Consider the following 576,716-nt stretch of genomic DNA (forward strand, 5'->3'; position numbering starts at 1 on the left):
CACATCGTCGACGGCGGAGGCCTCCTGGGTCCACCAATCGACCAGAGCACTCCCATCTATGAAGCACCTCTCAATGAGGTTTAAAAAGGCACCGCCGACGACAGCACCTACGGAGGATACGTCGACGAAACAACGGTCGACGAAGACACCGTTGACGAAGGAACCGCTGACAAAGGATTCGTCCACGAAGGGCCCGTCGACGAAAGGCCCGTCGACGAAGGAGCCGTCGACAAAAACATCTTCAGTGACGGTACCGTCGACGAGGGAACCGCCGACGATCATATCGTCCACAGCATTGGCAATGTATAGACCATCAACCTTCCTGGATACTCCACCGCACCAATCGTCAACTAGTCTGCCTTATCCTCAGGACGACTCCACCAGGTTCCTACCCTCTTTCACTTATCACCATGGGGGACAAAGCTTCTGATATTCTGCCAATGCATACCTCCCCAAGCAAGGTATTGCCATATCCCCCACAACATCTCTTAGATGATGATGAGGATGATCAATACTCCCAAAACGAGGGAATGTTTGGGGCTGCTAGTAGCCCGTCTCAACTCCATGTCAAGTGCCAAGATTTTGATTATGAGGACGAACAGCAGTACCAACCTAGTTATGCCTCAACATCCTACCCACAGGCAGAACAACAATCGCCCCTCTCCATGCCTAGCACACTAGTAGCGGACCTACAATATATGCTTAAGGACTACTATAAAACGTTTCCACCATCAACGCAGACCACACCACCTAGACCTGAAAGCTAACAGACACCTCGTCAGACCCAGACTACTAACCTTCCGGAAACATCACAGGCTAGCATACCGCTAACTAGCCAAACGCAGGAAGCTCATCCCTCGTCAGACGACGAAAGGGAAGAGGGTGAACTAAGAGATTCTGCAACTAGTGAATGGGATGATTATCTCGTCCCCACACAATCTCCACCTCCAGCAGGTCCAGTAGATTCGCCTCCAGAGGACATAGGAGGTTTTCATAATCTCATAGAGAGAGCGGCAAAGCGTGTGGCCTTTCAATTGTCTCTCATGAAACAGAGTGTTTTCTGTACGACTTCAAAGAGCCATCAAAGAGATCGGTAAGAGCTATACCCATAGTAGATTTCTTATGGCAGGAGGGATTGAAGGCAATGAAAAATCCTGCAACAGTGCCTTCACAAATGCCAAGATTAGAGAAGAAGTACAAGGCCCCAGATGATTCTCCGGCCTGTTTGGTATCACAGCCAAAACCTGATTCGGTGATATCACAGGCGGCGCAGTGACGTTCCAGAAACCCCTCCGCACCTATAGCATCTCCCCCAGACAAGGAAGGGAGGAGATTAGACAACATCGGTAAAAAATTCTCCTCTGTAGCAGCGGTCACAGTTAAGGCGGCTAACTCCCTCGCCATCCTGGGAAGATATGATCGCCAAATGTGGGCAGACATGTCTGCTTTTTTGGATCTCCTGCCAGAGGACGTCAAGGTGGAAGCAAAAAAGGTGTTGCAGGAGGGAGAAAGGGTTGCCGTAGAGATTATAGACAGCGCAATAGACATTTCTCTAACTGGCTTCAGGCAATTGGCTGGCGCAGCAGTCCTGCGCAGGCAAGGATGGTTAAAGGCCACATCATTTCGACCGGAAGTCCAGAGTCGCATTCTCGACATCCCTTTTGATGGAGAGAGTTTGTTTGGAAAGCATGTTGACGACATGTTACAGGCCATCAAAACTGATACAGATACTGCGAAATCTCTAGGTACCCTTCAATATAAAAAACAACCTTTTCGTGGAGCAAGGGGAAGAGGAAGTTACTCCTTTCGAGGGGGATACCAACAGTACAGATCCCAATATCAGTCTTCCTCCACAGGACCACGACACCAGTACCACCAGCAACAGCAGCATTACAGGTTACCACCGGCCGCACCTTATAAATACCCAACTAGAGGAAGAGGAGCTGCCCAAGGAAGAGATACGGGGAGAAAACAATGAGCGGGCAGTCATTTCAGCACTTCCCCACCCACCAATATCGAGGGTCGGAGGTCGCATCACTTCCTATTTCCTCCAATGGGAGGCTATAACATCGAACAGATGGGTGCTCGATATCGTGGCCAGAGGTCATACTCTGGAATTCACGCAAACACCACCAATTGTTCCTCCATCGGGCCCACCACCCCCGAGGATGAACCAACTCCTCAAGGAAGTAAAAGTGATGCTGAGCAAAGGAGCGATAGAGCCAGTCCCTTTTTCTCAAAAGAACAGAGGATTCTATTCCCGCTTCTTTCTCGTGAAGAAACCCTCTGGAGACTGGCGCCCCATCCTGGACTTAAGAGCACTAAACAAGTTTCTAAAGAAACAGTCATTCAGGATGGTAACACTTCAGGATGTCCTGCGTCTTTTAAATGCTGGAGATCTGATGGCATCCCTAGACCTCCAGGATGCTTATTTTCATATTCCCATACATCGCAAACACCGCAAATTCCTCAGGTTCAGAGTGGGTGCCATCCACCTCCAATTTCGAGTTCTCCCATTTGGTCTCAAATCGGCCCCAGAATCTTCACAAAAATGTTGGGTCCGGTAGCAGCGCATCTCCGCCAGTTGGGTATCCAGGTTTTTCCTTACTTGGACGACTGGCTCATAAAGGCACCCTCAAAGCCGCAAGTAATACGTCATATTTCGTATTGCCTTCAATTGTCAAACAGCCTGGGGTTTGTAGTCAACTACCCGAAATCTCAGCTTCACCCCAAACAACTAGTAAACTTCTTAGGAGCAATACTAGACACAGTCCACAACAAAGCGTACCCATCTCACGAGAGGAAACAAAGACTAACCTCCTTAGCAGGCAGACTCTCCACAAAAAAGTTCGTTTCAGTCCGCATCTACAAATCATTGCTAGGGATGATCTCATCTTGCATTCCGCTAGTCCCAGACTGCAGGCTCCATATGCGACCCCTGCAAGAGCAATTGGACATACAATGGACCCAGATCAACGGTTCGTTCGAAGACAAGATTCACATAACACCTCTAATGCAAAACACTATGAGGTGGTGGGCGACTCTAACCAATTTATCAAATGGACTTTCATTCCTTCATCAAACACCCAGTTACATAGTAACAACGGATGCCTCTCTCGAAGGATGGGGTGCACACTGCCAGGACCTGCAAATCAGCAGATCCTGGAATGCAAAAGAGGTTCAACTCCACATCAATTACCTGGAACTCAAAGCGATACACTTAGCTCTAAAAGCTTTCCTGCCAAAACTACAAAATTCAAGCATCTTAATCAGGACAGACAACACAACCAGCATGTTTTATCTAAACAAGCAAGGAGGCACGAGATCCCTACAACTCTCGCAGCTAGCTCAAGAAATCTGGACATGGGCCATCAAGCACAATATTTTACTCAAAGCGGAGCATGTGCCAGGACAAACCAACGTTCTGGCAGACACCCTGAGCAGGACAGTGATACCTTATCACGAGTGGGAGCTAGGCCAGAAAATTCTCAACCGTTTTTTTTCTATTATGGGGCAAACCGAACCTAGACCTATTTGGCACTCTTGAGAACAAAAAATGCCAGTATTACGCAAGTTGGCTTCCCCAGAAAGGTACGTGGGGGAATGCGTTTTCGATGAGATGGTCCGGGGTTTATGCCTACGCTTTTCCTCCGATCCCGCTCATTCCGAGAGTCATCAACAAACTAAAGACGGAGGGGTGTCGCCTCCTATTCATAGCTCCCAGATGGCCCAGACAAGTCTGGTACACAGAGCTCCTAATGCTCTCCGAACAGCCACATGTGCAACTCAGACAGAGCCCGACTCTCTTGACGATGCACCAGGGACAAGTCAGGCACCCAGATCCGTCATCTCTTCATTTGTCGGCTTGGCTCCTGAATACAATGAGTATTTGAATCTCAACATTTCCTCGGAGTGTAGAGACATCTTAGCAAAAACTAGAGCTGACACTACCAACAAAACCTATAGACTTAAATGGAAACGTTTTTGTATATGGTGTGCAGCAGAAGCCATACATCCCTTTTCCGCTCCTCCAGAGCAGATACTTCCATATCTCTTGATCCTGGCAAAGTCAGGACTTTCATATTCCTCCATTCGAGTGCATCTGGCAGCAATCTCGAGGTACCGCAGATTGCCACACGGTCTCATTATGTTCCACAAGAATTGTCAAGCAATTCATAAAAGGCCTTTTTCGTGTTTTCCCGCCAGTTAGAAAACCTCCCCCGTTATGGTCCCTGAATGTGGTATTAATGCAGCTAATGAAAGCTCCCTTTGAACCGATCCACAGAGCCGATCTAAAATTAATCTCATGGAAAACAGCGTTACTACTAGCTCTTACTTCAGCCAAAAGAGTCAGCGACATTCAGGCTTTCACTGTCAAACAGCCTTTCCTCCAATTCACAAACTCAGGTGTGATCCTGCGAACAAATCCTAAGTTCATCCCGAAGGTTCCCTCAACGTTTCACTTGAATGAACCGGTCATATTAAAAACCTTTTTTCCAAACCCGCAAACAGTAGCCGAAAGGACATTACATTTGTCACGGCGCGGTGGCCGCGGCGGCCGCGCCATTCTACCGTGGTCTGCGTGCGGGCCGCGGGGAATGCCGTGGCCGGCATACGAACCACGGGGGAAGCCGCGGCCTGCATGCAAGCCGCGAGGGAAGCCGCGGCTTGCGTGCGGGTCGCGGGGACAGCCGCGGGTTCGTCCGGGGGTCGCAGCACTCGCCGCGCCCCCTTCTTTTGTCTTTCCAGGAAAAACAAACGCGGCGGGAGAAAGACCTCGAGTTTGGTCTAGATCCTGCCACGCACTGCGCATTAGTGCGCTTTACATTTTTGACTGCATGTACTTGGGCACTTACCAGCATGCACAGGCAAAAGCCGGATATTTGCACATGATGGTGCTTTTATGCAGACCTTTTCCCTTTCCCAGCATGCTACCCACTTCCTCTCTTCCCAGCATGCATTATTTTTCTTTGTTTGGACGCATGTACCTGATTCACTATTATACTCTTTTTCCCAATTCAAGATGGTGGTGTTTCTACTTCCTGTTTCCTACTTCCTGTCTAGAGGTATATAAGGGGAAGTCAGCTGCTTGTTCATTGCGTTGCAACACTCCTTGGTGGTAGTCAAGATCTGACTGGTTTCTTCCTGTGAATCCAGTGTTTCCTGATCTGTCTTCGTTTTCCAGTCTTCCTGTACTCCGGATCTTCCGCTCTAACGCCTTGGTGTCCTCCTTCCTTTTCAGGGAGTTCCTGTTGGAGGTTTTTTACCCTACTGGGGTTTTTCCTCTGGGAATCCTTCTGGAGGGCACGGACTGTAGTGGCTTGCTATTGTCGAACAGCACCGTGGCTACCGGAAGGGGTCGCCCCTACCTCGGCCAGAGCAGAACCTGCCGGAACCGGGGCCGTTCCCCAACTCTTCTCAACTTCGACGGTAAGCCAATTGAAAACCGTGACAGATTGCAACGACAAAAAATCCAGTTGCAGTCCAGAACCATGGATAATCCAGTGGCAAATACGGAACCTATGAACCAGACCCTGCTTATGACGATACAACAGCAGGCTCAAGAACTCCAACAGCTACGTACTGAAAATACCGTCTATCGACAAGCCTTTGCATCCAGGACCACAGATGTACCCTCAGTAGCTGCCACTACACCCCGTTTCTCCGAAGATCCCAACAAATTAAAGGAATTCCTGGATGCCTTGACGGTTTATTTTGCCTTTCGCCCCTCACAATTTGTACAAGACAAAACCAAGGTGGGGTATTTGATTAGCGCCTTATCGGGGCCAGCATTGGCTTGGGCCACTCCTTTAGTGACAAGAAATGATCCTTGCCTGTCTAATTATTTCACCTTTATCACTACTTTTAAACAGATGTTTGAACGCCCTGGACTCGAGGCGTCAGCAGAAGAAGCTCTTTGCGAAATCCAACAAGGGAATCAAGATGTATTACAATACATCACCCGATTCAGACAATTAGCAGCAGAAACATCCTGGATGGAACGTACCTTGGTGACACTGTTCCGTAGAGGTCTCAGAGAGGACATTAAGGACGAATTGGTGCACTCTGCTAGAATAGAGAACCTTAAAGGATTGATGGATCAGACTCTAACAATAGAATATCGGTTGAACGAACGCAGAATGGAGAAAAAGAAGAGTCGTTTGCCATCTCACTCAGTGACGACTCGCACCTTCTCTCATCGTACCGAGGAAGTCCGTCCTGAACCTAAGGGGAATACCGAGGAAGAACCAATGCAAATTGACATGGCTCGAGGACCTTTATCAGCTAGTGTAAGAGAACATAGACGAAGGAAGGGGCTTTGTCTATATTGTGGTGCAGCTGGTCACCTAATTCGCACCTGCCCCATTCGCCCAACCAAGCCCTTGGGAAACGCCAACTCCCGTCCTCAGTGAGAAGGGTGAGGACGGGATATCGTGAAATACCTTCTATTTGTTCTTCCAGGGAGGAAGGAACTGCTCTTTTTCTTTTACCAGTTATCCTTCATTTAACTGATGGCCGGGAAGAAGGAACCTTAGCCTTATTGGACTGCGGAGCCAGTGGTATCTACTTAGATGAAGCATGGGCAAAAGAACGACAGATAGTACAGATACCTAAGGAAGTACCAGAACAAGTACACACAGTGGATGGATCACTCTTAGCCTCAGGACCCGTACAATATACCACCCCTACCTTCTGTCTACAGTTTGGGAAACACCAAGAAAATCTTTCGTTTGATTTAATTTCTTCACCACACCATGTCATGATCCTGGGAATTCCATGGCTCACACGGCACAACCCTTACATCAACTGGGAAACAAGAACTATTTCCTTATCCTCTCACTTTTGCCAACACCACTGCTATCTCGCAGGGGATTATTGGTCCCCAAAAGGTCTTTTAGCAGCACCCCCTAAGGTGGGATGCTCTATTAACGTCCTGCAGGGAGTTCCCAGGCATTATCAGGAATATGCCGATGTATTCCAGAAGCCAGAAAAACCTGAACTGCCACCCCATAGAGAATAAGATTGCGCCATCCCTTTAGAACCAGATACAGTGGTTCCTTTCGGGCGGATGTACTCTCTCACAGAACCAGAGAAGCAGATTCTTAAGGAATACCTTGATGAGAACCTACAAAGCGGGTTGATTGCTCCCTCTTCTTCACCTGCGGGGGCTCCTCTCTTCTTTGTGGCTAAGAAAACTAAAGATTTGCGTCCCTGTATTGATTTCAGAGGATTAAACAAGATCACTATTAAAGATCGGTACCCGCTACCCCTCATAAAGGACATCCTAGAAGCAGTCAGAGGGGCAAAGAGATTCACCAAGCTGGATCTTCGAGGAGCCTACCATCTTCTAAGAATTAAAGAGGGTGATGAGTGGAAAACCGCTTTTAGAACACCCTTTGGTCACTATGAATATAGACTAATGCCATTCGGACTCACCAATGCCCCTTCCATTTTTCAAAGGTTCATGGATTCTATCTTTTCTGATCTTTTGCAACAAACAGTAGTGGTGTATCTCGACGACATTTTAATCTTTTCTGTTCATCCAGAGGAACACTCTAAGCATGTTCGCCAAGTTTTAGAGAGACTCCGACAACACCATTTATTCTGCAAACCTGAAAAGTGCGAGTTTGATCAGTTGGAAGTAAAATACTTGGGGTATTGCATAAACCAAACTGGAGTCGCCATGGATTCAGACAAGGTGCAAGCTATATTGAATTGGCCATCTCCTTCTTCTATCAAGGAGACTCAGGGGGTCATTCTGACCCTGGCGGTAATTACCGCCATGGCGGAGGTTGGCGGTAGCACCGCCAACAGGCTGGCGGTGCACCGCTGGGCATTCTGACCGCGGCGGTTCAGCCGCGGCCAGAAACGGAAAGTCGGCGGTGTACCGCCGACTTCCCGCTGCCCTTGAGAATCCTCCATGGCGGCGGAGCGCGCTCCGCCGCCATGGGGATTCTGACACCCCCTACCGCCATCCGGTTCCTGGCGGTTCTCCCGCCAGCAACAGGATGGCGGTAGGGGGTGCCGCGGGGCCCCTGGGGGCCCCTGCAGTGCCCATGCCAATGGCATGGGCACTGCAGGGGCCCCCGTAAGAGGGCCCCACGAAGAATTTCAGTGTCTGCTTTGCAGGCACTGAAATTCGCGACGGGTGCAACTGCACCCGTCGCACCTTCCCACTCCGCCGGCTCCATTCTGAGCCGGCGTCCTCGTGGGAAGGGTGTTTCCCGCTGGGCTGGCGGGCGGACTTTCGGCGGTCGCCCGCCGGCCCAGTGGGAAAGCCAGAATGACCGCCGCGGTCTTTCGGCGGGAACCGCTTGGCGGGCGGCGACCGCCGTCCGCCGCAGTCAGAATGACCCCCTCAGTGTTTTTTGAGATTAGCCAACTTCTATCGACAATTCATAGCAGACTTTGCCCAGAGAACCAGCTACATTACTCAAACCCTTAAAAAAGAACATCTCAAGAAGGGCTTTTGTTGGACACAAGACGCAGAGTCAGCCTTTCAGGATTTAAAGAAAGCCTTTATTCAAGCCCCTATTCTACGACACCCAGACACCAGCAAACAATTCATTGTTGTCGCAGACGCCTCAGAAAGAGCCATTGGGGCTGCCTTATTGCAAAGACAAGACGATGATGATATAGAACACCCTGTATTCTACCTGTCACACATTTTATCCGATTCTGAGCGGAACTATTCCGTGTTAGAACGTGAATTACTCGCCTTAAAAACCGCTTGCACAGAATGGAGACACTTTTTGATGGGCTCAAAAGAACCTTTTGAAGCCCGGACAGACCACAGAAATCTACAGTGCTTAAGAAACTTTCAGTGTCAAAATAGCCGGCAGGCTCGATGGGCTTTCTTTTTCAGCCAATACGACTTCTATATCTCTTACATCCCTGGTTCTCAGAACATCCTGGCGGATGCCTTGTCCCGATGTTACCCTGAGTGCAGCGATTCTACTGTACAGAACCTATTTGATAATAACAAGATCATTGGAGTAGTACAGACTTTTCTAGACCAAGTCAAGTCCGAATATGCCCGTCTAGAAGAAACAGAGCTGAATAAGTTGCGGCCGCAACTTCATAGAGATCAAGAATATTACTATCATGATAAGGCCCTGTTTTTACCCACTAAAGTAGTACAGACCGAAGCCTTACGTATGTGCCATGACTCCCCCATCGATGGTCATCGAGGAATGAAAGCTACTCAAGAACTTCTGCTTTGCTCCTTCTGGTGGCCAACTCTCAAGACAGATACGGAAGAATATGTATCATCCTGCCCTATCTGTGCTCAATCTAAGACACCCCGTACTAAACCAGTAGGTTTACTTCGCCCACTACCAGTTCCTCCAGGACCATGGCACACCATCTCCACAGATTTTATGTGCTCCTTACCCTCTTCGAATGGAAATCACGTAATAATGGTAACTGTGGACTCCTTCACTAAAATGGCGCACTTCACGGCCTTAAGAAAGTTGCCAACGGCAAGAGACCTAGGTCAAATCTTTACACAAGAAATCTTTCGACTTCATGGATTACCTCAGGTCATTATATCAGATAGGGGTCCTCAGTATATCTCCCAATTCTGGAAACAATTCTGTAAGACCCTAGGAATCGAAGTAGCTTTATCATCAGGGTTCCATCCTCAAACTAATGGTCAGACGGAACGACTCAATCAAGGCCTCGAACAATATTTACGTAGCTTCTGCAATGGTACTCAGAGTAATTGGGCTACCTATTTACCGATTGCAGAATTCTCCTATAACAACTCCATACACAGTGCCTCGAAGGTTTCCCCTTTTTATGGCTCCTACGGTTTCCATCCAAAGGCCTTTCTGACTCCCCTGAAAGATACTTCCAATCTTCCTGCCATCTCCTCCTATGTCGGACAACTACGGGGTGTCCAACGTGTTCTCCATTCCAACCTTGTGGCCACTAAGTCTCGCATGAAAAGAATAGCTGATAAGAGACGTTGTGAGGCTCCTCACTATCAGGTCCATGATAAAGTTTGGCTCTCCTCTAGATTCCTACCTCTCCGACTCACTCAGAACAAATTCAGACCCCGTTTTTATGGTCCCTTTCTGATTGTCCAAAAGATTAACCCGGTATCTGTGTGTCTCCGTCTGCCCCGGACGTGGAAAATACACCCTGTATTCCATGTCTCTCAACTTAAACCTTACCTACCTGATCCTTTTCACAGACAATTCTCCTGTCCTCCCCCTCTGTTGGTTGATCATGTGCCCGAGTACGAGGTCCAGGAAGTCTGTGATTTCCTGTTTTTCCATGGACGTCTCCAATATCTTATTCATTGGAAAGGCTACCCTATGAGTGAGTGCTCTTGGGAGGATGCCCCTTCAGTTCATGCCCCTCTTTTAGTCCGTCGCTTTTTCCGACTCTTCCCTCACAAACCTGGGGCCTCCGGGGGGGACCTACTGTCACGGCGCGGCGGCCGCGCCGCGGCATTCTACCGCGGTCTGTGTGCGGGTCGCTGGGAAAGCCGTGGCCGGCATACGAACCACGGGGGAAGCCGCGGCCTGCATGCAAGCCGCGAGGGAAGCCGCGGCTTGCGTGCAGGTCGCGGGGACAGCCGCAGGTTCGTCCGGGGGTCACGGCACTCGCCGCGCCCCCTTCTTTTGTCTTTCCAGGAAAGACAAACGTGGCGGGAGAAAGACCTCGAGTTTGGTCTAGATCCTGCCGCGCACTGCGCATTAGTGCGCTTTACATTTTTGACTGCATGTACTTGGGCACTTACCAGCATGCACAGGCAAAAGCCGGATATTTGCACATGATGGTGCTTTTATGCAGACCTTTTCCTTTTCCCAGCATGCTACCCACTTCCTCTCTTCCCAGCATGCATTATTTTTCTTTGTTTGGACGCATGTATCTGATTCACTATTATACTCTTTTTCCCAATTCAAGATGGTGGTGTTTCTACTTCCTGTTTCCTACTTCCTGTCTAGAGGTATATAAGGGGAAGTCAGCTGCTTGTTCATTGCGTTGCAACACTCCTTGGTGGTAGTCACGCTCTGACTGGTTTCTTCCTGTGAATCCAGTGTTTCCTGATCTGTCTTCGTTTTCCAGTCTTCCTGTACTCCGGATCTTCCGCTCTAACGCCTTGGTGTCCTCCTTCCTTTTCAGGGAGTTCCTGTTGGAGGTTTTTTACCCTACTGGGGTTTTTCCTCTGGGACTCCTTCTGGAGGGCACGGACTGTAGTGGCTTGCTATTGTCAAACAGCACCGTGGCTACCGGAAGGGGTCGCCCCTACCTCGGCCAGAGCAGAACCTGCCGGAACCGGGGCCGTTCCCCAACTCTTCTCAACTTCGACGGTAAGCCCATTGAAAACCGTGACAACATTCCCTTGATATTAAAAGGTGTTTAAAGTTTTATCTACAGAAAACACAAACCATTCGCCAGTCTGACCAATTATTCGTTGCATTTGGCGGAACAAGAAAGGGACAGGCGGTGTCCAAACAGACTATAGCCAGATGGATTGGCCTGGCAATTCAATTCTGCCATGCAAAAGCAGGTAAACCGCTCCACACCAAGATGAGAGCCCATTCTACAAGATCGGTAGCCACTTCAGCTGCACTCTTTGCAGGGGTGCCACTGCATAGCATCTGCAGAGCGGCCACATGGTCCAGCCAGCATACATTTACAAAACACTACTGTCTCGAGGAAACTAGTAACGTCGATACAGCAGTGGGACAGGCAGTGCTGAGGCATTTATTTCGTTAAGGTGAGCCTCTTACACATCCCACCACAACACTCAAGGTATGTTCGATATTGGTTCTCAGTCTCGTTAATATCTAATTTTATATCACAGTGTGGTTTAATCTAAGATTGTGCTTAAAATTATTCGTAATCTCAACGCTTTTTCATATTCTGTTAACATGTTGTAGACCTCAAAACAACAACAAAATCATATTGTGTAAAAATGTTCTGCCATACAGCTTTTTCTATTATTCTTATATAGATATATATATATATAGATATATATAAATGTACAAATGTATACTAACGTGAGTGACATCACTTAGAGAATTACGATAAAATTACAGTCAGATTAATTCGCTAATTCTCAAACATTACTGCTCGTTATTCTGATTCAAGCATGTGAACCTATGAATGATCCAATACTGGAGAAGAAAATTATTTACTTACCTGTAACTGCAGTTCTCCAGTATTGGTATCTTTCATAGATTCACATGCGACCCACCCTCCTCCCCTCAGAGGCTCCCCTATTATAAAGATATTGAACTTCACACTCCTACTAGAAAATCTGAGGGAATTCAGCCTCTGTTGGGAGTGTTTGGGAGGGGCTGAATCCTGATTGGTTGACACTGAAGTTTGGGTCTTTTCACAAAACAAAGTGGATAGACTGTAAAATACCCTATGAGGCCTACTGAGGCCTACTGGTTTTAAACTTACTGACTTACTGCTTTATGTATTTAAAAACTTACCGTGAGGCTCCCACCTCGACGACGGGGATGATTCAAGCATGTGAATCTATGAAAGATACCAATACTGGAGAACTGCAGTTACAGGTAAGTAACTAATTGTCTTCTTTTTTTCTGCAGCATCACCTGGGCACAATTTCACAATCACTTCCTTCACTGACAACCCTAAGGCACATTTCCAATCACTTCTTAATTCTACCAAGATACCTGGCCACATTTCCGCAAGTTCCTTCTTCCTTCACCCAAAAACATACAGGGATAGTTCCAGTCACATATTCTTTAACCTACAACACCTTTGGACAATTCCACAGTCATTCCTTCCTTCACTTACACCAAGTGGACATTTCCACAGTCGCATTATCTTTCATTTACAACACCTGTGAACATTTCCACAGTCATTCCTTCCTTCACCTCCAGCACCTGTGGACATTTCTACAGCCATTCCTTCCTTCACCTACACCAAGTGGACATTTCCACAGTTGCATCTTCTTTCAGTTACAACACCTGTGAGCATTTCAACAGTCATTCCTTCCTTCACCACCAGCACCTGTGGACATTTCTACAGGCATTCCGTCATTTCTACAGTCATTCTTTCCTTCACCTCCAGCACCTGTGGACATTTCTACAGTCATTCTTTCCTTCACCTCCAGCACCTGTGGACATTTCTACAGTCATTCCTTCCTTCACCTCCAGCACCTGTGGGCATTTCTAGAGTCATTCCTTCCTTCACCTCCAGCACCTGTGGGCATTTCTAGAGTCATATCTTCCTTCACCTCCAGCACCTGTGGACATTTCTACAGTCATTCCTTCCTTCACCTCCAGCACCTGTGGGCATTTCTAGAGTCATATCTTCCTTCACCTCCAGCACCTGTGGACATTTCTACAGTCATTCCTTCCTTCACCTCTAGCACCTGTGGGCATTTCTACAGTCATTCCTTCCTTCACCTCCAGCACCTGTGGACATTTCTACAGTCATTCCTTCCTTCACCTACACCAAGTGGACATTTCCACAGTTGCATCTTCTTTCAGTTACAACACCTGTGAGCATTTCAACAGTCATTCCTTCCTTCACCACCAGCACCTGTGGACATTTCTACAGGCATTCCGTCATTTCTACAGTCATTCCTTCCTTCACCTCCAGCACCTGTGGACATTTCTACAGTCATTCCTTCCTTCACCTCCAGCACCTGTGGGCATTTCTACAGTCATTCCTTCCTTCACCTCCAGCACCTGTGGGCATTTCTACAGTCATTCCTTCCTTCACCTCCAGCACCTGTGGGCATTTGAACAGTCACATCTTCTTTCACCTACAACACCTGCGGGCATTTCCACAGTCACACCTTCCTACTACAACACTTGAAGAGATCTTCAGTCATTTCTTCTTTCACCTACAAACCTGTGGACATTTCCACATCCTCTTTCGTCGACAACACCTGCGGACATTTCCGCTCACATCTCCTTTCACCGTGACGTTGGCTTCGCCAGTGACCCTTTTCTAATTTCGAGAAGGGACCTGTGTCCCGGACTAACGGTCCCAGGAGCGTTTATTATCGACGGTGTTAAGTGTTTGGCCCGGCTGGGATGAGATAATTAGGACGCCACTTGATTAGAGTCTGATCCCTGCTGCCGCCATTCCTTCCCCAGCTGCAGGATACCCCGGCAGGGCTCAGTCACTGCTCCACGCGTGATCAGTGCACCGTGAAGCAGGGGCTGGAGTTCCCCGGACCAGGTCCTCTAGTACGGCACGTTCTTGCAGCGCTGTCTGTGTGCTCACAGCGCCCCCTGGTGGCAGCATGGAGGGTTGGTAATACTTCACCAGCGGCTTCCAGTTATGGTCACACTTTCGATGCGGCTCAGGGGGTGACGAAAATATGGGATCAGTCACTGCTTGGAGACTGCTGCGAACGGTGCTGTAAACTATGTTCTGAATATTATTTTTATTAATAGTAGTATTGTTATTGTTGTCATTATTATTGCAATTATTATTAATATTGCTATTGTTACTGATAACAATACTACTGTTTCTAATACTACTAACAATGATAACTATTAATATTTTATTATTAGTAGTAATACTACTAACAACAATAAAGTGGTAACAATAATGGTGATGTAATGTTAATACTACCACTACTGATTGTTATTATTATTAGTAGTATTAGTACTTGATCATAATAGCAACAATACTAATAATTTGTGTTCACTACTAATGATTTTTACTATTCACTAATATTTTTTATAATTGCTATTGTTATTATCTTTGATACCACTACTGCTGCCATTAGTACTGTTGTTTTTGTTGGTGTTACTCGATGTTTTTAGTGTTTTCATGCTTATTCATTAATGTCATTGTTGCTATTCATACTATTCTAGTATCCCTGTGATTTTGGTTAAACTATTACTATTATTTATATTATTATTACGATTAATAAGAATAGATTATTATTAGTATGACGATTAATAAGAATAGATTAATTGGCATTTTTTTACTGATCATACTGATATTTAGACTTTGGCAGAAAAAGTATTTGATGTTTGGAGCGGTGCTCATTGACCAGTTGGCTAGCTGGCCTGTGTGTTGGAAATGGTCCTGACATAAAGTGTCGAGACACAAAGCCAGAGAACAGTGGGCTCAGGGCCAGTGGTGCCTGTTGGTTGTTTGGCAAACTTTATGAATAAAGAAAACCTAAAAACATTTTTAAAAATTGCATATTATCGGGTAGTTGGTGTATTATGTGGAAAATGCACCAAATCAATATCTATGCAGAAAATGCTGCAACCGCAGAATCGAATAATTCCAATGGCCCTGATTGTAGGAGTTCTCTTTTACATACTCTTACATGCCTTTGTGAATCTGCCGTGTAACGCTAAACGCTCTACTGGTAAAAGTGCAAAGAAAGCAGAGTCTTCTCCATACAAAATGTAAACAATGATTCCTTGAGTATTGCAATGATATTCCCATTTTATATGTTTTGGTGCTTGTTCAAATGGCATAGAAAGTACAAAAAAAGAGTACTGCAGAAGCACGACTTTATGTATTCCTAGACATCTTCGTGAATCGCCCCAGGGTTACCACCTTTTCACACAAAAAATATTCCGACCAGTACTTCAATTACAGTTTCTGTAAAACCCACTGTATTCTTTGTTAACACACCGATTCTGCCTCTATTTGCATTTAAAAAGATTTATGAATACACTAGACAACTTTAACACATTTCAGATGTGTTTTTTTAATTGTGTATGTTTTCTTTCGATTTAAACCTAAAAGAGGGAATATTCCAGATGTTAATGATTTTCCCGAATTTTTTTTTCTTCCTTACTTGGCATGAAAATGGCGACCAAGCTAGTGAAATACCAGTGAGGTGGCAACCCTAAGTAAGTAGCCCTTCTTATGGGTTTTAGATAGTAAATGGAAGATGGGACAGTGTCATTGATATGACTATGGATAAGTATGCATCAAAAAGGTCATTACAGGTTTAATTTTATCGTTTTTTCCCAATTTCTCATTAGCCAATTCAAGTTCAAGGAACTCGAAGGCCAATCCATCCCTATAGTTAGGCATCACTGCTAAAAGCTACGTGTTGGGTCTAACCGCTTTTACGCCAAGGCAGTAGCTTTCCACCCAAAATTGAACTGAATACTTGCTCAATACACTTATAATCTTTAATAGGGTCACAGAGAGCTTTACAAATGTTATATAATGTGCACTGGTGGCTCCTCCGCTATGGCGGAGGAGCGTCGCACTCCCCCCCCCCCCAACTAACAGCAGCAGCTGCAAATTGAAAAATAAAACAATAATATAAGCAAGGTTTATTATCGTTTTATTTTTCAAGGTCCGGGGTCATGGGGGATGACTGGCAGGGAGGGAGAGTGCTGTGCACTCCCCTCAGTGTGCACGTGTGTTTGGCTGGCCGTCCCAGGATGGCCAAACACACATGGTCACTGAGCTCTCTCCAACCCGAGCTGTGTTTCAGAGTGGAGACAGCAGGCACAGGCCCCCAGTCTGCCTGGGAGCGCAAAGCCATGGTGCTGAGGCCAATCCTAATGCTGCTCTTACGCTGCCAGCAGCATGAAAGCAGTGTTAGGATTGGCCGCAGGGCAGGCTGGGAGCCTGTGCCTGCATTGAGTGGAGCTAGAAGAGCGTGATGGCGGCGGTTCAAAAAATTCTAATTTTTTTGTCTTTGTTTTTGTGACCCCTGTCGCTTTGCCCTGACAGGAGTCATCCTGATAATGTGACAGGAACGCAGCCCAGGAACTACTGAAATACACTATCATAATGTTTACAAGCGTGTGTAAAGGGCTCTCACATGGTCAGCGTGATATAAAATGTTAAATAAAGTCTGTTCAGGGCACAGGCATTACTGCAACCCAATTAGGAGCCACCTTTGCTTCCCAGGGGATTTCCATTCACCTGCAGCCGCCATGTTCAATTTGCCCTTCTTTGATTGGATCACATTTGAGCTAGCTTAGGATGTCACTTATTGCTGAGGAAAAGTCCCTAATTAGGAATCTTGCAGGTTGACGTGCATTCAGCGACACTGTGAGATGCTCTAACGAAGCCCCTGGGCACCCAACTAAGAGAGGATACAGAGGCTTGTTTACTGGTTGTAGCGAGGACCAGAGAATGGGAGCAAAAGGTAAGGACCGTCATGGTCTGAGTGGGACAGAAAATAGGATTGGGCACTAAAGTAAAATTAACTCCCACTAAGGGATCAGATAGCTACAAATGTGGCCCACATTTGCAAATAAAGGCAGTTATAAACTTGTAATGCGAAACTGTATAGGTGTTTTGCAACGCATGAGAGATTGCATGCATTTATGCTTGCTGCAGGCAATGTCTGTGGTAATAGCGGAGAAATGAACAGTCAAAACCGGCCCACCAGACCATTAAACAGTCCGAAAAACAGCCAGAAAAATAGCCAACAAATTGACCCATCAGTCAAGCCCTTCAGGCACTGCCAGGTTGCAATATAGGCCAGTCCGACCCAGCGGACCATGCTTACATGCCAAGGTATCTGGATCCACACCCCTCATCAGTCGACATAAACAGTGGGAACAGGCAGCTGTTACTCAAATGTCTGGTCACTTTGTGACTGCCTATTAATATCGCAACAAGCACAGAAATGCAGGGAGCTCTGTTCTTTGTGAGGTGGGAGAGATACAGCTAATAGCTCATTTTAACTACTAATGCTACAGTACTTTATTACTGGGGACTTAGCTTCATTTTATCACTTCCTCTCCCTTCTTACAACAATAAAAAAGAAAAGCACCACAACACAAAACACACAGAATCCTTATTTGCTTTTCATCACAAAGACAGAGCTAAATCACAGTTCTAGCACCATGGCTTTCAAACGTATCGCCGCAGGGCTTCACCAGCAACAACATGACCAAAGCAGTGAGTGGTGCAGCACACTGGGACCTAGCTGCACCCTCACACAGCAAAAGAAAACAACCACGATTACCTGGATAGGGTACAGCTACATTACCCAGATATCCTCCATAAAATACTAACACAAATAACATGATCAGGCAGTGGGAAAAACATAGGGTACGAAACATGCTGAATCGCTCTTGCACTATCAGGGCAGAAACCTACTAAGCACTTTGTCCCTCACATGTGCAGAGAGCCAGCCTTGTCACTGTCAGAGCCACTACCAGGCTGGTCTCGCCCAACCGATGCTTGTCTGCCTTTGGAAGCATTCTGGAGCTTGACTGGGGCTTGTGGCATGAAGGCCTGCTCCAAAATTGACCATCCTTCGGCTTAGTAGTTGTAGGCGAAATCTGGGCCTTTTAAAGAATGTATAGTTTGTGGCTCAGGTTGCCATCCTAGATTGCTCTACCCCAACCTTCCTCGTTCTTGGGGTGCTTTTTTTCAGCAGTAGGTAGTAGCTTTGCCTGTAAAAGAGATATTGGTCATGTCTCCAATTCCAGTTCTCGCCCTTTTGGCATCCTTTTACTCATTCAACACAATCTCTACGTAGCGCATGTTGCCACATGGATTACTAGGCCTTTTCTGGCTTTACCCCTGCATCCCCTGTCACGACTTCCGCGCTGCTTTAACCTGGAGTCCAGAGAACGAGTGGCGAGGATCTATTTCCTGAATGTTCGGCCTTGGCCCAAGTAGGGGTGACTCTTTCTGGTAGCCATGGTGCTGCAGGCAATGGAAACGCCAAGGGCAGGCATGTCCTTCAGAAGTAGTGCCAGAGGGAAAAAAACCCTAAAAGGGGAAAAAACCTCCAGAGTTCCTGAAACAGGAGCAAATTGAATAGGTAAATACAAGAGCAAAAAGAACAGGAAACAACACTGGAACAGACGTTAACCAGTATCGGACACGAGGAAGCAGGAGCGAAGACACCATCCAAACAGAAAGTGTTGCAGCGCAAGGAGAGAAAGAATCACAGCCCTTAAATACCAAAAAACAGGAAGCGACCAACAGGAATTGCAAGGACACCATCTTAGAGAGGGAAAAACACATAGAACATAATGGACTAGGAGCCATAGAGAGTAGGGAACTAAAGCATGCTGGGAAGAGAGGGGTAATATGGGGAAAAAGAAAAAACATAAAGGGAGGTACAATGAAAAGGAAGAAACAGAAGAAGACAACAAGAACAGGTGAGTGGGGGAGGGTTAGACCTGCATGTAGGTGCATTGCGCTATGAAGGAACGAGGCCCCATGCCCAATTTGGGGCCTCGTAGAGTGCACAGCAGGCTGGGGGCGCGGCACGTCTCCATGCCGCGCGCCGCGGCCCTAGCCGAATGTTTGGCTCGCGCCGCAACGCAACATCCCCTTCCTTTTGGTGTACACAGCCACAGCAGCCTGTTGCTCCTGTGGCTCGGCTGGTGATGTGTAACTGCCTATATATTCTAGTCCTCATTACAATTATAATCTGCACATATATCTCTTGTACACCCTCACACTTAACACCAGCAGGCGTTTAGTCCTAAAGCAGATAACCACACCTCGGTGGCCATCACGCACAACATGAAAACACTTCCCACAAAGGCACAACTCAAAACAACCCCCTTTCTACCACACACCCAACATGTTAACCATGTTGGTAAGTGCTTCGGTGCCCCACATAGGGGTAGTAAGCACTGTACAAATGCAAAAACATTGCTAAAAATACTTTTCCCCTCAACAGTTTCGATGCCAGGGTTGTAATTAAAATTTGTAGGTTATCCTGTACTCTAAAATATCTTTGAAAATGTCAGGTCGCTCCTCGGGAAGCCCAGAATTCTGACTACTTCAGGCAAGCACGTGCCGCGGGGGAGGTGAGTCTTCAACGCTAATAACACCGACTTGACTTTCTAAAAGCCTCGGATCTAGGCAGAAAATCATCTCAACAGTCCATTATTGGCGTTAGGCTTTCCCTGCTGCTACTGGTCAGTGGGAAATCCCCTGTGCATATATCCTCGACTTATCCTTAAAAAGACACGTGACTGGCAGCGCGCGGGAGGCCTCCGGAAGTGCCTGGCTCGCGCGTCAGTCATGCTAAAGTGACAGGCCGCATGCCTGCCTTGCACACGCTTGATTTCCCTCGGTCCAAACAACACTGCCGGCTTAGCGGGCCTGCAGCAGCCACTCCGGCGTTGTAAACACATATGTCAAAGGGTCTGAAGTTGTCAGGAGCTGTGTTCAGCCGAGCTTCCAGAGCCAGTTAAAGCGAGGAAAGGAGGGCTGCCCCGAGTGAACACCATTTTATTACTTGTATTAATATATGGTGGAGGTGAGGCGTTTTACAGGGTACAGAAAGACGTGTTCGGCATGAGTACTCGCCAGCATTCAGAGGGAAGGTTATCACTGCTTTTAACCCAGTGTAAACTACATCACAGGACATCTGACCTCGAGCAGATGGAATGACCGTGAGGGTTTAAACCCAGAAGGTATTTTTATATAGTCGACAAGCGTATTACATTCATTAGTTATCTGTTTTTCCAAACGTGAGTAGTATGCAGAAGAAACGCCAACATTAAAAACAAATAATAAAAAAATAAAGAAGTGGTACAAGACAGCTAGTGAATGAAGTGGGCTTCCCCTGCTGTTAGCTGGAGTGGTCTGCAGCAAAATGGTCATGACACCGAGCGGACCAGTGGATAAAAAACGAGCTTTGACAATGCTATGCTCACTGGGGGGAGCTAATGTATTGCCAGAGCCACTGGAACTATGCAGCGGGAAAGGCCAAATTATGCTGCAGGGTTGAGTAAAATATGAAGCTAGAAAAGTCAAATTATGTGGCATAATGTGGTACAATTTGTGATAGTATTACTTCATTCTTTCGTCATTTTTAGGTCGAGCGCGTAAGCGCTCTGGCCTGTTGTAATCTATCTGTGGGCTTTTAACCACACCCATCACTATCACTCGTTCATGGACTTGCCTTTCAAAAATCCTTTATCATTGGTAAATGCTTGACGTTTATCCCTCCCTGGGGCAGTTTTTTTACCGCCTTGGCCATTGACCCTGTTACAAGGATAATTGCACGTTTGCCAATATGTTTGACTGCGAGCGAACTTCTTTTTCCTTTTATGTCTCTCATTCACACTCATGGCGGCCGTGGCGCTTTGAATCGGCTTGCGTATGTCAACTGTTTTACTTTTCATTTTCAATTTATGTGACAAGAAATGTCCAGTTATGAATTTAAAGCGCTAATAGCTGTAACTCGAGCAAATCTGAGACCCATTGCATTGCAAATGCTTGTTAAACTTGGTAACACTCTTTGGGCATTGGTTGCACTTCATTAGTACCAGTTTAACACCTAAATATTGCAGTAAGCGACAGAAAGGTGACAAGTCAACATAAAAAACGACGCCTGCTTCTTTCACAGCACACATTGATCACAGCACCAAACTCCTGCAAAACCTCCAGCACCTTTGAGGTTAAATTACACACACCCCTCCACAAAAACAGCCAGGCACAAAGGCGCTCTTATCTGACCGCTCGCTTAACAAGCAGCAAGGGCTGAAAGGCTACCACCCACTGACCTTGCAAGATCCTCAGTGATACCGATGTTGAAGGCACTAAGAAAGGCCACCTCAACACGTGTACCCAAGGAACAGTCTGACACACCGCAAAACAGTGGGTATATTTCTAGGCAGTACAACAATATACCCAGTGTTTAAAAGCGGTTACATAACCGTCCCCATGTTATACAGGCAATAGCGTGTGGTAACTGAGTTTTCGAGGTATGTTCAATAGTGGAAAATATAAAGTCATAGGCATATCACAATCAGTCCTCACCACAGCGCTTGGTCGCAAGTTAGATACGTCTTGTGGGAGGAGATGGCAGTATTGGGGTGGCTGCTGTGAACCGGTATGTGATGCCAGTGCTGCCCCAACACCCTAACTCCCTCAGTCTCTCACCTCGTTTCCTGTCATTCCAATCAGACGCCGTTTAACTCTGCGCCCTGCCAGTGACAACATCATTCCGCGCCCCTCTCTCTGTTATAATGATTTCCGTGTCAGCTTTGTCAGTCTGCACCTGCCTTAAATATAAAAGAAAGACTGACTATGATCATAGCGCAGTTGCTAATGGTGGCAGCACTGAGCATGAGCACCCTGCAGATGCGCCACCCTGTACTGCCTACAATACCGCAGTGATGCATCACCTTACTGCTCAGTTTACCCAACATAAAGCGCACTCTCTGCTGGGAAAAAGGCCCGCTTCATTGTGGTCTAAGTATCTGTGTCTGGTACATATCAAATCGGCCTGGTCATGGAATAATTCACTCCACCAGGTTTGAGTCTTGGCGTCGGCTCAACTTCTGTGCTTCTGGGCAAATCACATAATCTCCCCGTGCCTACCAAGAAATATATATATCCTTCTCTAATGTAACTGGTGCTCAGATAAAGCACTCCAATACCTTCGGGTCGTGTTGGCGCTATATAAAAACTGAAAAACAAAAAAAACCAAGAGACTGGACTGCTGACGCATGCACTCAGTTCATGTTAAAAAATAAATTACAAAACAGTACTTGCTCGCCACTGGAAGGACCCTGGCCACTGGGACAAGTACTTGTTCCATTTGCCACCACGTGGATGAAAAATCATAAGAGCTGGAAGAAGCCGGATGCCAGGAAGAGCTGCTGACCAAAAGAAACCAAGGCAACAGAACCCACGTGGGAGCCAGCCAATGGTAAGTAAAGAGGTGCTGGCAAGCAAATGAGACCCACGTGGGAGCCAGCCAGTGGTAAGTAGAGTGAAGTGGGAGCCATGTGGGATCAGCCAGTGGTAAGTAAAGGTAAGAAATGGTCTGGCTTTAAGCCACTTCTATTGTTATTTAAAAAAAAAAATCTTAAATTTCCCTAGCACAGCGCAAGCGCTTGGTAGGGCGAAACCTAAAAAGGGCTCACTGAAAGCTCCTGTACATATGTTTATATGTATGTATTTTACTGTGTTTTTTAATGAAACTTGAGATAGCAAAACAGACATGGCTGTAAGTATGCCAGAACTTACAGGAGACACAAACTTGCTGCAGGGTAGCACATATACTAGGAAAAGATACAACTGCACAACTGGGATGGCCACTGTGGCAGTGGTGCGGTCTGCTGTCACTCGACTCCATTTTACCCACATACCTGGACTCTTTCAGTCCACAATCACCACATTCACAACAACTCTTCAGAGAAAAAACTCTGTAACTTCCGTGGAAGTGACAACTCATCTCTGGCGCTCATGGAAGTATCTCCTCAGGCCTTTTGCCATCTTTTGACGCCTAGCCATAGCTTGCTATGGTTGTGGTAAGACGTTACTGGTGAAGCATGTGCTGCTGGTGGCAACCAGCTGCCTGGCTTCTGATGGACAAGAGATAGCCCAAAGGCAAGTCGGGTGTATCCGCACAACCAAGCTGGCACAACCTGAACAAGCTGTGTGGTGGGAGAAAGGATGGAGGCTTTAACTCTGACGTGGATTGGGTTGTAAGTGCAGACAGATATGAGATGGGGCCATGGCAAAAACTCTGGCCTGAAGGACATGAGAATTAATAAAGAGAAGCTGAACCATAGTCTCCCCGATGCATGTAATGATGCTCTTATGCCAAAGGTCACATGCCTTCAGTATTTAATCACAAATTAATCTGGACGATTAACAGCAGAGGAAGTATTTTATTAACAAATGTGGAAAAACCTCTAGAGGTGAATTCGGATGTAATAAAATACTGCTACTGATCAATTGCAAGGGTGGTCAGGGTGTAATTAGGCCGCACAACACCAAAAACATATTAAGCGTCAATACAGATGGCTGCTGCAATAGCAGCAAGCTGGATCGTATCCTTGATGTTGTGGAGACAGCACACTGACACGGGTTTAGCACCACATAAACGACTGATCCCTTTATGACCATCAGAATTGTTCTTGCTATGTCCTAAGTGCCCTTAGAAGTGAGTACTTCCTCAGTATGGTGGATTACACTCCACACTAGCTGGAGAAGAATTAGTCAAGAACTTGTAAAGCATGGATATCATCACAAGGATTGAGGACTGTCATAGAATCCAAAGTCCTTGTCCTTGTGTGGGCTTCTGACATTTCAAGTGGGGAAGAAGAGAAAGAGATCAAGCTGGGATAAATCTAAAACAAGCACCACCAAGAAAGTTACAAGCTCAGTGTTAGACTCCTACAGTCTGAATTCCATCTCTTGGAATTACCGGTCCTTCCGTAGAAATCTTCCATTATCTCAAAAAGAAACCAAATAAGCAATCAAAATTTCAGACTTCGAAAGGCTTCAAGTTAAGGCGTAAGAAGGCCTTTTTTCATACCCCATCTGTATTTACATGACACGTACATTAGAGATGTCTTTTCATTTTTTATAAACACACCAGGTAAAGCCTGCTAGAACCGTTTTTCCTCTCAAGCACAGGCTTGTACTCCAGCCATGGTGTACATAGACCTGAAATGGAAATATTGATAGAAACAAAAACATTCGCCACAGAACTGATTTCTGAGCTGAATGGGTCTGTTCTTTACTCTGATTGCACTAATGCTCACAGCCTTAGAAAACCCGTAACATGATACTGCTCTTAAAAGGTTTAGTTCTCTGCTTCCCAAAAAGCAGTAGGGTGACTCCAATAAATGCCGTCTCAATAAGTCAAGCTAGCAAGAATGTTTGGAGGAGACATGTCCTATTGGCCTGAGCCGACAACTTGGAACTAAGGGACCAGGGTCCAAGCATTGGCTCAACACCTAGTGATTCTGGCAAATCACGTATTTTCTGCATGCCTGAAGAAATGAACCTGCCTTGTATAATGCAATCCTGTGCTTATGTAAAGCATTCCAATGCCTTTGGGGCACGTTTGCTTTATATAAAACTGAAAAAAATATAGTTGGCACTCAAGAACATTTAGCTTATCAGATTTGTGTGTAACTGTAGTTTAAGAGTCACTGAAGGAGGGTTGAGATGTTCGGTGGTGCAGACTCAGAGTCAATCTGTTGACATCAAGAACACATTGAATGTTTTGAACTCTGTCCTCTACGGGTATGTAGAACTAATCTCGGGCACAATATAGGCTTTTTGTATATTCATGAGAGAGCCTCAGTGAGAGGATAAGCTTTCTGCAGATTCACAGTGCCTCAGAGGTAAGCTAAACTTTTCCCGCATGCAAAGCTGATGGAGATGACTTGTTTTCTTGCCTGTTTCGTCTTGGATTTGTAGATCTGTCTAGCCAAGGCTTTGCCCGGCTCAGAACATGCCTGCCCTAGGAAGCTTATTAGCAAGACAGTCTGTTTTCCTTCTGTTGTTAGCCTTGTACATAAAACAGCAGAAGTTGGATTTGATTCATAATGTAGGTGGAGCCAGTGGAATTGTCTCATGAGGAGGAGATCTAATTGGAGTTGTGTTAACTGGTGATAAGGGGGCAGTGGCGCATGGGGCATCTTTCAAAAGAGCAAGGCCTGTGTACGGGGACCAATGAACAGGTTGTCCTCTCAGTGTGGTAGAAAACCAGTATCTGGCTGTCAGTTTGGGAGTAGGATATTGCTTCATGCCACTGTCAGGGCTCAGTTGGTACCTTGCTGTTGGGAATTATTTTTCACCTGCTCCTTGACAGAATAATCAATATAGAAGCTAGGCGATATGGTTCAGGGTAACCAGGAGGGAGGAAAACTGCTGAAGTTCATCTGGAGAGCTAGGGCTTGGTCGGGCATCGAAGCATGTTGATGTTGCTGAACACAAACTCCATTTTCGTTAGGAGTCAAATGGATGGAGGCCATCCAGATTTGTTTTCAAGTCACTGAATATTGTTGGTTAAGGGTCTGTGTTTGTAGTACCCTGTGACAAAAACATGATGTAGAAGATATTCATTGTGATTCCTTGTTAGGCCCATTTCAGAAGGGTTGCCCATTCTTGTGCTAACTGTAATTGTGTAAATACTTGTAATTTCAAAACTGTATGCATGATGGTTGCTAACATTTGACAGTTCAGTAAGCCTGGTTTTGATGTGAAGCCAATGAATTGGGAAAGGCTACAGGCTTTACTAGTTCATTATGAAAAGTTATTTCAGATTTCAAAGATGTTATTGTTTTATTGTGAAATATATGAGAAATCTAGTAGGCCTGACTTACTTATTTTAAAAAGCAAGCGTGTAAGACATCAGGCTTTTTGTGGTGGATTGTTATTACACTGTGGTCAAAGTCTGTATTTTCATAAATGGAATCTTTCAGATTACCAAAATAGGTGAGGATTGTGCTGTTGGTTATTAACTCAAACAAGCCTGTGGACAGAAGATTTGAAGTCTGATAACCCTTGTTAGGCCATATTAAAAGAGTTTTTATATGGATTTGATAGTGTCATTTTGTACATATTTGTAATTTTATTTCTGTGTATGTGATACTTGCCTTGTTGGAACACTCATGTCCAATACAGTAGACAGAGACTATAGGCCTGATTGGTTTACTGGAAAATGTTATGCCAGATGCGGTGGTTCTGGCCTGTTTTTATAAAAGTTACAACAAAGGCAATAGGCCTCATTTATTTATTATGAAACACACGTTAAAGCCACTAAGACTTTATGGGTGGATTACTATTGTACTGTGTTATACCCGTAGACAGGTATTTTGTTACTTGAAACCTTACAAATTACCCTTGTAGGACTTGAAACCTTACAAATTACCCTTGTAGGCAAGGATTTGGGTATTTGAATACAGCCTCTGACACAGCCCAAGGGGCTGAAAATTTGCACAGTAATAATTCTTGCTAAAAATTGCTTCTGAATGTTTGTCAGACTTATTTGTCAAATGCAAAAAGAACAGATGATGGATGGAATGCTGAACAATGTCAAACATTCACAAGCAGTCACAGATCTGGGCCTAAATCCTTCGTTTTTTGCTTGCAATGCCATTTCAGTTTGGACCAAACCATATGGAAATTAGTCTTGACCCTGCTCCCCATGGTAAAGGTCCAGCCCAAACTGCTAGGCAAATGTCCTCCCTGGACCGGAAAACAAGCACCCAGGGACTGTTTTGGGGTATCACCCCTCATCAGCCAGGCTAGCCTGAATCCAGTGGCATAGCGAGCACAGGACCCACATCTAGGCATACCTGTCCCACTTAGGGAAACAAATGCAAAAAGAACAGATGATGGACAGAATGCTGAACCGTGTCAAACATTCACCCCCGGTCACAGATCTGGGCCTAAATCCATTGTTTTTTGGGTTTCTTTCCCTTGCCACGCCATTTCATTTTGGACCCAGACATATGCAAATCAGACCTGATCGGGCTCCCCATGGTAAAGGTCCAGCCTTAACTGCTGGGCCAGGTTCTCCCTGGTCCAGAAAACAAGCATCCTGGGTCCAGTTTCGGGGTGTCACCCCTCATCAGCCAGGCTAGCTTGAATCCGGTGGCATAGCGAGCACTGGATGGATTTGCATATGGCTGGATCCAAACTCGGGTGGAATGGTGAGGGAAGAAACATTGGATTGGGATGCGGCCTGAGCGATTGCCATTGGCTGAGATTAATTCAAGCATTCTAGCCATCACCTGGTTGTTTTTAGACTTGTCAGCCAGAATCTTGTAGTAGAAAACATTAAAGATACATATACGTATTTTCACACATGGGCACGCACACAGAATCGAAAGAGGAGAAGGAAACAAAATGGATCAGAAAAAAAATTGTCACTCTCAGGACAATAAAGCTAATGCAGCAAGAGCCAGTAGCGGAAGCCCTTCATTTGCATTCATGATAACATGGTGCATATTGTGCTATGAATGATGGAATTTTTCTCATCAGGTGCGCATTCACCTCAAAATAAATGTGCTTCAGTGTTAGAACTGGTGAGCCAGTCCTTTAGTCTTCCATTTTTTCCTCCCATCTCTTTTCTTCTCATCTTTTTATTTTAATTATTTTTACAGCATCGTACAGTTCCCCAGTCAGTACTAATAGGGTGTTTGCCATTTATTTCATCTGCAGTGCTCCGCATTCAGTGAGATCACAGCCTCTAGACCAGGATATCGTTATTTTCCAGAGTTTCACTGTTTTACCACTCCGAGCTGGCCAACACATTGGGCCTAAATGGCCATGCACCATGAAAAATACCATTACAAGATGGCCACCTCCTGCTTTTATTTGGTTTAGCTGGCTGTATGTTTTCTTTTTCTACTTTTATTCTGTTAATTTATCTTAGATTTGTCATTGAGTTTGTGTGTATATTGTTATTGTGGGTGGGTAAATGAATAAATGCAAGCATTTCAGTGGGTGAATGGATGCTTGAGTGCTAAGATGAGTGACCATGCTTGCATGATGACTTATTGAATGTCTAACCCATCATTGACAGAGGAGGCTCTTTCATTTAAAAGTGAAATCATTTGGCATTGTCAATGCTTGTTTTTTTTTGTGAAGGCTAGTGCTTATTTTCCATAGCTATTACACACCAACAGGACATACTCATCTTGATCTGGCCTTTACCTTTAATGTTTAGCAACTTTTATTCCTCAGGGTATTTCGTTTCTGGCAGCCCGTGAGCTGCTCTTTTCTTTTCCTGTGCTCAACAAAAAATCGCCTGCCATGTTTTGGCTATGACCTTATCAGATCTTGCTTATGGGAATATGCCGTTGTTTCGGTCCGTTATCCTAGCATATGACCTGAAATGCTTCACAGCCCACACAGGCCAGTGGTTCTTTCTCTATCATGCAGCACTTCAAATCCTGCTGCCTCAGAGACATGGGAGCCAACCCTGTTATAGTTTACTTGCTCAAGCCTTTCTCTGAAAGAGCTACATGTAACCTAGATGTCACGCTGGTACAACACCCTTTCCGGCAGAATTTCAAATGCTTTTTTGGTATTATATGCATTATGTCCAAAAAGCTTCCATAAAGGACATCTTCCTATAAGAAATGGACACCATTCTACATCTCGTATGTCAGTTAATTGTGTCCCTTCAAACAGTGGTTGATGTTTCTCCTTATGAATGTGGGCCTGCGTTTATAAAAACAGGGCCAATCAGCGCTCCGATGTGTAATCATTTAGCGCGAAATGGGTAAACGAGGCAGGGTAAGCATAAACTTCTCTAGGATTCCTTACAAAGTCAGATCAACAAAAAATGACGCAACAAAGATGACCAGGCGTTGCCTGGAATTATCACACCAAATGAAACATGCGAACAATAGGCAAAAGGAAAAACACATGATATTTTCTTGTATATTACATGTAATTTAAGCAAAATCACTCATATTTTGTGATTTAACCTTGGACAGTTGTCAGTGCTTACAGATTTGTATTGAGGGGTGCATCTCAAGTACAAAACTCATGCAAGACACCACTGATTCAAGTGACATCAGTACACGACAAAAAGTTAATAAAGTGATCCTCAATTTTTTGCTGTTCAGTGCAGCACTACTCGTTTCCCAACAGTATTGTGTTGCATAAATGTTGGCAGATCTTGGCAGTGGTTTCATTATTTGTCTAGAATGCAAATACAGAAAACTTTCAATAGACCAACTCAAGGCACAGCAAATACTCCATTCACTAACAACAAACCTTAATAAAAACAAAAAATAATTGACAGACGCAAGAACCGATACTAGTTGTTAAAGGAAAGACTCTTCTCACACTGCTTTGTGTTTTGGCCTGCCCATCACCTGATAACTCAAATATATAATGCTCTCCAACAGATAATTCTCGTTTCTCATTGTCAACCAATATCATGCAAACTTTCCCTCACCACTGCAGGTATTCATTATTTTTAAGAAATACCTGAATTCTGAGTATTAACCTATTGTTGTTCTATTACAATACAACATACCTTCTGATGCCCACTCCATCAACGTAAACAAGCATTATTCTTCGTACTCTGTCGATAAAGTCTTGCAACTGAAAAGCCAGCTTTGATGAGGACGTAAGCCCCCATATGCTTTCTTAGCCTCATGGCACCATCTTTGACCCTACCTCCCACCCAAGCAAGGCTCATTACTTATAATCATCTCGAGTTTGGGCTAGACCATATTGCTCCACCAGTCGTATCCTGTAATCTGTACACAAAGGACCTGGTTGATTTACGCTGTGGCCTGCCTGCTATTTTTCTCCTTACAAATCCTTTCAACCACTTGTATGGGGGGGACCATTTTCTGTTCCATCAGAGAACTGCAAAACCCTCAGTCCTCGACAGTCAAATGGGAGTTCTGATGTAAAATGTAACGTTATTGTTGACTATTTTAGAAACAAAACTGGGAACATTACAGCTGGTATGCCGCCTAATTAAGCCTCCTCCCATGGACTTCAGTCCAGTTTCAAACAATGACATCGAAAGCCTTTCATCACAGTAGCCTGTGGTGTTTTTTTGCAACTCGTGAGAGAGGCAAAATGCTCTAGTTTTGTGGTTCTTAACCTGTGGTCCTGGGACCGCTGGCGGTCCACAAGCCTACTCAGGGGTGCTCAACGGCTTAGAAAATTTAAAAATAAATAAATAAAGTGTATATAAATAAATAAACAACATGTACAATTGATTTTTTTGGAACATTCTGTAAAGGTGAAAGAATTTGAAATTGGAACCTAGCAGTAATTGGAACCTAGCAGTTGTTAGTGTCCCCTGATTGGTCCATGGGAGCAGTTCAGGTGCATCAAATAGAAGATAGTGTGATGACAAGCGTCGTCAGATGAGTTTGAAAAAACTTCAGTCTTCCCAATAAAACTAAAATGTAGATTTTATTTATACATGTTTGTTAATTCTATAAAATATTTCATCATTTGTGTATTTTTTAAATACATTCTTGTTTCTGTATTTTGTATGTATTGTTTTGTGGTTCAAACTATCGAAAATAGTTAGGCTGGGGACCCAAGCTTCCAGTAATTACGCAGTGGGGGTTCCGCGATTCCAATAATGATTCAGGAGGGGTCCCCAGGTTCCGTGATGATTCAGACGTGGTACACAGAAGTCACAAGGATAAGAACCACTGCTCTAGTTCACCCAGGGACACACTTTCTACCAGAATGTTTAAGGACCTGTTGCTATTGGAACATGGGTCCCTGAAAGCTATCTATAATGCATCTCCATCATCTAGAATGGTTCCTACTCACTTTAAATTTACTTCTGTGACTCCTCTGCTAAGGAAACTTTTAGATCCTGATAAGCTGTCTAATTACCACACAGCTTTGCAGCTCCTTTACTTGGCTAAGCAGTTGGAGAGAGTGTTTTTTTTTATCAGACACCTGCTTTTTTTTAAACTAAAACTTATTGCACCCTCTTTAAGCAGTATTTCACTCAGGAGGCGGTATAGTGTTGGCTGTTTTCAGCATGTGAGTAGACTGATGGTGGATCGGGACTATGTATAAGTATATAAAGCTGAGAGACCTAAACACAAGTCCCAGTAAACCCAGAGAACCCCTTGTTGGGAAATCCACACAAGAAAATCCTCACTGGACAAGGTTTAAAGTGCAAACCATGAAGCTTTATTTAAATTAAAGAATCCATACAGGAAGGCATTGGTTATTTAATCCATTTAAAATATGCTCAAAATGCAAATAAATGCAAAATATCATTGACAGCTGAAACAAACCCCTATTCTAATCAATAGCCAGCACTGAATAAGGTCTAGCACAGGGAAACTCAAAGTACAGCCTAGGGGCCGCATACGGCTCTCCTGATGTTTAATTACAGCCCCCTGGTTAACAGCAGCACTGGGCTGCTGTTCACTTCGCAGAACAGGAACAAACAGAAGGCTGTGACACAAACTGGTATACTTTATTTACATGTTAATTAAAGTAACAGTATAGAAGAAAACAATGTGTCCTAGACAACTTCTCTTTAGGAACACCTTTAGTTTTAAAGACATCTTGCACTTACCATGCCGAAACATGATAAGCTCTGCAAACTTCAAAAAAGTGTATTTTATTAACATGCAGATTATATCACTGCATTAGCGGCATTATTAGTGACAGCTTTCAAACATGATCTTGGAAACATTCAGGCCACCCAATACGGGAAACAATGCCATTACTGAACCAAGAAGCAAGTCATTTGTCAGGTGCACCTTGGGTGTAGTCTTGGTTATTATATAATTGGAACAACATTATAGTTTATTAAATAAAAAAACAAGAGATGGTTTTGTACAGCACACATCTTGAACCCAAGTATTTCAAGAGGTTCTCATATGTGGTAATGAAGAAAAGGAGGCAAAGTGAAATTAATCAATTGCCTAGGATCACACAGTTTGGTCAAGTGGGGAAGCCAGGACTGATTCCAGGTTTTCTGGTTTCACAATGTGCAATTAACCCACCAGATGCATATCTCTTTCCCTCTCATGTTTAACATTAGAGGTTAATGCTTGGACTTTAATTCTTGGGGCATGAGAATAGATCATTGGTGACAGACAGAAGCCATGTGAAGGCTTGGTTTGTTGTCCACATCAAGCAGCTGCTTCGCGTACCCTAGGCCAGCCTTTCATCACCCCAACCCTCGCACTACTGACATCAGTGCGGCCCTCGGGCATGCAGCAGACAGAATTTTGTGGCCCCTAGGGAAATGTTTGTGAGTACCCATGGTCTAGCACAAGGCAAATGGGAATCAACGAGCATTTTTCATAAGGACTGCTCGGTAAGGCAGGTGAGAAGAACATGAAAAAAATATTCTAAGCAAAGATTGATAAACAGAGTAACATTGAGTCTGCTCTTGAAGAGGGTTGGGTAAGAATGTGGCTTGCTTGCCAAATAATGGATCTGTATACATTTTCAGACAGAGAGATTGTACAGTCAACGTGGTATAAAATTAAAGGTACATTATAGTATAAAATTAAAGGTACATTAGGCCATGCAATAATAAAATGAAAAACTAGCCAATTAAAGTTTGAGCCTGAAGCCTGGCTCTGGATCAGCGTGAGGTCCTGTTAGAACCGTGAGCCAATGACGAGCTGAGCTTTCAGGGGGCTTCTGCCTGCCACCCTCCCTTTACCTAGGGTGTTGCACTAGGGCCAGAGCTGCCAAGTTTTGTAGCTTGAGAACCAAGTTTGAGTCGTGGTGTTGGCTCAACATCCTGTGATTCGAGGAATATCACTTATTCTGATGGATACAACTACCTGTGGATTCCTCACCTCATGAATACTCCCATGGCGCCAGCATTCGACGGAAATCTTCTTACCAGTCTCTGCACGTCGACGAGGACGTCACTGTCTCGCACGCGACGCCGTCTGACGTCATACAGGCAATAAGAGGTCCTCGACGACGTGCGGACGTCAGTTCCCTTTTTTCCGTGCATTCGAAACGGTTATCTTCGAGGGAGCAACTGTTACTCTTGCGGTTACAGTGTATATCTTGCTGCGTACTCTTTCTCTGTGGAAATAATGTCGCAGAGAAAGTCTGGATTTAAGCCTTGTCGTGAGTGTGGAGGCAAGATGTCGGTGACGGATCCTCATTCCGATTGCCTTTGGTGTTTGAGCTCCGACCACGACGTCTCGACTTGTGATTCGTGTCAGCACATGAATCCGAAGGCCATTAAAGAACGCGAGGCGAAGCTGTTTATGGCCAAGTCAAAGGAGAAGCATCACAAGAAAAAGTCTTCTCCAAGACATCGGCGTCATCGAGAATCCCGGCGCCGTAGAGAATCTCGGCGTCATTCAAGGGAGGCTCGTTCCAGGTCTCCGGATCGGCGCCGGAGGACATGGGAGGTCAGCCCCACGGTGACGCCGCATCCTTCGACGCCGTTGCTCTCTCCGACGTCTCCAACTTCGCCTGGACAGGCGTCGGTGATTGAGGTATTGGAGCCTCAGGTGTTTTCTCCGGCGCAGACGCCGAGGCCGGCGTCGGGGTCGCCTCCGAGTCAGGCACCCCAGTATCCGGCTTTTCCCACCCCTGGAGCCGATAGTTCCGCATTCTTGAATGCGATGTATGCCATCTTCCAACAGATGGCTCCAGGGGGTGCTCCGGCTGGGCCTTTGGCCTTTTCTTTGGGTGATCCTGCGCCTCTTCGGCCGGCACCCTTTATGCCCTTTCTCCCGTTTGGGAACGTGGGCTCGGCGCCAGTGTCGGCGCCGGTGGCCGCTCCGATGGCTTCGGAGGGATTGGCCCCAGGGATTTCCATCCCGTCGACGTCGAGATTTCGGCCTGTGACTCCGGTGGGTCCATCCGTTTCATCTGCTCTTCAGTCGGCGCCGAAGTTACCTGTGGCGCCGGATGCGGCGTCGGTGGCTTCGGAAGATCGGCGCCGATCTCCGACTTCAGCGGAGGTGTTGTCGACTCCGCGGATTGAGCAACGACTGCGTTCAAGGAGGCGTGCTCTCCAGGTACTAGAGGAGCAGGAGTACCAACGAGCCCTAGAGGAAGGAGAGCTAGAGGACTCGGGTGATGGGCTGCGTGGACTGGAGTCGGCCAGTGGGCTGGACACTTCCCCTGAGTGGGACCTTTCGTCCCCGGGGGAATATACCGAGGAAGCTGCTTCCTTTCATACAGTGGTACGGAAGGCAGCTAGTTTTTTGGACCTGCCTTTGCCGGTGGTGGAGGCGAAACAAAACCTTTTGACAGAGGTGTTGCATCCGGCCTCAGCCGCGGCGGAGCCTCTATTACCTTTTAATGACGCTCTGCTGGATCCGGTTTTAGAGGTGTGGAAGAAGCCGGCATCTTCCCCAGCAGTTCACAGAGCCGTGGCCAGGAGGTATCGGGTGGCTCCGACTGACCCTGGTTTTCTGTCTAGGCACCCTACGCCGGAGAGCTTGGTTGTGCAGGCCTCCTGTTCGTCCAAGTCAGCGCCTGGTTCTTTCCCGACGGTGCCTGGGGACAGAGACTCAAAAAAGCTAGAGGCGCAGTCGAAGAAGATTTTTTCGTCCTGCAGTCTGGCGTTAAAAGCCACTAATGCGACCTGTATCCTGGGGAGGTATATTCATGCTCTGATGGATGACATCTCCTCTTCGTTTACAGAGCTTCCCCAGGGTCTTTTGGATCTTGTCTCTGATGCCCAGGCTGCTGCGACCCAAATTATCCAGACGGGACTGGATACCACCGACTCGGTAGCCAGAGCAATGGGCACAACTGTGGTGGAAAGGAGACAGGCCTGGCTCCGTAACTCGGGCTTTTCGGCAGATGTACAGTCCACATTGTTGGATCTCCCGTTTGATGGGGACAAACTGTTTGGGGCTAAGGCTGATTCGGCCTTGGAACGTTTTAAGGAGAGCAGGGCCACGGCTAAGTCGTTGGGACTCCAAGCTCCTTCTTCCACGGCCTCTTCCAGATTCTTCAGGAGGTTTCGTGGATTTGGGCGTGGCTCTTCCTCCTCTTCCTTTCGGGGAAGATGTCAGCAACCTGCCTCTTCCCATCCCTATAGATCTTTTAGGGGGAGGGGTAGGGTCCGCACCAGGGGAGCCTCTCAGCAGCACTCTGCCTCTTCCTCATCCTCTGGCGGGGTGCAGCAGGGGAAGCAGCCTTAGGCTTCCACCATTTCCCACTCACTCCTCTCCTATAGGGGGAAGATTACAGCATTTTCTCACCAAATGGGAGACTGTTATGTCGGACACTTGGGTTCTCAGTGTTGTGGGAAAAGGCTACACCCTTCCCTTTCGGGAGTTTCCGCCCCTCATCCCGCCCCGCCCTTCGTATTGTTCACAAGAACACCTCCTGTTGCTAGAACAGGAGGTAGAAGTCCTCCTTTTAAAGGGCGCGGTGGAGTTGGTCCCGGAGCAGGAAAGGGGTCAAGGAGTTTACTCAAGGTATTTCCTGATTCCCAAGAAGGATGGTCGTTTGAGACCAATTCTGGACCTGAGGATCTTGAATTGGTTCCTCAAGCAGGAAAAGTTCAAGATGCTGACCCTAGCACAGGTGCTTTTGGCGTTGAACATGGAAGACTGGATGGTGTCTGTCGACTTGCAGGATGCTTACTTTCATATCCCGATACTCAAGTCACACAGGAAGTATCTCCGGTTTGTGGTGGGATCGCAACACTACCAGTTTGCGGTCCTTCCGTTTGGTCTTACTTCAGCACCTCGAGTCTTCACGAAGGTGATGTCGGTGGTTGCGGCAGAGCTCAGAAGGAAGGGGATAGCAGTATTCCCTTACTTGGACGATTGGTTGATCAAAGCCAAGTCCCCGGAGCTTGTGTTGCGTCATCTGCAGTCAACAACCCAGTTGTTGTTCGACCTGGGCTTTTCGGTGAACGAGCCCAAATCTCACCTGGAGCCCTCTCAGCGCCTCCTGTTCATAGGGGCAGTACTGGATACGACATTGGGTCGGGCCTTTCCTCCGCCTCAGCGGATTCAAGATATTCAGGATTTGGTTCCAATGTTTCGAAATGGAGCGGTAGTTCCAGTCCTCAAGGTCCTTCGTCTGCTCGGTCTTTTTGCCTCCTGCATTCTGTTGGTCACGCATGCTCGCTGGCACATGAGGGCTCTTCAGTGGTGCCTCCGAAGGCAGTGGTCTCAACACAGAGGGGATCTAGAGGGTACTGTCAAGATCTCCAGAGATGCTGCTGTGGATTTGAAGTGGTGGATTGCAAGCAACAATCTTTCACAAGGAAAACCGTTCCAGCAGTCGCCACCAGTGGCCACAGTCATAACGGATGCTTCCACTCTAGGGTGGGGAGCTCATCTGGGGGATCTGGAGATCAAAGGTCTTTGGTCTCCAGAGGAACAGATTTTTCACATCAATCTGTTAGAGTTACGGGCTGTACGTCTGGCTCTCAAGGCCTTCCTTCCTCCCTTCCCTTCGTGGTCAGTCGGTACAGGTCCTAACGGACAATACTACCACGATGTGGTACATAAACAAGCAGGGAGGAGTGGGGTCGTACCTTCTCTGCAGAGAAGCTCTTCGACTATGGTCCTGGGCAAAGGACCATCGGATTTGCTTGATAGCAAACCATCTGGCCGGAGTCTTGAACGTGCGTGCGGACAGTCTCAGTCGCCACTTCTCGGCAGACCACGAGTGGCGTCTCCATCCAGATCAAGTCCGTTTAATCTTCCAGAAGTGGGGGTTTCCTCGGGTAGATCTGTTCGCCACTCGAGAGAACGCGCATTGTCCGTTGTTCTGCAGCCTTCAGTATCCGATGCAGGAAGCGTTGGGGGACGCGTTTCAAATGACCTGGTGCGGCCAGTTGCTTTACGCATTTCCTCCCATACCCTTGATTCCTCGAGTATTGAGGAAGATTCGCCAAGACCTGGCTCTAGTAATCTTAATAGCTCCGGATTGGCCAAGGAGGGTGTGGTACTCCGACCTTCTCCAACTCTCAACGTGCCCGCCGCTCCGTCTCCCTTTCAGGGCAGACCTCCTCTCGCAGTCGCAGGGGCAGGTTCTACACCCCAACCTCCAGAGTCTGCACCTACATGCCTGGAGATTGAACGGGGCAACCTGAGTTCCTTCTCTCTCCCGCCTGAGGTAGTGGATGTTATATTAGCGGCCAGGCGACACTCCACTAAATCTATCTACGCTAATAGGTGGTCTAAATTTGTTGCGTGGTGTGGAGAGAGGCAGATTGATCCTTTACATGCTCATCTATCGGACGTTTTGTCTTTTGCTCTATCTCTGGCGCAGAAAGGTTGTGCAGTGGCTACCATTAAAGGTTATTTATCGGCCTTGTCAGCCTTCATATGTCTTCCAGACCAACCATCTTTATTTAAATCCCCTATTGTTATCAGATTCTTGAAAGGTCTTCTAAATCAATATCCTCCAAAGCCATTCGTTATGCCGCAATGGGATTTGTCCTTAGTCCTGACTTTCCTTATGGGGTCCCCTTTTGAACCTATGCATTCTTGCCCCTTGAGGTATTTGGTTTTAAAAACAGTCTTCCTGATAGCTATAACATCAGCAAGGAGAGTGAGTGAGTTGCAGGCCTTATCAGTAAAACCCCCTTATACAACTTTTTATGGGGATAAGGTGGTGTTGAGGACCAAGGCTGCTTTCCTCCCGAAGGTTGTTTCACCCTTCCATTTGGCTCAGGCAATTACTTTGTCCACGTTCTATCCTCCGCCTCATCCTTCCAAAGAGGAAGAAAGACTGCACCGTCTGGACCCAAAGAGAGCGTTGAGCTTCTTTATCGATAGAACAAGGGATTTCAGGCTGGAGGATCAGCTGTTTATTGGATACGTGGGCAAGAGGAGAGGAAAGGCAGTCCACAAGAGAACACTATCCAGGTGGGTTGTTCTTTGCATTAAAATATGTTACTCTTTGGCAAAGAAGGATCCTCCTGAGGGCATTAGAGCTCATTCCACCAGAGCTAAGTCGGCCACTTCGGCCTTAGCCAGAGGTGTTCCTGTGGTCGACATCTGCAAGGCCGCAACTTGGTCGTCCCTTCACACTTTTGCAAAACATTACTGTTTAGATTCTGAGGTTAGAAGGGACGGCCATTTTGCACGGTCAGTGCTGCAGGATTTCTTGGTTTGACCATTTAGGCACCCACCGCCGGGCGTGGTACTGCTTTGGGACTCTATTCATGAGGTGAGGAATCCACAGGTAGTTGTATCCATCAGAAGAACGAGTTACTTACCTTCGGTAACGACTTTTCTGGTGGATACATTAGCTACCTGTGGATTCCTCACGGTCCCACCCGCCTCCCTGTTGCCTTTATGGTCTTGCCAAGTAATCCTTGAGTGCGCTCCTCTTGATCTTTGAGGGTGCAATAGATGTATATATATAATATATTTATATATATATAGGTATATGTGTATATATCTTTATGTATATACTTGGTATGTGTATATATTTTAAAAGAGAGAGTTTTATATATATATATATATATATATATATATATATATGTACATAAAAAGATTTACAGTTATTCATACAATGTGGTGTATTTTTACAATATAATGGATGTTGCTTTGTTCTTTCATTGCATTGCCTGGTTGTTCTCATGCACGTAAAAAATGATTGGTACTGACGTCCGCACGTCGTCGAGGACCTCTTATTGCCTGTATGACGTCAGACGGCGTCGCGTGCGAGACAGTGACGTCCTCGTCGACGTGCAGAGACTGGTAAGAAGATTTCCGTCGAATGCTGGCGCCATGGGAGTATTCATGAGGTGAGGAATCCACAGGTAGCTAATGTATCCACCAGAAAAGTCGTTACCGAAGGTAAGTAACTCGTTCGTCTTGTCGTGCCTATAAAAAATGAATGTGACCTTGTGTAATGGTCACAAAAAGCACTCCAATACCTTTAAGTCACGTTCATGCTATATAAAAACTGCGGGAAAATATATATAGAGGTAAAAACAAATAATTAACATAAAGGAAAGATAAATATATACCCGTTGAGCAGCTGATTTGCCGAAATACCTGAACAAATCATGGCTTTCCTGCTTAAATTGTGTGATTTTAGGCAAATATTTTATTTTACCAAAACTCCTTTTTCTTCATTATCGTGTATGGAAGCACTTTCAAATATGTGAGTTCCAGAATACTAGTTGTAGAAAAACATATTGGGCCTGATTACAAACTTAACGGATGGGATACTCCACCACAAACGGGACGGATATCCCGCCCGCCGTATTACAGGTTCCATTGTATCCTATGGAACTTGTAAAATGGCGGGCAGGATATCCGTCACATTTGTGACGGAGAATCCCATCTAACTAAGTCGTAATCAGACCCATTGTGTTTGATTTAATAGATAGTAATGATGCTCTATAATAACCTGTGCCACCTACAGAGTTTGCATGACAACTGTCTTGCCTCTTAGTTTTCTACTGTTTCATGTTTTAAAACTTATCACTTTTAATATGTGCTTCTCATTGCAGTATTATACTGTGCCATATTAATGTTAAAGCTTCTATATGTAAAAGACATGCACTTTTTTGAACGTTGAATAGACTATGTCAGTCGTTATTGTATGATTCACATAGCAAAGGTTTTCAGGGCTTTGCTCGTACACGGGCTCTGAGTCGAGACAGAAATTTGCTCATCTCTTTCTGTTCATCTGTTGGCTCGTCCACCTCTACGGAAAACACATCACATGGTATGACTCTTAGTCTATTTCTGTCATATAATGTAGTATTATACTCTGCAACAGCAAACCATATCACATTACAAAATATAAACAACACCTCAGATTGGCCTAAGCCATTGGCCTTCACTTGTATATATTTGCACATCTGCCCTGTCCAAAAACATCACAAACAGAAAATAATACATTTAAAAAAAATGTATAGGGTAAATTAGAAGATGGACCGTAGAGTGGACTGAATTTCAAAAATTTAATTAAATTATGAAGGTCAGATTTGAAGCTCTGTGGTACAAAGGCAGGGGAGGGAGGGGAACATGCAGGACTTCACACACATTCCAAAAGTGCAGCTAGAAAATGGAAATCCAGGTAGGCCTGGAAACATGAGCAGGCCTGCTTTTGACAATTTAACAAAGCAACCTTATATAAACACAGTAAAACATTTCATTCTACATCCCCAAATTTGTTTTAAAAGCGCAGAATTATTATATTGTTGAAACCGCATACTCGGACTTCGTGGTTAGCTCAGGTGTGGATGAGTTATGCTGGTGTGCAGATGCATACCTTCCTGTTGCACAGATCCTGTTAGTGTGGCTTTCTATGTTAGTATATAGGCATTTTTTTGGCAGAGTGTTCTGTTTGGAATCATGGAGAAATGGGATTCGAACAGTAGCAGTTGGTGTTTTCCCCTTTTCTGTAAGCTACATCTTAATTTGAGATGCAGATGAGTCTGACCAATGGCAACAAGCTTTCCCAAAGGTTTTCTTCAGATTCATTAAGCTTGTTGAAAGGATTTGTAGTTTAAAAGAAAAGTTTGTGCCTGTGGCACGTAAAGTGAGGAGTGCTAATGTGCTGTACTTCAAGATGACATTTTGATTCAAGGAGTTTCTCATAAAGAACATGCTAAAACCTTATTCAAATTTTGGCAGACTTGGAAGAACATGGGCTGGCCATTGCCAAGGACAAATTCAAGATTCCCTAGAGTTGTGTTGAGGATCTTGGTCATTGGAAAAGTCAGGATTGCACCTAAACAGAAAATGGTTTCTGCTTTTGTTTGTGTTCAGTCATAGGATCAAAGATCAAATGAGGTCTTTTCTCGGACTGGTTGAGTACTATTCAAAATGTGTTCCAAAGTTCCCAGAGAAAACAATGTGCATGAGACACCTTATGAAGAAAATTTGGAATTTCCGTGGAACAATGAGCATGAGAGTAAGTTTACAATTCTGAAAAACTTAGTTGTGCTGCTCCTGTTCTAGTACCTTTTGGTATGTCTTGTACACCGGTCATTATTACGGATGTGAGTTATGTTGGAAGTAGTGTTGTATTACTTCAAGATAGCAATGGAAATCGTGAAATGGTTTCATTTGCCTCACTTTATTTTGATGGAGGCAGAGGTTAAATATTAAACAACTATAAAGGAGGCCCTAGCTTTTAATTTAGGGTAAGTGTCATTTCAGACCATATTTATGGGATCTCTCTTTTGTAATGAGAATTGATCATAGACCACCTGTGGATTTATTTACTATAGAGGGTGTGATAAAACTACTCTCAGAATTTCCATGTGACAATACTGACTTCTCATGTGGAACTTTAAGATGGAATATTTTCCTGGCTTATTTAATGTTTTAGCAGATTGTCTTTTCGGACTGCCTGTTTTGGATAATGGTAAGGTAGAGTAGAAGAACGTTATGTTGAAGACGTTATCGCCACTGTGTTTTTCAGTGAGTTGTGCATCTGTGGGATGTATTTCAAAACAGGAATTGCAGGATGCTTATTTGGAAGATAATTCACAACATCAGGTTGTTATCTTTGGGCCTGATTCACAGTTTGGCGTATGAGTTACTCCGTTACAAACATGACAGATATTCCATTCGCCGTATTATGATCTCTATAGGCTATAAAGGTATTGTAATGCGGTGGACGGTATATCAGTCACGTTTGTGATGGAGTAAACCAATCCGCCAAACTCTAAATCAGGCCCTTTGTTAAATGTGGTTCTCCAGATAAAAAGCCAATAAATGGTGAAGCATTAACATATTAATGGTCTTGGAGATGAACTTTCATTGGAAAATGGAATTTGGTACTGTGGAGAATAACAAAGCAAACAAAGAGTGAGAATGGAAATTTGGTGGCCAGGTATTGATAAAACTGTGGAGGGAATGGTAAGCCATTGCGTGTCCTCCGCTGAGAGTGATAAATCACAAAAGACAGTCAAGAATCCGTGTAAAGTTATAAGCGTGCCATACGGCATACCAGATTGCCTGAGGAAGAAGATATTTCTTGACGTTTCTAGTACGAGGAGAAGTACCCAAATATGCTATTGCAGTAGATCAGTTTTATCAGTAGCCAGATGTGAAGTTGGCTTTACTAATCAATACTGCTGAACTTATCAAGTTCTTGAATGACATTTGTAGGAGATACATAAATAGATCAATAAACCATGAAAAACAAATCAACTGGGCCAGTGGCATTCGTTTTTATTTGTCGTCATCAGGCTGACCTTGAGTAAGAGAGAGAAAGGCAGAAAAGGGAGAAAAGAGGGAGAGAAGTACAAAAATTGGAAAAGGGGATAAAGTAGGGATCAAAAAGAACCTGCAAGACTGAGATAAAGAGACAGGCAGTGCAGGGTGGCGAAAGAAAGAGGTCACAGATGGATTCAAGACTAGGGAGCTTTGGTTTTGAGTAACCTGACATTTAGAAGCACCAGCAGTGAGGTCCTAAGAGGAACTTTGGCCTCTGCACTTTTTTTACCAATTAAGTAATACTTGTCTCTTTAATACCTTTCTCCATTCCAGCTGTGAATCCCCAAGCCACATAGTATTTCCGCTACTCTACCCTTTCCCTAGGTCTCACTATGTCTCCTCTGACTCTTTGGGGTCCAACAGCCTTTCCCTCACCTGTGATTTCTTGGCTCCCACTATGTCTCCCTGCCCCACTCATTCTTCAAGTCCCAATGCTCTCTATCAATACTGTTGCATGTAACCATCCATTATTCACCAGATCCGCAAGTAGAGTAAGGCAGAATTCTACTTTTCAAAGGACTATCAACAGCTGCACACCATTTAACAATGCCCTGCACAACCAATAAACAAATATACAGATACGTGCAGTTCATAAAGCTTTTCCATTTGATCTTTTCTTATCTTACCTGGGTAACGAAACTCAACCCACAAACCTAAGTAGAATGGGAATGCTTACTTTGTAAAAATAAATAGATAAGTGCTGGAGCCCAAATTTTTTCTTAGGGTGCCACCAAGGCTACCTATTCTTTATCATGTTTTTGCTCTTTCATCCACAACCTTACACAGCCTGTATATTTATCTCACTGTTGTAGGTTGTTAAGGTTGAGCATAGCAGCATGCAAGCCCTGCTTTTCAACCTGTTGTAACCTATTCTGTGGGCTATAACCACACCCATCACTATAATTCATTCCTGGGCTTGCCTTTCAACAATCCCTTGATGTCAGTGGTAAATGCTTTACGTTTGTCCCGCCTTGAGGCTCTTTTGTGACGCCTTTCAGACTGACCCTATCACATGGATAATTGCACGATTGTCGATATACTTTCGGGAGAACAAACTATTTTTTTCTTTTGTCTCTCCCCTTCACGTACCGTGGCGGTCATGGCACTTTAGGCGCAAACGGCGCAAACTCGACTGGCGGAATTGGAGCACTCCTCACATTGTTAATTGTTCAGAGTCATTTCAATTTTTCTTTTGTCTCCACCCTTCGTTCTCCATGACTTTAAAAATCCATTGCAATTGGTAAATGATTTACCTAAATAAAAACACAGAAATCATCAAAGCAGCTCTCCCAGCAGAGCCGTTGAGCAGATACTACAATATTCACCGCATGCGGATAAAATCACCCTATAATATTTTGCAGGCATTGCTCTTTAAAAACATTTTTGCCCATAACTCAGCCTGTAGTGGTCCTAGGACAATGGGACCACCACCATAACTTTCAGCATGATGCACTCTTTCTATCTAGGTCACCTCTGGGTCCCCTCACTAGGTTAGTGGGGACCCCAAAATAATAACTCCTCCAACCATTCAGTGTCTTTTTAAGCAGTCTCCTGGCTGGAACTTTTATTTTGCAGCTGGGAGTAGTTTTTATTTTAAGGGCCTTGTTTGTAATATCATTGCAGTAGGCCTGCTAGCCCTGATAATGTGCAATGCATTATGATCTCTAGGGGCCAAATATATGGTTGCACTGCATCTCTTTCTGCCATTCTGTTTTCATGTGATTTTTCCTCTTAGGGGCTAACTGTATGGTTAAATGACCATGCTTCTTCCAAATACTGTATTTATAATGGTGCTCTCTAGGGGCTGTTCTAAGCAATACAGTCAAGATACTACAATATTCGTGACACTTGGAAACTCTCTTCATAATGCTTCGCAGGGCATTCCTTTTACAAAACATTTTTGATCATAGCTCAGCCTGTGGTGGTCCTAGGACAATGAGACCACCTTCAAAATGTTCACCACAATGTGCTCTTCCCTACTAGGTTAATGAGGACCCCAAAATAATTACCCATCCCACCATTTAGTGTATTTTTAAGCTGTCTCATTACTAGAACTTATGTTTTGTACCTGGGAGTAGTTTGTGTTTTAAGGACCTTGTTTGAAAAAATATTCCAGTACGACTGTTAGCCCTGTAGTTTATGCAGGACCACTGGAATCATGTGGCAGAAAGGACCAAAATATCCTTAGGGTTAACCAATTTGAGACCTATTGCATAGCAAATACTTGTTTTATTCCTGCTTTCTCCCTTTGCAGTTGCTTTCTTATGTTTCTTATCCTCCTCCTTTCTCCCTTCCCTTCCTTTTTCCCTCCTGTTCGCTGAGTCAAACTCTGGTGATGAAAAACAAGACCCAGTCACCAAAAATGAGTGCTTCTGGCCACTATCTTCAGCCACCGGCACACTAGTTCCATGACTACTAAAGCTCGTGTAATTTAACAGGAGCTTCTTCCCGCATCTGCTCCTCGCACACCGCTTTTGCACTGTAACTTTTCTCCAGGCATATCCTCGTTATCAAGCTTACACTGAATCCTAACTTCCAAACTTTAATCTAATCTATTTTCTAAACTTTAATCTTAAATGTTACCCTTCTCAGTGATCATTACTGCTTAATCTGACCAGACAGCTCTGAGTGTTTCCGCAGTAACCGCAGATATTTTATTGATCAGCACAGTTCATCTCATCACATGCTCCCTTACAGGCCGATAAAACAAGTACTAGAATTCTGGTAATAATCACTTAATGTGATTCAGCCGCCAAGGGAAAATTCAGCTTGCAGTGTACGCCTCATAATTGCTCAAAATTCGTGTTGATAGTGGAAGACACTTGATCAAGGTTCATAGTATGAAAGCTGAATTAATTACTAATACATTTGCATTGATTAATGGCTAGGGATTTACATGAATTGGGCTAACATAGAAAAATAGTGTGCCTTGGAGAATGTGCAGACTTGAGTGGCCATCATACATGTACGAAAATTAATAAAGAATTCATACTTATGGCTTAAATAACACACATGTAGAATAAAATGTATTAATGGACCATACTAAGGAATTGATGTTATGGATTTGCTTAGCTAATGTTAGGCATTGATTAATTTCGAGATTTGGGCCTAGTTGCCAGAGCCTCATGTTAAATTGTAGGGTATAAATAAATGTTCGTAAATGTTTTGTGAAAACAGAGAATTAATATTTTCCATTGTTCACACAGTGCTCACCAAGCGATTTGTAAATGTCTTAAACTTTCTCATGCGAACTGATTGTTGAAATGTCCCACACTAGAAGTTGGTACTTTGTAGATTTGATGTGTGAGAAATAGATGTTCCCAGGATTCAACAATGGTTGCACTGACTAAAGCTCGGATTGCATCGAAAACGTTACTTGATGAAGCTGGCGATGAGAACGGGAGTAGAGGAGCCAATCATCGACGTGTGACAGACTGTCTTGCTACATTTTAGATTTAGAATTTAGTGTCTGTTGGTTCTACTGTGAACATACGATATTCTGACCAAGGACAGCGTGAAAAAATGCTTTGATTTTAGTATATCCAGACTACACTTTGCAGAGCAGTCAGTCATTCTTGTCTATCCTGTCGTCGTTCCAGCCCCGTAAAAGGAGCACCGTAGTTCCTGATGTCCTTTTTTCATAGCTTTAGCCCAATAGCTTAATTGTACTCACTGCTATTGATGTTTCTTAGCTTAAATACCTTTCAGAGTTGGCTCAGTTAACTTAGAGCCTAACTGTGGCTGAGCCATTCCCTTCCACTGTCCTTTGCTGAATCTGACAAGACAGATGTCCAACTGACGAAATCACAGCTTGCTGATCCATTCAGGAGAGGTATACAAAATGCTAATGTTTCTGTTATAGATTTGTGTTCTGCTAATGTTGCTATTAATTTGTACTGTAACCCTTGAATGTTTAATGATAAATGTTTTAGTTAAATTGAGATTATTTTGCTGCTTTGGTCAGTGTGTGTTGTTCTTTTATGTATATCATTTGGTGTATAGATTAATTTACATGATGTTGGCATTGTTAATATAGGGAAATTAACTTTCTAATTTTACTAAAAAGGCGTGGCTATTCATGGCCACATGGGTCATTGTGCGTAAAGATTTCTGACTCAAAGTTTCTGATAATTGATTTGTTGAACATGTTATATTGTTGCTGGTTAGATTATGAGTAAAGATTTTGTACATAGTGGAATCACTCTGAGTGTAGTCAAAAGGTCCATCGAACCTTTTAACGCGTTGCCTTATAAATAAATTACCAGAGACCAAATAAGGCAAGACGTGCTCACAATAATTTACTGGTGTCAGCTGGAGCACTCTCTCTCCAGTAGCCCTGCCCACCCTCCCTTGTCCCTGTACCCTCACATCCCTTCTCGCCTGTCCTTCTCTCCATCGCTCCCTACGTGTTGCCTTGGGGGAGCACGTGGCTAAAAACAACAAAAAGCGCAATGAAAAGGCTAGCTGACTGCCTTAGCGCTTTTTAATATAACTTTTAGACTTGGTGCACCCCTTACCTGTCTGCTTCCCCAACACAACCCCACACCCCATTTGTCCATGTGCTCCACTCTCAACTGTCACCTCTCCACCTCTTTTTCCGTGTTGCCTCACAGGAGCAGCATGTGACAAAAAATGTTTTAAAAACCCACTGAAAACGCTAAATGTGGCCGCTCATAGCACTTTTATTCTTTAAATACTTTCAACCCTGCAGCTATACAACATGGCTACAAAATATTGGCCAAGCCGATTGCTCTCTAGGCGAGGGCCTATTGGCTTTGACAGTGCTTGTTGTAATATTTAGAGCAGTGGTCTCCAAACTTTTTAATGCCGCGCCCCCAGTTGAAAAATAAAAATCATTGGGCCCCCTCAGAATTTTTCACAATTGTTTTATAAAAATGGCAATATTTAAATATGTCTAGACCGATTTAAACATTGCAGTTAAGTACTGTTACCTTTTTTTAAAATGCAATAACAAGCTTCTACTCAAAACAAAGGTATGTTATCTTTATAATACTTCTTTTGGCCAGTGCTTGGCATCCCCCCTAAGATCACTTGAGGCCCCCCCAGTTTGAAGACCTCTGATTAAGAGCAACCTACAGGCAACGGGATTTATCTGTTTTACTGCACGTGAGTAAAGGGCTACTTTGACATACGTTGCATAAGGGTGCCCTCTTGTGAGCTCATCGGTATTACAACAATGGCTTAAGGTGCTTCCCAAAAGTAAATTAACACGAGGAAGAAGTTCATGCAAATAAAATGAAGAGGTAGGTGGCTATAAATGGCTGCTCTTAAAATCTTCGTTGCTAAGCTAGGTTTTGTAAAGGCCGTCTGCTTGCTCGGAGGCAGAGATGAAAGATGTCGGCACGGCATGACCACCATCGAGAAGGTTGTGCTGGGCACTGTTACCTTCTAATTTGAGGCTGAGAAGACAGAGTGTGACTCTCGGAACATACCAAACCCCGGCTGAGTGGGCGCCAGCGGTTCAAGGTGCAGATTTATTCTTTCTGCCGACCGTTCTCCCACGAGGATGTCGCTGCAGCAGCTGGATAGATGCAATGTTGTAGGAGTTGGGATTTGCAGTAAAAGGCCTGGGAGGGATGTGTATGTTGTGTTTGAATTAAGCGGTTGTACACAGAGATGTTTTTTGGCTGTTTCACTTTTCAGCCTTTCCGTATATGAAGTATTTATTTTCTTTGAATACCGGCAACACTAGTGAAACCAAATGGATGTTTCATTTCCATCATTATGATGTGAATATGATGGGATCTGCACGTTTGTACTCGTACAGGGGCCAGACTGGCTACAGGTAAACAGGGGATTGCAGAGAGCTTGTATCAGGCTAGATTGAGCCACGTTATTTACAGAGAGCCAAAGCAGGAGCTGAACAAGACCATTGGCTCTGCTCTATGAATTGTGTGCCGTGTAGGAGGCCCTTACGTGGTGTCATTGTGGATTCTGAAAGACCATTAAGCAAGGAGCTGCCACCATTCACATGCAAGAGTAGGAGGGCTTCATCAGCATTTCTTAAATCGCTTTCTGGAAGAAACGCTCCACTTTCGTTAAAAAAGAGAGCTGGCATCGCGGTGTCTGTTTTTTTGGCAGTGTTTGCCTTAAGGGTGAGCTTCATGTCCAAGATAAATGTAAGTGTTTTGGCATTTAGTGAAAATCAGGGTTTGCAAACTGTCAAAGTTCTTATCATTGAGACAGGTTTGTACTGTCTCTTCTTTGTTGATCTTGGCAAATAACAAGAATTCTGTCTTGGTTGGGTTGAACTTCAGGTGGACTCTGAATATCCTGGTCTGGATGATGTATCAGCAGTGTTTGAGGCTCTAGAAATCTGAAGCAGAGAACACTTTCAAGGAGAGATTTGTATCAACGACTTAGTGGTGAATCTTAATGATGCTGTCTGTGAGTAGAGCACCAAGTCGCTTCATGTAGAGGGTGTGTCCTCGACCTTAACAAATGAATAAAATTGGGTATGTTCCATGATTTTGGAAACAGAATGAGCAGAGTTGTTAGCCTCGTAGATGTTTCTCAAATGAAAGAAGATTGAGAAAGCTTGACTGAGTCAAAACCCTAGGCACATATGTGTCTACAGGGGAATTTTATAAAGTCACCCACATTAGTGCCACTGGTGACCAATGTCTTGTAGGCCTTTACCAGTTCAAAGACAACAACCTCCACAATGTCAGAGCAGAGTTACTGGTCATCCCCAAAACTGAAGAATGCAGATGTAACAAACCCATAACTTTGCTGAACGTGGATGCCAAACTGTACATTAAAGTATAGCCAGTAAGCGGATGCATATTCTTCCACAGACAAAGGGGTACCACACAACTGACATTAATTGGAGATTAGCTCATCTTGTCAATAAATCAAACAGAAAGAAGGGTAAAGCAGCAGATTACTTTGGAGAATGAGGTCGTTTTCAACAAAGTGAGCTGGCCCTGGAGGGGCTGCAGAAGTTAAGTCCAGGGAAAAAGTCATATGAATGGTTATGGCTGCTTATCCATTTCATGGGCCAGAGTCCTGGTTAATGGGATGTTTTTTTCTTCCCTTTATATTTGCATTGAGACAAAAGGTCGGGTGCCTGACGTCCCCGTTCCAGTTTATGCTGTCTATAGTACCTCTAGTGATGAAGACGAGGACCTCTGGTCCAGTTCTTGGAACTATGCCTGGTGCCACTGAGCACGAGGTTCCACTTTTTGTGGGCAGTGCGATATTATCAATCAGCAAGCTATGAACCTCAACCTCATAATAATTAAAGATTTTATATAAGTTCATGCAGCCTCCAGCAATAAACATATAATAAATCTAAAGTGTTCCTTATCAACTTCATCGGCACAATCATAGATTGTGGGAAGTAACCACGTTGTATATTAAAGACACTGTAGAATAATGTATATAGTCCTACCTTTACTTTGTTAGTATATTTACTTTCTTGCTTCAGTGCATGTTTTTATTCATGTTGCATTCCATGTTTCAGCTTCTTTCTCTCGGTGGGTTCCAACCTTAACAACTCATGCAGTTGGAATTGGAGCTCCCAGGGGGAGGAGCTCCTGGGCGTGCGCTCCTATTTATGAAATCAAAGTAACTTCATTCTTACCTTCCATGTCATCATCATCATCACGCAACATGTTGGTAACAAGCATATTTGACGACCTGCGGGAGCCAGCCCACTGTTGATTTCCCTTTGCATTGCCATGCCTAGTGGTCACATGTCATCGTGTGGGCATGTCTCCGGGTATCTGGCAGGATTTGTTGGCACAGACACACATGAGAGGTTGGTGGGACTCTCCGTCTACGCCCCTAGCCCTAGGATTGTTTTGGGCAAATTCTGGTCTATTGGATGATTGCTGGACGTTGCCTCCTATTTATGAAATAAAAATCTCTTTACTCTTACTTCTTGTGTCATCATTATCATCCCTCACCAGACACCACAGCGATATAGTCAAGGTTTCAGTTTACTGTTTTGATAAGTTTGGTTTATGCAGTTACCATTCCTGGTCTAAGAGGAGAACTGAAGACCTTTGCAGTCTACATCACTTACGAATTTCATGGCTCGGACTGCTCTCCACCAATAAAATGACTACTACTGTATCCGTTCCAAACCCTTCCTGTTCGCTTTGAGACAAGGGATTTGGGAGAACCTCAGGGCGACCTTTTACTGGGAAAATCCAAGAACTCCTGCAGGCACCTAAAATGAAAGGTATCTTAGATTTCGTGGCGATCTTGGACTCTTATAGAGCAGCCTGACTGCACATCCTGGGACAGTGGACTCTGAGAGAGTCCGGAAGACACTGCAACCATGAGGGTAAGGACGGCACTGGCAGATCTTTGCGTAATAGGACATGGCTTCCTAGATGTCATCGACCTTAACGCTTGTGGTCCAGCAAGTGCACTGCTTGTCATCTGGTAGTCCCTGGCAACTACACGAGCATTAATCACCTTTCCAACCCACCAGCACTTTTAAACCAGACATCAGTCCAGGGATGGATAAAAACTGATAATAGATGTGGAGTGAAGGAGATTTAAAGCTTTTTGAAACTGGAAGACAGCTTGGATTCTCTGAGAGAAAAAGGCTAAAATACCAACAACTTTATGACTGGCTAAAGAAACCTGGAAGGGCAAACACAGCCACAAGACAAAAGTGCTGTTTGAGATTATTACTATTTTATCAGCAATGACAGATTTGGTGTCAAAACGGAATCAATTGGTAGTATTCTTAAGGAAAAACCAAGGTGAAGACATTAGAAAAAAGGAACCGAGTCCTGGGGAAAAAGCACCAAGGGAAACCTGGAAGGTGTCCTGGAGTGCTGATATGAAAAAGAGCACAGCAGTTCGGTGTAATGAGGTCCTTCATGAAATAAGGAGAGTTTGGTACTTAAATCCAGATAAATTAGGTTGAATTTTTCCCTACCTAAATTATGTAGTATTCTTATGCTTCCAGCCTAAAAAAGCCTATTGAAAAGGGGCCTTAGTGGTCAAAGTGTCGTCGCTTACCTTTTCCCAAATGATCCTAACTATGATACTGGTGTTTGGTCCTGGCACTTGGGAGTGAGATGCATTTAAAGGATAAGTTGGTGGCAGTGAGAATGATAATTGCAAAGAGCTGGGCTGGCTTCAAGTCCTAAAGTAGACGTATGGCGCGGACGGCGCACGATCCTTGCTGACCACAAAACACCTCCCTCCTGCAACCAGTGTGCATACCCCACGGAGGTGGTTGTGATCTAGGCAGGAGCCCTGGGTGCTTGTTGGACCGGCAAATAATGGCAGTGGGTGACAGAGCAGGATCAGCGGTGGGACTTAGCGTTGTTCAAGGTGGCAGCCCCACATTGTGAGCAAGGACCAAGATGCTGCTGGCCACGAAGTTCCTGCAGCCCGTTCCGGGCACTGTTCTCAGCCCGGCAACGTGCCTCCAGTCCCAGACCCCAGTGGGCACCATACCTGATTAGGGACTCCGCCAATATGGTGGAAAGCCATAGAGTCTTATCGGGCAACCTGCCCTTTAAAGTAAAAATGGTGGCCCTACTAGAGTAGCGAGGGCCTCAAAACCTTCTGACACTGCATCTCTAGTGGGGACAACTAGTGGAGGAGCCCCAGCAATCACACAGCCCTGAATGCCCTTACAGGGGGAATCCCATTCTTTTGTGAACTTTGTGTAAGGCACCAAAGGCCACCCTTAATGCCCGTACGTCCCTTGCATTCTGGGCGGGGCCACTCTTCCAGCCCCGCCCTATTCTGCCTTGTTCTGATTTGCTGGGAAGTGTGCAGAGGATCCGTCTCACTATGTTAGCTTTGTGGGTGTGCCAGGAGTGACCCCAGGTGAGTGGGGCTGCTAAGGCTGTTTGTGGAATTGGTTGCTGCTGCATGGCTACCTCAACTGGGCTTCCTTTCTTCATACTCCACGGATGTGCCTAATATCCAATCTTACCCCTGCACTGCTCTGGGACAGTTGCACATGCCCATATTGGCAGGAGTCAGGGCTGGACTTGCCGACGCTCCCACCAGCTCTGGTCACAACTCCTATACTGATATGTAAATTTGGTTTGTGTGTCCACCTTGTGTCCTGTAGGTCCTGCTAGCACTGCATATAACCTGCATTTGCCTGCAACATGCCTGGAGCCAGTGGGGATCAGGCTAGGTGTATCCCCTGTAGCCTACAGATCCTAGTTGGTGACTGGTGCCGTGGCCACCTGGGGGCCTTCCTGCCTGCAGTTGGAGCTCCACCTGCTGCCGGTACCAGATTTACAATCACTGCTGACCTATTTGAGGATAAATTGCATAGTAGACCTGGGTTTGGATAGATCTCAGCCATCCTTGCAAACCACACTAGCAGAAAGGTTGGTGGAAGCTACTCGCACCTGGGCTGCACACTGGGACCTTATAGATTGCTGTAGGACATGGAACCCGGAGGCCCAGTTGTATTCCTATCACTCTGGCTTGCACGACCTGGAGGTACAGCTTGATAGAATTTATTTCTGCAAGGTGATGTAAGGTAAGGTGCTCGACATAGAGTACGTGGCAAGAACCTACTCTGATCACTCCCCCGTCATGTGCTCCTTTCGGTGGTCCTCATACAGGCTGAATGTTCTCACTGAGCATTTGGACCCCACAGTGCTGGAGAATCGTGCTTTTTGGGCTTGCCTGCATGACCAAATTGCTAACTATTGGCTGGATAACACAGGCTCAGTGTGGGTGGAGATTCGGGGATATTGCACCTCTAACAAAATCGGGGTGTGCTCAGTTGCACTCCGACATCCAGCGGCAGGATGCAGTGCTTGATAGACTTCCCCGTGAGCTTGAGAGGACCCCAGAAGGTAGGAAACACACTGGATGCAAGAGGGAAACTGTTCGCCCTGGTCGAATGTTTGCTGCAATTTGATTGCAAAGCCTATGTGGCCAGATCCAACGCTGAGAGAGATAAGTCAGGCAGAATGCTCGCGTGGCAATTGCAGAATGAGGGTCAGAGGCATACAATTTTACAGGTGCAAGTTACTTTGGGACTAGATGTCTTCACTGAAGAGGGGATCAATACAGCGTTCCTCCATTATTATGGTGACCTATACCCTGCGAGGGCTGCGGATAGTGAGGTAGATATGTTGAATTACATTGCAGATTCCTCCCCAGTGACCCTCGACCCCACAGTTGCGCCTCAACTGGGTGCGTATATCACTGAGCAGGAGGTGCGGGCACAGTTAAGGAGATGGCGAGGGGGAAAGTCTCTGGATTAAATGTCCTGCCCATAGAATTCTGTACTGTGTATGCCGCAGACCTCATCCTTAAACTTGTGGCTCTCTTTAATGACTCCCGAGTGTGGGGAGTGCTCCCTCCATCCACCACTGTGTCCCTACCAAGAAGGATCAGGATCAGGATCCACTTCTTGATCTGTATCACCCAGCTTTCGATGCCTAACGTTGACTATAACTGCCTGAGTAAAATTCTGGCGAACCCATTAATCCCCCACATATGCTTCCTGGTCCACCCTGACTAAACTGGTGTCATTCGTACTCGTAGTACCATGTCCAACATTTGTCAGCTGCTTTTTGCTGTGGACCAGCGGGACCAGCTCCCGCCAGATGCTCTAGTCATTTCTGTGGATATTAGGAAGGCTTTTGACTCCCTCCGCTGGGAGTTCTTACATGCCACCTTCATTGGCATGGGCATTGGCTTGGCTTTCCTCAAATTGACAAAACCTTTATACACTAGTCCTGTGGCCCAGGTTTGCACAGGCTCGGTGATTTCGGAAGTGTGATGATGTGACTGGCTCCGGGTTCCCAATGGGTACGGATGTGAGGATAGGTGTGTGGGACTCCTGATTGCTGGGATAGAGATATGATTTCATGCACTGCTACTGTATATGGGTTCTGTCCACTAAGGCCCATCTCCGACTTCCCTTTTCTTCCTCTGATCTGTCAGACCCTATTTCATCGGCCACTTTATTGTAATGTGCACTGTTGTTGCTCAGTCATCTGCATACCTGTGATACCCTACTGTGTTTTGTTTGATTAAAATGTAGATAAAAAAATGTACAAGTAGACATATGGCAGGGAAATGTGAAGGAAAGATGGTCCTCAGGAGACTTGAGACGTCTGCTCAAGGTCAGAAATGCTTTCCTTGTGGTATAGCATCATGTATTGTTGAATGTGGAGAGGGTTATTAACTAATTGACGTACACCACTAGACAAAATGCCTTGCATCTCTACCTAAAGTCATACAAATATCTACTTCAGGGACTTTTGTACAGTTCTCTGTACCCAATGTCTTGTTAATCAACATTATTCTTTGTTTGCGTTCATCCTTTTTAACGCCGGATGCGTAATTTGTAAGGAGGTGGCTTGAATGAGGAAGGTGTTTGCTTTTATTTCTATAATTTGAAGGTACCGAGGTATACAATACTCCGTTACGTCATTTTTTTTTACCTCATTCTGTTGTTTTAATTGTTGAAATTGGCTGGCAAAGACTAATACAATTATGTTTTTAAAAAAAGGAAAACACAGGGAAATGGACCAGTGCATGGGAAGGAAAAGGTGATTTATGACAGCAGAAGTTGCCCCCTTAAGTTTGTCTCTTAATGTGGTCCAGATAATTGCACCCTCTCTCGCTCTCGTTGCTCTCCTGGGGTTCGTGCGAAAGGGCTTTAGGAGTGGATTTCTCACAGCCATTATAGGAAGGTGCCGGCCTGTCTTCTATCTTTGTTTTATTCCACAAGCAATATTTACCAAATGCATTTTCTTTACCTGATGCCCTGTTTATAAATAGTTGTTAATTCTTTCCCTGGGCTTGGCTCCTTGTATTTCATCAGAATGTTGAACATTACACTTCAGTGTAAGAACTCCGTGCCGAGCAGTTTGGCCTCGAGTTATTGAGCAGGACTCCGGTTCAGGACAGTAGTTTGCAGGTTCTCATTTGGATGGCACTGGGATTAAAGAACCAATTGGAGCCTCCTTTCGTGATATTTGTGTAAAAGTAAGCCTGGGAAAAGCCTGAAGGTTCTTCTTTGACCTGGTATTGCAAGCAAATCAGGACTAGCAAAGGCCTCTGTAATTGTGTGATTTTGCACAACACCATTTCCCCGCGAAATTATGGATTTACTGCACTTACTGTGTGGTAAATGCAGTAAATCCATAATTTTGCGAAAAATCTGCAAATTTTAAGCATCAAATGGAAGATTAGGTCTACCATTTACGCGTTAATTTGCAGATTTCAACAAAACCGTGTCTAGCTCGAACAGATCAAAAGTTACCAAAAGAGTGCTATGTATTGTGCCCCAAAGTGGAAGACAGTTTGCAAAGGTTAACTGACCATCATTTAGATCTAAATGGATGCATTAGACTGGTAATAATTAAGTGGCTTTTGACGAGACAAATCAATATTTGTTAAAATTACAAAATTGTGTTAAAATGACAAAGTAGTGAACTAATACTGCTGCATTACACCACTTTGACTTTTTGTCTCATTTGGTCCTCTGTTGCTGCATAGTTGTTGCTGTCCGCATTAGCTAATCAGTGAAGCCAGAATCTTGTTGCAAGGAGCCTCCCTGGGTGCAGCATTGGCCAACTGAGCATGTCTCAATTTGTGCAATGAGCTTATGTTGCCCTCCCGGATTCAGTTTCTTTAGCTCAGATTCTGCTGCTTGGTGGTCCTCCAGCAGTAGACGTGGCATCAGCGCCTAGAGAACAGTGCTTCTGAAATTAATCCTAGGGACCGGTTAATGAAGGAACTTGTTCAGTTGAGGTTGCATCCTGGTTGTGAAGCTGGAATGAAGAGGGATCCGGGAAGAGCCATGCTTTGGGGGTCCCAGGGATGTGGAATTCCTATCGCCCGACGCCCGGGACATCTTGTTTGGGGTCAAGGGCTACAAGTTTTTATGTTTACTTTGTCCTTGGGACAAGTAGGCCCAACCCCCTGCAGCACAAACCCTTTGGCTGCCTGATTACAGAGAGTGGAACTCTCTGCAGTTGAGTTAATGTGTTTCCAAAAGATAATGCTGTTCGAACTTGTATTTATGGTTCATTATTTGAAAGTCTTCATTATTAGGGTGAGTGCTGTAAATAAATGTTTTAAGGTCACACTTCACTACTGACGTTGGTTCCAGTACAAAAAAAAAAAAACGTGTATACACATGTTTGAAAAGTTTAGGCTATGAGGCTAAGTATAATGCTCCCAGAATGCTCTCTGATTATATGCAAATGAAGTGTCATTTAGTAAAATGTGTTGATGCATGCTAGTATTTCCCAAAAATATTTCTAATGGAAAATCAGTGTAACCATTTTCAACACGATTATGGGAAGCATGAAAATAAACAAACACTGACAAAGCCAACTGATCTGACATATTTTTATAAGTCTTTTAGTTTCATCAATGCGTGTCTTGTTTTGACATGGCTTTTGTAACACTTTATTGTTGTGGGAGCTACCAGGCCCTCAACATTGTAACAAACACTGGCAAACCCCCCCAAAAAAGTTTTTGAACTCTCTAAAAGCACACCAGCGGCATAACAAAGGCCCCGCAGCCGCCCTCCAGGGGGCCCCTTCAGCACAGCACCTGCCCTGAGTGAGTCTGGAGAGGGGGCTCCTCCATGTTCTTTACAAAGGGGCACCCTCCAGTTTAGTTACGTCACTGATTGCCACTGTAGTTCCTGACACTGAACAAAACTACTTTGTGTGGCAATATGCTCCTTGTGGAAGAGCAGAATGCGATCACTCACAGTAAAGCCGGCCGAAAGAGAGAGAAATAGAAGTTTAATAAAAACAAAATGTCTTTGTTAACACCAGACCTAATTAGGGACCAAGACCCACATGTAGGTAGCTTTTTGCATGTCGCAAACAGCGACTTTCGCTGTTTGCGACATGCAAAAAGCACACTGCGATGCACAAACCCAGTTTTGCGATTCGGTAACCTGGTTACCGAATCGCAAAACAGGTTTGCGACTCGCAATTAGTAAGGGGTGTTCCCTTCCTAATTGCGACTCACAGTGCAATGTAGGATTGTTTTGTGACCGCGAACGCGGGTGCAAACCAATCGCAGTTTGCACCCATTTCAAATGGGTGCTAACACTTTCGCAAAAGGGAAGGGATCCACATGGGACCCCTTCCCCATTGTGAATGTCACTGTAAGCATTTTTTCAGAGCAGGCAGTGGTCCTGTGGACCACTGCCTGCTCTGAAAAAATGAAACGAAAACGTTTCATTTTTCATTTTTGTTATGCATCTCGTTTTCCTTTAAGGAAAACGGGCTGCATTACAAAAAAAAAAAACTGCTTTATTGAAAAGCAGTCACAGACATGGTGGTCTGCTGTCTCCAGCAGGCCACCATCCCTGTGAGGGCCGCCATTCGCGAGGGGGTCGCAAATTGCGACCCACCTTATGATTATTCATGAGGTGGGCATTTGCGAAGCCCTTGCGAATCACAGATGGTGTCAGGGACACCATCCTACATTCGGATTTGCGACTCGCAATTTGCAGGTCGCAAATCTGAACCTACCTACATGTGGCCCCAAATTCTTAAAGAAAGTCACAAAAGTGCACCCATGGTATATGTTGTACCCTATAAAATATTTGTGAACTGTATTTTAGCATGGGTAAATTCGATGTGTAGATTTGCTCATGTAAAAATCTATTTAGCATTTGCAAGTGCATTTTCCCTCCAGCCACTTTCTTCCCAACCCTGGAAGAAGTTCTAATTCTGCCATTGTCAGGAGTAAATGTCCAACCTTTCTTATTATGGGAAAATATTAGAGAGAAGCTGGTAAAAATCTTTAAAACATGCAGGTTAGTAGGTTTGCAGACTCAAAGGCATTCCAGCCCTAGAACTATTGCTTACTGCTTCCTCCAGCCCCAGTATGCAGATCTGCAGAAAGGTGGCAAAATAAGGAAATTGTTACAGTAGGGATTGAAACTGCAAGTATTTAAGCCCTACTATGGTAGTAGCCCTGGCATAATCAGAGAGGCTATTATCAGAGCACTTACATAATGAGATTGCTGCCATAATTTGTCGCCACACTACATGGCACCAAAGGGACAAGTAGATCTTTTTACAGGACAAGTAGATTTGAGAAGCAACCTGTCCACTGGACAAGTAGATATTTTAATAAATTCCACACCCCTGGGTCCTGTTTCACAGTGGTGTTTCGCTTAATTATATTTATCAGCTTTTGTAGCTGGCATGTGGTTTCCATTCACAGCTGTATTTCAGTGTGCTATTGGAAATACAACACTACACCCCCACACCAAATCACCCCATGCTCAATCTTGTCCTGGTTTCTGTAATCTAGTATTAAGCAGGCCCTTGACTCCCTTGTGATTGAGGTGCTCCTGTTACAAGTGCTTCTTGTAGGTAGGTCCATGCTACACATAACAGTCTTTACAAAAAATAAAGCTGTAGTGGTGGAAGTGGTGGAAAAGCATGTTTGGTTCCAGGATAATGCATTTAGCACCCTAACACCGTAGGTTTAGACGCTCTGCAAGTGGAAGGGATTTCAGGCTGTGTTCTGTGCAAGTACTTGCTGAAGTCTCTTTCCTTGCACTAGCCTATCTTTCAAGTGGTGTGTATTTTTCTTTATTCTCTTATGTTTGTAAGGCACTCACATGCTCAGGTAAAGTAATAATTGCCGTACTGTGTGCTGGCACTGGTTGGCGCAGGAAGAAGCTGCCCCTGGTGGGCATTTAGAAGCATGCAGTGTGCACGCCTACCCTCAATGTGGTATGTTTCACCAGCACTGATTCAAGACAATACGTCCACAGAATCCTGCGATGATTCTTCTGTAGCAGACACTGTATTGGCTTATCCTTCAGACCCACTCACTCTTCCCACCACCCACATCTTCTATTAAACCTCCCCATAAAATCTTGCCTATAACCTCAGCCCACACTTGCTGCACCTTCTGCTAGTCCACTACACATCCTCAAGTGCTCCTAAACCCTGATCTGCGCTTCCCTTGCCACCAACCTGCGCCCTGCTGTTGCAGAATGAAAACCGATTTGTCTCATCCAGTTGATCCCAGGCCAACCTGCTGCACACCCTCCTTCCCCAGTCATGGAATCCTCACAATTTTTTCCATGACCCCGTCCCATCTGGATATGCCTTCTTATTCCAGCAGTAATTGCTCTTCAGCTTGATGGTACCCCAAAGGCAAACTCACAGCGAGCAAGGTATTTCCAACAGAAGTAGAGTGAGTCTAAAAAATATGTTATTTTAATAAGAAATAAAATGTCCTACAAATGTCACCAGGTCAGTTGCGAGAAATCACTCTGCTTCTTCTCTGACATCCTTCACCTAATATTAAAATAAATAGCAAAAATAGAGCTCTCTGAAACTTCAATGCTCAACATTCAGATTGGTTATTGTGGTCCCACAAAGATTGCTGGTCTGTTTTCATTGCTAGGTGTGGGGGGTAAGTGGTGGGTGGGCTACACAGTGTAGGCCGCTAGGCGGTGTTCTCTGCCGGTGTAAGGAGGAATGACAGTATGTTGGACATGTCAACTGTCTGACCACCTCTAGTGATTACGGGAAGATTTGGTATAAGCCTGCATCGAGTCTGCTTTCTATAAAACTAAATTAATACAGAGGTTTCACAACAGCGAGAAATGTCTAGGTCATAGCTAACCGTTTTGTATCAAGTCTCTCTGCCTTTGTTACAACACAACTCAGATTTTTCTTGGAATAATCAAACCTAAAAGCGGATGTTCCCAAGATGCGCTTGGGCTTTGCTTCTGAAGTGAAACCTACTGATAATTGGTTTAACAGCGCTGTGAGGTAAGTATTAGGAATTTATGCAATTGGTCTGTTTACCAATAACATGTGCTCAAATTCACCTCTGTCAGTGTCTTAAAGGGTTTATCATTGGTCTAAGGGTAAACCTTCTTTGCTTTGTGGGGATGGGTATCCTGTCTTTGGTTTTGGCATGGGAGTGTTAAAGTTGTATAACAAGATGCCATAATGGTCTCAAGAAGAAAAGATTAAACAATGGGACGATATTTAGTATTTGTAGAACACAATTTGGCAATGCATTTGGAACATAGCACTTTTGGTTTGTTTATCCAGGTTGTTGGGTCCGTGGTTGAAGACGGAGACGGAGCGGGGAAGGTCTGATGGGTTTGATTTGAATATGTGTATCGCACACACTGGGTTTGAAATTGCCGATAGAGCCCCTGTGCGTTACTCTACTAGCTGAGTGGGCTAGAGACTCTGGTTTGAATGGATTGGTGTCATACCGCTGGTGTAAAAGTAATGATTTGCTTCCATAATCCAAATTCCAAACCATTTTTAGAGTGCATGGCTACCCGCATTTCGGGTTTCCCAGCACTGAGCGAAAGGGTGGCGTGAGCAACCTAACCAGAAAATTCGGGGAAAAGGAAGGTATTTCGCTTTTTTTCTGTAACTCAAATGGCTGTTTTCCTCTCGCAGACTTCTGGGTAATGCATGCCACATTTTGGGCGCTAGGTACGGAAATTACCTCCCCCCACTTCTTGCTCTTTGAATTTTTGGCACAACCAGCAGCTCTTGCTTGTTGGACCTCAAATCCCTATTTGCTTTATGGGGCACTCCCAGTCCGAGTGCCATGCCTTTGGTGTATGGGGAAAGGTTTGGTTTGAGAACACAAGTGTCACTTCACTGGTGCGTGGTAAGGTATATTTTGAGTACCTCAGAGTCACAACATTAGTAGACAGGAAAACGGTTTGGTTTGTGTAGCTGGCACTCATGCCATTAGTATATGGGGAAAAGTTTGTTAGAACACCAGAATTTCACCTCACTAGTGTAGACAAATGTTTGGTTTGAGCACTGAGTACCAGTCTATTGGTGAAGGAGGAAAAGTGGGGTTTAGTGCCTAAGAGTCAAGGTGTTGCTCTAAGGGAAAACGCGTTTGGTTCAAGCACCTGGATGGCTTGCTCTTGATGTAAGGGGGATATGATTTGGTTTGAACACCTTGATGCTGTGCCATTGTTGTTCAAAGGAAATGGCTTGGTTAAAGTATCTTGAGATCATACCATTTAGGTAAGATAGAAAGGGTTTGGGCTATGTATGGTGATAAAATACCAGTGGTTTGGAGAAAGGGTCTATTCTGTGTATCCAGTTCTCGTGTCATTAATTAGGCAGGCAACAACTTTGTACTCTTGGTTGCAATATGAAAACCATAAGGTGGGTACCTTATGTACAGGGTGTTCTCTCATAGGTCTAAGGGCAGGGTTTGTTTTGTGTGCCTTAATCTCATTTGCTACAGGGGGGAAGTGGTTTGTTTGGTTGCAGTTGTCATTATGTTGGAGGGTACGACGAGGGCTAGAAAGAATCCTACGTGTTTTATTTGTTTGTGAATGCAGTTGTCAGTATACATGCTTTGAGAAACAGTTTGTCTGGACATAGATTTCATCACTTTGTTTTGGGGGACAAGAGAGCAAGAGGGATGAAACAGAATGAACATGTTTGTTTTGTATGACATGTCTGTAGTTTTGGGGGTGACACGTCACAGTTCTTAAACTGTGGCTTTTCAGATGGGTGTAGCTTACGCAGTACTGCTCTTTTCAAACATTCTGACACATACAGTTTTCTTTTTTCTGCTGAAAACTCAAAAAAGAAAGTATATGGGTTGTAAAGAAAAAACTGAACTGGGTAAGCTCATAACGCCCACTCTGTAACCGCTTCAGAAGATGATGGGTTTCTTTTGTATTTTGTATTAAATCTGTTAACACAATACAACATACCATAGCATTGTGCGCAAGGGTCATTGGCCATTTTTGGAGAATGAAGGGCGTAGGCTGATCACAGAGGTGTGCCATTAGTTTATATGCCAAGGTGTAGGTTTTATTTTACATACCCTTTATAGCATATGGCTGAAGTCAAAGATACGATCACAGAGGTGGTCAAAGGCCATTGCCTTATCAGTTGCTTGCTACAACTGCATCATGCCGCTGCTACCTGGCTAAAGAAGCCATTCACAGCTTTAAGGTGTTCTTCTGTAGGGGGGACATCCATTTCATATGTCGTTTTTCTTCTTTTCACATCTTTCAAATCAATACTGCCTGATGCATGTCTGACCTCTGAAACTCGTCCCTTTTTCTGGCCCAAATATCCCTCTTTGCAACTGTAATTTATGTATTTGAGGGGTAGGAAGCAGGAATCGCAGACTGGGAAAGAACAAGTGCATTTGCTAAGCACTGCGTTCCTCAGAGGACCAAAATAATGGAAGACTAACTAGACTGAAACATACTCTTTTTCCCTTCTGGGTGCGGGAAGGTAATGGAAAGAGCAGTGTGAAGGAGAAAGCAAATACTTACTTGCTGGGCCCCAATATTCAAAGTGTGAGAGTAAGCTACCATGTATCCCCTTTGGCAAAAGCACTGGAGCATAAAAGCATTATGTCAACATAAAGGAGATGACAAATCACTGAAAGCAGCATATCCCAAAGGGCTGATGCATCGGCATGTTGTTTCCCATGAGAAGATTAACTTGCCCAAAAGAACTAGGCATCACAATACGGATTAGGCTCCCTAGGAGAAGACCACATCTTTCTACTGCTTTCGTTAAAATCCCACCCATGGGCTCTGGCTGTAGTGAAAGGATGTAGACCGTGCCCATCCCAATCCCTAGTTTCCACCCTCAACTATAAGAGTTCATTAGCCTGAGCAGTAGGGCTGGAGGTGTCCATTCACAGTTCAGCTGACTCCCAGTTGCCATCACATCTCATCAGCATGGATGGGTTTGGCTAAATCTGTGTCCTTCTGCTGTTCAGATGCTCTTTGTGATTCTTTTTCTGGACGCTCAGTGGCTTTTTGGCCAACCTGGTCTAGACCTTCTGTTTGATTAGGAAGAGAAGCATTTTTGGCCTTCATCAGACCTATCAGGTCTGGTGGTGGTTGACTGTGCCTCTGAGCCACCACGTTCACTATGACGTCTTCTGGGGCTAAAGGCTGAAGGGGTTCCCACGGTTTCTCTTCCCTAGTTTCTTCTAGTGGACTTAGACCAGGAACAGCATCCTCCTTTGCTGAGATTTCTATCGGTTCCAGAGCTTCGGCCTCATTCAGAATATTTCTTGATATAACTAAAGAGAAGCAAAGAAAGAGGACTTGGTCAGTCAAGAGAGAGCAGAAACATCTAGAGGACGAAAATTGGGAATTGCAACCAGCATACAGTTTTATGCTGCTTTAATCAAGAAAATGTAAATGAAGCTCTAGTCATAAAAAACTATCAAGCAAGCCTGTTAGTATTGAAAAAGAAAAACATCCATGCTACACAACATGTTGTGTCACTCACAAGAAACATTGTAATTGTATTTATACAGCACTTACTACCCCTGACAAGGTGGCAAAGAGCTTTTCCACGAGTAGTACGCGACTCCGGAATCCAAAAGGATTAGTGGTGGATTAGTATAGGGAAATATGAGTATAGTATTAGTAACGGGAGGTATGAGTTCATTTGAGCAGAGGACATGTGAGTCTGTTAGTTGGATTGAATAGAATAATGGAGGGATAGAAGAGGGAAGAATCCAGAAGTGTTAATTGAGAGATCGTAGTAGTAAGATGAGGTTTGGGATGAGTAAATGAGAGAGGGAGGAGGAGAGAAAAGTCATTAGAAAGGGATTAGGGAGATCATAGTAGTAAAATGACGTTTGGGATGAGTAAAGGAGCGATGGAGGAGGAGGAGGGAAGAGTCTGTAGAAAGGAATTAGGGAGGTCATAGTAGTAAAATTAGGATTGGGATGAACCATATAAAAGATACATGATGGAGAATTTAGCAGTGTAGTTTGTGAGATTATAGCAGTAAACTGAGGTCTGGGGTGAGCCAGGATGAGTAGAGGAGAAAGGAGTCTAGGAAGGGTTATTTTGGAGATCATAGTAGTAGAATGGGTTTGGGATGAGTCCGTGAGTAGAGATAGAGGACAGATTGACAGGTATTGGGTGATGGAGAGGCAGAGCAAAGTTTTCGAGAGTAATATTTTTCTCTTTTACAGTAGGACTAAAGTAATTAATATTATTAATATATAGATACATGATGACATCGTAAGGGAATATAGGTGTAAGGAATATGATATATTTAGATTTAAAGTTGTATCACATAAACACAGACTTTCAAGTGTTGCAGTATTTAAAGTTAATTTATTTGTGTACTTTTATAATATTATTGTATCTTTCCTCAATATTTCAGTAGTGAAATGCTTGTTGATACATAGTTAAGATATTTTTCTATTGCGATTGGAAAAATAAGAACAGAGACTCATAAGCATCTAATCAAACACCTTATATAGAAACTATGCAATGACCTATAAAAAAAAGTTAAGCATAGAATAACACATATATATATATATATTTATTTATATGTATGTATACACACACACACACACACATATATATATATATATATATATCCGCGAACAAGGCTATGGCCGAAACACGTTGGGAGAGGACCGATTTTTGTCCACTTGGGCATTCATGGTTAACTTGGAGTCCATGGTAATTCCAAGGTTTCTAACTTCCTTAGATACTTTAGGAGGTGGTCCCAGATTGTCAGGCCAGGGGCAGAGCGGGTCATCGTTTTTCCAGCTGCCGCATTTGAGTTTTTCAGTTTTGGAAGCACTCAGCTTGAGATGGCTCCACTGATCAGTGGCACTGAGGCAACTGAAGACTTGTGAATTTCTAATGTATTTGGGGCATTCTAGTTAAAGGGGCACTTGTGTGTCATCTGCATAGTTGTAGCATGTGAGCTGAAATTAATTGATCATTGCCGGTAATGACTTCATGTAGATATTGAAAAGCATGGGTGAGATGATTGAGCCTTGAGCGACCCCTGCTTTGTTCAGTAGGGTTTGGATGAGAAGGGAGAGTATGGATGACATTTGTTTTTTTTTAGAAGGTAGGATGTGAGCCATTTGAGAACAGTCCCCTTTATGCTGGCTTCTTAGAGTCTTTATATTAGTGTCTGAAGGTCAACTGTGTAACAGGCAGCTGAGAGGTCCAAGAGAAGTACTGCAGTAACTCCATTGTGGTCTCTGTTTTTAAGATCATCCCAGATGCTGATGAGGGCAGATCTTAATAGGGCAGCAACGATTTCTTTATATCGCCACCCTGATCAAAAGATCTCTGATATTAACTAACTGTAAATCCAGGGAAGTCCAGAATATATACTGAGTGGATTGCAAAAATGCAGAAGATTAAGGGCTTGATTACAACTTTGGAGGACGGTGTTAATCTGTCCCAAATGTGACGGATATCCTGCCCAACGTATTACGAGTTCCATAGGATATAATGGACTCGTAATACAGTAGGTGGTATATCCGTCACATTTGGGACGGATTAACACCGTCCACCAAAGTTGTGATCAGGCCCATAATCTTTTGAAAACCTCCACGCATTGAGATTTGGGTCTGTAGGGAGATTCTTGAAAGTATAGAAATGCTGGAATGACTGAAGTGGCACACTGTCTTTTTCTTGCAGGCTTCTTTTGTTTTCATTACTATTTTTCCTTTTTGAGGGATTTGGCTTATTATCTAATATCAAATGAATTTTCAGACCGTAAGTTTGATTACATTACAAATGAAATGTATACTTATTGCTACATCTCAAAAATATATTTTTTTTGTAAAAATAAAAACAGAAAAAACATACAGTTGTAAACCTCCCATCCCCCACAGATCAGACAGAAGTCGTTGTTTCTGTCCAGTGCGTACCACCAACCTTGCGCGGGCCTCGAGTTCTTGAAGGCAGACTGGCCTATCTTACTGAAAAGCCAGTAGGGGTAAGGCTCTTAACTGCATGTCACATACATCCATGTAAATGTCCCTGCTCCTGCCCTGCTGGCCTTTCAGAAGGCACTTGGATGTCCGTGAAATCTTTCTATAGCCTCAGTTGCCTTGGACAGTGCCACAACCTATGCTGCATACCTCCATCAAGCCCAATAACACAGGGCCAGCAGGGTAGCTTCTCAAAGAAAACCTTGAGGGGTTGTTACCTCCTGTGGGCTTGTATCCATTCTTGCTGAGTGCTGTTCCAGACCTAAAAGGGCTGTAACTTGGAAATATCAGCAAAGCCAGGGAGAATATGAAGATCTAGAAAGGAATTAATATGTTATTAGCACACTAGCAGGCAGGCAGCCTGGTACTTGTTTAAGTCATTTTAGCACCAAGTCAGTATTACTCATTTTTTGAACCCTAATGCATACATTAGAAACAGTAGTTAATTATGTGTATGACATTTATATATTGTGAACAATGTCATTAATCACAACATAATTCATGGATTACGTTTCAGCTAATGTACATATCAGAACTATTAGTTTTGGCTTTGTTAAACTAGTCTATACACACACAAGGAAGTTCCAGACAATTTGAAATTGTTTGAGACATTGATAAGACGTTCCTCAGACCTAAGATGTATGTACCAGAGCACATAGGGAGAGTATACAACATAAAATTTGGAATCTGAGATGTCAATTATGTTTGTGTAGCAATAATCCTTACAGAGCGAACATACTGAAATGTAAGCCATAAAGCCAGACAGTTGACTGTTCTGATCTAAATATTTGTCATTGAGTAGTAAACAAAGGGTCTCATTTAGAGTTTGTGGTGGAGTGGGCACTCTGTCGCAATGTTGACAGAGTACCTTCCGCCCCAAACTGAAGGTCCACCTACGATAGAGCCTACTCTGGCTCTTTTTGCTAATATGCTCCTCTCACAACCCTATGGAGTGAGGGCTGTCGAAGGCTTGGCCATTCAACTGCCCCCCCCCCCCCCCACCCATCACCCAGCCCCTCCCCTAATAATTTAGAGAGGGAGGTCGAATGGCCAGTTTTTACTGTGCATTACTGTCAGGAAACGCCTGGCGGTAAGTGGCAGTAAAAACATTTAAATGACCACCACATCATTGGAGGAAGCTTCCAGGGTGTGGGTGTCATTACAAAGAAAACACTAGAGATAAAAACAAGGTATGAATGACCAAGTGAGAGAATGCACTACAGATACATACGCCTTACATGAAGGTTTGTTTGAACCACCCAGAGCTCATGGTAAAGCAATCATGGATACATGCTGAGTCCAAGAGACAAAACTGTGAAATCCTAATTGTGAAGCCTCTGCTGAGCAAGCAAATGTGAGAGTATATGTGCATACACCCCATAAAAGAGTGCTATAAAAACATCTGAATATGTTGTTTTCAATTAAAGATGCACATCACACACACACTTATATCCCCTTTTTGGTAGCACTGTTTTCTTTACGTTAAGAAAAGTATACTGTTTACTCCTAACCAGAAAGTCTAAATGTTACTTGCCAATTTATTTTTGTAAGTTTAATGGTACATCTTAGAAACACCCATTTTCTATGCAGGGTTTTGCTCTGTGACCTGACGGGCCTTTACATTTTAATGGTTTTGTTTTACCGCTGGCCTGGAAATTTCTTTATAGCAAAACTGTTATTTCTCACCATTTTTTTTTTAAATAGCCTAAAAATGTTGCCCATCATGCAATAAGTATCTACATTTTGTGAGGCATTACAAACAAAACACAATGCATGAAAGCATGGAATACAGGTGCATGCGTGAAAACAGTCTCAATATCTTCTTTTCAACCTAACAGTGCAAATAGCATACATACTAGGATACAGGTGCTGGTCTGCGCTGCCTTCGTGGACGTCTGTTTAATCAGGCTTTGAAGTCTGCGCAACTGAGTGAGGAGGGATCTGTGGATATGAAAAGGTTGTTTGTAAGGTTGCAAGGACGTGAATGACAACACACGCTTTTAATTCATATACGCAGGATGAACCAGTTATGTTAACAGGGATTTGTAAACTACAGTCCTTTGAAATATTTTGGAACTGCAAATTTGCCTACTTCAAAACAATTGTTACCGTGTGAGTGAGGAGCAGGAGAGGTCTTGGAGAGTTCAGCATCAGGAAGACCAGCCATGAAGAGGTCTCTGAGCGGAGGAACCCATGACAATGCAGCGGGTATTTATGACGATTATGGTCAGCGCCCCTTCCACTCCTCTCCAGAACAACACAAACAAAAACTTCCTAGGCTGTCGTTGATGTCCTAGAGAGTTTGCAAGACTACTTCTGGGTTTCGAGCTGTGCAGGACCTACACACAGTACCTAAAAACCAAGTCTGTGCAAGGGTTTCCTGCAAACCTGATCTAGCACCACGTGGTGTTGGCTCTTCACCAGGAGACCATGTGAATAAAGTAGATATCATGAACCAAACAACATCAGCACTGTGTGAGGTATGGAGCAATCCAGTGGGTCCAGTTTCCGGTTGATATGTTTAAATAGAGATTACAGAGCAGACAATCAGGAGTGGCGGGGATCATAGGAAGTGCGACTCTAGTGTAGTTCGGGTTGTTTAGTAAATTTAAATTAGTAGGTTAATTCAAAGAAAGACTTAACAACCAGGCTTTCCATTTATTAAAAAAGGAAGCTTGAGATATTCATACGTTTCATGTAGTCTACACTCCACATACCACTAGGACACCTTTGGAGTAACAGTTGAACTCTATAAATATATTAGCACACCAGTGTGCTCACTTGTCCTAGGTAAGGTGGGAGGCAGTGCACATGACTGATACGTTTCTGCTCACAAGAGATAATTGCTCATTTCTAGCCAGCACACCCCCTCTTCTATATGGAAACTTGCTTAAGTTACACATACTTTCTCTTAAGCTTACATATGGAGTTTGTTGTTAATCTTGGTTTGTTTGTCCTTAGAACACAAATGTAGAGTATCTAAGGGTTTCCCACTGTGTAAACTATGTCCCTTGATTGTCAGCATACAGCAGTACCCCTGTACCCCTTCATAACCGCCACACCCAAACTTTACACTAGGAGCTACTCAAGAGAGGGGATATGTTTACTCTTATCCAAGGGTCTCCAAGAGATACCCCAGGATGAAAGGGTAGCTCACCAGTAGCCTGGAAGTAGCTCCGTCAAGTGCATCCCAGCAAAGTATTTAATTCAGAGGATCTAGCATCAATGCAACATTTTGTGTCTGGTTAGCCCCGGGTGAAGTTAGAATCTGTGTGTAAAGTATCTTGCAACTGTGTTAGCTTGGAATGAGGCAGTGAGGTCCTCTAGACCTCCTATTCTTAGGGTCGGATTTGTAAGGTACTCACACATTATGCTTTTCCAGTTCGATAACTTTTTTGTGCAGCTCCTGGTTCTGGGCTGAACATGCAGCTACCCTGAAAGAAAAAGGGTGAATGTGCTTAGACATTAGGTGAATTTCCTCCGATCCTATGTAGAAAAACCTGTACACTGTTACTCAGCATGACGAGCAGGGAAAGATACACCCAACTTCAGTAAATGTGAAGAATACAATAGTCCATCAGTAATAAACTATTCTGGGGTTTTTATCAGTGAGGCTTCTTGCAGAAATATTCATTTACAGACTATTCAGAATCTGCTACAAGATTCCAGAAATACCAGAATCATTAAATCCTATAACTTCTCACTTTTCCAAACCAGTGCTCAGTGCCCCCCTCACTGGCAGTATGGACCTTATCAAAATGTTACAGGCAAGCAACTACTTTTTAGCAGCATGTGTTACAGGACTGAGCAAAATAAGCATGAAACAAAGTAAAACGGTATACAAGAGGAACAAAACTGGAGTAAAAACTGTTTTATTCACTTGTGCCGCACATTTTCTGAAAAACGCTAAATAGGACACTAATGAAACTTGCCAGTGGCGACTTTAAATAGTACAAAGTGCAAAATTATTGTCTCATACAATTACTACAATAAGTTAACAGGGAAAAATTATTTCACAAATTAAACATTTCATGTCAATAACATCAAACTGTCTCGGGGGGAGACTGTGTTCCTTGAACTTAATGGGCCTCATTATGATGGTCACAGTCGCAGTCGGACCGCTGCCAAAGTGACGGTCTGCCTGCGACATTCTGACCGTGGCAGAGCTGCCACGGTCGGACCTCCGACACCACCAGCAGACAGCCTGGCGGTCTTGGCGGTTGTAATCCTTCATGGCAGCACTGCTTGCAGCACTGCCCTGGGGATTACGAGTCCCCTTTTCCGCCAGCGTTTGCACGGCGGTAGCCCCACCATGCAAAGGCTTGAAGAAAGGGGTCCTGGGGGCCCCATAGTGGGGTGGAGGAGCTGCATTATTCATGCACTTGGCATGGGCAGCGCAGGGCTTCCCATGGACAGCACCATTGCGCTTTCCACTGCCCGAATTACGGGCAGCGGAAAGCACAACGGGTGCTGCTGCACCCGCCGCACTGCCACATTGAGCCCACTCCATTACAAGCCGGCGTCAATGTTAAGGCCCTGTTCACCGCAGGGCTGGCGGACGGAAATGCTGTTTCCACCCGCCGGCTCGGCGGTGAACTCCTAATAGGGCCGGCGGTGTTCAGGCCTGATGGCGGTACAAGTTTGGTGGATGGCCTCTGCTGCCAGCCAAACCCGTAATGGGGACCAATATGTGTTGCAGTGGTATCACCGGACCGGAAAAGAAGAAATGTGGGCGGGCAGTAAACACTTTCTTTTTTTGTTAGCACTGTCTACTTATTACAGATTGTTTAGAGAGTATGTTGCTCAGCAATAAAGAACAATGGCACAAACACACCTTTGTATCCATTTAAACTAATGAGGACCACACAACAAACTGGGTTATCTTTTGTGCTCTAAAGGCAGATTCTTATGTTAGCCAACTACATGGTGAACCTGAGAGTGCACACAAATCTCTGGCACAGGGGGAATCATCTACAGAAGTCTTACTTGTTGAAGTGGTCAGAGACGAAGCATCAAGGAATCAGTTAAGGCTGAAAAGGGTCTTCGGGGCTAACTAGGCTTGATCCACAAAGGTATTGAAAAGAGCATGTGGAGGCAAGGTTTTACAGTATTTAAATGTGCCTTGGAAAATGAATGACCTCCATAATTGTATACATTAAGCACAACTCTACCTCAGGATTTATGATATTGTGACAGCTCAAGCTGAAAGTAGGACCATGAACATTCTCACTGAGGCACACCTGCTTTTTAACATCTAGGATTCCAAATCTAATCTTGCTTTGCCCCTGAAGTTAGCAGTGGCTGTCACGCGTTTGACACTGCAGCTGTCTTGTCTTATTTGAACTGTATGGGTAGCCCTCAGAACCAGCTCCAAAGATATTAATGAACAAAACCCTTTCTATGACTGACTGCCATGCTTGATCAATCTTACATAATGATTTAATTCCTAGGAGATTATTTTAACTCCGAGATACAATCCCTCACAAGGATATTTTATAACTCTTCTACTGATCTCATATTGATCCACCACAACTCTGCCTCTTTGCCTAGCGTCACCCTTTTGAGTGGCACACTAATGCCAGTAAAAGGAACTAGATTTATTTCATTACCGAAGATGATTCCACAACAAGTGGACAGTGCTACCTACCACCAGTGAAAATATCAGATGACATAGAGCTCGCATAGCAGTTTCCCAGACCTATAATAAATTACCCTAAGGGTGTTAGGTTAAATAATGGACACCTATTCAGCTGTCCCTTGCTGCACTATTAGCATATGCACAGCTGCATGTTCACAGTGACACTTACGACAGGTTTCCCCAAGCAAGCATGGCAATGAAGCACTTCCCACACTATTTTCTTCACTTTCTCTTCATCCATAAACGGAGCATCCTGTTTCTTACGCTGTTTGCATCATCATGTGCCAAGACTCGGCGACAAAAGCAAGATTTGAGGACAGTATTGGTCTTCACAAATGGCATGAGAACAGTGCTGAGACAGGCCTCATTATAGGCGCAGCCATCCGTCCATGCATTTCCATGGTGTAACATGCTACACGTTTGTAATTGTGCTTGGGCACCTTAGATGGGGCATGAAACTCTATACAGATTTAACTACAATTCAAATCATATGCTCCTGTTATGAGCCCTCGCTGGTCTCACGTGCTGCACTCACCTGCTTTCCAGTCCATCTATGTACTCTTTCTTCCGCCGGCGACTGTCCTGGGCAGACTGTTTGTTTCGGATCTTCCTCCGAACCTTTTTCAGTATCCTCTCTTCTGCCTAGATTTGAAGAAGAGGCTACATGAGTAGAGATGAAGGGCATGTGCAGTTGCAGTACGAGTACCGAATCAAGCAGAGGGGGGTAGCAAGCCTGGTGTTCACAGTATGGCCGCCCTGCCCTCATATGACTCCAGGTTTAACATATTCTACAACTGAACAGCGTCCACAGAATCCCACTCCTTCTAGAAGGCTGCCGCCAGTCACTTACCAATTGCAGTCTCTCTCGCTTCGAGGACCTTGGGCCCTCATCCTCCTGCAAGATGAATGATCACCCTGAGCATCAAAGCCATACTGTGATTTCCACTGCACCCAATGCTTGACATGACCATGCTACCTTGTGATTTCACCGTCTTTCTCTCCCTCCCTCCCCCCCATAACCCCCCCCACCCCCCCCCCCCAGGATTTAAAGCATGTTTTCGATTCATCCCTCCAGCGCGGAGTGCATTTTGGTGGGCTGGTATGTTGGCTGTCGGCAACAGGGGAGTTTTTTTGTCATTTTTGGAAACTGAGTACGAGATGTTACTGCAGCTTCTCACCTGGCTGGATAGTAGTACCCCAGGTCTCATCACTGTGAATGTTGGGCCTTCCAGGGTTACCCCCCATGTATACCTCGGTCTTTTGTCTTGCGTTTTTAAAACTGAAGGACTAGTCAAGTTAAATATATTTGTATCCGTATTGGGGCAGAGGGTGAGGATGCTTACAGCTCTTGATTTTCGGTACGGGAGAGATACGTTACAGGATAGGATCATAATCTTTTTGCGCTTACAATCAATTTTACCATAGTGGCTTATTTCTTCATTAAAGAAATGCCCCATTTTTTGTACTGTTTTTGTCCCTCTGGTGGCCATTAACAGCTCTATGTTATTGTGGGAGAGAATCTCTCTGAGGCAAACAACATTAGCGCTCAGTGATCGATGGTTTCTCCATCTCATGTAGCCTGTAGCAGGAACAAATATGGCTCTATGGAATATTAACGCGTTGCTTCACTTGTCTGGTGCCAGACTACTCCTGCGTTTAGTGTTGAACCTGATTGCTAAACTAGAGCAAGCACTCTATCCACAAGCAGCTGCATCTCAGAAATTAGGGCAACCACACACTCGCACACAAACATGCAGTCCAGCACTCCAGCCTGCCGCACACAGCCACACTGACTGACCAAACCAACATGACCAAGTGCCAGGCCGAAGAAATCACTCAATCTGCACCCGCTGACATGCCCTGAAGAACTGCACCAGACAAAGGCAGGTCTTCTTTTGCACACAAAGATAATGGCCACCTGAAAGATTGTTATTGACACAACAATCAAACACTGGAGCAGTCCAGCAATACCATCATTAACACCAGACCATGTCAGCAGGTAAAGAAGTACTCCCTGACGACACACTACAGCTACATTAAATTCTGTCATTCAAACACAACACTGACCGGCGCCATTATAGTCAAACTGAATAAAAAAGTACCACCGCCTCCTGTATAACGCACTTGTCAAATCTCCCATTTCTACAGAAGGGTGACTCAGGTGAAACTTGTCGCTCTTACCCACAACACTCAGACAGAATGTGTAGGTATCATTAACTCCACCATGGGGTACCACACTTCCCCGCATTTTTACTCCACTGGGTACTTCCCCTTGCAACCTCTTGTAATATGGTACGTATCTTCTCCCACATCGCATCCATGGGGTACTCCCCACGCCCCTCCTCACAAAAAGATACTAGTCTTCCTCATTTTAGCACAAAAACGTGGTATTCCCCCATAAAAATGATCACGTCAGTGTACTACTCTTTCACAAGTTCACAACAATACACTCATACTCTAAAATCTCCTAGGATGGCCTACTACTCTCCCCAACACACACAACAGCACGTATGTGCACAACTCAAAGCAGGTGGGTACCACAATGCCTTCCTCCAAACTGCTAACTAAACTCCAGATGGAGTCGAAATGCTCACGCAGTACTCCCCAAAGACCTAAAAGTGGATAATTTACATTTTGCAATCCACCTTGCAGTACTGAACATTCAGCACAACATAACCATTAACAAACTGCAATTCCCAAACAACATAGTCAGGATGCATGAAAATTGCTCAACCTGACACATGCATTACCAATATGATGTATATGGTGCATGTCAATATGCACGAATCGCCACACAAACTAATAACCATCCCATTTAGTGGAAATCAAGACGTGTTTTAACAGACACTCATATAATAATAACTCCATGAATGCCAAAGAACCCCACTGAATAATTAACTGAATGGCATATTTTAAACATTGCAAATAGACAGATCCCAGGCAGGCACTGTTTTGATTTTATATAACTTCAGAACACAGAATAAGCCCAATTTACAAAGTCTCATTTATTTTCCAAAGTCCTTGGAGGTAGTCCTACCTCTCTTTCTAAATTAACTAGGACGACCTGGATAGTCTTTCTTAAATGACTTCAGCCTGCCCTAATCAGACATCAGCTAACCACTCTCCATCATAACGTCCAAGTCTACATAACCTTGTAATCACGGGGAAGCCTGCATTACCCTGACAGACCCTGGGTGTAATCTAATGCAAAACCAAGGAAGTTCTCTGCACGGATGGATTTGCGCAAACAGTCCATATTAAAACAACTAATTTTGGACAGGCCAATTCAATTAGCAAAGCAACGTTTCACATAATCGTGTCCATTTACGCAGTTCCACCACACATTGTGGATATGCATGCAAATACAGTCCATAATCCAAACCAAAGATAAGTCATAAGAGCTAAGTACATACAGTTCACTGTAACAATTTTATTGCATAACCCACAAATTCATCAAAGTGAATGGCATTTGAACCCATATTGTCCTTGTTAAGAAAATCTTTTTTTACAGGTGACCACCATAAATCAATACCCTGTAGTCCGCCTAAAAGTAGCAAAGCATCCAGTCGTGAGGTTAAGGCCAAAATCCAGTCTGTGTAATGCCCTCCACAACTGCTGTTTATGACAATTATCAATGTTCTGGAGGCAAGCTCCTTTATAAACAAGGTTGATGCATTTCAGCCAATACCTTTGTGTCCTCTTCAGGACTCAACAAGATTAAGACTATATATTTCACATACATAATGATTACAAATCAAGTTGAACACTGCTCCGGTTTGGTGTTCGGCTAGGATTCTCGCAGGGCTGGGACCAGAGATTTAAGTTTGCGCTCTTGAAAGTAGTGATTAGTCCTGTCATTTTGCCTTGCTCAGATTAATCACTGCACCTTGCAATATGGGTTCGCTTGTAGAAGTGGATTTTTGATGGGACATTATACCTACAGTCAGCTTGATTTTTTATCAATACCTGCGTGACATATACTTGACCTTGTTGTGCCCTGAGGAGGCCACAATGACATTGGCTGAAACACATTGACCTGTTTTTAAAGGAGCTCACCAATACCAGAACCTTGATGATTGTAATAAATAGCGATTGTGGATTTCATTACACATACTGACGGTTTTTCCACCTTACCCTCAAAACCGGGTGCCTTGCTACCTTAAGCGAACCACAGATTATTGCGTGATACTGGTATTATCGGTCAGGACCTGCTCCCAACTTCCCAGGAGCTCAAGTGAAAAAATTCTCTTTTCCTTTTGTAACATATTTGCTCTGTCAAGGACTGATATCTTAAACTAATAAGTCACTTTTAAATCCATTACCAGTCCTCTGGACACTGCTCTTTTTTACATTATATTCAACAGTGAAGCAGAGCTCATAAAACAACATTGCTGACAATATATCTACCACCTAACAACACCTCTTTAGGGATAGCGCCCACATGTGACTAGAAGTTAAGTAGTGCAGCTAATTTACCCTCCGAGCTCTCCATGTATAGTGAAGCAGGATTGAGCTTAAACACAGTTAAAAAATCCTGTGTGTACACACGGGGAAAATGTTTCACCTCAGCTCTTTCATATTTAACCCTTGGTTTGACACGCCTCAAACCTGGCCCCAAAAGAAAGACAGTATGGTGCTGGGAGGTGAGTGGTGATGGTGTTTTTCAAACAAAATTGCAACTGCCTGCCAAGTTCTGAAGCTCAGAGATCACGAGATGGAAGGATGGTACTCTGTAGTCAAAATGTGTAGGACCATGCATAAATGTTAGCAACCCATGCTCCGTGAGAAAGACGTGTTTCCCAGTCCTACCTGCTTATGAGGGGCAGAGGAGTATTTCTTATAAGGAAGTAAATTACTTCTGCAATGGTGTCAGTCAGACATCTATACGACAACATGATGTTTTGTGAAAATATAGCCAAGGTCTGTAATTTTCTTGAAGGGGAGATTTTTTTGGGGCCAAGAGGAATTATTTGCAAATGCTATGTATTGAGCAGATGAGGAGGCTGGCCAGTTTGCGGCTTTAACGCCGTGCAAGGTAGACCCACAAACATTCAGCACAATGATGCACCCAAAGTATCATGCATTGCCCAGCCATCTCGCTCCGAAGATGACAATACTGTAGGTCAATCAAAGATGCACTTAACATCAAGGAGGGAAAATGATACTTTCATTAATGTGAGTAAGCCGAAGCATGGAGGCTCTGAACTACAGGGCCTGTTGTAATAAACAGTAGGTTAATTTCTGGGTGGCAGCAAATCCTCTTGCTTTTGAGGCAAAGTTCCTGGCACCACGGAAGACGCAACAATGTATGCTAGCTCTGAAGCTCCAGTAGCGTGTTGGAGTCTAAGCAGCAACTTCAGCAAAGGAGTGCCGGGGGCTCGGGCTGGGAAGGCGCTATATTTTTAAATAATGGCAAATTAGTGGCTTTGGGCTTGACAGACTCTGAACTATTAGAAGAGGGGGGGGTCAAAGCTCACCTAAAGCTTTTAAATAGAGGGATCAGGTTCAGAGGAATTTGTTTGATGTCTTAACCTGCTTCAAAATCCCCTAGCGATGACCCAACCCAAACCCAAGAGGTAGGTTAGCTAGGAACACTACTTACAGCACAAACGTGCCCCTGTCTACTTCTTTACAGTGAATAGGCTGCACCACTGCATTGATGGAGGGGCTCTAAGCCTACTTTATACCTGGAGACTGGCATCTCAAGCACTTAAATGGATAGCCAGAAAATGTCTGTCTTCACTTCCCTATTGGCTCTAGGGTGCATGCTCCTACACAGTCACAAGTACTAGAGTTGTGAGTTGTCCCCAAGCACAACACACACCTGTGTTACTTCGAATCCCAACATTGCTTGAGGCAGTTTCTGGGCATGATGCAAGACAAAAACAAAAAACTGAAAAACTATAAGAAATTGTAAAGCAAAAAACAAACTTGTGTCACTGGTCCTGATATACCCATCTGTGGTTGTGGTGTATACAAAAAGGAATGGAGGACGTGGGTTGGACTGTTATGGGTCTACAAAGTCATTTATAGGTGACATTAAAAGTGCAATGCTTATTATTATTATATTTGTACAATTGGGTTAGAAAAAAATAATATAACAGCGCAGTGATTTTAAACTTGTTTTAGACACCAACTAGCTCTTTCTAATTAAGATAAAAACCAAGGAGCTAATTTTCTTTAAAACAAAAGGAAAAAAGAGTTTCTTCCATAATAAAGGGTCTCTGTGATCACACGCATAGGCTTTCTGTGCCTACAAATGATAAAGTGCTGCTTGAACTTCTTACTGAATGGGTTTACTGTCTGTATGTTTAGTTTAACACATGGGTCTTTGTAGTCTGCCAACCCTTTAAAAGGACCTCCCTTAGTTTCTTTGCCGATCATAAAAATACAAACAAGAGGCCTGCTGATAGTAAAACAACTAACACCCTTAATACTCCTGCTGCTACTTCTCCATCCCCTGATTTTCTCTGTTACAATGTCTCTATCTCTCTCCCTCCCTCTGTCTAGCTCCCTCAATTGCCATGCATCCCCTATCGCTATGATATTGTTATTGCCCATCCAACTCCTCCCTTCCACCCCCTTATTCATTTTCTGCCCATACCTTGGTAAGGGGTAGATTGTTTGGCAATGCAACTCCTTCTTGAGATAGCAATCTCTTCTCTTCATCCGTCAGCATGAGCTCTGGATACTGCGCATGACCAAAAGAGAACACAAAGCATTATTCAGCACAAAACAGCCTCTTCCGAGTAAAGGCCTTCTGGGCTGCTCTCAAAGAGCCAGCCTTTGTCAGGATCTATGCGGCCTTGAACAATGAGCTGCACTGACACCGAAACCCTGCACCATATTATTCAACTTGTTTTACTGGATTGTCTTGCTACATTGCCATGCACCACCCACACCTGAATTTTTCAATCATGTAACAATTGCAGTTTTTCAATAATGTACTAATGCTGGGCAAATGTTGTTTCTTATGTAAAACTTTAGAAATTGAGAAATTCAAACACAAATCAGAAGGCAAAGGGTGGGAGCGCACCTACCAGAGCTTCCACAGCCTGCAGCTCAGCAGCCGTCATTATTAATGGCAGCTGGACTGGCTTCGGCACAGAGGTGACCGGGTGAGCTGGCAACTCATGGACCATGCGGGGCTCTGGGACCAGTATGGGGGTGTTCCAGTCATCTGTAATTCAAGAGAAACAAGTGAGGCACCAGAAACACTTATGAAGTTGTCCCATCGTGTTTTGATTTTATTCCTGGGGTGAGGGGGACCCTACTATTTTTTCACTACTGAAGTCACTGGAAAATATAATGGTTTGTTGAAAGACTTGTCTCCGCTTCCACACCTGTACATGGACTTGATTAATTCATTTGTCTGAATAAATATCACTTTATAATTACAAAACATACTGGAAATCAAGACGTCTGGAAGTTAATCAATCAATATAGATCTTGAGTATTGGATGCAAGAAAGACTACGTTTGACTTCTCTATACTTTCAAACTATTTATGCTATGGACTGCTAAACTAACATTACAGCCACTGCTCTGTCCCTTATATTTATGGTTGACGAAACATAAGTCTGCAGGGACCCTCGGCAATCAAAATGAACTTGGTAATCATTCAGTCAAAAGTGCCATTGATTCTCAAATCATGTGAAACCGTTGATTATGGTCATAAATTCGAATGACAACAATTTCGAATTTATGCTATGTGGGCTGCATGTTTAATCTCAAAGAGAGTATATGTATTCATTGAAAAACCCACCTGAAAAAACTGTTCCCAATTTTTTTTAAAGGAACCACTTCTGGCACAGTTTTCAGTTAGAAAGGTTTTTGCTAGGCAGTCGAAACAAACCTGAAAAATGGATTTCATTCAATTTTATTTGGGTGGCTGACATTCCCCTTCCTGTTTTTAAGGAGTGGTTCTCTCCTTAACCCCCACTTCTTTTTCTACTTATCCTTCTTATATTTTTACCCACTTTTAGTCCTCCTTACTGTCCCTACCAAATTCCGTGCTAGCGTTTCCAGAAAGCTTGCTGAAGCAATCCTACTGTGCCCTTCATCTTTCATGATTCCCTTAGCAAAATCAGCCGAATCAGGTTTCACGCTCTACGCGACATTTGTTTCTTTGGGCCAACAATGTGCAAACAAAAGAATGACTATGTGGCTTGTGTATCACTGAAGGAATAAAGGTATTAAAAAAAAAAGATTTTTGGTATTTACCGGTGCTGATTCCCCATAGCCTAATCATGCTGTGATTAAATTGCTATCCCCAAAGGTTTATGAAATCCCACTCCAGGAAACAATCAATTTTCTTTTCCTTTATTTCACCACACAAGTACACAGCAACGCGTTTTGACTGCAGTAGTCTTGATCACGCCATGTATAGTCCTTCTTTGTTTGTTCCTTTTATATCCTCCTTCCCATCTAGCCATAATGAGGCTGTGTGAAAATTGAAGTTCTATTTTGTCTTCGTGTTTAAAAACAATATATACATTTTTTATTATCATTATATTTCATTATTTCCATCATTTTGTTGCAACCTCCTCATATATATTATATATTGTCTCGTTCTCATCATATTATGTCAAGCTCTAAGTGGCTGTTTGACATTCTTTTCATTATGTGTAGTTCGTGGAATTACATGCTATAAGATATTGTGCTCTCAGATGGCTGATTAGGCAGTCTACCCTCATTATATTCTAGCAAACTGTTGTATTTCATCGAACAATTTTCAGGCAGGACTTCTTTCATTTTTATTCATCCTTTGATCCATTTTACTTACTTGCAATTTGATCTTCTCAGTTCCAGCTTAAAATATATATTTCTGAATGTGTTTAATCTTGTCTCAGATTATTTTTCCTTTTTTCCTTATGATTACAAATGTACATTAAGTTCTTCATCCGCTTTGAGTCCAAATGGTGTCCTTGTTCAGAGCCTTATAATGCACCTTGATTCCCATCTTCGGAGTGTTTGTTCTCTGTTTCCTCCTCTTTCACTTTTTTTCACATGTGCAATGGCATAGTATTTCATACTTGTCCAGTTTTCTTCTGGATGTTGTAAGTAATGTTTCTCAAGTGCATAACTAGTGTCCTTGTTTTGTACCGCTCTTATATGTTCTAAAATTCATTCTTTTAGTTGGCATATTGTACTAACAAACTACTTCTTTCCACATATGCACTCAATGACATTTATCACATATTCTGTTTCACAAGTGATCCTTTGGTTTATTTTTGTTTGTTTCCCGTTATATTCTTCAAAGTGTACTTTATTAACTCCAATTTTACAAGCTTTGTATTTATTACACTTCAGAAAGCCATTGTTTTTGATTCTGCTAAGCCGTATTTCTTGTGAAGGTTTTGAGAAGTGGCTTTTGACAAGCATGTTCTTCAGTGAGGGTGCTTTGTTATAGGTTATAGAGGGATGTATTCCATCTTTGTCTCTAATGTCCTGATCTTTGTATAGCAAGTTCTAATACTTTAAAAAAAAAATTGAATAGCCAAGTTTTCCTTACTATATTCCAATATTATTCTTATTTGTTCATTGTTCTTTTCTTTTTTTATTCTGACTAAGAGTGTGTTTCTTTTCAGTTTACTTGCTCTTTGCATTCCTTGATTTATATCACTCTTCTTATAGCCTCTTTGTAAGAATTTTTGTTTCATTTTTCCATATTGAAGTAACATCTCTTCATCATTTGGACAAATCCACCACAGTCTTAGAAATTCTACATATGGTACGTTCTTTATTAAATGTTTTGAATGAAAACTCTTTCCATGTAGTATACTGTTTGTCGCAGTTGCTTTTCGGAAAAGAGTTGTTTCTATTTTCCCTCCTTTCATGTATATTTTCACATCCAAAAAATCAATTTCAGTTTTACTCAAATTGCATGTAAATTTTAGGCCTTGCTCATTTACATGTAAAATCTCAAAGAATTGCAAAAATTCTTCTTTGGTTCCTGGCCACATTAAAAATAAATCATCTATGAACCTAAGCCATAGCTCAATCTTCTCTGCATATATTTGGTTTTCCTCTCTCCAAGCTATTTCCCTCTCCCACCTACCCATGGTGAGATTGGCATAGCTTGGAGAGAATATATGTATATATGTGTGTGTGTGTGTGTGTGTGTGTGTGTTATGAGGGTATCCTGGCACTAAGCAGGTGTGTGCGCCTAGCCCTGCCTATGGGAGGTTGGTTAATTGAAAATCCAGGTCATCAGCTTCTTGCGGAATTCAAGAAGAGATGTGCAGGCTCTGATGTAGAGTGGTAGGTCAATCCACGTTTTAGGAGCGATGTAAGAGAACGCCAGTCCTCCTGATCTAGTTCTGTGCTTGCGTGGGATGTGTGCGAGAAAGGATTCCAGCAAAGCAGAGGTGCCTGTGTGGTGGGTGAAAGGAGAGGTGACTGTTCGGGTAGGTGGGGCCTGAGTTGTGTACTGCTTTGAAAAGGTGTGTGAGGCGTTTGAATTAAACCTGTTTGTGTATCCTGGAGCCAGTGTAGTTCTCTGAGGTGTGGTGCAATGTGGGTTCTGTGTGGAAGGTTAAGGATGGGTCTGGCTGCTGAGTTCTGGATGGTCTGTAGTCTTCTAGTTAGTTGCTTGATGATCATGGCATAGAAGGTGTTCCCACAGTGCAACTTGCTGATGACTAGGACATGAGTGCCAGTTTGTCTAATATTGGAAGCCATTTGAAGATCTTCCTCAGCATCTTCAGGGTATGGAAATAAGAGGCAGTGATGGCGCTGACTTAAGCAGTTATGTTCAGTTTATATACATTAAATATACATGTAACATTAATGCATCAGTTAAAATAGTGATAATATTACCTTTAGTAAATATAATATAAACTTGTTCGAAGCCCGTGTTTGAAACCAGCGCCATTACATTTACTATATTTTCCATTCTTAACAATATTTTTCTTAAATTTATATTTATATTAAATTATTTTTCATACTGTGTTGCCACTGTTTTATAATTACATTAAATCTTTTTTTAATATGCTACAAATAAAGAAGTAATTTAGTTTACTTCTTTCTGTGTTGATTTTCATCCTATTGTCATACTGTTACAATGACATTTCATATACTGAGTTGTAGGTGAAATAAGATTAATAAGAAAGCAAAACAGAGTCTAAAATCTAGCCCATAATAGGGTTAAATGTATTGGCTATTAACAACAAATAAAATGAAATCAAGGAAAATGGTAAAAGGAAAGCGGAGCTCTTAAAGTTGGTGTCAGTTGGAAATGGTAATGTTTAATGAAGACTGCGACAATTCAATACCAATGTGATTATGCTTTACAACATCCTTACTGGCTGAAAACCGGATGTGAAATGTTGTTACTGTAACATATCCTGATGAGGCAGTAGTCTATAGTACAACGAACACTTCATTGTGCAGTGCCAGCTACTTGAATGCACCATATCTTTGGCATCTCTTAGTACCACTGGCACAGGCATGTTTGTATTCTATATTGTGTTCATGGAGGTGAGGCGGAACGGCATTTTGTATTCTGTATTGTGTTCATGGAGGTGAGGCGGAACGCCATTTTAAAATTTCAGATCTGGCCTGTCCCTCCCTATTTAACCAATTTATATATGACAGATTGGGGGTTATTCTAACTTTGGAGGAGTGTTAATCCGTCCCAAAAGTGACGGTAAAGTGACGGATATACCACCAGCCGTATTACGAGTTCCATAGGATATAATTGGACTCGTAATACGGCTGGTGGTAAATCCGTCACTTTTCCATCACTTTTGGGACGGATTAACACCTCCTCCAAAGTTAGAATAACCCCCATTGTTTTTCTCTGCTGCTGACAGGAAAAAAGGCTGTCATTCCTAACACACCATTTTTGATCTGATCACATCTATTTATATTGTGTGAGAAGAGGTCCCCAATTTAATATTCTGTCAGTGAACTTGTGTTGGCCATGCTATTACAATCATTTCTGGTAAAGGTTGGATGAGTCGCTATCGGGCACTGACTAGAAGTGTTTTCTCTCATCTTTCTCTCTTGTTTAGGCTATCTGAACTCATCATCATTTTGTATTTTTCTGACCATCTGCCAGTGTGTTTGAAGGGACAAGCTAATGAGATTTGCCCAAGAGCACATAGACTGCAGAGGTGAAGCTGAGGTACTACGGCTATAGTATGCTATTTCAAAAAGGAAAAGAGAGAGTGTTGCCATTTTACATACACTGTACAGGGCAATGCCTGCCAGTGTCCCTCAGTGTGTGGGGTACATGTACATGGTCTAGGGAAGCACAGAGTACGCTCATCTGCTGGTTAGTGGGCCTATTTATGATTTACTAGGATCCCTGCAGAGCAGAAGTGGTGGTAGCTCTTCCATTCCAATGCGAGGTCGTAGAGAACCGCTTTACTTTATACCCAAGGATGTTTAGTGTGTTCAGATTACCAGGAGGTCTGTAATTACACCACTGTATGCTGAAATGCATCTCTGCACTTGGGAAAAGTCACCATAGCACTTACTCACAGTGTCTGATGGTAGGACACACCTTTCTCTAAACTGATTTTACTCCACGCAATCTGACTTCTTTGTTCTCCAGACCACGACCCATTACGAGTCAGATGCAGTGGTATCCCTTATCCTGCTCTGCTCGGTTACCAGGTTTACCATATGATGGAACGCACCTGGTAAAACAAAATATGTTCCCTTTTACTAAAAACAAGATGGAACGTATAGAGAAACTGCCCAGAATCAGTGAAAAGATGCCAGATTTCATTTGCTATTGCTTGTCCTGCATGTTTTCCCTAAACTTGGAACCAAAAACTCATGATGCCTAGTAACTGGGTTAGCTACAATCCAAGACCGTTAATACTGGCCTATATCCACCTCTAAGTATACAGCATCTCATAATGATGCTCCATAAAGTGGTCTCCATTTTGAATAGACAAAATCTACAATTTGCAGCACAAAATGGAAATTAGACATAAGGCACTATACCCCTGATGCTCACTCTTATACTCAGGAGTGTCAGCAATATGGATGGACATGCTGAGGGTGGGGTACCGAAATACACCTAGGAACATCTCAGAAACTAGATCCAATGACAACCTAGGCACCACTCATTGTCTCTATTGTACTGCAATGCAAAGCAGGTGTAGGAAATTATTTCAAAAGAGGATTTACACAGGGAGGACCTCCTCTCAGAGAATGCTTTTAGCGTGCACGATCATCCCATTTTCAGGTCTTGCTACAGACAACTTTAGCTGTCTAGTACAGCCCATTTACTCAATTCTTCGGAACAGTAGGTGGTGATCTTTGGGTCAGTTCTTCCAGCCGTTGGTTTTTAGGTCCTTTTCGTGTTTTTCATTGCTTGGACGGCCTCTCCATCATGGTCATTGTCTTATCAGGATGGTTACATTGTTTCATTTGAGTTCTCATAACTTTTATGTGCATCACAGTCCTTTGCTAAACCACAGATGTGACATGTAGCTTGAAAACAAGTGTTTTTTCTTTGCTGTATTTACTTTGCTGACAGAGTGACATTTGCTACCCTTTAACTGCCCTAACAACATAGAAATCTGCCTTCAAATATTTTGGCATGATCCTGTTTTGTTCAATTAGCTAACCTAAACAAGTAGAGGGTGTGGGTGGGCTTACTTAAGTGTAGCAATGTTAGATGGGAAAACTTATACCATTAGTAGGAAGTTCAAGAGATTTGTGTTTGCAGAAAACTGAAGTGATTGTGATGTTTTTACTTATAACACCAAAAAATATGGAAACGATTCCAGTCATCATTGGTGTAACAGGAGTAAACAAAAAAAGATACATGACAACTTAATGCAGACAGGCCATCAAGGTAGGAAGGTACGAACAGTGGTGACAAAACACAAATCCCACACAGACGCCATTTTTGATACAATGCAACTATTACAAATATTACTTGGATGAAACTGAAGGGACTAATGCTGACCCTTAAGCAAACGTGTTGCAACCCTGGAGTGAGGTTCATTCTTGCCACAGCGTGCATGCAAAATAAAACCAACCCTGGCCACACTACCCACCTGCTAAGAACCAGCAACAGAAGTGCATGGTTCACTCACAGTGCTAAAATATCCTGAAAAACACACAAAGGGCCAGATGTAGCAAAGGTTTTTACCCATTCTGTGTCTATGGGAAAAAGTGTTCGTACATATGGCCCAAAGAGTCTTCAGGTGGATTTTGAAAAAAACACTACAATTGAGCAGTCGAGGGGTCATGGTAAGGGTGCAACCAAAAGTGGAAAGAAAATCAAAAAGTAAATATACTTTTGGCACATTGTGTGTGGGCGCAGCCTGGGAGTGAACCATACCACAGTGCCTCGGTGCAATTTTAGACAGTGATGTAATATTTAATTATTTTGTCACGCATAGCCACTCAGGAACGCCATTTATTAATAGTGTCCTTCCTAGTACCAGGAGTAAATGAGTTGGCGTACAGCATTTATAGTGTTGCACTAGCCGTGTACACACTTATCCTTTTTATATGTGTACCTCTTTCATTGTGCACATCCCAGCTAAACTTTAAAACGTGTCTACTGAGCTCAGTGACGTGTACACTCGGCAAAAATAATAAGCAGCCCGACAGAACAGTAAATACATTTATAGTTAACTTACTCATCTGGTGATACTGCTCAGTACTACACACCAGATATTAAAATTAAATGTAAATCGATTAGAATTCTTTGAAGTTACTTCTGTTTTGCCAACAGTGGCCGAAGGAAGTATTAGCATCACTAGTAAAACACAACCATTTCATGGCAAAAAAATACATTCTTTCCCTGAGTTACCCTTAAATATGTTGGTGTTTCTGTTTCCGGCGTTAGGCAAAGGAGCCTCTCCTAGGCCCATCCTTTGCTGTTAACACAATACAGTTAAGGCAAACCCCACCCAGTCGTCAAATGCAGCAATCAGCAGATGAAAGGTGTCACAAGCTCAACTGCATTCCATAGGCAGCGACTCACTTTCATCTGTTTGGGCTCAGTTTCTTTTGTTGGAACTGCTTGCAAGTTATGCAAGACAATGCAGACTGTGGCAATTCGTATTTTTTTTTTTAGAAAAACAATGCAGCCTCGCATAATCCCCGTCACCTTGCGTAAAGGTGATTTAAAGGTTACTTGGTGGTGCAACTGAAGGCACACCGCCAGCCGTGCCCCAACGCCTTCTCTCAGACTCCTGCCAATCACCAAACCACAGATTCAAAGTCCTAAGGGAAGGTACAACTGGAACTTCTTTTTTTCCAAATGCTGTAAATCTAAAGTGAGGTTTTCCTAAGCCCGTAACTGCTTTGGAAGGCTAGCTGTGGCCCTCCGCAGCCCATTCACATGGAGCCGCAATGTACTTCCTCGGTCTCAAGGCTGCACCCTATCATGATCAGGCATGGAACGGCTGCAAGATCCACACTCTATCTTTACTCATCCGTAAAAAAAATATATAGTATTTATGATCCACTGAATGTGGTACAGGATGAAAATCAGATGTCCTGCCCACCCCCTATGGATCTGTGAGAGACCTGAAGGAGCTGCGGTTTGGTCTTTACGGATCAGTAAGAGATGCTTCCCAGTGGGACCCTGACTACACTGGACAACGTTAGCAAAACAGCTCCAAGGCTGCCCGCCTTGCTCTTTAACTTCCCTGGGGCACTGATCTAATTTAAGGCAATGAAAGACAGGAGCACAGATGTATTGGTAGTCCCTAAAATGACTTAACAGGTCCCTACTAGATCAAGCCCAGAGGCTTATCCCCGTCCTTTCGAGAGGGTCTTTAAATAATCCCAGCATTGCTACATTTTGCACACTGACCTAGCTGTATGGAAATGATGCCGTCGCTGTGGACTGCCTCCCTCTTGATGGTACCCAGGGTGCCAATATCAAATACGACCTCGTACGGCGCTGCCAATGCTTGTTCTGGCTGGCTTGTTTCACTATGCTGTGGACTATCTGGTCGGTGGTCGTCAGAGATGCCGCTGTCGCTCTCCGGCGATGCCATGGGGGTGCCCGAGCTGTACACATCGTTTGGGTTAATCATCAGCTGCAGAAAGTCGTCAGGCTCATCTCTGTCTTTCAAAGCCTAAAATCAGGGCACAAAGGTCAGGAAACATATATTATAGTCAGCAGAGCCAGCAAAAAGCAGGGATTTCAAGCAAGGCATGGCAACACAGCACTGATCCCTTTTCTATTATATACACACCCTGGCCATCCCATTTTTTATAAGTAGCTTTCATTGTGCGAATTAAGTAGGGGTGTAGACTTCTGTGAAAGAGTGTATGCAACTAGTGCATGTGTGTGTGTGTTTTTCAGAGTCTGCTTATGTATTTAACAGAAGGCTCCTACAACGACAGTAACAACTCTTTTTGTTTTAGAGCTGATTTGAATAGTGTTCGTAATTTTTGTTTTATTTTAAAGCCAGATATATATATTTTTTTTAAAGGCATTACTTGGGTAATCTCGCCACGAAAGTAACAATGATATCTCAAAATGCAGAAACCTTGTGCAATAATTTTTTGCTTAACAAGTACATTTCTACCCGGGCACCACTAGTGGAGACGCTTAGGAAAGAAAATATTTCATAATCACTATGGGAAATCTCTACTAAAATCTAGAGAGAACAGATTCTTCTTATTGGGCAAAATTCTATACAGCGAATTCAGAGAAAATGTGAAAATTCACAAGAGGCTGTTGTCTGAAATTTAGGCAAGGCAGAGTTAACAGGGTCAGGCATCTTGCTTTGCTCTTGCCTGACCACCCTCTCAGAGGCGCCCACTGGCATAGCAGTGGTGCCATGCGCCCAACTGAAAGGGAAATGCGCCCCCTCACTGCTTTATATGTAGTAAAACACGGCAATTATCAGTGTTCAGTAGGCTCCTCAGTCCTCTGGCCTCTGGTGCCGTTGAACCTGCTGCACCACTGACAGCTACGCCACCGGAGGCACCTGCCTGCTAAGAGATGAACAAGTCTTCCGTGTGGGCCAGGTTGCCCTCTGGGCTTAACTGATCTTTTGTCTGACACCTGCCAAGCAGCCAAAACAGGCTCCTCGGCTTTCTTTTCCTCTTCACGCTGCGCCTTCAGGAGTTGCAGAGTTCACCTTCCCTGGTGTTCTCCCCACTTAGAACATCCCTTTTCACTTCTACCCAGCACGCACTTTATTACCAGCCCATGGCTAGCCTCTGTGTATTCGCCCCAACCTGTCCAAATGTAACTGCCGCAGCTGTCCCCAATACTCGAGCCGCTAGCCTGTCCAGTAGTGTACATCCCCAGTGACAAGTTGGAGTCCCTAGTGGCACTGGACAAGTCTGAGAGAAAGTTGGTTAAGTTTAGACCTGGGAATGACAAATATTAAATCGCAAGAATATGCACAGATGCTCGAGTTTCCCAATAAAACCATTGAAAATGTGACCTGCCACAAAGCCATCCAGCTCCGCCTGCCCAGGCTCCTTGTGGGTGTCCTCGTTTCTGCCTAGGTCATTTCTTGGACTTGCCCTGCTTGATTCATTTTATCTCCCAGCCCATCGCTAGTCCTTGCTCCCGGTCCATCTTTTAGACCCTGACACCAGCCCATCTGTTTGTTCCTACCCCTAAACCACCACTTGGAACCGACCCCCAATCTGTCGCTCTGCACCTGCCCTGCTCCGTTCAATTAAACCCGTCCCTTGCCCACTCACTCCCTTCTACACTGTCCAACTCGTCCCAAACCTGTGCATTTGCAGCAGCAGCACCAAGACGAGCTCCATCCGCCTGCGCCCACCGCTAGCCACAGCCAGTCCATAGTACATGCGCTGCACGCAGCCTTACCCGGTTTTCATGGATGGACCACTCCTCGAAGAGCTTCTCGGCCGCAGCCTGGTACACATGTTCAGACAGCGGGAAGGTGCCACTCTCTGCGTCTGGGAACATGCTGCTCGAGAAGAGCTCGTCCTGCTGTCCGAAGAAGACGCCCAGCAGCTCCTCGTTCTCGTGCTCCATGGTGGCACCTGGAGGGAGGAGCGCGAGCCAGAGTTAGTAAGGGCCGCGGTGCACACCTGTTGAGCACATCAGAGTCTGGGATTCAGGGTGGGAGCTGAGGGGAGGACACACTCGGAACCTACTGGCGCGACTGAGGCCCATTGCTGAGAGAATCTGGATTCCCACCGGTGACTTGGAAACCCTCTGCTGGCTCTTGGTAAGTTACACATGTTCAAGTGTCTGTGGGAGTGACAACACAGAGCGAGGGGTGGCGCAGAGAAGAACGCGCAGTGCGGGGCAGAAACTCGAGCGAGAAGCACACACATGTAACAACACAGGGAGCGCGGAGAAGCACATGGGGCAAGAAGTATAGGAGGCAAAAAACATGCAGCCCGGGGTGGGCATTTGGGTGGGGCACAAGGGGAAGAGAAGTGAGCTGGCAAAAACATGGGCTATCATGAAGTGTTTAACCAAACAGGAAACAAATCCCTAAAAGTGAACAATGGAAGGACAGAAGACAGCCAATCCGAGAGATGCTAAAGAGCCCAAGTTACAGGATTCGGATACAAAAATAAGCTAAACAAGCCATCGAATAAGAAGTAATCAAAGAAGAAGGCGTAGTATCAATGATTTCCAAAGTGCAAGCCCACTCTTATTAAAAAAAAAGTACTCCGTGCTTCGCTTAAAATGTATCCTCATCATGAATTAGTGTAAACCTAGGGTTGGCAGGAGTTAATTCACAAGTCACATTTATGTAACTCGCTAATATAGACACACTCATCTGACATACTGGCCACGCATCTCCACGAAGTAAGAGTCCACGTGTGATGGCAAAACCATTGGCAACAGTTTGGGAAATTCACCACCGGACTTAATGAAAGTGATAGCATACGGTGCTAAAGATAGGCTGTGCACTAAACAAGAGTGAAATGAAATGAGAATGTCTGTGGCTCAGAAGAAAAGAAAGATAGACCCCAACACACTTACTTTAGCCTCAAACCCTCAACCCCCACTTATGTCACAGTAAATACTAGAGTGTGCTTTGTCTTCTACAATTGTAGACAATCTACAAACAATTAACTGAAACTGTGCAGCTAACCAGTATTGTGTGTGGCGTGGAACCTAGGGTAATACATAAGATATCACAGATGAAAGGTAGGCATGTGTCTTCGTAAAGCAGCAGCTCGCCATATTGTAGTTTAAAATTAAAAAAAGCCAACCATAATATGCCTCTGCAAAGCTCCAGTGTAGCAGATGTCACCACACCAGTCCAAGCCGCCGTGCCATTTGCCTCAGCATCCCCACTGCCATAAAAGTCTGGCACAGCACCACTGAGGCCACCATCTTGGTGACAGTGCTGAATGGAGCAAGTGATCCAAAATAGTGCTTCTTTTCTGCCAGTAGCTGCAGATGGTGAGCCTTAGCACTCATTTTTGGGAATCAGGACGTATTTTCCATCATCAGACATTGACCCAGATCAAGAAACAGAAACGAAGAGGAGGGAGATGTCGGGAAGGTTCGGGTGTGGGATGTTCTTAGTAACATTCTAAGCTACTCAAACTTTGCTTGTGCTGTTTATTTGATGTCACTCAGTATCTATCAGTAAATAACATTCCCATTATTCACAGCTACCAATCTATAATTCCATATATCTCAGGCCAAATTAGTTGTCAGAGTGATAAATGTCTCTATTTTTCAAATCTGTGTTTTGACAACACAGCAGTCAGATATACTTATTAGACATGGAGTAGACTTTGGGTCTTCCCCTTTCAAAAATTGGCTTTCTTCAAGCAGCGTCCATTGGTTTGAGACTTTATCAATTATATATTTTCTCATCCCAATGGAATATAGTTCTCTCACCTCTTCCTAGTGGCTGGTTGAGTTTATCCCCACGCCTCCACTTGAGTGCTTGCACTGATCTGCATGAGGGGCTACTTTGGAACTATAGCCCTTACTGTCGGCTCCTCCTGGCTCCTTCCAATGTTTTTCACTCTAACATGTCGAAGCTGCATGTGTTATCACATGACTCTCAGACCTATTGGCTTTGCTAATGCTTGTTAAAATTGAGGGTCCAATTCACAAACAGCCTCCGCACTTGTGGCTGAGGCTCTGTAGTCATTGCGGGATCTCCAAAATGGGAACCTGCATTGCAGAGCCACCGTAGCGAGTGTGTAGGGTCTTTGTGAATCACATTAGCGGCTGGTGTCAGGGCAGAGGGGCAGGGGCGGGGGGGGGGGGTCGACAACAGGAACACTAAAAAACTTAACAAACGGACGAACACAAAAAAAACAGAACTTGCCTGCCACTTCAATGCTCTTCTGCTCCTCTCCACTCCAGCACAGGCTTCCAAACTCCCCTGCAGTCAATCCAGACGGTGCTCTCATGCTGCGGGCAGCATGAGAGCAGCATCGTGACTGGCCTGAGCGCCCTGGCTGTGCGCTCCCAGAGAGACTGGGAGCCTGTGCTTGCTGTCTCCAACTCTGCAGCGCAGCTCAGATTGGACACAGCTCAATGCACATGTCGATTGGGCTGTCCTGGGACGGCTGTCGGAGTAGTCGGAACTCAAACTTTCCAAGGTACATGCATGATTAACTCATCCAGTCCATCTTGTTTTTTTAACTTTGCATTCTGGAACATGTACGCCAGGTTTTATAAGGGCGAGCACATGACTATAAGTCCCAGAATGCCAGGTAAAAACCTCCACAGGATGGACCTGGGAAACTTGTGAACTCAGACCAGTGAATAAAGGAGGCTCTGAGTCAAGAATGGCAGCAGTTGATGGAGAGCTCCTGGTTTATCTGTTTAACCTCTTGGGTGCCCGGGACGTAATGGTACTAGCACTCTCCCTGTGGGCCGGGTGAAGGAGGTAATGGTTAAGTCCTCGGCACCCGAGCGCCAGGACCGAGGACCTAACCATTTGGCCTTTCCCTTTCACAGGCACTTGGCCCACCTACACGAGTGAGGTATCATTTTTATCGGGAGACTGAAGGGAACGTTGGGTGGTAGGAAGCTAGCCAGCTAAATTTGAGGTTTGCTGACGATTCTGGGTAATAAAACAATGGGGGATCCATGCAAGTCGCTCCTCCCTGGACTCCCTTGTTTGTCTAGTTTTCACAAATGCCTGGGTTTGGTAGGTTGCCCTAGGTGGCTGCTGAGCCCAGGACCAAAAACGCAGGTGCCCCCCCTCCTTGCAAAAACAGGTAGTTTTGTAATTGATCATTTTGATGTGTCCACGTAGTGTTTTGGGGCATTACCTGTTGCGAGCACTAGACCTACACACACAAGTGAGGTACCATTTTTATCGGGAGATGTGGGGGAATGGAATGCTGGGTAGAAGGAAATTTGTGGCTCCCCTCAGATTCCAGAACTTTGCAGCACCGAACTGTGAGGAAAAGTTGTTTTTTGGCCAAATTGTGAGGTTTGCTAAAGATTCTGGGTAACAGAACCTGGTGAGAGTGCCACAAGTTACCCCATCCTGGGTTTCCCTAGGTGTCTATTTTTCAGAAATGTCCAGGTTTGCTAGGTTTTCATGGGTGCCGGCTGAGCTAGAGACCAAAATCCACAGCTAGGCACTTTCCAAAAAACACATCAGTTTTCACTGTAAAAATGTGATGTGTCCATGTTGCATTTTGGGACGTTGCCTGTCACGGGCACTAGGCCTACCCACACAAGAGAGGTACAATTTTTATCAGGAGAGTTATTGCCCCTTGTCTTTCTCTGCATTTTTCCTTCCAAATGTAAGACTGTGTGTAAACAAAGATGTCTATTTGAGAAATGCCCTGTAATTCACATGCTATTATGGGGACTCCGGAATTCAGAGATGTGCAAATAACCACTGCTCCTCAACACCTTATCTTGTGCCATTTTGGAAATACAAAGGTCTTCTTGATACCTATTTTTCACTCTTTATGTTTCACAAACGAATTGCTGTATACCCAGTATACAATGAAAACCCATTGCAAAATGTAGCTCATTTATTGGCTCTGGTTACCCAGGGTTCTTGATGAACCTACAAGCCATATATATCCCCGTAACCAGAAGAGTCCAGCAGACATAACGGTATATTGCTTTCAAAATTCTACCATAGCTGGAAATAGTTATACACTAAAACGTTGACAGAAATGGCTCTTTTTTTCACTTCAATTTCAATATTGTTTTTATTTTAGCTGTTACTTTCTGTAGGAAAACCTTGAAGGATCTCCACAAATGACCCCTTGCTAAATTCAGAATGTTGTCTACTTTTCAGAAATGTTTAGCTGTCCGGGATTCAGTATTGGTTTCACACCCATTTCTGTCACAAAGTGGAAGGAGGCTGAAAGCACAAAAAATGGTAAACATGGGGTATGTCCCAGTAAAATGCCAAAATTGTGTTGAAAAATGTGGTTTTCTGATTCAAGTCTGCCTGTTCCTGAAAGCTGGGAAGATGGTGATTTTAGCACCACAAATCCCTTGTTGATGCTATTTTCAGGGGAAAAAAACAAATGCTTTCTTCTGCAGCCCTTTTTCCTCTTTTTGTTTTTTAATTACATTTTAGCTGTATTGTGGCTAATTTCTTGGTCTCCTCCAGAGGAACCCACAGTCTGGTTACCTCTAGAATCCCTAGGATGTTGGGGGAAAAAAGGACGCAAATTTACATGGGTAGCTTATGTGGACAAAAAGTTATGAGGGCCTACGCATTAACTACACCAAATAGCCAAAAAAAAGGGCTCGGCACCGGAGGGGAAAAGGCCTGGCAGCAAAGGGGATTATGATTTTAGGGCACAAATAGTCCTCAAGATAAAACAAGCATTTGCAATGCAACGGGTCTTTCTCCAAGTTAGCGCTATTAGCAGTTGTAAACTCCCAACCGTACTTTTCTTGCCACATTAAATGGAAAAAAAAAGAGCGTGATTGCACTGCTACAGTTCACTCGTAGTGAAACCTATCGGCAAAAGTGCACTTATCTACGTAACCAGCAAAAGTGCAGTTAACTATGTAACAGGGTCGATGTCATGGAAAGCGTTCGACTTCTGCCAAGGGAGATCGTGCTGCGAAAAAAAATAAAAAGTAGTCCACAAACAGGACGGAAAACAGCGAGCCTCTCATGTTTTCAGTACTTGGTCGCTGCGCTCGAGGAGGGCTGACCACCGGAAAGAGCTTGATGTATGCATGCCTTCCACTAAAGAAAGCAAGCAGATTTTAACAGGAAAGCCCACGAACCAATGAAAGACACTGATGTGATATGGACATGGCTCTGAGCCCTTTTCTAACTACTAAAGCATCTCGCAAGCGAAAACGCATGCGACGCAGGCTCGACAATAAAAAAAGTTTGAATCCAGGTGCATCAAACACCTTAGGATAGATACATTTGGATAGCTATGGCAGAAGGTTATTTTGCCTGCTTTACTGGCAACCTCTATGCCGCATGCCGCCTGTGGTCACTCTCCCTCACAGTCTACTCATCCGCAGTCCCTGCGTTATTTGCAGCTCAGATCATAACCAGCACAGTCATTCGTCCCATTTACACTTGTGCGTGCCCCTACAGATACCCCTTCCAGAACATTATGCACGGTAGGAAGTGCAGAAAATATGTTTATAAACCGAAAGGTGGAACTTCAAGTCCCAGTCTGCTCCGAGTTGTAGACTGACAAAATCGGCGACAAGCGTAAAGTCACCCTCGTGAAACGGAGCGTGGGACAGCGCTCTCACCTTTCCCCTTTGTATATGTGACTAAAGCAGGTTTCTGATTTGCATTCTGGAACTTGTAGTCCTGATTTTAAAATTACATAAAACAAGGCTACAAGTCCCATACAGCAAAGACGACACAGATTGGGTAAGATCCTCATGCACATTCCTGGAAACGACTGCAGATGACAGCCAAAGCTCGGCCACTCTTCATCTCCCCAGCAGAGGCGTACCCCACCATAGGACAGCGAGCAGCAGCTCCCGAGTCTAGCTAACGCCACCCCTTCCTCCCTCGGAGAATTCCATAAAAATTGAAAAGTAAAAGCTTGCACTTGCGTTTGTTGATAAAATACGGAGCGCGCGCGTACCTGACGGGAGTGCCTCGACAGCCGTGGTCAGCTCTGCGGCAGCGCAGTCGCCTGCGAGGGAGCCAGTCCTCTCCACAGCAGGATCTCCGCATCCTGGACGGGCCAGTCCAAGTTCCACCCCCGGTGCCTGGGCTGGGCCTGTTTACCCAGGCCTGAGGTGTGGAAGCAGCGCTTCCTCGGCGCACACGGAAGCATCGCGCCGTCTCCTGAGGTGCGCCGGGGCACGCGGAAGTAAACAAGGCTCTCGGTTACACCGAGGAAGGGGAGGATTTCACTCAAGCGGCGGCTCCAGGGCTGGAGCAGACGGCAAGCAGTCCTGGAAAGAAGTCTTGATCAACAACCCTGTGTGTGCATCAATCAGTCGTGGCCCTCTCCAGAAAGATTTATCGACACAGGACTAGTAAAGAGAGGGGAGAATGTGAATTTGTCAGTTGGCATCACTCAGATGTCAGTGCCAGAGCGTAGTCATCATTAGTGCAACGGGTGCAATGCAGGATTGCCTCTCAAACAGTATTTCTCCTGACTGGCCTGTAATTTATTACAAATCATGAAATCTCCGTTTTCTCTTTTTTGCAATACAAAGGTAAAAAACATTATAAGATCAAACACTTTCAAAAGTTTTTGAATGCTGACTAGGGTTTTCCTAAATACTGTAGCAAATAAAGTCAAAATAAAAATACAGAGGATTTTACACAAATTGCTATTCGATTACCAGCTACTTGGTCTTTCAGAATCCCAAAACATGCACAAATGGATAGTATGTTTCTCTGAGAAAGGTGGCGTCACTATTGCAGTGATACATCGCCCAAGGATGCTAGGTGCACATTCCGTAGCCAAATATGTCTCATGCTACCTCACAAATAACAGACACGCACACGCCGTGGAGGTGTAGTCGGGGTGTAAGGACCACGTATGATCCTCCCCCTTGCATTTATAGCCTCTGGCCACGCCTGTCTAGGGGACATGGTATATCTACATCCGGGGTGAAGTAAACAAGTGATCAACTAGACTAGAGTCTGGTGGCTCATTACATGCGTCCCCAGCTTAGTTTAAATGTTCATCTCTTCATGTGACAAACAAAGTCTCTGAGCCTCTGACTTCGCTGCGAATGTGGCTGGAGCCCATGCCACTGATGATGAAAGCAGTGAATGTCCTCCTGAGCTTCACAACCTTTTTCGGTCCTCCGTATTCCGTTGCCCAGTTCAGGTGCTAAGTCCCGAGATGTGGGGATGTCTGGCCCTGGATCCTCCATTAATAAGTCCCAGTGACTGTCCTCGACTCCCACCTTATCTTCTGGGAACTCTGGGAATGGAACCTCTCAGAAGCATGATATGTTCCGGGTCACTTGCTCAGCCCCTTTTTTTTAGCAGCAATCATGGTACTGGCCACAGACAGAACCGTCTACACTCCTGGTTCAAGAGGTATCCGGAATTACCATCCAGGTCTTCTTTCCTTGATGGTCACCAGGATCCAAATATCACGTGGCCGCATGCTGCCTCCTGCTAGCCCATGGATTGTTTTTCGATATTCTCGACTGAATCTCTTCAGGGTTATAGTGCAGCAGCACCCACACGGGGCAGACAAGTATAGTGTCATGCTTCACTCCATTCAACATCAGCGACCACGGGGCCCACTGTGTGGTGCAGTGTGGCGTCCCTCGATATTCTCTCAAAAACGTTGTAAACTCAGTTCAGGGTCAGCAGCTTCTAGTGCGGCGATTCAGAGGGCTTTGTTCAAAGTGAGCATGAAGTGCTCAACTTCACCATTTTCCTGCAGCCATTGTGGGTGATGCGTCAATACTTTATTCTCAGTTGTTCCCATAGGTCCTTGAACTTGGTTCCTAGAAATAGTGGACCATTGTCAATCTTGATTTCTTCTGGGACCCCAAAGATTGCAAAATTATTTTCTAACACTGGTGCCACTTTGGTAAAAGCAGTAGAGTCCATTATTTCCACAATAGGATACTTCGAGTAACCATCCACCAGAACCATGGTGATCCTCCAAGCGGGGAAACTCCCCGAAGCCCAGGCTAACCGTTCACCAGGGTGTATCTCACGGCTCCTCAGTTACGATAGGTGCTGGAGCAATGGTGTACTTGTCAGTTGGCAGACAGGGCATAGTCTCACAAATTCCTCAATCATGTTTTCCAGGTGAGGAAACCATACCTTTTCCCTCATGCGCGACTTCATCTTCACCATGCTCTGTTGCCCTCCATGCATGAGCGTGGTCACCCGTTGTTGGAGGCAGGTCGGGATTACCAGCCAGTAACCTCTCAGTACAAGACCATCTTGGGTCGTGCTAAGCTCATTGTGGACCCTCCTGAGCTGAATTAGCCTTTCCTTGTCTGTGCCCATACAGTCATTAGCATCCTTGAATAAATCTTCCCTGGACTCTCCAGCCAAAGGTTCCTTCACTTTTGTTAGTACTGCATCGTCAGCCATCACATCAGAGATCTCCTTCTGATCATGCGTCTTGGGGCATTCACCGTGGACAAGCACATGCAGATATGTGTCTGCTCCTTCGCCAGTGGATGTGTCCACTTCCTCTTGGTGTGGTGTGATAAGAAATCTGCCAGGTTCTTGGCACCCGGGCTGTAAGTTACCACACATAGAAAGATGGGCCATTCAACTCCAGCATTACCACATGGAGGCATGTGGTAATGCTGGAGTTGAATGGCCCATCTTTCTATGTGTGGCGGGGATGAGGTGCCGTGCCCTTGAAAAAGTGGACCAGTGGTTGGTGGTCGGTGACCACCCTAAATAGTCTCCAGCAGAGAGAGGTGGAAATCTCCACAGGCCCACTTGATCACCAGTGCCTCCCGCTCAATCTGGCCATATTGTTTTTCAGTTTGCGTAAGAGCCTTGCTTGCTAATGCTAGTGAGGCCCATCTAACAGCCTCAACCTCCTGAGTAAGGACGGTTCAAAGGCCTGCTGGTCTGGCGTCCACTACCAGCACCATCTTCTTCTCAGGGTCAAAATCTGCTACTGTTAGTTTATTCAGTAGTGCTTCATTGAGGGTTTGGAATGCATTTTCTTCCCGTCAGCCCCATGACCACGGAGCAGCCACCTTAGTGAGCAATTAGAACAGTTCTGCTACGATAGCCAGATTCGGTATGAACCAGCCACAATACGTGGCCTTGCCCAGAAAACTGCGCACCTCAGTCAGTCCTTGGCACCAGAGCTTGCTTGAGATTTTCGTGGGTCAACCTGCACTCCTTCCTGGCTGAAGACATAGCAGAGAAACTCAATAGATGTTTGGAAAAAGGAGAATTTCTCTCTGTGGAATGTGAGGATCTATTCTGCCAGGCAATTGAGAGTAGCTCGAATATGTTGGTGGTGTTACTTGGCAGTTGTGAAATAAATGAGGATGTCATCACTCGCATTCATAACACTTTGCTGTCCTGAGAGAGTTTCCCGAATAGCATCCTGGAATACTGAGGCTGCCAACAAGATGCCAAAACTCAATCTCTTGTATCCTTGTGGCCCCAGATGCGTTGAGAATGTGGTGATATATCTGCCCACTTCAGCTAAGCATAGCTGGTGATAGCCTGCATTTAGGTCTGATTTGGAGAACCATCTGAAGTCATTCAGATCTGCAATTATGTCGTCTATGGTTGGTGTTAAGTGTCTCTCCCGGTTGATAGCCTGGCTGGGGAGGTGCATGTCAATGCACAGCCATATCTTTCCCGCTGTTTTGGCTTTAATGCAGTTACCATGGGGGATACCTTTTCTATCCCTCCTTGGCTTTCCAGCTTGTCCAGCCACTGTTCCACGAGCGGCGGAGGTGCAAAAGGATGCGCCTGTGCCCCAGGGCAGTGAAATTGTCAATATATAACTTAATGGGTGGGGCTTTCAGGCATCCTAAGCCGGTGAACAGCTTAGGGAATTGTCATAGCAGTTAATCTATTTTAAACGTCCTTTCACTTTTTGCGAATGACACCAACCCCAAGTCCTCAACCAAATGACTGTTGAGTAGTGAGCTAGCTTCCTTATCCACAGTGTGAAAAACGGCTTGCATTTCCTTGTCATTAGATTTGATGTTAACCGTCATGCGCCTTTTTAGCAGCAGAGGCATGTGGTTCCCATATGTGAAGATTTTAGTGTTGGATGGCACTATTGGAGGATGCAGTTAGAGGCTTCGATATTGCTGGATGCCAATCACATTTACCAATGCGCCGGTGTCTGAGCTCTTTCACCTGGGACCCCGCAATCTCGACAACACAGGTTGGTTGAGGTCTTCAGTGTCATTACAAATAATCAGTGAATGAAATGAGGAAGACCTCTTCCTCATCAGGTGATGAGTCTTTGGGGCGTGCTTCCACCCCAATGCCGGCTGATTTCCTTGTGGTTGCTCGGGGTCTTCCAACAATAGCTGTTTTACCGTTCCGTAAATTGATCGCCTTCCTCTCGCTCCACTTCCTCTGGCGCCTCCCCAGCAGATGGACGCCACAGTTTAAGCAAAGCCGTCCTTTTGCGGGGCAGGCTTCGGGGGCATGTTCCTCACACCGCAGTATATGCAGCTTGCTGGGGTTTGTGTCTTGTGTCTGCTTTTGGTATTGCATTGCGCTGGCATGTTCTGCCTTTATGGTAGGGCCCTTTTCCAAGACTTATGTTATGGCGGTGTCCATCTCCGTCGCTCTGGCCGTCGAGAGATCATGTGACTTTGCCATGATGAGGTTGTCATCCAAGCTAATGTTTGGCTGTCTCAAGATGAGGCCTAGGAGTGTCTTGTTGCAACAGCCCTGAATGGTCTGTGTCCTTATTTCTTTGGGTTGGTCATCCACCATGCACCATGCAAGCTCTCTAATCCGGGCATAGAACTGGTCTGTTGATTCTCCCTCTCATTGGTGTGTTTGGCGGAGCTTGAACCACTGAAAGCCAGGTTGAATTGCGGGTCAGAGTGAGTGTTGAGCGCTCTCACGGCTGCGTAGTAGTCATCTACGGCACCTGTGTTGGGAAGGTGCCTGAACAGTTTATAGATCATTCCCACCAAAATGTTATAGTAATGACATTGCCTTATCTTGTTCCAGAGTGTCGATGAAGTAGTTTTCTAGGCTCCCGATCCATTTCTTGCATCGCAGGGAGGCAGTTGCGGGGTCAGCGAGCTCGCTGAATGATGGTAACGCCCCTACGATGGTGTATTATTGTGGAAAATGCCCAGGGGGCCCTGCTGCTGGTTGATCAACTGCCATGTTGGGTGCGGCATGGGAAATGTGCGTAGCCAAATCTATAACAGGTTCACCGGGGGGCACACTGTCTACTGTGGATGCAAAACTGCATGTACTTTCCTGGCACTCCCCTCCTCTTTCACCTCTTTAAAATTGTCCTCTTCACCCCACTTAGAATACAGCAGGGGTGTGAGTGAGCATGCAGGATGGCCTGGCCGTAGTATGCCTCGACGGTGCACACTGCAACAGCACACAATCAGGGGGCACACAAAAGGTGAAACACGCCAGCCGTGTCAAAATCAGCAAACATGGGGAGCACCAACTCCACTCACTTGTCTATAAGTGACATGCCGGAGACGTCAACCTGGTGGTGTGCTGCAAGGACGCTCTGTGCCTTTGATATTCTTTCCTGTATTTCAGTATATTCTGGTATGGTTCACTTGCTTATTTCAGCACTCCCATTAGGCCCTGGAGGTCGGGGTGCGCTTCTGGGTGTGGCGTCAGTCTTCCCAGGTCACAGAGAACGGGTTGGAGACTGCCACAGCTTCAGGGGGTGGCTCACGGGCAGCGGAGCACAGGTCGGCCACACCAGCATGAAATGGGCCGGATCACAAATGGGCCCATCGCACATCAGACAGTCCCATGGCCCTCTCGAGTCTTTGCGGGGCAGCGGGCGGCTTCTAGTCAAGTGCCCATAGAGCCCTATATGTAGTGACGGCAGCGGTGAGGCGCGTGGGCACTGAACCCTCGTCACCAGTGTCATGGCCCTCACAAATAACAGGCAAGCACACACTGTGGAGGTGTAGGCAGGGTGTAGGCAGGGTGTAAGGACCACATGTGATCCTCCCCTATTTATTTATATCCTCTGACCATGCCTAGCCAGAGGATGTGGTGCATCTGCATCCGCGGTGAAATGAGCAAGTGGTCAACTAGACCAGAGCCTGGTGGCTTTTTACACGACCCAGAATTGTGGGAGGCATTTGCAATGTTTGCATTAGGGTCCACGGCACACTTGCCATGCCACATCTCATTGGTGTCAGTGGCACTGGCTGGGACCACCTCCTCACACTTTACAGTGGCCTCATAATAACGAATTATAGAACTGCAGATTCTGGGAACATCCGAAATCATAGCAATCTCATTTACAGACTTACCCCGTCTCTTGAATTTGCTTAGTCAGACACCAGTTCACAACTGTCCCCCAAAGCCTAATATCTCAAGAATGTCCCTTCAAAACATGGTGGCTATGTACCATTTGTTTAAAATTTGTTGTAGCACTTACCATCAGTCTGGCAGTTTCATGGTGCTGTCCATAACAGACGCTGCTATTAAACTATGATACTTCTTACATTAAACTGTACAGGATGAAAACATTCTGCAGGTTTCATACAGATTTCTGTGGTAGATAATGAACTGGCAAGCATTACCAGTCACATGGAGACCTACATGGCAGAAAACATAGAAAGAGATCGCTAAGCTCCAAAAAATGAAATGTATTAGGCAGCAGTATTTTTCTTGGAGAAGTACATTTTTCAAAATAATTTGCTGTAGAAAGTGGTGGGATTGATCCACAAAAGCAGACATCTTTCGAAGAGTTAAAGCACCTAATCTGGCCTGTGGGTGCAGAGAAATCGCTGAGTGCCTTTGTTGCATTCTATTTGTGTTTAAATGCAACAACTGCATTTTATTTTCCAAAACCGCAGTTCATGATGAATACATCAAAAGATGTGTCCTCCTATTTCTGTGATGGCTGGCAATGCTGTGTTTGTTGTCGCCAAATCATATAGAATTGTACAGTAGCATTATCTTTGTGACTCACTCACTCCTCACAACACCCGGAAGAGCTTTCAGAAGCACATGTAAAATGCTGCATCATTCTTTGTTGTTGGTTTGGAGAGCATGATTTTATAGAGAAGCATATTTGAGATTTGTGCAAGTAGTGGGGGTACTCTAAGCATGTAACAAGTAACTACTAGGCACATTATGCATGGTGTTCAGTCAGCACTCCAGAAGCGTATGAGCCAAGTTTACAAATTATTGCTGTGGCCAGTGCATAAAAATCTTATCCACTTGTGAAATGTATTCAACTAAATATATTTTAAGAATGGCAGGTTATTTTAAACTGCCAGAGGTCGTCATTGTCAATCAGGATTGAAAGTTAAGTCCTTGTATTCTTCCACACCTGCTTATGTTTTGTGTGATATGTTTGAAGTTGTTTATTAGTTTGACAGTAATTGCAGGATCTTTTGCCCATTTTGTTAGATTCTACAAGTGTCAATGCTATGTAGTTCAACTTTGTGAAATGCTGATGGGTCAAACTGTATGTGCATGTTCGTTCCTGTGGTCTTAGTACCTCTTAGATGTTACATGGTCACTTCTACTTTTATGGCCTCAGTGTAAGGCCTAACACTTGTGTAATGGACAGGCTGTAAATGTCACTCTAATAAGATACAAGAGAGGCATTTAAATAACTCATGCACATCAATATTCATTGCACAAAGTAAACTCTATTGAAGGTTCCGTTTAAGATTGTTAAAAATGTAGCTGTAGAACAGTTGGACAGCTGGCAGAGAGGACTAAGGAGACCACTCCAGACCACCACCTGTGATGCAGTATCCACACAGCTCTAGAAGAGGGGAGATCCATGCAACCGGTCGTCATTGCAGTTGGTGCCTGCAGATGCAGGGGAGTGACTCCTTCACTCCACGGGAGATTCCTTCTTGCTTCTCGTGCAGACTGAAGACTTGTCGCACTCAGAGGATGCACAGCCAGGGAAATGTTGCAGTTGCTGGAAGGAGCAGTGGAAACAATGTTGCAAGCAGTGTTGTCGCTGTGGATGCAGATTGTTGGTTCCTGGAGGGTCCAGTTGCAGTTCCACTGGCCAGAAGATTAAGTAAATGATGCTGAGAAATCCTGCTGTAATCTTACATGTCGAATCTGAGGACCTACCCAAGAGGGAGGCCCTAAATAGCCCAGGAAGGGGGACTGGGCTCCTAGCAGGGTGACCACCTATCAAGAGGGGGCTGTGACACCACCTACCTGATCTGGCCACTCAGATGCTCCCAGGGGCCTCTGCCCACCTTGGATTCAAGACGGCAGAATCAAGTGTCCATCTGCAGGAGCTCTGGGCACCACCCCTGGGGTGATGATGGTTAGGGGGAGAGGTTACTCCCCTTTCCATTATCTAGTTTCATGCCAGAGCAGGGACCGGGGGTTCCTGGACTAGTGCAAACCGGTTTATGGTAGGAGGGCACCAAATGTGCCTTTCAAAGCTTACCACTGGCTTTGGGAGGCTACCCCTCCCAAGCCAGGTAACACCTATTTCCAAAGGGAGAGGGTGTTGCCTCCCTCTCCCAAAGAAAATCCTTTGTCCTGCCTTCCTGGGCTTGAGTTGTTCAAGCAGCAGGAGGGCAGAAACATGTCTGTAGGATAGCAGCAGTGCGGGCTGCCAGGGAAAACCCTGCAAACTTTGAGGAGCAAATCTGGGGGTCCTGTAAGGAGCTCCCAGAGTGCATGGAATCATACAACCATTACTGGCAACAGTATTGGGGTATAATTCTGCCATTTTGATACCAAACATGCCCAGGTTCGGAGTTACCATTACCTATGTCCAGTTCACCTATCAAATGGTGCCCCACACTCACGAAGTACAGTCCAGTACACGGGTAAAATGGCTTCCCTACAATTACGAAATCCAGGAGAATGGAGCTGGAGTTAATAGGGCCACCTCTGCTCATGCAGGGGTTCCCTCACACACAGGTACTTGCACCTGGCCCTCTGGGCTATGAGGGCCTCCCAGAGGGGTGACTTACAGTGACCTGGTGCAGTGACCTGTAGCGAAAGGGTGCATGCACCTTTTCACGCAGGCTGCAATGGCAGGCCTACAGACACATTTTGCAAGGGCTCCCATGGGTGGTATTATACATGCTGCAGTCCATAGGGAACTTACCTGGTGCCCCAATGCCCTGGGTACCTAGTTACCATACACTAGGAACTTACATAGGGGCACAGGTATGCCATTTGTGGGATGTACAAGGTCAGGAACAACCAGATTTAGGGGGAGAGCGCACAGTCACTGGGGTCCTGGTTAGCAGGATCCTAGTGAACACACTGACAGTAAGCAAAGAATTGAGGTAACCATGCCAAAAAGAGGGTACGTTCCTACAGCTGTGGGGGAGTTGTTCATTGTTTGATAACTGTAAATCTGTTTTGTATCACACCTGAGAGCACTGCACTCTATCTACACCAGACCCAACTTCCCTTCCCTTGTATTTATAGATGACCTCAAGCAACAGTAGACACAAATAGGCAGACATCACTTTCCTTACTTGGAATATCCGTGGACTCAACAACCCCCGAAAGGGAAAACAGGTCCTCGCTTACCTCTCTCTTCATGGGATTAAGGTTCTCTAGGAGACACACCTCCTTGCTGCTGTCACACGTTTGTGGCCATATGGGGGGTTCACCGATTCTTCTCCTGCTACACCTCTTATTCTTGGGGGGTTTGGATCCTCATTCACAAAAGCGTCCCATTCTCTCTAACCGCAAGCTTTATAGACCCTGGCGGCTGATATGTCCTGCTTTTTGGAGTACTAGCGGGCTCCCGCATCCTTTTAGCTAACGTGTATGCCCAAACGTAGACATCCCTTACTTCTATCAGTCCATACATTCCCTTATGGAACGTGCAGATGCAGATGCCATCATTACTGTAGGAGATTTTAATATGATACAACACCCCCAAATAGACACTACCAGTTCCCACGTGCCCGGTAAACACCAGTCTTGAGCTGCCCTCCTGGATATTATTGATACCTACATATTACACAATGCTCAATGCTTGGCTTATACAACATCTCACGGCAGCAGAATATTCCTGTTATTCCTCACCACACAACATTTGGACGTGACTGGACTACTGGCTCCTCTCTGACATCCCTGGATCATAGAGAGTATACACTTACCTTGCACACTATCGGACCACTGCCTGGTCCGATTGGCGAGGTGGTTTCCATATAGGGGCGGTATGGAGCGAACATGGCGATTCTGTAGCGGGGAATACACTCGGCGCCCCATGCCGCTGTAGAGAAATACTTTTCCCTTAATGTGGGGATGGTTGACATACAGACTACCCTTTGGGAAGCCTTTAAAGTGTATATACGTGGAATATGCATCTCCAAACATGCTGGAATCGTGCGTGATATCAGGTCACCATTAACACAGCTTTAGTCAGAACTGCAAGACATTGACTGCGAGGACACGGAGTATAAAAACCCCTTCAACTGTCTTGTCGCGGATCCTTCATGACTGACTTTCACAATCTTGCAGAAAGAGAGGTGAAGTACTTGGGTAGATATGCCACGGCTAGACGCTAAGGCGAGGGTGAGTGTCCTGGCTGTACGCTGGCACAGCCCATCTTGCCAAATCATTCTGGTGGGCACACAGCCCAGTTATGACCCCCCCCTCTGGAGATGCCATCTCCACTAACACTGATATAATAGCAGAACTCTTGCACTACTACACACATCTTTACTCCTCACATGTCTCAGAAGATCCAAAGGCACTTGCGAATAACGTAGAGTAGGTAATGATGGTCTGGCTCACAACCTGGCAACAGCAATTGCTTAGGGAATCCATTGCACCTGACGAAATTGTCCAGGCTATTGATTCCCTGTCTGGGAGTAAAGCTTCTGGTTTATCTGGGATCACAGGAGCATTTTATAAGGCCCATAAACAGGCCCATAAACAACTCTTGATGCCCCATCTCCTTACCTTATTTAATAAATCACTCGAAAAGGGCTGCTTACCATCTAGTTTACATGAACCGGTTATCACACGTCTCCCAAAGCACTGGCAAAGACCCCTGCTCTTGCTCCTCCGATCACCCTCTCTCCCTACTTAATTTCAACAATAAAATATTAGCCAAAGTCATTGCTACCCGCTTGTCCTTGCTAAGGGAACACCATTTTTCACCTGCCCAATCTGGATTTCTTCCCTATAGGTCCACCTCTTTTAATTTACAGACTTTTTGTGCAGTCCTAAATAAATCTTCCCCCTTGGTCTCTGTGGCAGCCATGTTCCTATACTCAGAAAATGTATTTGATTCCTTGGAGTGGTCATTGCTGAGTGTTCCTGTATAAAATTGGTCTCCCTTAAAATTTTTCATCCCTGATTATGCTTCTATACTCGGACCCTGTGGCCCGACTATGAGTAAATGGCTCCTCATCAAACCCTTTCCCCGTCACTAGGGGGATCATACAGGGGTGTCCCCTTTCCCCCTTAACTTTTATCCTGGCCATGGATCTCTTGGCCGGCCATCTTCAAGAGAAACACCTTCATCAAGGCTTACAGCTCTCCATGTATGCTGATGATGTACTGCTTTTCGTTTCCCAGCTTGCTGGAAACCTCGCTTCACTGATTAGTGGAATTACACAATATGGAAAATTCTCTGGCCTTCAAAAAACTGGGACAAGTTGGAAATGTTCCCTTTAATTGACAGTACTGTCCCAACGTCCATGGTCTGCCCATCACCTGGAGTACCAACTTGGTCATATATCTGGTGATTCATATTCACAGAGACAAAGATCAGGTTATACAACTTAATTATGGGCCAGTGATAGACAAACACTCTACCCAAGTGAGCACCTGGATCAAACTCTCGCACTCCATGGCTGGCTGAATAGCCACTTTAAAAATGACTGTCCTCCCTCGTCTCCTTTATCTCTTTCTTAGCATCTGTGAGAAAGTAGCCTCTTTCTAGCCTTGTTACCCCCACTTTTGGCCTGTTTGTGGGTATATGTCAGGGTGTTTTCACTGTCTCACTGGGATCCTGCTAGCCAGGGCCCGGTGCTCATAGTGAAAACCCTATGTAGTCAGTATGTTTGTTATGTGTCACTGGGACCCTGCTAGCCAGGACCCCAGTGCTCATAAGTTTGTGGCCTATATGTATGTGTTCCCTGTGTGATGCCTAACTGTCTCACTGAGGCTCTGCTAACCAGAACCTCAGGAGTTATGGTCTCTCTGCTTTCCAAATTGTCACTAACAGGCTAGTGACCAATTTCACCAATTCACATTGGCATACTGGAACACCCATATAATTCCCTAGTATATGGTACTGAGGTACCCAGGGTATTGGGGTTCCAGGAAATCCCTATGGGCTGCAGCATTTCTTTTGCCACCCATAGGGAGATCTGACAATTCTTACACAGGCCTGCCAGTGCAGCCTGAGTGAAATAACGTCCACGGTATTTCACAGCCATTTACCACTGCACTTAAGTAACTTATAAGTCACCTATATGTCTAACCTTCACCTGGTGAAGGTTGGGTGCAAAGTTACTTAGTGTGAGGGCACCCTGGCACTAGCCAAGGTAACCCCACATCGTTCAGGGCAAATTCCCCGGACTTTGTGAGTGCGGGGACACCATTACACGCGTGCACTGTACATAGGTCTCTACCTATGTACAGCGTCACAATGGTAACTCCGAACATGGCCATGTAATATGTCTAAGATCATGGAATTGTCACCCCAATGCCATCCTGGCATTGGGGGGACAATTCCATGATCCCCCGGGTCTCTAGCACAGAACCCGGGTACTGCCAAACTGCCTTTCCGGGGTTTTCACTGCAGCTGCTGCCAACCCATCAGACAGGTTTCTGCCCTCCTGGGGTCCAGGCAGGCCTGGCCCAGGAAGGCAGAACAAAGGACTTCCTCTGAGAGAGGGTGTTACAACCTCTCCCTTTGGAAATAGGTGTCAGGGCTGGGGAGGAGTAGCCTCCCCCAGCCTCTGGAAATGTTTTGATGGGCACAGATGGTGCCCATCTCTGCATAAGCCAGTCTACACTGGTTCAAGGATCCCCCAGCCCTGCCCTGGCGTGAAACTGGACAAAGAAAAGGGGAGGGACCACTCCCCTGACCTGCACCTCCCAGGGGAGGTGCCCAGAGCTCCTCCAGTGTGCCCCAGACCTCTGCCATCTTGGATTCAGAGGTGTGCTGGTACACTGGACTGCTTTGAGTGGCCAGGGCCAGCAGGTGACGTCAGAGACTCCTTCTGATAGGCTCTTACCTCTGTAAGAAGCCAATCATCCTTCCTAGGTAGCCAAACCTCCTTTTCTGGCTATTTAGGGTCTCTGCTTTGGGGAATTCTTTAGATACCGAATGCAAGAGCTCACCAGAGTTCCTCTGCATCTCCCTCTTCACCTTCTGCCAAAGGATCGACCGATGACTGCTCAGGACGCCTGCAAAACTGCAACAAAGTAGCAAAGACGACTACTGCAACCTTGTATCGCTTCATCCTGCCGGCTTTCTCGACTGTTTCCTGGTGGTGCATGCTCTGGGGGTAGCCTGCCTCCTTCTTGCACCAGGAGCTCTGAAGAAATCTCCTGTGGGTCGACGGAATCTTCCCCCTGCAACCGCAGGCAACAAAAGACTGCATCACCGGTCCTCTGGGTCCCCTCTCAGCACGACGAGCGTGGTCCCTGGAACTCAGCAACTCTGTCCAAGTGACTCCCACAGTCCAGTGACTCTTCAGTCCAAGTTTGGTGGAGGTAAGTCCTTGCCTCCCCACGCTTGACTGCATTGCTGGGTACCGCGTGATTTGCAGCTGCTCCGGCTCCTGTGCACTCTTCCAGGATTTCCTTTGTGCACAGCCAAGCCTGGGTCCCCAACACTCTAACCTGCAGTGCACAACCTTCTGAGTTGTCCTCCGGCGTCGTGGGACTCCCTTTTCTGACTTCGGGTGGACTCCAGTTCCCTCCTCTTCTAAGTGCCTATTCTGGTACTTCTGCGGGTGCTGCCTGCTTCTGTGAGGGCTCCCTGACTTGCTGGGCGCCCCCTCTGTCTCCTCATCCAAGTGGCGACATCCTGGTCCCTCCTGGGCCACAGCAGCATCCAAAAACCCAAACCGCGGCTAGCAAGGCTTGTTTGCGGTCTTTCTGCGTGGGAATACCTCTGCAAGCTTCTTCACGACGTGGGACATCCATCCTCCAAAGGGGAAGTTCCTAGTCCTCTTCTTTCTTGCAGAACAGCAAGCTTCTTCCAACAGGTGGCAGCTTCCTTGCACCCTCAGCTGGCATTTCCTGGGCTCCTGCCCACTCTCGACACTGTCGCGACTCTTGGACTTGGTCCCCTTGTCTTACAGGTACTCAGGTCTGGAAATCCACTGTTGTTGCTTTGCTGGTGTTTGTTTTCCTTGCAGAATCCCCCTAACACGACTTCTGTGCTCTCTGGGGGTTGAAGGTGCACTTTACACCTACCTTACAGGGTCTTGGGGTGGGCTATTTTTCTAACCCCCACTGTTTTCTTACAGTCCCAGCGACCCTCTACAAGCTCACATAGGTTTGGGGTCCATTCGTGGTTCGCATTCCACTTTTGGAGTATATGGTTTGTGTTGCCCCTATACCTATGTGCTCCTATTGAAATCTATTGTAACTTTACACTGCTTGCATTACTTCCTTTTGCTATTACTGCATATTTTTGGTATTGTGTACATATATCTTGTGTATATTTGGCATCCTCATACTGAGGGTACTCACTGAGATACTTTTGGCATATTGTCATAAAAATAAAGTACCTTTATTTTTAGTATATCTGTGTATTGTGTTTTCTTATGATATTGTGCATATGACACCAGTGGTATAGTAGGAGCTTTGCATGTCTCCTAGTTCAGCCTAAGCTGCTCTGCTATAGCTACCTTCCATCAGCCTAAGCTGCTAGAAACACCTCTTCTACACTAATAAGGGATAACTGGACCTGGCACAAGGTTTAAGTGCCTCTGGTACCCACTACAAGCCAAGCCAGCCTCCTACAGCATCCCCCTTCCTTTGACGCAAAGTTTCTTCACCACACTCCGTGGTCTCTTCCTGTGGCTGATATGGGCCTACCCACAGCCTTGCATCCGCTGGGAAATCTTGACCCTCCCTTACGAACGTGGAGACTTCAGGGTCCCAGATCCATTGTTTTAGTACCTAGCCGCACAGTGTCAGTATGCACAGAGCTGGTATCATCATGATGCTTGCATCCCCTACCTCAAACCTGACAGGGACCAGACAGATGGGCTCCCCCTCTCTTCCATTCTTTCAGAGAGGATCCCCCTGGATCCCTCCGATATTCAAACGCTGTCCACAACCTGTTGAGCTTGGCGGAAGCTCCACCACGCACTCGGGGGAGACCTCCTCTACTCACCCGACATCCCACTCATCGACAGCCCCTGGCTCCGGCTCACCCGAGAGAAAATAGTGCAGCAATTTTGCAATTGTCAGGACCTTCACATAGTTGGAGATGTTTTCCCAGATGGCCAAGCATTTACTCTGATGATGTTAGATTCCGGAATGCTTCTCAGATGGACCGCTTCTTACTTACCCACCTACACTACACTCTTTGCTCCATAATGCCCTCCTACCCATTGGCACACAATGATTTCCCACCTTTGACATTACTTATTACAAACTCTGACGTCAACCAGTTACTTTCTCAACTATACCGCTCCTGCATCTCTACTCCCAACACTGCCTCTATGGCGTTGTTGGCATGGGAGACGGACCTCGGGCCCTCCGATGTCCGACAGAATTTGGTCTTATTGCTGCTCCCACGCCAAGTTAATCTTCATAAATCACAGGCACAAATTATTGCATTTTAAATTCGTACACCTCACATACACAGCACCTAAACTCCTTGCATGCACTGATCCAACACGTACTTCCCAATGCAATAAATGCTGGACCATGGATGCCAACTTCGCCCACCTCACTTGGAGGTGCCCTTTATTTAATCAGTACTGGACCACGATCTTTTCCCTCCTCTCTGTCATGATAGGCGTCACGATAGAACCTGCCCTACTACTGGCCCTATTGAAGTACATGCATGACATCCCAACTGGCACACGGCGATCCGCATTAATTGCTCTACTACTCACCAAACGCAAAAGAGCTCTACACTGGGGCAGCAAGCATGTACCTTAGAGCTTCACTTGGCTTAAATCATGTCTAGCTGTGGAAAAATGAGCGATGATTATGCACAGCTTGAACCACATACATCCCGTCCCAAAGATATCTGGGCTCCCTTACGAGCCTACCTTCTTTCCTTGGAACCCGAGATAACAGACTGAATGTTTCATTAACAGTTATCCTAATCTGCCTTATAGATACTATGTGCCGCAAAACCTATTGATGCCTATGTTTTTGTAAATCTGAAATGTCTGTTTCTTTTATGCTCCCACATACCTATATTCTTTTTTTAATACATTTCTGTCTTTGTATTGTTGTATGGTCCGAAAAACCTTAAATAAAATGTCCACAAAAAAGAAGCAATATAAAGCACTAGGGCTATTTCCTTTTGGCTGTTTCAGAAAGCTTGTTAGTGATGTGAGGCACACACAAGTATAAATGGTGATAAAAATCCAGAAAGAAGTGTCATTAACCATGTTAATATCCTTCTGATCCTACCATTGATCTATATTGATATAGGTTAAAGACAAGCCAGAGTAGTTCATTGTTAACATTTCCTGGACTGCATGTAATTGGGATCTGATCTCAGCTTTTGGATGAGAGGATTCCAGAGTCTGGGTACTTGTAATTTTCAACGGCCTCCCTCCAGGCTTAATCTTTAGAAATTATCCATGGTTAATTTAATGGATGGACACTGGGAGAAGTGTGCTGGTCTGGGGTCTGCAACGTGCCAGTGTAGACAGATACATTACACCTTCTCCTCAGTATGATTTATGGGCTGTATACAGAGGTCTGAATTTGAGCCCCCAAAGGCACCTCACCCTCTAAATTACTCAATCATGATTCAAACCTGTGAACAGGGATTACACACTGATCCATTTAGCAAGTGTTAACCACCAGAGGTGGCTTACCATTATTATACCAGAGACTTGCTGGATACATGGTGATGTCTGGTGCCGGTGCCTTAAAACCATAGTTTAGCTTAAAGCACAGCCTGTTTGTAACAGTAAAGTAAGGCAGATCAGCATGTATTGAAAACGTGTATATATATATATATATCTTGTGATGCCTTTGTTCTTGTAGTTTGCTGAAGGTCCACAGGCTGACTATAATTCACTACTGTTCTTGACTCTGAATCTATAACTTTTCTCTTCTCTTGCTAACACACTATCTGCATGAATAAACAATTGTTTAGTTAATTAAAACCATCATAACATAAAAACATCAATAAAGTTACAGCCAGTTAAAATACTCTTTGAAAACAAATGGAGATCTAAAATGCGGGTCAACACCACACCTGTAAGAACAAGTTGAAATACAGCAAATCACAGTGTACCACAGAAAGAAATTCTCAACATGATCAATAAATGCAATCAGTGTGACCCTATTTACAATTAAAAGTCTATTGGTCATATAAAACACTGCCTGTAGAGGGTTAAAAAAATGTAGGTAATCATGCTGTGTATAACAAACGCTTTTCAAAATGATCCATATACTTAATAAATCTAGACAACAACTTTGGATTATCACTTTTAAGGCATCAAGTTGAAGCTTGTCGACACATTTGAACTTCATTTAAGGGATCTCACAGCCATTTTTATGTTTGAGTAAAAGAGCTGTGCATGTACATAAGACGTCTAACATAGTTTCATTCTTGAAGTCACGAAGACAACAGTTTTGAGACACACTTAGTTTTGCAGGTTTGAAATCCCAAGATTGTAAAAGACCAAGTTGATATTTCATTAATTTACACTTGATGTAAACTGGGAAACTGGCTCCTAAGTGCAAACATGGCCAGAAATATAGAAGTTTATTACTATCTAAATGGTTACTCATTGATAAATATCTTCCACGAGATAAATACGTAAGAGATTAAAAAAATCAATGGCTATATTAGAATTCCATTGTCTCTGCCTGTAAACATGTTTTATTTGGTTGCTGGTTTTAATAATATTTTCTTCCAAACTAGATTTTATTGAGCCACAATGGGCCCTTTTTAAGGTACAGCACAATGGTTTGGAATGCAGCTTGTTGGACAGTTTGTCTCTCCCTATGTTGCCCAATATAAGGGTTCCTGCAGTGAATATTTTCTATTTGCAGCACTGATGGAAGGAGGTGTCAAAAAGGACAAAACTGGACATTAAAGCTTGTGTCTCATAACAATGTTTGGGGTCAAAATATAAAATTGATACATAAGCATTTTAGAAGAAAGAACAGCTTCAGCATTTCAAAGGAGCATTCAAGTTAGAAACAGTCTGGTAGAATGTCACCCACTGGTGTAGGCTAGTGCTACCCATCTCTTTCTCAGGAGTGTATGGTGGTTCATGCAGATGGTCTGTGGGGATTATAGAGCATTTAGAGATTGTTAGCTTGCAGTGAAAAGACTTTCAAAGGAGGTGGGATTATGATCTTTGAAATGGGGTGTGGGAAATTGTCTGAAACATCATAATAGAGATTAAGTCAGCCAGGCATGTAACAGAGTAGGCTGTGCTCAGAGAGGGACAGAATGCAGATGGAAGTAAAAGGGTTGTTTAAAAGAAAGAAGAGGAGGCAACAATATGACGTTTTAATCAAGGTTCAAGTTTTATGCCGGTTCTAGGCTACAAGGGAGTTGTTATGAGATAACATCCAATTTGAGGATACAAAACTGCAGAAAGAAACAATGTTATTTGCATCTGAAAATGTGCTTTTAGGAACTTTTGATAGGCAGATTTAGACAAAGTCCATTCACTGATAAGCTACTGCAAAACCTCAGCTTCCCCTGGAAAATACAAGATTCTGAAATTTGTAAGTCCAAGACCATTTACCCATGTAGGATTTGAGGTGAAATAATTGACTAAACAGACTCTTACCAATATAAAGGGGTTTGACAAAATGGCAATATTGGAACAAGGTTGCCAACTTTAGGCCATGAGAAATGGGCTGCGGTACCTGCAACTTCAACTAAGTAAATTGTATACCGAATTAAACAGCCCAACTGGAACATCTATTCTTAAACCTTTCAGACCAATATTCCTTCCTACTATTACCTATGATTCCCCTGGGTATGGCGCAAAATCGCATAAATATCTAAAAGAAAAATAAGTTTGCTTGCTGTCAGTTAAGTTTTGATCTCCCAGACCCTGTATATCAGCTAAGACTTGAATTAAACCTCAATGGGGTAACTGACTTTCAGTTTGTTAAAAACTGCTCAAGACTGAAGAATTCTTAGGAAGGCACTTTAAAAACATCTGATTTGGAAAGAGTTCTATGGTAATCCAAAAATATGTACTGCTTATTGTATCCCAAATTTAAACAGATGTCTTAATAGGCTGGGTGTTTAATGATGAATGTAACAATAACATGAAGAATAGCTCATTTACGTCAATGGCCAGAAAAGCTGTAATTGAGTTCTCTTCTAGTGAAAACCTTAAGGAATGTGTTCATATTAATCAATGGAAACTCTTATTACCATCCCTTACTTCTCCATTAACTTTAGCCTATTAACCGGAAATCGACCTCTTGAGCCAAATTTATGAGACTCTGCTTTTAACTCTTAACATTAGCGGAGGTAAGAGCCGGTGAAAATCGAAAAGCCTTAGGACCGGCAAGTGTTGGAGATGGTGTGGTTATTAGTCGGAACCTTTGTTTCTCATTATTTGCATATGCATGCGTCTAATGGAGGTATGCAAGACATTATGGGACCATATTTCATTGGAGAGAGGCTCAGCTGAATTAATGCTATCAGTGCTGCAAGGTTACTGGACAATGCCATGCAACTGATTGGCAGATTAGTAAAATACTTGGACCTTGCACTAAAGGAACTAGAGAACGCCAGTAGAAAATTGCATGCTGCCGACTGATTGGTGTTAAAATACAGCATGCTTGAAAACATTAGGGCTGTTTTTAGACATTTCAATCTGGCTGGCAGTTTATGCTATTCTATGGAATTAGCAAAAAGTTTTCACATTCATCGTATTTAGATAGATTTGTACTAAAGGGTCTGGGATGAACATCTGTTGTTTTTATCTTTAGAAGTATGAGTAGAACATATATTGATGTATATCACGTCAATTGAATGTTTTTTTATTCATTTTACAATGCTGATTGACCACTGCTTCAGCAAGGGGAGCTGATCAGCTCTTAGGTTGTAAGCTAAATGTCTCGCATTATGCATAGGAAAATATCACAGCTTTATCCACTGCTGGAAGGGAGCAGCAACCTCATGGCCATAGCAATGTGAGAGAATACAAGGGGTAAATACAAACACCTAAATGGTGAATCTGCAAATACGGGAGCGAGTGACTTCTGATGTTCACCCTTAAACGTTTGTCTCATCGAGTATTTTTTTCAGAAAAGCAAATTGATTCATTTCGGATGCCCCTGGTTTAGAATGGCACAAAAAGCGGTGAGGGTAGCTTACACAAACAGTGGCAGTGTAATACCTGCTTTTCTGTAGATGGTTAGTGAACACCCAGAGGCTTATGGGAGGAGGATGGAGACAGAGCCACCTACGGAAATTTTCATGAAGACTGTGTTGGCAAATGGCTGTGAATTAATTTTTCCTGTACGCTCTCATTTACTTGATTCTGGTGGTCCGGGATGTGACAGTATAGCTAGTATTAAAGGTGAAGAAGTCTCTAGGCAACATCTGACTTTTGTCTGTCCCGAGTTGCTGCTTCAGAAGGTTGATGACAACAAGGTGCAGGGATCTCGCACTTCATTGTGCCGACGTTTGGGTACTAGTGCTTGGAGTCAGCCGTTTTGCTACTTGATTTGAGAAACATCTCTACACACAACAGCTGAGCCTGCAGTGATAATGGGGTTGGGGTGGTATACAGTGTACAGTATTTAACTCAGGAAAAAAGTCATAATATAAAACATCTTATGTTTTCCCTTGCCGGGGAATGCACTCCACTTTCAGCAGAGATTCATTGCAACAGCGAATCGCCCGTTGCGAGAGCAGGTTAAGCTCTCATTCACTAGAGGCTAATGGGCTGGAACGTGCACTTTAAATATGCATAGTCGTGGTATAATGGCAGTCTCTCTCTTATGAGCTGTCAGGACGCATCCTTACCACAAGAGATTAGTCATACAGACCACTATAGTTAATGGCAGGGACACCTTATCAACATCACGATGCTGCCCCGCTTCTTTTATCAATAACTTGTACTTTATCTTTGGATTTAACTAACACCACTTTTCCTCTGATTGATTTCAGAGCTCATGTGCCATTGATTCCGTTGATGTCTCCAAATAGTCTATTTTGGGCTCACTCGTACGAGTTTTCTACAACTGAGAGTTATCTTTCCGTGCCCCGTCGCAACTCGCTCAAAACATTAAATCCTGGTATTTTCGTAGACTGCCCGTGCGGTACCACGGCTCTGCCCGCCCCGTAGATAGCGACACAGTTTCCAGACCTGTCTTGTCACTGTACTGGGCCCTCATCTAGCTGCCACAAGCCGTACCTTCTGCGCAGTACAGAAACTGGAGGGCCCCGAATTAGGAACATCAGAACTCCCTACCAACAAAACAGAAGTCTGAGCAAACACTTCCGGAGCACGTGGCAGGCAGGTCTCTTCCGTGAGGAGGCGCCGTTCTTTTAGAAGGCGGGCCTTTTCCCTTTCTAGCCAATGGAAGGCGGTGCTGGAACCCGGCTGCTCCTAACCCCGCCCCCAGTAGTGTCACTTATCTTTAAGCTAACTTTCTGATTGGAGTTCCTTGCCATTCGATTAGAAGTGCACATCTGTTTTTCGAAGTCGAAAACAAAGTGGAAGAATTCGCGTTTCCTCGAGAGCCGATGGAAAGTAAGTCTCACTTTTTTTAGGGATTGCGAAAAACGTGACAGCGAATGGAAGAGAGTGTTTTCGGTGGCGCCTGGGTCTGTCACTTTGTTTCTCTCGGTGGCATGAGTGTTTTGGCCGGAAGTCCAGGAGACTAAGGTAACCCAGTGTCCAGTAAGTTGGAAGGGGTCTCTTTTCACTGAAAATGGTAAGATTCCAACTGAGTTTCAAATGGTCGAATAAACAAAAGCGCAGCAAAGGAAAGGTTACAATAAGGAAGGCCACGTACAGAGTTTTAATTTCGAGCAAAAGTGGTAATTTGTGCGGTTGATAGAAAGAGAAGCAGCCGTGGGCTTCAAGAAGGTGTAATGTAATTATTAGCATTTCCTCTGGAACAGAGGAGGACTATTTGCGTCATGTATGTATGGAAGTTGTTCCCCCAAAAAAGTCGAAATAAAACTATTTTGGTATACAAAGTAGTGACTTTCTCGACTGAATCAGAACTGTTGGCATGTATATGTACAGGCATATGTGATATGTCTTGTTCAGTGTTTTTGCTCAGAGCTTGAAAGCAATCATTTTGTTAAAGCTTGTTTGGAAAGAAGATGAAAATATGAGAATACATCTGTAGAGCTATGATGTACATATGCAGGAACGCCTCCCGGTTATTTAGGTTTTAGTGATGTGATGTTTTAACATCGAGAAGTTCCTGCATATGCCCCCTATAATCGTTCTAGAGCTGTATGCTCATCTTTTGTTATCTTCTTTCACGAATTAATATTTGGGCATTTTTGAATGACAGAAGAGCGTTTTACTTTACATTTTTAGTGCATTCGGAGTGTTATTTAATCTAAGGAGTTTGCATTATTTGCACAGAGACAAACTTTTTAAAACGACCGTCTTGAAGGCTTTCCATCGTTATTCCGTGCATCTTGAAATTCCTTTCAGCGTATATCTGTAAATGAATTGCACTGATGTTCACAACACTGAGGAGCAAAGACCAACTTTTTATTCTTATTATTGTAGTAACTTGTTGTTCACCATTATACTCACCGATAGGGTGCTATTGTGAACATTGCTGTACAATAGTGAATACACGTATGATCGCCGTGTTACTAGAAATGATCCAGTGGGAATTTGCTTTGGTTGCACTTTAGATTTTTTAAATATAGTTTAGTAATGTTGCAAGCACCCCAGCACGAATGATTTACTGAGTATCACGGTGTCAGTACAGGATTCAGACCGAGGAAAACATTGTATTTTAAGAACGACCTTATTAAAGTATTATTGACTTAAAACCAAGCCTCTTGTTTGTGATCACCGTAGTGTGGCAATAAGAGTGCAGCTCAGCATAGTGCAGCACTTTGTTAGAGGCAGAGCAATTGAAAATGGATTTCAGTTGAAAAAAATTGAAACGCAGTGCAAAAGTGTTTGGTAAATATAAGGAAAAATAAAAATGTTCTAGGCACGACCCTTATTTGTATGAACGATAAGAGAAGCAAAAAAACATTTTGTAGTTCAAACACAACCTTCTGTATAGTAAACTACATTTGAGTTCTCATTAGAACACAGTGTTTTCACAGTGCGGTATTATGGGTCTGGTGTTTTACACTATGATGTGTGATAGGAGATTATGCGTGTTGGGGAGGTACAGAATTGCCACAACTTCTAATAAAGAACTGGTGTGCTAAAGAGTATCGGTAAGAAGGCGAAAAGTGAGGCTCCTGTGTCCACCACGTTAGTATAACAGAAGTTATTATTTTATTACCCAGGGAACAGGCTGCTGTAAATTAGCAACCTATGGGTTTGTTAGTATGTTTTTAGGTAATGTATTCTAGAAGTTCAGAAGAGCCTGGCTTTTATCAGACAAGTTAATGCTAGTCCAGTGCCAACCCACTTAATGCCACTTCTTTTGCGTTTCGGCTGCCTCGTTTCTCCGGCTTCTCCGCGAGCTGGAAAACAGCATGCTGAAGGTGCAACTTTCATAGTGCCACATCCAAATTCTGCTTCCTGAACGCAATGCTTGTCTTCCCTATTTCCCCTGCTATAGTTTACCCCACCCCTTGCCTACCTTCATTATTGTGTGTATTACTTGTGTGTCATATCATGCCTTGGGTTAGTTTTTTTATGTGTATGGTCCCCTTGCCTTTCTTCAGCTGAGCTCCTGACCCTCTCCTACCACATTCTGCCAATACTTGAGTGTTTTGTTTTTTTTCTCTGCTCTTTTCACTGGTTCTTCCTACATACCGCATCCTCATTTTGTTTGGGCAGTCACAGGTTGTTTTCGTTCTCTTCCCTCATGTACTCGTCTCTCCTCATCTGACCACAATCTCAAGACTTCCCACACATCAGCTGGTGGCCTCTGGGTAGTTGTCCCTACCTCTTTCAGAACCGTTCAAGCTTTTTGTGTTGTATAGGTGGCTGTGTGTTGGTGTTTTTTTTTTTTTTTTTTTTTTTTTTTAATAGATGGGGTGTCCAGGTAAGGTGTCAAGTCAAATGAACAAAGCCCCACAGCACTGGGACACCATAATCAAACTTGACCTGCCGCCTACTGGTATCATACACTTAGGTCTTAGAGCACTTTAACTTTGCATGGTTCATACTAGGTTCAGGCACATTGACCTGCTGCTTGGTGCTGTTCTACACCGAGGTTCTCCAGCACTGTGGCAACTCACCTTTTACAGGGTTAGTCAAATTGGCCAACTGTTTGGTGTTGACATGCACCAAGGCCATACTCCACAGGAACACCTCATCTCTGAACCGTGCAGAGATGTTTAAAGGCAGGGCAAAGTGGGCTCTGGCCCAGGGCCCCAGCCTTTCAGGGGACCCCTTGATAGAGCCAGCTCTGTTCTAGAGAGTTCCGCCTCATGACCCGGAATATTTCTTAAACAATTTGTTTTAAATAGCGTTTTCTTGTAATTTATTTTGAATGTGGGTGATGTGTGAGAATCTATTACAGACTTTTTGCAGACAAATGTGTTTGTTTCATGCAACATCCATAAAAAAGATTTCTATTAGATCAAATATATGAGAAATGATAGGGTGTCACGGAGATTATTTGCAGTAATACTAATGAGCTGCTTGCAATATTGAAAACACAGATAACTATTACTGAATAATTGATGTAATCACATTTAGAATTTGGACAAGTGGGCCTGTGCTCTGTCAGTGACCTGGCCAAAGACTGCGTGAAAAAACTGAAACTGTATCAGAAATTAAAGGTTGTTCTGAGCAGGAACTCCCAAAATACGTTAATCCCAGGGCCCCCCAAATCCTTACGATGTCCCTGGAACGGTGAATTTGGTTATTCAAATAATTCATTCAACTAGTTGCCACTGCTGCAGCACATTGCGTTAACTTGGTCTTTACTCAGCAACACTGGGGTGCAGTCCTAGTACAATCAATCTCTAGTGCCTATATTTCACACTATGCAACCATTACTGAGAACAGCACTTCTGAAACAGATTTGGACACTTGTAAATCTTTTGATGCAATACTTGTGTTTTATCTACGGAGAAAGTCATATATTGATGAAACACATCAGCTTTGTTATGTGATACGTCATATTACGAATACAATTTGATGTGTCACACTCTGATATACTAAAGGTTAACAAAACTATTAAGAGTATGACCAAACACGTTTCCAATTACTTTCAAAATAGTGTACCCACAAACTCAGGATTGCTACTTAGAACATTTGGTTTTGTTCACAGCAACAGGAAAGGTAATACTAAAGAAGTTATTTTCAATAGAATGGGTAATAAACAATCTGTTTAAAACCACCACCTGTTCATTAGGTGCTTGTTGTAACACAACTGTGAATGTGAAGAAGAATGTGGCGGTACACAGAAACTAATGGAAACGTAATGAAGCCAGAAATGTTAAGCCATGTGTTTAGATGTCTGTGAATGATGTATAAAAGGATGCAGAATATATTTAGGACCTATACTACTTCTGCAAAAGGTAGGACTGCCAAATAACTGTTTTCACATGCAAATTAGGCCTCCTGCAAGTGATTTGTTCAGTAAAATGGTGCTCAGTTTGGTTACATCTCTAAATTGCCTTGGCTTCCCAGTTCTCTAGTAGAGCCTATGTAGGATCATGGGATGGTCTGTTTGGACTAACCCCAATCATAGTGTTGCAGATTTTCAGGCTGTTGATGGAAACGTTGAAAAGCGTGTAGTCATTTTGTCTGAAAGGGCCATACCATTTAAGTGTGACTTGACCATGATAGTTTTTTAAAGGAGGACTTCGGGAACCACAAGGCTTTTAAAGGATTTTTGGAGGAAGTTATTGTGTACCTCTCTGACTCCTTTCAGGTGCTGCAGAGATGAAAAGGGCCACTAGGCCCTAGCTGTGGTGTTTGTGGTTGTTTGCTGCTTTTTGTTACTGTTGTCCTGTGGTCTGTCCTGCTATGGCTGTGAAAACCAGAAACTAGACCAAGTACAACCCTTTCCACACTTCACTCTGAGAACAGCGAAGTCAAGCAGCCAAAAGCTGCTCATGGAGGTAGTGCAGGGCAGGAGCTGAGAACTCAACAGTCAACCAACAGACAAAATAACATATTATCCAACCCAGCTGTTTATCTTTGATGTAAAACAAAGTGCTTTCCATCAGAATTAAATACTACACAGTTCGATGGGAACGTAACACATGGTTTTAATCTAAACAGCGTTTAACAGTGAAAAGGTTCAGCCCCACACCATTCCACTGTTCTCCAGCTCACTCTCTGCTAGGGTGAGGATCCTACGTCTAAAAGGTCCACAAACGCTATGGCTTAAGCATCAATCAGGTGCAGATAGCTTCAAATACTCGCATTGGTCAAATGTGCAATTGAGTTCACTGTTTAGATCCCTCCAGCAAAAGTCTTGTTTGCCTGGCACACTCATCTGCACATGCTAGTCTCTTGTCCCTGGTGCAGGCTAAGCTACCCGTTTAACTGATGGCTATCTGTGAAGCTGTTGCAGTGCAGTAGATGTGCATGATGGTTGTCAACTCCTTTTCCGTGTGGGCCATAGCAGCATCTTCAACACAGGACAGTGGAGGTAATGAGATCCACATGGCAGATTTGCACTGCAACCCTTGTCTTTGGCTGCGGTTACCTTTTTCAGCAAGACCTTCAAATTTGGAAGTTGCAGCCTCCAAGCTCTGTCATCTGCGGTGGTGGGCATTTGGCACTTGCTGCCTCCAGACTGATCATGGCTTCTTGCTTGAACAGTGATGCGGCTTCACCTTCTCCTGCTTTGGGAGCCACAGCACCAGTGTTTTGAGCCTTCTGTGACCTGACGGGCGAAACAGTAATAATTGAGCTTTCACAGTCGTAATGTGACTCACAAGGGAACATCACAGAGAGACTGATGGACTCCATCATGGCATGGGTAATTCCTCTCTTTGCTGTCTGGAATTGTCAGCTCTCTCTGACTGCTGCGCACACTGAGAACATACTGGATTTCTCCTTTTGTACAGTCTTTCCTACTGCAGAACAAAGAACGTCCTTCCATCCCTCAGCAGGCAGACAGCCTTCAAGGCACTTCAGGCAGACCGTCATCTGCTCTATTAGAAAGTGCAGATTTCAAGTGATGTCCTCTCACATCAGGGAGACTTGCTGTCAGGAATGCAGGAGCCCTTTGAGTACTTTGTTCAGCACTCCTTGCTTGATCCAGAAGAACGCAGTGCTGGAACATGGTGCTCTTATTTTTATCCTGTTTTATACAGTTTTCCAACTTGGGGCTGTGGAGCCACTGTCTAAGGATTCAAAGACAGTTTGAGTCTGTTCTCTTTGAAATGTAATTTTCAGTCTGCTCATTAGACACAGCCTTTGTGCAAAGTGGTAGTTCGCACGGCGGATAGGAATTAGGCTTTTTCCAAGCAGGAGTATCCAAAATATGGGCACAATGAAGTTAAACAACATGTCAGGCCAACCCATATATCATACTATTCCAGGCCATAACTTACTATACAATGAGAAGCCATATCATACTATTCAATGACGGCCCGTATAGTACTATACAAGAACCAGCCGTACCATGCAAAGGTTTTCATACAGTCTTATTAAAATATTATTGTATGATGTATCAAAGCAATACTCTTTCAGACTTGAAGTGCCACATACATTATGCAAAGAAAGGAAGTAGGGAACTCTGGGTAGTTACGGGCTTTAGGTGGAGAGCGACTCCTTTATATGGAACCCTATACAATCACACCAATGCCCTAAAACTGCTCACCTCAAATTTTTGTTTTTCTAGCAGAGTTTTAAAGCCTAGGATTGGCTCAGTGCCACCCCCGTTGAGCTAGAAAAGTGACAAAGTCCTTTGTAATTTTTGCAGCAAAGTCTTTAACCGTAAGATTAGCCAGTGCCATCCATGCTGAACTGAAAAATGACAGCCTTTTATTGTTTCAGAAACAGTATTATCACTTTGGATTAGTAAAATACCATCCACCCCAACCTGGAATGAATACAAGCTGTCCCTGACACACGTTTTGCTCTTATTAGAGTTCGTCAGAGGGACATAGCTTTGTCCAGACACAAGGGAGGACAGTATAAGACAAAGCAATACTGTTTCAGGCTTCCAGTCCAATCCAAAGCAAGCTAATCCTTTGCTTAAAAACGCTGCTAGAAAACGAAACATGTGAGATGAGCAGTGTTAGAGTGTGTGGAGTGCTCCATATAAAGCATCTGCTCTCCACCTAAAACTTGGGAACTCCCCTGATATATAGTTCTAGGATTACTACTATGTGACACTCTGACTGAGTCGGGCTCCAGTCGTCCATAATATTAATTCACACACTCCTTCGCAGGCGGCGGTTTTCTAATGAAGATTTTTGCAGCGACCTGGAGTTTTGAAGGATTCCTTTTTGAAACAAGAAGGAGCATTGAGTTAAAATATATATTATACAATACATCGATGTAGTAATTTGTACTAAAGTTGTAAGACACTGCCAAAAAAAACATGACAGCCAATACATCTAGCATAGCCTTTGCCAATGCTTGGTCTGCGTTGCTTTCATCCATTTATGCCATCTTTCTGCATTACATTTATGCTGACTTTCCTTTTTTATTCCTTTTTTCCTTCATACTTTACCTTTTTTCTTTCTTCTGCTCCCTCCTTGCTTTTTATCTTGCCTTATTCATTACCTTTTCACATCCCTCACTTCATTCCTTCTTTCGGTTCTAAGTTCCACAGGTTGTTTCTTGAATCCCTTTGTCTGTTGCCCATTCCTGTTTCTTGCTCTCTCTTCCACCACTACTAAGATCCTTCCTACCTTCGTCCCTTTCTTCCCCAGTGCTTCTCATCTCATCCTTCACTTCCCTTTTTTAGTCCATCCTTGCTCACTTTCTACTCAAGTCCTGATAGATATTTTCCCTTTCCTCCCTTCTAGTTCCTCTACTTTCCCTGATGCCTGTTCCTCTACTTTCCCTGATGGCACCCACCAGGCAGTACCCAGAGACACTACACAGATGAGGGAAAGTGTTGACCTTCTTTAAACATATTTTATTGGCGTATGAGACTGTTGCCTGTTAGGAAACGAGGCGGTGATGTGACTAATCTGAGATTGTCGAGAACTGGAATTTTGACTGAGCCCTCTCAACCTGTTGCTATTTCTGACGTAGAAAACTAGCTGTGATTGACTTGAAGCGGGAAACATATGTCCCCTGTGCTTAGAGGTAAATCTACATGCATTGTGCACCTTAGATACGTGTTTTAAGCTGGTTTGGCTTTGTCCTTGTGGTGTGGTATGTGATGAGGGATCGGAAGGCATTGGAAGAATCTCCATCAGTTGTCTTTTGTGAGAAATGTTTGACTAGTTGGGTGATTTATCAAGGAAGTGTCAGCTGTGACTTATACTTTAATGAATAAAAGTTTCACTTACACCGAAAAGTGGTAGGAGTTTCTGGGAGAATGTCTGTAACGCGGCTCTTCTGAGGGACTCAACCCTCTTTATATTCTTCCCACAACAACAGCCTCCACTCACTCTTAACTTCCAGCCCATCCCAATGACCAGACTGCTGGGTTGCATCTTCCAATGCATGTTTCTGTCTGTATTAATGGTATTTCTCTATAACTGACGTTAAAGTATTTGTTTATGTAAAATATCTATGTGGCTGTCTGCGCTGATGGTATGTCCACCTGTGAACATACTGCAGTGCTTTTCTTGTTGGCATGCCTATAGTGGTACCCCACCCTCTGAGGGAGGGTTAGGACCATATAAAAACGTGCACTGAAATAAATAACTGCTGATAGGTAAGCTCTTCTGCACAGAGGCATAGAGTGGTGCAGTGGCCCCTGAGGCAGGCTTAGAAAAGGGGTCCCTGTACCCATGTTGAGAAGTAAGAAATATCCATAATTAGGGTGCACAGGGCCGCTCTCCTCCAAGCCCTGCCCCGGTACCACTGCATCTGCTGCACTATTGATAGCTACACCTTTGCTTCGCCTCAGGGTATTGTACCCACTGGTGAGTTGCTGCGGAAGGCAGCAAGGCGTGCCTTTCCTAAACACAGGCCATACTGATAGGTGGGCCAGTCACCTCTTAAGTATGACTCCTGCGGAAGAGGTCAGTTGGAGTTAAAACTATGCTCTGTATGTGGTTTCTCTTTTGTCTCAGTATTGCCCTCCTTTAAGGGATCCAGGGTTAATGGTAGTGTGTCCTTGGGCCTCGCCTTTGCTGAACATGCCAAACAACATCTGACACCATCAGATATATCATTTTGTGCTGAGGAGGACGACAGTATTAAACTGTGAAACAAACCACAGCAGTATTCATCTGTGAGATAGCATTATCAGACATGACTACAACCGCCCACCAGTGTGAAGAAGGGAGAATAAGCAACTTGTGCCATATAGCAACGAAGAGATGAAGTGCCCTTTATGCTACATTGGCCAGTACAGCTAGAGTCTAAGTGCGGAGGAGATCCCCACGAATCCTCAAAAGCAGCGTCCTTTGAAGTATGGAGATACATACAGGATATGCAAAGACACAGGAGCTCACGGGAGCTTAGCTTGGGGTCCAGCAAACAGAAAGAATATGCAGACACGTCTAGTTAGACCGTGTAGAAATGCGGTTACGCATATTGTTCTGCATAGAGTACAGAATACGCACTACCAGCTGAATATTTAAAGAAACAAATGCAGGCTTGTTAGTGGTTTTTCAGGTGTTGATGGATTCACAAGGTATGGAACCTTGGATCCGTCTGCTAATTCTAGGACTGTTTTAGTGGAATGTTGCACGTTTGCCAAATGTAAACTTACTCGTACTGTATATAATCTGCAGGTGATACTAGAGTGTAGTTTGTGTTCACAAGGTTTGTTACTGATAATAGTCGATTAAACAGCATTTCTGAGTACCTCTCATTTTTTCCTGTATTTGGTGGATCAGCGAGCATTATTGCATGGCCTGGTGAATGCAAATCAGTGATCAGTCCTCAAGCGTTTAAACCACCCACCCACTCCTCTCTCCCTCCCATACACTCCCTCTCCCTCACACACACTCACTCTCTAATTTTCGTGCATAGCTCCTTCCCTGCACGGCTCCTGAGTTGCACGAGACACGCGTAGCACCAGCCCTCTTCCTCAGGAAGCCTGTGTTTGTCCAGCAGTTGCTCATTTCCCAGCAGCCAGTTACTGGACGTGACGCGGGCCTGCACTGCGCGTGAACCTCTGGTAGACGCCGGGCTCGAGTTTCCTGGAAGCCGACGAGCGCTCCTTTCACAAGGGAGTGCATTGTTGCCGAGGGTCCCGTGATGCAGCGTGACTCCCAGGGTTTCGAGATCGGAGGCCTGATGTGAGCAGGGGCTTCAGTTAATGTGACCCATTTCTAAAGAATGCCCGTCTGTGAGTACTGCTCGAGGGCAGAGACACCGGTGACTGCGAATAGCGCCTGTGATGGGAGCCGGGTGCGGTCCTCGTTCAGTGACTACGGTGCAGGGAACTTGCTCGCTCTCTGGGTCTTGTTGCCAGCGAGGAGATTGATTCTTAGAACTGTAAACGGTGCAACACAGCCCGGTGGTCCTTGCCTTGCGTGGCGACCTCAGATAATCCTGACTTTTTAGACGATATAGTGCTTTCTTTCTTTTTGGACTTTTACTTTAAGTGCTGCATGATAAGATTTCGCAGACAGCATAAGACGAATCCCAGTAACCAACAATAACCAGTAAACACTGGACAAACCACTAACCCTGGTTCCCAGAGCAGCGTGCTGCTGGACATTACGCGTTTAAAAGTACAGTACTACTTAAGTATGGTGAAAAAGAAATCTTTGCAAACAAATTCCTGTTGGCTAAACAGCCAGTAGTGGCTAAATGTCCAAACAGGGAGCAGGGCTATTTGGAAGCTATGATGGTGCTATAGAAGCAGTTGATTATTCAAGTGTGTGTGTGTGTAATTGGACGTATTCTTCACCAGTAGCTCTCAACAACATTTGAACAGTAGCAGCACTAAGGCCTGGATTATATAGAGCGAGCTCATGAACAAGATCTACCAAAACCGGGGCACCCATGTGTATCCTAAAGAGATAGTAAGGAGCTGTGGAACTTCTTTAAGTTGTGGATAGTGGCTATTCTGTACATTTACTCCCAAAAAAGTACAACAATTGGAAGAATAATCAAAGTTGGCAACATGAGAACCAACTAAACATCAAAAGCGGGGCTCTTTCAGTTTGTAGCTGCCCTCTGTGTCAAGAATAGAGCTCGTCATGTTCACAACTGAACTTCTCGGTTGGTGTCTATTTTCTCAAAGAATATTTGGTTGTAATTTTCTTGAGCAGAATGTATTACGAGGGGTACAATGAGGAGCGTACAGCTAATGTGAGTGCCCGAAATCAAAACTCCTAAATTGTGACTGTCAAGATACAGCCTCTTTCACGTTCTTTCCTCTTTCCCATTACTCTCTACCAGTACCATCACCCGCTCTTTCTCCATCACTCTCCCCGCCTGGCCCTTTTCTTCTACCAATCTCCTCCAGTCACTTCTTCCATCTCTGGCCTCTCACCCACCCCTGACCATTTTCTTTCCAGCCTTCTCTTTGACCACCTTCTTTACTCATCAAAATCATCCTTCAACAGCCTCATCCTTTGCCTTCACCCTTCCCTACTTCTCTTCCTCTACTTACCTCTTATCGCTCTCCTCTCAGTACTTAACTACCCATAGCCCTACCCCCATCATTGCTCGTCATTATCCTGCCCCATCATCCTACTTCCTCAGACTCCGTTTTCATCCTTCTTCTTCCATCTCTCACAACATCTTTCTCATCTTCTCTTCGGTATAACACCCATTACCCTCCTAATCCTCTCTAATCAACTGCCATTTTCTTCTCCATTTTATTTCTACTCACCCATTTACTCGTATTTCATCAGTCTCTTTCTTTCTGCTCCATGGTGTCTCTTTAGTAACGTGTGATAGGAACTTGAGTCAATCTCTTGATATAGTAGGATTGTCACAGGTACTGCTGTTCTAACATGCAGGATAAAGGCCACCATCCTGACTGATTGTCTATATGTCCCGGGTACTTCAAGTACTATTGATGTTATTTATGAAAGTTAGACAATTTAGCTGAGCAAGTGACGTTGCAGGCCCCGGCGAATCATTAAGAAAAAGAGCAAAAGCTGCATTTCTAATTGTAAATGGTCCCTGTGAGGAATGGGGCTACTTTGGGAAGTCGTGGCCCTCCATCTAGAACTGGGCCTGTACCCCTTAATGGTTTTCACAGTTTCTCTCCCCCACTTACACTGCTTCCTTTCTCCCATCAGACTATCCTCCCCTGGTTTGCTGGTCCCCATCCAACCTCACAAATAAAACCCCTTCTCAAACACCCTCACAGGGTTGCATTGAGGTGGAGAGTTTTCTAAGAATAGGGGAGCAGGGATCCCGGAATATCCCTGGTATGTATGCTCTTTCAGACTGCTGAAAACCCCTTCCCAGTTCCTAAACACACCTCTCTCAAACCACAGACCATCTCTTCCCTCCTTTCACCTGTTCACTCCTTGCCACTACAGAATCTTTCGCTCATCTTGCATTCTTTCGTCTCAGCAAACTTGTCCTCGCATTTAAGCCCAGTCCTTGCAGGCCATCCCATCCCATCACCGCCCGTCTCCTACACACCACCTCACTTCCCGGACCAACCCTTGCACACCATGCACTGACCGCCCGACTCCTGCATACTACCCGCATAACCCAGCCTGCCCTTTTCGTCTGCTGCAACAAAATGTCTTGCCCCTTCACATCTCCCTTTTCAAGCTCTCAAAGACCACCTGATGTTTTCACTGACAGCACACAAATCTTCTCACCCTTCACCCCTCCCCTTCCCTTTTCTCACAGAGTTCCCACATACATGCCGATAGAACAGATTCAGGTGGGAGACTCCCACCCAAAATTGCCTCTAGTCCAATAGAAGTCGATGGGGGAAATATATTCTCCCGATTATGTTTTTTAAAGTCTCCCATCTACCTCTTCTAAATTGTTGATATGCACGCTTCTGCATCTTTTCACGGTGAAAGCAGGTGGTATTTCTGGATCATCCTGTCACGTTGACCTTGCCTGACGCTCTACTATCCTTTTAATTTCAGGATGATGGCTCCTGGAGCCCGCAGCCTGCACACCCATGCCATGCCAGAGCAGTGAGCAAGGCTCTGCATTGTTAGAAGGGACCAAAGATCCAGCCCAGTCTGGAGATGTTCAGTGAGCCGACTGCTCCATCTGCCAGCCCTGCCCCCATGGAGTGGAACCCAGGGTTCAAGTCTGCGCCGCGGTCGACCAAGGACCTGGAGGTGAAGCTGGGGGCACTGGTGTCCCTGCTACTGCTGACTGTCGTATTCGGCCTGGTCCCCCTCTGCATCCTCCAGAGGCCGGGGTGTGCAAGCTCTGAAGGTAAGGCTCTGCGCGGGTCCTGGGTTGGTATGTTTATTTTATTTTGCAATTTTATATAGCGTGGACTTGGCCCGAAGGCATCAGAGCGCTTTACAACACACAGAATACAGGGTTACAGCGGGTTACAGACGTTTACATCAGTGTATGTATACAGGAGGTATCTCGAAAGATAGTTACAACAATAGGGCTGGGGACATGAACAGTTAAACAAAGGCAGATCAGGGTGCAAAGTAAGTAAGTAAATAAGTCTGGTCGAGGGTGAGTTACCCAATATGTCTGTCAAATGGGAGGATCTTGAGGTCCTTTTTGAAGGTTGCTAGGCAAGTGGTTAGACTGAGTGAGGAAGGCAGAGAGACCCAGATTCTGGAGATGCTGCCAGAGAAGGACTGATTCATGTATACTTCTTGCCTGTAGTTGGGGGGTTGCAGGAGCAGGGATTGGGCATTTCTGGAATGCTTATTTGCTCCTGAGTTTTTCAGTTTCTCGTTTAGATAGGAGGGGTGAGGAGGAGTGCAGCGCTCTATGGGTGATGCAAGCGATTTTGAATTGGGCCCACACTTTAATGGGGAGCCATTGGAGGATTATTAGGGCGGGGGAAATATGGTCAAATTTCTTGAGACATAAGACGAAGCGTGCTGTAGCATGTAGTGTTGCTCTCAGTGGGCCTAGGTGAACTTTGGGAATGCCTTAGAAAAGGTCAATGTCATACTTATCTTCTGGAGAGAAGAAGAGACTGCACAACTGATTTGAGATCTTGTTCCGGAATCATCCGGATGGTTGATCAAAGTAAAGGGGAAGGTGATAGTTTGCAATGTTTCCAGCTTATTATGGCAAGTATGAACCTTAATGTATCTTACAACAAGTTGTCAGTGGGGATGCAGTGTCATTATAGTTGGTGGATTTCTGCAGAGCATGTGTGTGGTCTGTTCCCCCAGCCAGTGTGCAGATGCTGTGGATGTGCAATGTGTTTGCAAATGCCCAGGTCTCTAATAATGATTGCATCAAGAGTCTGAAATGCCTGATACTTGCGCTTTACTGCAGAGTTGGCGTGCATGATTCTTGTATGGGGGGTGGGCTTCTGGAGATGGGGCAGGGCTTTGGAGCAAGTACTACTCTCAGATCTCCCATGTTTGGCCCGGAGGGTCACACCTTACCAGAGGGCATAGTTTTTACACTTTGCCAAAGGTCATAGCCACACATCTAAGCAGCACAACCAAAGGTGACTAGGGTCTCTCCCATGCCCAAAAAGGGGTTTGGAAGACCTGCAACAGATTGCATCAACGCAGGACCACCAACCACAAGCTGGAAATTTACTCTATGCAACTCTAGTGTTCTCCATGTGACAGTGTCTTAAACACATGCATGCATACCTGTGTGAAGGAAGCCAATCCCATGTGACTTACAGTGGCACTGTGTGAGTTGGCTTGTCTGAGGAATCTTTGACTGTGAGGTTTAGTTAAGGAATTATTGTATGGATTTACTTTTAACTAGTGTTTAGTAGCATCTGGATGCTAATTGTATACTCCGTGAAGAGTAAGTTGTTAGAACCTTCCCTCCAACACACTGTTTTGTCACATCAGCTGTTGTGGTTTTTTTTCAGCCCGTCGCAGAAAAATCATCAGCCTGTTGAGCTGCTTTGCCGGTGGTGTGTTCCTTGCTACCTGCCTCCTGGACCTGGTGCCAGATTACCTGTCTAGTATTAACAATGCCTTGGATGCTCTCAATGTCACAGTAAGTGTTAATTGTTCACCAGCACTCCACTGCATGGGCTGATGCGTAGTGCATGGGACCTGAGCAGGCACAGAGGGATGTGACTGCTGGGTTTTTCTCCTTTGGGTGGGTGCTAGGGTTGGGTGTTCATTCTTCACTGGATGGTGAGGTGAGTGGTCTCATAACGCAGACGAGGGCATTTAAGCTGTCGCTCAATTTCATTAATTAAATAATGGTCTCACATGAGTGCTGTGTCAACCATGTGATGCTAATGCACTATTAGCCTATCACATCAGTGCAAATCCACTTACTTTACATTTCACATACCTAACCTTGCCACCCATACCACCACCTCCTTACATTTTTCAAAAAATTCTGTTCAGCTACTTGCTCTGCCAAATAAAAACTAACTGGGTTAAGTGGAATTTTCACTTGATATGCTCAGGGTAGAGAATTTTTATCTTTTGAAGGTTCTTTGAATTGCTGAAGGTTCAGACACCCTCTAGCTATCACTGACTACCATTTGCCCACTCTTATATTGTAAGCCAACAGCCATACCTGTAACTCCCACATTCACCCTCAACAGGGTATCCAAAGCTCCTGTCAGATAGTTGGTGTTTATTGTTACCCAAATCAGTGGCACGCCTTTTATTAACTTTTGAAATGTTAGTTAAACTTACTGAGATTCTAACTTGTGGCCATGGGATCAACCACAGATCTCTGCACTCAGTGCACTACTCTTCTGAGCCATCTGAAATGGCTTGTTTTATGTTTTTACTTGCGCTTACAAGGAAACGGACTCTGGTCATATAGTGGTGTGCAAAAAAGTACACCTTCCTATGATTCTATGTTCTTATATATTAATACATATATCTGACCTTTTTCGAGGCCTCCTCAAGTCCTAACGGTACATAAATCTAACCTCACGTGGAAAACACAGAATTTACTTTATTGTCTTTTTTTTTTTTTAAAGAAGAAAATCAGTCAACATTCAGTATCATTGTGTGAAAAAGTAAGTGCATCCTTACTGCTTCCAAATCTGTTAAGGCAATTAGAATTGGGTCAAGCTGAACAAATGGACATTAGTAGTTGAGCATCTGGAAGTGCTACATCTATATATACAATTAGAAACTTTGTCTGTGTGCTGTTGAACATTGAGGTTTGTGGTAGCACATCATACCTAGATCAATGTCTCTGTGGCAGACTTGAAGAATGAACTATATTTCTATTTTTTTTTAGGGAGGGTTATAAAGCCATAGTCAACTAAAAGAAATATAGCATTTCACAGTGAGAAAGATTATTTAGAAATGGTTATTGTTCAAGATGGTTGCCCGTCAAATCGGGACAGGTAGTCCATCAAATTCACCATAAGACCAAACCTATAATATAGTATAGTAATATAATATAATATAGAGATCACAAAGTCTTGTAGTAAATGGTGAATGTTCAAGATGGTCGCCAGTCAAATCAGGACGAGTCCAGCAAATTCACCCCAAGAACAAATGTATAATATAGTTCTAGAGATCACAAAGCCTTGCAGTGCAACATCCAAGGATGGATAGGTGTCTCTCAGTAGGTAAACATTAGAACTAATCATTCTGCCATGGGGACAAGTATAGTTTTCTTGAAATTGTCAGGAAAAACATTTCTCACCAGAAATAACCTGCTTGCAAAGTTTAGTTTTGGGGAAAAAAGCTGCTGAATGAACCACAAGACTTATCACTTATCTTTTGATTTAAACGTGGTTGGTGAAAAGCAAACCCATCATATTACTACAAAAACCTAAAAGTAGCCGTAAAACATGATGATGATTTGGGCCTGATGTGCAGTCGCAAAACCTAGACCTCTAACATTCATTGAGCCAACCCACTCTATAAAGCACATCCTTGAGGAGAATGCTTGAACTTATGACCAGTGACTCAAGTAGATGGTGCAACAGGACAGTGATTCAAAGCACACCAGTAATACTGTGACTGAAAGACTTAAAAACAAACGCCCAAGCCTGAGTCCTATGGTCACAGTGCCACAGCATCAAAGCAGTAGCTCAGTGATGAGACCCAACAAGCTTGAAATCTGTTTTTAGTTCCTTGTGCTCCCACTGTGGTTGTCCAGTATCTAGAGAAGATTACACACTCATATGCGGCCCGAGCAGTTGCCAGTAGCAGAGTCTTGTGTCAGCATTCCACCCACCTCTTTTTTTTTTTTTTTGGTTTTAAAGTAAAAGAATTAAACATTTTGGAATGTTCAACTCCCATTTCAGACCCACTGAGATGCTGTCAAACGTCACTGAGCTTTTTTATAAGGAGAAGTGTGCCATAATGTGTCCTAGATCATGCAAGACTAATATATAGAATAGGAATGTTGGTTTTGCAGTTTGAGTCTTTTCTAGATTAACATGCTGTGCATTATTGTGCCATCTAGTGGTTGGGTCCGGAATTTTCCTTCGTATTAGTAGTCCTTCTTATTTATCTGTTTATTTTGCTGTTGCTCGGCATTGACGGTCTCACCATTTGGTGCCTAATCCAGCCTCTTGTGATGCCGTATGCCCTCCCCAGAAGCTCTCACATGTGGACGCCCTCTTCAGATTCTTTTTTTCCTTTGTTGGGTCTGGAAGCATTGCCGAAGGCTTTCCAATCAACAAAGGAAGAAAATGTTATTGTAGGATCATTTTGAAAGAAGTAGTAGTACCGCAGAAAACTACCAAAACTGGGTATGGATGTAAAATTTGAGATTTATTGAGACTACACGTCGAGGGTGAACTGGCGAATGTCTGGACAGGAGTCCCCCTGTTCTGTGTGACATGGAGAACACACCCTTCCAATTCTGCCTGAAGTGCCACCATGAATTTGCACAAATGGATAAACACCAGGTGTGCGACCTTTGCCTTTCTCTAGACCACAAATGTAACAACTGCGAGGTCTGCGCCAACTTCAAACCAAAAAGTTTAAAGGCAAGAGACAAAAAGAGGCAAGTACACTACGCCGGTCAGGGACCTAAAGATACCCCATCGCTGAGAGACCATGGGTTGTTGAGCAAGGAGGAAGACAACATCGCCAGAGTTGCTGAATGAAAGGGCTCAGACCCCGAAAAGAGATGTTGAGAAAGAACAGCGAGAACAGAAAGACAAATGCTTGCAGATAACATCGAAAAAAGAGTGAGGGCGAGTCTCGAACACAGCCTCAAAGTCACAAAAAGTTGCCTCAGCGTTGAAGAGCTTGCCGACAGATGCAAGCAGAGGCCAAAAGAGCCCCTCGGGTTCCATAGTAATGGCACTGCAGGCAGGCAAACAACTGAGAAGACGACAGCGCTGAAAGACGATCCAAGTTAAGCCAAACAAAGGGGTCTGAAACCTCCATGTCTAAGAGAAAATCGACTCCTTCACTCGACGCCGAAGACTTCACGGTCCAGTGCAAAAAAGAGCACCTTGAAGTAGAAATGTAGGCAGTACTACAGATAAAAAAGAAGTTTGACACCTCCCTGTGAGAATTTTTAGTTATCCAGTATTGGATCTTTCATAGATTCACATGTTTGAATCTCTCCCGTCATTGAAGTGGGAGTAACATGGTATCCTACAAAGCAGTACATAGTAATAATCAAACTGACCATAGAGTTTGCAATGCAAACAGGCCTAAATTTGACAGATTGTCCATGTCATTATTTAAAATGGACCAAACTTGAACCATAGCCAGTCAGGCGACAGCACCCTCATAACACTCCCAAGAGAGGCTCCCTTCCTCAGATTTTCAGCGTGAGAATGAAGTAAGTTACCTGAGTAAGTAAAAGGGAGCCTCTAAGGGGAGAAGTGTGGGTCGCATGTTAATTTATGAAAGATACCAATACTGGATAACTGCAGTTACAGGTAAGTAACTCATTTCTTATCCAGTATTGGATCTTTCATGGATTCACATGCTTAAATCAGAATAACAAGCACTATCGCAACATTGACGTGGGTGGAGGGAAAGAAAAAATATTGTGTTTTCCCTTTCTCTCTCTTTCTTGATATATTTATACATATACTTTTTTTTTGTGAAAACAAAGCAGCCAGTATGTATAAGAATCATAGCAAGACTATGGCGAAAGCAAAGACGTTGAACTTGGAACAGTAATCAGAAAATACGAGAATAAGAGATATGGTAATAACAATAAAAAACGAAATTCTACATTACCAAGAGGCTCACCTTTACTGGAACAGGTGTTGTAGAACTGCTTGGCTCACGGCCACATCCGTCTTATGGGTAGCCTGAAGGCAATAGAGCTTTGCGAAGGAGTGGGTACTCTTCCAAGTAGCAGCACAGCATATTTGATCCAGCAGCACCCCAGCAAACAGAGCCATGGAAGTTGAAACTGCTCTCGTTGAATGCGCTCTAGACCGCCTTTGCTGGGGTTTTCCAGGATAGCTCAGAGAAAAATCATCCTCTTGAGTGGGCGTTGTGCAAGATTTTTTGACATTGAGCATGAGACTTAGTTTTTGGAAAAGTGTAATACAATCGTTTGTCGCTGCGAAAGTTCTTTGCGTGGTGGGAGCATTGAGAAGCCAGATATGGAAACACCTGGTGACCCTGCTGCCTGAGAGCGGCTGCTACTGGTGCCAGACATTTGGTGAATATGCGAGCAGCTGATCTGAGCCCGAAGGGAAGGACTCGGAACTGATAGTGAGTACCAGCCACTGTGAAACTTAGATATCTGCGATGCTTGGGATGGATGAGGATATGAAAATAAGGGTCCTCCAGGTCTAGAGATGTCATAGTCGCCACTCTTCAGGAGGTTTAATATGTCTGAAAGAGTGATCATTCTGAAAGTTTGCTTGCAACGGTACTTGTTGAGATGACGAAGGTCCAGAATAGGTCTCCATTCCCCCGATTTCTTTCACACAAGGAAAAAACGGGAATAGAATCCTTTGCCTCTCTGAGCCATTGGAACTTTTTCTACTGCTCCCTTGAGAAGCATCAATTCGACTTCCTTTTTCAATAAGTGAAGACGAGGGGAATGCGCCCCTTTTGGGGGAGTGATTGGTGGCCTGACAGTGAAGTCTAGGGTGTGCCCGTAAGCCACAATGTCCAAAACCCATTGGTCCAGGGTGATAGTCTTCCAGTTGCGCAAATATCTGGTTATGTTTGCTCCTACTTGGTGTTGGGATAGACGAGTAGCTGGTACTACTGCAGGGTCATTGTTTACGACCTGTGTCTCTGGGCTGATGAGAAGACTTTCGATGGGCACCCTTTCTAGAGAAACCAGCCGTAGTAGGTTGTCTATACGATTGTGATGATCTGTATGAAACTGCTGAGAACGGAAATATGTTCCTCTGTAGGAGGAAGAGCCACGCCCCCTTGCACCTCGGAAAGGCAGTTTTCTATATTGTAAAGAACCAAGGGACTTGGCGGTATCAGTGTCAGTTTTAATGGCAAGAAGAGCCTCATCTATATGGTTGCCAAAAAGCATGTCTCCATCGTATGCCATATTCCAAAATCTTTGTTTGTACCTCCGGTCGAAATGAAGTGGCTTTCAACCATCCCTGGCGTCTCAGAACTGCAGCGCCTGCTAATTGCCGAAATCCAGTTGAGGCTATGTCCATGGCATTATCAATAATCTCAAAAGAGGCTCGCTCCCCCTCCTGTAAAATCTTCTTTGCGTCTTGCTTCTGCCCCTCCAAGATGAGATCTAGGAACGGCTTACTATCTGACCATATCTGCCTATTGTAACATGCTATGATAGCCACGGCATTAGCTGCTCTTACTTTAACGGCCGACATGAGAGAAAACCTTTTCCCTATTGTGTCAAGGCGTCAACCATCTCTGTTAGGTGGCACTGAGATAGGGGCTGCTGGAATTTTAGAACGTCTCTGCACAGCCTGTGATATCACAGAGTCCGGCCTAGGATGCCCCTGGGGACATGCAGGAGCATCATTCGGAGCCCTGTATTTTTTGTCAATCCGAGGCAGGACCGCTGGCACCGTAGTGTGGTTTTTCATGATCCTGACACCCTCCTGCCATAAGTGGTCAATGATAGGAATAGACCTTATCGACTTTGTACTTGATCCTTGAAGTCATACAAGAAGAAATCGGAATGCTTCACTGTGATGGGTAAATTAAACCTCTCTGCTGCTCTTTCCATAATCAAGTGAAACCCTCTAATGTCTTCAGGAGGGGAGTCAGCTGAAGGATATTGAGGAGGAGATGGAGTAGGGATAACATAATCCTGCCATTCCTCATGCTGAGATGGTATTTCACCTTCTTCCCTAGTTTCATCCTCCGATGTAGAAGGATCATCCTTAGCCAGAGGAACAGCATGTGGAGGTGGCGTCATTCTGGGTGTCATTGGAGGTGGAAAGTCTGGTGGCGGAACTGAGGCTGTATTTGGCGGACTAGATGGTGGTACTTCTGCCTGTGGCGGAAAACGCCGTTTGTAATCTGCCAGCATGCCCTGAAGATCCTCTATAAGTGAACGAGGCATAACCGCCTGCTCCTGCGGGCGATGATAGTCTGTATAATAGAGGTGTTCTGCGTAGTTCTGAGTGGAGGGTGTGCAATAGTATCCCTCTGATCATCATCATAGTATTCGTCTTCCTCTTCCTCCTCCTGATATTTTACATTGAGCTCCGAGGGACTATGAGCCTGTCCAAAAGGTCCTTCATCATCCGAGTCCTCCTAGTCTAAAAGGTGACTTGGAAGAAGAGGTGAATTGTTTGTCACATAAGTCCTGGTAGGCTTGTGGTAAGTTCTGATCTTGATGCTCGTCGACATTGTCTTCGTGGACGGAAGCGTCGACGATAGAACTGTAGACGGAGTAACCCTCGATGGTGGTAGTGTTGGGAGTGTTGACGGCAGGAGCATCGACGATGGAAGGGTTGACAATGGCAGCGTCACCAGTGGTGATGCCGTTGACGGCGCCTCTGGTGAAGTCTTAGATGTCTCCGAGAGCCTCACAGATGAAATTGGCACCAGTGTGGAAAATGTCATCGTCGTCGTTGATGCCGATGGTCTCGTCGACAATACAGTGATGAATTTTGTCTGTTGATAAATGGTGTTGATGTTATGGATGTGACAGCAGGTATGTTCATGAATGAAGATGTGTTTGTTTGCGCCTGATGGTGGTGTAAGTGCATATGATTTGGGTTGTGTGAATGTATGATGGTGGCTCTGTGTGTGTATGATTGTGACTTAGCCTGCGTCTGATGTGAGTTGTATGACTGTATAAAGGTGTATGTTTTGAGGGTCTGACGTGGGCTGGATGGTGGCTTGAGTAGCGTTTCTATTGTGTGGACTTATGATTGTGTTTTTGAATATATGATCTTTGCTGTGCTGATGTAAGATGGATGTCTCAGGGCACCTTGATTGATGTGTGAATGTACAGTGGTCAGTATGTTGGCAGATGATGTTTTGTGCACATTTGATGGCTGGGTGTATTTGCATATGATGGTTGGTGTGTTGGCCTTTCTTGTTAGTTCTGTGGACATATGATGTTGGGCATGTTGGTGTAAGATGTTGGTTGTGCAGATGACTGTTCAGTGTGTTAGAGTATGCTGGTGGTTGTGTTGGAGTATGATGGTTGGTGTGTCAGTGATGTTGATTGTGTGGATATATTTATGTGGGTGTGTTGTCGTATGAACTTATTGTGTGGATGTATGACATGGGGTTGGTGTATGAATGTGTATGTGAGTACTTATTATGGCGAATGTGTAAATATTTGATGAGGTGTGATGGGTGCATTCACATATGCAGGCTGCTGTGTTGGTATATGTGTTTGTGAATAATGGTGGCTTTGATTCCTGCAGTTCATATATGTGCTTTCTTCTTACTATACCATACTGTGCGTCACCTTGCCCCCCTGCAGCCCCTCGTGGTCTAGCCCAGCCCTGCCCTTTCATTGCCTCTTAGTGGAGCAAGCCCATAGTGTGCCTGCTAGCCTAGTCTGTCGAGCCACTGTGTGCTGCCTTGCCACATCACTTCCTGGGCCCCTTGCTTCCACCCTAGCTTGTCTTGTGTTGCCCCCCCCTTTCCTACTTTACTTCTTTGTGCCAATTGAAGCTCCTATGTGACCCGCCTCCCCTGCGGTCACAGCTTGCTTCACTGATTTTAGTAACGCCTACCCTCTCTTGGTTCTTTATATGCCTCTCCCTGATGGGGAAACCCCCTGGGTATCCCCCAGGCAGTCTACCTCTTTCTGCCTCACTCCTGGTGTCCCACCACTCTGTTCCAAACACAGCACGGGCAGCAGATTATGGCCCTCATTACCAGTCTGGCGGTCCTAGATCCGCCAGACTCGTGGTGGCGGTCAGACCGATGTCAATGCGGCAGTCCGGCCTCCACATTATGACTGTGGCAAACGCGCCACGGTCGGACCGCTGGCACCACCATTTTTTCGACAGCCTGACGGCGGTCTTAATCCACCACGGTAGCGCTGCCCTGTGGATTACGAGTCCCCTTTCCGCTGGCTTTTACATGGCAGTTGCCCCCTACCAACCTGGACAACTTATGTCCCCTTGGACAGCCCAGTCACACTTTTCACTGTCTGCTTAGCAGACAGTGAAAATGACAACGGGTGCTGCTGCACCTGACACACCGCATTGCTCGATTACAAGCCAGGGTCAGTGTTGTGGGCTATTTTCCGCTGGGCCATTGGGAAACTCGTAATAGGGGCAGCGGGACGGAGACCGCACTGGCGGTCTCCTGAATGCAGGAGTTTGTCATGCGGCATTTTCTGCCCACCAAACTCATAATGAAGGGCTCTGTCTCTTCCAGTGCTGTTCTCTAAATTGTGGACACAGCTGTTGTGCTTGCCACAATATAATTGGGGTCACTTTCGGTAGTTCCCCTTTGCCCCAACAGGAAGTGTCCCCTTTTTGGTGGAGAAAAGAAGTACTGGTAGGTGTCTGATTTATATACTAGTGGGTTTTGTGTTAGGCAGTAGGTGTTAGAACTCAAATAAACCTGTAAGAGATTCTTTTATCCTCAGGAGATGATAAAATGGAACCCCGTCCTTATACCCACAAATAAGCTCACACTCCTAATGTGTGGTATTTTAAAGTCTCATGATTAGTTAGTATTTATCTACAAATCATGTTTATCACAATGATCATAATGATTATAGTCAACTCAGCAGATAATATGCAAATTAGGGCAAATGTTAGATGGGCCCCAGTCACGTTTTATTATACATCCTTAACCTGTTTGTGTATTCCCCACCAAAAGTCTCTAAAATGTTGTCGCCCTTCCAAATTCGATGACTGTATTCATTTTAGTAACCTACTATTATGCCAAGCCAAGGATAGTTTCCCTGTGTACCTTTATGCAGTCCTTGGGTCCTGGGATGTGGTTCAGCATCTCTGCTCAGCAGCCGGACCGCATGTCTGACTCTACCCTTGCGCTAGTTTCTAATATACCATTTCTGCCAGTGGTGTCTTAGGGAACGAGAAATCCTCTGCTTTCCTGTATCATCCGAAAGCATTGCCCCTTTTCAGTAGCATACTGAAGCCAGTGCTGTTCGTCCTCCATCCTAGACGACTCTAAAAGTTCATCTTTGCCTAGCAGCCTCAGGTACCACACATGCTCCGGAGATGTGGAAAGGAGTTTTTCTCTGCCCTGTTAGTTTGAACGGTATTAGATAACAAGGAGTTTCTAAACAAAAAAACATGATGGTTCAGCACCCATTTGTTAACGTTTCATTCAAATCGGAAATCTCTTTTTCTAAACCCCAAGCCTGTTACATTCTCTTAAGATTAAATGTGGTCAAGGTTACGTGCAATTAGTCCTGTGCTGTGTGTCACATATATGCTACACACAATTGCCCCCCCGAAGCCCAGGGCGAAAAGATATGCTGCATCAACTCTCCCCCTTCTCTTTTTTTGTGCCCCCCCCCCCTCCCAAATTGGTTTCAAACTCTGGGGCTTCTTGAGTTTCCCATCTTTATGCACAGTGTTGGACATACACACTATGGCATTTTTCATTGTTTATCATCTTATCCATCGTGTGCAAACTATTTTAAGAATATACGTATTTTGACTTGCACTCTAGACACTCATGTTTTCATGACTGCACCTCTGTAATATGCAGCAACATAGATTCTTAAGAGAACATACTTCTTTTTTTAACCACTATATTTAAATGTAGTATTGCAGAGGTAATGTCATGCAAAGACCATGTGAAATTATTCACGTGGAGAACCGGGGGAGGGGGGTGGGGGGGGGGGGGCAAGGGGAGGTCTCATTAAGCTATTGGTATTGGATCTTGGGTTGTTTGGGCAATTTGTTGACATTTTGTCTAGCTCAGCTGTAATCCTTTTGTCTTAATGCAAAGGTTACAGCTGGCCAACACATGAAGTGCCGCACATACCTTATGTCAATTTGCTTCAGTATTATGACAATTTTGTTTTTAAATAAAAATGATGAAAGAACTGTGCAAGTAACGGGTGTCATGGAAGTGCGTACCGACTGAGTACATGCTGCAGGCAGGTGACCGTGCCATTGTTTACAGAACAGCAGCACACCGCAGTTGCTGTGTTTTTCCCACTGTTAGGAACTGAATGTGTGCTGTCTACTGTGGTATATTTGACATGTTTTAGGCAACCCGCTGTGCACTGCATTGTAACAATGTTTACAAATTGAGAGCACGGTGTAGGAAGTCACCAGGCCACTACCTACATGCTGAGTGTACAGTGTCCACATTAGGTGAACCAGCATATAAACGTATTTAACAATCCATGCCCGCTTGCCTCGCTTCATTCAATCTTGTGTTTCAGTGCTCTCCCCTGCTCTTGCTAATATAATAATCCTTACCCTGGGCAGCATATTGCATGATATCGCCAGTGTTGTTGATTGTTCATTTGAAACTAATAAAGAGAATTATAAAAAAAAGAAAGTTGGCAAAGTAAATAGCTCTGGTCTTTCCAAGCTGTGGTTAATTCTTTTTTTATCTTTTATTGGAAGTATATGTCACAAATAGAGTAAACATTGGCAAAGTCGATGTAAGCCTTTCAGCTTTGTCATTGCTTGTTTAACTTTGTTTTAGTTTTGGTAAAACTCTTTTTGGGAAGCTGTCGGTCCCTCGCCAACATAAACAATAAAAATCAGTTACAAGCAAAACTATTGTCTGGCTTCACAAAACACTCTTAGCTATTAGAGCAGTCCTTGGTAAAGAAGACCGCCTTTTTGTGTGGATGTGTAATTTTTGAAAAAGCTGAATGCAGTCACTCACAGTGAAAAATAGCCATTGGCTGCATTGGTCCGACCCACTGGCTCATGTTATGCTAGGTAAGGTGGAATAAAAACCTGAATGGCTGTACAGCAGTTGGGGTAACGAAGAGGGCTAGCTGAAAGCCCCTATAAGTTAGTCTACTATAAATACATTTAGTAAAATCAAAATGTCTTTGCTAAGGCTAGACCTAAAATGGAGGTAAAAAAACTAAAAGTGGCTGCCACAGGCGTGCATTAAAAATGATACATTTAGCAGTCATGTACTGATGTGGGCATTAGATGAAGGATGTTTTTTAGATAACTAAATGTTTAATTGTGCCATGCATTTTACAGTTATCATTATTTTATTATGAGAGGGAGCAAGAATAAACTACTGCATGACAAAGCACCCAAATCACAGGCAGCTTTAATGTTACTTAAACACATTATAAATTTAAAAAGGAGATGGATAGTAAATCACCATTTAACTGGGCACCCAAAGTGTTTAATGGGTAGTGGCTGACGGTGATTTTTAGGAGGGAGGGAGGCGGGCGGGAAGGACACTCATTCATTCATTCACACACACACACACACACACGCACATCCATTCACAACACTCATCAAATATTCAAACATACACGCACCAAACATTAATAAAAAAAAATACACTTACCCTCAGCTCTGCCTCAGAGGTCCCAGGAGGGTTAGGACTGCTGCCTTCCGTCACTGGTTGACCTTAGGTCAGCCAGTGAGGGAAGGCAGCTGTCCCAAGTTCGTCACAGAGTGGGATGTGGTCAGTGAGACTGCTGACCCCACCCCACTCTGTGCGAGGTGTCACTGATTGACACTAACCCTGGGCGTCTCAGGGCTTAAAGCTGAAGCTCTTAGGTCGGAGTCAATGGGTGATGCTTCCCTCATCATCGAGGGGAAGGGCCTCGTGGCACCTTTGCTGAGCTGAGGAGGTCACGCCTATAGGAGCGGTGACCTCTTCAGCCTAGCAAAGTTCAGCTCAGGCAGCCAGGAGTCTGCGCAAATCGTGCATGTCTCGCTCCTGGCTGCCTCTATCTGAACATGAAGCGTGTCTTTCAGGCTGACCTTTGCTCAGCCTGACAAGCACTATTCATGTGGGGCAAAAGGTGGGGTGCTTGGCCCCGTTGCCCTAAAGGACGGGCTGCGGCTGTTAATGGGTACGTAAAACCATAGCCATTGCAGGTCAGATCCTGTGGCTTCTCTGTGATCTTCTATGCAGACTATAGATGCTCCTATGTCTATTGAAAGGAAAAATTCCTTAGAGTAATCATTAACAGAGACCTCTCCTTCAACCCTAAGATCACAACAGCCAAAACCTCCATGTGGATGTCTCTGGCAGAATGTGGAATTAGCAGGGGAATCAACCTGGAATGAATTATTCCCTCAGTAATTCTGCATTTCCTAGTAGAAACTTTGTTTCAAATGCCTAATGGGCCGGATTTTCCTCATTGCTGCATTTACCAGTACCACTTGAATCGGGTACTCTGGGGGAGGGGAAATTCAGGCAAATTGTAATGAAGGCTTGGAAGGGTTTTTGGAAGAATCCTACCTTTCATACCATCCCCATTTTTTGCACAAGTAGTCTGCGCCTTAGTGGTGTCCAGAATTACCTATTGTAATCTTTTATATTTGGGGCTGCTGGAAGCTTGTTATCTAAACTACAGCAAATTCTCAAACATTGCAGTCTGAAAAACCACTCATCTAGCGAGATATGAGTATGTTTTCCAACCCATACGGGAACTCCATTAACCCCTATTGAAATAAATAGTTTCAAATCCCTCTGTGCTACGCACAAAGTTGTATGAGACTCGGTAGTCATGTTTATTTGAGCGGTAAGAACTCTGTGCACAAATTATAATATGTCCATGCCACTTAAAAAAAAAATAAAGTCTGGAAGTTGTTACCTTAGTTTAATTGACTCTTAACTGTGTAACAAATGCCTATTGATCAGACGCATTTCCCCTCACTCAACCTCTGGGGAAAAAAAAACAAAAACCTTTTTACTCTGACTCATTTTATTACTGTAAACTCTAATTGCAAATTTCCTGAGATCCAGATCTGATTTGTTTTAGTCTTACTTGTGAGTCATAGTGGCCGGGTTGTATATAACATTGTCAACTTTTAAAATGTTGCTTTCATTAAAGTCGAGTGGAATCGAGGAGTGAACAAGGACTTGACGAATCGAGTAGAATCGACGGTCGAAAAATGACTTGTCATAGGTAATAATGAAGGACAGTTCCAAAAAGGCTGAATCAAAATGTTTTATTCCATGAATTCTTTAATTAATCTGAGCCCTAATAACCCCTTAGTACTGTTAAATGCCACCCTTTCCCAAACCTTCAAACCTTTTACTACCCTTTAATGCTACTCTTCCCTGAACCCTAAAAACCTTTACTGTCTCATAATGGTACCATCCCTCAAACTTCTTTCTGCCACTTATTTTTACCCTTATCTGAAACCTAGAAAGCCCTTAATACCCCCTATTGCTGCCTTTCCCTAAATCCTAAAAAAACCCTTACAGGTCCCTTGAAAAAACCTTTGCTAGCCTTTCACCGCCCATTATAACATTTTTATGCTACTCATCCTTGAAATTCTAACACTTTCAAACCATCCCTTAATGCTATGGTCCTCTGCCCTTTTTCTGTTAACACGACCCTTCCCTAAAAACCACTAATAACCCCTTAATGTTACCAACCCTGTAACTGAACCAATCCCTTACACCCCTTTAACACTACCTAAAACCTCCTTAATAACGCCCCCCCCCCCCAGCATCCCACTGTAAATCCTCTCCTCTTGTTTTAGCAGGATGATGCTCCCCTTGCCCCTGCTCCCAGTGCACTTACCTTTGCCCTTTAAGGCTCAACACTGTATAATGCTTTTCATTCTATTTTTTTCAGTAGACAACATTTTTGACACAACTTCTCGGTCTACGTTTTTTTCCACAATGTTTTACTGGAAACCAGTGATCATCTTTACCAATTAGCCTTCCATTCCATGGCACCAAGATGCCTCTGTTGGTGAACGTGCATTTAACAAATTATAAATTTAAAGTTAAAGAATATAGGTAAAGGGAACTGTTACAGTGTTTATAATTTTGAAAGCACTCAGTAGGTTTATTCTCAGATTACACTGTAAAACAGGGCTTTGTGCCAACATTAACAGTCAGAGTACACTCTAGGCATATACAGGGTGCGGCTCTCAGTCTGAAGGTACACAAATGTCAAAGTGTTTACTTACAGGTGCAGAGTTACCAAAGCCCCTGCGATGCTTATGTATTCACCTTTTTGTCACTGCTTGTCCTTCTCAAACCTTGGCCAGAAGTCCCTTCCTAAAGATGAGAAGCTGCCTTCAGTTTCAGCCCTTTTCCTGCTCACAACTTCCTGCATTGGTCTCGTTTTTCCTTTCTCTCCAGTGAGAAAATTCTGGTAATGGATATTTTCACAGTATTTGCCTTTTCCCAGAACAGTTGTCACTTTCTAAATAAGACTCCATTCCCAATTTAATTTCTGGTTCTTCAGGCTGCCAAGTGAGAAATTGTGATTGGTGGGGACAAAGGCTTTTCCGAGCAACAAGAGATTGCATACCTCATTTTCTGTGGATATCAAGCTTGGTAGTTAGGCTGTACATTTTGTTTGGATCTGTAGCGAGTGGTATCTGCCAGCTGCCCACCTTCACCATCCAAAGGCTGCAGGATTTGAGAGAGAGCGGAACAAAGGTATAGGAGTTTCATAGAATTCTAGAATTTGATTAACAAAAGACATTTGTTCACAGAAGTGAAATTACCAGTATGTTTGTTGAGAAACAAATACAGTGGAGAGAGGATGTTGGCAAGCAGCAGGGAGACCTGTCTACAAGTGTAAATCTCCTGCGAGGTCCCATCTCTCCTTGCCTTTCACTATGGAGCCATATCCCACAGTCTTAATCTGCTCCCCTCCCTAGATGTCTGTATGTGTCACTCATTCAGAAGCTCTCTTGTATCTCTTTCTCCCCTAGAGCCTTACCCTTTTCTGCAGCTTTCCATCTTAAATCCATGCCCTGCCTAGATGAGCCCATGTACATACAGATCACTGCATTTACGTATAGATCACCTTACATCTGAGGAATTCAATAGCAGCTGATCCTTCCTAGGGAAATCTACTAAATAAGGGTCCATTTCTGAGCCGCAGCTGGGGCCTTCAGGTAAGGTTAGGGTTATTTATTGGGCCTGCCTGTGTTGCTCTATGTTTTCAGGACCCCTTGAATCTCTGTCTCTCACTCTCTTTTCTCTGTGTCCTCTCTTGTCTCTCTCCCTCTTTCTCTCTCGCTTCTCTCTCCCTTACCTCTCCTCTGTGTCCTCTCTCTCGCTACTCTCTCTTTCTCTGAGGCTCCTATGTTTATTGGGCTTTGTCCCTGGGCCCATTTTTTCTAGATTGCTCAATCAATGTGAAACTCTTGTTTGCAGTGCTCCCACTTTAGAGTGTGTGTTATCTATGGCATTGTCCTGAAAAAATCATTTCTGTATTGCTTTATCCTCCAAAAGGCCCCCTGTCTGTATCCTCTGCCCTCTGGGCACACCCCACCAACATACGTGTCTGAGCAGTGCAGGTGGAGCCTCCTGTGGAACAGTCACCGTGAAGACCACGGTCTCTCTGTTTCCCCCTCTCCTGTAGCTTTCTGCCCCATGTTGCTGCTTCTCCTCTGCTCCCTCTGAAGTAAAAAGTTGCACTGCTCTTTATCGTAGAGCACTCCACCCCTTGCGCTTTTGATTGTGTTGTTTTATTTCCCCTAGTCTTGGATTTCTTTCTCTCTCTTTCCTACCTTCCTCCACTCCCTCTGCACCGAGTTTTGACCTGTGCTCAAATATTTTCCTGGTCTTGTATGTCGCTTTCTCTTAGTATCGCTTGCCTTCGTTCTTTCTACCTGCGCCCACCCTTCCTGAGTTCCCCACAGTTATACTCCCTCTCCTATGTTTCTCCATATTTCTGAGATCTTGTTTGTTGTTTTATCTACAGAAGCTCCCACCTGTGTTGTCCCCCCCCTACTTATTCACTTGTGACACCTGTCTTTTTCATTACAGCTTGAGTTCCCACTGCAGGAGTTCATTATTGCCATGGGCTTCTTCCTGATACTGGTGATGGAGCAGATCGTCTTGGCCTACAAAGATCAGTCTGGGTCTATGGAGGAAACACGAGCACTGCTAGGGTCGTCTGTGGAAAACAATGTTCAGGCCCCACACTGGCTCGATGTGCCAGCGCCCGAATCCAGACGCCACAGTGAGGTCCATGTTCATATAGACTTAAACTCGCACTCTGCCCTGCGTTCCTTCATCCTGGTCTTCTCGCTGTCCCTGCACTCGGTCTTCGAGGGCCTGGCTGTCGGGCTTCAGGAGGATTCCTCAAAGGTGCTAGAGATCTGCGTGGCACTGCTACTGCACAAATCCATCATTGCATTCAGCGTAACCCTAAAGTTGGTACAGAGCCGTCTGCGTCACCGAGTGGTGCTTTTCTGTCTGATCCTCTTTGCTATTATGTCGCCACTGGGAATCGGAATAGGTGTCAGCCTAAGTGAGTCGGGTGGCACAGTGAATCAGCTGACACGCAGTGTGATGAAGGGCATTGCCACGGGCACCTTCATCTACATTACTTTCCTCGAGATCCTGCCTCATGAACTGAACTCTAACAAGGAGCGCATCCCCAAGCTCATTGTACTCCTCCTCGGTTTTTCTGTGGTAGCTGGTGTCCTGTTCATCAAGATCTAGCACTGTTGTGCATTCTGGTCACTGGCGAGGAACACTGATGCTGGAATAAGGCCACTTGTACAGTTTGAGGTCATAGAAGCCCCCCTCCATTTGGTTTCTCCTTGTACACCAGGGATATGTGTGTTCCAGTGTGTAAGATGTTGCACGTACAATCAGTAGCTTGTTTTCTAGTCTGGAATTCGCACAACTAATGTTGTGCGATCTTTTGCAAAGGCACTGATTTTTAGGAGCACTCTGAAACCAAGTAACCACTGGTATTATATTAAAAAGGTATTTCCCATTAAGAAATTCCTGCTATCATGAATGTGTTACTTGGTGCCCAGATAGTTTAATTTAAGATGAGTTCTTACTAAGGGAAACACCTCCGGCATATTTTAGATGTCTGCTTTCAAGACGCCAGAATATCCCTTCTTTCTAGATTTCTGGCTCATGGAGCATCTTGTGGTCTTGAAAGCTGCTAAACAATTATATGTTTTAATCTAACTGGGGAATCGACGATGCAAACTTTGTGGCATAACCTATATACCACTGTTGTAAACCCTGATCTTCTCAGTATTACATTATGGGGTCTTTGTCCAATTCCCATATGTCACTAGGGCATAAAGTATTTTTTGGCAGTTACTCTGACCTATGCCACACCTGATTTTGCCCTGTAGAACCTTACATAATATATGTTTTAAGTGTTAGCAAGCAAGCGTCCAGGGATTTCAACGCTGTCTCACTTGAGGTCAGTATGGACTTGTTGAACAGAAATTTTGCAATACCTGATTTTATGAGTGAGTGAGGAAATATGTTGTACATATGAGAAAGTATGTATTATTTTTACATTTGTTAGTGCTTACAGATTAGACATATATTTTTTTCATATATTGATATTTACTACCCACACTTTATACCGTAACATATTTTTATAAATGGCAGGTCATTGGAACAAAGTTCAAAGACTGGTAATATTAAACTGGTTTGAAATGTTGTTAACATTTGATATTGTTCTTACATTTGACTAACAATAGTGCTCTATTAGGTGTATAAGGAAATTAAATTACACTGGGCTGTGGGGACAGTGAGTGTGACCGAAGTTTGAACTGCTTGTGCCAATACTACCCCTGAAAATAGAGGCCGTTTTATTTTGCTTTGATGATGAAAATATGATGTCTGTTGCTTGTGTGATGGTGAGTAGCACCTCCGCAGACTTTTATGAGTATTGTATGTAGTTAGCCTTCAATACTGCTTCTCTCAGAATGAAGCTCTATTTCCAGGAACATTGCTTACTGTTAAGTCGGGAAGCTCAGCAAGGAGGGCTTTTATATCCTGCTAGGCTTCTCCTTTCAGAAGGTATTGAACAAACCCGTGGTTCACTTATCAGAGGGATGGCATTAGGATTTTCTTTTCACAAAAGGTGGGGCCTTGTTTTTGAGTGTACTCCTATGCATATTTGTCCAAGAGAGATATTGATACCAAGGTGAGCACCATTACTACCTTTTACCTGTGCAGTGTATCCATCACAAAAAGTAGAATACAGACATGCTTGAATACAGTTATATCATCTTGATAAATGTGACCAGAAGACTATTTTATCTCCTGTTTGAAATTTTGTACTTTATTTTTGATGTAGGGAATTTAAGTGACCTTTGGAAATCTTAACTTGATTGCATTCATCTGTCAGCCACGAGTCTGGAGGTTCAGGTGGGTTATTGTGACTTCGTTTGTGTTGCATAGAAGTGGTGCAGCCCATTTCCCGTTTAGTTTGAGCGCTCCCTTTTCTGAGACATGCTGCAAATTCACAACTTTCTTTTTCTGAAAGTGAGGCTTTTGATCAAGACTTTTTTAATATTGTTTACTGCTCTGAACTGAGTCCCATCCTGTGGCTGTCAGTGGCGTAGTCTGTGGAGTAACTTCCTGAACTGTGATAATCACTCTAGTCAGTCCTGCTCTCCATGGAATACCTGTCAGCTTTGCAGCAACTTAATTGTTAAAATAGCTAACTGCACCGTCCTATCGTCCTTACTGATAATGACAGAAACATATCCTGAGGAGCAATCTTGCAAGAACTGCAGCAATAAATGGAATGGTTTAAATAAATTGTTGTACTATTCTTTCAATGACAGACCCACTTATTGGCTCACATTTATATTTGTTTATGATACCGTCAAGGTATGGCCGTACTGTGCTGTAACAATACTATACTATACAAGTATTGTTGCACTGTTTAAAGGAGGGAAGAGCATGGATGGGAAGGAGGTAAATGTGGCTGTAGATCATAAATGGAACTTGCATTTGGCCATGGCGAAGATGTGATTGCAAGATAAGGTGGCTTGTTAGATGGACGTTATTATTTTGTAGACAGTTGGAGGGATGACAGGGCATGTGGTACAGCTCTCACAGATGTGAGAGTATGAAAGAATGTAGAAGTAATAGTTGGAGTTATGTGCCATGATCCATTACCCCATTCTGCTGGAACGTCACCACCATATTCGGATATTTTTCTTCCTCTCCAACCCTGTACAGCATTGCTGTCAGATTCTTTGCCTACTGAAACCAACACCAATCTCTGATCCTGTCTGCCATTTTTAGTTGGATGACAAGAAACCTTCTTAAACTCACTCCCGCACATGATGGCCAGAGTCTGGTGCCGGCAGAAGCCGGCTAGTTAAGTATCCACTCTGAACACTGGCCTATTCCTCGGAACACATATCAACGCAGACTTCAAGATCTTCTTCAATCGATTGAGAACCTTAGGGAGAAGCTTACCTTTCCTGGGATTTCCTAAACATGTCTTAGCGACCAAGTTGGACAATTCTTCCTCCAGAGTAAAGTTTTTTAATAACACTATACACAATGTTGAAATCCCTATGTGATTGACATCCAGAACATGGTATCCACTTTTTAAGTCAAGACTGGGAAAGTATAGAACATGGTAGCTACTCAAATTAGAAATATTCACAACAACCTAAATTAGCCAGTTAGCTGTTATCACTGACCAGAGCCACGCGGTGTGATCATCATGGCAGGTTTTTCTATGCACACTATACAAAGCAAAATGTGAATGACACACCAACAGACCAATGGCTGAAGAGTGCTGACTGAAAAAAGCCTCTGTAAGTATGTATAGAATGTATATTGTTTGATTAAAAACAACACGTTTTAGCTAATGCCAGACCTAAAAATGAGGAATGACAAATAATAACCATTGCTATGAACATTAGACTTGCATACATGGATGAAGACGAACATGACGAGAAGGCAAACATAACAGCTATATAACAACCAACGAACCAGATGCCAAATAAGTTGATAAGGAGTCAGAAAGCAAAATATAATGAAAGTTACGTTTTTCACACAATGCCTCCCCTGGTAAGAAGTTCAACAGCTGGAGAAAGAGAACAACTGGAACCATGCCCTCAGGAGAAGTTACAGGGAAGATTCTAGTATGAAGACTTTGCAAACAAAAGAATGTGAGAAACACCAACACTGGAGCCTACCACATTCTATGTAAATTCTGCCCCAGGCAACTTCTAAACCGGAGAAAACAGCCTTCACAAAATGTAATTTGACTTTGGGTCTGATTTAGGGTTTGGCGAATGGAATACTCCCTCGCAAACATCACAATATTGCATTCGCCTTGTTGCAAATGCATTACACCCAGTGGCTTGTAGTACGGTGGGTGGGACATCCATCATGTTTGTGAAGGAGTATCCCATCCGCCAAACTCAAGTCGGATGAGAACAATAAATAATGGTCAAATTGTGTGCCACTTCGGGGGATGTGGAACTTGCTGGGTAGGCAAAAAAATAACTATCCACATGACCAGTGTGACGATCCATGAAAACGGACTATGGTATGTACTGAGAGCCACTTACAGGAATATTGAACCAAAAGTACAAGGGCATTTCTGCCTGTGGGTAGCAGCAAAAGACATCGGGCATTGAGTAATAACTCCAACTTGAAACTCCTTTGTAGAATAAACAGTGCCTTGACATAATAATAAAGCAGGGGTTATTTCTTAGAAAGAGCGGGGTTTTAAGCTGTAAAGATGAGTGCAACTTCACCCTGAACCTTATAAGAACATACCAACCCAAATATGACTGTTTAACCCGGGATTAAGGAAAATGTTGAAAAAAAGTTTTCTTGCCTTGAACTTTGCCCTGGACATGGAAGATAATGGGTGGTCAAATTTACTATTCTAAATCCAATACTAGATCAGTTGGAGAAAGTGCAACTTTACCCATTCCAGGAACCTGATGTATATATTAACTCCACCCCTGGAATATTTTGGGGGATGTTATAAATTCCCTCCCCCCCCCTTTTTTTATGAAGGGTTAAAAAGTATTAATTTTGAATTGTAGAAAGTGTTGCCCTGAGAGCACAGCTCAGGGCAAAAAACTAGGAATACCGAAAGGTTATTAGCATTGATGTTACACGTTCCTGATACATAAATAATATAAATTCTTTTTGGGGAGGAAAAACTAAACCTAACATGCTTTTTAACTATGGTGACACTGATACCGCTCAGTACTTGCCAAATTCGATGAAACCGGCAATAAATTATCCATTCAAAAGAAGCCTCTTTCATTGCAAGGAGTTACATCTGCCACCCTCCCTTCACTCCACCCTCCAAATTGAAAGTTCACTGCTGATCCGGTGACCCAACTTTTACCTGGCGGTGAAAGACAGCAAAAAAAAAAAAAACATCGAACATCCCACACTAAATCCAGCTGATGGTCGGATGGCTTCCCGTTAATGGCCTGTACTCTTCAGGGCCGTCAGGAGGCTATGTAGAGGACTGAACTAAAGTACGCTCTTTTGTCTACATACTGTTGGTCTGCCCAGTCGTAAATCAGACTGGAGAGTTTGGCGGCGAGGAGTACCCGCTCTGCCATACTTTAAATCGGGCCCTTTGTATGCAAAAACATTCAAACTATTTTATTGCCCTTTCATGATCTTAACATTGTGCCAAAAATAAGAACAAATCTCCCAGATTGCGATAAATCCTTGCTCGAAGTTTTGGAGTTCTACTTACACAAAATGTAAATGTGGAGATTACATACATGGTAAAAACTTAACTTAAATTTGCCAGCCATAGTGCAGGACCCGCCGGCCACAGGACAGTTGGCTGTACTAGAGGGGTCTACAAAACAAGGCGCCCTCAGCAAGGGCCCAGATGTCAGTGGGCTGTGGGAGAGGGGGCTGCAGAACAAAGTAGTGTCAGCATGTGATCAAGTGAATGCCATGTTGCTGCCCCTTGATCCGACAGATATCTATTGTTAAGTAATGATGAGTACTTAATAAAACAGTTGGATGTATTAGTAGCAGAGTCCCAAGAGGGAGATGACTATAGTGATTTTGGTTTGCAGCATTTGTACTCCTGATGAGGTCTTGAGACGCTCAGATTGTAATTGGTTTCCTGAGCAACTTTTTGGAGCAAGTGGATGGATGGTGGTGGAGTCAGAATATCTTTACGCGAGATGCTGCGTAAGATCCAGGTTTCAAACATGGTGCTATTGCATATGCTCACCACTGAACATACGCATGATGTTTTTAGGAGAGAGTATACCGATTTACTAATTTGCATGATCATCTGCATCCTGTGATTGTATACATGGGTCATCATTTTATGGCACTCCAGAGATTGATATGAGGCTTAATTCATATTTAGGCAGATTGCAGGAGAAGCTGGCAGGAAGGTTCAGTAGCTTCTACCAGGTTGCGACTTTTTAAAGGGTGGCAGAGGTAATAGAGGAGCTAGCCTGGAGCACAGATGTCGTGTTTGTCAATAGGTGTGGGGTATTTGTGGAAATAGAAGTGTTCCAGGCCTCCAGGTTGCCCAATGAACGTTGCACTTTGCATTAATGGTTGCCAGCCAGGGTAGGGATATGAATCTGCATACATTGAACAAGAAGTTGTCTCTCAGCTTCATTCTACGTTTACTGTAAATCAGGAAGTACAAATAGGAGCTTATAGATATAGCCCATGCACACATACAGCCATGCGCAGGAGAACTCACTCAATAGCAGCTACAGCTCTGAGAGAAGCTAAAGTGTGGGACAATTCATCATTTCGAAGCTTAGTTTACATGTGGTCTTAACAGGGCACTCGGGATTATGTGACAGCAACATGGTCGGAATAATTCCTTTTCACCACACTTGCCACATGATTCACCACCTGCTGAATGATTAGCAAATTTCACCTAAAACGTCTCAAGCTCCAACAGACCGAAGGTGGAATTGGGTGAAATTTGTGTAATTTTGGGAATTTCCCCCTACATTAAATCCCCAAAATTACACCACTTCACGTAATTATGCTCCATTTGCAGTAAAAATATATTGCCACTGGCGCAATTCGCTGTAAAAATTTACCGCAAACCCACAAGTACAACAGAACGTAAGCTACTGTTATTTGCGGTGCTCATATTTAAATGCATCCTCGTACCAAAAATTGACACAAGGGTGCATTTCGTACTAAAATATATGTCAGGATGACAGATTTGCCTTCTAAGTATTTTTGTGAGTTTCGCATACTTGTAACTGAAAGTGAATAAAATAAGCACCTTACATTGTGGTCCATAGCAGTAGACTCTTTCCAGAAATTCATTAGTCACCTTTCAGTTCCAGATTGTTTATCCAAGTGTTCAGCTCCTACTAATGAGGTAAGACGTTTGCCTGGAGAGTGCTATTGAATGTTTGTAGGGGGCTGGCCTGGTTTGTAGTGGGTACCTAAAGTACTTACACCTTATACCAGGTCCAGTTATTCCTTATTAGTGAAATGTAGGCAGTGTCTAGCAGCTTAGGCTGTCTAGGGGTAGCTGTAGCAGAGCAGCCAAGGCTGAACTAGGAGACATGCAAAGATCTTGCAATACTACTGTAGTCACACAGTACTTATACACAATAAAAGACAATACTCAGTGTAACCAAAAGTAAAGGTACTTTATTTTAGTGGCACAAGGCCACAAATATCTTAGAGGCAATACTCCTACTGGAGGTAAGTATTATACACAATATATACACTAGTAACCAAAATCAGGTAAGCAAACAGTCATAGAATAGTACAAATAGTGAAAAACACAATAGATTGCAGTGGGCCTAGGGGGCAACACAAACCATACACTAAAATAGTGGAATGCGAAAGTCTGATTTCCCCCCTAGGCAAGTGTAGTGTGTAGAGGGCCGCTTGGAGTGTAAGAAAACACCAAAGGTAAGTAAAGTACCCCACCCCAGAGCCCAGGAAAACACGAGTAAAGTACAGCAATTTTCCTCAGAACACACTAGAAGTCATGGTGAAGGATTATGCAAGAACCAAGCAAGACTGCAAGAAACCAACGATGGATTCCTGGACCTGAAGACCTGTGTAGAGAGGAGACCAAGTCCAGAAGTCGATGAAGAGTCCAGGAAGAACAGGAGCCCCTGCCAACCTGGAAGAAGGTGCAAAAGTGGATTCTCCGGTTGGAAGAACAGTACAGAAATGCACCAAAGAAGATAGCTGCGTGTTCCTGCTTGGTGCAAGAGATGTCCCACGTCGAGTCATTGGATGCAAGCTGTTTGCGTTGCCAACAAGCCTTGGTTCATGCAAGAACGCATTTTGCGGCAAAGAGGAGCTGCCCGGACCCAGGAGGGACCTGGGGGTCTCAACTCGGACTGAGGAGACAGAGGGGGCTCACAGCACTTGAGAGAGCCCTCAGAAGACCAGGCAGCACCCACGGGAGTCCCAGGACACGAGCACAGTCGTTGCAGCACTAAATAAAGGGATCCCACGCCGCCGGAGAACAACTCAGGGAGCTGAGCGTCGCAGGAAAGAGTGCTGGGGACCTGAGCTATGCTGTGCACGAAGAACTTTTGGAAGAAGTGCACAGAACCCAAGGGAGCTGCAGAGGACACGATGCACAGGGGTACTGTCTGGCACGGGGAGGCAAGCCCTTACCCCCACCAAATTTGGACAGCTGGACCTTTGGACAGTCAGGATCACTTAGGTCCACAACCTGTGTTACAGGGATCAAGCTCGTCGACATGAGAGGAGTCCCAGAGTACCGGTCGTCATTGCAGAGAGGTGCCTGCTGAAGCAGGGAAGTGACTCTGTCACTCCTCTGGAGATTCCTTCGGTTCTCCTGGTGCAGGGTGAAGACAGGCAGTCCTCAGAGCGTGCACAACCTGGAAACAATTGCAGTTGTTGGCTGGAGCTGAAGTTGCAGGTCTCCGTAGCCTTTCTGGATACTTTGTTGCAGTTACAGCGGTTCCTGGAGCAGTCTGCGGTTGATCCGACATTCAGAAGCTGAAGTAGAGGATGCAGAACAGTCTTGGTGGAGTCTTGCAAACAGAATCTGAGAAAACACCCTAAGGAGAGACCTAAATAGCCCTGAGAGGGGGATTGGCTACCTACCCAGGTATGCACCTATCAGGAGGGGTCTCTGACGTCATCTGCTGGCACTGGCCACTCGGATGCTCCCAGAGGGTCCCCACACCTTGGAATCCAAGATGGCTAACGCCAGGGACACTTTGGAGGAGCTCTGGGCACCACCCCTGGGGTGATGATGGACAGGGGAGTGGTCACTCCCCATTCCTTTGTACAGTTTTGCGCCATAGCAGGGACTGGGGGTCTCTGAACCGGTGTAGACTGGATTATGCAAGGAGGGCACCGTTTGTGCCCTTCAAAGCATTTCCAGAGGCTGAAGTAGAGGATGCAGAGCAGTCCTGGTGGAGTCTTGCAAACAGAATCTGGGAAAACACCCAAAGGAGAGACCTAAATAGCCCTGAAAGCGGGATTGGCTACCTACCCAGGTATGCACCTATCAGGAGGGGTCTCTGACATCATCTGCTGGCACTGACCACTCAGATGCTCCCAGAGGGTCCCCACACCTTGGAATCCAAGATGGCTAACGCCAGGGACACTTTGGAGGAGCTTTGGGCACCACCCCTGGGGTGATGATGGACAGGGGAGTGGTCACTACCTTTCCTTTGTACAGTTTTGCGCCAGAGCAGGGACTGGGGGTCTCTGAACCAGTGTACACTGGATTATGCAAGGAGGGCACCGTTTGTGCCCTTCAAAGCATTTCCAGAGGCTCTGGGAGGACACCCCTCTCCTAAAGGAAATGCATTGTTCCGCCTTCCTAGATTGAGCTGCTCAATCCCCAGGAGGGCAGAACCCTGTCTGTGAGGTGGCAGCAGCTGGGGCCGCAGTGGAAACCTCAGACAGCTGGATTGGCAGTACTGGGGGTCCATGGTGGAGCCCCCAGGGTGCATGGAATTGGCCCCCCAATACCAGATTTGGATTGGGGGTTTAATTTCACAATCTTAGACACCTCACATGGCCATATTTGGAGTTACCATTGTGAAGCTACATATATGTATTGACATATATGTAGTGCACGCTTATGGTGTCTCCGCACTCACGAAGTCTGGGAATTTGGGCCTGGACACGTGGGGGAACCTTTGCTAATGCAAGGGTGCCCTCACACACAGTAACTTTGCACCTAGCCTTCAGTAACTGAAGGTTAGACATATGGGTGAATTATAAGTTCCCTGGTGCAGTGAAAATGGTTGTGAAATAGTGTGTGCACAATTTCACTCAGGCTGCAGTGGCAGTCCTGAAGGAGTGTTTGTATGAGCTCCTTATGGGTGGCAAAAGAAATGCTGAAGCCCATAAGGATCTCCTGGAACCCCAATGCCCTGGGTACTTAGGTAGCATATACTAGGACTTATAAGGAGGTCCGGTGTGCCAATCAGAATTGGAGTATGGAGTCCCTAAACTATAGTGACAAATTTGGTAAACAGAGAGAGCATAAGCTCTGGAGTTCTGGTTAGCAGAACTCCAGTGACACAGTCAAGCATACTGACAACACATATAGGCCACAAACTATGAGCACTAAGGTGCTGGCTAGCAGGATCCCAGCGTAACAGTAAAAACAAACTGACAAATCGGTCTCAAACTATGAGCACTGTGGTCCCGGCTAGCAGGACCCCAGTGAGAAAGTAAAAGCACACTGACAAACAGGTGCTAGAAAGAGGCTGTTTTCTCACAATGTTGAAATGACAAACTAGCTAAATAATACTGCCATATCATGTACCGCATAATCCAACGTAATTTGCCTTTTATCACTGCACAATTTGGTCCTCACTTGCAGCATAATTCTAGTAGCCCTAGATGTAAGGGATCCATTGGAGTCTGTCTCAAACTCCAGGTCCCTCACTTCAGCCAAGCCTGATGCTGAGAGGTTTTATACTTTGGGCTAAATGGTTGGAAAGAGATTGATCTTGGATTTCCTAGAACCTCAGTTTTCTAAGTGTTTGGCTTGGAGTCAGTAGGTAACATCTTCTGGTCAAATATTTCTAAGCATAGTCCAATATGAAAAGTCAAAAGCTGTTGAACTCAAATTCAACTCAGACAAAATTAAGTGGTAATCTTGGGAAGGAAAGCATCCCCTTGGGACTCCATCTGGTAAGCAACTGACCTCGATCCCACACCTACCGCTACCACCCATGCTAGAAATTTGGGAATCGTCCTGAACACCAATCTGGGCATGAATATTCAAGTGAACAGTGTGACCTCCACGCAATTCTATATTCTGAAGATGCTATGAAAGATCTTCAAATGCCTACCAGAAAACACCATGAAAACACTTACCCATGCCCTGATTACCAGCAGGCTTTAATACTTTAATGCACTCTACGAAGCACTCACTGTAGGAGGCTGGACTGGCTTGTAGTGAGTACCAAGGGGTACTTGCACCTTGCACCAGGCCCAGTTATCCCTTATTAGTGTATAGGGTGTCTAGCAGCTTAGGCTGATAGATAATGGTAGCTTAGCAGAGCAGCTTAGGCTGAACTAGGAGACGTGTGAAGCTACTACAGTACCACTTAGTGTCATATGCACAATATCATAAGAAAACACAATACACAGTTATACTAAAAATAAAGGTACTTTATTTTTATGACAATATGCCAAAGTATCTTAGAGTGTACCCTCAGTGAGAGGATAGGAAATGTACACAAGATATATATACACAATAGCAAAAATATGCAGTATAGTCTTAGAAAACAGTGCAAACAATGTATAGTTACAATAGGATGCAATGGGGAAACATAGGGATAGGGGCAACACAAACCATATACTCCAAAAGTGGAATGCGAACCACGAATGGACCCCAAACCTAAGTGACCTTGTAGAGGGTTGCTGGGACTATTAGAAAATAGTGAGAGTTAGAAAAATAACCCTCCCCAAGACCCTGAAAAGTGAGTGCAAAGTGCACTAAAGTTCCCATAAGGACAAAGAAGTCGTGTTAGAGGAATAATGCAGGAAAGACACAAACCAACAATGCAACAACTGTGGATTTCCAATCTAGGGTACCTGTGGAACAAGGGGACCAAGTCCAAAAGTCACAAGCAAGTCGGAGATGGGCAGATGCCCAGGAAATGCCAGCTGCGGGTGCAAAGAAGCTTCTACTGGACAGAAGAAGCTGCGGTTTCTGCAGGAACGCAAAGGGCTAGAGACTTCCCCTTTAGAGGACGGATCCCTCTCGCCTTGTAGAGTCGTGCAGAAGTGTTTTCCCGCCGAAAGAACGCCAACAAGCCTTGCTAGCTGCAAATCGTGCGGTTAGCGTTTTTGGATGCTGCTGTGGCCCAGGAGGGACCAGGAGGTCGCAAATTGGACCAGGAGGTAGAGGGGACGTCGAGCAAGACAAGGAGCCCTCTTAGCAGCAGGTAGCACCCGGAGAAGTGCCAGAAACAGGCACTACGAGGATGCGTGAAACAGTGCTCACCCGAAGTCGCACAAAGAAGTCCCACGTCGCCGGAGAACAACTTAGGAGGTCGTGCAATGCAGGTTAGAGTGCGTGGACCCAGGCTGGACTGTGCACAAAGGATTTCCGCCGGAAGTGCACGGAGGCCGGAGTAGCTGCAAAAGTCGCGGTTCCCAGCAATGCAGTCTAGCGAGGTGAGGCAAGGACTTACCTCCACCAAACTTGGACTGAAGAGTCACTGGACTGTGGGAGTCACTTGGACAGAGTTGCTGGATTCGAGGGACCTCGCTTGTCGTGCTGAGAGGAGACCCAAGGGACCGGTAATGCAGCTTTTTGGTGCCTGCGGTTGCAGGGGGAAGATTCCGTCGACCCACGGGAGATTTCTTCGGAGCTTCTAGTGCAGAGAGGAGGCAGACTACCCCCACTGCATGCACCACCAGGAAAACAGTCGAGAAGGCGGCAGGATCAGTGTTACAGAGTTGCAGTAGTCGTCTTTGCTACTATGTTGCAGTTTTGCAGGCTTCCAGCGCGGTCAGCAGTCGATTCCTTGGCAGAAGGTGAAGAGAGAGATGCAGAGGAACTCGGCTGAGCTCTTGCATTCGTTATCTAAAGTTTCCCCAGAGACAGAGACCCTAAATAGCCAGAAAAGAGGGTTTGGCTACCTAGGAGAGAGGATAGGCTAGCAACACCTGAAGGAGCCTATCACAAGGAGTCTCTGACGTCACCTGGTGGCACTGGCCACTCAGAGCAGTCCAGTGTGCCAGCAGCACCTCTGTTTCCAAGATGGCAGAGGTCTGGAGAACACTGGAGGAGCTCTGGACACCTCCCAGGGGAGGTGCAGGTCAGGGGAGTGGTCACTCCCCTTTCCTTTGTCCAGTTTCGTGCCAGAGCAGGGCTAAGGGGTCCCCTGAACCGGTGTAGACTGGCTTATGCAGAATTGGGCACATCTGTGCCCAAGAAAGCATTTCCAGAGGCTGGGGGAGGCTACTCCTCCCCTGCCTTCACACCATTTTCCAAAGGGAGAGGGTGTAACACCCTCTCTCAGAGGAAGTCCTTTGTTCTGCCATCCTGGGCCAGGCCTGGCTGGACCCCAGGAGGGCAGATGCCTGTCTGAGGGGTTGGCAGCAGCAGCAGCTGCAGTGAAACCCCAGGAAAGGCAGTTTGGCAGTACCAGGGTATGTGCTACAGACCACTGGGATCATGGGATTGTGCCAACAATGCCAGGATGGCATAGAGGGGGCAATTCCATGATCTTAGACATGTTACATGGCCATATTCGGAGTTACCATTGTGAAGCTATATATAGGTAGTGACCTATATGTAGTGCACGCGTGTAATGGTGTCCCCGCACTCACAAAGTTCAGGGAATTGGCCCTGAACAATGTGGGGGCACCTTGGCTAGTGCCAGGGTGCCCTCACACTAAGTAACTTTGCACCTAACCTTTTCCAGGTAAAAATAAGTGCGCCATAAGTGCGCATGTCGGTTTGGCCGGCCGTGTTCTGCCTACCAGACAGACATGCACACTTTGCATTTCTCCACCCGTCTGTATTGAACAGCCAGGAGGAGAAAGTGCACAGGGTACCATACCCAATGTGAGCGGAGAAGCAGGGTGCTCACACCAATGCTGGTGACAGCAGTGTCGTGAGGGGAGTCTGGAAGCCTGTGTGCTTCTGGGAAGAGGACAGAGGAGACAAACCCATCTCCATCCGTAGGAAAGAGGGAAGTGTTTTTTTTGTTTTTTTGTTTGCAGTGTTGTGATTGGAGGGGAGTCTGGAAGCCTGTGTACTTCTGGGAAGAGGACAGAGGAGACAAATCCATTTCCATCCATAGGAAAGAGGTAAGTGTTTCTTTTAGTTTAAAAAATATATATATATTTCCCCCTATCCCCCTCTCCTGCGGGTCAGTGGCAGCCGCCACTGACAATCAGTCCGTCCAATCTGCATCCATAAATGCCCTTCAAGACCCTCTGCAGACGCTCCTTCCTCCCTGTGACCACAGCAGATTGTTTTGTGACTCATCCTTATTTGGAATCTGTCCGCAAGGAAAAATAACAATCACGTGAGTCAATTCCCAAATAGAATGTGGTACATCGAAAACAAGAGACACATAGTTCCATAATCAGAAAAAAATCACCATTGTCACAGTTCTAGCAAAGCAATAGACATCCGAACAACAGAGAAGATGATCAAGTACATACATGCAACTGGAATATTGTTCTTCCTTTGACATACCACTTCATAACACCACCCCATATTGGGCAGGTAGAAAGAATTTTACTACATAAGGGTGGGCTAATCCTTGACCTTTGTGTCCTCAATAGAATAAGAAAATTTCCTAGCTATCGTTAAGGAAAGTTTCACTTCTATGTCGGGCCGGAGGCAAGGATTATGTTGGTTCAGTTTCCCCACCACTAGCAATGCTAGGTTCTGGACTGGCTTAAAATAAAACCTCTTAAGCATAGAGTCTGAGGACCAGTCTGATGCTTTAAGAATGTCTTCCAGTCAAGCTCCCCATGAAAAAGCCTTGGAGGCTATGGCTTTTGTCCCAGAATGAGCCCCAAACAGTTTAGTGTCAGTGCTAAACTTCCTGCATGGCCTATCTGACTTGATGGCAATGGTAGGGGAGGATACTGCTTTATGAGGTTTAGCGAGAGCAATGAGTAGCTGATGTTCCCCTGGGGAATGGAGATCCTCTGTCATAGCTTCATAAGCTCCTTTTGCTATTACTACACACATTTTCGAACACCTGGAAACACAGGGTATGAAACGTTTGAATTACATTTTTCTCTCCTGGACATATGAAAGGTAACTTCATCCAAAGTAAATGCTCTACCTGTTATATCCAGGGCTTAGATACCCGAAGGTCTACGACAAGATACCAAGCACAGTAAGGCAGCCAATTTTGCCAACATCTGTTTTTGTGACAAATGCTTGTTAGACTGCCAGGATTTAAATAAACGCAAGACCTTATTGACATCCCATACAGTAAAATATCTGGGTTCTGTGGGAAGGGAAAGTCTGATGCCCCAAAGGAGCTTACATACCAAAGGGTGTTCCCCCACTGGATGCCCGCCCACCTGGGAATGGCCTGCCAAATTTGCCGAGCGAAAGCTGTTGATTGACCTATATGCCATGCCCTCTGAAGCTAAAGAGGCAAGAAGTTCAAGATGTGGACAATTTCTGACCCCACTTGATACAGCGGTCGTTGATGACACTAACCCAACCATGGAAACCAGGCCAGATGGTATCACTTGGTTGTGCTGTCTGCACTTCCTTTGACGAGCAGCAAATCAGCTTCCCGAGAAATGCCTGGGACTTTCCAGTTTTTACGGTTATCCTCCATAACATGAGACACAAAGAGCCTTCCAGCAGCAGGTGATGAGGATTTCCCAGGGGATCCCGGAGGAGATCTGGAAACAGGAGCAGACAGATTGGAGCATCCCAAGAAAGTTTCATCAGAACTGGAAACCAGACTTGAGACCTCTAGATCAGGGTGACTACCACCACGTCCGCTTGCTGTTTCTGAACTAGGGTGTATAGTCTCATGATTATGGTGAATGGTGGAAATGCATACCCTTTCTCTTTGCTCCAATCGTGGAGGAAGGCATCTGTCATTACTACACTGGGGTCTGTAACTGCAGTACAGGTTTAGTTGATGTTCCAGCCGGGAGGCAAAAGATCCATTGTGAAGGGACCCCACCTGGACTGCAGCTCTAGGGACATCTGCAGATCCAATTTCCAGAGATATGCGTCATGCCAATGCTGTAAATGCCAATTCTCTGCCGGATTGGATTTCCCCGGAAGATGTTCCACCATCATAGAAATTTGGTTGGCCAGGCAGTGGGCCCAAAAGCTCTGGGCTAAGTCAGAGGGGGATTTCTATCTCGTTCCGACAAGGTGATTGATGTAGTGGACTGCTGCTACATTGTCAGTCTTGAGAACACAACACTGGACCTGTCTGTGGTCCACAATTTCACCGCAAATTACCCTGCTATCAACTCCAAACAGTTTAAGTGAAGTGATTGCTCTGCGGATGACCATGTTCCTCCTGTGGAGAACTCCCCACATCATGTTCCCCAACCTAAGCTGCTGGCATTGGATTCTGTCACCAGATCAGACTGGGAGCCGACAATTGCCTGGCCATTCCAGGCCTCCATCTGGGCGATCCACCACTGCAGTTCCTCCTTAGCTTCCTCTGGTAGAGGGATCAACTGACAGTAGGTGAGGCCTCGTTGAAGATGAAAGATCTTGAGGCGTTGTAAAGCACGACAATGTAGAGGTCCCGGATAGATGGCCTGTATCGATGACAGGAGTCCCACAATGCGGGTGAGCTGTCGTAGGGAGGTAGTGGGTTTTGGCCAGTGCCCTCCTGAATTTGTGTTTTGTTTTGGTGAGCTTCCAAGATGGAAGACTTGGAGTGGCCATGACTGAATCTACTACAAAACCCCGAAATTGTAGGAACTGTATTGGGGTAGTGACAGATGTTCAATGATGACGAAGCCAAGTGACTCCAGAATGTCAACGTCAGTTGCAGATGGTCCAACAGTCTCTCCAGGTACTAATCCATAAGGATATCATCCATATATACAAAGAATCTGATAGCCTGGGCTTGTAGGTGATCCCCCACTGGCTCCAAGACGGACTGAAAGGAAAAGTGATAAATTTGCAGAATTTAGAACACCATTGAAACCGCAGGAAGCACTGATGAGGAGGCAAGCTGAAAATCGGGAGATAGACATCTTTCAAGTCCAGACACACCATCCAATCGTTCGACACAGCAAGTCTCTGAGGAGACTGATGCCTTCCATCTTGAAGTAGAAGAAAACCAGCCACTGGTTGAATTCCCTTAGCTGTATGACATGGCGTACACCACTTCACTCCCCCATGAAGAGGTTGCTGAGAAAACCATAGGGATGTAAATGTGTTTAAACAATCGTCCCTTTCTTCTAGAGTTGTGTTACCTCTGAATCCACAAGAGCGGATGAACTGGAGAGAAGGACAGGGGCCTTGGTCTCAGTGGTTGGTATGGTGAACCGTAAAATTCTATTAGGAAGCCTCTCACCGCTTGAAGGACCCAGGCATCTGATGTGAAAATCTCCCAAATAGAGAAAAACTCTTGACAGTCTGCCCCCAGTTGGATCTCAGACAGGGATTAACATTCACCTTGAGGGGTAGTGTAGGCAGTGTTGTCTTTGGAGTTTCCTCTCAAACCTCGCTGTTGGGGGTGGCTTCTAGTAGGGGTAGTAGGTGCCAAACTGGGAGGGATCCTGTCACTGGCCCCTTCATTCCCTTGAGCCTCTGGTGGCCTGGTGGAGAGCACGGATGATCGAGCGGACCCTTCCACAACCAGCCTTGGCAAAAACCTGTGGAGTAATAATTCTTATGATTGAGGTCTGAGCCTTGTCTAGTGAATTAAATGTAGTCACAAATTTCCCCAATTTGCATAAAAACAGATCTCCAAAGAGACCCTCTTGTGAAATGGGGCCTGCCTCAGATGTGCTGCTAGTTCTCCCAATTTCAGGTTGATTTTTATTAGAGGGAACTTATGCCTTTCAGGAGAAATCATGCAATTAGCGGTCCCAAGGAAAGTTATGGCCTGCTGGGCCCAGCCCGATAGTGCCCCTGGGGAAATCGGAGCTCCGAGATCTTAGCATCTTCGGCCATGTCCAGGATCTTGGATAGCCTTGCCTAAACTCCCCCCCCCCCCGTCCAGTAACTTATCCTGGCATGAGCACCAGGAGCACTGTATCCCCTTCTTTGGGTCTCGGACAAATTTTGCCAAGGAGGAAGCCATCCTGGCATCAATTTCAGGGGGTGAGCGACTGCAGACCTCTTTGTCCAGTGGTTTCTGCAAGTGGCCCACTACATATGAAGCAACCTTTGGTACTAGCATCCACTCTGCAGAGCTTGGATGTGTGGGTGATCCAGGTCAAGCATATCTGAGTCTGGGAAGGGGGGTGGGGCATTGTCTGGTTTGGATTCAGCCACAGGAAAAGAGGTATTGGTAGAAGGGCACCAGGGTTCACTGTCACAATCTCGCCATCCGAGGCATTAGGGGAGTAATCCCTGCCCCAGGTTTCTGAAGATGGGCGTGTCTGGGAAAGGGCGGTGTCCCTTTGAAGTACTAGGGAGTGGGGCAGCAGGGGACTCGATGAGGAGGGGTTAGGAGCCCATGAAGGTTGTTTTGAGGCTAGCAAAAGCATCTAGATCAACACCAGGGTCGTCTGAGCGTTTGCGCTCAGTCACCGCCAGTGGTGCAATAGGCTTCCCTGGATGTATGGGGCCCAAAGGAGTCTTCCCTCAGAGGAGTTGCTGGCCTTACGGTGCCATCTGGAGAAGTTTCCTCCCCAAAGGTGCCACTGCTTGGGATACTGCTTTCAGTCTGAAGGCATCCGTGATATTACAAAAGTTGTCATCAATTGGGAAATCATTTCTTTCTCCTCCATATTATCAGCTACAGGGTCCTGCATTTCAAAAGGGCAATATAGGCGGGGAGGGAGGAGGGGGCAGAAACTGTACAAAAAGGTGCACTCAAAGGTACGCAAGTAGAGAGGGCAATAGGTGTACTGGGGTGGCCCAGAAGTAGTACAAATAGGGATACTGCACAGGTATTCAGTCAGGGGCAGGCAGCAAAGTCGGCCCAGGGACACCACATTCACTCCAGGTTGGAGAGAAAAGAGACACAATACCTCCCGGGCCATGTCCTAAACTATAGAAGCCGCAGCAATGGCTAATGCAGACCCACCCTAGTGTTCAGACTCCAGGTGGGTGGCTTCTGTTACAGCTTGAAACTCAGATCCAGCCCCCTTGCAGGACATACCCAGTTGCGCTTCACTGCTGCAGACTAGGTGAAACTGATGTGCGGCTCTCAGGATGTAGGGCGCACTGAGCACGAGACAGGACGTGCACAAAGCACTATGGCGATCAGCTGATCGCACCGTGTCACGAGCCGGTGTGAAACTGCCCCTATGCGCGGCCGCGCCGAAAGGGAAAAACAAGCGAGGCACAATAAGCGCTTCTACCCATATAAACCAATTACCAATATCAACTGTGTATAGCATTACATTAAAAGAAGACGCGGTGGTCTGAAACACCAAACTGAAGGCAGCTGGAGCCGGGAAGAAAGAGGAGGCAGGAGTGTCCGCAGAGGGTCTTGAACGGTGTTCGTGAATGCGGATTGGACGGACCGATTGTTTTGTTCTCCCAGGGTTTCATGGGAAATTAAGTTTTTACCTAATTTGTCTTGCTTACATTAAGACAAAATGGCTGCTAGCAATAAAAAGGTGAAGAAGGAACAGCATAATCATCGCCTACAGTTCTGACATATAGAATCCGGATGCGATGATAGCAGGTGGTCGCATTTTTAGGTTTGACAAACTAAATGTTTAGATCACTGATGAAACACAAGTTGGAATATTTTGACAAAAGGTCTTACAAGCTGTATAGAAAGGTATCTGTGAATGCTCAGTTGTTAGGTGGCAGTCTACGTAATAATAGAAATGTGCAAGAACTAATGGTCTAGGATTGCATATAGTCAGCAAATTTTCAAATTCTGGTATTCATATATTCACCATTTTTGTGATGGCTATATCTTCATTGATTATCACATCCTGACCTACTCCATTTTTGTTTTGGTGGTTCTGCGTACAGCACTGGTATCCTAGTAAAGTGCCAGAGCCAATTATATCCCAGCCACGTTTCCTTAGTTAACAAGAGGTCCTTTTGTCACAGCGAAATTTTTGTTTTTGGGCACGGATATGGATTGATGATCGTACATCTTAGATGGAAGGAGTGGCTAAACAAAGTAGAGGAAGTTTGGTAGAAGCAGATTTTAATATTAAAATGCTAACTGTGGAGAGGTCCTTAGTTCAGGGATATCCATGGTGTTGCTGTTCTGTTCAAAGTGAATTTGTGGGGCTTCCCTGTGTGTGGACATATGAGGGATTGTGTTGTTGAGAAAAGTGAGTTTTTGTGCTGCTACCATATTGTTCACAGAGCATTTGACGACTGTGTTCTCTTTTTCTCCAGGAAGAAATCTGTAAATACTGCCTACTCAACAATCTTCACTCTTGTTATGCCTTCTATTGAGACTTCCTCATCACAGTGATAAACGTGAGTAGGCCACTATACTATTGAAAAGCCTCCATTGAACATTAGTAAATATTGATCATATAATTTCTTTCACAAATCCCTTAAAATGTGGCTCTACAAAAGTTCACATTATATACCACTCCAGAGAGAGAGCCACAGTACAACCAGTTGGTATGCTGCATAACATTACTTAGAACAATTTTGATTACATGTGACCAAGAGTGATTGCCTGTGAGCAAGACATTGCAAAAACATTCCACTCATCACCTTCGTATTTTCCACAGTGAGACCTGTATGCCCAGATGTGGGGCCTATGGCCATTGTACCGCAGGCCTCAGGCTGTACATTACTGACAAGGTTGCCTGTGATCCATTCAGATGGGACCTGGTTTGGCACGTTAGTTCTGGACTGTACCTATGGAGCTGGACTAAGGCTGATTTGCATTTGGTTGATCTCCATCTGAAGTGGGAAAGTGGGCTGGAAACAATGTACCAAAACAACTCCCATTGACTGAGACTTTTGCAAGCATTCCAACCATTACTTTGTATTTTTCTTATAATGACAGTTTTGCCTTTTTCTTTTGACAACTCTCCCTGGCACTACCCCCACTCAGCCAAAGTCTTTATAACTAGCCCTCCACACTGCAAGCGAAGTCATGGTCTTAGGCACAGGCTATCAAATGGGACCTTTTTGGAGACCACAACCGAACTCTTTGCCTTCTTTATTGTAAACTTTTCCTCAAGAACTGCACTCAGTATCAGACAACTCAGTCCCACCAAGTTCGATATTCTTGAAGGTAAGTAGAACATCCAAGAAGACCACTGTTAAATGCTTTATATGGAGATTTAAGGTGATGTGGAATTCACCTGGAAGGATCTTTTATGAGATGAGCTATAGGGCCTACTTGTAAAAGGCTGGACCGAATTTTACGAACAGACGAGATAGTGATACTGATAATTCCGTAGAGGGTTAAGTGGGGTGCGCAGAGTGGGGGAGCTGGACTATTACTGTGCACAACAGAAACTCTGCCATGCGCTCAGGTCTTTGGGACTGGTTAGACCCTGAACAGCTCAGAAGACTAACTTCCTGCCTGAGATGCAAGTGTACAAAACATTTGTTCCAAATTATGATGATCCAGACCCATTGTTTATTGGAGTCTGAATAAACATTTAGGGCCAGATGTATTAAAAAAAACATTTTTTCATAGACACAGAATGGGTAAAACCCTTTGATACATCTGGCTCCTAGTTCCTTCTTGTAAAATGAAGACAAATCTAACTATTGTTAAGCCTTTGGTGGCCGGAGCAAGGTACCATTCATAATCCTTCAAAATACCAACATGATGCTACTCAAAATTGTTTTTTGTTTTTTTAATTGTTTTGTTTTTATGCAGAGGTTCCTATAATCGCTGATCAACATACATTAGACCATATATTTCCCAATACTAAAAGGACTTATTTGGTCTTCACCTCCCCCATTCTCCCCCTCCCCTCCCCCCCCCCCCCCCCCCCACAAACATGCATCATGCTGATGTCTTACTAAGCCATTGTCAACAAAATGTATTAAAAGCGCATCACAGCAGCTATTCCACTTTTTTAAAAAGAAGCTGCAGTTTTTTGCAAACATTATTTCTCTAAGGTGGGGCTATCTTATGACTATCGGCTGCAAGCATGTTATCAAACGGGGCACTCCACATTTTCAGTTTGACAACAAAATGAAATGGATCAATATATGCACTATGAAAACCAAGACAGCCCATTGAATGAGACTATCATTGAAAATGCGCTTATTTATTGTTAGAGGCTCCATTTTTATCAGTCCTGTGTTGCTCGTACAATTGCATTTTCAAAATCCTTTTACTTTAAGCAAACTAAGAAACAGACAGAAGTGGCAAATTACTCTCTTGAAGCATGTACATATAAAACAAAACAAAAAAATACAGCATCAAATCATATTACAAAATAAATATTTTAAATAATCAGTACACTACGAAAACACCTCCTACATTTGTAGGGTAACATAGGTTCAGAACTTGGCATCTCCCTGGCCTTGAGCTGCTTCTTTCTCCTTAGGCTTGATCTGACGAACAGGTGGTTTCTCATCTTTCTTTGGCTGATTCTCCAACCTTGCTTCAGGCTGTTCAGACCAGAGCTTATAATTTGGATCGTTTACAAATCTTTTGACAAGGCCACAGCTGAGGCACCGCACCACTGTTCTCTTCTGTCCCCGTGTTTTTCGTTGTCGCACTGTAGCAGTCACCCCAGGTACTAGAAGGGAGTAGCACTTCTTACACACTGTCCTTTTAATTGAAGGGTCCTGTCGTAGCACCAGTCGTTTGCTGATGGTCCTTTCTGTATAGCAGTAGAACCGAGACAGTTCTATATTTTCTGGGTTTTGCGCCAGAACGCAGTGGGCTGCTTGGTAGAGGAAATTAAGCCTCTGAAAGGCATCTTTGTCCTTGACTTGGCCAGACATGGCTAGATCCGCTGAGGATAATAAAAATGGTAAATAATTAACACAAGTATAGCTTACTAATAGTCTCCTGATGTAAAACGTTATTCTGCAATTATAAATCATCTTGAATGCCACAATCTGATATATTATGTCAAGCTGACACTCACTTTAAATGGTGCTTTTTGTCTTTCAGATTACTGGTTTCAACAAGGCAAATTCATTGTTTAAGGAAAAGGGCGAAAACCATTATACAAATGCCAGTATTTGTGTTGCAGCAATAAGAAACCAGATTTCCCTACCACTGTAAATCCCACTCCCACTATAAAACTCTCCTTTTTACACTGTGTTCAAAAATACTTTAAAATAATGGATCACTAGCTTCAACTGTACACCACATTTAAATCAAACAGTGCTTTCAACTGGTGTGATGTTCCTTATCATTTTGATACAAGGATTCTGCCCTAACCTAATTACTAAGACCTATACGCCCCCATGAAATCCAATGATTGTGACAACATCTTGAGGGACATCTCCCTCCAGGAACATACTAGGGAAGAGCGGAGACACTGGAACCCGACCTAACTGTGGAGAAATTGCCGTGGGTGCTGCGCGACCCCCAGTCTGGGAAGGCGCCGGGTCCTAGCGGCCTACTGGTCGAGCTGTATAAAGGAATGGCAGATATTTTAGCAAAACCTCGCCCGATATGTTCCAAGAGCAGTGCAAAGTAGGCTGCCTGCCAGAGGATCAAAGGACTGCAACTATTGTAGTTACACATAAAGAAGGTAAGCCACAGACAGACTGCAGTTCTTAGAGTTCAGTATCTCAGTTAAATGTGGAGGCTAAAATACTGGCAAAGGCCCTAGCTAACAGAATTTGTGGGGTCATCACCTCGACCGTGCACCCCGACCACTCAGGCTTTATGCCTTCGGTGGCACAAATGGGGACGAGCAGAGGATGCCCTTCTCTTTGAGGAGGTACGTCATCTCTGTAAACGTCCCATCTCTTCTCACTGGGCTACACTTCAAGGATAGTTCTTCAAACAGTTGAACAAGATGACACCCCGCCATACTGTGACAACACGCGTACCTGTGGTCTGACAGATTCTTCAGACACGGCGACTCTTATTTGGTAACCCAGGTCACCACATGACCGCTATTTCTTCACCCGGACTTGAGGTGGAGAAATAACCTGGGGAACCACCCCCCACCCCCAACATCCTTCCTACTCAAATGCCCAGTCTGAGCTTTATTTGACCGTGTAACTTGCTCCAAACAGCAAATTCCGCACCTTTTGTGAGTGGCACCCCCCCTCCGAGGAATGGAGGCATTTTTCAGAGAAGCAGAGTACTTTCAGGATTTATGTTAGATAGAAGGCAGGCTGAAAAATGTGCTAGAGAAAGCGTAGAGTGGCTGGAACACTAGACTGTTTGACTAACTTCCTGGGATGGCAGTAATTTCCAGTTCAACACTGGCATAAGCATATTTAAGATTCAATTTAGTCTTAAATAGGGATCAAGTCTTTCCCTAGCAATAAATTGTGTAATTGCAGTGCCTTTCCTACTTTTACCATAGTTTGTACAAGTATTGTGTTGCTCAATGCTTGTATTCCCCCTCCCACCTCTTGTTTCCAGTTATTCCCTTCAAAGCCGTTTCATTTTGTTGTGTTATCTTTAGACCACTTTACATAGTTTTACTGATGAGAGCTCTGCAGCGCCCCAGGGCCTTACCTGGATTCCTGGTCAGCTCCTGGCTCGTTATAGCACCATCCGCTGCTGGAACCAGTAAGCCTGGTTTCATGTTATTTACTCTTTGTTACTCAGCTGGTATTATTTACTGACCATCTGCCCTTGGTCTTAACTAACCACATCAACCTACATGCAGGTAGGCTGCCTATTTCAAGGGATGGCACCAAATACAAAAGGTAAGTGGGCTCCTGGCCAGGATTTCTCACTTATGGCTTTTCCACGTTTCTACCCGATGTCTGTGTCTGGTGATACGTTCCACTATATTCACCAGCAAAGAGATAGCAGGAGCTTTCAGTGGGTCCACAGCTTCTATACCTAACATCGGATTGGATGGCCCACAAGCCAGTATTAAAGTGAGGGGAAGCGATGATGCGGGTGAGTGAATAGTAGGTGGAGCAAACAGCCCTTTGGCAGCAGCAAGGGGATGGAACAGGCCGGCGTGGTCAAACGAAGCGTGAGTGCAGGGATGAATGCCAGACAGACAGCCAGATCAGTGGCAAGGACACTCTGGGTTCCTACATTGAATATTTATTTTCCATGAATAAGCCCTCCCATAACAGAATCCAAGAAATGTAGTGGGAGCCTACAAAAGGTGTGGGTGTGATAGTGTTCCCAGCTAGTTCTCTGCTATCACCCTGAAAAAGACAAAGAATAAAGTGAGAGGTTGAAACAGCCTTCTGCCAGGCTCTACAGTGGATGCTGGAGGACAACAAGAGATGGGAGGAAAGGAGCGGTGCCGAGCTCCCTAGAAACACCTAAGATCATGAGGCCCATGGAGGAGGAAGATAAATACAGACTATGCTGCCAACTTTAAACAAAAACACCAAAATGCACTGAGGGATCAGTAGGAAGCTACCAGTCCCCAGATTGAGAATTGGCCTAATTATGAAGCACAACCTCAATCTACTGGCAATTAACCCTGAATTGCGAAAGGTGCCCCAAGTCAATCAGTAAAGGGGTGGCATTCTAAATTGAAGCAGAAGCCAGAGCAGGACCGGAGAACAGGGCGAATGGCACCCCAGCAGATACCTCACCTCCCACTGAAATCTGTGGAGGCTGAGAAAATGAACCAACTAGAAACCACACTGAGGCTATAACATCCAGTGGAGCAGTGGTCTTCATAGTGTGGGGTAGAGATTCCTAGGGGGCCTGGCGCCACTTAAAGGGGGGTGGGGGGGGGAGAGGGAGGCTTGGTGTCAGCCTGACAACAAACTTGCAGCATTGTTTCTTCTGTTACTTTGAGAACTGCAGTTGAACTGTGAGAAACACAAGAGATACCCATTGGAGACTAACACAACAAAAGCACTGAAGGGAATATCCAGCAACACTGAACTTAAGTACCATGATGGCTATAGTGTGGAGGGTCAGCAGGAACAACAGGTGATCATGGTCCCATATCGCCACTTGTAAGCTTTCAGATCCTCATCTGTTACTTTTAGCTGTGAGATGGGGCAAGCTCAGAGCAGTAATTCCTACGTATAAACTGAAAACGGAGACACTAAAAGACCAGGTGTTTTGAAACGAAAAGAGAAACGATTCAAAGTTACTCCAACGAAAATTAGGACACTGCTTCTTCAACATTAGTTGAGTGGGTGTCTTTAAAACGGTAATAAGAGGGTTCCGCATTAAAACAAAGGTAGGGATTAGACTGACAATATTGTGTGACACTGAGAAGCAGGAAATAACATAACAAGACCTTGAGAATAGAAGACGTGTCCTATTAGCATGAGTTACTAACAGAGGAAAGGGAAAAGCTAGTACAACTTTTGGAAAGACTTAAATATTTTAATTATGTGGCAAGATCCCACAATGCATGCGATACAGCCAGAAAGCTCTTAGCTGGCGAGCACAGAAAAAAGGAGAGCCCCTTCCCCCCCTCATTACGGGTATCCGAAAGAGTAGGGGTGACATGGTGCACTCACAAAGAGACATTACAGAATACTACAAAAGGCTGTCCACTCCGCAGTCTAACAGATGGCCACTTGACAAAGGTTTAGTTGCGGGATGCAGGACTCACCAGAGTACACTCTAATGAGGTGGCAGTCACTGAGTCAGAAGTCAGAGCCTTAAATAAAAGTATAGCCATGGGGAAAACTAAGGACATAGACTGACTTCTAGCAGAATTTTATATAATGTAGCATCAACAGTGGGAGGTGTATATAAGACTGCACAGAAAGAGTGGGGTCTCCGCCATTGGACTATAGGGGCAGTAATTGTATCCTTACCTAAACAGGGCTGAGACAAAACAGAAATTAAATCATATAGACGCGGTCGATGCCATTTCTAATTACAAAGCATTCAGCAAAATATTCACAACTAGACACCTACTATTAACGTAAAGGTTAATACACCCCAAGGCGCATCATTCCAACTACCATCAGGGTATTGCTCTAAGCCCCTAATCACTCACCTGACACCCATCCAAATACATTAATACTATTGATGGATTTTCTGATAGTATTCTGTACTCTGCAATAAACACATATACGCTGAGATGGATAAAATGGTAATGGGTGGAAGGTTTGGAATTTGGATTTCCCTATCATACACTGGCCACACAGCACAAGTATGTATAGGACAACTAAACTGGATATACGCTGTTCCTAAAAGCCACTAATACAGATACCATAGTGGCTAAAAAAGCAATATAACATGTTAACTGGAATAGGTGTCCAAAATGTCAGCAAACAGAGACAACATATTACCATTTGATGTGGGATTGTGCACAGGTGAATGATTATTGGAGACACGTAGCTGGCAGATGCAGAGACGGCATAAGAGTGGATCTATCATTGGAGCCACAAACGTGTCTCATAGATACAAGAGCTGGCCAGTCAAAGAACAAGCTAGAGAGAACATGTTATACTTCTGCTGGCTAAAAGGCGACAGGCAATACAATGGGTGAGCCCCCAAATTCCGAGTGTAGATGGTTGGTTCAGGGATGTAAGAGTAAGGTCCTTAGCCAGGAAATAAAAATGGAACCAAGAATATGGGGTAATAAATTGCTGGACGACATGGAAATGTGGCACGGTTGAACTAGAAATCTGCGTGTCCTTCTGGTTAATTTCCTTGATGAAAGGTACTAGTTTATATGCGCTACACCATACAGGGAATCTAAGAGGGGCACATTTGTAGCTTGATAAGGGATGGAGATCTATGTAGAAAGGAAAATGAAAGATGTCAGATAATTGAGCACAACGAGCCACCAACACACCGCCGGCTCAGAACAGTATGCACTTGCAGTGGCAGGGAAAAAGCAGTAAAAGTAATGCATTACTGGAACAGTCAAAAAGGCTCACTGAACAACCCAGGAGACAAATGGGTTCTAGATAATAATAAACCATTCGCTGATCAAGGCTGGAAGCGTATTTTGGTTAATGCCCCAAGGATATAGAGTCCTCATCGTACCAAGTGGGTAAATAGATTATTTCTGGGACCCAATGGAAAGGTCTAAGGTGTGGGTAAATAGATGAGGATCGCAATCAGATGATATGGAGGTGCCATTGGATTCGTACTGCAGGAAGACGTTATGAAGCTCATACACAAGACACCCAATAAAACCATCAAGTTGCACACCGAATCTTGTATACTTGTATGCCCCAAGGGAAAGAAAGCCACTAGCAGGTTTTTGATCTGGCACTAGTCTTAACAAAACAACTAATTGCAACAGTTGGAAAGCACCTGAGGCCCAGGGCAGACCACCGGGCAGTCATGAGATCTAAAATGGAAGGAGTTTGAAAACACCATACTGCATATGGAGACCAAAAGAGATTTAGAAAAAACTGATTTGGTATTCGGGCAGGAAACAATTCTCATCTCAATCACCAGAAATAAGACAAAAGGAAGGATCATACCCCTAAACCTCTTCCCGGCTCCTTTGCTAGTATCAGAAAAGGAGTGAGAACTGAACAGATATTAGATCGAGGATGACAAATTATGGGAATGGCAGGGATTATGCAGAGTTGGAGAGGTTGAATAGCTCTCATTACAATGTTGGTTTTACCACTATTACGTTTTTATATACTCTACTTCTATGCAGTGGCGTAGCGTGGGGGGGTGCAGGGGGGCCGGCCGCACCGGGCGCAACATCTTGGAAGAGACGTAAAAAATTTCTAGCTATCGCGTCAAGAATTTTAGATTCTATTAAGGACACGGAGGCGAGGATTATGCTTCTCTTAACTTTACTGACAAACACAGCAGCCAATAAACAAACATTTTTTCCAAAAACTACATTTCCCATGAGCCTTAGCCCACCAATCATAGCACGATAATGTCCGTAAATAGCTCAGACACCACAGTCCTTCCTCTTTCTTTGCGAAACAGTTCAAACATGCGAACTTGCCAACTTGATCTAGAACTCCTTCCAACTCTTTAATGAAGATCTCCCGAACTGGAAGATGAACTCAAAACACCTGCTTCCTTGATATCCTTCATGAAGTCGTATTAGGATTTCCTGAAATAACGAAAAAACACAACCACTAATATCAAAGTATCATGGGTGGGCATCATTCTCATTATTAAAAAAATTATGACAATTGATCATACTCATATTATTGACTTAAATGACCATCAAACCTTAACCATCTTGATAATATAGCTAAAAAACTGGGTGGGATAATCCTCGCCTCCGTGTCCTTAATAGAATCTAAAATTCTTGACGCGATAGCTAGAAAATTTTTTATTCTATGTCAGGACCGGAGGCTTCGGATTATGCTAGTTCAAAGTCTGTTTACCACCTCCGATACCACATCCACAATAGGCTTATGATAGAAAACCTTAAATGTAGAATCATTGGACCAGTCAGCTGCAGCCATGATGTCTTCCAATCTGGCTCCTGTCGCATAGGCTTTGGAGGCCATGGCCCCTCTAACTGAATGAGCACCGAACATATTTATGTCAATGCCTGCTTCGGCTAAAAGCCACTTGACCCATCGGGCTAACGTTGCTGTAGATACAGGCTTAAACGGTTTTTGTAATGAAATCAACAGTTGCCCTGAAACATCCTGTCTGAAATCTCGTGTGACTTCTTCGTAACACTTCAAACATTGAACAACACATAACTTTTTGTTGTGTGGAAACGAAGGGTAAGAAATGCATTTGGATGAGGTTTTTGTACGTCTGGAAATAGAAAAGGATACCCCAGTAGGAGTGAATACTCTACCTGTTAGATCCAGAGCTTTAACATCCGACACCCTTCTGCAAGATAATAAGCATAAAAGCATAGTCAATTTTGCAGACAGTTGTTTACGGGATAGCTCCTCATTGTCTGGCCAGATCCCGAGGAAAGGTAAAATAACGTTAACATCCCACAACGCGGAATATTTTGGTTGTGGTGGTTTTACCATACGGATACCTCTAAGTAACTTACAAATCAAAGGGTGTTCACCTACCGGTTTCCCTTGGATGTGTGGATGACCGGCTGAAAGGGCTGAACGACAATTGTTAATTGTCCTATAAGCCAGACCCTGGGAAGCCAAATCCGACAAAAAATTGGCTATGACGTGAATCTCTGACCCCAGGGGATCCACACTCCTTGAATCGCACCAACGTAACCATTTCTTCCAGGCTTGTTCGTATCTTTTGTGCGTGGAGGGGGCCCAAGATTGGGATAGGAAAAACAATGCTGATTCCGAAACTCCCGGCACTTGCCATCGTCGTCTGAAAGTCTCCAGGCCATCAGGGTTAACAGACCTTGTATCACCAATGGATGAAAGCTGCTCGATGGGTCTGATAGAAGATCTTCCGACCACGGAATTCTCACCGGAAGGTCGCATGACTGATTCATTGTGGAAGGGAACCATGGTTGAGCACTCCACCAGGGAGTCACAAGAATGATCTCCGAACGTTGGCGACGCACTTGTGCCAGGACGCGCGGGATCATCACAAAGGGAGGTAAGGCATAGAGAAGGACTCTCGGCCATACTTGCATGAATGCGTCCGCCCCTTCGCTTGAGGGTCCGGCCTCCAACTGAAGAAACAGGGAACTAGACAGTTCAGACGCGAAGCAAAAAGATCCATCTGACATGTCCCCCAACGAGATTGCAGCGCTTGAAAAATGCTCCGATTGAGCATCCAATCGCTGCCATCCCGGAGGAAGCGAGAATTCCAATCCGCAGCTGTATTGATGCTGCCCGGAATGTATTCCGCTATCACCGAAATCCTCTGATTGAGGCAGAAATGCCAGAATTCCTTCGCTATCTCCGCTAGGAGACGAGATCTGGTTCCCCCTAGGCGATTGATGTACCTTACTGCGGAGACATTGTCCATCCGCAGAAGGATGCAGCAATGAGCCTGGCGAGGGGCCAAGGATTTTATGGCGAAAGATCCTGCCAGGAGTTCCAGACAGTTGATGTGATAGGATAACTCCCCCGGGGACCAACGGCCTCCTGTCTCCACCCGGCCGCACCGGGCTCCCCAGCCCCAACGACTGGCATCCGACTCTATCACTACGTCTGGGGAGGAGGGAAAAATCGCTCTGCCATTCCATGCATCCATGTGATCCAGCCACCACGATATTTCCATCTTGGCTTCCTCTGAGAGGGGAACCAACTCTGAATACTGAAGACCCTTCTGAAGGTGACGAATCTTCAACCTCTGAAGTGCCCTGTAGTGTAAAGGCCCCGGGAAGATCGCCTGAATGGATGATGCTAAAAGACCGACCAGGCGGGCTAAAGTCCTCAAGGATATAGTCGGAGAGGCAAGCGCTCTCCTCAACTCCTTCTTGATCAGGTTCCGTTTGCTGACTGGAAGAATCAGTAATGACGTTAAGGAATCTATCTGAAAACCCAGAAACTCCATATTCTGTGAAGGGATCAGGCTGGATTTCTCTGAATTCAGGACAAACCTGAGGTCCTGGAGCAATTTTATTGTCGAATTTAGATGAATCAGCACTAGATCTTTCTCCTGGGCCATGATGAGAATATCGTCTAGATAAATAATTAGACGTACTCCTCTCTCTCTCTCAAGTATTGCACTACAGGTCGGAGGAGTTTGGTGAAACACCAGGGTGCTGATGATAGGCCGAACGGAAGTACTTTGAATTCGAACCATTGGGAACCCCATTGGAATTGGAGGAAACGTCTGTGTGGGGCGAATATTGGAACTGAGAGGTAGGCGTCTTTGAGGTCTAATCGAACCATCCAGTACCTGTCCCTCAAAAGATCCCTGAGCAGGTGAATACCCTCCATCTTGAAATGGCGATACACCATCCAGGAATTGAAATATTTTAAATTCAGGACTAGTCTGGCTCCGCCGCCTTTCTTTTGCACAAAAAAGATAGTGCTGACGATTCCACCACCGCCCCTTTCTGAATGAGAGAAAGAATCTCTTCTTTTATGAAATTGCGATCTGAGAGGGAAAAAAGGAGGGGCGTGGGAGGGTTCGATTGTTTTGGGGGTGCGTAAAACTCTAGATGGAAACCCTGAACCGTCTGCAGAACCCAAGGATCTTGCGTAATGGATTCCCAAATCGGAAGAAACAGACCAATTCTGCCCCCCAATATTACTTCTGAGGGAAGAATGACTCTCACCTGAGTTAGTGCTGTCTTGAATGGAGTTAGCTCCCCGGTACCCTCTTGAATTTCTACCTCGACCTCTGTATCGATTGGGATAGAAGTTGCCTTGGTTTGAATAACTTCCTCTATTACCCTGGGAAGCATATCTGGGGTTCTGGAATCTTCGGCCCGGCGCTCGACCCCTGAAGCGTCCGGCCCGAAGAAAAAGAGTATTGTTGAATACCTTTTTTATGTTAGACTGGGCCTTATCAAGAGCTGTGAATGTAGCCACATATTTGCTTAAATTGGAGATGAATTTCTCTCCGAAGAGCATTCCATTAGCTGCCGGACCGGCTTCGTTAATGGCCAATTCGGCCAGCTTTGGGTCCAAGCGAATCAGGAAGGACCGCCTGCGCTCCGCTGACATGGCGCAATTTGCGTTGCCTAAAAGGCAAATGGCCCTCTGGGCCCATTGAAGAATAGCTTCCGTATCTAGAGGGGTTTCGGATTCTTTGGATTCTACCGCTAAATCCAAAATTTTTGTAAGCGGGCCGGATAAATCTAATAATTTGTCCTGGCAGCCTTTCCAGGCCCGGTCTAGGCCCTTCTTTGGATCCTTAGCGAATTTGCGGAGAAAGGATGCCATGTTGGGATACAGCTCTGGTGTGTCTGCTACCTTGCCCAGTAGGAAGGGGCGGGGACACTCAGATCTAAGAGTGTTGCGCACATCTTTCTCGAAGCTTTTGCGCAGCCTGTCCTGCACATAGTTTGCAACCTCTTGATGAGGAACCCACTCGGTAGAGCGAGGATGGATGATATCTTCCGGGGAGAATAAAAGGTTCTTGCCTTGATTAACGTCCTCTTTAGAAGCGCCATGCTTCGTCTTGCGCCGTTTTTTGCGCGGTTGGGGATCCACCTGCGACTCATCTGAGTCCGATTTTGAGGATGACGGGTCGTGATAGCTAGATTGTGATGATGCTTGCACCGGGAAGGAAGATGAGCTTTGAGGAGGCAATAGACCTCCATATGCATGTTCGCGCAACACTGAAGTTGCCATTTGAGACAATATTTCCGCAGAGGAAGTGCCACCTGAGCGCTGTACGTTAAGATCCAGCACCTCACCAGACTCCCCGGTCTGCCTGCGAGGTGGACTACCTTCGCCTAGAAATTCCCTTCTAGCAAAATTAGATAGAGGTTGGGTAAATGGCTTGAGAGCCTGAATTAACGCCCAATTCACGGAATCTTGCACATGGAAACCAAGTGCTTCCACCAGTCTTTCCTCCATATGATGTTCGGAAGGATTCTCTTGCAGTTGCTCATACTGCTCTTCTTCCTCGGCATAGTACGCCATCCTTAGATTATAAAATGTTGATCTGCTAGGAGGAGTTAACAGGGGGAGGCGCCCTGGACAGGTGTAACAGTTAGAGACTGTATTTCTATCTATATATAGTGGAGGGAGCCACCTGTCCTAATATTCAAAAAGTTTTAAGTCTTAGAACAAAAAGCCTCCTGAGCCAGGCTCAGACAGTATTATTACAGCCCCTACGGGCGCTCTGAGGCCACAAAATTGCACGAGGTGCCCAGCGCGTAGCTCGCGTCGCACCAAGCCGATCGGAAAGCTCTTCCGATCGGGAAATGGTGCGCGCGCGCGCGCATCAAAAGAGGACTGCGTCCTCCAACACGAGCGAAACGCTCGTTGCTTAAGGCCTACTCCCACTCCACAAATCAACTGCAATGGTACAGGGAGCAAGAGCTCCTTAAAACAATACAATAACACTTATTAAAACGCATTTCGAAAACATTAGCAATCAAACTTAGACGCGCCGATAATTCCCTAAATAGCTTAAACAAATACAGAGCGCAGCGTGCGTGACTTAACTGGCTGCTGGAGCAGCAAAGAAAGAGGAAGGACTGTGGTGTCTGAGCTATTTACGGACATTATCGTGCTATGATTGGTGGGCTAAGGCTCATGGAAAATGTAGTTTTTGGAAAAAATGTTTGTTTATTGGCTGCTGTGTTTGTCAGTAAAGTTAAGAGAAGCATAATCCGAAGCCTCCGGTCCTGACATAGAATCGAGTGCTAAAATCCACGGGTTAGGGGGCGCAAATGACTTGCCTTGCCCCGGGTGCTGACAACCCACGCTACGCCACTGCTTCTATGTTCTTTGCACACAATTGCTTTACTAAAAATGTATTTAGACCAATAAAGCAGCAAGGTTGGCACTTAACATAAAAACCAACAACGGGAGGGGATTTAACCTTGCCAGATGTGAAACAATAACAATTTGCAAATGTTGCCCATTAATCCTCTCGTTTTCAAAACGTCCAGTCCATGCATAGATGTATTAGATAATGATTTTAGAAGCCAGACTATTCGGGAATATTAAATCAAGGACTTCTTGCGTTTGACTTAATCACCCCAAAAATTCGATCTAAACCCCCAAGATTCTTAAATAGGAGTTATGACTTACTGTCATAATAAACAATAAACAGATGTGGAAACCCGGGGAAGCTACAGTGTGCCTCCACTGTAAGCGGGGGCGGGAAGGGGACTAGCTAGAGTCATTTCTCCTAACCTATCCGAGAAGGAGCAATCAGATGAAAATACGCCAACAAAAAACGAAGATTAAAAAGCTTTACAGCTTTCAAAGAAAACACGAGGAAATGCGAGAAACAATGTCAAATTTAACTTGCAACAAGAGGTAAAGGGGGCAAAACTTTGGAGAAATTGTAAACTCACGAACTATGCCACAAAAGTGTCGTTCACTGAAATGTGAGGAGACAGTTCGTTTCTACCCACCGGAGTCAGCGATCGACTTCCTCTGTAAAAACGTGACGACAAGCTCATGTGGATAAAGGTAGTGAGGTACTTCCTTCTTTATTCTGCGTGGGTTCTTTTAAGCGTGGAAGCGGGTCGTTCAGTATAATGGGTGGGGGGGGGCCTCCAGCCACAGCAATACTTCATCTCCCAGCAACCTCTTCGGTGTCTTACGTCACTGTCTCGCGCAGGTGCACGGATCTTCACTGGCTCACAAGGCTACAAAAAGTCACACGTCCTATAGAACAGTATCGTTTCTTCTTTAGTACATGATGTCGAACTAAAGTAAACATTTTATCGTAACACATATGTTGCGTCACACCAGTAAAATATCAGTGTAGTGCCTGTCAAATGTAAGCTGAGTGTTTGATTTATAATGTGTAAATTATTTTCTCACTTACCATTTCATCCTCAGGAAACTCCAGCGTTACATCAACATTTTTCTCAAGAGTTTTAAGTCGTTTCTGCGTTTACGTTCCAGAGCAATTTTGTTGTAAAGCGCACTAGCACCTTTAGAAACGTTTGTGCCATATGGAAATAAAGGGCGCTCTCTTCTTTTTTAACCCTCTCTCCTAGCTGCCCCACTACGAGCTTCCTTTTTGCCGCGCTCTTTCCCGGAACTTGTAGTCCTTCTGTGTAGTCATGATTTGGATCTGTGCAGCTACCGCCCTTTATCCGCAATACATATCCCGACAGCACCTCAGCGTTGATACGATTGAACTCCATTTTTGTACTGCGAGTCGCTGCGACGTGCAACGCCACATTCGTCGTGCACCACAACTTCCGGCATACAGTGCGTTCCCTTGCCTTGGGTTGTTGAAGTCCGGTAGAACACTGGGATTTGTAGTCCGTTTACGCTGGCTCCCTGTGCGCATGAGGAACCCTTCCACTCACGCTCGTACTACACCTCCCGGCGGTCCCTGCGGCTCCGGCTGTGCGGTGCAGCGGCGGCAGGGCGAAGATGGCGGCGGCGCCCAACGGGCCGAGTTCGGCCTCGTCCAACCCCCGCAAGTTCAGCGAGAAGATCGCACTGCAACGACAGCGGCAAGCTGAGGAGACGGCAGCCTTCGAGGAGGTTATGATGGACATCGGCTCCACACGGGTGAGGAGGAGGGGCTAGGAGAAGAGGCGGAGCTGTCAGATCGAGGGAGGGGTGCTGTCAGTGTTCATTGGGCTGTCAGTGGGCAGGTGTGTAGGGAAGGCACTGCCAGTAGTGCTCGATCTACCAGTCAAGGGGATTTATGGTTTGTAATAGACTCGGCGGTCGATAAGGGTCTGTGAAGGCGCTCGGGAGGGTTAGGGAAAAACTCCGCGTGAAGTATTTGTCAGCGGGAGGGGCTGATACTGGGCGAAGGGATGCTAGCCAGTAGTTTGCTTTAGTGAGTGAAGTTGTTGTCAATAATTGACGCAGGTGTCCTAGAAAAAGGGTATACTGTCATGTACCGGAGGTTGGGGGCATGTTTGTTATTGTGTCACCGATGTGGGAGGGGCACAGGGGAAGTTCACTAACTACTTAGAGGCATGGTCATTCTGCTGGTGAAGGAGTTTAAGCAGTAGGGTTATGTTGGTGGTAATTTTTCTGTCAAGCAAGTGGCCTGGTAAATGTTATGTCGAGTGAAAGGAAAAAGTTGGCAGTAGAGCAGATGGAGATGGTTCTCCAGTTTGAATCCGTAAAGTGGATTTGACTGACGCTGAATAGCATAGGAATTTCTCAGGTGCTGAAAGCGGCAGGTGTGCCTAAAGGGAAGAGGGGTTGTGTAGCGTTAGAACTTGTCAGGCCTGGAACAGAGGATGCCTGAGGGTGCGTGCCCAAAAACTATGTTCTCCCATCGCCCACTGGCAACATAACCTTTATAACAGTTTATTCCATAGTCTGTGACCAGATATTTTAAGAGCAATGTTAAAGTGATTTGAAATGCATTTCGTTTTATCGTCGCCTGTGTGCCACACATTTTGCTAAAACTATCTCTCTGTTTTGGGCAGGATGGAGGAGTGCGATATTTGCATTGCAATTGTCTGTTAAGAGCCAATACAATATTTTCCAACTAAATTAATTCAAACAGTATTTGGTTCTATACATCACCATAATTATGATCGGCTATTTGAAACATAAAGCATGGAAGGAAGAGAAGCAAGCAGACAGACTTAGTTGAGCCTCGTGGCTAATCGGCAGGATGGGTTAGTATACCATCCTAGTAGCTGTGTATTTTTGTCCTCTTTAGGAACTGCATCAAAGTGTTCTGTATACATTCTTTTGAGTGAGGCATTCTTACACAAGCAGTTGGCTGGCAGTTCCCTACCTGCAAGCACTTACTAAATAAAAGTCATGGATTTTAGCTGATATGCATTCCTGTTTTTTACGCTTATGATCTGTCAGTTGCTGGCAATGGAAATCCTGTACCATTTATTGTTTTTTATTTGTATAAGTAAGGTGAGAGGAGCTGCGAAAGGTACCTTATGCAAATAATTGATTGGAGCCTGATGAGAATCATAACACTACTTGATATGATTTTTCTTTCTTAATTCTATTTCATATTATGACAGATAGATGCTTTAACGAAAACCTTTTAGACAATTGATTCTTTGTTAATGGAATACACAAACTGCCTTGGAAAAGGTGTGCTTAAAAATCCCAGTTTGGCGAATATGGTCGAGTAACATCTTGTGGTATAGACAGTACAAAGTAGAGGTAGTATAATCTATAAACTGTAGGATGTCGTATATCTAAAACAAATAATATCTAGGCATTTCGTATATTGCAAATAATCAGTTGAAGTATGTAACTAGTATTGTAATAGCTATTGAATGTATTGGGACACCATGTTGGCAAATCAGTAGAAACCTTTAATAAGGATAAATTGTGTACCATATAGGAACAGTTTTGTTGGATATGTGTAAGTATTGAATAGATGTAGTGTATCATCATTGGTATGCGTTGATGTCCATATATACATACATTTTTGGTTTTACTGAATACACGTCCACTATGTCCTTTTTGTGCACCAGTGTTCTGAATACATTTGACCACAGTTATTTTTACCAATTATGGCAGTCTGGAAAAGACAGTGATACTGTGGACAGTATAATATGCCTCTGTTCCCATCAGTGAGGTAAAGAAAATGCTGCACGTCTCCGTTTTGGAAATGGCAATTGCAAAATGAAATTCTTCCATGGACTAAGCTAAAAACATGCAGTGTGTGCATTTGTGGTACATATTCTGTTTGTGTGATCTCATAGCATTCTCACAGCATCTCTATGAATAACGTGCAGTACATGTAGTAATGTGCTCCATCACTTGAGGATTTTTGAAGTAAGTCTGTTTTGATGAAAATTAGTATGTAAGGTCTGATGAATATATTCATGTATTGTTACAGTTACACTTACATCCATATTTACGCACAGTGATAAACACAAGTCAAAGTGGAACGTGCATTTCCCTGATTTAAGTGTACATATTTAGTTTGTTAGAGTTCGCAGCTATTGTTGTATGACACAGCCTTTAATGATCTAATATCGAATAAAAGAAAGAGAATGAACTGCACTTGATATGGGAGACTTCGGCAAATCCTCAAACATAGTGCTTATATTGTGCTGATATAGTGTCTTTGCATTCATTTGTAGATGTAGAATATAATTCCAGTTGGTGGGTTGTGATCTTCGTTGTTGATAAATTTTAACACTCGGCTAGTAATTTTATTCTTGCTATTTTTTTATTTTTCTATGATGTACTTTTTTATTTTGCTAAATTTTTATCCAGCTTTTAAGCAAGTGGTATAAAGAGAGGAGATGTCTGCTTTGTTATTACACTATATGATGTACATAGTACATCAAAATTATTACCATCCAAGTAGATGCTTTTAAGGGCAATGCAATGATTGATAGCATGAATCGTGGACGACGTAGAGCATCATAGCTGTGCTGTTTCTTCGGATAGCGGGAGCTGACACAAACCATGTTAATGAAGTTCATTTTTGCAATTTTATGTTCATGCTGTCTCTGCTATAGTGTTGGACTGTCCTTGGTGTATACAAATGTACTTTTCACCCTTTCAGCAGTAGCAGGCAGAGATTATGAGTAGCCGTGGCTAATAGTCAGGGCCAGTGGATTATGTGGCAGGGAAAAACCGAATTATGCAGCAAGGTGAACAACATTTTTCAGCAAGAAAACACAGATTTTCTGGCGTTACGTGGCACATTTTGTTGTAGTATTATTTCATTATTTTGAGATTCTTACACTTCTTAACACTGTCTGGATATAGGTTTTCACCTCATTAGTACCAGTTTAATAGTCGAATATAGCAATAAGCAACAGAAAGGTGACCACTCAAACTTTGTGAATTGCCTTTAAACTGTGTGGTAACAAGTTTAGTTATGTTTTAGGAACTCTTGTTCCGTTGGAGCTAGAGACAAATTCTTCTTTTAAATCTGATTATGCAGCAGATGACAGATCATGTAACAAATGCAGCAAATCCTTAATTATGAAGAAAACGTATCTGCATAATTGAATAATTACAGTGACCCCTCTCATAGAAATTGAGGCTGTATATAAATAAATATATATAAATATATAGCCACAAGAAGAACAAAAAAATGTTAGTTTGCTGTTTCGTTGTAGTGAAATATTATGAAATCATGTTTAACTAAAAGAAGGTCAAAGAAATTACATGTACTTTTCTGATTTAACCCACTGTTTATTCAGCATATTAATTTTGAAATTCTGGTCTTTTGGTTCATGTTTCACTAGGTGGCTGATAGTCCTTGTTCCCCGAGTTTTGTTAATGTCTATGAGAACCAATATTCTAAAATAAGGGGCTCATAACATAACTGTTGCAACTTTTAAGGTTCACCATCCTTATTTACATTAATTTGTTATGTTTAATTATAAATGGCACTCATGGTTTAAGGTGTTCTGAAGGTTTGGTTTTAGCTCATAGGATAGCAAAAGTTCAACAGATTTACTCTGTAAAAAGCCAAGTTTTTACAAGTTTACGGAAAAGAAATTGATCATAGAATTCTGTAAGGCGAAAGGGAAGATAATTCGTCAGAGAAATGATTTTATGGATTTGCAAGACTATAGGGGAGATCTTATCAAAGGTAGCTCAGATCCTACAGTTCAGGATTGCATGTTCGGCTCCAGTTTACCATGCATACGTGAGTAGTTTCTGTACAATGGATATGTATTTTGAAATTAAAGAGTATGAGAGGTAGAAGCCTAGAAGAGATTGTGCATGTCCATCAGAAGTACTGAAATTTCCAGGGACGCTCTCTAAACTGTTGCATGTACCTCCTCTACGCTTTATGTCTGGAGGATTTTAGACCCTTTCACCTAATATATGTCAAAACCACATTGAGACGCTAATTATGCCCTGCTGATAAGTAGACTGTTAATGCAATAGGCTTATGTCTAAATAGCACAACAATATATAAGGAGCATACAGTTATACTTTCTGCTGCATGCTATGTTGTAGAAGTAAGTCGAGAAGCAGCAAATTCCTTTTGAGAATATTGGCTGATGTCTCCAAGATAAATGTCTACCAATTCTTGGTATGGCTTTCTGGAAGTCTAAGTTACTTTCTGGATGCCCTCCCTCACCTTTCCACTCCTGTGTTAGTCTGAGTTTGAAACGGTGTCTGCACAAGAAAGACTTTTTGGCAGAGCATTTCATTTTTACTTTTGTTATCGCCTCAGCCCTGGCCAGGATCTTGACACTGTTTAACCGAAAAATGAACATCTGGGTGGACTCTTTCATCCACATTCCACAGAGAGTTGAAACACCAGTCAACGAGAATCCTGCAGAACTTGGCAGTGTTTTCAGTGACTGTTACCCATAAAACCCATTGGGGTGTACTTTAACAGAAAGTACTAAATGCATTATATAATTATCGCAACTGAAAATGTCAATAAAAAAATAATCGGGTGAAAAGATCACATTTTATTCGGCACAGGTTAACAAATACTACCTAAAGCTTTTATTGCATGCATTTAAAAAAAACATTTAAACGAGTGAGAGACACCACAAGAAAGGAGGGATGTAGTTTGGTGGACTGAAAGAATTGTATTCTTTTTCTGGTGTCCTTATTCAGTTGACAAGATAACTCTGTGGGTGCTCACTGCATTGATCTGTGTTTTACCTGCAGGTCCTTGGCTGGAATCCAGGTGGCACATGTCACTTATCATTAAGTCTGTCATTAGCTAAGACCTTATGATTTCACATTGGTAAACAAAGTAGTAAACCTTAGTGCTTTTCTTTATTAATCAAAATAAGTTTATTTAGACCGTAGTCCGTAAACATGACTCAATACTCTACACATATAACCCATCATAAAATATATTACTATCTGTAACATAAAACATACACGCAAAACCCGCATTTCCCATTAAAAGAAACAGTGCTTACATTGACTTAAGCATTGAGTGTTGTCACTTACCGATAAAATGGCATTTCCAGTAGGAGTTGAATGTACGGTCACCAGGTTTACATTGTACGGCAGCGTTTCCATCTTTCTGTATCTTATCTTGATTTTGATGAAAATCTCTAAAGCCAATTTTGAGTTATATAGTAGAAAGTGAGTGTCTAGCATGAATTGTAAATTGAGTATATTTTTTGAGAACGTTCGCAAGTAATTCTTTAGACTTCCATGGACAGCAGAGCTGCTGTGCTGATGCACAATGCTGTGCATTCACACTGGGCACTTACAACGGAGTTCTCCCATTGTTTGTAGACATTAGGAGAAAAACAAAAGAAAAACAGAAAAAAAACAGAAGGCATCACAGCAGGAGGGGCAATGTCTCTTTAGTAATAAGTGTGTTTGTACATATATTAATAACGCGTGCAATGCCAGTGAAGATTAATGTGGACCAAAAAACATGTTATTCAGAGAATTATGCTAATAAACTAGCATTCACCCGTTTATTACTATAAGGTAAAAGTGAAACTCCTATTACCATATTACAATTACAGTACATTGATGAGAGAACACGTCTCAGCGCTCACTGATTTGATTTTACAACCACTTTAAATGGGAAAACAACTCTGCTCATAGTCTTAAGGCCAATTCATAGTGATCGCAATTGATGCACAAATGTAACCCCTAGTAACCTAGTTTTTAGCTATTACGTAACAAAATAGCATGGTATAAATTGTATGTGCGGATAACCATTGCATAATACACTGTTTATTGTGTTTCTGGAAGGGTGGGGCACCATAACTTCTATAGTAAGTCATGGCCCTTTCCCACACTCAAAAATGAAGACAAATAGTTTTACTTGATGTGACAAAGCAGCAAAAGGTCAACAAAAACTTCAATTTGCGAATGCCTCTTTGCACATCGTCTGTTTACAAAGGACCAATTTATATTTTGTGAAGTCTTTTTGTAAAATGTATTTTTATTACAGAGATTTAGACCACCAGTGATATTTTAAGAAACCCTTATACCTATATTCTGAAAATTCTAAACAGTTAAATCTTACCAGTGGCCAATTTGGTAGCGGATAATTGTAAAGAGGTTTTTAACCTGATCGTCCCTTTTTTATTTTACCAGTTATTTTCTCTCCCCCGACTCATTATTCTCCTCCTTCCTTATTGCTTCCTCCCCTTCTCTTTGTGGTTTCCTTAAGGGTTTCCCTGTTCCTCTGTCCAGTTTTTAGTTTAAGATATACAGGCATGTTGCCCTTGTCTGGGAGACATTTACACGTTTAATGTGAATAACTAATATTTTTATGTTTTGTTAAAAAAACGGTTACTCTTTCTAAATTTTAAAAAAAAAAATGTTATGTTTTTATAGTTGTAGGTGTTCTGAATTTTTCTTTTTGTTCTGTTATATAACCTGGTTATTTTAGCAAGTCTTTTACCTTGTCTTTTAATTATCGAAATGTGGTTGATGGGGTTACGTTATGTTGTGTAAGTGCTAAAATTACTATGCCTTTTTCCTTTTCGAGTAATACATAGCTGCCTTACAGTCACTAAATGTGTTTTATTTGCAACGATTGTCTGTGCTTTGAGAAGGCACTGTCATCTGTCTACAAGGCAGTGTATACCGTGGCAGTTTCCTTTTTGTATGCTTGGTGGTTTTCACTTTACTGTTCTAGCTTACGAGGGTGATCAAGTAGAATTAGAATTTCTGGTGAGGTTGTTTAAATTTATGGACCGGTGGTGGGTACTTCTCTTGAGTAATCCTAAAAGGAGTGACGGACTGCAGAGATGTCAGAAATAAGAGTGACAATCAGTTGCCATTGTGGTTCAAGAGGATGATGTTCTAGGATGAAGTACCTTCTGTGTGTGCTTCTGACAATCCAACCAATCTAGTTTATCATAGTTCGACTGTAGTGATGTCACAGGGAAGTGATTGTAAAGATATTCTCTTCTGTGGTTTCTAAACGTAAAAGTAACCGTTGATATTTGTTGCACCAGTTTACCAGGGCCTTTTGGACTAATGGGCAAATAGGCAATCTTTCTGAAAAGTATTGCTGTTGTCCTGAGAAGCACAAAAAAAAATAGATACTATTGTGAGCTCTATTTTGCTATGTACTTACTATTTGGGCTTTGACTTTTAGGGGTTAGTGAGATCTAGCAGTTAAGGCTTACTTTAGGTGAATGGTATGGTTTAGAACACCAGAGTATTACTCAAAAAATATTCTGCACAGTCAGTGTTTTTCTTCTGTTAAGATAAATACTTTATTTACTTTAAGGAAATATGCTTATTAACATTGTGAAGGCTTATGGCATAAGTCACTATTTTGATAAGTATCTGATGTATGTGTGTCCATGGGGCATATTGCCACATCCTTGGTCTAGTGGTGTCCTGTAAGTCAGTGATATTCTTGCCGGGCAAGTCTAGTTAAACATACACCTTTAAAGGAGTGAAATACAGCTCATGGTTTGTATATTATATAATAAAATTGATAACCGATCCCTAATCAAGGAAGGAAACATGAGGAGTTAGACTTTGGATCTGAAAGCAGTCTTGCACAGCACTAGACCAGAAAGGCATTCTTGGCCACTTCGTGCCCCCAACTTCAGTGGGACGATGATATCCCATTTTCCGATGTAGGGGAGCTGACTTGCGGTGCATTTTTTTGATACCTTAAAAGTTCTAAACACTGTATGTATGGAAACAGTCCACTTTTACAATTGGGACTGTGAGCCAATGCTTTTAGCTTGAGTTGGCAAGACACCAGCCTGCCTCGTCTTGGATGACGTAGGTTTGAGATTTCTGCTGCTCGTCAACATTCAGTTCTCCAGGATCAAATGGTGTGTGGGTGTTTAGACAGAAACATACTATAATTATGAAGCATCTGAAAGCACCGGAGTAGCATTTACTTGGGGATTGTTTTTTTGTCACAACAGTTATCATCTGCACCTTGTATCGCCTTAAAAATTGTGTTTATTACAGCCTCTTCTGTTCCCTGTCATTAATGATTCATTTGAAGGCTGAAACAATGTTATAACGCCCTCAAGGAAAGACGACATTAACAACAATATGGCAAACAAACTGTTTAAATGCTTTGTAATTGGCACGCAGGCCTAATATTGTTCAGAAAAGTCTTGTAAATCTAACAGAGCCCTCAGGCTGGAAAAGAGAATCTCGTGTTAACAAATTAAATAAAACACTAGTGTTTTTGCTCTTGTGAAAATGCGGCACCTGGTGAACAGAACCTTTTTGTTTATCTCATCAAGACATTGTCCTGCTCCATGACATGATGGTTCACTTCTTGTCTTTGGTCTGTGGAATCAGTTTTCATGTCCAGCTTGACAACACATCAGTTTGTATGACTTGTTGTTATGGAGTCTTTAATATGTACAGAATGTGTGCTGTGGCTTCACCAAGAGGAGTATTCCTCTCTCACTACACAGTGTTGATGTTTGGTATTTATGATAGTCAGTCTCCTGTGGAATGTTATGTTTTAATTCATGAGGGACTATGTTACATTACAGCACACTGAATGATCACACATTAACTTGTTTGTCTCGTAAATGTGTTTTACACTGAAATCAATCTTTTTTGTTTTATTCTTTCATTGCAGCAGACCTTTAAAAAATGTTTTAGGTGGGACTCAAAATGCAAGCCAGACCTATTGGCTTTGGCAATGTTTGCATAATTTTTCAGGGCTTATCAAGGGATTTTATCACAGACAAAGTGTTAGTCATTAAAATGTTATATTGAATAGTATATTAATAGTACATGACATACTAATTATGAAATAAATCCGTATTCGTATCTAAGCCATAACTGAGTAAATAAGTTCCATATCAGAGTAAATAAGAAAGTGGCTGTTTCGGTGCAGTGGGATCTATTACCCATAAATTACATTCTTCGCCACCACTGTCCTTAGACTCTGCTCATTTAAAGACCTGTCTATCTACATATCTAAATAATAATGTGATAAATATAATATTTCTAAAATTAATGTGATTGCATTCATGTTGTATTTTCTATTTAGTAGGCATATCTTACTTTAGAAATGTATTCACATTCAGCGCATTGTATTATTTGTTTCTGTTCTTAGCATTGGCAGCCATTATTTCAGATTGGAAGAGTGGTTGGGTTGCTCATCTCATAGTGCCACCACACCCCTTAATTGCATGAGGAGCCACTTTCTTGGGCCCTATTTATCAGCAATAAATCTGTATTCCCTTCAACACGATTTAAGAGAAGTTCTCTCATGAGACGAGGAAATAAACATTAAATTATGTAGAGAGCACCTTATTTCAGCGAGGTACGATGTGTCTGGGATGCTCCACATGGCCAGGTATTTTGGACTGTACTGTTCTTGATTGACCAGGTACAAGGATGATTTGCAAATGCATGTTTCCTTTTAGTAGTGGCATGATTAGCAAAAACAAAATGATGCAGTGAGATGCAGCCTGAGTAATTACCAGTGGCTGAGATTAATTCGAGCATTCTGCGTGAAACCTTTTTGTTTTCCTCTTTGCAGTGCCCTAGGTGCGACAGGTGTTCCAGATGTGGGTCCCGTGCTCATTGTGTCAGTAGAACCAAGCTGCACCCTACTGAATAGACACAAATAGGCACAAACTGGTCTGTGGTTGCTTGTGTTCCAGTTCAGAGGGGACTTGGCCTAGCAGCTTGGGCTGTCCTGTTGCTTTTAGAGCAGGCCTAGGCAGATTTGTGTATGGCTGACTCCTGTCTGAGGTGGCCTGGTTGACAAATAAAAACAGTTAACTGGAATGCAACCCTAAGTAATTACCAGTGATTGAGATTAATTCAAGCTTTTTATCCATTAGTGATTTCCTCTCTGCTACAGCATTGACAAAGCCCATAGTCTTTCCTGAGATTTTGCTAATGCTTGTTTTTTCTCAGATAGCTTTCATGTGTTTGTACACTGGTGCAGAAGCAAACTTGGATTTTATTTTTTTCTAATATGGCAAACACCACTTCAAAATTGTAAAAAAAAATATACTGTGCATGAGATGCTGTGCGAATTGCAATAAATGGGCAAGCCACTATCTGTGCAGCGGCCAGTAGCAGTGTGCAGCTTCCAGCACCCATCGAGAACTTAAAGATAAATTAAAAATATAAAAGTCCTTTGATGTCATCATTGGAAAGATACAACATATCCAATCAAAAATATGTTCCGGGGGCGGGACAAACCCTTATAAATTAAGGAAAGCAACTTAAAGTAAAGAATGGAGATAAACCAGAAAGCCAGTCCATTATATGCATAGGGATGACCCAAAGCCCACTTTAGGTATTGCATAGCAGGGCTTCTACAACAGAGTTCTATGGTATTCTGCAGGTTAAACTTAAAACTAAATTGAGGTATTTGGTTTCAAAACATGGACTTGCAGTATTCCGCCCTCAGTTATGGAAGATTCTACATTCTTCTTTTATCAGAGCTAGCGATTTTCTTCAACATCTACATTTTCTGTGCTAACCTTCTTAATAGTATTCCCCAGGGGATGCTCCACCTGTCTATCTTTGTATTCAGTATCGTATCTAAGTGGCTGGGCTGGGGATGGGAGAAAGTATCTCTTAAGGGTCCTGAAGGAATTGTTAATTGTGCCACAGATGTGCCACGACAACCATAGCGCATTTACTGAAAGGCTCGTACCCAAGAAGGTGCTTGGGGAAATTACTGTCAGTTTGAGAACCTGTGAGGTAATTTCTGGTCGTCAACTGAGGAACTCAGTTTAATTTGAGGGCTGAGATAGTCTGTGCTTTTACTGATGAACTACTGTGAAAGACCCAGGGGATACTTTTTAGTGCTTCTGCTTTTCAACTGAACATTTTAAAAGGAATGGTCAATTTGAGTCACTGTTGGTGCCCATTTGAACTATGAAGTTGACTTCTAGAGGTGTTACCGAGAGTTTTTCTTCTCAACAAAAAGTCCATAGACCGGGAAGACTTAATTCCATTGCATTCAAAGTTACAACTTGGCGTCCCAAGAGTTTCATGGTAAACCTATTCCAAGTCTGTTGAAAATGTTGCCCTTTGTGAAAGGCCACCCTATTTCTTTTGCCTCTTGCTAATCTTAATTTTTGCTGGCTGTAGAACTCTGTGCACTTTACGCTGGCTAACTAGGGGTAAAGTGCATCTGCTCCTCCTTTTAAACACGATGAAATTGGTATGAACTGATTGACATATTTAACTTACATATAAGTCTCTAGTATATGGCACCAAGGTGTACCCAAGGCCGGTATGTTAACTATCACAAGTGGAGTGCAGCGCCCGGTGTGCCATCCACTACAGTTACAATGTAAACAAGATTGCAGGACTGCTGTTAGTAGCTTGGGTGCACAGCTTTTAACTGCAAATTTGACTTGTCAAAATAACACCTTTTGACAGGGTTAAACCTTTCTTTTAAATATTTATAAGTCAACCCTAAGTAGACTTTATTGTCCTTAAGGCAGGATGCATGGCTTTTAAAGTAGGACGTGTAAAAGTTTAAGGTTAAACATGCCATCCTTACAGAGACTAGCCCTTTAAAGCTATTTGCACTGAACCAGGTTTGTTGTTTTGATAGGAAATCACTGGGATGCAGTATTAATTACTATTACTGTATCTTGGGAATGGACCTAGCTAGAAAAATAATTAACTATTTTTAATAGTTATTGAAATACCATTCAATGTTGTAAATCAGATTTTTTTTCTAATTATTACAGAAAAGTAACAATTGCCCTGCCTGAAGTTCTTGGAAGTTAAATCTTCATTTTGCTCTCCCACTTTGGTCAGCCAGTAATTAGTATTTGAATAGGCTTTATTGAGGTGTGAACGTGCTTCCAGGAGCAAACAGTAGGCTGACCTGCATGGCAGAGATCACCTTTCTGAACCTGTCAGAATATGCAGGGGGGCTCGGATGAGCCTTTTTGACAATAAAGTGTCAAGTCCGGATTGAATATCATCCTCTTCTTGGCCGATCTGCACGTCTTTTTCATATGATATTTGGGGAGTGTATCAAATTGGCTTCTTCTGTCACAGGCAAATGTTAACTGACACTTGGGCAGTGTCCATCTTCTATCTACCAAGCGATCCAGGCCCGATAACAGTGGGCCTCTTTTTAACCTTACAGTGTCAGAGCTTGCTTGACAGGTCTGTCTAGTTTATATGTCACATGTAGGGTACACTTCAAAGGGCGAAGTCTGGAGGGGAAAGCAGTTATTGTGTATCAAATATCGGGTTGCTGAAAACTCAGCTTTGTTCTACCACCCATCTGTCTCTGAGGATGTTGCGGGTACAAGGATTGCCTAAAACTGGATTTTAGTGTTGGATGTGGGAGGACACTAGGATTTCCACAGTACACTCCCCATGCACACCCCAGCCCTCATATCCCAAGTTTAGTCTTGCCAAAGACTTCAGCCATCTTAAGTAGGCCAAACGTTGGTCTGGATTGCCACAGAACTTAACCCCATCAGTTAGGGTGCCCCCAGGGGTCGTTCCCACTAGAGGTGGCCCAGCCACTAAAAGCTTGAGGTAGGCTCAAGCTCGACCTCTAGCTCAGCTCGAGGGCCTGTTAAAACCTCGAGCTCATGACGAATTGAGCTTTCATGGGGCTTCTGCCTGCCACCCTCCCTTTACCCGGGAAGTGACATTACGGCTAGAGCTGTCGACTTTGGAACTGGGGAACCAGGTTTGAGTCTCTCTGTTGGCTGAACATCCTGTGATTCAGGGCGAATCACTTAATCTCCTCACACGTATAAACAATGAATGTGACCTTATGTAATGTAATTGGTGCTCAGATGCCTTCAGGCGAGTTTGCACTTTAAAAAACTGCAGCAAAATGCACAAAGAGGTAAAACTAATGTATAAAAAAAAAAAGGAAAGACAAAGAGATACCCTCTTAATGCCTGGTTTGTACAAAGAGAAACCAGAATACTTGGATAAATTGCAGATCCCTTGCTTAATTGTGTGATCTTAGGCAAATATGTTTTCACCAACACTCACCTTTCTTTATAATCACATACGAAAGCACTTTCAAGTTTGTAAGCTCAGAATATCAGTATACAAAATCATATCGTGTTTTATTTAATAGTCTATAATGTTGCTCTATTTATAATCTGGACCCAGATACAGGGTTTACATGACAACTGTCTTGCCTCTTAGTTCACTAATGGTTCATACTTAAAAAAAGCACTTCTAATTTGTACCTCTCAGTGTGGTGCTAGAATGTGATGTTTTATATCAAAGCTTCTACATGTTAAAGGAATACACTTTAAAAAAAAAATATATAAAGAGTCTATATCATATTTTAGGTGGGGATGTATGATTTACACAGCAAACATTTCCAGGGCACTTCCTTCGCTTGCAAGGGCTCTTAGAGCCAAACCAGATCCTTGACTCTGCTCTCCCTGTTAATTTGTTTGCTTGCCCACCTCTAGTTCCCACCCACTATCTCATGCCAGGCATAAATGTCGAATCTCAACGCCACCCCCCCACCCTTCCAGGATACAACTGGACCTGAGGAAGATTAGCTGAGGACTGACCCTGTTGTCTGCAACCTGAGAAGAGCGCTGGAGGACTGGACCTGCTCTCTCTCTGTCTTGTACCCAGGAAAAGAAGTAGATTCCAAGGGTTATAAGGCTGGCCTCCTGTTGAAGCTACAGGAATACTACAGGCCCCAAGAGGCTTTTCCCCCTAGTTGCACAGCTGATCAGTAGCAACTGGACCAGCACTGGACTCTGCCTGCCACCCCGTGAGTTTCTGCATGAAGTACTGGAAGGGCTTTAGAAGTGTAAGCTTGTGGTTAATTGGGACTTTCAGGAAGGACTAAAGTCCGAAGGGTAAATCTTTGACCAGGCTGAACCTGATTAATCGATCTGCCTCCCATTACAGTCAGTGTCCAATTGCACGTGCGTCCTGTTCTGCAGTTGCTCCTACTACGTCTTGTTCTAACATGACCATTGACTTTTTGGCACTTTTTGCTTCTTGGTGCTATTTCTACGGTATCTTTAGTTGCAGTTATTGGATTTTCATCATTTTGTTTATTAAAATGCAATCTATTTTTCTAATTCTTTTTGTGGATTTTTTAAAATTCTTTTGCAGGTCAACTAAGTTAAGAATATCTTAGTTTATGAGTTAAGAATGTCTGCTTTGTGCCATAGCTACCAGGGGGCTGAGCTGAAGTTTATTTAGTGACTTTAGTGTTTCACCTTGACTGGGATTGTGATTACCCGATGTGGGCAGTTACCTCCCTCAACTAATAACAAACTCTCTGGCAGAGCCCTATCCAAGGACCCAGACAAACCGGTCAACTATGCCAGAGCTTCCATCATTGACAGAGTGATATCTTAGTATTAAGCCTCAACCTAGAGAATTGTTCTGGCTAAAACACTAGTTATTATGATCCACCTCTGGCTTTTGTAGCATTTTGTGTTGCCAGTTTGTGAACTTTTTGTTGCAAGCGTCAGTTTATATGACTGTATCTACTTGACTTATTTACTTGCCTTCCATTTGAGTCATTACATACGTATGCATCATGTTCAAGACCAGCTGCATCACCTACAAAATCACCAGAACCGATTCCTCTGCATGCCTGGGAATGAAAAAAACTACCTTAGTAAGACAACATCCCACAAGTAACAGTTCACAATAATTCTTTAAAAATATATAATCAGAAAACATGCTTTCTCCAGCTAGACTCTCAGGATCTTGAATAACACCTCTATCAAACGAGAACTGTCCCAACCGTTGTGTAATTCAGAGAGAAGCTGAGAAACCACCAGTTCAGAAAACACTACATTTCCACATGATACGACTCGGAAACCACAAACATTGTGCTTCACTCTGCATGATTGCTAATAGTATATCAGGCACCCTGGCTTCGTCCAGCCTTATGTAGCTCTAGCTGGGTTTGTGTTCCATAGATCTCTGTATGTGTTTATTTCTATTTTTGTGGAGTGCTATTTTACTGGAAGCTGTTAGCACGATGTAAAGAGAACAGCTTAGGAAAGTCATGTGGTCCTTTACATAAAGCCATAATTAACAAAAACTTGAGAATGATATGTAACAGTTCATGAAAGAATAGCCGGGAAGTCTGTGCATGCTCTCTGATCACAAGTCTGAATCATCCTGAAATAACGTGGATAATTCATGTGCCTGCTGCTAAACATGACATATAAATGAAGTTCACAGACTTCCATTTTATTTAAGAAGGCCCAGTGGGTTTATGCCTTTGTTGCAGATATCGTATGCTAGATCGATGCTATCATACTCGTAAAATAGCTCAGTTATGCCCCCTTTAATAACTTTGCAAGACAGGAGTTTGAAACTTTGAAGTATTTAACTCAATCTTTTGTTATTGGAAGTTAGATAATATTATAGTATTAAAGATTTATTGTTAAGTTCCAAATGATTCAGTTTGTATTATATAGCTTAGAAATGATTGTTATTAGGATACACACAACTTCTAAAGACTGTGCAGAGACATTCATCTCTTACATTGACACAGTGCCTTACAAAGTCAAAAAAGACTTAAAATTTCGATTTATCCTTTAGTAAATGTGAATGGTAAATATTGTCTGCAGACATAAGAGTTTCCCTTGTGCCTGCTCCTCATGTTTGCTTATCAATATATAGGGCCTCCAGTGAGAAGTGTTGTGTTTTGTTTTTGGTGCTTGTGGCTCTGTTGTATGCCACACCATCCTTAGCAGATTCTAAAATCTCTCAGTGGCTAGCTGGTGTGTGCTCCAGGAGAGAGAATGTATTTTTTTTTAGGTGTGTTCTTTGAGTGGCGGCTGACTACATACTCCTTGTTCTAGTGGATTGTCATTCTCATAGAGGACAAACAACAAATTGCTTTGTTTCATCATGTTTAATTGAGGAAGGTGTGCAAAGGTCTCAGTTTCACCCTTCAATTACAGACAGTTACTTACAGAGGAAGCCACTTGTTCACATTTGGCCTTGATTCCACCCACCAAAGTCCAAACAAGATATCTATGATGTGTTTTTCTTGGTCATGATATCTCCACAAAAGCTTTGTTCACCCATCTGCATGGCTATTCACTGACCCATGAGGAGGAAATTTCCCAGAAGCAGAAAAAGGACCCCAACAGCATTGACTCTTTCTCCCCTTTTTAAATGATTCGAGAATTCATCCGGCACATCTTCAGATATGTTAGAATTATTAAATAACACCAGTGTCCACTTTAGCATCTACTACTTCTACTAGATTAAATCTGGAGAATGAGAGTTCTCAAAGGGCCTTTCAGGATTCTCCCTTGATTTAATTTTCAACAGTATTAACAAATGGATAATGTATTTTCTTTTTAAATTTGCCATTGTAACAAAAAAAATCGTCAGACACAGCAAGGGCACTATCTGGGTCAAATAAGGCATTGCTCTTCCAGCTGCTCAGATTAGCCTGAACAGGTGAGTTGGTATGCATACACTACAGCGATGGACAATCCTTTTTGGTGGATACAAATACTGTGATTAGAATACTGAACCGAATGTGGCTCCTTCCATGTGGATATGGATCCACATCCACTAAAAAGCTTGTTAATGAAATACTCACTGCGGCAACAGAAATGAGAAACTGGTCCATTGAAGAAGCATTTGATCCACTGATCCCAGTATGGCGTAGATAGCATTGATGAAAATGCATCTATTCCCTCTCCAGGAAGACCACTATATTTACCCACAGATAGGAAAGTCACTAATAGCCAGATTTGTACCATTTTGAAATCATTTGGAGAGCATGGAAGTTGGTCGCCATTCAATATGAACTTTGCCCTGCTCTTGGAGTATAGAACCCATTTAATGATATGTGGGGAAGATTGCTCATGGTAAGTGTGCTGAGCGTAAATCTGTTCTTTAGCAGTGCTCTCATGTATCCTGGATATCTTGCTTCTTATTGTCAGCCAAGATGCCTGGAGAAGATGCAGTTGTCCATAAATGTGCAAGATGGTAAAAATGGAATCCAGAAACCGGAATACCTGCCCTTGACTACAGATGTGCAGCGTGGGTCCCTGTTCTCTTGATTAAAATTGTACATGTGAGCAAAAAGCTTTAAAGTGAACCACCTTAACTCACTGGTAGTGTAAGCAGAGAATGCTTAAGGGTGTGCAATACATGCCTGCCTTTGAGACACTTAAGTCTGGACTTGACCTAGTAGGTTCAGCAACAGGGATGTAGGAAGTTGTCTTGCTCATGCTGTCGGATGCTCTGTCATAACCACCTTTTAGGGGTTTGTGTAGTCAAACACCTGGTATCTTGTTTGACCTAGATATTTTATTTATAAGAGCGATACCAGTGTTAAATTTAAGCTATCAATTTCTTCCTTTCTTTACTGCAACTGTTACTCATAAGTTTTTGTTCACCAGCCACCAAATAGCTCTCATCGGGGAAACTCCTTCTAATATGGCTAGATCACGGCTTTTGCAATAGTTCTAATGGGTCCCAGAGGAAAGTGTAGAGAATCTCCTGAAGAAAGGTCATAGGGAAAGTCACCTAAGTTCACCCATATGTCTTGTACAATGTAAAAGAGTCAACATGGACGGTGTCACTACTTGCACGATGGGCTCCTCTCTCGACCTCAGCTGCGTGGGTAAGTGCTGTGTCACTTCCTGCCTGCTTCCTGTGCACAAAATTTCCCTTAGAAGAAGAAACTAAACAACTCTGGTATGAGAAGAAGGAAACCAGAAGGAAGATTCTTCTGCCCCCCACACTCTGCCACGACGATCCCTGACCCAGGGCTGCGTTTATCTGAACCCATTAGGAGGACTTCTTAATCATATTGTGAATATACAACAGCAAAATAAAGCATTATGACATGTAAACATAATGTGCTTCTGCGAAATTCCCCTTTTTCCTCTAGAAGAAAAAGGAACTGCTCCTAGGGCATTGTTTTTTTCACTTTCAGCTCAATGGCGCCTTTTTGTTTTGGTGCAGTGTGTCACTAGCCAGCTCCGCAGAGAACAGTTGCTTATCAGACTCCTCTTACAGTTGTTTTTCAGTCTGTGGGTGGTGTAATTCCATTAGGGACAGCTCCTTCTCTACATTTTCTAAATCAATGCTGTGAACACAGCTTCTCCACTGAGGCACCCGGCTTGTCTCATGTCTGCTCCTCATGGTAAGAGCTGTGTTTTAGGAGCATCCATAAATTGTTAGGTATGGTGCATTAACAATTATTTTGTAATTTATTGTAATTACATTCATGTAGCACTAACAACCCTTGAGGAGGCATTCAAGTGCTTTATGCTAAGCAGCAGGTTAGTGGTTTATCCATTGGTTATTGGGATTGGGATTAGCCTTGTGCCCTCAAAGTGACTTGTCTATGCATTTGCTTCAATTTCTTTATGATGGATTACATTAATAGGGTAAACATGAGATCATAATTTAAGCAAGCTTGCCAAAAATTCACCAGGACTGACAATAGCGGCTGAAGTCAGTTCCCTTTTTCCCCGGCCTGTTGCTGCACTAAAGGAGCGCAGGACTTGTCCATCCAGGAACATAATTCTCTGAGAGAGAAAGCTAGAAAATAGGAAAAAAGTAAAAAAAATAATAAACTGAAGAAAGTAGATGATATAATTGCCTAAACAAGCAATGGCAGTAAAATGAAAACTGCAAGAAAAAGAGATATCAGAAAGCGCAGGAAAATAACCTAGTTCTTACCCATATAGCCAAGGCCAAATAATGATCATTTTGTTTAATCTTGCATTCCCACCAGCTCCCTTCGTTGACCCTTACTCCATTTTGAATTTCATTTTGTGTTTCCTTCACCCATATCCTGTTATTACTGATTACCCACCACCATGGTGGTCTTCTGTCTTTCTATACAAACCCATGTACTTTACGTGGGCTTCCTAATGTTCCCATTTCACATTGTTTTTGTATTTTGAGGGCTTTCGATCTTCTTACTTTTCTTCACTCATATTAATAGTCCATTCCCATTTCTTGATCCTAATACCATCATCTCTGTGAGCTCCTATTTCTTTCCTCACACAAATGAAGTTCCTCTTTTGACTTTATATTCAGCTCATTTCCCTATTTTTCCCTGTCCCATTTCCTATTCTTCTTACAACTTTCTTCTTCCTTTTCTTCTAAATTCCAGCATTCTCTTCACTTTTATGACCCCTTACTGACTTGTAAGATTGTACCTCGAAGAGACAGTGATCTTCTTGTGTTGTGAACAGAACAACTTTTTCGAGGCATTACTGTTAATAGAAAGTGAACTTGACTGTTGCTTCTACTTGTGAGAAGAGGCTCAGGTTGGTGTCCTACTTCTATGGTTCTTTAATTTTTGACTTCTGTGGCCCTCCACTGAATGACTATTGAAAGAGGAAAACTTGTCCCAAGCAATTTCTGTTTGAACCTCAAAACCAAACACAAAAATACAGAAAAAAGAATACATCAAACAAATACACAAAGTATGAAATAGTTTAGTTAAAACGTACAGAAATCAGCTTTTTATTGGAAATGTTGGAGCTTATCAAAATGTGGCTATATTTCTAAAAGAGAAAGCAATACTCTAGACCTTAGAATATCAATATATCTTCTTTTTGTCGGCACATGCCAGCGCTTTTATTGAGACCACCAATCATTCAAACTAGGTTCTCGTTACTGTTCTCTTTCTGCTCCTTTGAATCAGGCTATAGATACCAAACTAATTTTTAGCCTCCAGTTTCCATTTCCTTCACATTTTCCATCTTTGTCTAAAATGTTCAGTTTGACATTTTTTATGTTTATATACTTTAATAATCTGTTAATAGTATTTACGTTTCTAAACAGTCACAGCCACCAGAGTATGTTTGGAATACCAGGTAAAGAACTGCTGTCCTAGACCACCCATAGCTTTCTGACCTCAGACTTAAGGGTATCGAGGATGGGGGTGGGTGTGGAGTAATAGTAGGTTGGGTCGTTTGGGTCGTTTGAGGCGGTGGGGGTCATTTCACCACTTACGGTTGCATTACCACCGCACTCTCTCCAGTTATTATAACTTTCTCTTATGTTGATTCAGTTTCAGAGTCTAAACTTTATTCTGCTCTTAACGTGCTAACACTACTGCTGAACCTTCTAATGGGATGCGCAGAACTCCAGTTCCAACCCTTAATACTTCCATTCCTCATGGTATTAGAATGCCTTTCATTCTTTTCTGGTTATTTCCTGGACACATAAAAGCACGCTCTATTTTGCCCACTTTGGAAAAAAACGTACCATAAGCCCCTTACTGTTTTCTAATGCCCTCACTGTTTATCTTCTTCCTTGTGTCACTAAACTCCTGCAACATATTGTACTAATTAACTTTCTCATTTCTTAGATTCTTCTTAGATTCTCAATTCTCTTCGTCCATCTTTACTGTGTGGCCTTCACCCTTTCTGTACTACAGAGAGTGTTTTGCTTGCAGTCTATAATCATCTTGACTCTGCACTCAATAATTCATCTCCCTCTGTTTGTCTTGCTTAATTTCTCTCCCACTTTGGACACAGTGGACCGTCCGTTCCCCTTTTGGATTTTGTGGATGTTCCTATCATATTCTCTTACTTTTTTTTTTAGCCTGAATCATTTCTTGGGCAAACCTTTCTTCTTCATCTGGATAACTTTATGGAGAACCCTAGCTTTCCTAGCCCACACTTTCCACTGTTACTCTTTTAACCTCTTTGCTTTCTTTACTTTCCTGTCAGATGATTCACAACTCTTCATCTATTTTTCTTCCCTCATTCATGCCCTACAGAACACTAGTCTCTAATGAATCATTTCTCTTCTCGTGTACTGACAAAATTGAGATATCCTGTTTCCTTGCCCTAGTGCTCTTATCTACATTTCCATGTTTTTTGGCTATTATTTTTATTTCATTCTCAGCTCATAATCTTAACTGGATTTTGTAATCTAATCTTTCATTCTTTTCAGCATTTGTGAATAGTCACTCACATTTAACATTTCCTGCTTTTTTTTCCATACTCAAAATCTGCATTTGCGTGCCTATTTCTGGTTTTAAAACCCTCATTTGAACTTCGATCTTCTGTTCTGTAGAGTACTGTTCTTGTTTGTTGCTCTCCTTATGTATTTACCTGCTCCCTTACACTGCATCTGTAATTCAGGTGTTCATTGTCTTTCAGTCTTTGCCCTATTACTCACCTCATCTTCTTCATTTTTGACTTTCAAACGTATCCGTGGTTTCAGCAACCTCTACCTCTTATTTTTCATGAAGCTGTACATACTCTCTTTTTCCTTACTCTGCCTCTCACTCACGTGACTGGTTCAACAGCGCCCCCTTATTCTCTCTCATATTTTAAATAATTTTTGGTGGTGTCCCTACTTTCTGTTATTTCGTTATTGCCTTTTTGTGTCACCCTTCTGACTGCTCATAAATTCTATTTTTTTTACTTGGAGCATTTCACTGTAGCTTTATTATACAGTTAGTACTGTAACATTAAACGCTCTCCTGCCAATAAATGTGTTTCAAGTACTATTTACAATACTGTGATGATTGATTTTGTGATATATGTGTAGTCCTTATACTGCACTCACAAATTAAGAGGGACTGAAAAGGAGAAAGAGCATAACAGGAGAATGAATGTGGCCTTCCTCAGTGTCATTTGGACATGGAGCCTGACGTTCATCTATGTTCTGCTGCATGCACAACATCACCCCAGAGGCTTTCATTCTTCCTTGGTTTGATGTGTGCCTTCCAAGGAACCCACTCCCATACTGCTTTATTTTTAATTTTTCCAAGTCAGAAAATCACCCAGGTCCTACTTTCAAATATGCTTATTGTTTTATGATCTTTTTCCTTGGTGCAAAATGCATTTTCTATCACTTGGTCACGTCTTGATTCTCCTTTGGTTTGGGATGTCTCTAGCAACCCCCTAGAGCAGGCTTCTCCAACGAGTAGCTAGTGAGCTACTGGTGGCTTGCCAGCTACCTGTAAGCAGCTATTCTGTGTGTTGCCTAGCCTACCAAATTAGACGCTTTTGATTGGTTGAATTGATGTTAGTATAATTAAATTGAAAAGGTTGTCTTCAAGATGAAAATGTGTATAGTTTAAGTAATAAGCTGTTGACTGGAGAAAAATGGCTGAATTTTCAAAATATATTTACAGCTGATATTTGAGTGATAAATCATGTGGCGTTGGGGAGACTTATTACTAATATTATTACCTTTTTTCGCATTACTGCTGGCAATTGTGCCAGATGCACTTAGGTGAACACTTCTGATAATCTTGCTTATAGTGACCACTAATTTAATCTTGTATGATATACATGATGAAGTTGCCCAGGGCATAGTTAGACATACATACAAGGTTAAATAATGGTTTTCCAGACATTCCCAACACCCTAGGCACAAGTAGACTGTCTTTCACTGACTCATAGCTTGCATATGTTCACTAATTTATGGACAGTTTTATGTCTCAGAACTCTCTAAAAAGAAATGCCTCCTGTCTAGAATTACGGCATTAGCAGTTAAGAGATGTAAAGTGAAATGGGGGTAAGAACATATGTCAGTAGAAGACCACTGAAATCATATTTATTAAAGAAGAGCAATCCAAGCAACTGAGCAGGCGAGTGGTGAGCTGGGAGGTTAACACTGCAGTTACCTCACACTGATTATAGCAGTGATGAATCATTGTGCAGATAAATTGGACTGTATTGAAGTGGCATTTACATACCGCCTCATACCTCTGGTGCACCCCAACAGCACTTCTCTGTGGGCGTGGTCGGTAGAGTTAGTTTATAGTGTGAGGTGTATGAGAATAGTGTTGTGTGTAAGAACAGTATGGGTACTCCTGTTATGCTGCTGCAAATTTTTAACTGTATGTCAAAAGTAAGGGAAGTGAGAGGTTCAGTTTCATATTCTCATATATGCATACATTATATATCTGTGTATGTATGTGTATCTATACACATACACAAACTATCTTTGTGTATGTATGTGTATCTTCATGCACACATGCTGTTTGTGTTGGTGACTGATTCCTCCTTCATGCGTGAAGTCAGCTTTTGGCACTGGTTCTGTGATGTTTATGGTAATGGATCTTAAGTTTTTACCACCTTTCTGAATTCCAGATCATCCTGATATTGCTGTTCTTTACTGACAGTGTTTTCCAGAGGTTGTCTGACAGAACAGAGAAAAATGTATCTCCAATCTGAGTTATATGATGGGCAGCAATGGTGCTAATCTCAAGCAGAGGGTGCCATTTTGTGGGTATTATTATTATTTCATGTAGATCAAGGCTTGTCCGGTATCCTAAATAGCCCTGAGGGCAATGCAGGCACCTTGTAAAGAGAATGCATTGCCATTAATAAACAGCGAAAAACTTGTAAGGATGACAATATGTGCTTTGATATGTGTAGGTGAAGCCTTTGTCTGGCCATGTGTAATCCTTCGCTGTGAGCATCAGTTAAACTGAACTGTAAATAAAGTTCAATTTTTTGGTAAATAAATATATTAATGTATACTAATGCATAAAAATATGAGAGAAGTCATACCAATGGATATATTTTATGTAAAGTAAGTAAAAATATATTGAGTATGACAGTTTAGTCCATAACCAATTTGAATGTTAAGCATCACAGCTAAATAGTCTTATGTATATACATATATATGTATGTATATATGCACATATGTATGTATGTATATATATATATGTGTGTGTGTGTGTGTGTATATATATATATATATATATATATATGGAAGAGCTTGCATCTGAGATTCAAAACACAAAACTGCTTGCACCCCATGATCAAGCTTGTTAACTGTAGGAAGGTAGCCTCTTTCTAGCCTTGTTATCCCCACTTTTGGCCTGTTTGTGAGTATATGTCAGGGTGTTTTTACTGTCTCACTGGGATCCTGCTAGCCAGGACCCCGTGCTCATAGTGAAAACCCTATTTGTCAGTGTGTTTTATATTGGGACCCTGCCAGTCAGGGCCCAAGTGCTCCTAGGTTGTGGCCTGAATGTGTGTTCCCTGTGTGGTGCCTAACGGTGTCACTGAGGCTCTGCTAATCAGAACCTCAGTGCTTATGCTCTCTCTGCCTTTAAAATTGTCACTGCAGGCTAGTGACCATTTTTAGCAATTCTGATTGGCACACTGGAACACTCTTATAATTCCCTAGTATATGTTACCTAGGTACCCAGGGCATTGGGGTTCCAGGAGATCCCTATGGTCTGCAGCATTTCTTTTGTCACCCATAGGGAGCTCAGACGATTCTTACACAGGACTGCCACTCCATCCTGAGTGAAATAACGTCCACGTTATTTCACAGCCGTTTTACACTGCACTTAAGTAACTTAAAAGTCACCTATATGTCTAACCCTCACTTAGTGAAGGTTAGGTGCAAAGTTATTAAGTGTTACGGCACCCTGGCACTATCCAAGGTGCCCTCACATAGTTCAGGGCTATTTCCTCAGACTTTGTGAGTGCGGGGACACCATTAAACGCGTGCACTACATATAGGTCAATACCTATATGTAGCTTCACATTGGTAACTCCGAATATGGCCATGTAACATGTCTAAGATCATGGAATTGTTCCCTCATGCCAAATCTGGTATTGGGGTGCCAATCCCATGCATCCCCGGGACTCCAGCATGGTCCCTGGGTACTGACAAACGAGCTCTCTGGGGTTTTCACTGCAGCTACCGCTGCTGCCAACCCACAGACAAGCTTCTGCCCTCCTGGGGTCTGGGCAGCCCAGTCCCAGGAAGGCAGAACAAAGGATTTCCTCTGAGAGAGGGTGTTACACCCTCTTCCTTTGGAAATAGATGTTAAGTGCCGGGGAGGAGTAGCCTCCTCCAGCCTCTGGAAATACTTTGAAGGGCACAGAGGGTGCCCTCCTTGCATAAGCTAGTCTACATCGGTTCAGGGATCCCCCAGTCCCTGCTCTGGCGCGAAACTGGACAAACGAAAGGGGAGTGACCACTCCTCTGTCCATCACCACCCCAGGGGTGGTGCCCAGAGCTCCTCCAGTGTGTCCCAGACCTCTGCCATCTTGAATGCAGGTGTGAGGGCACAATGGAGGCCTCTGAGTGGCCAGTGCCAGCAGGTGACGTCAGAGACCCCTCCTGATAGGTGCTTACCTGACTAGGTGGCCAATCCTCCCCTGAAAGCTATTTAGGGTTTCTCCTGTGGGTTTCTCTTCAGATAACGAATGCAAGAGCTCACCAGAGTTCCTCTGCATCTCCCTCTTCAACTTCTGCCAAGGATCGACCGCTGACTGCTCCAGGACGCCTGCAAAACTGCAACAAAGTAGCAAGAAGACTACCACCGACATTGTAGCGCCTAATCCTGCCGGCTTTCTCAACTGTTTACTGGTGGTGCATGCTCTGGGGGCTGTCTGCCTTCACCCTGCACTGGAAGCCAAGAAGAAATCTCCTGTGAGTCGACGTAATCTTCCCCCTGCTAACGCAGGCACCAAACTTCTACTTCACCGGTCCTCTGGGTCCCCTCTCATCGTGACGAGCGTGGTCCCTAGAACACAGGAGCTGGATCCAAGTGACCCAGACAGTCCAGTGGTCCATCTGTCCAAATTTGGTGCAGGTACGTCCTTGCCTCCCCACGCCAGACAGTAATCCTGTGTACTGCGTGAACTGCAGCTGCTAGGGCTTCTGTGCACTTTTGCTAGGAATCCTTCGTGTACAGCACAGCCAAGGTCCCCAGCACTCCGTACTGCATTGCTCAACTCGCTGAGTTGACGACCGGCTTCGTGGGACCCTCTTTTGTAGTGTTGAAACGACCGCCGTGCTCAGTTTTCTTGAACCCGTGTTCAAGTACTTCAGCGGGTGCTGCCTGCTTCTGCGTGGGCTCTCTGTGTTGCTGAGTGCCCCCTCTGTCTCCTCCTCCAAGGGGCGACCGCTTGGTCCTTCCTGGGCCCGGGCAGCACCCATTTTCTTCAACTGCGACCTTTGCAGCTAGCAAGGTGTGTTTGCGGTCTTTCTGCGTGGAAACAACTCTGCATCCTCCAGCACACCGTGGGACACCTTCTGTACAAAGGAGAAGTTCCTGGCATCTTCCGTTGTTGCATAATCTTCAGCTTCTTCCACCCGGAGGCAGCCATTTTGCACCTTCATCCGGGGTTTAGTGGGCTCCTGCCCTCCCTGGACACTTTCGTGACTCTTGGACTTGGTCACCTTCCGTTGCAGGTCCTCAGGTCCAGGAATCAGTCTTCAGTGCTTTGCAGTCAGTTGTGGTCTTTGCAGTATTTGTGTATTTTACTTACCTCCTAAGGGAGTATATCCTGTGAGATATTTCTGACACATTGTCACTAAAATAAAGTACCTTTATTTTTGGTAACTCTGAGTATTGTGATTCTTGTGATATAGTGCTATATGATATAAGTGGTATAGTAGGAGCTTTGCATGTCTCATAGTTCAGCCTAAGCTGCTCTGCTATAGCTACCTCTATCAGCCTAAGCTGCTAGAACACTACTAATCTACTAATAAGGGATAACTGGACCTGGCACAAGGTGTAAGTACCATCTGGTACCCACTATAAGCCAAGCCAGCCTCCTACATTAACCTAAAGCTTTTTTCACAGGGAACGCATTTCGACCATTCGGTCTTTCTCACTGCCGGAATTGCAACTATGTACCACCATTTTTAAGTACAAAAATAGTCGCTAAACATAAAGGAGGGACAAATTGTCTCAGTGCACTCCTAAAATGTGAAGGCAGACTTGCATTTATTTAGAAAGTCAGACGTGCATCAAAAACGAAATTTTTGCATAATAATACCAATTTCAGCATTGCTGCACTCAGTTTAGGAGGAGCTTTAACCGCATATTATAAGATGAGTAAACTTCCTCGTATTGTTAGATAGAATTCAAAGGAAATGTTTCAGAAAAGGAACATACCAAAATACACAACAGGTCATGTTATGTCTCATGTTCAGTACATATTAGAGAAATTCTCCTAGCAGATAGCTTTTATGTCCTGGTCTAGTAATATGTAGCAATACTACATAACAAGTGACACAGTCAACTGACTAATAGCAAATAAACATAAGCATAATACTGTATCCCATATACATATATAAAGATAAACACATTACCCTGGCAGGTACTTCTGAAATCCAGGTCAAGTGACCATACGCATAGCACCTTAGCCTACCACAGTAACACGACCCAATAATTATATCTCATCCATATATGCATGTTATATACACAGTGTATCAACCTTATTAGAAGCAATTTGTTCATCCCCGTACCTAGGAAAATATCAATAAATGAGCAGCATCATGCATCCGCCATGAAGCTCCGCTGTCTCAAAAACATGCAAATATCCTATAAAGTGCACTGCACTTACCCATCCCTCGAAAGAAAATCCCATATGAAAAAAATATATATAGTAAAACTGGGACACCGTGCAAATGTTAACACAAAAAAGGGAAGGAAAAAACTATAACCCGAGAGGTCCGCTGTGAAGTAATTGCTAGAGAGTGTAAACATGAGGAAATCATATTATCACAGGAAACATCACAAGGAACTCAATCCAATATATTATGAAACCGTTGTTTCAGAAAATGCCATTATTCTTGATGTAATTCATGGTCTTTTATTGAATCCGTGCTCCTGGTGGTGAATTTGATTTCCACTTCTGTTACATAATTTTATTAGCTACCTTTAAAGCCCAGTTGTTTTCTATAATATTATTAGCTTTTCAGTTCTTACTGGTATCCAATATATTCTAAGCAATAGTTTTTGTTGGATAAGTGTCAAATGAATGTCTTATTCAACTTTAAACACACCTCCTCCATAAAGTAACATAGATATGTTAACTGTTCCTGGTTCCACAAAGTCTTGAATATATACAAAACTTGAATAGCTTATGCCGGACAAAGCACTGATGTAAGCTTAGAATCTTAGAAATGTGTAACCAGCAGTCTTTAAGCATTTAAACAAACATGGAGCCAATTTGGCATGTCATCCATCAGCATTCTACATCTGTTTTTTTTTATCTGGCTTTCATTGTTTTGTATTGGTCTGACCCTGGCACTCCCAGCTTATATTGACTGTGCGGGAATTGAAACGTTTAACAAGTAATACTTTAGCAGACATTTCTATTGTGAAGGATACTTGTAGACACCCAGCTATGTTGTCATAATTGCTCAAATTTTTTGGTATTGCTGGATTTTTCTGGATTGGAGCGCTACCATAAAAGTACCACACTTTTCAGTTTCCTGCTAATAACTGTCTTACGGTGGAAGCAGTGCAATGCACAGCAAGAAGAATATTTGCCTTTTTAAATGATAAAAAAAAAATTCACACCACCTAAATACCATTGCCAAATAAAGTTTGTTAGTTTTAAATATCTACCTTGTCATCGAAGATCCCAAAAGAGAAGATGTAGCAAAAGGTGTTAAAATCCCTTTAAACGTTCCTGTTACCCATACCAAGATCCTAAAATACGTTTGTGTACGTCTCAACTTAGACTAAATGTTAAATCTGGGAGTTGGAATCTATGCATTATGGGCAAATATAATATGTTTTTAGTATTTTCTTTTTCTTTCTTTTGTCCCGTAGAGATTTTCTTATTAGGTAATTTATGGAATCCAAACTCTACTTTCTAAGGTAAAGTAATATTTTGAAGATAAAAGGACTTTTGTAAAATACACTTTTTATTATTGCATTTTATTAAATGATTGCAGAAGTGCAGTATTAATGGTGACAGCAAGTGACAGTGCAGACTAATTGGCATATTGTAACATTACGGGATATTGAAAGTACAGGCAACAAAATATGAACAACACAGGTGCAGCAGTGCAGTGTTATACATGCATTGATAGAGACATAGTCATCAAAGCAGTAATGCAGGATATAGCTTCCCATAGGTGCATTGTTGAGTCTTGTGTCAGTAGGTATGATTGGAGAGGGCTCGAGAAGTCTTTGGGTCTTGATTTGGGAAAGTGTGCCTCAGCAAAAATGTTGGTTTGGTCTTTCAGTAAAGCATGTCCTGAATCCAGTACCTGATTTGTGGGACCGATCGACTCATCCAGAACATTACCACCTGCTTCTTGGCAAGCAAAAAGGCCATGATGATAAATTGCCTGGAGTTTGCAGGGATCTTGCCCCTGGCACCAAGCAGTTGCAACTGTGGGTCTGGTGCAAATGTAAAATACGTATATTTAATTTCATGAACTGTCCTCCACAAATGTATTTAAAATGTATCCCATAGTAATTCTTCCTTTTCAATGTTTTTAAATACTGCTCCAAAACTCTTACTCATCATAAATTCTGTATTTCTAAATATTGACATTTGCAGATACTTAAACCACCTGAAACCTATTTAATAGTCCAGTTCTTAAAATGTGATTGGATACAACTGGTTAATGTGGGTAATACTTCAGTTATCTACCAATTTAATCTCTCAGCAGAGATTTCCCAAAGCATAAGTTGGTTTCTGAAAAGGTAATACCAACGCTATCAGGATTTTCATAAACCTCAGCATGTCACAATAATATTTTATACTTTCTCCCACTCCCTGATAAATGTTCCTCCTTTTCTCTTATGAAGCAACCTAAAGGTGCCAAGACCTGATCAGAGGGAACCCGAAAGTAGGTACCCTTGCAGAGTTACCCATTTTTAGGATAACTTTTTGTGATATTATTTAATTCAACTCCACTTGTGCTTGCATCATAATATCAAAAAGGAGTTTGATAATCCTTCCTTCAGAATTAATCTTGATTAACATATGTTCAATATTATGCATTATGCCTTGCTAGTATAACAGCATTAATCACCTTTCTACTATCAACATAATTGTGGCCCGAAATACCTCATTTTGTGATAAATGAGGTAGAACTAAAACAAACAAGACAAGGGGACAATATTTCAGTATCAACATTTAATAACCATATAGGGTGATAATTTTCATGTTTGGTTTTATTTTTATGCTGTTTGGGAATAATAGTAAATAAAGTAGGTATTGAGTTAATATTAACAAAAGTACAGTTAAAAAAGCATGCAGCGTTTTGCCATCTTAAATCGCAATACGTTTGAAAACCATTAACATACAAAAAATATCTTAAAACAAACAGATGTAAACCACACACAAGGAAGGGAAGATAAACAGATAACCACATATCTGAAAAGCCAAACCCACATTTTTAACACTTTTATTTACAAATGTAAATGTATTGACTGTTGGGCTGAGCGGCAGCTCGTGTCTTTTCCTTGAACTGTAGACTAAATGCACATTTTGTTTGCAGCCTGAAAGTGGTTGTTGGTCAGATCTTTGAGGGTGCTTGCTGCCACAGCCTGCATCTCAGCTTGTGCTTCAGAGTGCAACAAGGCTCTGGTTTTACTCCTGAAAAATATTACTTATGTAGGCCCACAGGCAAAAAGACACTTAAAATATGCTCTAGTCTATAGGTGTACAACCACATTGGTGGTGGATATGCATGGAACCTTCCCAGTGTTCAAGAGAACATCCTGCTTCCTGATGGGGACTTTAATGGGCCCTTATCAAATGATGGCTGTAGTTGACATGGCACAAACCCCTCAAGTGCAGCAGGGCCCACTCAGTGCAGAGCCTCGAGGCCTTGAGAGAGGGGATGTAGTCTGTGGCTCAACTTTTTGGGGGATTTAGGGGGTGTTCTGGTTCTGCATAAAGGGTCGAAGAGTCACTAGTACAGACATAGGCTATGAAAATAAGTGTTGTTCTTAGTTCAAACGCAATTTGGGAGATGGTGCATCTGCTGGAGGTTTTTTCTTCCCTTCATGTGGCGCTCAGGAGTGGTCCAATTTTGTATTCGTTCCCATGTTTGCACTACTTTTGTGAATATTGTGTCCATTTAGAAGAGGAGTTGTTGTGCCTGCGTTTGAAAACAAGCTTTTACTTCCTTTCAAAGTTGTAGAAGTTGTATATATTTTTCAGCAGTTTTTTTGCCTGCTACTGTTAAAGACGTTCACAAGTCACTTTTAAAGGAAATGTCAAATAGTTTGGAATCTGTTTTCCGAAATGTGGTTTTAACTGTGCTGTTCAGTGCCATAAAAGCACTGTTTCGAAATGCTCCATGAATTGTACATCTCATTAGGCCTTCTCCAGATCCAGTGTAAAAATTCACCAAAATGAATAAGCAGAACTCAATTGGACAGCAAAATACCACCATTAAATATATTACATTATCGGCAATTGCCATGACAAAATGGTAGTGCTACCACAGTGAAAAGTATATGTGCAGCCCATCCGGAGCACACTGAAAGTGGAATGTGCAGGTGGTTGTTATTCCACTTTGTGCTATAAAGTGCCATTTACACACTTAACACAAGAGAATAGTGTTCAAGGAATGTTGTAAGCACCACTTTCTTTGCTAATTCCATCAATTCATGTTATGTTACTGAGCAGCTCACAGTCTGCTGTTAGTGTATCGTGACCATGTCTCCACTTTTGAAAAGTATTATGTGTGCAAACTAGTTTTCCTTCTTTTGTGACATCAGAAGAATTGGAAGTGATGTCACACAACCTTTGACATTATTGAAAAGTAAAGTGACACCTGGGAAATGATAAAAACAAAACTAAATGAACCAAATAAAATAACACTGAAACTTCACTAAATTGGTGGCACGCCACTTAAGGAGGCTAAACTGGATGTTCCTATTAACTGAATGGCACTTTTGAAGAAACTACCTATGGTAGGAAGACCACCTTACACTTGCTAATCACACAGCAGCTTTCCGATCAGAGTCTCAGTGATAAAACTAGCTCTTCTGAGCAGGTGCCACATTTACCCTCTTTAAGTAAGAGCTCAACCTGACCACTAAATGTGTAAGTCTCAATTGTTAGTGAGACTTGTGGTATCTGCAGACCTTTATCGGCTCTCTGTGTTTGATTCAGTATGCAATTCTACTGGCCCTGTAAGGATGTATTCTGGATATTGTGTTCTGGTCCATCTCAGCTTGAGTGAAATGTCATGGTCAGTGAGAGGGGTATATGTGAGTGAGTAGTTTTTGGCTTCTGAGAAGTCTGCTAGAGGACTTTTACCAATTGTTTATTCATTTTGTAAGACATCCTTTACACATTGATTTGAGGGGGACTAGAACGGGTGTTGCCATCTTTGTGTCATCTTTGGGATGTGTGGTGTACTCTGTTTAATAGTGTGTGGGGGCAAGTGTAGTTGGGAGTAACATGAAAGGCAACAATATAGCTTATTTGTTATGTGTTTATGTGGTGTGACCTGTCTTACTGTACACTGTTGGATGTGAGTGTCGTACATGTTGGTGAGTGTTTTGGATTCCTCATATTGAGTTATGTACCTAGAGAAAATTAGCTAGGACAAAACTGTACTCCATCTCCATAAAAAAAATAATAACGAAAATACGCAACAAGCAGCAATAGTGATGCAACCTATACAACATTTAAAAGGCTGTGATACTACTAATGTTTACATGTGTATCAAATCAGCGAGATGAGAATTGAATCGGTAACCACAAGTGCTGATATGAGCGGGCAGCCCTTTTGATTTTGCCTACTCCATCTTCAGTGAAGGAGACCTATTGAAGCATAGTTTGATCATTCTCATCTTTAGTAAGGAAAGCTAACATAAGAACTTTAGGAAAGAGCAAGCTATAACGGGTTGAAGTAAACTTGGATTTGTACCCAAACACCAGCATGGAGTTAGGAGGAGACTATTTTATTCTGTCTTAATGTAGATCTTCTGCTTCCATTGGTTAACCCCCATTTCGTATTACATTACTGAATTTTGCCAAGAAAGGGTCTAGATACTACAGTGAACTTTAGGTCAATGCTGTTGTAGTGTTTTTACACCCTACCACCATATGTCCAAATCCACAGCAAACATTTTGCTATTTTAGTTGTGCTGTTGCCATCTGTGGTCCATTCACACCTCTTTCAGTGCACTCTCATTGTGGAGTTAAGTATCTTGTATGGCTTTAGTGTACAGTATTGTAATTTTATTTTCTAGTACTAGCAATTGAACCTTGATTCTAATGAACATCCTTCCCTGTATATTGTAGAACTAGAATCTCATACTGCTGTATCAATAAAATTAAGTTCTGATCTTCCTAACCTCTTTGAAGTACTGGGATGTAAGAATGTACAAATACATTTCAGTCTTAACCATCTGTGTAAAATACAGTTGTAGTGCAAGGACTTTCTACTGTACTGCCAATGCAGCTCATATGTAACATATGGCACTCTTTTCTGTTGCAGTGCTAGGATGCATATGCAGCCCTGACAAAAGCACATCGCTCTTGACTCTATCGTTGGAGTACTGGAATCTTAGTCAATTCTTTCAATGCACCCTTCCCTTGACTGTAGTACCCAGTGCTCTTGAAGTTCTTGGACTTGGTCATCCCTTTTTAATGCATCCTATTCCTTCTCTTAAGTCCTTTTCGATTCCAATTGTGGGATCCGTTAGAGCTTCAGCTACATTTGATGATAAGCACACACCAACATCTCCTTTTTAGTAATAGTCTCTACAGCTTCGTGTTGATGCCTCTCTTCCCACCTGTAGCATCCAGTGATGTTAAAGTCCTAAAAACCTATAGACCTCTCACATCACACTTTTTGCCTGACTTGTATCAGTGGAATGTGATGTCATCAGCTCTGTCAATGCATCACAGTCTTAACTGGGAGCACTATCAGATGATGTAGCACTGGGATCGCACAATCTTTGTCAGTGCATCCTGATGCCCTTTGCTATTCCACTACAGGGACCACAGACACATTTGTTAACTCCACCCTTTCCCTTTCCTGAATAACATCACACCCTCTAATTCTCTGTTCTTGGTGCTTGTGAGCAATAATTCAGATGGTCACACGTTCTGTGTTTTTGTTTTTATTAATTTTAAACTTCATCTTTTTCCCTTAACAACTACAGTCAGTGCCATATTTATGTTATTTAAAGTAAGTCTCTGTTCTTCAATGCAGATGCAAGCACAGAAACTGAGACTGGCCCACACCCGAGGACCCTACTATGGAGGCTCACTGCCGAATGTGAACCAGATTGGGAACAGCTCATCAGAGTTTCAGGTGATGGCATTGTGCGACACCATGTATCACAGCGCTGCTTACTGTGCGAAATTGACTAGGACTTGCTGACAGTCACATCTTCCTAAATTGATAAAACATGCAATATCTTATAGCTGCTTCTGCCGTTACTCTGTGGGAAGTAGTGCCTGATGGATGATTTTATTTTATGTGGTTGCTTCTAAAGGATTTCTGTTTTTGGTAGGTGGGAGTTGGGGGTATTTTTCACTTGTCTTTCACTGAAAGGCAGTATTTTTTAGTTTTCTTTCAAATAGCTAGCAGTTTGTCAATTGTAGGTAGCTTTAGGTTTCTTTGAGTGGCGGTCTGTGGAAAGCTGGTAATTTCACTGCTCTGAGAGTGTGTTTTTGTTGAATGCCACTCTGCAAGACCTGATAAACGTTGAATATTGTGTGGCAAGATGCATTTGATATTACTATGTAATAGTGTGCTTTTGTGAATGCTGATCTGAAAACTTAGATTTGTTGGAAGTTACTTCGAGGGAGGCAGTACATGTTATTTACTCCGCTATGGAAGGTGGTCTTTCTTTTCTTTTACTCCAAAGTCTGTGTTATTATGAGTTTGTCCCTCTTTGTTCAAAGGCTTTTGTCATGGTCTGGTCCGCTGTAAGAGTTTCTTGTTGCCCTGTGGTAAATGGTGTTTCTCAGGTATCACTTTGTTGGAGGTGTTGTTTGATGGATGCAACTTGGTGGGAAGGGATTTTGTTTATGGTTGTTTTTCAAGCAAACACTTCTGTTAGACGCTACTCTATGGTGAGTAATGTTTGATATTTACTGCTACTTAAGGTAGTGTTTGATGGATACCACTCTGTGACGGGGTAATGGAAAAATATTTGAGTGATTAACTCCTGCTCCACGAAAGAGGGAAACATTTTCTACCTTTCTGTTTTTAGGGACAATCTACTTGTGAAGCCGTTGCCAGCCATATAGAGTTGCAGTTGCTTAGAATTTGCTCTATTTATGATGTACTGTTTGTTTCAGTGCTACTCTTTGGGAGATAGGTTTTTGGATTGAGCTCTTTATGGGGAAATGAGTTTCATCAGTGCTGTTTTGTGGGGAATACAAATGTTGTCTTGGTAAGATTCTGCATTTTGGTGATGCTCTGAGGTAATTGGTGTTTGTTGGTTGGTGCTCTTAGTGATGAGGCATTTGGTGATTGCTACAGTTGTGAAAGGTAGTGTGTATTGGCTACTGATCTGTGTAGGTGATATATTTTTTCAGTGCCACTCTTTGAGCAAACATTTATGTATTATATGGTCACCCCTTTAATTTGGTTGTCATTGTGCAGCAAGTAAATTTTGGAGGTGGCACTGTTGTGGGAATGGTGTTTGGAGAACCAGGCGGTGCAATTATGTTTGCCTCACTATATTGACATTTTATCCTTATTACTCATGCAATGAGAACGAGATTTGCTGCTGATGAACACAGTTTTTCTGATGGATACAACTACCTGTGGATTCCTCACCTAATGAATACTCCCATGGCGCCAGCATTCAACGGAAATCTTCTTCCTAGTCTCTGCACGTCGACGAGGACGTCACTCTAGCCCACGCGACGCCGTCTGACATCATACAGGCAATAAGAGGTCCTTGCCGACGTGCCGACGTCAGTTCCCTTTTTTCCGTGCATTCAAAACGGTTATCTTCGAGGGAGTTACTGTTACTTTAGTAGTTACAGTGTATTTTCTGCTGCGTAGTTCTTCTCTGCGGTAACAATGTCTCAGAGAAAGTCGGGTTTCAAGCCCTGTCGAGAGTGTGGGGGCAAGATGTCCGTTACAGATCCTCACTCCGACTGTCTCTGGTGTTTGAGCTCCGACCACGACGTTGTGACTTGCGATTCATGTCAGCACATGAATCCGAAGGCCCTCAAAGAACGTGAGGCTAAACTATTCCTGGCGAAGTCGAAGAGAAAGGAAAAACATCACAAAAAGTCTTTCTCGCCAAGGTCTCATCGGCGTCATCGAGACTCCCGGCGCCGTAGAGATTCACGGCGTCATTCCAGCAAGGAGACTCGTTCGAGGTCGCCTTCGGCTCGGCGTCGGAGGACTTGGGAGGTAAGTCCCACGGTCACGCCGCATCCATCGACGCCGTTGCCCTCTCCGGCGTCACCGACTTCGCCTGGACAAGCGTCTGTGGTTGAGGTGATGCAGCCTCTTGTGATGTCTCCGGCGTTTGCGGACGTCGAGGCCGGCGTCGGGGTCGCCTTCGATCCAGGCACCTCAGTATCCGGCTTTTCCCGCCCCTGGAGCCGATAGTACTGCATTTCTGAATGCGATGTATACCATCTTTCAGCAGATGGCTCCAGGAGGTGCTCCGGCTGGTCCTTCGGGGCCTTTGGCCTTTTCATTGGGTGATCCTGCGCCTCTTCGGCCGGCACCCTTTATGCCCTTTCTCCCTTTTGGGAATGTGGGCTCGGCGCCGGTGTCGGCGCCGGTGGCCGCTCCGGTGGCTTCAGAGGGATTGGCTCCGGAGGTTTCCATCCCGTCGACGTCGGGATTTCGTCCTGTGACTCCGGTGGGTCCATCGGCTCCAAGATCTCTTCGTCCTGCTCCTTCATCGGCGCCGAAGCTGCCTGTGGCGCCGGATGCGGCGTCGGATGCTTCTGGAGATCGGCGCCGATCTTCGACTTCGGCAGAGGCCATGTCGACTCCGCGTATTGAGCAGAGACTACATTCAAGGAGGCGTGCTCTCCGTCTTTTGGAAGAGCAGGAGTACCAGCGAGTCCTGGAGGAAGGAGAGGTTGAGGACTCTGGTGATGGACTGCATGGTCTGGATACGGCCAGTTGGCTGGATACTTCCCCTGAGTGGGACCTTTCATCTCCAGGGGAGTATACGGAGGAGGCTGCTACCTTTCACGCGGTGGTGAGGAAGGCGGCTAACTTTCTGGACCTGCCTTTGCCGGTGGCAGAGGCGAAGCAGAATTTATTGACGGAGGTGCTGCATCCGGCCTCTGCTGCAGCGGAGCCTCTCTTGCCGTTTAATGAGGCTTTACTTGATCCGGTGTTGGAGGTGTGGAAGAAGCCTGTATCTTCCTCGGCAGTTCATAGGGCTGTGGCCAGAAGATATCGGGCTGCACCATCTGACCCTGGTTTTCTTTCAAAACACCCTACGCCGGAGAGCTTGGTGGTGCAAGCCTCCTGTTCATCTAAATCAGCGCCTGGATCTTTCCCGACGGTACCTGGAGACAGGGACTCCAAAAAACTGGATGCGCAATCCAAGAAAATATTTTCTTCTTGCAGTTTGGCGTTGAAGGCCACCAATGCAACTTGCATTCTGGGGAGATATATCCATGCTCTTATGGATGATATTTCATCTTCTTTTACGGAGCTTCCCCAGGGACTCTTGGATGTTGTCTCGGACTCCCAGGCTGCCGCAACCCAGATTATCCAGTCTGGGCTGGACACGACCGACTCGGTGGCTAGGGCGATGGGCACGGCTGTGGTGGCGAGGAGACATGCCTGGCTCCGTAATTCAGGGTTTTCTGCGGACGTGCAGTCGACCCTATTAGACCTCCCGTTTGATGGGGACAAACTGTTTGGAGCAAAGGCTGATTCGGCCTTGGAGCGATTTAAAGAGAGCAGGGCCACAGCCAAATCGTTAGGGCTGCAAGCTCCTTCTACCTCTGCCTCTTCCAGGTTTTTCAGGAGGTTTCGTGGATTTGGGCGTGGCTCTTCCTCCTCTTCCTTTCGGGGGAGGTTCCAGCAACCCGCCTCTTCTCACCCCTATAGATCATTTAGAGGGAGAGGTAGGGCCCGCACCAGAGGAGCCTCTCAACAGCACTCTGCCTCTTCCTCGTCCTCTGGAGGGGTGCAGCAGGGAAAGCAGCCTTAGGCTTCCACCATTTCCCACTCACTCCTCTCCTGTAGGGGGAAGATTACGGCATTTACTCCACAAGTGGGAGACTATTACAACGGACACTTGAGTTATCAGTATTGTGGAAAAAGGCTACACCCTTCCTTTTCGGGAGTTTCCGCCCCCCCTCCCGCCCCGCCCATCTTATTGTTCAGAAGAACACCTCCTGTTGCTAGAACAGGAGGTTCAAGTCCTCCTTTCAAAGGGCGCGGTGGAGTTGGTTCCGGAGCAGGAAAGGGGTCAAGGTTGTTACTCAAGGTACTTCCTGATTCCCCAGAAGGATGGTCGGTTGAGACCGATCCTGGATCTGAGGATCTTGAATTGGTTCCTCAATCAGGAAAAGTTCAAGATGCTGACCCTAGCACAGGTGCTTTTGGCGTTGAACAAAGAAGATTGGATGGTGTCTGTCGACTTGCAGGATGCTTATTTTCATATTCCGATACTCAAGTCACACAGGAAGTATCTCCGGTTTGTGGTAGGGTCGCAGCACTATCAGTTTGCGGTCCTTCCGTTTGGTCTTACTTCAGCACCTCGAGTCTTCACGAAGGTGATGTCAGTGGTTGCGGCAGAGCTCAGAAGGAAGGGAATAGCAGTATTCCCTTACTTGGACGACTGGTTGATCAAAGCCAAGTCCCTGGAGCTTGTGTCGTATCATCTGCAGTCAACAACCCAGTTGTTGTTCGACCTTGGCTTTTCGGGGAACGTGCCCAAATCTCACCTGGAGCCCTCTCAGCGCCTCCTGTTCATAGGGGCAGTACTGGATACAACATTGAATCGAGCCTTTCCTCCGCCTCAGCGGGTTCAAGATATTCAGGAATTGGTTCCAATGTTTCGAAATGGAGCGGTAGTTCCAGTCCTCAAGGTCCTTCGTCTGCTCGGTCTGTTTGCCTCCTGCATACTGTTGGTCACGCATGCTCGCTGGCACATGAGGGCTCTTCAGTGGTGCCTCCGAAGGCAGTGGTCTCAACACAAGGGAGATCTAGAAGGTGCGGTCAAGATCTCCAGAGATGCTGCTGTGGACTTGAAGTGGTGGATTGCGAGCAACAATCTTTCGCAAGGAAACCCGTTCGCGCAGTCGCCACCAGTGGCCACGGTCATAACGGATGCTTCCACTCTAGGGTGGGGAGCTCATCTGGGGGATCTGGAGATCAAAGGACTTTGGTCTCCAGAGGAACAGATGTTTCATATCAATCTGTTAGAGTTACGGGCTGTACGTCTGGCTCTCAAGGCCTTCCTCCCTTCCCTTCGTGGTCAGTCGGTACAGGTCCTGACGGACAATACTACCACGATGTGGTACATAAACAAACAGGGAGGAGTAGGGTCGTACCTTCTCTGCAGAGAAGCTCTTCGACTATGTTCCTGGGCAAAGGACCATCAGATTTGCTTGGTAGCAAATCATTTGGCCGGGGTCTTGAATGTACGAGCGGACAGTCTCAGTCGCCAATTCTCGGCCGACCACGAGTGGTGTCTCCATCCAGATCAAGTCTGTCTAATCTTCCAGATGTGGGGGTTTCCTCGGATAGATCTGTTTGCCACTCGGGAGAACGCGCATTGTCCGTTATTCTGCAGCCTCCAGTATCCGGTGCAGGGAGCATTGGGGGACGCGTTTCTGATAACCTGGTGCGACCAGTTGCTTTACGCGTTTCCCCCCCATACCCTTGATTCCTCGAGTGTTGAGGAAGATTGGCCAAGACCGGGCCCAAGTCATCTTAATAGCTCCGGATTGGCCAAGGAGGGTGTGGTACTATGACCTTCTCCAACTCTCACTGTGCCCTCCGCTCCGTCTCCCTCTAAGGGCAGACCTCCTCTCGCAGTCGCAGGGGCAGGTTTTACACCCCAACCTCCAGAGTCTACACCTACATGCCTGGAGATTGAACGGGGCAACCTGAGTTCCTTCTCTCTCCCGCCTGATGTAGTGGATGTTATATTAGCGGCCAGGCGACACTCCACTAAATCTATCTACGCTAATAGGTGGTCTAAATTTGTTATGTGGTGTGGGGAGAGACAGATTGATCCCTTACATGCTCATCTGTCGGACGTTTTGTCTTTTGCTCTGTCTCTAGCGCAGAAGGGTTGTGCAGTGGCTACCATTAAGGGTTATTTGTCGGCTTTGTCAGCCTTCATTTGTCTTCCAGATCAACCATCGTTATTTAAATCCCCTATTGTTCTCAGATTCTTGAAAGGTCTTCTAAATAAATATCCTCCAAAACCATTTGTTATGCCTCAATGGGATTTGTCCTTGGTCCTCACTTTCCTTATGGGGTCCCCTTTTGAGCCTATGCATTCTTGCCCCTTAAGGTATTTGGTTATTAAAACAGTCTTCCTGGTGGCTATAACATCTGCAAGGAGAGTGAGTGAGTTGCAGGCCTTATCAGTAAAACCCCCTTATACAACTTTTTATGGGGATAAGGTGGTGTTGAGGACCAAGGCTGCTTTCCTCCCGAAGGTTGTTTCACCCTTCCATTTGGCCCAGACAATTACTTTGTCCACGTTCTATTCTCCGCCTCATCCTTCAAAGGAGGAAGAGAGACTTCATCGCTTGGACCCAAAGAGGGCGTTAAGCTTCTACATTGATAGAACGAAGGACTTCAGGCTGGAGGATCAGCTGTTCATCGGATACGTGGGCAAGAGGAGAGGAAAGGCAGTCCACAAGAGAACACTCTCCAGGTGGGTTGTTCTTTGCATTAAAATCTGTTACTCTTTGGCAAAGAAGGATCCTCCTGATGGCATTAGAGCTCATTCCACCAGAGCTAAGTCGGCCACTTCGGCCTTGGCCAGGGGTGTTTCTGTGGTCGACATCTGCAAGGCCGCAACTTGGTCGTCCTTTCACACTTTTGCGAAACATTACTGTTTGGACTCTGAGGTCAGAAGGGACGGCCATTTTGCACGGTCAGTGCTGCAGGATTTCTTGGTTTGACCATTTCGGCACCCACCACCGGGAGTGGTACTGCTTTGGGACTCTATTCATTAGGTGAGGAATCCACAGGTAGTTGTATCCATCAGAAGAACGAGTTACTTACCTTCGGTAACGACTTTTCTGGTGGATACATTAGCTACCTGTGGATTCCTCACGGTCCCACCCGCCTCCCCGTTGCCTTTCTGGTCTTACCAAGTAATCCTTGAGTGCGCTCCTCTTGGTCTTCAAGGTTGCAATAGATGTTGTATATATGGATACTTGTATATAATTATATGTATATATATTTGTATATATCTTTGTGTATATACATGATTTGCATATATTTGTTGGTTTAAAAAAAAAAAAGAGTTATATTAAATCTACAGCCATTTTATTGCAATGTGGTGTATTTTACAATGTTATGGGATGTTGCCTTGCTCTTTCATTGCATTGGGTTGTTGTTCTCATGCACGTAAAAAATGTTGGTACTGACCTCGTCGACGTGCAGAGACTAGGAAGAAGATTTCCGTCGAATGCTGGCGCCATGGGAGTATTCATTAGGTGAGGAATCCACAGGTAGCTAATGTATTCACCAGAAAAGTCGTTACCGAAGGTAAGTAACTCGTTCGTCTCTAGTCTTCTGGTGTTTCCATAGGTAGCAGTCTTGAAGATGCACTGCTGGAAGATGTTTAGTTGTTGCTGCTCTATTCAGTATACTTGTTGTCCGCTTCCCTGTTGCATTTGGTATTTTTTGGGCCCTGGTCTTTTGGTTATGCTGCTAGATGGATGAAACTCTTTGAAAAGGTATATTTGTTGGGTGCTGCTCTTTTTAAGGCTGTTTGGTTGTGTCTATACATTAGCTATTTTCAGTACATGACACTCTATGGGGAAAGACATTTATGAGGTGCAGGCATGTGGTGTGTGATGGTTGTCACCATTTGGCAAGTGATCTTTGTTGGGCCCTGCTATTGAAAATGCTGGTTAATGGCAACAACTCCAGGAGGAGTTCATTTTTTCACGAATTAGAAGCCCAATAAATGGGATATAAGTTAATTAATATCCTCTGATGTTACTGTCCATCACACTACACATGCACTTTTCACAGTACAAAGATAAACTTTAGGAGCAAATGCGTTTTAACAAAAGTGCGGAGTATTCACCTTCAGCGTGGCACCTTAAATAACATTTAAAGTATTCAAAACATTGGAAAAATTTTTTTTTTATTATTTTCCTCATTACAGCCTTGAGAAAGTAACAGGCTTGCATGCCATTCAAAGTGGCAAGCACTTTTTTTTTGCTGCATCTTGATCATTTGCATATATATAATGTGTTTAAGAGTCTGTGGCAAGATCTATCACAGTGAGGCAACAAGAATTGAAATACTCATACCTGCGAATAGTTTGTTTGTGATACTCTGGACAACTATATAAGGCATCACCAAGCCTCCTCAGTAGTAAATAAGGAAAATATTTTTTTGTTTAAAAAAATGCTCGGACTAAATAGTTTTCTTTGCGCAATATTCAATCTAAACATCCTTTATTTATCTTTTTGTTGTCTTAAAATTGTGTTATTAACTTATCCACTAGGATAATACATGTTTTGGGAAACACACTCAATGTTGCAAAGACACAACTCTAGGGGGTACTGTTTAATGGGACCAAATTTGTGTAACAGTTGATAATGCAAGCATATTGTGCCATATGGAGTGAAGTGACATATAGCTGTTCCCTCTTCCCCGAAATTGTGGCCAACATTTTCTGCTTCTTGACCCAGTCTGTTAGTAGCACACTAGGCCATAGCATAAGATATCCTTGCCCTTGAAAAGACCCTGTTGTGGGGTGTGGTATTTGCTGTTTACTACTCATAGGAAATCGTCTTTGTTTGCTGCTGCTGTGTGGGAGAATAGTGGGGAGTTTTATACAAAGTAGTGTTTACTGGGTGCTACTTTGGGACAATTTGTGCTTGCTGGGTACCACTCTGATTAAAGTAGTGATGATGCAAATCTATGGGAGGTGGTATTTGTTGGGTGTCTCCTTGTAGGTTATGCCATTTATATGTTGCGGGTCCATGAAAAAATTGTGTTGTTTGTTAGGTGCTGATGTGTGTAAAAGTTGTTCAAAAAGTGCTTTTCTGTGAAAGTTGATGTTTGTTGGGTGCTTCTCCACTGTCTACGCTGGTGATCAATAGGAGCTGTTCTCTGGTGCGCATGTTTGTGCACAGCACTCTGATATGTGGCATTTTTGGGTGCAGCTTTGTGATATATGGACATTACTGTTCGTGGTCAGTTGATGTTGGTTTTTTGATGTTCCTCTGGGCATTGGTTTGATTTTGCCACCTGGTCTGGTTGGTGGTCCTTAGCAGTTAAGGGTCAATAGGTCATGTTTTGGTATGGTCCCAAGGGTGTTTGCGCGTTAATGTCTTTGCAGTAGGTAGATGTGTGTGTTTGGATCGGGCACCGGGTGCTGGTTGCATCACAGTTTTGTCTGAGCAAGTTGGAATGAATTTGTGGATGGGGTGGTGGTTTAGTTAGATTCCACTCTTTTACCAGCTTGGAAGGAAGTGGTGGACCATGATGTGCGAGCTACACGTCTGCTCATTTCTCTGTTGGTGATGGCTAGATGAAGACGCAATGCCTCAATAATGGTATCATTTTCTGCCTTTCTGGAGCATTGATTATGCTGTCTGTTGGATTGTTTGCTACTGCTAGTACTTGCTAAATCTTAATATTTCATTTTCTTTTAGGGGCCTCTGCACTCACCTCTGGATTCGACACGCAGCACACGACACCATGGTCTTGTGGAGAGAGTACATAGAGATCCCCGGAGGATGATGTCTCCTCTCCGGAGATATATGCGTCAGATATCCTTTGCTTATACTGACTTTTTTGCTTTGGCTATTACTCACTGGGTCATTGTTTCAAGAGCATATTCCATCTGTCTGGGGGAACTGCTGTTTGGCAGTTGGAGCATGGATTATTTCTGCTTCTCTCTGGGTTACACCATTACTACACTGTCTTACAACTTGATTTATTATTCTTTCTGAGTTTGAGGCTTTTGTCTGTTAATCTTAAACGTCAAGGGCATGAATTTGTATAGCTGTTTATTGCCTGTCTTCTATGGCTCTTAGTAGGTCAGATCTGATCCTGTGGACCTATCCTTTGTTAGAGTAATACTTTTATGACCCTCCCAATGCTACAGCATGGCCCTTCAAGGGTAAAGACCTACCTTGTGATTCTAGTATTAGCACCTGGCCCTGATGCCACTTCCTGGAACTCTCTGGGTGATAGAGCCTCTCACCCCCCCCCCCCCCCCCGCTCAACACACAATTTCCTCTCCTGGGCACACCTGAAACTTTCACCATCACATTCCATGTAATCTATTTAAATGGAAATGAAATCCTTTAATGAAAGAGGCGTTCTTCCCTGGAGCCTGCTAGCTCAAAGAATCATCTCGTGGTGTTCCATGTTCAGCTTCTAAATGAGTTTTTTTTAATGCTTGCATGAATGCATTACAGAAAAGAGCAATTTTGAGTCCTTGACAAAATCCTGATAATACCATTAACATCGGGCGTACTAGTTATCACCTTCCTTCCGTTGTTTAACAACTCTCACCTGCACACAATATTTTGGCTCCTCTATACTCCCTACTTTGTCTGCAAATCTATTTTTTTAAATCATTCCTTAACTGTTTTCTGCTCACATCGACAGTTCTCCATACAGCTCGGCTTACCTGTCACCGCCTCCAGAGCCAAGTTGGAGGAGGTAAAAACCCCCACCTCCACCTCTGGAAGAGCCTCATTTACCTGCTCTTGGCTTCCTTTGCATGTGAAACTGTCTTTCGTGCACATTTTGCTCCTCCCCTGACCTTGAGTCAGAGTGAAGTGCAATATCTGAGAAGTGTATATAGTGCCTATAGCTGCTGGCCAATAGTATCTTTGTTTCAGTTTCTCATCTATGGTTCTCTGCATATTGTTTTGGCTAGTCTGATTTGTGTGTCTTATTTTCAGTACCTTTGTGTTTCTGCTTTTCTCTAAGCTATACAGTGCTTTGGAGGAGAGGAGGCCCGGCCTTAGGTTGTTTAGTGACGATTAGCTCATAACATTGGATTGGCAAATGAACACATCTCAGGGATATTTAAATGGTCAAGTCTTTGCAGGAAGTGACACAGAAGTGCCTCAGAGTAATTAGTGATGTTCATTGGAAGGACAAACACAGTATCCGCTGCAGTAAATGGAGCCAAGCTCTGACATGCTCACTCTTTGTTGACTGAGCAGTACCTTCCTATATCTTTGTATTAGTAGTACCTAAACTAAATGGCTACTTTGCCTGTGATCAGTTGCCTCATTTGCAGTACAACAGCATTAGTCTTACTTGTACTTTCACAAGCCCATTTAATGGTGAAATCCGACAAAATAGTGGCCCTCTCAGAGAACCTAGTTCCAAAACACTACTTCCCATTTATTGCTTTTTCCTATGAGAATCTACACCTGCTTAAAATATGCACTGATGACTTACTTGGCTGTTCTGGCTCAGCCAGGGACATCAAGCTTGGGTTGAGTCTAAAATCCATTACATCCGCATTAAAACTTTAGATTAAAGGAAGATAGTCTTGCTGGCATCTGCCATTAAGTCTTACAAACGTGAGCTCTCTTTGCATTGTGTAGTTAAGCTTTAGGGCTTCATTTAGAATAGTGAAAAGGACTGAAGATAAAATTGGATGGACTAAAAATAAATGGTGGAAACTCTCTAGAATAAATTTAGAAGACCCAAGTGAAAGAAAGTCGGAGAAATATATAAACTACTGTGTAGGATTAAATCACAGTGAATCTATAGCTCTCAAAAGTTCTGCAGTTAGAAGGCTCTTTAAAATATGTCGAGTAAGGCTGTGCCAGCTTTTCACACCTTCTGACTTGGAATATAAATGTTGTCTCCTGTGTTTTTGTTAAAACTAAAGTTGAGCATCTCATGTCTACCTTAAGATTTGTAGAAAAAGGAGACATTTGTCCTTTCAATATGTTGAGGTGAACAAGCTTAAAGTTCAAATCTTTTTCACATCTATTGTGTCTGGACTGATGCTAATGACTTGCATTTTTGAATACACAATAAACCCTAATGAAACTGACATTATTTACTGCTCATAAACTGCAACTTCTGTACTATTTAAATCCAACAAATATTAAACTTTTCTGATATTGTAAAATAAATTAATAAAGGCAGAGCATAGGCAGATGAATGGATTGAATCAACTTAAAGAAGAGTTTGGATGTTAAAGTAAGCAACAAATTATTTAGGAGCTGCCAAATGGGACTCAGTAGCACCACAATAAAGCATATTATCAGCCAAAAATAAAAGAGGTATACCTTGCAAAGACAGATATGTAATCACTTTATAGTATATTGGGATCATCCTGGCTGGTAGATGTGTTCCAAATAGGTCCTCGAAAATTGGATAAAGGTCAGTTTTTTTAGGCTGGCCACTTAAAGAGTTTAAATACAATCACCCTGGCATGGAGCCTAAGTTGCACACCCCTGGATTTCGATGTATAGGTTTTGTCACCATAACACCAAAACATTTGTAAAACTAAGATATCTCCGATGTGGTTTGTAACATTCATGAAGCTTTTCAGTAAGCCCAAAATGAGGACCATTGTACATCTTAGAAGATGGTAGGAAAGATGAGGGCCTATCTAAGCTCTCAAGGTCAAAGGTCTGAAAGCTTTGACATGTGAAAAGGGATCAGTGTATTTAGGATCCAAATTAAATTTGTTAGGAAGAGTAAGGAACTTTAATGTAACATATCCTACTGAGAATGAAGCCAGTAAAGCATCCAAAATGTTTTGCTTTTTGTTGGGGAGTGATTTACATATCATATTATAATATAACATAATACTGTTTAGAGACAAAAATTATTTCATGAATAGTAAGTAAGTTGCTCTCCTTCTGAAGGAGCCAAACAGTTGCAACTTTTTGTTAAGATATAAAAAAACATGTACGGACATGCTAACGAGTTGTTTAAAAACCAGAAGAGATAATATGTAGGTTGAATACTAGGAATAGTTATTGGATCATTATGGAAGTTTGCTACTACAAGGGCTACTCATTGGAAGTTGGGTCAAACCCTCTACTCCTCCCCATATTACAAAATGATCATCTGTGATAATTGTTCAACAATTGGCTTGACTCCACATGGCACAGAACTCTTTAGCCTTCTGGCAAGCTTTTCAGAATATTGCCTTGTGCTCTTTCTGATGTTTGCAAGCACAGTCTGAGGTGGTTGAGAACAATTGGAAGCAGTTATTGTTTGAGCAGGCAAGCTGTTTGAAGTGCAGTGAAGCACACTTTTTGGAGTCCTTTAAAAAAAAAAAATTGTCTGCCAAGATCCCTCCCGCCTTCTGGAGAATATTCAACTATTGAAGTCATGCATAAGCCACAGATTAAGGGATTGCAGCCTTAGTGGTAAGTATTAACTTATTCAGAGCTGTCGTTCACAAGCTGCTGATGTAAAAATGTGATGTCACCATTGACACAAATATCTTGTTTAGATGCTTTTTTAGAGCACAAGTGGGTTGGAATATTGGATTGCCCCTCTATATGCCAATGTTATGGTGTCCTTGGTGAACATAAGATTAGTCTTCCATTAATGTAGGCAGATTATTTGGTGTCTTCAGAAAAGATGATGCTGGCTGACCAGTTTGGGAATTCCTTAGTTTAGAGACCCTACCTTTTTGTTTCCTACCTGTTTGAAGTAACCTGCCTTGCCTTTTCCAGGAGTGGAGGGAATTATTACCATTCTTAGGTTAAGCACTGTGATTTTGGGGTGGGGGGATGCAGTGGCAGAATAAGCAGAGAAGGAAGTGTGGATTGCCTTAGAGCCAGCCTCCTCATACTCCACGCTTTTCCTCTCCATCTTGGTCTTTATCTGTCTCTGCTCTGACATCTCTTGTTACTGATGCACTTTCGGCTACCCTATTGGGGTCCTTCACCCCTACACAGTCAGGCCCCTAAAGTAATGATGCTGTTTTTTATTATGAAGGAATATGCCCTGGGGTAACTTTCCGATGGAGAAAGGACAGTTGTTTAGGCTGCCGTCTGCACTCAACAGGTGAACTCAATTTTATTTGCTTTTCTCTTTTGCACTTTTCGGGGATGTATGTCTCATGACTGGCCCCTCTGTTGATGCCAATCCTCATAAAGGAGCTCTACACAGAGCATGCTCTGAATGCACAGACATATCTACTTAATGACATAATCTTTGACAAGTCCTTGCTTTACAGAAACTGGCCTTTTTCATTTAACCTCAGAGTTTGTTTAATCTTGAAAGTGCTTAGTGAAACTGTTTTCTAGTTTTTAACTTGGAATTCACTTCGAGGCTTCAAATTGATATTACTGCATCAAACACAGGAAAGATTGTGTTCATAGGATACACGTTCTCACGCTTGGAAGAAGTGGTAGAAAACTCCCACAACTTACATTCTCCCTTGATTATGTATTCAGGCACACCTAAGAAACTACATATGGTGGTTGAGCTCACCTTACGCTTGGTGATCAGGCATAATACATAGTACATTTAGAAATTGCAGCAAGCACCTTATTTTCACCACAAATATGAAAAAGTACATGAATTTATTAATCTTATTTGTGATGATAGGGCACAACACCTTACAAAAATTCTGTATGTAAAGATCTGACAGAACTCTACAAGACGTAGTGATCAAATGTGTCTCTTCAAGTCACCAATATCAGTGATGTTGACTAACATCCCTTTAGCCAAAGAGGTATTGTAAGAACTTTTTGATGAAAACATAAGGTTCATACATGAATTGTTGACTCCAGGAACTGTGTTGTCCTGGTCACTAAAATCAAGGTCTTCCTTAGAACCATCATGTTTGATAGAGCTCTTGATTTGTTTATTATTATGCATTTATGTATTGCCCGGATGGCTAGGTGCAGTTGTTTGATCAGGAATGATCTGCTCTTCCTGCTACCAGAGGGTAGGACTTGTCTCCACACTTGGGGCAGACAAGTTACTACAGCTGTATTTATTGTTGTCTGCTTACCTGTGTCTCACCTCTAATGAGAAGATGCGACAGGAACATCGCCTAGTGGAATTACTCCCTGAAGCCTGAAACTACATCTAGGCATTGGCAGATGGCACTGAGCTAGTAGGAAAGTGGTTCCCTTTTACAATGTTTTCCATTTAGTAGGGCCCAGTCACTTTCGTGTTTGGTGTTCCCATTGTATAAGCTCTGACAGTTTCGATACAAAGAACAAGTACCAAAGTCTCAAGCAAGCATGAAAGGCTGCAAAGTCGAACCTGTGTTAAGTTGCCACAAGCAAAGGGTTTTTCATAAGCTTAATATGTTACTTTGTGCACTCCATTTAATTAATTTATGAGTTTTAGATCCATCAGAGATAGTTCACTTAACTACCCTAATATCCTCTTCACCTGGGGCATCCGCTTGATTCCGGGTTCCACCAACCCTCGTGTCCCTGAAAGACTAGAAAAAATATTCTTTGTGTTGGGTAGTCTACTTCTTGAGTGCTGAATTTGTTTTTATCTAAACTAATAGCCCTCTGTTTGCAACCCTTCAGCAATATGACAATTAGATTAATTTGTGGAAATACATTTTAACAATGGTGATTACTACTGCTTTTTGGTTTGGCTGGTACTACATACATAAAGCTTTCAGTACTCCACAGCATCGCCCTGTTAGATAATATGCTTCTTCTATGTCTGAAGTTGATCTTTTGTTTTGCATTGGTAGTTTTGTTTCTCTGCACGGTTCTGTGTTTTTCATTAGACTACACCTAGTACTAAATAAACACACATGTGCAATCAGTTCATAAAAGGGATTTCCTATTAAGAAGGTTGAAGTGGACACATTAGTTTAACAGTAGTATCCAGCGTCTAAGCCCAATCCTTGCAGGGGAAGACAACAGCACTCCTCTTGTAGGACATTCTGTTAGCTGTCATCTTTGAGGTGCCATACAGCAGTTTGTACCCTGCTTAATAAGGCAATACATGTTCGATTCACATGCTCCACAGAAGGTTAACTTAAAGAAATAGTGGTAATTTCATCTATTTGCCCCCTTCTGTCTAGATATATAACTGGCTAATAATGAGTGCAACGGAAGCCAACATAGAGAAGATCTAGGTTGCAAAAAAGTTTCTTTCCTACATGCTGCTTTGGCAACATGTTGCATGGTATGGTCTAACATTCATTTATTTCCTTACTCAACATAAAGAAAAAAAACAATTGCTTCCAAAGATTGACCTCTTGACAAAATATTTTTAAAATTGTGTTAAATACAAACAATTCTGTGCTTCTGGTCATGTTAAGTGTCTGGATGCAGACTCATAGGACAGTCCACAGTTCAAGTTCACAGTTTGTTTTTCAAAGATGTTTACAACCTCTTGACCAAAGTAGCAAAAGACAGAAAAACTTAAGCTTGAGTCTAAAGCAAAAACCAAATTGCAAGACCAGTGCTTTCAAGAAACAGTTTCCCACCTTTTATGTCCTCCTTGTGCTAAAACAAATTCATACATCACTCACACTGTAGTGACTTTGCCCAAGTTATTTTATGTCACCATTTTTCTGTCTACAAAGACATTTATCTGTTATTTGAGTGGGAACACACACCTTTTTCTTAGAGCAGGCACTTCACATATTCATCTTGGAAGAACTGCAGCTCTAAGCATGTACCAAATAAAAGGTCTCCATAGATCACAGTAACTGACAAATAAATGGGATAGTTGTGTTTTTAAGTGATGTACCATTGTTTTTCGTAAAATATTCTTAACAGTGCACACTGACACCTGCTGCTTTATATAGTGTTTGATAGGTAGTGTGACGCAAGGTAGGAAATGAGCTTTCTTCCGATGTATGTGAGAAGGAGGATTTTGGGCCGTAGCATTGGTTTCAAGTTTCAGGGGTGTTCTTCAAGTACATGAAGAGGATAACTGATGCTTTCCTGTGTCATCCCAGAGAATTTGAATAATGATACAACCAAAAGTATACTTAACACAGACATTTACAATGGCCTTTATTAGGAGTAGGGCCGAGCAGAGCTCCTCTATGGAATCCTGGTGTGCCCAATCACTAATGACCCGGTGTTTTCACACCTGATATTCCTGGGTGCTGCAAAAATGGACCTGTTTATGCAAACAGTAAACCCCGGCTGCAAAAATTGCTGTAGACTTTTAACTTAATAGCAGCAGGGCCTTGTCCCCTGGATCTGCCCAACTTCTTTTCATGATCTCTTCAGGCCCCTCCCTCCACCTTCAGCCCGCACAGAAGCCTCTACAACCATTAGCTTTATTGAGAATTCTGTGTGGCCTTACACTCGGTAAATGAGGTCCACACATTGATTTTCCTTTCCATGGGGTATAACTCTTAATTTCACAATACCGCAGGGTGTTAACGCACATTACCAGTAATTACAGGTGCAGAGTGTACACCCTGCCAGTACTGAACAACTGGTAATTTGGTGTGTTTAAGAGTGTCCTGACCATATACCACTGCTTCTGAATAGAGCAAGTGCAGAAAATGACTCTACCATGACAATTACCAGAGCCCTATACTAGACACATTGGAACCAGTAATAAGATTACCTCACAGTAAATCTGCTCGGCCTAAACGTTGAATAGAGTCCCTTATGCTAAAAATGTCCTTGTTGCAACACAGACGCACAAACGGAAACACTTACACTCCCAATCACTTTTGGAGCTGAGGATCTGGACCTACATTATTTGCCTATCTGCAGTGAGATATTGAGGTCAAATGTGTTGGAGAAGGGTATCAGGCTTATGAATTGTAGGTCTCCAAACTTCGGAAATTAAGTGTTTGTTATTAAAGTATGGTTGTGTGATTTGTTGCTCATATGTGTCTCAGGGTCACCATTTTGGTTTGTAATTCATGTCTTATTTAATCTAGAACAAATTCTGATTCTGCGCTCCACACAAGCGTAATGAATCCTGGTCCCCAGGATGTTTACCACAGCTCTACTCAAGGAGCAACCCCTCCAGGCCGGAAGAGTGGTGAGTAGTCACTGGCTCCCATAATCCTAATGACACTGAAATGATGATCTGACCGATTTTTTTTTTTTCTTTCAACTTTTGAAATAGCTCTAGGCACAGACTGCATTGGAGCAGGTCATGCAACTTTTTCACCACAACATTAGAACCACTGTTTCTGATGGATACAACTACCTGTGGATTCCTCACTCATTGAATTTTCCCCCTGCGCCAGCTTCCGACGGAAATTTTCTTCCTAGCTTCTGCACGTCGACGAGGACGTCACAATTGCCCACGCGACGCCGTCTGACGTCATACAGGCAATAAGAGGTCCTTGCCGACGTCAGTTCCCTTTTTTCCGTGCCTTCAAACAACGGTTATTCTTCGAGGGAGCTACTGTTTCTACTCTGCGTAGTCACAGTTACTGTTTCTTTCTTCGAGATGTCTCAACGAAAGTCGGGATTTAAGCCCTGCAGGGAGTGCGGAGGCAAGATGTCGGTGACAGACCCACATGTGGACTGCTTGTGGTGTCTGTGCTCCGACCACGACGTGGAGAAATGTGATTCCTGTCAACGTATGAATCCAAAAGCGTTGAAGGAATGCGAGGCAAAGCTCTTTTTGGCGAAGTCCAAAAAGAAGGAGAAGTGGCATCGGCGCAGATCTTCATCGCCTAAGTCTCACTGGCGTCACCGTGACTCCCGGCGCCGTCGTGAATCTTGGCGCCGGTCGAGTAGAGAACGGTCACGCTCGAGGTCACCTTCGGTTCGGCGCCGAAAGACATGGGAGGTTAGTCCCACCATCACTCCTCAGCCGCAGACGCCTCCCGCATCACCGACTTCACCGACTCCACCATCTGTTTTCGAAGTACCTCAACAGGATCAGGAGTTCTCACCTGCTTCTCAGACGCTGGGGCCGGTGCTGTTGTCACCTCGAGCTCAGGCTCCGCAGTATCTGGCTTTCCCGACTCCAGGTGCTGACAGTTCCGCATTTCTAAATGCGATGTTTGCCATTTTCCAACTAATGGCTCCAGGTGGTGGACCGGCTGGTCCTTCGGGGCCATTGGCCTTTAATATGGGTGCTCCGGCTCCTTTACGACCGGCACCTTTCATGCCCTTCCTTCCTATGGGAGGTGCTGGTTCGGCGCCGGTTCCCTTGGCGTAGTCTTCACAGCCTGTGACGCCGATTAGATCTGCTGTTCCGGCGCTGGAGAGTTCTTCTCCTGTACATCCTTTGCCTCGGTCGGCGCTGAAGACCACGGCGCCGATAGATCTGGCGTCAGATGCATCGGAGGATCGGCGTCCGGCATCGAACAAGAGTATCGAAAGCAGGCCCTGGAGGAGGGGGAAATTGAAGAACCTCTGGGAGAGCTCCAGGGTTTGGATACGGCAAGTGTTTTAGACACTTCTCCAGAGCGGGACTTAACATCTCCTGGAGAATATACAGAGAAGGCTGCATCTTTCCACTCTGTTATAAGAAAAGCAGCTGACTTTTTGGACCTTCCTCTGCCAGTGTCTGAATCAAAACCCAACTTATTGACGGAGGTGTTACATCCTGCTTCAGCAGTTGCAGAGCCACTTCTGCCATTTAATGAGGCTCTTCTGGACCCAATTTTAGAGATCTGGAAAAAGCCAGTGTCATCTTCGGCTGTTAATAGAACAGTGGCGCGCAGGTATCGTGTGGCTCCTGCGGATCCAGGCTTTTTGTCGAGGCACCCGACTCCAGAGAGCCTGGTTTTACAGGCTTCATGTTCATCTCGCACTGACCCAGGCTCTTTTCCGGGTGTGCCTTCGGACAGGGACTCTAAAAAGAAGGACCAGTCTTCCAAGAAAGCGTTTTCATCTTGCAGTATGGCTCTCAAGTCCACCAATGCCACATGCATTTTTGGGAGGTACATCTACGCCCTTATGGAGGAGATCAAGTTGTCTCATTCGGAGGTACCTCAGGAGGTGTTGAGCCTTGTATCTGATGGTCAGGCTGCGGCGACCCAAGTAATCTAGTCAGGGCTGGACACGACTGATTCTGTGGCCAGAGCTATGGGCACCACTGTTGCTACAAGGAGACAGGCCTGGCTTCGTTCTTCTGGATTTTCATCCGATGTTCAGTCAGCCCTGCTGGATCTTCCCTTTGATGGGGATAAACTTTTTGGATCAAAGGCGGACTCAGCCCTTGAAAGATTTAAGGAGAGTAGAGCCACAGCGAAATAGTTAGGCTTGCAAGCCTCCTCTTCTGCTTCTTCTAGGCTGTTCAGAAGATTTAGGGGGTTTGGTCGTGGCTCCTCCTCCTCCTTTCGGGGCAGATTTCAGCAGCAGGCCGCCACTGCCCTCCCCTATAGGTCATACAGGGGAAGGGGTAGGGTCCGAACCAGATGAGCCACCCAGCAGCACTCTGCCTCTTCCTCTTTCCCTGGAGGGGTGCAGCATGGGAAGCAGCCTTAGTCATCCACCTATTCCTTTGCATACCACTCCTGTAGGGGGGAGGTTAATGAACTTTCTCCACATGTGGGAGGCAATAACATCGGACTCCTGGGTCACCAGCACTGTGGATAAAGGCTATGCCCTTCCCTTTCGGGAGTTCCCCCCCCCCCCCCCCCCCCCCCTGCATCCCGCCCATCCATCCTTCTGTTCAGAAGAACATCTCCTGTTACTAGAACAGGAGGTTCTAGTCCTCCTTTCAAAGGGTGCAGTGGAGTTGGTTCCAGAACAGGAAAGGGGTCAGGGTTGTTATTCAGGATATTTCCTGATTCCCAAGAAGGATGGTCGGTTGAGACCAATCCTGGACCTGAGGATTTTGAATTGGTTCCTCAAACAGGAAAAGTTCAAGATGCTGTCCCTAGCTCAGGTGCTTTTGGCGTTGAACGATGGAGATTGGATGGTGTCTGTCGACTTGCAGGATGCTAGGTTATCCACCAGAAAAGGCGTTACCGAAGGTAAGTAACTCGTTCTTCTGGAAGTTATATTCTCACTGTAGCTATGTAGTTGCCCTTGCCACTTTACCTCAGTTCATTTGTTGTAGGTGACCCATAAGTCACATTCAGACATTGCTTTTGCTGGCTAAAACAGCCACACTTCCACCTACACCTTCAGGCTTCAAACTCTTCAAGGATTATAAATGGAGATGTTGTGGCACCTCAGCTGGTGACCCATGTGGTGCCTTGGCTTGAACCTCATCACATGCGTCTTTTAATTGTCTATACATTCAACACCAGCGAGGGAGCGGTTTGTCCAGGCATGTGTAGGCTTATCATAAATAGGAAGAGGGAGACATCCCATGTTCCCTCACCAAAGGTGACAGTGTAAACTTCCCTCCTTACTCCCCAGTCCCACCCACCCACAAAGAGATGAAGAGAAAAGGTCTGGATTGTAGTCATAGAAGACCTCCTCTTCATTCCATCGCTGATCCTTTGGGGGGGTTTCTTCCCTGACTACTTTGCATAACAATTACGTATTCTCAAGAGATGCAAAAAAGTACATTTACTTCAGTCTTTCTGTCCATCAATCCTTGCTACTAATTATACAGAGGAATTTGCAGGTTTATTTTGCTGTAATTCCTCCTCTCCCCCTTTACCAAACAATGCCATAGGCAGAGGTCTATTGTTTCCCAAATGCCAAAACTGACTTCTTCCCCTGATGCCACTGACACAGTCAAGGACAGCTCAAGACCTCACAGCATGAGGAATCCTAGTCCAATGGTTCATGTCTTCCTGTGCTTCTTTCACTATCATCCCTACATGGAGCTTTTGTGGTCCGACAAGATTCCAAGAAATAATCCCAGGACACTTTGATCCTGGCTTGGCTCTACATCCTCCCTAACTGTGCACTTATGTTTTTTTGTGAGTGAGCCAGTGCATATGTCTGTGCTTCTTCACATTGTGCCCACTTTCCAAATCAGAGTTTCCAGCCATCTCTCATTTCTCTACTTATCGGTCGGATACAAGTTTGTGTCTCCCGATGATTCACCTTATTTGGGTTCACCTAACATGCTGCTGTCTCATGTTATGAAAGTGGAAAGTAAAAGGAGAACTGTGCTAACCACGTACAAAAAGTGGTGAAGCCATATATAAACTATAAATGTCCCTATAAATAATCAATTGATCTTCTTTTAGGTGTAAACTGAATCAACTGCATGCTCCCAATATGATTCCACATAGCATTTTTTAATTGCCTCATGGCAAAGATCCAATCCTACAATTGTGCCTCATCTACCAATAATTTTATTTGATTTTGCACACAACATTTTAACTCATTGTTCTTTTGTTTTTTTAAATCTCAGTCTTGACAACGATTTAAAGTAATGAATTCCCTATATTTCAGAAACTATCACCATATCCAAATATCTCATTCTGTTATTTGAGTGGGAATGATATGCTATGTTCCATGTAAAGGTTTGACTTTACTTTGTTGATACTGTCACCAGAGAGCTCAGAAAAAGTAAGAATGAACTGCTCCAGTGGTTTAATACTCTCCCTAATTTATGGTTTCTGTGTATAAGATTAGCTTCTTCGCCATTTCATTGTTACAGAAGGTTTCACTCTAACGTCTTCTGCAGATTAGAATGGATGGAACCGATTGTTACTCATGTTTCTTGCGTCTTGTTCTTGCAGGGGTTGCTTCTCGGTCCATGTCCAATATGGGGTTACTTACTTTCACTTCACCTGCACATCTGTCTGTCACATGGATTAGACCAGGGTCAGGTATAAGGGGATTTATTTTTCCTTTGCTTGTGGCACAGTTTGAAACCAGAAGTTATGGTGCCTCAGGCTGTGCAGCATGTCTTCCCTGAAGACGTTGATTCTCATTATTCTGCCCTCTTGCTGAAGCCGTTGACCCTTCAGTCGCTGTCTTGTTTCACAGACGTTTTCTCATTTAGTGTCCAGTCATGCCATAACCATTTTTATTTTACATAATAATCCCCAAATGGTGTTGTTATTGGGAAGAAGGATTTGGCTCTCAGTTAGCCACTCAACTTTCTTGCTGCTCATTATATGCTCCATCACCAATGTGTGCAGGTGCTCCAGAGTTTCCTTCACTTCCACTTTGCTTTTCTGATCTCTGTGCTGCCTCCCATACATCAGTACCAATCTCGTCACCCATCCTTTCTCTCTGAATATTCCTAAGTTCTGACTGCACCCACCGCCTTGCTGTCATTCAGAAACACAGGGGCCTGTTCAGCCGCCTCTCTTCTGTACGTATTGTTAGTTCAATACGAGGGCGGCCTCCCAATTTGCTCTGTGGGGAGAGGGCTAGCACACGTAAGAACAGTGCATAAATCCAAGGGGCTCCGTTTCTGAGTTGTTCTGACATGAAGCTGCTTTCCTTGTGATGTATTTGTAACTTACAGGGGCTCGTTTTAAATATGTATGGGGGCAGCAGCATGTTCTGTCGTTCATTTGCCAGTGTCTATAGATACGCCCACAATTTATTTATAAGTGGCAGTTTGTGGTGAGGTGTTTTAGGTCTATTAAAACACAAAGGTCATAGGTTGAATGCAGAAGCACTGGAAGTTGTTCAGGCTGTATTCCAGAGCATTGTTTTTGCTTACTATGTCACTCCAGGTGGGACTAGCCAGGATCAAATCAAACTTGGAACTACTCCAAGAGCCTAAAGTGCCAAGCTACATCGCCTCTAGATAGTCAAACAAGAAACCCCATCCCGGATTCAGACTTGTTGCTGCTCATTAGTGAAATGCCACTTGAATCCTATGGCACGGAGAGCGCAGATTCCCAAGGCTGGGCATACTGTTCCCACTTAGAGCATCACCACTAAAAACACAGAGGTGATTGGTAGAGTTTGTGCAAATGTCTAAGCCACTGGCACTTGCCGGCTCTGTTTCATTCCATTTCTCTTTACCCTTTATGCCATTCAAGACTGGGACCCGCTGTATGCAACTCAATCATGGTGCTGCTCCAATAGGAAAAATCCAATACAATCTATGAAGCCAGGTCCCCTCTAGACAGAAACGTGAGCAATCCCAAACAGTTTTGACCTTGTTTGGCGTCATCGTTACGGTGCAGCTTGAGTCCATGGCAAAGCGAACATGGGACCCACATCTGGGAATATTTTTTGCCCTTAGGGTGTCATGTTGGAGCAGAAAGGTGATAAGTGGAATGTTTGCAAAAGTCTCAGCCACTAGCAGGTGCTTGGGTCATAATCCAGTCCATCATTGTTTTAGCCTTCATGCTTTTCCGGAGAGGAAGCAGGCATAAGAAAATCAAGGTTGGTCCTGTACCAGTAACCCGAACTGCAAGGTGATGTCCATTCTAGATAGGCATACAAGCACCCCCAGACAGCCTTCGGCCTTGTTGGGCATCACAAGCGAGGTGCAAATTGAGTTCTAAGGCACATCAAGCATGGGACCAATATCTGCATTTACCAATCACACTAAGTGCAAAATACTTTAGTCCATTGTTGTTTTACATTTTGTTCTACTGCGGAGACAGACCATTAATATTTAAATCAAGGCAAGGGGAATGGTGCACCCCGCAGGCATCTCAGCAAAAGTTCATCAAGGCATTCTGGTAAATGCAGTTCATGATTGTTTCAGCAACACTGAAGTAATGAAGTGTTCACCATCAATTGGTGCAGGCAGTGCTGGTACTTTTGGGCATTCCAGGAAACGTGTTTCTAGGTGATTGCCTCCTTCAGCAAGGAGTAGCAGTTCTCTTTACGGGCACTTGAAATATTGCTTGCATATCATCAGGTCAGTAGCAGTCCAAAGTGTGCAGATGCATTCCAAGGCCCATTAGCCTAATCACAGCAAAAGAAGATTTAATAGGGTGCAGGCTGGGAGAGAGTGCGCGCAGTGCTACTTCTCTGCAGAAGTTCTCCATTGAGTTCCTGTAGGTGAAGTTCATGATAATGTCAGTAACTCACAAGTTAAGGAAGTGTTCACCCTCAGTTGGTGCAGCCACTGCTGTGGTATTTCTGTGCATTTGTGGAGATGTGTTTCTGGATGATTGCTCTTCAGTAGGAAATCACTGGTCTCTTTAGGGCTCCTCAAGATTTGCTAATGGTTTAGTTTCTCTTCTAAAGAACAAATCTGATGAGAAGTGTGGTTCTTTCTCTCTGGGGCAAATCTGTGCAGTATTAGAGCCATCCCATATTTGCTGCAAGCAGTTCTTCTTGCTGCCTTTCAGTCTGTAATAGGGCACCACCTGACAAATGTTAGATACAACAGTTTTCATTTAAGAAAGGCAAACATTGCCTAAAACAGTTTTATCCTTTCGTGGCTTTTCCTCCCCAACTTATGAGCATTTGTCCCAGAGAGCTGGCATCATGACTGAAAACACAGCTGAGCTACGCTTTGCTGAAGAGAAAAGAACAAACATACTTTACCCTTACAAAAACATTTGTGTCTGACTTCAAAAAATATATAGTGAAGCAAATAACATTTCCAAATTCATTTTTTCTAAGTGAGGAATATAAAAAGGGCAAAAGTGCAGTGTTCAGTCATTCTTGCTGTACAGAGCAGGCAAATTAACCGGGACTCACATACGCTGAACTGTATGTTGGATTTCTGGAGTAGTCTGAGCCACGTTTCCCTGTTTCCCGCACTTTTATCCTTTCAAAAGATTGAATTGAAAGACATTTAGGGTAATTTTTTTTTTTGTTGAAACTTCTTTTTATTCCACCTCGATTTATTTAAAACAAAGGATACATAACATCTATGTATGAAATGTCACTGATAGGCAAAGTTTAATAATTACACATGTTTTATGCATAAAAAGTGTTCCAATGTTCTACAAATTAAGGACGTTGCTCACATTATGGGAAAATACGTGTCCAGTAGTTGTAGTTCTTTCTGGCTGCAGGAGGCTATGTTTAACGTTTGCGGCTTTATTACAGATAAGTGTTTAGCTGCTGTTGCATTAATTAGCTGGTGTGCCAATGTTGACATAACAATACTTTTCGCAACAGTGTTGCACTCTTTTTGTGTTCACATCAACCTGTCTCCACCCTTGTAGTGTTTGTTTTCAGCCCTCCAAAAACTAATTTATACGTTCTGCAATATATTAATGGTGCACAAATAAAAACGTTAAAAATGTATTAATAGCCTGCTTTTGTTTCTCTATTATTGCCCTTGGGTTTTTGTGAGATGTTGATTTTGATACAGATACCAAAACCACAAAAGTAATTTACACCATTTTACAGGGTTCTTTACATTCCTGTTTATTTGATAAATGCACACATTAGGAGTGCTTAATTAAAGACCTACCAAACCTACCAGTTTCTACGTTGGTATGATTTGACTAGTGCTCGAGAGGACAGGAGGGGTGCACTCTTCCAGTCCCCTCATCCCCCCCAATAGGTTGATTGATTGACGCACATAGTTTTGAGCAATCGAGCAAGCCCCTGCTTTCTCAAACAATTAAATATTTTCCCTGACCCCGGCTTAGGTCATCATTGATGGGCACATTGTCCTGAAGCAGAGTGACTGGCAAGCACTTAATCCGCCACACTTTCTCATCAGGTCAGGTCCACTGATCAATACATCCACACAAGATAACATTTGAGAAGTAATGCCAAGTGGTAATAAAAATTCTTTTTAGATCTAGTATTTGGTAAACGGAATATTGCATTTTGCTGCTATAGTATATTGAAGAATAAAAGGAAGAGTCCGTTGTGCTGGTACTACAACACTAGACCTCCCAGTTCACAAAGATCTTAGCGGAGGGTCTAATAATCCTCTAGCAGTCACACCGGGTACTACCTGTTTTGGGATAGGTGATAATTTCTTTATAGGTATAGAACATCATCTAAAAATTGGAATCCATTCCAAGCAGAAGGATCTAATCCAAGGGCATGTATACAATAAAAAAATATTTAAAAAATGTATAGGGCTGGCCCTGTAAGTAGTACTGCTGTGCTGTACATCATTAAGTAGCAATCCTTTTACTCAGAAAGAGAGAAAGGTCCCATGTGTTGAGCCTGAAGGATAAATTTAAAATGCTAAGGGTTGCAAGAGGTACTTATTGTATGACAAGCTAAATATCCACAGATTCTGAGAGCTACCCCCTGTGACAGTGAAAAAGAGAGACAAACTAAACTTACATTTAAAAACACTTTACAGCCAAAAGAAGTGAAAGAAAGTATTTTCTCTTCTTAGACCCTAACAGTGCCCAAGTTCTGCTGGGCTCTCTCCAGGGGAGGAACGTTTTCAGCAAAGTTCTTCCCCTCTGATTCCCTTCTCTTCCTTTTGGTCCTAAAAAAGAGAGAAAATAACCTCGGAGATGGACACAACTTTACATGTCTGCTCACATGAACATCAGAGAAAATATGCAGGGTAATATTCCTGGATGTCTCTCTATTTTCCCCTTAGTACAAATCATTGGGGACAGTGAGTTATGACATTCCATTTTCATCAATGGATATTGCAACATTGCACCTCTTTCCAGAGTCTCTGTTGAATTAAAACCTTTTCATGTTCATTAGTAAAAAATTCAGGCATACAATTAATAATGATCTAAGCGCACATTAGCACTCATCAGCAGTTCCAAGTACTCATAACAATTGATTCTTCATCAGTACAGTCTAAGAAAATTTGGTGTTAAGTAAAGAAAGAGATATTACTCCACTATTTATAGGCAGCAATTATCATGTTCGACATTCAGATTCTCTGGATAGGTTCTGAAAACGTTTTCATGGTATCTGGATTCATTGAAAAAAACATTTTTTGTCTCTTCTTCATGGACATGGTGACCTTCGTCTCTTAAAGTGGCTAGGCTATGTTTTTCACATTGACAGTTTCAGTGGTGATGCATGAGTCTCCACTCTCCTCAACATGGTTTAACATACACCTGAATATAATCTGTAATGCCAAAGCAACCATGGCATTTTACACCAGTAGTGCACAGAGTTATATCCTGCTCATAGCCAACCATGCATCCGGCACGAAGTAGAAAGATTATGTTTTGGCTAGTGTAAAGGTGAGTGGATTCTATTTGGATGAGCACTGGTTACACCAAAATGAATCTCATGATGTTTTATTCCAAACACAAGCTGGGGACAACCACCATAACTATTTTCCTATTCTTCACAAAGGAAACATATTGAAAAGCAAACAAAGACCAAATACAAAAAAATCAGGGCACTATGTCATGGATTCCCTTTTCATGAAAAAACAGTGCATTCAAATGCTGTCATTTCTCAATAAACATGTATTTCTTATTCCCACTTTACCTAGACAATTATTCATGTATAGGCCAAATAGTTGACCATTGCCGCTGATTGTGTTTTGATTCACAACTCAATTGCGAACCGATCATGGAATGTAAGCTACAAAAGAAAATCAAGCCAACTTCTGTGCCAAGATTACTCCATGAAATTTGCAATTCAGTGGTTTCAAATGTGCCCTGGGAACACAGACAACTACTAGGTCAAGAGTGTTGCCAGAAAGTTAACACACTTAAGAGTTTCATCAGCACGTTAATGGTTGAATGTGTTCCTGATATAACAAATTTAAAAACAGCCCTGGCGCAAAAAACATTTGTTCTTGGATGGTTCACATGGCCATATCGGTTTGACTTTTTTGAAAAAAGGTTTCCAGTAGATTGGATACATAATGTTTATAGTCTAGTGGAGTAAGTAGTATTCTAGTGGTTATAAAATAATATGGTGATGTAATCTCATTCTGTGTTTGGCTTACTAAAAGGGGAGAATGTATGTGCTGTCAGAAATGGATTTGTATAAAAAAGTCCTTCAACTTTGGGTACATTTCTGAAGTCAGTCCAAAGAGGAATTTGCCCTGTTTAAGGCATAACACAATAGTGTTTGTGTCATTCTTTTATGTTTTTTTAATATTCCCATCAAGCTTTCCTTGGTTGGCGTTTTACTGCTGACACTAGCGATCTTTTGCACCTCATAATTGGCTGTTTTTTTGCTTTCAGGTTTGCAGGATGAACTAATGGACAGCAAAGGTAAGGTCCTGTAATGCACCTCTCCTTTTCTGCAGCTGCCCAAAATGTTCTTCGTCCTCCAGCTGTCTGAATGGAAGAGACTGAGGCACCAAGTACCCTTCCGTATTGAGTTGGGCTAGTGAACTCTCCCTGCACTGATTTTCTTCACAGAAGCAACCAAGACACCCAGAACTTCCACTACATTGTCCAGGCCCAGTCACCATAACCCTGCACTGCTACCCGGATGCATTGAATGCTCCCCTCTGCTGCATAGGCAAATTGGACACTCCTTTATTCTATCCTGTCCTCATGTGCTGCATTGCACCCTGAGCACTGTGCAGCACTTCCTAGCACAAAACTCATCATTTATATTGTTTATGCCCACTTTAAAAGCACTAAATAGGTAACACTGAATTCTGCCATGTGGGACACTAAACTTTTTCTCAGCACATCATGAAACACTAAAACTTCCATGCACTACATTGGCATAGTAAAACCTTCCAGCTGCTGCCTTGGCACACACGAAAATCGACACTGTCCTCCATAATGTGCCATTCAGATGCTTTGGGCCTCGTATTCACTTGACTGTAGTCTCAGTACACTGAACGTATACCTGCCGTTCGTTGCACAAAGTTCAGTCCTGTGTGCCACCTAGCACACTGATTATTCCCCTTTTCCCTTATGATATATTTACCTTCCGCTGTGCTGCCCTTGCAAACATAGCCCTTGTCTTTGCTCTCCTGCCACTCACAGCCTTCGCTTTCCTTTTCCTGAAACACTAAACTGTCCCTTTTCTCTTCCCTGGTACACTCAACCTTTCCTTTGTCCTGCACTGATATCCCATTCTCACCCCTGTGGTGCCCTAGAATTCAGAACACCACTTTATGCTTCTCTTAAACAGCCACACCTGTTCTTCTGGGGCACAATAAACCTTTCCGTGTGCCCTCCTGGTACACAAAATCCTCACCGATGCTGCCCTTATACTTTGTCCCCTGGGTACCTGATCCTCCCTTTGCCACTCTTGCACACTAAACCTTTCTATGAGTTTCTGCGGGTCTCCAATCCTCCCTATACTGCCTTGGGAAAAGGCTAAAGAGAGATGTCATGCCTTGACTGTCTGTGCAGAGAAGCTGTGGAACTCCCTGTGTTTATAACTAAATCGGCCTTTTCTTCTACTTCTCCACTTTCTAAAACTGCATAATCGCCTGGTACTTCTAGACCATGTGTGCTGCAAATACATATTGTAGCACATAGCAGGGGTAGCCATGCTTTATTTGATATATATTAGCGTACCATAATGCAACATCTCTACCCTGTATTTTCATAGCACATTAACATAGAAACATGGTATACCTAGAGTTTTAACAGTGGGAGAGGTGGCAAGGATAGGCCATTTAGACTGATTTCATGGAGCGGAAGATCATGTCAAGCACCAAGTAAAGCAGAGCATGCACATGATGTCCACACCCACCAAGCTTAGTGGGCATCGAGACACTCTTGTGTAAGACTTAATAAGTGCTTCTGAAGAAGCAGCCTGTGTGCTTTATATTAGGGAAGATCTGCAAAATCTACTTTCAAAGCAGATTCTCTGAATCCCTCTACAGGCACCATTTGTTTGTAGAATTAAAAGTAACAAATTAAAATCAGTAGGAATAGCAGGTTCTGTTTTCTGTGTCTGAACAAAATATGACCTCAGCATCTTAAGCTCCACTGTTGCTGCCTCTGAATCCTTGGTCCTGGAGTAACCATGTGCAAGGCAGCGTTTCCTAGTTACCTGGGTTTCTTTTCTAATGAGCATGCAGCTTCATCCCTTGAGGGATGCCGTTGGTATCTCACACAACTAATGGTTATCTTTTTACCTCCCCAGTGTTCCCTTTCCCAGTGCCATCCATTGAGGAGGCAATCCTACAGGAGAGCAAGCATTTGTTAAAGCCGTGGGATGCCAAAAAGGTGAGATTTCCTGTGGCAGCTGTAAACCATAACATCCCCACACCCTCTAAAGGCTGGCCTAAGTTAAACATTTTGGATTTCTGTTACTGTTTGCGATTATGCATTTAGCCAGGGCTGGGTTTTCAGTGTTACATCCCACTTTTTTTTAGCAATTTAAAGCATACATTGCAATATTAGTCGACCTGTCTATTGTATCTGTATATTTTATGTGTCTCATTCTCTCTTGTTTATATGTCTTACCTCTCCGATTTCATGTAAACTATCTATGCTATTTTTCTGGCCTATCTTACTCATCCACTTCACCCATTTGAGCTCTTTGTCCTACTTATTGCATTTGAAAGTGTGCTATACAGAAATCACTGTCTCTAGGTGCTGGATATTTAAAACGTATCTTGTATGAAGTTGTCACTGGTGAGAATGGAGAGGGTGATAGGCAGTCAGGACAAATATCATTCAAAGATACCATTAATGACCTATATTTTAGTATCTTTTTATATGTTCTCTGGTTGTTTGATTCCAGATGATTCTAATTTAAAATTATTGGGCTAATTGTGCTAAATCATTGCCTTCCCTCTATTGCATATTTGATCATTGGTTAAGTTAGGTAGTTAAGGTTGACAACTCTCAGAATCTTGAAAGAGTACACTTATTCTTTTCTTAAGTAAGGTTTCCTTCCTCTACTCCATAATGTCACTTAGATACGAAGAACATATTCTTTAACTTAATTCTTTATACAGCAAATAGCTAACGTCATGACTTCAAACTTGCGTTGAGATGGTTTCTTTTTTTAAAATTTTCCATAATGTCACTTGCATATGGAGAACATGGTCTTCAACGTAATTCTTTCTACTGCAAATAGCTAACGTAATGACTTCAGATTTGTATTGAGATTGTCTCTTTTTTACTCAGTGGTTTGCTAGGTTGTGTTATTTTTGTGTTTGTGTTTTTGTACTTGGCCAATCCATGTTTTTAGAACAACCGTAAGAATGTCATTGATGTAGTATTGCCTTGAGTTTAGCACAAGTGCCTACAACTAATAACTTAGGTTAGCAGGGTAAGGTGAATTGTTTCATCTGTGTTATTTTGAAAAAGTGTTTTGCCACTGTATTTATTTGTTGAATTTACATCGCATACACACAAATATTTCTTTGCTGTTGACCAAGGCTCCAGTTGAAGATCCAAGAAAGATAAGAACACTGAGTAGAATTTGTATTTATTCCATATTTTAGGAGCACCTAATATCATTAAGTTGAAATCGGGTTGTAACCACTCATTGCTGCTTCCTATTTAGATACTTTCCAGGGCTTCATATTGATTTAGGCTCCATCAATCACTCATATTATTGCATCCTCTTCCTAGAAGGCAAAAACCAGCGTAAAGTCCAATACAATTTAAAATAGTCTAGGGACATGAATTGATAACTTTGAGGGAGTGTGGAAATCCTTTAAGGACCCTTCATTACATTCTACTTGTTAGTATTTTAAATTTCCACAGCACATTGGGCTTCCTAATCCTCAAAAAGGATTCAAGCTGAGTGCTCATAGAAATATGCCGGCTGTGTGACAGCCTCACACAAAAGCAGAACTTGTTTCACTGTTTCTGCGCTAAGGTCCAGAGAACCTGTATTGGTGAATGTGCTTTTTCAACCAGTGATGCATTCATGTGAAACAGTGACTGGTTCCATACAATGCTTGGACCTGAAACCTGATTGATTTTGTTCATTTGGGTGGTGTTTTATTCCAGATGTACCTGCAGCTCATTGACTGCAAACGTTTGGATCACTTGAAGTCCCCTGGGGGCTTGGTATAATGGGGAAATTTATTACGTGCATTGTTATTGCTTTAATTAATACCTGAAGAATTGATTCCTTTTGTAAGCAGTGTATTATCTCGAAAAAGAATAAACCCTTTTGTCTGCACTGCCTTCAATTTACCGTGAAATGAAAGTTGTACCAGCAGAAGCTGTGTTGTTGGGGAAACCACCTGGGAGATATGTTTAACAAATGAATCTCTTGAATAATACAATCATCCACTTCACTCAGTCTACCAACCATAATGTCCAAAAAAGGTCTTAACTTTTCAATGTATTGCTCCATCTGATATCAAAGATATATATATATATATATATATATATATATATATATATATATATATATATATATATATATATATATATATGTATATATGTGTGTTTGTTGGCAAACAGGTTTAAAATTCACAACTTATAATAGCGTCTCTAATGTGGCAAATCAAAGTTCACGAACAGTCCATGCCAATGTGCTTTGAACAGCAACGTTAGTCTCTGAAAGCTCTGCACTAGTATGGAGCTCCATACCCGGTATGGAGCTTTATTACCATACTTGAATGTAATTGTTGAGCACTGTGAATCGTTAGCTGAGAGTCTTGATAAAAATATTAGAAATCGTGTAGATATGGAACTTTGACATGCTTTTCAAATATGGACTCTGAGCGACTTGACTTTTTTGATACTCAGTTTGGAATTTAATTTTGAGTGCTGTGTTGGAGCACTTCTGGGCTATTTCGCATCCACTAAATCTGGTCAACCACATGCGTTGGCATATGAAGACCCTCCAGCGGTGGCTCTACTTGCAGTGGATTCAGCATTGGAGTGTTCTGGCAGATATGATCCGTGTTTCTTTGGAAGCAGCATGAGATCTTTAGTGATGGAGCAAGAGTTAGTTCTGTCCACCTTCAACGGCAGCGATGGGGTAATGGATGCCTCCACCCTCAGGCGAGAAGCACTCTTGGGCTTCTTGGAAATCAGAGGTCTTTGGTCCCCCAAAGGAGTAGAGCTGTCTGTCTAGCCTTTCTCCATCACAGGCTGCCAGAGCACGAACTTACTTAGAAACACAGCCACTATGTGGTGTGCTAAAAAACCACGGGAGCTTCAAACTCATAGGTTGTGGCTAGTCTTTAAGTACCTTGCGGCACTCCTTAAATGATGTCTGTCGGGCCAACTAGCCAACCAGGAGTGGCGGAATCACCCAAAGGTATTTCAGTACATCTTTGGTCTTGGGGGCACCCCTCCGATCGACCTCTTTTCCACAGCCAAAGCCACTCATTCCCAACTGTTCTGCTTCCTCCAGTTACCACAGCAACAAGCTCTGGCATATTCCTTCTGTCTGACATGGATCATACCAACCCATGCCAAAAGCACTCATTGCCGACTGTTTTGCTTCCTTCGGTTTCCACAGCAGCAAGTATTGTTATATATCTTCTGTCTGAAATGGATCATCCCACCCCACTATGCGTTTCCCATTCATTCCTAAGGTTCTGAGGAAGATTCATCACAGATGATAGACAAGACTCTGAGGGTATGACACATGGGTCTTATGCATCTTTGTGCCTTCCCACTCATCTTCCAATAGCGGAAGACCTCCTCTTGCAGTTGGAGAGGCCGGCCTTGCACCCAAGCCTTCACTTTTATGCATGGGGATGACGCAGGACAATTTGAGCTTTCTTGTATGGTTGACGTACATATTTCATCCTTCACCTTTCTTAGTGGGACCTCGAGTCAGATGTTGGAAAAATAGGTTTGGTAGAAGGGGTCACAAATTGCGATCTGACTTTAACTGAAACTATTCTCTTCCCGATTTGTAGTGGGTTGCAGTTTGACCTACCTCATGAATATTAATGAGGTTAGTGACAAATTGCAACCCACTATGAAGCACAGCCATTTTAAGGATGGTGGCTTGCTGAACTTGGCAGACCACCATGTCTGTGAATGCTTTTAAATAAAGCATTATTTAATGCAACCCATAAAAAAAAAATGAAACTTGTAACTAACATTTTTTTTATGAAACACAGAAAGAAGCACCAAGAGCAGTGTTGGCCAGCGATGATCACACCAGTGCAAATCCAATAAAATTCTGTTTCCGGCGCTCAGACCCTCATAAGCCCACTACTCGGAGATCACTTACTTTGAACAACAACCCTACAGAATGATGAGGAGCGCTTATAGTACATACAAAAATTATTTACGTGAGAAATTAAAGTTTCAAAAGTTCGTCAAGGCATCCACAAATAATAGTCCTCAGAAATCTTGTTCCTCTGCCATTCATCCGAGGCACCGTGTAGTAGTATCACAACAGAGCTTTATTGATTTTCTTTACATTAGCATGCCAGCCAGCCAACGTGCTTCTTCCAACAACAGACTTCATCAGGGCTGTAAGTTAAAAACATCCATAAAAATCAAACAAAACAATGACAAACAGACAATAACATAATCACTAGCCCGTGCCTTACAATCTTCTTTCAAAATCCATCACATTAGATGTGACTCCCCATAAACATCCACCACGTGTCAAAAATGCAAAATAATTTGGGGCCATAACAAATGTCCATAATATCCACTATACAGTGATTCTTCTCATATCCTACAGTATGGCATATCCGATACAGTTGTTACAATACCCCTCCACAGAATCACAAAATAAATCACTTAGCCTTGTGGTCCCATTAGAAAACTAAATTAAACATACCTTTCATTGATTCCACCCTGTATATATTGCAATAGAGTTCATGCATCAGCAGTCCCCATAAACATACGCAAAGTACGTCTACAATAAGGCTCTATGAAACATAATTCAGTTAATATAATCTACTCAATTGATAGATCCATATAAGTATAGTGGTTGTAATTTTCATAGTATTCCGCTGCCTCACAAATAATGAGACTGAAGTATTGTGTTCTTCCCAAGCGGGATCTAGACAGGAACATATGAGGAAAAAATAAGTTTTTAGCAAGCTGTATCGTTGGCCATTATATTAGCTCCTTATCCCATCTGCCTGAGTCCTAAACCCACCTATGTCCAATAAAATCCAACCTTTTCTTATTTTGAATCAAATATAAAAGCTGTCCCTTTCCTTTCCCATCAATTGTCTCCCTAAATAGCCATCACTTCATAATTCACTGCAACATAGTAACTCTGTAACCCGCTCATAAATTACGACAAACAAATGGAAAATCCCCACAAATGAGTCCAGCCCATGTACAACCTTCTCCATACCTTTCCAAGTTAGCACTGACCTGTAGAGTTGCAAGCACGGCACCAAATGCAGGACATCACTTGTTAGTAGGACTGTAATCATGATCACTTTTTGAGCTCCTAACCGACCAATCGCCACTTGTCTTGGGCCCCAAAGGCCCTATAATGTCAGTATCTCAAAACTGACCATTCATCTAACACAACACATATATCAAATAGTGCATTCCTTTTGGAGCAGTCTCCCCACTCTGGCCTCTAGCAATGATAGAAAAGAATTGCCCTACCAGTCAAAATTCACCTCAATGTACAGTCACTTAAGATTCATTTCTGGCTTGCTCTCTTTATGGGCATAACCTAAACCAGGACAACCAATCAGATACATTCCTTCACAATGCAAAGTATGTTAAACAGATATGACAGCTTCCTCTCTGGTCTGAATGGTATGTTCAGCAGGCTTCTCACTCCGGAAGAAGAAACCAGTCAGCAGACAGTGTGCAACCACTGCACTACTGAATATCCCCATTCCTTTAAGAACTTTGGGACATGAAGTAGTTGTCCCTGAACCAATCAACAGGCAGTATGTCACCACATCTCTATCAAACATCTCCATTCCCTTTGAAACTTATAGACGTATTTCACAAAACCAGGGAGAGAAAGAGGCATAAAGGGATCATAAACAATGCCACTGATTACCTATGTCACTGTAATTGGCTCCAAGTATGTAAACGTGCATATATAATGTATTCAAGAATGGTAGAGTAGTAACTCCAGATTATGGCCTTAACTATTGGCTGTCCCGGAAACACTCATCAGATAATATAACACTGCAGTACTAACGAGCACCTCCATTCCTATTACAAACTTAGGACATATTTCGCAAATGAGGGATAGGAGAGAAAAGAGATTAAAAAACAGTGATCCCGTAGTACAGTTTTATCCTTCGGCTGTCTCAGACAATGTGCCACAGTGGCACTGTCAAGCGCCTCCATTCCTTTTACAAACTAATGACATATTTCAGAAAACTAGAACGGAAAGGCCTAGAAGAAGAGTTCAAAAACAGTGTCTTCGTTGTCAAACTCACCAAAATTTCCTTAGTGTATATAAACATGCATATGTGCTATAATCAGGAATGATAATGGACGGAATTAAAAAAAACTCAATACATTGATCATCTAACATCATGCACTGTAAGGTTGGGACTAGGTTAGAGGGTCATGGGTAGGCAGTGGACTAAAGGTTCACTGCCTACTCTTAAAAAATATTATTTTCAACGTTCTCAAAGGGGGCCGTCTTCTTATTTGCAAAAGACTGATTTTGCTAAGGACTTTGTTTGAGTAGTCTGTAAAATATTAATGTTCTGCAACCAGAATTCAGTCGCAAAATATTAATGATGGACACAGAGAATCGCTATTTGGAAAGGACGCAGTAAACACCCCCCTTCCAAATACATGATTCAGACACTGGTCACAAACCCGAATTGCGATTCGGTTACCGAATCACAATTGGTGGTTCTTAGATACCAAAAGTCCTTTTTTGCTGTCTCAAACAGCCTGATTCTGCGAATCTGGACATTGGCTGGTCTGGAAAAAAGGCTGGTTATATCTGGCCCTTGATTTGGTGAGAATCATTTTAATTGGTTGCATGTTGGAGCCCATGCATAGGTGCCAATTCCAGCTGTTGACGTAATAAAACTTTCCATGATTGTGATTGCCCTAAGTTGCTGCTTTAGTGAGCTGCAGGCACAGTTTGTTCGTTCTCCACTACCATCTTTCTTTCGGACAAGTTGTTTATGAGGACAAAAGCTTAATTTGTGAAAAGTGGTGACCTAGTTCTATGTGGGGCTTTCTGTCGCCCTGCCTTCCTTTTGTCCTTCACCTCATCTCGCCAAAGGGGTGGAAAGGCTCGCGTTTCTCGATCTTTGCAGGGTTTTGATGTTCCTCATGGATAGGACCTGGAAATACTAGATTGACGATCAATTGTTCATTCGAATTGCCGGGTGCCAAACAGAAGAGGGCTATTCAGAAGTGAGCACTTTCCAGGTGGTTTTGTTGTGCAGTAAGAACGGCAATCCTCTCACCAAGAAGCCACCTCCAGAGAGCATTTGGGCCTATTCCACCAGTGCAAATTCCACTTCTTCAACGTTGTCCATTTGTGTTCATATTCTGGACATTTTTGGTGCTGCAGCATGGACCTCGATTCAACCCCTTCACCAGGCATTACTGTCTTGATTCTGAAGTTCAGAGGGATGGCTACTTTGCCAGATCTCTTCTGCAAGACTCCTTGGTTCACCCAGTTCCTTATTCCCTCCACCATTGTAGCACTGCTGTAGTATGAGTTCAAGAGGTGTTTAGTCTGCGGGCAGAAGTATCTGTCAGAAGGGCAATTTCCGTAGTGATCTTTTTGGTGGATACTCTGCCTAGCAATTCCGCACCAGTCGCATCTAGCTCCCCATCTGAGCAATGATTTAGATTGATTAATGAGGACTCTAGCTTTGGGACACTGCACACATTTTTAATATAGTTGACCTCATCGCAATGCCTTAGGCGTGGAAAAAAACAAACTAGGAATAGACATTGGTGCGCCAGGTGGACACTTTCATGTCTCCAATGATGACATGTCCTAGGTGGCTCCTGTTGTTGAAATAGAATAGACTGTCACCTGCCGGTGCAGGAGAGCTATTTACTTTTCTGTATCCATACTGGTGCTTGAAGGAGATTCAAGAGGTGATGAATCTGCAGGTAGAGTATCCACCTGAATTTTTTTTATCGAAGATAAGTAACTTGTTCATCTCTACCTAGTAATTCTTAAGTGATAGTCTAACTGTGTTCTCGTCTCATTGTGACTGTTTTTGTATGAATTTCTTTTATGTGATCAATCTCAATTGTATTATGTTTGTGTACATGCGCTTGCAGGCTCTCCTCTGTGGGGGTGCATTAAGGGTGGCTGTCTTGATATTTTCTAGTGACTCACTGCAATTTTCAAAGTTAAAGGTCTGGTCTTTGGGGGCTGTATGTCAGCATTTTTAATTCACAAGTGAAGCAGACTGACCATTGTACTGGGTTAAAGATCTGCCATTGGAAAGCAAGGTTTAGTGGCCTCTAGAGTGTCTGGCATTGGATTTTTAGTGTTCTGGTTTGTTATAATATAAGTTCATTTGGTGTTTGACCAGTGAAGTTGTGGACTTGTTGGGATAAAGTGTTGGCCAGTGCGGGTAGAACCTTTTTTAGCAATTCAATATTGATTTCCCGACAAGGGGAGGTTGTACAGTTTACATGTGATTTAATGAAGTGTGTCTACTGAGTCTAGGATGGCAGAATAAGAGGAATCGTTCCCACAAGAACTGCTTTACAGTGTGAGCCAGAGTTATTTACAGGGAAGAGTATCGCTCCATGTTCCACCTATGACCTCTTTCACACACAGGCTTACAACATCCCCCTAAAATAGACAGCAGTGTCTCCAAGCAATAGTGACAGAATTGTGATTTCTGGTGTACAAAGAATATCTACAGAAACTTGTGAAAGTAGATTATGATTACTCATTTCACAATGGTGACTGGAATGGATCATATCAGAGGGTGACCATTTCTGTTTTGAGTAGTAGTGCCAAGTGGCAGCCCTAGTAGTGTGGCGATTGCTGATGAGAAACTATTCTCTCAGAAATCTGTGATAGGCAGTCGTAGTTGCTGATAAAAAGTATTGCTACCATAGTATTGTGACAGAGTTAATCATTTCTGATGTGCAAAGAGGCGCCTACAAGGTCCTGTGACAGACTGGGATAATTATGGATGTAAACAGTTGTGCCATATAGGAAGATTTGCAAAAGAGTAGTTATGGATTATATAGAGCGTATTGATGTGCAGCGAAAGATGTGGTGGGAGGTACCACTTTTTACATACTCCATTCCTTCCACCATCTTCAGTCTCCAGTGTTTGCATCAGCTGTCGCCACGCAGTCTCAAAATCTCCTGCAGCTACGTGTCAACAAGATGTTATTTTGCAGTTGACATCCTTTTAGTAATTGCTAGGCACAGAAAGATTAATTTATAACACGCTTATTCTTTTGTTTTGTTTTTTAGTTGCCAGCAGGGTCAGCTAGGCCCAGGTCCTGTGAAGTTCCTGGTATCAAGTAAGTGTTTTGAGACAAGGTGCCAGTCATGGAAGCCCATTGGTGCATGTGAATAGTGGCTCAGTTTGCATTAAGTTGCTCATGCATATTCCCTTGATCATCCCTGCTTTGTTCTTATCAGATAACCTCTCTCTTGATCCCCCTCCCATCCATTTCATACTCTTTCCAGCGCTTTGTACCCATACTAAATTGACAGCCAGTGCATTCTTAAGCTGTCCTTTCGTAAGGCATCTGTACTCATAAACATGTGTGCTCTAAGAAGAGAGAGAACTTGCCTCTACTCCTTTCCCTAATTCATTATCACTTGCTCCAATAATCCATTACAGCCCAGTCGCCTATCTTACTTTCATTCATGGCATGCTACAGGCATAACCATTATTTGTGTCTGCTATATTACAGTATGTGGTTACCTAAGGAAGAAAGGTAGAACTATGAGGTGGTCATTATTATGGCAGGAAGTGTTCCGCTGGCCCTAAGTTTTTAATTTGCATGGCTTTCATTCAGCTGTGTGTTACTTTTATTGTAAATGCAGGGTTTTAAGTGTTAGAAAGTAAATTAATTTAAAATAAAAAGCCAAGAGGTGCTTAGCAGCTCACTCCTCATATGGGGCATCCCGCGAAGTTCTGGTTTAGGTCATTCACAGGCTGCTGTAGTTAGTGACTGCTGTTCTTTAAATGGCAACAAGCCTCCTGCAAATCTAACTTAGCTCACCTTGGTAACCCGTCCTTGAATAAATGTCTAATGTTTTATAGAATTTCGCCTTTATTTGTTTACATTAAATGTGTCTTTGCTAATGCCTAACCAGCGTGTTAGTGGAGCAGACTCTTTCTATCTTTGTCCCCTTATTGAGTGATTTTGTGTGTGCTTCATTGCTAAAAGGGGGAAATGCATCAGAATTTGAGAAGAGATGTGAAGAAGCAGTATTAACTGATATTCTACTCCCACAGTATTTATCCATCCATGGACCAGCCTTCCAGCATGTCTGTGATGCCCTCGCTTCTGAACACTGGTGGCTCTCTTCCAGATCTGACCAATTTGCACTTCCCCTCACCACTGCCTACCCCGCTAGACCCCGATGAGTCTGCCTTTTCTAGCCTCAGCGGGGGGAGCAGCACTTCCAACCTCACTAGTACTATGACAAACCTAGACATCGACAGCCGCCTTGGGCTCAGCGCTGCATACAATGCTTCAGGTAAGACTTTTGGATGTGATCTCAGAGCGCTTGTTTATTGCCCTTCTTCCAATCTGGTAGCCCTTGGTAAGTACAGAAGTGGTATAGAGAGAGTTACGTTATGGCAGTAGTTGCTCATTGAACCCGGCAGTATGACCTTTTAGTTCTTCCTGAGATCTAATAAAGCCCTTGTAATTTTAACACAACAGTGAAATACTCTCACATTTTTTTAATAGACCATTCTCTTTTATCCATAATTCAAAGTTTTTATTCTCCGGAAGATATCTGCTTTCAGATACATTGATAGGAAGTTGCAGGATGCCTCGGACAGTGGAAGGTTAAAAGGAACTAATGTCCTGTTGTTTACTTTGCAGAACATTATCCTAAAACACTGTTATTCAGGTATGTTGTTAATTCCCTTTATTGCCTGGATGTACAAATCAGCTCAATTTGAAGACGTTATCTGTAAGAAGTAAACAGAAATAAATCCTCAGATAAATTATAATCCTTTGTGTGCTCTGGAGACTACTCAGATGCTTGGGTGTTTACAGCAGTCTCACAGTTTGCCTACTGATTGCCATCCTTGGTATTGCAATTGTTTCTATTGCACTTGTGTTTATTTGCTTATAACAAATTAAATAGAACCAAGGACTGTTCATCAAAGCACATATATAAGTATAACGAAAGCATCTTAGCAATATGATAGCGAATAATTTGGTTAAAGACTCACTCTGAATGCCGGGGGCACAAAGTACAGCCTCAGTGAGCTTCCCAAAACACATATTTCAAAGTTGGTTTTTTTGAGGAGTCCTTAAGAAGAAGGTGCCTGACAAGCTTTTAGAACATTCTTATATTGTAATTTGACATCAGATCGCTACTTTGGCCAGTTTGGGCTCCAAAGACAAAATTCTTCCTGTTTGTAAAAATGGAGTTGGAGTGAAGTCTTCAGTTAGACCATACACCCTACACCTTAAATGTTTCAGGAGAGCAATAGCATGGTATAACAAAGCATAACACTCTCACTAAGCATGTGACCTAGAATATTAACTAAATGATAGTGAATAGTATTGCATAGTGACCCAGAGGTAGAAAATCTGAAATGCCCCTGGTTGTAGGTCTTAGGTCGTAGGTGATCGGCAAAAGAGTGAAGCAACCACCAACTTGCTTTAAGTGCTTAATGCAATTGCTGTAAGCGGGACAGATGTAATTTATGGAGTAAATTGCCAGACTAACACATTCCTTCTGTAATGAATGGGAAATTGCTACTCCCATTTCCATCTCCTTTGTTCTGCATAAACATTTATGAAATGGGTGAAGACACAGTGAATTGAAAAAAGGTCGACATATATTTTTTAAATGGTTAATTTGCTTAAAAGAGCTTGCGGTCTTCAAATGTGCAACGGTCTTAATATGTGTAATTTAGGAATCATTTGTGGTTCAAATATTCTTTCATCAGAAGGATTGGTGCTGGAAATTCCAACAAGCATCCATTCTCTTTAAAGAGTTAAGAAAACACTTTCTGTTGTTCAAAAAAGTGGGATAATTGAAACTGTTAAACACTTGAAAAGAAGAAACAACAGTTCTTTTGATCAGGAGTGCATAATACTCTCAAATAAACTATATTATCCAGAAGTTATTGTGAAAGAAGGCAAACATTGTGCATTATCTCCATACGATAACAACAGGAACTGAAAATGTTAAATATGAGACATTTCATCTTTGAGTTCTTTAAGTTCGGAAACTTATTTCAACAACTTTAGTTAACTTTTTGTTCTTAGCTATTGCAATTGTAATCCTGCTCGAAATGTTTCATAAATAATTGGGTTTTTTTAAATTATATCCACAAAGGATAGGAATAGGCAAGAATTTAATGGGTGTGATTGAGCCACTGGAAAGAGTTTAATGTCTTGATGAACAAAAGGCTGCTGTCCTTATTGTGTTATTGGTGTATTGTGTCTTTCATGCCACCGTGCTGTAGTCTGGCTGCTGCTGCCCATGGTCATAGAATATTTCTAGACCAATAGTCAAGATTTAGTCTGCACATAGCGTGTGCGTTATAAGAGTAACTGGTTTTCAGGTGAGCTGCTTTCCAAAAAGACATGCCTATACTAGAAAACATTTTTGTAGACATTTATCCCCATTTTTATTATAACTTAAATTAGCTTTAAAAGTAACTGGGATGTTCAAGATCATTTTTAATTCTTCATCTTAAAATGTAAAAAGGAAAGAAATTAGAATAAATAGAGGGATGCTATTAAATTAAATAAATGTTTTCCTCTTTATGGCAGGCAGGTTGATCCATGCTCCTGGACTGTAAAGCAGTGTCCGCAGGTCCCAGTTAATATTTCTACTCTGTGGAGCAAAGATAGCTCATTACTTGCTTTTACCCCTTTAGAGTTTTTTCATTTTAACTTCACTTGATAACTTTAATGCCTTAATTTAAACTAAAATGTTTGATAAGTGGCCCACTTGAACCAGGGAAAAAGTTTAAAAAAAAAAAAAAAAAAAAAAAAAAAAAAAGATCACATGCCCTGTGCATAGTCTCTTCCTGACAGGTTATTCATAGCATGGTTTTAAATGAAATTCAATATACACAACTAAGGGGGAAATAAGGAACTTTCCAGGAAGTCAATCTATGCATTTTGAGGAAGCAATCCAGATACTTTCAGAGAGAAGTGCCTTTCTCTCAGGAGGGACCCCGCATAAAAGACAGGAAAGAGCTGTTCTTACCTCGGACATTGCTAAGACCTGCATTTATATCACAGATGGTTAATTGGAGAAGCGGTGATATTGTCTGTGTTGTCCCCAATCTGTACACAGTAGCCTGTTAGCAACATTGTCCTAGTTGGGACATCTTCTGTAGTCTTCAGTGTCACTGGCCGGTTTATAAAGTGATCTGACTTTGAGGACTGCATTGTAAACGACTAAAGACCCTGTTCACAAACAGTCATATGTCATTGCCCCTAGAAACAAATGTATACAGGAGTGCAGATTTACATTTTGTTCTTGACACAAAACTTCCCAGCAGTACATCTGGAAAGGTGTGCCATCAACCTTTTTCAAGGCCTATCCCTGGGAAAGTCATTTGGCTTTTGTTCAGGTTGGTATTTTCCTAGAGGTGAGTTTTACACTTTTTTCGGTTTCACATTGGGGGAAGCCAGTGCCTTTGCACAGTTGCATTTATATTTCCTTTTTGTTTTTCCCCCAAGGGAAAATAATTTTCCTATGGAAAAACCCCTATTTTACCCCAAACATTTTGAGGTTGTTCAATTCTCCTTCCGACTATAGGAATTTACTCTAGTAAAAGATTGCTAGATCATTTGTTACAGTCTGCGAGATAGAGAAAGAGAGATCACAATGTTCTAAGGTGTAACAGGTTTAAAAAGACCTGTTCCCCACCCCTTATAAGGGATTAGTTGAGCAGAGTAATATGCACGTGTGTGGATAATATTTAAAATAGTTTACATATGTAAAATATTGTTTTATGGTATACCTTGCACTTTTTCATTCAGCCATGTGCTCTTAAAACTTAGTTTTATGATTGGACATAGCTTTGAGAATCAGGCCTTATGATAAGTGTTTGCCCAAAACTTAGTCAGTACAAAATGGAGCTTGTTACTGCTTTTCCACCTGCCATTCCTCACAAGCAAACCCTTAGCTTAAACTCACTTCAGTTATGTTGTGTGCATACACATCAAGAAATGCATGAAAATTAATAGATGCTCTGGCAGTGAGTCCGTTGGGACATCATACTAGGCCAAATTTGACTAGAATGCTCCACTCCACGATGAGTGGCAAAAGTGTCACAGAAGAGCTGCACTCTAATAAGCCCAAGAGGCTCTTTTGATCAACCTGTACTCCGATACGACCAAAAGGCTTTTTTTTTTTTCTTTTTTTCATCAACCAAATATCATTAACATCAATCTTCCCCCATAAATCTTTAAAAGGTACACTTAGATTTCTGTAAAGGAATCCATGGTTATGTTATACAGCCCAAATTATGATTTTAGTACGTGGGTAATTGCATCTTGGAGAACCCATGAGGAAAAATGCTGACAAGCGGGAGAACAACATCTATCCTTAACTGCCGGACAACTTAGTCGTTGGACTGTTTGAACATTGTGAAACAAGCCAAGTATTCTGCTTCAAATTCCTTTAAAGCATTCATGTGGAATGAGTTTAATACATGCCTACCATTCCTTAGTCTCTTGGCTTTCCACAAAAGTTTTATCTAGAGGGCAATAACACCAATAGCACATACTTCTCAGACCTACCTGTCCATCTTTCAAATGAAAAAGGATGTTTCAAGGTCTTCATAAAGTATGTCTCCTGCGAGAGGTCAGTTCTGTATCATTCTTACTTAGTTGGTGGGAAATCAGCCAAAAGGTTTAGCATAATACCAACCAGATGTAAATGATGACACTAGTATCCTATAAAGTACTTCTCATCTGTCCTTCCACAGGTTATAATGCAAACCTAATAAATTGCCTTGCGCTGTTCTTCTCTGATTTGATCTTTACGTCAAAGAGAACTGTTCACAGCAGAGGCGAATAGTCAGCCCTTTCGTATTATTTTGATAAGAACAAGGACATTAGATAAATTGCTATTAAGTGTGATGCGTTTTTTCAGGCTTGGACATTTCTAAGCACTTTATAGCCCTTTTAATTACCTCGTATCATCACATATCAGAAATCATCAGACCCCTTCGGGGAAGGCTTTAAGTCCACTAAAACAGGAAAAACTCAGCTGCGTTGCTTCTTAAAAACAAAAAAAAACTATTATTGAGATTTTCAGAACGGTGATATTGATATCTGCCCATACTTTTGCCTGCATTGTATTTTTATCCCTAACAAGACACATAAGTAAGTCAGGCTTCTGTGAAACGTGTTTAATATTATTTTTTCTTTTATCTTTTATCCTCTTATGTTCTCTTGACTTCCTCAACAACCTTTTCATTGGGTGTGCCAGTGAGAGTTTTGATGGACAGGGGAGGCGGGGTTAGAGAGGTGAACATAAAGTTGTATTCCAGTTTTAATTAATGTTAGTGAACATTCACAGCATGTCAGAATGCACTAATCAGAATTCTCATCAGAAGGGAGAACTTAACTTTTTGCCATATTTCTTGTCCTCTGCCAATATTTTGCTTAGGACTTGATATCGTGGAAAAAAGTAAAAGGGGTAAGAGAGCGAACAGAAATACTGGACATCACCACTTTGCTGGGCACTAGAGTCTGCTGTTCATAGTGGATTTTAAAAATAAGTATGACATCTTTAGTCCCGTACTGCTGTACTGAGTCAACTATCACTTGCATTACAAATGGTATACCTTCAGAATAGCATGTCTCAGACTTTTCAAGAACGCTGACATTCCTGAAACCAAAACATATATAGGCTTGCATAATCAGTGTATTCAACCTTTTGATATAATCAAATGCTCTTCTCTGACCAATGTCACTACCCTCTGTATTTGTATTTTGATACGGATTCATTGTTATCTTTTCTTATAACTGTAATATAATAAACATTCTTCTGAATTATATTGTTCGTGCTACAACAAGTTAATCATTTTCTTACCACTACCTCAAATATAATATACACATGATTATTTCAAATCTTTTTAGGGGAAAGCAGAACCTTTTGATTTCCTCACAAGAAGTACCGTCTGAATATGCACAACAAAAATATAGTTCGGTGCTCCTTCAAGATAAACTTAGAAGCTATATTTCAAAATATTAAAGTTCATTTCTGAAACACAACTTTATCCGAAGAGTAGTTCTCTGTATTCAGCTTCCAGGCATGCTTTCTATGGAAAACAATCTCCTAGATTTTTCACGAGTTCTGGTAGCGAGGTTCTGACGGTAGCAACAAAGTATCTCGATTGACTAGCAAGGACATTCCGAACCATGAGGGAATTTACAGTTGCTAACTTTTTTATAATGGCCTTCACCATTTACAAACATTATGAGTGTTGAGCCAATTCATGGAGATAGTAGTTTGCATTTGGGCACCAGTGGGTAGTGCATCCTTCTAACACGTGAAGCCTTTTGCTAAGTTGCACAGAGGTTTCTGGAGCATTGCCCGTCTTTCTTTCCATGGAATGAACTTAAGGGCCATGAGTTCGGAGTATTGTGCTCCTGCCAAGCGCAGGAAGGCGAGCCAAGGCCCCAGATTGTGACACATGGTTGTCTTCTTTACAACCATAACTGCCTGCCTCCCAATAAAGTAAGAGAAATTAGCATAGAAATAATGATTGTATTGTAATGCATTGTATTGTAGTACTCCAGAGTAGCCTGCCTGACTTAACAAATTCCCATGAATCTGCTGCTTGTCTGGTCCACAGACTTTCCATTCCTGTCTCTACGGGGTATCAAAAAAGAGTCTAAAAAATGTTTTTGGGTTTTTTTTTTGTGCAATTTTTATTCTTAATTACCTTTACAAAACCAAGAAAGAAATATTGCTGTTTGTTTTTTAAAGACCGATATTGTGTTAGAGAGCCTTAAGCGATGTCCTGTATTAGTTTGCATATGGTGTTTCTGAACTTAAAGATAAACATGAAGGAATTACCACTAAATTATTATTTTAAATTCTCCTTTAAATGCTGTGAGATTTCTATTTTTGGTACTATCTGTCACTGAAAGCCATTGTATAGGCAACTTTCTTTGCCTCAAATATATTTCTTTGAACTGCATTTTGAATTAACTGAAAGTCTGATATGAGCCTCCATGGGAGGTATCAATAAGTTATGAAAATAATTTGTTTTGCAAAATATGATTTGCCTGTTACATTTTGCTCTACACGAGACCCCACATAATGCTGTATTTCTCTTATAGGGTCTGGTGCTTTAATCTGACTTATTTAATTTGGAGTTCTAGGGTAATGATTCTCAAATAGCACGCCTAGGGCAGTTAATTATTTTTGCACTAGAATGGGAGGAATCACCAAGCTTTCGTGATTTTTACTTTGGTGAGCAGTTGATTTCCTTGTTTTGAACTGACTTATAAGTAGGTCTATTGTCCTACCTCATAAATTTATCTAATTAATATCCTTATAGTGTTTGATAATATGGACGTACCCTTTGAACAAAAGCAAATACGGATAGGGCTCTAGGTAAAAATTTAATAATCATTGCAAACATAAAAATCCATACGCTATACTGCATGTGAGGAAGGTTTTAGTGGTAAGGGAGTTAAAAAAATCAACATGTCAGCACTGAAGCAGAAAGGAAATATAAACCTAATGTTAGAGCTTTTTCAGAGGCAAGAACAGTCACTGGTAGTCAAATTAAAGTCACTATTAACAGATGTAGTCCACCTTAACAGCAGCGCCACCAACAGTGGCCCATAACTCGATCTGTTTTTTTCCTTGGTGTGTGGTGTCCTACAATAACCAGAGACATATGACATATGTCCTTCGGTGTCCAAGACTTCATACTGGGCTGCTATGGATCTAGGTAACAGAAATATATGTTGTGCCCCGATAGCTTGGCAATAGGTAACCTGGATCAGCTATCTCTGGACATTTTTTCAGGACTTTGTGAGTGAATAGTGATTTTGTTTAAGTGAGAGTCATCTGTAAAAGGGTCTTAATGCATAAGGGGCCTCTGGACTTCAGTTCTTATAAGTAAGTGACGTCTACCTTATCTAATCCACCAAGTCATCCATAGAACATTAGCTTTAGCATGGGAATACTTGTCAGGTTTTAGTACTGGGAGAGAAATTGTGCATGTACTGCAAAAAATGGATGTTCTTTACCATTCCTGGCAAATTAAACGTTTTGTCGTAGTTTGCCAGAGTATCTATGAGAATGTGTATGAGGTCAGCTGATAAACAATGGTGGTTATTCTGTTCGATTTTGACAAAGACACCCATTATGGATTTAATAGTTGGTCTAATATGCCCTACAGCATTTCTTTTTTTCATACAACAGTCTTCTTTGATCATACATATCTTTTAAACTGTGTTGAATGTGTTTTATTTCCCCAAGTATACTGTTGATTTTAATAATAACCGCCTTGCTCTGGCTCTGCCCTTTCATCTCTTAGTATAAGCCAAGTCTTTGTTGCTTTGGCACTTTACCTTCCTTATATATTTTCAGTGTGCTTGGTCAATCTCTGTCGTCTCACATATTTATCATTTAAGTTTTATTTAGCATAACTGTATCTTTTCACCTTCTTTATTTACAGTGGCTCTTGCTTGATCTGGCTCTATCTCTACATCTATTGTATATGTTGGCTGTTGCTGATATGTTTCTTTTCTTTCCCTGCGTTTGTCTACATTGACTATACCTTGGTATTTTCTGATCCTTCTCTTTGTACTTGGCTTTTCCTTGGCCTGACAGTATCCTTTCACCTCTGTATGGGTTGGTTCATCTTTGAGCTCGTTTTGACCTTTGCCCACCCCAGATTTCCAGTAAGAAGATTGTTCTTGTGTGTGGCTCTTTCCTTTCAACTCCTTTGTATATGTTATGTCCTTTTGACCTTGCTCTCTCCTTTCATACACTTTATATCTTTGCATACATTGGCTTTCCCTCTGTCTTTGTATCGATATCTTCTACATCCATAGCTTCATATCTGGTCTGGTTTGTCCTTCGCGTTTTTATACAGAGCCTTTTTTAGTACTTGCTATGTCATTTAACTTAATTTGTAAGCATTGCATTTTCCCTTCGTGCTCTGCCCTTAATAACTTTCCCTCATATTGAGAAAATGCCTTATTTTGACTGTGTCCTTTCACCTAATATTATACTTGAATCTGAATTCTTCTGGCACTTATCCACTTAAGACCTCCTGTGCCTGGCTGTCTCATTTCCCATTTTTAACTCAAGTCTTTTTGGCCTAACTCTATCCCTGCTCCTTCTTTCTAGATAGTATTTGTTGCTCAGCCTAGCCCTATCCTCTCTCTTGGCCTTGCTCTGTCTTTTCAGGCTCCTTTATTTTTGTAAATCCCAGTTTATTTTGTTATAGCATCTCGTAGTCTATAAAAATGTGCTAAATGTTCCTTGGCCTAACATTTTTATGTTGTGCATGGGTTAGGTCTTCCTAGCTTTGACTCTGTTCATTCACCTGTTTTGTGTACATTAAATTGATGTTGGTCAAGCTCTATTGTACCATCTTTCTATATGTGAAGTCTTCCTTGGCAATGTTCCTTCACCACTTTTATATACCTTTAGTTGTCCTTGACTATCTTTGTTGTTTCTACTTGATTAAATATGTTGGGCTTAACTCAGCCTGGCTTTAGTCTTTCAATCGCTTTCATACAGTTCACAGTGGAGCAACAGATTTTCACAACTTGCACATTTATTGGTGCTTTTTTATGTTGCCCTGTCTTTTACTGAAATGTGCTGTTGTGCAAACCTACCCTCTCCAGTCTTTGGTCTTGCTTCATCCTTTAAAGACTGTCTAAAAAACATTTTGCGCTACCATCCTGCCTCTCATAAAATTGTACATTTCTTCATAGTTAGGTGGTGGCTTCTATGCTGTTCTCCCACATCATACCAACTCTTCGTTAATTCTGCCTCACTCTGGATTTTTCCTCTCACACCTTTGGGTAGTTCGGCTCTGTCAATCTGTCTCTGTACTTTTCAACTCTTGCATGTTGTAATGGTTTTTTTGAAGATTGTTTCCAACAGGCAAGGCCAATCAATATTGTTTCCCTTGTATGTATGTATTCAATTGTACTGCTGAATCCTATGTGTTCCCTAGGGGAGATTGCTATTTTTTCACAAGGCTTTAGTCCTTAAGGCACCCCCTTATGCAGAATAGCTTTTTTCTCTAAGTACTCCATCATATGCACTCCTATCCAGTTATTCATTCGTTTTTGACAGTTTTATTTCTGCTTTTTGAGTAATTTATTTGTTGTTTTTCTTTTTATCCCACAGGATTCACTTCACCTCTGCAGAGCTCTTTGAGCAACCCGTCCCTGCAGTCATCACTTAGTCATCCTAACCTACAGTCTTCGCTCAGCAGTCAATCCCTGCAGTCCTCGCTAAGCAATCCCTCCCTGCAGTCCTCACTCAGCAGTACCTCGATGCAGTCCTCCATGAGTAACCACTCTCTCCTCTCCTCCACAAGCAACCCCTCGCTCTCCTCTTCCCTCAGCAACCCATCTCTTGGCAGTCCATCCATGCAGACTTCACCGAACAACCCCACCCTTCCCTCTGGCTTCAGTAGCTCATCCTTCTCTCCCATGCCTAACCCACCAATAAGCACCTCTCCCAGGCGAAGAGTCCCACTCAGCCCACTCATCCTTCCATTGGGGGGAGACTCCAGAAGGCAGCATTCCAAGCAGTTTTCACCAACAGTGCCCCCTACATTGTCTTCCATCACACAGGTATGCATGAACCACGCTTGGCCTTCATTATTTTCACAGTTTATTCTTTGACTTTATTGTTTTGATCCGTGATTGTTTTAACCCCATTTCATTAAGAGGAATCTGTATCTGAGGCAGTAGCCATGGGGATACAGATCCACGCCAGAGGTGGCACACCTATGCTAGTCATAGTATTTCATTCTCTTGAGCCAACTTATTGTCTCATGCTGCTCAGTTACTTCAGTCTCATAGTTAACAATCAGTCTTAACCCTAAAAATGGATGACTGCTAAAATAATTTCTGTAGGTGCAGCACGATTCTAGCAGCTTTTAAAAACAATGTAATCTAAACTCAAAATCAATGTAAACCTATTTGGAACATTGTCAATATATCTTTTGCGTTCGTTTTACACAGATTGGCCAGCAATAGGAAGTTGCATCTTTAAGCATGTCAGCAGTCACTGCTGTCCCAGATGCAAAACTATGTTCTATTTTATCTCTGTCCGAATGGATTCCCAAGCACTCTAATCCTTGTGTTAGCATTTTTTTTTTCTGGAACGAAACTGTTATTTGTCCACTTTTAAGTATTTGTTTTGGCAGTAGCTTACTTTGTTCAGTTGAGAATTTGTGTTGTTCCTTGCTTGTTTTGATTGAACAGTTGCTCAGACTGTGTGAGGAATTGTCTAGCTATTACGGTGTTGACAGCCATGATTATTACCAGCCCATAGTACCGGATTTTCATGGAAAAGCAAGCATAGAGCGTTGCAAAATGGACTTAACATTTTTGTAAAACACTAGCTTCATTTAGCTCTACAAAAGGCTTTGTCTAAGACTTCTATAAAACACTCTGCAGGCCGTCATAAGTAATGAAAATAAAGGGGGCCTGCTACCTACCCTTGTTTTGACAGAGAAGCCTTTGGAATTTTCCAGTGGTTTCTCCATGTAGGCCCTACATGCCAATTGATTACATCGTTTCCATTGTCAAAATGGAAGTGTCCTTTGGGTCTCAAGCTCATTGTCCATATTGCATGAAGTGTCCCTTTAATATTTTTGGCCATTCTGTTTTATTGAGAAAAAAATAAATCAGCTGTCCAAAGTATAGATTGTGATACATGGACCAGTATCAGGGGAGCAGTAGTTCGTAGTGATAATAAATCATGCAGCATCGAACTGCTGGATAGTACAATGCAATAAGCACAAAAGCCATTTCAACGTTTCTGTGGAATGGTACAAATGCCATGGGTACCCCTCCCTACATTCAAATCTATGGGAGTCCACAGTAATTCTTCCACTGGCCCCAAACTTTCTCATAACTCTAGTGTAATATATTTTATGCAAGACATGTAGTTGAGTAAGTCGGCACCCTGCTTTGATTGCTACCTCTCCAGGCCCCCTAGAGCAGCAGTCTGCTCTTCCTTGGAGAATTCCCTGAGATCCTGCTCACGCAAAGCCACCAGGGTATCATACAAGTTATTTATGAGCTTTCTATTTACTAGGGATATCGCTTTGCATCTCAGGGGCTTATCAAGCATGCTGTCTTGCAGCGGGTTGGTGTCTGGCATCTGAGTTCCTCAAGGGCATACCTAGGCGTTCTTTCAGTGTTGAGTGATTCCCCTTTGTAGTTGTAGAACTCTGTACCTAGTGGTTCAGTAATGAATTGTTTTTGGATTTTGAACCATAATAGATATTTAACATCAAAGATTGGAGTCCTCCACTAACCTATCCCTCCTCCAGTACTTTCCCCTCCGCAAATTACATTTCCTTACATTTACCAAGCTTTTTGTCTTAATATGTACGGGTGAGATTGACCTGCCAAAATTTTGTTCAAGTTATTTACCAGGTGAGATAAAATCCGGACAACCATTGCGCAAACAGAGGTTTGTGCAAGGGTTGGGTTTTCCAGGCAACTTGTAACTGAGGATCCCAGTTTTATGGAACCTATTTTTAAGGTGAGATCTGCGAACAAATTTGAAGGAAGGCATGGGATCATTGCTTTAACACGTAATTCCTTTTATTCGGAAAAGCTGCAAGCTATCTATTTTCATATTCCAGCATTGAGGTGAATTAATGTATGGTGTACCTAAATGCGCATGTTCACCCAGGGGCATCTTGGCTCTAGTTAATTGGAAATTACAGTATCCCACCATAAGTCAAAGAGGTTTCAGGGACTTTCATATATAGGAGCACTGAAGTACCTATATTACAAATCTGAAGGTGCCAAATAATTTCCTTTCTTGAGGAATGTAGGTATCTTTTGAGTGCATGATAATTTGGAAAACTTGATTTTGGAGCTATCCAAGGAATCTTGAGTAGATGGTGGTTAATTTGGACAATCATTGTAAAATATTTGGGCTGGAACTAATGAAAAAAGATGAGATCTCTTGGCTTTATGGAAGGCAGTGTAGTCAATGATACTTCTGAAGCATCTCAACAAACAATTCCATATTTTTGGTCCTGAGCTGAAAAAAACTTGAACTCTTAGTCAGGCTTGTCTGGGGTATAAAGAACTATTGCCCTAAAGCGTAACCCCAAACAATGTGGACACAGGGGCAGATAGCAAGAAAATCATGTCAGGAGCAGTAGTATGATGTGGAGCTCAATGTATCCATCATAAGGATATAATTTCTTTGCTTTGTTCCACTGTCACCCAGTGCAACATATGGTGGGCCTCTGACACATGATTGAACCTGTGCAGTCCATAGCTCAGCCACGTCTACATTCGGAAGGAATTGTAGTTTGCCATGGATTTTGAAGGGATTATTGGCATGTGTTGTTTCAAGTCTGCCTGGAATGGCTGAAGATGCTACAATAGCTCTCATCTTCAGAGGAATTATAGGGAGGATCTTTCCTAAGGATTTTAGCTAGAAAAAGCAGACAGAATGAACTGACTTGACTTGCTTTTCTAAAAGGACATCCCTTTCAAACTATAAGCCCAGGTTCATCACCTTGTTCACTAGTGAAGGAGAGGCAGCTGACACAGCCAGAACACAGCAATCCATAGGCTGTCTGGGCCTCATAATAGCACCTCAATTTTGTCTTTGTTCAGTTTTAGCAGGTTAATGCTCATAAATGGTTGAATGGTCAAAAACAGTATTGAAGAATATGCTAGATCACTTCCGGAGAGTGATCAAGTCTACAAATAAGCAGGATGTCCTCAGCATGTGACGTAAAGTTCTGCTACTTTCTATAATTTGGCTTAAAAATATTAGAAACATGTTATAATAATGTTTCTCCAGTATTGGATCTTTCATAGATTCACATGCTTGAATCATCCCCGTCGTCGAGGTGGGAGCCTCACAGTAAGTTTAAATACATAAAGCAGTAAGTCAGTAAGTTTAAAACCAGTAGGCCTCAGTAGGCCTTATAGGCTATTTTACAGTCTATCCACTTTGTTTTGTGAAAAGACCCAAACTTCAGTGTCAACCAATCAGGATTCAGCCCCTCCCAAACACTCCCAACAGAGGCTGAATTCCCTCAGATTTTCTACTGCACGTCGTGTGAAGGGAGTCTCCCTGAGCTCTGCTCAGTTTACTTTATTTCTGACTGAAAATTGTTTCTCTCAGGAAACTAGCTTTACAGCTTTATCATGTCTGAAAAGACAAAAAAGGGTCTGTTCAGAGACTTTGACAGTTGTGGGAAGAAGACTACATGTTGATGACCCCCACAAGAAATGCATCTACTGCCTCCATCCAGACCACAAGGTGAGAGACTGCAAGATCTGTCGCACCTTTAGTCAAAAAACCCTCAAGGACCGTGAGGGTAGACTTCTCTTATGGCTGCAGAAGCAGAAAGCCATGGAGCATCCTTCCTCAGACGAAAGTGAAGCGTCATCTCATGCTTCTCACCCTCAGAAAAGAACAGGTGAGAGAAGGAGTGTGTCTGATGAGCCACCTAGGAAGATGGCCAAAAAGATAAAACAAGTCTCTACTGAGACAAAAAAGGATGTTTCCCCATTCAGAGACACACAAAAATTTGCCAAAAAAGGTTCATTCAGAGCCTACTACGCCTTTACAAAGGAAAAGTGCCTCAAAAAAGACATCCCTGTCACCCCAGAAAAAGTCTCTTCATGGAAAAAACATCCATCGACGACCACCCCGTCGACGATGGTGTCGGTGGTGACTTCTACTACAGTGTTGTCGACGTTCACAACGGCGGTCTCACCGATGATCATGACGTCGCCGCCATTATCGTCGACGACGATAATTACGGCAAAAATATTTAAAAAGGCTTCGTCGGCAAATACATCGTCGACGGCGGAGGCCTCCTGGGTCCACCAATCGACCAGGGCGCTCCCGTCTATGAAGCACCTCTCCATGAGGTTTAAGACACCGCCGACGACGGCACCTACAGAGGATACGTCGACGAAACAACGGTCGACGAAACAACGGTCGACGAAACAACGGTCGACGAAACAACGGTCGACGAAGACACTGCCGACGAAGGGCCCGTCGACGAAGGGCCCGTCGACGAAGGACCCGTCGACAAAGACACCGTCAGTGACGGAACCGTCGACGAGGGACCCGTCCACGAGGGAACCGGCGACGAGCATATCGTCCACAGCACTGGCAATGTATAAACCATCGACCCTCCTGGGTACTCCACCGCACCAATCGTCAACTAGTCTGCCTTATCCTCAGGACGACTCAACCAGGTTCTTACCTCTTTCACTTATCATCATGGGGGACAAAGCTTCTGATATTCTGCCAATGCATACCTCCCCAAGCAAGGTATTGCCATACACCCCACAACATCTCTTAGATGATGATGACGCATACTCCCAAAACAAGGGAATGTTTGGGGCAGCGAGTAGCCCGTCTCAACTCCATGTCAAGTGCCAGGATTTTGATGATGAAGACGAACAGCATTACCAGCCTAGTTATGCTTCAACATCCTACCCACAGGCAGAGCAACAATCGCCCCTCTCCATGCCTAGCACACTAGTGGCGGACCTACAATATATGCTTAATGACTACTATAGAAGGTTTCCACCATCAACGCAGACCACGCCACCTAGACCTGAAAGCTACCAGACACCTCGTCAAACCCAGACTATTAGTCTTCCGGAAACACCACAGGCTAGCGTACCATTAACTAGCCAAACGCAGGAAGCTCATCCCTCGTCAGACGACGAAAGAGAAGAGGGTGAGCTAAGAGATTCTGTGACTAGTGAATGGGATGATTATCTAGTCCCCACACCATCTCCACCTCCAGCAGGTCCAGTAGATTCGCCTCCAGAAGACATAGGAGGTTTTCATAATCTGATAGAGAGAGTGGCAAAGCGTTTTGGCCTTTCAATTGTCTCTCATGAAACAGTGTGTTTTCTGTACGACTTCAAAGAGCCATCAAAGAGATCGGTAAGAGCGATACCCATAGTAGATTTCTTATGGCAGGAAGGCTTGAAGGCAATGAAAAATCCTGCAACAGTGCCTTCACAAATGCCCAGACTAGAGAAGAAGTACAAGGCCCCGGATGATTCTCCGGCCTGTTTAGTGTCACAGCCAAAACCTGAATCAGTAATATCACAGGCAGCGCAGCTACGTTCCAGAAACCCCTCCGCGCCTATAGCATCTCCCCCAGACAAGGAGGGGAGGAGATTAGACAACATTGGTAAAAAATTCTCCTCTGTAGCAGCGGTCACAGTTAAGGCGGCTAACTCCCTCGCCATCCTGGGAAGATATGATCGCCAAATGTGGGCTGACATGTCTGCTTTTTTGGATCTCCTGCCAGAGGACGTCAAGGTGGAAGCAAAAAAGGTGTTGCAGGAGGGAGAAAGGGTTGCCGCAGAGATTATAGACAGCGCAATAGACATTTCTCTAACTGGGTTCAGGCAATTGGCTGGCGCAGCAGTCCTGCTCAGGCAAGGATGGCTAAAGGCTACATCATTTCGACCGGAGGTCCAGAGTCGCGTTCTCGACATGCCTTTTGATGGTGAGAGTTTGTTTGGGAAGCATGTCGACGACATGTTACAGGCCATCAAAACGGATACGGATACGGCAAAATCTCTAGGTACCCTTCAATATAAAAAGCAACATTTTCGTGGCGCAAGGGGAAGAGGAAGTTACTCCTTTCGAGGGGGATACCAACAGTACAGATCCCAGTATCAGTCTTCCTCCACAGGATAACGACACCAGTACCACCAGCAACAGCAGCATTACAGGTTACCACTGGCCGCAGCTTATAAACATCCAACTAGAGGAAGAGGAGCTGCCTGAGGAAGAGATACGGGCAGAAAACAATGACCCGCCAGTCATTCCAGCATTCTCTCCCCCCCCCCACCAATATCGAGGGACAGAGGGCGCATCACTTCCTATTTCCTTCAATGGGCGTCTATAACATCAGACAGATGGGTGCTCGATATAGTGGCCAGAGGTCATACTCTGGAATTCACGCAAACACCACCAACTGTTCCTCCATCAGGCCCACCACCCCCGAGGATGAACCAACTCCTCAAGGAAGTAAAAGTGATGCTGGGCAAAGCAGCGATAGAGCCAGTCCCTTTTTCTCAGAAGAACAGAGGATTCTATTCCCGCTTCTTTCTCGTAAAGAAACCCTCCAGGGACTGGCGCCCTATCCTGGACTTACGAGCACTAAACAAGTTTCTAAAGAAACAGTCGTTCAGGATGGTAACACTTCAGGATGTCCTGCGTCTTTTAAATGCTGGAGATCTGATGGCATCCCTAGACCTCCGGGATGCTTACTTTCATATTCCCATACATCGCAACCACCGCAAATTCCTCAGGTTCAGAGTAGGTGGTATGCACCTCCAATTTCGAGTTCTCCCATTCGGTCTCAAATCGGCCCCCAGAATCTTCACAAAAATGTTGGCTCCGGTAGCAGCGCATCTCCACCAGTCGGGTATCCAGGTTTTTCCTTACTTGGACGACTGGCTCATGAAAGCACCCTCAAAGCCGCAAGTGATACGTCATATTTCGTATTGCCTTCAATTGTTAAACAGCTGGGGTTTGTAGTCAACTACCAAAAGTCTCAGCTTCACCCCAAACAAGTATTAAACTTCTTAGGAGCAATACTAGACACGGTCCACAAGAAAGCGTACCCGTCTCACGAGAGGAAACAAAAACTAACCTCCTTAGCACGCAGACTTTCTACAAAAAAGTTTGTTTCAGTCCGCATCTACAAATCATTGCTAGGGATGATCTCATCTTGCATTCCGCTAGTCCCAGACTGCAGGCTCCATATGCGACCCCTGCAAGAGCAATTGGACATACAATGGACCCAGGTCAACGGTTCGTTCGAGGACAAGATTCACATAACACCTCTAATGCAAAACACCATGAGGTGGTGGGCGACTCTAACCAATTTGTCAAACAGACTTTCATTCCTTCATCAAACACCCAGTTACATAGTAACAACGGATGTCTCTCTCAAAGGATGGGGTGCACACTGCCAGGACCTGCAAATCAGCGGATCCTGGAATGCAAAAGAGGTTCAACTCCACATCAATTACCTAGAACTCAAAGCGATACACTTAGATCCCTACAACTCTCGCAGCTAGCTCAAGAAATCTGGACATGGGCCATCAAGCACAATATTTCACTCAGAGCGGAGTATGTGCCAGGACAAACCAACGTTCTGACAGACACTCTGAGCAGGACAGTGATACCTTATCACGAGTGGGAGCTAGACCAGAAACCTCTCAATCAACTTTTTCTATTATGGGGCAAACCAAACCTCGACCTATTTACCACGCTCGATAACAAGAAATGCCAGTATTACTCAAGTTGGCTTCCCCAGAAAGGTTCGTGGGGGAATGCGTTTTCGATGAGATGGTCCGGGGTCTATGCCTACCCTTTTCCTCCGATCCCGCTTATTCCGAGAGTCATCAACAAACTAAAGACGGAGGGGTGTCGCCTCCTATTCATAGCTCCCAGATGGCCCAGACAGGTCTGGTACACGGAGCTCCTAATGCTCTCCGAACAGCCACATGTGCAACTCAGACAGAGTCCGACTCTCTTGACGATGCACCAGGGACAAGTCAGACATCCAGATCCGTCATCTCTTCATTTGTCGGCTTGGCTCCTGAATACAATGAGTATCTAAATCTCAACATTTCCTCGGAGTGTAGAGACATCTTAGCAAACGCTAGAGCTGACACTACCAACAAAACCTATAGACTTAAATGGAAACGTTTTTGTATATGGTGTGCAGCAGAAGGTATACATCCTTTTTCCGCTCCTCTAGAGCAGATACTTCCATATCTCTTGCTCTTGGCAAAGTCAGGACTTTCATATTCCTCCATTCTAGTGCATCTGGCAGCAATCTCGTGGTACCGTAGATCACCACACATGGTCTCATTATGCTCCACATGAATTGTCCAACAATTCATGAAGGGCCTTTTTCGTGTTTTCCCACCAGTTCGAAAGCCTCCGCCGTTATGGTCCCGGAATGTTGTATTAATGCAGCTCATGAAAGCTCCATTTGAGCCGATCCACAGAGCCGATCTAAAATTCATCTCATGGAAAACAGCGTTACTACTAGCTCTTACTTCAGCCAAAAGAGTCAGCGACATTCAGGCTTTCACTGTCAAACAGCCTTTCCTCCAATTTACAAATTCCGGTGTGATCCTACGAACAAATCCTAAGTTCATCCCGAAAGTTCCCTCAACATTTTACTTGAATGAACCAGTCATCTTGAAAACCTTTTTTCCAAATCCACAAACGGTAGCCGAAAGGACATTACATTCCCTGGATGTAAAAAGGTGTCTAAAGTTTTACTTACAGAAAACACGAGTCATCCGCCAGTCTGACCAATTATTTGTTGCATTTGGCGGAACGAGAAAGGGACATGCGGTGTCCAAACAGACTATAGCCAGATGGATTGGCCTGGCAATTCAATTCTGCCATGCAAAAGCCGGTAAACCGCTCCACAGCAAGGTGAGAGCCCATTCTACAAGATCGGTAGCTACTTCAGCTGCACTCTTTGCTGGGGTGCCACTACATAGCATCTGCAGAGCGGCCACATGGTCCAGCCAGCATACGTTTACAAAGCACTATTGTCTCGAGGAAACTAGTAACGTTGACACAGCAGTGGGACAGGCAGTGCTGAGGCATTTATTTCGTTAAGGTGAGCCTCTTACACATCCCACCACCACATTCAAGGTATGTTCGATATTGTTTCTCAGTCTTGTTAATATCTAATTTTATAACACAGTGTGGTTTACTCTAAGATTGCGCTTCAAACTACTCGTAATATCAACGCTTTTTCATATTGTGTTAACATGTTGCAGACCTCAAAACAACAACAGCACATATTGTGTCATAATTTTCTGCCATACAGGTTTTTTCTATTATTCTTATATAGATATATACAGGGAGTGCAGAATTATTAGGCAAATGAGTATTTTGACCACATCATCCTCTTTATGCATGTTGTCTTACTCCAAGCTGTATAGGCTCGAAAGCCTACTACCAATTAAGCATATTAGGTGATGTGCATCTCTGTAATGAGAAGGGGTGTGGTCTAATGACATCAACACCCTATATCAGGTGTGCATAATTATTAGGCAACTTCCTTTCCTTTGGCAAAATGGGTCAAAAGAAGGACTTGACAGGCTCAGAAAAGTCAAAAATAGTGAGATATCTTGCAGAGGGATGCAGCACTCTTAAAATTGCAAAGCTTCTGAAGCGTGATCATCGAACAATCAAGCGTTTCATTCAAAATAGTCAACAGGGTCGCAAGAAGCGTGTGGAAAAACCAAGGCGCAAAATAACTGCCCATGAACTGAGAAAAGTCAAGCGTGCAGCTGCCACGATGCCACTTGCCACCAGTTTGGCCATATTTCAGAGCTGCAACATCACTGGAGTGCCCAAAAGCACAAGGTGTGCAATACTCAGAGACATGGCCAAGGTAAGAAAGGCTGAAAGACGACCACCACTGAACAAGACACACAAGCTGAAACGTCAAGACTGGGCCAAGAAATATCTCAAGACTGATTTTTATAAGGTTTTATGGACTGATGAAATGAGAGTGAGTCTTGATGGGCCAGATGGATGGGCCCGTGGCTGGATTGGTAAAGGGCAGAGAGCTCCAGTCCGACTCAGACGCCAGCAAGGTGGAGGTGGAGTACTGGTTTGGGCTGGTATCATCAAAGATGAGCTTGTGGGGCCTTTTCGGGTTGAGGATGGAGTCAAGCTCAACTCCCAGTCCTACTGCCAGTTCCTGGAAGACACCTTCTTCAAGCAGTGGTACAGGAAGAAGTATGCATCCTTCAAGAAAAACATGATTTTCATGCAGGACAATGCTCCATCACATGCGTCCAAGTACTTCACAGCGTGGCTGGCAAGAAAGGGTATAAAAGAAGGAAATCTAATGACATGGCCTCCTTGTTCACCTGATCTGAACCCCATTGAGAACCTGTGGTCCATCATCAAATGTGAGATTTACAAGGAGCGAAAACAGTACACCTCTCTGAACAGTGTCTGGGAGGCTGTGGTTGCTGCTGCACGCAATGTTGATGGTGAACAGATCAAAACACTGACAGAATCCATGGATGGCAGGCTTTTGAGTGTCCTTGCAAAGAAAGGTGGCTATATTGGTCACTGATTTGTTTATGTTTTGTTTTTGAATGTCAGAAATGTATATTTGTGAATGTTGAGATGTTATATTGGTTTCACTGGTAATAATAAATAATTGAAATGGGTATATATTTTTTTTTGTTAAGTTGCCTAATAATTATGCACAGTAATAGTCACCTGCACACACAGATATCCCCCTAACATAGCTAAAACTAAAAACAAACTAAAAACTACTTCCAAAAATATTCAGCTTTGATATTAATGAGTTTTTTGGGTTCATTGAGAACATGGTTGTTGTTCAATAATAAAATTAATCCTCAAAAATACAACTTGCCTAATAATTCTGCACACCCTGTGTGTGTGTATATATATATATATATATATATATATATATATATATATATATATATATATATATAAATAAATGTATACTAACGTGATTGAGATCACTTAGAGAATTACGATAAAATGACAGTCAAATTAATTCGCTAATTCTCAAACATTACTGCTCGTTATTCTGATTCAAGCATGTGAATCTATGAAAGATCCAATACTGGAGAAGAAAATTAGTTACTTACCTGTAACTGCAGTTCTCCAGTATTGGTATCTTTCATAGATTCACATGTGACCCACCCTCCTCCCCTCAGAGGCTCCCCTATTATACAGATATTAAACTTCACACTTCTACTAGAAAATCTGAGGGAATTTAGCCTCTGTTGGGAGTGTTTGGGAGGGGCTGAATCCTGATTGGTTGACACAGAAGTTTGGGTCTTTTCACAAAACAAAGTGGATAGACTGTAAAAAAGCCTATAAGGCCTACTGAGGCCTACTGGTTTTAAGCTTACTGACTTACTGCTTTATGTATTTAAACTTACCGTGAGGCTCCCACCTCGACGACGGGGATGATTCAAGCATGTGAATCTATGAAAGATACCAACACTGGAGAACTGCAGTTACAGGTAAGTAACTAATTTTCTTATTTTACAAAATATAAAACAAACATTGTTATAATGTTTTTCAAATATTTTAAGTCAGTTAGCTAGAAAAAAAGAGGAAGGCAAACCCTATTGGCTTTGCCAATTCTTGTTTTTCACTGAGACAGCTCATTTTATCACCTGAGGTCACACATGCCTGAGGTTTATTAGAAGAAAAGTTTGTTTAATGACTGGCAGCCTCCTCATACAAGTCAAAAGTGAAGACTTCCACAGTAGCCCTGCTAATAAATGCCAGGGACCTATAACAGAAGAAAGCCTTTTTCAGCGAGAGACGGCAAAGAAGGTGAACAAACGCCACTAAACTGATGAACTGCATGTACACAGGCTTTCAGTGGGAAGTCAGTAAATATCTTAGATGCAGATTCCTTATGATTGCCAGTGCCTCACCTATCGTACCTATGTATTATAGCCATTTATGGAGCAATAGCTCCCCTTTCATGTATAAACTTCCAGATGAAAACAAGATAAAAAGGAGAGCTGCTGTTAAAGAAAGGGCGCTGGCTTCAGCTACACTGATCAGAGAATTCTTCAGTTTGCACATTTTGGTGAATCAGTAACATCACAGTAGTGAGGCTATTCGAGTGGCTCAACAATGTAGAGACAAAGTTATGGCTATGGAAAACAATTAACCCTCCCATAGCAAGAGTCACCCAAGGGACCAATCTAGCAAGCAAGGTCAAAGATAAAGAAGAAGCCCAATCTCCAGATTTAACAATAAAGGAAATCGATCCTGACTTGAGTGGGTTCTCTGCTTTCACTGATCGTGCTGGTAGTAGGCAGGTTTAGTTTTTCTGTTGTGATTAGCAGTTTGTAACGTCAAGCAGGTGGGTGCTAGACATGATCAAGCACAGGTGATTTTTAAAACGGATAGAAAAGCCTTGGACATCTGTATACCAAAGAGAGAAAAACTCAAACACTAGAAGGAGCTAAAAGAGGCGATCATCCGGCATACAAGGGGCTATAGAAAAAGTGGGAGCATTTTGAAAAAGTTTACATTTCTACTTAGTATATGTTTTTTAGTTTATTATTTTCATAACAGGTCACAGCAAGTAAATATACAAACAGTACACAGTGTTATAGTGCTGACTGGTACTTGGTTAATCTAATCCTATGCAGCATAAGTATGAAAGGTACATAAACATATCAACAACATATACAGCAAGATACAAGACTGAGCCTGTATATAATCACAGTATGAGCGCAATTCCTAGTTAAATCACAGAGTTCCTTAAATCATTAGATTTGTAATATAGGTACTTCAGTCCTCCTATATATGAAATTCCCTGGAAACCTCTTTGATTTATGGTGGCATACTGCCATTTCTAATTTACAGCACTGATTAGTGTCTGTGCCGCAAATGTCCATCAAAACTATGACTCCTGTGGTGGCCTATATGCATTGGAAAGGTTGCACCATATATTCTTACCTGGACGATTGGTTACTCAGGGAGCCTGGGAAATGCTGAGAACAGCTGTCTTGAGTGTTTTTGCACAGTCAATGTAAAGATGTCAGTGCTGCATCCTTCTATGAATATTGTGTAAGCCAGAATTCAAAACAAGAAAAGAAGAATGTGTCCATCTCTGTAGAGAGCCAGTAAGTTGATACATCCAGCCTCTCACTTTCAGACAAGTTGAAATGCAACAGTCAGAAAGATCAAAGCTCTGTTAGGAAGCATATGTGCATGTACACTACAGCTTCCATAATGCCACCTTTTGAATGAGTACAAGTCAAGAGCGTTAAAACATGCAATGGTAGCAGGTGAGCAAAGTTTGAGACGATGTCTTCTTAGTCACATAGTAGTTGGCTGAACGTTTGCAGTGGCAGAGTGAAAAGGAGAACACTTTTAGAGTACCAAAGTGTTTTGCCAGACACTTCTCAAACGCCTTTCTATTGGGATGAGAAGCACATTTGCATAACCGGCACATGAATCAACTGAGGACAAAGAAGTCATCTCTTCACATCAACAAGTTGGAGCTGATAGCTGTCCAACTTTCCCAAAAAACGTTTGTCCTGAAAGTAAATGGCACAAAAGTAATGAAAGGGTCACCCAATTTGACTATGAACTATTACTTGCGCAAACAAGGAGGAACCACATCTCTTCTATTGTTATAGGAGGCTTAGAAGCTTTGGTTGTGGGCGGTCAAGTAGAATATGGGTCTTTCAGCAGAACATGTACCCAGAATGCAGAACTACTTAGCAAATTCGTTCAGTAGACAGGGCAGAACATCACAAGTGGCAAATGGACAAAAAATGAAGATGGCATTTCAAAGATGGTGGAAACCTCAATGGGACATGCTTTCAACAATTCCAAATGGCAAAGATCCTGTTTTGCAGCAGTTAGACCTTCCTAAGATACCAGGGAGAATCCCACTTAATGCTTTAGTTAAGGAAGTTCCTTTATACATTCCTTCTGATTTCTTAGGTATCCACAATACTAAGCATGATCAAGAGAGAAGACTGCAAAGTGATTCTCGTGGCATTGGCATGGCTGCTATGACATTGGCATATTGAGTTGTGGAAATTGTCAATTTGAGCACAAATTCGATTCAGGTCAGAGCCTGAGTTGCTGCTGAGGACAAGGGACTCATACTTGTTTCTTAAAGTAGACTGCTTGGCTTTCAAGACCTAGAGTTTGGTCATTTGAAAAACTCAGGTTCTCGGATATAATTAAAACATATGCTTTCAAATGGAAATATTTTGTGATCTGAAACTGAATGTTTCACCACCCTAATTTGTATCACTCCTTTTGAAATTAGCACATTCAGGACTTAAATATGCTTTGGTAAAAGTGCACTTGTCAGCAAATTTGAGGTACCTCAGAGAGTTGAATGAACTCTCGTTAAGATTGATTGAGGAATTCAAGAAGGATCTGTTTAGAACTTTCCATTTGAATATGAGAATTTTACCTTTCTTGAGAACTAGTATAGTCTTGACAGACTAATGAACTCTCCGTTTGAGGCAGTACATAGTGTCCAAGCAACATCTTTCACGGAAGATGGCTTTCTTGGTAGCCATCACATCAGCATGGAGTGAGTTAACTGCAAGCATTTCTTTGTAAGGCACCTTTCCTATGATTTTTTTTAAGAACTAGTTTTGCTTTCCACAAATCCTAAACTCATCATTAAAGTTGTGCCGCCTTCATCTAAATCAAAGTATTTCATAAGGGACATTCTTTCTGCACCCTGTTCTCTGTAGATGTGTAAAGTTCTGTTTGGAACAAATCAAGGCTTTTATTAATTGGATCAGCATTTTGGGACTTATGGTCATTCAGTCATAGGTAGACCTTTAAGCAGCCCAACTCGTGTGGATTATAACATTCATCACCTTGGTTCATACCACGATGATTAGACCAATTTCAGGTACTGTTAGAGCTCATTCCACAAGAAGCATGGCTGCCACAGCTGTTCTCTTTGTTGGAATCTTCTTAAATAAATCTGTTAGGCAGTGTAATATAGAAGGTGAATACTTTTACAAAGCATTAGTACGTTGTTGTTTAGCTTAGAAAAGTATCAGCAGTCGGACAGGTGGTGCTCCTGTAACTGTGGTTTGTAAGTTGATATCTTTCATAGATTAACATGTGCCCCACCATACTGTTTATCATGGGGATTTAGGTTGGAAAATCTGGCACTTAGAAGCCCCTCAGGGGGGCAGAGATTTGAGTCCTGTCACCCAATTGCCCATAGTTTGTATCACACTGGGTGCATGTAATCTGTGGCAGTTTTCAGTGTATGGATTGTATGTGTACACTGACTGCTATTTTAACATGGATTACCAAGGGTTCCCTTCCAGCCGGATGATGGGGTAAAAAACAGGCATGTGATTCTGTGAAAGATAAATGCTGGAGAAATACAGTTAGGTAACTTTTCCTTCATTTGAATGAGAGGTTCTCGCACCTTGTCTCTTCTGACAGATTACTCAGAAGACGTGCCTTTCAGTATCTATCAGGACAGCCAAATCATCTTTGGGATCTGTAACACACTGCATATTTCTACTCCTGAATACAATGCTACGGTTTAAATACCTAAAGAAGCATTAGCAGTAAGCATCAAGGGACTGAAAGAACTTTAAATAGAACTGAGATTAGTTCCTAGGATATGGAACTGCTTGGCTGCATTGGTAGCAGTCGAAAGAGACGACATCCTATTACCAAGCCAGTCTGTGTAATACATTTTAAGAAATAAGCTTGCAAATGCTTTGAATATATTTGTTTTGTTTTATAAAACAAGTTTAGATTGCATTTGAATTTTGTAAAATGCAATTTAATTTTTTTAAGTGTGCTAAGAACTATTGGAATTACTTTAGTGTTCATCAGTAACAAAGATTCCCATGAAGAAAATGTCTATTTTAGGTATGTAACCTCTCTTATAAAGTTCCTCACTCAAAGAAAACCTGTACCATAATTCTCCATTGTGCTAACAAAATGACACCTGTTCTTCTAGTTATTCATAGTAAGTTATTCAGTGAATCATCAGTTAAACCCCTAACACTTGATGGATAGCACAGTCCAAATCATGACATGCCATGCAAATGTGCCTTCATGTATAAGGGGGAACATATGGCATTTTCTTTTGGTGTTTCTAAGTGAATTGTGGAAAATGCTTTATGTTGTGTTAAATGAAGCTGTTGAATTTCCCTTTTGGGGTTCTTCTTACAAAATCATGTTTCTCTCACTTTTGATTATAGTGTCACCAAATATCTTTGCTCCAAGGCACTGAATAAATGCAAAAACAACAGGTGATGGAAGTATTGCAGAGCAAATCAAACAATTACCCCCAGTCACAGATCTGGGTTTAATCCATCAGTTTTTTTGCTTGCCATACCATTCCAGTTTGGACCCAGCCATATGCAAATCAGTCTTGACTCTGTTCCCCATGGGAACAGAGTCAAGCCCTAACTGCCAGGCCAGGTCCTCCCTGAACCAGAAACAAGCATCCTAAGACCGGTTTCAGGGTATCACCCTTCATCAGCCAGGCTAGCTTGAATCTGGTGGCATAGCAAGCATGAGACCCACGTCTGGGCATACCCTTCCCACTTGGATAGGCCGTGGGGCGTGACCTGTGGCCTGACCCTGCGGCCAAACCACCACATGCACCTAAGCCCATGAGGGATTAGTGCATGAGTGAGTGTGCGTATTTCTTTCCATTGTGCTCTGGATCCGCGGATCCATGGCTGATTTATACAATGGGAGTCTGTAGTGGATCTGTAGTTCGGCACACACAAAAAAAAAAAATTAGGACTTTTGTGCCCATGAGAGGAATTCCCCCGTCTCTCCCCCCCTGCCCCCCCCCCCCCCAAACCACACACACACTCTCTCTCTTTCTCTCTCTCTCTCTTACTCTCTCTTTCTCTTTCTCTCTCTTTCTCTCTCCCGGTATACAAAATGGCGGCCTCAGCTTTTCTATCAGGTTTTGGCCAACCAATCGAGGCCTTGGATATGCAAAGGCAGATCGGCAATCGATCCACACCCCCTATCTATATTTATTTTTCCCTCAATGTCTCCAAAACTACTGAACGGATTCAGACCATCTCACAAAAAGTGATCTTCTGGACCAAGATCTAGCTTTCTTCCTAATTTGTTGTAATTCCATCCAACGGTTCTAGCTGTAGTTGCGTCTAAAATCGTATAAATGTGAAAAAGCAGAGGCAACACACATTTTTTTACCCCCTTTTTCTTACCCCCTTGACAGATCACCCAGAAACATTCCATGCATAACTAGTTGGGGAACTTTTGTGAAGATTTGTGGCACCAAAGTTATAAGCAAACCTAAAAACACTTTTCCTAGAGAAACTAGGTCCTACCTGTAACTACCTACTGACGACCGCCACTGGGAGTTTAATTGCATATTTTGTTGCCATGACCACTTTCGACCATCTCAGCAGCCTTGCTTGTATGAACACTTTAAAGAAAGTATTGTTTTTGCATGCTCCATCAGTCTTTCCTCACCTGCAAGACAGTATGTCCAACAATTTTGTCCCTTTTGGGGCTTCACCAGGTGTTTTACTTATAGACAGCAATAAGGCCCTTCCTCCCCAAATACAGGCGTTCCCGTCCTTTCAATGTGTGGGACAGGTTAAGTAGCAGACAACACTGAGAACATGCAGTGTGAACACTTCTGCACATTGATCTTCCCAATAAGGTACTCGCTTAAAAATTCATTCTTTTTAGAATGGAGTAACGGACTCCTCTTTGTCTTCCATACGCTATCTCTCCTGCCTCAAGTTCTGAAGAAGATCAGGAACAAATGGGCACCAGTCATGCCAGTGGCTTCGGTTTGGGTTAGGAGAGTGTGGTAACAGGAATTTCTGGACATGAGCAGCTGAACATCTGTCTTCCAAGCAAGCTGCTGGTTTGAGAAGACTTTCTGTCACAGCAACAGGGCAGGATCTTGCACCTAGGCCTGTGCAGTCTACACCCCCATGCATGGAGTTTGAGTGGCAGCAGACAATTGCATCCCATCTACCTCCAGAAGTAGTAGAAGTCATTGTGGCGGCCAGGCAGCCTTCTACAAAATATGTTTACGCCAGACCATGGACAGGTTTGTGTACAACTGTTCGTGGCATGTTGTGCTGCAGATTCACATGCACCTTCCCTCCTCCCCAGAAGCCTGTAGTTGTTTAAGTTAACACATTTCTACGTATGTATATACATTTAAATTTGCATGGACATCTCTTTTTCTCTTATATACTTTATCACTCCTTTCTTCACCCTCTGCGGGAAAACAATCTAACAATGGAGTCAATGACCATGCGAAATGGAACCAAGAGGAGAAGTCACTTGATCCTGTGACTCTAAAAGACTTCTTCGAAGAAAAACAACTTGTAACACTCTAAGCCCAACACTAGATGTCGGAATCTATATGCATAGCATGTGAATCTGCAGCACAACATGCCACGAACAGATGTACACTGGATAAGATATATATATATATATATATATATATATATATATATATATATATATATATATATATATATACACACACATGTTCGATGGCATGTGTAGCTGCAGATTCACATGCTGTGCATTATCCTGCCATCTAGTGTTGGGCTCGGAGTGTTACAAGTTGTTTTTCTTCGAAGAAGTCTTTTCGAGTCACGAGACCGAGGGACTCCTCCCTTTCGGCTCCATTGCGCATGGGCGTCAACTCCATCTTAGATTGTTTTCTTTCCGCCATCGGGTTCGGACGTGTTCCTCTTCGCTCCGTATTTCGAACCGGGAAAGTTAGCTAGTTATCGGAAAATTTGACGGTATTGTTCGCGCTCGGTACCGGTTTAGTGTTAGCACATCGACACCGAAAAAAGAAGCGCTCCGGCGGCCCTTCGGGGCTTCCACTCTTCAGCAGGGCCTGGTCGGCCCGACCGCGTCCATCTTCAAACCTCATGGACCGGACCCCCTTCAGTTTCTGCCCGAATTGCCACGCAAAGTATCCTTATACAGACCAACACTTGGTCTGTAATTTGTGTCTATCTCCGGAACACAGGGAGGATACTTGCGAGGCCTGTCGGGCATTTCGATCGAAAAAGACCCTACGCGATCGAAGAGCTAGAAGACTCCAGATGTCGTCGACACCGGCCGAACAGATCGACGTTGAGGAAGAGAAGAGATTCTCCATTCGAGATTCGGACTCGGACGAGTCCGAAAGTGAGCAGCCAAAGACGCAGCAACAAACTGAGAGTAAATCAGCCCGGCAAAGACTCAATCGAAAATTATAAAGGCCAAGGGGATGCCACCGCCAACAGGCCATGGCTTAACCCGAAAACACGGTGCCAAACATCGGCACCGAAAAAGGCCTCCCAGCAGCCGAAGACATCCGACTCCGGTCGAGATACCGGCTCCGAACCATCTCGGCACCGATAGTTCGACACCCCCAAAGTCAAGAAGGTTTCCTCAGAGCCGAAAAAGACTATACCGAAACATTCGGTGTCGAAACATGCAGCACGGCCTTTCCAGCCAAAAGCAGGGACACAGATTTGAGCAGGAGCTGGGCATGGGAGAGCCAGACCATACCCAGAGGAGGCTGCACATACAAAAGGAGACGGGTAAAATCCAAACTCTTCCTCCAATAAAAATGAAGCGAAAGCTAGCATTCCAGGAGGTGGAAATGCAGCCAAGGGCAAAGGTGGCAAAAGACAAGACACCACCAAGGTTTTCGCCACAGCCTTCACCATTGCATTCACCACACCTGTCCCCGGTAGCAACACCCCCAATGCAGTCGCCGACACACACGGAGATGACACAAGATGACCCGGATGCATGGGACTTATATGATGCACCGGTCTCAGACAATAGTCCCGACTGCTACCCGGCAAGGCCGTCACCACCAGAGGACAGCACTGCATATATACAGGTGGTTTCAAGGGCAGCTACTTTCCATATTGTAGCAATGCATGCGGAGCCCATAGAAGACGACTTTTTGTTTAACACCTTGGCATCCACTCACAGCTCTTACCAAAGTTTGCCAATGCTACCAGGCATGTTAAAACACGCCAAACAGGTGTTCCAGGACCCGGTAAAAGGCAGAGCCATCACGCCTAGGGTGGAGAAGAAATATAAACCTCCCCCAACGGACCCTGTGTTTATAACACAGCAACTAACTCCAGATTCTGTGGTAGTGGGAGCAGCCCGAAAGAGGGCAAACTCCCAATCCTCAGGAGACGCACCACCACCCGACAAGGAAAGTCGGAAATTCGATGCAGCAGGCAAAAGGGTGGCAGCACAGGCAGCCAATCAATGGCGGATTGCCAATTCTCAGGCTCTACTGGCTTGCCACGACAGGGCACACTGGGACGAGATGCAACATATAATTCAGCACTTGCCCAAGGAGTACCAAAAACGTGCCCAAAAGGTTGTTGAGGAGGGACAAACGATTTAAACAACCAAATAAGGTCTGCAATGGACTCGGCAGACACAGCAGCAAGGACAGTGAACACTGCGGTAACCATTCGTAGGCACGCATGGTTACGGAGCTCGGGTTTTAAACCAGAAATCCAGCAAGCTGTGCTAAATATGCCGTTCAACCAAGAACAATTGTTTGGGCCGGAGGTGGATACGGCAATAGAAAAGCTCAAAAAGGCCAAAGCCATGGGCGCGCTCAACTCCCCACAGAGCAGAGGCACTTTTAGAAAGCCGCACTTTAGAGGGGGGTTTCGTTCCCAAACCACAGAGCCTTCCACGTCACAAGTCAGACCCACATATCATGGCCAGTATCAAAGAGGAGGTTTTCGAGGAACATACAGGGGTGGACAATTCCCAAAGGCAAGAGGGAAATTCCAGAGCCCAAAAACCCCTCAAACCAAACAGTGACTTCAATGTCACAAACCCCCACCACTCAACACCAGTGGGGGGGGGGAGACTTACCACATACTACCACAACTGGGAGAACATAACTACGGACGCATGGGTCCTAGCCATTATCCAACATGGTTATTGCATAGAATTCCTACAATTCCCACCAGATGTGCCCCCAAGAGCACACAATATGTCCAAACAACACTTAGGGGGTGATTCTAACCCTGACGGGCGGCGGAGGCCGCCCACCAGAGTTCCCCCCTCCAGAACACCGCTCCGCGGTCATAAGACCGCTGCGGTGATTTTGGGTTTTCCACTGGGCTGGCGGGCGACCGCCAAAAGGCCGCCCGCCAGCCCAGTGGAAAACAACCTTCCCACGAGGACGCCGGCTCTGAATGGAGGCGGCGGAGTGGGAAGGTGCGACGGGTGCAGTGGCACCCGTCACGAATTTCACTGTCTGCAATGCAGACAGTGAAATTCTTTGTGGGGACCTCTTACGGGGGCCCCTGCAGTGCCCATGCCATTGGGGCCGAGGGGCCCCACGACACCCCATACCACCATCCTGTTCCTGGGGTGTCTGAATCCCCATGGCGGCGCAGCCGCCATGGTGGATTCAGAAGGGCAGCGGAAAACCGGCGGGAGACCGATGGTGTCCGCCATCCTGTTCCTGGGGTGTCTGAATCCCCATCGCCGCCATGGTGGATTCAGAAGGGCAGCGGAAAACCGGCGGGAGACCGCCGGTTTTCCACTTCTGACCGTGGCCGAACCGCCGCGGTCAAAATGCCCTGCGGGGCACCGCCAGCCTGTTGGCGGTGCTCCCGCCAACCCTGGCCCCGGCGGTCCAAAACAAGCAATAGAACTAGTGCCCAACCATCAAAAAGGAACAGGGGTCTACTCCCTGTATTTCCTAATTCCAAAGAAGGACAAAACACTGAGACCCATATTAGACCTCAGAACACTGAATCTTTACATCAAATCAGATAACTTTCACATGGTAACACTTCAAGACGTGATTCCCTTGCTCAAAAAACAAGACTACATGTCAACATTAGATCTCAAGGATGCATATATCCACATACCCATACATCCTTCCCACAGGAAATACTTAAGGTTTGTAATCCAAGGCGTACATTACCAATTCAAGGTGTTACCATTCGGGATAACAACAGCCCCAAGGTTATTCACAAAATGCCTTGCAGTAGTAGCCGCTCACATCAGGAGGCAGCACATGCACGTATTCCCTTACTTGGACGATTGGTTAATAAAAACCAGCACTCAGCAACAGTGTCTTCTACACACACAATACGTGATAGAAACTCTACACAAACTAGGGTTCTCTATAAATTACCAAAAATCACATCTACAACCATCCCAAATACAACAATACTTGGGAGCAACACTCAATACACAAAAGGCGATTACCACTCCAAGTCCACAAAGGGTACAAGCGTTCTGCAATACAATATTAAACATACAGCCAAACCAACACTACCAAGTGAGGTTTGTACTGAAACTTCTAGGCATGATGTCCTCATGCATAGCCATGGTCTCAAATGCAAGACTACACAAATGCGGCCCTTACAACAGTGCCTAACAACACAATGGACACAGGCACAGGGTCAACTCCAAGATCTAGTGTTGATATACCGCCAAACACACCTCTCGCTTCAATGGTGGAACCCTATAAATTTAAACCAAGGGCGGCCATTCCAAGACCCAGTGCCTCAAAACGTGATCACAACAGATGCTTCCATGATAGGGTGGGGAGCACACCTCAACCAGCACAGTCTACAGGGACAATGGAACATTCAACAAAAACAACTGCACATAAATCACTTAGAACTGTTGGCAGTGTTTCTAGCATTGGAAGCATTTCAACCACTGATAGCCCACAAACACATTCTTGTCAAAACAGACAACATGACGACAATGTATTACCTCAACAAACAGGGAGGGACACACTTCTCACAACTGTGTCTCTTAGCCCAAAAAATTTGGTATTGGGCAATTCACAATCACATTTGCCTAATAGCACAATACATCCCAGGCATTCAAAACCAATTGGCCGACAATCTCAGTCGAGCTCACCAACAAACACACAAATGGGAAATTCATCCCCAAATCCTACAAACTTACTTTCTACGCTGGGGAACACCACAAATAGACCTATTCGCAACAAAAGAAAATGCAAAATGCCAAGACTTTGCGTCCAGGTATCCACACCCTCTGTCCAAGGGCAATGCGCTATGGATGAGTTGGTCAGGGATATTTGCTTACGCTTTTCTCCCTCTCCCACTCCTACCTTATCTGGTAAACAAATTGAGTCAAAGCAGACTCAAACTAATACTCATAGCACCAACCTGGGCTCGCCAACCGTGGTGCACAACACTGCTGGACCTGTCAGTAGTGCCTCATATCAAACTACCAAACAGATCAGATCTGTTAACTCAACACAAACAACAGATCAGACACCCGAATCCAGCATCGCTCAATCTAGCAATCTGGCTCCTGAAGTCTTAGAATTTGGACATTTAGACCTTACACAAGAATGTATGGAGGTCATTAAACAGGCTAGGAAACCTACTACAAGACATTGTTATGCAAACAAATGGAAAAGATTTGTTTATTACTGCCATAATAATCAAATTCAACCACTACATGCTTCTGCAAAGAACATTGTAAGCTACTTATTACACTTACAAAAATCTAAACTAGCATTCTCTTCTATTAAAATACATCTCACAGCAATATCTGCCTGTCTGCAGATTACACATACAACATCACATTTTAGAATCCCCATCTTCAAAGCATTTATGGAGGGATTAAAAAAAATCATACCCCCGAGAACACCACCAGTCCCCTCGTGGAACCTCAATATTGTGTTAACACGACTCATGGGACCACCATTTGAACCCAGGCACTCTTGTGAGATGCAATACTTAACTTGGAAAGTAGCCTTCCTGATAGCTATCACATCTCTTAGAAGAGTAAGTGAAATACAAGCATTTACTATACAAGAACCCTTTATACAGATACATAAACATAAAGTGGTTCTCCGTACAAATCCCAAATTCTTACCAAAAGTTATATCACCATTCCACCTAAACCAAACAGTGGAACTCCCAGTCTTTTTTCCACAACCAGACTCAGTAGCCGAAAGAGCCTTACATACGTTAGACATCAAAAGAGCACTAATGTATTACATTGATAGAACAAAACAGTTTCGCAAAACAATTGTTTGTAGCCTTCCAAAAACCTCATGCAGGAAATCCATTATCCAAACAAGGCATTGCCAGATGGATAGTGAAATGTATTCAGACCTGCTATATCAAAGCAAAAAGAGATCTACCTAATACACCCAAGGCGCACTCCACTAGGAAAAAAGGCGCCACAATGGCTTTTCTAGGGAATATACCTATGACAGAAATCTGTAAGGCAGCCACATGGTCTACGCCTCATACATTCACAAAACATTACTGTGTAGATGTGTTAACAACACAACAAGCCACAGTAGGACAGGCTGTATTACGAACATTATTTCAAAAACTTCAACTCCTACAGGCTAAGTCACCGCTTTTTGGGGAGATTACTGCTTACTAGTCTATGCACAGCATGTGTATCTGCAGCTACACATGCCATCGAATGGAAAATGTCACTTACCCAGTACATCTGTTTGTGGCATGAGACGCTGCAGATTCACATGCGCCCTCCCACCTCCCCAGGAGCCTGTAGCCGTTATAAGTTGGATGAAAACTGTAAAACTTGTAAATTTGTAAATACTTTTTAAGACACATTAGGTACATACATACTTACTCCATTGCATGGGCACAATTACTATATTCACAACTCCTACCTCACCCTCTGCGGGGAAAACAATCTAAGATGGAGTCGACGCCCATGCGCAGTGGAGCCGAAAGCGCGGAGTCCCTCGGTCTCGTGACTCGAAAAGACTTCTTCGAAGAAAAACAACTTGTAACACTCCGAGCCCAACACTAGATGGCAGGATAATGCACAGCATGTGAATCTGCAGCGTCTCATGCCACAAACAGATGTACATTGGGTAAGTGACATTTTCCATATATATATATATGTATGTATATGTTCGATGGCATGTGTAACTGCAGATACACATGCTATGCATACCTCCTCCATCTAGTGCTGGGCTCGGAGTGTTACAATTTTTTTTTCTTTGAAGAAGTCTTTTTTTCGAGTCACTGGATCGAGTGACTCCCCCTCTCGGTCATAGGGCGCATGGGCATCGACTCCTTTGTTTGATTGTTTTCTTTCCACTGTCTGGTTCGGATATGTTAATTCTCGGCTCCGAGATTTTCGATTCAGAAACTTTTTATAACTTTCTTTGACCGTCGGTATTGTTTCAATCGCGTTTTCCATCTATAGTCGAGCCGATAGTACAGTTGAAAACCAGATTATGCCCTTTTGGGCGTGAGCGCCCAACTTGGACCTGTTTAGGCCTACTGCGCCAAAGCCTGATGGATCAGACTCCCTTCTGATTCTGTCCTCGATGCCACGCAAAATTTCCATACACAGATCAACATGTGGTATGTATTCTCTGTCTCTCTCCCAACCATCGAGAAGAAGACTGTGAAGCCTGTTGGTCGCTCCAGTCGAAGAAAACACTGCGTGACCGGAGAGCCAGAAGACTGGAAATGGCGTTGAAGACTACAGTATACATCGACACCGTTGGGAAAGAGCAGGCCCAGACAGCATTTCCAATCAGGACACCGACTCCGAAGAAGACTTGGAGGAGGATAGCCAACCCATCACTGCGGCTCAGCATGTGATTACAACTGCCCCTACGCCCACTACTAAAAAAACATCAAAGGCCTTGGGTGCACCACTGCCAGAGAGCCATGGCTCGACTCGAAAGAAAATAATTGGCAACCGACCTTCGGGTTCGGCGCGGAAAAAGGCCACACCAGCTTTGATACCAGAGTCGAGCAAATCTATCAAAAGCTCCACATCTGAGCCGAGCCGAAGCCCACACTCTTCGGAGTTGAAACCTCAACGTCCTGCTTCAGAGCCGAAACACCAGGCTGTATTTTCGGGACTGAACAAATTGCCAACTTCGGAGACGAAAAAATATTCATATACAGAGGAACAAGGACTTTCGAGCCAATTAAAACAGAGCTCAAAGACATTTGATGAACAGTCCTCCAAGTCACTAAAAACATCAGAATATATTTTTGAAGACTCTGACATTCAACCTATTCTTGAAATCATGGATGAAAAGCAGTCAAGGATTCATATCCACAAGGAGACTGGGAGGATCATTGTTGCACCTCTTCCACAGACACAAAGAAAGCTGGCTTTCCAAGAACATCTTGATACTGCTCCACCACCAGGAAAGATTTTTAAAAGGAAGGAGTAGCCATTACCCTTGCAAAATTCTCCACCACATTCTCCACAACTTTCTTTTTCACCACCACCTGTTAGCCCACCACCATTGCCTTCACCAACTCACTCACACACTTATTCGCATGGAGATACAATTGATCCTACGGATCTGTATGATCCAGATCCCATACCAACAAATGACCCAGACCTCTATCCTTCAAAACCTTCGCCACCAGAGGATACAACTGCATACACACAGGTCATCTCTAGGGCAGCTGCGTGCCATGGGGTACTTATGGATAGTAAGCCATAAGAAGGGGATTTCCTTTTCAATACACTATCCTCCACGCATTCACGTTACCAGTGCCTAACAATGCTGCCTGGCATGATCAGGCACGCAGACGAAATATTTAAGAAACCTGTTAAAGGTAGGATTTTAACACCACATATAGATTAAAAAAAACAAGCCTGCACCTACATATCCAGTTTACATCACACATCAGGTACCTCCAGACTCTGTTGTCAGTGCTGCCAGAAAAAGGGCCAATAGCCAATCGCCACGGGATACTCCTGCCCCTGACAAAGAAAGCAGGAAGTTTGATGCTGCTGGCAAGAGGGTAGCTACACAGGCAGCTAACCAATGGCGCATTGCCAATTCACAAGCCTTGCTAGCAAGATATGATAGGGCACACCGGGACGAAATGTCTATTACAACACCTGCCAAAAGAACATCAGAAAAGGGCTCAACAAATTGTTGAAGGAGGTCAGGCAATAAGCAACAATCAGATAAGGTCTGCTCTTGATGCTGCAGAGACTGCACCTAGGAGCGTAAATACTGCTATAACCATACGCAGACATGCATGGTTAAGATCCTATGGATTCAAACCAGAAATACAACAGGCAGTACTAAACATGCCATTCGATAAGAAACACATGTTAGGTCCTTAGGTTGACACCACAATTGAGAAACTCAGGAAAGATTCAGACACTGCTAAAGGAATGGGAGCCCTATACACAACACCTTATAGAGGCTCCTTTCGTAAACAACAATTTAGAGGAGGATTCAAGCCCCAATCTACAGATGCTTCTACCTCCCAACCTAAACAAGGCCAACAACAATGCCAGAGAGGGGGATTTAGAGGCTCTTATAGAGGACAACACTTCCGAGCCAGAAGCAAATTCCAGGCCCCAAAAAGTGTCACTACTCCATCAAAACAGTGACTTTGTAAGCATACCGCCACCCCACCCATCTCCTGTGGGGGGGCAGACTGCAGCAACTCCCCTCCCAATGGCAAAATATCACCACAGACCAATGGGTACTTTCAGTTATCCTCAATGGTTATTTCCTAGAATTGATTTCGACCCTTCCAAACATTCCTCCTCGTTATCACAGGCTGTCCCCAGAACACAGTGTTCTGTTACAACAAGAAGTACAATCGCTACTACTAAAAGAGGCAATAGAATTAGTCCCAAAATCTCAACACAGAATAGGGATATACTCACTATAATTCCTCATTCCCAAAAAGGATGGCACTCTCAGACCCATACTAGATCTCAGACCACTAAATCTACATATCCTGTCAGAGCACTTTTACATGGTAACTCTGCAGGACGTCATTCCACTACTACAAAAAGATTACATGACTGGAATAGATCTCAAAGATGCGTATTTTCATATCCCATACATCCAGCTCACCGAAAATACCTGAGGTTTGTTATAGCGGGAAACCACTACCAATTCAAAGTTCTACCATTTGGCATAACAACAGCTCCAAGAGTATTCACAAAATGTCTAGCGGTAGTAGCAACTTACCTAAGAAGACAACACATACATGTCTTTCCTTATCCAGACGATTGGCTAATAAAATCAAGCAATATTATACAATGTCAACAACACACAATACAAACCCTACACACACATTAGGGTTCACTATCAATTACCAATAATCCCATCTTCAAACAGCACAGGTTCAACTATACCTAGGTGCTATTCTTGATACACAAAAAGCCTTAGCATATCCAAATACACAAAGGATACAAGCTTTCCAAAACCTTATATCACAGATGCAGCCAAATCAACACTACACAGTAGACTATTGGGAATGATGGCATCCTGTATAGCAATAATACCGCATGCAAGATTAAATATGAGAAAACTACAACAGTGCCTCTCATAACAATGGTCTCAAGCACAGGGTCATTTGCACGATCTAGTGTTGTTAGACCGCCAGATGCACAGGTCCCTTCATCGGTGGAATCACAGCAATTTAATGAAGGGGCGGTCATTTCAGGACCCTGTGCCACAGACCACAATAACAACAGATGCATCAGTGATAGGTTGGGGAAGCTCATCTCAACAACCTTACCACACAAGGGGAATGGATTTCAAAACAGTTAACTTATCACATAAACCACTTAGAATTATTAGCTATGTTCCTTGCCCTAAAAGCGTTTCAACCCCTTCTCAAACACAAAACTGTCTTGATAAAAACAGACAATACGACAACCATGTATTATCTGAAGAAACAAGGGGGAACACATTCATCTCAACCTTCCCTTCTAGCCCACACAATTTGGAAATGGGCAATTCACAATTACATTCACTTACTAGCAGAATACATCCCAGGAATACACAATCAGCTAGCGGTCCTGCTAAGCAGGACACACCAACAGATACACAAATGGGAGATTCACTCTCAGGTACTTCAACAGTGCTTTCAAAAGTGGGGGACACCAGAAATAGACCTATTCGCAACAAGTGAAAACGCAGAATACCAAAACTTCGCATCCAGGCACCCATACGTTCTGTCCAAGGGCAATGCTCTATGGATCAACTGGTCAGGGATATTTGCTTACGCTTTTTCCCCTCTCCTGCTAATTCCATTTCTGGTCAACAAACCTTTCGGGCCTTTCCTCCGCCTCAGCGGATTCAGGACATTCAGTCATTGATTCCAATGTTTCAAAATGGAGCAGTTGTTCCAGTCCTCAAGGTCCTACGTCTGCTCGGTCTGTTTGCTTCTTGCATTCTGTTGGTCACTCATGCACGTTGGCATATGAGAGCTCTTCAGTGGTTTCAGCACTAAGGGGATCTCGAGGAGTCGATAACGATCTCCAGAGACACTGCAGCGGACCTGCAATGGTGGGCTGTAGACGGCAACCTTTCCCAAGGAAGGCCGTTTTCACTACTGCCTCTAGTGGCCACGGTTATAACGGATGCCTCCACTCTGGGTTGGGGAGCTCATCTGGGGGACCTGGAGGTCAAAGGTCGTTGGCCTGCAGTGGAACAGATGTTTCATATCAATCTGTTGGAATTGTGGGCGATACGTCTGGCTCTCAAGGCCTTCCTCCCTTCCCTTCGTGGTCAGTCGGTCCAAGTCCTGACTGACAACACTACCACGATTTGGTATATAAACAAGCAGGGAGTAGGGTCGTACCTTCTCTGCAGAGAACCTCTGCGGCTCTGGTCCTGGGCTCAGGACCATCGGATTTGCTTAGTAGCAAACCATCTGGCCGGAGTTCTGAACGTGCGTGCGGACAGTCTCAGTCGGCGTTTCTCTGCCGATCATGAGTGGCGACTCCATCCAGACCTGATCCGTTACATCTTCCAGATGTGGGGGTTTCCTCAGGTAGACCTGTTTGCCACTCTGGAGAACGCGCACTGCCCGTCGTTCTGCAGCCTCTAGTATCTGGTGCAAAGAGCGTTGGGGGATGTGTTTCAGATGTCCTGGAACGACCAGTTGCTTTACGCGTTTCCCCCATGCCCTTGATTCCACGGGTTCTGAGAAAGATTCACCAAGACAGGGGCCCAAGTCATCTTAATAGCTCAGGATTGGCCAAGAAGGGTGTGGTACACAGATCTTCTCCAGCTTTCAGTGTGCCCTCTGCTCCGTCTCCCTCACAGGGTAGACCTCCTCTCGCAGTCGCACGGGCAGGTTCTACACCCCCCACCTCCAGAGCCTGGAGACTGAACGAGGCAATCTGAGTGCCTTTTTTCTCCCACCAGAAGTGGTGGACGTTATTTTATCGGCCAGGTGACACTCCACCAAGTCTATGTATGCTGGCAGATGGGCAAAATTTGTTGATTGGTGTGAGAGAAGCAAATTAATCCCTTACGAGCGCATTTGTCAAATGTTATTGTTTGCATTGTCGTTGGCGCAGGAGGGTTGTGCAGTTGCGACTGTCAAGGGCTATTTATCAGCACTGTTGGCCTTTCTGTGCGTTCCTGACCAACCTTCCTTATTTAAGTCCCCTGTATTTGTAAGGTTCTTAAAAAGACTGACTAATAGGTTTCCTCCCACTACTTTTGTTATGCCTCAGTGGGATTTGAAATTGGTTCTCACTTTTGTGATGGGTTCACCGTTTGAACCTTTGCATTCTTGCCCGTTAACGCTTTTGATTTTAAAGACCGTGTTCCTCACAGCCATCACGTCTGCTAGGCGTGTGAGTGAGCTTCAGGCTCTTAGTGTTAAACCCCGTTTCACATCTTTTCATGCATACAAAGTGGTGCTGAGAACCAGGGCGGCTTTCCTGCCAAAGGTAGTTACTCCCTTTCATATGGGGCAATCCATCATGCTCTTGTCTTTTTACCCTCCTCCCCATCCATTGAAAGAGGAGGAGAGACTGCATCGGCTTGACCCAAGGAGGGCTTTAAGCTTTTATATTGAAAGGACCAGAGAATTTCGAGTGGACGATCAACTCTTCATTGGCTGTATGGGGAAGAGGAAAGGCAAGGCCGTCCATAAGAGAACTCTGTCCAGGTGGGTCATTCTTTGTAATAAAATATGTTATTCTTTGGAAAAGGAGGATCCTCCTGTTCAAATCAGGGCCCATTCCACCAGGGCTAAGTCTGCCACTTCAGCCTTGGCTAGGGGTGTTCCAGTGGCTGACATTTGTAAGGCCGTCACTTGGGCTTCCATCCACACTTTCGCTAAGCATTATTGCTTGGACGCGAAGGTTAGAAGGGATGGCCATTTTGCACAGTCGGTGCTGCAGGATTTCTTGGTGTGACCACTCAGGCACCCCCCTCTAAGTGTGGTACTGCTTTGGGACTCTATTCATAAGGTGAGGAATCCACAGGTAGTTTTATCCATCAGAAGAACAAGTTATTTACCTTTGGTAACGCTTTTTCTAGTGTATCCACCAGAAAAAGCGTTACTGAAGGTAAGTAACTTGTTCTTCTATGGCATTCTTAGGAAACACACCAATAGCAGACATATGCAAAGCTGCCACATGGCCTACCCCACATACATTTACAAACCATTACTGTGTGGATGTATTTTCAAAGAAACAGGCCAATGTTGGTCAAGCTGTCCTAAAAACAATATTTCAGCCAACTCCTCCAGGCTAGCCACCACTTCTTGTGGGGAGAGCAACTGCTTTTAATCTATGCATAGCATGTGTATCTGCAGCTACACATGCCATCAAACGGAAAATGTCACTTACCCAGTGTACATCTGTTCGTGGCATGTAATGCTGAAGATTCACATGCACTCTCCCTCCATCCAGGAAGCCTGTAGTTGTTGCAGTTTCTTATTTGTACATATGTATATACATTTACATTTCCATGGACATCATATTTACTTATTATTTTTATAGCACATTTATGTTCTTTTACTCTATCACTCCTTCCTACACCCAATTTAACAAAGGAGTCGATTCCCATGCGCACTATAACCAAGAGGAGGAGTCACTCGATCCTGTGACTCAAAAAAATACTTCTTCGAAGAAAAACAACTTGTAACACATTGAGCACAATATGAGAGAGAGAGAGAGAGAGCAAGAGAGAAAGATGTGTGTGTGTACATATGCAGTTGACTGTTACTTTAACATGCATATATCTGTGTATTTTTCACAAGACAGAAGCATAAAATTCTGAACATTTTGCCTCAGATGGACTCTAGTAATTTTTGTGCATATAGAAAAGCTTGTCATAATTGTTGAAGTTTAAAAATATAGTTTAAATATTGCAAAATGTTCTGGGATCCTGTGATGGGGAAGGATTAGTCCAATGTTAATGGCTTAAATGAGAAGTTCTGAGATGCAGAGATTACACATAAGATTTCCCTTTGTGATCTCCTGTGGAAGCAAAAGTAGTTGGTGATTTGCGTGTCTAGATTAGTGGTTCTTAGAAAGGTAATTTAGCATCTGAAGTTGATAAACTTTGCACAACTATGTTGAATTCCAAAATATCCCAATCTGTGTCCTTCCGAATAGGTGTTACTTCCCCTCCCCAGTCTCTTTACTGTTCATTATGGATTAGCCTCATATTCAGCCATGCAGTGAGTCATTAGAGGGATGCTGAATAGGATGGTCTGGTATTTCTCTACTGATTTTGTTGTGAATTCAGAAGATTCGATTGCATTTTGTTACCAAGAGGCTTCACTTTCCCTACAGACTGTATTACCAGTGTTGCAATAAACTCAATGGTGTCTAAACTATAAAGATGGTAACTAGAATGACTTGCTTTCATTTATGGTGTTGCAGCCTGATGCACGTCCACTGCCTGGTGCCTTGAAAGCACCCTTATTGGTTGGCCATCTAGGTACGCATGTACATAGCACCTTCTGTCATAACTGGATGCAGACATTTAGTTAAAATTCTGCAGCATGAACAAAATGTATTGGTTATGCTGGCCATTGTCCACAATCTCTAGCAACAGCCTGTGCCAGGTATTGGGTTCCTGAGAATTCAGCAGTCACTAATGTAAAAGAGTCACTATTTTAAACATTTGTTTTTGTTCTTTCTCTTTATGAATAGTCTTAGCTCTTAGATTAGTATCCACCCTCCCGTCTTTTCCTCAAGAGTCCATTATTGGGGTATGTTCCCTATTTGCCTTTTGGTTAATGGCATGTTCTCTGCTGCAGCCTAACAAATTCCCTTTCGAGTCTCTTTTTTTTTTAGGTTTCCTGGTGCTGTGGTTGATACGTTCTTCAGAAAGTCAAAGATGTTGACCATAGCAATAAGTGCACCTACTTGTGCGAATAAATTTACACTGCAGCACTTCGTTCCTGGGGGATAGCTCCTTCACTGTACTCTTTAAACAGAGTGGAAAAAGATGGGGAAGAAGAGCTGGGAATTAGGTCTGCTCAGTTGTGTAGGATGTCGTCTGCCCAAATCCTTTCTCGTGCTGGTGTTGTGAAATCACTGTCCTTTTTTTGGTACCACACATTTTGGTCGATACATCTATCTGAAGATACTTCCCCTGTAGACTAATTGCAGACACCAGATGGGATCCGTAAATTTCAAAGCTCTACCGTCTTCATTAGGGGGCGCTAGCTCCTTACAGATGCGTTGGATGATGTCACATGACATCACCAAAGCCACATTGCGCCCAGCCCACTACAACGTTGGGTCCCTTTTTCCACAACTTCAATGCAAATTCTGAGTTTGCTTTGTCCTGAGAGTAGTGACTTTTACCTCGCACAAGAACTTGTCTTAGTGCAGTGCAAATGTCTCCTAGGAAGCGTTCAAGCATCAAGCCCTGTAGGAACAGCAAGGGACAGATGTCCATCACGGACCTGCACATTATGTATGTGTGATGTTTATGTTATGACTCCCGTGCTTGTTCCTCATGTCAGAGCATGCATTGTAAGGCCATTGAGGAGTGCGAAGCCCAGCTCTTCATGCCCAGATCACATGATGATAGGCTAAGTTGTTGTCGTTTGAGACCAAGATCTAGATCTCCCCCCTCACATGGAGCAAAGAAGAAGCAGCACAGGAAGCTTAAAAAGCATGGGCAAGGTGAGTCACCTAGATGATACTAGATGACATTGGACTCCCACAGGGTCAACATCCTTGGAGGCAGGGTTAGGTGCCATGGAGTTGTTTAACCCTGTTCCTGCTATTTCCAAGCCTGTTCCACTGCCAGAATTGACCTTCAGGCCAACTCCAGCATCTCCTTTTGCTCCATCAGCACTGATTCTTTCAGTGGAGAGTATACCAGTGCCTGAGCCTTCCTTTCTGGATTTCTCCACGCCAGGAGCGGATCCTGCAGCATTCCTCACACAATGTTTGGAATCTTTGCTAGGGCGGTAAATCCAACAGGAGTACCCTTGGGACCTTCAACACCTTTCAGCCTTCCCAGGTCCATGGCAATAGTGCCATGCGGAGTCGGGATGACGGTTCCAACACCGACTCAAGCCTTCTCTCAGGCTCAAAACTGTGGCATTCTGCCATCAGCGTAGTGGCTGGCATGGCCATTAACACCACCGCCACTGTCTCTTTGCCTAGAGTAACAAGAGCTGACTTACATCTTTGGAGCTCCCTCCTGTCAAGCGATCCAGAAGAAAATCTCAGAGACTTAGTGATGAAAAGGAATACATACAGTGGATCCTCTACTTTTTCAGTTCAGCCTCTGATCCTTTGAATCTCTGCGCAGCTGATGATGATGGATGGAGTCTCTATGAGCTAACCTGATTTGATTTATCTGGTGACCTTGATACTTCTCCAGAAATGGAGATGGAGATTGCGCCTGTACCAGCAACTCTGAAGGGTACCTGTTTGCACTCCTGGTCAAGAATGCGGCGCTGGTTTTGGATATACTGTTGGTGTTCGTTGACCAATGTCCTTTAGGAGATGCTACTCCCCTGGGTTCGACATCAGAACCCTTGCTCGCTTTAAATCAGACATAGGTGGAACCTGCCCTGGTTTACTGGAATAAATCCTTCTTCTGCACAAGCGGTCAGTTGGCTAGTTGCCAGAGTTGCAAATTATGTATTACATTTGCGATATTAGATTAACATATGTAGAATATAAATATTTTACTTGTTATTCCTTTCAAACAGAGAAACGTACATCAGAACTATGAATCATACTACTCATAATGATACTACAGGAACCTCCCAAGCTGAAAACCTTCAGTTGGGCCCCCCAAAAACACGTTGGATAATGAAACCTACACAATTAGTATTTTGGAGAATTAGATACTGGATGGCTTCATTGAACCATCAACATCTAAAGACTGAACCAGTCTACACGATTACTACTACCACTAATACTGCGGCTGCTATTTCAGTAACAAAAGTCCATTCTGTATGTCATTCGCAAACAACCAGGCACAGGCTTCTTAGATGTAAAAAAAGAAAAAAAGATCTGAGGAAGATGGAGGGCATACCACACAATATTATCATAAACTAGAGAGAGCTATGTTAAATGTACAGAAATAACAGCATAGACCTACTTATAATTTGTCACACAGGGTTCATGTTTTCCAGAAAACAAATCATACTAGTTTTGAGATCTGGGCCATCACTATTTCTGATATGGCAGATGCAGTCCAAGCATTATGCCAAACTATTTCATAAGTGTGGAGCGCACAGTGGTGTACCACAGTTCTGACATACTCTCTGAGTTGAGAATCAGCAACATATACTTCATAGATGTGTTGCATATCTTTAAATGATCAGACACAAGTAGACATATTTGTAAAAGCCATAGAACATTACAATTTGTAATATTTTAGAATGCTTAAGAAGGGCTGATACATATTTAACATCAGTAGTAAGGCTTCCCAAGAGTGATTAAAATCTAACCATCAGTAATTATTTTGCCAGGAATGTGCTTTAAATGCACACATAAGCAGAAGTGGAGAAGAGAACCCAGGTGAAAAACACCAGACAAACCAGTAGTCCTCCTTAGATAAAGTAACAAAAACAGTCTACTTAAAATTTGTGTATAAAGAAATAATGCAATGTCAGAATTTCATTTAGGTAGAGTTAATGTTTTAAATAAAGTAAAATACCTTTGAAGTAACAGGAAACATAAAAGCAAAATCAAACTTATGTGCAAGTGCGCGATTTTTTGTTACTCAGTAAAGACATTACATTAAATATCATTTGTGATTTCTGTTCTTCAGTCTCTTGGCCTAGCGTGGGTTATCTCTCTGGTCCTTCTTCAGTTTTTTCTTCTGGTAAACTTTGCAACATCTGTAATTTATGCTGAATTGCACACAAATCAATACTTTTATAAGCAGTCTTTGTTGTGTACTCCAAAGCATCCTCTCTTTTATAAAGGCTTAAAATCTGCCCTTCAAAATCCTGAATGTCCATTCGATTACAGTCCTAGTTTGTTTGTGGAAAGCCTTATTGCACCGTTCCCTTGCAGACTGCCAGTGAAAATATGGATTCATGATCCATGGGTGAATGGCTTATGCACTGTCCCCTGTGAAATGAAAACATGAATGTAAATAAGTACAGTGGTATGTGACATAAGAGGTAAAATAGGTTATAGAAATGCAGTGAACACCCATCTCTCCCATTTCTCCTTGTGCAAGACTAAACATGAAAGAATCATCAGTAATGCCAGTTCAATGATTAGCAGTTTCCATTAAAATATATATTTTTAATTGTAGACTACTTCAATAATAAAGGAGTGTTGAAGCTTCCTTTTTCTGTACAGGTACTCAGTAGTGGATGGTGGACATCTAAGTATGTGCAATGTATCACACCTTCTTTTACATTTGGAAAATGAACTATTTGATAGAATTTCAATGCTGTGAGCTGCAAATCAGTGTGGGAAGTTGGAACAAAAATATATGGGTGTTGATATTGGAGGTCATTGTTCTTAAAAATTGTCTGAACAACCCTAGTACTTTGCGGTATTCCACGAGCAAAAACTACAGGGCTTTAATAACTACCTGACGCAAGCAGATGTAGGAAACAAAACAAACAAGACTGCGCACAGGGGTGGCATGGCAGGATCCAGGTGACATTGCAAGTATCGCCTCCAAGTCATTAATTAAATCTAACATGTGTGCCTTTGTATTAATATATGTATTTTTCTGTGTTCTTTTGTGAGCTCTTCCTTTGACTTTCTTTTCTCCTCCTATCCTTTAACTCTTTGTCTGCCCCCTGCTTACTGCACAACATTTCCACTTTGCTGAGCAGACACTGCTCCCTAAATGTTGAAGAGAGCAGTGTGACCACTACTTAACAAGCAAGTAGGCCCAGATCTTTCCCCTTCAGTCCCCCCATTCTGGTAACATCTGCATGACCAAGGTAACATGACCTGGTACATGATATGTCTGGTTAGAGTTCATGTTTTCTGTACTGTGATTGTAGAAAACAAAGAAGCCTGCCACCTGTGTTGAAATTGAAGCAATTTATTATAGGAACTTGCCATGTTGGGGAAGCACATTGGGCTTTTTGTTTTTTAAGAGCCAGGCTGAGGCTTCATGGTAGTGGGAAGGGGGTGCCTGCCTGTGTGAAATGTGCTGCGGGAATCCATCATATCACCTGCCATATTAGTACCAACACTTCTCTTACCAGCCCCTGCACTTTAAGTTTTCAGTTTTATTTAGCAATTTGAGCCTTTTTTTTAAAAGAAACAATTGGGTAAAGAAAATATGGGTTTACAAAAAGGTGTTTTCATCATGCAGAAGAATACATGTAATGACCTTTTCAAATGGCAGATAGGCTATGTAAGGGGGAAACTGTGCAATGATACCCATGGTTGGTTATGAAAGAGGAGATTTGCGCTTTGTCCACAGGGCGATGGGGAAAAACTAAACATAATGCATTTATTGGTACACTAGTATATGTTGTTTGGGCAACTGTAAAAAAAGAAAAAATCCTTCCAGTGACTTCTCCTCTTTTGATGATTCTCATACCGATGAAGACTTAGACTGAGCCGTAATCAGTGACTATAGTAATAATCATGGCTTCACAGATGAAGAGATCATCAACTGCGATTTTACCATCAAATTAGTGCCCATTGTATTCATGGATGAAAAACTCTTTGTAAATGCTTTATTTTATCGACAAAGTTGATAAACTCTTTCTTGCATAGACAATGGAAAAATATTGAGCGAATATGTAATTTGGTCATGTTTAGTAATGTTTGGTGAGTGCAAGGGATTCATGCGATTGTTTTGACTTTTGTTGGTCTATGTTTACAGGGTGTGCCGTTGGATACCAGCAAGCTGCCGGCCGATCAGAGGCTACCCCCGTATCCCTACAATCAACAGAACCTGCTCTTACAGGCTCAGCAAACTCTAGGCACACAGAAGTCACTGCAGCAGTCCCAGCAGCAGTCGTCATTGCAGCACCAGACGCATCATCATCATCATCAACAAGGGCAACAGCAGAACCATGGACAGCAACACCACTTCCAAGAACATCAGCAACATCAAGGAGGGCAGGAGCATCAGCACCGCCAACAAGAGCCGCAGCACCGGCAGCACCAACACAAAGAGCAACATTGCCAGCTTCAACAGGAGCAGCAGAATCACCTCCACCAACAGGAGCAACAGCATTCACAGCACCACGATCAGCAGCAACATCTGCCCCAGCAAGAGCAGCAGCACCAACCACACCAACAAGAACAACATTTGCATCACAACCAAGAGCAGGCACATCGGAACCACCAGGAACAGAAACAACTGCACTGCCAAGAGCAACCACAGCAACAAAAACAACACAGTCCACACCGGCTTCAAGAGCAGCAACATCTACATCACCAGCAAGAACCACAGCATCCCCACCAACAAGAGCAACCACGTCAGCACCACCACCAAGATCAGCACAAGCAAGGTCAAGAGCAAAAGCAGCAGCAGCACCACCATGTGCAGCCTCAACAGCCAGTAACCCAGAATCATCACCCTTTGCGGCAGTATGCTATCCCACAATATCAAAACTCAGCATTGCAACAGTATAATAATGCTGTCGGAGACTTTAATCTGGGGAGCGTAAGTATTATACTTTAACTAGGTGAGAGTTTCTTAGGATCATTGTTAGAGCACAAGGCAGTTTAGTTGGTTTCTTCTTTTCTGCTAAGGTTACACTTGAGGGGGACAGTTATTTTAAGCCACAGTAGTACTTCAGAAGGCCTAAAATAGCACACTTTCAACAACTCTAAACACATTCTGTATACTAGCACTTTACATGCACTCATCACTTTAAAAAAAAAATATCTTCATCCAAAAGACTTCACTAAGCCCTCTGCTTCTATGCAAACTGTACTCCAAAACACTTTACTTTGAGTTATCAAACTTATATTTATTACTATATGCGGTGCCACTTTCGTCCATACTCACGCTGCACAGAAACAAAGCTTGCAGTGATGAGCTGCAGGTTTGACAGCCAAGCCCATGCACTTCCCAGGTTCTGCCTCTTGAGCATGACTTCACAGGTTCACATTCTTGGCTTTTGTGTATTTTCATCATGACTCCTTGGGACAGGATCCCCTGAACTGCATTCATGTTTTTTCTGCTTTTGTTATGCTGCTGACCAGATTCAGCAACGCCACTCAAGCCAAAGCCTTCCCTGTGAATTTGACTCTTACAGTTTGCATGCAGCACTCCCCATAAGTGTAAAGATCCATCTCCCACAGTGTTGTCTAAATCTGGTTCCTCATTAGCTGTCCATTTTTATACTGTGAAATATATCACAGTATTCAGGAGTGAAAAGAAAGGAAGTGGAAGTGACCTTTAAGACCCTGCACGAGTGGTGTATTCTTTTAACAATCCAAGAACACCAGTTCGTCAAGAGAATGCAAGGGGAAATACCAACACCTCACTGCGATGTCCCGCCACATGTTTCTTCAGCTGAAGTTCCATAGATTTACACCAATATGCTTCTAAATACTGGCTCATATAAGGTTGGTTCTGACCAGGGTTCAGCTCATGTGGGTTTCTACATGTGAACTATTATAAGATATTGATGTGAGATTCATGCTCATCGGATTGCACCCTCTGCTGTTTCTGATCAGTTTGCATCCTTTCAAGTTGGCATGCTTTATTGTCTTATTGCATCTACTATTGAACCGAAGTTACCCATCAGTCCTATGTCATACTTGAACTCAGATCTCTCCTGCTCCTCCCACAGGTGGGGTCCGATCTCAAGATGCTCAAATAACGAGTTCTGTTGCTATAGCCATGTTTTCAGAGCCTCTGGATATCTCTTTAATACAATTATTAAGACTAATGCCAGATTTTCAGATGGGTAACCCAACTCCACAGACACTTGCTCCAGTTAAGAGATCCCAGTCACCATCTTCGGGTGTTAGGAGTGGCCAGGGTGCCTTCAGACACTCACCTACTGTAGTTGGCCTGACAACCTTTCCCATCCCCCTCCCACCATCCTACCACTCCAGTCAATATGACACTTGCACCAAGCATTGGTTGGTGTAAGATGTAGCGCACTGAGTAGCATTCTACTCTTTTTTGCAATCCTCCACAGTTTCTGTGGTTATTCAGCAGACCAAGACCTCTATATTTGTCAAAAGGTGCCACTTGCACCTTTTGACAAATATAGTACGTTGTTTGTCCCATCTGAATAGAAGGTAAACAGGAACATCTCTCTGTTTGTTTGACCGTTTAATACATAGGCTTAATTGGAGACATGCAGGAAGATGTGGAGGTCCTCCCACAGTACCTGTAGCCCCTCCTAAAGACTGCAAGATTTAATTTCGCGACTTCAAATTGAATAAACATAGGCTCCTATTTTGACTTCTGGATTCTTCACTGGAGAAAGTTCATACCTCTGCCTAGTTTATGAACTTTCTGGTAGATTTGAGGTACCAGACCTAGCTGAGATCTCCCTGCCTCTCAAAAGAGGCCCCACAGGGGCTCTCAAGTGATCCCAGGGGGGAGCCAGGCTCTGGCCAAAATACTTTATTGCATTTTTAAAAAGGTAACATAATTTAACTGCGATGTGTAAATAGGTCTAGACTTGTATAGACTTGAAAACCACTGTGCTAAACCCTTAACCAGCAACATTGAGTCATCCCTGTCAGACTATTTTTTCCTATTAAGGACAGATCTTGTCTTTTACAGTTGTTGTGGTTTTACCATCCACAGAAACAGCCAGGAACCCAGAAACAGCACTTAAGGTAGAAAACATCTTTGGAGAACGTCTCCACTTCCCTACAACCTTTTCTGCATTATACAGAATTTTGGCCTTGCCAATATCAGGGTATCTTTGTAAAGTTCAATGTGGTTTGCCATAAGCCCTGGTTGATCTACAAAAAAATGCTTAATTTTGTGTTTCAGCCTTGACCCCAAAGTGAACTTTCTTCAGGACTGTGGGAGAGGAAATATGTACCCACTTACCAGGACAAGGTGCCCCACCCCCACTTTCAAGATGACTCTTACAGGCCCTCCAGGTCTTCACCAAGATGTTTCCTCTGCTGGCCTGCCGTTATGTCAGCAGGAAATCCACATTATCCTTCCTGATTGATTAGTTAATGAGGGTCTGCTGAGTTCTACCGCTTCTCCTCCAGCGCAGTTTGTCTTTGAAACAGAAATCCTCCTCCAAAGCACACACTTGGAAGGGTACCTGTGAAAAAAGGTCTGGGCTCATTTTGCAACAATTAATCTGTCAATATATTATTGATACTAGGATTGTTGTGTCTGATGGCCACCTGTTTTAGTTGGTATGTGTGGCTCATTTGAAGAAGTTAAGATACATAACATTATTGTTATCATTATTATCAATATCATCACAATTTTAATTATCATTATTATTTTCACTATTTTCTTTGACCGACAATTGAAAACTGACTTGTCTTCTTCATCAGTCTATGCCTTAACAGTTATACAGCTGTTTTTTGTCATTGTTTTTAATAATGTTCTCCAATTTGTTTTTTATTTGCCATCCATCACAGAATTGATGGGAGTTTGAAAACCATTTCTGCCCCGCTGGTGGAGTTTGCAGAGTTTTACCAACTCTCTGCTTGGAGTGCGTAGTTCTGGCAAAACTTACCAACTGCTGCATGGTGGAGTTTTTTCTCACCCACAGCTCACCATTGTTAAGTTGGCCAGTGAGACTTTGCATCCCCTAGCATGATTTTGGGGTGTTAGAATGCCTCCCAGTGAGATTTCTCAGTGTGGGCGGTTGCAGCAAGTCGCAACCATTCACATCGAAAAAGCTGCCGCTAGAGTAGAAAATATGCTCGAGTGGGAGAAAGAAGCAGCACCCTCTGGCGCACCAAGTGCGGCAGTTCATGCTGAATTTACAGTGCGAAACAAGCTCCCGGTGCTAAATTCAGCGCAATGCGCTAGAATTACACCCGCTTGTGGAACTCCACAGAATCTCACAGAGTTGTTATGGAATTCCTTACACTGAAACTCTGCGAGTTCCACCCTGGCCTAGTAAAATGCTCCTTTCAGATAGTCTGAGTAAGCCTGAACTTCTCCCAATAACTTTAGTCTGCATTTCTCTCAACCTAAATGTACAAATGCATTTGGACGCAGTGGAGTCTGCATAAGCAGTTTGCAAACATTTCACACCACTTCACTCACTTAAATATATATACACACACACACACACACACTTTTGTGCTTGTTAGCCCAGAGTTACAGAACCATTGTAGCTTATGGAGATAAACTGGTGTGCAGAGGGGTTTGAGGAGACATGATTAGCTCATGTCCTAAGTGTCACTTGCAGTACAGCAGGTATGCTGTCTATGGTCATTTATAGCTTGAGAGAGAGTGGGTGCTGTTTTGGAAGGTCAGAAATTGCATGTTAGGGGTTATTTGTTTTACTCCTCTGTATTTTCCAATCTCTGCCGCAGGCTTCTTTGCTCAGCAGTTTCTTTGATGACACATACCTTGATATGCAGCTTACCGCCCAGCAAGCAAGCGCTTTGTCCCAGCAGGTATGACACTGTGTGCTGTTCTCCATCACCCCTGAAATGTCTGCATATTCAGCTGCTGCTTTCTGCTTGCTTTTGTCAGCACTGCCAGTTTCTTTGAGTCGCTCTTGCCGCCTGGTCTCAGCTCCCATTTCTGATGACTCACGCTTTGCTCCTTCTGTCTTCCTACTTTCTTTTTATATTATGTGCATTTGTGTATCTGTAACCACTCTATCCATGTCTTCTAACCCACTTGTAACTTTCTGTCTCTTGTGGTTCAGTCCTCGACATGAAGTTAAAATCTTCAGTCCTTTTAGTATCCACCAAGCACTTAAATTGCTAGGAAGTAATTACTCCTTGGCCATTGGTGTAACATTATCTCTGCACAGTATTTTGCAGAAACAAATATCTTGTTTAACACAACCTAGATTCCATTACATGCTTCATGTGATACAAGAAGCAAGATACCGGTTTACCTACTCTGAGATTATAGAGACAAGCAATACCTTCAGAGTCTAGCATTTATATGCAGTTTACCTCTAGACATTTAAAGGACAGCCTAAAAGAGCTGAGTGACTGCATAATACTATTGCTTAGTCCACGACAATGCTTTTATTATTTTTCTTATTACCTTCAGCCGTGCCGTGTTTTAATTCCAGGCCTTTCAGTGGATGTGCCTACTTGTTTATTATGGCACATCTCTTCCTGTTGTCTGAAGCCTCTCTGTCAGTAAATCTTAATGGGTGAAGAGAGTTACATATGTAATCCATTGCCATGCAGTAGTGATTTATGTTTCAGCCTTAATTACGTATGACCGATAATCTCAGATGTGATTGTGCACGTACAAGTATTTTATTGACATCCATAATTCATGTTCCTTGATACTAATCCTCACTCATTTCCTGAGTTTCTCGTATCTCCTTCACATTCAAAATGTAATTTTGTTTGATGAAGGGCAAATGTGTTAATTTCCAATCCCATTTTAATTTTTTTATCAAGTACTTATGTCATCGGGAGATGTAATACATTTTACTTTGGGACCTTTTGTTTATTTGTTAATTGATGGAAATTATGCAGACAAGTGAAAGGGATAAACAGTTTACTGACATTGTAGGTGGTTTCAAGGAGGTGCTGCTTTATTATTGTTTGGGACACTCCTTTCCACCCTCAATGAAGTCCTCATCACACAGTGAAAGAATGTGTACACTCCTCCCCCTTGTCTTCAATGTATGTCATTGCTGTTGGCGTCTTAGCTTTGCATTTTGCTGTAGATTTTCTTTTGGCTGCTTATTCATCTGTGTAGCTACTGAGAGCTCTGCATGACTGCTTTCCACACTCACTGTCCACCTTCCAGTGTGTCAGTAAAGTAAAGCATATTGAGTAATGAATCCTTCATTACAAATGGATATTACATATGCTAAACCGATCATTCACAGTATTAAAGTATTCCCGTACTGTAAGCTCATATTACAGTTTACTCTGACATATGAGATGATATACATCATCAAGACCTGCTGGATGCAGAAGAGCAAAACTTATATTCCAGATCCCTCATTAACACAAAAGGGAGAAGAACCTATATCTAAGGAAAGTTATGCGTAAAGCTTCCTTTACTGTAGCACAGTCCTTGCTTTACTTTCATGAAAGCAAAGTTGTAGCAGCAGCCACATGGCCCTGCCTCGATATGCAGTAAAGCTATTGCTAGGAATAAGCATTGTTGGACCGGTTTGACACCTGGAAGGCTTAAGATCATAAATTTGTGGCATGATAATGTATCTAGAAGAAACGTTTTCTTTAAAGTTGTAAGACTTATCGTTGTGGAATCCACTTGCCTCACAATCAGTAACAGTGGGCATTTACATGGGACCATCTCATAAGTGGCAGTCTACTCCTCTGGAAGCAGACCAAGCAGTCCACCAATGGGCTATGAGGTTCTATTTGTCCAGCAACTTCTGCTCTGCACTAGACAGACTGAACTGACAGATAAAACAACATATATGCGCCTATCCAACGATATCCAGCAGAGCAAGGCAGAGTATTTCTGTTTGTAACAAATGTAGGATACCTTGCCTGTCTCCAACAGATATTTGGTAGCTCTGCTGTCTGCAGTCAGCAGAGCTAAGGATTGTTTTGCCAGAAGTGAAGGTTATCTCGGCTCCCTTTGTCAAGTGAGGGATAGCTGTGCTAACTTTGTCAAGTTAGGATTCGAAACCTGTGAATATTAATAACGGTGCTGCCTGCACTGAAGAAGAAGTAGACTGAATAAAAGATTACTCTGATGGCAGGTGTACATGTGTCCCATTGTGCCTGTCTCTGGAGAAGTGACAGTCTATACCTTGATCTGGAGTGGGTTCGTTGTCAGAACTCTGTTTAGGAGGAATAAGCCAGGGTAGCTTCTTCCTTTCACATTTCACTCATTTATTTGTTGGCTCTGGAATGCTTTCCTGAGATCCCTAACAATCATTAATAGAGGAAATTGAAAGACGTAAGTTAGGGAACTGCCAGTTTATGATATCTCTAAAAACTTGGCTTTTGAAAAGGAGGAACAACGGATCATCTAGTTTCAAAGCTTCAGGCTGTGGAACTCTCTGATCAAATCATCTGGTTGCAAAGATTCAGGCTGTGGCAGCACTGCAAGTCAATCCTTGACCCTTCAAACTAAGACAGATGTCTTGTAGGACCATAACCAAAATTTGCTTACTGCAGTCATGGTACGGTTTTGAAGCCTGTGGTCTTCAGGGGAGACTCTGTCCTAGTACACTGTCTGGAAAAAAACGTTTTGGGGTCAGTAAGATACAGACAACTTTAAGAGTATTGTTCCAGTCCCATGTTGAAGAGTGGGCAAGAAAGGAACTGACTTCAGTTCCCAGGGGGTGGAGTCTATATAGTGCTGTGTCTCATCACTTCCAGAGATAGTGCAAAACCATTGTGGCGTTTGATATATAGTGCCACCTACCAGCACACAAGAGCAGTTGCTGAAAATGTTCCAGTCTGGCATTTGGGGGAATTCAAAAGGTGAGGAATCTGCAATTAGGTAGATTGTTCACCAGCAACAGTATTACCCAATGGATTTAGTCTTTTCTTGTAGAACAGGCCTTGCTTTGCATGCTTGCCTGCGTCCCTTGCAGTTTTTCAGTAGTCCGCTGCAGCCACTTGCACCTTACATGGCCATCTTCATTTCAATCTGCCTTTTTGTTTCTCACTCATTACTACTTACTTCTGGTCGCCTTCACTTTTTGGATCTAGCAAGAGCTTGATAGTTAACGTTAGTACAAGGAACTTTTTTTTGTTATGTGCCTGCCACATATTTCACAACGGGTAAAATTCTAATAGGAGAGGCCAACTTTTGCAAATTTAGCTCTCGCATTCGCCTTGTTATTGTTTGACACTGTGAGATCTCAGATTCCATGCTGCGTAGTCTAACTTGTACACGTCTTACACTGTATCAGAAGTGCAAACATGAATAACACTAACATAATATTGCCAATAACATGGTATACAATTATCCAACTCGAAGACTTATTTCGACATCCTCAGCATATTAAGTTGAATTGCTTGGAAGAGAACCTGTGACCTGAAGTTGTTGGGCTTCTCTGCTGCAAGTGACTTAGCTTACTTAGCTGTCCTCCTTGCTTATTTTAGCAGCTGTAGTCCTCTATTTCTAGGGAAACCACAGGATGGTATGGAGTGGGTGTGAAAAAGTTTGATGCTTGTTGTGACATTATGAAGTAATAGGGCGTTTGCTGTGAATACAACTTTAACTTAATCATTTGAGGAGACAGAGGGTTGTAAGACATAGAAATAAAATGTTTCTTTTAAAGACGTGGGTAAAAGTGTGGACATTTTGTTGACTGTTACCATTATTTACTTAAGTTTAAATTTGTGGACAATTGTGAGGTCAGAGGGGTTTCAAAAAACGGTATAGACTTTCCTTGTCAGTTGTTCTTTAAGAGAGCTGTGTGTGTACAAGTCAGTGATCTTCTCTTTTGCTTACTCTTTCGTCATAGTTTGAGCAGTTCAACATGGTGGAAGGCCCAGCTGGCTGCCTACAGTTTAACAACAGTGCCTTCCTCGGGAACCCCGGAGGCCTAAACTACCATCAAAGTGGCAGCTTGAGCCTGAACGAAAGCAACAGCAATTTTCATGATCCTCTGTCGCTCAACAAGCAGAATCTGAATAATTGTACGAGGCACGGCACTATCCCCAATATCATTCTAACGGGTGAGGTCTCTGTATATATTCTAAATGGTATGGAACCATAATACCAACATTTTATGTTTGATTAATGCCTACAGACAACATCTAACTGTGATAGTAGCACTTCTAAAATTGAGACTCAGAAGACACTACAGATATTCAAACTGTCACTATCACCAATATTATAGTAAAAATATGGGCATTATGGAGATAAAGGTGCTAATCCCTGGAAATCTGCTATATATAGAGCAACCCAGTTTCCTTAGAGAGCTTCAGTGATGACAACATCTGTACGACCATTTCCAATATCATTCTGAGAAGTGAGAATGCTAATAATACCTAACATACTTAGAACCATACCCATATTTCCAAGGTTTAATACTTCCCCAAGAACATGTACTGTGCAACATTGTTAAAAAAAAAAACACTCCTTATAACAATAGCCCTTCTGCTAGCAGCCAGTTAGGTGGATGGGCTGAGATCTCTACTCCCTTGATAATACTGTCTTGTCTCAGATTTTCAACTGCAGTTTTAAGAACCATGTTCTGCTTTTGAAACTCCAAACTTGTAGAGTTCCATTTAGGGTTCTGCCCACTCACTTTTGCAGACCTACCAGTAGGTATTTATAGTTAGGACCTAGTTTCCATTGAAAAAGCGTTTTTTGACTTGCGTTTAGCTGTGGCACTGTTTGACGAATCTTCATTAAATTTTCCCAATAAAAAGTGTGCCAGAGAATCTTGTTTTGCTTGTCCTCTATTTCTCTGTTTCATGGGAGGATCTGTCAAGCAGAAAAGGGTAGGGGGTGGGGGGGTGGATTGCAGGGGGCATTGGCAAAAAAGGTGCATTTCCCATGCTAATTCCTATTGGAGCTGTGATCACGACTACAGCCCGAACCACTGGACAGAATTACACTAGATTTGAAAGGTAGCTTTCAGTACGCAGATTATGCTTTTTTTTATTTGGTGTAAATCTGTTCAGTAGTTGAAGAGAAATTTAAGGAAAGCCAAATTTGTATATCTAGAGGTGTGAAGGTTTCACAGATCCTCCCGATCTCATGCATAGATCTGATTGGCTGCCAACACTTCAACCAGGAAATGTTGGCAGCCGTTTTAAGACTCAGCTTCAGCCGAGGCTAAAAAACAAACAAAACAAATGAAAGGGGGACAGGGTACTGTTACCCTAGCCTTGGTGCATGGGTCCCCCAGGGACAACCCCTCCCCTTCCAAAGGCTTAAAAGTATTTAAGTATTTCTTTTTGCCCTCGGGTGGGCCAGGTCCCGGGACCATAGCATAAAAATACGATGGGGGTGCATGGAACCTCCTTCCTAGGGCTTATGAAAGCCCCAGGGACCACCACATCCCCGTGGCACTCCTTATTTATGCAGGTGTGCGGCACATCCCGTGCCCTGGGGATTGCCACCTCCCTGGGACAAAAGTTTTTATATTAAGGCAGGATCCTGTGCGCCCTCCCCCCAGTACCAGGGACCGCAGCCTCCTCAGGACTGAAATGAATTAATATTAAGGGTCTATTTCAATCCCCCAGCCCTGGGGATCACCACCATCACCGGGGCAACATTCTACGATGGTGAGGGGCCGCCGCCACTCTATATTGATTACATCTTTTTGACTGTGCTGCTATTGCCCTCTTTAATCGATACGAAGATTGTAGATTGCTTTGATAATGACCACACAGCCCTCCATCTGACCTTTAGCAGGTACAGCTCTGGTAATCACCAGGATGGCAGTCCTAATTCTGGGGTTAATCTATCACTTTCAAATAACAAGCAGGCTCAACATGGGAGGTGGTTTGTAGAGACCCTCTGAGGATGGCCCAAATTTGTGCCAAGCTGGCGGATACTATCAAGTTTATGGGTGCCAGTGGTCCAGGTATCCCTGACCAGGTGTCCTTTACTAAGTGTCACAAAAAGCTGTTTAGGTCTTTTGAAGGCTTATTATGCAAGGTTGAGGGAAGGGTTCACAGGGCACACATCCAGTGTGCTTGGTTTAATAGTCCTTGCAGGAAATGAAGGTCCATTCTTATTCAGAGCCTGAAAGATGCCAATAGAGATGTCATTCGTAAAACCCGAAAGGACTATAAGATTTCACTTTCACAAGCTAAGCTACAGTAGGAACAAAATCTGTGGGACGACCTGCTCATAGCAGTTAGAACTAGGGACATTAGGGGGTCATTATGACCCCGGCGGTCGGCGTTAATGTGGCGGTAGTACTGCCAACAGGCTGGCTGTACTTACCGCCACGTTATGACATTGGCGGGGTGTGTGAAGCCAAGCCACCAATGTACCACTCCGACCGATGGCGGTAGCAGCCACCAGGCTGGAGATAACCATTCCGATTTCTATACATACACGCACTCACACTTCCATACATTCACGCACGTAATCACCACTAAACACACACCCTCAATCACGCACCCACACACATACATATACATGCACACACACCCACACTCAACACCCCCACCCCCCCTCCCCTGTCGGAGACCCGACTTACCTGGATCCAGGGGGTCTTCCGGTAGGAGACGGGGCGGGCCGCTGCTACGGCAAGAAGTGCCCGCCAGCAGAACACCGCCAAGCTGTATTATTTGTCATAATATGGCTGATGGCGGTCTTCTGGCGTGGCGCTGCTGCTGGTAGCAGCGCCACCTTACTGCCATCTGCCAGTATGGCCACAGCCGGATTTCCACCCTTCTTGTTGCGGAAATTCGGCTGTGGTCATAATATGGCGGACGGATGGTAGACGCGGCAATGGTCTTTTGGCGGCCGTCACCGCAGCGGTAGGTGGTTTTTACCGCCGATGTTATAATGAGGGCTTAAGTCTTTTTGGGAGACAGTGGCTAATGGTAATCGTAACGAGGACACTAGTATTGATTACAATCTTCAACCCAAGACCTGGGTGGACCACTTATCAAAAATGTATGCAGCTAAGCCCTTCAGTGAAAATAGTGGACCAGAATATGTCACTGACGCCCTGGAGGAAGTTTTACTTCTTTGACTTTTGAGCTGAAGGCCATTGTGGAGGCCATCAGGGCCCTCATAAAGCAACAGGCCTTGGTTCTGTTCCTGGGGAATTATTCAAGGCAGAACCCCAGATATGAGCCATGTACTTTCATCTGCTCTTTCGCTGTCTGTTGGAAGGCGTACCTATCCCTGCTTTTTGGCATTCAGACGAGATTATACCTGTTTATTGAAAAAAGGGGTAGTAAAGACGATTCTGGGAATTATAGGCCAATCAATCTTATTGACACTGCCCAGAAACTTTTTTCCTGCATCGTTCTGGGGCAGTTAATGGATTACGCCAAGGAAAATTCTGTCTTTTCCGAGTTTCAGGCAGGCTTCAGAAGCTGGGTAAGCACAGAGGAGCACATGTTCTGCTTCTGTTGCTCTTACTGGAAAAACCTATTCTCCAGTAATGGATCTTTCTTAGATTCACATGCTTGAAGCATTCCCAGTCATCGAAGTGAGAGTCCCTTGGTACAATACAAATCAGTAAAGGAAAAACTACATTGAAGTTAATGTAAAAGACATTAACTTTAACAGCTTATCCGTGTTATTAGAAATGACCTGAAGTCCAGCCAATCAGACGATAGCTCCCTTTAGAACCCTCACCACAGAGACTCCGGTCTCAGATTTTCTACTCCACGTTGTGTGATGGGAGTCTCCCTGAGCTCTGCTCACTTTTTCTGATTTATACTCCATTTGAGAGGATTATTTCCTCAAAACAGCATTGTTTTTCTTGGTTAATCTTTCTTCTGACTAAACAATCATCTCAGTTCCAGTCAAGAAGGGATTGTTTCGATCCTGCAGCACCTGTGTAAAAATGAGGTTCCACTCAGATGACCCAAACAAGAAATGCGTATACTGCCTTCACCCTGACCACCAGGTGAGGTGACAGATTGTAAGATCTGCCGCACTTTATCACAAAATACTTTGAGACTGAGTGGCTAGACTTCTGATACGGCTTTAGAAGTGTAAAGCCAAGGAATGCCCTCTATCTGATGAAGGTAGTGATACTTCCTCAAAGACTATAGTTTCAAGGAAGAGAGAGAGATCCACTGAGTTGTCCCCAAAGTCTCAAAAGTCTGTCAAAAAAGCTTATCATTTAAAGTCTAGAGCAGAGGAACTTCCAACTTTCTCTAAAAAGGGACAAGTTACCTCAGAAACCGCTCACTCTGAGCCATCTACACCTTCCAACAAAACAGCACAATTAAAAAAACCTGCTAGATCCTTGCCGGCGTGGACAGTCACTTCTTTCTCCTTAGGCTGCAAAGTGTACTTACTGGTCGACCATTGCCTGGTCAACAGCAGTCTCCACTTTCACTGCCACTACAGCGACTTTGATGTTCACTACAGTGGCCTCGCATATGATAGTCTTATCACCGCTGTTATAAACGACCATTACCCTTATAAAATCCATGCAAGGCCAAGGGCACCCTCACCGTCGATTACAACAATGTCGAAGAAAGTGTTGACAAAGGCATCTACGAGGGACCCGTAGACGTCCGTCATTGTGTCAGAGCTAAAGCTTCCACCATCAGTGGCACTGCTGTTGACGACCCCATTGTTGGCAACAGTACCATACCTTTGATGGGGAAACTGTTAACAGTGATGAAACCTCCCTCTTTTATTACCTTATTCCTTACTACAGCAAAAGCGCAGATCCTCCCAGATGACAATATTGGCATCCCACACCTCACCCAGTAAGGTGTCATCTATGCCACCTGATAACACTTTTGGCTGATGATGATGAGGAGGAGGAAAGATGCACAGAGGTTGAAGGCCCATTCGGAGTAGCTCATAGCCCTTCAGTGCTATATGTTAAATATCAAGAGGAGGACAAAAAGGATCAACGATATTATGGGGAGCATTATGCACAAGAACAATATGAACATCAGATGCACACTCCCTATAGTGAACAGCAGCAGGAACCAGCAATACAGATGACAGCATCATTATTAACCAACTTGCAACATATGCTGGAGGACTATTACTGCAGATTCCCACAATTGGGATCTGCCACCCCGTTACCACACACACCTCAGATGAGACCACTTCTAGCAGCATGCTCTCCCAGAGAGAGTACTTCAGCGCTATTTACAGCACACCCTGCACCATTGCCATGTTTGGCTGCTGCATTATCCGAAGCTCCAGTGGACGATGCATCTTTGACTGATGCCGATGATAACAGAGAAGAGGGGGAGACCAGAGACACTGGTTCTGTCCCAAACGAGTGGGACGGTTACCAGACACAGGTACCTTCCAACTACCACCAGTGTATTCCTCACCTGAGGACATTGGTGGGTTTCATGGCATTATGGAACCTGCTGCCAATAGATTTCAGCTCCCAATAATCATGAGACAGTAGGACTGTTTTCTCTACGGCTTCAAAGAACCAGCCAGAAAGACTGTCCGGGCTATCCCAATTGTTGTTTTTTTTTATGGGAAGAAGGGCTCTAGGTTATGAAGACACCAGCATCCATACCAGCAAGTCTTTCCAAACTTGAAAAAAAATATAAAGCACCTGACGATTCTCCTGCCTGTTTAATCAGTCAACCAAAACCAGATTCATTTGTTTCTCAAGCCGGCCATTGTCGCTTCAGGAATCCATCTACACCCTTCTCCACTCCACCTGACAAAGACTGCAGGTGGCTGGACAATATAGGAAAGAGGTTCTCTATCATGGCGGCCGCTGCCATTTAAGCAGTAAACTCGTTGGCTTTTCCAGGCCATTACGACTGCCAAATGTAGTCAAATATTTCCACGTGCATTGACCTCTTAATGGATTAACCCAAGATGGAAGCCAGATGCCAGGATTGGCTCAAAGCCATCTTCTTCCGCTATGAGATTTAATCCAAGATCTTAGACATGCCATATGATGGGGAGTAATTATTTGGCAAGTATGCGGACGACGCTCTTCAGTCTATCAAGGCAGATACTGACACAGCCCAATCTCTGTGCACTCTGCAATTTAGAAACAGTTATTTCGGGATACCAGAGGCCAAGGTATCTCCACTTTTAGAGGAGGATATAAACAATACAAGCAATACCAGCCCTTTCGGTCAATATCGCCATTCATATGACCATCAACACCAGCAGTCCTATAGGCAACTGCCATCCGCAGCTTACAAACCTACCACCAGAGGAAAGATATCTTCCAGAGACAGGGACAGTGCCAGAAAACCGTGACCTCCGTTTGGTGCCGGTTAAACCTCCATCCTGTCAACTCAGATTGGGGCAGAATTTCCAACTACAAACATCAGTGGTCCCAGATAACATCCGTCAGGTGAGTCCTCGATATCCCATACCCTTAAATTTCAGAAAACTCCACCAAACGTCCCACCAAAAGGTCCCCATCCCCTTTCCATCTAAAATAGCTTCTATTGCAGATTTCCACCATGATATGCAAAAGAGCAATAGAAATAGTTCTGAAGACTCGGAGGGTATCGGTTTCTACTCTTGCTTCTTCCTTGTTCAGAAAAAGACAGGAGACTGGCGTCCCATCCTAGATCTTAAACAGATTTCTGAAGAAGCAGTCGGTTTGCACGGTGACCCTTCAGGATGTGCATCATCTTCTCAACCACGAGGATCATATGACTGCCTTAGATCTCCAAGATGCCTTCTTCCATGTTCCAATCCACCCCAAACACAGGAAATTCTTATGGTTCAGGGTAGCCAACACCCATTACCAATTCAAAGTGTTAGCATTTGGGCTGTGATCCGCACCCCAAATCTTCAGCAAGGTGTTAGCTCCAGTGCCATATTTAGACGATTGACTGATAAAGGCACGCAGCCACATAAACAGCAAGAGAAACATGTCTATCGCTATGCTGTACCTTAGGTCTTACAGTCAAAGCCAAAAGTACCATCTAACATCTACGACCAACATCACCTTCTTAAGAAAAGTGCTGGATACACAGCAGACAAAAGCATTTGCTTCCCAGGTGAGACACGAAAACATTCAAAGTCTTGCACTGAGACTAACTACAAAAAAGACTGTTTCGGTCCAACTCTACAAATCTTTCCTGGGGGTGCCTTCCTCATGCATTTCCCTCATTTTAAACTGCTGTCTCCACATGAGACCCCTGCAGGAAGATCTAGACAAGCAGTGGTTGCAGACGAGCGGATCATTCAACATCACCATTCAGATTACTCCAATAATGAAGCATGCCAATGCTATGGTGGTCGTGCCAAACCAACCTCTCCGGAGGCCTCTCCTTCCTGGCACAGATTCCAGTGTGTGTCATCACAGCAGACGAGTCCCAAGAGAGCGGGGGCGCCCACCTACAAGACTTGACAGTCAATGAAAAATGGAATGCTCATCAAGCTACATTCCATATAGACTTCCTGGAACTAAAGGCCTTTGCCTTAGTTCTCAAATACTTCCTACCCAAGATCACGGGATCATTGGTGCTCATCTGCACTGACAACACCACAACTATGCACTATTTAAACAAGCAAGGGGGAACATGCTTTCCCACACTATCTCATCAAGCGCAGGAGATATGGAACTGGGCACTCTGATAACACTGTGAGTGGATCATGTGCCAGGCATATCAAGTATCATCACAGACTCATTGAGCTGGCCCAGTTCCAACTGCCACGAATGGTAGCTCGACCAGCAAACTCTAGACCAGCTGTTCCATCGCTGGGGCAAACCTAATGTGGATTTGTTTGCATTAAGCGAGAACTGGAAATGCCAGTTGGCAACCTCAAAGAGGATCATGGAGGAATGCATTTTTTATAAGATGGTCAGGGATCTATGCTTATGCTTTTACCCCAACCCCATTGATCCCAATGTTTCTGAGAAAAATAAAGAGAGAACTTTGCAGAGTGCTTCTCATTGCTCCCTGACGGCCCAGTCAGTTTTGGTTCACAGAGCTCATCCTCCTCTCAGAACAACCTCACATCCAGATGTCCCCAATACCAATGCTGCTGAGGATGAACCGAGGCCAGGTCCGTCACCCCAGCTCAACATCACTTCATTTGTCAACCTGCCTCCTGAATTCAAGTTTGCTGGATTAGATATTCCTTCTGAATGCAGAGACATACTTGCAAAGGCCAGGGCAAAGTTCACAAATAGGACGTACAAACTTAAGTGGAAGAGATTTTGTCTCTGGTGTATAACTTCCAAGATCCACCCTTTTACATCGTTACCCAATCAGATATTTCTGTATCTCCTTCACTTAGCAAAATCTGGCCTTTCTCACTCTTCAATAAAAGTACATCTAGCAGCGATTTCTAGATTTTGGTGATCCAGTAATTCTCCATATCTGTGGTCTTCAAGAATAATCAAACGGTTCATTAAAGGACTCCTCAGAACGTTTCCCCCCGTAAAACGTCCTCCTCCTCGGCACTTCAATATAGTACTGTCACAACAAATGAGAAATCTGTTTGAGCCCATTCACAAGACAGAGTTAAAGTTTCTCGAGAAGAAAATAAATTACTTACCTGTAACTGTAGTTCTCCAGTATAGGTATCTTTCATAGATTCACATGTGACCTGCCCTCCTCCCCATAGAGACTCCCTTTATATCTTATTACATATCTCACTTGTGCTGGAAAATCTGAGACACTGGAGCCTTTGTGATGAGGGTTCTAAAGGGAGCTGTTGCTTGATTGGCTGGACTTTGCATTATTTCTAATAACATTAATTACCTGTTAAAGTGAATGACATTTGCATTACCTACAAAGTTGTTTTTTCTTTACTGCTTTCTGTAATACTACGGGACTCCCACTTCGACGACTGGGAATGTTTAAAGCATGTGAATCTATGAAAGATACCAATACGGGAGAACTACAGTTTCAGTTAAGTAACTTATTTTCTTTCTCAACAAGGGCCACTTGTATGTGGTTTTTGTCTATTTAAAATCAGCCTTTGGCTCCATCCCCAGAGGCAAACTGCAGGAGGTTTTGAAGGAGATTGGCATCCATGATAGCCTACTGTCTGTCATAATACAGCTTCATGTGCACAACCTGCCCAGTGTCAGGTATGGTAATAACGGTGAGCTTACCAACCCGTTTAACATAGGGTCTGGTGTTTACCAGGGCTGCGTGCTGGCCTCACCCTATTCTCTCTTTTTATTTAAGACCTTGTCCACACACTTGACTTTCCGGGCAGTGATGGGGGTTGCAGGGTGGCCCACTTGAAAAAATGCAGGAGTTTGTTTATCTGGGATTAGGCTTAAATCACAAATTGAATTGGTCCACCCTCATTAACAAATGTGCATTGAAATTCCAATTTGTGGCAGGGGGGGTGTCTATAAAACGTAGGAGGACCCATACTAGCTCTCTTGCTCCAATAGTTGAGATTTATAATCTAAAAGCAAAAAGCTCAGCAACTTATGGTGCAGAATTGTGTGGTTATACCAGCTCTTTTTAGCCATTCAAAGTAGAAAATAGGTTTGAGCGGAATGTTCTTAATCTCGCACAAAGTGCCTCTTGTCTTCCTCAGCTCTGAGACTTGGGTCTTTACCCAGTTAAATGTGCCATCTTGTCTAGACCTATACTGTACTGGCACAGACTTTGGTCTGTAGAGGAATTGAAAACCTATAGAGTTTTGACAAAGGCACTTTTAATTTCTCCAGAGTATGAGAAGATTGCCTGGCTTGCCTATATCATGTCTTCTCAGCATTATATGTGTTTGTCCTCTTTGTGGGCCTCTCCGGGTTCAGTTAAGTCAGTTTCCTTCCAATCAATAGAAGATTATATATAAGAGAAATCTGTGGCTGAGGGAGCTAAAATGCGTTAAGGCAGGGAGTTTAGCAAATCTATTATTGGCCACAAAGATCTGTCCTGCTTATAAACCGTTTTTCGACTCTTTCCCTGGTGCTACCCCATCACAATTCTATTTAAAATGGAGGTATGGGGTCCTCCTGGTAAAAAGTTTCTGTGCAAAGTGGGGTGAGAAGTATTGCAATTCGAGTAGGTGCCCACTTTCTAATGGTGCAGGATGAAACTCTCCATCATTTTGGCTTTTTTTGTCCCGGGCATGCTATGGCAAGCAAGCATTGGCTAAAACCATGGTGCAATCTCTTGGGTATCAGAGAATATGCACCTGCACTACACATTTTACGCTTTGATACAAGATAGGTGATTGTCCTCGCAATGCTTAAGTTTCTGCATGCTGCCTGGCTCCTCCATAAACGTGGAATGCAGCATTGAAGTCTCTGATGTGGCCTTTTTTATTGCCTTATTTTTATGATACCTTTTAATCGTATTTTTAAGGCCCTCCCTGTTACCTTCGGAGTAAGCTTTATGATTTGTCTTGTTTTTTTTGTTTTTGTATGTATCAATTTATGCTATTGTATGATATAGTAGGAGCCCTGGTTGGCTGCTTGTTTCTTAGTTTTATTTTACTGATCCTACACTGCACATATTATATTTGTATGTTAATGCATGGTGTTTAATGGATTATAAATAAACATTTTGTGTGTTTGTGTGTAGATATATGTATATATATATATATATATGTTTGATGGCATGTGTAGCTGCAGATACACATGCTTTGCACATCCCGCCATCTAGTGTTGGGCTCGGAGTGTTACAAGTTGTTTTTCTTCGAAGAAGTCTTTTCGAGTCACGAGATCGAGGGACTCCTCCCCTTTTGGCTCCATTGCGCATGGGCGTCGACTCCATCTTAGATTGTTTACTTTCCGCCATCGGGTTCGGACGTGTTCCTTTTCGCTCTGCGTTTCGGTTCGGAAAGTTTGTGAAAATCTTGGAAAATTCGACGGTATTGTTTGCGTTCGGTATCAGGTTAGTTACAACAGATCGACACCGAATTTTGAAGAGCTCTGGCGGCCCTTCAGGGTTTTCGATTCCCCAGCGGGGGCCTGGTCGGCCCGACCACGTGCGTCTTCAAGGCTAATGGAACGGACCCCATTCCGCTTCTGCCCCGAAGGTCACAACAAGTATCCTTATACAGATCAGCATCTGGTCTGTAATTTGTGTTTGTCTCCAGAACACAAGGAGGATACCTGTGAGGCCTGTCGAGCGTTTCGGTCCAGGAAGACCTTAAGTGACCGAAGAGCAAGAAGACTACAGATGGCGTTGGTGCAGACAGGACAAAAACACATGGAGGAAGAAGAGGAAACCTTCTCCATCGAGGATTCGGACTCGGAAGAGGTCGATCCTGAACAGACGCCGAAAACCGTGAGTAAGACGTCGATACACAAAACTCACGCAAAGACCACTAAAGCCCAGGGGACGCCACCGCCGGCAGGCCATGGCTTAACCCGAAAAATAGGTGACCGAGCATCGGCACCGAAAAAGGGCATGCATGTGTCGAAGTCATCCGACACCGGGTCAGAGCTATCTCGGCACCAAGAGAGCGGCACCGAAACAAGTCGGCACCGAGACATCACTACGACGAAGAGCAAAAAAGTGTCGTCGGAACAGAAAAAAGCAACGGAAAAAGTTTCGGTACCGAAACATCCGGCCTCGGAACCGAAAACAAGTTCCGACACAGAGGAACAAGGCTTGTCCTCACAAATGCAAACACATAGATTTGGACAGGAGCTAGAGACAATGGAGCCAGATTACACCCAAAGAAGGCTCCACATTCAAAAGGAGACAGGGAAGATCAGTACTCTGCCTCTGATACGAATGAAACAGAAACTTGCCTTCCAAGAGAAAGACAAGCAGCCACAGGCAAAGGTGGCAAGACAAGTAACCCCTCCACCATCTCCACAATGCTCTCCACAACCATCACCGGTAGCCACTCCACCAATGATGCAGTCCCCAACTCATACAGGGATGAGTCAGGATGATCCAGACGCGTGGGATCTTTATTATGCGCCAGTGTCAGATAACAGTCCCGACTGTTATCCAGCTAGACCGTCACCACCTGAGGACAGTACCGCCTACACACAGGTGGTGTCAAGAGCAGCGGCGTTTCATAATGTCAGCCTGCATGCAGAGCCAATTGAAGACGACTTTCTATTTAACACACTCTCGTCCACACATAGCCAGTACCAGAGCCTACCCATGCTACCTGGAATGCTAAAACATTCCAAACAAGTGTTTGAGGAGCCTGTCAAAGGAAGGGCCATTTCTCCAAGGGTGGAGAAAAAATATAAACCGCCACCAACAGACCCTGTGTACATCAAACAACGGTTAACACCAGACTCAGTGGTGGTAGGGGCAGCGCGCAAGAGGGCGAACTCACTCACCTCCGGAGATGCACCACCACCAGACAAAGGGAGTCGTAAGTTCGACGCAGCGGGGAAAAGAGTGGCGGCACAAGCAGCCAACCAGTGGCGCATTGCCAACTCACAGGCCCTGTTGGCGAGATATGATAGGGCTTATTGGGACGAAATGCAATATTTTATAGAACATTTGCCTAAGGAGTTCCAAAAGAGAGCACAACAAGTGGTGGAGGAAGGACAGAGTATCTCGAACAATCAGATACGGTCAGCAATGGATGCAGCAGACACAGCTGCTAGGACTGTAAATACAGCAGTAACAATATGGAGACATGCATGGCTGCGTACATCTGGATTCAAGCCGGAAATACAACAAGCCGTGCTGAATATGCCATTTAACGGACAGCAGTTGTTTGGGCCGGAGGTGGACACTGCTATCGAAAAACTTAAAAAGGATACAGATACGGCCAAAGCCATGGGCGCACTCTACTCCCCACAGAGCAGAGGCACATTTAGGAAATCACAGTTTCGAGGGGGGTTTCGAGGACAAAGCACAGAACCCACAACCTCACAAACAAGGCCCACTTATCAGAGCCAATATCAGCGGGGACGTTTTCGGGGACAATATAGAGGGGGACAGTTCCCAAAGAGTAGAGGGAAGTTCCAAAGTCCCAAAGCTCCACAAAATAAACAGTGACTTCCATGTCACAAATCCCTAACACATAACACCAGTGGGGGGGGGGAGACTAACCAAGTTCTGCAAAAACTGGGAAGAAATAACAACAGACACGTGGGTACTAGCCATTATCCAGCATGGTTATTGCATAGAATTTCTAGAATTCCCTCCAAATGTCCCACCGAAAACACACAACATGTCAAAACAACACATGGATCTTCTACAACTGGAGGTCCAAGCGTTGTTGCAAAAAGATGCAATAGAGTTAGTACCAATCCATCAGAGAGGAAGAGGAGTTTACTCACTGTACTTTCTCATACCCAAAAAAGACAAAACTCTAAGACCTATATTAGATCGCAGAACATTAAATATCTACATCAAATCAGATCACTTTCACATGGTGACACTGCAGGACGTAATCCCATTGCTCAAACAACAAGACTACATGACAACACTAGACCTAAAGGATGCGTACTTCCATATACTGATACATCCTTCACACGGAAAGTACTTAAGGTTTGTATTCCAAGGGGTACATTACCAATTCAAAGTGTTGCCATTCGGGATAACAACTGCGCCAAGAGTTTTTACAAAATGCTTGGCAGTAGTGGCTGCTCATATCAGAAGACAGCAAATACATGTGTTCCCGTACCTAGACGATTTGTTAATAAAAACCAACACGCAGGAACGGTGCTCACTACACACAAAGTATGTCATAGAAACCCTGCACAAACTAGGTTTCTCACTCAACTACAACAAGTCACACCTTCAGCCGTGTCAAATACAACAATACTTAGGAGCGACAATCAACACAACAAAAGGGATTGCCACTCCAAGTCCAAAAAGGGTACAGGCATTTCACAATGTAATACAGGCCATGCACCCAAAACAAAAGATTCAAGTCAAGATAGTGATGAAACTACTAGGCATGATGTCCTCATGCATAGCCATTGTCCCAAACGCAAGATTGCACATGCGGCCCTTACAACAGTGCCTAGCATCACAATGGTCACAGGCACAGGGTCAACTTCAAGATCTAGTGTTGATAGACCGCCAAACATACACCTCGCTTCAATGGTGGAATACTCTAAATTTAAACAAAGGGCGGCCTTTTCAAGACCCAGTGCCTCAATACGTAATAACAACGGATGCCTCCTTGATAGGGTGGGGAGCACACCTCAACCAACACAGCATCCAGGGACAATGGGACACTCAACAGAGACAGTTTCACATAAATCACTTAGAACTACTGGCAGTATTTCTAGCGCTGAAAGCATTTCAACCTATAATAATCCACAAACACATTCTTGTCAAAACAGACAACATGACAACAATGTATTATCTGAACAAACAGGGAGGAACACACTCAACACAGTTGTGTCTCCTGGCACAGAAAATATGGCATTGGGCGATTCACAACCACATTCGCCTAATAGCACAGTTCATTCCAGGAATTCTGAACCAGCTAGCAGACAATCTCTCTCGGGATCACCAACAGATCCACGAATGGGAGATTCAACCCCAAATACTAAACACTTACTTCCAAAGATGGGGAACACCACAAATAGACCTATTTGCAACAAAAGAAAACGCAAAATGCCAAAACTTTGCATCCAGGTACCCACAAGATCAGTCTCAGGGCAATGCGTTATGGATGAGTTGGTCAGGGATATTTGCATACGCTTTTCCCCCTCTCCCACTCCTTCCGTATCTATTAAACAAATTGAGTCAAAACAAACTCAAACTCATACTAATAGCACCAACGTGGGCAAGACAACCTTGGTACACAACACTACTAGACCTCTCAGTAGTGCCTCATGTCAAACTACCAAACAGACCAGATCTGTTAACTCAACACAAACAACAGATCAGACACCCAAATCCAGCATCGCTGAATCTAGCAATTTGGCTCCTGAAGTCTTAGAATTCGGACATCTAGACCTTACACAGGAATGTATGGAGGTCATAAAACAAGCTAGAAAACCAACAAGAAGACTTTGCTATGCAAATAAGTGGAAAAGATTTGTTTATTACTGCCATAATAAACAAATTCAACCCTTACACGCATCTGCTAAAGACATCGTCAGCTACCTACTGCACTTACAAAGGTCAAAGCTAGCTTTTTCATCCATTAAAATACATCTCACCGCAATTTCAGCTTATCTGCAAATTACGCACTCAACTTCACTATTTAGGATCCCCGTCATAAAGGCTTTTATGGAGGGCCTGAAAAGAATTATCCCACCAAGAACACCACCAGTTCCTTCGTGGAACCTCAACATTGTCTTAACACGGCTCGTGGGTCCACCGTTTGAACCCATGCACTCATGTGAGATACAATATTTAACATGGAAAGTAGCATTTCTAATTGCCATCACATCTCTAAGAAGAGTAAGTGAAATACAAGCATTTACCATACAAGAACCCTTTATTCAGATACACAAGCATAAAGTAGTTTTGCAAACAAATCCTAAGTTCTTACCAAAAGTAATTTCACTATTCCACTTAAATCAAACAGTAGAACTACCAGTGTTCTTTCCAGAACCAGATTCTGTAGCTGAAAGAGCACTACATACATTAGACATCAAAAGAGCATTAATGTACTACATTGACAGAACAAAAGAAATTTGAAAAACAAAACAACTGTTCATTGCTTTCCAAAAACCTCATACAGGGAATCCAATATCCAAACAAGGCATTGCCAGATGGATAGTTAAATGCATTCAGACCTGTTATCTCAAAGCAAAAAGAGAACTGCCTATAACACCAAAGGCACACTCAACTAGAAAGAAAGGTGCCACCATGGCCTTTCTAGGAAACATTCCAATGACTGAAATATGTAAGGCAGCCACATGATCTACGCCTCATACGTTTACCAAGCATTACTGCGTGGGTGTGTTAACAACACAACAAGCCACAGTAGGACAAGCAGTACTACGAACTTTATTTCAAACAACTTCAACTCCTACAGGCTGAGCCACCGCTTTTGGGGAGATAACTGCTTACTAGTCTATGCAAAGCATGTGTATCTGTAGCTACACATGCCATCGAACGGAAAATGTCACTTACCCGGTGTACATCTGTTCGTGGCATGAGATGCTGCAGATTCACATGCGCCCGCCCGCCTCCCCGGGAGCCTGTAGCCGTTTCAAGTTGATCTTGAACATTTGTAAATTTGTAAATAATTGCTTTAAACCACATTATGTACATACATATTTACTCCATTGCATGGGCACTATTACTATATACACAACTCCTACCTCACCCTCTGCGGGGAAAACCATCTAAGATGGAGTCGACGCCCATGCGCAATGGAGCCAAAAGGGGAGGAGTCCCTCGATCTCGTGACTCGAAAAGACTTCCTCGAAGAAAAACAACTTGTAACACTCCGAGCCCAACACTAGATGGCGGGATGTGCAAAGCATGTGAATCTGCAGCGTCTCATGCCACGAACAGATGTACACTGGGTAAGTGACATTTTCCATATATATGTTCGATGCCGTGTATAGCTGCAGATACACGTCATGCATTTGGATTCCGACATCTAGTGTTGGGCTCGGAGTGTTACAAGTTGTTTTTATTTGAAGAAGTCTTTTAGAGTCACGGGATCGAGTGACTCCTCCACTTCGGTTCCATTGCGCATGGTCATCGACTCCATTGTTCGATTGTTTTCTTTCCGCCGTCGGGTTCGGACGTGTTTTCTCTCGCTCCGAAATTTCGATTCGGAAAAGCTTTTTTAAAAAACGTACTTTTCATTGGTATTGTATTGATCGCCTTATTCATCTACCATTGAAACAGCAGTACAGTCGGGAAAACAACTTTGTTCGCCCTTCAGGGTGCGCGCGCCCAACTCGGGCCTATTCGGGCCGACCGCGTGGAGAGCCTCATGGATTGGACTCCATTCCGATTCTACCCTTGGTGCCACGCTAAGTACCCAAACACAGATCAACATCTGGTATGCAACCTCTGCCTTTCTCCAGACCATCGGGAGGAAAACTCAGAGGCCTGTCAAGCGTTCCGATCAAAAAAGACTCTTAGAGACCGAAGAGCAAGAAGGTTGGAAATGGCATCGAAGAGCGGAGAACATTTCGACGTAACAGAAGAGGAACAAATGCAAACAGCAGTCTATCCTAGACACAGAGTCTGAGCAGAAATCCGAGGAAGACTGACCCATCACAGCCGGCCAGCATGTGAGTACGTCTTCCCCTGCACCCCCACTTAAGAAACAACAGAAGACCTTGGGTACACCACTGCTGGAAGGCCATGGTTCGGCCCGAAAAAATACTGTTGGTGACCGATCCTCGGGTTCAGCACCGAAAAAGGCCACGCCTCCGATGACTTCAGAGTCGACAAAAACTGTTAAAAGCTCCATTTCAGACTCCAGTAGAAAACAACAATTTTCAGAGTCGAAAATTAGAAAAACTTTCGGAGCCGAGACCTTCCTCATCATTTTCGATCCCAAAAAAACATCAAACTTCGGAACCGAAAAAGGCAGGTTATACAGAGGAACAAGGACTTTCCAAAAGACTGCGAGAAAGCCATAAAACCTCTGAGGAAGAGACAGAAATTGAACCATTCCTTCAAATTATGGATGAGAGACAGTCTAGGATACACATCCATAAAGAAATGGGGAGAATCATCACAGCACCGCCTTTAAAAACAAAGAGAACGCTGGCATTTCAGGAGGAATTGGACACTGCATAGCCCCCAGCTAAAGTGCAAAAACAAAAACAGAAGCTAGCACCTCCTTAGGCTTCTCCTCATTCTCCGCACCTGCCTACCTCTGCTCAAACAAGCCCTACACCAATGCATTCTTCAACGCATTCTTTTGACTCACAACAAGACACTGTTGATCCATGCGACCTTTACGACCCTTATCCCATCCCAAGCGACAACCGAGACACCTACCCCTCTAAACCATCTCCACCTGAAGATACTACAGTATATAATCAGGTTATAGTCAGGGCTGCAGACTATCATGGGGTTACAGTGCACACGGAACCACTAGAGGAAGACTTTTTGTTTAATGCATTATCCTCAACCCATTCTAGGTACCAGTGCCTCCCAATGTTACCAGGCATGGTAAAGCACGCAGACCAAATTTTTAATGAGCCTGTGAACGCAAGAATAAAAACGCCTAGAATAGAGAAAAAGTATAAACCTGCACCTTCTGACCCTGATTACATCACCCATCAGGTGCCACCTGATTCAGTAGTGGTTAGTGCTGCAAGAAAAAGGGCAAATAGCCAGCCCTCAGGAGATACACCCCTTCCTGATAAGGAAAGCAGAAAAGTTGATGCTGCAGGAACGAGAGTTGCATCCCAAGCAGCAAACCAATGCAGGATAGCTAATTCGCAAGCACTACTAGCCCGTTACGATAGAGCCCATTGGGATGAGATGCAGGATATCATACAGCATCTCCCAAAAGAGCACCAGAAGAGGGCGCAACAGGTAGTAGAGGAAGGGCAAGCTATTAGTAACAACCAAATAAGGTCTGCCCTTGATGCAGCTGATACCGCTGCAAGTGTGAACACAGCAGTCCCTATTCGTAGACATGCATGGCTGCGCTCCTCTGGTTTTAAACCAAGAATACAACAAGCTGTGTTAAACATGCCCTTTGATAAGAAAGATCTTTTTGGGCCAGAGGTAGATACAATAGGAAAACTACGAAAAGACCCCGACACAGCAAAGGCAATGGGTGCACTCTATTCTACACCATATAGAGGGTCATTAAGTAAGCCTCAGTTTCGAGGAGGTTTCAGACCACAACCCTCAGAGGCATCAACTTCCCAAGCAAAACCAACTTACCAAACCCAGTACCAGTGAGGTGGGTTTAGAGGCACATATAGAGGACAATACTCTAGAAATAGAGGTAAATTCCAAACCTCAAATAGCCTGCAACACAACCAAAACAGTGACTTCCCTCACTCCCTTCCACTCCACAAATCTCCTGTCGGGGGAAGACTTCAGCAGTTCCACACACATCACCACAGACAACTGGGTGTTATCAATGATCTGCAATGGCTATTGTCTGGAATTGATAAACATTCCTCCAAATATTCCACCAAGGTATCAAAAGTTAACCCCAGAACATACAGTTCTGTTACAACAAGAGCTTCAATCTCTACTACTCAAACAAGCAATAGAGTTAGTTCCACAGTCTCAACTAGGAACAGGAGTTTATTCACTATACTTTCTAATTCCCAAGAAAGATGGCACCCTCCGGCCATTATTAGACCTCAGGGCACTAAATGTATACATCCTATCAGAACATTTCCACATGGTTACTCTGCAAGATGTTATCCCACTGCTACAAAAACAAGATTTTATGACAGCCTTGGACCTCAAGGATGTGTATTTCCACATATCCATCCATCCAGCTCACAGAAAATACCTCAGATTTGTGATACAAGGAAAACACTACCAATTCAAAGTGTTACCTTTTGGCATAACAACAGCTCCAAGGGTATTCACAAAGTGCTTAGCCGTAGTAGCAGCCTACCTAAGAAGACAACATATCCATGTCTTTCCATATCTAGACGATTGGCTAATAAAATCAAGCAATCGTACACAATGCCAAAATCATACACGTTATGTAATGGAAACCCTGCACACCCTAGGTTTTTCTATAAACTACCAAAAGTCACACCTTCAACCAGCACAAGTACAACCGTATTTAGGTGCTATCCTAAATACTCAACAATACACTGTAAGATTTGTCATGAAAATCCTAGGAATGATGGTATCTTGCATTGCAATAGTTTCACACACAAGATTAAACACGAGGCCCTTACAACAGTGCCTTGCACAACAATGGTCACAGGCACACGGTCAACTTCAAGATCTAGTGTTGATACACCACCAGACACATATGTCCCTTCAGTGGTGGAATCGCAGCCATTTAATCAAAGGGTGGTCTTTTCAAGGCCCTGTGCCTCAAACCATAATTACAACAGATGCATCAATGATTGGTTGGGGAGCTCACCTAAACAATCACAATATTCAAGAGGAACGGGATGTCAAACAGAAGCAGCTACACATAAGCCACTTAGAGTTATTAGCAGTGTTTCTTGCCCTCAAAGTCTTTCAACCTCTTCTCACACAGAAGAAAGTTTTTATAAGCACAGACAACATGACAACCATGTATTCTCTCAACAAACAGGGAGGGACACCTTCATCCCAACTGTCCCTTCTAGCCCAAAAAATTTGGAAATGGGCAATTCACAATCAAATACATCTATTAGCGCAGTACATTCCAGGGATAGACAGTCAGTTGGCAGATATCCTCAGCAGAAATCACCAACAAACACGAATGGGAGATTCATCCTCAAGTATTTCAGAAGTACTTTCAAAAGTGGGGAACACCAAACAGAGTTCTATATGCAACAAGCAAAAACACAAAATGCCTAAACTTTGCATCCAAACACCCACATCCCTATCCAAAGTCAATGCTCTATGGATCAATTGGTCAGGGATATTTGCTTACGCTTTTCCCCCTCTCCCACTCCTTCCATTTCTGGTCAACAAGTTACGTCAAACTTCACTCAGCATGATACTCTTAGCACCACCATGGGCACGTCAGCCATGGTACACAACACTACTAGATCTATCTGTAGTACCGCACTCCAAACTCCTGTGCAGACCAGATCTGTTAACACAAAACAAAGGTCAAATCAGACATCCAGACCCCAGTGCTGTCAATCTAGCAATTTGGCTCCTGAAGTCATAGAATTTGGATATTTAAAACTTCCATCAGAATGTATGGAAGTTATTAAACAAGCAAGAAAACTTACTATAAGAAAGTGCTACGCAAACAAATGGAAAAGATTTGTCTGTTAATCTAAAAACATAGATCCTCTTACGGCATCAACACAAGATATTGTATGCTATTTACTTCATTTGCAAAAATCAAATTGAGCATTTTCCTCAATAAAAATACACTTTACTGCAATATCTTCATATTTACAAACTATTCAACATAGCTCTTTATTTAGAGTTCCTGTCATTGATCCTTTCATGGAAGGCTTAAAACGCATCATTCCACCAAGAACACCACCAATTCCATCTTGGAATCTAAATATAGTGCTTACAAGACTTATGGGACCACCTTCTGAACCCATGCACTCTTACCAAATTCAATTTCTAACATGGAAAGTTGCCTTCCTAGTGGCAATTTCTTCTTTAAGAAGAGTAAATGAAACACAAGCTTTTACTCTTGAGGGATCTTTCTTCCAAGTACGCAAACACAAATTTGTACTAAGAACAAATCCAAAATGTATACCAAAAGTAGTCTCACCATTTCATATCAATCAAACAGTGGAACTGCCAGTCTTCTTCCCACAGCCAGATTCTGTGGCAGAAAGAGCTCTACATACATTAGACCTCAAAAGAGCTCTAATGTGCTACATAGACAGAACCAAACAATTTAGGAAAACAAAACAACTATTTGTAACTTTCCAATAACCACATACAGGCAATCCTATATCAAAACAAGGTTTAGCAAGATGTATTGTAAGGTGCATACAAACATGCTATATCAAAGCAAAAAGACAACTTGTAATCACCCCTAAAGCACATTCTACACGAAAGAAAGGTGCAACAATGGCTTTTTTAGGAAATATACCAATGGCTGAAATATGTAAAGCAGCTACATGGTCAACACCTCATACATTTACTAAACATTACTGTGTGGATGTATTATCACAACAAGAAACCACAGTATGACAAGCTGTTCTAAGAACATTATTTCAAACAACTTCAACTCCTATAGGCTAGCCACCGCTATTTTGGGAGGACAAACTGTTTTGTAGTCTATGCATAGCATGTGTATCTGCAGCTACACATGCCATCGAACGGTAAATGTCACTTACCCAGTGTACATCTGTTCGTGGCATGTTGTGCTGCAGATTCAAATGCACCCTACCTCCTCCCCGGAAGCCTGTAGTCATTTAAGTTAACACATTTGTACATATGTATATACATTTACATTTGCATGGACATCTCTTTTTTCACTTATATACTCTATCACTCCTTCCTTTACCCTCTACGGGAAAACAATCTAACAATGGAGTCGGTGACCATGAGCAGTGGAACCGAAGAGGAGTCGTCACTCGATTCCGTGACTCTAAAAGATTTCTTCGAATAAAAACAACTTGTAACACTCAGAACCCAACACTAGATGTCGGAATCCATATGCATAGCATGTGAATCTGCAGCACAAATAACAGATGTTCACTGGATAAGTGACATTTTCCACACACACAGTCTACCTTAATGATTTAACTAGGTACTTGGTTAAAGTGTTTATGACTATCAGTGAAGAGCCTCTGATACAGAAGAAAATGTTGCATGCCTGTAGTCCTAGATCTGCATTGTAGGAATCTCCATTGAAATCATAAACATGCCACCCACCTCCCTTTAATGGTGGACATATATATTTATATATCTTATTACCTTAAGAACGAACAGAATCCGAGAGACAACTGCCATTAGAAGGCATTCTGAGAAGGTGTGTATTCCAGGTTCTTAAAGGGAGAGACTAATTGTTTTTGTCTGTATTTAATCTAAGCTTTACAGGCTACGTTTTTATCCTCATGTTCTCTTCTGAAAGGGGATTCTTTCTCTGCATATAAACACTGCACTGAAGTTCAATGAATATAATCTGAAGAGTTATTTGAACATTCTTTAAAAAATAGGCTTTTTAGGGTCTGGTCCACAAATTAATGGACACAGACGGTCTTCGATGATGTTTCCATCTTAACGGTGTTCCAGGATCCCCACATGCCTGGGGGAATTATTCAAACGTTTATTACTTCAATTAAGATACTTACGATGCAGAACCAGACTTACAGGTACCTAGCCTTGTCTTACCTGAAGTCTTAGTTCTCTGCCTTGAATGGTCTCCTCGAATCCATAAACAGCCCACTCTCTGCTTTCTGCTCCAGAAGCATAGCTGGAAGGCTTTAAGTCAAGATCCTTTCATCATATTGCTTGCCAGAAAACTGACTGACCACGTATAGCGGTTTGGGAAAGCTGGCAGCCAGTGGAATATTTAAAGGGTCAGACTCATTTCGGTAGCCTGTGTACAACCCATTAGAGGTGATTTGCAAACATTTTCTCTGATTAAATTGTAGAGCAAAAAAATAAGACAATGACTGGTCTGTCTTGTTGATACCCTGGGTTCCTTCAAATACTATACAAACTGATTGAAAGGTATTTGGTGAAGAGGACCACTCCAGGGGTCTGGACCATTTGCCATTAGAACATATCATTTCTTCATTTAAAGAAAGAAGCTGAGAGAGGTAGATTAAATATCTCTCTGCACAGCTTTAAAAAAATCTTCTCTACCCATAACAGGCATTCAGGAACCCCCAAAAAAGGTCCTCAGGGAATCAAGCCATGTCTCATACTTTGATGCCACCTTCACACACCTCCTGGTGAGGTTCAGGTCACCCAGTTTGTTTCTGTAGCTGGTGATCTTTTTTTAAGCAAAACTAAGGGCCTCATTACGACCCTAGCGGCTGGCGGTAAGCTGGCGGTGTACTGCCAGCATATTATGACCGTGGCGCATTAGCCACGGCCATACCGCCGGCCTCTCCAACATACCGCCAGGCTTCCGCCTTGCAGTCATAATAAAATATTATAATAATTATGAGTCCCCAACCGCCCGCCTGTCCATGGTGGTAAACACCGCCATGGAAAGGCTGGCGGTAAGGGGGACTCGGGAGGGGGGGGGGGGGCCAGGCACAGCCCCATCACGCATTTCACTGCCCGAAATGCGCGACGGGTGCTACTGCACCCGCTGTACATCAACATTGCCGCCGGTTCTATTATGAGCCGGCTGCAATGTTGATGTGACTTTTCCGCTGGGTCAGCGGACGGAAACAGCGTAAAAGTCATAATAGGGAGCCACAAATACCGCCAGCACTGGCGGTATAGTGGCGCCCGCGGCTTCGGCGGTCTTTTTGAAAGACCACCGAAGTCGTAATGAGGGCTTAAGTCTCCTTGGGAATTTTTAGAACTGATTGATGCTTCCTTGCTGTGTGAAGAGTTTGTTCTTTTGATGGTGAAGTTTACTCCACTACGTGGTGTGATGCATGGAAATTTAGCACTCAGGATGTATTTGTCAAAAGCAGACAGATGTATTGCCTCCTTCATGCCAAGTACCGGAAGAGTAGCTTAAATATCTTGGCCCAGAATCCGATCTGTTGGTTCTTTTCAATGCAACACTTTAAAATGATTCACGTCAGAATAACTTCTCAGGCTATTCTGCAGGAAGGGATTCCCACAAAGCCCTTTTTCTACAAATGAGTAACCACTGGCTGACCTTTTTGTCTTTCTTGGACATGATGTACAGGAGGTAGGATACTTCAAATTTTTAGATGACAATCTAAGCCAAGAGAGTACCTCCTTTTAAAAACCGTAGAGAGGCAGCCACACCAAAGGGTTGGTTTAATTCCCAACCGTTCAAGGTTTACTAGACCAGATGAATCCCATCTTTTGCTTTCCGTGTCTGCTACATTGGTTTCAACAGGAATGACTTGGAACTCTGGTGAGAATAGGATTTATGGAAAGATCTGTCTGCTAGCAAAGGTAGTTTTAAAAAGGTTTGGAAGCTGCGAGGATGACACACTCTCACCCAAATAATAAAAACTGCACAATTGATATGCTTGGAAAATAAGACCTGTGTTACAGGGACAGTCACACAAAGGGCAGCAAGTGCCATCTATATTTTGTGTAGGCTTGATTGTAGCAGTTGGGATATTATTGAGCCTTATCTTGTTCTTTTGCCATTCGAGAAAAGGATAGTGAGATTCTTTTTGAGTTAATATGGCTGATTTAGCCAAGGTGATTCCCTACGTTCCTCTGTCTGATGTGGAAGGTGTTGTTGATGGATTCATTACTCAGGCGTTAGGGATACAATGGAATGATGGTTATCTGCAGAGTCTCACTATCAATTAAATGTCTTGGAGCTGACAGCTTCAAGATTATCTCTTCAAATATTCCTTCTGAGCTACCGAGGGAGATCTATCCGAATCCAGAGACGCAACATAATCAGCAATTTCTTGATCAGGAAGGGTAGTGGAATGATGTTGATATTGTTGCCCTGGGAGCCTTCGCAAGTGTGCAGAGAGCCAGTAGGCTGAAGCAAATGTAATTATTTATATATTTAGAGGACAGGAGCTGCATTTGTCAGGTCCCCTAATTTATCTGATCCTAAAATGCTCTGTGAAGCTTCTCTCCCAACCATCCTATTTGCCCTCCCCCCCCCCACACAGACACAAAATTCCAGTTGTGGATATCTGTGTATATTCTCTCTGGATCCAGCTACACAAACCTATTTTACAATCCCAACCACCACCTCTTCCCAGTTTATTTTCGTACAGTGTAGGATGTGTAAGTAATTGTGTGCCCCTCACATTGCATATGGAAGTCACAACAAAATGTATGATTCGTAGCCCGTCGAATCAGAGCAGATGCATTCCATTGATACAAATATGGTCAGTGGGAGGAAAATGAATCTGTTGTCGGTTTGAATGTATTTTCCAGTATTCCCCCACCATATCCCTCTGAACCCAGATTTTTGGTTAACTCTTTAGAGGTCAAGTGAGCCACCTTTTTATAGAATAAACATCTTAGAAAAACGAATCTACTCCAAGCTATACAAATTGCCTGTTTTGAGTAAATACCAAGTTTGATGTAATTTCTTTCAGCATTTTTTGTAGGCTAGAGGTAAAGTGCATAGGGTGTTTGAGATGGGAAATACTACTGTTATATGACTCTGATACCTCTGTATTCTCTTGTTGCTTGACACCAATTTGCACAAAATTCCCAATCCCAAGCTGGATGCATTTTGTATCTGGCTAATACACTGCAGTAAATTCCCTAAAGATGTTTTGCTTTAACCCTAGATGCACAGTTGTCATCACTGACTCTTAGGTATGACTACACTATAGCTTTTACTGTTTACATAGTATTATATTGGTTTCATATTGGTTATAGTGATAATTTTTCGGGAATCTCTTTTTTTGGTCTTAACTATTCTGTGTTTATTAATTGAATAAAGATACCCATGATGAAGAATAGAAGTTACAGATGGTTAACATTTTCTTCTCAGTAAGTCATTGTTTCCTTCCACTAAAGACTATGAAATAATCGAAACATATTGTTTGTTCTGCTCTCCCTTTTAACTCCTTCCTGTGCCCTTCCATCTTTCTCAGGCAATAGATGTGTTTTAGCATTTTTGAGCTGCCACTCTGTGGAGGCTTTTATAGTGATTGTGTAAAGTGCACAACAACATGTACCATGATCTAGCCTTCAAGCGGGTCTCAGTATTAAAGTCTTGGGAGGACCTCAGTGTGACACATGCATCCATCCGTAGGAATAACCATAAAAGTTCAGTGCTTAGGTGGGCTTAAGTATATCATGTCAACGTATATGCAGAATGCACCTTAATATTCTGTATGCTTTGTTTTCTCTCTCTGTGCATAGAGAGACCTCAAGATTCCAATGTATTGGTGGGATTTACTCTTGTGATGCATTATCTGAATATTCCATTCTTAAGGTGTCTCAATACCCCAATCTTGCCACCAGTCATGTTTTTCCTCTTACATTTCTTATAACAGTTGTCATTTCTTTCTCCTGCCCTCAGGTGATTCCCCGCCAGGCTTTTCAAAAGAAATAACATCTGCACTGGCTGGAGTTCCAGGTTTTGAGGTAGACACATCCTTGGGCCTGGAAGAGGAACTAAGGATTGAACCACTCACTTTGGATGGACTGAACATGCTTAGTGACCCATATGCCCTTTTAACAGACCCTTCAGTGGAGGACTCATTCCGAACAGATCGTATGCAGTAAGGACACCACACCATCCTCACTGTTTTTGATACCTGAATATTCCAGGGAGATAACCAGTCGACACCTGAAGGACTTTGAGCATTTAAAGCAATATTGAAAAACCCTTCTTTGGATGCAAGACCCTCTGCTAGAGGCCGCCTTGAGCAGAATGTAACAGTTGCTGTCAGTGCACTCCTCAGAAGTGGAGACAGGTCCTGGTGAAGCCTCCATTTTAGCTGACAAAGATACTGCCAGAATTCTCCCTGTAAGAAAAACTCACCACTGCACTTGGTGTAGAAAGCAGAGATGTTGCCAAGCTTGGTCTTTTGTGACACAAACTGCCTCCATGTTCTTTGCTTTGGGATGAAATGATTTCCCATTTTTGATAAGAGGGAAGAGAAAGAGATGCACTTTTCTAGATCATTTATGGATACCACGAGCAAAAGACTTTGCCAGAGTTAATCCTGAAAGAGTGAGAAGCGCAAGCATACTGCTGTGTCCACAGGACGTTGGACAAGATGTGCTCAGTGTGCTCTTTTTAGTTGGGATTGGAAGACTGGTCGAGCTACTTTTTCAGTACAGTGAGAAAGGGGATCAAAGCTCACTTTGAAAATGATTGAAGGGCCGGATTCATCTGGCCATGAAGTGAGAGAGGATGTGGCCCTTAAAATACCAAGAGAGAAAAGGTGATCCTTTTGCAGCTCCCGCAAGAGGCAGAACATGCAAGACTTTTCCCAGAATTCTCAATGCAAACTGGTATGGACTGACCAGAGGTCTTCCTGAGAGCTGAGTGAAGCTGACAGTTGTTTGACATTCAACAGCACAAAATGAGATTCCTCAGACAGCTTGTCTTTAGAACAAAGAGAGATGTTTCCTACATGAGCCGAATCATTGCCAGAGTGCTTCTTAGAAGAACAGTTATAGAGAGACTGGCAGCTCTCCTAGGGAGGGAAAGACTGACTGCCCTCCTTGGGCTTTCCCAAGAATGCACTGAGTGAAAGGCTGTTTGTACTCTCCCTGATTTCAAAGCGGAGACACTGAGGAATGCCTCTGGGAGGAGGGAGATTTCTGTGGTTGATGGTCGGGTCTGTTCTTCCCATTGTGTTCTTTGCATACATTTTTAGATTTTACATAGCAGAGTCTATAGAGCAGTAAAAAAAAGACATCAAAAGAATAAGCCTAACTTGTCACTTTACAAATGGGGCACAGCGCCAGTGTAAATAAACACCAACAACCAACCAGTAGTTCAGTCGCATTAGGGGAAATTTGAACAGCAGACCTACCCGTATTCTGCCAGGGGGCAGGTCCACTTGCACTGTTGCTTTTGTTCTTTTAGATTGCCTAGTACAAGTAGTTGTACGTGACTGATTTGACGTCCCTTCAATCTTAATCTTTCTTTGCTTGCACTGCCATAAGCTTGTGTGTTTATCACCACCGCTGCGGTGCACAATATGCATCTGGGCATCAGCGGAATCTTTACCACTGCTATGAACCAGTCTCGTCTAGGCCGTTCTCTAGGCACATACCTACCGTATAAACTGCATTGGTAGTGCCACCACAGTATTCTCAGTTCAGTAGACTCTTCTTATTCAGCCTCCTTTGTGCCCGATTTAACGGATATCCTGGGCAACAACGGCTCTCATAAGAAGAGGATATAATCTAAAACCACTCCATTTATCATTTCAAAACCCATGGCCATATCATACCTCAGTGCAGAGAACGTGTAGATTGGGCCCAACAGAGAGGGTGTTGGTTAATGATTTTGTTTTCCTCCTTTCCTACCTCATGGCTTCTCCAGTGTGGGATCTTTGTTTGTTTCCTTTTTTTAAAAGCATCATTTGTTGTCATTCTGTTGATATCTCAAACCTTTGGAAATAATTTTTAGCTTTTTAATGTTGCTACTTGTCGTCTTCTTGTTTATGCATCAAAAGATAAACATGTCCACCATTTTAGTTTCTTTTTTGCTACTGCCACGTGAAAAGTAATGAGCACACTGTGAACTTGAATTGTTTCGAAGCATGGTTTACTTCCATCCTGAGAGAGGAAGGAAGAGATATGAGAGGGTGATATTGACAAAGGAATCAAGCGTTATTGTGAGAGAAGCTGACTGACCGTGTTCCCGACAACCATACCTACTTCATTCATGCTCTCCCTCTCCTACACCCCAAACATTACATTTGTGTGGGACCAGGTTATAGTGACATCCTGAGGAAATGTGAGCTCTTCGGCCTGAAACATTTGCTCACCCTTGTTTTCCTATTTGCCTATGTAGTTATTGAAGGAGAAATAACAGGTTCATGGCAAACTCCTGTCTAAGAGTTGAAGCCTAGATTTCCTGCCCAAGGTGGTCAGAAGCCTGGTTAGTCCTTTGAGAGCAATCAGGAACGGTGAAGAGTACAAAACTTTGGCATTTTCTCCCATGATTTCAGCAGCAACAGGTGTCTCTGACAGCTGGCAAACTCCAAGGCCTGGCTGTGGTCATCCAGTCAGAGAAACAGATCGAGGCAACGGGTGCTGCCAAATGTAGTCGCGCTGTGAACAACCTGGATATCAACTGACAGGCTGTTTCAGATTTCCGGTAGTTTATTTTAATTCAGCACCTTTTACTGATGATTATTCTGTGTCATCTGGTCCTATCCGCTGCATTGCAGTTAGGCAACAGTGTGTTTATTTCCACTGATGTGGAGCTCCCTTCTTTTAGGCTTCAACTCCATCAGTTTTCCTGGTCTTGTTCATATATGGAACCTACTCATTTTGTTAGCTCTCAGAATGCAAGTGGGGGTCCCATTTAAAGGTAAGATTACCATTACAACAAGACTGATTCCAAGGAAAAGCAGACTCTAGTTTTTACACCTTCCTTGCTGCCCATGCTTTCTATCCCAGGGCCACCATGGAGCAAGCCTGAACAAGATCCACAGAGTTTCTGTCCTGTCCTCCAGAGTGTACCACTGTTTTATCAGTAGTGTAGAGGATACCTTTACGACCATATTTTCAAATAACCTTAAAATGTTTCTTGTTCCCACTGACTTTTAAACTAATGTTGCCCAGGAAGTGCTGATCAGCATTGGTGATTGTCTTCAGTTTTGATGTAGGGTTGGCACCTACAGGCATTTGAGTGGCATAGCTAGGCGTTCTAAAGTCAATATAAGATATCAAGCTTGCTTTTGAGAACATTTTGGAATTGTGACGCTACCTGACCTGATACGTTCTCAAAAGGTACCATTGATTTTGTGCTGAAAAGAATGTCCTATTTATTAGATTAACAAGGGTATTGAACTGTTCACTCATGCAGCCTCAGCACCAGACCTGCCTTTTTATGCGATCCTCCTGGGAGTCTTATAAAGACTTACGTTGGATGAGGATAAACCTGAAGATGTTCAGGAGATTTAAGGAATTTCTTTTATTACTATTGCACCTAGTCCCCTTAAGAGGATTTACCCACTATATAGTCTCACAGGGCTGGTGATATTGCTTAATAAGTTTTCAAAGAGCCACTGATACATTTTTATATGAAAGGGTGCTGAATTGCAGTTTTTTGCAGTGCCTTGTAAACATGTTATGTGACAGAAGAAAAGAGAGAATGTGAACTTTGCCAGTGTACTGTTGCTAAAATCATAAATCGACCTGCATTTTATTTACACCACCCTGATACAGATAAGGTCACTCAAAAGGGTGTCAGAAGCGCAGTTCAGAAAACTTCAAAGCTGCCAAGCTATCCTCTACAACTTCTAGAGAACACTTATGATAGCTGCATCAGATGCCTTGTATCGTTGTTTCCCTTCAAAATGAAAACCAAAGCCAGAACTAACGATAAGCAGCAAAGTTGTTCTACTTGAAACTTGCAGTAACGGCAGCCTCCTAGAACACAGTTGGATAAAGACCAAGGCACTTGAAGGCAAAAAACCTTGCTCTTTACATATGAGATACTACCAGTGGAGAGCTCTTCGAGCTCCATTGGATTACCTTGCAAAGTGTTTGGGGTAGTTCATAAGCCAAATTATTTAGGCTCTTACGGGACACGAGTACAAGTAGTGATTAAAAATATGCCAGGCTGCGTTCTATAATGCTGGAAAGACCTTATAATGATCTGATAGTCAATTCAGTCTTTCTGAGAATTTTCACCCTACCCACTCATCAGTCTTCTTCTTCTACACACCCAAAACACCTTAACTTAATTCAGATCTTTTCTCCAGTACCAAGTACTTCAGGTGTTGGTAGCATAAAATCATCCAGTCTCCCAGGAGTACCTTGCTCAGCATCCTTCATCAGGGACCATATTGTTACATGCCTCTGGGAGTAACAGATTTACTAAAACTGTGTTCATATCTCAAGGCATTCAGATGTGATTGTGACGTAGTTCCAGAAGATGCCAAGAACAAAACGGAAAGTTCTTTCCAGCACCCAATGGATTTCCAACCTCACCCTCCCAAGCAAGGCTTTGGAAGGTGAAGTCTCAAAACAACTTTTAAAGCATATGTCTCAACAATTGCTACACAAACTCGAGTATGGTTTCCCTTCCAAAAGGCATGCCAACTAACCTGTTCCATTTCAATAAGATATCTATTCGAGGCTTGACACAATCATGTCTGCTGACCTGGTGCTATTGGATGTCTTTGCTGATAAGATACCATTAATGATGAAATTCTTCTAAATTCACTGGAATCATAGATAAGTGATACACACTCAGCTTCGAGTTGCATCCTTCCCCCTTCTATGAAGTAAACAAATCAAAATCATGTTTACCTTGCAGAGTGCTGAATTTTCTATTGTTCTGTGCTTAGTTGCCACTCTGCAGAAAGATGATCTCATACAAAAGAAACACATTTTAAATGAAAGCTGATGACACACAAATCAGTTTTCAGCTTGAGAAAGAGCTTAAGCACATGCCTTTGTAAATGATGTAGGACTAACTGTGTGTGTGCGGTCAGAACTGGCATTGTTTTGAAATTAGCTTGGTATAGGAGTAAATTATTGGTAAACGCAATGTAAAAACCCACCTTCCAACCCAAAAAGAAAAAAGATTTAAAGGTCATTTTCAAGTCAGAACTCGCATGTGCCACAAAGAGAACATGGACAATGTTAAACAGTAACTTTTGCATCTTCAACTACTCAGTGGACATCCCCAAGGCCCTTGTATTATCCCACTTCCACATCTGTAACTGTCTCTATGTGTGTGCCCCAAAATAGAAATCCAAAGCATGCAGACACTTTTGAACCAAATGATCAGACTCTGCTTAAATCTGAAGCACCACATTATACCAGCTTCAAAACCTCTCCATAGTATCACGGAGAAAATGGAAGTGAAATTTAAGACTAATCCATGTTTAAAGCCTTTCAAGCCAATACCTAGAAACCTACACCTTACTTTTTGCTCCAGATACTTATAAAGGCTCTAGATTTACCATATTCAGCTGTTCCTGAACCTGGTGTATGTGGCACATTGAAATGAAGAAAACATGAGGCGAGTTTGTTATGTAGAATGGAGTTTTAATTGTCCCAGCCAGCTGCACTTCTCCTCCATCCAGAAAAAAATAATCGTAATAACAGCACTGTTCAAAAAACATCTCCTCCTTCCCATACTGGGACTGAACATTTGAACAGTTGTGCTGCTCTGGGCTAAGACTCAAGGGATGGAACCATCCCTTCACCCAGACCATGTCCTGCAAACATCATTCATGACTACTAAAAATAGACAAAGGACCCAACGCTAGGACATGGTCAGATAAAGGGACAAATGGGCGCTTTACAGAACACTGTAAGAAAATAAACAAAAAAGGTAGGAAATTCCTATGCAGAACTTTTTATCAATGACCCTGCTGAAACCCTGTAAAGGAATATGCACCTTTTGCAGTTGGCACCCTGTGCGACAAAGCACCAAGAGTGCTCAAAGAGATATGTAATATAGGGAAAGTCATGCTTTAGGGAATAGTGCAAGATTTGGGTATTGTAGAACATCAAAGAAATAAATAGGTGGGCCATCTTTATTCAATGGCTTTTTATTTTCCCAGCCATGACAAGGCAGTGAGAGGTGTAACCAGCAAGGAAAAGAAACAGTATGAAGTCAGTATATGGAACCTTATCTTCAGTATTGGGCGCCGCTGTGAAATTCACATCCCCAGAAGGCCATCAATAGGTTAAAGAAACTGTAGAGGAAAGAAAAAAAAACGCTAAGACACCACAATAAATGGTGACAAGAGATATGAGGAGCACAGAGATGAGGGCTTAGGTATGTTTAGTCTGAAAGGAAGAGGGGATGTATAATCAAGACATTAGGCCCTGTGGTTTAAATAAAATAAAGTTGAGTATAACATACGTAGCTTAGTTGGGCAAGGGTTAGTGATCAATGAATAAAAAACGTTTCTGGCAAGAACCGGGATTAGCATGAGAAAGTTCTTCACTGAGAGTCCTTAATTGATAAAAGTACCTTGTATGAATGAAGGGCAGAGTCAATAGCGGAATAAAAAAATGTGTGACAGAAATACAGGGGAGGGACCTTTTGTAAAAGCAAATCCCAGGATAATGGTTAAGTAGAGTTTAGAATGGTGTGGATGATAAGGAATTGACAAACTTGATAGCTGTACTAAACCGATACAAAAGTCTATGTGGGACTTCTTTGTCACCCTTTTTCAAAATGATCTTTTGAAGTTTACTTTGGCTCCTCACCTCACTTCTACACCCTGTAGGTTTTGTACTCCTTTTCCATAATAGTTGCACAACATTGATAGCACAGATGTTGCATTTATAAGACCACTCAGATTTCCGGAGCAGTGCACTTCTATGCTTAGAAATTACATGAGGGTCGACCTGAAGAAGTATGTGCACCAAGAGCTTCTAAGAACTGTTAGCTGCGCTTTTTCTATTTGACCTACACTCCGATAGTGTGAAACAATTTTGTAACATGATTGGTAGTTCCTTAATTGTTTTTTAAATAATCTAGAAGACCCCAAATAGCCCTTTGAAGCAGGAAATGTAGTATTCATCAGGCCTTTAGGTTGTCACATGTACATTTTGTTGCGTGGACATAAACGTTGGCATTGCATTCAGAAGGCATTTGTGTATTTTCTAACCTCGATTTAGGTTGCATGTACAAACCAAAGTTCTTGTCATGGCATACCCTTTGATTCCTTAGTCATCCTATGTTTGGGGACAGAATCTTATAAAATTGAAATGGAGGTAATTTGGCTTAGACTTTTGAAGTCTTTTAACAAAGTAATATTTAGTGTGGCATCAAGCTTAAAGAAGAATATGTTCAGTGATTTGAACATGTGCACATATCTCTTCATTGTACTCAGCTTGACTATGGAGACATCTCAAAATTGCAGGAATAGGGTGTAGTTCTATAAGGACTTTGTGAACACTCTTCTCAATCAAAGACAGCTTAATTTGTACTGTGCTCTTTCTAGACTCTAGTAGTAGATTCATTATGGACAAGTGGATGCTAATATTCATCACCTTTTTCAGATTGTTCCAGCTTCAGATATTCACTGAAAATGGTAGCAATAATCAAATAATCTACTTCTTGCTCAACAGATATTTTCTCTCATTTTTGTTTAGTGAATGGGTAATAGCACCTGTTGCACTATGGTCATGAGCCCATGCGGTATGTGTAGGTTGCTTTTCCGTAAGAAGAGCACAGGCCTGCAAGGAAACCTATTTACACTCCGGACAAATTAATGAAGAGCAAAAGTAGAAATGCTCAAGTTTGGCTGTGTAGTCTAAACTTAGAGTATGTTGCACGAAAACTGCTGAAGCCATTGTTTGTGTTCACGGCCATATATTACGTAACATATTCAACTTAGTGTCGTTCAGAGTAGCAGTAACTTCTGCTCAACCAATTATTGAATTCTGTGACTTGACCATTCATGAGCTATCGACTGTGTTTCACAACTGTGTTGTAGTTTTTAGAAATCAGCCACTTTTCCTTACAAATATAGTCATTAATCGCATGTCAATCAGTTCATTTCACGTCCATTTTCTTGCTTTGCAGTGTCACTCCTGTTGAATAGACTTTGCACACTCTCATTGCCCTAGCATATCAAAGGCCCCAGCAGCCCCTGCAGTGCAGGGCCCCTAGCTCCAGGGTGCCCCCTCAGCACAGTACTCTGGCCTGAGAGCTCCTGCCTGAGTCCTGAGGGGGGTGGGCCCTCCATGTTCTGTGCAGGGGGGCCCCCCTCTCGATACAGTACACCACTGTCTCGTATGTGCTTACAATGGCGGTTTTTACTGGAGCATCTCTAGATGTTGAGCATCGATCTTAGCTATTTGATGATAATGAAACTGGAACCTCAGTGCTCTTGATTAATATTCTTTAACTCATTTTACATGGCTAATATTACAGATCGTCAAAGTGGCTACATGGAAGTATTGGTTCTCTGTATATATTACTACTTGGGTTCAAACTCCTCCTTGCAGAAGTGGCCCAAGCTGTCCTGTTTGGGTACAAAGTATATATTCTATGCTCTGTGGGTATTGGATGTTCACTTTCTTGGAATACTTATTTTAGGATATAGTTCTTTTTATGATTCTGGAAGTAATATACATCTACCTGCCACAATAGTTAAAACCTATAATGTAACAAAAGACTAATTGCCTACAACGGTAGTTGTCCAGCAGTGGCCTTTTATGCTGATTCACATCTGAACTCCAGTATTTCGATGTGTTGCTCCTCTAAAGCAACAACAGCACGAGTAGTGTTGGTCAGGGAGGAAGAGTTAATCGAGATCAGTTTAAAAAGTATTTTACAGAGTTTTGGGTGCCCCTCAATGACGAAGGTAAAAATAAAACAACACGTGTGACTATTCAGAGGATGCCCACAATGGAGAGCGAAAGTGTCAGATTTAGGAATGTTTGACTTGTCCTCACACATAGTGCAACTACTAGAACTTGAGCTTTGGCCACTGTTACCAGAAAGTCATGCGTTTTTGATGAACCCAGTAGGCTCTTTGGCGTTGGATGCCACTCATTTCTTGAAGTGGACAAAAGGGAAGGGAACTTTGTCATCTGTGCTTATGGCTGTTAATAATGCTACAGGACATTACAAGAAAGGTTGGTAGGGACATAGAGGGCCTGATTACAACCTTGGCGGAGGGAATTACTCCGTCCCAAACATGACAGGTATCCCGACCGGTGTATTACAAGTTCCATTATATACTATGGAACTTGTAAGAAGGGATATCCTTCACTTTTGGGACAGAGCAATCTCCTTCGCCAAGGTCGTAATCAGGCCCTTAATCTGTCTTTTATGAAGGGCTCCACCTGAATAGATTAACAGCAGATCTGTTACTATGTAGATGTTTTGCTCTCGTTTCTGATATACTGCATTTAGCAATTTACTCTATAATTATGTTGGTTTTCACTTTTAGCAAATTAGAAGATTGGCCATAATTCTGACTTGGAACATTAATGGGGTTGAAGTAGTTAGACTTCAAAGATTGGCAGTTTACTTTTTAAAATTATGTGAGCACATGGAACAGCTCCATCCAAGAAGATTTAGGGAGGATAAACAGATTGAAAACCATTGCCATGTCTTCTTACAAAGTAGTCTTGTGGCAGTCTAGATGCTGCTGCGTACGTGATGACAATGTACAAAGTGTATGAAAGTATTGTGTGTATGTATGTGAGTGACTTTTCTTTTTTCCTTCTACTACAGCCTCTCTTGTCAAGTTGCAGATTTGGCTGTTCAAATTAGAGATCTGTGCAGCTATTAAATCCACATTTCCATACTATATGGGGTATTTTTCTGAAAGATCTTTCCACTAAAGAAAGCTAGTTTGCATTACTAAGTAAAGAAAAATATTATCTTTAGATGTAATATGAGATGGTGGAAAGGAGAATACAAATTCAAAGCGTTTACTGACAAGAAAAAACATGTTTATTGATCTTGCTTATTTACCTGTTTTATAAAATGTATTTTGGAGAATTTATGTTTTTATTTTGTGATGTTGGGGTGGGAGTATCTTTGTAAAGCACTTACTGTATCGGATGTTTTCTCCTATCCCCATCTAATGGTGAGTAGTGGCACTGCCCTAAACTCTTTTTATGACTGAAGTCAATGACTGCACTCCTCTATATCCCTAATGCCTCACTTTTTCTGCTGACTGGTGAGCACCTTAACATGTTCCCTCACTTGTGTTTGATAGTGTTACACGCTTGACCATTCATTTAGTGCCTATGGTTTCCTTCAGCTCATGTTAATTTACACATCTCCTTTTTTGGGTTAATTTTCCCTTCACCTTTGTTGCCTGAGAGGAAGTTGTGTGTAGTAGATCCCTCTCTACGGTAATACTATTTCAGCTTGCGATATTGGTATTTGACGAACTGGAAGTACACTGAAGAATAAGCACATGTAGTCAGGTACAGCTGGCTACAGGCATTCACAGCCCCTTGAAGCACAGTGTCAAGTAAGCGATGTATAGCTAGAAAGGGCACATAATAGTGGGAATAAGAGAGCAACCTCCATGTTAGATCATGTTCCAAGTTTTTCTTACATGAATCTAGCTTTTTCTGGGGCTTGTGTATAAAGAACAAGTGTTCTTGGACAGAGTGATTTCTCCACCTCAGACCATCTGCACTATTCTGCCACATTCTTACATTTGACCTTTTTTTTTTTTTTCTGTTCACCAGAGAACAACACGAACATGAAGCCACACAAAGTTCTTCTTTCTAAGGTGTTAGTCACCATCTGTCCAACCCCCATTAAATCATACCAGGACTTCGCTGTAAGGATTTCTTGCTGGGTCTGATAATGCCTATCCTTATCACTAACTGGGGGTCCTCAAATCAATATCACTCAAATTGCAACTATGTTTAATAATATTGGCAGTAGACCAGCAAAGTGTCTCTAGATGTTATGGAGACTAAATGTTTGAACCTAGGCACCAGAGTGTTTTTAGAAACAAAATGCATTGTGGCACTGTATAATGTGTGCAGCTGGTTCACTCTCTCTAATTCTGGAACGTAGCATTGTTCCTAGATAACATACTTTGTTACACTCCAAGTGAATAATTTGGTCCCTCTTTGTGTTTGTCATATTCTAAAACTGAACACTTTCCATTCGCAAAAAGCCTTTCATTTAGTGCTTCAAGTGCGTGCAATTTCGGTCCACAGGAAAAACCATGTTCTAACATTCCACCTTATTCTTGGGCTCTAACTTTGATTGCACTGTGGTGTAAGATTGTCTGGTGAAGTGCCCCCTTTTAGGGAATGGGCAGCTTTTCTTGTTCTTATATCAGTGATTGCGCTGTTCCCCCACCATTCAAGAATATGTATCCCCTATGTGAACAGCCTCTTCGTCCCTAGATTTCTACCATTGAACATTGCTGGTTGCTCTTTATTTACCAGGGATCCAACTTGATGGACCCAACTTCTAGTCAGTATTGACTCTGTGTCTTTCCTTGACACATATGAAAGTTGCTGGAAGACCATTTTCTTTAAAGGTAATCAATATTTAAAGATCATGCTAGTGCAGGTTGAGAAGGGTGGTCATTGGTGTTTTAGGTTTTTGTACCCTACACAGTGAGAAGCAAAAAAGTGTTCAGAGTTTTTCCACCGGGGATTATTTTTAATTTGAGCCAACCTATCCAGTCTCCATTTCTGGAGGTCAGCACCACCTGCACCTTAAATTTGCCCATTCATTGGTCATAACACACATTCAGTCAGTGAAGCACATACTGTTGGGTTGTCTTAGCAGTAGAGTAATTTACTTCTTGCTCCTTGATTAGGTTTTTCATGCCTTTTTCCTAAAAATCAGTCATAATCTTTCTGGGGAGTTCAGAGTAATCCTAGACTGTCTTTGGATGCCACATGGGGATCCAAACATGAGTTTTTACAAGCACGTTGTATTCGAATGGATGCTCAAGTTCACAACTTGGTCATATAGCACAGGCCTATATTGCCACCATTCTTAGGTTAGTTTTGCCTTCAGATTTACAGCAAACCAACAAAATCATAAATTATTTCATGTCGCGCATGCCAGCTATCTAGAGTGGGTAGAATTAGAACCAGGCACAAGAACTGCCAATGCATTATAGTTGTTTAACTTTGAATGCATCAAGAACTGTCAGTACAACGCAAACGAGAAGCGGGAAGCACAGGCACACCTTGAGAATTTAACATTTGTTTCAACCTAAATAAACATAGCTGTTCAAGGAGGCTTCCCTAGCATACTATTTAGTAAACTCTTTTGAGAGTAGCTATGTTCTACTCCACTACTTGGTAGTGTTCCCACAAATTGGTAATCGGAGAAACAGCCAGATCTACACAGGTTCCAGAATTTTCTTTTAAGTTACTCTGATGACATAACAGGTTTTGGGCGCAGAGACCATGCAAAAGGGTCAGCAGTCATATGATGGCCAGTATGAGGTCATGTCATTGGGATGGTGGGGGTAAAGTTGTTTGTGAGCGCTCCTCCGCCATGCAGGAGAAGATATGTATGTTTTTTTTTAATGTTTTGTCAATAAAAATTACATTATCTATTTTTTAAAGCTGAATGCTGTTGGGCTGTGTGGTAACCAAAGAGTTGAAGATGAACTGTTTTTGAGGCTTTATGCCCATCCACATGCTTCTAATTGTGACTGTTTTGCACGCCTTCACCAGATCTTGAATCATTAATTTGTTGATTGAATGTAACAGTTTTTTTTCTAATAACTAGAGTGGCCATATCACTTACATAATAATACCAACATTTGTACATTGACATTGTGAGGTATAACCTTATACTTTGCTTCAACTTTATTTTCCACTTACGGAAAGCAAAATTCCCAACTTACAGGCAACCCTTAAGTTTTTAAGGTAGGCACAGGACATACCATGTATAACGCAAACATACAATCTTTTTTTTTTTAATGAGAGAAATTTCAAGTGCAGAGAAATGTTCAAAATATGGAACATTTATCTACTCTTTGAATTTCTCCCACTTAAAATAATGGCTGTATTTATCTTTTATAATATATTAAACTGGAGTTAACTTTGTTTATATGGATTGCATAAAACTCATCATTTAAATGTTCTCCTATTTTCAAGTGCTACATTCACAAATATCGGGTGTCTTGCTCCCAGTGGCCTGTGCATATGGTGCCATATGAGGAATTTAGGTGAAGAAACATGCTTCATAAAACCTTATTACAAAATTAACTTATTAATTTAAAGTGGAGAAAGACATTAAGACTTAGGGGGTCATTCTGCCGCCCGCCTGGAGGGAACCGCCGAAAGACCGCGACGGCCATTCTGGCTTTCCTGCTGGGCCGACGGGCGACCGCCAGAAGGCCGCCCGCCGGCCCAGCGGGAAACCCCCCTCAACAATGAAGCCGGCTCCGAATGGAGCCGGCGGAGTTGTAGGGGTGCGACGGGTGCAGTGGCACCCGTCGCGATTTTTAGTGTCTGCAAAGCAGACACTGAAAATCTTTATGGGGCCCTGTTAGGGGGCCCCTGCACTGCCCATGCCAGTGGCATGGGCAGTGCAGGGGCCCCACGACACCTGTTCCCGCCATCCTGTTCCTGGCGGTAAAAACCGCCAGGAACAGGATGGCGGGAAGAGGGTCGGAATCCCCATAGCGGCGCTGCAAGCAGCGCCGCCATGGAGGATTCCCTGGGCCAGGGGTAAACCAGCGGGAAACCGCCGGTTGCCCTTTTCTGACCGCGGCTTTACCGCCGCGGTCAGAATGGCCCAGGAAGCACCGCCAGCCTGTTGGCGGTGCTTCCGCGGTCCCCGGCCCTGGCGGTCATGGACTGCCAGGCTCGGAATGACCCCCTTAATATTTCATAGAAAAGGTTTTCATCACTTTACAGTTCTCCTATTTGAAAAAATTACAATTTTCTCTGTGTTAATTACGGCTGAGTGTCTACTGGCCACTGGGAGCAAAAGGCCAGCTCCTTGTAGATGCAACATTTTGAAATGAGAGAAATTTAAAATGAAGAGTTAGTAACTTTTCATTTAAATTTTCCCCCATTTAAAAGCATTCAGAAACGTCATTTTGTTCTCGCACTCCAATATCGAGGTGACAAGGACTTTTATTTGAGAGTTAAATACTTCAGTTCTTCACCTCTGTCCCCTAGCCTGGCCCATAAATCTGACGGAGTACTGCTCATTATCATGCTCTGCTATCTGAAGCCTGATGATAATCATTTAAAGTAAACACAGCCTTCCGTTAACTCAAAACGAAGAATGTGACCCTGTGCTTATTTAAGAATCAACTCAAGGCTGTAAGCTACTCATAATGTGTCTTGGAGCTACAGGTAGCTTGCGATCGACTGGTTGGAGATACCTGCTGTAAGGAGTCTGGGCACTTTATTTCTCCTGGGCAGACAAGGATTCGCCGACAGGACCAGCAGCATTCTTAATCCAGAACCTAAAGAGAAAGAAGGTGGAAATAATGCTGGGGATCGACAGACAAGTGTGCAAGTCCTGAAAAAATGAAAGGGACTAAAGGAACAGACAGGAAGGTAGAGCAGAAAAATGAAAAGAAACCGGCGGGGTAAAACTAGGCATGAGCGAGGAGAGCAGAGAGGAAAGGGCTCCACATAGGAGGAAACATGCACAGAGAATTCAGAGACAGAGGAGGAGGCATGGATTGTCACCACATATCACAGCTGCATGGGAGACTCTGACTATTGGGAATATGGTGTCAGGAAGGAACAACCTCCCTCAGGGATGCCAACTACAGCAGGGACGAGGAAGGAGACGCCTGGTGGTTTCTCAAGACCCACCAAGAGAAGTCTGCATACTCAGGTCGTGAATGGAAGGTGGTGGAAGCGTTCCTTTTCTTTGTTTTTTTTCCTTTGTGTTTTTAATGAGATTGTAGCAAGCTTTAAAACCCTGGGCCAATTATGTGAAAGAAGGACAAAGAGAAGTAAAACACCAGCCAAAATAACATTGATAAGGATACAAAGAGGTATGTGGGAAGGTTCCATAACTTATAATACCTTGCTTGAGACGGTATAGCTTGACTTTGAAGTAGCAACATATCAGTAGCAAGCCCCTCCATATCTAAGATTTGACCAGATGCCAAACTCAGTCACTGTGTTAGTGGTTACAAAGAAGCATGCTTTGGTTACAGAAACTTCCATGTTTCTTGAAAGGGTAAGCAAGCAGCAGGGCCTTATTGACAGGAAAGCGAATGGCAGCTAGTGATAGAGCATTGTTAAGCTGATATGCCACAGCTTTGTAGAAGTGCTTAGAAATGGCCTGTTTGTCTCTAACCAGGTGATTAGCACTTCAGATTACTCAGTATACTTGCACATTCTGAAATACTTCCATGGCATCAAGCGAACATTATCTTCCTGGCTTCATTTAAGCCTGTGGTATCCTGAATGTCCCCTTATCCTTCCTCTCAGCTGGGGCATGGAACGCACAATTTCATAGTGTGAAATGTTCGTACACCCTGATTTTACTAGTCACTGTGGAATTATTTTGTCTCTACACCAATGAGAAGTAAACAATGAAAAATGAAGGTGGATGTAGACCTAAATTTAGCCAAGAAATTGATCAAGAAAGAGAGGTTTCCCCTGATGACAATCAAATGTTTCCCCTAACCAAAAATGGAGAAAAGATTTATAATCTTGGGCTAACTGCAAATTGAAGCTCAACTAAGACAAGACTGAGGTCATGCTTTTGGGCAACAATTTTAATTAATAAATCCCCTTTTCCATGCCCAATCGGTTGGATGGACTTCCTAGTGCCAAAATGGTGATAAAGAGCCAGGGAATGTCATGAGACTCTAGTCTCACTATGGAGCACCAAACTAAAAAGCTTGTAGCCAATTGCTTGGAGATTGCTAAGAAAGGTTTCAAATCTTCCTTTTGTAGCTAGGAGACTAATTGTTCAGGCTCTCATCATCTCTCGCCTTGATTACAGCAACATCCTATACCTGAGCTCCCCTCTGTATGTGACAAAGAGGCTTCAGATCACACAGAACACTGCTGCCTGGCTCCTGATGAATCTTCCTCGACATCAATCTGACAAAAGGACATGCTGCAAGCCAGTGGAGATGCTTCAGAGCCTAACTTAAAGCTTTATGCATAGATCTCTTTACAAGAGAGGACCTGCTCTTGAGATCGCTAGCCATTCATTATATTCCTGGAATGTAATTGAGATCCTCCTTAGCCCATCTACTACAGGTCCCTAAGTTCAGCAGATCTCATTGAACCGGTTCAGATGATGACTGTTTTAGCTCAGGGAGGTCTTCTGATAGCCATGCGCTTCACAAGACCTATAGAATTGAAGAGACCCAGAACTTTTATGATAGTTAAACCTTTTTTTCAGAACAAATTGTTCTAAAATCAGCTCCTCTGTCATTTTAGAAGTACAAGGCAGTAGTAGCATACCCTCTAGGAAAACAAAATAAAATCTTCTTCTATTCCTCCTGGCTGATCAAAGATGAACTTCTACAAGAAGCACAGCAAGCCATTTACATGGCTGCTCTTCTTTTAGAGCCAACTCATCTTCCAAAGGTAAGCATCAATTATATTTCAAACTTTATATCTCTTGGCATTTTTATGGACACAGAAAAAGGAAAGGTGTTTTCTTCTTAGCAGAGAATACTTTCCATCAGTTGAAGGTGCCTTCTGTGTCAATTCACTCAAGTCCCATTGAGGGTTTGGAGGGGGTGTCCGTCTTTCTTTTTTGAGCTTTCTACCATCTCTGACAATGGACAGGGTGCTGATTAATTTAAACAATTCAACCATTATGTACTGAATAAGCAAACAAACAGGTATCAAGTTCAGAACTTTGTTGCTGGTAGCTACGTTAATCTGGAAGTGGTATCTTTGAAGGAATTTCCTTACAGAGGCACTTCGCTTTCCAGGTGTTGAAGAAAGTCAGGCAGAGTCCCTCAGCAGGCTCCACCTAGACCTCTGCATTAGTGACGACATTTTTCAATACGTCTTTTACAAGTGGGGCATTCCATAAGTGAAACGTTTTTACACTGATCAAATGTGAAACTCCCAAACTTAGTACCCAGATTACAGGAAACTTGATGAAGTAGTCAGGGAAATTTTTGTATGCTTTTCCACCAGATCATCTGTGGCCATTACCATTGACCAAACTCATATATTCCAGGGCCCGGGTGATCGATCCACGTTGCATCGCGATGGACATGGCAGTGGAGGCGTACTGGTCTGTTATAAATGATAGGGCATGCTAAATACTTCCTGGCAGTCAAAATCTAGACTTGATGGCCAAGACTTCTATCCCAGTCTGACCTAGTTTAATTTGGCAGTATTGCTCTTTCATACGTATTGTATAGATATTTGACCTTGAACCAAAAGCTTAGATGAAAGTTCAAAGAAAGCAAAGAGCACAAAGGTAGTATATGCTTTTGAATGGAAAAGATTGTGCCTGTGGTTTCAACAACAAAACTTGTACACAGCTATCTGCAGAGAGGAAATGCTACCATAGGTTCCTCACCTAGCACCATCAAAGCCACAGTTCCCCTCAATTTAGGTACTTCTCGTGCTGCAGGTAAGACATAGCTGAGGTAAAGTCCCTACCAATGGTTGAAGTATTTATCTACATTTCCCACACCACAGTGTTCAACATTGAAGCATAGAACTTCAAAACAATTGACAAAGCATTCTTCAAAGTACCAATTGCCATCAAGGAGAACGATGTTGAGACATGAGCACCTAGGAGCCCAGTGTCAAGCCACTGAGTGTCACAACACTCTACATCAAAAAGTTTGGTGGATTAGATTTTGACAGTTAATTCTTGCTCTGTCTGAGCAGATGTTCTGCTCACCTCCTGCAGAATCTGCATTGCAACCAAGGCCTTCGGTGAGGAACAGTTGAGCTAACAAACCTACTTCATGTTCCTTTAGCGGCTCTGTAAGGTTCAAAGACATATTTGTCTGTCCTTGGTCAAGAAGATGCTGATTTCCCTGGCTGCTTCAGTACCTTCTTGATGAAGCTATGACTGTTTTCAAGTGCAAATCCCAGATGGCCACCACAGCCAACAGCACTTCTTAGAAGCTCAAGAGGAAATGATCTCCCTCATCTTTTCCCTCTAGGAATGACTCCTTGGATACACATTCATCATGTTCTTCATATTCTCCCACCTTGCCACCTGTATCCATCACTGCCATCACCAGTGGATGACACCACAACTTTCCAGGATGTTCTTCTAAAGGCAGCAGCTAAATTGAGCATTCCTTGTGGAAGTCTCACAGACTTCTTTGTCAATTATTATGGTGACACTAAAACCTCAGTGTACCTGTAGTCCTTGGGTTTGCAGAGCTGTCTGAAGAGAAATTCCCCTCTCCTGCTTATACTAAAATTGCAACTCAATTTCTCCTTAAGAAGTTGAAGCCACCTTAACAAGGCTGTCTGTGCCTGTGTCACGAGCCCAAACCTGCCTCCATGATAGTCTCATCTGTTTGGAAGAAAGATGCTGTCCAAATATCCGGTCCTCAAGGCAGGGGCAGCAAACAGAAAGATCTTTTGGGAAGAAAGTTTTGTGACACTGTGACAAGATCTCTTCTGGGATGGTATTGCAGAATCCTGTTGCAGAGACATGCACCCACCATGGGATCAGTGGATATGATGATGTGGCATATTGCTATGACCAGGTAGAAGCTTACACTGCTGAGATTCCCCCAAGGCCCACCCTAAAGACTTCAGAGGACTATGTAAGTCCTGTCTACTGCAAATATACGCAAAATACAGTGGATACTGACTCTTGATGTATGAGTACTTGTGACTCATTCAGAGCACTACAGTAATGCCTTCACTTGTTTTTACTGTGTCATTGCATAAAATTGACATGACGGAAATGTGTAACAAAGTGTATATTCTGACCCATGGGCTGGACTGACTTCATAGAATACATCTTTGTTCTCTGCTGAATTGTGGTTTATTTTCATAATAACATAAAAGAATGCTGTGGCATTTTTTGAGGCCTTCCGAAAAGAATGCAGTCAGTATATAATGGAATTGAGGAAGGATTGTGGGCATCCACAAGTCTCTTTGTGGTTGGGCCTGTCATCCTCAGTGCAAAAAAGGTACCTTTCACTTGGTTGATCCTACTTTGGTCCTGAAACAGATAAAGAAATACAGATGTTGGAAAATGAGGCTGAGAAGCTCTAGGCTGTAGGTCTGGGAAAAGAAGAAAAGATTCTTTGAGTTGGAGATTAGAAATGTTGGCCGTTGTTTCCAATCAGGGCATAAAGCCCAGTTCCCTGTGGTCTTACTAAAACTCAGTCTCAAGACCAACAGTGTTAGAAACGGGGTTTCTGGCTGGCTAGGGTATGCACTTCAGCCAGGCAGAACCCACCACTCTAGTCGGGGCAAGGGAGCTACACACCCAAGATAACCCCTGCTCACCTCCTTGGTAGCTTGGCACGAGCAGTCAGGCTTATCCTAGAGGCAATGTGTATAGCGTTTGCACAACACTAGTGACACAGTAAATACACCACAAATGATACTCCACCACAGGTTATATAAAAATAAACAGTTTTGCATAATAATTGTAGACCAAACGACATACATCAGGAATTACAATGCCAACCAGGCAATTGTCAGATCATCATCATGGGTGCAAATACAAGAGACATTTCCATATTGCACGTCATAATAACCACAATATCCTCCCGATGCATATAAGGTAGATCCTGAACTGCTCATTATCACAATAAAACAAATGGCATAACAGATCAGCGCATATCCATTCAGCTTAAATCAAGGGGATGACACCTCTATGGGGGGGGGGGGGGGGGGCAGAACTTAAAAGGAATCACCCCCAGCGCACCCTCTCCAAGAAAATCACAGTGTGTATGTGTTTGTTTTACAAGAAATGCAGTGAGTGAAAAACCCACCACAGTCAGCACAGGAGCTTCTGCTACTATAATAGCGTTTCTTTCTTCTTTAGAGGTAGGAGACCCCACTTCTCTCATGGTGCAGCAACAACCAGAGAGGCCCCTCAGCCATGGTTGTTACCAGCAAAAGGATGACGGGGTAAACGCTCCTTGGGCTTCCCCGTGCAAGGACTCCAGAGGGGCCGCAGCCTTCGAGGCTGTGGTGTCTCTACTCAGGGAAGTATGGCCCCTGCTTGTTTCTTCACCCACGGGAAGGGAAATCCACAAGGCAGCTGCAAGCGTCTATGTGGTGCGGCTGCTGCCCTCAGAACACCGCCTTATCCAGGAAGTGCATCTGGAGCCCTCCAGGGTTTACCAGACCTTTGGCTTCCTCCTTGCAAGATGGCCCAGCCTGGAGAAGCCTCCCCACTGTGGGCCGGCTCCTCAATCGGGCCGCTGCTCCTCACCTAGGGCGACTACGGCTCTTCTTTTCCTTGGGTCAGTGCTACTGCGCTGCCCCAGGACCTAACTTAATCTCTAGGGCTGCAGTCTAGCTCTGAAAGTTAATTGCCGAAGTGAGTGCCTGTTTGTGCCCTAGGGGCACCGAACTGTGCACGCTTCATCTGAGTGGGCAATTAAAACGGCTCCACACGCACTCCACACCAGAAAGGAGACAAGACACATTCTACTCAATAAACTGGGGAGCGCCTACCATGCCAACTCTTCCTGATTATGGCACCTACCTAGTGCCATCTCTCCTAAGGTCACAAAAGATTATAGCACTCACCTCTCACTAAAAAGTAGAAAACGGGGGGAAGTGGGGCATACCACCCAGCCCCTTGTGATCAACTGGTGGGCACGAGAGCAGAGAGGCAGGCAGCAGGCCCACACACCTATGTCCTCAGCGAAGTTGCAATCTCCCTGACAATCCAGCAGGTCAGCACAGCATACCAAAGTCCCAGTGGTGCCGTCATTTAGCTGCCCATTAGTCTTCTGGTGCAGCATGTAGCGCCAGCAGCATTTGGCTTCAAATCCCACGCAGTGCCCACAAACATGGGGATCAACCTTTTATACTTATTCTCATTTTGCTCAGCTTCCACAAAGGTGTGTAGGGGGGGTTCCATCCGGCACCAACCAGCTCCTTGTCCTCCAACACTGACTCCAGACATCAGTAGGGGGTAAACAAGCTCTTTGTGTGAGGCCAGAGCACAGCCTTTATAGATGTATGTGTGCCCCGCCTCTACCAGCCCAGGAAGACCATTAAGTATGCAGATGTACTGCAGTTGCACCTTCACCCTCCTTGTGTGATGGTTGTCTGGAAAGTATACAAAAAGCCCAGCTATCACTCTACCCCAGATGTGGATTGGAGTAAGGCTGCGAAAGCATCAGGGTTATAAGCACAGAGAAATGCCCACTTTCTAAAAGTGGCATTTCTATAATGGTAATAAAACATCCACCTACACCATTGCAAACTGCATCAATGACCATAACCCTTTAGATTTGGACCCTGATTTATTTATAAGGCCACATTTTGAATATGTGCAGAAGGCTGAGTTGGCCCATAATGTAAACAAGGGTGTGTAATCAAGTGGGGTGAAATTGATGCCCTCCTGTTTCTGAAAGATCTTGTTACCAACAATTTGATTTCATCATTACCTGCCTGACACCATAAGCCAGCCCTAGCTTTATTGTAATTAGTTATGAACTGATTAGTCAAGAGATTGCATGCTTGCTTACCATCAAATTTCACAAAGGATATACCATTGCAGAGATGGTTTGATTCAGCATGTTTTGCAGCTCATACAAATCTTTTAGAGACACTTAAACATACCCTGTGCGACATTATATGGGTCCGACAAGCACATTTAACTTATAAAACAGTCTTAGGGAGCCGAAAAGGAGACATTAGGAAGAGGCATGGGAGTATCTCAAAGCAGCTTCATTAAATAGAGATACAAAGAGATTCAGTCATATTATAAATCACCCCCTACTTGTCTGATAACTCCACCTCTAAAATCAAGAATTACATCCCAGCTGAAAGATGGTCAGCATTTTGCTGAGGTTTTTAACTCTGGTAGTACTGAGGGTAATCTAGTGGAAAAGATTGAAACCCTAAATGTAAACTCTATGGCGATCCTAAACCTTATTACTTCTATTGACGTTAATGAAGTAGCCTGTGTAATTAAGATATCTTCTTCAGGGAAAGCACCAGACCCTGATGGTGTGCCAGTGAATATTTTTAAGGCTTACATCGCCCTCTGGGCTCCAATTATCACCAATGTCCTGCATGCAGTAATGTAGATTTTCCTAGTTTTAATGACAGAAAGTCTTAACTTTATTAAAGACACAGAGGCGAGTATTATGCATTCTTTTCTTGCTTTAATAAAACAGCAGCAAGTGAAGAAAAGTACAATTCCCATGAGCGCAGAGAAACTAGCCAATGGGAAACAAAATGTAGTCCAATAACATTAGCCAACGAGTAACTATATGTGCCATTATGACATAACTGGACTGCAAACAGCCCTCTTTTCTTGCGCTTAAAGTTGAGCTGGCACGAAATAAAGGGAAAATAGAAGCCAAAATTAGGAGAGCCATAATGAAAGATAACAACTCGGGGGAAAGAAGTTCATAATTCCAGGGAACTGCCGGTGAAGGGAGGCACACTGGTGATTCGCCAGACAAAGAAGTGGATATGGAGACAGCGTTGACGTTGATGGGCCATCCACACCATGAAGTGATGACTTAGGTAGCAGGTTGGACAGACGACGACACTAGAGGGGAGGGAGAAATATAAACAAACACTAATTACCAAGAAAACAACGGGTGGGATAATACTCGCCTCCGTGTCTTTAATAAAATTAAGACTTTCCGTCATTAAAACTAGGAAAATCTACATTTTATGACAAGACCGGAGGCTCCTATTATGCATGTTCAAAGCAAATTAATTACATTCGTTAACACATTATCAACAGGCTTACAATAAAAGACTCTAAATACATTGTCATTAGACCAATCTGCAGATCTAAGAATGTCCTCAAGACGTGAACCCGCCCAAAAGGCTTTGGATGCCATAGCGCCTCTAGAAGAATGTGCTCCAAATTTGGAAGTGTCAATCCCAGCCAAAGACATAATCCACTTGACCCAACGAGCCAAAGTAGCGGAAGACACAGGCTTGTAAGGTTTCCTGAAGGAAATAAGAAGTTGACTAGTTGAGGACGTTCTTAGATGAGCAGTCATATGTTCGTATACTTTTAAACATTGTGCTACACATAATTTGGGATGAGCCGGAAAATATGGATAGAAAACAGAATGTAAATTTGTTTTTGTTCTTCGAGATACAGTAAATAATACCCCTGAAGGGGTAAACTGTTGAGAGGAAATGTCTAAAGCTTTGACGTCAGAAATCCGTTTAAGAGAAATAAGACACAACAACATAGTGAGTTTACCCGACAACATCTTCAGAGTAAGAAAAGAATTGTCGGGCCAAGAAAGAAAGAAATTCAGCACGATATTAACATCCCACAAAATTCTGTATTTAGGAAGTGGTGGATTAGAAAATTTTACTCCCTTTAAAATCCGGCAAATAAGCGGGTGTTCACCCACTGGCTTCCCATTGACGAACTGATGATTCAAGGAGATGGCTGACCTATACAAATTAATAGTATGAAAAGCTTTACCTTTGCTAGCCTCCGCAGCGAGGAAATTCACTATAAAAGTGACATCTGCTGAAAGGGGATCAATGTGTTTTCCCAAACACCAGCTTTGCCATAAAGCCCAGGCTGACTTATAGGCATTCCTTGTTCCAGGGGCCCAAGATTGTTTGATATATTCCGAAGCTTGTGATGAAATGCAAGGGAAAAATTGGGAATTCCCGAAATTTTCCAAGCTGAAAGGGAAAGAAGATTGTTCAAAATGAGGTTGCGAGGTCGCTGGAGAGGGTCCAAAAGAAGGTCTGGGAACGAAGGGATGAGAAAAGGAAAATCTATGGCTAGTTCCAGAAGGGCTGGAAACCAAATCTGGGACTGCCAATAAGGAGCGATAAGAATTAAGGTGGCTTGCTGATGACGGACCTGAGCAAGAACCCTGCTGATCATAACAAAGGGTGGAAAAGCGTAAGAAAGGGACTTGGACCAGTCCTGGAGAAATGCATCGTAGGCCAGGGCCGAAGGATCTGGTCGCCAACTGTAAAATTGGGGAAGTTGCGTGTTGAGGCGAGACGCGAACAAGTCGATCGTCATGGGCCCCCATTTGACTTGTAGGAAATGAAAGATCGCGGGATGGAGCTTCCAGTCGCTTGAATCGTGTAGATGACGGGAGTGCCAATCGGCAATGGAGTTGAGAGTTCCCGGAAGATACTCTGCGTGAACCGAAATTTGGTTTGCAAGGCAGAATTCCCAGAAACTCTTTGCCAATTCCGCTAGGAGTTTGGATTTTGTACCCCCGAGATGGTTGATGTAACGGACCGCTGAAATATTGTCCATCCTTAGAAGGATAGCACAGCATACCCTGTTCTTTGTGAGGCTCCTGATTGCAAAGGAGCCTGCAAGCATCTCTAAACAATTGATATGCAATTTGGACTCCTCTAATGACCATAAACCTCCAGTCGAGATTGGCCCACAACGGGCCCCCCAACCGGTTAGGCTTGCATCTGACTCTAATACAAGATCTGGGGCTGATGGAAAGATAGTCCTCCCGTTCCAGGCGTCTAAATGGTCTATCCACCATTGCAGTTCTGTACGAGAATCGTGATCTAGGGGAATAATATCTGTGTAAGAAAGGCCTTTGCGTAAATGTTGAATCTTTAACCGCTCGAGAGCCCGGTAATGCAAGGGGCCTGGAAATATAGCCTGTATGGAACAGGAAAGAAGACCGACGACGCAGGCAAGGGCCCTCAGAGAAATGGACGAATGACGTAGAACTTGAAGAATCTCTGACTTTATAGATTTGATTTTTGCAGAAGGAAGAAACAGAGTGGCCAAAACGGAATTTATTAGAAAACCTAAGAATTCTATACTTTGGGTAGGGAGAAGGATAGACTTTTCTTTGTTGATGATAAAGCCGAGTTCCGATAAAAGAGAACAGGTTAGGCTGAGGTGGGTTGTGAGTAATTGAGGAGATTGACTCATGAGGAGAATATCGTCCAGGTAAATGAGAAGTCTCACTCCCTGAGCCCTGAGATGAGCCACCACTGGCTTCATGAGTTTGGTGAAACACCATGAAGCTGAAGAGAGACCGAAAGGAAGAGATGTAAAGTGAAAGAATTGGTCGAGCCATTGAAATTTAAGAAACTTCCTGTGGTCCGGGTGGATCAGAACGACCAGGTAAGCATCCTGTAAATCTAAACGGACCATCCAATCGTTCTGAAGCAGAGAGTCTTTGAGATGGAGAATGGTTTCCATCTTGAAGTGGCGGTAAACTACGAATTGGTTGAAGAACTTGAGATTGATAACGGGTCTCATTTTCTTGTTCTTCTTTTGAACCAAGAAAATGGAGCTAGTGAAGCCTGACGGGTGAGGTTGAGTAAGAGCAATGGCTTGTTTTTTAAAAAGGGATTGGACTTCCGAGGAAATAAGAGCGGACATATCTGTAGAAAAACGGGGAAGAGGAGGAGCAACGGATTGTATTGGAGTTGAGTAAAATTCTATCATGTAACCTCGAATAGTATTTAGAATCCAAGGATATGAGGTAATTAATAGCTAATTTGGGAAAAAATGACAAAGGCGACCGCCCACGGAAACAAGAGAAGGAAATGGATTTACCTGTTTGGTTGGCATTTCTGGTATTCCTGAAGCCTCTGGTACGAAAACCTCTGGCCCTTTGCGGGTAAAACTATGGCCTGAAATCTTGGTCTGAAGAGTTGTAGTTGCCACGGGAGCCTTGGTTGTAATAGGAGCGGCCGGCAAAGCGTCTCCTGCCTCTGCCGGCCCTGGTGAAAACCCGTTGGTTGAACATTTTCTTTAGAGACTGTTGGGCCTTATCCAGCGAGGTAAAAGTAGCAACGTACTTGCCTAGCTCTTTAATGAAGTTATCTCCAAATAGAAAACCCTCCGTTTTGGTCTGCGCTTGAATTGTGGCTAGGTGAACAAGTTTAGGATCCAATTTAAGCAGAATACCTTTGTGTCTTTCTTGGGAAATCGCAGCGTTAGCATTGCCTAAAAGGCAAACAAACCTTTGAACCCATAAGGAGAGTTCCTCCGGATCAATAGCGGAGCCATTGATTCTAGAGGCCTCAGCCATGTCAAAGATACGGGTGAGAGGGCCAATGACGTCTAATAATTTGTCTTGACAAGAGGACCAGGCTTTATCCACCCCTTTCCTGGGATCCTTGCCAAACTTGGTGAAGAAAGTGAGGATGGGTTGGTCAATAGTAGGTGTAATGGATGACTTATGCGCTAAAGAGGGACGAGGACACTCTGATTTTAGTTTGGAGCGAGTTTGTTTATCCAGTGGACAAAATAATTTGGCCAAAACATAATCCCCCACGTGAGTGGCCGGGAACCATTCGGTTGAATTGGGGTGTAATATAAAAGAAGGGTCAAACATAGGCAAGCCTTCACAATCTAGAAGAGGAGTGGTATTAGAGGCCTCAGAGGAAGAAAATGTTGGTTTTTTTGGGAACAGGCACGGAGTCACAATCATCTTGGTCAGATGGATCAGCATCTGAATCCGCATCGGGTACCTCATCATCAGTGTCCGGAATGAAGGTAATAATTAGAGGGGACATAATATTTTTTGTTTTTGCTTTGTGTTTCTGAGATGTACCCTCAGTGACTCTAATCTCCTTAGATGGAGCCTTTTGAGGAGCTGCATCCTCTGCCATGGGTGAGGAAACCTCACAAACTTTTAGCGCCAATTTTTGTGAACTTTTTTAAATGAGTGAAGGTCGCTGTCTGCACTCCCCTGCAGACTGGGCTGATAGTGTCTTATTAAACATTTTTAAAACTGAGGATTCCAAATTTTTTGACAAATTATTTATAGAATTATTAACAGCTTGCTGTACAGAATTTTGGATAAATTCATGTATATCTTGTTTAATGGCAGAAACCTCCTCAGAGTCCACCTGAAGCGAAGTTGAACTTCCAGAATCCATGTTAAAATCAAAACCAGGAGTTTAAGGGTTAATAGTTAAGGGAAGGGAAGAAAACGAACAGCTCCGCCCCAGTGCGTGCCTAACACTGCCTACTGTTGAGTCACTCAGAAGGAGACGAGCGTCGGGAGAGAAAGGACGTGTCCGGAAGGAGAGGCTGGCAAAACGGCCTGAAAATAGCAGAAACGCGGTAAAGTACAAGTTTACGAGTTAATAAGCGGCTCTTAATCAGTAGGGGCCACGGTTGTAACTCGTTCCTTACGCGCTGTGCAAAACAATGGCGCGACGTGAGGAACGGTTAAAACCGTTTGGAGGAAGCCGAGTGTGCACCGGGGAGCGCGAGGACAGAACTATGAGTGCGGCAACATGCCGGCTAGGAGGTAAAAGCGAAATTAAGATGGCAATAACATAGCGCTATAATAAAACGAAATAACAATAACAATGAAAACACCACATTATAAGAGAAGTATTGAAAAAAATGACTTAACTGGCTGCGAGCAGCAAGAAAAGAGGGCTGTTCGCAGTCCAGTTACGTCATAATGGCACATATAGTTACTCATTGGCTAATGTTATTGGACTACATTTTGTTTCCCATTGGCTGGTTTCTCTGCGCTCATGGGAATTGTAGTTTTCTTCACTTGCTGCTGTTTTATTAAAGCAAGAAAAGAATGCATAATAGGAGCCTCCGGTCTTGTCATAAAATTCAGGGCACCTCAATAGTATCATGGAAGGATGCAGAAATAGTTCCCTTTTAAAAAGGAAATAGAAATGGTCCTAATTGTTACTGACCAATCTACCTCCTTGATGCATCCTCTAAGATCTTGGGGCAAGTTTTACTTACAAGACTGGAGGATTGGACAAACAAGAAACTTAGTTTTATCACAGGTTCAATACAGCTTTCGGCCAGGTATCAGCACTGTTGAACAGTCCCTTAATCTCTCCTTAATAATAGGAAAGTATGTGAAGGTCAGGAGAGGTTCACTACATATGGCCTTTATGGACCTCTCTTGTGCCCTTAACAACGCCCATCGCTCCAAACTATGATTTATGTTAGAAACCATGGGAGTTGGGAAAGGCCCTTGTCATCCTATTACATACGGATACTTTAGTCAGAGTTGGCTATGGCCCAAATGAAGAATGTACATCCCCACTGAGCTATGAGAGTGGTCTGTGCATAGGCTGTATCTTAACACCATTCTTATTTTTGTTGTACATTAATGGTCTGGAATCCTTTCTTGCTTAACATGGTGCTGACGTGTCCCAGGCCAGAAAATGTCTGATACTAAACTTGCTATATGCCGATGATGCAATATTGTAGCCAGAACTGCTAATGATCCTCGGATTTTAATAGATGCTGTTATGACTTTTATGAGCAATCTTGATTTAAAGATACATTTTAGCAAATCTTTTACTATGACAAATGGACCAAGAAATATGAAATCTAAGATACAATTTATTGGGTGGGCAGAAGTCAGTAAGGTCACTGCATTTAATTATTTGGGAATTAGGATTGATTCTTCATTGTTGTGGGGCCATCTGAGAAATACCAAAATCACAATAATTTGCAAAGGTGACCGAGGTGATTTTTTTTTTTGCTTTGCCAACAAGCTTGGACACAGATCCCCGAGGGATTCCACTAACTCTATACAGGGCAGGTATATGGGGTCTCATTAATTCTGTGCTCTTCAAAGAGCGGAAAATGTTTTTTTACATAGACTCTTTTTGGTACCCACGAGCACTGACACTCACATTTGTCACACTGAATTAGGGGGAAATTACATATCAGTTGCCATATGATTAGCCCCTGTTACTGTGGATTAAAATGAGTCTTTCAACAGAGGTGACAAAGGAGAGGGCAGAACAACCCTGATACATGCCGAGTGTAATATGGAATAGTTCCCTCATAACTTTCCCTAGTATAGAACCTTACTTGGCTATTTCACGTAATTCACAACACAATTTTTATTTGACTCGCTTTCACCTTGGCACTTCACACATCTTGGCAAGCCATTCTGTATTAGGGAGGCTGGTTTGCAAGCTTGCCTAAATGTCCCTATGACAACTTGTCTCAGCAAAGTACTACTCATCTTACACTATTTTGCACTTTAAATAGTTCTCCATGGAAACGATTCCCATGCCCAACCCTGTGGGCATCCAATATTAGATGTTACAAGCAAGGCATGATATACTTACAACGTTTTGAGACACAAAAAATAAGATGCGCACTATTAAATTTTATATGCATAGTTTTGAGCAGTGAGCAAAAGGTATGAATTAGTGCCATCATTACTATCTGCATGTTTTATTTTTATTTATTTGGACACCATGGGACTTGGTGTGTGATGTGAGCTGATCTTAAATATTTTATCTGTGCTATTTAGTATTGGACAAACTGTTTTTGTATGCATAAGATGACTTTATTCTGATTTGAAATATTATGCTTGTAATGTAACTTTTATGGTATTTTTCTGAATAGAGTTGATTGACTGAAAGCCTCTATCAGTAAGTATATTTCATATATCATTTTTATAACAGTAAAGGGTTGTGGCTTACACCAGACCTAACAGTCACAGGCAATGTATTTTTCGGTTGCAGCCTACCAAACAGCACAGCTGTCTGGTTTGCTAAAGACATCTTGGGCACTTTCAGAAAGTTGATCTAGGAAGGTGTTCCGTTCGTTGATTACCATTGGCTTTGTGGTTTGTAACTCACACTTTCTGGCTTTATTTACTTTAGGCTCTCCGGGTTCAGTTTGTCCCTCCCATTGCTTAGACCTTGTGTTCTGTATACTTTCACAAACCCACTTTCTGTTAACAGGCCTTTAAATCTTGATCTTATCTCATCACATTTACTGTGCATTCAAAGACCGAGGTCAAATGTCATGGGCTGTCTTCCCGGGGGCACTTGTTTACTTTTCTTTCTCTTCCTTCAAAGTGGGAGGATTTATGTGACAGTATTGCTGGATACTGGGTGTAGGAAAGAGTTTTGTTTCTAGCACACAACATTTACATGAACTGTGTAAGTATTTTAGAATATATCAGAATTATGAAAGCACAAATGAAACATGTTTTTTGTTATTTCTGAAGTGTGTAGGAAACAAATACTTTAACATGATCAAAAAGCATCATTAAACTACATGGTACAATTTCTGCACAATTGTGTGCACTGTATATTTTTATTAGTAAAATTGCATGTCTCTACAAATGTAATGATCATTTCAATTGATAATGTGTTCTCTGTAATGGCAGTGTGCTACCACATACTCCCTACTACTCTGGCTCACTCCACATCACTGCACTCTACTCTGCACCATTCCACTGCACTATTTGCACCATTCCACTCGACTGCACTTTGAAACTGCACTCTCCACCCCCTGAACTCTACCCCACTCTACTCTGCACTACTCCAGCTGTAACACTGCACTCTATGGCACTATACTCTACTCTGCACCACTTTATGCTACTCCACTCCAATCCACTGCACTCTGTATCACTCTACTCTGCACTCTGTACCACTCCACTCTGTACCACTTGCCTCTACCCTGTGCCACTTGCACCTGCTTCACCATTCAAATCATGGCTCTAATACCTGCAAGGTAATTTCTCTTGTGGCCAGTCGCGGCTAGCGACTGGGCAAAGTGGCAGGGTGTGGGAGCAAAACAAAAATAATATATATATAAAAAATTGAACTTACTTGGTCGCCACCACACTTCCGCCGCACTTCAGACACAGGCTCCCAGCCTGCCCCTGCGCCAATCATGACGTTGCTCAGAGCAGCCTTATGATTGGCTGCAGTGCCCTGGCTGGGCACTCCACATTGCCCGGTTGGAGAGAGCCCTTGTGAGCATGTGTGCTTGGCTGGCCCGAGACGGCCGACCAAACATACATGCGCACTAAGGGGAGTGGTCTGTGCACCCCCCTCACTGCTCATCAAACCCATGGCCCCTCCCCTTTAAAAATAAAATGATAATAAACACTGTTTATTATTGTTTTATTTCTAAAGGTTTGCAGCTGCTGCTAGCGGGGAGGTGACGCTCCTCTGCTATAGCAGAGGAGCCACCCCTGCTTGTGACTGCTTGTTTAGTAGTAAAATATAGAAATAATCTGTGTTCAGTGGGTTTCCTACACCTTTTGGCCCCTATGCCACTGCACCTGGTGCGCTATTCAAACCATGGCCCTAACACCTGCAAGGACAAATGAGGAAGTTGTTTATATACAAAAACACATGTGTTCTGAAAAAGGCACAGTTGCAGAAGGCATAGGCTGAATACATAATTATTGTGTAAGTGCACAGAAACACAAAACCTTTCCTAAAAAGTGCCTTTAAACGTATCCAACTCTCCAAAATGAGTAGCCAGAGATGTCATAAATAAAGCCTATGCTTTACACATCAAACTGAAAACCAGGCATTGTTAAATTGTGTTACAGTGTGGTTGGCTTGTTCCAGTGAAAAGATCTTATCCTTTGCTTGACAATGAATGGGCCATAAACAGTGTTAATTCCCAAACAGCACCATATGGTAAGCTGAAGCTGAGACTGAAATGTGATTTTGTACTTTGTTCCAAAAAAGGCAGTTTCACAAATTAAATGGATGCACCGAAGAAGAGGAATTTTGCAAAAAACGTATTGGATAGAAAACGTCTCTAAAAGTTTTTTTCAAATGTATCTCATTCACATGTAAAAGTGTTCTATCTTTGTAGTCCTAGTACATCAGACTAAATCAGTGCAGTCTGCAAGCACGCTCCTGAACTATGCCTGCGGCCTGCCCATTGAAAACGGGCAAGCATTTTTTTTTACAAGTTAATCAACATGAAAGAAAGCAAGTAACAAGCGTATCCTGCACACTTAATTTTTGAGTCACCTTCATTTGTAAAGAGAGTTTGCAAAAACCTATTAAATATGAAAGAGTCTCTGAAAAAATTCCAAAAATGTATTTCATTCACATGCAAAACTTTCGTCTTAGTAGAACTAGTACATCAGATTAAATCAGTGCAAATTCTATTTTTAAGTAATAGTTTTCAAACATGATTTTAGAAATGTTCGTACTTCCCCCCCCCCCCCCCCCCCCCCCACCCTGACAATGCCAATAGTAAACTTCATGTCCCATGAATAAAAGGCAAATGTTTTGTGCACCTGGAGAACGAGATACCTTTTGAGATGGCTGTGCCTAAAACAAAATGTTTAAAAAGGGGCACAAGCAGGCTCCATGGAGAATGTACGCTGCATTCTTCTTTTCAGTAAACGCTCTCAGTTTGAAGTCAGTCGAAAGCAAAATAAACACCAGGCTTGGCTCCCTCAAACACAAAGTATGACATTTGACCACGGTCATTGAATACCCGGCAAATGTGACAAGATAAGAAAAAGATTTACAGGTCTGGTTAGTACAGAAAATTAGTTTGTGGAAGTATACTGTAAACACGGCTTTGGCTTGGGGAGTGTTGTCAAAAGATTCTTGACTTGCGCAGGAATCAAGAATTTAAGGTTGACTGCGGGGTTTGAATTGCGGTTCAGTTGAGACTTTACATGCTGTTGGTTGGCGTGATTGAGGAATCTCCCATGCTTTGCTGAAATAAAGGAAATTTACCTTAATCCTTTTTGGTTGAATCCTTTATCTTCACAACATATATGGTGACTACTTCAGCTCCGGCAGAGAACCTATGCGGGCACTGCAGGAAGTAAAAAGCCAGCTGCTGCATATTCCTGATGTCGCATTGGACACAGAGAGTAAACCGCCGGTCAACTGACATTGTAAGATTATCTTCATTGGTAGTAGGAAGAGATGGAAAGTGGGGAGATTAATTTAGGCAGAATGTAGCAGAAGGTATCTGTGAAATCACTGGTGAGTGTGCAACCATGAGCCGTTGTCAGTAGGCGTGTGCCTTGAGTGTTTCACTCAAGCAGTCCAACGTGAGCCACTGCTTGTAGGCATCACTGTTGGCAACCCTCCTCGCACCTCCCTGTGGGCTGGAGCAGCGATCTGAAGAACGCGTGCCAGGAAAACCACCCTTAAAGTGACAAGAATGGAAGGAATACGTTTTAAATTATATAGACGCTATAGAGGATGATGATCTGACTCTGGAAACAAAGAAGAAAATTCTACTGCATTCGCTAGCTCCACACGGATTGAAGGTTTATAATAGTATAGAAAAGAAACCCAGACTACCTGAAGAAGGGAAGGTTTTTGTAAATGTTTTATCTGATTTAGGTAACTATTATTCACCAGTGTTATGTATTGCCATTGACAGATTTAAGTTCTTTCAAAGGAGACAGGCAAAGTCGGAATCTGTGAAGGAATATGTGTCAGCATTAAAGCAATTAATTATAGATTTGGTTCCTTATATGAAGAATTTGTATGGGACCAGATAATAATGCATGTTAATAATGAGCATGTTCAAGAAAGATTATGGTCATGTGGGGATTCAACGCTTAGTGAAGTAATTAGCATAGTGAAGAAAGTAGAAATGTCTAACAGATGTGCTAAAATAGTGTAGAATAATTCAGTGGCTAAGTTTTCTAGTGAGTTGGTAGCGAAAGTCAGAATGGGTAAAAAGAAAAGCATACAAATAAAGAAATTAAAGGAAAGCAATATGAGGGAAAGGACTGGACAGTATCAATCTAATAATTGCAGTACTATTAAAAAATGCTTTAGATATGGTAGTTTTTAACATCTAGCATACAGTAAAGTGTCTAGTGGTGAATCAGAAATGTTCAAATTGTGGGATTAAATGACACTTTGCTAAGGTGTGCAGGACCAATGGGAAAGTGGGGATGGGCAATTAATATACTAGTTCTGGATCTGAAAATACATCTGAAGATGATTCACAGAGCCGCTGTTGTGAGTGTGTGTGCTGAGTATAGATGGTAAAAGAAGCAATTCTCCTGGTGTTGTTTGTAGCGTTACAAAATTGTGCAGAAAAAATGTGTTTTGAGATCAAATTGGGGGAAGGGCTCAAATCCCAAAAGTGGTAGATTCAGGATCCCCCTACACAATACTAGATAAGGAAGTATGAAAGAACACATTTGAAAAAGTATTAGGTCCACATCTCCTCAAGGCAGATATCACACCAGAGAGTTTCAAGCCAAATTTGAATGGTCGGCAGAATTACAGGAACAGTTGTATTAATCAACGAAGAACTGTGTGAGGCAAACCCTTTGCATAGATTTGACCCAAATGTCACTTGTACCATAACCACGGGTGCAGGTTCCAGAGGATTGGGAGCTGTTTTGTCCCAAAAAGATGAGGAAGGCAAAGAAACAGTAGTTGCCTTTGCTTTTTGTGCATTGTCCCCCGCTGAAGAACAATATTCGGAAGTAGGAAGGGAAGTATTGGCTGTGGTGTGGGGTTTAGAACATTTTAAGCATTTTCTTTGGGGGTTTGGAGATACTGGTAAAATGTGATTATAAACCACTGATAAAATTACTAACAACAGAGGGCTTGCCTAGGATTGCCAGGTTGCCTATAAGATTTATGGTTTACAGTTACAACGTACAGTATTTACCTTGTATAAAGAACAGGGTGGCAGATTGTCTAAGTAGATTCCTATGCTGTGGTATGAAATAAGTGAAAATGGTTTGGAGGAATTAAGAGTGGCTTGGATGAGTGAGGATGAAAAGAGTGCCGTAACTACAGAGGAATGGAAAAGTGCTATGAGTTATGATGATGCGCTGCAAAGGAGAAAGAGCTATGTGATTGGAGGGTGGAAGTTAAGTATCGCAAATTTTGGGAGGTACAGGAAGAACTGTCGGGGTGGAATGCCAATTTACTGAGAGGGGACACAATTATACTTCCTCAAAAGTTAAGGGATAAGATTGAAGAATTGTGCTATGAAGGTCACTTAGGAATTGTCAAAAGCAAGAAGGGAGTGAAAGAGAAATATTGGTGGCCTGGGGTGGATGGACACCTGTATTGTGTAGTGAGAGAATGTGTGGAGTGTGAGAGTGCAGAAAAACTCCAAAGTGACAATGAGACCACCACTAGTACCTGTGGAGAGTCCCAAAATAGTGTGGGAAACCATTGGAGTCATGTGGTGAATGAAAAAGGCAACAGTGGTTATGTTTTGGTTGCTAAGGATTATTTCTCAAAATGGCTGGAGGTGACCTTTGTAGACATGGCCAGTGCCGAAAAGCTTCTTTAATTTTTAGATGAATTATGCCAGAGGGAACGATTAACTACGAAGGTAATTAAAGATAAAGGTCCGTAATTTCAAGCTACGGAAGTGGAGTATTGTTTCCAGTGCAATGTAGTGGAACATAAGTGCACATCAGTTTATCACCCAGGAGGAAACAGTGAAGTTGAGAGATTCAAACACGTAATTAAGGGTGCCCTTCAGATGGCAAGTAGCAGAAAAAGAGTGGGTGATGATAAGAAAAATGATTTGGATGTATTGCATAATCCCATGGGTAACAGGGTATATAGCCCTTTCACTATATGAGGGGCAGAATGCCATTTACTATGGATTCCCAAGGGTGGATGAAGGAATCCAAACAAATTCAGTGGTCACCAGAAAGTGTGAGACAGAATTTAATAAAAGCACAGAATAAATATAAAACGTATTGTGATAATAAAGCAGGTGCTAAAGAGGTTAGAGTGCAAGTGGGTGATATGGTATATGTGAAGAAACCAGAAAAGGGGAAGAAGGAGGAAAGTACATCTTTGGGGCCCCTGGAAGGCTGAAGAAGTGTTTTTGAATGAGGCTACATTAAGTGATAGACGGTGGGGCACATAGGACGGATGCCCAAGGAGCCACAAATCAGAAGAGGTGTTAGAAGATATGGATGGTTGGATGAAGAATGCAATCTAAGAAGCATTGAGGGAGAAAGATTTGAGCAGGAATGAGAGAATGCCAGAGGTGATGAGGAACAGGAGAATGCTTAAAGGACACGTGGGAAGCAGTGTAACAGAAAGCACAAGTCGACGAGTTGTAAAGAAACCAGCATATTTGAATGATTATATGACATGAACATCAGATGTATTAATGTTTTTAATCCATGTTTTTATTTATATTGGTTAGTATTGGGAAAAAAGCGGGGGTAGTGTTAAGTATATATTTATGAGAGTCTGAGATATATTGTCATTTGTTGTTACTTATAGTATATTTATTGTGAGTATAGCATATTTATTGTTATAATATATGCATTTTATCTTATTTTATATATTTAATATTTTGGAGACTTTTGAAGGAAAGGGGACGTATTGTGTCAACAGATTCTTGACTCGTGCACGAGTCAATAATCTAAGGTAACATGCAGGGTTTGAACTGAGACGTTACCTGCTGTTGGTTGGCCGTTATTGAGGAATCTCCAGTGCTGGGCTGAAATAGAGGAAATTTACCCTAATCTTTTTTATAACAGGGAAGTATGAACTCGAGCTGGGGAGCCTAAAGCAAACAAAGCCAGCAAATGGAAAGCCAGAAAACGTGAGTTACCAGCCACAAAGCCAATGGCTAGTAACCGGCAGAGTGCATTCCCAGGTCAGCTTCCTGAAACTCCCCACCATGTCTTTTGCATAGCACACAGCTGTGCTGTCTGGAAGGATGCGCCCTAAAAAGCATTAGCTAAAAGCACAAGTATGTTTTGGTCTCAAAACCACACATTGCCATAATAGACCACTGCACTGAGGGGAACTAGTTTGTGCATTGATGAGCTCCTGGTGAAGAAGCTGAATGCCCGCACTCGCTGTGAAGTTGTAGAATGCTGTCACTCACAGTGAAGGTAGCCAGTGGCTGAAGTGGGTTTACCCATTCCCCTTTTCTATCCTGTATCGGGCGGACAAAAACATGAATTATAACAATAAACCGATGTATGCAGAGGGATGGTAGAAAGCCCCCCAAAATACGATTAGTTTATAGATAAGCGTGTGGAATCTGCAACTGAAATGTGTTGCGAATACATTTGTTGAAAAGACATGGTCAAATCTAACAATTATTATTTTAGCTGTTTAGAACCATAAGGTTTAAACTATACGGTTTAAACTTAATTTCAACCTCAATGTCTGACAGGTTCGAAACCCACAGTACAAAATACAATACCTTTACAATCTTTATTATGTTAATGTTTAAGACAGGCTGTTTCAGCAGCACAGGGTCCACACAAACACCTCAGTCTTGTTAACTCCCATAATTTAGCACGTCAGTTCTTCATTGCTCCCCTGTGGCACTTGGTAGCGCTCTAGTCTCAGTCGTGTTCCCTGGGGCGGGGGATTTTCTAGCCTCACGTTGATCTCGTTAGACCTTTACCAAGGGCGCTCTAGCGCCTGGTTCAGTCTCGTTGCCCGTGCAAAGGGGGTGTGTCTAAATCTCTGATGACAAATACAGCCGCTGGGATTACGGTGGCCGGCGAGGGACAATCGTCGAATTTTGAGCGACAGCTGGCTAGTGCAGGGACGAGAAGAGTAGCGGCCCCGAGGGAGACTGACAGGGGAGACCTCGGCACGCTCTGACATTCTGTCACTGGGACGCACTCCTGCGCAGAGACCCCCAGCAGAGTACCTCTCAATTCAGAAACCCGGTCCCCAAAGATACCGTTAAACACATCCACAGAGAAGAGAGACCTGCCTAGAGAGACCACCAGACACAGTAACCTCCCTACTCAGAGACACCCCAGTACAGACCTTCTCAGTCCCCGAATCCCCTGCAAAGAAACAGTAAATGCTCCTCCTAAATTACAGATACCACATCCAACACCAGCATTGAGATCCCAACATAGATATCCTCCCATCCAGAGACATAACCGAACAGTTTTAGACCGCCACAGATCGTACCCCCCAAAAAAAACACCCCACCGCCCCCTCGGCTGCTCACCGGGGATGTCGCCGCTCGAGTAAGGATAGGAAAGCTTCCTGGGATCGGCCAATAAGGGCAGCTCGCTTTAAGAGAGTTCAGGGTATTTACCGTGGATACCTGCGAGAGGTATTCCAGATCACTGGGCCCAAGGACGCATTTGTGTTCATGCAGAGAGATATCACAGTGCACTGATCAGAGGAAAACCTTGGTCCCAGGGCACTGCACAATGGCCTGAGAGAGAGAGACCTGGGTAACACTGGAAGAAAATGCCGAGCGACACCCCGGGGAATCGCCAGAGACCCCGGGGGATATATACAGACGCTCAATCTGCACGGTTAGGACTGCACTGGAAGATATTGCACACTGAAACCTCGAGCAACACTGAGGCAAGAACTCATAGCGGTACATCGTCCAAGGCAATTCACTGGGACACTGGAAAAGTTAAAATACAAAGGGACGCTCTGCAGAGACGAGAGAAACTTTTCCCTGGAGGTGATCGATGGAGAAGGCCACGGCGAGAAGCCACAAGCAGAGAAGCTATCAGCACCTTTTGTGTAGTAAGGTCAGTGAGAACTTCTAACATTAATTTAATTAGACAGGTGTGCGATTACCTGTCTCCTAAACTGTGGGTCGTGAGCCGATTTTTGGTGGGTAGGATAAAAAGATGCCTTTAAATTCTGTGTGTATCTTGTCTCATTTGCTAGTGCCCAAACATAGAGGTCTAATGTCAGGCCGTGTATTTTGGCATATTGCTGCTTATTCTTTTAAAATGAAGATTAGTGTGTACTTTTCTTTCTCTGACCGCAAAGTGAGGCGGGTTTTTAAAGTGAATTATGGAGCACAGGGAGAGTGAAAGGAAGAGCCTTGGTTGTTGTTTCTTTTTTTTTTTTTTTCAGCACACCTGTAAATACCTATAAATTAACTGTATGCATTCAAAAGTTAGGAAATCAAAAATGAAACACTTTTTTTCTAATTACAAAGAGTGCTGGAAACAGAGATTTTAATGGGATCAAAACAAATAGACACTTGGGGATGCACAAATGATAAATATTCACAGGAACTCGATTTCAACACATTGTCGTTTTACCAGTAATATTGTATGTATGTCTTTCAAGATTAGTGGCAATTTCAAAGGAAGGTGCGCTGTCTGTAAATGACAAGGGGCTACCACATGCTTTACATTATTTTCATCCAAAAAAAATCACCCTGTCTGATGTCCACTAAAAGTAGTTGGGTTGCAAAAGTTTGGCGTTCTAAAATTGGGTCGTGGTTCTAAAAAGTTTGGAAAGCACTGCCCCAGGGCCTTGACATCATCGTTGTCCCATCAAGGAGCACGGGGGATGAGGTGGTGTTTTGGGAGATATGTTTAAGACACTCACCTCTGTACAACTTTGATGTCTAAGAAGAAAAAGTTGTATCAAACACACAAAAGTGACACACCTTTTGTTATGGTGGTTCTAATGAAGCTGGCTATTAACTATGAATTGTGCTCAGTTTGGACTTTAAGCAGGGTTACTGGCCACATGGCACCTGTACAGACTGTTTGCTGTGTCGAATGAGCACAGCTTTAGACAAACCAAATTGGTACTGGGTGCAAGGTACAGTCATAAGGCATGGGTGGAGGCCATTTCATGTGCCCACTAGGCATAGCCATGTCTAACATTAACTTCAGAATGGGATATTTGTGCTGTGAATTCCTGGGTGCCATAGTATAATTGCTAAGAATACATGATGAGAAACATTGCTTCTTTTAATTTGGACCATAATTATAACATTCTTTCAGGATTCATTTAAAAACTCATATTTTACATGAATAATATCAAACCAATGATTTTTTTCCTTAATCATGGAAATAACATTATCCATGTGAATCATGTATTTCAACCGATAAAAAGGCTAGAAAGAGGTGCAGTATACAATAGCTTTCATTAGATGGATGAAGTAGTAGTTCTTTTATTTCAAGAGTGTTTTATTGGGATTTTATACAATAGGAAAATTAAATAACATAAATGAAAAGAAACAGTACATTGTATGGTACCATCAAATCAAGTGGGAGCAGTAGCTTAGGGTATAGCATGAGTAGTCGGTCCACATTTACAAAAGTGGATGATAGAGATAAGTGTATTAACGTACCTCAGTTGTAGATGAATGAGTCAAAGTAAAGAACAGAGATGACAAAAGTGAAAAAGAAGGTGATAGGGGTGAAAAGTAGCGAGTACATAGGGAAGAGGGGTGGGTAGAGAGAGGAGGAGGTGGGCTAGTTGAGAGAGGAGGGGGGCATGAGTGAATGATCGGATGATCGTGATTACATAGACGAGAGATACATAAAGTTGTCTAGTTTGCACCAGAGTTTATCATTTTTCATTGGTGTTGTCATCAAGTATAAGCTTAGTGAGTTACAGGCAGTTCTGGTGAATTGGATCCATTCCCACCATATGCTGGGGGAGAGTGGATGAGTCTTTCCATTCATTGAGGATAACTTTAAGGACAGATGTGTCTATTTGTTTAATGCCTGCTTAATGTGAGGAAAGAGGATGCCCAGTGTAATAGAGACTAAAAGTAGGAGGCCATTTTGTGTGAAGATTTGGAGATATTGTATTACTGATGCCCTACCAGAACTTGTTGGTGTAGGTGCACCCCATTAGCATGTGTTGTAAGTCTCCTGTTTACTTCTTACATCTTCAGCATCTGTCGGAGGATCAGAGGCCTAGTTTATAAAGTTTGGCCGGAGTCCAGTGGGCCATATTGACAATCCAGTATCTGCTTTGTGCTAGTGGTGGAGTTATTATGTTTGAAGTGAGGTTACTCCAGGAAGATGGCCAGTTCGTTGAGACCTTTGGAGTGTTGTTGAAGTTTGATAGTAGAGTTTCCCACTTGTCTTGTATTGCTTTATTTAGTGAGGTTTTTATGGGGGGTAGGAGGAAGCACAGTTTTGCAGCTAGGTGACCACTGTTTGGTAAATTTTTATAATGTGTTGGGTAGGTCGTTTGGCTATAGGTGATTTTATTTTTAGGAAATGGTAAAAGTCTAGGTTGTTTAAGTCAAATTGACCTTTAATTTAAGAGAATGGTATGTGTTCTGATGCGGTGCCGATATCTCTCAACAGGAGAATATATTTTTTGCCCATTTCTCTATATACAGCGGTCTCCCTTCCGGTTTTAAGTTTTCATTGTGCCATAGCGAGGCTAGACTTGAGTGTTTAATTTTGTTGGGTAGTTTGTTGTCAATTTTTCAGAGTGTCTGTGCTATGCTGGAGAGAATGTTTATAAAGTGGTGTGTTTTAATTTCTCTGATGGTTAGAAATGAACTAAGGGATAAGGGTTTAGCGATGGCGATTTCAATAGCTAGGCATGACGGCGAGGGGTTGGTGGTGGTTAGGAGCGAGTGGCTCCCCTGTTTCGCTAGGAAGGTATATTGGTATCTCCGGTAGTTGGGTGAGTTTAGGCCTTCAAGGTTGTTTTTTTTTTTTTTTTTTTTTTAAGGGCGTCTCAGTTTCCCAAGGACAAATATTGACTTTTATCTTCCAGAGGAATTGGGTAAGTAAAGTATCTATTTTAGTAAACAAAAAAAAAAAGGTTTCTGAGAGGTATCTGGGGGACATGCTGATTAATTAAAAACGTTAATGAGGGGGATAATTATCACTTTGATAGATTCTATTCTACCCCACCAAGTAATGAACCTGGTTGACCATTTGTCTAATCTATCTTTGATGTTATCTAGCAGTGTTTTCTTGATGAGATTGATGGAGTCTTTATGGTTGTGAGTGAAACATATACCCAGGTATTTTATCTTATCAGGGGCCTATTTGAGTCCATAGCGGCAGATGTGTGAACTGTTGCAGTACACATTTAGAAGGAGAAACACTGTATTTTCCTTGTTGAAGCAGTAGCCTGACATCTAAGAGTAGTTATTAATGGTGGATATTATGTGTGGCAAGACTGAGTCTGCCTGGGTTGTTAAAAGGAGAATGTTATCCGCATAGGTGGCTAGTTTTTGTGGGCCTGATGAGAAAGGGATACCAGGGGTGAATGGATTTTCTCAGATCAATGTAAGTAGGGGTTCTAGCATTAGTAGAAATAGTAGGGGGAAAGAGGACATCCTTGTCTGGTTTCTCGTTGGAGGTGAAAGGGATTAGACAACTTTCCATTGATGTTAATTCTAGCTTCTGGTTCTTTGTATAGCTCAAGATTAATTTTTGAGAGAGCAGGGCCAAAGTTGAAGGAAGTGAGTGAGGCTTGGAAGAAGGTCAACAATACCTTATCAAAGGCCTTCTCTGCATCTAGTTGCCTATTTTAGTTGCATGGGTAAAAAGTCTGATATTATCAGTGCAGGACCTCCCTTTGATAAATACTGATTGTGAGAGATGTATTATGTTTTTAAGAATGGTTTCTATTCTGAGGGCTAGGATCTTTGCGTACATTTTGCAGACTGTGCTTTAAGTGGGATGTGGGTCGGTAGTTCTTGGTATTGGATGGGTCTTTCCCTTCTTTGAGTATAACAATTATGGTTGCCTCAGCGGGGAGCCCTGAATGGAGCCATTGGAGGAGAAGTGGGCAAATACGTTTTTTAAGGGAGTAATTAGAGAGGTCCACCAAGTTTGATAGAATGATGCCGGGAAGCCATCAGGGCCTGGGGCCTTCCTAGCTTTCATTGTTTTGATCGCGTTTATGATTTTTTGGTGAAAATCGGCTGTTCTAGTGATTCTTTTGTTGATTCATCCATCTTACTTACATTAATTTTGTTGAACTAGTTTAATCATATGTCATAAAATGTGTTACTAGTTTTGAAGTAGAGAGTATGGTAATATTTTCAAAGGTATTTAGGATGTTCTTGTTTGGAAATTTGACACTGTGTTTGCTGGTTATAGTGGTTATTCTTGTCTTCTGACAGGTCTGTTTTAAATAAGACGCAAGTATTTTGCCAGCTTTATTATGTCCACAGAAATTGATGTTTCTGTATTTTTGGACTAGTAGGTGTGCTTTGTTGTTCAGAATCTTGTTGTATTCATACTTGAGTTTAATTAGATTGTTTAATTGAGTTTTGTCTTTGGTGCGTTTGAGATCTTTCTCTAATGCTTTTATTTTTAGTTCTAGTTGGTCTAAGGTTTTGTTGTCTAGTTTGTTTAACTTTGACATAAATGTAATCAAGGCATTTTGGAGCATCACAAATGATTTGTGCATTTGGACCAGAAGACCCATTGTGTTCTACGTATTCATCAATGTCTTTTTTGATTCTTTCCCTTAAGGGGGGTTCCTCCGTGAGGAGGTAATTTATTCTCCTTGTTTTTATTCCTGTTGTATTGCAAGCGATATCATAGAGTAATGAAATACAGGCATGATCTGAGACTAGGATTAGTTCAGTGGTTGGAGAAGAGGTGGCTGGGACATGAGTTTAATCATTTAAGATATAATTGATGCAAGAGATTGTATTGTGGGGATGGGAGAAAAATTAGTAATCTTTCCCTCTGGAGTTGAATAGTCTCCACATGTCTTTAAGTTTAAGAGAATTGCACATGTTCAGCATTTGTTTATGTGATTTGTTGGGTTTAAATTGATATGCAGAATTCCTGTCAAGGGTGGCGTCCCAGGGTAAAATTGAAATCTCCTCCTAGATTCATTCTGCACTTTGGAGGTAAAGTTGAGAGTTTGTTTTATTGTGATTAATCCAGAAGGTAGGGTTGTCGTTATTGGGGACATAGTTGTTCATGACTATGATTTCAGTGTTGTCACTCTGTATTTTAGTAAGAAGGCATCTACCTAACACGTTTTCTTGTATAAAATGCACAAACCACTCCACCTCATGGTTTATCATGTCACAAGGGCCGCAAATGTGCATCATAAAACTAGGGGGGTACAATTTTTTAACTTTTCATGCCAAGTTTTACATCATCCTGAACCTATTCCCTGCATCTGACAGTCTAAAGGAAATTGCCATCCTCATTGACAAAAATGGCTGCAGGCCCTGGGTGATGGAGGAAAACATAATAGCCACAACCTCTTTGTTTTCTATATTTCCTCTTTCTGACCGTCTGAAGTCCTGCTTTATGACTTCCAATGCTCAGAAAGGAGAGGTGCCCGGCTTGGTGGAACCAGTAAGATGTGTCTGGCGCACAGCATGCTCCAAGCCTTGGGAAGCAGCAATATATTTTTGGCTATGGGAAGCAGTGAAACATTTCCACTGTGCTTAGGGCTCACCATCTTTGCACTTTGCTGAGCTAAGGGTTATAAAAAATACACAAATCACTATGCCGTACAACTTTGTCCACAAGTATATAGAACTATTATATGCAATTACCATTATTTATCCCCTCTGCATGCAGCCATGTCAATAACATAGTGGTAAAATAGTTAAGGCTAAGGTACAATTTCTTTGTGGCTTTCAAAATCTATTTTTAACTAAACTTTATAAATCTTTGACTAAAGCTCAGGCAATTTAATTTAATCTTTTGGAATTCACACGTAGTTACGCATACAATGAACATACAAAGATTTACAGTGTTCAATTTAACATGTACCAGGTGAACTGCCCACAAAGGATACCTCAGTTATTCAGGAAAATAATATTTTATGCCTGTTCTCTAAACTAACTAAGCATAGATAGAATAGATATTCAAAGTGGAAACTGTACCATGGGCTCTATAGCTCTGCTCTGTGACTGCAACACATACAACATGTTCTACTTTTATGAATAATTTATTATACCCTTCTTGTAAGAAATCATCATTGTAAGATTCTTGGTGTCGCATCACTGGACCTGTTAGTAGTGGAAATTCAACCAAGATCTGTATGAAACTAGGGTTAGATGTAAGAAAATGTTTGGTGGATGTAAACCCTGCAGTTCACAAGATTTGAAATAGCAAAAGCTATGTATGAAATCTCTTTTGTGGGTCAGAAAAGGCTTTTGTGATCATCAAAACAGTTTTGCTGCTCATTGCAAATATTAATAATAATGAAGCAGTGTGAAATGAACGTTCCCTTTTATTTACGATTTGCATTTTGATTTCTCCTTCCACAGCGTACAACATAAGGCAGTGTTAACCCACTTCTGCTATTTGCTCTCTTGCACTGTTGGTGACATCACTTTACTTAACCACATGTGCACATCCACCTAACAAGAAGTGCATTACAGTGCCAAGGATGCTGGGCCAATACAATACTTTGCCAATACTTTTTTCTTTTCCATTCTTTGTCCTTTCTTATTTTCTGCAGTCAACTGTGTATATGTCTCTGGTTTAGAGTAATTCAAAGTTAATAATATATTTTCTCTGTACAGCAATGAGAATCATATTTTCAATTCGTGTGCTTTAAGAAGAAGCAGCTGTACTGTTAAAATTACATACAGTGGTTAACGTTCTTTATCTTTACATGTTGTATTGCAGGCATATGGCCGTCTTGTTTTCTTTTTCTTATATATGCTTGCAGGACAAAAAAAAAATCCAGTAAAACATATAGCCATCATAACAGGCTGCAGAGATCAGATCTTTCAGCTTTGCCAATGCTTCTTCTCTTAATCACGTGTATACATCAGGCAGTGCTTTATTTGATCCAGTGGTAGCTGGTGGGATCCACCGGCACTGATTTTTGGGGACTGGCACTTATTTTTCCTCTGCAGACTTTGGTCCAGAGCAAGAGAGAGGGAAGCATAAAAATAGATAAAGGCAAGGAACAGAAAGATGATACAACAGAGACAAAGGGGGAGCAGTGAAGAAAAAGGACCGCAGGAGTTAAATAAAAAGGCACTTAATTAATGGTGGTGGATTAAAGAGGCATGAAGTAAATTTAAGACTACACAGCCTTAGTGTTCAGCACTCCAACATTCGATAGCACCAGCTGCATGGTTTAGATCAAAACTTTGGACCTTGGCACTTATTCTTTCACAAATTCAGCACTGACCTCAGGGATGGCTTATTACATAAAGTAGACCAGGAAATAGATTTCTAACAGACCAGTGAGGGGCATCACTCTTGAACAAGGGGGAGGCGTTTCAAGCAGACTGGTACTTGTTCACAGGTTTTCTGAAATCACTCGCCCTCTCCTTTCAGGTTAATTTTCTGGCAGTGCCTCTAGTTTTGTCCTTCCACTGAAGTCCCTGTAATGCTCAATCACTCTTTTTTCTTTCCTAGTAGAATCTATTGCTAGATCTCTTTCATTGGCCTTGTTAGTGATTGTCCTTCATCTCTCTGTTTGCTGTATTTTCTTCCCTCAGTCAACTGTAAGCATATCATTCTACAAATCATCTACCATGCCATGATGCCTACTAAGATCAAGGATGAATTAAGTCCCAATATTCTGTTTCATACATTCGTTACCAAAGGTTTACTACATGTTTCATGGAAGAGCTTACCTCATGATTCCATGTTTGTTATACTGTACATCGCACTGACACATTTTTGGTATAGTGGTGGCCTATGAAAATGTTAAATAAAATAAAGTGGATATTCATCAGGATAGGTACTTTATAGACCGGGTCTAGTCTTATTGACATGATTAAGCAATAGAAACGCAGTTCTTTCTGGTGTGCTTTTATTTCTTAATGTCTTCAAAATACATGCTTTTCTCTATTCTCTCTACAACCATCACCCAGAAATGTATTCTCATTGTGCCTAAACTGTTTTACTTGCACTGCTTTTCTGCCTCACATCTGAGTTAGATATGGTTGAGCAGCTTACCTTCCATGATGTACACTCTCTATTCTATACATTCCCTCAGGGACTTTGATTCAACTTTTTTTGGGATAGGATTGTGCCCTGCATGGTGCACTATCATGTCCCCTGCCCTGTGTGCCCAGCTGTGAGGGTCTGGTGTCCATGTTTTGGGATTTTTGGCCCCAGACTCATGCTAACTTAGCATGTACTTGACGTCCTAGGCATGCGCTGACATGAGATGGGTCCTAGACTTGTATACTTGTAGTGCTAGAGGGCTACTGTCCCTGTCACAGGTTCAGGCATATAGTGTGATGGTAGCAGCATGCCATGTTTTGTACTGATCCTAGTGTGATTTTGTCTTTTTATCTGTGCCACCGGAGTTGAAGCTTACTGGCCCAATCTTGTAAATCTCTGTTGTTACCGGTTAATCTGGAATCCTAGTGCCTTGATCCCAAGGGCATGGAGGAATGTGTGTTGTGTGCAATATGCATATTGTACTGCGATTAGGGCCGCCTGGTGCAGAGGACTGCTGATTAGTCTTCCTGAAACTGCCATTTGGTGAATGGTGGTGGTGAAGGGTAGGTCTGTGGTTCCTCTTGTCATTGTGTAAAGGGTCCGTTTGAAAGGCAGCCAGCCCTTCTTTCTTCATGATCAGACTGCTCATTCCTCTTATATGTCTTTGTTATGAGTGCTCCAACCTGAAGACAACCTTGCTGTGAAGAATGCCACTCAAGGCAAAGGTTTAGTCTGGGAGCTTGAAGAGAAGACCTTAAAAGAGAACCAATCCAATCTGGTTCTGAAAGGGCAAATGGAGAATTCACTTCCTCTATCTACCATCAATATATGAATTAGAGCTGCTGCTCCACTTACACAGTTCCAGGTTCTCTCCGACCTAGGAGGAGGTGCTCCGTAGAGTACCCAGAGGACTGCTGTGCAACCAGAGCTGGTGTCTGCCTAACAGTCAGCTTCTTAGAGGTGAGGGGACATCACTTGGAGTCTGATCTGTATGAAGAACCTCCTGTTTTGTCCTGGAAACCTGAGGAGTCCTGCTTGAGTGAGATTGAAGGAGCGAGGTGACCCTACAGAGTTAGCTTACTGCTGGTGTGGACAGAAGCGGTTAACTTTTCGTGAAGAAATAGATTTTTTGCAGGTTTCAGCCCATTTATGTCCCCATTACTGGTGTAACAGCTCTGAAATTCCTTGAGCTCGGCAGGCCAGGACATGTGCTCTGACCTTGTTTAAGTGTATGGGTGATTGCGTGTACCCAATTGGCATAGCTTAACACGCTTGTAGGTCCCTACAATATGGTACCATGGTTACCTAGCACTAGTTGCGCCACCTCAAAAATGACATAGTAAAACATGTCTCCTATACTGCCACTGCAGACTGGTAGAGCAGTTTTAACAGCTAGCTCGACTTTGCCATTGTTCAACGGTGGCAGAGCCTAAACTCCCTTATTAATATATGTAAGTCACATAAAACGTGGGTCACCCAGAAGGTGAGTTATTGCCAAAAGGAAGGGAACCACTGATTTTGTAGTGCCCGGTGCCCATAGTCCAGTGGCGACTGGACTTTGGCTGCACCAAAGAGGACCATGAGAGATGTCTAGTGTGACTGGTGTTCTAGCTTGGGAGCCAGTCACTGAACTCATGGAGCGAACTGCAGCTCTTCTAAAGTGTGCCTGAGTTCCTCCCGCCATCCTCTTCCTTGTTGCAGCAGTGACACTTACCCTAGTGTACCTGATTGACTTGTCCAACTGAAGAAGGGACTGATATGACCCGTGGCACCCGCCATCTACATGCGATTGTGATTGATTTTACCATTGCCCAGACGATCTGAGCCGAGAGATCCCGGCCACTGAACAATAAGAAGGCTGCATACTCGTGGTGCCTGAGTGACTATCCCGGCAGTGACCCAGAGTGTGGCGAGCATACTACACTGCTCTGAAGTCTAAAGTTGATACCTTGAGGCTCTCTGTGCTGAAGAGCTGATTGGATGCTGGAATGAGGAGCATCTGATAAGACTTAGGCATCCTTGCCACATAGCGCCTTGAAAACATCAAGTCACTGCCAGAGTCCTGCACCCAGGAGCAGGACTGTGACATTGCCATGTCCCAGGAAGATCCAGCGTGACCACCATCAAAACTCACAAGATCAGAGGAACCAGACCCCCTTGCAACCAGAAGACCCATCTGCTGTCAACCCATTTGAAGTCCATAAGAGGACCACCATCAGGAGCCAGCCACCCATCCCACTGCCTTAAGGACTCTGCTGAGTGGCTCCTTTGCATGAATAGACCACCACCCTGCACAACTCCAGTGAGTGCATACTGAGAGCAGAAGGCCTGCCGCAGCCATTCTGCCCATGAGACAAGTGAGATACTTTTTGGCCGCTCCAGCCATAGAGATTGTATGGTAACGGAGGGGAAGTGCTGCACTGGCTACCACACCACATGAGCCTTGTCTAGGGGTCAGCCTGCTAGTACGTTGGTCTTACACTACTTTACCGAGTATCTGATCATTTCAGTGTTGTGTCTTATAGTACAATACAGTTCTTTTCTTTACATAAAGAGAAGCACTGAGTTGGACAATCATATTATTGTGTTACTGGGTGTTGTGTTGAGTGCTGATCCTGTGTATTACCACACTAACCTTCCTGGGAAGCCTGGGACTACACTCTATCGCTACCACAAAGTTAAGTGGTGAATAGGTTGTACTTGTCCCAGTTTTTCTGAACCATATTAGGATGGATCATGGGACAGCAGAGCCAAACTACCCCAGCCCTCACAGCTGTGGCATAATAGCCCCTGCCTGTTCCGTGGCCCCTGACTGGGATCAGAAAAGCTTCCTTCAGCCATTGGCTTCTTTAGCTGAGGACACTTTAGGTATAGGCTTAATATATTGTCAGTCACATCTTGGATCAGAACACATTTGTTTAGTCTCACCTTCTTTCTATTGTCTGTTTGGATGTATCTGTCCATCTCCATGGGAATTAATGAGTGGATTTCTTACATTTGAAAAGTACACTCTTTAATCTTACATGTAATTCTTTATTTAATTTGTATATTTTAAAATATTTTTCTTGTTAATAACAACATTTGTAAGTTCTGTGTACTGTCCTATGTGCCACTATTCCCTGTATGCTTGTGCTAGTTTCACGGAGTGCTGAGCGTGAACGATGTAATAGAATGCTGGTGTGTGGTGTGGAGGCTAGGATATAGGGCCAATTGGGGGGAGGATGGATCCCTGACCGGACATACTTGCAGTGATTGTAAGCAAAGTGCCTAAGTTGAAATACAGAGCGTACCTTCAACCTGAATGGCTCTAGGATGTTGTATGAAGTCCTGTCCTCTAACCATAACATTTTGTTAAAGAAACTGCATGATTATGCTGCAAGACTCTGGTGGCAGTGGAAATTATTTCTGGCTGGGAGAGAAGGCCTGTTGTGAGATAAAAGATGGCTATATGACCTTGGGTAGCTAGTTTGGTGCTGCCTGGCCCCAATCTGCTGGCAAGTGGTGTCTGCTCAGGTTACTGGGCACGAGAACCCAGTGAGAAGGGTGGGCAAGGTATGGTTAGGAAATAGAGCCAGCTGCGATGAGATATAAAATGAGGTGATGTATTCCAGTGTATAGTACTAAGCAAATCGGCAGAGTTTATGACACATTGTTCTTAAGGACAGTGCTCTTGATACAGTAGGACATACAGGAAATCTCTTTTACAGTAAGCATAGCTCTGAAATGACCATTGGGGCTTCAGGAAGTAATACATTCAATGGTGACATAAGGAGCCGCGTTGGTTAGTACATATTATGATTTCTCAAGTTAAAGTGGCTGTGGCACAGGCTAGTCCATGCCTTTGGAAGTTCCTGTGTGCATTACCCTTATTTTGCGGTGGCCTGCGTGGGGTGACCACAGGATATGGCCTGGCTCTTTTTACTGTTGTCATCAAAGCAGATGGAGAGAGGTCTTGTGACAGTGCACAGCACTAGGTAAATTAAGACTTGCCTCTCCAGCATATGTCATTTAGCACTGGAAGAAGATAGAGTGGTGTTTGGGGGCACAGTTTAGCAACTTGCCCTTGAGACTCAGATTGCAGACCTAGGTGTCGGAGTGGAGTGGCTGGCTTTGTAGACTGGGACATTATGAAGGCGGGTAGTAAGCTGATGTTTGATGTTTGATTCGGACACGTCTGGAGACATTGAAGAAAGACTTCCTAAGGTGTCCCAGTTAATTTAGGAAGAGAAGTAGCACTGTCTCCAAGGAAATGGGAGTTAAAGATGAGACGTGTTGTCATGGCTATAGTGTGTGTTGATTTCATGGGAAGTTGAAACATGGCCTGTGTGGCTTTTGTCCATTTGTGATGTTAGCATATGACATTGTTTATTCACCAGTAGGGTTATTTATCATTCATGGAGTTTGTATTATTGTACATGCTTCTTTAAAAAATCAGCTTTGTTTCTCATTAACTTTGAGGTTTGTTAGGTTGGGGAACACCATATAGATAAACTATGTGTCAGGTTAGTGTGTAAGTTAATTTCTTTTATTTGGGAACTGCAGTTTATATCAGTGGTTATGTTGTGCTAAATCTTTAGTGCTGCAAGACAAGTTTGGAAAGTTTAAGTAATCCACCTGTAGGTTGTTTTGGGAGTTCTATGTTAGCAGGTTGGGAAAAGAGTGTAGTGCCCATCTGCATGTTACTGTGTAGATACTTGCTGGTTGTGCATGTTTAGGTGCTACTAATGTGGGGAAGAGTAGTACCCCACTGCAAGGGAGGCAAGTGTATTACACGTGTCTGTGTTAGTGCAAACTGGGAAAAGAGCTAAAGGTTGTGTGGGTGAGCACCCCATGCAATTTTGAGGAAGTGTCATACACTGTTCTGAGAAGTTGCATGGGGAAGTTCCCTTTACTGTGGTAAGTTGGGGAAGAGTAGAACCCTTTTGTGAAAAGTTGCATACGGGAGTAGCCCATAGGTGTGAAGTGCCAGAAGAGAAGTAGAATTTTGTGAGACGTTGTACCAAAGAGTACCTCGTGGGGTGAAAATCCGAGGAGATATAGGACCCCGGGGTGTTGTGGCTCATAGCCACAAGTCTTGCTTGAGAATTGTGGATGGTAGTCATAAGTTTCCCCTGAGTAGTCGTTCCATACGAATGGAAGATAAGCGAGGGGCGTTGCACTGAGAGTAGAGTACATTTGTGATTGATTGTTCTGTGGTGCATCTTATTCAGATTGCATATAATGGAGTATGTTGATGTGCTTTATGGTAGTATTTAATATACTTCTAGTGTGTTATAGGTGAGTACTTCTTTACCTGCTGGCGTGGTCTGGTGTCAATGGTGGGTGGTACTGCTAGACTACTCAGTACTTGATCGTTGTGTCAATGAAATTTTAGTATATACCTCTATATGAGACTGTAACTCGTGTTCAGAAGATGCCCTTACTGTTTCTGGTGCAGTTTTCAGAGGAAGTGATACTGGATGCAGATAAGTGATTTCTTCAGCCTGGCATCTAGTCATGTTGGTTTGATCAGCTGATGTGACTGAGTGTAAGGTGTATTGGAATTCAGGGCTGCATTTTGTGTGCAAACGTATGGTGCAGTATGTTGTCCTTGTGAGGGTGTGTCTGTTGCTTCTGGAAGATTGAGAAAGTGCCAGCGAATGTTATATCTGTGTCACCTGTGTGGTTTAGTAGTGTAATATGGAAGTCTGGGGACTTTGTGTATGAGTGTTGTTGTGGGGACAAATGTTATGTTGGTGTCCGTTTAAGGGAGTTTGAATAAACGTAATGTATGGATACACTTCCTGTTTTTTTTTTGTTTGTTTGTGCCTTGAATGCGTAAAATCATAAATATTATACAAGTAATTCCTAATTTAGATGTGTTTTAGTTAACCTGACTAGGCCTCAACCAGCTTTCATTGGCATTCATTCACATTTGCAGAAAGGTGTACTTTTATTTTTTGGTGAATAAGCAATCTCCACATTCTTGTGTTTTGTCTGTGGACTTCCGTCTCAAAAGATCAGCAAAATACAAACCGTGTTCATGGTGTTATTTACCGTTTAAATACATTGTATTAATGTGTCTTCCTCTTGAGGAAGCCATGATGTACATGTTTCTGTCTATCAGAGGCGGTTCCTTAATGGGAGTGAAGGAACAATTCAGACCTCTCTAACCCGGGTCTCTTGGACAGCTGGGTTGGAGAGTAGGCATAGGTGTAAGGTGCCTTTAGGAGCGTAGAACAAGCTATCGCCAGCCAATCGAGATGCTTCACTCGTGCTGCTTAATAGCATGCGAACTACATCTTGATTAGATGAGAGAGTTGGCTGTGGGCTTTGCCCTCCAAAGACTTGCTTCAATACAAGGAGGAGGTGTTACAGAACATCTACCGGCAGTATAAGGTTAGTGATTTTTTTAATGTGTAGATTCATATTATGTGTATTTTTTTATATTATTTTGTGTATATTTTTTGTGCCACTCAGATGTGATTTGCCACCAGCTGCCACTGCTGTCTATGTAAAAATTAATGGTCCTTTGCTAAAGTCTTTACTAGGCACCATTCATTATCTGAGCTGTCTATTGTATTTCTTAATTATATAAACGTCATGTCATCTCCTTCGTTTCCTATGCACACCTATTTATTAATATGCAAAAAAAAGTAGGTTTTTGCTAGATGTATCTTATTTGATGAATCTTGGGTATTTGAATAATGATTGGTTTACATGAATTTACCCGTGTTAATCTAGCCCCATTATATCATGATTCTGCATAGTGAGTGTATAGCTTCTTTGCCTAAAACCCTATCAAATATAATGGTTTTGTTAGAAGCGCCAGACTTTCTCTGTTTTTTAAATTGAGCAGACTCTGCACTCGTCTGTTTGCTTACTTTATACTTAAACTTTTGCTTACTGGCTTTGGAGGCAGACTGTATACCAGTTCTTTGTTGAATTATACTTTGGTTCTGTCTGGTACTTGCTTTAGAGATTTACCTTTTTGTTAATTCTCTTGCATTATTAGATTTTGATTGTGATCGTTGTTCCCAATGATTTAACAGCGTTTTTGTCCTCTGTACTGAACATAATTTTGAGTAAACCCTTATGATTTTCACTTGAATTTTTATCTTGTGTAGAGTTCATTTATTTTCTTTGGAATTAGTCTTTTGAAGACCCATACAGTCCAGATCCTACACCTCAACCTCTTAATTGTTTTAATTATAGTGTCAACAGATCTGTAGACTTTGAGATGAGATGGAAACTCTTGGTCGATGAAAATCGGTAGGTTCTGTGCCTTTGCTGTCATGTGAATGAATGTTCCTGACTACATGTCGTGCATGCATATATCTTGAATGGTGTCATTGTGAATGTGCAGCCATGTGGCGGTAGGGTCTCATATCTGAGGACGTCACAGGACATGCATGTCTTGGTCCGTTGTGCAGTGGTAGTCACAAATTAGTTGTTGTCTTGTTTCTTAGATATTAAAATAACACAATCAATGTATTATGGGGGGGTGTCATAATACCTTCATGGTGTTAGTTTAATAATATCCAGAGTACCACCTTAATATTAAGGACATTTGTGTGGCTTACCCTGAGATATTTTTAAGTTTATCTGGACCAGCGTTTATTCTCCAGCTAGTTAATATCTAAGAACTCCCTCAGGGGAGCCCCACTTGAGGTTGAGTCCGCCCTGGTAGTATCATCTTACCAGGGTGGGAAAGGGTGGCCAATGATGAAGCATGTCACATTACTTGAGTGAGCCCACCTCGTCCAAATCTTTCGGATATCAGGAAACTCCTGAGTAGGAAGGGTGACATGATACCAGTAGGCTCTTAAAAGAAGAGACCTAGGTCAGTTTATTAGGAGTACCAACGCACCAAGTGTGTTGATGATAGAATTGAGGCAAGAGTGGCACTCCATCAAGCCTCATTGTTTTCCCCTTGTGTGTAAGTCATTTCTTTATTTAACATGAGGTGTGGCGAGCATCATGTCTCGACCCGTTGGAGAGTTTCTGTAACTATTTGATATCTTTGTCAGTCAACATGGATACAGGAGAGTATAACAGTTTGTTGTTGAGTGAATGTGTAAGATAGACATTTGTTAGGCTTATCTCTCCTTTTTTAACAAGAGAGCATAGCATGTATTTGAGGTTCTATGGAGGGCTCTATTAATGTCTTGTTACTCCCCAGTTTTTAGTAATGAAATGGCATTAATTAAATGTTAGTTATTAGTTATAAGCAAAGCCACTGAATATATGTGGCAATAGAGTACCACATAGACTAAATAATCCAGCATGAAGGCAGATTATGCGGTGTAATGTGCCACAATCATGTGCCAGTATTATTTAATCATTTTGTTATTTTAACACATATTAAAGCTGCTAAGCAATTTTTTCTACCTCATTAGTGACAGTTTAACGACTGACCACAGTAGCTAAAAGCTGACCAGTTAACCTTTTCACTTAGTGTGCTACTGCACGGCTCCACGTGTTTTTTTGTTGTAACTTTTGATCCATTTCTGCAGATGATGGATTATATGCACACGTGGCAAATCTATAATTCTCTGGAAAATGCAGCAAACGCTAGGAATCCAATTAGTCTCAGGGAGATTTCTGACCAAATGTGACATGTTGATATCAACCCCAGACGAATGTGGACAAAGTATGTGGAAGTGTTGAGTCTCGCAGAGATCAGTAGCTTGTGATATCTGGACTTTCTGTGGTCCTACTGAAGAGAGATGGCTTCCGCCTACGACCTTTAAGGGGGCTGACCCCCACTGTAGGCTGCCAAAGCATTGTTGACACCGAGGACCATAAGGAGTACATTGCTGACTCCTGAACACTGTCCAGTCACTCAGTCCAAGAGACTGGGAAAATACCCAGGTTCCTGTTCCTGCAAGGGAGAAGCCCCTTGGCGTGGACCACTGGCACCGGAAGCTTGAGTATTTTATTATTTGAACTGTTCTGCAGCATTCAAAGTCTGCACCATCTAGCAAGGTTGAGTTCTTCTGTAGAGCTTCAGTGAAAGCTAAATGACACTTTCTCAGTAGATTTCCATAAAAGATGCAAGGCCCTCACATACCATGATTCTGTGGTCCCTAAAAAAAATCACACACATGTGAAACGTTATGAGCTGCTTTGTTTGAAAGCTTCCACAATCTATGTTTGTGTCTTAATAACAATAGCATCTGTTATTTCTAGGGTCTTTTAAACCACAAGGCTATGATGTACTGTCCCCCACAGAGACTTCTAGTTGTACCATACACACCTCTCCATTATGAAGTAACATAGATACTATTGTCTGGCTTTCCAAACCATGAAAATGTTGGTACTAGTATTTGTATAACACTTTCGGTCATTTGCAAGATACAGACGCACTTTCCTCAAATGGGCGCCCTTATTTGCGCATGTGTGGAAACCTTTGTTTGATAGTGTCTGTTAGTTTTTGGTTTTGTATGTTTAGCAGGGAGCCCATCCATTGATTTGCCTATAAAGGGTGTACGTAAAAGTACAATTAGTTTGATGTAGGAACGGTTATTCTGGTGTTTTATGTTCATCAGTTGGTTAACCACTTTCCATGTTTTCCTACATATGCATTGCATTTCAGATGAGTTGTGTGCATGAGTTTGGTGTATATTACATAAGCAATGCATCTTCCTAACACAAGTTAAGACTTTCAATTCTCTTTGGTACTTCTCTTCTTCATTTGAACTGTTTTATGAGGAACTAAACTTCGAGAGAGTAAAATGTTTTAGGAAAGCTAAGCACGGAAGATGGGGAATCCAGATTGACTTCTCATGTAGTGTGATTTTGTGAAAATCACTTAATTTGCAGAAACCTAGTCCCAGAGTAATGAGGTGCTTTACTTAATGGCAGGGCGTTGAAGGATACATGATTGTGTACATAAGCAAAGAGGGCAGTTTGTTTTCATGCACATGGGTGTTGGGGGTGAGTCATTGGTGGTCCTCGAGGGCGAGGTACAAGGAGGTTCCTTATGGATGGCGATAAGGTTTTCCTTAATAAGATGTGTTTTGGGTTCTGCTCTGAATTTCAGGAATTGTGAAGCAAGGAAGGTTTGTAGTCAGAGAAGGATTTTTTCTGGTCCACTTTCTGATTGTGAATCTAGCTGTTTTGTGGTGTTGTTATCATGCTGATAGCTTTCAGCCACCTGCAGGGTGGTAGTTATTACTACCTTGTATAGCAAGTCTTGAAGATGATACTAATCTAATAGAGCAACTGGGGCTGTTTGATCAGGGTTCAAATGGTGCCATAATACTTAAATGTGTCTTTGTTTTGAAACAATATGGACAGGACCATCCTGAGAGGGGCTTGAGTGAAATCTCTGAGTCGGAGTGAGATGATACCATTCAGTTGAGAAAAGACATGATCTTGTATGCTGGATTTGAAGTCCGGGTTTGTCAGGTAAGGTTTCTCTGCAGGGAAGGAATGGATTTTAATAGCCTTTCTGAGTGTTCTTCGCCATAGGTATTTATAAGGACAGAGGAATGACAGTGATAATTCAGAGGGTCTTTCCAGTTGTGGTGATCTGGTGGTGTGAATCTGTCTGGATTCTTATAGTAGAGACAATGCAAATCGTTTTATGTTTTTTTAACTGTTTTCGATTGGGATAAAAATGTGACTTTCCAATTTCTGTTAGAGGCAGGCATTTGACACCCAAGCTTGAATTTGGCTCAGTCGATGTCTGTTCTTAGATGTAATAGAACAACAACTTTGCCCGTGGCAGAGGCTGTTAATAGCTGCACTTCCCTGTGCAGTATCTGTCCCCACATCCAGACATGAACCCTATGGCCGATTCCTGTCAGCAGCTCATTGGCATTTGGCAGCATTGATCACCTCAGAAGTCTGAAGCATTCAGCAGACATCTGGCTTAAGGTGAATAATGCTAACTCCTTCTTACAAAACTGTTGAAAACACCGAAGACTCAGTCCATTCTTCTCTGGATCCATCACCATTATGTGCATAGCTCCTCAAGGTTCTATGTTATCACCAACATTATTCAACGTCCATGAGACCCCTCTGATAATTGGTTCCTATACTGTAGGGTATTGCATGCCTCAGGATGACGCATAGTTACATCTTAAGGTTGACAACAAAACTTGCACCTTATCAAAGGTACTCATTACTGGATACAGAAACGCTGGTTATGCCTGAATGATGGAAAAACAGCGTCCTCCTGGGAGCAACGAATCCTGCCTATATCTGGTTGTCTGAACGACCAATGACTAGGCCACAAAACTTTGGTTAAAAGCTCACAACCTGTGTGTGTAGTTCGAAAAAGAACTTTACTTCACTGCCCAAATAAATGCTGTTCAAAATCCGCTTTGTAGCATCTAGGACTGCTAAGGGTTATCCTTCCATTCCTTTCCTTATTGGAGAAAATTGCCATTGTTCCTGCCTCCTTGATTATAACAACAGCTGTACATTGGCCTCACCAGGAAAGCAATCACTATGCTCCATAGAGTTCAGTCATTCTGCTTGCCTTCATAGTCTTCCAATAAAAGAAATAACGTTGAAATCCCTTTGTAATGTCTTAAATCACAATTGGCTGTTTTCTGGTATCTGTGGCAAAGCTGCTGGAACTTTACCAAATATCCTGAAAATTAAGATTCGCTGACCACATCTTACTGTCTTAGCAGCTGTTCTGCAAAAAAACCTTGGAAGAAGGACCCTTCATGTCCTGGAGCATCTTTGTGGAACTCCTTTTAGCCCACCTTAGTTTGGAAACTGATTTTTTTCAGATGCAGAAGATTTCTAAAAATCCATGTATTAGGGCAGGCATATGGCTAGCCTGTATTTGGGCGCTTGCTAACAGGCATCTACCTTGATCTAGTCTTGCTTGCTGGTTAGACACCTAAAAACAGCCATGCTTTACACCTAGTTCATTTATCAGACTGACTTCAGTAACTTTTCAAAGGCTACACCGCTGTGTGTCATTGATATTTGCAACTAAGAATTCTGTGAGTTGTTGCCGGATCAGTACAACTGACCCAAAGTGCTGAAAGACTACCAGCCTGGAGCTTTGCAACACTTTACAAAACCCCTAAATAAATAAATGTTTGCCCAGCTTGAGGCACATCAAAAATCCAAGTGGTAGATTTGCACATTCAACGTGTCCTGAATCCATTGAGGGGGTTGACCACAATCTGCTGCTTCTTGAATTCTTATGAAATATGCAACCTGCTTGTTTTGGTGCAAGGTTTAATATGTGAACCAATATTCGTGGTTGAGAAATTAACTCTGGTAAATGTAGCAGACTTTTTTTCTTGTGACTGAAAAATATAGTCTTTACTTTAGAATCAATCTGTTCAAGTTTGCAATCGTCTATTCAGTGATAAGCCCACAGACAGAGTAATAATGCAAAATATTGATCTGCAAGGCAATGACAGGCAGATAAATCTATCTTCAAGGGAGAGCAGGCAAATAATTCAATTTTGTCTGGTGTGAGTTCGGCAGAGGTTTTGCAAGAAGATTGAAAAGCAGTTGATGTGGAGAGCATCCCTAGACTGAAAGATTTACCGATTTTAATGAATTCCCCTAATATTTGATCTGGGGAAATGCTTGTCAAAGTGCAAGTAAACAATATTAGTGACTTAAAAATGGAGTGTCAAAATACGGTTTTTAACACACAGAATGTGTTCTCTCTCTGCCCTTGGAAGGGCAAGCTGTCTACCTCTCTGCGGTTTGTTGATGTGCAGTGCCCATTCAAAAATGGCTAGCTGTTCTTTCCTGGTGTGACCTATTTCCCTGACCCTCCCCCACAGCTGAACTTCTGTTGAATTGTTCTGATCAGTTAAACTGTTAAATTAAGTGATTCTTTGGTTCATCCTGGCTTGATGTGACACTGGCTTATTGTGCTTTGTGATTTCCTACCTATTTGCGATGGAGAATGGTTTTCTGGCTTTTTTTGCAGAGGGGAGCTTTTTGTGGTTCATTTGTGGGTTTCATTGGATCTGTGTTTCATTATAGATTGGTGTTTGTGCTTTATAGTGTGATTATGTGGCTTATCTTTAGTTGAGTAAACTGTTTCTCTTGCTTGTCATTGGTTGAAGTAAATATTTTCCTTATTGTGGATTAGAGTAATTAATGTATTTGTTGTGGAAGTGATTATCTTTTTCTGGCTTAAATTGTTTCTCTAATTTGTCTTATGTTATAGTGGCCCTTAGTTTCTGCTGGAATCATTCTAGGTCTCCTAGCAGGCTGCGCAGTGGAGCTTGTGATGCGCTAGAGTTGTTCATGGTGGGCTGGAGTAACTCTTGGACTTGTTGGGGGCAGAAAACAACATATGAGCAGTCCATTGAAGGCTCTATTAAACCACTGGGGACTATTAAATAGGATCTGGCCTGGAGCAATAGATGAGTAACTCCTAAGGGGTAGTGTTAAACCACCTGGGTCAGGTGGGACCTCTGCAGGAGCGACAGTGAGTTGATTTTGGAGGTGCTCTTAAACCACCAAGCGGTATTATGTAGACCTTACCTGAGAGCTGCAGATAAGCTTCCCACCAAAGGCATTGTTCAACCACCACATGGATTACATGATGTCTACTCAGGAGCAACAGAAGAGCAGCCTATTTGAGACAATGGTAAACCGTTGAATTGAACCCGAAGCAACAGCAGCAACTCACCAGTGATACTGTTAAACCACCATGGAGTTTCATGGAATTTACCAGGAATGGCAGACAAACAACTAAAGAACCACTGTTAAACCACCAAGAGGTATTAAGTGGATTAGACAAGAGTTTACTCGGGAGCAACAGATGAGCAAATCATTGGAGGCACTTTTACAGCATCAGGGCATCAAAGAGGGTCTACAATGGAGCAATACACAAGTCCTTCTGCGAAGCGCAGTGAAATGCCCAAGAATAATACATGGATTACATTGAGTCTGCAGAGGATCAAACCATTGGAGTTTGGGAGAGAAGTAAATGCTGGTATTTGTGATCCTGGGCAATTCTCACTGCAGTAGTGAGTACTCATGGAGAGGTTGTTAAGGCACCTGGAACTGGACTATAGTGACATTTCAGAAGTGGTGTGGGCTCCAGTCCTGGAGGAACCACTAACTCCACAAGTGAAACCCGGATGGAGTCAATCCAGGTGGGAAGGCCCAGCCCTGAAGGCACAGTTAAATCACCAGCACATTCCCAAATGAAGACCCCAGTTGGGTGACTGACAGAAACCCAAGCTATGACGGCAGTTTCTAATCGATTATTACGTAGGGCACGGTAGCCACCACTTAGAATTAAAAGCCGAGCCACTCCCTGAAGGCACTGTAAAGCCAGTATAAAATAGGTTACTACATCAAGTTGGGAAATTAGTGGGTTACGCATGCGTGGTTTTTTTTCTCCTTTGGTGTACCAATGTAATCTGTGCAGCTACCTTTCCAAGAGCACATCAAAACACTTACTAAGCTCAACAATGACTTCAAACTTCAACAGGACAGTTTTCAGGTGAAATCAAAGCATGTTTCTACAGCAGCAAGGCTTTTCAATGCGACTCTTTTCGAGACACCGACAAAATCACTTTGCTAGGGTACTAATTACATCCAATGTGGACTTTTTTTCGTACACGCGTTAAGACACATTGTTAGGGCACCAGTGAATTCACGGAGACTCGATTTTCTGGCGCAAATCAACCACTGGGGCTGACACTTATCAATTAGGAATTCCAGCAGAAATTTGCTTATCTGCTCCACAATGCACTTTGCTAGGGTACCAGTGACTTCAATGGTGGGCCTTGTCAAACCGCTGGAAATCTAAGGTCTGTGATTTTGTCATTCAACAAGTCTGAGCTCAGCTGTTGAGTACTCCTCGGGACGTTTCGGGCATGCATGCTGCCCTTGCGATGTATTTCGATTTCAGCTTGTTCATGTTGGGTGCTCAGCCAGGAATTGGTAGAAGCTTTTAATATATAATGTAAACACATCCATTTGTGTCTTCAAACATTAGCTGGATGTTTTCAGAAAAACAGGTTTGTTCTCCTGTGGTAGGTTTTTATTGTCGGTAAATTAATGCCGCCCACCAGCGAATTTTTTTTTTTTTAAACAGATCAGTTATTACATTTTTAGCAAATCTATTAATTTGGTCTCCAAATACCTGGCTTACATTAGCATCAAGCGCTTGCATGTATGGTTTCAGCACGTGGACGGAATGTACCTCAGAGGTCCATGTTTTACAGCCACAAGCCGTAGAAACCCATCATATTGTAGTAATCGCCATAATTATCAAGCATAGACACTTTGTGTCAAGATGCCTTTCAAAAGCTATGGCTGCCCACCTACTGCTCGGTACGACCACTACTGTGGCTCTGGGAACCACCATAATGCCAAGAAAGCTGACGACTTGCCAGGGATGCCCAGGTTCATGCCTCGGATGCCCATTATATTCAGTGAGGGTCCACCTTAAGCCAGACCCATGATGGTACCTAGAATGCCCAGACCATGCCAGGGAGGGTAAATTTAGGGCAGGGACAACATAATGCTGCGAATGCCCAAACTATGCTACTATGGGCTACCTTATAGCAAGCCTCTAGAGAGTTTAAGGCGCATATTTTACCGGAGGTAGTCACCTTTGGCATGGCCACTGTTTGTGTATTGATAAAGCACATGGCTACCCCAAGGCTTCTCAGCGCTGGGTGAGTGAATGAGCAGAACCGCGCGCAGCGGGACAGGCGACCTTCTGTGGGAAGAGCCAAGCTTTACGCATTTTCCTGAATGGAAGTTCGTCGCCCATGTGTCTCAACTCGGAGGGGAGTGAGCTCCAGAGTTTGGGGAGCAGGATTTGGCGACCAGGTAATTCCTAGAGTACACACCATAAACAAAATAGGGCCACACTATGCCAGGACCTCTGTAATGTTTAGGATGCGCTTTGTAATCTTGTATGTTGCCACCGCCATCTCAGTCTCTGTTTGCCCCGCTTCGCCACCTCTCTCTGCTCCCACTGAATCAGCGCCATTTTCCTAGATTCACGTTCGTGTGAATCTCTACCTCGGTCCTTCCTCTATCTTTCAGTTTCTCTCTTATCACCAGTGTCCTCTTGTCGCAGTTTTTGTAATATTCTGTGTGTCCCCGTGCCTATATGTCAGAGCTGGTGTGTGGAGAATGAAGTACTAGAAGGCTGGTGTGTGGCGAGGAGTGGAGGGTGGGAGACGGGAACAGTTCGAGGGAAGATGGAGCCGTGACGGACCTACCTGCTGTTGCCGGATCCTAAGGGCCTATAGCGTAGTAAAGAACTTGTTATCTTTATTTCTCTTTTATTCTGTTTTTCTGTCATCCAGTCTTTCACGTTTTCTGTCTCTGCGTTTTTATTTATCTTGTTTATTTTTGTTTTTGTTACATCCCCCCCCGCCCTCGTAATGCTTTTCCCCTATTTGGACAGTTTTTATTTTTCTTCTTTACACCTATTCTTATATCCCTGCTTCCCACTTTTTCTCCAATTTTTTGTACCATATTCTTGATTTATTTTCCTTTTTCTGATGTCCTGTGAAGAATTCCACGCTACTTGATGTGAAAGGAAGTAGAAAATTAAATGAATTTACTCATATGACTCAGTAGACAGTCTGCCTTTATACTCACGTACCAGTGAACCCCAACCCCACCTCGCAGTCTACAATGCACTACTGTGCACACTGATGTACCAATGAAACCGAACCCTGCCCGCAGCTCTGCAGTCTATTATACCACTATGTGCACACACCAATGTACCCCGACCCTGCCCTCAGCACTGCAGTCTATTATACATACTACTATATGCACACACCGAGGTACCAATGAACCCCGACCCTGCCCGCAGCTCTGCAGTCTATTATACATACTACTATATGCACACACCGAGGTACCAATGAACCCCGACCCTGCCCGCAGCTCTGCAGTCTATTATACTACTGTGTGCACAAACCGATATACCAGTGAACCCAGATCCTCACTGCAGTCTATTGCACTAATGTGTGCACACACAGATGTAACCATAAACCTCGACTCTGCCCCGCAGCAGGCAGTCTCTGGCACTACAGAGTGCGAACACTGATGCACCAATCGACACCAGTCCTGCTCCGCAGCAGCGCAGTCTATTGTTTTACTATGTGCACACACCGAGGTACCAATGAGCCCTAGTCCTGCCCTCCAGCTCAGCAGTCCTTTAGTACTCTGTCCACACATAGACGTGTCGGTGAAGTCCACTCCGCCCTCCAGCAGCACAGTGTATCAGCACTGTGGCCCCACACTGATGTATGTATCAGCGAACCCCAATATCGCCTCCGGCTACCCATACTTTTGCAATAAAATGTCCAAACACTGGTGTATTAATGTTGGTACACACCCCGAAAGCTTTCTGCTATCCCCTAAATCCACAGCGTGTTTGCACACACACACACCAGCCCTCGAGTTCCCTAAATTCCCCAATCCCTCATCTATATAAACAGCTCTGTGATTTTTCGGGCTCACGCTCCCTTGGACATGCATGGTGTAACTCTAACCCCATGCAGAGGTCTGCGCGTGCATTTTAGTATGTTATGGTGTGTGCACTTTGATGCCAAGCGTTTCACACCACCTAGGATAGTCTTAGAGATCTCAGCGGGGGAATGCATAGAGAAAAGGTGGGTGGCAGGTCCGACAATAGATTGAAAGCGCCTGGTGATGTTAGTAGTGTAGTGCTTTATGCCTCGCTGTGCCCCGTGGCCCTAGTTTCTCCCCGCTCTGTCACAGTGCTCTCGGGCCCTCCTCCCCACACACCCTGCTGTCCAGTGGCCGCGGCCTGTGCAGGAATGTCCTGCTCGGCTTCCCGGGATATTCCTGGAGCGAGCGAATTCTCGAGCGTCAGCTCCTGTGGCAGGGGCTGAGGGCAGCTGGCAGTGCCAGTCTTCGCAGCTCGGGTTGTTTACCAGCGGGTTTACCCAGCACGTCCAGTGAGTGAGTATCTTTGTGTGAGGTTGCTGGGGCCGGTGCCAGGGCGTGTGGATGAGCGCGTGGCCAGTGCCAGGGCATGAGCGTTCAGTGAACCTGGCAACTGAGGGTCAGGGCTGGGCCCAAATATATACTCCCAAGTCATTTTCCCCTGGTGGTGCGGGAGCCTTTCGGTGCATTGTGAAGCCATTGTGGCCCACAGTTATAACTGGTTATTAGCGGCACTTCGAAGCTGAACGCCTGTCACACTAATTGGCGTTTAAATATGATATTATTATTGATACTGTCCAGCCTTGGGTTATCCTAGTTTTACACACCTGACACATGATATAATGTGACGTAACATAGAAAAACAGATACGTTTGCAGAGCACACATTTATTGCAAAAACGTCACTGGGCGCTGAAGACAGTCGACAGGTGTTTATGGTGACCAAACTCATTCATTCCCTTTCTGCAGACCTCGAACCTGTGCCTATGGAGTCAGACACAGATCTTTGGAGGGGATACATACATTGGGCCTCAGAGGCCCTGGCCTTTCAGAATGAACATGATTGTCACAGTATGGAACCGCCATTTTCCTCAAATAGTGATATTTAGACGTGACTACGAGGCAAGGTGGATCCTAGGAGAAGGTGACCACAGACACATCATTCAGCTGGACAGGGTGTCTGTTCTGATGGGATGCTCTTCAGCTGCAGACACCTTCCGAACCAGGCATTGATTGAGTGACAATTTGTCTATTAATTACCTTGTTATATTTTCAAGTTGATGGAAGTTTACAAACATATTTAATACTTTTGTTTATGGTGCATATAATTTGCATGAACTCCTATACTTTTATAGTGTAGTATTTAATACGGTGTAGTGGGTATATAAAAATAAGTTCTTAATTGTCTCGCTGTGCTTCCTTTTTTTTACTGTGAAGTATCTTAAAATTAAACTGTTTTGTTCAACAGGTTTACAACTGCAAAATGAACGCAGAAATTCTCAACCTGTTGTAACCCTTAAACTCCTGCATGAAAAACTGACCTTCCAATCACTTATGTTTTTTTAATCGACCTCTGTTTCTTTCTACCTACCTTCTGTCTGCCTCTTCTGTGTACATTACTCTAAAAATCTCATAACTATCTGCCTTAAAGCTCTTTTGAAACCCTAATAATATCAATTCCAGCTAGTAATTGTGCCTCATGTACCCCTATAATAATCATATCAAACGAAACCAGCCACCACACAGCATGCAAAGTAACCCCAGTAACAAAATGACTGACTACTAACTAGGCTTTGAGTAGCGTGCTACTCACCGTAAAGCGCATCAACGCCTTATCAGGGGTAGTAAGTGCTATACAAGTACTATATATAACTATATCTGTTTAATATTAAAAGTTGTGCACTTTTTACTCAAGCACCCATTGACATATGTCCGCCCAATGTGGATCGAAATTCCTTAAATGCGGTTTTCTGCAGTGGGTAGTTTTTCTTTAGAGTGGTAGCACCTTTGTTGCATTTAAAATATTGGTTTATGACAATTAATGAGGAATAAAAAATGCTCTAGCGGAACGTTGGTGGTGTAGAGCGAGCATCGAGTGAGATCGGAGAAGATGTGCAGGGGTGAGAGGTCAGTCTTGAGAGATGTACAGTTTTTGGTGGAGATCTCGGGGCACTGGAGAGGTGGCGGCAAGATCTAACGAGATGTACAACGTCCGGCTAGACATCTCAAGAAGAACCGTACAGGGTGCAGCAAGGGAGATGTCGCGGGAAATACGCATGACGTGGTAGGGTACATTCAGAAGACTATCGTGTGGGGCTAAGTGATCTCTCTGGAGGTGTACCTGGTGCAGTGAGTGAGAGCTATCTAGATGTACAAGATTGGAGAGCGTGCCAGGAAATGTACAACACGCTACTGGTGGACATGAGTGTAAGAGGACCTCCCTCAGGTATGGAAAATGTTGAAAGGGCGATCACAGAGGAGTGCACGGGGTGCAGTGAGGAATTCGTGGGATGTGCTTTGGGTCAGGTGAGGGAGATCTGGCAGGGGAATCACTGAGTCTCTGAGACACCCGTCCCAGAAGAGTTGCATGGGGAGACGAGAGGGGCGTGTCTGCGGGCATACTGGAAGATGTAGTTGGTCTCTAGCGAAGTGGACAGGATGCAGTGGAGTAAAGTTTCCAGGTGACTTTACGTTGTCACAGGCTCCTTAGCCCAGGATTTCGTTTTATTTTACTGGTCACTGTTTCAGCCGTGTTACTCCAGCGTTGGGCGCACCACCGGCCCGTCTCGCCCGCTCTGTCGGGGAGGTGGAGCATGAGCGTGTGTGATAGGACCTGAAAGATGGTGAACTATGCCTGGGCAGGGCGAAGCCAGAGGAAACTCTGGTGGAGGTCCATAACGGTCCTGACGTGCAAATCGGTCATCTGACCTGGGTATAGGGGCGAAAGACTAATCGAACCATCTAGTAGCTGGTTCCCTCCGAAGATTCCCTCAGGATAGCTGGCGCTCAGAAACCCCAGTTTTATCTGATAAAGCGAATGATTAGAAGTAGTTCACCACACCTGATGAAGGGACGCAGCTTCCAGGGGCCCTGGGCGGTCGGCGGGAGTCCGGGGCTGGACGGCTGCGTCCCAGTGGCACGGCCTTATCCGGTCACCTTAGGAAGCAGGCTCGGAGGGTCACCACTTGCAAGAAGCGTCGACAGTATGCCAACAGAAATCATGGGGCTCCCCGAGACTGTGCTGACTTGCCCGCCCTCACTGACTGAATTGTGGCCCTGTGGAGGGGCTCCTGCACCGCGAGGACCTGCACTCCGCGCCTCGGTGCACGTGCCGGCGGCGGCTCTTGAGCTGGGAGTGAGGGGACGCCCTCGGGGATGCACCGGGGTTCCTCTGCAGAGGGCCGCTCCGCGCCCAGGGAAGTGGTGCACGCCTGCGCGGGCCCCGCTTCCTCACTCCGCTCGATGCAAGTCGCCCGGAGCTGTCCCCGTCTCACACTGCGGGCGGTGCTCCCCCTCTCGGCGCTCACTTCCTCATCCGCGGCCACTTTCCCCGGGAGCCCCGGCGCAGCGGGCCCGCACCCCCGGAGCGCGCCGCCTGACCTCGGACCCGTGCCCGGCCGAGCCCCCGGAGGCCGCCCCGCGGGTAATTACTAGCCTCGTTACTTGCGGAACGCCTGCCTTCTGCCTGTAAACATCACCCGGCCACAGGATGCACCTTTCAGCCCACACTTAGTTTCTGCCTTCGCTCTTACTGAGACCCAAGTCGGTTTGTTTTGTGGAAGCTGTTATCTATGCAATGTTGTTTTTATCATGGAGATGTTATAGAACCCTTGTGTCTGTGGAATGCTTTTGTATTGAATTACTTGTACAGTAGGCACTCTGCTTGCCAACTATGCCGTCAGGTGTTTGATTCTTACAAACCTGCGGCCGAGAGCGGGAACGGCGGGCGTGGGGGTCTGTGGCATCGCCATCGAGGGTCAGCAAAATACAAAACCAGCAACAAAACCAAGTGTCCCACTTTAGCCAATCTCGATTCAGCACTTTCAGTGGTGCACTGTTAGGCACGTCGAGAAAATGCGTGGCAATCTGTACGTTTTAAAGCACACTGAGCCAAGTGGCGCCGTGAAAAAACCTGACAGGAGGAGATGTGTTTAGTTTACCTCAGATTTCCTTCAGTGCGTAATCTTGATACATCAGTAGAGGCACTAAAACGTGAGCAGAACAAGTCCAGAGACGGCAGAGACCCACCCACAGCGTGTGCTTTAATCTCCTTCATCTCTTACAGAAAGTAGTAAGGTGATAACCACTAAGAAACTCCCCACCTTGGCCAAAGCCAGTTTGTGGTCTTCCTGCAGTAGTCTCTAAAGGGAAGTTTATAAGAGGGAGAAAGTATCCCCTGCCATACTTTGTAAAACACATTCCAAGTCACTGAGGAGTTCCGTGACTATATAGAGGAACGAAACAGAAGGTTGTGTTCCTATATTAGGTCATGAAGCTCCGCGGTGTCTTCAATATTCTTATCACGTTCTGCTGGGGGTACGTTATTTCTTATAATATCCACGTGGCCAATCACCACCCTTTCCTTAAACTGCTGAATTCTTGGTGTGTTACTCTTTCAGATGAGAGGTTGGATGTTTATAGACAAGGAGTACAAGTAAAATCTGTAGTGCAAAGTTAAGCACATAAAAACAGTTAAATATTTCTTGCAATAAAATACTAGAATAAGTTTAATGTAAGAGTTAAAAAAACGCAGTAGCTCAGAATGTGTAGAAACATGCATGGAAAGTCTATCTTTCGTATAAAAGTGTAAAAATAATCATATTAACTAAACTATTTTTCTTCTGATGATTGTTCATCTAGAAAAACTGAGCAGAAGGGAATCCAGGTTTAATTTTTGCTATTTAAACCACAGATTTACTTTTGCTTTGTGTCACGTCGTTCGTTTTGTCTGCTGGCTGTGCCTGTGTGAAAGCAGCATTGTGACATCATAACTTAGCTGTACTGTAATAAGTTATTACACTTGAGAAGCCATGTCATTTCTTTATTACAAGCAGCTAGAGATGTTACAGTTTACTGGTAAGAAGATGATTACAGGCTTTTATACAGGATTTCTTGGTTCCCATTTAATATAATTATTTACCTCACCTATAACAACCCTGCAAGAGGACACCTTCCTAATTTGCTGGCCAATCCAACAGTAAGGCTGCAAGGGCTCTTTGTGTGCCAGAATGGTCAGGGTTGAGCGTCATTTTTCAGATCATGTTCTGAAGCTGGATAAAGGGGCACAGGGGTTTATGAACCCCCAAAGCAGAGAAAGGCATGCTCTGAAATCAGAAGGTAGTGTCCAGCCGCTGGGTGCTTCACCTCATTGTATACATTTAGAAAAGTTGTGAAGAGGTTGCTGTTCAGGTTTGGAGTTTACAGGTAAACAACACAGTTGCTTATTATTGAACAGAGTTTATTCAACCGGCCTCAAAAACGAAACACACATGGTTATTGTAGAGAGTTACTTCACTAACTTGTGACATTTGTTTGAAATATAGTCAGTTTTGGATTAATATACAACCTTTGCCCTGCTGAGTCGGATTTGGGATACTTTGGTTGGATGTATCACAGGAAATAATTCAGCCTCTCTCACCCTAAAACCCAGGCAATATGTTTTTAGTCTCTTTTACAGTGTCTTGGGCAGAAGCAACTTTCTGGTCCACTTTTTTAGGTCTGGTTTGAAAGCACAACTAAGGGCAAGATGTATTGTTACCAAACCTTTAAACATACACAGAGTGGGCTTTGGCTCAAATCAGAGGATTCACTCACCTCATTGTATTGACTGTTTAGAGCACCATCCACTTTTCAGGACCTACTTCCATTGGAATGCACAAGAGACTATTTTACTTCTGAAAAGTACACCCATTCATTATACTTGTGTCCAACTCTTCATCTCCTATATGTACTCTTTGTAGGAGTAACCTATTTTTGCTGCTGTTGTCCCAGCATGGGATATTCTAATTTAGCTCGTTTTAATATGATAAAGAGTATATTTTATATGGTTAAAGATCAGTTTTCACCTGCCGCCACCTTGCTTTTCCCCCTTCTGCTGAACTTCTCCATCCATCTACGCATATTTCAGGGATAACATGCATGATATCTATATAGCTTTCATTAATCAGGGCTCAATATTAGAAGAGAGTAGAGAGCATATTACTATATCACCTGGATTCCAATCTGTCTTACCACAGTTTTCCCCTTAGAGGTAGATACCATAATGATGCTTGTCCTAGCGCTCAAGCCAGGGTTTCCCTGTGATCCCAGTCCTGCACATATTTTTAGTATGACTATGAATGTGTTAACACTGTTACCACAAACTTTATGCAACACATCTTTTATCCACCTGGCCTGTGGAAAGAAGCAGTTGTAAATACCCCTCCCTGGGAGTCAAAGGTTGACCCCGTGATTCTCTATAATTGTCAACTATCTCCAGTGGATGAAGTGGGCAGGACCAACATTCCAAATCCTTTATAAATTTACAAAAACATTCCTCTACTTTTTGTTGAACACCCACTGTTTCTGAACTGTTCATTCTAACCTTAAGGTGCTTCTGACTAAAAAGGCAAATCTACACTCTCAAGGCTGCCTATAAGGCAGTATATTACTTTAATTGATGGAGTGCTTCATATAGGAAAATATTTGTTCTTTTTGAGAGGTAATGCAGTGGTGTTACCAGCTGGGTTCCAGGAGGCATCCTTCTAACAGAAACGTATATAAAGCATATAAAAACATATTAAAAAAATAGGTACATGTTTGATTGTGTATTACTGCAAATATAAATTTCCAAAACATTCGTTTTATCCTGAACACTAGGGTCTGATTTAGAGTTCGATGGCCATGTACTCTGTCACAAACGTGACGGATATATTGTTTGTCATATTGTAAGTGCATTATATTCAGTGACACTCGTAGTGCAGTAGGTGGGTAACCTATCTGTCAAATTCTTAATGAGGCCCTAAATATTTTTGCACATATTGAGGAGGTCTGTCTTACTGTGTGTGTGTGATACAGTTTTAAACTAATTACTTTTGTATATTTCACAGTTCTTTCAGTCGCAGGCTGGGAACTCGTAGCACTATAACTAACTATAAGTCACTATGTTCCACTACACCATCCAGTTTCATGTCTATGACTGGATACACAAACAGACATTTGTAGTGGTTGCATTAGCTAACTGAGCTTCAACTACTTTAAAGAGTACATTTCCCACTGATGAAATTAACTTGCTTTTAGTTTTCATTTAAGGTGTTTTACAGTTTATGTACATCTACTGGAAGATGAAAGGCCAACCTATATCTCTATATCTGTACGGACTTAGAGAGCACAGCTAATCATCAGCGATGGTATTGTTAAGGGGCTCAGTCGAACAGCCAGGTCTTGAGTCCTTTCCTGAATTTCAGAAGAGAGGATGAGGCCCACAGGTGAAAGAGGAGGTCGTTCCAGGGTTTGTAGTGAAGTAGGGGAAGGAGCGTTCTCCACTGTTGCTCTGGCAGATGCGGGGGATGTTTCTGAGGGAGAGAGAGAGAGGTGGAGTGCATAAGTCTGAAGGGTTGGTGGAAGTTAAGACTGTGGTTGATGTATACTGGTCCTTTATTGTGGAGGGCTTTGTTAGTGTGGCTCACCACCTTGAATTGACATCTCTTCTGAATGGGGAACCAGTGGAGCTCCTTTAGGTGGAGGGTGATGTAGTTCGGTTTCATGATGTCGAGGATGAGTCTGACTGCAGAGTTCTGTATGGTACGCAGTCTCTTCAGGAAGTTGCATGGTGATTCCTACGTAGAGTGCGTTGCAAAGTCCAGCCAGCTGGAGACTAGGGCTTGAGTAAAAGTGTTTCTGGTGTTGACGGGGAGCTATTTGAAGATCTTTTGGAGCATGCAAAGAGTTAGGAAGCAGGTGGAAGAAACTGCGTTGATCTGTTTTTTCATAGTAAGCTTGCTGTCCAGGATGATTGCAAGGTTGCGCATGTGGTATTTCCGGGTGGGTGCTGGTCCAAGTTCTGAAAGGCACCAGCCATCATTTAACAGGGAGGTGTTGCTTTGGAAGATCAGCACTGCTGTTTTCGCTGTATTGAGTTTTAGGTAGTTATCTTTCATCCAGTCAGCAATGCCCATCATGCACCTGCGGAAGTTGGCCTTCATGGTGGTGGGGGGGGGCATGGTCTTCTGATAGTGAGAGGATCAGCTGGGTGTCGTCTGTGTAAGCTATGATGTTAATTCTATGGGGTCTGACGATGTTGGCCAAGTCGGGTAGGTAGATGTTGAACCGTGTGGGGCAGAGTAATGAGCCTTGGGGGACACTGCAGATGATGTCCGTGGGCTCCGAGGTGAAAGGTGGTAGGCATGGATTCTCTGTTTTCTTCCGATGAGGAAGGAGGTGATCCACTTGATGAGGGTGTTTCCTTGGATTCCGATGTGATGAAGCCTCTTGATAAGGGTGTGGTGGGATACACTGTTGAATGTTGCTGAGATGTTAAGGAGGATCAGGGCTGCTGTTACTCCCCAGTCAAGCAAAGTTCTGATGTAATCAGCAGCAGTGATCAGGATGGTTTTGGTGCGGTGGTTGGTGTGAAATCTTGATTGGGTGGGGTCCAGAAGGCTGTTGATTTCCAGGTGTTGTCGGAGTTGGCGGTTGACTGTTTTTTTGGGGACTTTGGCAGGAAAGGGGAGCAGCAAATTAAGGCAGAAGTTCTTGAGTTTGCTGGGGGTCAGCAAAGTGTTTCTTGAGAAGGGGTTTGACTTCTGCATGTTTCCATACTTGTGGGAAGGAGGCCGTGGTTATGTATGAGTTAAAAATGGCATTGAACTTGCTGCTGATTATCTTGCCCTGAGGATGAAAATGTGGTGGGGACAGGGGTCCGCAGGTGGTCCTGAGTGGACAGAGTTCATGATGGGTGTGGTGTTGAGTGTGGCGAGCTGGGCGCAGACAGTGAGCAAGTGCTCAGAGACCTCATCGGAGTTAGCATCCATGGAGCGAGGAGGCTAAGGGTGTCATCGGTGAAGGGTTGGGGTGTGAAGCTTTTATAGATGGTGGAGATCTTGTTGTGGTAGAAGTCCGCTAGGTAGTCACAGAGTTCCTGGGAAGGAGTGATGTTGCTTTCGGTGGCTGAGGGGGTTGGAGAACTTTCTCACGATGTCGAAGAGTTCCTTGCTGTGGTTGGAGCTGTTTTCAGTGCAGACGGCTGGGTGCTCCTTTTCTTCTTTTTTTTTTTTTCCAAGTAGTTCTTGGTATTGGTTGAGGGACGACTTCAAGGTGACTCGGTCTGTGGGCTCTTTGCTGGGGCTCCATTTCCTTTGTAGTTGCTTGCAGATGCGTTTCGTGATTCTCTGTACTGTGGTGTACCAGCTGGCTTCTTTGGTGTGTCTCTTAAGTTTGGTGGCCTTCATGGGAGCGACTTTGTTGGTGCAGTCGGTGATCCAGACGGAAAAGTTCTTCACAGCCTGTTCTAGGTTGGGAGCGGTGTTCGGGCAGGAGGTACTGAGGTCATCGGTCCACTGGCTCTCTGATACTTTGTTCCCACTCTGGTGTGAGGTGCTAAGCGGCTTGGAATTGATGCTGGAGGATCCTGTGATGTTGAAGTGGATTATGGCGTGGTCTATCCAGGTGAGCTTGGTGACATGGCTGTATTTGACTTTGTCAATAGCCATGAAGATGGGGGAGTAGCGTGTGTCCTGCGTAGTATGGGAGTTCGGTGACTTGTTGGTTGAGGCCAATGTTGTTCATGCTTTCAAGGAGGTTGGTGGTGTTGGTGTCATTGAGGCTGTCGAGGTGCAAATTGAGGTCTCTGAGGAAGATGTAGTGTTTGGAGTCGATGGCGAGCGGGGCGATGTATTCAGGGATGGCGTCTCAGAAACTGGGGTGTGGTCTTGGAGGTCTTTAGGCAAGGGTACCTCTGATGGTGGTTTTGCAATCGATTTGGAGCTGGAAATTGAGGTGTTCACGATCAAGGTGGTGTAGGCATGCAACTGTAGTGCAGTGTATGGTTTGTTTCTGGATGATGACGATTCCACCTCAGTGTTTGTTTCCAACAAAAGAGTTCCAGAATATTTTGTGCTTTTTAGGCACACCTTTAATCCCACCCACACTCATGTGACCCACCCCACCAGACTTAGAATCACTGTTCCAAAGTGTCTTTTAATGCACTTCAACCGCAGCCTATCTCCCTTTTGCAATTCCCCGCTATCATCTTGGAAAGGGAGTTTAATACGCAACGTTCCACTTTTGTGGAAAATAACATTTTTTACATACTGATGAAGTGGCTTGCTGCCACCTCATGGTACTGAGATGGTTTTGCTTCAGTCAATATGATGTTAGTTCATGTAGGCAGGGCAGCGGTAGTGCTTGTGGGTCTCAGTGTAGCATTTCACACAGTCTTCCATTCTGCATGTAACCAGTCTTATTGTTGGAGATAGGTCTGTGGACTAGCTGTCTTCTTTTTTTGAAAGAGAGGTCTTTCTCAGCCTGTTCTGTTGAATCTATTTCTTTGTTCTAGGTCATTGGTACGTGGTATGCAGCAAAGCACTTTGTTGAGGACAGTGTTGTTCCACAATAATCTTAACAATTGGCCAATCTTACTCAAGGATTTGGGTTCTCCCTCATGTCCCATGTAGATGACCTATTGTTGTGCTTTTGCAGATAAGTCTTTGGTGCTTCTGACCGCTTTCATGCATGGTCATCAGCAGTGGCCCTTTGCATGACAAAGGGCTACCTTAAATTGAACAGATCATTTTTGGAATCTCCTCTTTAGTTTGGTTGCTCACGTGGTGGTCTGCACAGTTTAGGTGCCAATTTTCTCCCCTTTGATTCTGAAAAGAATTTGGGAATTATCCTAGATGCATCTTTGACCTTGTAAATAAATCGGTGCTACCTCATTTCTCGGTATGTAAGGTAGTACTACTACTTACAATAGACTATCGTCCCTCTGTGGCACAAGCTGTGATACTTTTGCAGATTTATTTTTGCACTAATGTTTATATTGGCATCTTACAAACACTGTTGCAGGTTGTACAATTGATCCAAAATCTTTTCAGCAGGCTGTTTCTAGGTCTGCCCCTGTGCTGACACGTCTCATTATCTTAGTACACTTCACTGGTTGCCTGTTGAAAAGCGAAGACCTTCTGTATCTGCCGTTGTACCCTGCAGAACAGAGGCCCCGCCTCCAGAGAGTGCAGAATCACTTGGTGCAGTCCTAGAAGCGCTCTTCGTTCTGCTGAAAGCAATGTGACAACTGCTTGCTGCATTTTTCATTCCCCCTTTGACGGTGGTGATGGGGGGAAAGCTGCCTTCTAACTGGCTGCCAGATATTGGAATTCCTTACTTCCTCAAGCCAGACAAAATTTACAATTTCATAAATTCAGGAAGGGCTTGAAAACACGTTTTTCCTGCTGAATCCTTTCCACTTTTTTCTGGCCCAGAGTCAGGACGCCTTTCCGGGTAGCTGTTCCAAATTACAAATACCTTTCATCATCATGATGCAATGCATGTAGACAACATTTGTGAATGCCTGGGTTTGCGTGTGTTGGCATATTAAATTCAGACTTATTGGCTATTACGATGTTTGTATAGGTCTGGCATAGAGATACCTTTATCTTTCTCTCCAGAATCATGTTTTTCCATCCACCCATCAGAGCACACAGCATTGGGCTGTGTACTTCATCAGTTTGCTCTCTTAAACTATGAGTGACAACTTTTTGCCTCATTAGCTGTGCATAGTCACCTGTAGAGATATGCACTTCAGCGCCTGGGCTAGGGTCCATGGGTTTCTGGTCCCCTCTTTATTTTTACTTTTTATTTTTTTTGGCAACATTTTTTTTTGCATGTTTAATAATAATGCAATGCAGGTCTATTGGCTTTGTCAACACCTGTTCCTAATTCGCACACTCCGCTGAGTCCCCAATTCCTAAGGGTGTCCAATGAGGTGTAGGTATGGTTGACAATACTTTCCATCTTTGCTTATTCATTCTTATTAGCTCGCCTATGTTTATAACGGAAATCAGAATACTCCGGCAGTGCGTACCTACTATGGGCGTGCATTTTGCTTATGGATCCTTTTGTTTTGTTTTCCAACTCCTTCATATCCCATGATGCCTTGTAAAAATGTAAAAGTGGCATGGTGTAACATCATCCCAAGCACACTTCCATATTCCCACCACCTGAAAGATGCCCTGAGTGGGGGGTAAAAACAACAGCCAGAGATTTCTCTTTTATATGATATTAGACTCAGTGACTGGGATCCTTTTGAAGCATTCCAGGAAGAGGAGCTCTCCTCACAGAAACAGAGGGCCGAACAATATACTTTGAGAACCCCTCAGGCAGGAGGCAAGAAAAGACTCATTGACCTAGCAGAAGATGCAAGTACTGGTAACTGGGAACCATGTAGGATGCTGCAGAACGGGAAACTCCTAGAACAGCAGCAGGTGAGCCTGGAGACTCACTTGGAAAACAATCTGTAGGTACTGGGCCGGGGAGGAGCCAGGAAACCCACTAATGGAGTGTGTGCTTAAACCTGGTTAACTGGGGTCCCCTGTAAGTATTCTCGAAATCTTGTGATGACGTGGTTGGTGGGTCAATGACTTCCTAGATGTGTAAAGGGCAGGTGCTAAGACACTGTATCTACTACTCTCCTTAAAACACACATTTCTTCCCAGACCACACCGAATGCTGGGAGCCCTACTCTGTTCTATTGTATGCTATTATATACCCTTCTTTCTTACTCCAGTTCTGCTGCCCTCTTAAACTGTTTATTTCTTACGCCCCCCTTCCCACTCCCAACCTTGTCCACTGACGCTAGGCTTTTATTCGGGCCAGGGGTTCACCTGCATTTATGACCTTATTTTTGCATTATCCATAGTACCATCTGCTCTGTGTTTCTCCGCCCCTCCTACGTACCTCCCCTTCTGCCCTGTACACACCCCCCTCCTTTTTTTGTCTCCCTCTTCCCCTCTTTTTTTGTATACCAGCTGATGACTGTTTCTTATCCACTGCTAAGTAGAATAATGTACTTTGTATTCCAATACTGTTATATCTCCTCAATAAAAACAACCCCCCCCCCCCCCCCACATATTTCTTTTAAAACACAGAGGATCACTCAGGGAAGCGGCAAGCTGGGTTAGTGACTTCCTAGATAAATTTGCTAATGCCCTAGATATTTCACCCAGTACAAAGTGGTAAAAAAAAGAGGTTAACCTGCAAGGAACTAACAAAAATACACATATTGTTGTCGTGGCGAACCAGCAATGAGAAGGAAGCATGTTCAATGAAAATGAAGAAACGCGAACCCAGTAAATACTGTTGTAGGTATTTGATTGCCCATTAGTTTTACATTCCTTTTAATACGTGTGGAACTTCAGATTATGTGGTAGAAGATTACAGTTTGTAGCTAGAACAGGATGAGATGCCTAATTCACCTTTGAGAGTACAGCTCAAGTGCCCGAGGCATAATATGGCATTTTAAAAGGAAACATGAAAAGTGGACAGATGAGCACACAGTCAGAAGACAATACGCTCCTGGTGTTGGGGCACCACCACACGTTTGAGTGTCTGCTGGACTGTGCTTGGCTCTCTTTCTTCTTCCTGCCAAGGCATCCATGGAATCCAGATCTGTCCCAATCACTTACAATCCACACCCAGGAGAAGGGCTTATTGTTCTTGGATATAGTATATTTTTGACGGCCTTATGTGGTTCACCTAGGATCAAATTTACTGTTGCTTTAGTTGCCAGTTTGCCCCGCAAGGTTTAGAAGGCAAATTTAGATGCGTGGAAAGTCTTGTCACTTACTGACTAACATTACACCTTCTTCGAAAAAAGACGAGAGATTTCAGGGTTGAGAATGCAGTGGAATAAACGATCCTAGTTCAAACGGATCCAGTGTGGATATGTGTATGTATTTTCGAAATTGTTTTTGTGTACACAATTAATCACGTCCTTCTAATAATATTAGTACCCTGGTTGGAAAATGTTCTTTGGTTCCTTGACAAAAAAACAGTCAGTGGCTCAGGTCTTGGCCCGTACACCTCTCTGGCAAAACAGCTATCGATCTTGTTGACCAGTTTTCAGAAAGCTTTGTGTTAATTGCATGACGGGAGTTTGCAAAGGCAGTGGTTCTTTGTTTTTCAACTCACTATTTAAATCAACAGACAACAAAAAAGAGCCTTTTGGCACTAATAAATGGAAGGACTCCCAGTGTTTGGGGCTTCCCTCTCCTTCTTTGTTGGAATTTGCTGGGCATTTCAGACACCTGGAAGATGTTTCCCTCCTCCTTGTCCAGTCACCTCTTTGCCTGTATCAAGAAATTCCTTTGCTGAACCTGTTGAGCTTTATAAGGTAGCACATTGTATCCTTTGGATCCTTAATGTAGTCTTGTGGTTTTGACACTATACTTTATTGAATCGTGTATGTCCCTATGTCAGAGTGAAAACTTTCTAGATTTGCTTTCTTGAAACCTACACCAGCAGAATTGCCAGGGCCTTTGCATAGTACATCATGACAAGTGTCCCTACTATGATGACTAGTGCATGGGAAGGATGGGCTTGAGATTTACTCGGTGAAGCAGTTTCAAGTGCACAAAAAGAGTTCCACTGGCTGTGATTCGGGGAGGTTTGAAGGGATAAGAGCTAATAGATGTGTTGCATCTTTGGTTGGAGTGAGACTTGCCTAATACATATGGAGCAGGCGGATTGGCCCTTTTCTAAAGTTGGGCTTACTGTGCAAACTTGTACTTCTGTTGTGGAAGGTTATGTGGGAGTTCAAATGTGATCCTCTTATGGGTTTTTTGTGGCGGTACATTTTTGACAAGAGGCTTGTAGTAAGGCATGTGCTAGCTACATATGCATTGCGGAGATATGTTGAAAGAGTGCAGGTGGGTGATGTTCTTAAATACAGTGGTGGGAATATAGTTCTCCCATGATAAACTTGCAATAATTCGTACTGCATAAGGGCAGATCACCTAAGCATGTAATCCTGCAGGGCGCAGAACAAGCAGCTCTGATATTTTTTCCTAAGACTTGAGCATGTGAACAAATGTTAATTTTTCAGGGCAAACGTCCAGGTGTGTGTACTGCCAAGGAGTGGAGCATACAGGTGTGTTCCTCCGCAACGGTACAGGAGCGGCACTCGCGAGCATGTGTTCTTGTTAGGGCCAAAGTGTGTGGACTTGTGCTCCAAGTAGTTTGACTGTGTCCCGAAACACTGCGTAGACATGTTTCTAATGAGTACTGTTCCCTCCAGTAATTCTTTGCCTTGGAACAAGTGCAGACTGAAACCAGGAAACATTTCAGTCACAATGTGAATGTGTAATACGGTGGCACTTACATCCCAAGATGTCATACTGGTTCGTGCACCACTGATTGAAAGTTATGACACAAGTCGCAAAAATTGCACTCCCAAATCACATTTCCCATTCCTGCACACGGTTTTTGGGACACATGAACGTGTTATGAACTGTGCCCATTGAATCCATTAGTCATGCAAATTCAATTTTAGTTGTTTTTTCCCTAGGTCTATGCGTTTCTGTAGTTTCATCATCATAAGTAAATGAATGACCTTCGGGGTTTTAAAGTCACCCTAAGTATTGATGACCTGTGTATATTATGCTTACGCGTTAACCATGACAGCTGGAAATGAGATGCTGGCTTATGCAAGACCTTGAAGGCCTGGTGTTCTAGAGGGAGGAAATGAATGGATTATAGGGCACGTTTGTTCACTGATGCCCTCGAAGTGAATAATGGGCCCAGGGGTCCTCTGGTGTGTTCAGCAACAAACAAGTAACCTCGTCTTCCTAGAATTTCCGTTACCTAAAAAAAGATGTCATTTTCAACAGACTGGTTTGAAAAGTTAACCCCTGTCCTGGAACATTAAGTTGAATGGCTTTAGAAACATGTTCTAAGCCTTGCAAACGATGCATCAGAGGCAGGTACTTTTCTGATCCGGTGCCTGTGACACCCACAGTGGCCCATTTAAAATCTTTCAAAAAAGGCAGAGTTCAAACCAAGCGTGTCTCTTCAACAGCAGAGATCAGGAACTGAAATATCGTGGGCGTTTCCTAGTTCCCCAGAGCTGGCCTGCTAAAGAGCCAACTTCAAAGTGAGAAGTGGTGCCGGAAATGAGAGTTGAGTGGTATTGGCGTTTATCCTGTGGTGCAGTCTGTGGACTTAATGGTGCCTGAAAGCCACTGAGTGGGGCCATCTATACTTACACCGAAGTCCATCGAGCCCTCTTATGCACCTAAGCCAAGTTATGTTTCCAAAATTGTTGTACCTGCTATAAGGGAGGACTCTTTTTGCTCTGAAGATCAATGTGATCTTGACAAGTGTAATGTGCATGTGCCGAGCCAAACCCCTTCTACGCTGAGCAAGGGGAGAGAAGAAATACGTCAGTGGAGTGAATGTGATCCTCAAACACATAGGGGAAACAGGAGGGCCAGGCACTTCTCCTGAATGTTTGGTGAATGAGATTGTAACTGGCACTTAGTATAGTTTTTACATTTCTGTTTGCACTGGGTTTTTAAAATTTTAGACCACCTAGACAAAAGAGGCTTATGTACATGATAAAAGTAAATGCTAAATTACACAGGTGATCTTGTAATGAGACTCCTTCTCCCATTTTGCTGAGGTTTTCAGGAATCTGATTGATGTGGCAGAAACCATCCGATGCACCAGGAACTTTCTGTGCCTTGTAAGAATATGCTAATCGAGGATGATCCATTTTACTTCAAAATAAAATTGACTCTAGTTATGTAAGTGGCATTCTCTAGGGAAAGGCCTAATGACTTCTCAACTTTGCCACCAAACAGAGATTCCAAATAATGGAATCTATGACAAAAAGGCCTTTGTGTCATGGTCTCTTTCTTTAAGATGGCGTTATTGCTGCCAGCTAGGTGGCAAGATGTAATTATCACTTGTAGTGGCGGAGGACCACATATTTACTGCTCGGGTATTTAGCTCGTATTGCATGTCCTTTTAATCTTGCAAGAGTTGAGGTTGAATTTATCAAAGCGAGATGACCACTGGGCACTTGACATAACAATAATTGTTCAAATTTAACCTTGTTTGGGGCCGAAGTTTCATGTCCAGTACTGAATAAAAGGTCCACGTACTCAGAGACTTGGTTTCTAAGGTGGAGAGTGACCTACACCAGTGGGCTCAAGCATTTGCGGTAACTCCAGACGTGCGCAGGTTCCCTGAGGAGGATTAGGGAGCTGGCACTGGGCGTCATATTCCTGGTGTTAGGAGGGACACTCTACTGGCTCTAGAAGGGAGTGCCAGGGAGAGGTGCACCCCAACGGAGAAGCCCTTTTTTTTTCTTTTTTTACTGAGTATGGAGTCACCCCAGAGGAGGGTAGGTTGAATTTCAGAACCAGTCAGATATTGTCTAACCAGATGAGGGAACATGTGGGGTACTTTTCCAAGGCACTGAGTGGTTGGGTGAAAGGTAGTATGGCTAACACACGAGGGGCTGAACAATTTGATGCTGGAAAGCATATAATCAGTCACAGTTTTCCAGAGTTATGCCAGCACCTGGTGGAGTGTGAGTTCTCTGACCCCAGGGAACTTGCACTGGAGGCAGACCTCTGGGTGAGTGCCCGAGGGTCTGAAGAGGCATTGGAGGAGTAATTCTAAGGGGAGTGGCTCTGGTCTTTCCCATTGTGGGGGGGGGGGGGAATTGCAGTACCCCAGACAAGTCCCAGTGTGGTAGGGGGGAGAAGAGCCCCACGTCCATTCCAGGAGTAATCCAAGGGTTAGGCGTGGGCAGAGGCCCATGGTGCCCTATCTTCAGCCACAGTGCTTGGATTGCTCTCAGATGGGGCTCTTGCATGGGGACCTGTTCTGTACCAGGATACCATCCACTGTTGGGAGTCCCATATTGTCAGGAGAACTTGGAGGGAAGTGGGGCGGTCACAAGCGTCCCACCAGTTCTAATGTCTGGCAGCACCACTCCGGAGGGGAGGGTGCAGAATCCCAGATGAAGGGGTGAGAGGGGGAGGCAGTTCCTAGTGGGAGGCCCAGTGGGTCAGGGGTTACCTGCTCTGAGGTCAGAGCACCCCAGGAATGACCCAGGTGACACCACATTTTGCTTGGGAGGGCTTGATGCGCTGTCAGATTGACAGGGGTCGAGATACCCTGCACCAGACAGACTCTCACAGGGCACATAGTAAAGGTGTTTCCCTTGGGGTTGGGGTGGTTGTACTCCTCTGGAAGTCCTGGGTTGCCAAGCAAATGCTCAGTCTAAGGTTACAGACCTTGGGTTGGGGGGCCAGTTGCAGGATATCATTCCTGAACTAGTGGGAGACTTGTGCAGTTTTGGCTGCCACAAGCACCCTGACTTTTCTGGAGGTTCTGCTTCCAAAAGGAGGATACAGAGCACTGGGAAGGAGGGTAGGGGGAGCAAGGATCCACCCCTGACTCCTGTCCAGCCTAAGGGTACAGACCCTGGGCTGGAGTCCCAGTCTCAAGATACCACCCCTGAACTGGTGGGAGGGAGAATAGAGTGGCTACCACCCTCTACTCTGAGGAACCAGAGAGGTTAGAGAGCCCTGGAAGGGCTGAGGCCTGGCTCTCATTACCGACAGTTGTCAGTGGCCACTGTGGGCTGCTGTCCTTATGGACAGAGTTACTCTTTGGTTGGGGCCTACTAGTATACATATGTGAGCAAAGTAAAGTTAGATCTTGCTCATATGGAGTCTGCAGGTGAGGAGAAGGATTCCCCATGGGTTAGCTTAGTGGGCCCTGAGATTATGGACAGAGGACTCCAAGTGGGTTCAGAAAGGCATAGAAATGGAACGCATCTCTACTGTTGTGGGCCAGGGTCCATCATCTATCGCCCTAAATAGGGAAGTCCATCAAGGTATTGATTGATCTGCCCTGGCTTTAGGCTCGAAGGGGGTTGTGTTGGACCTGGCCTTTTTTGCAGGGTTATGCCCAAACGTTTTACCTTTTTTCTCCTATTTTTCTGACATGTTTTTGTTGGCCATAGGACTCTGAGCACTTTACCACTGCTGACCAGTGCTAAAGTGCAAGTGCTTTCTGTTGAAATGGTATTGGTGAATGGTTTATCCATGATTGGCATATTTGATTTACTGGTAGGTCCCTGGTGGAGTGCACTATGTGTGCCCAGGGCCTGTAAATCAAATGGTACTAAGTGAGCCTGCAGCACTGATTGTGCCACCCACATGAGTAGCCCTGTAAACATCTCAGACCTGCCACTGCAGTGTGTGTGCAGTTTTAAACTGTCATTTCGACCTGGCAAGTGCACCCACTTGTGGGGCCCAAATCTTCCCCTTTTCTACATGTAAGTTACCCCTAAGTTAGGCCCAAGGCAGCCCCATGGGCAGGGTGCGCTGTGTTTAAAAGGTAGGCCATGTACTGGTGTGTTTTGCATATCCTGATAGTGAAATACTGCTACATTTGTTTTTCACTGCTGCAAGGCCTATCTCTCCCGTAAAGTAACACTGGGATTGCCTTGAAATATTTGTTAAATGGGATTTCCTAATGAGAGCATATAGAAATATAGAATTTGGGTTCTCTGAACTCAAAATGTAAAAATAAAATATATGTTTTTGTGAAGTTGATTTTTGAATTGTAAGTTTGAAAATGCCACTTTTAAAAAGTGGGCATTTTCTTGCTTAACCATTCTGTGCCTCTGCCTATCTGTGGAATTCACATCTGGGTCAGGATGACATTTGAATTGTTTGTGTATCACTCTAGACAGTCACACAAAGGGAGCTGAGGTGTGCCCTGCATATCCTGATGGCCCCACACCAGGCTGATGGTGGGTCACACAAAGCAGTATCCACCTCCCCCCCCCCCCCCCCCCCCCTGGAGTGTGTCTGGGTCCAGGGCAGGGAAGAGGGGGGGTCTTATGCACTACAAACTTCTCTTCGAAGTTTGCCTACTTCAAATACAAAAATGGGTATAAGTACCGGACCTCGGACACCACAGAGTTAGAACACTTCTGGACTGAGGACATCTGCCAGAAAGAAGAGCTGGATGCTGCAGGGGGGACTGCCATGCTGCCTGTTGCTTTGTTGCGCTGGCCTGCTGCTTCTATCCTGGGAGTGAAAGGACCAGACTTTACTTTCTACATCCTGCTTTCTAAGGTTCTCCAAGGGCTTTAACTGACCTTGCCTCCTGTTAAGAAGTCTTAGGGACATTAAAGATTTCATCTGCCAGTGCCTGGGCTCTTCTGCTGGGAGTCCTAACTTGCCACCTGGTGCCAACTCCAGTTCCTGGAGCCTGGAAGTGTAAGCTGGTGACCTGAAGGAGAAAATCCATGTACTAACGTGCCGCAGCTGAAAAATAAACGCTAAGGCTGCGGAATCGACACAGCGCCTGTCTTGTGGCTGAAAAATTGACGCAGCACCTGCAGAATCAACGCAGTGCGTGTTTCACCACGGTTCCATCATTATTGTGTGTCTGTATTTTCCATGCATCATTCCTCGGCGTCAATTTCTTATCAACCCACGCCACAGTAAGGAACAGAGGCTGCATGTGCGGAAATCAACACATCGCCTTTCCTGCGAGGAAAGAATCCATGCATCACCTCTCCTGCCAGGAGGAAACTGACTTATCACCTCAATTGTGAGGAAAGAATCAACGCATCACCTCCCCCTGCGCAGTAAGGAACCAACGCATTGCTTTGCTTTGATGGTGCCTCACCTGCCCTGTGGCCCGCATCATCTATGTTTTTACTTATCCAAGGTACTTTGTGCTAAAAAGATACACCCATTGCTTCCTATGGACTAAGACTCATTGAAACCTTTAAGAAGTAATATCTTTACTTTTCTATGTTGGATTTTTATTGTTTTGGTCTTCTTGTACTCAGATAGATAGATATTGACTATTGTTTTAAACTAGTGTGGCATACGTTTGTGGTGTATTCACTCTGTTAATGTGTGTGTCTGTTCGAATACATTGTACATTGCCTCTGAGATAAGCCTGACTGCTTGAGCTAAGGTACCAAGAGGGTGAGCATGGGTTGCCTTAGCTGTGTGGCTCCCTTACCCTGACTAGAGAGAGGGTCCCTACTTGGACAGGGTGCAATCCACTGCCAACTAGAGACCCCATTTCTAAGTCAGCGTTTTCAAATGGTGGTGGAGCATGCTTCTGCTACTCTTATGGACCGTGCAAGCCGACATGTTACTCCTAGGGGACAGGCAAACGGATGCCTTTTGAGAAAGTGTGTTGACAAGCAGTCGGTTGATGATTCCCCATCCCCTCTGTGCATTCCAGAGTCACCTGCTGCTTTGTCAGAGCCCTTTTGGATCTCTGGAAGCCTGGATGGAGCAAGGTTATCTAACTTACACAGAGTACAAAGGGAATTTATTTAATTACTAAACTAAAGCCCTCTAGGGGTGTAGAAAACCCAAGGTGACCCATTATTGACCACTCTTGTCTACCACTGTAATTCCTGCTGAAAGAGGGAGCCCATTTGTTGAACAGAAATGAGGGATACGAACAGTGGACATAATTAGAAGTGGCCTAGTCATGTCACTGAATGGACATACCATGGCCTGCCACTTTGCACCACAGCCCCTTGTCATTCACATTTCTGGGATGGGCATGAGCCTCTTGTGTCTTAAACTCAAAATTTTGAATGCATATAGTAGAACACAAAGAAATGGTTCACTGTGACTTCTGAATGCTCGTCCACCACTCAACAGTAATTAATATTCCTTCCTCTCAGCTGCCAACCAGTCATGCAGGCAGGGCCCACATAGTTGAACTAAGCACTTCTTAGATCCATAATGGGCTCTTTGATAAGTAATCTGTTTGAGCCACCCTCTATCAGCTGGGAGGGATAGTTTTAGGCAAAGAGGCATTTTGATGGCCTAAATACCGTGATTGACTCAGTTGGAATATAAGTAATTCCATATTTTAAGAGGCGTTTGGGTGAGCACAATCACAACAGCCTGGCCCAAAATTAGAAGCAATATGTACCAAAACCACTGTCATTCCAGGGCCATCCTGTCTGCCTCAGGTTTGAACTCTTGCTAACTTAACGATGAACTGGGTAGCAAGATCGCAGCCATAAATATACACTGTTCTGTTGGTAAACTTCATGAATGACAGAGATAATAGTATTATAACTTCAGTGTTCTGCAGCCTTCTTTCCTAAACTCCAGAACATTCTCTTCCCTTCTGGCAATGTATGGTCTCTGCTGTTTGGAAAATTTTAGATCATTGAAAGATCCTGCTTTTGTACCTCTGGTTTGAATGCATTGGTCCCCAAAGTCATGAAGTCCTTGCACTTTCTCTTAGATATTTACGGGACACTGTAGAGAATGTGGTGTGTACGTTTCTCAATGTAGCTGTACATGAGCTGTTTACAGCGGGGATTAGGAAATGTGTTTTTCCTGTTGTGTTAAATCTAATGATCTCTTTCTGTCCCCCTCTTTAGATGTAGTGAGCTCCCTCTACCATGACGGACGAGACCCCTCCACAGCTTGTGGACTACTTTGTGGTAGCTGGCTTGACCAGCTCCTCCAAACCCTTGGAAGAGGAGAGCCTTCGGTTGGCTAGGCCTATTGACCCTATCACTGATGTGGCGGTCATTGTACGCTCCCTGGCTGAGGAAGTGCCGCAGGGCTTTACCTGCATTGAGTCCACGCCCTTGGGTTATCCAGCAGACCTCAACTCCAGCATCCTAAACAATCCCCAGATGTTCATCTGCTACAAGCGTGGTCGAGACAAGCCTCCGATCCTTGAGCTGGGGTAGGTAACCAGGAGATCAGGTTCAGTCCCAGTAGTAGACCTTGTTCACTGGCAAACACTTCATTTTCACCTCCTAAAATAGATCAAGGCAGCAATCAAAACAATAAAGTGAATGGCTCAAAAATCTAGATGTCACTGTTTACTAAATGGTAGTAGGTCTCTTGACTAATTCTTTAAAGGGATGACAATGATTAATTGATTCAGCTTTTGAAGTTTTTATTGGTTATATTTGATTTCTGCATGATAAAAATGTCCTGGCATAAATATTGAGAATTTTGACAACCATAGTCCAAAATGAAATTAAGGTAACCAGTTTCACATTGAAATGTGCTTTCAGTGAAAATAATCACATTGCAGCCCGTTTTCGTACTTCTTCCTTTCTGTAGCGATCGGGTGCCTTTTGCTAGGTTTTTGATGTTCACAGCAGTGCCCATCAGCAAGGTGAGCATATTTTGAGTTTCTGCGATGTTTAGAAGTTTGTTGAATATTCAGGCCAACAGTCCGAAGAATACAAAACATTTTCATCCCATGAAAGTGAGACTATCTTGTAAATGTGATTTTTGTAGATCGTTGCCTTGAAGATCTTCAGATATTGTGCTATGCTGTATGCGCTGGCGCGCCTTGCACTTTGGTTCAAATACTTATGGTAATCGGTGCACCAGTTGTGGCATTTGCAGTTGACTCACGTGGCTCACTTGGGAAAGAATAGGCAATTCTGAGAATAGGGAGGTAAAATGCCCATTTGTAAACTGTATTTATTACGTTGCTCTCTGGTAATGGAGTAGAAAAATGTTTTTCATCAAGGTTCTTACATTCCTAGATTACTTCAGGCTGACAGAGCTAAAAGGCGTTATTAGTTCTTTGGCGTTGTATTTTTGCTGCACCACTTGAAAGATAAGTGTGGTTATTTGTTTAAAAATGTATCCCTAGTAATCTGCAGCCACTTGGATGTCACGCTGAGACTGGCTCCAAAGAATGGGGCCATTTTAAGACCTCGTTTAGGAATATTTTGGGTAGGAGGTAACGAAGGGACTCTGCAGCACGATAGGAAATCCTGGATTGTACCCTGATTTGAAGGTCTGCGAGCTGAGCTATGTCTGTAAGAGTGCTCCCAGTCCTTCAATGCAAGATTTACTTACGACTCAGTCATCCCTATTATCCCATTTTGCACAGTTCATCAAAAAGGTAATGTTTTTCTATGAACTCTGTGAAAAAAGCCTAGAGAGCTACCCAGAAATCTTGTTTAATTCCAGTTGCGAAAGATAACTATCAAAATAATTGTGAAAAAGTTCCAAGGGGAGCATTTAGTGTGGTTTTGTTTGTGATGTCACACAGTGGTGTAAACATGCATTTCTTTGGCTTTTTTTGAGTGTATGTTTGGTTCAAAGATGTGATGTAGATGCTGTGAATCTGATCATTTATTTTATGCAGCGTAACACATTCCACTCGCTGTGTAGTTAAATTCTCTACAACTTTACCCTTCACTTTGGGTCTAATTTGGTTTATTATAGATTGGTGCGTCTTAAAGAGCACCTCGGAACTTAAGGAAATGCTCAGAAAACAGTAGGTTGTTTTTTTAATTCACATTGTTGGCTTAATACTTTTTAGGTTTGGGTTGTGACCGTGCAGCTGTAAAATAGACCTATTGCTTACAGTCGCTGGCCTTCTTCGCCCAGCCTCTTTCAAGCCCTGACTTGGGACTTTATCAGTCACATCTTGGCTTGCCTGGTGGAGTATTTATCGCTCACCAAATCTGTTTGCTTTTTGAGTGCATCCTTAGGCCTCCACCCAAGTGCTTGCATTGAACTGCATTAGGGGGTACTCTGCAACCGTAGTCTTCTCTGCTGTCTCCCCACTGTATTTCGCTATCTAGTTTGCTAACTTCACAAATGAGCATTTCAGATCAACCCTTTTAGCTTTAACAGTACTTGTTTACATTGCTCCTGACGCTATAGACCGTATACATGTAACATGTATTTTTTAGAGGTTACCTTTACAATTCTCCCTCCTTGCTTTAGCCAGAAACTACCATTTTCAAGAAGAGAGTTTATGGTTACGTGCTCTTCCCGTATGACAGAATGGTCCCAAAATTCACACAATCTGTAGCTTTGCAAGCCTAAGTAGATTTCCAGCCTGAACTAGCGGCCAAGGCTCGATTCCTGGCGTGCTAACAACACTATTGATTTTGAAATAATGACCGATGACGATTAGATAAGGGTGTCGTCCTTGCAACCACCTGGACGTTAGATTTGTTATCAGCATCAGCCTGTAAGGTGTGAGCTCCATCAACTATAAATCACTCTGTTTGAAGTTCTTTCCTGGGTTGTATGAGTGCTTACAAAGCATAGTGCACACGTGACCTGCATATTGCAATCTGCTTGTTGAGGTCAGCAATGTAACGTAATTGGTTATTTTAAGAACTCTACCAAATGAAATCTTAGAGGATATGTGAAATTCTCTGGGTCTTACTGGCAGGTACTGGTGACTCATCAAGATATTGCACAAGGGCTCAGCTCTGGCTCCAGTAACTCCGGACATCTGATTGGAAATAACTAAGCACTGCAAACCCCCATCTTTAGGGACGGAACAATTTATGAGTCTGTGTTTAACTGGTTTGTGGAAGTCCATTGACGCGTATATCCAGGCTTGTAACATGCTGGGTAGTTGATGATGGGTGCCAGCTTCCTTGGAAATTACAGCATACACATCATTCTTAAAACAAATACCTGGAACTCCAAAGCTGCCCTTTGACAAATTGCTTGATGCTCTACAAACCCCACTATGAAATATTTATATTTATTACCTATCGTAAAAAGCAGTATGGTGGTGATAACCAGTGATGCAGTATTAATATTGAACATCACTCCCGAAAGCTATCCTTAGTTGGCATGTCACACGTACCGGCCCCAGCCTCCAGCCCAGTACTAAGAAGTAGATTTTATTTTCCGCATACACTTTATCCATTCTCTCCTGACTCTGAACTCTCCCAATCAGTTAGTTTTAGGCTGCATGTCGTGGGGGCATCCTGCAGGTAGCATAAGATTGACTCAGTCTTAACCACGTTTGTTATGTTGTATTCCCCAGGTCACACCTCACTTGTGCAAATTATTGAGGAAGGACGCAGAGTTTTCTGTCCCTCAGGGAAAAAGCCAGAGATTTAAAGCTGCAAAATCATGGTTTTGGATGTGATTGCCCAAGGTGTTGCACTGTATAGATAACCTAGAGGTGACAATATAGAATAGAGGAAAGGGAGTTATGGTGTAAGAGGGATGAGGCAGTAGCAGAGTCAAACGTCCTACTAGTAGCATGGAAGTGGCTACTGGACCAGGATTAGAGTCCCTAAAGTACGCACTAAATTGATGCTTGATGAATGTAAATAGTAGTCAGCCAACTAATAGTGATTCAAAGCACAGGATTTACATAAGTGCAGCAGCAGTGGTAGAAATGGTGGATACCAAGTTGTGCTGGGCAAACTGAACGCATTCACAAGCATGCAACCACTGAGAAGGGTCTAGAAGGAACAGTGGAATGTTAGCTAGGAGATAAATAAGAACTGAGTTGGATCAGGAATGAACAGCCTTAACACACCTTAATTTACATTAGAACACAGCAATGAAGTAGTGAACAGCACAAAAGAGTGGTTTAGGGAGCTTTGCACACGTTTAATTTGCTGAAATATAGGTCTTCGTTGAGAGGTTTTTGTCTGGGAAGGGCAATCATCTCTGATCTTTTAGCATGCAGAAGCATCAAAGGTGGTGGTTTACAATTCAAACATTTTACCCTGCGCAGAACCTGCTTGTATGTTCTGCCCTCAGATTTGCAGGGGTATCACACTTTATTTGGGAACTGTTGTGGTTAAGATACCAACTCTAATGTGGGAAATGCGGCCCTTGTGGTATTTTTTTTTCTTCCTGAATTATTTTCAGGACCGTGGCAAGATGGCATTAGTTCCACTGATGGCCATTGTAGCCTAAATGGTAGTGGACGTACATTGCCTCCCCTGAAAGCAATAACAAACACATCAAGGATGCTAAAAGTCTTATAAACATATGATCCTCAGAGAGTCTTTTCGTACAATTAGTGCCCATCTATAGTGTAGTGATGGAAATGTGTGCTTTCCCTTCCGCCTATGTAATTGGTCACAATAGGACACCAGATTTGAGCTCCTGTGTGCTGCTTTTCACAAACTCAATTTTTTTCACAAATGTATGTCAATGATTTTTCATGGTTTTCAGGATACCATCTTGTCCACACTGTGCATTCCATTCCTCCCTATAGTTACACCTGTGCCTATGATTAGCCACCTCACTGTTATATCATTCTTAAATCTGCCTTTTGCAATTTCAGCATTCACTCTGAAGGTAAGGAGCGACCGAAGGCTGGATTCAAAGTCATCGATGCTACACCATACAGCCATTCTGCCAACTTGAACTCTGGGGGTCCTGGGCATCAGCGGATGTTCCTGATGTACAAGCGGGCTCCAGATTCTCAGGGCTTGAACACACTTGGGGTGACGGATATCTGCATTATAATGCCCAGCAAGGGGGAGAGCACACCACACACTTTCTGCAGAGTGGCTAAAAATCTCAACAGTGGGATGGTGAGCATTCTCTGAGCATTTACTTGAGCTTGGGAAAGGTTGGTTTTATTTCAACGTTCCTGTGCTTAAGACCAGTGGCATAATAAATCCCTTTCTCCCCCAGGATCTGAGTCAGTTACTGCTTGATACTTCTGATCTGAACCAGGGATTAGCTAAGCAGTCAACATAAACAAGGACAGGCTGAATCCCAAACGTACATGGACGGCATACAGATCTGGGAGCTATTTGATGTACTGGCTAATGTGGGAATATGATTGAAACCTTGAGCCATGGCAGCAGCTGGCTGAACCTCAGACGTGTTGTAGTGACCAACTGACTTAATAGTGATTTTGATTGACTGGTACCTGAACTGCATTGGCAGGTCCTTAACGCACTGATCTTTGCCAGTGGCTGCCCTACCCCTCATACTGATAATGTGTGGCTACATGCCTGACCTTCTTGGCACATGTGCTAACGACAGGCTGAATCCCTGAGCCCTGCAGGCTACTGACTGAACCACAAAAATATGCATAGAACTGGATTGACTCCTGACCTGACTGAACTTTTACTAGTGATAGTAACTGCCAGTACTCCGTGTCAGCCTAGGATCTTTGCATGCAACTCACTGATACCATGACCTGTGCAGACAATAGTTTGAACCTTTTAATTGCGTAGGCAACAGGTTTAAACCCCAACTTGTACATAACTTTGTCAAAATCCTGCACTACACACGCAACACGCTGGACCTCTGATGTGTAGCCAGGTGGTTGAACCCTAGACATGCACAACAAGCTGACATCCTGCATGTTGTTTTACCAGGGAGGGTTCTATCTGTAGTCCTTTGCTTTTGCTTTATATGTTTCCCTAGTTGAAACCCAGACTTGTACTATGTGCTGACTGAATCCACCCCCCATGTACCCGAGACATACTAAAATAATACCCTTTCCACTAGAATTGACAGAAGTCCCAGTTGAATAGGGATCTGATCCATTGTTGTATGTAGTTGGGACTGATTGATTAGATACTTCCAATAGAGAAAGGCTGAACTCCAGGTAAGTGCTGTAAATTGTTCATTCTCTGACATGCACCTTCAATGGACCAAACCCTCGATCTGCAACTTCTAGAACCCTTGACTAATGCCCGTAACTGAGTGAAATCTCAACCTGCCCTATTGACTTTCCAAAAGCCTAAACCTGCAATTTGGAAGGGTTGAACCCCTGAACTACATATTTAAACCTGCATTTGAGACACGCTAACTTACTGATTCAAATTGAAGATTAGTAGAGCTGCCAACCAAGTACTGGTCAAAGCACAGTAAGACCTCACTGAAGTGTTCTATTTAGGCCAAGCCCTCCAAACAGTTGGTGCGCACGATCAATCAGCTGTAACTCTTACTTACTTCTCTAATGTCCTGTTCATTGTCCTGCTCCAAATACCCAGTAAGACTTGTCTCCACATAATTTTCTCTTACAGTTTGGCTCAGCTCTTTACCTGTGCTACAAGAAGGCCATGGCAAAGGCACACACACTGGTATACGAAGCAGGTGAGTTCAATACCCTTCACTCTTCTTTTTTTATGTTTATTGTTTTGCATAGAAAAAGAAATGGACAACAATTATTATGACTTCTTTTAACACATAGCATTCTGAAAAGGAGGTAAGAAGATAAAATTCCAATAGAGCATTATGTGCATGTCTCATCTCTAAAAACACAGTGTGAATTTTGCCTTAATTGATAGAAACTGATCAATAAAATTACATTTGCCCCAAAAATATGCATTTGATTCCAGTCAACATTAGAACTCCAGAAAGGCTGGAATTTGTTTATCTGAAGGCACATGTAGTGCTCCTATCTCTCAAGGCATGCCTACTTTCTCATTGTCTTCCAGTCACATCACCTTCCTCACTTTATTTTGCTTCTTCCTAGTTTAAGTTTTCTCACCATGATCGCTCCTTTCAAAACCATTCCTTCTCCGGAAGAGACTTAATCTGCATTGAACAGTCGTAATAGCGAATCAGCACCACTTTTTCAACTGCCCCCAAAGCGAGAATTTCCTAATGTATCTGCATGCCTGTGATCCTTTTTAAAGATCTATCTGTCCATCTTATTTCAAGAACTTAATATATGCTACCAAATCCCCGTTGCTGAGCCCGCTGACTTAAGAGCAATGCTGTGCATCAAAGGAAAGCTTCAGAAACCAGTAGCTGCTAGTTTGGGATCAAATGTTCAACCTTTAGGGGTTAGTATATTTCTGAAGCCTGCTGACTGTCATATCAAAGGCAGAAATAATCTCTTTCATTCTTCTTCACTCTACCTCTTGCTTAGTGTTGTACCAATGGTCTTTTGGAAAAGGTTCACCTGTCTCGGCTCCTTTCTCTGTTTACCTGTTACTTGTGTTGGTATGTGTCTAGTTAGCTACCTAGAATTAGGTTGCCCTGGTTTCTTCTGCGTTAACATTAAAAACAAAGTCTTAAAGTTCAGTTTGACTAAGAAGATGGTTGCAACAGGTAATCAGTGTTGGCACACCTGACAGTGTGTCATTTACTCTGTGCATCTGACCATGCCTCTAAATGCTATTCTGCATATAATACATTTTAATACTCCATCTATTGTGGTGGTGGCAGGTCTGATGTCACAGGATAACAGGCAGTGAAACTCCATTAGTCCTAGTACAATGATATTTCTAATTTCCATCCGCACTTCGCAAGCCCTTTTGTTCTCATCCTGAGCATACCTTGGTGATGAAAGAAAACATAACACCCATGACCTCATGAAAAGTCCCTCTTTGTAATACACAGACAGCTCATCACATCAGCCAAAGGAAAGTACTGTTCCAACGTCATCAGTGAAGCCATCAACAGAAGCAGTACGCTTTCAAAGAAAAATAAGCACTGAGTCAACCCTATGCCACACGTCTCTTCCTCACTCCTCAGAAAAGCGAAATACAGTCAATCTCTTCTTCATTGAAAAAATACACAGCACATTGATAGTATCAAGCCTGCTTCATCTTTTACCCTTCAGCCCCTCTTGTAGAATCCCACAGTTGTCCACCATTAAAGCCCTATCTGTCTCAGTTCTCGGCTCCCTCAAAGTCGCTTCTTACAAAGATGGAAGTTTCACCCTTGTCCTTCATCAGAGCTCTCTCTGGGAACTCTTTCACACCTGCTCACTACTGTAAATTCCTCCTTCACTCAAGGCATCTTCCCAGAAGCTTTCAAGATAGGCCAGATCCTCTAGCTCCTAAACAAACCTAGACTAGATCCTGATGTCCTTACCATATACTAGCCTATCACTCACATACCATTAATTGGCAAGATATTGAAAAAGCAGCCAACGTTCAACTCTAACATCACATTATTGCTAACCACCTCCTGCACACCTGTCAGTCTTGCTTCAGATCACGCTGCAGCACTGAGACCGCTACCTTACACATCAAAGCTTGTTTGAAACTGCAGTTTTTTGCTGTATTGTATTGCTTCCAGGGGTTCTGTATTTGGAATTGAAGATGCCAGAGTAGGTTTTTGCTCTAGCCCTAATTGTCTTCACTAAAGTGAAATGTTGAAGATCGTTTGAGGGATGTGCTGTATTGGAATCTGATGTCTTTGGTAGTTGAAGGAAAATATCGCCATAATGACAGGAATTAGGAAAAGGGAAGTGGTTGTGTGGCTGTTACAAGAAAAAAATGCCTGTAAATTGGAGACAGAGCACACCTTCCATACACGCCCGTGCATCTGATCTGCTGAAGACAAAAATACGTATTAGGAATGTCCCTCCAGCACAAGACAGTGTTACCAGAGCCGACAGCCTGAAACTAGTGATGGTGTCTTTTACTTTATACTAAAGTTACCAGAATCCAAAGGTAGCGAAGGGTGAAAATCGGGGCTTTAATAGGGCTTGGATCAGTTTCCAAGATCAACCAGGAGGTATTGCATGGAGACAGGAGAGCATGTTAAGAGTTCTCAACTAAAATTCATGTCAGATTCTGGGTTCCCGAGGGCTCAGTGATCACTGCCACAAAGAGGTGGAAAGTGTAGAAAGGCATAGTTCTGAAAAAAGTGAATGTGCAAAATTCTTACAAAGTAATAATGCCTGTGCCTAGTTGCATTGTAGACTGAGAACCGGTTGCCCAACCCTCCCAGTCTTGTATCTTAGAGAGTTCTGTTGTGCAGAGTTCTCCAGACTGTCCCTGGTCCGTGCTTCTTTTTCTTTTGTGTTTTCATTACGGATACCTCTCCTTTAACGTTCACCTGTGTTTTATTTTTTCTTACTGCTTGGGCATGTGATCTGTTGGTTTGCATCCATAACCTCATTTATTTCCTGTGCTTTTGACCTGCTTTCTTCATTTAAATGTTTTCCCTGTTTTCTGTTTTCAGGGCTGATCTATCGCTACCCCGAGAGGGACATTGATGCCTTTCCTCTTCCAGACTCAGTTTCAATCTTCTGCTTGCCCATGGGGGCCACCATTGAGAGCTGGCCCTTGAACACTAAGTACCAGTTGCCTGTCTTCTCCACCTTTGTGCTCACTGGAGCCTCTGGGGAAAAGGTAGGATACCCCATACCTTTGAAAAGGTCAGCTTGTTTGAAATTGCAGTGTGTGGCTTATTGTATTGCTGCCAGGAGTTCTGTATTGGAATTGAAGATTCCAGAGTAAGCCAGAGTTAGTATTTGCTTTAGCCTAATTGTCTTCACTTAAGTGAGATGTTGCAGATCGTTTGAGAGTTGTGCTGTATTGGAATCTGATGTCTTTGGTGTGTGCCAAACCAATTATTATCCATAATTGCTCTCTTCTGAAGTGCCTGGATGTTGCTAACTGCTGGTGTTTCTTACCTCTGTATGTGCCTTGATAGGGCCATTTGTGGTCTTAAATGCTGCTTGAGACCCTCTCTTTGAGTGCAGTGTTAATAGCTCCTCTCTATGAATTCAAGATCTGGACAGTCTCAGTTTTTGGTTGGTATTGGTGTTGTGTCAGGTTTTTCCACGCTTTAAGTGTTCATTATGGATGTTGTCCAGTGGAGGTGTGCCAGGAAGTTTTTGTATGGGATAGATCCCTTTGCAGTGGTTTCCTAGGTATGGTTGGCATCTTAGCAGGGTTGAGCGCTTCCTAGTATGGGATATTCTCTTAAATTTCTATCTGGGGTAGTAGGTGTTTCTAGGCTTTGCCTGACATAGCCGTTTTCTCAGGGTTTCATAATGGAGATGTGTCTTGGGTTTTGTTCTGTATGTTTTTGTCTTGTGTTTTCTGCCTCACATTTGCAGTGTCTTGGTAGAATGCTGGATATGGGATGTTGTCATGGTATAGGTTTCTGTAAGTATTGTTTTAACGTTCATTCCAGTACGGGTAGTATTTCATTATTTTTCCTGAAAAGGGTGCTTCATTTGTTTTCTAGTAGGGGTGCTGTCTCATAGTATTGCCCGGTATGGATAACGTCTCTGGAATTTATTCTGTATGGGAGATGACTCAGAATTTTGCTTGATGTGCTATCTTTTATGTCTTCATACACCCCAATGTGGGTGCTCAACCCTCACGTGTTGCCTAGTATGTGTGCTGTTTTAGTGTTTTGCCTAGTATGGATGCTGCCTGTGTGACTTGTGTGGCATGTGTGCTGTCTAAGGATTGTTCCCAGGATGGCGTTTGTCTCAGGTTTAATGTTGTAGTTGCTGTCTTATGATTTTGCACATATGAGTGCTCTAGCTGGGTATTGCCAAGATTGCGACTATTCTCATGTTTTCACTTTGTAAATGCTCTCTCAGGAGTTTATCTGGTTTTGTCATTGTCTTATAGATTTGTATGTTATGTGTGCTGTCTCAAACTTTTCTTTCCGTAGGTCATGTGTCAGCATTTATAATGTATAGGGTACTTTGTCAAGCTTCATAGCAGTATGCATGTTTTTCAGACTATATTGTGGTATTAGTGTGGTCTTATGGATGGTTTATTTTGATTGTCAGTGCTGTATTGGTTATGCCAGGCATAGTGACTGTCTCTGAGTTTTCCTTTATGGTTGGTGTTTCAGGTTTATGTTCAGTGTAGGTGCCACTTCACGGATTTCCTGCAAGTCAGAATTTTCCTTTTTGCCCCTGGTAGGTGTATGGAGCTGCGATTCAGTTCCACGAGTCTTTCCCCCGGGATGAGCTGACCGAGAAACAGAGCCTTCGATTGGGGCTCCTAAGTGTGGTGGATCGGAGGCCCATCACTAGCAAATCTGTCCAAACCAAGAAGAGCATCTGTGTCCTGTCCCACTGGCCCTTCTTTGATGTCTTCCAGAAGTTCCTCACTTTTATTTATCGATATTCGATCTCGGGCCCCCACGTGCTTCCGATTGAGAAGTGAGTATATTGTAACCTCCCTGTTGTATGGACCAAAAGACACTGTCAGCACAGCAGCATGGAACTAAGAGCAATACAGTTGAAACCCAGGATTACATAGTAACATCCATTATCCTAGGCCACCTTGGGGCATAACCTCAATTTCATGAGTGGCCCCTGAAAAAGATTTCATTTGTTCATTATTTGATTGACGTAGTGGGTCTAAAGTTACATGTATACTCTTTCTTTTTTATTTCAGGCACATTTCTCATTTTATGCATAATGTTCCCTTTCCGTCCCCCCAGAGACCTCGCATCCTTGTGCAGGTAAATGTCTTCCGTTGCTGTTTCACTTTCTTCATGGGTAAAGTTTTAGTATATTATCTGACAAAATGCTAAGATGATGGTAGAACTAAGTACTGTTAGACTACGTGTGAGAATCATTGTGGTTAGTAAATAGATTACTCATCCCTAGCAAGGCCCTCCTGCTCATATACATAGCTTTAAATATTCACTTACTATGAAGGAAGCTTGGAGATCTATCACACCCAAATCTGATGTAGTTATCATACAGGGTAACCCCTGTTAAAGGTAAATAACTTTCCCTTCTGTAGCAGGGGAAGTTTTTGATTCTCAGCTTTGAATATTTCTCTACCATCATTAGCCTGACGGGAATTTTTAAGGCTCTGAAGTACAGTTTTTCTATTTCTTGACATAGGTAGGGGCACCTAAATGTAATGCAGGTCTTAATGAAAACATATAACCATCACAGCACCTTTTTACTAAAGTCATACACTGCTGCCTCTCCAATAAAACATTAGGTGGAGCTTGCCTAGATTGAAGGTACAGGATGGAGCATCTCGGGGGGATGCCTAAGTTTGAAGCTACCCCCTTCTGCACTGACTTTTTGAGTAGTCCGTTCCAGATCCCAGCACACACTGCAATGACTACAGAGGCTGCAGATTACATTTGTAGATAAAAGCAAACACTGTTTTCTAACCTAATCTCAGAAAAAATCTTTTCTTTGGACCACAGAGTTTAACAAGCTTGTGTGAGAGACCAGAAGAGTTTAAAACAATATAATTTAAAACAAGATTATCCCTTTCTGTTGCCCTGAGGAAGAAAACTTTTCATATACAAATATGATGAAATAAAGGTTCCTTTGCTGGTACCTGACCACCAGCTTCCCAATTTGCGTGTGTGTGTTTTAAGGTTTAATTGTCTTATGTGCTGCTGCTGCTGAATGTTTCTCTCTGTTTTTCTTCTAGATGTCATCTTACGATAATGTGCTACTTACGCAGCCTGTCTCTTCTCCGCTTCCTCTGAGGTAATTCACTTTGCTACTTCAGTACGGATTGCCTGCTTCCTGGAGCAGCACACAGGCTGTCTTGTGTCTGACTTTCTTTTCCCTGGTCCCAAATAGGTCACATACTCTATCCAGTGCCTGATATATTGTGCCACATTTATTTGTGCCTGTCTGTAACAAAAGCCCTCTTGTGCATTATTCTACAACCCCTAGGACATCGACATGTAAACAGTTTTCAGTCACATCTAACAAATTAGGCAGACCTAACCTCTGACGCCCTAGAGAACTTTGAGCTGACATTAAGGGTTAATTATATAGATAAATGATGAACATGGTGTAGGGTGGTTGAAGGAGATCATTGACAAAGACAAAGGTAAGTGCTTTCAGCATAACATGAAGAACAATTAATTAGAATAACCTAAACATCATGGCACTACTGATTCTATATCTTGTAATAGTAGGCCTGTGAAATCAAGCTCAGTGGAGGAACAAATAGATCTAAAGAAAGCGTTTTTAAGAAGGATGGATGGGTGGACACACTCACAGCTAACACAAAAATGCATTCTGATAAGAAACTTGCACCAGTGTGAATCAGACACAAAGGGCCTCATTTCAAGTCAGCTGCCCGCCAACCTCTTTCCCGACGGAAAACCGCCACTCCAGTTTTCTGCCCGCCAACCCGATTAGGAGTATTCCGCTGGGCCAGTGGGCGTAAACAGCATTTCCACCCGCTGGCCCAGCGGAACACTCACCACAACATTGACGCTGGCGCGTAATCAAGCCGGCTGTAAAGTTGCGGTGCGTCAGGTGCTGTTGTGCTTTTCTCTGCCCATAATTCGGGCAGTGAAAAGCACAACGAGGCTGTCCATGAGGTCTCTGACAATGCCTATGTCAAGTGCAGGTGCCCCCATGGGGCCCCCGGCACCCTGTCTCTGCCAGCCTTTGCATGGCGGTGGGACCGCCATGCAAAAGCCGGTGCAGAGGGGACTTGTAATCCCCAGGGCAGTGCTGCTTGCAGCGCTGCCATGACGGATTAAGACTGCCGGCGTTCGGACTGTGGCGGCAACAATGCAACAATGTTGACAGTGGTTCCCGCTAGAAAAGTGAACATTTTCAGTTGAACTTGGTTGTGCATTTTATTTTCTTTCAACTAAACAAATGTTTTCCCCTCTTCTATATAATCTTTTGTGAAGTGCATAAGAAGTGAGTGATAACTGGAAAGCACGTTGAAAAAAGTGCAGTGAATCATGCAGATGAGTTAAAATTCAAACCCTGATGCCAGTGAGGGTGCAAAAACCAGCTGAAGTATGATTGCAGTGATTAAGACCAGTAGCAGCATGATAAGTGTTCTGAAACATGTATAGATATATACATGGCTTCACCGTGGAGAAGACATATGTTGAACTTGGATCACAGATCTTTTCTTTGGTGCTGGTGGTGTTAAAATACATTTGCTGTAAATAGAAATAGACACAACGAAACCTGACCCAACTTTTGGAGATAAATAGAATCAAATTGTCAGAACGCATATAATGCTCAATTTATAGTGTCCTGTTATTGATCTAGAGCCAGCATTATCTCCTGTCACCAAAGTGAGGTTTACAGTTCTGCAGATTTTGGAATGTTTTTGGTTATCTCTTTCCTCTTATTCTATAGTGGGGCGAGCTTTGTCACACTGCTGCAGAACCTAGGACCCGATAACACACTGACACTGCTGCTGGCTGTCCTGGCAGAACAGAAGTTGCTGATTCATTCGCTGCGTCCAGATGTCCTGACTAGTGTCTGCGAGGCTCTGGTGTCGGTGAGGCTTAAAGGGGAAGGGGGAATGAGGGGACTGATCTTTGTTCTCAAAGATTCCACATAGATGACCAACTTTTTAAATGTTTGAAATGCTGTTGTTTTCTCGTTCTGTCTTTGTTGCCTTAAGAAACAATCGCCTGCAGTTACCTCTGCCGTCCTGTTGATCAGTCCTCTGCAGTCATTGTTACCTACCCCTGCACACTGTAGATGTAGCCTTTTCCTCTCTCCTCACTTTCACCTTTATGCTGCTGGTGCTTTAACACCACCTTCACCCGTTTCCCTTTCAGTCTAGAGGTGTCTTCACTTCTTCCATTTGCTGTCTGATTCTGCACACTTGCCTTTCTTTCTCTGCTTTCTGTTACTTCTACTGATTATGTTATTTTGGCAGTCCCTTTTCATATGCTTCTGGTTGATTCCTGTTGCAAAATTCTTTCTACCTCTTTCTGCCCTCACAGTACACTGAAGATGTGCCATTTACCCCATTGATCAAACTGCTGTCTCCTCTCCAGATGTTGTCCCTGCATTCTCATCCTACTGCCGTCTTCCACTACGCTTGTTGCTGCACAGCTGTTCCTGCTCCTCTTTTTTAAGAACCTTTCTGTCACTCTCTGCGCTCTATGCAGTCTTATTTTTCCTGATTCCACAGTCATGCAGCACTCTCAACCAAGCTCGCTGTTCATGTTTCATTTGTAATTTCCTTGCTTCCTTAGGCATATTTTTTTAACAGTACATTAATGTTTCCACAGGTAATATTTCCATTGCAATGGCAGTGCCCATACATCCCCCTCTGTCCACTCACACTGGCTGATGTACTGTGTGCCCCAGTTCCTTTCATAGTGGGTATTCACTCCAGCTACTTTGACATTCATGATCCACCGCATGATGTCCTCTGCATTGATTTGGACACCAACACCTTATTCCAGTAAGTAAGCAGACTAAAGATGACCTTCAGTCACCAATCCATACCTTGTTTTGGGCTGTTAAAAAATTTGCAAATGTCTTGTTGGCATTGGTCCCATTATTCTTCGTGAAAAATGCCAACTGGGACCGAATGCTGCTTTTCTGATGTGAAGGCTAGTCACTCCCATTCAGAACATGTCCCATATCAGGTTTAAATGTCTTGTTTGCAGAGGTCCCTTTATTCTTGTTGAAAAATGCCAACTTGGACCGAATGCTGCTTTTCTGATGTGAAGGCTAGTCACTCCCATTCAGAACATGTCCCATATCAGGTTTAAATGTCTTGTTTGCAGAGGTCCCTTTATTCTTGTTGAAAAATGCCAACTGGGACCAAATGCTGCTTTTCTGGTGTGAAGGCTAGTCTCTCCCATTCAGAACATGTCCCATACCAGGTTCGAACAGCACTGGTTCTGTGAATTCCCATATGTGATCCAATTGTTCATTATAGCCTTTAAAACCACACATGGTATTGGTGTATATAAATCCAAAACAATTGTACATTCCATGTGAGAACAAGGACACACAATCTACACAAAACTATGATCCCAATGTAAACAGTTGTGATATATATTCAGCCTACAGCCTTGATTGATGGGCCTGCTGTTTACAACTTAGAACCTCACATATAGGTGGATGTAGGATATTACACTGGAGTCTCAAAGTCAGCATATTGTTGTGTTGTACTCCAGAACGTTTGGCTCTGGTGTTAAGTCTGAGTTTTTCACCTGGCATTCCCCACTTCAGCGTTTGCACATTTGTGTACTGATTTTATATTTCATATCGAGCCATGTTTGCACTGAAAAAAATGGTGATGAGCTCTAGAGGAGTCTCGCAACAATGTGCTCCTTAATACACAACTATGATTTCTTACATCAAATGTTATGGCGTTAGTTATTTAAATTTTAGTAGACTGTGGTTCAAATTTAATTTTAGTTGTGAGAATTTGCAACCAGAGGCAAATTCCTTTTTACATTCTCAGCAGACATGCTTCTAGTGCAGTGTACAAACCCATACTAACCCATTTGTACTGAGGAACACATGGTAGAGGAGAGAGGAGAATGCACATTTCTTAGTTGTATTTCTGTACAGAATTATAGAACAAAGTAGCTACAAGGTTGAGAGGAAGAAGTGAATATCCCTAGAAACATGCAAGTATCTTTTATAAGTAACATCAGAAAGAAAGTTTGTCAGATAGCAAATAAGAATGGAGTTGCAATTTCTGAGAGTAGAAGCAGGGTCATGAGTGGAGAAGAAGAAACTAATAAATCAACAGGAAAATAGAATTAGGATGGTAGAATAGGAGATAGGAGGAGCACACAAGGAGGTAAGAAACAGTGACGGGTGAGGCCTGGAAAAAGGAAGGGCACAATCAGAGGAAATTGATCAGAAATGACAAAGACAAATTAGAGAGCAAGGAATTGAGGGAGATAAATGAATGGAGAAGGGTGGAGGAGAGAGAGAAGGTGATAAGTTAACTGAAAGAGAACAGAGAAGCTGACGAGAAGGTAAGAGGTCAGGGGGAGAAGGGCGAGAAGAGGTGCAGAAGCTGGAGAAGAGCATAAAAAGAGCTAAGTAAAATGTATAAGGGAAGAGTAATGCAAAATGGGTAGGAGAAAATAAATAGGGGTTATTTTGATAGCTAACGGGCTGGAAGGGAGACTAAATTGCAAAATGGAGTTGGGTAAAAGGAATAAGCAAATGGGAGGACAAAGAGGGTAGAAAAATAAAGACAGGAGGAAATAGCAAGGAAAAAAGAGAGGGCGAGAAAGAGTTGCGAGTAATGAAGTGGGAGAGGAAAACCTTACAGGTGGCATGATTGTATCACTGCCTATTCATCCCAGTGCACATCATACACACTTTCACATTCACCTACTCAGAATGTGCCCAGACACTAGTATCCAAGTCAAGTAAAGGGTATTGTCCAGGCATCTCAGGGTGGCCTCTTCCACATATTTGTCTTAGTCCAGTCATCAATATGCTAGTGTGTGTCGGGCCTTGGTCTTCAGCATCCTGACGAACGTTCCTTCTAAAATGGGACACCTCTTCCATTCTACAACTCAGCGCCACTAGGGCAGTTTACTTATTGCTTCCTTCCTTCTCCTCCTTTCACCTCCACCTTGTCTTCATCCTCCCCCCCTTTGCCTTTCTTCTCCTTCCCTACCTTTCTTTCTCTTCTCCACACATTCTTCCATTTTGTCATCTCCTCTTCTACTCCCTCTCCTCTGCTCTTCATAGTGCCGCATGCCCCTCCTCCTCCAGTTTCTCTTTCCCCCCCTTCACTTCCTTTCTCCTATTCTCTCTTACTCCCTCTCTTTCTGCCCCTCTTCCTTTTCTCTTCATCCTCATTCTCTGGCACCTTCTTCCATTCATCAACTTCTTTCTATTCCTGCTTCTTCTCTGCCTCTTCTTTCTCCTGCTTCAGCTGCCTATTCCCCTTCTTTCTCCTCATCTTCTCCCACTAGCCGTGCCTCTCTCTTCCTAATTCTCTTAGTCCCCCTCTTTCTCCTGCCTTTTATTCTTCTCTGGCTCATGTTCCCCCTTCCTTCTCTTCCTTTTCCTTCGTCATGGTGCTTGCCTTCCTTTCCTTTCCTTCTCTTCCTCTCCCTTCCTCTTTCCTTCCCCCTTCTTCCTCATTCCCATCCTCAAACCCCTCCTCATTTGCGGCTTGCATGCTACTTCCGTACGTCTTCCCTGCAGCTGTGTTGTGAGCATTTGCAGAGGCCAGTTAAAAAAGTATTGTAAGATCTCAGGGGCGGTTGAAATACAGATACTTGAGCAAAAAGGGTCTCTCTGCTGATATCTTTACACCCAGTGGGCGACAGAATTTCTGTATGAAGCACAAGGGAGAGTGCCCTACCCCTACACCTAAGTCCAAGCCTAAGTTCCACTCCAATACAGTTACCTAAAGTACAACAGGGGAGCACTGCACACACTTGCAAGATATAGCAGGAAACAAAAAAGGAAAAGTGTCTGGCGTAACAGGACCTATGAATGAATAGGAGAAATGCTGTTGGTTTAAGTCTTTGTATGGAAATGTTTCTCCTGAGAAATCAAGGAAAAATTATTTTTAAAATGCACAATGTCATTACATTCATATGTTGCATAGAGTGGCATAGAGTGCCTGTTGGTAGATTTGCTGCAGTTGGTAGATTTCTTTTAATTGAGCTTTTAGTTCTGATGTGAAGACGGTGGCATCCCCAAATCTGGTTCATATGTCTGCTGTGCAATAGCCATTTGCAGTTGAGAATCATGGGTGTTAAATTTCAGTGACAACTCTCAGTGAAGGAGGACAAGAAAGTTAAGATAGATCCAGTCCCTCCATGAGCAAACTCCGTAATAAGCCCAACTTCACTCCCTTTTATGAACATACTAAGAGCATTGTTTAGATTTTGGAAGTCATGATACTCCATCCCAAATGCAGCAGATGACCTGACATGCCACCATATAATGTATAAAGTGGTTCTAGCCATTTCATTTATGTTACAGCAGATGAGATATCTGTCACATTTTGCCAGAGTATCCTACCCATCAGATTCTAAATAAGACCCTAAATCTCCTTTGTCAGGATATGTTTACCTCCCTCTGTGTCGAAGACCAAACTTCTGGTTATCTCCTATTTAAAGCCAGTTCATAAAATTGCCTCCCTTTTTCCCATCCCCCTATTCTCTGTAGAGTGAGAATCCTGTCTGTGTCCTCCATGTCAGCCTCCCACCACTTAAACAGAAGTTTCTGGGTACATTTTACTATTTTCTTTTTGGGCAGTGTTTCGTCAGTGCACACATTATTTCATTCCTCTCCTGAAACAATGCACTTGAATAAATGGGATATGGTCATAAATTGTGCTAGATGGCCCGGGGTCCTTCAGAAATCCCCACATTGGTTTCTGTTAGTGCAACAGGAGGGGAGTGATTTGTACAAACAGGAAATGGTCAATCTTTTTGCAGTTTTAATCATTAGAATATTTTTACAGACTGGGTCTGCTTCATGATTCTCTGTGGTCGTATAGTTCTGCCCTAAGTTAATGTCTTACAGTAAAACCTGTATAATCAGGTGTGTGTCCTGATCTCTTCTGTTCTCTTCTAGTAGATGCTACTGATTTTTCTTAGTTTCATTTAATTTGATTAGCACATTCCTTTGTAAATAGTGATTAGGGTATTTCAAAACCAAAGGCAGACCCATATTGAATGTAGCCTGTAAGTTTATTTAGGGTATTAGAGTGACATATGGTTCTCAGAACTAGCAAGCATGGCTTTGGTAGATTTTCTTTCTCTGCATTGCTGAAGTGGAATTACAGTTATAGGTCTTCTCATCTGTTTTTAGAACTGAAGAAAAGAAGATCCTTTCATCCCGTATTCTACCTCGGAAACCGAGTAAGGTGTTACACCATTCGCTTAATATGCTCCATCAGCAGCTGGATGAAAGTAAGTTTAGTGCGGTTAGACTTGGCTACCTGCCTAGCATCGGGTGTTAAGAGCAGATACACATATTTTAGCTCCACCACTTGCTTCTTTTCTGTCAGCAAGACCCACATCTATTCTGCATTAGTATCTCTGTCTTGGTCTTCCAGCGTGAAGGTAAACCAATAACTCTAACCATGTACCATAATTGAGTTTCAGTCCCTCTGGTTTTGAATTTGACACACATCCTGCACATCCAAACTATGAAAAAAGTAAATCATGTTGCTTATTAGTGGGATATATGGAAAATCTTTACTAATAAGCCTCTTTTTTTGAACTACCCCATTTACTGACTCTAATTTCTGACCACAATCTCTGTTAACCATTCTTCAGTCTTGGCATGTGGGCTGTTTTCTCAAAGGATTCTTTGTTCTGTACCACAGCTCACTAAAGCATCTGATTGAGCAGCAGAGGTTCAGTTGCTGTTCAGATGTCTCGGGGGCTGGGGTGTGCTTTACCATGTTATACGAGCATTAGATAATGGCATTTTGCTACACGCATGTTGCTTCTCTCGTCTCTTCGTCTTTGAAACATGCAGATATCATGAAGGTTTTATGCTTTTGAAGTATATACTAACCCCGAGCTCTCTCTTTGACAGTGTACAACAAACCAGTGGAAGAGGACTCCCTGGAATTCCTCCTGAATGATTACGACTTGATCTATGGACGTCGGAAGCAGCTAGAATTGGAGATCCAGGCCTCTTTCCTGCGGTTTATGGCATGTGTCTTAAAAGGTTATCGTTCGTACTTGCTACCCATCACTCAAGCACCATCAGAGAAGACAAGGGACCTGAGCAATCTCTTCTTCCTACAAGGTCAGGAAACTGAGATAAATGGTGTTTAAAGACTAGGCATGGTGTTCGTATCTAACCTAGTTCTCTCGTAGGGGATTTCCATGTATAGTCATAAGCACTGAATAGTTCCGCGCGCCTGCGGGGACCCCGGAGCACTGTTGTGTAGTATATTCTTAAGTGCAATCATCAGCTCCTTGACAAAAAGGTCTGTGAAAAACACTTAAGAATAACAATGTGCAGCCTATGTGAACAGCTACACAGGCCAAATTGTTAGAAGAAAAAAAAAACAGTTGTAGTGTAAATTTCACGTTTAAACCTCTATTTATTCTATAAATACATAAATAAATACATTCTCATATTTTATTTACACCTCTCATGAGAATAAAACAATGTAGGGCAGTGTAGCCCATAGGCTGCCATTATACAGAATGAAAATAGAGCTGTGCCTTTAAGAAAGTAAAGTCTTCCTGTTTCCCATCATGCACAGCAAAAGGCAGTTGCCTCAGTTCTTTTTTCCGGCTCCTTTCTGACAGGACCCTGAAGCATTGAGCTCTACCTCACAAAATCCTTTTGTGACAGAAATTCATTTAAAATCTTTTGAATTTCATTTTCACTCGACGTTTTTAACATTGAGTGATAATTTTCTGCTTTTTTCTGTTAGATTCTGACAGAATTTTGAGGTTTTTCTACTTCAGAAATGCCTTCACTGTTTGACAAATGTCCTTCTTGTGGCAGAAAAAAGGCCAAAACAGATCCACATCGGGTCTGCATAATTTGCCTTCCATCCAGCCACAAACCGGAGTCGTGTGACATCTGCAAAACCTTCTCCAGAAGGACCCTTCGTGACAGGGAGAAGATCCGACTCCAGGCGAAAGAGGACAGGAGGAAAAGTGGTCATTCTACCACAGAGCGAGGAGAAGGTCAGTCTTCTACCAGGGCTCACACTGGTTCCTCTATAACTCCGACCAGACCGGCTCAAAAACGGCACAGGTCTCCGACGACGTCGAGGGCGTCGACGTCGAGGCAAGGAACGGCGCCAACATGCTCGCCGTCGAGGAGTGGTTCGCCGGCGAGAAAGAGACATCGCTCGCCGTCGACGACGATTTCGCCGTCGAGACGGCGTGGACTTTCGCCGTCGAGATCTGGGTCACCGTCGACACGGCGAGGACGTTCCACGTCGAGGAGATCTGAATCCGGTTCGCCGTCGAAACGGCGAGATCGATCAACGTCGAGGGGTGCTCGACGTCGTAGACGTTCACCGTCATCACGGCGACGTCGAGGGTCGTCGTCGAGAGATTCTCAACGGCGAGAAGAATCGACGGCGAAGGACACTCGCCGTCACCGTACTTCGACGTCGAGGAGTGTGTCGACGTCGAGACAATCAAAAAGACCTAGGAGGGTTTATACAACCTCAGAATCCTCTGTTTCAATCATCCTCCTTCCAGCGTCTCCACAACTCTCTCCTCGACAATCACCATTGCCACAGACGCCGGTAACACCTACGGCGCCTCTTCCGGCTCCGCCTGTAGAGTCTGTTTTGAGGACTCCAACGCGGTCTGTAAGACGTTCGGGACATTCCTCTAGACGCTCTTCTTCCTCTCGGCACCGTCATGACCCACAGAGATCTCAGCATTCACATCACAGGCGTTCTTCTTCGTCTACACGGGACTACTCTCCAACCCTATCGGACTCACCGTCCCCGAGAGTGTCCCCCATAGATGATGTGAATACGTTCCAGGAGGTCTTAGTACGAGGGGCAACCAAGCTGAACATCCCGCTGGCGGTACCTGCCCCATCGACGTCAGTGATCTTCGAGACCTTGCATCACAGGACATCTTCCAGACCTTTGCTTCCACTGGTTCCAGGTCTCCTTGAACCAGCAATGGATATTTTCCTTGCACCGGCCGCAACAAAGTCTGCTCCTTCCAGACTTATTAAAAAATATCGTCCACCAGAACAAGATCCTCTATTCTTGAGGTCGGACCCAGTTCCTGATTCGGTGGTCATAGTAGCGGCAAAGAAACTGCATTCAACCTCACCATCTTCTTCTTCACCTCCAGATAAAGAGAGCAGAAAGATAGATGCTGCAGGACGAAAAGTATGCTCTACTGCAGCCGTCACGATGAAGGCAGCCAGCGCTACTGCGTTATTAGGGCGGTACGATCGTGCCCTCTGGGACTCTTTAATACAGTTTGCGGAACATCTTCCTAAGGATAAAAGGGAAGATTTCCTGGAGGTCGTGGGTGAGGGATCCATGGTGTCTAACCAAATTATAAGTGCTGCAGCTGACTCTTCGGTGCTATCCGCACACAATTATGCACACGGGATAGCGCTCAGAAGGCATGCATGGTTGAGACTTACATCACTCAAACCTGAAGCGCAGCAGAGAATACAAAACCTGCCTTTCTCGGGCTCCACCTTGTTCGGTTCTCATGCCGATGACGAGATGGCTAGAATGAAAGCTGAACTAGATACCTTGAAAGCGGTAGGGATGGAAAGACCGAAAGAACAAAGAAAGGTTTTCCGGCCATATCAACGACGACTTTTCACCCACCGGTATCAGTCGCCACACTGGATGTCTTCGCGCCCCCAGCAACAGCAACAACAGCAGTATCAAAGGGGTTTCTCTACTCAGCGAAGGTCGACAAGGGGTCGTTCAACACCTCAAACTCAGGCAACTCGACAGGCTCCCACGTCTAAGCCCTGAATCTTTGCTTCCCCCTCCTCCGTTATCCACTCCGGTAGGGGGAAGTATCTCAAATCATCTGGACGAGTGGCTACGCATCACAACAGACGCCTGGGTATTGAATATTGTGAGACATGGTTACGCTCTCAGATTCACCAGTCCTCCACCATCTGTTCCACCCAAAACAGCCAACCGCCATCTCGAAGCTCTACAGTTAGAGGTCAATATCCTATTGCAAAAAAGAGCCATAGAACCCGTTCCCATCAGCCAGCAAGGGAAGGGGATTTATTCGAGATATTTCCTTGTACCGAAAAAAGACAAACAAGAGTTTCGTCCCATCTTAGATCTGAGGACAGCAAACAAATGGATTCGCAAAGAAAAATTCAGGATGTTAGCCTTACACCAAATTTATCCACATCTACGTCAGGGCGACTGGCTATGTGCGATAGATCTTTGCGACGCTTACTTTCACATCCCAGTAACCAAGAAACATCGAAAATTCCTAAGGTTCACTGTCGGAAAACGCCATTACCAATTTGCAGTTCTACCTTTCGGCCTAAAATCAGCGCCAAGAACTTTTTCCAAATGCATGGCGGTAGTAGCCGCCCACTTGAGGAAACAGCGAATATTCGTCTACCCCTATCTAGACGATTGGCTCATAAAGGCCTCCAGTTGTCTCGAGACACAGCAACATTTCGAATGGACTCTACAACTGCTGCAAAAACTTGGTCTTCAAGTCAATCTCCTGAAATCTACAGCAACACCTGTTCAGAGGTTGCATTACTTAGGGGCCATTGTAGATACCAGGCTAGGAAAGGTGTTTCCTTCGGAGGAACGACGGTTATCGATTCTCCAGAAGTGCAAACAACTGCAGGAAAGACCTCAAGCCACTGCAAGAATAATAGCTTCTCTACTGGGCTCGATGGCGTCTTGTATCCATCTGGTTCCCAATGCTCGCCTCCATATGAGACCATTGCAGGAAAACCTGGAGGATCAGTGGTGTCAACTGAGGGACGATTGGGAGAACAAAGTCCTTCTTTCTCCTCACACCCTACAATCCCTCAAGTGGTGGTGTTTACCCAGCAATCTCTTGGTGGGGATTCCGTTCCAACAACGGCCCCCATCTCAAACCATCGTATCAGATGCGTCACTGATCGGATGGGGGGCGCACATGGAACATCTTCGAGTCCAAGGCGAGTGGTCACAGAGAGAGAGTCTCTATCACATCAACCTGCTGGAACTTCGCGCAGTCCACCTTGCGCTCAAAGCCTTCCTTCCCTCTCTGAGAACGGAAACTCTCCTTCTCCAGACAGACAACGTGGCCACTATGTACTACGTGAACAAACAAGGAGGCACCAGGTCCAGAATTTTATCCAGAGAGGCTCAGACAATCTGGCATTGGCTTCTAGCCAGGAACCTGTCACTAGTGGCAACTCACCTGCCCGGCATCCAGAATGTTCAAGCGGATGCCCTCAGTCGGGTAATGGACGAGAACCACGAATGGGTACTACACGACGACGTCGTTCATTCCATTTTCGCACTCTGGGGTACCCCCTCTACAGACCTATTCGCAACCCCAGAAAACAAAAAATGCCAAAACTTCGCCTCCAGATATTACCATCCAGGGACACTGGGGAATGCCCTGTGGATAAGCTGGTCAGGAGCATTTCTTTACGCCTTTCCACCGCTTCCCCTGATTCCGGCGGTCCTCCAGAAGCTGTCCAATGTTCAGACCAAAATGATCCTAATTGCTCCGGAGTGGCCACGCCAGTGGTGGTTCCCAGACCTTCTTCACCGGTCACTCAAACCACACATCAGGCTACCATATCGTCCGGACCTTCTCACGAAGTTCAGAGGGCAGATATCTCATCCCAACCCCACATCGTTGAGTTTGGCAGCATGGCTCCTGAGCTAGTGCAATATGGACACTTGAACCTACCTCAGGATTGTATGGAAATTCTGAAGGAAGCAAAGCGCCCTTCCACACGATCAGCCTATGCAAGCAAGTGGAAGAGATTCTGCATTTGGTGTTTACACAACAACATTGACCCGGTTTCCTGTGGAGAACAATCTATCCTGCCATACTTGTTAAGTTTGGCAAAATCGGGCTTACAACTGTCGTCAATAAAAGTTCACTTGGCGGCTGTCACAGCATACAGAAAGAGTCCTTCACAAACTTCCTTTTTTCGGATTCCGATTATTAAGGATTTCCTAGAAGGTTTAAAGAAGGTTTTTCCCCCCATTAGAAAGCCTTCTCCTCCATGGGAACTGAACGTTGTCTTATCACGTCTGATGCTGCCGCCATTCGAGCCAATACATAAGGCATCGCTGCAACATCTCACATGGAAAGCTGCTTTTCTGGTGGCAATCACTTCAGCGCGTAGGGTCAGCGAAATCCAGGCCCTTTGCGCTCAGGAACCCTACACGGTTTTTCATTCTGCAAAAGTGGTAATGAGAACTCATCCAAAATTTTTACCTAAGGTAGTCTCCGACTTCCATGTGAACCAAACAATTTCATTACCGACTTTCTTTCAGAATCCAGCTACTCCTGCTGAGAGAACTCTGCACTCTCTGGATGTAAAGAGAGTCTTGAAATTTTACTTGGACAGGACAAAAAGCTTACGAAAATCACAACAACTTTTTATTAACTATGGCCCAATCAGAACAGGTTTGGGTACATCTAAACAATCTTTATCCAGGTGGATTGTTTCATGTATAATGTTATGTTATGTTATCAGTTAGCAAACAAATCCCTTGGTGGTAGGCCAAAAGCCCACTCTACCAGAGGGAAAGCAGCTACTGTAGCCTTGATGAGAAATGTCCCTTTGGCAGAAATATGCAAGGCTGCCACTTGGAGGTCGGTCCATACCTTTACTAAGCATTACTGCCTTGATACAGACGCTAGGGCAGATGCTCAGGTTGGGCAGGCTTTGCTCAAGAATTTGTTTGCATGATTCATGTTTTTCTCAGTATTCTTATATCTACTCCACCGCGGTTATGGGGATGGGCTTGCTACTCTATTCAGTGCTTATGACTATACATGGAAATCCCCTACGAGAGAAGAAATGGTTTCTTACCTGTAACTCCAGTTCTCTCGTAGGGGTATTTCCATGATAGTCATAAGCAACCCTCCCTCCTCCCCGGTGGAGTTGACATAGAACATGAATATTATGGAGGTTGGTACTCCAACAAATGTTTTGTTTTTTCTTCATGTCACGTTAATAGCCTCCAAAAAAGAACTGAGGCAACTGCCTTTTGCTGTGCATGATGGGAAACAGGAAGACTTTACTTTCTTAAAGGCACAGCTCTATTTTCATTCTGTATAATGGCAGCCTATGGGCTACACTGCCCTACATTGTTTTATTCTCATGAGAGGTGTAAATAAAATATGAGAATGTATTTATTTATGTATTTATAGAATAAATAGAGGTTTAAACGTGAAATTTACACTACAACTGTTTTTTTTTTCTTCTAACAATTTGGCCTGTGTAGCTGTTCACATAGGCTGCACATTGTTATTCTTAAGTGTTTTTCACAGACCTTTTTGTCAAGGAGCTGATGATTGCACTTAAGAATATACTACACAACAGTGCTCCGGGGTCCCCGCAGGCGCGCGGAACTATTCAGTGCTTATGACTATCATGGAAATACCCCTACGAGAGAACTGGAGTTACAGGTAAGAAACCATTTCTTCTTTAGGGGACTCAGCTGGTTTGTAGCTGAAAACTATCCCATTATAAAAAGAGTTCAAGTGCCTTGGAACGGGTGGTCCTGCTCTAGGCGCTTTGTATAAGTCCACAACTTTAAAGAAAAGATCAAACACAGTGGTGGAGGGAGGTGTAATGGCTACAACAGTTGATGACATAATCTGTATGAATGTAAAACCAGACAGCTTGATGTTTCTCACAAAGCTTGCCAGTTCCATTGGTATGTCAAACAGTAGTTCATTGGTGTCAGCAGTGTTGTCTTTTTGCAACAACAGAACAGCTAATGTAATTGTATCTAATCTGGTGGATTGGCTGACCTTTTCACTTGCTGAACTGCAGTTAGCACCTTTTGAGTTAACCATGTAGACGGCTGACTTCTCTATTTGCATACCAGCCAACTACTTGCTTGTTGGTTCAGGAGATCTCCTGGTTTTTGGCTGGCAAGCTGATCACTTGGTGAAGCAGAATTGCTGACCAATGTCTGTCATTGGCAGGATCACAGACCTCTTGTCTAGCAAGCTATCTGACCAGTTGGATAGTTTGGTAGTGATCTTGTATTTTAGGGGCTGGATTGACCTTGGCTTTGGGGGCGGTGTAGCTGCTTGATTCACTAACCTCTTGAGGCGACCACTTGCGTGGGTGGGCCAGTGACTGATATTTGTTTTGGATGGCTGGCTGACCACTTGGTTGGGCGGCCTACTAACCACTTGGTTAGGAGACCAGCAGACCACCACTTAAGGGGCAGTGTCTTCTGGCCACTTTTTTGGTGAGGGGCCATCTGACTAACTGGTTGGGGGACCACCTGACCATCTGGTTTGAGGAGGTGGGCACCTACCTACCTATTTGGGGGGACATCTGACCACTTGGTTATGGACCCATCTGACCATTTGGTAGCGAACTGGCTGACCACTTGATTTAGCAAAGTAGCTGACCACTTGGTTTAGCAAACTGGCTGACCAGTTGGTTGGTGAGTAGCCTGACCACTTGTTTGGCAAACTGGCCCACCACTTGGTTGGAGAACTGGTTGACCTGTTGGGTTGGCAGGCTGGGAGACAACTCGGTCAGAAGCCCGGTTGGTTAATTCGCCAGAAGACCCCTTGGTTGACGGGCCATCAGACCAAATGTTTGGCTGCATACATGGTTGGCAGGTGAGTTGACCACATGTTCAAGGGGCCAGCCAACCACTTTTTGACTTTGTTGTGACCACTCATTTGGCCTACCATGCAGGCCCATTCGGTATGCCGGGCATGCAGACCCACTCTGTATTTCAGGCACATTATTTTTTTTAATTTTAAATTGTTATTTTATTGAAACGCATACAGTAATCATGGTACATAGTAAAGGAGTTCTCAAGCAATATTTGTGTGCGGTATACATTAACCGTCAAGCAAAAAGAAGCAATAAAACCAAAAATTGCAATAACATCGTGGTCTAATAGATGCTATTGCAATGCAGTTAAATGGTTGGGAAGAAAGAAAGAAAGAAAGAAAGAAAGAAAGAAAGAAAGAAAGAAAGAAAGAAAGGAGAAAAAGAAAAGGAAAAGTTATGGGCAATTAAATCAGTGACATTTCTTATTAAGTCCAGCAGGACATCAGTTGGATTAGTACATCCACATAACAAACATCTCCACAACACAATATAAATAGTGGCATAATTACATTTGGCAAGGCCTCATGTTGTGTTCGGTATTGTGGTAAAAGGGGAGGCAACGCATTATGGACAGCAGCCTCTTGTGCAAGCGCTCAGGTACATGATTGACGGGGCCTGGTGACCCAGTCAATCGGCAAGGCACACCGATCTACTTGATTAGAAAGGCCTGTGTACTGAATCATTGAGCAATGCGTTCTGATCCATTTCATTGATGAGGCACGCTGACTCACTTGGTTGCTTTGCAATATGACCTTTGGATTTGCTGGCCATCTGACACTGTGGTTGGAAGTTCCTTCATATTGCTGCAAGGTTAGGTTTGCCGACCTCCTGCTTGTAATTGGGTTGGACATTTTGACTTCTTGGCATGCGAGCTGACCGCTTGGTACGTAGGCAGGCTGAGATATTAGTTGACGTTGATAGGCACGTGTGCTGACCTTTAATGTAGTGTTTTTTCACCTTTTGCTTTGACTTTGCATAAATTAGTTCATACATAATTTGGGTACTTTTGAAGAGGCTTCTGGATTGGTTGGCTGATGTGATTAACAAATGCATATTCATTCATAGTCGGTGTTAGAACCTCCTTCTTTTTTTTTGGTTGATTTTTGCCTTCAATCTGTGCAGGCTTCATAAAATCAAGAGATCGAGCATATCAGAAGTTCTATACTTTGCTAACAAAGACCCAGATGTTCTCTCAGTTCGTTGAAGAGTGCTCGTTTGTCAGCAATAAGCAAACATGCCTGGAGTTCTTTGACAGTTGTGTAGAGAAGGTAAGTTCTCTCTCACCTCCGCTTATTGTACCATAAATATAGATAATGCTGCTCTTTGATTTGTGTACAAGTCAGTATGTATTAATTGTGGGAAGTTTTGAAGAGGCAAGTGTGTAATGGAGGTTCCCCTTTTTTGCAAATAGAGGAACTTCCTTTGTTTTTTAGAAATCATGACATTAACGTCCCCATAGATGGGGAAATGGTTCCAGGGTTGCTCTTGCTTCTTTGAGCAAATAGAAGCCTGCAAACCCATTTTTCCTGAAATATTTTCAGATTATATTTTGCAATTGAGATAATTAACAGTTCGATGGCATCTGTCGCTGTAGATACGCATGTTCTGCAATAGCTCGCCATCTGGTGTTGGGCCGGAGTGTTACAAGTTGTTTTTCTTCGAAGAAGTCTTTCGAGTCACGGGACCGAGTGACTCCTCCTTTTGTCTCCATTGCGCATGGGCGTCGACTCCATCTTCGATTGTTTTTTTTCCGCCATCGGGTTCGGACGTGTTCCTGTCGCTCCGAGTTTCGGAACGGAAAATTAGCTAATTTCAGAAGATTTTCGTCGGTATTGTTGCGTTCGGGATCGGCGTACTTAGATTCCACACCGCATCGAAGATCGAAGAGCTCCGGTGCCCTTCGGGGTAGTTTTTCGATCCTCCGTCGGGGCCTGGTCGGCCCGACCGCGTGCTGAAGAACGCCGATGGAACGGACCCCGTTCCGTTTCTGCCCCAAATGCCACAATAAATACCCCTACACAGACCAACACTTGGTCTGCAACCTGTGCCTGTCACCTGAGCACAGCGAAGACACCTGCGAGGCCTGTCGTGCGTTCCGGTCCCGAAAAACACTCCGAGACCGTCGAGCCAGAAGACTTCAAATGGCGTCCGCACCGACAGCCCAACGGGAGTTCGAGGAACAGGAAGAAGAAGGTACCTTCTCGATCCAAGACTCAGACTCCGAAGGATTCGACGATACACAAACCGTGAGTAAGACGTCGAAAACCACACAAAGAAACATTTACAAGGCCCAGGGGACGCCACTGCCACCAGGCCATGGCTCGACCCATAAATTCGGTGACCGACCGTCGGCACCGAAAAAGGCCCAAACAGTGCCGAGATCGTCCGACTCCGGTCGAGACACCGGCACGCAGCCTTCTCGGGACCGAGAAAGTGCTGGAGACAAGCCTCGACACCGAGATGCCGGTGTGGACACGGCTCGACGCCGAGACAGCGGCACCGAAACAGATCGACGCCGAGAGGTTTCGGCCCCGAAAAGGAAAAAAGTCACCTCGGAGCCGAAAAAACACGCAGACAAAGTTTCGATGCCGAAACAAACTGCAAGCGACCCAGCTTCAGGCTCTTATACAGAAGAGCACTCGCTAACCTCCCAAATGCAAAAGCATAGGTTTGAGGAAGAGCTACAAGCAACTGATGTGGACCATACGCAAAAGCGTATCTTCATTCAGCAGGGGACAGGGAAAATAAGCACCCTTCCCCCCATTAGGAGAAAGAGAAGGTTGGAGTTCCAGACGGAACAAGCACCACAACCAAAAGTGGTGAACAGAGTTACACCACCACCCTCTCCTCCGCCCGTGATTAACGTTTCACCAGCACAAACTCCATCACACTCACCAGCTCACACCACCATGAGCCAGGGTGACCAAGATCAGGACGCATGGGACCTATACGACGCCCCAGTGTCAGATAACAGCCCGGAGGCATACCCTACAAAGCCATCTCCACCAGAAGACAGCACCGCGTACTCTCAGGTGGTGGCTAGAGCAGCACAATTTCACAACGTAAGCCTCCACTCAGAACAGGTCGAGGATGATTTCTTGTTCAACACACTCTCCTCCACCCACAGCTCCTACCAAAGCCTGCCTATGCTCCCTGGTATGCTCCGGCACGCAAAAGACATATTTAAGGAGCCGGTCAAAAGTAGGGCAATCACACCAAGGGTGGAAAAAAAGTATAAGCCGCCTCCTACGGACCCGGTTTTCATCACTACACAGCTGCCACCAGACTCTGTTGTTGTAGGAGCAGCTAGGAAAAGGGCCAACTCTCACACATCTGGAGATGCACCACCCCCAGATAAAGAAAGCCGCAAGTTCGATGCAGCTGGTAAGAGAGTCGCAGCACAAGCTGCAAACCAGTGGCGCATCGCGAACTCCCAGGCACTACTTGCGCGCTATGACAGAGCCCACTGGGACGAGATGCAACATCTCATTGAACATCTGCCCAAGGACTTCCAAAATAGGGCAAAACAAGTGGTTGAGGAGGGACAGACCATCTCCAACAACCAGATACGTTCCTCCATGGACGCTGCAGATACAGCTGCACGGACAATTAATACATCTGTAACTATCAGAAGGCATGCATGGCTCCGAACGTCTGGATTTAAACCAGAGATTCAACAAGCAGTTCTCAATATGCCTTTTAATGAAAAAGAACTGTTCGGTCCAGAAGTGGACACAGCGATTGAGAAACTCAAAAAAGATACGGACACTGCCAAAGCCATGGGCGCACTCTACTCCCCGCAGAGCAGAGGGAATTACAGCACATTCCGTAAAACGCCCTTTCGAGGGGGGTTTCGGGGTCAAAGCACACAAGCCAGCACCTCACAAGCAACACCGTCCACTTACCAGGGACAGTATAGAGGAGGTTTTCGGGGACAATATAGAGGAGGGCAATTCCCTAGAAATAGAGGGAGATTTCAAAGCCCCAAAACCCCTACTACTAAACAATGACTCACATGTCACTCACCCCCTCCACACAACACCAGTGGGGGGAAGAATAGGTCATTATTACAAAGCATGGGAGGAAATCACTACAGACACTTGGGTTCTAGCAATTATCCAACATGGTTATTGCATAGAATTTCTACAATTCCCTCCAAACATACCACCAAAAGCACAAAATTTAACAACACACCATTCCAATCTCCTGGAGATAGAAGTGCAGGCACTATTGCAAAAGAATGCAATCGAATTAGTGCCAAACACACAAATAAACACAGGAGTTTACTCACTGTACTTTCTGATACCAAAGAAGGACAAAACGCTGAGACCAATCCTAGACCTCAGAGTAGTGAACACTTTCATCAAATCAGACCACTTCCACATGGTCACACTACAAGAAGTATTGCCATTGCTAAAACTGCACGACTACATGGCAACTTTAGACCTCAAGGATGCTTATTTCCATATACCAATACACCCATCGCACAGGAAATACCTAAGGTTTGTATTCAAAGGAATACATTACCAATTCAAGGTACTGCCTTTCGGATTAACAACCGCACCAAGAGTCTTTACCAAATGTCTAGCGGTAGTCGCTGCACACATAAGAAGGCAGCAAATACATGTGTTCCCATATTTGGACGACTGGCTAATCAAGGCCCATTCGTTCATACAGTGCTCAAATCACACAAATCAGATCATACAAACCCTCTTCAAACTCGGGTTCACCGTCAACTTTACAAAATCCAACATTCTGCCGCTCAAGGTACAACAATACCTAGGAGCCATAATAGACACATCAAAGGGAGTAGCCACTCCAAGTCCACAAAGAATTCTAAATTTGAACACCATCATACAACGCATGTATCCAACACAAAAGATACAGGCAAAGATGGTATTACAACTCCTAGGCATGATGTCATCATGCATAGCCATTGTCCCAAACGCAAGACTGCACATGAGGCCCTTACAACAATGCCTAGCATCACAGTGGTCTCAAGCACAGGGTCACCTTCTAGATCTGGTGTTAATAGACCGCCAAACTTACCTCTCGCTTCTGTGGTGGAACAACATAAATTTAAACAAGGGGCGGCCTTTCCAAGACCCAGTGCCACAATACGTAATAACAACAGATGCTTCCATGACAGGGTGGGGAGCACACCTCGATCAACACAGCATACAAGGACAATGGAACGTACATCAAACAAAACTGCATATCAATCACCTAGAACTTCTAGCAGTTTTTCAAGCACTAAAAGCTTTCCAACCAATAATAGTTCACAAATACATTCTCGTCAAAACAGACAACATGACAACAATGTATTATCTAAACAAGCAGGGGGGGACGCACTCCACGCAGTTAAGCCTGCTAGCACAAAAGATTTGGCATTGGGCAATTCACAACCAAATTCGCCTAATTGCACAGTTTATACCAGGGATCCAAAATCAACTCGCAGACAATCTCTCTCGAGATCACCAACAGGTCCACGAATGGGAAATTCACCCCCAAATTCTGAACACTTATTTCAAACTCTGGGGAACACCTCAGATAGACTTGTTTGCAACAAGGGAGAACGCAAAATGCCAAAACTTCGCATCCAGATACCCACACAAACAATCCCAAGGCAATGCCCTATGGATGAACTGGTCAGGGATATTTGCTTACGCTTTTCCTCCTCTCCCTCTCCTTCCTTACCTGGTAAACAAACTCAGTCAAAGCAAACTCAAACTCATATTAATAGCACCAACTTGGGCAAGGCAACCCTGGTACACAACGCTGCTAGACCTATCAGTGGTACCCTGCATCAAATTGCCCAACAGGCCAGATCTGTTGACACAGCACAACCAAAAGATCAGACACCCAGATCCAGCATCGCTGAATCTAGCAATCTGGCTCCTGAAATCCTAGAATTCGGGCACTTACAACTTACCCAAGAATGTATGGAAGTCATAAAACAAGCCAGAAGGCCATCCACCAGGCACTGCTATGCAAGTAAATGGAAGAGGTTTGTTTGCTACTGCCATATTAATCAAATACAACCATTACACACAACTCCAGAACATGTAGTGGGTTACTTGCTTCACTTACAAAAATCTAACCTAGCTTTCTCTTCCATTAAGATTCACCTTGCAGCAATATCTGCATACCTGCAGACTACCTATTCAACTTCCCTATATAAAATACCAGTCTTTAAAGCATTCATGGAGGGCCTTAGGAGAATTATACCACCAAGAACACTACCTGTTCCTTCATGGAACCTAAATGTTGTCCTAACTAGACTTATGGGTCCACCTTTTGAACCCATGCACTCCTGCGACATACAGTTCCTAACCTGGAAGGTGGCATTTCTCATCGCCATTACTTCCCTAAGAAGAGTAAGCGAGATTCCGGCGTTTACTATACAGGAACCTTTTATACAACTACACAAAAATAAAGTCGTCCTAAGGACCAATCCTAAATTTTTGCCAAAGGTTATTTCACCGTTCCATCTAAATCAAACAGTGGAACTTCCAGTGTTCTTTCCACAGCCAGATACCGTAGCTGAAAGGGCACTACATACATTAGATGTCAAAAGAGCATTGATGTATTACATTGACAGAACAAAAAACATCAGAAAGACTAAACAACTCTTTATTGCATTTCAAAAACCTCATGCAGGAAACCCAATTTCAAAACAAGGTATAGCCAGATGGATAGTTAAATGCATCCAAATCTGCTACCTTAAAGCTAAACGACAGCTGCCCATTACACCAAGGGCACACTCAACCAGAAAGAAAGGTGCTACCATGGCCTTTCTAGGAAACATCCCAATGCAAGAAATATGTAAGGCAGCCACATGGTCTACGCCTCACACATTCACCAAGCACTACTGTGTAGACGTGTTATCCGCACAACAAGCCACAGTAGGTCAAGCCGTATTAAGGACATTATTTCAGACTACTTCCACTCCTACAGGCTGATCCACCGCTTTTGGGGAAATAACTGCTTACTAGTCTATGCAGAACATGCGTATCTACAGCGACAGATGCCATCGAACTGAAAATGTCACTTACCCAGTGTACATCTGTTCGTGGCATCAGTCGCAGTAGATTCGCATGTGCCCACCCGCCTCCCCGGGAGCCTGTAGCAGTTTGGAAGTTACCTTCAATTATTTATATATGTATCATCTCAACCTTAAATAGGTGCATACTTAGTCACTCCATTGCATGGGCACTATTACTACAATTCAACTCCTACCTCACCCTCTGCGGGGAAAAACAATCGAAGATGGAGTCGACGCCCATGCGCAATGGAGACAAAAGGAGGAGTCACTCGGTCCCGTGACTCGAAAGACTTCTTCGAAGAAAAACAACTTGTAACACTCCGGCCCAACACCAGATGGCGAGCTATTGCAGAACATGCGAATCTACTGCGACTGATGCCACGAACAGATGTACACTGGGTAAGTGACATTTTCATTTCAATGAGTTGGGTAATTTAATTTTTATTCATGTATGCAGTGCAAAATGGATCATAGATTCCGATCATGTGCTGTTTTCACCATTTAGTGGTTAGACTCAAACTAGTATCCTGTTTTTTTCTGTATGTCCAATGTGGGAGTCATCAATAGGCATGTCTCAAAATTACTTAGTATGTCGTTGACCCAAATTCCATGACGCCAAACACTGTTGATTCCATCTTTAGAGCATTTTCTGAGTCAGAATCACCTTGAGAGAAAAACAGCAACAATAAAGGGTCCTGACGTACAGTGACCAGAACGGGTTTCAGTTGAATACAAATAATCCAAAACGTTTTAAAATTTTAGGCTTTTTCACAGGTTTGACTATTGGGTATGATAACAATGGGCTGTGAGCTTCACTTGATATGTCACACTCTGTACCTCTGGATTGATTTCTCACTTGAATTTCACCCATGTCTTATGCAGAACCTAAACGAAACTCTGTCAGGAATATAGGCATATGTTTTCAGATATATCCCTTAATTTACACAAAACATCCCCATTCATTCTCATAATAATAGAGACCCTGAAGCCTAGACCAGAATGGTGTGATGCTTTTAGTGCATCAAAAGTATTTTTGGGAGGTGGGTTATCAACTTAGCATAGGAGGGGAAAAAAGAGGCATGGGGAGCACACCAACCCCAAAGTCATGTACATTCTTTTGGCCTTAAGAAATCAGAATGTTTTGCTATTTGATCTGAAAGAACAATATCAACCAGGTGATGAGCCCAGCTTGAAAGCAAACACTTGGCATACAGTTATAACCTAGTTCCAGAAAAAACAAAAACACATTCACCTTTGACTGATCCTGGTTCCAAAAATACCTTTCTCGTTAGACACTGAAAAATGGTCTCTTCGGAAAACCTTAGTCTCACATTTGAAGGGGACTTATAAACGTGCAAGCCCCACAAAGTGGTGCCCAATCACAAACTAGATGCCGAGTCCCAGAGTGAGCTATCCATCATTTCTCTCACTCAAGGGCTTCTTTCATAGAGCAGTCTCAAACTGACACCTGCTTCCTACCAAGAAATGAAGCACAGAATTATAACCCAGAAGATGAGGATTAATATCAACAAGATCAGAAAGCGGGCTGTGAGCACGCTTCTGGAAAAATAAGGAATACCAATATCCAGATGACTGGCGTTGTATCATAATCCTCACATTGAGGCAATATGTGACCACTTAGAATACAATCAAAGAGCATACAATGTTTATGCAGTAACACTAGACTGGGGACATTACTACACACCCTCGTAGGAGAGCAATTAGTATTTATACATGTCAGAAGATGTCTCAAGGGCTGGACTTACTTTACCAACCCTATTACTTTTAAGTCGCTGTTGTTGTATTATAATGAAAATGTAAGTTTGCGCCATAGGATCATGTGTACCAAAATTGCATTCCACATCTGATTCAGTCTTTGTCAGCAAAGCCAGGAGGAAATCTGGCATTTGAGCGTACCTCTGATAAAGAAAGGGAGCCATTAGATGTCATTTCAAATAGGGTGAAGTCTGCTAATTGAACTGTGTATTTACAGCCCCTAACATTGGAACACCACAGAAGATCTATTTTAGTATCTTACTAAGGGGCAAAGGAAAACAAGAAAGGCAATAGTAGAGGAATGGAAAATTATCAATAATAATGACAAGATGTCAGTTGATAACTGACCATGCGATAGTCATTCTTGGTTAAGGATGTCAGTGATCCGATGTCTCATGCTTCATATGTCATTGGATGGGGCACATTGTTTTTGTCAAGGAGTAGATTAGTGGGTGTGCGATACCTATTTCACCTAAGTTTAGTCATCAAATGTACGATAAAGCATCTTGTCATCTGAGCTACCAGACACCGCCCACTCCGCTTTACCTAATTGTCCCTAAAAATCTTGATCAACTTCACTGTGCTTTATTCCATGCTTTCTCTTGGTTGTACCAGTGGTCTCCAAAAGTACAAAGAAATCAAACTGTGCTGTCAGTTCACCACATTTTCCAGAACTTAACCAATGGAGGCCTCTCATTTCACTGCACTTGTCATGCTGGCTATTGCCATCAACATAAGTATGTAAATCTGAAATAAAAATATTTATAAGTTCTTCTCTGTTGCTTTCTTAGGTGCAGGTGGACCTGGAAAAAATGGAGGACGTTCACCTTATTGAGCTGGATGAGTCTCACCGCAGTGAGCACACTGTATTTATAATGCCACCTGAGGAACCACAGGGTCCCGATGATTGTGAGCTGCCTGCGCTCTATAGGTGAGTCAATTTAGCCACAGGTTCTAAATAGAGAGTTGTTTATTAAGGATGAAATCAGTTTTAAGGTCTAAAATGTCCACTGCATTCCTCCATCGCCAACTTGGAAGAAGCATAGGGGAATGCTTGAAATGTGAATACAGGTGGTGAGGAAACTGACAGATGTTGGAATTATGTAGGAAGGGGCGCGTGAGCCTCACGTGATGCTGTACTGCATGTAGATCTGTGGAGTAGGGGATCTAGAGGGTGCCGAGCCATCAGGATAATGGAGTTGTTCATGGAGACAGCGAAGAGCCTAGAGTGATGCAGGAAGTATACAGGAAATGGATCCCAGAGTGATATTTGTGATTTGTGTGGAGAGGGCTTGCTTCCAGAAGGAATCTTTATCTGTTAATGGAGGTATCAAATAATGAATAGGGAAGCTGCAGCTGTGGAGAGAGATTAGCGGGAAAAGAGCCTGTTGCATTGCTGTTGCTGTACATGTTAATGGGAAGTAGCCCACAGAGAAGCTGTAGCTGTGAATAGAGATGGAAAGGAGCCCAGTATCATGCTAGCTGTGTTTTGAGAGTGTAAAGTTGTCCATTTGGATTAGCACAGCTTTGAACCCGGAAGAATTGTGTAGCTCTATATGAAGATAGGAGGACCAAGCTGGACCTTTGTACAGATATGGTGAAGTAGCACAGAACAGTGTTGGAGATTTATGTTGTAAGAGTGTGTTTCTCAAATGGATGCTAGAGCTGTGCTATGTGGAACCCCTAACAATGCTTTGGAAGCCACCAAGAGGAACAGTGAAGTGTGTGGACAGGGCGAGACGCCCAGGCAAATACTGAAGTTGTGAGACAGAGGAGTTCAATAGCTGTTTATAGAGTGGATTGTGTATGTACTGGGCTTCAGGATCTCAATGGAAAAGATGAATGACTCAGATGGATGATCCGACTGTGATTTTTGAGGCCTAGAGCCATTTTAAGGTGACAATAAGGATATAAGAGAAGAAATACTGGAGTTCTATATTGAGAGGACAAGGCACACCGAGGTATACATAGGACTCTGTATGAAGAGAAAGGGACCCTGTGTTTGAAGGATGTGAGGAACACAGAGGGCTTCTGAGGCTATGTATTGTAATGGTTAGGAGCCCAGATGGATGTTGAGATTGTGCGTTGAGGTATATTGGTGGTGGATATAGAGAGGATAAAGATGTAAAGAGATGCAGGAGCTGTATATACATGGAGAGTGAAGATCTCAAATGAATGGGACAGCCTTGTTTGAAGAAAGTAGGTGGTCCAGAGGACTGAAAGTGCTTTAAATAGCAAGAATGACGAGCTCTGGGACAAGCAGGAGGTGTTTATGAAAAGTTCTATGAACTTATAAAGAAGCCATAGCTCTGTATTACAGGTTTTAGAAGGACCCGCGTTTCTGGGAGCTGTTTGTATTGGGTTTGCAGGTTGAAGGGATGCTAGAGCATTATATGGAGATTGGATGGAGCCCAAAGGGATGACAAAGCTTCGTATATAAAGGCTTAGGAAGCTAAATGGATAATGGATCCATGTTCAAAGACACAAGGAATTCCAGATGGATTTTAGTTCTGCATAGTTTGAGAAGGATGAAGTCTGGGAGATGCTGAGGCACGTTTAAATAGGGGAATGAGTGTAGAGAGATGCTGGAGCCCAGTATTATGATGTTTAGGGGATACTGCATTTGCTGGTATTTTGACTGCGATATGCGGGTACCATACCCCCGCCCAAAAGGAGATTACCTCAGTTTTCTCTCTTCACTCTACAGGTATGATAGCTTCCCATTGCTAAAGACTGAGCTGTTTGACCAGCCACATGACCAGCTGACAGTGCAAATGTGCCCTGCTCGAAGCAGTGCTCCAAGTAGTCCGGCACCACGAAGAACCAAGCAGGTAAACTTCCCTTACACACCTTCTGTGTACCTGTGCTCCATTCCCCTGTCACAGAGCCCTCCGTCTGCACCCTATCCTGCCTTGAGGCTAATCTACAGATGTTGTATCACATCCTCGCTTGGCACCCATCATTTGTCCCCACACACACTTTTTTTTTTAATGTCTACACCCTTACACTCCCCACTTTATTTTTGTTTACCACCCCGCCTTTATCTCCAAAGTAGTATGTTGTGTCTTTTTTTTTTTTATAAGCAATTTTTATTAGTTTTATATAGCAACATAAAACCCAACAGGTCAGAATTACACTTTGCAGACTGAACATTGCACAAGTCCCAAGCAGATAACCGAGGCACACGATCAAGAACCATCGTAGTCGTCAAAGACAAGGCACACAACATTCCTGCATCTAAGACATGCCTGCAGCACAATCTCCCCAGGTCCCCATCCAGTTCCCCCACATTCTCTGGTGTTTAGCAGGGCAGCCTCTCGCCTCATATACAATATTTTTTTGCTGGGCACACCAGTCTACCCCTCGCCGCCACTTTGCTATCGCGGGTGCTGTCTCCGCCTTCCAACTTGCTAGGATGTCTCTCTTGGCCACTAAACATGCCATTTCCGCAAAGGCCCTTTCTGCTCTGCTGGAGCCCACCCCCTCTAGGTCCCCCAATAAAATTGGTAACGGGGCAACCTCGACTTCCACCTGCAGGACTCTAGAGATCTCCGTCACCACCACTTGACAATAGGTTGCTATGTGTGGGCAGCTCCACACCATATGGAAAAAGTCAGCATCAGGGCCTGCACAGCGAGGACAATCAGCCTGGGGTAGGAGGCCTGCTCTATGTAACCTGCCAGGAGTGAGGTAAGCTGTGTGGAGGTATTAGGTCTGCACCACCTGGAGTCAGGAGGTCATGGTCAGTGTCCTTGGGTCCCTCAAAGCATCCCTCCAGTCCTCGTCCTCCATCGGACCCAACCACTGCTCCCACCGCTCACGAAGTTTGTCAAGTGTCTGTGTTGTACTGCTGTCTAAGGTGCAGTATATGCGCGACACTCCCCCTCTACCCAGGTCGCCAGTTTCTTGGCCTCAACAGGGCTAAACTCAGGAAGGACCATCCCTGCCTGAACATGCACGTTTAACGTGTCTGAGTTGCAGATATCTATGGAACTGGGTCTTAGCAAGCAAAAAAACGCTGCTGAAGCTCCTGGAAGGACCGCATGTGGGAACCCACCCAGACGTCACCCAGCAGTGAAATGCCTATGAGGTCCCGTTTATGGAACCCCTCTAGTGCCAAGACCTCTCCCAGGCACGACCCCTGCCACAGCAGGGTCTGCTGAGTGAGACGGCACTGCCACCCTGTTACCTTCAGCGATGCCCTCCACTCCGTCAGCACCACTCTTGTCACCTCCGGGACCTTACGTGACAAGGGGTCACCGTATAGCATCCTGAACAGACCGGGAAAGCCAAACGTCAAGAGTTCTAGCTGATATGCAGGATCCGGCCAACCCCTCCACCCCCTCCCCCCCCCCACCAGTCATTAACCACCAGTAGATGCATCGCAAGGTGGTAAAGATAGAGATTGGACATCCCCAGACCACCATCGTATACATCGCCCTGACAGGCGCGAAACGCTAGCCGGGGGCGGGAACTATGCCATAGGAATTGCCGCGCAGCAGCCTACATTTCCTTGAATCATCGCCTAAGGATGTGGTAGGAGAAGTTCTGGAGCAAATAGAGGAACGGGGAAGCACTATCATTTTATACTGTGCTATCCGTCCCAGGATGTTGAGGGGCAGAGACTGCCATCTCTGGAGGTCCTCATTGACTCTCCAGGTAAGTGGTGAGACATTAAGTGGCCATGCCAGCTCGGGTAGCAGCGCTATATTCACCCCCAGATACCGGAAACTATTACGTCAGATAAGAATGGCATTTTGCCAATCATAGCAGTCCCTTGTGGGGCATAGTGGAACCAACAGTGATTTACTGTTGTTAATTATCAAACCTGAAGCCTCTGCGAACAGCCCCAGCAGTTGCATCACCCTAGGTCCACTGCTGGCCGGATTGGCCAGAAAGAAGAGTACATCATCTGCGTATAACGCAATGGAGTCCTCCCTCGCGATGGGCCACGACCAGCCGTCCATCAAGGGATCCTCCCTTATGAGCTACGCAAGCAACTCCATCGCAATGTGAATAGGAGCGGGGACAAGGGACATCCATGGCTGGTTCCCCGGTAGATAGGAAACTGGTCCGACACTGCCCCATTTACCTGCACCCGGGCTGTTGGATTAGAGTAGAGGAGTCCCACCAGTGCTCGGAATCGAGGGCCAAACCAAGCACTTGAAAGCACCTGCTGAAGGTAGGACCAGTCTACTGTGTCGAACGACTTTTCAAAGTCCAAGAGGAGGAGCGCCAGTGGAGGGGTTAAGAAGGCCCGGTTGGCCAGCGCCACGTGCAGTCGCCTAATACTATGCCTGGTACTCTTAGCTGGCCTAAAGCCGCACTGATCCGGGTGGATCAGCGAGGACAACACTTTCCTCAATCTAGTGGCTTAAACCGTGGTCAGTATCTTAATTTAAGTATTCAGAAGCGAGTCTTGGGAATCACCACTATGGAGGCCTGATCTAGGGCCGGCGGAAAACCCCCGGTCCTTTCGGCCTCCTCGAACATGGCAAGCAGGTGGGGAGCTAGGATATCACAAGACTTGGTGTAAAGCTCTGCCGGGAAACCATTGGGCCCGGGGTTTTGCCCGCACCCAGCTCCGATATAGGGGTCCCAACTTCCTCAAGTCCAGTGGGTTCGTCTAGGTCCTGTCGTTCCACGACCGAGATCCTTGGAAAGGACACCTCCTCCAACAAGGGGGTCTCACTCTCCACTTGGGGCCTAGGCCTCTCTTTGTAGAGTCTTGTGTAGTAGGTGGCGAAACTCTCTGCTATTTCGTACAGCATCTGGGAAATGGCTCCCGAGTCAACAACTTCTGGAACAACTCTGTTTGCCATTGGTCAAGTTGCAAGCCAATGCAAGAGCTTGCCGTTTTTGTCCCCCCACCCCTACACGCGGGACGCGGAGGCTCGCCACATGTGCTTCTCTGTCTCGAGAGTAGCGTGCCTAATCTCTTCCCTAACTAAGGCGAGCTGTCTTGTGACGGATGCATGCATGGAATCGGTGAGTTGGCCCTCCAGACGTCCTGCCTTGGCCTCGAGCCGACACCTTTTGGTTACGCGCGCGCTTCCGCACACAAAGGAGATGTTTGGTATGCCCTCTAAGGGTGGCTTTGCAAGGAGCCCAGACTGTACCCGGAGACGGTACAGACCCAGGATTATAAGCAAAGTATTCAGGAAGCTGGTCCCCCAGGGCCTGAGTGTAGTCACTATCTTGGAGGTACCAGGCATTAAGCTGCCATACTGGACCCCGGACAGCATCAATATCATCCAGCCGAATAAGGAGTGGCACGTGGTCGAGACCCTGTGGGAGAGTATCTTAACCCCGTGACTCGAGGTACATCGAGGACTGGCACAAGAAAGAGGTATATTCTGGTGTGATTATGGTGCACTGCTGACGTGTGGGTGTATTGTCGCAGTTGGGGGTGTCATACCCACCACACATCACAGAGACCGAGGCCTTCCACCCATTGGCGCAGTCCGGTCGCCCTGGAAGCTAGACTCGAAGATAAAGGCCTGGTGATTTCCATCTCCGGGTTCATAACAGAGTTGAAATCCCCCACCAATATGGTTAGACCCGAGGGAAGCACCGCCACCACATCCCTGAGGGCCACGAGAAAGCGCTCCAGCGCTCCCGGAGGAGCATAGACACTTAGGATATTGACTGGGTGCCCCCCGAGCAGTCCGGAGTTCGCCACATATTGTCCCTGTGGATCCAACCGGGAGGCGGCAACCACTATGGGTAATGAACGGTGCAACAGGACAGCCACACCCCTAGAGCCCCTGGAGAATCCTGCATGATAAATCCTGTCATACCCTCCTCGCATGAGCATGGGCCACAGGGTACCAAGTAAGTGAGTCTCCTGGGGTAAGACTATTGACAGAGCAAAGCGGCAGAGGGTACCAAAGACCGTAGATCGCTTAATTTTATCTAGGAGCCCATTGACATTCCAGGACAGGACACCGCTTAGCCAGCTCTGGCATGTGTGAGGAATCAGTAGTGTTATGTGCAGTGTGTTCGTCCGAACACCCCATTGTGACCAACTAATCAAAAACAAGAAAATGTAACACATACTCAACCACAAAAAACTGTTAGTGAACATTCCCGCAAGTCCCTCAACTGCCCCCACCCCATACTTCCAATCCAGAAGCATCTGTCGCCCATAACTGTGAAAACAGTGTGTCAGTAGCAGGTGTGGAGTGGTGGACCCATCGAGTCGGAGTTCTGCAATGCGGCCATCCGCCGCCCCGCGCCCAGTGCTGGGGATGGAGCGTTCGTCCATGCCCTGCCCCAAATGCACAGGGTCTGTGCAGGTCAGTCTCAGGAGAGCAAGGGAGACTGGCTAAGGTGATCCTCCTCCGCAGCCGAGGCAAGTCTCTTCTCCCCTGGGTCGTCTGCTCCTGCCCCCCTTCAAGGGACTCGGGCTCGATCGACCATCCTCAGCCGCCACGCCATGCAGGCCACTCCTTTTTCTCTGGTGGGACTGGGGGAGGCAGTGGGTCCGGACACTGGAGGGCTGCCCCCAGGCCACCTGATGCTCCTCAGTCAGCCAGTCCCACGCTGCCTCCGGCGAGTCAAAAAAGGATTTCCCATCCATGTCCATAAGGACCTTGAGGCGCGCGGGAAATAGGAGCATATAGGTCAGTTGCATTGCCCAAAGCTTCTGCTTGACTCCTTCATAGGAGCGGCGCCTGGCTTGCACTTTGCGGGTGTAATCTGGGAAGATTAGGATCTTCTGATTGTCCCAGCGAGGGCCCGGGCAAGCTCTTGCCTCCCTAAGAACAACGTCCCGGTCTTTGAAGTTGAGATATCTCACAATCATCGGCCGCCTGGGGCTGCCCGGCGGGGTCCGAGGCGCTAGAGCCCTATGGGAGCATTCAATGGCAAACCAGGGGGAGAGCTGCTGATCGGGGACCCACGATCTGATCCAGCGCTCCAGGAAATCGATCGCTTGGCTCTCCTCCGCTCCCTCTAGGAACCCCACAAAGAGCAGGTTGTTATGCCTGGAGCGATTCTCTGCGTCTTCGGCCCTATGGTAGAGCTCACCCGTGCGAGTCTGCAGCTGGGCGACTTTGGCCTTGAGGTCCGCAATCTCATCCTCTGCCTGGGAGACCCGGTCTTCAACCTCTTTAATGCGACCCACCGCTGTCCGCAGATCCTGTCGCAGCAGGCCCACATCCTCTCTCACCTCACCAACTTTAATCTCAACTGCCAGCTGCGATGATTGGATGGCCTGAAGGATCGTATTCACCCCTTCCGCAGCGGTAGCCTCTGGCCCCGGGTCGCCCGCCCCGCGAGAGGCCGGGTGCCTGGCGAATTGATAAATTTTCTACTGCAACGCCGGTCGCTGCTTACTTGATTTGTCTTTCCCCATGTCCACCACCTGGGTCTGGGGCGACGCAGACGCAACCGGGGCTTTTCCAAGGATCCAGGCGCCAGAAGGCAAGTGGAGGACTCGCAGCAGCAGCACTTCGGTCGCCCCAAGGCCAATCTCCTGCAGGCAAGCGGGGGGGCTAGGTGGCAGGCGGTTGAAACCTCTTTAGAAGCCAAATCTACTCAAGCCCGCCCGGGCAGCGGAACCCCGCCCACCACATGCCTGTGTCATGCCACCAACTCGGGTGTCGCCAGTGGAACTCCCCCTCCGTCGTCTTCTGTCCCCCACTTCTCCACCACAGGCTGCGCCGCACCTCAAGGGTCCGCACACACCAGATCCTGGCTTCTGCACTTCAGGTCACCTCCGGGCCGCCGTGCACTCTGTGCGGTGTCAGCATAGGTAGGGGGGTTGGCGCCCCCACCCCACAGAGTCCGCTGGCATCCCTTGCCGGGTGTGTCGAGCCACCTGCCTAATGTGTGGCCCCAGCCAGGCCCGGCAACCACAGCACCAACGCCGCTGGGCCAATGGCTTCAGCACCACTAGCTGCTCCTGATGCCGGGCAGGATCCGCTGTCACTCCTCGCAGGCCCCGGTCTTTCTGGCTTAGGGATCAGGCCACAACATGTGGTGCCAGCCTCTCAGCAATTGCGGTGCGCGGCCCGCCCAGGCCTCTCCCGCTGAGGATCAGCCCAGCATCCCCGGCTGCAGCGCGGGCTTCAGGCCGCAGCTCACAGGGGCAGGGCACCTCCCGCAGTCTTCGCAGCAATCGCGCTCCAAGAATCAGGTGGCGTTTCACTCCCGGAGCGCCGCCACAGGCACAGCGGGCAGCTCTGGGAGGCCACTGCGGATACTACCAACGGCCGCCCCGCCAAACTGGGCCGAAGGGCAGGTCTCCAGCGCCGGCTCCACGCGGCAGAGCTCCTCCCTGGGTCCTGTCACAGATATGTAGTAAGCCCCGGACCCCATGCTGCTCAGCCGACTCCCAAACAGGTGCGGGGCCAAATGAGAACAAAACGGGCGCAGGGCCGGCAGAGCATATCGAGGCGGATGACGGAAGGGTCCGGAGCACTCAAATGCAACCGCCATCTTGACGCCCGTAGCAACACTCCCAAGTTGTGTCATATTTATGATTGGATAGCATGTTGTGCTTGTTTACACATCCTAGAAGAGCATGCCTGAAAAATGTTTTCCAGGTCCTCCCTTAACCCCAGGGTAAACTTGCCTAGTTTTGTCCACCCATTCCTTCCCCCTGACACTGAATATTAGGTTCACAAAAGGATTTTTAAATTTCCTTTGTAGTTCAAGTTGAATATTATGCAGCAGCCTTATTAAATAATCCATAAAATGATATAAAAACAATTTATTTGCTCTTTTTTGTCCATTCTTTTCTTGTTCAGTTTCTCTTGAAATATGCCCCCCTCGTTATTTATCCATTTTATTTATATTGCCTCCTCTCTTTCTCGCCTGCATGGTCTCATGTTGTGGGAAAAACGTTTTTGGGAGTCATGCCCTAGTATGATTCCCTCAAAGGAAATGGTGACCTTTCTTTAGGAAAGGAAAACGGACAGATGTTTCACACCATGACCTGGCTATTATAGAATATTTAGAATTAAAAAAAAAAAAAAAAGTCCAAGAACCTCTTGACATTCCAGGGTAAATGTATAGGGACCCACACTGAATCCTCCTGGATCAGTGCACACAAAAAAATTGTATTTTGTAATAATTAGAATCTATTAAACGCTATTCTTCTGCAAATCATGTAATCAAGAATTACCGTTATAATAAATACATTTCAACAATTAAATGTTTTTTTGAGTCACCAAAGGCTAACTCTTAAACATTAGTCATCTTACCTCCCAAACTAATTAGCCTAAAATTCTCTAACTGCCTTGTGTGTGGCAGGAATTTCCCAGTCTTACATACTTATTAAATACAAGCCAGGCCTGCTTTACGCCAACATGAGAGCAGTAACTCTTTTGAGAATGTGTCTTGGTGACGTAAGGTTTAGAAAACGTATATTGTCAATGGTAATGCTAATAGTGCATTTGAGATCACCATATTATTTTCAGACTACATTTTCAGAACTGTAAGTTGACATTAGTCTCACTAGCAAAACAGGGAACTGAAATGTTCTGCTTTCTGAAAGTTGTACGCCTCTGTGCAGTGATTAGAGTTTTAAAGCCATTGCGTCTCACACAAATCAGGCTAGGAAGGAAATAGAAATTGCAATGTTATTGCCTGCCTTCCATGTGCTTCTGTAAGAGATGCATTGCTAGTGTTCTAGGGCAGTGATGAAAAGCTGGCAAGGAGTTTCCCTCTCATCTCTTTAGAAAATCATGGGACTAGAAGGTATAAAGAATACGGGGTTTGGGTGGAACAGACTCCGCGACTAATTGTTAAGATGGCATGCCAAAGTACTATGTGATTGTAGATCCGATGGCATTTTTTGGGATGCAGAGGGATACTTGCTTGGCGAATAAATAATGAATTTGAATAGCCATTCGGCCAATTAAATATTCATGAGTGTGCTAAAGTATACGTAGATATTAGAGGCATAAAGTAGTGATGTGTGATGTTATATATATGAGGTATTGCTAATATTCACCTTGTTTCCTTTTTTGACTGCAGAGATTAGTGTAATAATTACCTTCATAAGATTTATGAATGAGAAGTGCATAATACATTTTATTCTAGAATACCAACAACTGTGTGTCTACTGCTTCTAGAGGCCAGAATGGGGGTCCATAGCTATATACAGCATTCCCCCATGCAACTGAGAGTTACTCTGGCAGGGTTGTCTGTTTTTTTAAGACTCCTTACTTAAATGAGGATACATCAGGCTCCTCCAGCTACCTGCAAGTAGCTCTCCTGTGTGCACCCAACCTACTAAATTAGAAGCCTTTGCTTGGTTGAATTAACACACGCAGCCCATGGTTAAAGTATAGTAAAGGGATTGCTTCCCAGATAGAGTGCCCTGATTTGTACCATAGCCCACAGCGGATAACCAGGAGAGACATAAGGTTAGTCAAGGAGCAATTTCTCCAGCAGGCCAGAGAACGTAGAGAGATTCTAACTCTGGGTAATCCATTTTTTAGACATCTTTTACTCCCGAAAACTACAATTGGCCCAGAAACGTATCTCTCCTTTGTCAGAAATCTGTGGGAGAGATCTCTTCTTACCAGATTTAGGTTGGGTATCATTAGAGTAAATCTTTCCTCCCCACCAGGGCAATCCGACTTGTTCTCTGTCAAGTCTTGCCCTTGCGATGGTTCCTTGCTCCAGACTCTTGAGCATTTTGTCCTGTTTTGCAGGCATTATGAACCCCCAGGAGGAGATTTTTAATGCCAATCCTTAAAGTGAATGGCTTCATACAATTAAGACCCACCTTTCTTTATCTTCAACTGCTAAATGGCCACACTGTGGCTTGGTTGGGTTTTTTAAAAGCTCCCTGTTTTGGAATAAATTGATGAATTATGTTTTTTAATATAATGTTTTGCTGTTCTATTTTATGTGCTTAGTAATGAAGAATGACACACTCTTTCTAGTTACCTATTTAGCAGTCTTCCTATGATGTGTGTAGATTTCGTGAAATGGTTGTAACTGGATTATGTGTGTTTTTCTTTTTATGTGGTTATGTGGTTTTCTATGGAACAGTTTTAATTGTATAATGTGTGTTCTCTTTTTATGTGGTTATGCTTTTATGATTATATGTATAATCAAATTAAAGATATTTCAGTTCAATATATGTATCCCAAAATTTAAACATGTATTCAAGACAAAAAGTGTGTATTTTCAGAACTCAGTCTGATGTCTGAAAGAAAATGGTTAGAGTTCCAAAATATATTTAAAGCTGATATTTGGGTGATTAATTAAAAAGGTGTTAGGGGGACTTGGTTCCATGATCATTAACTTGGTGTCAGAGGCGTTTCATTTATGGCTGTTATGTAGATACAATGTTGAGACATTACAAATTGATAGTCTTTTTTCATAATAATGCCTGGGGAACTGAGGTCACCTCTGGTAATCTTGCACGGGGTTGCCATCTTGTCTGGCATGGCCCCTACAATCGCACTAATATTATGAGTGTCACAGTATGAGTTTCATTGAACATAAGGGTTAGGTGGTCAATCTGAGTGTGCTACCTGAGAACGAGGGTGCACAACAGACTTGCAACATATTAATGCGGTTTGTTGCAATTCTGTGTAATACCTCCATATAGCTGTGTATGCCACTCCCCGGCTCCCTCATTTCTTTTCATAGCGCCGGTTTTCTTATCTCCTGTCAGTTTTCCACATCTTTCTCTTTCTCAATTGTTACTCTTTTCCTATGTCACTTGCTGTGTCCTCTTTTCTAATCCACCCTGTGTGGCTCCTTTTTCTATTGACCCATTTTATTCTTCCCATTTACTCCTGTTTCACTGTGTCTGCTTCCTTGCTTTGGATGTTTCTCATCCAATTCTCCTCTTCCTGTCTCCATTGACTTCATTTCCCCCCGCTTATATCACCCTTCCTCTGTCCTTTCTTTCTCCTTGCTTCATAATTCATTTTCTCCCTTTCTATTCTTCTTCCTTTTCTGTTTTTCTATGTCCCTGACCTTTTCCTTTCTTCCATGTTTCCCATGCTTCTGCAATTTTCTTACTTCTCAATCTCTTCTTCCTCTGCTAGTCTCTGCTATATCTCACCCTTCTCCTGCCATTACTAACCATCCTTGTCCTTTTTTGCTGTATTTGGTCCTTAAGCCTTTCGTTCATCCTGTAGCCACCCCTCTTCTTCCTCCAACTGTTCCTTTGATCTCCTATCCATTTATCCTTCTATGTCATCTAAAACCCCTTCTTTATATCTCATTCTTTTTCTTCTGCATCTTTTCTATACTGAAAGGTGACCTCACTCTGGCTTGCCTCCAGCTCTTAAAAGAACAATCAAGTGCCAGTACATGTTTTAGAAATGGCAACTCCTTTGTTTGTCATTGCCAGAATCCGGTGCACATAAAATCTGAAGGCATAAGGAAACGTACTTTGCATGGCACCTCAGGTGTCTGCTCCCAGGGCTAACGAGTATGTAGGGGTCATACAGGACTCTATTTCTCCTGGTTTCCTATTTTCCTTGGTAGTTTGTTCTGCCCCTCTCAGTTTTCAGCCTGCTCTCTCTTTCACTCATTTTCCTCTTGCACTTTTCTGTCTACTCTTAACTCTGTCTTTCTTAACACCCTTCTCTTTTCTCACTCTCCTCTTTTACCCTAACTGATTATTCCACCACGTTCGTCTTTCTTTCATTTCTGCTTTTCTCCATCCTTCTATTCCTACCCATCCTGTCAATTGAACATTTCCGAGCTGTTCATCCTTCTTTCCCACATCGACTTCTCGCTATCATAGTCACCTCTTCTTGCTGTGATCTTATCCCTGTTCCCAATTACTTTGCCTGCTTTCACAGCCAATATCTTTTTTTTGTTTTTGCAGGAGATCAGGGCAGCTCAACGTGTGGCGCAGAAGTACTCGGCTGTGCCTGACATGTGGGCAAAATGTCTTTTGGGGCACTGCTATGGTCTGTGGTTCATATACCTTCCCACCTATGTACAGGCCATGCAGTCAAAGGTGCTCGCATTACAGACTGCCTACAGTGCCCTGAAACAGATGGAAACCAAGAAAGTTGTGCTCCCTGATGAGGTGAGAACCAGTAAATGGTGGATAGCGGGCCGAGTGTCAGGGTCACTGTAGGTGCAATAGCTCCTGTGTCACCAGCAGGCTTCTGCATGAGGGAAAGCAAGAGCTGTGCACATGGTACTGTTGTAAAGTGTTGTGTGAGCATAAAGTGACCAATGACGGAGGCTGGGCATTGGAAGAGTCTGCAACAAATAGATGCTTATAGGGGCACAGACGAAGGGTACACAATCGGGGGACACAACATACATATGAGGGTGCACTGACACGCTGCCATGACAATAAAATTTCATTGACCATTAGGATAGTGGTGTATTTGCACAGAAATGAGGCCCTGTTGGATGTTTTAGAATGTTTTCCTAGAAACTTGTCCACATGGTCTTAAACTGTTATCCAGTCTTACAGCACCACAGAGATATTGAAATAGTGTGCCAGACTTATAACAAGTAACCTACATTGTATCCCTTTGTATGACACCTTTGCTAGCTAAAAAGGTATTGTAGTAAATCCACCTGGACCCTGAGGCCAATGCAAGCACCTTAAGGCTGTGTCACAAGTTAACATTGGCCTTAGGGCTTATTTTAAGAGAAATTGAGTGTCTCACAAACAAACACTATAAATATATGTTGAATTGTGTCTCAACCCAAAGATGTTTCCACTGACTGTTTTGTTTTTGATCAGCGTTTTAACTGCATTTTCTGACCTACATTTGTGTAAAAATATAACATCACAGAGGTATTAGCACTGACTGACTACTAATGTTTGTTTGTTAGTTCCTATGTCATGCTGTATCCAAATTACGAATGGCTACCACTTATGAGAGCAAACCCCTCCTGCCGTTCATTGTTAGGTTCCTGGTTGCTATGACCGCATCACCAATGTTTGAGGAGAGCATACATGTGGTTCCTATGGCGTTATGGTGTGGTATCACCCTCAAGCACAATGTGTGGTATCCGGCACATAATGTCCTTAATCAGCAGTTCTTAACCTTTTAACTATGGTGCCCCCTATCCCACACCCCGCTGAATCAATACTGGAAGCCTGGAACCCCAGCAGATGTCATTTGTAGGATTTGAATCTCAAAACAGTACACAAAAATAAGGAAAAAGTATACCTTAATTATCTTCACAAACCAAACAAATCCTTGAAATTTAAATTTTAATGGAAATATCAGAGCTTTTCAAACTGTTTTTATTTCTAAAAGACCATTTGATATGCTAAGCTAAACCATCTTACTTTCTGTTTTTTTTTTTTTTTTTCTTTTTTTTTCTTTTTTGCTCCTAATTCATGTTTTCCTTTTGCCGCCACATACCGGTGTTACAATTGGGACCAGAAATCGTCCATTCTAGCTTTTGTGGCTGTACTTGTGCTGCTCCAACAAATCAAGCTAAGGATTCCAACAAAATATTTAGCATGCAGTTTTAAACCCCTTTATATTTACAAAGCATTTTAAAACAATTCAAGGTAATATTTTACTACTTCCTGACTATATTTACTTTATTAATCTGCTAATATTTCGTTTTTAACCAGTCACAGACCCCTTGAGTCAGTTAGGAACAGCTGCCCTAGATAATAGGATAGGGAATCTCAAATAGCCCTTTTATGAAAGAACACAGCTAATGCTATAATTGTTCAGTCTCTAGGAGCACAGGTGCACAGCAGCATTCAGACATTACCAAGGGGTCACAGTTTCATATCACCCGCGGCCTGCTACATTGAAGCATTCAGGCACTACCAAAGAATATAGATGTAGATCACTAACAAAGGAAAACTGGTGGATGGTGCAGTTCCATGGAGTACAAGAGATGAGCTTCTTAATTTGACATTTAAGCACTGCCATTTAAGGTCCTATGTTGGTTGACATTTGGGAGCATAGTTGCACAGTTAGCAGTTGGTTACAATCCGAATAGGGAGGGAGGATTTACTGCTGTCATTCTCTTGTCCATATTTCTGTCCCTCCCTTCTGTTTTTTGCCAACACTCTTTATCGAAACTTTGTGTTCAATGGCATGTGTAGATGTAGATACACATGCTCTGCATAGTCCTGCCATCTAGTGTTGGGTTCGGAGTGTTACAAGTTGCTTTTCTTCGAATAAGCATTTCCGAGTCATGGGATCGAGTGACTCCTTCTCGGTAATACTGCGCATGGGCATTGAGTCCTTTGTTAGATTGTTTTCGCCCCTCTGTCATGTTCAGACATGTATTTGTTTGCTTAATTGTTGATTTGCTCCAGTCTGAAACCTTCCTTCCCTCCTATCTTTCATTTGACTGTATTGTTCTTCCGCTCGCGAGTGTCCAGCTTTTGTGTTCATATTTATCAAGTCGCTGGGTCCAGTACCGGCTGCGCACGCTTTGGGGGGGCTTGCCTGCTTTCGGGCCTTCCTCCACGCGGCACAGAAGAGCAAGTCAAACTGATGGAACAGACACTGTTTTTTTTCTGCCCTCAGTGCCATTCCAGATTACCCCACACCGATCGTCATCAGATGTGTAATCTGTGCTTTTCTCCCAATCACCAGGAGACTACCTGCGACATGTGTAGATCCTTCAGATCAAAGAAGATGCTTCGCGATCGAAGAGCGTGTAGGTTGGAGATGGCGCATAAATCCTGAGAAGACATCCCGGACATCTCCAGGGAAAAGCACGCACAGGAGGAGCCAGAACAAGAAGAAGCCTGCTCCATTCAAGATTCAGACTCCGATGTTCAATCGGAGATTGAGAGCCAAGAGGTGATGTCATCACAGCCAGTGAGTACTGTGACCTCTCCTGTCAATACCAAAACTCTTAAAAAAAAAAAAAAAAAAAAAAAAAAAAAACCTTACAGAGGTCCCCGGGACGCCATTGTTAAAAGGCCATGGACGGTCTCGGAAATCCATTTCGACTGCCCTGCACCTCTGCACCAAAAGCAGCCAGGACTGTAGCCTCATCTTTGGTGTTGACTTCCCCCACCCCGGGTCGAATGACTTCCACCAAACCTTCGGCACTGAGCACATCGGCTTTGAGCCGATCCGACTCTGCTGCAGCTTCGATACTGAAAAAGGCACCTACTGAAACCGTTGTTTCTGAAAACACGGGAGACCAGAACATCGGAGCATGTGGCCTCAAGTCAATCTTCCACTACACCATCTCCAATCGTGACGATATTAGAAATTATGTATGTTAAACTGCGCTGCCTCAATATTCAGAAACGGACAGGACGTATTGTTGCTTCCCCTCCTGTCACCTTTAAGAGGAAGTTATAATTTCAAGGGGCCTTAGACACTTCACCACCTCCAAAAAAGAACTCTAAGGACAAGACTACTTTTTCTTCCACTAAGCCTTTTCCTCCTCCTCCACCTCATGATCCACCTTCTGCACCACCTCCAATTCCTGTTTCTCCTCCACCACTTTCCCCTCCTCATTCTCTTGCCTCTCCTACTGCACAAGACCTCACCCCTCAGAGCTCACCTTTATTTGCTGAGGAATATTTGGGTGGTACACATCAAGATCCAGACCCATGGGATGCATATGACCCTGATCCCATGGTCAGTACAGACAGATTTATATGCTTCATGACCGTCCCTCCAAAGGATACTAGTAGTTACCAGCAGGTCATAGTAAGGGCAGCTGCCTCTCGTAATGTTCAGTTACACAGAGACCCAATAGAACAGGATTTTCTATTTTATACTTTGACCACTACGCATTGAGACATCCAGTTCCTTCCTGTGTTCCCTGGCATGATTTGTCATGCAGACAACATCTTTAAAGAGCCAGTCCCCTCTAGAATTATAACTCCTAGGGTGGACAAAAAGTATAAACTGCGCCTTCAGATCCAATATATATCAGGTCTCAGGTCCCACCTGATGCAGTAGTGGCTACCACTCAAAGGATGCGAGCTAACAGTCATGTCACAATAGACTCTCCTCCACCAGACAAGGGAGCAAAAAGCTCATTGGCACATTGCCAATTCTCAGACCTTACTTTCAGGGTATGACCAGACTCAGTGGGATTTGATGAAGGAACTCCTCCAATATCTCCCAGATGAGCACCATAAACGTGGCCAGCAGATTGTTTCAGAAGGGTAAACAATCTCAAATAATTTGGTAGACTGTGTATTATATGCCACAGACACAGCTGCACGTGGGATAAATACTAGTATATTGTTAAGAAAACATGCTTGGCATAGATGCTCCGCCTTCAAACCAGATGTACAACATGCGGTGCGCAACATGCCCTTTGGCAAAGAGCATCGTTCTGGTCCTCAAGTGGACGCCACACTTGAGAAGCTAAAAAAAGATACTGACACCACGAAGGCCATGGGTGCTTTTTAGTCTCGGGCATGTAGAGGCAATTTTCGTCACCCTACATTTAGAGGTGGTTATAAAGCAACGCCCTTTGAACCATCTGTCTCCCAAACAAGGCAACCTTCAACCTCTTATTCTCAAGGTTTTTTCAGAGGAGCCTATAGAGGCAACAGTAACAGAGGGCGAGACAAGAGCACTACCACCCGGGGCTCTTCCTCAACAGCTAAGCATCTACTACATACATTTCCCCAAACCCCACGCCTGTAGCGGGACAACTTCAGGACTACCACACACAGTGGACACACATAACATCGACCTATGGGTCCTCTCCATTATCCAACATGAGTATTGTCTGGAGCTCACTTCCACACATCCAAATATTCCCCACAGCTCCCACAGGTTATCTCACAAACTTCTCACCCTTCTGAAGGAAGAGGTACAAACCCTGTTCCTCAAAGGTGCCATAGAGCCTGTCCCACTACAATACTAGGAAACAGGAGTATACTCCCTATACTTCCTCATCCCCAAAAAGGACAGATCGCTCAGACCTATTTTGGATCTCAGACCTTCAAACCATTACATTATTTCAGAACACGTTCACATGATTACTCTTCAAGATGTTATTCCACTTCTTCAACAAGGCAACTTCATGACGGCACTAGACTTAAAGGATGCCTACTTCCACATCTCCATCCACCCTCACACCGCAAATACCTATGGTTTGTGGTTGCTGGAAAACATTATCAATTAAAAGTCCTCCCTTCTGGAGTCACGACTGCTCCAAGAGTATTTACAAAATGCCTAGCTGTAGTCACCGCACATCTCAGAAGGTAAAAGATACATGTGTTTCCTTACCTAGACGATTGGCTCATCAAAGCCAGCACACTACAGCAGTGTCAATCTGACACTCAAACCAGAGTAAACCTGCTTCACAAGTTAGGGTTCACAGTCAACTTTCTCAAATCCCACCTACAACCTCTTCAGATTCAGCCATTTCTGGGAGCCATTCTCAGTGTAGAGTTGGGGTCAGCATACCCCATTTTAGCCCGCATTTACAATTTTCAGCTTTTTCTCCCCCCCGTCAGGAGAATCACACTTACAGTAATGACTGTCAAGTTCCTCTTAGGGACGATGACATTCTGTATTGCCATTGTTCCTCAGGCCAGACTCCACATGCGTCCCCTACAGCAGTGTCTGTCTCATCAGTGGTCTCAGTCACGAGGCAACCTTGAGGGTTTAGTGTTGTTAGTCCGCCATGCTCACTGCTTTCCGCAATGGTGGAACACCACCAACCAGTTAAAGGGTGGACTTTTCAAGACCCTGTGCCTCAGCATAAGGTGTTGAACAAGCACTTATGTACTACATTGAGAGGACTAAAGACTTCAAAAACAAAACAGCTTGTTGTAACGTTTTCTGCACCTCATAAGGGTAGTCCATTATTTAGCATAGCTAGATGGATAGTTAAAGGCATACAAATCTGTTATGCTACAGACAGTTGCCAATATCTCCTAGAGCACATTCTACTAGGAAGAAATGAGCCACCATGGCTTTCTTGGGAAATATACCTTTAACTGACATTTGCAAAGCAACTACTTGCCCTACACCACATACATTCACAAAGCATTATTATGTAGATATACTTGCACGTCAGAAAGCCAGTGTAGGACAGGCTGTCCTAAGGACACATTTTCAAACAACTGCAACTCCCACAGGCTAGCCACCGCTTTCATGGAGGAACTGTTTTACACTCTATGCAGAGCATGTGTGTCTACATCCATGCATGCCTTTGAACGGGAAGTGTTACTTACCAGGTAGACGTCTGTTCGTGGCATGTAGTGCTGTAGATTCACATGCGCCCTCCCTCCTCCCCGGACGCCTGTGACCGCATCTGTTACTTTATGTTTGTATATATTTGTACATATGTAGATACACTTTGCATGGACATCTATTTCTATATACTTTCCCTATACTTTCTCTCACCCACCTGCGGGACAACAATCTAACAAAGGACTTGATGCCCGTGTGCAGTATCACTGAGAAGAAGGAGTCACTTGATCGCATGACTCGAAAATGTTTCTTCGAAGAAAAACAACTTGTAACACTCCGAACCCAGCACTAGATGGCAGGAGTATGCAGAGCATGGGATTCTGCAGCACTACATGCCATGAACAGATGTCTGTTGAGTTGGTAACATTTTCCTTCGGTCTCCTGTCATCTAGGTTTGTTACCGGATTCTCATGCAGCTCTGTGGTTTATATGGAGAGCCTGTGCTGGCTGTGCGAGTCATGCTGGAAATGAAGAAGGCTGGAATCGTTCCCAACACCATCACATATGGCTACTACAACAAGGTAGGGAGTGCCGTGTGTTACATGAAGATGACGGTCATACTTCAGGTCCTGTGCAGTCTTTGTTTACAACACAACTTTTAACCTGATGCAGCCCAAAAATGATGGTCCACTTAACATTTAATTTAAAATACTTCAGAACTGCAAGTGATAACACCAAAAAAGCCTTGTACATTATAAATATTTCTAGAGAGAAGGGGAAGGAGTCAGTCCTCTTGTTCCCGCGATGCTGATAAAACATTTGACAAGGTAGACTGGGAAATGGTGGGCGATGTACTAAAGTGATTTTGCCTTCATACTAGACTGCTGGGTTGAAATATGTCCCTATACTAAAACCCTCAGACAAGGGTCAAAGTCAAGGGACAATCCTCAGCTTTCTTACACATAAGCATGAGCACGTACCAATGGTGTCCTCTATCCCATCTTCTTTTTTGTCTTTTTTTTTTTATCCTTTCCTGTGGAAAATTAGAGAACATTCCGTGATTAGAGTAGCTCTTTTTGTCAAGACACATTAAAATGTCCTCCGTTTTAGACAATATCCACCTAACCCGCACTGTACCTCTGCAGTCACTCCAGGCCCTTATCCTTTGCTTGAGGAATAGTTGGTATCTGGGGCCTGACATACAAAGTGTTTTAACAGTTGCAAACCCTCTGATTCGGTAAATCTAAGGATGTATAACCTCTAAAATACTTTTTTGGAATGTACTAAACCCAATTAATGACTTGGAAAAGTTTTCTTAATTAATAAGTAAGTTATATAAACATCAAGAAATCGCTATTTGGGAGGTGCGTTCCTTTCCAAATACTCGTTCCTTCAGGTTTATTATAATGATTTGCAACCAAAATCTGGTTGCAAAACATTAATATTTTACTACTAGTGCAAAATTGATGGTAATCAACGCGCAAATAGGAAGAGGGCTCATTTCCCATTTGAGAATGTTGATAAAATGTTTTTAAGCGTAGTCAGTGGTCCACGGACCACTGCCTTCTCCGAAAAAGGGTTTGTTTCACTTTTCCTTTCTTTTTTTTGTTTTTGAAACATGTCCTGTTTTGTTTGTAGACAAACATGCTTCTTTAAAAACTTTGCTTTAGTTAAAAGCATTCACAGATATGTTGGTCTGCTGACCCATGTTGGTGCCTCTAGCCAGTCTAACCGTAGTCAGACACAATTTGCGATCTGCCGCATGCATATTAATGAGGTAAGTTGAAGCGCATCCCAATTCGATTCTGTATTTTGTGAACTGACCTATGAGTACATAGGTTAATTCACAAAATTATTTTCTAGTCACAATAAGTCTGTGCGCAGTTTGCAACCACTTTTTGCAAATGGAAAATTCATACATCAAGCCCTGATGTCCAAATAAATATGACTAAATCTGAAGGTTTGGTGTTAGTCGGAGGTGAGCTTTTCTCACAGATCTAGCACACGAAACACCCTTTTGCTAGTCTCAAAACAGCATTAAATACCTAGTCATCGAGCTGGTGCCTAGACCACTGGTTGACCCCAAAATGACATTCAGATTGTTGCTGTGCAAACCAAGGTCCACTTTGGCAATTTGCAACTACCACACACTCTCTTGGGTGGGAAGAATAGTGGCACTGAAAATTATGCTTCTACTGCAGATCTGGTATATATTGTAGACCTTGCTGCTTCCCTTGAGGAGGGAAGATATTACATGGTAGCAAACGGCATGCTTGACCTATACCTGGACAGATGGGAGGCCAAGACTGCCCTCAAAGACCTGCATGAGACACCTGAGAGATGGGGAAGTTGGAGTCCCTCACTTAATGCATTACCAAGCTTCCCTGCTGTTATACGTGGCCAAACAGCTGAAAGGGGAAACAGACAAGCAGTTGGTGCTTTATAGGTCAGAATCCATTAGCTAGACCACTCGAATAGTACCCTGTTTCCCTTTGAACATGGAAGTTTGTCCCCTCAATAATTAGAGTCACACTGAGAGTCCAATGTCCACAGGGAAGGATTCACTACATATCCATCACCCCTTGTACCAATAGTCAGCAAATTTGCTTCACACTGGTGATGGAATGTGCGAGTTTCAGATTTGGAGGTGGAAGGAATCTATTAGGATCTGAGATTTCTACTTTAATTTCACCCTGAAATCATTTGATGAACTTAATCTAGGGAATGAGATTCCAGAGACACATGCTTTCACTACCTGCAAATTTGACAGAGAGTATCCCAGCGTGGAGTTAGACACGGCTACTAGACAACTAATATATTGCGAAAAAATGCTCCAACATTTTTCCTTCACTAAACACCTAGTCTCAAGAATATATATGCCCTCCTCAACTACCCAGGGAACACAAGAAAGTTCCACTTTCTCATGAAAAAGGTCTCAACATCTCCCCTGACAAAAACCAGTGGCATGAAATATTTGTTCAGACCAATAATGCTGCCCATCATGTTCAAAGAAAAGAGTTTCTTTATGAAATCCTATTACAATGGCACCTTACACCAACATGGTTACACAATATTAATTAAGCACACTCAAAAAACCTGCTGAAGGGGCTGCAGCAAAGTGGGATCAGCAAAGAGGTGGGATGAGGCTCTAGGTACTGTGCAGCTTCTGCAGAGGAGTAGGATAAGACTCCAAGCACCATGCAATGTTTGTAAAGCTGAGAGCCAGATGGCATGTAATGTGCAGCCTGCAAGCAGTGATTAAACGTCAATGACTGTGCTTGGCTGAAGTTTTTTTCTATCTTGTATTTAGGATGAGCTTGAAAGCAGTTTTTTATGAGAAAGAAATTAGACCGAGTAAGCAGAGTGAGGCATGCACATCAATGGAGAAATCTTGTTTTTGTTGGCCAGTGTTTGGTTGTGTTTTTCAGGCTGTACTGGAAAGCAAGTGGCCATCTGCTACCAAGGGTGGCAGACTACGCTGGGCAAAGTTAAGGAACGTGGTTCTTGGGGCAGCTCAATTTCGTCAGCCATTAAAGGCAAGGAAAAGTCAAAAAGCACCCACATTCATTGTGCAAGGTGAGCTCAAGCTGCAGGTGGCGAAGGAGGCATGCAGTTGAGACCTGGTAAAATTCTGTGATATGAATTTGTCTGTCTGTCCTCATTGAGATGTGGTCAGGCATTTGCGTGCTTGTGTGTGTATGCCCGCAAAGGTGCTTCTGTGTGCACACTTTGGGAGGTGACCTCCTTTTGTGCTATTTGAACTATATCTGCTGAGTGAGATGTTCAAGTGTGTGTTGGTGATCTCTGTGCGTGCTTTTTGGCTGTCACCATTGATGGGTGCTTGTATAACATTTGTTTTGGTGTTTTGCTTATTGAGTGTGAGCTTCGCATTTACCTGCTGAGTGCCGATGGAAGCGTGCTGTATGCGATGTGAACTCAATGGACCCTGCCTTGTATGAGCATGAGGAAGATGTTGCATGTGTTTGCTGCAATCACAATGTCCAGCATGCAAGTATATAATGCAAGGGATGTGCTACTTATATTTTTATAAAAAGTGTTTTTATTGCATGGGTAGTGTAAGCTTCCTTCGCATGTGCAGTTTATAATAGGAACATGTGCTGTTTAGAATATGACATTTTATATTTGTGTAATGTGGGAACAGTAAAAGCAATGCTGCATTTGTTATGTGAATCCTTGTGTTGTGTTCAGAAGACGAGCGCTTATCCAGCACTGAATGTTCCTTAGGTCCACATGCTTAAGAATTAGTCCCTTTTTTCAGGATGGGAATCCTTGATACATTACTGCCACAGTATTACATAAAGTATTCACATTAGCAGCAGATTCATATCACTAGGATCCAGATGCCTGCCGCAACTAGTAAATGAAAAGTAAAGCCTATTCCAAAGGAACCTGTCTAATTCATTCACTGTGCGTCAGTTGTGGGAGTCATCAGTAGAACTCTACTTTTTAATTTGATTTTGAATACATTTATTTTTCATTTTTTATTTTTGAGCTCAAACTTTTTATTTTTCATTATTGTTCATTTTTTGCAAAGGCTCCGACAGGATGATTGGAGTAGCCGCTGAAATGGATCGATGTCTGTGACTTTTATTTTGTCTCCTGTGAGAACCATACTATACAGTGGCCAAAGGTGGCAAAAAACCCAAGTAGTGCCAGTATTGTGGATACAGAAATTGCTTTCCACATGACTGGTGCGCATGCTGTTTGTATGCAGTAGGGCATCTTTCAAACTGTTAGCATTTCTCTGCCCGAGTCAGGAAATATTTTCCAGTAGACTGCTTTATTTCTTGATAGAATGGTAAAAACAAACACAGTACATCCACACCTGCTTCTTGTTAGGCCTACTCCCTTCAGATCTTTTCAAATTTCTATGAGTCTTCTAAGTGGCTGAAAAGAGTGGAAGATAAGCGCTGACCATTACTTTACTGGCTAAGAGCCTCCAGCATCCCTCTATAGATAGTGCTTTTGGACTTTTCCAAGCAATTCCACTCTGCTCTAAAGCCTCACCTGTGGTGTTCTCTTATTGTTAAGCTATTGTGACTATGAAGCATAGTAATCAGCTTCCTGGCTGTAAGATCAACCTCAGCTCCAAGGATTGTTTATAAGCCATCCCCCTGATGACAAGAGCTTCTATGAGACCCTTCATATCAAGGATGCTGGAGTCATCAACAACATTGCTGATGAGGACACCGATTCCATCAAAGTCTGCACCTCCAATCCTGGTACATATGCAGGCATGCTCTTGTTACACCTAGAATTCTTGAACAATGTTTTTATTGAGATTTGGGAAAATAGTGGTGAAATCTTCTGGAATGATTTAGTGGAAAGAATTTAAGAATATTTATTTCTTTATTATCTCCTGGAGAAATAAAATCAAAAAGAAATCTTTACTTGTGCCAAATATAGATCATATTTGTGGATCTTTCTTTTTAATGGCAATTACTGGGACAGGTGAGGCCAGAAGTCTAAAGTGGCACAAGATGCTTCTCTCATGTCAGACTGGTCTCTGTAAGTGTAGCAAGGGGGTTAGAAGAGGGCCCTCAAGTTCCCCTTCTTTTCTTTTCCTGGAAAGGAAGATAGAAACATAGATGAAAATAAATACATTTTAAACTTTTTTTGCTGAAACCTGAAAATGTAATAGTGATACTTTATAGATACCAAGGGAAAATGCAGCGGATGATGAGGGCCTTCATAAATTTGTGCCCCAAAAACATGATAATGAGATGTGGTGGTTATCCCATTGGAGAGGAAATTGTCAGCAAATCATTCCATTAAGATGTCTGTGGATATTGCCAGAGCAACTTTCTGTATCTGTTCGTTGGAGTTTTTTTGAGGCGTGGACGACTTAAGTCCAATAAAGTTTGAACGGAAATCTAGTAGACAGTCCTACATTTGTCACTTTGCCGATAAGGCATAATTAGGGGAACATGATGAAGGAGGAATTGCAAGCCATCACAGTGGATACTGAAATATCTTTGACTGACTGCAATAAGATACCTGGACAGTGGTGTTATTTCTTCCCGCAAGTACTTCAAAATCCATAAATGTCCGCTGCCACTATCACCAATCATCCTTATCCTCCTCCAGCCCCAAACATGGCAGTTACCATCAAAATGGTTTTTAAAACTAGTAGAAGGGGAGGGGACGCCACCTGTGTTCCACCAATCAGGACTGACCAGCATTAGCATGTTCCTTTGACCCTTCGCTACTCTATGGAAGGTGGCATAGTCCATTTTATAGATCACTGGTGAGCTAAACGCAGCCAATGGTGTACTCATTTCTTTCTTGAATGGTCATGAACTTTTAATATTTAAAAGTAAAACATCTCCACAACCCACCAGCACAACTCTGAGACAGTAAATGGATGTGTTAGTGTAAGTGGCAATGAGGAAGGTCCCCCTAGGTCAATGCTACAAAGAAGTTTGTGTCCCTGCTTTCTAGAAAGGACGATGACAGACAGTCTAAGGCCAGCACTAAATCTTTAAAGACTAAAGGAACATATAAGGAAACAACTTTTTACAAAAAGAAGACATCTGCATTTGGTTCATAGTTATGTTAATGCCTCTATTTGCCAATTATAGCATTGCTTGAAGATTTAACAGGACGTTTCCTGCTGCCTAAATAGGATGTGAACATGATTGTATCTAGGAACATGATCACCTATTGAACTTATAGGATATTATGCCTGCCATAGAACCCAACATTGCAAGTATTTACTGCTTCTCCTGGATGTGAATAAATTAGATTTATCCTTTTGTTCAGGAGAAGCATTCTCTAGATCTTCTTAGAGGCAGACTGTTTATTAGCACAAACATATTTTTTCTAGGATTCCTTCATGCTTTCATATTAGGAAAGCATTGTCACTGCTGTTCCTGAATTCTTAAACATTGACCAAAAAAGACCTATATCTAGAGCAGACTACTTGCTCCTCTGATCAGTTTTGCAGCGCATCTTTTTCTTCAGCTAAAAGATATTGCTTCTTCAAGTAAGCTGTTAATGGACAGTAAGTGGCTTGCATAAAGTTGTCTTACCATAAATTTAAGCTAATACTGCCTTGCAGAATCATAGTTCATTCCGCATGGAGGGTTGCAACAAAATCAGTTGTAGATGACAATACACCACTTCAAGATAACAGCCCGGCAGCAACATGGAGGACCTCTTGCATTTCCCTGAGATGTTACTATGTGGACTCTGATGGTGGAGAAGAGACATGCATGCTCTAAGAAATTTCTTCGTTTATGTTGTCAACATCCCTTGAGACAAGGGTTGCTATTCAATTTCAGAAGCAAGTGAATCTACAAATAGCTTACTGTCTGAGAAGACATTTGTCCTTGCCAGCAACTAAAAAATCTCTAGGGTTATGATTTTTTGGTTCATATACAAACCTCCAAAATCCGGTTATCTAATAGGGTTGAGTGATTCATTCTCAACAATTTAGGATTCTGACAAGCTCCTTTAGCTGTTGTTTGGGTCCCATTCTCTTTGTGTATTTCTATTCTAGAATTGTCCTGAGGATTCCCATCCTCGCGATGCAAAATGTTTTAAAAGCTTGTGAATCCATATAGACCGTGGTGAGGTGTGCTAGAGATAAGTAACATTTCATGTATGTGTGTTGTCATTCTTTGTTTTTTTCAGATAACTTCACTGACGGGCCTAGACCGGAGACACCTCCTAGGCTCGGTCTGTGCCGTCAGAGGACCTGGGCAGGCAGGAGTATGCAGGAAAGTATGGAGGACCTGGCAGGAAAGCTGGTGAAAAGCCGGAGCCTGAGTTGTAGTAGAAGTAGTGAGCAGAACAGTCTGGATTCTTGGGTTCCTCCAAGTAAGTATCTTAAGGGTGTGGGGGCTTTTACCATCATTTACTCATCTTGTCTGTCCTGTTCCCTGGAACCGGCCTACGCGATACTGACAGAGATGGAGTACCCGGCCTGAAGGACACCGGTACACACCGGTACCGGTAGTACTTGTATGGCCTGATACATGCACAGATTGAGAGCACTTGTGTATGCACAGACTGTGGACTTGGAGGTTGGTTATTTCCATGCTTACCAGCTCTGAAACTAAATGACCTTTCTTTTGCCATTGGAAAGGAACACTTTTAGGTCATGGTAAAACCTATTCAGGTTCAGAGTAGTGCTGACCCTATGAAGTATGTAGCACCAGTAACAGCTTATTTAGGGAACAACAGACTTATTTTTACCTTTATTTTGGCTTTTCAGGTTGACCTCATTATTCAAGGTCATTGAAAACGTCAGGAGCACTTTTAATGCCTAGCAGTGTCACATACTGAGAATTACAGGCTGACACTGGCACCAGAAGAGGGGTGCTCCCATCACTGCCTGACACGAAGATAAGACTTAAGGGGGTTTATGTAGTGCTCTTTTGTCAGATGTCCTGTCTGTTATTCTTGACAAAAACACTTATTCATGGATGCCTACGTCAAACTGTATTTCTCATGATACTAATCCATTTTGATCTTCTTGTTTTTTTTTTTTTATTTTATCTTCACAGCTGGTAAATCCCATATGTCGCCATGGCAGATGGGAGCTACTTATTTTGGCAAATTTATAAGTATTGTTTCTTCAAACTGAAGTAATTTGTGAGAAGGAAAACAAAGGAATAACTTTCACTTGGAAATTTAGTTGTGTGATTGCATAAAATAAACTTAGCTGAAAAAATACAGCTCTTACTAGTTCTATATAAACTATTGTAATTTATCTGTGTTAATTCTTCCCAATGTGATATTGAAAATAGCTCACCTACTGCCTGGCATAGGAGTCTCCAGTATCTCTTTCAAGTACTGGCAAGGGCTCCCATTCATTGTATGGTCAGACTTTGGTTACTTTCAAGAAGAACTGGAAGTGGTGAGGAAACATCAACTCACAGAAGCCTATCAATTGAAAGGCAACCTCTTGTCCTGTTAAGCATGCGGCCACGAGGTTTACCTTTTAAGACCCTCTCTCTAAACTTCCTAAGTGTTGTAATTGATAACCTCAATTTCCCTTCTTCTTTGCTTCCAGGTAATATGCCCTTGTCTTGCTTTGTCACTGTTTTTCTGCTGCTATTCCACCTTTCGTGTACGTAGGAGGCCTGCCCTCTGATTTGACTAAGCTGCAATGTATTGATTTCACTAATCTGTAAACATTCACTGGAAATGTTTTTTCTCAGAACCCTAAATGCCAAATCTTACAGAATTCTAGTCCAGAGGAAATAAATAAAGTGCTTGTGCCAATCTCACTTCCGTCATCATTCCAGCACAGGCCACAACATGATTTTTTAGGGCGAGAAAGAGACAAAGTACAGATCCCTTTTTTAATGTAATGGTGAGATCTTGGATGGAGGGAAATGAAGCAGGAACTCAGTGCCCCTAGGCATACTTGTCACCTCCCCTTTTATTGATCAGTCTCAATTTTGTTTTAATTGCTTTTCTCTAGCAGGCATACCTTCTACGCTTTGGTTTCTGCATTACCTCTAATGGGGATCTCTTTCCGTCATTTTTCCCCTCAGTGTTTTTAAACAATACTAAGGTGGAAAAAGTGCCACACAAAGAATTGACGTAATGTTAGAAACTCTTATTGCGTACATCTGGTTCATTCTACATATGCCCAAGTTCATCTTAATAGTGATTTATTTAAATCAAGGTAGTGAGCATCGATTAATTAACTCTTTACTGGCTGATGCTTCATCTTTGTTTTGTTTTTTTTGTTTTTCTGTGGCTAGTGCTGAAAACTACAGAGAAGCCAAAGGTAGACAACTTAGCAGAACAACCCAATCTTCGCCAGATCATGGATGCAACTCTTGCAGACTCCGGGGGTGGAAGTATGTCCAATGTCAGTTTCTTCACAGATGAGACACATAGTGACCGCTTCACCTCTGATAGCTCTGAACTGCATTTAACTGAGAGCTCAGTCGATGGGTTGGACTCTGCCAGTGTGCGTGGCTCAAAGCGGGGGGATCGAAACAGCAGGAAGTCGGGCCCCCATCGGACTAGCCTAGCAGGCAAGCTGCAGCAACTACTGACACCAACAAAAAGTCGCTCATCCCGCCGACAGTCAGCCAATGTTGAACAGACAGGAGGAATAAAGGATGGAAAGTTCTTGCGTCGATCTTCAGAACAACGGCAGCAGCACTCTATAAACAGCCAGATGGCGAACTTATTGAGGACAAGGGAGCGGCCAGAATCTACCGCCTCAGAGGTACAGAGAGGAAGAAAAACTGGTTCACCCATTTGGGAGGAACAGGGTGGTGGCAACTTCACCTGTCTGAGGTACATGGGGAGGGGAATGGGTCTTCATTGGCCTCTGAGCTACAGAGATGCAGACAGGATGGCTTTACCCTTCTTTAAGGTATGGAACAGGCAGAAAGGTAGCAGTGTCAAAGTTTCAGCCATAAACGGTCATCTTCAGATGGCATTGTGTGGGCCAAGATCGACACCTCTGCCGCAGGTTAGAGATGAAGTGTATCACCTCAGTGGCCTTAATAAGAATGGGGCTGGTTTGGTCACCTCAGAAGTTGAGATTGGGCAACCACTACATCATTTGTACAGTAAATTAGGATCTGGACTCAGATGCTTTAGAATTCCAGCCACCCTTCAAACAAGAGTGTAAGGTGGCAGGCGCAACCACATCTATGGTTCTGTGGGGGAGGCTATGGACTCTACCATCTTAGAGAATCATCACAACTCGACCGTTTCAAAGATACCTTGCAGGTGTGGTGTCCTATACTGAACCATCACTGAAATGGATTTAGTTGTGGCCAGTAACCAATTGCCTATAAAGTGACTGGATTTAAGTAATTTAGAGCTTTCTAATAGTTGAGGTTATTCTCCTTATCTTAATGAGAATTTGACCTATTGTTACCAATTTTTAGATTTTGTGCACAGAACTTAAAATGTGTATAAAAATAGAGGAAAGCCTGAAACAGATTATACTAACTATTGGACAGTAAAACAGTTCACAAGATTTCACCTTTTTTTACAGAACTGTACATTTGTATACTGTACCCAACACAGAAAGGTAGGGACTAAGTGACCAAGGGCACTGGAACATGAATTCTGGATGGGGGGACTTCTACACAAAAGAGATAAAAGACTCTCAGAAAAATAATTTAAATGTTTAAATAAAATGATTTTAAGACAGATAGACATCTCTGAAAAAACGTGACCTTGTACATAACTGACTAAGATGAGGGGTTATTGAAGGGACACTGGTACTTCTTGTGGAAAAGCATTTGTTTTTCTCTTATGGCTAGCTAAAAGATAAATTATCACACAATTTCAGACCTTCAGTGTGCTGATTTCCAGTCAAGTTCCAGTCAAACCGAAGAAGCATATTCAAAACTTCATAGCGGTCATTAGAACATAAAAGACCTTGCCACAATAATAATGTAAAAGAAGCATTGGAAACAGTGAAAGGTCCCCAGTACCCGTGTCATGGCAGGAAGGCTTGACTCTTTCCTTAATATTTGTGTTACTCTACTTTTTCTACTTCATCTTGTTTCACAAAAGCATGAATAGTTGCAATTACAGTCTCTGACAACAGGCACAGAGCCACCATTGGTGCAGCTGATCAGTTAATTTCAGGGTTACAGAGTGTTGTGCATTGGGACTTTTGATGATGATTATGCGAAGGCGACATTTCTTGGTGTTAGGGCACTAGTGCAAGGTACAGTCTTTTTCTACATGTCACTTGTTTTTCCAGACATGTATCTGACCTGCTACAAAATACGACAGTGGTGCTTCGGTGCTCTCCAGCAAGGAATATTAAAGGCATATAACCAGTTAACCTTATGAACAGGAAGAGTCCTGATTGTGCCAAGAGAGTGCAATAGATGTAGAGCCTGGAAGTGAGACTTGTCGTCCAGATGAGCAACAGCACCTGGGTGCGTTTCAAAACCTAGTTATTAGTGAGTGTCAGCCAACAACTCAGTCTTTGAGAAGAGGATCTCTCACATATGTGGTGACAGTTCTGTAGATGTATAGCAACTGCATCATCCCAAACAAATGGTTTGTTTGTTTAAAAATAAAGAAGGAACTATCTAAGGAGATGAGCAAACAGGAACCCCTCTGGGACTGCTGTTCTCTTGCTTTGTATTTTCACCTGCATATCAACCATGTAATTTTCTTAGTTGAAAGTGAACTCACCCTCTCAAACCCCATATTATTTTACTTGCCCGGTGCCCAATTGCAACTGCTGTCCAGTGCATCCACTAACTTTGGCTGATGGATTCAGCTCTCTTACCAAGAGCAATAATCAATAAAACTCTGAATCTAGAGCGCTACTTCTTGCTTGGCCTGACTGAAGGTATAACAGATTGTTTTAATAGTTCCTAAAATGGCCTTTATACAGCCCTGCCATTGAATCACAGTACAGGCTTTGAGGTCGATATGAGGCTGGTGAAGAATTTAGTGTTTCTACTATGCTCTAATATGGCTGCCAACACACCAGATCTGCATTGCAATAATAAAGGAAATGATATGAAATAGAAACAGAATGTTAGAGGGCCAGCGTAGTCCAAAATCAATCCAGGTCACTTCTGCACCAACTTCTCGAAGAGTACTGCTGAATACCAAGGCCACTACCCCAGCAGATGTGGTGAGCATTTACAATTACAAGTAAGGAACATGTGTTTTATTTCAGAGGGATGCTGTAGCATTTATGGTAAAGGTGGCGGACAGGGTGGCGGATTTGTGAAATCTGTGGACAGTTCAATTGAACGGAAGGCTTTGGTGGTTCCCCAGAAATAGGAAACCTTTAAAATGTGCATAGAATCCTTTCCCAAAACTTTAAGTCAAATGAATATGTCTTGCAAATTAAAGCAGAAGGGCAGTTAGACTGCCCAGACAGGTAACAGGGAAGAGGATACACAAGTAGGGAACTTTGCTGGAGGTACTTAGAGATCCATCTACAACAGAGGCCATCCTTTGTGGCAAAGACCTCTCAGAACCTGTGGTGGATAGAAAATTGTATTTTCTTGTCTGCTTTAGTTGTTGGAAGTAAAGTGCTTCAGGTCCTGCAAAACGACATTGCTCTCATGAAAGTGCAACTCTTGTCCAACAGATTGGCACACTGAAGTTCCAGTCTACTGACAAAATTTGCATTCTATCAAATCCGTTACTAAAAGAGAGAATGAGGAGGGAGAAAAAGGCTACCGTTATCTTTTTAATCAACCATCATATAAGATTCGAAGTCTGATTTGTGAATTAATGGGCTCTGTCCAGCATGTGAAACCTAAACTGTTGTTATATATATTAAGTATTTGAAGAAGGATTGATTATTTGTTCCTGGCGGTAACATTCAAATGTTATTGATCTGGCAACCTGCTATTCATTGAAGGGGTATTTTGTTACTGATAGGGGTGGCATCCAATTAATTTGTTAACGGCTAGTGTGGGCATAATCAGGTGGCTCACAGTAATAGAGGAGTACATTTTCTAATGGAACATTCCTTTTTAAATATTTAATAAGGTGATGCATACAGATGTTCATCCTGAACACTATAACCAGGTTACATGATGGTCATAATGGTTCTCTCAAAGCACTGGGCTAGTTTGAAATCCTAGACCTCTGTCCCAGATCAAGGGTCAAGATAATTTGCTGTATTTGAGGTGACTGGAAGGAAATCTAATAACCGTTTCTAAACAAAAAAATTGGAGCTTAAAAAATGTGCATGGATTGCCTGGCTTGCCCGATTTCCCCAGACTCTTTTTCCCATGCTCAATCATTTAATCTGTTCCCAGTCCCGTCTTCTCACCCACTGGGCATAGTAGAAAGCAAGCCACTGACATTCCACCCAGGAGCGAGAGTCAAAAAGGTGTGGTGGTGGGTGAAATCCTGCTGTACAAAAACAAAAGCAATGAGCTGGTGCTGGGCTTACCGTGTAAAACATATCATGACACCCAAAGCTCCCAGAGCAAACTGGTACTTGCTTGGCCCACTGAAGTAAAGATGTAACCCTAGTGACCAACATTACCAATACTCACTGCTTGGCCATGCCCTTACAGTTAGGGGTGCCCCCTACCCCAATTCAAGGGCATCCAGGGAGAAGTCCCATTGGGGTGGAGAGCTGGTAATAGAGATAGCAGCCTGCATGAGATTGCATGGTAGAGGTAGCATCCTGGTAAAGTCTAACAAAGGATCAGGGGTTCGGTGCTCACACAACTCAGGTTTTGGCTTCTGCCCTATAAAGTTGGGAAGACATGAGGCTGGGATTGTGCACCAGAGCAAGTTTAAGCAGCAGCCTCTGTGTCCTGCTGTCCACCTGAGGAGTTAATGTGACCATGGCCGTAATGCCCCGAGGAACAATGCAGAATTTCCACAGAATAGGTTGCGCCCTGTGGGATGATGCGTTACACTTTGTCCTTGGGTATCGTGAAGGATATACCAGTAGCTACGATTTTCCTAAAGCATATTGCAGAAACTTCCTGAAATGAGTTACTGCATGTTTCCTAAGGCATAAAGCTCAGCACCTGTAGAAAAATAACACCGAAAATTAGCAGTTTGGTAGAAGTTATCTTTGCCTTGGGAGAAAGGGATTAGTATAGAGACTGAGAATGTTCCTTTCTAAAACGAAAATAATAAATTGATTAAGAGGTCCTTATTCTCAATTCTTACTTTAATGTCTCCATTTCAGAGCTCTGTGTCTTTGGGCAGTGAGTATGACCTGTCTGATAACTCTGTCTGCAGCTACAACTTCCACAGATCAGCAGATCGCCTAACGGAGAGCAGTGAGGAGACCCCCTCTGTGGAGGTGAATACCGCAATATACACAAATTAGCCTTTTATGGTTCACCCAACCCTCTTTCATTCCTCATATTTATTTCTGGTCTTGCTCGACTTTCTTTCAACGTTACTCCGATTTCTTCTATTTTTCCCACTGTCACTCCTTCTGTCTTGCATATTTTCCTAAGCATGTTTCTTCTCTTTAATTATCCTGAGGTTTTGGGCAAGGCTCCCTAGTCACTTATGACTTCAAAGATTAATTACGTACTTGATGTTAAATCACTGCCTGCATTCAAGATGCGTGTTTTTAAACCAAAATGGCCATCGTCGTGATCATTGGACTCTCCCACTTCTCCATCTTCTTCAGCCAGTTAAGGGGCCGTGATTGTCACAAGCATTTAGTTCCCTAGGTGAGGTCACTTGAGCTATTTGCCAGGTTGTCTATTTTTGTTAAGTTACAGCTATACAAGAGTATAAGCTGTATCAGGCTGTATCGGCCTTTAATAGTAATTTGCTGAACACTGAATTTTATCAGACTGTGATTAAGCCAAGAGTTCTTGTTTCAGATTCTTGTCAGATATTCTAAAAATGTTTGAAAATAACCATACTACCAATTATTGCAATGAAATGTAAATATTTTGAGTTCATTCAGAGAGGCGTAAAGAAAGTGACTTTTTCAGTGACTACTGCTTTTGCAAGAAAAAGTTAGTCATGCTCTTGGTCAAATGGCCTGTTCACCGTTTTCAAAAAAATTTACTTGACTGTCCCTCTGTTTGATGAGTGTAATTTCTGTTTTTCAAGTTAATCATGAATCTGAACTGCCATCTTTGTGGCTACACCCCTCTGGACTGTCAGTACAGAGTTTGCCCACTACAGATTTTAAGAATGTCTTGCTGAATTATCAGAGGAGTCTGATTCTAAAGAAAATACAATTTTTATCATTTGGTTTCTGTGTTCATATTATTGAAGCCTCACAGCTCTAGATGGATGATCTTGTAGAAATAATTACTACCAATTACCCCTCAGCTTAGTACCAGCACATCAAATATAGATTTAGAAAATGACCAGGCTGTATTCTAGAACTGTTTCTTTACATTTCACATTTCACCAATAGAAATATGAAAACACCCAACTTAGATGTCTGATCCTGTCTTATTTATTAGTCAAGCCACCAACAGGATCAGACCCCTTTTCAAGACAATCAAGCACTGTTTCACCCCCTCCCTGTCCTATTCCTCACTCCATCGAAAACTGCAATGCTATCAATCTCTTCTTCAGTAAAAAGAAGTGTACAGAAATTCCAACAGCAAATAAACAACACCAAGTATGCTTCATCTCTTATGCCCACCAATTCCTGTAGAATTCCGAAGCAATCAGGCTTAAAAGCCCTACCTTCCACAGATCTTGCTGACATATTCAGCTCTTTCATAGCAACTTATGACCATATCTTACCATAATCTGTCATTAGAACCCTTTGAAAACACAGTCTGTTTTCAACTGCAAGATCACATCAGAGCTGCTGGCTTCCTATCACACTGACGCACTACTTTTCACATCGTAGGCTATGCCATCCTAACTACGGATGAAGATGACCCTGCGTCTCGATATTGCCGTATCTCTTGTTTGACTGCGACACAGTCCCGCCACCATTATACACACCCTAGAATCTTGAATGGGATTTACCCTGCAATGTCCTTCAGTGGTTTTACTCCCACTTGTCCAACTGACTCCAGTTTGGTCAAACGGGCACGTCCAGGTCCCAAAAGATCGCCACACCTATAGTCTCCCTCATGTTCCATACCGTCTCCTGTCCTCTTCAACCTCTAGATGGACCAACTTGGTGCTGTGCTCACAGATAACACCACCAAGATTCACCACTTTATCAATGATTCACAACTCTACTTGAAGACCTCCTTTGCCTCAGACCTCCAATGCCCTAGACACTATTTGTTTGAAGCTCAAACCTTTCAAGACAGAATTCCAGGCATCTGTTGCGAATAACAAACAAGAAACTCTTCAAAAATGGATGAAGCTTGATGGCTTCAAACCTCAACTTTCACCAAATGCCATTCACTTGGATTCACCCTGGGCTGGACACCAACTTTGCCTGCAAAGAACACAATGCCAAAAGAAAAGAGAGCCTGGGGCTTAAAAAATAAAAAAAATAGAATAGTGAAACCATTTCTTTCAGAAAGCGACTTCAGAACTGCTATTCAAGCCATCTCCTGAAAATGGATGGTGGTAAAACCCTGTTCCATGGCCCCTCTGAATCTACACTGGACTGCTTAAGGGCATCCTACACACTGCAGGACGTCTAGTCCAGGGATTGAAGAAATATAATCACATCACCCTGTCCTGCTGGACCTCCACTGGCTCCCCTTGCAGGTCTTCACCATTTAAAAAAATCAGCTGCATGATTTATTAAAGCCATCACGACCATCACCCCCGCTTTTCTTGCAGCCAAATTTGCCATCTCTGGTTGCTCTCAGAACACAAGCAGCAAGGATACCATCAGAATGAAGACTTAGGTGTAAAAAAGAAAAAAAGCAGCAGGTCTTTTCCAACTATGCATCCAACATCTGGAACAATATCCCCATATCCATCAAAACCGCCACAATGCTACTCCTATTTGGGAAATAGTTGAAGAGCACAGGACTTCTCAACCGTTTGGCTAGGTTTGAGCTAAAGAAATGCCATACATGTGCCTATATACATGTTTGAACTCTGAACAAATGCTCATAAACTTTAACGTGAGCTCGTCCTTCGGCTCTCTGGCCTTTAATGTTAGATACACGATTAGTTACTTCATCTTTGTTCAGTAGTGTAGTTATAGAGGGGATGACCACTCTTGATTTGACTACTTGAAGGTATCTTCAACTGCGTTTTTTTTTGCATTTTTCATTATTGAAGCGCTCTCCTGACGCTATGTTCAATGGTCTCTCTCCCCTCTCTGAACTGTTATCGAATAGAAAAGGCAGGGAGTGATGATATTGACAGGGGTAGCGAAGGCGATGGCAGCAAAAAGGTTTAGTTCACTTCTGTTACCTTTTTTTCATTTTTACCACTCTTTCACTTCCACTTCTCTTATAGTACTTCAAGTGTACCTTCTTATTCGCAATTTCTTTCTTTCTTGTACCATTTTCACTGCTACTACTACTCAGCTCCCCATCTGGGATTTCTTTCTGCTACCAGCTTCCTTCTTCTCACTCACTTTCATTGCTCTGATCTGCCCTCCCATTTCACATCTGTTCATCTCCTTCTCTCACTGCTCTTCTTTTTCTTTCTTTAGATCTTGCTTTCAAGCTGCTCCTTGTGCCAGAGTTGTAACTTTCTAGTGTATGACGAGGAGATCATGGCAGGATGGACACCAGATGACTCCAACCTCAAGACCACCTGTCCCTTCTGTGACCACCCCTTTGTTCCCTTCATTAACATTGAGATCACAGATTACCAGGCACACCCAAGGTACTGCCTTGCTTGTCCTCCTGTTATTTTACCCTCTGTGTTCTGTTGTAAATTTGTTGTGTCTCATTGTCTATTCCCTTTCCAAGCTGTGTGGTGTCACTATTGTGTATTGTAGACGTAGAGAATTAAATTCACATCCTGCAACTCTTAAGACATGCTGTTCTGCACAGCAAGTGTGGACTAATACTTGTGTGGCCTGCAGACAGATGCTTTATAGTCTCCAGGTCTTTTGGTTTGGTTTTGTGCATCCACATTTGCCTGCATGAATGCACTTGTCTCTCTTTTTAAACCTCTGTCTTTAGTTTACTTCTAACTCCTTACTTGTGTTTCTTTCCACCCATTCTACCGATTTCCCCTTTACCTCTCTTTATTTTTTCCTTCTTAACAGTCTAACTCTAGCTTTGCCCCTCCCGGTCTGGTTGCCCCTCTTCTTCTCTGTTACCATCCACTTTTTGTTGGTCCCAGCCTGTTTGGTTTGCCACTGCCTCTTGCGTTTTCCGTGCCATCTCACTGTCTTGAAATCTCCTTTTGGCTCTCCCGAATATGGGTCTCTCCGTTCTGTCTCTGTTTGTCTTTTCTTTCTTCACCTCATCTTTTTTTTCTTTGTTCCACCTACATTTAATATTACCAAAAATATTTTTAATTTCATTGTTTTTCTTTTGTGTTGCTTTGAAATTTAATGGTAGATGAATTACTGTATTCTTTTTTCAGTTGTTCTGGAATGCTGCCTGCTTCAGAAGAAGGCAGCGCAGCCCCGGTTCCTGGAGGTCAGGGCCCTGTGTTAAGTGATCGATATCAGTGCTTAGCCCTTGACAAAGAAGAGTCAGACGTCGGCCCTGCAGTGTGTAACGGCTGCAGTGACAACATGGTAGGAGGCCTTCAGGCTCAGAAGACCGTGGTTGAGCACTGAACTTTGTGTAGAAGTTAAGAAACGGCACAATCTAGGTTTACAAATGGCACAGATATGTGCAGAAATGTTTCATTTAAGGCTCCAACCTGAGGTGATCAGCTTAGTGCTGTCTTTGCAGAATTTTATAGCCGAACAGTCCGTCATAAAGAATTTTATACAAAAAAAGTCACATCAGGTGATTTCCCTATAACTGAGCTGTATAATTCTTGTACATGTATGTTCTTTGTAATTTAGACCTTAAAGGCTACTACATTCAAAATATGTAAAGATGAGTAACACAGTAAAAAAAAGTGTACTTCCTTTTATCTATACACCTAAATCTGATAAAAAGGTATGAGCCTTTCTGACCAGACATTTCTTTGCATGACCTTTGTCTTTTCCTTTAGGTTTCAGCTAGTCAGAATCCAAACTCAGAACTAGTCACTGTGCCCTATCTGAGCCCCTTGGTTCTAAGGAAAGAACTGGAGAGCTTATTGGAGAACGAAGGAGGAGACTTTTTGTCTCAACCTGAGCTGGTGAACAGTCACCCGATCATCTACTGGAACCTGGTTTGGTACTTCCAGCGCTTGGCATTACCGAGCAATCTGCTTCGGCTTGTCATGTCTTCCAAACACATGAGACAAAGCCCCCAGGTACTGTCGTATTCTCTTCCACCTTTAGTTTAAAAAAATGGATAGAACAATATGTGTACACTGTTCAGACATGTGATATATTTCTGGAGCCCTGACTTTTTAAAATACTTTACCAGTTTTGCAAAGACCTCAGCGACATTGTATGTATTGGTACCAAGTATGTGCTGCCTCTTGTAGAAATCCATTACATCTTCCTATTTTAATTATTTCTTTCACAGTTTGACAAGTTGGTATCTTGTCTATTCCATCTTTTGTCTTCAAATTGTGCCACTCTGTATGGCAGCACAGCTGCACATCCTGGAGTGACATAAGAGTTTCAATAGGGCTGTATCAATCTATTCCAGTGGTAGATTTTCCATCTGCCTTTTTCAAGGTCCTCATGTTTGCCTGCTCCTATGGTCTATTATCTGTTGCTGTGGGGAAAGAACTGCATCTTACAATGCTACACACATATGCTTATTCCAATGGGTCACATTTTACCGTTGCACCTGTGCCACAACTACTTGGTCCTGAGGTGGCACATGTCCCGGTTCTGCTGACGCCACATCTCCCTGTTGACTTGCATTTTCAGTTCAAGTGGTCCCACATCTTCCCTGTTGTGAGGATGTCCGATTTCTCCATTCCTGTTCTTCATTGTAGAGATATCACATCTTCATTGTTGTGCCATGAATGCCACTTATTCTTCCTGTGCCTCCACCCCGTATCTCATTGTTCTAGTAGTTTAACATCTTCTGTTCCAATAGCGCCACAGCTCCTGCTCCCATGGCACCACATGTACTTTTCCAGTGGCATTACATCTCACGTTTCATTGGCATCACATCTCCTTTCCAAGGCAATTCATTTCCTTCTGGCGGCATCACACGTTCTGGTTCCTGTGACTGCAATTCTCATTTGCATTGTTGCTGAACCGCGTCTACTAGTAGTGCAAGAGTCTACAAATCTCAGTTACATAATCTGTCAGAAAGTTCAGTGTCTACTCCAAAGTTATGGAATGTCCGCCCCTGTTAGTCTCCACATATCGTCCTGCTGACATTTAGAAAAGCCTTCCAAGATATTCCTGATTAACTTAGGTGATAATGTGTTTTGTAGTTATAATTTTCAGTGCCACACTCATGTCTTGAGATAATCAAGTTTTCTGAGGTTATTCATCATTACCATCTGGTCTTTCAAATCCAAGAATTTCACAAACCTGTTCTGTCTTTTTCAGAATGACCCCTTCTGGTCACCACAGGAGAGCCCACAGGTTGTAGTTCATCTGATGTGGGACTGCTTGATTCCAGAAACTGATGGCTGGCCACCACTTTTTGCTCTCTGGAGGTTACACAGTAAGTATCAATTTGTGAGTTGCATTTGGAATTAGATTGACGTGTTTACTGATCAGTTACATTTTGCATTTATTCTCCAGGTAACATCCCAATTCGCGCCCCTGCCTGGTGGCGTCATAGCCACCCTTTCACTCTTGCTTTCCTCGAAGAGATTCTGCGGTACGTGGGACTCAACGAGGTTCATAAAGCCATTTCTCTATTTATGGACACAAAGGCCAACCAGCGTTCTCCTCCACGAATCCAACGGTACAGCATTAACGTAATTCATTGCTACTTGTTCCCCTTCCTCAACACTTCTTTATCATTCTACTAATCCTTCTCCACCTATTATACTTTCTTCCTTTCTGTCACCCCTTTACCTCCTCCTCCCTCACCATACCAACTACAGTTCCTACCATTGCTACCAATTATACTCCCTCCATCAGCCCCTGTTCTAATTCCTCCATTATCACCCCTTCCACTGTCTCTTCTTCCATTGCTTCCTGACGTTCTACTCTTCATTACTACATCATGTACGACTACTTCTAATCTTACCTCTTCTATTTCCTTTATCACAACCTCATCTACCTGCCCCTTTGTCCATCACCACTGTCCATGTCCTCCTCTTCATCACTTCATCACTGTCCATGTCCTCCTCTTCAACACCACCTAATCTACATATTCTTCCATATTGACCTATTCTATTTTATCTGATTCCTTTGGCACCTCTTCCATCGATGTCAAAATGTTCTTATTCTGCACATCCATCACCATCTCCATTACGTTGTCCTCTTCTTCCATTGCTGCAGTTTTGTTGCACCTCTTCTGTTTCATGTTCCACCAGAAATCTATTTTCTCCTTCTGCCAACTTATCATTAACATCCTCTCCTTCCATCATTGCACTGCACTCTTTTATCAAAAGCATCTGTTTCTACAGCTACTTATTTCTTTACGTTCACTAAATTCTCTAGACGTTGGTGCTGCAACCTGCGCTGCCACAATATCATGTTTAGTTTTTTTTTATGTTTTTTCGAACTGAATAAAATATAAACACCAAGACCAAACAGCTACTATTAGTAGAAGCAACCTAGAGAACACAATGTAATTACCCTTCAGCTTCATAAGATGTGGTAAACTTATTTCTCCAGTATTGGATCTTTCATAGATTCACATGCTTGAATCATCCCCATCTTCGAGGTGGGAGCCTCACAGTAACTTTAAATACACAAAGCAGTAAGTTTGAAACCAGTAGGCCTCAGTATCCCCCATACGATATTTTATAGCCTATCCACCTTGTTTTGTGAAAAGACCCAAACTTCAGTGCCAACCAATCTGGATTCAGCCCCCTCCCAAACACTCCCAACAGAGGCTGACTTCCCTCAGATTTTCTACTGCACGTCGTGTGAAGGGAGTCTCCCTGAGCTCTGCTCAGTTTACCTTTTTTCTGACTGAAAATTGTTTCTCTCAAGAACCCAGCTTTCCAGCTTTATCATGTCTGAAAAGACAAAAGAGGGTCTGTTCAGAGACTGTGGCAGTTGTGGGAAGAAGACACTACATGTTGATGACCCCCACAAGAAGTGCATCTACTGCCTTCATCCAGACCACAAGGTGTGAGACTGCAAGATCTGTCGCACCTTTAGTCAAAAAACCCTCAAAGACCGTGAGGGTAGGCTTCTCTTGTGGCTGCAGAAGCAGAAAGCCATGGAGCATCCTTCCTCAGACGAAAGCAAAGCGTCATCTCATGCTTCTCACTCCCAAAAAAGAACAGGTGAGAGAGGAAGATTTCCTGATGAGCCACCGAGGAAGATGGCCAAAAGGATGAAGCAGGTCTCCACCGAGGCAAAAAAGGGTGTTTCCCAGTCAGAGACCCACACAAGTTTTCCAAAAAAGGTTCGTTCAGAGCCTACTTCGCCTCTACACAGGAAGAGTACAGCGAAAAGGAGGAATCCCTGTCTGTCACCCCCGAAAGATCCTAAAAAAATATTTTCAAGTAAAAGGCACCCGTTGACGACCACCCCGTCGACGACGGTGACATCAACGACAGTGTCGTCGTTTACAACGGCGGTCTCACCGATGATCATGACGTCGTCACCATTATCGTCGACGACGATAATTACAGCTAAAATATTTTAAAAAGCTTCGTCGACGAACACGTCGACGGCGGAGGCTTTTGGGTACACCAATCGACCAAGGCATTTCCGTCGATGAAGCACCTCTCGATGAGGTTTAAGAAGAGCACACCGGCGATACAGGTGCCAACAGGGGAACCGTCGACGAAGGCACCGTCGACGAGGGAACCGTCGACGAGGGAACCGACGAAGGAACCGTCGACGAGCATATCGTCGACAGCAGTGACAATGTATAAACCATCGACCCTCCAGTGTACTCCACCGGACCAATCGTCAACAATGATGCCTTACTCTCAAGACGATTCAGCAAGATTCTTGCCTCTTTCACTCATAACCATGGGGGACAAATCTTCTGATATTCTTCCAATGCATACCTCCCCGAGCAAAGTATTGCCATATGCCCGCAACATCTCTTGGATGATGATGATGACGCATACTCCCAATACGAGGGAATATTTGGTGCAGCGAGTAGCCCTTCGCAGCTGCATGTAAAATGCCAGGACTTTGATGAGGAAGATGAAGAGCAGTACCAGCCCAACTATGCTTCAACGTCATACCCCCTGACAGAACAACAATTATCCCTCTCCATGCCAAGCACATTGGTGTCAGACCTTCAGTCTATGCTCAATGACTACTACAGAATGTTCCCACCATCAACATCTACCACACCACCCAGGCTTGAAACCTACCAGATGCCTCGTCAAACCCAGAGGACCAGTCTCCCGGAGACGCTGCATGCTGGCATACCTTTGAGTAGCCAAGCGCAAGAAGCTCATCCCTCCTCGGACGACGAAAGGGAAGAGGGTGAGTTAAGAGATTCAGTGACCAGTGAATGGGATGATTACCTCGTCCCCATACCATCTCCACCTCCAGCAGGTCCAGTGGATTTGCCTCCAGAGGACATAGGAGGTTTTCATAATTTGATCGAGAGAGTGGCAAAACGATTTGGCCTTTCTATTATCTCTCATGAAACAGAGTGCTTCCTTTACGACTTCAAGGAGCCATCAAAGAGATCGGTAAGAGCAATACCGATAGTAGATTTGTTATGGCAGGAAGGGTTGAAGGCGATGAAGAATCCAGCGACAGTGCCTTCACAAATGCCAAGGCTAGAAAAGAAATATAAGGCCCCGGATGATTCTCCCACCTGCTTAGTGTCGCAACCGAAACCGGATTCGGTGATATCGCAAGCAGGGCAACGACGTTCTAGAAACCCTTCCACACCTATAGCATCTCCCCCAGACAAAGAAGGGAGGAGATTAGATAATATTGGGGAAAAATTCTCCTCTGTAGCGGCGGTCACAGTCAAGGCAGCTAATTCCCTCGCCATCCTAGGGAGATATGATCGCCAGATGTGGGCAGACATGTCTGCTTTCTTGGATCTCTTGCCGGAGGATGTCAAGGTGGAAGCGAAGAAGGTGTTGCAGGAAGGAGAACGGATTGCGGCAGAGATTATAGACAGCGCAATAGACATTTCCTTAACTGGTTTTAGACAATTGGCTGGTGCAGCACACCGGCGATACAGGTGCAGATCATTTGGAACATTGTGGTTGAACAGGCATAGGATGGAAAATGATCAGTAGGTGAATGGAGTGAGCAATTTCCTCATGTCCTTTGTGATTGCCCTTAGATTTGTTCAAAAATGGGATTTTATTTTGCTTGTTTTTTACCTTGCAACACTAAGATCTGAATTACAAGTTGGCTGCAAATTGGTGTGGGAATATCCCATGCACCAAATGGATGCCCCAAATGGCTATGTCGAGTTTTGTCCCCTGAATGGGGGATAGCTACACGGACAACGACATTTCTGATCGACTTTTAACCTCAGATTCCTCACATTTGAATAGTCCCCAGGCGCCAGACTTGATTTGGAAAATCTTAAGCAGTATCTCTGCATGCCTGTAGGTGGCGCCTATAGACTGTCAGCATTTTCCACATCAGAAGTGATGTCACGATGCCCATATGTGCGTTATCCCAGCATGCTGACATCACTTCCTTTCTTTGTGTGCCAACAGTGTGGATCCAAAGAGCTACCTCGTCACTTTTTGACCACTTTTTTCAAATTTTTGTCAATCTTTTTTTGAGCAGTTGCTCCCAGTGTGCTGTCGATATGTCACCTAACAAAGCTACGTATTTTAAACCTTGTTGGGAGTGTTACAGATACTTGTCTGTCTGATCCCCACTTTGTCTATCTCTGGTGCCTGGGTCGGACGATGACCATGAGACCTGCCCTGAGCGCAAGTCAATGCACCCCAAGGCGATCTGCGAGCGGGCGATGAAGCTCCTAGTGACCCGGCTGAAGGTAGCTCCATGTCACACTCCACGCTGATCCTGAGGGAGATTTCGAGCCGCTCTCTGAGCCGTTCCTGTGGATAGTAGTCTTCCTGTTCCATATTTTCTTTCTCGAAGTTGGTAATGTTGCTACCGATCCCAAGAGAGATGTTGGGCCGCTCCCCTAACCGTTCCTGCAGATGAGAATCTTTCCACTCCAAAACATCTCCTCGAACTCTGTGAAGTCCAAGGAGCACACGAAGAAGAATTCAAAATGTTCTTCAGCTTCCCCATCCAAACACCTTTCTTTGAGGTGCTGTCCCTGCCCTCCACCTCCGAAGCCAGTTACTGGATTCGCTGCATGCTTTCCTGAGTTCCCCGGAGCTGGAGTGACCCTGCCCAACTCAAAGACCTTTGTGACGCCACGTATGCCATCTTTGGGTCTCCTTCAGGCTCCACAGAGCCAAGAGGTGCCCTTGCTGGGTTACCGCCCTCTGGATCTGCCCCTAGATACATTCTGACACTGACGTGTACCTCCACCCACCCCAGCTCCACTCCTCCTGACGCAGTCCCTGAAGCCGCTAGCACTGCACAACAATGAGCCTATCCCGATCTCCTACTCTAAGATGACGACTGTCAAATTTGACACCAGTGCTGTCCATTGCATAATCCCTGATCTTGCTCCCTTTGGACAGGCCCTTCCTACCAGAAAGGGTGAGGAAGAGGGTTATGGCCCCTTTGAGGATGACCCACACCAGGATTGGTATGAGATGCTGGTTAACGCTAGTGGCCTGTATACCTTTTCACACTCTTGGAAACTTTCTTCTCTGGGCCCCGTTATAGAGGAAGGCACATCTTTTGCCATTGTGATGCGTAGGGCAGTGGAGGTCCTTGACCCTGCAACTGCTAGCCGTTGAGGTCAAGACAAATGTCTTGATGGAGGTGCATCATCCGGGGACAAGCTCTGTCAAGCCATTGCTACCCCATAATGAGGCCCTTACTGACATTCGCCTGGGATGCCTGGCTTAAGCCTTGCACAAGCGGTCCTGTGCGCCGGATGATTGTTCATCATCATTCCCTCCCCAGACAGCCTAGTGGTACAGGCCTCAACAGCTACAGCCATCCCAAGTAGATAGGGAACCCAAGAGGCTGGATACTTTTTGAAAGAGGACCTTCTATTCCACCAGCTTGTCCTTGCAGTCTGTGACACTACATGTCTCTTAGACTGATATTCCCATGCTCTATAAGACTTAATTGCACAGCTCAAAGGCATTACCTGTGGTTCACAGTAGACCACAAGTATTTCCAATTGGATGTGCTCCCTTTCCGCCTTATCAGTACCACCCAGATATTCCTGAAAGTGATGGAGGTGGTTGTAGCACACCAGTGGAGTTCGAGAGTTCCTGTCTTTCCCTACCTTGACAACTGGCTGCTGAAGATGAGATCACCCCAGGTAGTCATCACCCACCTCCAGACTACGACGAACCTCCTGCAATCACTGTGGTTCACAATCAACAGGCCAAAGTTATTCCTGACTCCTCAGACGTTTCCTTTCATCAGAGCCATTCTGGGCATGGTACAGTTCCATATCTACTCTCTGGAGCGAAGCATCAAGGGCATTTGGGCTTTAATCCCGATGTTTCAAATTTAGGCATAGATTTCGGTGAGACTGACTTTGAGGCACCTAGGTCTGATCGCCTCCTGCATCTTGCTCATGAAACACATCCGATGGCACATGCGGGGTCTGCAGTGGGATCTGAAGTCGCATTGGGTGCAACATCAACAGAAACTCTCTGACTTTGTCCAAATTTCAAAGGAGACTGCAAAAGATCTGCAGTAGTGGCTGACGAACCGGGATTGGGTCAGCAGCAGACCCCTCTCCCTTCCCTCACCTGGAGCCGACAATGATGACTGATGCGTGACATCTGGGTTGGGGCCGCCATCTGAGAGAGGTGGAGATCAGAGGACTCTGGGCTCCGATGGAGTCTCATCTCCACATCAGTCTCCTAGAGCTATCTATCTGGCATTGAAAGCCTTCTTATCATCCATTAGGAGAAGGCTGATACATGTGTTCATGGATGACAATATCACCACCATGTGATATTGCAACAAGCAGGGCAGGGTGGGGTCGTGGACCCTGTGCCAGGAGGCTGTGCACCTATGGACTTTGCGGAGCACCAGGACATCTTCCTGGTTGTATAGCACCTGGCAGGATCTCTGAACGCCAGGGCAGACAAACTCAGCAGTCAATGCTTTGAAGATCACGAATGGCATTTGCACCCAGAAGTGGCACCAGGTCTTTTCAGAGAATGGGGAGAACCTTGGCTTAATCTATTCAACACCCTTGAGAATAAGCAATGTCAGAGCTTTTGCGAGATGGAGTTTCCAAAGCAGCTTTAGCTCTCGGAGGTGAGTTCTGCTTAGACTGGAACCCAGGGCTTCTTTCTGTGGGTACGGCTCCTACTTTGGATTCTCAGGAAGATCAGGACTGACAAAGCCTAAGTCATCCTAGTGGCCCCAGTATCCCAAACTAGTGAGCATGACCATCTGTCCTCCGATCAGGATGCCCCTTCAGGAGGATCTCCTGTTGCTGCCACAGGACAGGATCCGGCACCTGAATCTGCACACTTTCCACTTCATGCCTGCAGATTGAGCGATGACAGTTAAGAGTTTTTGACCTTCGTCTGTGATGTCATCCTGGTTGCCAAGCGTCTCTCAACTAAGACTTGTATACTCCTGCTATTGTGACCAATTTTGGGCTTGGTGCTCCTCACGTCACGTGGGACACCCTTTCTGCAACCCTGTCAGATGGACACCTGTTTGTGTATCTTCAGCTTGGCTTGCCCTGGGCACTGTTTAAGGCTGCCTTTCTGCTATTTTGGCTTTCTGCGGTTGCCGGATCAACCCTAGCCGTTCAAGTCATTGATTGTGACCTGTTTTCTCAAAGGTTTACAGAATTTGTTCCCTCCTACCCTTTATGTTATATCCCAATAGGATCTCATTTTAGTTTTGACTTAACTTATGTATTCTCCCTTTGAGCTCTTGCACAGCTACCCTCTGAGGCTGCTGACAATCAAGACAGTCTTCCTAGTGGCCATTACATCGTCCTTGAGGGTCAGTGGGATTAAAGCTTTGTCAGTTCACTCTCCGTACACCAGCTTTTACCCGTAAAAACTGGTTCTGCGAACACGTGCCTTTTTTCTGCCGAAGGTGGTCACTCCCTTTCATGACGACCAGAACATCAGGTTGCCAACATTTTTCATCTCACCTCATCCTTCTAAGGAGGAGAAGAGACTCTACTGCCTGGATCTTAAGAGAGCTCTCTCTTTCTACATCGACTGCATCAAAGAACATTGGGTGGAGAATAAACTCTTCATTTGGTCCACTTTTATGAAAAAGAGCAAGGCAGTGCAGAAACGTCCCATGTCTTGATGGATTGTACTTAGAGATGCCACCTGGCAGTTTTTTCTAAAGAAACCACAGATTTTTTAATTTTGGGTTGCGTGTGTTGCTCACCCGTCATTAGTTCGAGCTATGGTGCAGTGCCTCTGGAAGCCATGCACCATAGGTAATGTCAGATGTAGGTTTACACTTCCCCTCATTATTAGTGTCACTATAAACATCCACCTAGGTTTGCGAAAAAACTGAATAACTTCTTGCCTTTTTTAGCACCAATTGTGGTGAGCTCTTCATCTTTTAACTTCATGCCCTTATGCTTCATGAGTGACACCAGCTGCTTGCAATGATAAGACCAGGTTTCTTTGCAGGAGGTGATTTGGGGTGAGGAACGGCAGGTAGCCAGGTTCTATGTATTGTATGATTTCTACACCCCACTTCTCGAACGTTGTTTTTTTCTCCTTCAAGACCTGCAATTCAATTTGTTTGCTCAGGTTATGATGGGAGATGCTTTTGAGTTTTTATGGGATGCTTGCTGAAATGCGACTGAGTGAATGTCAGCAGTACTGATGTGCCATAGCGAGGGAATTTCCTGAATCATGCTGAACAAAGTGTCTCTGTTGATTATGTTGTGCACCTCTGAGACTTAAATTTTGGTTCAAAAATACATTTATTCGGCACTGAGTAGCTGTTATGTACCGTCCCTTACTTCTAATACTTGTTCCTGAATGCCAAGTACCTTTGATCAATGGTCGGTGGCAGCCTAACTGTAGCCTGGGTATGAGCTCTGGTGCTAATTGTTGGCAGCTCTGCACTCCCAGGTGGACCCTGCGGCACTTTACTCATATTACGACAGTTTAAGTGCCTTCCTACTCTGGTGTTTTTTGTGTTGAGGAACCCTCTGTGCAAGTCTTGTGTTTTAAAATGCTGCCTTTTGCGCAACTTGGGATAATTTGATTTTTGCCCTTATCGAGTTGCTATGGATAGTTTTTGGGGCCTGTTTCCTTCTGAGGTGCCCAAGACTCTGTTTATACTTCTTGTGAGCTAGTTGCCCTATTTTGCACTGGGATTTCATGTTGATTTCCGTTTTTCACTTTACATTTACTTCGTGAGGTGGTTCTATGTAGTGTTGAGAAGTCCCAGCCTTCCTCCTTTGCTGTGGTCTCGATTGATGGCTCCTGTGCTGGATCTACCCACTTAGGTGCCCAATTAAAGATAGAGTATACCTGCCCCAGCTTATTGGTTGTGCCCCCGTGCCGTGTGAGGCATGCTTGTTGTGGGACTTTCTTTGCCCTTCTTATAATGGATGATTAACACTGTCAACTGTTCTGTTAGCTAGAAGAAGTTTTAGTGGTCCTGTCTTTGGGCTTGTTCTGCCTGGGGATGGAGGGTCTTTAATCACATGTGTTCGCAGATTATCAGTGCCGGTGGTATGTGACTCATTGTTTTTTTGGTGTTGCACAGTTCCAGGCTTAAAATGATACATCTGATGGAGACTTCTCTATGCAGATTCCATACCTTGGAATTTCCCCCAGGAGTGAGTCTGGATCTGGAGATTTTTCTTGAGCAGTACCCCTGTGTGCCGTGAGGTGGCATCGGTCGACTCTGCGTCCGTCGTCGGCATTGAGTTTGCCAGATATGACGTCATGGGTCCTATATAGACACCACCCAGGTGCGCTGAAATCAGTTCTTTTCTTTCCACTCCAGCCGATGCGCATATCCGAAGAAGAGCTACACCACAGTGTCGCTTCAAGCATTGCGACTCCCGTCACCGAATGATGTCCGTGACGGATCTGCACCTTGTGCCTCTTGTGTTTGGAGCTCGACGTCGTGCTCCAAGTGTCGGGCCATGAACCCAAAGGCTTTGAGGGAGCAGTCCCTAAAACTAATTGTGTCCCGGCGCTCTGCTCCACGTCACTCCCAGTCTCGGTCAAGAGGAAGGTCCTGAGGCTGCTCGTTGAGCCCACACTCTTCGTTGCCCCACTCTAAGTCATCTGGACATTGGGGTAAGCACAAGAAGAAGTTTAAGAAGAACAAGCGTTATTCAACTTCACCCCATCGGTCAGATGGCGCAATGAGGGTAAAGGAGTGTCGTCACTCAAGGCCTCCGTTGTTGGAGCCTACTTCTGGGTTGCTTCCACACCTCCCTGAGTTTCTGGAAGCCAGAGCCAACCCTGCCTAACTCCATGAGTTCTGTGAGGCCATGCCCCTCATCTTTGGACAGTCAAACCCTGCCGGAGCGCCTTCAGGCCCTGTGGGGCCGGCATGGGCCCCTTCAGGTTCTGCACCGGCAGCTTCAGCGTTGGTTCCGGGGGGGCACCCAGGGATCTGGTCCAGATATGAAGCGGCATTGTTCATGCCTCCGCAACCTTTCCTGATGATGGTTCCGACGTCAACTCTCCCGAGGCCGCCCTGGCAGGCAGGCGGTATCAATCCCATACTCTTTGCTGACTTCGACATGAAGCCGTTCCGGCATCGCTCGACCCAGATTCAGACTTCGTAGGGGACCTAGCTTCCTAGGTCTGATCCTGACCCCTTGTCTTATGGGTGTGGGTACAATGAGAGTATGGAGGGGTTGATTGACTCTTTAGAAAACCGGCTTGATGACTTTATGGACTGGGCTCAGGACCTGTGTGAAGCCAGTGGTCTGGACACTTATCCTGATGCTGGCATGCTTTCTCCCCCTACCATGGCTATGTAAGAGGGAGCTTCTTATTCCGTGGTGGTGAGGAGAGTGGCCAAGGTCCTGGGCCTCGAACCGGCTTCCGTGGCAGTCAGGACCAACCTCCAGACTGAGGTGCTTCAGTCTGGGGCTTCCTCTCCAGAACCCCTTTTGCCCTTTTATGAGGTCCTCGCTGACGTTCTGCTCCGGACTTGGTCAAAACTCAGCACACGGACTCTTGTTAACAGAACACTAGCCCACCGCCTTAGACCAGCACCTAATGACCCAGGATTCCTCACACTACACCCCACCCCTGAGAGCTTGGTTATCCAGGCCTCTGCCTCCCCAGATGCATTCCCTTCCACCCCTCCAGATAGGGTATCCAAAAGACTGGATCAGCTTGGGAAGAGGATGTTTTCTTTCTCTACTCTGGCGTTGCGGCCTGTGAACACCGCATGCCTTTTGGACCATTACACCCATACTTTATTGGACACGGTTGCGCAGGTGCTGCCACAGCTCCCGGATGAGGCCCGGGTCATTCTCTCCTAAGTTGTTGATGACTGGAGAGATGCACCGAAGTTCTAGATAACTTGTGGACTGGATACGACGACTCACTAGGTAGATTGGTTGCATCAACAGTGGCCTTGAGGTGCTACGCTTTGTTGAGGACATCTGGTTTTTCGGGGGGATGTCCAAGCCACGCTTTTGGACATGCCCTTCAATGGCACCTTTCTCTCCGGAAACAAGCAGACTCCGCACTCAAGCGCTTTCAGAAGTCCCAGGCTATGGCCTGGTCCTTGGACCTTGCAACTGCTCCTCACCCTCCTCAGTCTGCTTTTTGCACCTCTTGTGGGTCCCAGCCACATTGTTTCCCTCCAGCCACCATGCTGCATGGCCAGGGATGTGGGATCCCACGTCCTCGTGGATCAGGGAGCCCGCAGTCTGCCCAGTCCATCACCCCTCCCACTGCAGCCTCCAAACCTTCCTAGTCTGAAACTTCCACACAATGGGCCAATTGGAGGCAAGATTCGCCATCACCTGCCCCACTGGCAATCCATCATGTGAGACAGGTGGGTTGTGGAAATAGTCCAAAGATTCTACTCCCTCCCCTTCGAGCCTACCCTCCTACTTCCATGCCACCATCCTACGATCGGACGATGGAGGATCACCTGGCACTTCTTCGCGAGGAGGTTACTGCTCTCTTGGCCAAGGGAGCCATTGAGAGGGTCCCAGTGCCAGAAGTAGGTTGTGGTTGTTATTCCTGCTACTTTCTGGTGCCCAAGAATGACAAGGGCCACCGCCATACTCTAGACCTCTGGGTCCTCAATCTCTTCCTCAGGAAGGAAAAGTTCAAAATGCTCTCTCTGGCTCAAGTCCAATCTGCCCTGGACCCAGGAGACTGGATGGTAGTGTTGGATTTGCAAGACGCATTCCAGTCTTGCCTGCCCACAGACATTACTTGCGTTTCATGTTAGGCCTTGAGCTTTTTAAGTTTACTGTGCTCCACTTTGGCCTTACCAGCGCCCCTCGGAAGTTCACCAAAGTGATGGCGGTGGTCGTAGCTCATCTGCGTGGGTCAGGGGTTTCAGTCTACCCTACTTCGATGAGTGGCTGTTATAGGCGAGCTCACCCCAGGCTATCGTCTCCCACCTTCAGACTATGGAGGACCTCTTGCATTCTCTGAGGTTCACTATAAACATGCAGAAGTCACACCTGACTCTCTCTCATATGCTCCCTTTCATTTGAGCCAGAGGACACAGTGCAATTTCGGGCTTATCAATGAAAGCGGCAAGTCCAGGATATTCAGGCTATGATACCGATGTTTCAGCCTTTATCCTGGGTTTCGGTGAGAATGATTCTGAGGCTGCTGGGCCTCATGGCCTCCTGCATCCTGCTAGCTAAACATGCCAGATGGCATATGCGGGCTCTGCAGTGGAACCTGAAATTCCAGTGGGCGCAGCACCAGGGGAATTTCTCCAGCATGGTCCAGATCTCAGAGGGAACTACGCAAGATCTGCAGTGGTGCCTATTGAACCCCGATTGAGTCTGAGGCAGATCCCTCTTCCTTCCCCAAGCAATCTGACAGTACTGAGAAATTTCACTCCTGGGATGGAGCGGCCACATGGGAGAATCGGAGCTCAGAGGCATCTGGTCTCCAACGGAGTCCGTGCTCCATATCACTCTCTTTTGGACCTCAGGGCGATCAAGCTAGCATTGAAAGCAGTCCTTCTCTCTCTCAAAGCGAAAGTGATGCAGGTGTTCACGGAAAACACCACCGCCATGTGGTACTGCAACAAGCAGGGTGGGGTGGGATCCTTTGTCCGGAGGTTGTGCACCTCTGGACATGGCTGGAACATCAGGGCATATCCCTATTGGTTCAACATCTGGCGGTCTCTCTGAACGCCAGAGCGGACAAACTCAGCCATCAATACCTGGTCGATCACGAATGGCGTCTCCATCCGGAGGTGGTGCAAGGTTCTCTTTCAGCAGTGGGGGGGCCTTGGTTAGATCTGTTTGCCTCTGCAGAGAACGTGCAATGTCAGCTGTTTTGCATGTTGGAGTTTCCAACGCGGCACTCGCTCGGTGACGTTTTTGATCTCAAGTGGAACTCTGGGCTCCTTTTCACCTTTCCGTCTTTACCACTTCTGCCCAGAGTTCTCAAGAACATCAAGAATGATCGGGCCCAAGTAATTCTTGTTACTATGGACTGGGCACGAAGAGTCTGGTATTCCGAGCTCTTCAGCATGGTCATGGATCCTCCAATCATCCTGCCCCTTTGGGAGGATCTTCTCTTGCATCAGCAGGGGAAGGTTCTCCGCCCGAACCTGTCCATTCTCTGCCTTCTTGCATGGAGATTAAGCAGTGGCAGTTAACAGTTTTTGGTCTTCATCCCGAAGTCTGTAATGTTAACTTGGCAGCCAGGCGTCCCTCCATTAAAACAGAATACCCCTTTATTTGGAATACATTTGTGGTATGGTGCACAGACAAGTCTGTTGACCCCTTCTCTGCCCCTCTGTCAGAGGTTTGTTCTTTCTCTAGCCCAGCAGGGTTCTCCTTTTGGCCCCCTAAAGGGTTACTTGTCTGCTATCTCTGCGTTCCTGAGATTATCTGAGCAATCCTCCTTGTTTAAATCTCCTATCCTGGTAATATTCCTGAAGGATCTTACCCCATATGTTTCCTCCTTCACCATTCATAATTCCCCAATGGGATTTGAACTTGGTTCTTACTTTTCTGATGTGTGTGCTTTTTGAGCCGCTCCACAACTGTCCCCTTAAGATTCTTACTCTGAAGACAGCCTTTCTGTAGCCATCACTTCTGCACCCGGGGTCAGTGAGCTTCAGGCTCTATCCTTGAAGCCACCCTTCATCTCCATCCATCCTGACAAGGTGGTGCTTCGTACCCGGGCCTCCTTTTTACCAAAGGTGGTCACTCCAATTCATGCAGGCCAATCTATCACTTTGCCTAATTTGTATGTTGCCCCACATCCTTTTTTCTAGGAAAGAGGAGAGATTCCAATGCCAGGACCCAAGAAAAGTGTTGACGTTCTATCTTGATCGTACCAAACAGTTCCTGGTGGATGATCAACTTTTTGTGGGTTATGTTGGTGTGAAGAAAGGTCGGGCAGTACAGGAGAGAACCATCTCCAGATGGGTTGTTCCCTGCAATAAAATGTACTACTCTTTGAGAAGAAGCAACCCCCGGAGGGTTTGCATGCTCACTCCACCAAAGCAACAGCTGCAATCAGTGCATTAGCACGCAGAGTTCCAGTCCTGGATATCTGCCAGGCAGCAACGTGAATGTCTTTGAACACATTCACCAAACACTACTGCAGTCAGAAGGGATGGGTACTTTCCCTGTTTGGTCCTGCAGGTCTTCCTTTTATAATTTTTGTTCACAGACCCACCTCGGAGATGGTATTGCTTGTGTCAGGAAAACTATTGCCAGTGTTGTAAAGTTCTTCTTTCAGCAAAAACGATTCCCCTTTTCCGTGTACCTAAGTTGGTTGCAGTGGCGTCCTAACTCCTGGTGGCTCTTGCGGAGGCTGTTCTTAGAACTAGCTTTTTCAGGTGTAACTGCCACTCAAGATGGTGGCCGCAAATCTTTGTGAGGTTAGCGCTTTAGTGTTTCGACCTTAGTCTTGTGCTGAAGCTTCCCTCCAGCTGTTTCTCTCTGGGAGCTGTGCACTTCAGCTGTCAGCCTGAGGAGAATGAGAAGTGTTCCTCAGGCGCTTAATTTCATAGAGAAGTCTTCCAGTTTTGAGTAATTCTTTTCTTGTTACGTTGTGCACACCAGCTACTTTTTGCCTTCTAGAGAAGCTGAATTTCTTCCTTTTTCAAGCAACTGAAGTAAGGAATCCTTTTGTATGATTTCCCGACTTGCCAATAGATATATGTAAATATATATTCAAAAATACTTCACCTTGCAGACTTGCCAGTCTTAGAGACAAACCTCAGTGCTCAGACTAACTCCTAGAGACTGTGATTGAGAAAACTGAACCTCGAGAAGGAGTTTTTGTTTCCTGTAAAAGACATAGTAGATTGTATGTTTGTGAACCGTTTAACTGTTCTCCAGAGAACCTTGGATATCTCTGACTCCTGGGGAAAAGAAGATATTAAGTTAACTCTGCTAGTCTCTCAAAAGATCTAGGTTAGGAGAACAACAGAATTAGGTGAATGTGAATAGCTGAACAGCTGAATGTGCAGTAGGAATGTACTTATCTATGCTCTTAACACCTGACTGCTAGTCCTTCCTTTAAAGAAATCCCAATAAGAAGCAAGGTGCAGGTTACAGAAGCACACACTGAATAGCCCATCTTCAAGTTGGAAACACAGGCTGGAACTGGATCTGGAGGCAGTCTCTCTTGTTCTATTCCCATTCCCCTTTCCTCCTAGCAGATGCAGGGTTCAGATAATCAGTAAAGTCTGAGCACGCATCTGTTGGAGGGAGATGGGTAAAAGGCATCTGCTCCTGTGGAAGTTTGATTTAATGAGTAATCTCCTGAAGCTTAGGTTTCTGATGGATACAACTACCTGTGGATTCCTCACCTAATGAATACTCCCATGGCGCCAGCATTCAACAGAAATCTTCTTACTAGTCTCTGCACGTCGACGAGGACGTCACTCTAGCCCACGCGACGCCGTCTGACGTCATACAGGCAATAAGAGGTCCTCGACGACGTGCGGACGTCAGTTCCCTTTTTTCCGTGCATTCGAAACGGTTATCTTCGAGGGAGCAACTGTAACTTTTTTGGTTACAGTGTATTTTTGCTGTGTAGTCTTTCGCTGTGGTAATAATGTCGCAGAGAAAGTCTGGATTTAAGCCTTGTCGTGAGTGTGGAGGCAAGATGTCGGTGACGGATCTTCATTCCGATTGCCTTTGGTGTTTGAGCTCCGACCACGACGTCTCGACTTGTGATTCATGCCAGCACATGAATCCAAAGGCCCTCAAGGAACGTGAGGCGAAGCTGTTTATGGCTAAATCGAAGGAGAAGCATCACAAGAAGTCTTCTTCTCCAAGACATCGGCGTCATCGAGACTCCCGGCGCCGTAGAGAATCTCGGCGTCATTCGAAGGAGACTCGTTCCAGGTCTTCGGATCGGCGCCGAAGGACATGGGAGATCAGTCCCACGGTTACGCTGCATCCTTCGACGCCGTTGCCCTCTCCGGCGTCTCCGACTTCACCTGGACAGGCGTCGGTGATTGAGGTATTGGAGCCTCAGGTGTTTTCTCCGGCGCAGACGCCGAGGCAGGCGTCGGGGTCGCCTCCGAGACAGGCACCTCAGTATCCGGCTTTTCCCACCCCTGGAGCTGATAGTTCCGCATTCTTGAATGCGATGTATGCCATCTTCCAACAGATGGCTCCAGGGGGTGCTCCGGCTGGGCCTTTGGCCTTTTCTTTGGGTGATCCTGCGCCTCTTCGGCCGGCACCCTTTATGCCCTTTCTCCCTTTTGGGAACGTGGGCTCGGCGCCAGTGTCGGCGCCGGTGGCCGCTCCGGTGGCTTCAGAAGGATTGGCCCCGGGGATTTCCATCCCGTCGAAGTCGGGATTTCGGCCTGTGACTCCGGTGGGTCCATCTGCTTCAGCTGCTCTTTTGTCGGCGCCGAAGTTACCCGTGGCGCCGGACGCGGCGTCGGTGGCTTCTGAAGATCGGCGCCGATCTTCGACTTCGGCGGAGGCATTGTCGACTCCGCGTATTGAACAGCGACTTCATTCCAGGAGACGTGCTCTCCGTGTATTAGAAGAGCAGGAGTACCAACGAGCCCTGGAGGAAGGAGAGCTAGAGGACTCGGGTGATGGGCTGCGTGGACTGGAGTCGGCCAGTGGGCTGGACACTTCCCCTGAGTGGGATCTTTCGTCCCCGGGGGAGTATACTGAGGAGGCTGCTTCCTTTCATGCAGTGGTACGGAAGGCAGCTAGTTTTTTGGACCTGCCTTTGCCGGTGGTGGAGGCTAAACAAAACCTTTTAACAGAGGTGCTACATCCGGCCTCAGCTGCGGCGGAGCCTCTGTTGCCATTTAATGACGCTCTGCTGGATCCGGTGATAGAGGTGTGGAAGAGGCCAGCATCTTCCCCAGCAGTTCACAGAGCCGTGGCCAGGAGGTATCGGGCGGCTCCGACTGACCCTGGGTTTCTATCTAGGCACCCTACGCCGGAGAGCTTGGTGGTGCAGGCCTCCTGTTCATCCAAGTCAGCGCCTGGTTCTTTCCCGACGGTGCCTGGGGACAGAGATTCAAAGAAGCTAGAGGCGCAGTCGAAGAAATTTTTTTCGTCCTGCAGTCTGGCGTTAAAAGCCACCAATGCAACCTGTATCCTGGGGAGGTATATTCATGCTCTGATGGATGACATTTCCTCATCGTTTACAGAGCTTCCCCAGGGTCTTTTGGATCTTGTCTCAAATGCCCAGGCTGCTGCGACCCAGATTATCCAGACGGGACTGGATACCACCGACTCGGTAGCCAGAGCAATGGGCACAACTGTGGTGGCAAGGAGACAGGCCTGGCTCCGTAACTCGGGCTTTTCTGCAGATGTACAGTCCACATTGTTGGATCTCCCGTTTGATGGGGACAAACTGTTTGGAGCCAAGGCTGATTCGGCCTTGGAACGTTTTAAGGAAAGCAGGGCCACGGCTAAGTCGTTAGGGCTCCAAGCTCCTTCTTCCACGGCCTCTTCCAGATTTTTCAGGAGGTTTCGTGGATTTGGGCGTGGCTCTTCCTCCTCTTCCTTTCGGGGAAGATATCAGCAACCTGCCTCTTCCCATCCCTATAGATCTTTCAGGGGGAGAGGTAGAGTCCGCACCAGAGGAGCCTCTCAGCAGCACTCTGCCTCTTCCTCATCCTCTGGCGGGGTGCAGCAGGGGAAGCAGCCTTAGGCTTCCACCATTTCCCACTCACTCCTCTCCTGTAGGGGGAAGATTACAGCATTTTCTCACCAAATGGAAGACTGTTACAACGGACACTTGGGTTCTCAGTATTGTGGGAAAAGGCTACACCCTTCCCTTTCGGGAGTTCCCGCCCCTCATCCCGCCCCGCCCTTCTTATTGTTCAGAAGAACACCTCCTGTTGCTAGAACAGGAGGTACAAGCCCTCCTTTCCAAGGGCGCGGTGGAGTTGGTCCCAGAGCAGGAAAGGGGTCGAGGATGTTACTCAAGGTATTTCCTGATTCCCAAGAAGGATGGTCGTTTGAGACCAATTCTGGACCTGAGGATCTTGAATTGGTTCCTCAAGCAGGAAAAATTCAAGATGCTGACCCTAGCACAGGTGCTTTTGGCGTTGAACAAGGAAGACTGGATGGTGTCTGTCGACTTGCAGGATGCTTACTTTCATATCCCGATACTCAAGTCACACAGGAAGTATCTCCGGTTTGTGGTGGGATCGCAACACTATCAGTTTGCGGTCCTTCCGTTTGGTCTTACTTCAGCACCTCAAGTCTTCACGAAGGTGATGTCGGTGGTTGCGGCAGAACTCAGAAGGAAGGGGATAGCAGTATTCCCTTACTTGGACGACTGGTTGATCAAAGCCAAGTCCCCGGAGCTTGTGTCGCATCATCTGCAGTCAACAACCCAGTTGTTGTTCGACCTGGGTTTTTCGGTGAACGAGCCCAAATCTCACCTAGAGCCCTCTCAGCGCCTCCTGTTCATAGGGGTAGTACTGGATACAACATTGGGTCGGGCCTTTCCTCCGCCTCAGCGGATTCAAGATATTCAGGATTTGGTTCCAATGTTTCGAAATGGAGCGGTAGTTCCAGTCCTCAAGGTCCTTCGTCTGCTCGGTCTGTTTGCCTCCTGCATTCTGTTGGTCACGCATGCTCGCTGGCACATGAGGGCTCTTCAGTGGTGCCTCCGAAGGCAGTGGTCTCAACACAAAGGGGATCTAGAGAGTACTGTCAAGATCTCCAGAGATGCTGCTGTGGATTTGAAGTGGTGGATTGCAAGCAACAATCTTTCACAAGGAAAACCGTTCCAGCAGTCGCCACCAGTGGCCACAGTCATAACGGATGCTTCCACTCTAGGGTGGGGAGCTCATCTGGGGGATCTGGAGATCAAAGGTCTTTGGTCTCCAGAGGAACAGATGTTTCACATCATTCTGTTAGAGTTACGGGCTGTACGTCTGGCTCTCAAGGCCTTCCTCCCTTCCCTTCGTGGTCAGTCGGTACAGGTCCTAACGGACAATACTACCACGATGTGGTACATAAACAAGCAGGGAGGAGTGGGGTCGTACCTTCTCTGCAGAGAAGCTCTTCGACTATGGTCCTGGGCAAAGGACCATCAGATTTGCTTGATAGCAAACCATCTGGCCGGAGTCTTGAACGTGCGTGCGGACAGTCTCAGTCGCCAATTCTCGGTAGACCACGAGTGGCGTCTCCATCCAGATCAAGTCCGTTTAATCTTCCAGAGGTGGGGGTTTCCTCGGGTAGATCTGTTTGCCACTCGAGAGAACGCGCATTGTCCGTTATTCTGCAGCCTCCAGTATCCGATGCAGGGAGCGTTGGGGGACACGTTTCAAATAACCTGGTGCGGCCAGTTGCTTTACGCGTTTCCTCCCATACCCTTGATTCCTCGAGTATTGAGGAAGATTCGCCAGGACCGGGCTCTAGTCATCCTAATAGCTCCGGATTGGCCAAGGAGGGTATGGTACTCCGACCTTCTCCAACTCTCAATGTGCCCTCCGCTCCGTCTCCCTTTCAGGGCAGACCTCCTCTCGCAGTCGCAGGGGCAGGTTCTACACCCCAACCTCCAGAGTCTGCACCTACATGCCTGGAGATTGAACGGGGCAACCTGAGTTCCTTCTCTCTCCCGCCTGAGGTAGTGGATGTTATATTAGCGGCCAGGCGACACTCCACTAAATCTATCTACGCTAATAGATGGTCTAAATTTGTTGCGTGGTGTGGAGAGAGGCAGATTGATCCTTTGCATGCTCATCTATCGGACGTTTTGTCTTTTGCTCTGTCTCTAGCGCAGAAAGGTTGTGCAGTGGCTACCATTAAGGGTTATTTATCGGCCTTGTCAGCCTTCATATGTCTTCCAGACCAACCATCTTTATTTAAATCCCCTATTGTTATCAGATTCCTGGAAGGTCTTCTAAATAAATATCCTCCAAAACCATTCGTTATGCCGCAATGGGATTTGTCCTTGGTCCTGACTTTCCTTATGGGGTCCCCTTTTGAACCTATGCATTCTTGCCCCTTAAGGTATTTGGTTTTAAAAACAGTCTTCCTGATAGCTATAACATCAGCAAGGAGAGTGAGTGAGTTGCAGGCCTTATCAGTAAAGCCCCCTTATACAACTTTTTATGGGGATAAGGTGGTGTTGAGGACCAAGGCTGCTTTCCTCCCGAAGGTTGTTTCACCCTTCCATTTGGCTCAGGCAATTACTTTGTCCACGTTCTATCCTCCGCCTCATCCTTCCAAAGAGGAAGAAAGACTGCACCGTCTGGACCCAAAGAGAGCGTTGAGCTTCTTTATTGATAGAACAAAGGATTTCAGGCTGGAGGATCAGCTGTTTATTGGATACGTGGGCAAGAGGAGAGGAAAGGCAGTCCACAAGAGAACACTATCCAGGTGGGTTGTTCTTTGCATTAAAATCTGTTACTCTTTGGCAAAGAAGGATCCTCCTGAGGGCATTAGAGCTCATTCCACCAGAGCTAAGTCGGCCACTTCGGCCTTGGCCAGGGGTGTTCCTGTGGTTGACATCTGCAAGGCCGCAACTTGGTCGTCCCTTCACACTTTTGCAAAACATTACTGTTTGGATTCTGAGGTTAGAAGAGACGGCCATTTTGCACGGTCAGTGCTACAGGATTTCTTGGTTTGACCATTTAGGCACCCACCGCCGGGCGTGGTACTGCTTTGGGACTCTATTCATTAGGTGAGGAATCCACAGGTAGTTGTATCCATCAGAAGAACGAGTTTCTTACCTTCGGTAACGACTTTTCTGGTGGATACATTAGCTACCTATGGATTCCTCACGGTCCCACCCGCCTCCCCGTTGCCTTTCTGGTCTTACCAAGTAATCCTTGAGTGCGCTCCTCTTGGTCTTTGAGGGTGCAATAGATGTTGTATATAATATATTTATATATATGTATATATGTATATATCTTTGTGTATATACTTGATGTGTGTATATATTTTTTAAAAAGAGAGAATTATATATATATATATATATATATACAAGATTTACAGTTATTCATGCAATGTTGTGTATTTTTACAATATAATGGGATGTTGCCTTGCTCTTTCATTGCATTGCCTGGTTGTTCTCATGCACGTAAAAAATGATTGGTACTGACGTCCGCACGTCGTCGAGGACCTCTTATTGCCTGTATGACGTCAGACGGCGTCGCGTGGGCTAGAGTGACGTCCTCGTCGACGTGCAGAGACTAGTAAGAAGATTTCCGTCGAATGCTGGCGCCATGGGAGTATTCATTAGGTGAGGAATCCACAGGTAGCTAATGTATCCACCAGAAAAGTCGTTACCGAAGGTAAGTAACTCGTTCATCTATTCTAAGGTAAGGAATCTGCAACTAGAAGTCTCTGTCAGATGAACAAGTTACTTACCTTCGGTAACAAATTATCTGGTACAGACATATTCTAGTTGCAGATTCCGTACCGACCTACCCACCCTCCCCGCTCTGCGAATTGATTTCTAGGGACAGGGATTCCCCTTTCAGGGTCCTAGTTCTGATGCACCAGGGTCAGTGTTCTTTATGGCTCCGCACTTCTGGCGTGGAAAGTCGTGAAAAGAAATTGACGTCAGCGCGCTGGAGTGGTGCCCATATAGGACCTGCAACGTCATTTCCGGCGAACCCGACGCCGATGACGGACATGGAGTCAACCAATGCCACCTGACAGTGCGCAGGGGTACGGCTCGAGAAAAATCGCCAGATCCAGACTGATGCATGGGGAAATTCTAAGGTAAGGAATCTGCAACTAGAATATGTCTCTACCAGATAATTCGTTACCAAGGGTAAGTAACTTGTTCTTTATTTTGTTCAGCATGACGTCAAGCATTTCTGGAAGAGTTGCCATTTTATCAGTCACTGGTGTGCATGTCCAATCCGCTACCTCTGCTTGTGCTCACTGGATCGTTAAGTCTCCTATTTTCAATAGCAGTGACTTAAATTCCCAGGATATTGAGTACGTCGACCTGCAAGTCAAGGTTATTAGGCTGGCACGTTAGTGCATTCAGTGTCGCTTTGAAGGAGTTTAGCAGAACCTCCCATCTTCCCATCTTTTTAATTTTGCCGCATTGGGGAATTTTGAGTTTGGTTTGTTGTGGCACTAGAGTCTGCCAGTTCCAAAAGGGGTTCCTCTATGTCTACGTTTTGCAAGTTTATAGCTGTGTCTGCCAGGATCCTTTTGTGCAACTGGGGAGTAGTTGCCAAGCTAGAGGTAACTGAGGTAGCAAATGGAGCTAACCTGCCGCTCAGCTGGCTAAAGCCAGTTGGGGATGATTAGATGAGCGTATGGAATTCCATAGTGCATTTGTTGAACGTCCCTTTTTGATCACTGCTTCTTCAGGTTGATTGTTGGTGTGCTCTGATGGAAATGCTGGTAGTGATCGAATATGGTGTACCTCGGATTTTACTAAAAACGTCCTCTTTCTAACTGACTGCGTTACCATAGCAGGTTTTATGTGTTGTAAGTTAGTGCTTGAGGATCCATTCCAAACTCCCACACGCTAGTTTCCAGAGGTTCCTGTGGATGCCCCTGGTCTGATGCTGCCACAGGTAGTGCAAGATGCAAAGGGCTGTCTTTCAGAGAAGTGGACCATTGCTCTCTTGCTTTTACACTTCTTACTGTCCTCCTCCCACTAAAAAGATGATTGTCTTTTGCTTCCTTAAGTTACCCTTGGTGTTAAGGTACATTGGATGGCTAATGAGTGCATCTCAGTTGTAGGGATATTGTGAGGCTGCAGGGGAGCTTGCAAACCTTCGACCTCTTTGTTAAATGATAATATTGCATTCATCGGAGTTTTTAAAAAACTAAATGTGTTCGGTGTTTTAGGCTTGGCTTGTTTTGACTGCTCTGCTGCTACAGATGAGAATAAGAAAGCCCCATCCTGTAGTGTCGACTGTAAAGGAACTTCAGGCACACTATTGCATTTAGAAACTTGTGTGCACTGCGATTTTTGCCCAGTGGACTTCAGCATAACCCGAGTCTCCCCCAAACTCATCGCCACCCTCCCACCTGTGTTGAATAAACCCCCTAAGTTCTTCCTTTGGCCAAGGTAGCGAGGGTGTGATGACTATTGTACACTAGTAGGCACCTGCCACTCTGGTCCTTTGGTTGCTACCCCCTTTACTGGTCTTATGTATGGGGAGGACTGTCAGGTTACCATTATGCACTCAGTCATACACAGCTTAGACCAGTTGCAGCACTCCTGGGAATCATGCAGATTAAGATATTACAGCTGCAGTGCCAAGAGTCGCTTGTCAGCGCTATTCAGGTTACTTTTCAGCAGTGTGCAGGTCCTGTGCAGTATACTGTTTATATCCCACTTGTGTTACACCTGATTAGCCATGTAGATTGGGCTGTACAATCTGTAGAGGGAACTGGTGCAGGGAGCTTACAGCGGGGAGCAAGCCGCACCACAAGCCTAGGTGGCCCGCTTCTGCCCTCTACCAGTACAACCCTCAGGCAGAGGGCTAAAGCTCTTCCCACGCTTCCCAATGCCCACCTTTACTTGCACTGCAAAAGAGATTTTTACCAGGGGGCCTTGCAAACCTTGGTGGGGCCCCCACTGCTGTCATACACTCTGGGTTCAATATCAGACTGCTGACTGGAGTTTCTGCCCCATGCTGCCGACTCACTGCCTCGCCAACGTGGCCTTAATGTTCGGCTGCTGCTGGAGGAATGCTGGAGAAGTGCTTTGGGGGCTCCGGTGCCTCCAGGGCCTCCGTGGTATAGTTGTCCAGTTGCCCAAACAGGAGCCCCGCCAGTGCCAGGCCAAGGTTATAATGGGCCCCTCCAGGCCACTCTGGGTCTCACTGGTTGCAGGCTGTGGCTCATTCTGGCAGCCTTGGCAGCGTCAGTTTCAGCTTGTGGCCAGGGCAGCACCTCTGCGACTCAAGGTCTCCAATAGCTAAAGTCCCACGACCACCTGCAACTTTTGCTGTTTGATTGTGGCTTGCTGGTCGCAGTTGCAGTGCGTGGGTTAGAGCCTGAGGAAACCCAGATCACAGGACAGCCTAGAGCGGACAGAGTGTGGCATGTAGGTTATCCGCTCTGTTTGCTTGCATCACTTCTGCCTTCCAACTCAGTTTCTCCAAGATACAAATGAATACATAAAATTGTGTTTAAAGTGTGGACCTTTGCAGACTTTTAACACAAAATCAAATGCCCGGTATTTTTTTTCTTGGAAAGGTGGTAACCTAATTGTACAATGTGTAGGAAGCTGGGTCTGTATATACTATACCAAAGTAATATATCCAGTGGATCCCCAAAGGCTAAAATAGATAATACTAATGCTCTCTTTTGTGGTAGTGTGGTCAAGCAGTTAGGCTTATCACAAGGTAGTTCTAAGCATTTGTTGTACACACAGTCAAGTAATGAGGCACTCACTCCATTACTAACTCCAGGCCAATATTTATGTATCAAAAAATATACTTTGTTACTTTATTTCTAGAACCAAACGGATCTTTGTTGCAGGTAAGTACAGTTTCAAGAATGTATCACTTTCAAGTATCAAATGCACTTTTGTTTGTAATTAACAGTAAAAACCGATTTCAGTTAAGCAATACTGTTCAATAGCAAAATTTCTCATTGAAAGCAATGTAATCCTAGGGGAGAATAAGTAACAACACAGTTTGTAGATCAGTACTCCACGTACGTTCCCAGTCTTCGTGGGTTAAGGTGTCCAAAGGTCAAGGTTTAGGAAAACACTAAGAGTGCACCACCAGCAACACTGGGTCGGCCAGGTGCAGAGGTCAAAGTTTGTGTTGGACGCCCAATAGAATCCTATGGAGACAGGGGGCACTTAGAAAGAAACAGCTTGCAGGTACCCGCAACTTCAGGGCAAAACACACACACTCAGCGGCACTGGGGCAGCCAGGTACAGAGTGCAAATACAGCGTCGGTCACCCAATGCTTTTCAATGGAGGACAGGTAAGTAAATAGCCCACTGGATGTTGCTGGACTGTTGGTTGGGTTCCCCAAGGACAGGGGGCTGCGGTTGTAGGGTACCGTTAGGCATCAGTAAATCTTCAACGAAGCCGGTCGCGGTCAGCAGGGGCCTCTGGATTTAGGCTGCAGCTCATCATTTTGGTCAGGGGGGGTCAACCTAGGGTGGATTCGAAGTCTGAACCACATGGGGACGTTCTCTGGACCGGTGGGCCACCTGGACTCGGACCGTGAACGTCGGGCGGAGATGGGCAGAACTCGCGGATCCAGGGAGGCCCGTAGTCCTTCTTGGAGGTTTCTTTGTGGACAGGGCCACTGTCCTTGGGAGATCTTGGTCTTTGTGTAGGCAGGCAGTCCTCTAAGGATTTGTAGAGGTTGTTGGTCCTGCAGGATGCGTTGCCTTTTTGTAGCAGGAGTCTTTGAAGCTGCAGACAGGCCGGTATAGCTGGGGCCACGTCAGTTGTCATCTGGAGTCTTCTCTGCTGGAGCAGCTCTTCAGTCCTCCTTCTTTCAGGTCAACAGGAATCTGGGGAGCAAGTTTCAGGGGAGCCCATAAATACTAGATTTAGGGGGCATTACAGAGGCCAGAGGGAAGATACACCCTTCCTGTGCCCAGTGCCTTTGGAGGGGGGGGCACATTTCTAACCCTTTTGGCTATCGTCCTCCAAAACAAGATGGAGGATTTTGCCAGGAAGGGTTAACCTCAGCTCTGGGCACCCAAGGGGTGGTCTGAGCTGAAGTGGACACTCCTCTTAGTGTTGACTAATTTTCCTACCAGACCTGCCGCCAAAAGTGGGGCTTGGTCCGGGGGAATGGACATCTCCACTAGCTGGAGTGCCCTGAGGCAGCAGAAGAAAAGGCAAGAGCCTTTAAGCCTCACCACCAAGTGTTGCTGTTCCTGCAAAAGGGGGTGCAAAGCACCTCCACCCAGAGCAGGTTTTGTCCCTGACTCCTGAGAGCCCAAATTTTCTCACCACATTGGGTCATAAACTTGTCTGGTAGTGGCAGGCTGGCATAGTCCAGTCAGCCTCACACTAGAGAGTTGGGTGAATTTCAGGGGGCATCTCTAAGATGCCCTCAATGCATTTTTCAATAAACTCAACACCGGCATCAGTGCGAGTTTATTGAGATGAGAAGTTTGATACTAAACATCCCAGCATTCAGTGAAGCCATTATGGAGGTGGGGAGTTCATAATGACAGACCCCCAACCCATGTACTAAATATGGCTACACTGCACTTACAGGATCTAAGAATTGACCTAGACACCGTAGGGACATATTTCTCATGCAGCTATGCCCTCCCCTGAGGTATAGTACACCCTGCATTAGGGCTGTAAGGCCTGCTAGAGGGGTGACTTACCTATGCCACAGGCAGTGGTTTGTGGGCATGGCACCCAGAGAGGGATGCCGTGTTGACTTTACCTTTTTCTCCTCACCAACACTCACAATCTGTAATGGCAGTGTGCATGTGTATGGTGAGGGGTCCCTTAGGGTGGCACAATACATGCTGGAGCCCTTAGAGACCTTCCCTGGCCACAGGAGTGGTACCTTTTACAAATGACTTAACTGTGTGCCAATTGTGGAAGCAGTGGTACAGTTTAGGGAGAGAACACAGATGCTGGGGCCTGGTTATCAGGATCCCAGCACACACACTGTCAAGTTAGCATCAAATATCATGCAAAAAGTAGGGGGTACTGCAACAAGGGGCCAGCCTTCTACACCCTGCATTTAAAATTCTCATCTAAATCTAGACCACTACACTGGATGACCTTCCAATATGCATGAGAAAACAACTTTGGAATAAAGCTTGGCGACGAACAATGGAGCAAAATGCCAATTAAAGCCAATATCTCCTGAGTTTATGCATCAGAGTGCCAAACCATACTCTCAATGTATACACAGTTTTTAGAACAATTGTTAAGAGGGGCTGTGGGGTCATAGCATACCTCCTACTATAATTTGGTCCATCACAAAGCTAGCAGGTTTCTGATAGATAGTCTGACATACAATACAACTGCCAACATGCTCAGATCTAGTAAAATGCATGATGTAATATTATTGTGCTGAACCCTTCGTAGTGATTACGCCCATATATTTGCAAAATGTGGACATGCTTTCTCATAGGTTACTTGAAGCTAAGTGAGCATATAAGCACTTTGGGCGTCAGCATTTGCCCCACTATGGCAGTAGGGCTAGAAAGGCTAGAGTGGCTTTTATAGAAGAAGTTGACACACACTAGTGCTAGGTGCCCTTCTATTTCGATTGTAAGACAGTGCAGTAATCCCATATTTTATATGCTGCATTTTATGATTCCTGTAATACTGATAGAAAGGTTTCTCTGCTCTCGTTGCCTTGCCCTGCTATGCATACCTTTTGTTGGCCTTCTGAAGTCTAGAACTAAGTGAGTTGAGTGTCTGAGGTACATGCTTCGGAGGCTACGACAAAGGACTAGTTGCGAGTGGGCTCTTTCCTGTTCATTTTATTTTAGGCAATGAATCTCTTTGGAAACGTTTATGTGGCAGTCATCTTTACAACACCAAAGGGGTCATTCTTCAAATGTCAGGAAACCAGTGCTAGTTTATTGCCCCAGACTTCCTAGAAGCTTAAATTAGGAGGTTGAGTGTCCTACACATCCTACATTACGCAGCAGTAGCGTAAAGTGGGCTGGGGTGTCAGATGTTTGGAGGATGGAAAAGGGGCCTGTTAAGAATGTTATATGTTTTAAAGCTTGCCGGCGGTATTATAAAAGTTAATAAAAATGGTTGAAAACTAAAAGCCACAACAAAAACCCTCCAAAATAATGGCTGCTCCTCCTGCTGGTTAACATTGATATGACTGAAGTGTTTGTGGACCCTAACATGCTTTTTTTTTTATTTTATTTTTTTTATACAGTTTACCCTTCTTATGTCGTCTGCTCCATTTAATGTGTCACTTACTGTCTGCCTTCCTCATCACTGTTTTTTCCTGCCTTTTTTACCCTAATTGTATTCATGACATACGTTTATTCTGTTTTGCTACTTCCTCCTTTAGCTGCCATCATTATTCATCTCATTCTTGGTGGTTGTCCTTGTCTTTTAGTGTGTCACTATGTCTCTGCCTTTTAAGGCCATCAGTCCCACTGACTGATATTATGGTGGACCATTCCCTTTGTCTGTTATCAACTGGTTCACTACTTGGTCTTTCTTGCTGCTGGCTCTCATGGAGCAGATGAGCACAATAGAGTATCATTGACGTAGTATTTGTGAAGTTGTTGCCCAAAAGAGTGAGTTCCTCTATTCCAGTTACTGCAGTGGAGAAATGACCTTGATGGCTTTGTAGGCCAAAGCTGCCAGCTGATTTTGCTGTTGTCCCTTCTTTATCGAATTAATTTCTACCATTGGACAGTTTGCAATGGTGGTCCAGTGCTGGAGCATATGGTGGCTTCAGGCAGTAACTGTTTTTAAAAGGACAGAAGTTGCTGAATACTCAGATGTTTGCTCATCTCTGCCCTCTTCTTTTGCCCTCAGGAGTATTTACCGAGAGATTCTCTTCCTGACATTGGCCGCCCTGGGGAAGGAACACACAGACATTGGTAAGAGGCAATGTGCGATGGAGAGAAAACAAGAAGGTTGGAAGCTATAGCGGATAATTATGAGATCCTGAGTTTGAAATCGCAAATAACATATGCCTTGCTCTGGTGACTCTACGCAATGATCAAGCATTCGCTTTGTACAACTGAGTAGAAACTTTTTGGTCTGTACCCCGTGTTATTTTGTACTGTTAATTCATGATAGCAGTGAGAATAGGTATTTTTTAGAGAAGTTGAAGTGTGAAAAAAAAAAAGCATATTTGCCAAACAAGTAATGTGTGTTTGCTACTAGATAGAGCTGCGCTGGCATCTGCGCATAGCTGACATTCATCTCAATAAGTAGATGGACACGTGAGTTAGAATCAAGCTAGGGAACTGCACCCTTCTTCTGCTTGGGGACTTCAATAAGTGTGTAGCTTAGGACTGACCCTTGTTATTTAATCTCCATACTGCTGACAGTATTAACCATGGCTAGGCTCTGTACCTGTGTTCCAAAATGCAAATGATACAGTGCTAATGGATTGCTCTGGGGTGATTCTTCAGTGGACCATTTACGCGCTAGAGCATTCAAAAATTGCAAACAATGATAAGTTAACCTGAAGAAAAACAACATTTTGGTTTTCAACCATGAAACTTTCAAAAGTGGAAGCTGGTATCTCAATGGGTTTACCTCTGGTTTGAGGTGAGAGGCAGCTGCAAGGTAATGCAAGTGCTGCGTCCAATATAATTCAAGGGTACTGAGCCAAAGCTACGTCGTGATGTGCGCCTTTTTCCAATTAAAATATCTACACGCAGTTATGGTTGACTAAGGAATATACTATTATTTGATACCGATTTGTGTGTAATATACAAAATAGCTTTCCCTGATTTTTTTATAACCAGTACTCCGGGTATTTTAACTAAGAGTTAGTAAAACAAAAAATATATATATGATGGAGCAGGGTACGTGAGCATCTTATCCACGTTCCTTGAAGCAGAGAGCTGTATTGGAGGTATGCTTTCACCCCCTCTGCAATGTGTTCAGTTGAAATTTCAGTGAAAAGGAGCGGATGGGCTTGAAAGGCATTTGTCTTCCTAAAATCCCCAAAATCCTATGTTTTGCATGAAAAATATCAAATTAGAGCTGCTGTGCAAGCTCTGGCTAAATAGATCCTGCCTGTCTGCATCTGGACCACTGTGATCAATATAGCTACTGCTCATACTAGAATTACCCTTTGGGGGTACATGATGAAGAGCACGCCCTTCCCGTCTGCCCTATTGTAATTCCAGTTATAAGAAGTATGTGTGTTTGACCTCTGTCTACCTAGAGGCCATGAAGAAACCTGTAAAACCTGTATAGCTTTCAGAAATAAAAAGACCAACCATTGTAGGTAGGACCATTTCTGGGAACACTGTAGGATGCAGCAACAGAACCCCTTGAGTTTGTTAGACCTGGCATCCTTGGCGTGGTCTCCACTGTCTCTTTTGCCTCTGCTTTTCACGTTTTGACTGTGTGCTAGACTCTGTTTTTGGTACTCTCAGCACTTTACCACTGCTGACCATTGCTAAAGTGCAAGTGCTCCTGTTTACAATGTAGGTGTAATTGGCTTTTCCATGATTGGAACATTTGATTTACTAGTAAGTCCCTAGTAAACTGCACTAGAGGTGCCCAGGGCCTGTAAATCAAATGCTACTATTGGGCCTGCAGCACTGGTTGTGCCACCCATATTAGTAGCCCTGTAAACATGGCCCAGACCTACCACTGCAGTGTCTGTGTACGCAGTTTTAAACTACCAATTCAACTTGGCAAGTGTATCCACTTGCCAGGTCCAAATCTTCACTTTTAATACATGTAGGGCACCTCTGAGGTAGGCCCTAGGTAGCCCCACCGGCAGGGTGCAGTGTATGTTAAAGATGGGAGATGGACTGGTGTGTTTTACATGTCCTTACAGTGAAATATGGCCAAATGTGGTTTTCACTGTTGCAAGGCCTGTCTCTCTCATAGGTTAACATGGGGGCTGCCTTCAAATATTCTTTAAGTGCAATTTCCATGAGAGCAGATAGAAATATGGACTTTGGGGTCTTTGAACTCACAATTTAAAAATACATCTGTAGGGAAGTTGGTTTTTAGATTGTTAATTTGAAAATGCCACTTTTAGAAAGTAGGCATTTTTTTGCTTTAACCAGTTTGTGACTCTGCCTGTTTGTGTATTCCCTGTCTGGGTCAGACTGACAGTTGGGCTGTTTGTGAATCTCCTCTAAACAGTGACACAAAGGGAGCTGGGGTGTAGCCTGCATATCCCGACGAGCCATCTAAGCTGGAGTGGAGGGAAGAGTGGTCACTTACACCTGAATGGGCTGTGCCTGCCCTCATACAATGCAGTCTCCAACTACCTGGTGTGTGTCTGGGGCCAGGCCTGGGCAAGGCAGGATCTTGTGAACAATAGAGACTTTCCTTTGAAGTTTGCCTACTTCAAAGGCAGAAAGAGGTATAAGTATTTGACCCAAAACCCCAGACTTTAGATCACTTCTGGATTCAAAAGGAACCTCTTTCAAGGAGAAGAGCTTAAGAGCTGAGGAGAAGGGTTGCCCCTGCCTGTTACTATGCTTTGTTGGGCTTTTCTGCAGTTGCTTATTCTGTCTGTGAAAGTGGACAAAGACAGGACTTTGTTATGTATTCCTGCTTGAGAAGAATCTCCAAGGGCTGAACTTACCTCCTGTTTTGAAGTCTCATGGCCATCAAAGACTTCCTCTGCCAGAACCTGGGCACTCTGCTGAGACTCCTGCCCTGCCAAGTGGTGCCCCATCCAGTCCCTGGGCCCTTGAAAGGTGAAGTTGGCAGAACAAGGACTGAAATCCACGCACAGATATTTTCGACGCACCACCTGAACGGTGGCTGAAAAATGAGGCGCAACCCACTTTCGTGAGTGCGGAGATGCCATTTTACGCATGTACTGGACATAGGTCACTACTTATGTCCAGCTACATAATGGTAACTCCGAACATAGGCAAGGTTGGTATCAAACATGTTGGACTCATACCCCAATGCTTTTGCAAGCATTGGTTGTATGATTACATGCACTCTGGGGTCTCCTTAGAGGACCCCCAGTATTGCCATTCCAGCCTTCGGAGGTTTCTGCCCTCCTGTTGCTTGAGCAGCTCAAGCCCAGGAAGGCAGAACAAAGGATTTCCTTTGGGAGAGGGGTGTTACACTCTCTCCCTTTGGAAATCGGTGTTACAAGCTTGGGAGGGGTAGCATCCCCAGGCCACTGGAAATGCTTTGAAGGGCACATTTGGTGCCCTCCTCGTATAATGCTTTCTACACTGGTCCAGGGACCCCCAGTCCCTGCTCTGGCACGAAACTGGACGAAGGAAAGGGGAGTGACCACTCCCCTGTCCATCACCTCCCCAGGGGTGGTACTCAGAGCGCCTCCAAAGGGTCCCTGGGTTTTCCCATCTTGGATTCCAAGTTGGCAGGGAACTCTGGGAGCATCTGAATGGCCAGTGCCAGCAGGTGACGTCAGAGCCTTCCCCTGATAGGTGCGTACCTGTTTAGCTGACCAATCCCCCTTTCAGGGCTATTTAGGGTCTCTCTCTTGGGTGGGTCTTCAGATTCGGATTGCAAGACTCCAACAGGAATTCTCTGCATCCTTTACTTCACCTTCTCACCAAAGAAACTACATCTGAACCCTCCAGGAACTCAACAAAGAAGCAAAGATGACTTCTGCAACATTGTATCTTCAGCTCCTGCCAGCAATTGCAACTGTTTCCCGGTCGTGCATCCTCAGAGGACAGCCTGTCTTCAGCCTGTACCAGAAGAATTAAGCAATCTCCCTTGGAGTGAAGAAGTCAATCCCCTGCTACAGCAGGCACCTCTCTGCAATGACGACCAGCTGCGTGGGTCCCCTCTCCTGACAAGTTGTGTGGATCCTGCATCACGGGTGGTGGACTGAAGTAGTCCCGATGGTCCTGACATCCTACAGTCCAACTTTGGTGGAGGTAAGAGCTTGCCTCCCAACGCAAGACACTACCCCCTTTGCACACCACATGATTTGCAGTTGCCAAGGCTTGTTGGCATCCTTCCACAAAGTTCTTCGTGCACCGTGCTGCTCGGCCCCCAGCACTCTGTCCTGCGACGCACAGCTTCCTGAGTGATTCTCTGGCGGTGTAGGATCCTTTGTTGTAGTGCTGCATGGGCCTCCTTTTGCACCTTTTTGTCCCCATGCTGTGGGACTCCTGTGCGCACTGCCTGGTTTTCTGTGGGCTCTCTGAGTTGCTGAGAGTCCCCTCTGACTCCCCCTCCTGGGTAGAGTCCACCAGGTCCCTCCTGGTCCCGAGCAGCGCCATTTTCCGCTAACCGCAAGCTTTGAGTGTGCCAATGCTTGTTGGCGGAATCCAGCGATGCAAACCAGACTGCAATCTTCTATCCGGTGTGGGACATCATCTGCACCAACCAGGAACCCGCATTCGTCTTTTTGGGTGCAGTACTGACTTGTGTTTCACTAGTGGTTCTTGTTTTGCACCTTCATCCGGGTTAGCAGGGGTTCCTGTTCGCCCTGGTCTCTTCTGTGCTTTTTGGACTTGGTCCCCTTCTTCCAGAGGTCTTCAGGTTCAGGAATCCATTGTTCGTCTCGTCAGTCTCTTCTGATTTTTGCATAATCTTCTTTCTCGTGTTCTTGTGTGTTCTAGGAAAGTTAGTGTGATTTACTGCTGATTTACCTTTGGTGTTTTCTAATACTCCCAGCGCCCCTCTACACACTACACTTACCTAGGTGGGAAGCGTGACATTTGCATTCCACTTACTTAGTTTATGGTTTGTGTTCTCCCTAGGCCCATTTCTAAGTGTTGTGATTTTCACTAATTGCACTGTTTTTTAACTGTTTTATGACTGTTTCTCCATACTAGTGTATATAATTTGTGTATTACTTACCTCCTAAGGGAATATAGTCTCTATGATATTTTTGGCATTTGTGTCACCAAAATAAAGTACCTTTATTTTTGTAACACTGAGTATTTTTTTTCATGTGTGTGAGTACTGTGTGACTACAGTGGTATTGCATGAGCTTTACATGTCTCCGAGATAAGCCTTGGCTGCTCTGCTACAGCTACCTCTAGAGAGCCTGACTTCTAGCACTGCCTACATTTCACTAATAAGGGAAAGGTGGACTTGGTATAAGGTGTAAGTACCATAGGTACCCATTACAAACCAGGCCAGTCTCCTACATCAATTCAGTGATGAACCCCTTTTTGGGCGTCAGGTGGACAAAATGTTTGAGAAGCTCTTAATGCCAGATATTGTAAAGGCCATGGATCACTGTAGATGAAAACTACTAAGAATAGATTTCAATATCAGGTGCATGGCAGGGTGAAAATTGCCACACCACTGCAGCGTTCAGGCTACCAGCACCATCAGCACCTCAGTCTTTCCTACCACATGCAGTGTGGAAACTCAAGCAGAAGTTGATGACTCTTATTCAAGTACCACCAGTGCGTGCTGTGGGCAAGACTGTTCTGGTATTTAGTGTTCTGGAAATGTCTGTCCACCAGCACGAAGAGTTACTCATTCAGGCAGGCCTTCTTACTCAACACCAAGGCCAGCTGAGGCAATCAAACATCAAGCAGTTGAAATTAATGATTTGATGCTTGCAGTCATTGAGTTTTTTGTAGTTCCTATTTATTTGATGTTTATTACTGCACAAAGAATCAGAGCTGTGAAAGGCATCGGTGTAAGATATCATAGTTATTGCACCTTCAGAAGGTAGGGTTAATATGTACATCTATTCACTCACATTTAGCAGCAGTAGTTGTTTATATACAAAACAGATAACACACTTCTCTGTTTCAGATTCCAGTCATCAGTGTATTTATAGCGGGACTTAAAAGTGTACTTCCTCTGAGAATGCCACCCTTTCTCACATGGGACCTTGATGTTGTGCTCACTAGACTCATGGGGCCTCCTTTTGAGTCACTATACTTTTGGAAGGTAGCATTCCTTTTGGCAGTCACTTCCTTGTGGATGGTTAATGTGTTGCAGGACTTACCATTAGAAAACACTTTCATTCGGGTTTATAGGGACAAAATTGCCTGAGGACAAACCCATGTTTTATACCAGCAGTGTTTTTTTCCTTTTCGTGGAAATTAGTCAATTGAGTTGCCAATCTTGTTTACACACAGAGACCGTGGCAGAAAGAACATTGTATATATTAGATGTTAAAATAGCCCTAATGTGTAACATTGACGGAGAAAATCCATTTACAAAACAAAGCAGCCTTATGTTGCATTTACAAAAACCCACTTGGGAAATCCCGTTTCTATGTCTGGTTTTGTGACAAATGCATTTGAATATTTTATACAAAGGCAAAAAAAAACATTCTGTGCTGAAAACACATTCCAGACGAAAGAAAGGAGTTAAGTTGCGTTTCTAAGTAATATACCATTAGCATGTATATGTAGGGCTGCTATTTGGTCAACACAACCCACATTTACTACATTATTGTGCGGATATTCAAACCCAGCAGGAGGCTCAACTCATGCAAACCATACATAGAACTTTATTGCAAACATAGACTCATTAGCCACTGTCTTAGGTGGAGTGCACTGCTTCATAGTCTCTGCACATTATAGCAGTACATACAGATTCACATGCGCAATCCCACCTCCATAGATGCAAACGCATGCTTCAGATGTTTTTTCTCTCAACTCATGTATTCATTCACAGTGTATCCGTATACAATTACTACCCTGCTTCCCTTACCCAATTACTACACTTGTCCATTTTTGTTAAATTGGGCCACCATCTGAGATGGAGCCTTTGTCCTGGTGCATTGTGGGCTTCTGGGAGGAGAGATCACAAGATATCCCTAGACTGAAACTTGGAAACATCCATGCCTAACACTGCATGGCAAGAGTGTGTTGAGTCTGTGAAGCTATAGTACTACAAGCTGAAAACTGATACTTAAAGGGTAAGTAATATTTTCCTTGTTTAGTTTATCTCATGGTGAGTTAGAAAACTTTCCCCGGTGGTTTCAATATTGATTTGTATACACTCTGCAGCAATCTTGAAATCTTGAATCATTGTCTTTTTTTCTTCCAGTGGCATTTGACAAAAAGTACAAGGCAGCCTACAGCAAACTGGGAAGCTCAGTTGGGAAGGAGGAGCTGAAGAGGAACCGGGCACAGCTTCCAAGCCCTAAGGCCATGGACTGTCGCAAATCCTTTGGGGTCACACTGGAGTGTTGAGGCAGAATGTTCAGAAAGCTCCAATCCCTTAGGCTTAAGGTACTGAACAAAGGGGAGATTTCAGGACTCTGTGTGAGACTTGAGAAACTTCGGCTCCCCAGAGACCCGCATCCTAATGTTAAACTGCCACATTGGGGGAAACACCAATGTAACACCAGGATTTGTTTCAGCCCAGTGACCAAGGAATCCTGAATGCAGCACGTCAGTAAGGGAGGCTGACCACCTATGCCTGGCACCCTTCAATCTAAGCAGCATTCAAATCTGTGATGAGCCCCCAACTGGCGTCCCCTCCCTTTGAACCAAAGCACCTACATGAAATGATTATTTCATTTGTGGGAGTGAAGGGAAAGTTAGATGTAATTACTGTACGAACTGCACTGTACCAGCAAGACCCTTCTAGCACGGTTGGGTAATCAAGAATGTGTACTGGGAAAACTGTGCCAATGGCTGTATGCTGAGAGTAGGGTGAAAGAGGAGAACCCGCCTGCTTGCCATTACACCACATAGTGCGGTAGGAAGGTGACATTTTGTATCGTCTCACAAGGTTACTTTTGATTGCTGCTTATGGTGTCTGACATCCAGTAGGAAATGAGAAAAACAACACAGCTGCTCTGGCCAAAGGTGGAAATGGGGGGCGCGCCTGTGTGTGTGTGTGTATATTTGTGTGTGTGTGTTTATGTACATTTTTGTGTGGAAGAAGGCTGCTGCAATTGAGAAGAATAAAAATTAAACCAGTTTTACATAGTGCAAACAATATATGTAGAACACTTATGTGGCTTTCAAAAAAGACAGTGAAAATAATGCCCTTGATCTTTACGAAGGCCCATGTCTTGTGTGTATGAGTTGATTGTGAACTGAACTGAAATTAGAGCACGCCAGTGAATGCACTGAAATCTATTAACGATGCAAAGATCACAAAAGATGATGGGACGCTTCAAAAATTCACCTGTTGCACTACATGTCAGTTTGGGCAACTAATGGCAGAGGCTACGGCACTGATGGCCAGAGGTGACAGTGAGCGAGTGTTGAGGGTACAGTAACACTGTGTATTTGGGAACCTCTTCGATCACTATAAAGAAAGCGGGCAGCACAGTGAAAGCTAAAGGTTGCACTACTTGATAAGGCCATGGTTTTCACCCACTGACCCTGTGGCTGAAATCATGTCATCTAACTGGGCGTTGTTGGATGTCACTTTAAGAGTTTTGGTTACTGTGTATATGCACTAGGGAAGTTCATCTGGGGGCTCGGTCTATGGAAATGTGATTGAACTATCGAACTTTGAATATTTGTCCTTGTGTGTGTACAAAGAGCCTGGTCTACGTGTACTTGCACTGATCCTCCATTGTTGCAGTGTGTCAGCACATACTGTATTTCTCAAAGTCTGCATTGAGGAAAAAAGTCCTAAGCATTTATGATTTGCCTGCCTACTGCTTCCTACAAAAAGATCAAACGCATACTTGCATGCATGTTGCTCCCTACAACCCTACGACATGGTGTAACAGTCATTCACTCCCCGTTCTGCCACAGTTGAACAACACTTGAGTTTTACTAAATGTCACATTTTCTACCGGTAATTAGCTGTCTGGTGTTGACATGATCTAACGGTATGATAAGCTAATTCTTGTAAGGTGGGATAGGATATGACTTGTCTGTGTGTTATTCCCTGTCAGGTTAGATTGTCATTAACTTCTGTCACATGTTCTAATAGTTACCACCTGTCGGACACTGTTGACTTCTGATTCCCCAGTGCTTGCATGTTGCCTCCTGTCGCATGATATGAGTGAGATAATTATTTAGTCTGTTACAGAATCCGACAGTCCTCACTTGTCACTTCAAGTTAAATACTGTAACATTTGTTCCTTGCCTGTCCATTTATGTTCCCTTGTCTATTTGTTACTTCCTGTTTCTTGTCAAGCTATTTACCAAGGATCCCTTTTTATGCCAACTACGCTTGTGCTGCCACAAAAAAGGCATTATAAAAGGTAGTGTGTATCTCCTACTCCTTTGCATTTATTCATAGCCACTGGCATGATACTAAAATGTACAGAAGAGAACTGTCATTTCTTCAGTGGAATTGACAGTATTTGGAAGTGATACATAAAAAATTACTGCTTTATTTGGTAATTTGAAATGGCAATTTCTGATGAGTTTGACGCAGAGGTGGTTTTTGTTTGAAGATCCACTGGAGCCTAGTTTGCTTAAGGTATTCCAGAAGACAAATGGACATAGGTAGAAAAATATACACTAGTAATTTTGCACTTCGAAACCAATAATTTGTTTAAGTACTTTTCAAGAAAGTTCCTATTCTATGATCTCACAATAGCAAAGTGATCTGTGATCCTTTTTTGAACTTTTTGGACGGCCCTCTGTGCAACGCAGTACAACTAATAAGCTTGACATTATTTTAAACGTTGCTGGCAGGTGCCCTGGTTCTAGTGCCCTTAACCAAAAGACTATCTTTGTGTCCTGTTGTTGCATATCATCCTCTTTCCACATTCTGTTGATGTAGTGAAATTTTGCGACCTACACTGTGGTATGCTAGGAGAAGTGCTGAAAGGAAAACATGGTGTTTACTTAATCAGTATTTGTTATTTTTAATGTTTTTTTCACTGCCGTATTTTTTGTTTGTGTATGATAGAAACATAACTAATGTCTTTTAGTTTTACTGTAAGGTAAAACCAGCAATCTATTAATCATTGTCACCACTGCCATTCCATTAGTTAGGTTATGTCACATGTGGCTGTTTTCACTTTACTATTAGTCAGTGTATGGTGTTATCAAAAAGGTCTTGAATCTGGATTTCCATTGTTGTGTACATTGTAGTCTCATTTAGTATCCACCAATATTAAAGATGACTTGGCTTTATCGCAAAGAGAGGTTGTTGAAACGCTGTATTGTGATGCAGACCCATTTGAGGATGACTTCCAGTCGGTTTGTTTATTGTGACTCCTTCAACACTGGTAAAGTTTCCTTTCAATTGACCTGTTTATTGTGGCCTTATGGAGCGTTGTGAAATTGAGCACAATTTGTTGATTGTGCAGTTATCGCTGACGTTTTATGTGAGGAGTAACTGCAATATGTCAAGCTTGTATTTGTCAGACTAGACATCATGGCTTTCAGGGGACAACACAAATAATTGGAAGGTTAAACCTTCTTCAAGGACACAATGGTTATAGTGGCAACACCAGACCTACATACAGTTGCAAATTCCCTTACTGGTGTTGCTTACTACCAACTCTAGAGTGTGCGACAGTCAAAGCGCTTAGGCATAACATCTTAATTCCACACCACTATTGGAAAATTCTGGGTTGGCTATCTTCAAACTGTTGTCCATATCGCCTGAAGGCACCAACAAAACACCATGGTCCAAAGGTTTCTAATTTTATTTATTTTCGCTGTGTTTACTCTCTTCCTTTTACTGCAGTGATAACTATGTGACAATAATAAAAAATGTTTTTCATTGTTCATATGTTTGATATATTTTAGTTTAAATATATTTATTGAAGATTGTTTTAGCTTGTGCTTCACTGTGATGTGATGTTATCAGCAGTTGAATTACAGGTGTGCAGTGTGTATTTCAGATTGGAAAAGTCTCTTGACCTGGTGCAGTGGGTAGTAGTCTGTTGAACAACTCCATTTGCTTATCGTTCCTCTTTGTTAGAAGTATCATATGTCCCAGACATATTACTTAACAGCTTTCTACTGTGAACCCTGTTTGTGTTCCACCTGTCTTTTCTTGTTAAACGTGCATCCCCTGGCTTTATCTTTATCATTTTAAACAGTAGAGACCCTTTATCAAAGGGTAGGTGATCATGATGCATGTTGTATCAGAGTATAACCGCATTAGTGAAGTGAATGAAGAAGTTAATTTTATGCCACTTTTCCCCAAATCCCTCTTTTTTTGTATTGGATCATACTCAGACAATGATGGAAGTATGGCTTTTTTATGTATTTGTTAGGCTTGGGATCCCTTTGACCATACTGAAATACAGGGTTAGTTTTTGTGTTCTGCTTTAACTACATGAGCATCTACCTCTTTCTCGTGTGAGTTGTGCAAGTCTTCAAGAACAGTGCTTCCATAATGGCTCTATGTCTTCATAACGCAAAGATGTTAAAGCTTATGACGGGACCTCTTGCTCCCCCTTTTTAGTTGCTCTGAATTTATTTTGCTGCTGCTGCAAACCTTTCCAAAAGATTGTGCCCATCAGCCTAGGCTATATGCAGAGGCAAGTATGTTGCAGTCTTCACATTTGATGTTAGATTACATAATCCTCATGCTGACACTGTGCAATATTTTACAATGTCCAGAGGGAAAGTTTTTTTTTCTTTTCAATGATTAACTGTTAAATAAAGTGTTTTCTTCACTTTTACAGCACTCTTCTTCTGACCTAGTAAATTTCTCTTCATTATATTGGGAATGTGGTGTGATCAGCACCCAAGCCCTTCAAATATGTTATGATACAATAAAAAGGTGAAACTATAGAATGTATATGACAAAAGCGTCAGCAGGAAATGGCCACCACAGCCGTGGACACAAAGAGAACCATGGATCATAGTGCTTAGGGATTTGTGGTCTGGCGCATACAAAACCTAAAACTAATCACAATTAAAACTGGGTACAACAAGGATTGATGGATATTGAAAGATAATAAAATATAACCACAGTGTTTGTTCCAACTTTGTGGTTAAATAACAAGTGTCTCTATTATCCATCTCAGTGGTACATAGGTAATCAGCTTCTGATGGCTCAAAGGCCGAATAACCTAGTCTGTGAATCAAGCATGTATATTACTCTCAAACCTGTAAGAGGCCACTAATTATATTATGAATTCTATGTTTTGCACAGCATGCACTCTGGAAACCCACAGGATGGCCACGGCAAGTGGCAAAGGAACTGGAAATGTTCCATGGGAAATTGAACAGATGACAAAAGTTCGGTGAGCAGATATTAGGTTTTCGATTGAGGAGGTATGCTTATGTGGTCTCTGGAATAGGTACTGCTTCTCAAGGTGCAGCTTCTGGAGGTAGCAGTAGAGAGGAAGTGGTATTATAGCCAGAGCTGACAACTTTGGAGTTGGGGAACCAGGTTCAAGTCTCTGCGTCAGCTCAACATTCTGTGATTCTCGGCAAATCACCTAATCTGCCTAAAAACGAAATGTGATATTGTGTAATGAAATTGGTGTTCATCTAAAGCTCTGCAATACCTTTGGGTCTAGTTCGCACTATATAAAAAAAAAAAATTAAAAACAACAAAAAAAAGTAGGAAAGTGAGTTCCAGAGTACTGCACCTCACCTTTCTTGGTACCCTAGGTGTATGGAACAACAAGAAAAATCAAGAATATGTATGAAGAGGGGTATAGTGACATTACGTGGTGTAGTTGGGGATACTTGTAGTAGGCCTAGTCAAGGATGGCTAAAGTATTAAACACATTTATTTTATAATTTGAAAGCCATCCAATAGACTATGGAGACCAACAATCGTGGGTTTCAGGATCATTGTGGGTGAGAAAGCAAGCAGCTGCGTTCTGAAATGAGATATGAGTAACTTTGTGAGGAAACAGGTGGTGCGCTTGACATTGGTGATGGTAACTTTCTGGATGGAAGCTAGGAAGAAGAATATCTTCTGAAATATTTGTTTTAATTAATAGAAGCAATTAGGAACAAATGCAATGCCCACAACTATGAGAGGTTGTGGTTCTGCAGGAAACCAAAGTCTGGACCTAGCTAGACTGCACATGGAAGGGGGGGGAATTCATTATTTAAATAGCAAATTATAATTATATCAAAGGTGGTTTTGGATGGCTTCAGTTCAAATGTTGTTTTTTTACATTCAGACATGTGTTGATCAGAACACATAGTGCAGGAAAAGAGAGGAAAGGATGACATTTTTGCAAGTCCATAGTTTGTCAGTCGTCTGTATACATATAGAATGGTAATCGAGATAATGAGATGATATCCACCAGGAAGAGGAGCAATAGAATTCTTTGAATGGGGGAAAAAACAGCGCCGTACCTCGAGGGACCATCAGTTGAAGAGAACGGAGCAACAGAGCAAGTAAAGGACAGTGATCAGTGCTGCAGGAAAATGGAGAAAAGTTTATTAGAGTCAACTTAATACACTGAACCACCTAAATAACGAGGTACAAGTGTGTGCTATTGCTATCTTAGCATGGAGAAGCAAGGCTCAAATCTGACATTTCCATTCTACTGTTTTCAGTAACTTCCCACACTTGTTTGTGAGGTTAGAGACTAGAGAGGATGCAAAGACTGTTGACTGCGTCAAGGAAACTGGGCGCCTATCTGTGAATAATGGCTTTCCTTGATCAAACCTTAAATGGCTCTCAGATCTCACGGTCAACAGTCACTTTTTGTCCTGGTAAAAGACAGCAGTAGTCCTCCAAACAAGTGAGTACTTTGGTCAAAATGTTTTTCAGGAAACCAAATAAATTCTCTGGGCTGCCAAAAAAATTAACTCAGTTTAGATGTCATCGGAACTCCTCTGCTAAAGCAGAAGCTGCTACCAGATGATGTCCTACAGTGCTACATCTGACTTTTGGAGACAGGAGGTTGATACAACCAACAGCACTCCTACTATTAACTTCCAGATCCTTTCTGCAAGTCACTGGTTTCAAGGAAGGTGGGAGCATCAAGGTATTCTTCTTTTTGGGGAGTGGGGTGGGTGGGGGTTACCTATCTTAGTGAGAATCAAAAACAAATTACAACTATGAGTAAACTCTTTTGAATGTATGCACATGGGAACTTCACTGACTATGTTACAGCTCAAAAGGCAGATGATCTATATACTCTTCTATAGGCTTAAACTCTAGGTGCCTCCAAAGCCTTATTCCAGAACTCGATCTGAAATGCCAACATGTCGTAATACCATGGTTATCCCAGAGGTGCCCATGTGATATACACCTGAGCCCATACTGAAGGGCCCTCACAGGGTCTCTGGTCATTCCAAAATCTAATTAGGACACGTAGGCTTTGTTTCACATACCGTATTTATCACTTTCCTAGAACCTTAGGCTGGATGCCTAAGCAGATACCTAGAAAAGAAGCAACAAGACCGAGAGAGGATCACATGGCATCTTATTCACTGATTCCAAGAAGACACTAATGCCGGTCTGCTGTTTTTTTGCTCCTGTGCTTTTCACTATAACCTCCTCCTCTGCCTCTATTCCGTCTCAAAACATCTTCACCTTCTACACCCAACCTACCCACTACCATTCTTTTCCCCGTTTCCTCTAGGACCTATCTAACAAATTGTTCGCCCTCTACTTTCATTGTTAATGTTTAGCCAAGATCTTTCTCTCAACATCACGTTGAGATCGTAGACATTATTACCTTTCTGGATATTCCTTATGTTTCAAACCTACCTAAATTACTCCTGGCAGATTATTCTAGCCTTTCTTCTCTCTCCAGATTATTCCTTCACTTCTTTGATTTTGAAGCTAAAATCGTCAGCCTAAACCTATCAAGTGTCAACCTTGATGCCACCATGCTTACCTTCACCTATCATCTCTATGAAGACAATGTCACCTTTGTTGAACATTATGTATAGCCATATTTTTGTTGGTGCAAGAAGTCGACTTGTGAGAAAAAGCTCCATGCTCCATCTCATAATGTCCAAAGAAAGTATCCTATCATTTGGCGACCTCAACACACTGTATTCGTGGGTGAACTCAAACACTCACCTCACCTACCTAGCAGCTCTTCAATACTAGTCTTTCCAACACCTAAGACCTGCAAGAAGTCAGATTCCTTTTGTATACCTCTCATTTTAGTTATATATTTTAAGACATCCTCAATGACATCTCTCATTTCAAAGAAGAAAACACGAAGGCATGTTGCTCTCTAGTATTCTGGATAATTGAATTTATAAAGGAAATCACTCAGCACTATAAAGTGAATCTTGTGTCAAAACTCATCTGCATCTAGTCTGACTCTCCTTTATTCTCCCAGGTATACTTACAAAAAGAACATCTTTTGATGCTAAACCTCTTCTGTCAAAATACAATTTGAGGCCACCAATCCACCCCCAGCATAGGCTGCTGTTGACCGTAGCACTAAGGCCCCAATCAGAAGTTGTACGGTAATGGTAGGTGCAAACTCTGCACCCGTAAACACGGAGACCATGGGGTAAAACAACACAAGTAACATGATATCGGGAGTTAATCCCAGTGGATTGAAGATTAACCATGCAGGCTGGGTTTTGTGGGTCATATTACAGCAGAATGTCTAACTCTATGTGATCCCATTTACCACCTACTCTGACGGTGGTCAGTGCAGGGTGTCAGACGTGAGGAAGGTTTCAGGACGAAGGGCAGACAAGAGGTTGGCAAGGCGAAGCATTGAATGCTCCCTAGTTCAAGAGTCTGAGCTGGAGGCTGGGTTGTGTCTGTGATGGATTTTCCTGTCAGGATTTCGTATCTGGTTAATTAAGGCCTGGTGGTGTGGTTGCTGGAACTCTGGGCCCTGTGGTCGCACAGAGCGTTTCTCCGCCTTGGAATACTGCTCCTACCAACACATAATCAGTCTATGATGTGGTGAATTTGCCATTTTTTAAATACCAAAATGAGAAAACAACATAAATTAACCATCTCTTAATTTATGCTACAGATCAACATTTTCCCATTTTCCTTTGCCTTTTTTTGCAGGGACTATCCAAACAACTGGTCACATGTCAAGGAGATTTCTCAGAGATATTAGTAATACTATTTCCAAACTAAACCCCTCAAGCCACTCCCGAGGCCCTATAGTACTGCCATAGCCTATGGGCATCAGCACACATCTTGCACCTTACTGAATAAATCATAACATCTTTGATGGTTAAAGAGAAATCTGGCCCAGATTTTGAGTATTTTCAGGGAATAACATGCAGATTTTGCTGCTTAACACACCAAAATCCTCATAGTAATGAAAATACAATACACTTTTCTGTGCTTAGTTTATTATAACCTTATCAAGTTTGAGGAATCTGCCTGTTTTTCTTTTTTCTTTATGCTCTCTCAATGAAAAATCTAAAAACAATTCTCAATGTTTTTGTTATGGTTTTCCAGGAGGGATATGATTTGTGTGTAAGGGTTGATGGGTGGAGTCTTGATAAGGTTGTAATAAAAATTTGTATTTTTTACTATTCCTGTATTAAATAAAATATTTGTATTTTGTACATGCTCTCTGGTGTTTACTCTGTTTTTACACTGTTTTTTGTGGGATCTTTCAACCCTCTGATCCTTTGTTGCAAAATCGTACCTACAGTACTGTGATTGCACATGGGCCATCTTTTTGTGTTGTTGATTTGTAAAACCCCAGCAGTCCTGTCAAGCCAGGATTGACATTTAAGAAGGATTTGATAATATAATGTCAAAAAGCCTGATTAGAGCCCCTCCTTGCATATTCAGTGAAGTTCAGAGGGATCATCTCTGCCAATTCAGGACAGTCTATTGTTTGCTCCTGGGAGGAATTTCACAACCATTCCACCTTTGTTCAGATGCTAATTACTGGCTGGTAGAAGTGGGAAATGCAAGTAGACCACCAGTGGGGTAAGGCAGGGAAAAGGTCATTTTCTAAAAGTACTTTTTCCTTCATATTTGTCACAACTTACTTAACCATTGGATTTTTAATAACTATCATAAATAGTAATTAATTTTTCTAGCTGTTTCCCAACAGAAATTAGCATTATTAAATCTAATTATCTAACCAAGTGCTATGAACAGCCACCCTTGATATAGTGGAAATAGCTTTTGGTCTTTTTTTGCCGTAATGACATGTATAACATTAAATTCCTACATGGCCTACTCTTGCATACCATGCACCCTGCCTTATGGGCAATAAGCCCTTTATAGAGGTGATTTATAAATATTTAAAAGAAAGGTTTCAACCTATCAAAAACTGTCAGATTTGCAGTTTAAACTGCAAATGCCAGGCTACAAATGGTAGGCTTGTAGTCATGTTTGCAGTGTAATGGGTGGCACAAGGGGTGTTTCATTTCACTATTACATTTAACGTACAGGTCCCGAGTACATTTTGTACCATATACTAGGTACTTTCATGTAAGTTAAACATGCCAGTTGGGGTAAGCTAATTTCACTGTGTTGAAAGGGGGACCACATGCACTTTATCACCTGTTAGCATGTGTAAAGTGCATAGAGTTCTAAAGCCAGTAAAAATGTAAGATCCAACAAAAGGTGATAAATATGGAATGACACTGCAGAAAGGGCAAATTTCCTTCAAAGGGCATTTGTGTTTTAAACTGACTTTTAAAAGGCAATTGAGGCCTAAGTGTTGCATGACACATTGGAGAAAATACTTTTTGCATGCAGGCACTTATTGTGAGCAACGAGTTTTATTATTCATCTATTTGAAATTAATCCTTTTTACAGCCACGCCATTTCATTTTGCTTCAGTGATCCATATTAATTATTCAGTTGAATTTGGTGATTGTTTGGTATCTGTATACTGCTCTGCGGATCCTATGTCATATAAGTGTCAGAGCTTTGGTCCACGAGAACAGTATCTCATAAGCTCATCTACTGACAATATAGACTATGCACTGTAAAATCAAAGGCTCTTTGTGGCTGGATGAGGGGAAGGGCATTAGGGAGGGTGTTCCAGGGAATGAGATCTGCAACACAGAACAGGGATAGGCTGTTGCTCATAATGTCTTTTATTCAGTATGGGTTACTTCAAAATCCCTTGTATGTTCTTGTATTTCTTGCACGTTAACTGGATCCCTCACCAGGTAATCACTTGCTCACAATTGTCTGTGTATCTGTACTACCAGGCCCGTCTTCTAGGAAAGCATTACTAGAACGTAGTGTAACCTTGTGTATGTTCTAGGTGTGGCTGAAAAAAATGAATAATCTCTCTCTTTGCCGTGGGGCTCACCGCCATGACTCAATCAATACCACTACTTTGATGAAGGTCTTTATCTTCCGTGGTATACTCCTAACCATGTGGGTTGCACTGGTCCCTCTCCATCCCACACAAAGTTAACAGCTCCCCCAACCAATAAATCCCCTTGTAATAGGTGGCGTAGCTGTGCAACAGAGTGAGTAAGTAATTGTCTGAATTTACATTCGGGTCATATTCATTGAGAATGGTCATCATTTTGCTGTTATAATCCAACTGGAGCAACAACTTACTGCCTTTTCTCTTTTTTTGGTGAGGACTGGTTGAGCCCCCAGTGATTGACTCAGTAGTGTCACCACCCCAGCCATTTTGGTTGATGCAGATGTGGGTAAATGCTTGGGGAAATGGTTATGTTTAAATAATTGATGGTCTACTCCCATTAGCTGCGTCTCCTGAAGCATTGCAGTGTCTGGTCCAAATTTGTTGAGCTATCTGTACAGTCTGCCTCTTATTGGGGGGGAATTCAGGACCCTCACATTTAAAGTGAGAAGCTTCACCATTTGCAAAGTTTGTGCTATTTCACCCATCTCCCTTTTAAGATTCTTGCGCTCATACATACCTGTGTGTGCATACCCCTGTCCCCAGTCCCTCCCAAATAACCCTTAACCATTATCAGTGGTTTGTGGCGTCACTAATTAGGACCTCCAATTAACCATATACTGGCCCTCAGTGCCCCCTGCTTCCAGGATCTCTGACTCCTAGCTGCAGGCTGTATATTTACCTGCTTTACTGTATTGTCCCACTGGTCCCATTGTGGAGCTCTAAGTCAATAAAGAGCATTTTGAAGTTGTCCATGGTAGGTTCTCATTTTCTTTGTTTTTCATCCACCTCCAGCCTGTGCTAATGTTGCTGCTTTTCCATTTCACCTACATCTCTCAGGCACGTTGTGTTCTTACTGTCTTTGGTCCATCGACCTGTGTGGTTATTTACTATGGTTTGGTTTGTTGAGGTCTCTATTTCTGTGATCCTACACACGATGTCTATATATCTATGTTCCTGCATCATTTCTTCTTTTTCTGCAATACTGAGGATCTTCTGTCCTTCTTTGCCACCATTTCCTTATCATTGCTCTTGAACATAATTCCTTTTGGAAACAACCATCGTCAGAGGATGCATTTTGCATTGAGAAAGTCCACCACTGACTTATAGGCCATTCATGTCATCAAGGTGGTTGGACAAGATCGTGAAACAGGAGTACCTTGTTGTTGCCACTTAAGTGACTTTTATGTTTTTTTTCCTGCACTCAGCATGATTCCCTTTGTCTGATAGGATACAAGCTTAACCGCTATATCCTGTAGTCGGGGTTTGGGGTCCGCATTTCTCTTTCCCACTCTATATGCCCTGCCTATATCTAAGGGGAGGTTGTCGCCTTCGCATATAAGCTGCCTGAAAAGGTCTTGGAGGTATTTTTTCATGTTATCACACTCTTTTTCTTTCAGGTTATGAATCCTCAAGTTGCTCCATTGTGACCTGTTCTTCAGGTCCTCACATTTATCTGTAAGTTATTTAACTTGCAGCTGTAAGATGGAAATGGATGTTGTGGCCACCTAGCTCATGTCTCATAGGATCTGCAATGATTTCTCTGTGGATTTGATTCTAGAGTCTATTCTGAAGGTCCTTACAAATGTCCTGTGTTGTGTTCTCCCAATTCAGCCCATAGTTTGGTGAGGTTCTCACTCAGTGTTTTACCAAACTGTTTATTTGCAGTTCTACCAGGCAGCCCAGCACTTCCTCCTTGGACAGTGGGGTTCCATTGTAGGTTTTTCATAAGCAGACCGCCGCTTTCCTCACCCTGGGTGCCAGTAACCTTGCTGCCTGTTGTGTGGGAGACAGACAAGTGAAGTTTGGTTTGTTTAATTGTCTTTCCTTTGGCTCAACATGTGTAGAGCTAATTTTTGACCAAGGCTCTTTTTTTGTCTGTCTGGTTCTATAGGATTATATATATAAAACCTCTTCTAGTCAGATCTTTTCTCTCCTCATTGAATCAGGTTCGCTTGGTGGGGTTACTCTTTTAGTCTTCATATATCTGTCATTGTTCTTGTTGAGGGGGTTAATACTGCCCAATGAACATGTCATACCCTTCTATTCATTGCCACTTGTTTCCCTGATGCCTGACCACTGCTGCTCATTCAGCTATCTTTGTGCTCCTTTATACACCATCCTGGGGTGGCATCAGTTCTCTGGTATGACGGTTAGGGCCACGCCAGCATCCTGGAGAAGCAGCACTGGCTGTTCTCAGCCCCGCCTTCGATCCGATGCTGCACTGCGGAGCCTATCTTTGCTGGGGTTTGTCTTTATTTTCCAGGAGGTCATTTTGGACCGCAGGCCCAGCCCAGGATTACTTCTGTGGGTCTCACAGAATCTTCGGTGGCTCTGCTGCGCACCAACTTGGTTGCTCAGCCAGAGGGCTTCACACCCTGATACCTTGAAACTCGGTGGCTCATGGTCGGGCCGTCTCTCCCACGCCAGTGTGATCAGATTGATTCTGCCGATTTCCTTGCTGTGGGTATCGGAGTTCCCCGTCCTCTGCCTTTTCTCCCCGTTTTAGTCTGTGAAAGATGCAGCAAGATTGCAGGTGCTCTGCGGAGCTGTGGGTTGGAGCTATTACCCTGCTGCCATATTGGCTCCACCCTATTCTTCATAAACAAATAATTTAAGCAAAGAAAAGCCCTGAAAATTATGTATACATGTTACAAATATAAATCAATTTGTAATAAAATGTAGGGCAATGAGGATAACAAAGCTATCAGCAGAAACAATATTTGTGTAAACAAGAGAAATTGTTGTGGCCTTTATGTCGAGTATGAAGATATCTTGAAGGTAAGTGTGTATAGGTAAGTATGGATTTACTATTCTTAACTCTACATCTACTACCATGAAGTTGTATATATTGTCATGCAGTGCTTAATTTGAGCATGTGGTTGCAGGAGGGGCCACTGGCACTTTTTTGTTTTAGGTCATAGCCTATGCTGGTTTGCTAAAGACATCTTGGGGACATTCAGAAAAGTGACCTAGGAATGCATTCAGCCCGTTGCTTACCATCAGCCTTGTGGTCTGCATCTCACATTTCCTGGCTTTCTATTTGCTGGCTTTATTTGCTTTAGGCTGTCCAGCTTGAGTTTGTACCTCCTGTTGCCCAAATCTTGTTTACTGTATTCTTCCACAAATTTGCTTTCTGTAACCAGGCCTTTACATCTTGTCCTTATCTTGTTGCATTTGCTGTGCATTCAGAGACAGTGGTCAAATGTCAGGCTCTCTCTTCCAGGGATCTTGGTGTTTATTTCAGAGGCAGAGATCAAATGTCAGACTCTCTCTTCCAGGGAGCTTGGTGTTTATTTTTCTTTCTCTGACTTTAAAGTGAGAGAATTTATATGACAATCGTGTTAAGTACCCATAAGACAAGAAGGGATGTTTTTTTTTTTTTTTTTTTTTCTAGCACACACACAAAAAAAAAAAGCATTTGGGATGCAATGGGTCTCGCGCTTACTCGAGTTAAAGCTATTAGCGTTGTAGACTCCTAACCTGACTTTTCTTGCCACATTGAACTGAAAAGTAAAACAGTTTCACATAAGCGAGCCGACGGCCACCATTAGCACAAAGCAAACACACAAAAGGAAACATATGTTTGCTCGCAATGAAACATATTTGCAAAAGTACAATTATCCATGTAACCGAGTCGACGTTATGCAAAGCGCTCGACTACTGCCCAGCGAGATTGCGCTGCCTATCAACTAAAGAGAAAAAGTAGTCCAGAAACCATATGGAAAACATGGAGCCTCGTATGTTTTCAGTAGTTGGCCAGTGCACTCAAGGCAGGCTAAACACCGGAAAAGGCATGACGTATGCACGCCTGGTGATCTCAGAATATATCAGAATTAGTATAACTGAAGCACATTTTTTCTAATTCTAAAGTGTGGTGGAAACAAATATTTGAATATGATCAAAACACATCAATACACTGAGTGAAGACATTTGCACACATTGTTTGTTTGTTTGCAGTAAAATCGTATTTTGGTGCAAATGTTATAGTAATTTCAATTGAACATATGTTTCTGTAATGGGCATGCATACTCCACACTATGCCACTCCACTTCTTGCCCTTCCAGGCTGTGCCACGCCACTCCAGTCTACGACACTCCACTCCATGCTTCACCACTCTAAGACACTCTGCAACATGCCACTCACTCCGTGATACAACACGCCAATCCACACTAAGCCCCTCCAATCCACACTACTTACCATACTCCACTCTATCCCACTCTACCCTAATCTAACCCAATCTACTACACTGCGGCCTACCCCACTGCACTCCAATCTACCTCACCCACTCTACCCCACACCAGTCTAGTCTACCCCGCTCTAACCCAATCTACCACACTCTAACCCAAAGTACCCCACTCTGTCCCAATCTATCACACTCCACTACAATCGAATCTACCACACTCACTACAATCCACCTCACTCCAGTATACCCCACTCCACGCCAAACTAATCCACTCCAGTCCAATCTACCCCACTACACTCAGTCCAACCCAGTCAACCCCACCCCAGTACAATCTACCCCACTCTACCCCAATCTACTGCACTCCACTCAAATCTACCTCACTCTGCTTCTATCTACCCAGTCTATCCCGCTCCACTCCAATGTACCCCACTCCACCACAGTCCAGTTTACCCCACTTAACTCCAAACTCAACTGCAGTCTATCCAACTATTCTCCACTTTACTCCACCTGACTCCAATCTACTATATCCCCATTCCAATATACCATACTCCACTCAAAACTATCCCCACTCCGCCCCAGTCCAACCCACTCCACTCCACCCCAGTCCAACCCACTCCATGCAGGAGGCTGGCCTGGTTTGTAGTGGGTACCTTAGGTACTTACACCTTATACCAGGCCCAGTTATCCCTTATTAGTGAAATGTAGTGTTGTTCTAGCAGCTTAGGCTGATAGAGATAGCTGTAGCAGAGCAGCTTAGGCTGAACTAGGAGACATGCAAAGCTCCTGCAATACCATTAGAGTTACACAGTACATATACACAATAAAAGACAATACTCAGTGTTACCAAAAATAAAGGTTCTTTATTTTAGTGACACAAGGCCAAAGCTATCTTAGAGACAATACTCCCTCTGGAGGTAAGTATTATACACAATATATACCCTAGAGAACAAAATCAGGTAAGTAAATAGTCACAGAATAGTGCAAACAATAGAAAATACCATAGAATGCAATAGGAAGAATTAGGCTTAGGGACAACACAAACCATATACTAAGAAAGTGGAATGCAAGCCACTAATTCCCCCCCCCCCCAGGCAAGTGTAGGGTGTAGAGAGTCGCTGGGAGTGTAAGAAAACCACAAAGGTGAGTAAATACCCCACCCCACAGCCTAGGAAAGTAGGAGTAAAGTACTGCAAGTTTCCTCAGGACACCCTACAAGTTGTGAATAGAGTTATTGCAAGAACCAAGCAAGACTGCAAACAACAAATGGTGGATTCCTGGACCTGAAGACCTGCAAAGGAAGGCGACCAAGTCTAGAAGTCGCAGAGGAATCCAGGAAGGACAGGAGCCCCTGCCAACCTAGAAGTTGGTGCAAAAGAGGATTCTCTAGTTGGATGAAGTCTGCAGAAGAGCACCAAAGAAGATGGCTCCGGGTGCATGCGTGATGCAAAGGATGTCCCACGTGGAGATGTTGGATGCAGGCGAGTTGCAGCGCTGGATTCATCCAACAAGCCTTGGTTCAAGCAATGTCGTGGACTGCATCAAAATGGCACTGCTTGGACCCAGGAAGGACCTGGGGCCTCAACTCAGACTGAGGGGGCAGAGGGGGGCTTTCAACACTGGAGGGAACCCAGAGATGACCAGGCAGCAACCACGGAGGTCCCAGGACACGGGGACAAAGAAGGTGCAAATTGCAGTTGCTGCAGCACTACAAAAGAAGGTCCCACGCTGCCGGAGAACAACTCAGCGAGTTGAGCGTCTCAGGATAGAGTGCTGAGGACCTGGGCCAGGCTGTGCACAAAGGATTCTTGCAAATAGTGCCCGGAGGCCTCAGGAGGTGAAGATGACGCAGTGCACAGGGGTACTGTCGCAAACGGGAAAGGCAAGGTCTTACCTCCTCCAAATTTTGACAGCTGCACCTTAGAACAGTCTGTCTTGAAGAGGGCCACCACCTGTGTTCCTGGGAGCATGCTTGTCGCCAGGAGAGGAGACCCAGAGAACCCGTTGTTGTCTTAGAAGGTGTCTGATGGAGCAGGGAAGTGACTCAGTCACTTCAGAGGAGATGTCTTCGGTCCTTCTGGTGCAGGGTGAATACAGGGAGTCCCCAGAGCGTGCACACCTTGGAAACTGTTGCAGTTGCTAACTGGAGCTGAGGTTGCAGAGTCACCGTAGCCTTTCTGGATACTTTGTTGCAGTTACAGCGGTTTTTGGAGCAGTCTGCGGTTGATCCGACAGTCAGAGGATGAAGCAGGAGTTGCAGAGGATTCCTGGTAGAAACTTGCAAGCTGAATCTGAAGATGAACCCTCTGGAGAGACCCTAAAACGCCCTGAGAGGGGTATTGGCTACCTAACCAGGTATGCACTTATCAGGAGGGGTCTCTGACATCACCTGCTGGCACTGGCCACTCCGAGAGCTCCAGAGTTTCCCCACACCTTGGAAAACAAGATGGCTAACACCAGAGACACACTGGAGGAGCTCTGGGCACCACCCCTGGGGTGGTGATGGACAGGGGAGTGGTCACTCCCCTTTCCTTTGTCCAGTTTCACGCCAAAGCAGGGACTGGGATCCCTGAACCAGTGTAGACTGGCTTATGCAAGGAGGGCACCATCTATGCCCTTCAAAGCATTTCCAGTGGCTCTGGGAGGCTGCCCCTCCCAAGCCTGTAACACCTATTTCCAAAGTGAGAAGGTGTAACACCCTCCTCCCCAAACAAAATGCTTTGTTCTGCCTTCCTGGGACTGAGCTTCTCAGAACCCAGGAGGGCAGAACCCTGTATGTGAGGTGGCAGCAGCTGCAGTGCAAGCCTCAGAGAGCTGGTTTGGCAGTACCTGGGGTCCATGGTGGAGCCCCCCAGGATGCATGGGATTGCCCCCAGGATGCATGGGATTGCCTCCCCCCCCCCCCCCCCCCCGCCCCCCATACCTGATTTGGAATGTGGGGGACAATTCCGTGATCTTAGACACCTTACATGGCCATATTTGGAGTTACCATTGTGAAGCTACATATATGTATTGACCTATATGTAGTACATGCGTGTAACGGTGTCCCTGCACTCACAAAGTCTGAGGATTTGGCCCTGCACAGCATCGGCGCACCTTTGCTAGTGCAAGGGTGCCCTCACACTTAGTAACTTTGCACCTAGCCTTCAGTAAGTGAAGGATAGACATAAAGGTGACTTAGAAGTTACTTAAGTGCAGTGAAAACGGCTGTGAAATAGTGTGTGCACTATTTCACGCAGGCTGCAGGTAGTCCTGTGAAATGGTTTGTCTGAGCTCCTTATGGGTGGCAAAAGAAATGCTACAGCCAATAAGGATCTCCTGGAACCCCAATGCCCTGGGTACCTAGGTACCATATACTAGGGACTTATAAGGGGGGTGGGGGTCCAGTGTGCCAGCTGGAATTGGTAAATGAAGTCACTAAACTATAGTGACTAATTTGGAAGCAGAGAGAGCATAAGCACTGAAGTTCTGATTTGCAGAACTTCAGTGACACAGTTAAGCACTACTGACAACACACATTAGGCCACAGACTATGATCACTGGGGTCCTGACCAGCAGGATCCCAGTGAGACAGGCAAAACATATTGACATACAGGTAGAAATTGGGGGTAACATGCCAAGAAAGATGGTACTTTCCTACACTCCAGTCTACCCCTACCTTCTCCACTCCAACCTGCTGGTACCTACCCCACTACAATGTACCCTAATTCATCCATCCAGTCTAACTCCACTCCACCCCCTCCACTTCACTCCAATCCACCCCACTACACTCCGATCTACCCAACTCCAACCCAATCTAGTCCTCTCCACTCTAGCCCACCTCAATTCACTGAACTCCACTCTTCCCCTTTCTACCCTGTTCCATTCTAACACAATATATCTCCCTCCACCCTACTCTGATCTACCCCATCCCAATCTTCTCTACTTAGTCTACCCCACTCCATTCTAATCTATCCTACTTTAATCCACCCAATCTACCCCATTCCAACCTAATCTATCCCACTACGCTCCACTCTTCCCCAATCTATCACTCGTCTCGACCCCACTCCAATCCACCCCACGCCACTACAATCTACCACACTCCATTCTACTTAATCTACCCCACACCACTCTAATCTACTCCTCTCCAGTGTACCCCACTCAACTCTACCACCATCTATTCTACTATACCCAATGTTCCCCACTCCACTTCACGCTACCATGGACCACTCAAATCTACTCTACTCCAGTCGAATCTACCCTACTTCACTCAATTCTACCCCACCAGGCTCCAATCTTCCCTACTCCACTCTACCCCAAACTACTATACTTCAATCTCCCTGATCCAGTCCACCCCCAGTCTACTCCACTCTAATCTATCACACTCCACTCCAATGTACCCCACGTTAATCTGCCCCACTCTAATCTACTCCAATCCACTCTGCCCCAATCTACCGCACTCCATCCCATTCTACCCCAATCTATCCCACTCCAATCTATCCCACTCTAATCTACCCCATTCCAATCTACCCCACTCAAGTCTACCATGCTAATCTACCCAACTCCCCTGCTCCAATCTACCCCACTCTATTCTACCCCACTGTATGCCAACCTACCCCATTCCACCCCAATCTACCCTATTCCATTCTGCCCCAGTCTACCCTACCCCACGCCACTAACTTTTAACCATGCTGAACAGCAGCCACACTGGTGTATGACATGGCTAAAACAGAGTTGCGTAGGCAAGACCTATTGTGTTTGCCACTGCTTGTTTTGGAGACTGGGACTTATTATTCATTGACTGGCTTTATTTCAGAACAACAGACAGAAAGGCTTCGAGGGGGGTAATGAGGAGAAAGAGAATGGCGAAAAAAGAGTGACAAATGGAGAAAGCATTGGTAAATAAGAACCTGCAAAAAAAATGGGTTAAAGGGGCAGGCATAGAATGTTAGTTGATGAAAGAGGCATGTGATGAAATCAGGACCAGACCACCTTGGTATTTGGCAACCCTGAAATTTGACAGGGGCAATGATGGGCTTTTGAAAAAAACATTGGCCACCAGTACTAATTCTTTTACAAATTAAGCACTGTTGTCATGGTACATATATGTTAGATTAACAGCTAACATACTTTACTATATATACTTATCATCTAGATATTTTGTTCGTGGATATTTAGGCCTCACTATTTTGGCCTCACCATACTCTGTAGTCTGTACTCGGGCAGAGTACTCTCATCCCTCTGTGGGGGCTGGGCGCTGAAAGCAGTCTGCTACTCTGACTCAATGGCTATATATATTGTGACTGTTATTCTAACAGTTATACTTACTGCCAGTTGTAGAGGCAAAGACTTTGTATAGCAGACAGAGGTGGCTCCTCTGCTAAGGTGGAGTGTCGCCCCACTGCTTTGTGCAGTGAAGAAAAATAAAATAATGATAACGCAACATTATCTTCAGGGCAGGGCAGGGCTGGAGGATGAGTGGAGTGCATCATAAGGGCCGGTCAAACGGTCATGCGTACTTAGCATTTCTCCACCTGGCTGAATTGCACAGCGGGGTGGAGAAAGTACCCAGACTCTCACTCCCTGTCTGAGTGCCGAACCAGGCCGCTCAGACCAATCACGGTGCTGCTGTAATGCTGGTGACAGCAGGGTTGTGATTGGCTTAGGGGAGTCTGGGAACCTGGGTGCGTCTGGGAGTCAGGGAAGAGAAGAGGATGAAGGAGAGATGGAACCGTCTCTCCCGATGGAAAAGGTAAGTGTTTTTTTTTTTTTTTTTACCCTCGCCCTGCCACTCCAGTTGAGTAGTAGCCGCCACTGATAGAGGAAGAAGACTTGCTCTGGAGTTTCTGGGAGGAAGTTGGATCCCTCCAATAGCACCCGCAATCTCATGCTCTTACTATGCAGATGTGGCACTGCCCAATAAAACTGAAGTACCAGGGGATGGCACTAGACCAACATGGGAAGCAGTTCTGGACCAAATCAAGTCCTTAATACATTTCTCTCCCCCACCCCCCTGTAGACAGGATAAGCATATTGGAAGGCGTCATACAGGACTTATCCTGCAAGCGGACTCATCCCCTGACATCAGCAGTTTACTTACCCACTCACACATACCCTCACCCTTCCTCAACTAGCCTGCCATCCATCTGTGATAATTCTAGCACCAATATTGGTAATCTTTCCACTGCGTAGGTGGGGCCATCTCCTGCAGACTCGTCTGCTCCTTTGACCCTTTTCACCACGTATAACACCACATACAACAGGACGAGGGGCTGCTCCACCAACCTGGAAAGCAACAGTCAAAACTAGGGACAAAAGGGTTGATGAGGCCTTCTCAGGTACAGGTCCCCATCTAGGCGTAGGTCTGCACATTTCCAGCAGACCGAGGACTTGCCTCCTCAATGTTGGTGCTATGTTGCGGTTTTGCTAGGAGTGCCTTCCCTGGCAGATGACAAAGAGAAATCATACACAAAACTGAAAAATGGTCAGCCATTTGTTTCTTTGGAACACTGCGTTTACCATGCCTGAGTATCAAGACATTCTGCTACTTAGGAGAATTAGGTAGATTGGTCACTCACATAAATCTGAGGGAGACTGTGTGATCATCAGTGGTAGAAATCCTGATCTGGCCCACCGTTTGATTTTATCTGGGTCTGGATTTGGAATTGCGCATGGCTGTGCAAGTCCAAGTCCAATCGTCAGTACTGTCCCATTGGGCTACTTTTATAATCCAAGGTCAACTAGCACATACACCCAGCTTAGACGACCTGCAGGGAAGGAAAACAGAAACTACCGCACAGAGCCACTGAGTGCCCAAAGTATCACTTTCACCAACAAATACCTGCATCTTTCTGGTCTGGATGGCAATGACGGACTTGCAGCGCCCTTGAACCCACTGAGGGTGCTTGGAACCTTGACCGACAGTGATACTATAATTGGTCCCATAACTTCTCCTTATCCGTTCCCTGTGGAGCCCGTTTGACCTGCACTGGAAGTCCCTGGCCATGATGATTCACTACACCGACATGTACCAAGTAACCCCCTGCTCACTACATCTCCTCTTCCCAGTGCCCATCTGGCTGTGATTCTACTGCCTTGGTGCCAACAGAGAGAGAGACACACACACACACACACACACACACACTCTCTCTCTCTCTCTCTCTCTCTCTCTCACTCTCTCTCTCTCTCTCTCTCTCTCTCTCCTCTCTCTCTCTCTCTCTCTCTCTCTCTCTCTCTCTCTCTCTCTCTCTCTCTCTCTCTCTCTCTCTCTCTCTCTCTCTCTCTCTCTCTCTCTCTCTCTCTCTCTCTCTCTCTCTCTCTCTCTCTCTCTCTCTCTCTCTCTCTCTCTCTCTCTCTCTCTCTCTCTCTCTCTCTCTCTCTCTCTCTCTCTCCTCTCTCCCTCCCTTCCTCCCTTCCTCCCTTCCTCCCTTCCTCCAACCTTGCTGGTATTAAAAACAAGTTGGCATGCCCTGAGTGGGGTAGCTTTGTGGACCATTTCAATCTAGGCATGTTTCGGGAGACTTGGGCTGTTAAGCCATGTTTTAGTCCTGGGTTTGCTAGTTTCTCAGGGAAGGGCAGACCATTGGGGGGGGGGGCTTGTAATCTGGCTGAAAACCACTTTAGCCTGCACTTCTAAAGTTATCAATTTTGGGTCCCTAGATGTGTTATGTGTCATTTTGCAATTTCCTGATGGCTGCTGTTGAGGGCTATTACAGTTTTTAAAGGCTCTGAACGTGATCTGTAGACTGCAGCTGTAGGATGATTAAATCAATGAAATACATAAACAAGTATTTCTTGGTAGCTGTGAGGTCGAAATGAAGAAGTGTTACATTGGATCAACAAAGCTAAATTAAGAGGTGATTGGCTAAGGTGCACCAATGTTTTCAGCTGCTGACCTGTTGGTCTTCTAGAAGAAAGTTTATTCTTTGTACCAGTTGAAACCCAAATCTAGATGCCCCTATGTAGTTCCACAGTGATCAAGAGCAGTTCAGGGACTATCCACGCCCCTTCCCTTTCTCCACAATATTGGACAGTCTGATTTGTGGCATGTTGTGGAATAACTGATAAATCTAATGTTTAGTGTCTATTTTTTCTGTACCATGTGAGCTAGATCAGAGATTCTTAACCTAGGGTCTGCGGATTTTAGAAAATTAAATAATATTAGCGAATTAACAAACAAGCAAAACTGATATTTTTAAACCATTCTATAAATGTAAAGATATTCAAAATTAGTAGTAAGAAGTTAGTATTCTTATCTGGATTCGTGGGAGCACAAAAATCACAGCAAAAGGAATCTAATATGGGCAGTTGCTGAACTTAGTTGAAGCACAGCTATATGCAGAAAAAGGCATGCATTTGCAGCAAAAAAGACAAAATAATCTACAAGTGTCAACCATATAGCTTAATCCTTTGAAGCAAATATAAAATGTAAAAAGCTCTAATGTTCCGATTCAAATGTTCATTTCCATTTTTGCATATATTTGTTTGTGAATTAAATAAATGAATTATGTAACTACATTTTTGATGTGCACTTTTCCCCAGCATTTTATGTATTGGTTTGAGATTCAGATGATAGAAATTGCTTAGGGTGAGGTCCCTGGTTTTCAGTTTTTTTATTTTTTATTTTTTAAATTTTTTATTGCTTTTAACAAGGGATTATAGCATGTAATAATACAATTACTAAATTAGACCCAACAATGAGTTCTTACCCCCTCCCCCCATGTGCACTTTGTCCATCTTCAAGTACTCTTATTACAACAATTCTCTGCTGTTAGAAGCTATATCAGTGTTCCATGGTGTTTTTGTGTTGCGGTTGTGACAGTCTACTCAGTTTCTGATTCATTTTCGGAGTTGTTATCCTCTGATGTGGGAGCATCCATAGACTTTAGATTTTCCAGCAGGGAGTCCCAATGTTTAGCATCGTCTCTAGACCTTTGTCCCTGTAGGGCTTCTTTCAGCAGCGCCGAGCTTTCAGTTCCAGCCCATTTCTCTAGCGCAATTTGCCATCTTGCCACTTGGGGACCTCCCGGGTCCTTCCAGTGCGCCGTTATTTCTCTCCTTGCTAGTATTAGTGCCAGGTCTGTGAACCTATTGGTTATTTTGTTAGCTGAAGGGCGAGGAAAGTCCCCCAGTATTGCCACTACTGGGGTATGCAATAGTGATTTTTCTGTGCTGAAGGATATTTTCCTGAACACTTCTGACCAATATGAGCTGATTCTCGGGCAATTCCATAGCATGTGTACCAGGTCTGCTGTAGGTTCTTCACATCAGGGGCATTTAGAGTTGTTTGTGTTGTAGAATTTGGTTATCAATTGTGGGGTTAGATATGCCCGATGGCAGATATATAAGTTTATCAGTTTGAATCTTGCATTCCTGGATACTGAGTAGATGTGAGAGGTGATTCTAGACCATTGAGTGTCCGCCAGTATAATGTCTAGGTCTGTCTGCCATTTGGTTCTAAATGTATTCACTGGTACACAGGTGCAGATCTGTAGAGATCTGTATATTCCCGAGACTACCCCCTTCTGGTCTCCCATTGAACAGAGGAACTGACATCCTTCATGTATATTTGGCTCATTAGATTTTGTTCCCCATAGTTTTTGGATGGTATTAACCAAGGCATTGTGAGTAAGGAACAGGCCGGAGGGGAGATTAAACTGTTCCTTGAGCTCTTGAGGAAATTCGATTTTTAATACGATCGTATCGACCCGCCATTTTGTGGCCCGCCGCCATTTTATGTTGCCTTCACTCAGGCAGCACAGCGAACGAAGTCCATTCTGCCTTTTCTGCTTATTCTGCAACATGGTGTTCAAAACAGTCTTCTGCCTCTATCTTTACAAGACTGGTATTAAGGTCTGACCGAGTACACTAATCCCTGTCTGGTTTTCTAATCCTTGTTTCAACTATCTGTAGGCTCACACTATTCTCCGCCGATCTTATCTTATCGTCTGGCCTTCGCTGTCCTTTGCTAGTATTCTCTCATTTCACAACTGTCTTCCAAACGCACACAAACTTATCGCACCACATGCAACTTCGTTGTGGATCGGTTAATGAATTAGTTCAAGGGAGGGGTGACAAACACAGCTGGAGGGGAGGCAACCTTAAGTCACTTGATACTTTGTTCTGTCTTGTTTTCCGACATTTCTATTGACTCTGTTCTATCTTTACATCATTCTTACTGGCTCCTTTCTATGTGTTCTGGGAGTGTATGTAGTTAATAAATGTTTTTACACGGTATATAAGATTGTGCGCCACAAAGTAAAGTGGCAGTCTCCTGAGAACATACCTTGTGTACTTCTTGGACAACTGTACTAGCTGCAGCTAATAAAATCTGATCTTTTACGCCTGACAGAGTGTCCCGTGTCTCTGTTAGTTGAGGCAGGTGAATCCAAGGAGATTTTAGGCGTACCCTGCGCCGCCAGGCCCAAAAGGTTCTGGTTCTTCAACTGGCGCCCAACGTGGGGCGGCTTCAGCGGTACCGGTTCTGCCTGAAGGTCGTGAGGAACCCCGCAAGAAAATTCTGGAGGAATCGCGAGCCACGTCAAGCGACCCCTGTATGTCGAAGTGGTCCGAAGGTCTTTTTCAGCGCGGTTACTCCTTCCTGACGGCTACTGACGACTGCTGCCCTGACTGCCGCCCTGCCTTGGCCCTTTCTTTGATGATGTATGGTAAAGCGAGACGATAGACGGGCCTCTGTTGGTGTAAGAAGACATCCTTAGTTAAGTATTTGGTGGGTCGCGCCCACAAATTTTGGTCTTTGTTTTGTCCTTAGGTTCTTAGATTTGGCCATTGCAGTGGCCAAAGCCGAGGGGTAAGTGCATTTGTGCTGTGTAAACTGAAAGTTTTACCCCCTTGATGTTTGTGAACAGCCAGTAAAAATCGTGAGATGTCTGGTCTGACTAAGTTTGGAAAACTTTGTTGCTTTGGTTGTAATAGGGACTCCCAGCTTGAGGACTCCTGTCCGATTCCTTCGGTTGGAACTCCCACATATGAGCTCTATTCTAAACATGGTGTTGGTCCTATTGCCTTTAATAAGACATGGACCCGATATACAAAGAAAGATGGTGTTTTAAAATGGCCAGAAAATGGTAGTTTCGAAACTGATGTGCTAGATAATTTAGAAGCAACGTTATTTAAAAGAAAAGCCCGGCCGGCAATGTTTGACTCTTTTCGCCTTTGGCGTAAGGAAGCCAAACAGAGAGAAATTAAACAAGCGAAACGAGATAGGAAAACACAGGGAATGACGATTATACAGGCTGCTCAGCAATTCAAAGATGATGAAATAGATAATGCAATGGAAATTTCAGACAGACAGCATCGAATGGCAATAGATAAATGCTATCCGACGTTGCCTATCTCTTCCCTTGATAAGAGAAAAGATTTTGAGGAAGATTCCTTAATGTCCCACTTATTGAAATTGCCTCCGCCCTATGTACAAGGTGCTAATGCACCCCCGATGTTACAGCCTGTTCAGCCGCCAGTTGTGCTTCCGCCTGCTCCAGCTTTTCCACATTTGCCTCCTCAAGTATTGCCTATGCCAGCTTTGCCTTTAACTCCTTTGCCTTCTGCTCCTTTGGCAATTCCTAATGCTCCTTTAGTTAACTCACCTAATACCTTGTCCCCTATCCTTATGTCAAATTCTCCATCTACGCGTAAGCGATTTACCGATACTGTCTCTGGTCTCTTATCACCTTTCTTTGAAGCTTTAAATGTGTCTCCAGCTTTTTCTCGAAGACAGTCTCGTAGTCAATTCCCAGACTCCGAAGAGCGAGAAAAATTGGACTCACTTGCTTGTAGATGGATCAAGAAGGGTCCCCAATATAGTACGTCTGATATTATGTCCACCTTTCTGCAATGGAATGCACCTACGCAGAGATATGTTTTTAAAGTTATGTGCGATACTCTCGCTAAAGAATGGGAGGATATGAATTTGGGTTCGGTCCCACAGGATCTGTTAGATGTTCAGGCTGACTTTGACAAAGGACTTATTGTGGGTCCTAAGGTTGAAAACGCTGTCAGAACACTTATTTCTTTCAGATCCCTATTGTTCTCACAGACTTTTCCTGATTCTGATCCTTCAGTTAGGACAGCACTGAAAAACTATCCCATGAGAGAGGTTTCTCCAATATGGAAGGAAGAAGTTGCAGCAGCAGGTGCTAATCCAGCTATTCCTGCGCATTTTCAGCGCATATGGATACATGTCCCCTGGAAAAGGTCTGAAGTTTTAGCACTTAAACAGTCACTACCAGATTCACGCAAAAATCCTGCTGGTTACTACAAAGAGTTGTCGCAAACAGTTGATGCATGTACTATGAATCTAGCAGATATTGACATGTTGATGGGAAATGTAGTTCCACAGACAATATGGGCTAAAATTCGTAGAGAGGATCACGCTCAAGAATTAGGCGGCGATTGGAACGCTATTATTGCTGCAGATAGAGGTCAAGTAGGTGGTGCAAAGCCCGACGCTTTGATCTCAGAACTCCCTGGTAGGATTATTACATTAATGAAAACAATGATGCCTGCTTTGAGAGTTAATTGGGATAAGCTAGCAGCATGTAAACAAAAGAAAGATGAAAGTGTTTCCGATTTCTTTACCCGATTCGAGGAGACATTCATTGATCACAGTGGTCAAGATATGGCTACAGAAGGGGGACAGCGATTATTTGTGGATAAGTTCGTATATAACTTGCTTCCTGAACTATCACACAAGCTAAAAGACTCCGAGAGTTCATGGGCAGTTTCTTCTTCCGCCCAGATATTGGCTACTGCACAATATTATGAAAATAGAGACAAAGAAGAAAGGGAAAAACAAGAGAAAAAGACGAAAGAATTAAAAACTAAAGTTCTCTTGCAACAGGCTTATCCTCCTCGTTATGTTCAGCCTCAGTTTCAACAGCCTCCGCAGTTTCAGAGGTTGTATCAAAAGCCTGAACCATTCATTCCAAGACCTTTGCTAGGTCCCAATCAATGTGCTTATTGTAGGGAGGAAGGTCATTTTAAGAACAATTGTCCGGCATTGTTGCAGCGTAATGGAGCAACATCTGCTTCACGAGGTCGTGGTGGTCTTCAGTCAGCAAATAGAGGTAGAGGTCGAGGTGTGTTAACCCAAGAGCAGCGTTCTTTTGTTCCTCCAAATTCCGGAAATTACTTTGACCAGCAAAATGTTAGGTCTACACAGTATTACAGTGAGGATCAGTATATTGAAGGAGGGAATGAAAGTCTTCATTTTGAATAGGACAGCCATGGACAAAGTAAGGGGGTTACGTCAATTCCAGTGGATCAGAATGGACCTTATGTTAATGTCACTACAATGGGTGTTTCAGAGCCATTTCTTTTAGATACTGGTGCCATGAGAAGCTCTATCATTCATTCTAAACTCCCTGGCGCACCTTTGTCTGGCTTAACGAATGTATCTGTAGGATTTTCTGGCGCCCCTGTTCGCAATCCAGTTTCTTGCCCTTTGCCTGTTTCAATAGGCCCTTATGATTTAGAAGCTCCGCTTCTTCTGACGAATGGTTGTGGTGAAAATCTGTTGGGTTTAGATCTATTAAAAAGAATGCATGCTACGATATATTGTTCACCTTCTGGTGTATACCTCACTCTAGGACAGAAAATGACTAGTCCAATGTACTTATCAAAAGATCAATTCCCACCTGAATTGCTTTCTCTTCCCGAAACGCTTTGGGCTACGGGTCCGAATGACGTTGGTTGTCTTGAGATCCCACCTTATGTTGTTACTCTTAAGCCCAATGCTGAAATGCCACGTATTCCGCAATACAGAATCTCTACTGAAGGTGAGAAAGCACTTCTGGAAATTGTCCATGATTTGATTCAGAAGGGTGTGGTTGAGGAAACGAGAGGAAATATATGTAACAGTCCTGTTCTTCCGGTTCTTAAACGCACTGATCCTTCTCAGCCTCCTGTTTATCGTTTTGTAATTGATCTTCGGGAGGTAAACAAGATTGTCGTACCGCAGTTTCCTGTAGTCCCAGATATCACTGCTCTGTTGACGATGATACCTTCTACAGCGACTTGGTTTTCAGTTATCGATTTAAAGAATGCTTTCTTTAGTATTCCCATCGCCGAAGAGAGTAGAGATATTTTTGGTTTTTCCCTCGGAGGCCGAAGCTTCCGGTTTAAACGCGCACCTCAAGGTTATTGTGAAAGTCCCTCTGTTTACAGTCAAGCTCTAAAATGTCATCTTGATGCCTTTTCCTTACCGTCCGGTGCTGCTCTCATTCAGTACATGGATGACTTATTAGTTGCAGCTGATTCAGAGGAGATTTGTAAAAACGGGACCGTTGCACTGTTGCGTCATTTGTTTGATCTAAATCACAAGGTTTCTCCTTCTAAATTGCAATATGTTTGTCGCGAGGTGACTTATTTGGGTCATCTCTTGTCAAAGGAGGGACGACGATTGACCCCCGAACGAATTCAGGCAATTGCACAAATGTCAGTGCCATCCACACAAAGAGAGGTACGTGCCTTTTTGGGCATTACTTCTTATTGTAGACAGTGGATTCCGAGTTTCTCTTTATTGGCTAAACCGCTGTTGGCGCTAACTTTAAAAGATACGCCTCAGCCTCTTCCGTGGACTGACGAGTGTCAGAAGAGTTTTACTGATTTGCGTATTGCTTTGTGTTCTGCTCCTGTATTGGGTACTCCTGATTACAGTAAGCCCTTTACGCTCTATGTCCACGAAAGAGAGGGTTGTGCATTGTCAGTCTTAACGCAGCGTTTTGGAGATCAACAGCGACCATGCGCATATTTCTCAGCTACGTTAGATCCAGTAGCTAAAGCATTGCCTAGTTGTCTTAAGGCGACAGCGGCAGCAGCAATTTCTATTCGACAGTCTGCTGGAGTAGTGCTAGATAATACTCTCATTGTTATGGTGCCACATGCAGTGGATACTTTACTAAATAGGACAAAAACGCAGAATCTTACGAGTGCTCGGTTGTCCGGATATGAGCTAACGCTTTTGGCTAGTCACATACACATCAAACGATGTAATACCCTGAATCCAGCTACTTTGTTGCCTCTTCCAGAAGAGAGAGATGTCTCTGAACAGCATGATTGTTTTCTCCGTACTGAAGAAGAGACTAAGGGTAGAATTGACCTAAAAGACACGCCATTAGTGAATCCAGATGGAACACTATGGGTAGATGGTTCTTGTTTCAAGCTCCCGAATGGAGATACAGTTTCAGCCTACGCTATTACTACTTTGCATACGATTGTGGAGACAGCACGCATTAGACATAATTCAGCTCAGGCAGCTGAATTGATAGCCTTAACTAGAGCGTGTGTGTTATCCAAAGGAAAAAGAGTAAACGTGTACACTGATAGCCAATACGCTTTTGGTGTAGCGTTTAACTTTGGGCGCTTATGGAAGGAAAGAGGATTCTTTACTTCCCATGGTACTAAGATACAACATGGTCAATTAGTGACTGAACTTCTTGAGTCACTTACAATGCCTACTCAGATAGCGATCGTGAAGTGTAGTGCACACAAAAAGATTGTGGACGATGTTGGTCGAGGAAATGCATTTGCAGATGAGGTAGCAAAAAAGACAGCCAGAGACAACACAAGTCGAATGTATGTTGCAGGTCCCGCAAACTGCGTAAGAGAAAAGGGAATGTGTGAAGATACAGTAGAGAGTGTGAAATCAATTCAAGGAGAGGCTACGGAGAATGAGTTGAGAAAGTGGAAGGAAAGTACAGGAATGTTAGATGAGATGGGATGTTGGGTTGAATTATCAGAACATCAACGTTGGCTGTTGCCAGATGCTTATGTACTACCTGTAGTTACTATGGCACATGGTCCAGCTCACCTAAGTGCAAAAGGAATATGTAGACTTCTGGCTCCAGTGTGGCAAAATGAGGGGATCCCAAAGTGTGCAAATAATGTAGTAAAACATTGTATTGTTTGCTTGATGTACAATCCGGGAAAGGGAACCCCAACTCCAGCAGGTCATTTTGCTCCTCCAACATATCCATTTGAGGTGTTGCAGATCGATTATATTCACATGGAACGATGCAACAACCTCAAATATGTTCTGGTGGTAGTATGTGCTTTTTCTAGATGGGTAGAAGCCTACCCTCTGAAGGACAATACTGCTTTATCAACTGCCAAAATACTTTTGAAAGAATTCTTCCCTAGGTTTGGTTTGCCGCACATTGTCTGGAGTGACAATGGGAGCGAATTTGTGGGTCAAGTCATGCAAAAAGTTTGTGCAGGTCTTGGCATAAAACAGAAGTTCCACGCGGCGAATCACCCACAGTCGGCTGGTTTAGTAGAATGCTACAATGGAACCTTGAAGCTTAAAATTGCTAAGGTGCAAGCTAGCACAGGACTTAATTGGCCTGATGCTTTACCATTGGCTCTTCTGTCCACCAGAACAGCAGTACACTCTCGTTTGGGGCTTAGCCCTTACGAAGTGATATTTGGTCGCCCAGCTAATGTATGGGGAGTTCCTCGCCCTAAGAAATACTCAGACTTGCCATACCCGATGTTGATTGACTACTTGCATGACCTTACAACTAAATTGCGTGTTCTTCATCAACAGGTTCAGAGTGCTCTACCAGAGGCTTCCACAGACCCAGGTCATTCCATCCGACCAGGTGACTGAGTCTGCACGAAAAATTTCCAACGACAGAGAAATTTGGAGCCCAGATGGAGAGAGCCACGCCTGGTTCTTTTGACCACAAGAACAGCAGTTAAAGTCGAAGGAAAGAAAAACTGGGTGCATGCCGTGCACTGCAAGAAAGTGCCTTTGCCCTTGCCTTTCGATCAGTGGGTCCGTAGAGGCATCAGTGACTCTGAAAGTGAGAAAGTTCCGCAATTTGTACCATTCAGTGATGCGCGTCTAATTGGAACACTTTCTGAGAAAGAGGACGACGACATCCTTCAAGAAGCAATACCATCGCATCGTCGCTTGAACACGACAAATCCAGAAACATTGTTTCAAAACCAGACTGCCTCTGGACAGGAACGCTATAATTTGAGACCAAGACCAAAGAACTTGTAAATTTCTCTCCTATGTAGTACTCTATCCCGGTTGCAGGGTCACGGTAGGAGTCTTAGTCACGACCTGAGTAAGTGGCAATAGGCCTGCAGGACCTCACAGTGTCATAGGACGGTAGATAATCGTGACTACAGTGATTGAGGAAGATTGCCGTGAGCATCCACTTAGAAAGATGGAGGCTACATTAGATAAAAGAGAAAGTAAAAATGTAAAGAATAATTGTAAAGAAATATATAGTCGTTGTAGTATTGCTCTATGCGTCATTATATTGTCGTGTATTCTTTTGGCATCTGTAAACTGGATCATTATTACTCTGCAGCAAAAAGTTGTCTCTTCTCCTACCTCTACATCTTCTTCTACTATCTCTCCGCACCTATTTCACACTCTTCCCCAGCATGAACTCATCAGAAGAACTGAATACTTTAACAATTCCTTCGTCCAGTTGTTACATCAACATCAGTTAGTGATCAATGCAACTGACTGTTGGGTGTGTGGACTCATACCACATACAGTAGAAAAAGGAATGCCATATTTAGTTCTTCCATTCTCCTATGAAGGTTCCGCTTGGGCTTATTTTGTCATTTTCAATAATGCATATCAAAGTAAAATTAAACAACCTGTCAGTTCACATAGTGTTGGTTCAGATTTCAGTCATAGTTTATTGATAAAGGGAATGGTAGCTATGGCTAAAATCATGGAAAAAAGTGAAGCTTCCATAGATGAAAGAAAAGCATATACCAATTGGAACATAACTAATTACATTTCCAGCCTCAATGATAAGATTGAGCAAGGAAAATCTCCTCCGATACGGGTCATACCCCAACAAGGAAATTTCTGTCTGCAAATAAATGGTAGAACTCCAAACACCGGACAAAGAGAAAGTTTATGTTCCCATACATATGTTTTTTCAGCCCTGAATTCACCGCCGTTAGTACCATCTCAAGGTACATACTTCGTTTGCTACGATAGGGCTTATACATGGTTGCCAGCTGATTTTTCTGGTACTTGTTATATAGCCTTTCTTCTTCCCCCTACATACACCGCTCCTGCGAACCATCATAAAAATAGATATGGCAGAGGGATTGTGGATTCGAAAGACACAG

At 43.8% G+C, this 576,716-nt stretch overlaps 5 protein-coding genes across 17 annotated transcripts; 3 read left to right on the top strand and 2 right to left on the bottom strand.

The window, feature by feature from the left end:
* Window positions 1-59,475: 59,475 nt before the first annotated feature.
* On the bottom strand, window positions 59,476-95,885 carry CREB3L4 (cAMP responsive element binding protein 3 like 4). Of its 2 annotated transcripts, XM_069218157.1 has the most exons (11): window positions 95,631-95,885; window positions 89,449-89,627; window positions 87,460-87,727; window positions 78,702-78,841; window positions 78,266-78,352; window positions 72,512-72,556; window positions 72,197-72,303; window positions 69,389-69,457; window positions 67,880-67,964; window positions 66,242-66,338; window positions 59,476-63,338 (listed from the first exon to the last, which is right to left on the bottom strand). In XM_069218157.1, the coding sequence occupies exons 2-11, from the start codon at window positions 89,617-89,619 to the stop codon at window positions 62,974-62,976; spliced, it is 1,434 nt and encodes a 477-aa protein (XP_069074258.1). In that variant the 5' UTR covers window positions 89,620-89,627; window positions 95,631-95,885; the 3' UTR covers window positions 59,476-62,973. The 2 variants fall into 2 exon arrangements, with proteins under 2 accessions (XP_069074258.1, XP_069074259.1); XM_069218158.1 differs by lacking the exon at window positions 72,512-72,556 and having other exon boundaries at window positions 95,631-95,879.
* SLC39A1 (solute carrier family 39 member 1) lies at window positions 89,646-151,105 on the top strand. Of its 6 annotated transcripts, none has more exons than XM_069218163.1 (4): window positions 89,646-89,815; window positions 130,059-130,359; window positions 131,960-132,090; window positions 148,323-151,105. In XM_069218163.1, the coding sequence occupies exons 2-4, from the start codon at window positions 130,164-130,166 to the stop codon at window positions 149,001-149,003; spliced, it is 1,008 nt and encodes a 335-aa protein (XP_069074264.1). In that variant the 5' UTR covers window positions 89,646-89,815; window positions 130,059-130,163; the 3' UTR covers window positions 149,004-151,105. The 6 variants fall into 6 exon arrangements, with proteins under 6 accessions (XP_069074264.1, XP_069074260.1, XP_069074262.1 ...); XM_069218159.1 differs by lacking the exon at window positions 89,646-89,815 and adding an exon at window positions 117,404-117,522; XM_069218161.1 differs by lacking the exon at window positions 89,646-89,815 and adding an exon at window positions 117,523-117,657.
* A 19,477-nt stretch (window positions 151,106-170,582) lies between these two features.
* Window positions 170,583-184,101, bottom strand: RPP21 (ribonuclease P/MRP subunit p21). Of its 3 annotated transcripts, none has more exons than XM_069218171.1 (3): window positions 183,728-184,101; window positions 183,309-183,545; window positions 170,583-171,305 (listed from the first exon to the last, which is right to left on the bottom strand). In XM_069218171.1, the coding sequence occupies exon 3, from the start codon at window positions 171,292-171,294 to the stop codon at window positions 170,845-170,847; it is 450 nt and encodes a 149-aa protein (XP_069074272.1). In that variant the 5' UTR covers window positions 171,295-171,305; window positions 183,309-183,545; window positions 183,728-184,101; the 3' UTR covers window positions 170,583-170,844. The 3 variants fall into 3 exon arrangements, with proteins under 3 accessions (XP_069074272.1, XP_069074271.1, XP_069074273.1); XM_069218170.1 differs by having other exon boundaries at window positions 183,309-183,564; XM_069218172.1 differs by lacking the exon at window positions 183,309-183,545.
* Window positions 184,102-184,207: 106 nt separating this feature from the next.
* On the top strand, window positions 184,208-345,475 carry CRTC2 (CREB regulated transcription coactivator 2). 4 transcript variants are annotated; one of them, XM_069218169.1, is made up of 16 exons: window positions 184,208-184,428; window positions 218,601-218,702; window positions 228,206-228,322; window positions 229,162-229,223; window positions 232,494-232,562; window positions 236,395-236,498; window positions 247,357-247,386; window positions 249,233-249,315; window positions 258,398-258,447; window positions 259,395-259,639; window positions 269,492-269,943; window positions 307,986-308,774; window positions 312,602-312,685; window positions 316,669-316,882; window positions 342,759-342,808; window positions 343,344-343,476. In XM_069218169.1, the coding sequence occupies exons 1-15, from the start codon at window positions 184,288-184,290 to the stop codon at window positions 342,776-342,778; spliced, it is 2,562 nt and encodes an 853-aa protein (XP_069074270.1). In that variant the 5' UTR covers window positions 184,208-184,287; the 3' UTR covers window positions 342,779-342,808; window positions 343,344-343,476. The 4 variants fall into 4 exon arrangements, with proteins under 4 accessions (XP_069074270.1, XP_069074266.1, XP_069074267.1 ...); XM_069218165.1 differs by lacking the exon at window positions 342,759-342,808 and having other exon boundaries at window positions 343,344-345,475; XM_069218166.1 differs by lacking the exon at window positions 342,759-342,808 and having other exon boundaries at window positions 316,669-316,843; window positions 343,344-345,475.
* Window positions 345,476-380,742: 35,267 nt separating this feature from the next.
* On the top strand, window positions 380,743-547,851 carry DENND4B (DENN domain containing 4B). Of its 2 annotated transcripts, XM_069218174.1 has the most exons (29): window positions 381,678-381,738; window positions 384,659-384,712; window positions 429,643-429,956; window positions 434,304-434,556; window positions 436,009-436,078; window positions 438,908-439,077; window positions 440,617-440,858; window positions 441,097-441,163; window positions 442,105-442,163; window positions 443,799-443,943; window positions 444,689-444,864; window positions 449,220-449,320; window positions 449,955-450,170; window positions 458,814-458,959; window positions 467,304-467,443; window positions 469,220-469,343; window positions 480,326-480,532; window positions 487,025-487,153; window positions 490,001-490,148; window positions 494,229-494,414; window positions 496,313-496,788; window positions 501,223-501,339; window positions 504,601-504,776; window positions 505,488-505,644; window positions 506,073-506,318; window positions 507,526-507,643; window positions 507,724-507,889; window positions 536,197-536,261; window positions 543,331-547,851. In XM_069218174.1, exons 3-29 carry the CDS (start codon window positions 429,664-429,666, stop codon window positions 543,474-543,476), a joined length of 4,539 nt encoding a protein of 1,512 aa, XP_069074275.1. In that variant the 5' UTR covers window positions 381,678-381,738; window positions 384,659-384,712; window positions 429,643-429,663; the 3' UTR covers window positions 543,477-547,851. The 2 variants fall into 2 exon arrangements, with proteins under 2 accessions (XP_069074274.1, XP_069074275.1); XM_069218173.1 differs by lacking the exon at window positions 384,659-384,712 and having other exon boundaries at window positions 380,743-381,738.
* Window positions 547,852-576,716: the final 28,865 nt, after the last annotated feature.

Source organism: Pleurodeles waltl, chromosome 12, assembly GCF_031143425.1.
Source record: "Pleurodeles waltl isolate 20211129_DDA chromosome 12, aPleWal1.hap1.20221129, whole genome shotgun sequence".
In the NCBI taxonomy this organism is placed as follows: Eukaryota; Metazoa; Chordata; class Amphibia; order Caudata; family Salamandridae; genus Pleurodeles; species Pleurodeles waltl.

What these genes read in the sequence shown, in the direction of transcription:
- CREB3L4 (XM_069218157.1), bottom strand. Translation starts at nt 89,619, where the DNA reads ATGGAGCACGAGAACGAGGAGCTGCTGGGCGTCTTCTTCGGACAGCAG. An exon ending in AGCGAGAGAGACTGCAATTG is followed by an intron (nt 72,304 to 72,511) that starts GTAAGTGACTGG and finishes CTTCAAATCTAG; the next exon opens with GCAGAAGAGAGGATACTGAA. An exon ending in AGACCAGCACCTGTATCCTA is followed by an intron (nt 66,339 to 67,879) that starts GTATGTATGCTA and finishes ATTCCTTTCTAG; the next exon opens with ATCTTCATATTCTCCCTGGC.
- SLC39A1 (XM_069218163.1), top strand. Translation starts at nt 130,164, where the DNA reads ATGTTCAGTGAGCCGACTGCTCCATCTGCCAGCCCTGCCCCCATGGAG. An exon ending in GGGGTGTGCAAGCTCTGAAG is followed by an intron (nt 130,360 to 131,959) that starts GTAAGGCTCTGC and finishes GTTTTTTTTCAG; the next exon opens with CCCGTCGCAGAAAAATCATC. An exon ending in TGGATGCTCTCAATGTCACA is followed by an intron (nt 132,091 to 148,322) that starts GTAAGTGTTAAT and finishes TTTTCATTACAG; the next exon opens with CTTGAGTTCCCACTGCAGGA.
- RPP21 (XM_069218172.1), bottom strand. Translation starts at nt 171,294, where the DNA reads ATGTCTGGCCAAGTCAAGGACAAAGATGCCTTTCAGAGGCTTAATTTC.
- CRTC2 (XM_069218165.1), top strand. Translation starts at nt 184,288, where the DNA reads ATGGCGGCGGCGCCCAACGGGCCGAGTTCGGCCTCGTCCAACCCCCGC. An exon ending in TCCGGAGATATATGCGTCAG is followed by an intron (nt 228,323 to 229,161) that starts ATATCCTTTGCT and finishes TTTTCTGCTCAC; the next exon opens with ATCGACAGTTCTCCATACAG. An exon ending in CTGCCGTCTGCACTCAACAG is followed by an intron (nt 232,563 to 236,394) that starts GTGAACTCAATT and finishes TATTTAATCTAG; the next exon opens with AACAAATTCTGATTCTGCGC.
- DENND4B (XM_069218173.1), top strand. Translation starts at nt 429,664, where the DNA reads ATGACGGACGAGACCCCTCCACAGCTTGTGGACTACTTTGTGGTAGCT. An exon ending in CCTCCGATCCTTGAGCTGGG is followed by an intron (nt 429,957 to 434,303) that starts GTAGGTAACCAG and finishes TTGCAATTTCAG; the next exon opens with CATTCACTCTGAAGGTAAGG. An exon ending in GAAGGAACACACAGACATTG is followed by an intron (nt 536,262 to 543,330) that starts GTAAGAGGCAAT and finishes TTTTTCTTCCAG; the next exon opens with TGGCATTTGACAAAAAGTAC.